Consider the following 493,613-nt stretch of genomic DNA (forward strand, 5'->3'; position numbering starts at 1 on the left):
ATCCTTGGCCTGAGAACTTCCATGTGCACCAGGTGCAGCCCAAAAAAGAGGGAGAGGATTCATTTACTGGACCCTAGTATATGAGGACCATATAGCACTGTGCCATCCATTCAGTACACTTTGGAAAGGTGTGTTAAGTGCTAAGAGTACAGTGGAGACACCTGCCCATGACACTTCCAATCTGGTGTCTTACAAACCCTTGTGCCAGTTACATTTGGGATGGGTGTCATGGAGGAAGGGTGTAGGGAGCTCTGGGGGCGCGCACTAGGGAACATCCCTGAAGATGAACATGAAAAGCTGAAGGGTAAGCAGAATGAGGAAAGGAAGAAGGCTGGTTATCGCAGAGAACAAGAGGTGCGTATCTGGAGAGATGAACAGGATTAAGTCACGAACGGCTTTGAAAGCCATGCTAAGAACTTGACTTTGGAAAGCTCTTGAAAGGGGAATGGACTAAGGGGAGTCAGTGCGGATGTGGCAACACCAGGCAGAAGAATGTAGGAATCCAAGCAGGAGACAGTGGTGCACAGAGGCACTGGAGATAGAACATCAAATATATTTGAGTTCCACGGAAACAAGCAGGTTTGCGGGGGAGTTATCATCAAGAAAGTTTGAGATGTGTTGGGCTGGAAGTCTATGTGAGATAGTTATCCTGGTGGAAGCTTGAGGATAGTAAAAGAAAAGAAAACAAAACAACAACAGAAAAAAAAAAAAAACATGGATCTGGAGCTCAACTGAGAGATCTGGGCCAAAGATATAAATTTGAGAATCAAAAGCATACATATTTGGAGCTGTGGGAGTCAATGCGTCATTGAAGAAGAAGGTCTCAGATTGAGTCCTAGAAAGCAAACTATGTAAGGACTAGGTGGAGGAATTTTGAAGGACAGCCAAAGACAATCATCAGTCACTTGAAAAGGAACCCTGGGATGATTCCAGTTCCTCAGGGTCTGTGGATGCCAGCAGCTGGGCTGGATGGTGGGGCTGGCTGTGTTCTTAGTGTGGCATGAGAGGTGGAAGGGAGTGACCTGACCCAGTGCTGCACTGAGGCAGCAGGCTCCAGGTTGGAGCCCATTGGCATTCGTCCCGGCAGAGTGCTGTTACATCCTTGTTGGTGTCAAACAGCCTGGCTTAGGCTCCTGGTCCTCCACGGAAAAGCTGAGTGATTGTGCCCAAGTCATTTAATGTTGAGTGTTGGGACAGCCCTACATCTATAAAATGTAGGGCTGTCTTCAGAGTTCATGAATCTAATTATAACAGGTTTTCTGAATAGGATCCTTCCTATAAAGGTGCCTAGCTTGGGGTTGCCAGGGGTACCTCAAAACTTCTGGACAAACCTGAGGAGTGAGCCTCTCTTTCACGACCCACACAACGTTCCTCCCCTTCCTGGTCATCGGGTGCCAGCCTTTGCCCACAGAACCTGTTTATCTTGAAGGTGGGGACAGGCTCCCCTGCTGTATCCCATCCTGATTCTTCTAAGGTGTGGCAGAATAGGCACTGGACCAAGACCTTTTCCACTAGATGAAGACGTGAGGGCTGAAAAGATTGCTTTAGTTCCACCTCTGAACCACAGCCTTTCTGAAAGCACCTGCCACACACACCCAGGACACACATCTAAGTTCCTCTCTGGCCGCTCCAGGACCTCTCTAGAGAGGTCATTGCTGCCTGGCCTAAAGTCTGTTCATTTCACTCCAACGAACTTACTCCCATTTAACTTTCTCCCCACTTCAGTTCACCCCCAAACTTCCCAAACGACATTTCTTTTCTTTTCTTTTCTGGTCTTTTTGCCTTTTCTGGGACCACTCTCATGGCATATGGAGGTTCCCAGGCTAGGGGTCGAATCGGAGCTGTAGCCACCGGCCTACACCAGAGCCACAGCAACACGGGATCCGAGCCACGTCTGCAACCTACACCACAGCTCATGGCAACGCCAGATCCTTAACCCACTGAGCGAGGCTAGGGATCAGACCCGCAACCTCATGGTTCCCAGTCGGATTTGTTAACCACTCAGCCATGACGGGAACTCCTAAATGACATTTCTGCTAGGAAGAAAAGAGTTTTTAGGGAACTTGAAGAAAAGGAGTTAACAAACTTGAGTCATTGGCCCACCGGGAGGGATGTCTGCTCCAGGCCAGGCCTTGGACTCTCAGCCACAAGTGGGACAGGAGTTGCTCAGTCTGGAGAGGAATATGGTCAGGCCTCTCCCGTCACTTCCCACTCATACTGCCCTCCCTCTTCACTCATCCAGCAGCCCCTGGCCCCTGCCAAGCCCTTCTAACTTAGCAAGGAAGACAAAGAGCCTGAAAGATGAACATACAGAGTATCCAGTAAGTCACCAAGCCATGAGGACAGCATCCCTGCCCTTGTGACGACCCTGGCACAGTTCTGACCCGGGCCTCACCCCTCTCTTGTGGATCACTGTACCCCATCCCTGGTTCCTTCACTCTTGCCCTCTCCAGCATCTGTACCATGTAGGAGCTGCTACAGTGAGCTCTTGAAAACAGATAGGGACTTGTCAAAACTTTCAAAGGATCAACTTAAAATTCCAAGTATGGCATTCAAGGCCTTTCCCAGGAACCTCTAATTTATCTTTGCATCTTCAACTCCCAATATTTACCTCCCTAGTCACACTAAGCCTGGAGTGTTGTCCAGCCATATCCTGTTTATTCCCATCTCTATACCTCACCCTCAGTGCCCTCTCCGTCTTGACGCTGCTCCTTAGATGCTGGGAAAACTTTACCACCTCAAAACCCATGTGGTAGGTTAAGTTTGGCTACAAATTTTTGGAACTACTCTTCACACTTGGTATCTGGGCTGGTCTTGTGACTTGCTTCCATCAACAGAATGTGTTGGAAGTGACATGTTGCAAGTTCCAAAGCTCAGGCCTCAAGAGGGCCTGTAGGTCCACCTTAACCATGTTGGAACCTTGAGAACATGCCAGGAAGCCGCCCAGGATGAAGGAGAGTGGGGAGACCCAGCCACTGCAGTTGAGCCCAGCTCTCAGCTAATATATTAGCTGAATAGAGCCACATGAGAGAGCCCAGATGGGCCCAGTGCAAAATCTCCCAGGCAACCCACAGAATCTTGAGAAATAATGAATGCTAGTTGTTTTAAGCCATTGGGTTTTGGGATGGTTTGTTACACAGCAGTAGGTAACTGATACATTGCAGTTCTAATTGAAGTCACTCTAGTCGACTTCCCCAAGTTCTATCTATGTTTGGTACACATCAAATCACTTTCTAGGCATTTAGTATCTGGCTCTCCCAAGAGATGGTGAGCTCCTGAGGATCAGGGCTGAGTCTGATTCATCTCCTTCCTGACCACTTACAGTGGTAATAGGATGAAGCCCTTGCTCACTGGTCAGATTCAGTATACTCAGATGTCATTAATGTGTCTAGAAAGTATGTCTATATGGAGTTCCCATTGTGGCTCAGCAGATTAGGAACCTGACTAGTATCCATGAGGATGTGGGTTCAATCCCTGGCATTGCTCAGTGGGTTAAGGATCTGGCATTGCTGTGAGCTGTGGTGTAGGTTGCAGATATGGCTCAGATTGCTCATTGCCGGGGCTGTGGTGGAGGCCGGCAGCTGCAGCTCTGATTCATCCCCTATCCCAGGAACTTCCCATATGCCACAGGTGCAGCCCTAAAAAGATAGAAAAGAAAGTATACCTAGGTGAACATTTTACATGGAAATTACTCAACAAAGATTTTTAAAGCCCATCCTATGTAAACAGAACAGGCCCCAGGCCCTGAAGTTGCTCTCAGTCTAGCAGGGAAAACTGGTCATTAAAAGCATCAAATGGAATACTACTCAGCCATACAAAAGAACAAAAAGTGCAATTTGCAGCAACACAGATGGAACTAGAGACTCTCATACTAGGTGAAGTCAGTCAGAAAGAGAAAGACAAATACCATATGATAATCACATATCTGGAATCTAAAATATGGCACAAATGAGCCTTTCCACAGAAAAGAAACTCATGGATTGGAGAATAGACTCGTGGTTGCCAATGGGGAGGGGAGAGAGTGGGATGGATTGAGAACTTGGGGTTAATAGATGCAGACTATTGCCTTTGGAATGGATAAGCAATGAGATCCTGCTGTGTAGCACTGGGAACTATATCTAGTCACTTATGATGCAGCATGATAATGTGAGAAAAAAGAATCTATACATGTCTGTGTAATTGGGTCACCATGCTGTACAGTAGAAAATTGACAGAACACTGTAAACCAGCTATAATGAAAAAAAATAAAGTTTTTTAAAGGGAGAAAAAAAGTATCAAAGTGTTTCAATCAAGTGAAAGGCTGGGAGTGTATGAGGCAGCTGGTAGGTGGAGGAGTCAAGAAAATGGCCAGAAGTAATGACATTTAGCTTCATCATATAGGGTTAGCAAGCTGCCACTGTGGGAAGGAAGTTTGCAGCCCCCCCCTCCCCCCAGTTTATCCACCCTCTAGGGAGAAGGGATGCATGGATTGGTCAGATTCAAGAACAATGAAGTAAGCCACAGTCCTGGGGGCGGGGCCTCAGCCTGTGAAAAAAGAAGGTCTAAGGTAGGTCCCAGTCTGGGAATGGCTCTCGCCAATTTCTTCTCTCTCAGACCTTCAAGGTAAGATGGGGAATTGGGCTGCTTCCTGCTGGCAAGGAGGTGCATTTTCTCCTCTCCCCACCTCCCTGTCCTTCGAGTGCTAAGCAAGAACCAGGAGTTCCCGTTGTTGCTCAGCAGGTTAAGAACCCAACCGAGCGCCTGCGAGGAGGTGGATTCAACCCCTTGCCTTACTCAGTGGGCTAAGGGTCTGGCCTAGAGGGAGGCCAAGGGGAAAGGAACCAGGGCAAAGCCCCGGGGTTAGAGCTCCACATTTTGGGTTGGGACCACGGATAAGAAAAGGTGTGTTTGCCTGCCACATCCACGGTGTGTGTCCTCCTCAGGAATACCTTGGGGGGGCGGGTAGGGGGCTGGAGGGTGACCCAGGAGATTCGTGTTCCAGCCACCGCTTGACATCAAACTGGAAAAGGGAATAGCCAATGAGAATGTTTCCTGTCCCTGGGCTTAGGGAGAGCGTCCCAGGCAGAGTGAGTAGCAATGTGAAGGCAAGCAAACGTGCGGAGCCTTGAATGGAGTGAGAAAGGAGCAGCCAGAGGGTCACAAAGGAATTCATATGATCCTGCATGAGGAGGCTGGACTTCATCCATAAAAAGATGACTGACTGGCCCATAAACACTCCTGTGTTAGCCAATCGCTAACATTACTATAGTATTTACTATGTGCCAGGCATGTTTCGAAGTGCCTTACGTGAGTCATATTATCCTCTGAGGGTAGAGCTCACACTTATCCTCCGAAATAAATACACTTGCCCAAGATCCCACAAATGAACCTGAGGTTCAAAAGAGTCGCATACATGGCAGGTCTGTCCTCTTTCAAAACCCTTTGCTAGTCAGTAGCTGTGATATCTGTCAAGAGGGACACAGGTTCCGTTGAGCTGGACTTACCAGGAGGTTTCCTGCAGGAGGTGGTTCTTGAGCTGAGTCCTGAGGGACAAGGGATCGGGGTCAGCAGAGGCCATGAAAGCTTTGGGTGCAGGCACGCCGGGGCTCCTGGAGGAGTGCTTGGAGAATGGAGGAGAACCCAGCAAAAAGAACCAGAGAGGCCACCAGAGCTTCCTAGTGTCAGCATCCAAGAACGGAGCTTAGCAAAACAGCAGTACCCTCAGGAACAGATCTGGCCAAACCTTTCCCTTATTTTCATGCGTAAAGGTCATGAGATCAGGTTCCTGGATCAAGTTTATCAAGGTTAATGAGAGTTTAGTTGAGGTAAGTTCAAGGGGAAGCGGCAAGGTAGGAAGAGCATTGGCAAACTTAAGGCTGTGACATGGCTGATGGCCAGGGCAGGTGGATAATTGTGGGAAGCCGAGAAAGGAACATGAAGAGTAGCGTGCAGACCTGCATTCAAAGCTTATTCCGGCTGCTGTAGAGGAGGGATCCGCTGAGAGCAAGAAAGTGTGTGGAGAGACCAAATAAGGCTATTTCGTCTGAGCAGCAGATGCTAGCTTTGATCAGCCTGTTTATAACGGGAATGGATGGGGACAGAATGATGAAATATTTCCGGGTTAGAATTGACCAGGCTTGGGTGGGGGATGAGGGAAAGGAGGGAGTCATTCAGTTTTTGGTTTTAACAACATAGGACGGGGGTGGGGGGAACTCTGGGACAACGCTGGGGAGGAAGATGAGAACTCAGGTTGCACCCGAGGTGGCTGGGCACCACCACATGGATCTGGTAAGTAAGAGGTGGTTGGCTGGACATATGTATGGCTCTTGGGTTCAGAGGTCCTAGAAGCCAAGGAAGTCATCTTGCCCAAGGTGAAAAGAATGTGTAGGACAGAGCCCTAGAGAACCCCCCCACTCTTCCCCAGCCCCCCACCCCCCCCCCCGCACCATTAAAAGACATCAGAGAGGAAGAAATGAGCAGTGAAAACTGAAAGATGGTTAAAGAGGCAGGAGAAAAGCCAGGAGAGAGTGGCAGCCCTGAAACAGGGAGCAGCGTGTTTCAGGAAGGGCAGGACTTGGTGCAACTGAATGCAGCAGGGAGTAAATACAGGAAAGGCCGCTGTGATCTGGGGTTTGTCCTGAGCTGTCCTCATGAAGGCAGGGCTTGAGGTGCACCCAGGTAGGTGGAGATGGAGTGGGGGGGTATTTAGATACACAGAGGGGAGGGCCTGCCCTGGCTTGTGTGGGCAGCAGAAAATAACACCACCAGATAGAAATAGAAGGAGGTGGGGCCAGAGGATGCCCAAGAGTGTAAAGAAACAGTGCCATTCATTGACTGGCCAGTTTATGCTCATTGAATACTTCCAACTACCTTGTAAAGTGGGACTCTATTAACCCTTTGTTAGACAACACTCAGCTGTAGGTTTCTGAAGTGACTTATTCCAGGTGATACATGTAAGTGGTGACAACAGAATTCTAAGCCGAGTCTGAGTCCAGAAATGTCACTGCATGCTTCCTTGACTCTGGTGGCAAGGAAGGAAATTGATCAGAGAGGGTCAGGGCTTGACAAGGGTATAAGAGGAGGGAATGAGGAGTTCCCATTGTGGTTCAGCAGAAACGAACCCGACTAGGATCCATGAGGATGCGAGTTCAGATCCCTGGCCTCGCTCAGTGGGTTAAGGATCTGGCTGGTGCCATGAGCTGTGGTACAGGTCGCACACAGGGTTCGGATCTGGCCTTGCTTTGGCTGTGGTATAGGCGGGAGGCTAAGACTCCCATTCGACCCCTAGCCTGGGAACTTCCATATGCGCGGCTTGAGCAGGGAGGGACCTGGATGCAGGATCAACAGGATGTAGGGAGTGGATACAAACAGAGGGTGGGGAGAGAGTCGGGGCTTCCAGCTGGAGCAACTGGGCAGATGGTGGTACCATTCACTGAAGTGGAAAAAGCAGCATATGGATTCACGGGAAGACAGAGGCTTTGACTTTGATGGAAGGTTCTGCCATGCCCAGGTGACATCCAGAGGAAAGGTCAGCGAGCAATGAGATTCACAGATCTGAAGGTCAGAACACTCAGAGCTGCAGGAGACATGACATGCTTCAGTATGAAATGCTTCATTTCGGTTCTGATTCCTTTTTTACCTTGAGGACAGCTGAGAAGGGGTAGTTATGGGTTCCAGAAGAGACGTAACGGGGGAGAGCATCATTCCACTGATTCCAAAACAACTCCATGTTCACCTCTGACTCGGTCGTCCCCCCCACCCCACAGATGGCTTTTCCTCGCCGCCAGTCCATGAAACCCAAGAACCTGACCTGCCTTCTGGTGGGTGTGAATTTCTTGGTCCTGTATCTGTGGTTCCTCCAAGCCCCCAGGTCCCAGCAGGAAAGGATGTGGGCTGGCTCCTCGCAAGCTGACCGTGTGACCCCTGTTGCCGCACCGCGGTCCAGCCCAGGGCCCCGGTGCGTGGCCAACACCTCGGCGAACAGCACGGCCGACTTTGAGCAGCTGCCCGCGCGCATCCAAGACTTCCTGCGCTACCGCCACTGCCGCCACTTCCCTCTGCTCTGGGACGCGCCGGCCAAGTGCGCGGGCAGCCACGGGGCCTTCCTGCTGCTGGCCGTCAAGTCGTCGCCCGCCAACTACGAGCGGCGGGACCTCATCCGCCGCACGTGGGGACAGGAGCGCAGCTACACAGGGCGGCAGGTGCGCCGCCTCTTCCTCCTGGGCACCGCCGCGCCTGAGGACGCCGAGCGCGCCGAGCAGCTGGCCGCACTGGTGGCGCTGGAGGCCCGCGAGCACGGCGACGTGCTGCAGTGGGCCTTCGCCGACACCTTCCTCAACCTCACGCTCAAGCACGTGCACCTGCTCGACTGGCTGGAGGCCCGCTGCTCGCGCGTGCACTTCCTGCTCAGCGGCGACGACGACGTCTTCGTGCACACTGCAAACGTGGTCCGTTTCCTGGAGGGGCAGCCGCCCGACCACCACCTCTTCACCGGGCAGCTCATGAGCGGCTCGGTGCCCATCCGCGACAGCTGGAGCAAGTACTTCGTGCCCCCGCAGCTCTTTGCCGGCCCAGCTTACCCCACGTACTGCAGCGGCGGCGGCTTCCTCATGTCCAGTCGTACCATCCAGGCCGTGCGCAAGGCCGCCCGCCTGACCCCGCTCTTCCCCATCGACGACGCTTACATGGGTATGTGTCTGGATCGTGCTGGCCTGGAGCCCAGCGGCCACGAGGGCATCCGGCCGTTCGGTGTGCAGCTGCCCGGAGCCGGGCAGCCCTCCTTCGACCCCTGTGTGTACCGCGAACTGCTGCTCGTGCACCGCTTCGCGCCGTATGAGATGCTGCTCATGTGGAAGGCGCTGCATGACCCCGGGCTGACCTGTGACCGGCGGCGCAGGGTCTCCTGAGGCCGGGTGGGCCGTGCTTGGGGAGATGAGCAGCCTCCACAGGGTACCCAGAGCAGGGGTGAGGCACGTCGCGTGCTGAGCGCCTCACCCCTGCTCTGGGTACCATCTCTCCTCCCCAGCTCTCTGCACCTGCCTCCTAGCTGCACATTGGGAATCACCTGGGGGAGGAGGGGGAGTGGTGAAATACCTATATCCCGGCCTCATCTCCAAAGGTTGTGGTTGTCTGGGGTCCCCCAGACTTCTAGCGATTTTTTTTAAGTTTCTCAGGTGCCTGGAATGTGCAGCTAGGAATGAAGCCCACTGTGCCAAGGATGGACCGGGCTCTGTCACCCCTTCTACAAGTCTTTCGGGGCACCCACCTCCAGTCGCTGTCGGCAGAGGAGCAAGGGAAGAGTGCGGAGCCAGAATCAAATGTTACCTGCAGGTGCAGGACACATGTCAGTCGTCACTTCACTTCCTCTACAGCGTGTGGAGCTGAACCTGACAGCTTTCAGATGGATTCCCCTTTCCTAGAAGTCAGCCTGCCTCTGAAGCCTAGAAAGCAACCCCCCGGAGTCAGAGCGGAGGGTGTCCGGCAGCCTCCTCGCTATCTGGTTCTCCTCCCTTCATCCCTCTGTGCAGCCCAGACCCCCCTGTGCCAAGTGGAAGCCAGGGCCCGGCCAGGACAGTGACTACATCCCGGGCCATGTGCTCAGTGGCACACAACACACCACATGTCCCCTCCACGCTCACCTTGACCACAGCTGATGGCCTGCCTGGGTCTGGCCCAAGCACGCCTGCCCCACCCGCACTCACTCCAGGGGACAAAGATGGGCTCCTTGCTGGAGTCTGGGCCTCAGGGTCAGTCGGCTTTGGGGAACCAAGCTGGGAGTTCAGGGTGTGGGGACGCTGCGGGGGTCGGTCATGAGGAAACCAGGCAAGGCAGTGATGGGGAATCTGGGAGGACCGTGCTGAGCAAGCCCGTGGAAGGTCAATGCGGGGCCTGTGTTTGGAGGACGGGGGATCTGATGAGTAGCCATGAAGAACCGTGATGAGGGCGTGTGCGGGGGTGACCGGATCTGTTGTGAACATCGATCGAGAGGCTGGGGGGGTCAGTGGCTAGACTCTGAGGATCAGACTGTGGTCTTGACCTCCAGGAGCTGCCAGTTGTTTCGGAACAACTTAAGGGGGAAGCAGCTTAAGGGGGAGGCAGAAACGTGTGCTGTCAAGGTCCCACCTGTGTGAGATGGACAAGAAGGACTGAGTTTCAAGGAGGAAAGCCCGATTGGGAAGCCAGGATACTGACCAGACACCTTCCCAGCCCTCAGGATGAGGTCCAGTCTGCCCCCTGGCAGACTCTGTCCAGGCAGAACAGCTTGCAGTCCCTGCTGTGTCGGGCTCTCTCCTGCCCGGGCATCATTGCACAGCTCTGCTCTCTTTACTGGAAATTTCCACCAATTCCCACCACCATCCATGTCTCTTGAATCAATGAGGATGCTTGCAGGAGAGGCTGTCCATCAAACTCTGCTGCCCGCATCCTCCCGACACACATCTAGACTACATTTCCCAGCCCCCCTTGCAGGGAGACACGGCCACGTGACCATGCAATCTTCTTGGCTGGCTGTGGGTGAGACAGGACCACTCCCGAGGTCCTATATATACCTCAGTATAGATATAGGACCCATCCCTGACCTTACAGATGATTCTCAACCTTGGGACTATTGCCATTTGTGGAAGGGCAATTCTTTGCCTTGAGGGGCCGTCCTGTGCCTTGGAGAACATTTAGCCGTATCCCTGTCCTCTGCCCACTAGATGTCAGCATCATACAACCAAAACTATGTTTAAAGATGGCCAGAGGTACTCTGGTGAGCAAAGTCGCCCTTAGTGGGGAACCACTGGCCCAGAGGAAGGTAGAAAAACAAGAGGGCTTCCCAGTTCGCTATATGGAGCAGGGCTGCCTATGGATTCAGCTCAAACTTTTTTTTTTAGGGTCGCACCTGCAGCATATGGAAGGTCCCAGGCTAGGGGTGTCTAATCAGAACTGTAGCTGCCAGCGTACACCACAGCCACAGCAATGTGGGATCTGAACCACATCTTTGATCTATAGCACAGCTCAAGGCAATGCCAGATCCTTAACCCACTGAGCAAGGCCAGGGATCATACCTGCATCCTCATGGGTACTAGTCGGGCTCGTTTCTGCCGAGCCACAATGGGGAACTCCCTCAAACTATTGAGAAGAACAAAATACACTTTTATATTTTTTGAACCTCTGGGGTTTTGTTGGCCTTTTGCTAGGGCAGCCTTGCCGCATCCAAGGTAACCTGTTTTCTCTGATCCGTGTTTCTCCCCGGCCAGACTGGCTGCTCCCAGAGGGAGGGACCATGTCCAAATCACGCTGAGGCCCTGGCATCCTGCACGCTCACTCCTGGATCCAGGAGGTGGAAGGAGCAGAAGGAAGAGGCACCATCCAGGCGCCCCTTCGGAGCCTCAGCCATGGGCCCCCTGGAAGCACGTGACCCCTGCCAGTCTTGCCTCTGAGCAGGGCCTGGCTCACAGCAAGCACTTCCTACATGCTTTAGAGGTGAACAGGTGAGTGGATGAGCGGCTGTCTGTCCCAGAGTGTGGACTGTATCCATCAGAGCAGGATATTGTTTCCTATCACTGCTTGAAGAAATGACCCCAAACTTAGTGGCTTAAACACATACACACACATTTCCCAGCTCCTAGAGGCTCCTTCCTCCGTCTTTGAGGCCAGAATTATTACATCCCTCTCTCTCTCTTCTGCTTCCACCTCCCACTTCTAAGGACCCCTTGTGATCACAGTTGGCCCTCCTGAATAATCCGTGATTATCCTCTTTTTTTTTTTTCTTTTTTCTTTTTTTGGCCACGTTCTCAGCATACAGAAATTCCAAAGCCAGGGACTGAACCTGCACCACAATTTCAACCCAAGCCACAGCAGTAAAAACACTGGATCCTTAACCCGTTGCACCACCAGGGAACTCCTTATCCTCCTGTCTTAAGGTCACCTGATCAGCAAACCTCATTCCATCTATAACCTTAATTCCCTTTTCCCATATAACCTAACAAATTAAAAAAAAAATAGTGGAGTATAGTTGACTTACAGTGTTTTATTAGTTTCAGGTGTAAGTGAATGAGTGACACACAAACATGTATATACATATATCCATTCCTTTTCAGATTCTTTCCCCATATAGGTCACTACAGAGTCCTGAGTAGATTTCCCTGAGCTCTACAGTAGGTCTGTGTTACTCATCCACTCGGTATATAGCCAGGGGTACCTGTCAATCCCAACCCCCCATTTATCCCTCCCTCCAATAGTTCTCCTTTAGTAACCATAAGTTTGGTTTCAAAATCTTTGAGTCTGTTTCTGTTTGGTGAACAACTTCCCCTGTATCATTATTGACTAGATTCTATGTGTTACTGATCTCATATAATTATCCTGATCTGTCGGACTTCCTTCACTTAGTATGATAATTTCTAGGTCCATCATGCTGCTGCAAATGGCATTATTTTGTTCTTTTTTATGGCTGAGTAATATTATATTGTATACATATGCAATATGTATCCATATTCAGTATTGTATAAGGTACTACATCTTTATCCACTCCTCTGTTGGATGTTTAGGTTGCCTCCATGTCTTTACTCTTGTGAATAGTGCTGCCGTGAACATTGGGAGTGCATGTATCTTTTTGAATTGTGGTTTTCTCCAGAGAGATGCCCAGGAGGCGTATTGCTGGGTCATATGGTAGTTCTACATAAAAGCTTTCTAAGGAATCTCCATACCGTTTTCCAAAGTGGTTGTACCAATTTACATTCCCACCAACAGTGTAGGAGGGTTCCCTTTCCTCCACACCCTCTCCGGCATTTATTGTTTGTAGACTTTTTGATGATGGCCATTCTGACTGGTGTGAGGTGGTACCTCATGGTGGTTTTGATCTGCATTTCTCTGATGATGGGTGGTGATGGGCATCTTTTTGTGTGCTTTTTGGCCACCTGTCTGTCTTCTTTGGAGATATTTCTCTTTAGATCTTCTGACCACTTTTTGATTTGGTGGGTTTTTTTTTTAAATAGAAAGCTGTATGAGGTGTTTGTATATTTTGAAGATTAATTCCTTGTTAGTCATTTTGCAAAGACTGTTTCCTCTTCTGTGGGCTGTCTTTTCATTTTGTTTATGGTTTCTTATGCTGTGCAAAAGAGCCTTTAAATTTAATTAGGTCCCATTTGTTTATTTTTGTTTTTATTTTCATTATGGTAGGAGGCGGATCCGAAAATATCTTGCTGGGATTTATGTCAAAGAATGTTCTGCATATGTTTTTCTCAGTTTCATAGTATCTGGCCTTACATTTACGTAACCCCGCATATTCATAGGTTTCAGGGATTGGGGTGTGGACATTTGGGGAGGAGGCATTCTTATGCTTATCACAGTGTCTGATAAGTATTTGTTGAATAAGTAAACAATAATGAAATAAAAATGAATAAGTGAGCAAATGCACTTCCTTCGCACAGACTTCCCCGATGCAGAGTCTCATTCTGAACAGTTGAGCATCATTAAAATTGAATTCCCTTCCCCCTAACTGCCATTTACCAAGTGCTTATAGCAGACAAGGAAACAAGAATGCTGAGGCCAGAAGAAGACGCCTCTGTGTTTTCCAGAAAGTCTGAATTCTCTGATTTGAGAGCTTCCTCCTCCCATTTCCCTAGAAGGCAGGTGGATTAGCCCCACTGTACAGGTAAAAAGCTTCAGTAACTTCACAGCTCAGTGCTGTGTGTCTCTGGGTCCTGGTCACACCATCTCTGAAGCTTGAGTCACTAAGCTCTGGCACCACCTGGCTCATGGGGCACTTTTGCACCCCATGGCCGCCAGGGGGCGCACCCTGCACGTGGTTTCCACGCGGAGGTTTGTTTTCGTGTAAATTTGGGTCCTACCAGGAGGACCCGTGAGATGCGTCTGTCTCGCTAACAAACACAAATGCAAAATCCTACGCAAAATGCTGGCAGCCACAAGGTGGCAATATGTAAAAAGGATAATGTCACAGCACCTAGTTGGGTTTACCCCAGGAACTCGAGGTGGGCTTAGCATTAGAAAAAGAATCAGAATATGTGAACAAAAAAGGAATATCTGTGCCATATTCCTAAAACTAACAAACGCAATTTTGTAAGTCAACTATACTCCAATAAAATTTATTTTAATAATAAATAAATTAAATTAATAAAAAAGGAATATCCATCAATATGGTACATCACATCAAGAGAAATATGAGTACCTTAGATGTGGGAGAGAAAAAAAGTTTGATAAAATTCAACATCCAGGGAGTTCTCATCATGGCTCAGCAGAAGGGAATCTGACTAGTATCCATGAGGATGCAGGTATGATCCCTGGCCTTGCTCAGTGGGTTAAGGATCTGGCATTGCCATGAGCTATGGTGTAGGTCACAGATGAGGCTTGGATCCCGAGTTGCTGTGGCTGTGGTGTAGTCCGGCACCTACAGCTCTGATTCGATCCTTCCATATGCCCTGGGAACCTCCATGTGCCGCAGGTGTGGCCCTGGGGGGAAAAAAAAAAGAAAAAATTCAACATCCATTCGTGATTTTAAAGGAAATATTAGCAAAAGGTGAAAGCATTTGAAAGCATTTCCTTTAAGATTTGGAAGAGACCAGATGTGCCTATCACCACCACTGTTCAAAGTTGTCCAAAGCTTGAGAGCACAGAAAGGCCAGATAAAGATTTCAAATTATAATGACTTGAAAAAGAAAGACAATGATCAAAACCTCAGAGGTTTGCAATCCTATTAGACCCAATTTCCCCATAAAATTAATGCTGTACTTGCTATCTTGAAATGAAATTCTTAGCGAATATAATCAGTTCACACACATATTTTCCCCCAAATCAATATCATTCTTTAATTATAATATAAAATATTAACAAAAGAAAAAATACTTTTAAAATAATATGAATAATTAATATGAATAATATGAATAATAAAATTCTTGGGCACAACAAACTCCCTTACAAATTTTCAAACCTCCCCCTAGGGGGCAGTACACCCCATTCAGAACCATTAGCCTACTTAGAAAACCCACCAAAACACACAGACAAATCCTATAGTTCATTAATTAAAATAATTTTAAAATGTACCACGTCTTCCAGTACAAAAATCAGTTTGAATTCTATATAGTAGTAACAAGCGATCGTGAAAAACCATTTTGTAAAAGTACCATTTATATTAAAAATAAAAATGTACCTAGGAGTTGTCTTGTGGCCCAGCAGATTAAGCATTGTCCCTGCAGCAACTTGGGTCGCTGCTGTAGTGCAGGTTTTTTTCCTGGTCCAGGAACTGCCACCTGCTGAGGGTGAGGCCAAAAAGTGATGCAAGAACACAATAAACAAACATATAAGACGTTTCTAAACATCTGTAAAGATACTGTGCTATAAAGTACTTCCAAGTCCCTGCCTTCCTTGGATCCTCCCCCCATCCAGGAAATAGGGATTTTTATCATCCCCATTGTGCAGAAGTGGAGACTGAGACCCAGTAAGTGCGTGACCTGCTCAAAGTCACCAAATCTGCTGCACCCAGGTCTCCTGTCTGCCATTCCCGGGCCCTGACCACTGCCCGGGGCACCGTGCCTGATGCCCGCCACACCTATGCTGAAGGCTGCAGCTGCACCGGGTCTCGGCTCCAGAGAGGAGGCGGCCAGCGATCTGGCTGCACGCATGCGCACACGCGCGGCTCTAACACGTGTGTGTCTCCAGCAGCGGCAAAGCTCGGTGTCGCCTTCTCCGCAGCCCCTGGGAGCTGGAGGCAGTCGCCCCGCCCCCCGAGGCAGGAGGTGGGGGTGGAGCCCGAAGGGAAGCCGCGCTTCCGTTTCCCCCACCCACTGCCGTGTCTACCCCCCCATCAAACCCCGAAGAGCAGAGCAGACGACGGTTCCCACCAAAGGGAACCAGAGGTCCCTGCCCCACCCCCAGGGGAGGGAGAATGGGCCACAAAGGAGCAGTGGCTCCAGCATCGCACCGCAGGTCTGCGGCAGGAGGGCCCCTGGCCTGACCCCAGCTCAGCCCCTACGCAGCAAAATCCTACGCAAAATGCGTAGGGGCGGGGGGGGGGCCCTCGGGGGTTTGAATGATAACGACTGGCTTTGCTGCCCAAGCAGAGGAAGGACCCTACACCTCAGGGCTGGGCGCTGTGTCCGCGCTTGAAGCCCGGAGAGCAGAACTACCTGCTTTGAAGGCGCCACCTGCAGCTCAGCTGGCTGCCCGGGGAAACTGCCCGTCTCAGCCCCAAATCAGCATTATTACAATTTTCAGAGCTCGCCTCTTTCCACTCTGGGACCGTCATTTACCGAATGACCCGCCTCTCCCCTCGCGCCTAGACTCGGCCTTTGAGTAACAAACGGGCCCATTAACGTCTTTCCCCAGCAGAAGAGCAGTCTTTCCAGAAGCTTGGCTCTCGTATTCCCAAGAACACAGAAATGACATCAGATTTTTAAAATGTCATCTTTTTTTTTTTTTTTCCTTTACTCGTGGTGTCAAGAGTTTGGAGCTGTAGCTGAGAGATTGGATTTATATTCTAGAAAGTTCATTTGGCTGCAGGAGAAGGGATCTGAGCGTCAGGAGGGGTCCTGAGGAGCATGATAAGTAGGGGACCTGGGCGGGACAAGGGGGGGTGTCCAGGGGTCAGGGGAGGTGGAATGGGCGGGGCTTGGACCCCGGTGGCGGGGCAGGGCAGGGGAACCGAGGGGACTGCTTGTCGGAGCAGATGGGGTGGGGGTGGGGCTGGCTCAGGTCTAGCCCTTGGGGTGGGGTGACTGCGACCCTAGCGGGAGGTCCACACACAGGGCTCTGTGGCCCCACCCATGGAGAGTGAGTGGTCCTGGGAGCCTGTGGCCGCGCCTGGGGGCACGGACCGTCCCTCACCCCTCACCCCCACTGCCTGGCATTCCACCCCCACTCATCCCCACAGCTCCCCCGCATGCGGCAGAGGACAGCAGTGACCTCAGAATGTTCTACCGCAGGTGCCCCTGCTCCTCCTGCCCCGCCCCTCATCCCCTCCGCAGCAGAGGTGTGGGGGCTGGAGGCAGAGTCCCGCCCTCACTGCAGGACCCGGGCGGATGGCTTCTGAAGCTTCCCATCCCACCCCTGTGTGAGCCCCCCAAACTCTCAGAGATGGGGCCTGAGACTCCTGACCAGCCCGCATCCAATCCCAGATCAAATGGGGGTCCCTGAGCGTCCAAGAGGGGGCATGTGCTCCTTCCCACCCCTCAGGGCGCTCTTGGGTGCCCGAGGACCCCAAGCCTCCAACTAAATCCAAAAGCTTCTTAGACCAATGAACTCCTGTCCCCAGGTGCCCAAGGGGCCACCAAATCCATCTCTCCCTGGCTGCCCTCTGGACCTAAGGGTCTTTTAAGGCCCAGCAGGACCCCTGGGCACCTCGTTCAGCAGTATTTCTCCCCACTCTCACCCCATCCCCGCCTTGGTTCTGAGCTGGGAGCCCAGAGCAGAGCCAGGCCGCCCTCAGCTCAGGCCCTGGGCAGGTGCCGCCTCCTCTGGATCTCAGATGGCCTGGGTACCCCTTGCAGCCACCCTTACTCTCCCACCCTACCCACGGAGCAGGACAGTGGAGACTCCAGGAACCCTGGGGTCCAGCTGCCCTCTCTTGGCAGGGGTTCTGGGTGCGGATGGGCTTCGGCTCCCTCCACCTGCTGAGGCTGTTGGCAGCACATGCCCTCCAAGAGGATCTCCAGGATCTGCAACTCGCAGGGCTTGACGGGCTCCATCGAGGTTCTCACGTGAGTGTGCTGGGCTCTTTGGGAGACTGGCAGCATCTCAAAAAGTGTCACGTGCCCCTACTCTATGACCCAGTAATTCCATTCCTAGGAGAATTAAAACCCCAAGAGAATGGAAAACATACGTCCCAGGAGTTCCCATTGTGGCTCAGCAGAAATGAATCGGACTAGGAACCATGAGGTTGTGGGTTCGATCCCTGGCCTCGCTCAGCGGGTTAAGGATCCAGCGTTGCCATGAGCTGTGGTATAGGTTGCAGATGCAGCTTGGATCTGGCATTGCTGTGGCTGTAGTGTAGGCCAGTAGCTATAGCTCTGATTCGACCCCTAGCCTGGGAACCTCCGTATGCCGCAGGTGTGGCCCTAAGAAAAAAGAAAAAAAAAGTCCCACAAAAAACTGTACACGAATGTTTCTAGCAGCATTATCCATAATATCCCCAGAGTGGAAAAATCCCAAATGTCCATCAAAGGATGAATGGATAAACAAAATGTAAATAACACACAGTGGAATATTACAGAGCCACAAAAAGGAATGCGGTTCTGATTCATGCTGTGAACCATGCACACTGTCTGCTAAGTGAATGAAGGCAGAGTCCATTTATATGAAGTGTCCAAAATAGGCAAATCCATAGAGACAGAAAGCAGATAAATGGTTGCCGGGAGTTGGGGGAAAGGGTGAATGGGGAGCTTATTGGAGTGATGAAAATATTCTGTAATTAGATAGTGGTGGTGATTACGCTACCTTGTGAATACACTAAAATCCTCTGAATTTAACACTTTAAGGGAACAATTGTCATGGCATGTAAAATTGTATCTGAAAAGGCATTAGTCAAGACACAGGCAGGGACGTGACCCTCCTGTTCCCTCCCTGCCTTCCTAGCTCCACTCCGCATCTTTCCGCCCACTTCTGCCTCCCCTCTAACCAGTCTCTTGGCTTTCTCAGAGTCTCTCCTGCTCACAAATAAGCCGTCGCCTGTGTATGTTCCTATAGGCTCTTCTTTCTTAGATGAAAAGGAGCATACTATATAGATACTCCTTTTTTGTGTGTGTCGTCTTAGCGCCGCACCCACGATATATGGAGGTTCCCAGGCTAGGGGTCAAATCAGAGCTGCAGCTGCCGGCCTACGCCGCAGCCACACCAGCTCCTTAGCCCAGTGAACGAGGCCAGGGATCGAACCTGCATCCTCATGGATGCTGGTCAGATTTGTTTCTGCTGAGCCACGATGGGAACTCCTATACGGAGAGGCTTGTCCTTTGATTTTTTTTCACTTGGTGCATGCTGGAATTTATGTTCTATAAATCCAGACAGCCTCCTCATTCTTTTTTTTTTTTTTTTTTTTTTTTTTTTTACAGCTGTGTAGTCCTTTGTGTGGATATGCTGTAGTTTATCTAACCACTCTCTGCCTATAGGTACATTGTTCTCAATATTTTGCAAATAAAAAGTAATGCTTCAGAGTTCCCCTTGTGGTTCAGTGAGTTAAGGGACCCGACGAGTCTCTGTGAGGACGCGGCTTCGATCCCTGGCCTCGTAAGTGGGTAGAGGATCTGGCATTGCTGCAAGCTGTGGTGTGGCTGGGATCTGGTGTGGCTGTGGCGGTGACACGGGCCTCAGCTGTGGCTCGGATTCTCCCCTTAGCCTGGGAACGTCCGTATGCTGTGGGCGTGGCCGTAAAAAGAAAAAAATAGAAATAAAAAATAATGCTTCAATGGACACCCTTTTGCATATGTGTTTTCACATTGTTGGAGGCCTAACTTCGGGATAGACTCCTAGAGGTGGGATTGCTGGGTCAAAGCGTGAGCGTGTATGTACTTTTTGGTACCTCTTTTGCCAGAGGTAAAAGCCTCCCTGGAGAGGCTTGTGCAGTTTGCATCCCCACCAGCGGTGTATGAGCACCTGGTTGTCTAGAGCCTTGCCAGCAGAGTGTGTGGCGAGAGTTTTATTTCTGTGTCTGTCTGATCGGTGAGGAATGGCATCTATCTCAGTGTTGTTTTAATTTGCTTTTCTCTAATTCTGAGGGTCCCTGAGCGTGTTTTTGGCCATATGTTTGAAGGCCATTTTTAGATCTTTTTTGGCGAATTGTCTGTTCATGCCTTTCCCCTCATTTTACGACTAGATTTTTGAGTTTTGCTCTCAAAAGAAAATTCTTTTTTTTTTTTTTTTTTTGGTCTTTTTAGGGCTGCACGCATGGCATATGGAGGTTCCCAGGCTAAGGGTCAAATCAGAGTTACCGCCATTGGTCTACACCACAGCCAGAGCAATGTGAGGTCTGAGCCACGTCTGCGACCTACACCACAGCTCACCGCAATGCTGGATCTTTAACCCACTAAGAGAGGCCAGGGATCGAGCCTGTATCCCCATGGATACCAGTCAGGCTCATTAACCACTGAGCCACGACGGGAACTCTTTGGTCTCAATTTTTCAGAGTTACTTGTATAATAGGGGTATCTGCCCTTTGTCTGTTGTGTTGTACACTGATGATTTTCTTTCAATCTGTCAGTTGTCTGTGGACTTTGCTTATGGTGTTTTGTGTCATGCAAAGTTTTTTTTTTTCCTTCACGTAGTCAAATTTATTAGTCTTTTCTTTTCCGCCCTCTGGGCTTTGGATCCTAGCTGGAAATCCTGTCCCAACATCAGAGTCTAGGAAGAAGTTCCCGTGTTTTCTTCTGGGCTTTGTGTGGTTTTAGCCTTTACACTTAGAGCCCTAATCCATGCGGCGTGTTGTTTGCTGGGTGTACCATATGGATCTAATTTCATCTTTTTCCAAATGGCTCTGCAGTTGTCCCTGTACCATTTATAACAAAGTCCATTTTTACCGTGTACCCAAGGTGGCGTCTCGAATCCCTAAGGTAAAGATATATTCAAGTCTGTTTCTCAATTTTCAGTCTCTTTCAGTTTGTCTCTTCATGTACCAGTGCCACCTATTTTTAATTATAGAAGCTTTTATTTATGTGTTTTAATGTCTGCGAAAGCTGTTTCCTCCTCATAGTTTTCTTTTCCAGTGTTTTCCTACCTTTTCGTGCATATTTATCTTTCCATACGGACTTTGCAACTTGTCTGTTTTCATAAAACAGCTGGCTGGTATTTTTATTGGGATTGCATTGAATTTGCCAAGTCACTCAGGAAGAAGTGACATCTTTATAATGTTGACTCATCCTATCCAAGATCAGGGGACGTCTTTCCATTTGTTCTTTGTTAGCGTCTTTCAAGAATGTTTTTAAAAATTTTCCTCGTAGAGGTTTTATTCGTGTCTCATTAAATTGGTTCCTAAGAATTTAATCTGGCTTTGTTTTCATCATGAAAAGGACTTTCTCGGGAGTTCCCGTCGTGGCGCAGTGGTTAACGAATCCAACTAGGAACCATGAGGTTGCAGGTTCGGTCCCTGCCCTTGCTCAGTGGGTGAAGGATCCAGCATTGCCGTGAGTTGTGGTGTAGGTCGCAGACGCGGCTCGGATCCCGCGTTGCTGTGGCTCTGGCCTAGGCCGGCAGCTACAGCTCCGATTCTACCCCTAGCCTGGGAACCTCCATATGCCACAGGAGCGGCCCAAAAAATGGCAAAAAAAAAAAAGGACTTTCTCTACCCTTATGACCTCTGTTTGTTGTTTGTACAATAAAGGCCATTGAATTTTATATTTTAATTTTGTATCCGCTACTTCACTGAAATCTTTTGTAATTTTACTTAGTTTTATCGTTGGTCCTTTGGGTTTTTTTCAGGTATAACAGGATATCATCTGCAAATAGAGTTTTTTTCTTCTTTGTTCAATCTTAGGCCTTAGGAGTTCTCTTGTGACATAGCACGTTAAGGATCTGGTGTTGTCATTGCAGTGGCTTGGGTTGCTGCTGTGGTGCAGGTTTGATCCCTGGTCCAGGAACTTCCAGATGCCGTGGGTGCAGCCGGGAAAAAAAAAAAAAAAAAAAAAAAAGGCCTTAAATTGATTTATTTTGTCTAAATGCATTGGTTAATACCTCTAGTACCATGTGAAATAGTGGTGTAGGTAGTAGATTTTTTTTTTTTTTCTTTTTCTTTTGGGGCTGCACCTGTGGCATGTGGAAGTTCCCAGGCCAGGGATTGAACCTACACCACAGCAGTGCCCCAAGACGGCAGTGACAATGTGGGATCCTGAACCCACTAGGGCACTCTTTTTTTTTCTCCTTTGGGTAGTGGCTATTCTCGCCTTGCTCCTGATCTCAGTGGAAATGCTTCCAGTTTTTAATTAAATGAGATGTTGGCCTTAGGACTACGTTTGATCATGTTGAGAACGTATCCTTCGCGTCCTCATTCACTGAGTGTGTTTATCATGAGTTGATGTTGAATTTTGGCTTTCTTGGCATCTAGAGAGAAAATCATGATTTTCCCTTTAGGTTCATTAATGAGGTACATGCTTGTTCTGGGTTGGTTGAGTTGTGTCCTCAAAAGAGGTTGAAGTCTAACGTCAAGTGCCTCGCAATGTAAACTTGGAAATAGAGTCTTACCAGAGGTGATCAAATTAAAATTAGGTCACTAGGTGGCTCCTAATCCAGTATAACTGGTGTCTTTCTAAAAAGGGGGGGAGTTCTCATTGTGGTGCAGCGGAAACAAATCCGACTAGGAACCATGAGGTTGCGGGTTCAATCCCTGGCCTCGCTCAGTGGGTTAAGGATCTGGCGTTGCTGTGAGCTGTGGTGTAGGTCGCAGACGCGGCTCAGATCTGGCATTGCTGTGGCTGTGGCATAGGCTGGTGGCTACAGCTCTGATTGGACCCCTAGCCTGGGACCCTCCATGTGTCATGGGTGCGGCCCTAAAAAGCAAAAAAATAAAAAATAAAATAAATTTAAAAAAATGAAAAAAGGGGACGTGTGGGCACAGAGACAGACAGACAGACACACAGGGAGAACATGTAAACACAAAGGCATAGGTCATGGTGTTCCTTTCGGCCAAGGAAAGCCAAAGACTGCCTGAAAACCAGCAGATGCTGGGCAGAGGCATGGGGCAATTTCTCCCACACTGGCCTCAGAAGGACCCAACCCCGATGACACCCAGAATCTTGGACCGCTAGCTTCCAGATCTGTAGGACAATGAATTTCTGTTGCTTAAGCCGCCCAGTTTGTGGTACTTGGTTAACGGCAGCCCGAGCAAACTAATGCTATTAGTGGATTTCCTAATAGTAAACCAACGTTGTGTTCCTGGAATAAATCCCACTTGGTTCTGGCTGGTTCTTCATAATATCCAGGATACTAACAAAATATAAGCAGTGTTTCGGAGGCATGGGATCAAGAGCAGCTCCAGGTTCATTTTGCCCTCCTTCTTCCCATTTTCCAGGGCCTCTGCTCTCCCCGGAGGCCAGTGTGACTGTCCCATGTCCCGAGCTCTCAGGAGAACACCCTTAGCCACCACGCCCAACCTGAAAGATCTGTGAGTCCAAATCCACTCCCTTCTCTGCGATCCGGACCCCTCGGCTAGATGGGATGGGAGTCGGGCAGCTGGTCAGCAGGGTTACTCGAATATTCCACTCCACCCCACCAGGCCTTAGGAGCCTCCATGTGGAGCCACTCCCCACGCCGGGGGGCATCCTTTAGGGTCTCACGGGATAGCTGGCCGTTAGATCTGTTGGGATTTTTACGAGAAGTTATTATTATAAGAATTTCATTTGGGCAGCTCTGTTACATGCAGGACGAGTGAAGATAGAGGTTTGCTGGCCTGCGGCCAAGAAGAGTCTTCCAGGGCTCTGGTGGGGTGGAGGCCGTGGAGTCCAGAACGAGGAAGCAGAACTAGGTCAGCTCTGCGTGACAAAGACTCTCTCCCCTCAGAGGAGTGGAAAGGGCTGTGCTGGGAGGGAATGAGTTCCCCGTTAGAGGGGGTATGCAAGCAGAGCTTGGGCAGCCAGTCAAGGAGGCATCAGAGGTGGCTTTCCCCTGGCGGGGAGAAGAGGAGGAGGAGGAGGAGGGGAAGGGCACAAGGGCGGATTCAGACAGGGTAGGTAGGGTCCCAGTTCTCCCACGTCCGAATTGTGTGAGCGGGGCATCTCCCTGGGGCTCAGTTCCGTCATCTGTGAAATGGGGCTGACGAGGCTGCCAGCTGAGGGCGGTTGTGAGAATTAAACAGGGAAAAGCACCTACACAGCGGGGCCCCGTGATGACACCATTTGGTGGCTCCGTTTATGACAACCGACCAGCAGGGACCCGGGGCCGTGCCCCTTCCCCAAACCTACTGGGAGACCAGGCGCTTCCCAGCTTGTCTGGAAACCTCCCCCTGACCCCTGACAGGAGGAGCAGAGCAGGTGCCTCCCAGCCCCAGCGGGCACGGTCCTTCTCTAGGCCTCTTTCCTCCTCCGTCGAAGAAGGAAGGAGCTGTTGGGGATAGCCTTCCGGTTCTAACGCTCTAGGAGGGCTGGGCTTCCAACCCACCAGGCGTACATGCCTCTGCTTCTGGGGACCCAGTGCAACTAACACCAGCGAAGCCCTGCTGAGCACTGACTCCAAGCGCGGCTCCATCCCTTTCACCCTCACAACAACCCCATGGTGTGGGTGCTACTCTCATACTTTTCTAGGTGAGGTGCCTGGAGCACTGAGAGGTTGAGTCACTTGCCCGAAGTCACACAGCTAATAGGAGCCCAGCCAGTGAGTCCAGAGTCCATTCTTGCAACTACCACACAACACCCCTCTTGTGGGTCCAATCCTGTGAAATACAGAAGGGGGGCTGAGCATTCTCTCAGCTCCGCCATTGCGTGGGCTGAGGCCGTCATGTTTTCTCAGAGGTGACCCCAGCTCCACCTCTGAACATGTGGGAGCCGCCCAGCACCCTACATGCTGGGGCCTTATGGGGCCCCAGGACTTGCCTGTTGTGGGAATTAACATATGTCTTTTCTATCAGAGGAAGCCTTGGTTACTCCATTTTGTTCCTGCTTCACCTGAGACACCCCCCACCCCCCGCCCCTGCCAGTAACAGTTTGTTTCAAATTCAAGAAGAAGGTGCGCCCTGATCTGACCCATGGGAAGGGGACAGATGGACCGGCTGCATTAGGGATAAATAGGAGGTTCTTCCTTCTTCCTGTGGGGTTGCTCCTTTGCCTGCTCACCACCGACAGGGAGCACCTGCACCCTTTGGCAGACGCGGAGGGCCTTGTCGGGCTCTCCCTGTGTCTTCCAATCCGAGCCGGGGTCACTTTTCCCCAACCCCTGTACCTGGTCATCACACACTCTGCCAGAAGCCCATTTTACAGGCAGAAAAAGGACAGAGGACAGCCTGGATCACACAGGCAACACCTGGCCGAGTGAGGATCTGAACCCGGAGCCGCCTGGCCTCACCAAGCACCACTGTCTTCCCCGGAACGAGCCTCAGCCTGGCCGGCCTGGAGACTCCACCCTAATTCCAAGAGGGACAGCGTGAGTGTCTGTGGAAGCAGGGCCCTGGAAGAGACACAAACAGCCGGGCGCGGGTGCTGAAGAAGGGGTTGCGTGGAGGAGGCCTGACATGAGAGCCAGGCCTGAGACCAAGACCTGCCTGGAGAGAGGGAAAGAGGAGCCTTTCTGCGGGCGGGGAAGCTGATGGCCCTTAAGAGAAGGGGGGGTGGTGCTGGGAAATCAGGCAGGGCACTGTCTTGGGACATGCATTGTTCTGTGGGTACCCGGTTGCAGCTGCATATTTGCAAGGCTCTCTAAGAGGCTGGAGCTACACCTGGGGGAGAAACATCTAGGGGCTCGGGACAGAGGCTGTGAGGTGGTGGAAGAGACCAGACCAGCTGGAGAGAGGAGAGGTGGATGAAGTCCTTAGCTGAGACTGGGAACCCTGGGCTGAGACATGAGTGGGCCTAGTGTCTCCCTTTGTGAAGCAGGCTGACACTAGGCCTCCCCTGAGCCGAACAGACCCGTCTGCCCTGCCGTCCGCCCTGTGTGCCAGGGCTGGTCATTCTCGATCCTTCTCAGTCTTATTTGGGAAACATGCCCCTCCAGCTGTCCTTCCATCACAGCACGAGTGAAATAAATGCTCACGATGGGCCCGGAGCCAGCTTTCCCCATAAGCTGACAAGGGGGGGCCCCTCTTGGAGCCTCCCCGGGGGCTGAGTCCCACCGCTCCAGCTTGAATCTTGGGGCGGGATAAGGACGTGGAGATGGGGAAGAGATGGACGCTCGCCTTCTATCCCCGGCCCCCTGCCTCGGCCTTGCCAGGGTCACTGCTCCAGACAAATGCTCAAGGCTCCGGGAACTGCGAGCCTTCCGAGGCTGTTGCACAGCGGCCGACTTGGGCTGCGCCCCGGCGCCTCTGAAGTTCCCCAGCGGACAGAGCGAGGTTGGGAGGGAGGGAGGGGGAACGCGCGGCCCGATCGAGCCGGAGAAGGGTGGGCCAGAGCCGCGCAGGCCCCCAGATCCTCTCGGACTCTCCAGCAGGAGCTCGGCAACCACCTCCCAGCGGGTTCGCCTCCCAGCTCGGCTCCAGTTCGCATGCGCGGCAGTCCTGGCCCTCCCGCCCCGCCGGAGACCACGCCTCTGTCCCCAAACGGGCAGAGGCCGCCGGGCGGGGCTGGCCGCCGGGGAGTCCTAGCTCGAGCCCCCGCCCCAGGCCGGCCGCAGGCGTTCTCCGGCCGGAGCCCGAGGCCGCAGCGCGGGGCCGGCCCAGCCTCCGTTCCAGTGCGGGCGCCGAGCCCAGCATCCCCGAGTCCGCTGGACCCGAGGCTGCGCGGCAGGTAGGAGGCGTGTGCGAGCGCGCGCGGGTTCCAGTGTGTGTTTCGGGGCGGGGGGTGTGTGTGCGCGGGTGCAGCGCGGGCCAGTGCGTGCTCTGGGAGCACAGTCGGTGGGTGTGGGGGTGCGCATCCCGCAGCCGGGAGGAAGGAGGTGAGCGCTGGCCTTGGGGCCCCAGGGGGCGTGACCTCTGCGATCCGCCCCGGCCCCCGGGCTCGTCCCCACCCCTCCCCGCGGCGAGGGGCCTCTTCCCACTGCACCCGGGTGCTCCGGAGCCGAGCTCCTAGTTCGGACGCGCGGGGCTTTAGCTCCCGGAGCTTGACCGGCTCTTCCCCACTTGTCACAATTGCGCTTTCCAGTCCCGGCTCAGCCCTCCGCCCGTTCAGTTCCACGCTCCCTCCCGCTGCCTCCCCATCCCCCGACCCTGGCGGCTTGGACAGGGGGCAAGGCCCAAGCCGATTCCCTTCCTGACCCTCTTCTCAGCTTGAATCGGGGCCTTTTTCCGGGTCAGCTGGGCTTGGCTGTGGGCGTGTGAGGGGGTCGGGGAGGCAGGGTGAGCCGGGGGCTGGGGGATCGTGGGCGTCTCTGATCCCGCCTCCGCCCTTCAGAGTTGGGAGTCAGAGGAGACCCGCCTGGGTCCCTGAGGTGAAGCAGATCATTGACAGGTGCCAAGTTCAGGCTTCAGTTCATAGGGTGGGATTCAGCCCCAGACCCTAAGGGGCTGCGGAGGGTCGCGCGCAGAGGGTGAAGTGAGCTCCTCTCTGGGGGCTGCTGAACCAGAATTGGCACCTGGGTTGACCTGACTCTCCAGCCAGACTCCTCTCCCAGCACCAGCGCTGGAGAGGGGAGCGCGAGGACAAGTGTTCCTAGGATTCTGGGGAGGAAGAAATCTGGGCCGACTTCTTGGAGGAGAAGCGGTTTTGAGGGCGGGGCTTGTCTTATCCTAGGAGTGGGAGCCTCCTGGAACTACGGTGTTCTGCTGCAGGGTTTGAGACCCTCCCATGCTGGGTCTTTGGGCCAGGTCCCTGCTCCAACGCCCAGAGTCCGGGGGTGGGGGTGGGGAGGCCTGGCTGCTTTCCCAGGCTGAGGGACTGGGTGGGGCAGGGTGGGCCCAGCTGTTGCTGCTGGAGGCCAGAGCTGGGAGCGAGGGAGTGCTTAGGTGGGGCCATTGCCCTGGGAAGCCCTTCTTCCGACTGGGGAGGCAGATGGGTCCAACTGGAGCCCTTGCCCAGTTATCCCAGCGCTGGGAGCCAGTCCCCACCTGGGAGCTGGAGAGGATTTCACTGCCGAGGCTTCAGCGATGCTGGGTCTGGGAGGGAGGGGAAGTTGACCAAGCCGAAAGGAAAGGGCAGGGCACCGCATCCCAGAGAATCGGTGGGTAGAGGCCTGGAGCTGGGCACCGGAACGGCAGTCCGAGGGGAGGGGCATTAAGTCAGCAGATGTGCCCCCTGGAAGCATCATCTTGGTGATGGCGAGTTGCTATGGAGACCAGTGAGGAGGAGGCCTGGGCAGGGAGAGGCCCCCTCCTCTCTCCCCTCCCCAGCTCCCCTTGGGGGTCGGGAGGTGGGGGGGGCGTCCAGGTTTAGGGGTTCCAGAGCAAGAAGGTGAATGGGAAATGCTCAGAGGCTGCAGGGGGCCCCAGCCCGGGGAAGGGCTGGGGGGAGCCCTATCTGAGCTGGAGCCACCCTTGGGGTGGAGCAGGTCTGGGGAAGCCGCTGAGGTGGGGGTTGGACACGGGGGGGGGGGCGGGAGAGGCCTGTGGGCTTTCTGGGTGACATCCAGGATGCTGCTCCCAGGCCAGTGCTGTATCTGGCTGCTTCTGCCCCAGCCTTCCCTGCGGGCTCTCCGGACAGCCCAGAAGCCCCGGTCCCTGAAGCCCCCAGTGGGCACAGGGAAGCCTCCTTCCATGACCCCTCCCACCTGCAGGACCCTCCGAGTCTGGTTCTGCGCATGACCTTGAGGCAGGGAACTTCCCCTGTGAGTCTCAGTTTCCTCATATGTGAAATGGGGACCAGTGCTGCCTAATCTTAGGGATTTGGGGCTCGAGGATGATGTTAAGTCATGCCCCTCAAAGCGCTTTGGGCAGTACATGGTATTTAGTAGTCGTAACTAATAGTAACTAACAGCATCGACTGGTCCCTCTTCCCTGGGGAAGGGACAACCTAGAGGAAGGAGGGGCCGACTTTGGGAGAAAAAAAAGGGCCTCTCTCATCCCAGTGGAAGCCCCCCTTGGCTTCCATGGGTGAGAACCATGGCCCGCTCAGCTCCCTCCCCTGGGTGGCTCCGTCTCTGGGGCCTGGCAGGCTGAGCTGGTCTTCTCACCTCGCCCCTGCCCGTCTTGCCCCCCCCCACCCCCATGTCCTCAAGTGTTTTGAGCCCCCCCCTCCCTTTCCCCCTCTAGCCCCTCCAGAGACCTCATCTGTTCTTTCCCGCCTTGCCCTTGCTGCTCAAAGCAGTGCTTGGCGGGCCAGGGGTCCCGGGCCTCGCCTTCAGGCCCACCCCCCCTCCCCTGCTCCCCCAGCTCTGCAGCTTCTCCTTCTCCCTGGATTTTGCCTCCCTGACTTTGTTTTTGTTGTTTGGGGCCTCAGGCCTTGCCTTTCTCTGCTTACTAATGGCAAAATGGGCCAGGTCCCTTTGGAGTTCTCATCCAGGAGGTTTCAGGAAGCCAGCTTTGGATGTGGGAGGCGGTGAAATGTGAGCATTTGCTTGCCTGTAAGGGCCCGAGTTGCTGCTTCGCGCTCTAATCGTTCAGGGGTGTGTTTCTGGGGGCCTCAGCGTTCCCAGGGCCAGGGTGTCCCTGGCAGAGGCTCTGGCGGCCTGTGGGTGCGGGCTGTGGTTTTCTGCCACCAGGGTGCCTGCGGTCAGCTGAGGGACAACGGTCTGGTGGCCAGAGCAGACCCAGCCCACGATTGGTACCCAGCTGGCCAGGACGGTCAGGGGGTGCCCACAATGGCCACAGGCTCTTGCGGCCCCTGGGATGACAAAAGGCAGAGAGCCTGGCCGCCTGAGGTGTCTGCCCCTGGGCCGCCAGCCCCTGCCCTGGGGCCTCTGCTGCGGGGTAACTTCAGGGTGAGGTGGGTGGGTTTGTTCCTAATAATAGGAACCAGGACGCTGAAGTTTGGGGCGACTTTGTTTTCCTTTGGAGCAATTCAAGGAGTAATAACTTCATCCTCTCTCACTTCCTTGAGCCCGAGAGCCTTCCAGGCCCCAGACTCACCCCAGGAACCGTATCCATGGTTTTCATTTCCTATTGCAGCTGTATCACATCAACACAAATTTAGTGGCTTGAAATGACACATTTTTTCTCTTCCTGTTTTGGAGGTCAGCGTCTGAAAGGTGTCTTAGGGGCTAAGCTGGTTCCCTCGGAGGCTCCAGGGGAGCCTCTGTTCCTTGTGGCCCCCGTCACCCCAGGGTCTCCTTTCGTTGTCACCTTGTTCTTTTCCTCCTTCGGAGTCAGATCTCCCTCTGCACCCCGCGCCCCCCGCCCCCGAACTCCTGTGACTACATTTAGGGGCCACCCGGATAATCCGGGATAATCTCCGCATCTCAAGATCTGTAATCACCTCTGCACCGTCTCTTTGGCCCTTTAGGTAACCGTCTCAGGTTCCAGGGCTGAGAGCCTTGATGTCTGGGGGGTTATTCAGCCTCCTGCAGGAGCCAGCTGCGGTGGCATTGCAGGTGCCCTTCTTGGGGATCCCCGCCCTGGGCACCCACAGCTGCTGGTGCCCCCAGGAGGTCACCCGCCGTGTTGGTTCCCCCACCCACCCCCACCCCAGCCTAGGGCTTTTGCCAGCAGAGCCTGGGCGGCTGCACCTCTGGCCCAAAGCCCAGCCTGAGACCACAGTAGCCAGAGCCAGAGCTCAGGGATGTTTGGGAGGGGAGGATGTTGCTGGCTCGTCCCCAAAGTTGTCCCCATGACCAGACCCCATCCACTTTAAGCCTTTCAGAGTGGAGTTGATCTCAGAGCCACAGTCAGTGACCCCAGGGCTGTGCAGGGTCGCTGGATCCCCACCGTCACCCCTGGAGGGCCAGCCCTGGCGCCCACGTTGCAGACGAGTGTACCAAGGCCGACTGGGGCTAAGTCCCGCTTAGAGCAGAGATGGGACAGGAGGGGAGCCAGGGGAGGGCAGGGGGCCAGCAGAGCGGGAGACCTGCCTTTTACAGATGAGAGCTCCGAGCCACAGAGGAGGGAGCCCTTTGCCCTCCCTCGGCCTCAGTCGCCTGGTCTGAGGATGAGGATGTAGACGGGGCGTCCCCAGGCTCTGATTCCTCCTCTGCCTGGGGGGGTGGGGTGGGGGGTGGGCATGGGGGGAGAGGCACTGGCAGTCAAGGCTGCCTTGGGCCCAAACATGGCACGGGGCAGAGAAGAGCCTGGAGCCCAGAAGTGCTGCCCACATGCCAATCACCCAGTGGTTGTCATCCTAGGAGGTGGTGAGCCTCCTGGGGCCTCCAAGGAGGGACTGGCAGCCACATGCCCACTGAACACCTGGCTGCATGCTGGGGACTCTGCCCCCGTGCATAGGTCTGGGCCTCCCTTTCTTCATCCCACTCTCTCTTTCTGCATCCTGGCCTCCCTTTCTGCGTCTTGGCCTCCCTGCTGCTTCCCGGTCTCCTTTCCATCCAGCCGGCTTATGAATCACCCAGGAGCACAGCTCACACCCCCGAGGGCTCAGTCTGGCTCTCGGGGCCCCCGCCGACCCACTGTGGCAGTGTTGTCCTGCGAGCCCCTTCCTTCCTCTCCCCTGCACCCTGTCCTGCAGCCTTGCCTAAAGGCCTTCTCCCTCCCAGAAGGTTCCATCCTCCATGGAACCTTCCATTTCTGTCCCGTAAGATCTCAGTCTACCCTTCGAGCTCCTCCTTCCATATCACCTTGTCCAGGAGCCTTTTCTGTCCCGTCTGAGTGAATCATTGCCCTCTTAGAGCAGATTTGTCTCTCCTCCTCCAGGCTGACCTCCTGGGCTGAACCCTGTCCGATTCTTCACTGTCCCCTTGCCAGGCCCAGAGCAGATGTGGGAAGGTCAGGGGTGGGGGCCACAACTGAGCTGGACTCCGTGGGGCTGATGAGTGGGTCTTTGCCTGAGTCGGCAGAGGATTGGGCCGGCAGAGCGGGGCTGTGACGTGAGACAAACTCCTGGCTGTGTTCTGAAGGCGTCTCTTCCCTCTCTGAGCCCCTGGAGCTCATCTGTGCAGTGAGAACAGTACAGCTCATTTCTGAGGTTGTGCAGGAGCTTGACCTAGGAACAGAGCCTCAGTTTCCCAGTCTGAGAAATGGGCACCATCTCACCAGGTTTCCAGCCTTGAGTTTTGGAGGCAGGTGGTGCTAGGGACATGGACTGCCTATGCCAGAAGCAGGAAAAGAGGCTGTCCTGGTGACCAACCCAGCCGATTGGCAAAGAGCAAGAAGTGTCCCCCTCTCCACCATTCAGTGGTGAGAGCCTGCAGGCCAGAGAGGGCAGGGGTTTGCCTGGGGTCACGCAGCCCAGTGGAGCTGAGGTGGCTTCAGGGACCTGATCAAGTCTCACTTTTGTCAGGTTGTTTCCCTTGTCCTGCGGCTCCAGGTGTTGCCCCCACCAGCCCCGCCCCCAGGAGGAGAGGGAACAGCTGCTCCGGGGCCACTCGGGTGCACCTGCCGCTCCCCCGGCACCTTCTCCCCAGGATGTGATGCTGGGCTGGGTTTCCCAAGCCCCAGTGCTTTCAGAGCCCTGCCAGAGGCTGAGCCTTGGCCTGCCTGCTGCTTGGGAAGGTTCCCAGCGTCCTCTGGTCCCTGCCCACAGCTGGCAGATCCAGCTGGACGGTACCTGCTTCCCGACTTCCTGGCCCTCCTCATGACACCTGCGTCCCAGTGGGAACCACTGTGGGGCAGAGGCCTCGGGACTCAGCCAGGGCCATACAGGGAGCTGGCCCAAGGCAGGCTTTCTCCTCAAATACACTGCCAGGGGGATATCAGCGCCCCGAGACCACTGTCCCCCAGGAGAGACCCTCGCCCCAACACGTCTGGCCCTGCCCACCATCCCCCCTCGTCTCCTGGTCCAGAGCACCTTGGTCGGGTTTATGTGTTAGAAAGATCCCTCTGGGGCCGGGCAGAGACTGGATTGGGCACAGAAGTGATGACAGGAGGGCGGCGGAGAAGAAAGACAGGATTGCTCAGTCCCGGGGCCGCCTGCTTGGCGCTGGCTGCAGTGACTCACGGTGCCTGGTCCCCTCTCTGGTCCCCTGGCTCTGCTGCAGGAGCCTGGAGCCCCGGGGGTCGGTCCCAGCCCAGCTCTCCCTCCTCACCCCCCTCCCCATCCTTCCTTAGCTGGTGGATCGTGGGAGACGGGGTCCTGGGAGGCCCCAGGCCGACCACACGAGGACAGACAGACATGGGTTGAGCGCGTTATTGAAATGCTGGCTTGTGGGCCAGGAGGGCGGTGGGAGTGGGCTGTAGGGGAGACGGAGTGAACACGTTGATAAAACCCACTTACACAGCCAGGCTGTCCCCAGATGGAGGCTCTGTCCCCTGCAGGCTCTCCCTGCCTCCCAGCCCAGGTCCATCGTGAAGTGACACCACCCTTCGTCCCGCCCCTACAGCCCCACCTCTGGGAGCACTGAGCACAGCACATCTGGCTTCGTTCCTGGTCTGTGTCTGCCCCCCTGGGCCCCTCCTGCCCTGGACTGCCTCGAGGACCTGACCCTCTGCTGTCAGCTCAGGGCCAGCCTGGAAGGGGGTGTCAGCAAAGATGAGCCTCTTGGAATGGTCTATTCTTGGCGTTGTTCTAAGACGCACCTGTTCTGCCCTTCCCCAGTCATGTGGCGGAGGGGAGGGGACCCTGCTCCCTGGATGGGTGGCTGGGGGGAGGAGTCAGGAAGGAGGAGGGTGGGGCTTTGCCTGCCGGGCATCCTTGGCTCCTTCTGTTGGCCCTGGATGACACCCACTCTACTGGGCTATGCAGCATCAGGGTACCCACTGTGGGGTGTGGGCATTGGACACAGAGGAGGGACCCCCATCTCCCAACTGGCTGGGCACCAAGTAGAGTTGGTGACCCAGCTCTGGGACACGTCTGCGCTCTGTTCCTCATCAGCCTGTCCATGCCAGCTTCGCGGGCATCCTTCTGGTTTCTCTGCCTGACTCTTGCCCGCTTCTAGTGCATTCTTCATGTGGCAGCCGTGTAGACCTCAAATCCCTCCCCTGCTCACTCCCTCCCCGGCTCTCTGTCACTCAGGATGAAGGCCAATCCTTGTGCCTGGCTTTGCAGGGCCTCTGATCGGGGTCCGGGGCAGCCTGGCCCGCCATCTCCCCCAGCCACGGCCCCTCTGCCTCAGCTCAGTGTCTCTCCCTGGGCATCCTGCCTGTGCCCGGGGCTCAGAACGTCTCCTGAGGATGGTCCCTGGCCGGCTGGCACCCTCTTCTCAGAGAGGAAACCTTGGCGGGCTGCCCGCTGGGGTGCAGGGACACCACCCCACCTTGTGGGACCCTCTGGTGGGCTTGAGCTCTCCAGGTGTCAAAGCCACAAGTGTCCCGAGAGACAGGAGGAGGCTTGCGGGAGGTCAGCCGGTGCGTGAAAAGGCCAGGCCGGGACTAGTGCTCTGACCCCCGCCCCCCACCCTTTCCTGCCCCCCACCGCCCAGGTGAGTAGTGTCCAGCCGGACAGACTGGGCTGTGAGGGGCCCAGAACTGGGGGATCGAGGGTCCCTAGATTCAGATAGCCCTTCTCCCCGGGCCCTTACTCTGGCTTTTCCGTTTTAACATTTTATTAAAGCGTAACTGACCTACACAGCAGAATATCAGTCATAGACGCCCCGCTCTGTGACCCCACCCTGCAGATCAAGGAGCTGTGTTACCAGAACCCCAGACCTCGTGGCTCTTCTAGTCACTACCCCCCAAGGCAGCCACCGTCCTGTCTTCTTCTCCTCACTTGTATTTTTTTGTCCTTTTAGGGCCGCACCTGCAGCACATGGAGGTTCCCAGGCTAGGGGTAGAATCAGAGCTGTAGCTGCTGGCCTGCGCCACAGCCACAGCAACACCAGATTTGAGCTGCGTCTATGACCTACACCATAGCTTATGCAACGCCAGATCCTTAACCCACTGAGCGAGGCCAGGGATCGAACCTGCGTCTGCATGGGTGCTAGTCAGATTCACTTCCTCTGAACCACAATGGGAACTCTTTCTACTCACTGTTGATGGCTTATGTCTGCTTTTCAATTTTACATCAGTGGAATCATGATTTTGCTTCTCTTGTTTAATATTAAGCCCGTTAGAACCATCCAAGGAGATGCGTGCAGCAATTAACTTGTTCTTTTTTTTTTGTCTTTTTAGGGCCGCACCCACGGCATATGGAGGTTCCTAGGCTAGGGGTCTAATCAGAGCTGTTGCCGCCAGCCTACATCACAGCCACAGCCACACCAGATCTGCACCGCGTCTGCGACCTACACCACAGCTCCCGGCCACGCCAGATCCTTAACCCACTGAGTGAGGCCAGGGATCCCACTTGCACCCTCATGGTTCCTAGTCAGATTTATTTCCGCTGTGCCATGATGGGAACTCCTTAATTTGTTCATTTTTCGCTACTGTGGAATATTCCCTTAAACGCCATATTCATCCTTTTTTTTTTTTTTTTTTTTGAGCGATGGACTTTTGGGTTATAATTTTCAGTTACAACTAATTACTACACATACTCCTGTGCCAAACGTCCTGGTACCTGTGTTTTGGTGACCATGTGCATACGTTTGTCTTGAGTTATATTCTCAGGAGTAGAGTTACTGAATGCTAGAGCTTGCATTTGTGTAGCTTCAGTAGATACAGGCAGGTGGTTTTGCAAAGTGGCTGAGTCAGTTTACATTCCCGGCACCAAAGTCAAAGAGCTGGACTTGAGAGAGAGAGAAAAGGAATGTGTGTGTGTGTGTGTGTGTGTGTGGTGGTTTTCCGCTGTAGCCATTCTGGTTGGGGTGTAGCAGCATCTCACTGTGTTTTTCCTTTGCGTTTCTTTGGTTAGTGAGGTCAAGCACTTTGCTTCCTGTCTCTTGGCCATGTGGTCATTCTCTTTTTCTTGCGCTTTTGGCAAAAAGCTTTCTTGTTTTCCCTTTCAGTTAGCCTTGCAGTCTCCGTGGGGTTGCTGTTGTGTACAGTGTGAAGTCAGGGTCAAGGGGAAGCTCTCTCTACACATGACCGGTCGGCCCAGCACCGTTCGTTGAAAAGACCTTCCTTCCCCTAATCCACTGTGGTGTTGCCTTTGTCAAAATCGGGTGTCTTTCTACTGGGGGCTTTTTGGTCTGTTCCATTGGTCTGTCTAGCCTGTGCCAACCCCACACTAGAGCTTTGTGAAAGGTCTTGTGAACTGTGAGTGTGAGTCCCCCAGCTTGCTCTTCTTGTGTCTTTTGTCTTTTTAGGGCCGCGCCTGCGCCATATGGAGGTTCCCAGGCTAGGGGTCGAATCAGAGCTGTTGCTGCCGGCCTACACCACAGCCACAGCCACACCAGATTGGAGCTGTGTCTGCGACCTACACCGCAGCTCACAGCAACACCGGATCCTTAACCCACTGAGCGAGGCCAGGGATCAAACCCGCAACCTCATGGTTCCTAGTCGGATTCGTTTCCGCTGCGCCACGATGGGAACTCTCAGGGATAACTTTCTGACTGGCCTCTTTCTTTACTGCCACGTCAGAGCCCCCCTTAAAATGGCCCCAGTACTAACCCTGGCCTACTTTGGGAAGCCCTGCTGTGGTAAGGAGGCTAGAGCCTCGGGGGCCAGCTACCAAGGCTGGGCCGTGGCAGAGAGTGCCAGGGCTGCAGCCACATCTTCCCCAGACAACGCGGTGTGGGTACCAGCTGGCACCCAGCCATCAGGCGCAGGAGGGAGGGAGGGAGAGGGGCCTGGTCTAGTGGGAAGGGCGGGCCCTGGCCTTCAGGGGACCTGACAGCTGCTGCGGCTCTGACGTGGAAGCCTGAGCCTCCTCGGGAGTCCTGGCCGCTCTTTGAGCCCGTTTTCCCATCCCATTCGTGAAGGAATTCCTCCTGCATCCCCTGCCTTGGCTCATTCCGTCTATATTCCCCGAATCGACCTCCCCGCCCCAATGTTGGACCCTAGGGGTGCAGAGAGGAGCTGGACACGGGCTCCATGCTGGAGGGGTGTGGGCAGGCTTGGTACCATGTAATGGGCACCCTCACGGGGCTCCAGGACCGCAGAGGTGGAGAGAGGAGTGATGTCAGGGGCAAGGGGGAGGAGCCTGAGCTGAGTCTTTTTAGGGCCGCTCCCATGGCATATGGAGGTACCCAGGCTAGGGGTTGAATCAGAGCTTCAGCTGCTGGCCTACACCACAGTCACAGCAATGCCAGATCCGAGCTATGCCTGCAACCTACACCACAGCTCAGAGCAATGCCGGATCTTTAACCCACTCAGCGAGGCCAGGGATCGAACCTGTGTCCTCATGGATGCTAGTTGGATTCGCTTCCGCTGCACCCTGGTGGGGACTCCACGCTGAGTCTTGAAAGGTGACGGGGAGTCAGTCATCCAGGCACATGCACGGGTGGATGGACGGTGTGTGCGAAGGCCCGGAGGGGGCAGCTTTCAGAAACGTCGAGGGGCTCATCGCACTGGACCTTAGGTCTGGGGCGGAGACTGGCAGGGGAGGGAGAGGGCAGGCTCCAGCGGGGAGCAGCTGGGAGGCGCGGGCTGTGCCCTTAGCGCCTGGCTCCAACACGGTGTAAGAACGTCAGAAGACAGGCGAGTGTCCTGGCCCCAAGCTCAGACCCGGAGACCAGAGGCTGGGGTTTGGAGCCGGCTTTCCTGATCCCTGGTTTATCCGTGGCCGTCCGTGGTTAAGCCTGGAGCCACAGGGAGAGAGGTTGGTGACTCTGTGGCCCCTTAGGCAGCTGACCCAGTGGATGGGGTGGGAGGTGACCTGGGGGCAGCTGCAGGGAGCCGGAGGACAGCCAGCATGAGGAGTGGCCTGTGCGAAGGCCAGGGCCATAGGGCCTGGCATAAGTAGGGCAGGGCCAGCCTGGCGGGCGGGCGAGGCTGGAGAGATGGCTGCGCTGGGTCAGACCCTCAGCAGCCAGGCTGACCCCTGTTTTCCTGGACCCCTACCTGGCCGAGTTTCCCCTCTCTGACCTCACTCCCTCTGTACTCAGGAGCTGGCCGCTGTGTGGCCTGGACGGCTGCCCGCACCCTCCCTGTGCACCAGCCGGCCTGCGTGACCTCGGCCAGCTCGCTCCTCCTTCCTGGGCCCTCGGGGCTCTGAATGCTGGAATTGCCAGAGCTGATTTCTGGGCTCCTGCTTTCAGCTTCTTTGATCTAATTCTTGCAGCTTAAATTGCTTCCTGAGCAGGCCCCACCGGAAACTGTGGAGCGGACCTGAGGGCTCTCCTGGTGGCTGTGTGCCAGAGCCCAGGGCTGCCTCTCCGGGCTCCCCCTTCTCTTTTCCTCAGGCCTCCCAGGCTGGGAGGGTGGGTGGGAAGAGGCAGGGCTCTTAGCCTTCCTGGGCAGGCGGATGACCAGAGAGGTTAAGGGCTTAGGCTGAGGTCACACAGCAGTGGAACAAGCAGGCCCCATAGGACATGGGGCCTGTGGGGCCAGAGCGGAGGTGGCCGGCCCTCAGCCCCTCAGCAGGCAGGGACCATCCGCCGTCCCCGCTTTCCCTGCCGTCCAGCCTGTTCTCACCGCCCTCTTCTCACCTCCTTCCCTTCCTGTCTCCCCCCATGAATCCCCTTCACGTTTCCTTTCCTGTGGGGCTGGGCCTGCCAGGGCACGTGTGTTGGGGGGTGAGCCCGGACCTGCCTGGCTCTCACCGCCTTCTCCTGCGCTCTGGGGTCACCAGGCCAAGATGGAGGCTCCAGCGTCAGAGGATGTGAGTTCAAATCCAGACTCTGCCATGGACCTTGCCCCCAGCCCCTCCCTGTCCCGGCCACCTCAGTGCTCTTTTCTGAAAAAGGGTCACAATGAAAGGCCTCCCCGGCAACTCCTAAACCCAAGCCTCTGCCAGGCGGCTTGTATGAGCAGGTGCCCGAGGTGTGGAGGTTCTCTCTCGGGAGCGTGAGACGGCTCGTCTTCTCCTCTCCCCTCCCGTCCCTCTGGCGTGCTGAGCAGACTCCTCAGCCTGGGGTTCATTATCCCGGCATCTTTCAGGTATTGCAGCAACAGGGTTCCCCTCACGGAGGTAAGAAAGTGGGGGATCAGAGAGGTTGAGAGACTCGTCGAAGGCCACACAGCAGGCAAATGATGCAGCTATAGGACTGGTGTCCACATCAGTCTTGCTCTCACCCCGGCCTTCACCCCAGAAGCAGGCCTCCTGTGCCTCAGTGTCCCTCAGCTGGGCTGGGAAGTTGAGGCCGGAGTCTCAAGGTGGGGGCTGCAGCGTGGCCCTGAGCAGGTCCCATGATAGGTAGGCCTGGGGGTGTGGAGCTCCCAGATGGAGTCTGAGGTACAGGGGCCTTGATGGGGCGGCGCTCAGCATCTGGCTGCTGCCCCTCCTCCCTCCCCGCTCCCCTCCCTGAGCCCAGTCCGTGTCTCTTGCATTTGGTGGGCACAGGCACAAGGGGGGCTGGAGGGGGGATGCTGATGGCCACGGTGCCTTCCGTGTCGGGCTCTGTGCCAGGGCTGCTTGCAGATGGATTCAGGGCCAGCCTCTGCTGTGGGATTTGGCCCTCACAGGAGATGGGCTGGTTTAGGAGCCTAGAAGGGGGGTGCAGGCTGAATGCAGGGCCATGGGGGCCATCAGCCAGGGGAGGGGAGCGGACCACAGGGCTTGGTGCTGCTCGTAGGGGACCCTGAGCGGGAGGGGCGGGTGGAGACAGGAGACGGGTCAGGACCGGCGCCAGATGCCCGAAGCTGAAGAGGAGGAGGCTGTTGCAGTGAGATGCTACGAGGTCTGGTCCGGGAGGCCGTGTGGGAGGGTCTGGCTTTGGAGATGGGGAGGTCGCAGGGTGGGGATGGGGGGTCCTCGAGGCAGGTAAGGTCCCCAGATCAAGGGCAGTGCTCCAGAACTGCGGAGGGAAGGCAGGGTACTGGAGGGAGGAGGTGAGTGGGAATGGGGCTGATCGATGGCTGCGGGGGGTTCCAGGGCCCGGAGTTTCAGCTCAGGACAGGTATGTGGGGCTCTAGGTGAGAGGGTCTGGAAGAGGGAACTTTGGGACAATGTGGCTGTTTTCCTGCGGATGTGACACCAGCCAGGGAGTTGCCGAGGTGCCGCTTGTCTGATTCCTCCCGGAAGTTCTGGGGGCGCTGGTGGAACAGCGGAAGGGAAGGGTGGGTGCAGGTCCTGCCCTCGGCCTGATGCCGTTGCCTCTGAGCCTCAGCAAATGAGGCGGTTCAGGCTGTGGGGTCGGGCCAGTCGGTTCCTCTCCCTGCTCTGCGCCTTCCAGCTGTGTGACCTCAGGCCGGTCTCTCTCCCTCTCTGAGCCTCGGTTCCTGGCCTGGACCATGGGGATGAGGTTGGCCACTTTCCGGGGGCTGTGGGGAAGGGGGCACACGGGAACCCGTGCTCAGGAAGGGATCTCATCTCCTCTCCCCCCAGGTGCCCCGGGAGCCGCCCGCCGCTGCCTGGCCTCGGCCTCCCCGCCCGGGGCAGCGGCCACCATGTTCTCGTGCGTGAAGCCCTACGAGGATCAGAACTACTCGGCCCTGAAACGGGCCTGTCTGCGAAGGAAGGTGCTCTTCGAGGACCCCCACTTCCCGGCCACCGACGACTCACTCTACTACAAGAGCACCCCAGGGCCCACGGTCCGGTGGAAGCGCCCCAAGGTCAGTGTCTGGTCTGAGCTGGAGCCAAGGCGGGCGGGCCTGACCTGCCCAATCTGATGGGGACAGTGAGTGGCTGGGAGGAGTCACCCTGAGGCTCCAGGCGACCGAGAGGCTGCTGCTGGGCCTGCCTGCTGGGGGATTTTGTTTTTTCGTCTTTAAGCCACCGCGGCATATGGAGATGCCCAGGCTAGGGGTCCAATCCAAGGTACAGCTGCCAGCCTACACCACAGCTCACGGCAACGCCGGATCCCTAACCCCGTGAGCGAGGCCAGGGATTGAACCCGCATTCTCACGGATGCTAGTCAGGTTCGTTAACTGCTGAGCCCCGACGGGAACTCCTGCTGTGGGATTTCATCCAGACGGGAGCCAGGAGACAGCCCCCAAGTCCACGGCCACCAGTGCCCTGCCAGGACCTTGCCCCCTCCCTGGGCCTCAGCTTCCTTAAGAGGAAAGTGGGGCCCTCTGGGCTCATTTTGGGGCTGAAAATGAAATGATATGGCTGTGGCCCTTTTTTCGTACAATGTAGAGTGACATTCAAGTGTAAGGCGTTGACTTTGCTGTTGTTATAATGATTCGGAATTGTCACTTGCTGCCTATGGAAGCTATTTATTATGATGGTTAATCAGTAATAATGGAAGTTGTAAAAACTAATAGTACCTCATAGGGTTGTTGTGAGCGTTAAGAGAGATGATGCATGGAAGTCTGGCACCGAGCCTGGCACCCATCCTGCAGCCGTCACCGTTACTGTTGGGATGGGTGAATTCTAGAGCGTCCGTCTGGTGGCTCCGTCCCCCGTCCTGGCCGTGGTCACTGAGGCTGGAATGTATTAAACCCAAGTGTCTGGCCTCACGGCGTGAGCTCATCTCTTTCATCCCGATTCCTGAGTGTGAGAGTGGGTATCCCTGTGGGCCTGGGTGACGGGGAGGCTGCGGCCCCAGGCTCCCTCTGTGGTCGCCCCTGCTGTGCTGGTGACCCTGAGCGTTGGTGGCCCCAAAGGCACTTTAGTGCAGGAGTCAGTGCTGGGGCACCTGGGGCGGCGCGGAGAAACCCTTTTGCCCAGTGCTCAGAGGAGCCTCTCAGGGTTGAAGGGTGAGAGGCATCGTGTGAGAAAGATGCCAAGTTGATTTGGGATGTGGCGGGGACATGGGGCGGGTGGGGGGTTAGCAGAGAGGAAGCCTGGGTCCCACTGCCGGCCGGGCTCTCGGCAGCGCCGGGCAGGGCAGACTTGGCCTTGACAGAACCCTCTGCAGCCTCCCGGGAATTTGGGAAGGTGGGATTTCATTTTCAGGTTTCCGTTCTGGGCTAGGCTCTCAGCCCCTTCCAGCTCCGAAAATCCTGTTTTCTTGGAGGGTACTTTAGAGCTAGGGCAGCTGAGTCCGAGAGGGCAGGCCTGGGCCCCGGTGCCAGGAGCCCTGCCTGGTAGCCAGCAGCCTCCCTCCCCTGGCCCAGCTCTCCAGTACCCGATACAGGGTCGCTGGTGCCCCCTGGGACTGGTACAGTCTCTGACCCCCGCCTTGGTTCTCCAGAGCTCCCAGCCCCCTCCGGCCTGCCCTCGGATTCCTGCCCCCCTCCCCTCCTTTGTTTGGAGGGTGGGCAGGAGGCCCGCCTCAAAAGGCCTTTGTGAGGCTTTGGCTGCACTGACCGGGGAGACTCTTGACGTTGTGCCCTCCTCTCACTCCACCCCCTCACTACCCCGTCCTGACCTCCTCCTGCCCTCGGGCCTCACCCTGACGTCTTAGATCCCGCAGCTCCGGAAGGAGGCTGGTGAGGGGCCAGTTGGACTCGATGCAGTGAGAGGAGGAGGTGCCAAGCTGGTTGGGCTCGGCCATTCCCCTGCTGTGTGACCCTGCTGGAGTCACCTGCCCTCTCTGAGCCCCTTTCTCTTCAGATCGGGGCTCTTGCCCCGCTGCTCTCGCCTTCACTGCCTTCCTCGCTGGGCTTGGTGCCCGTGCTCTGGATGCGGAGGCCAGCGAGACACTTGTGGTGGCTGGTGTCTGAGTGGGGCCCGGGGCAGCGGTGGGGGTCGCTTCCCAGTTGGGAGGCAGTTCAGGGCCAGGCCTACCGAGTGGTGCAGACCGTGTGCCCTGGGGAGGGTGGGTGGCCATGTGTAAACAGCGCTGCGGGTGGTGGCAGGGCCAGGCAATGGGCAGGATGCAACGGGCAGGATGCGGGGCTGGTGGAGCAGGAAGTCAGGCTCAATGGCCGTGGGGGGTGGGGTGGCGCTGGCCAGTGGGGTGACCATGAACTCCGGGCTGCTTGGCGCTGGGCCAGTGAGATGGAACTTTGGCCGCCAGCCGTGTTTCTTTGGAGTCCCACTTCCTGGGTCCTGGGACCCGCGTACAAATAGATCCCAAAGCCAATTTCCAGGAGAAGCCCTTCCTCGCTCCCCTCCCAGGCCAGCAGCTCCTCGTGCTGTTCCTGGGGACCCCTCCTCAGCCAGCCTCCCTGCTGCCGCCTCCTCCCTCCTCCTCCTGCGATGGAGCGACGAGGCTGGCTTTTCAGCCAGATGGCCTTGGCCCTGCTTGACAGAGATGTGACCTTGAGCTATCCGGTCCCCAGGCCTCAGTTGCCTCCCCTGTACCCAGGGAGAGGGGGCCCTGCTGCTTGTGGTTTCTGGAGATGGAAGGGATATTCAGGACCCGGGCTGTCGGACACACGGGAGGCAGATGACAAATGGGCTGCCTGGTCTCGGCCACCTGCTCCTGCCAGCGCGTGGTGGGGACCTGGAGCCTGCCCTGCCCGGAAGTCCCACCTCTTGTGGACTCTGCAGGTGGGGCCAGGCTGGTCCATTTCCGTGCCACCCACACCCTTCCCCCTCCCAGGTCCCTAGTTACTTGTAAACATCTGCCAGCCTCCCTCTCGGCCCATCCAGGGAGCTAAGAGATTGCAGGAGGCCTGTGACTCGGGGTGGGGGGGGCCTCCTCCTCTCTCAGGCCCACTTGTACTGCCCCCCCCCCTCCCAGCGAGGGGCAGAGTACCTATCACAGCCCATCCTGCCGTCTGCCCCTCCCCATCCCTGGGGAAAAGCCTGCAGTTCCTTTGGATGGATTCAAGAAGAAAACAACTAGGGAGCTCCCGCAGAAATGAATCTGACTAGTATCCATGAGGATGCAGGTTCAACCCCTGGCCTTGCTCAGTGGGTTAAGGATCCGGTGTTGCTGTGAGCTGTGGTGGAGGTCACAGATGCTGCTCGGATCCTGCGTTTCTGTGGCTGTGGTGTAGGCCAGTGGCTATAGCTTTGATTCGACCCCTAGCCTGGGAACCTTCATATGCCGCAGGTGTGGCCCTAAAAAGACAAAAAAAAAAAAAAAAAAAAAGGGTGGGGGGAAGAAAGAGGAAGAACAAACACACACAGGGGTCTGAGAAGTATCATGCTGCCTGCCCTGTCAGTAACAGGGAATGCCTGTGGTCCAGCAGCTTCAGCCTGCAGCCCGAGGGGAGTCAGGAGGAGAAGGCACAGGATACAAGCCCCGAAGAGCTGAGGTGCATGTCAAGGGGGTGATTTCACTGAGCCCAGACTCCTGCATCTTCTCCTCCGTAGAAAAGTGCTAAATTCCTTAAATAGAGACACCTAGTTTTCTGTTGACAGTAGCCTTTGTTCCAACTACCTGGTGGTGTTGCAAAAACACCTGTATACCCTGGCTTCCCGCCTCTTCCTCTTCTGAACCGTTTGCTCAGTGTTTACCTGAGAGGCTTCCTCCTGGACCTGAAGTCCTAAGAAGGTCCGCTGAGGAAAACCCAACACCCAGCTTTTAGGATGGACATTTGTTTTTTCAGTCGACAGGTCCTACCCTCAGACGTCCGTTTTGCAGCGTCCCAGAAGGCCTGCAAGGTGGCCTGGTTGGTGGTCCCCCGTCCTGTGTCTGGGGCTCAGGCTCACCCCAGCCCCTGGAGACGGCCCTGCTCCTTGGCTGTGCAAAGCCCATTTATGCCACAACACAGGCAGGGTGTGCAGCCCCCTGGACCTCTGCCCTGCCCAGGAATGAGCCCCTTCCGGGCACAAGCTTGGGTGACCTCGAAGGGTGGGAGGAGGGGGGAGCCTGGGGCCAGGAAGCAAGTCTGTTCCCCCGCCCCCAACGCAGCCCTGTTTTCCAGCCCAGCCAGCGGTCTTCTGGTCCTTTCCGGGCCTCAGGTTCCCCCATTGTCTAATCCACTCCTGTTGTGATCTTAGAGTCCCGGAAGGAGGCGATGGGGGTGGAGGTAGATGGATAAGAGAGAGGGGAGAGAGGAAGCTGGAAGGTGCCCTGCTGACTGGCTGCTTTGCGTCTCTACACCTAGCCTCGAAACCTGAAGTTCTGGTTCAGGGAGAGGTGGTTACGGACTATGACCTGTGTCCCGTGGAGCTGGTCTAACAGCCTGGGAGCGGCTGGGAGGTGACAGATGACCGCAGGGGCAGAAGGCTGTGTCCCAGAGAGAAGTATGTTGACCAGAGGAGTGGTTCCCCCAGCCCTGGGGGCGGCCCGGCCCCGGGGCTCTGCCAGCAGGTGCCTGGCCAGCCCTGCCCACAGCAGAACCACTGAGGGTCAGGCCTGGGCCCTGCCTGAGAGCTCTCAGGCTGTGGGAGAGACTTAAAGGTGAACCCCAGTGTGGACAGCGAGGCGAGGGAGCCCAGGCGGCTGGGGCCCTAGGGAGGCTGGCGTGAGAGGTGGCATCTGTCTCAAGGCTGTGGCTGGATCCCCTTTGGGGGGGAGTTTGGAGTCTCCGCTCCCCTCTGGGGCCTCCCTGCCCACCAGGCTCTCCATGCCTGCTGAGCTGGTGTCCCCGCCTCCAGGCAGCCTCCTCTGATCTCTCCCTGGGTTCCTGCTGTCACAGCTGGGGGCACACGGAGGGCCACAGCCAGGCTTCTCCTCGTCAAGAGGTCAAGGGCTCTGCCTTTGGGCTGGGACCTTCCCTGGCTGGCTCTGTGCCCAGGAAGGGTGAAAGGACGAACGCTGGTCTTGAGAAGCCTGCCCTGTGGTGACGAGGGGGAGGGTCTGTGCTGCACTTGACCCCTTGGTCTCATCACCATACAGCAAGTGGCCTTAGCCTGGCAGGGGACAGGTGCGGGGGCGGGGAGGGCACAGCTGGGCACACAGCACATGCCCAAGTCATTGTGAGCTGTTTGTTTTGTTTTCTTTTTTTTATCTTTTTGCTTTCGAGGACCGCACCCATGGCATATGGAGATTCCCAGGCTAGGGGTCCAATCAGAGCCGCAGCCGCCGGCCTACGCCAGAGCCACAGCAACACGGGATCCGAGCCGAGTCTGCGACCTACACCACAGCTCCCGGCAATGCTGGATCCTTCACCCACTGAGTGAGGCCAGGGATCCAACCCGCGTCGTCATGGATGCTAGTCGGGTTTGTTAACTGCTGAGCCCACGACGGGAACTCCTGTGATCTGTTTCTGATGGTCGCATTCAGAGCACCCCAAGGTGGCCGCCGACTCCAGGGCTGGCCCCAGGTCCTGCCACCTGCCAGCGGTTTCTCTAGCTTGAACTGGCAAACCTGCACCTCTCCTGGCAGCGGGGATGCAGATCACCTCCTCTCCGCTCCTTCCCAGGCTGGCGGATTCGCCCCGGGTCCCTGCTCCGTCACAGTGAATCAGGGCAGTGCTGAGCCTGGAACCTGAGACCCCTGACTGCTGAGTTCGGTCCCTCCCAGGGGCTGGGCCAGGGTCCTGTTCTGGGGCAGCAGGGCCAGGCTGGGGTGGCTGGACCTGCCCGCAGGCTGCCCTGGCGGCTGCTCAGTGGGGAGTAGAGACCTATTTGGGGCGCTAGGCTCTGCCTCATGGGTCCAGGGTCTCGTGACCTGGGCGTCACCGCCTCTGCCAGGGCCTCAGCGTCTTTCTCTGTGAAATGAGTGGTCCTGTCTCTGTGCAGGGCCCTGCCTGGAGGATCTGAGGGGATCGGTGCCTCCAGGGTCCCCTCCTGTGATGCCAGGTGGTAGCTGTCTCTTTCCGGGAGGGGGATGTGACTGGGGTCCCCCAGATATGAAACCCCCTGCATTCCTGTCCTGCCCGCCCTTCTGGGCCCTAGGGAGGCAGAAGCTGAGTCATGGCCCCCTCTGGTTCCATGCTGGGCTGGCCGTGGGTCAGGGCCTGGCAGATAAGATAAGGAAGGCCAGGCTTCTCACTCTGCTTCCTGAGAGCTCACTGGGTTGCTATGGCCTGGGGCAGTGCCACTCACACTAGTCTGTACTCAGGGGGAGCCACCTTGCAGCTTGGCCCTGGGTCACCCTGAAGTGCCATCTGGAGTGCTTATGCCCTCTGAGCAGGTATGGGCCTCAATCTGGCCCTCCCAAGCTCGGGTTTCCCAGGCAGAGGGGGCCACAGGCGTCCTGAAGCCTTAGTGAGAGAAGAGAGCCCTTTGCCCCACTTCCCGCTGCCGAGTGCTCGGGCTCCACAATCTGTGGTGTCCTTACACAGCCCTGCAAGCATAATAATCCACGGGTGAGGCAGTGGAGGCTCAGAGAGCTTGAGCCACTGGCCCAAAGTTGCACAGCCAGTCCGTGGGCAGCAGGAATTGGAATTGTCTCCCTGACGCTGCTGCCCTCTGCTGGCTGCGTGTGGTAGGACCTCAGTAGCTCTTTTGTGACTGAGCAGGTTCAGGTTCAGGGGCACCAGCTGAAGAGGAGGCAGGCCTGTGCTGTGTGGCTGGGGGCCTGTTCTTCAATCTCTCCGGACCGCAGTTTCCTCATCTGTAAGATGAGCGCAGTGCTCGCCCCTCAGACCATGGCGAGGACGGATCATGGTGCCGGAAGGATGCCTGTCACATGGGAGGCATGTCTCCTCCCACCCCCTCTTGTCACCCCCTCCACCCGCCCCCCCAGCCCCGTGCCCCGGAAGGCAGTCACTTGCTGTCAGCTTCGTGGAGTGAAGGTGCCGTTGGGGCGGGCACACGGGGAGCTCTGTGGGCATCTGCTTGGCATTGGCGGGCTGTGTGTCCCTTAGAGTCGCTGCCATTCTCTGAACCTTCGTTCCTCATCCATAAGATGCAACAATGATGCCACGCTGCTCAGGTGGGGTGACGGCCAGATGAGACGGGCTGAGGATGGGCCCCCATGGGGCCTGCACGGCCACCTCCCCCCTTTCCCCTGCCCTTTGCAGTCACTGTATGTAATTGTGGTGTGTTCCTGCCTGGCACCCCCCCACTCACTGGGGACCATGGGCCCCTGAGAGCTGGCTGGGCTGGGCCCTGCCACCAGCAGGCTGCCAGGGCTGGGGGATGACGGGCGGGGAAGACCTCTTGCAGAGGGCAGGGGGAAGGCGGCGGCCAGCGCCAGCCCCCGGGAGCCCTTCCACAGGGTTCGCTCGTCACCCAAACTTCAGCAGAGCAGCAGAGGTCTTCGGCCAGGGCAGGGGAGGAGGGCTTTCCAGGCAGCCCGGGGGGACACTGGATTTGAGACATGGACGCGGGGCCCCCATCTGTGAGGGGAGACGGGCGAATCTCCACGCCGACCGTGAGGTCTCCTCTGTGTGTCTCCGCAGGACATCTGTGAGGACCCCCATCTCTTTGTGGACGGCATCAGCTCCCACGACCTGCACCAGGGCCAGGTGGGCAACTGCTGGTTTGTGGCGGCCTGCTCATCGCTCGCCTCCCGGGAGTCACTATGGCAAAAGGTGAGGCCTGGGTGGGGCTGGGAGCTGGGGAACATTAACTCAGCCTGGTACCCTTGCCATCAGAGGGGACTGGGGGGGTGGTGGTGGGGAGGAAGCTGCGGCCTGAGAGTGCAGGTGGCTTTATGCCAGCCTGTGTGTGTTTTGGGGGGTGGGGTGGGAGGTTGGGGAGGGGTAGGGCGTTGCCAGGGCTCCCAGGACTGGCTGAGCATCCAAACTGCCTTCTTCTTCTCTGCCAGCTCAGGGGCGGGTGCTGAAGATAGTTCCCAATTCTGATGTGTCTGTCCCCTCTTGACTACGGGGGCCCCACAGTGTCCTTAGAGCCACTTGGCAGAATACGCATCTATGAAATGTGGACACTGCCTGAATCACATGCAGTGTGGAGACACCGCTAACTGGGACGCAGTTAGTCCCTGCCAGTACCTGCTGTGTGACTTGGCCAGTCCTTGTCCTTCTCTGGGCCTCAGCTTTCTCACTTGTCCTGTGGGTGCGATCCAGACAATTCTGCTTTCATGATTCATCCCTCCAAGCAGCTGCGGTTCTGGACCGCGACCAAAGGGTGTAGGTTGGAAAGAGTGGGCGCTGGTCCTGGCACTTCGCCCTCTTGTGGTAGCTTTCGGTAGTGCAGCCCTTAAACCCCACTCTCAGCTCGCTCCTGGGGAGGCGGGGAGGCTGCAGTTGTGGTTTCTAACGAATCATTGACAGGGACTGCATCCTGGGTTCCCAGGCCACCAAATGCAAGTCGTTACCCCTGTGCCATCCCTGCCGCTCCTGCCCCTTCTGTAGGGGCTAGCAGCAGGGCTTAAGAGAACTGGGCATTCAAGTCAGGGCTCAGGTTCGAGTCCCGGCCTCACTGTTTCGTGGCTTTATAATTAGCCTCGAGTTACTCATCCAGGATATCAGGGTAGCTCCCTCTCGGGGGGCTGGGAGGATGGAACGAGGTGCCATATTTAAAGGGCCTTGTGCAGAGCAGCGCTGGGGGACAGGTGGCTGTGATGACCAGTGTCGGTGTGATTAAGAGTCATGGAACCTAGTGGGTGTCCCTGTGCAGACAGGGTGCAGGGAGTGGGAGGGTTTCTTCTTGTCGGCTGAGGTGTCCCTCAGCCATCAGAGGGAGCTGTGCCTTTGGCCGTGGTGGGTGTCCTGCTGTCGTGCCTTCGGAACAGGAGGGTGACCTCCTAAAGTCACCTCCAGGTGGGCATCCTTGGGCCCGGCCCTGATGGTTCTGTGGGATAAGCTTTGTGCTGTAGGGCCCTTGGCAGGGGCCACTGCTGTGGCCTGTAGATGTGGCGTCTGAGCTGGGAAGGCCTCAGAGAGCCACACGTGGAATCATTTCACTTGTGGGCCTTTACGGCCCAGGGACAGTTGGGGCCTGGCGCTGTTCTCCGGGTAGGGACTATGCTGATGCTCCTTCCTCCAGGTGCCAGCCCCTTTGTCTGAGCCCAGAACAAGGCGTCCCTGCCTCCGAGCTAGGTCAGGGCTCAGTCTGGGGCCGGAGGTGGCACACAGGAACCCTGTGGGTCTGGCCCCACACCTCCCACCCTGCCCTATAATTGCCTGTTTATCTGTAAACTCCCCTCTCGAGGTGAGCTCCCCATGGACAGAGCTGGTCCAGCTCCTAACTTCCCTCTGAGCCCAGCAGGAGCCTGGCACAGAGAGGCCTCAAGAAAGTTTTGAAAGGAGTTCCCTTTGTGGCTCAGCAGGTTAAAAACCTGACTAGTATCCATGGGGATGCAGGTTTGAACTGGGTCAAAGATCCAGTGTTGCTGTGAGCTGTGGTGTAGGTCACGGATGCAGCTTGGATTCCGCATTGCTGTGGCTGTGGCATAGGCTGGCAGCTGCAGCTCTGATTCAACCCCTAGCCTGGGAACCTCCATATGCCAAGAGTGTGGCCCTAAAAAGCAAAAAAAAAAAAAAAAAAAAAAAAAAAAAAAAAAAGAAAGGAAGAAAGGAAAAAAGTTTTGAGAAAACAACTCCCTGCAAATTGTCAGACCCAGCCACTGGTCAGCAGCCCCCAAGCCAGCCGTGCTGCCCCAGGCGTTCTGGGGCCTGCAGCTGGGCCAGAGCCCGGCCAGTTGTGTTCCCTCCCGGGAACAGGTGGTCTGGTTATTTGTAGGGACCCAGGGCCTGGCCCCTGGTGCAGCTCCCCACTAGCAAGTGGAAGAAGGGGCCCTGGACCCCCAGGCACGGGGCTTGTCATTGGTGCTCTGTGACCGTGGGCAGGCCTGTATTTGTCTCTGGGCTGAAGGTGCCTCCTGCAGGGTGTTGGGGCAGCCAGCCTGGCTGGTCCGGAGGCTTCAAAGGTGGATCTCCAGGAGCTTGGGTCCGCCCGAGGTTGGGGCAGGGTGGGGTGCTCTGGGTTCATTGCACTCTGCCTTCTGGTGCTGCTGTGGTGACAGCCCCCAGGTCCCGGCAGGAGGCCCGGGGCCCCGGGGAGCTCATTACCGTGCCCCTTCTCCCCTCCTGTCCCTGCGGACTGTGCCCTGTTTGTTGTCATCCTCACTTGCTGGGCCCGTTGCCCTGCAGGGCCTCCCCTGCCCCACCCCGTTTTCTCCGTGGAACGGGGGTGCCCTGCCTGAGCTGCACCCCTGCTCCCCGCCCACCTCACAGTCTGGGGATGCTGAGCCTCAGAAGCAGGTGCATCATGCCCTCAACACACATGCCCGCTCCTCCGGGAAGCCCTTTACCTCTAGTGCTGGACATGGCCTGGGGCCGATGGGCATGGGGTTTGATGCCAGGCAGGCCTGAGTTTGATTCTGGTTGGGTTTCTTATAGGCATGTGACCTTGAACAGGTCACATTCCTTGGTCTCTGTGTAAATCTCGCCTTTCCAGTCCCCAGGGGGGTGGGAGGATTAAAGGAGCCCACGGGGTGGGGGGTAAGCTCATGGTAGTTGCAGCCACCTGCCTGCCTTAAATCCCCCCTCCTTGCTCCTCTGGGCCCCCGCCTATTTCTCTGCTCTGTTGGACACCTCTTGGCAGCAGGCCTCCCCCTCCTATGGGATCCCTAGAGGGGGTGTCCTGGTCTCCCCCACCAACTGAACCTTCCCTGAGGGCAGGGCAGTGGATCTCAGGGGACTAGCTTTTATGGACCAGGAGTCAGGATGTGATGGGGGTGGGGGCGGGGAGGGGGGAGAGCATTTGCCATTAGCTGGCAGGCCCTGGGCCTTGGTGAACCTCCTTGGGAGCCTGGCACAAGGGCAGACCCGATCCCTGGGCCTGGGAGGAGGCAGCCGTGCCCTGGCCGGAGGAGAGCAGAAGTGAGCCAAAATCCAGTGGAGGGCCTGGGCGTCCGAGTGAGTGCTGGGGGTGCGCGTCCTGGGCCAGGGCCTGGGGGTGGCACTTTGTGACAGGCCCGGGCTATCTTTGAATTCCATCTGAGAATGTTTCCTGGAGTTCCCATTGTGACTCAATGGGTTAAGACTGTGACATACCCATGAGGATGCAGGTTTGATCCCTGGCCTTGCTCAGTGGGTTAAGGATCCAGTGTTGCCTCAAGCTGCAGTGTAGTGGTTGTGGTCGTTGTGGTTGTGGTCATTGTGGTAGTGGAATAGGCTGGCAGCTGACCTCTAGCCCGGGAACGGGAACTTCCATGTGCTGCAGGCGCAGCCCGAAAAAGAAAAAGAAAACGTATTTCCCATCCCGTGCCTGCTTCTGTTATGTGTAGCACATAGTAGTTCACTCACCAAACAACAATTGAGCACCAGCTATGTCCCAGCACCGTTCTAGGTGACTTTAACACGTCCTAAGCCACTTATGGGTTTCATACCTGCAAGCAACCAGTGTTAAGGGTTTTCTCGTTTTCCTTCCAGTCTTTTTCCCACGTGGGGTTAAAGAAGTGCTTGCTTGTGTAGTTGTGTCTTCTTTCCTGGGTGTGGCATGTTTTGGCAGCTCCCCTCCCCCAGCTGCACGCGCATACTCCACTTCTTGCATTTGCTGAGTTCCCAGTTCCCCCTCAGGCCCCAGGGATGTGGCCGTTTGTCAGATCCTTCCATGGCTTCCAGTCTCCTGGGGGGAATCGTCTCTATGTAGGGGTGAGAAATGGTGGGATTTTAGTAGACGGATTTCTGGGCCTGGGGCTGCCACGGGGTGCAGGGGCGAGGCAGGGCCAACAGGCGAGGATGGGTTGGGTCAGGGATTCAGATCCCCTGGGGGGTGGTTAGAGATGCACATTCTCAGGCCTCATCAGCTACCCATTAAATCAGAACCTCTGGGGTGGGGCCCAGCAAACAGTGTTTAAGTCCTGCAGGTGATTCGGATGCCCCCTCAAGTTTGAGAACAGGGGTCTAGGTGGGAGATGAGGGTGGCGGGGCCGGGGGCCTGGCCCTGGGTGCAGGGAGGAGGGTTTTGAGGGTACCCAGCAGGCCTCGGTGACTGGGTGTGGGGAGCTGAGGGTGAGGCTGAGTCTGGAGGGCTCCAAGGTGTGGCTCGGGGGATGTCAGGTCTCCAGCCGATGGGCCCCTCTGGTCCTTGTCCTGCCACCCTCCGGCCAGGGGGTCTTCGAGCCTCTCCTTGCCAGCCTCCAGTGAGCGCTGCTGCCGCCTCCTGCCCTCCTGCTGCCTGTCAGCGATGCTCCCTCTTGCCAACGAGCCAGCTCCCAGCCCATCCGCCGTAGCCAGGGTGGTTGCCACAACGACTGACATCAGCCATCGGTCCCCGGGGATGCTGCCACCCTCCTGCCTGCCTGCAGTGCCTCCGTTACCACCTCAGCCAGGACTAGAGGAGGCGTTGGGGGACCCTGCTCTCCTACACACCCCATTTGGAGGACTGGGTGGGGCCGGGAAGGGCCAGTGGCAAAGAGAGGCGGGACGAGGGAACGGCCTCCGGGGAGGCAAGGCCCCTCTCGGGTGGCCTCTAGCCTGGGCGGCGAGGCCCCGGTCCACTGGGCTCCGGGACGGCAGAGGCAGCATCAGCAGCAGCAGCATCAGCAGCAGCTGCAGCAGCAGCGCCCGGGTCATGGCAGAGGACGGGTCGAAGCCGACACAGCTCACCATGCCGCTGGTCCTGGACCAGGACCTGACCAAGCAGATGCGGCTGCGCGTGGAGAGCCTGAAGCAGCGCGGGGAGAAGCGCCAGGACGGCGAGAAGCTGCTGCGGCCGGCCGAGGCCGTGTACCGCATCGACTTCATCCAGCAGCAGCGGCTGCAGTTTGAGCGCTGGGACGTCGTGCTGGACAAGCCGGGCAAGGTCACCATCACGGGCACCTCCCAGAACTGGACGCCCGACCTCACCAACCTCATGACCCGCCAGCTGCTGGACCCCGCTGCCATCTTCTGGCGCAAGGAGGCCTCGGAAGCCATGGATTGGAATGAGGCGGACGCCCTGGAGTTCGGGGAGCGCCTGTCCGAGCTGGCCAGGATCCGCAGGGTCATGTATTTCCTCATCTCCTTCGGGGAGGGCGTCGAGCCCGCCGACCTCAGGGCCTCCGTGGTCTTTAACCAGCTCTGAGGGCAGCTGCCCGCCGACCCCCGCCTCTCGCCCACCTGCCCGTCCCCTGCCCACCCCCCCTCCCCCCCCGCCCCCGGGCGTGTGTCCGGGGACAGTCTTCCTGCTGCTGGCCTGTGCTTGGCCTGTGTCCTTCCTGAGCCCGTGTCCTCCCTCGCCTCCTTTGCCTGGTCCCGGTGCTTCTGCTCGCGGGAGGAAGATGCGAAGGCTCCGTAGTCTAGACGCCGAACCGGCCGCCGCTGCTTCTGCTGCAGACCGTGGAGGCCTGGCCGGGGCTCGGGTGGGAAGACGGAGGGGCCTCCTCTGTGCTCCCTTGTCGGGAGACAGACCGAGAGAGCGACCAAGACAGAGATGCAGACAGAGGGACGGACAGATCTAAAGAACCAGCCATCGGGCTTCCTCTGGAGAAATGACAGAGTAACCCCCTCGGAGAATCTGGCAAACAGGCCTTCGCTGCCATCCTGGCCATGCCACCTTTTGCCAGAGCCGGCGACCGAAGTGAACACCCAGCCCAAGAACCCGGGAAGGCGCTGCTCTGGGCACCTTGTGTGCTCCCACGATGCCTCGGGGCTCTTAAAACATCAGGCAGGGTTGCCGCGGGCATGGATTTGGGCCGTGGGGAGAGGCGGGCCCGCTGGAGGCTGGCAGGCTCTTGCTGTTTTGGGAATGACTCCAGGAGGGGAGCCGTGAAGCGGGAATGCGAGAAACGGTTGTGTAGCGACGTATGTATGCAGGTGCATGTATATGGAGAGAGAGCAAGCTGTAATCTTAGAGATGTATTCTGTCCCTGCCCTGTGAACACATCTGACTCAGACCATCTGTTATTTAATTGCCCAGCTCGTTCCTCAGTGGCCCTTAGCCCGGGCTTGGCCGGGATGGCATGGGTTGCGGGGGAGGGGGCTCCTGAGCGGGGAGACTTTGAGCTTCCGGCAGTGAATTTGGGAACGGGGTAGTGAGCAGTTTCCCTCTGCCCCCGGGGGAAGCTGGGTAGAGGGTCAGAGCCCCAGAGACAGGGCCTCAGGTGTCCCCTGCTGCAATGTCAGGCATTTTCTAGCCCACGGGTCGGGGAAGGCGGGTGTGTCATGCATGTATGGTGTTTCTCTGGCATCTTTGGTGGTGTTGAGGGGTGGGTATGGTGTGGGGGGAGGAGCCGGGAGGGCAGTTGGTCGGAAATGGGCTAGAGGAGTTCCCGTTCTGGCTCAGTGGGTTAAGAAGCTGACTAGGGTCCATGAGGATGCGGATTCGATCCCTGGCTCGGTGGGTTAAGGATCTGGCATCGCCACAAACTGTGGCGTAGGAAGTGCAGATGTGGCTTGGATCTGACATGGCTGTGGCTGTGCCATAGGCCGGCAGCTGCAGCTCTGATGTGACTCCCAGCCTCCCAGCCTGGGAACCTCCATATGCCGCAGGTATGGCCCTAAAAAGAAAAAAAAAAAAAAAAAAAGGAGATGGGCCGGAGGGGGCTGTGTGTTGTGACGGTGGAATGCTGGCCTCAACCCGCTCACCCACTTGTCACTGGCACAACCTACTCACCAGGGAGGGAAACTGAGGCACGGTTCCCAGCAGATTCGGTTCCAGCCCCATTTCCCACTGCACAGGCCCAGTGAGCCCCTGTGAGGGCTGTATCAGCCGAGGGCACCTCAGGACGTGCTCCCGCCACCGTGTCTCCAGGCCAAGCCTCTTTTTTGTCAGGGTCGTGAGGACATTTCCCTCGTGGAGCCGTCGGGGGACAGCAGGGCCCTGGGACCAGAGGCGCCGAGAGATTGGGGGGGTCAGAGCCACCCCAGTGGCCGGGGCTGCCATGGAGGGTGGCCCCCACTTCGCAGGCAGGCAGGCAGGCACAAGCAGCGTGTCAGAGTCGGGCTCTTCAGTGGGAGACTGGCTGTGGTGTGAGCGGTGGCACCTGTTTGGGGACGTGCGTGGAGTTCTCTGCCTGCTTCTCTGCTGACTCCGGGGGGACCCTGGAGGCCAGGCCCCTGCCGTTAGCCCTGCCCATCTGCCTCTTCACTTGACCTCTCTCTGCAGCTCTGGGGACCCTCTTGGTGCAGACTGCCCACCCCCCCACCCCCGCCCTCACCCCCCCCCACATCTGCCCCATGCAGGCGTGCAAGGGCTTCTGCTGTGCCCACCGCGTGTCCCCAGTAAAGCCGTGTGTCCCGCCTCATGGTGTGAGCCACCCCCTCCCTGGGCCTACTCTACACTCCTGCCCCTCTTCCCACCTCTTTCAAGGATGAGGCTCAGGGCCGGCAGGTGCCTGGCGCAAGGTCAGACATGAGGGTGGAGTTTGAAACCAGCTCTCCCGACACCCAACCGGGACTCCGTACCCTTGATGGTTTTTTTCTCCAGGGGCTCCCACCCCAGCTCCTGTTGAGGGCATGGAGAGGGCCCTGCCAAGGCCTCGGGGAGGCTGGCAGGGCTGAAGGGGTGGCGGGGCCCCACCAAGTCGGGCTCAGCCTTGCATCTCCCTCCCTTGTAGGTGGCTGGGCAGGGGGCAGATGGGACTGGGGAGTGGCCCAGGGTGGGATGGGGTCAGGCCTGTGCCCAGGTTTCATCTGGCCTCTGTCACCGGTTTGCTGTGTGTCCTTAGGTAGCCCCTGACCCTCTCCCAGCCTGGTTCTGCGATGCCCCTGCTGCCCCACCCTGCTGCCCAGAGAAAACCTGTGTCACCACATCACCCTGTGTGCCACCTGACCCGGACCCTGCCCCTCACTCAGTTTTTGGAGAGTGACAACGGAGGCCCAGGGAGGAGGCCGCCTGCCCAAAGTCACCGAGGGTGTGGAGGGGCCCGGGATGGGGTCGGTGGACCGTTGACCCCATGACACTGGTCCCCTGGGATGGGCAGAGCTGATGCCTCCGTCCACCTGAGGGCTCAGGCCTGGGCCAGGCCGGGTTCTTCCCAGAAATCAAGGTCAGGCCCCGCTTCAGAGGCCACTGTTGGGGTGTTTCTTGGGAACAACCCCCGTCAGGTCTCGCACCCGCTTCTCCCTCCACCCCAGAGCTCTGCCCAGAGCAGCTGCTGCCACCCGCTTCCCTCCCCCAGGCCCGGCCCTGCAGCCACGGCCTCCAGCCGCTCCTGAAGATGCGCCCAGGAGGGTGGGGGAAACGGAGGCAGGAAGCCAGCCCCCCACCCCTCGGACGGCAATAGACCCTGGTTCTCCTCACGGGACTGGGTCGGGAGGAGAGCAGGGCACGGGGAATGAGGACTCGCTTTCCATGGAACCCGTGAGAAATCTCAGAGCAGAGAGGCCTGCTGTCTCCTGAGCTCCTGCCCTCGCTGAGCCAGTGGAAGGCGGAGGTGAGGGACCTGGCCTGGCTCTGCCACCAGCCACACCTGTGCGGCCCCGGGCAGCCTCTCGGACCCGTTTCCTTGTCTGTCAGTGGGAGCTGAAAACGGTGCCTCCCTCGAAGGGTGGTTGGGAAGATGGAGTGAGTGAGTCAGGGCTGCACCGAGCCTCCTAAGTGGCCCACAGGCACTGCCCGGGTTTGCCATTGTACCTTCGCGGTCACCGTAGTCACAGGGTCTCACTTTCTGCAGTGATTCTGGAAACAGAGAGCCTGTCTACTGAGGAGTGCAGGGTTCAGAGAGGTGAGGCGAGTCACCTGGGAAAAACCAGCAGCGGCACTTCTGGCAGCAGGTGGTGTGGGGCGGAGGGACGGCTCCGTGGTGGGAGAGCCGGGTCACGGGGAGCGGATCCTCTCACCATCATGGGGCTGGCAAGGACCCAGCCGAGGGGACCTTTAGCCCAGCGGGAGAGGCCACCCAGGTCTCTGAGCCTCTGGCTGTGCTCGCTCCCTGCCCAGTGAACAGGGATTCTGGGGTCCCCCTGCAAGTGCATCAGCACCCTGCTCTTCGGGTGGTGAACCAGGGGCTTCCCTCTTTCGAGGAGGTGGGGGTGGGGGTTGCCCAGTCCCCCCCAGCCTCTTCCAGTCATGGCATCTGCAGCTCAGGAATTGGAGACTCTTGGAATCAGAAGCTGAGCAGTGAGAAACTCGAGATGCTCAGAACCAGGGACCCCCTGGTGTGGAGGACGCCCAGAGGCCTGTGGCTCACCTCACCCAGCTTGGCCCCCATGGGAAAGCCCACTGCAGCCCCTTAGCCCACAGCCCTGTTCAGGAGTGCTCCCGACTGGCTGTTTGAGGTCAGGAATCTGTGGGATGCTCCCAGACAGACAGACAGACAGACAGAGAGATACACAGACACACACAGAGGCAATTATTCACTTGCCAAGAGTCTCAGCAGGATTTGAGCCCAGCCACTTGGGTTTGGCGGGGCCGGGGGCGGGGGGGGGGCCCTCCAGGGCCCAAGGCACCAGGGGGCGCTGTGGCACACCCATCAGTGGGTCCCTGAGGTTTCTGGGTGACTCTGCAGCGAGTGGCTCTTCATGGGCGTGAAAGGGGCTCCAACTCCTGCAGAGTTCTTGCCTCACTACCCTGTCGGCCCAAGGAGGGGCCTTATCCCCTCGGGCCTTGATTCTCCCATCTGCACAGTGGGCTGAAAGCTTTCCTTTCCCCAGGCTGATCAGGTCAACCCGAGGTTTGCACACACCGTGTGCTCCACACACCAGCAGGATGACCCTGCCCGTGTGCACAGCCCTCTACAGTTGATGCTGCACCGCCAGGGCCATTCTGCACCTGCGTTCTCACAGCGGCCTTGTGGGGAGAGTGGGTAGACGGGGACCCTGAGGCTCAGAGAGGTGGCCTCGTCGAAACTCAATCGCAGCCACACACTGGGGTTGGCAATGGGGGCTCCAATGTCAAAGAGCAGTCGGAATCAAGGCTGCAGAGAACAAGGAGCTTCATGTGGGGTATTCGGAATTGCAACTCGGGAGACGCAGATGCAGGTAAAATCACGTGTCCCAGGGAAGAGAAGGTTGGGGGCTTGTCCAGGCAAAAGCCACTAAGTTGTTAAAGGAAATATTTGTCCTTAAGGGCTAGGCGGTCATGACTTATTCTAGGGGAAGGATCCAATAAATATCTTGAGCTTCTGGAATATTGGGCAGACGTTCCGATGGCTGCTGTGTTAAGACAAGAAGCGGTCAAGGTTCACATTCCCCCCCGGGCTGAGACGTGCATAAGCCACACTTCCTCAGTGGCCTCTCAGCTCACACGTTCGAGAGCTCTCTTAGCAAAACTGACTCCATTTTGGTTTTCCTTTCACACTTGCAGCGAGTACAAGCTCCCTAGACGGCCAGGGCCTTGCTGCGGCCAGCATTTGGGGATTTTCCTCCCAGAAGGACTCAGCCAGCAGCGGAGATGGGCCAGGCGGGGGGCACTGGGTGCTGGGGGTCCGGACAGGAGCCTGGGGGAGGGGCTGCCCAACGGTGTCTGAGGGGAGGGTGGGGTCAGGAGGCCTCTGCCAGCTGCTGCTGAGCTGCCCCTGAGGGACCAGGACCGGATGCGGCTGGCAGAAGGAGCCACTCATGCAAAGCTAAGGTGGAGCCCGAGGGAGGCAGCGTTCAGGGGTGAAGCTGAGAGCCACCTGCAGGGCTTTGAAGGCTGGGCCAGGGGCTGGTGTCTGTGATGGGGCTTTTCAGCTGTAGACACGCAGCGGAGAGAAAAACCTCGTGAGCCCAGTGTACCCATCCTCCCGCCTCAGCCATTGCCAACTTGCGGCTCATCTTGTCCCTTCCGGAACCCCTCTCTCCGCAGGGCGCAGCTCAGCTCACCTTTAAATATTTCTGGATGCATCTCTGAAAGATAAGGACGCATGCAAAATGAAAAACACAACTAACCCCCGCCACCGTGATACCATCACGGAACTAAAACAATTTTACAGTAATTCCTCGACATCATCAGATACCCAGGGCCTGTTCTAATGCCGATGTGTGTCAGAAATGTTTATATGTGCGTTTTACAGTTTGTTTGAATCCGATCCAAAGAAAGGCCGGTAACCGCAATCCGTTGGTTCCTTTTCGTGTTTGTCCTTGCAGTTGATTTGCTGAAGAAACGGGTCCTTCGCCCTGTGGCGTTTACAACCCTCTTGATTTTGCAGGCTTGATTTTCATGGTGTTGATTCCTGTTTGTTTTGGGCCCTGCATTTCCTGCGAGGTAGGACTTATCTCTGGAGACTTGTTTCCTTGGTTCAGGCACCGCTTTTTTGGCTCAGCTGCTTCATAAGCAAAGTTATCGCCGGAGGTGCATGACGTCTGGTTTGTCTCTCTTTTTTGTGACTTAGGAACCGTCAATGATCCTAAATTGATGTTAGAATCCGTGAGTGCCTAAGTCCATTATTTGTCAGTGGTTGCCAAAGAGTGGCAATCCAGTATTCTAGCTTCTTCTTCATTCTTAGTTGGAATTCCTCACCTGATAATTGGTTCTCGGCTCTTGCTTAATTTATGGTATAGTTTGCATAGAAAAGTCAGGACGGGCGGTCCCTCGTGGCTCAGCCGGTTGAGGATCCAGTCTTGTCACTTGTGCTGTGGTTCTGGTTACAGCTGTGGCGTGGCTTCCATCCCTGCCCCGGGAACTTCCCCATGCCATGGGCATGGAAAAAAAAATTAGGCAAAGTCAGGATAAGCCCCTGATTTGTGTGCCCCCTGAATTTTCCAGTTTCAAAGCAGGGGGTTGATCCCCTGCCATCCTCCAGTCGTGACCAGTTGTTAGTGTCAGCATGATCGTGACGTCCCTGGTGACTGTCCTGCATTTGGATCCCCTGGATGTGTGTTCCTCCGTCGCAGTCGTTATCCTCACTGCTGCTCACGCCGGCCCGTCTCTGCTAGTGGGAGCCTCCGCGGTTTGGTCCTGTATCCTTTGCTGGCTTCCTGCACTTCCGGCGTGACTGGATGTGCTGGAGAGGGGGTTGGCTCGTGTGCCCCGGGGAGCACACCCTTCCCGGGCGGCCTCCTCCCTCCCTCAGTCCCCTGGCTGGCAGCAGAAGGGGGGCTGAGGGGAGAGAAGGCAGGCAGGCCCCGGGGCCCAGCTCATGCTGGGTGCAAGGGCTGTGACGTCGGAGGGAAATTGAGGTCTACAGGGACCCCCAACTCTGGATCCCAGGCCCTGGAGCCTCATTAGCTGCCTCTTGAGTCGGCAGAGCGTTCAGAGCCAAGCTCTGGGTTTGGCTAATGATCCTCCCCCGGCTCTGGCGGTGCCTCCCAGCTCCTACCAGCACCCCCAACCCTCTGCCATGCAGTCCGGCGCTTTCAGAGCCAGGAGGGTACAGTGGCCAGGCCAGTGGTGTCAGCTTCGGCCCCCGCACTGCTCTCTGTCCGGGGCAGCCCCTCGCTCCTCTCTGGACCTCAGTCTTCCCGTCTGCGCAGTGGGGGTGGTACACCCCAGCCCACCCCGCCCCCTGCGCGCGCTCCATTGTCCATCTGCCCCTCTGTCCTGAAATGAAACATGAGGGAGCATGCTGGGGGTCAGGGCCGAGGCCGGCCGGCGAGTTGTCACTTAGAAAGGACACGGTGTGGACTGAAAAGGGACCAGCTAGCATGGGGGCCTCGCTGGGTGTGTGTCGGGCTCTGAAGCCCTGAGCATGAACCCTGCCTGCCTCACCGGTGCCTCGCACTCCTGCCCTGCAGCCTCAGTGGACAGGGTGGGGGTGGGGTGGGGTGGGGTGCGGGCACCGAGCGGGGCTCCAGCAGTGGCTGTAGCGCCTCTCACTGTGCTTAGCCTTTGCATTTTCTTCATCTCCGATGTCCAACAAGGAAGCGCCTCTCTTCGCCAACATCCCGTGTAAACAAAAGCGCGCTTAATGCGGGCGGGGGCTGGGGAATGGCTTTTGGCTGGAGTCTCTGGGCTCAGGATTGACAGCCTCCTGATCTACCTCCGGCTCCTCATCCTGGATGCCTGTGTGCCCACCCTCATACCTCATACCCGGGAGTGAGTTTCTTCTAGAAGCACCTGCTTGTGCTCTGGATGGGGTTTGGTTCCTCTGGGTCCCGTGCCCAGAAGGGCCAGCAGGTCAGGGCGACGGGGGTGTTTCCCTCTCTTCGCACCTCCTGCTGTCCCACGTCGCCCCTCTTTGTCCTCATCTACGTGGGAGAGGCCCACTGGCCGCTCTCAGGACACCTGCTCAGAAGCCGCCGCTGGCTTCTCTCCATGGCCCCGCGTGTACCCCCGTGTCAGCCTTGGCGTTTGCCTGTGTGCCCTCTGCCTACCCAACTGGGATCCTCTCGAGGGCAGGGACCATGTCTGCTTCATCTGAATCCTCTGGGCAGGGTTCAGAGTGGTCTATACTGGTCAAGAACTCATGTGAGGGCAGACACACCTGGGTTTGAGTCCTGGTTTCAAATTCAGTCTGCCTGCCTCCAAAGAATGCATGTATTTCCTCGCTGTGTGACTCTGGACAAGTTACTCACCCTCTCTGAGCCTCCGTTTTCTCACCTAGAAAGTAAAGATGGATATAACAGCAATCTACTCATGGGGTGGTTGTGTGACTTAAACTGAGATAACCCATGGCAGTCACAGGCTTGGTGCCTGCCATCTCCAAGATGCTCCATAAATAAATGATATTATTAAGGGTCCCAGTTGACACCTCTGAATTTATTCATTCATTTAACGCGTGATTATTAAGGACCCTCTCGCTGGGCCAGGCCCTGGGCTAAGTGGGTGGATAGCAGTGGTCAAGCCCTGAGAGAGCTGACGTTCTAGTGACAGTATCAGCCTATCGAAACGATGTCACACACTTGGGTAACTCTAACTGGGGAAAGTGTCTCAGAGAGGTGCCAGGGCTGTGAGATGGGCAGTCAGGGGTCCTGCCCAGTCTAAAGAGCCAAGGAGGGCTTCCTGGAGGAGGAGGAGGGCAGACCCTAAAGGACAGGTGAACTGGCGGAAGAGCAGGTGCAGAGTTCCTGAGCAGAGAGAGAGCCGGGAGTGGGAGCAGGGTGCAGGGGGTGGGGACAGAGCACAGTAAGGGGCTTGGGCCTTATTTCCAGGGAGGTGACCTGATCAGAAAGATCACTCCTGCTGGGTGGGGTGAGGGCAGCTGCGGCTGCTGGTGCTCATACGGTGTCCCGGGGTGGGGAGAAGGGGAACGGGGCAGGGTGGTGCTGGGGGATGGAGCGGAGGAGATGGATTTTTGCACGATGGTAGGAGCTCAGGTTGAGTGGAGAGAGGGCAAAGGGGGAGGCCAGTGTGGCTGCCAATGTGGGGCTCAGGCTGGACACAGGGGATGGTGGCACCACTGACCAGGCAGGTCCTGGGATGGATATGCTGAGTGGGGGTGGGGGTGGCGTGTTGTGCAGAGGGAGGCACGACGAAGGAAGGGGAGGCTCATGGCATCTTTGAGTGACAGAGCTGGAAGGAGCCTCAGGGAGCCTCCAGCCGCTGCAGAGATGGGCAGACTGAAGCTCGGAGATGAGAAGGATTCGCCCATGTCCCACCCTGGCTCATGGCAGAGATGGGACGAAACCCCGCATTCCTTTCCATTGGACCCCCTGGAGGCACCCCCCCATCACCTCCTCAGGAGGCCAGCTGTGACCCTCAGTGTGTCCCCATCCTGTCCCCCTCCCCATCCAGGTCATCCCAGACTGGAAGGAGCAGGAGTGGGACTCCGAGAAGCCCAACGCCTACGCGGGCATCTTCCACTTCCACTTCTGGCGCTTCGGGGAGTGGGTGGATGTGGTCATTGATGACCGGCTGCCCACAGTCAACAACCAGCTCATCTACTGCCACTCCAACTCCCGCAATGAGTTCTGGTGTGCCTTGGTGGAGAAGGCCTACGCCAAGTAGGTGTCGGCAGCGGGCAGGTGGGTGGGCGGCCAGGCCGATGGGCTCCGTGCAGGTGTTCCACTAGCCGGGGCTCCAGGCACAGAGAGGGCATGGGCTGATGCAAACACACACAGCGAGCTCAGAGCCCCAGCGCCCAGGCAAGGCCAGCTGAGCTGACGCCAAGGCGGGGTGGAGCCTGGATGGGAGGCCTCTGGGTACTTGGTGTCGAGTCTCTACCTAGGGAGGAATAGGTACTCCCGCTTCTCCTTGGGTAGATGGAGGCCAGGTCACCAGCGGCAGGGCCAGCAGCCACATTCAGGGGGATGGTTCTTTTCCAAAGGTCCACGTGGCTGAAACCTCCTTGGAGGCCTTGATGAGGATGTGGTGTCTCTGAGCCTGGGTTGGTCGAGGAGATTGGACCGAACCATTGCCTGCCCTGCTCCCTGGGGCTCCTCCATCCACCCACCTGTCTGTCTCCCTGACTGTCCAGCCATTCTATCTTTGCTGCCCCCCTTCCTGCTCTGTGCCAGGCCCTGGGTCCCCAGCAGGGGCATAAGCAAAGGCTTGCTGAGCTGCAGAGGGCTTTGAGGCAGAGTGACCTGCCCGGGCCCCTGCGGGACAGGTGCAGGCCTGGGGCGGGAGGGCCAGACTGCCAGCTCTGCGGGAGCTTGTCTCTAGTTCCTCCTCCCAGGCCCATTTGTCACTCTCCTTCCACTGTGTGTGTGTGTGTGTGTGTGTGTGTGTGTGTGTGTGTGTGTGTGTGTGTGTAAGGAAAAGGAAAAACAAAAGCTCCCATGATCAAAAGCAAACCCAGAAAACCACGCTGGCAGATTCCATTTTTAATCCTAAGAAAGCAGCACCCGCCCCCTGGTGGCCACCACGGGCCTTGGCCGTGGTGCAGGCCCCTCTCCTCCCTCTCCAGGAGACTCACCCTGAGACTCAGGGGGCTTGCTCCTTCTTTAAATTTTCTGTTTGTTTGTTAAGTAACAGTTTTATTAGTTTTCAAAATTGTCTAAAATATAATACTTACCTTGTTGACTATGTGTAAGTGTACGATTCATTGGCGTCGGTTACATTCACAAGGCTGTGTAACCGTCACCTCCATCTCCTATACTTTTCATCATCTCGACCTGAATTCCCTTACCCACAAAACAGTAACCCCCCCACCCAAACCTCCATTCTACTCTTGGTCTATATGAATTTTCCTATTCCAGGTGGCTCATATAAGTGGATTATTTCGCCACCTGTGTCCACTTTATTCCATTTAGCATAACGTGTTCAAAGTCCATCCATGATGGAGCATGTATCAAAATTACACCCCTCTTCATGGCTAAGTAGTATTCCATTGTATGTATATGCCATTTTTTTTTTTTTTTGTCTTTTTGCCATTTCTTGGGCCGCTCCCGTGGCATATGGAGGTTCCCAGGCTAGGGGTTGAATCGGAGCTGTAGCTGCCAGCCTACGCCAGAGCCACAGAAACGCGGGATCCGAGCCGCGTCTGCAACCTACACCACAGCTCACGGCAATGCCACATCCTTAACCCACTGAGCAAGGGCAGGGACCGAACCCGCAACCTCATGGTTCCTAGTCGGATTCGTTAACCACTGCGCCACGACGGGAACTCCCATATTTTTTTTAATCCATGTTTCTACCTGTTTGCTGTTATGAATAATGCTGAACATTGTCTGCAGATATCTGTTTGGGTGTCTGCTTTTAGTTAGTTGGAGTATTTATCTGGGAGTGAATTGCTGGGTCACATGGTAGGTCTGTGGGTTTTTTTTTTTTGAGTAACCATCAAACTTTGCCACAGGAGTTGCACCATTTATACTTGCTTATTTTTATTGATTTACTTTTTTTTTTTTTTTTTTGACTGCCACCCATGGCATATGGAAGTTTCTGGGCCAGGGATCTAACCTGTGCCACAGCAGAGACCCAAGCTGCTGCGTGACAATGCTGGATGCTTAACTCCCTGCACCACCAGAGAACTTCTGTTTTATTCCTTAAATAATAAAATGAAAGCATGTCTGTTATAGAAAATCTAGAAGACCGTGCAGAGGATAATAAAACTCTCTCCCATATTCCTGCACCATCTCCCAGGCCCCTGCCCTCCCCTTCCCTGTTTCAGGCCACCGGAGTTAATGGGGCAGCTCCTCTGTTCAGGCTGGCAGGCCATGTCCCCTCAGTCCCCTCGCAGCCCCGCCCCCCCCGCCCCCTCTCCACCCCCCACCCCCCCCCCCGCCGCCGCAGCTCTTTTAAAAACCTCTTTGATGCCTCTTTTGTTTGTAGGTTACCTTGCAAAACCTGTGCTGCTGTGTCGTGGGCATATATTTTTAATTTATGTAAACAGTATTTGGTCATATAGCCCATCCTGCTTCTCACATTCACATGTAGCGCTCTGCCTTTAAGACCTCAACCCTAATATTTATTTAACTTACTTATATTGATGTATATTTGATTTACAATGGTCTGTCGATTTTTTTTGCTGTACGGTAAAGTGACTCAGTCATACACACATATATGTATATTCTTTTTTTTTCTTTTTAGGGCTACACCTGCGGCATATGGAAGTTCCCAGGCTAGGGGTTGAATCAGAGCTACAGCTGCCGCCCTACACTACAGCTCATGGCAACGCCAGATCCTTAACCCACTGAGCGAAGCCAGGGATCGAACCCGCAACATCATGGTTCCTGGTCAGATTAATTTCTGCTGAGCCACGACAGGAGCTTCCTGAACCTTCTTTTTTTATACTCTTTTCCATCATGGTCCATCCCCGGAGACTGGATATATTTCCCTGTGCTATATGATAGGACCTTGTTGTTTATTCTTCCTAATATTAAATAAACCGTAGCTGTGTCAAGCACTTGGTATGTTGTTCAGAGTAGATGCTTAATTTTTTTGAAGTGAATTATTGTATACAATTTAAACATAAGGGATCTTACTTTATTGCGTTTTCAACTGTAATACACAAGCATTGGCATTTTCCCGCAGTAGGAATTCTTTTACAGTGTTTTGTTCAATGGCTGCCTAATGTTCCAGAGTTGAGATGCACATTTTATTATTTTATTATTTTTTATTTTTTTTGTCTTTTTGCCATTTCTAGGGCTGCTCCTGTGGCATATGGAGGTTCCCAGGCTAGGGGTCCAATCGGAGCTGTAGCCACCGGCCTACGCCAGAGCCACAGCAACGAGTGATCCGAGCTGTGTCTGTAACCTACACCACAGCTCACGGCAATGCCAGATCGTTAACCCACTGAGCAAGGGCAGGGATTGAACCCGCAACCTCATGGTTCCTAGTCGGATTTGTTAACCACTGTGACACGATGGGAACTCCTTTTTTTTTTGTCTTTGGACAGCTTATTTTTGAAACTGGGACTCTAAAGACTAGGTGGAATTTGAGTGACGAGATGGTGTGGCTCAGTGGGACAAACGTTCGCCTGGGAGCTGGAGACCTCTGTTGTGTGGAGTGCTGTGTGACCCCAGCAGTTCGCTTGACCTCTCTGAGTCTCAGAAATCTCCCCGAGAAGGCGAAGGATTTAGACTGGCTGGAGACTGAGCTGCGCATTCTTTCCACTTTGCTTCCAGACTGGCGGGCTGTTACCAGGCCCTGGATGGGGGCAACACGGCAGATGCACTGGTGGACTTCACCGGGGGGGTTTCCGAGCCCATCGACTTGACCGAGGGTGACTTCGCTAATGATGAGGCCAAGAGGAACCAGCTCTTTGAGCGCATGCTGAAGGTGCACAGCCGGGGAGGCCTCATCAGCGCCTCCATCAAGGTGAGAACAGAGGCGGCCCCTCCCCTTCATCAGCCTGTCTGAGGTGGGAGGCCACTGCGGTGTCCCAGGCAGAGCCCCTGTCCAGGTTGGCTCCAGACCCTTGACCTCACTGGGGGAGGGGAACAGTGAGAAGGTGCCGCCCCCTCCCCAGCGCTGGACAGCGCAAGCCTCAGGCCCCCTGCCCTGACCCTTAAACTGTGGAAGCCTTTGCCTGTGCTGTTCCACTTTTCTGGCCCTTTTGCATCGGGGTGATGGATGTCTATGCATCTGACGTTCCCCAGCCAAGATGTGGGGCAACGCAGCTACGAGGCAACTGGAAGAGGCGGTGGAGCCCCTGCAGGACTTTTCACGAGAATCGTCTGTATTTCATTGACTGTTCATAGTTTAGGTGGGAAAGCTGGGGCTCAGCGAAGGCAGGATTTGAACCCAGGTTTGGCTGACCCAGTGGCGTGTTGATAAAATGACTCTGAATAATGAGAAAGCCCTGATGTGCGGATTTCAGTGGTGTAAAGGCACCGCTCCATCATCGATTTCAAGCTAGTGTTTTAACAACTAAATTGCAAAGCTGAGCTCGCAGTGGCGGACTCCAGCACTGCCCAGAGCCGGCTGCACTGTAGGTCCCCTCTTTCACCGCCGCTGCTGCTCCGGGGCCTGTAAACGGCTGTGAATACAGCAGAGCTCGGACCGCCGAGGTCCCCAGGTCCCTGCTTTGTGCGGGACTGCCATTCCCGCCGCATCCTGCAGGAGGCGCTGTGCCCCAGCTGCCGGCGGCTGGGCCCTGGCCCTGAGCCCTCCTGTGTCCTCCCGCAGGCGGTGACGGCGGCAGACATGGAGGCCCGGCTGGCGTGCGGGCTGGTGAAGGGCCACGCGTACGCCGTCACCGACGTGCGCAAGGTGCGCCTGGGCCACGGCCTGCTGGCCTTCTTCAAGTCCGAGAAGCTGGACATGATCCGCCTGCGCAACCCCTGGGGGGAGCGGGAGTGGAACGGGCCGTGGAGCGACACGTGAGGCCTGGGGCTGGGGGAGGCACTGGGCAGACCCCACGTGGCTGGGCCCGGGTACGGGGGGCTTGGGCAAGGTCAGGGTGGGCTTCCTGGAGGAGGTGGCACCGGGTCTGGGCCTTGAAGGGTTTGCAGGGAGGATGACATTGGGAGAAGATTTACTTTGGAGGAGCATGGGGGGGCCGATGGAGTGTGGGCTGGGCTCTGGAGGTGGGGGTGAGCCCATTCCTGTGGGAAAGCAGGGAGGGAGCCCACCCAGCGAGGAGGGAGGTGACGGCGCTGGCCTTGGCTCGTGGCCCTGGTGAGGCCCAGAGAGGAGCAGAGCCCAGGCCCCCTCCTCCCGTGCGGGGGGGGGGGGTCCCCTTCATTCAGGGTCATTCCCCTCTTGCCCCTCAGCCTGCAGCATGGCTCCCAGACCTCTGGTCCCCAGCATGGTGGCAGCTCAGTTACCTGTGGGAGTGGGCAAACGGGGCTTCTTGGAGAGGGGCTGGGCATGGTCTCTAGTTACAGCCATACTGATGGAGGCCCGGTGCCGAGCTGTCCTTCGTGCCAGCTGTCCCTTGCCAGGGTGGCCCTGATGGGGTCCTTCCTCTTACACGTCTCCCTTTTTCCTCCCCCTGTGCTCACATCCCAGCTCAGAGGAGTGGCAGAAAGTGAGCAAGAGTGAGCGGGAGAAGATGGGCGTGACGGTGCAGGATGACGGCGAGTTCTGGTGCGTGTGCTCTTGCCCCGGGCGGGTGTCGGGGGCTGCGTGAGAGCCTCCTGTGTGCCAGGGAGGGAGCATCGAATGGGGAGGCAGGGGACAGGGCTCTCGCCAGTGCCCCACCAGCGACATCTCTATGCCTGTTTCTTCTTTTGTAAAGTAAATTGGGCAGGAAGGGACCTTTTCATCCCTGTAGCGCCCGGCCCACCTCAGGGGACCCTGGGCTGCTCTGGCACCCAAGCCGAGCCCTCGGCCAGTAGGCTAGGGTACCAGCACATGGGGAATTGACCAGAGGGCAGAGGGCATGCTGGCAGCCTGGTGCCAACAGCAGGTAGGGAAGAGGAGCCCTGAGCAGGCAGGGACAGAGACCCAGCCCAGAGGCCAGAGGGGACCCTTGGGTTAGGGAAGCGTGTGTTCAGGGAGGCAGGGGCACCGGGAGGGGGTCCGTGGTGGGGTGAGCTGGGGAGACGGCCACCGCCTTGCCTCAAGAGCCTGATCACGATTCCTGCAGTCGTTCACTCACTTCTGCATTCAGTCCTGACTGCGTGCCGGGCCCAGGGTCTTTCTTCAGTAGGACACTTGATTCGGAGACCGAGCCTCTTCCTGGAAGGGCAGGCAGTAGTCTCCATGCGGACAGGCAGAGGCAGGTGGCAGTGCTCCTGGCACCCCAGTGAGGTCCCCTCAGGGGAGCCAGTCTGGCTCAGGGGTCAGTCAAGTTAAAACACCACCATAGGAATTCTCGTCGTGGCTCAGCTGTTAACGAACCTGACTAGTATTCATGATGACAGGGGTTCGATCCCTGGCCTTGCGCAGTGGGTTAAGGACGTGGCATTGCTGCTGTGAGCTGTAGGTCGCAGATGCAGCTCAGATCCCGCATTACTGTGGCTGTGGTGTAGGCTGGCGGCTACAGCTCCAATTGGACCCCTAGCCTGGGAACCTCCATATGCTGCAGGTGCAGCCCTCAAAGACAAACAAACAAACAAACAAACAAAAACCCACCAAAAAAATAAAAACCCCGCAGCAGTAGAAAACTCATCGGGAAAACTCTTCCTAAGGCCTTTCTCATGTACCTTCCGCTGGATGTATACATGTGCGTATGCTCTCAGATTCGTGCCCCTTGAAGGTGGTGGGCGCTCCCCACCTCCCCAGGCTCCTGGAGATGTGACAGCCTTCTGGCCGCTGCAGCTCCACCTACCAAGAGGTTCTCACCACTAGCCTTGGCCCAGAATGGATGCTTTATACACTGAAGAGGGCTGTACACGTTACTTACTAATACTATTAAGAATTGTAACAGCCAGCCTTTGCCCACTCCTGTGTGTCAGAAGTTGTGCCACGTGCTTTTGTTGCATTGCTTCATTCCTACGCTGACTGCGAGATAGGCAGCTGTGGTTAGATTCATCCTCATTTTACAGATCAGGAGACGGTGGCATAAGGGACAGGCAGGATCTGTGCCACGCCATGTCCAAGCTCGCTGCTGTGTGGGCGGAGCTTCAGAGCCGGTGGGGCGAGGGGTGGGGGGGGCGAGGGGTGGGGGTGGGGACGCCGGCTCAGCCCCGTGGCCCGCACGCCCAGGATGACCTTCGAGGACGTGTGCCGCTACTTCACCGACATCATCAAGTGCCGGCTGCTCAACACGTCTTACCTGAGCATCCACAAGACGTGGGAGGAGGCCCGGCTGCGGGGCGCCTGGACGCGGCACGAGGACCCGCTGCAGAACCGCAGCGGGGGCTGCATCAACCATAAGAACACCTTTTTCCAGAACCCGCAGGTGGGCACCCTTGGGGACTCGAGCAGCTGGGGCCCTCGCCGCTCACCTGGCGCTGACTCCTGCAGGACGTCGGGTACCTCCTGGTGCCTCTGTGGGCCTCGCGCATGCGTTGTGCAGTGGGGTTGGGTGGGCACGTCTGGGCAGTCATGTACCCCCGCCCCCGGGCCTCACAAAGTCACCTGCAGATAGTAGAAATGAGGAAACTGAGGACTAGGCAGCGTCCTGACAAGCTTACAGGGACATTTTGTTTCGAGGCTGATCTAGGGGCTCAAACCCCTTCTTTTTATACGCGGTGCTGCTCCTTCTGGGGTACCTTCCCAGACTGGCTCCCCAGGGCACCTCCCCCTCTACAGCCTCCTCAGCCGTGGCCCTGGCACCTGCCTAGTCCTCATGCCTGGTGCGCATTCATTGAGCCCCGGCTGCACGCAGGCTTGGAGCTGAGCGTCCATCATCTGCCCCGGATGTTGGCCCATCTCACGGATGAAGGGCGGAGGCTCAGCGAGGTGATGGGGCTTGGCCAAGCTCACAAGCGGAGCTGCGACCTGGGTCTGGGCCGAGCAATGGGAGCCAGCGCGCCCGTCTTTGTCCTGGCCTCACTGCATCGTCCCTCTTTCCCTGCCGCACCTGCAGTACATCTTTGATGTCAAGAAGCCAGAAGATGAGGTGCTGATCTGCATCCAGCAGCGGCCCAAACAGTCCACGCGCCGGGATGGCAAGGGTGAAAATCTGGCCATTGGCTTCGACATCTACAAGGTGAGGCCAGCTGGGACCCGGGCTCCGGAGGGGGAGAGTTTGGACGACCTGGGCCTGGGAAGAACACTCTGGAACACTTTGGTTTCCACCATCACCCCTGCCACCCTGGCCACAGTGGCCGATGCCACGGGCGTGCTGTGACATGGGCCCCCCCTGCCTTGCATTGGCCTCACAGCAGCTCTCAGCCCGATTCTTCCTGCCCCAGACTCATGAGCTATTTGGACGGGGCAGGGGAGGTTAGCTGGAGGTCGAGGCCGGGCTCTGAGGGGACCCCTGCTGCTCCCTTCCTCAGGGCTCGGTCCCCTGACTGAGTTGGTGGCCTCGCCGGGCACGGGGTAGAGGCGTCCTGGGCAGAGCCAGGCGGGCTTCCCAGTGGCTGCTGCCCTGGCCTGGGCCCTGAGGCCTTCTGTGTGTTGTGATGCCTCGTGCTTGGTGACACTCAGCATAGCTGGACACCACGTCCCTGCCAGACACCGAGAACCTGGTGAAACCACGTGCATGTGCTGGGCCCATGGCCTTTGACGCATTGGCTCGTGTTATGGCAGTTTGTCCACATCCGTGTGTAGGGACATCCGTTGTGCTGACGGCGTGACTGGCACATGTCGTGACCTTCGCTGACCTGACTGCGGCTGATCATGGCACTTGTTCCAGGAATTGTCCAGCACGTCCTGGTAGCTGGCAGTGTCACTCCAGGGACACATGCTGTGACTTGGGCATGTCCCCCCCACGGACATGGTCCCCGGGGGGCATCCCACTGCCACCCCCCAACAGCTTCATGAGATATTTTTCATGTACAGACGGCTCACTCATTTAAAGTGTGTTCGTGGACTTGTGCAGCTGTCACCACAATCAATTTTAGGGCATTTTCATCTCCCCCCAAAAGAAACCCCACATCCTTTAGCCGCCACCACCCAATCACACGCATCTCCCTCCCCGCCAGTCCCAGGCAGACGACGCTCAGCTACGTTTGTCTTTTGTCTTTTTTTTTTTTTTTTTTGCTTTTTAGGGCGACAACCGCAGCATATGGAAGTTCCCAGGCTTGGGTCGAATCGGAGCTACAGCTACCAGCCTACACCACAGCCACAGCAACTCGGGATCTGAGCCGTGTCTGCGACCTACACCACAATTCACAGCAATGCTGGATCCTTAACCCACTGAGCGAGGCTAGGGGTCAAACCTGCCTCCTCATGGATACTCGTCGGATTCGTTTTCGCTGCGCCATGACGGGAACTCCGTTCATGTTTTAAAATTTGTTTTATTATAGGTGATTTACAACGTTCTGTCCGTTTCTGCCGACAGCAAAGTGACCCACTTAAACATACATTTCCATTCTTTTTCTCACGTTATCCTCTTCCACGGTCCATCCCAAGTGATTGGGTGTAGTTCCCTGTGCTACGCGGCAGGACTCCATCTTTGCCTCTTCCGGGCAGCGAGGGGCAGGTGTTGGGGGTGTGGGTGGGGGTGGGCTGGGGGCTGTGTGACCCGGCGCCCCCGCCCCCGCAGGTGGAGGAGAACCGCCAGTACCGCATGCACAGCCTGCAGCACAGGGCCGCCAGCTCCATCTACATCAACTCCCGCAGCGTCTTCCTGCGCACGGAGCAGCCCGAGGGCCGCTACGTCATCATCCCCACCACCTTCGAGCCGGGCCACACGGGCGAGTTCCTGCTCCGAGTCTTCACCGACGTGCCCTCCGACTGCCGGTGCGTGGGGGTCGGTGGGGGCCGGGGTGGGCAGGACCCAGGGCCACACCAGGCTGAGGCGCAGTCCGCAGCCCAGGGATGTTCAGGGTCCGCCCAAGACGTGGCACGGGGGTCTCCAGCCTCCTGGGCTGGCACCGGCACCGCACTTCACAGTTTACAAAGACGCTTTCACTCATCTCTTTGGCTCTTTCCGAATCCCCGGCCGGTGGCCTGACTCCTCCTTTTTACAGATGAGAATTGGGGGTGGCTCCTTTTTCTTTCAGCTTTTTAGGGCTGCACCCCCCGCACATGGAAGTTCCCAGGCTAGGGGTCGAAACTGAGCTGCCCCTGACAGCCTAGGCTGCCAGCCACAGCCATGCCAGATCCAAGCCTTGTCTGTGACCTGCACCACAGCTCATGGCAATGCTAGACCCCCGACCCACTGGGTGAGTTCAGGAATTTGAACCTGCATCCTCAAGGATGTTAGCTGGCTTCGTTTCTGCTGTGCCACAATGGGAACTCCCGGGGGCGGCTTCTAAGCTCCTGCACCCAGTGGTAGAGCCGGGGTGGGTGAACCCGGGAACCATGCCCATCCCTGCTGTGGTGCAGACCTGGACATCCCACGCTGCCCTCCCACCTCAGGGGGCAGCGCAGAGTCGGTGCCCCCTGCCCACTTCCCAGACCAGGGAGGCAGCCCGTAGAATCAGTGGGCCTGGGTTCTCCAGTCTGCGCTGTGTGGGCAGCCCCTTCCCCAGTGAGCCTGATGCTTCCTGGTCTGTAAAACAGGCAGAACAGTTGTCACCAGCTCCCAGGGCTTTGAGAGGATGAGGGGTCAGACCTGTAACGTCCAGTGGAGGCCTGGCACCCAGCAGTGCTCAGGACATGCCTTTCCCCTGGGGGAGGAGGGGCACCTCGGGTGGGTAGGGATGGAGGAGCAGGACGTGCCCGAGGGCTCCTTTGCACTAAACGCTGCTCCTCCCCCCACCCCACCCTTCTGGAATCCCCTCGCCCTCCGTCCTCCGGGCCCCTCTCCATCACCGCCCCTTTCTCCTCTGCCTGCACCAGGGAGCTGCGCCTGGATGAGCCCCCCCGCTCCTGCTGGAGCTCCCTGTGCGGCTACCCCCAGCAGGTCACCCAGGTGCATGTCCTGAGGGCCACTGGTCTCAAGGACTCCCCAACAGGTGAGCTTACCTGAAGCCCCATGCCTCCTCCCCGGGAGGTCTCCGCGTTCCTCCCCAGCCCCGGAGCTCTCCTGCTCTCCCGCAGCAAGTGTGCACACCAGGCCGGCCCTGGGGGGAAGCTGGGCGTGCAGAGCAGCACAGGCTCAGCCTCCTGCCTTTGGTCAGCTTCCGGTGTGGCGGGACAGTCAGACACAGGGACAGGAAGCAGGGGTCGGGGTGGGGGGTGGGGGTGGGGGGAAGGCTTCCTGGAAGGGGCGGGCTTTCTCCAGGCTGGGAGGTATTAAGGCATGAAGCCGGATGAAGGGAAGTCGGGGAAGGTGCTCTGACAGGGGGACTGGCGTGGGTGGAGGTCGGAGGCCAGGGATGACTGTGCCTCCTCTCGTTCTGGAAGTTCGAAAGTTGGTCAGGCTGTGGTCTCCTTTCTCCCGAATGCGTGAGCCCCTGCTTCTGCTCTGGGGAGAGCTCGGCTCCCAGACACCTGTCTCACCCGGGCCCTGCCCCAGCCCCTCACCCCACTGCCTGCTCGTCCTCTCCAGGGGCTGACTCTTACGTGATCATCAAGTGTGAGGGGGACAAGGTGCGCTCGGCCGTGCGGAGAGGCACCTCGACGCCTGAGTACGACGTGAAGGGTGTCTTCTATCGCAAGAAGCCGAGCCAGCCCATCACGGTCCAGGTGAGGCCACCTGCTGGGGTCCCGGAGGGGCGCGATGCCTCCCCACCCGGAGGGGCAGGGCCCCGCACGGAGGGTCTTTGGCAGGGACCCAGAAACACTGGGGTCAGCTCCTGACTCTGTACCTAACGGGGTGTGGCTTTGGGAATCGTCTTGCCTGCTCTTCCCGGTGCCCTAGGGTCCCCTCTGGAGGACGGGCGAGCTGGATTAGCTAGAGTGACTGTGGGACACTGGAGGGTCAGTCTCCTGGCCAGGGACAGCGGTCATCTCTGCTGACCTTGCCCCAGAGCCTGGGGAGTTTTTCCTTAACTTCCAGTGTAGGTGAGTCCACCTGGAACAGCCCCACCGAGGTGGTGGGTGGTCGGGCGGTGTGGCCCGAGAGCGGGGCTCAGAAAGCCCGGGGCCTGGGCATGCGCTTCCTGCCTCTCTCAGGCCAAGGCGGTCCCAAGTCTGAGCTCATTGGCAGGAAGCCCTGTGTCCCCAGGGCCCAAGCCAGCATCTCTCCAGGCGAGAAACCATCTGTAAACAAATGCTCGGGTACCCTGGGGGAGCTGCTGTAGGGTTTCCAAGTTTTCTTTCTTTCTTTCTTTTTTTTCTCTTTTGTCTTTCCTAGGGCCATACCTGCAGCCTATAGAGGTTCGCAGGCTAGGGGTCTAATTGGAATTGTAGCTGCTGGCCTATACCACAGCCACAGCAACGCCAGATCCAAGCCACGTCTGTGACCTACACCACAGCTCACGGCAACGCCGGATCCTTAACCCACTGAGCAAGGCCAGAGATCGAACCCGCAGCCTCATGGTTCCTAGTTGGATTTGTTAACCGCTGAGCCAGGCCAGGAACTTAGGGTTTCCAAGTTTTCTTGACACTGGCTCCCAACAGATCAAATCACAGGACCATAGATGTTGGGGTTGGAAGGACCTTTAGGGGCTGTTGATCCAATGTTCAGGTCAAAGATGGGGAAACCAGGGTGGGGGTGTGTCACTTGTCCAAGGTCACCAGCAGAGCTAATAATTTCAGTCTTGGAGTTCCCATCGTGGTGCTGCGGAAATGAATCTGATTGGGAACCATGAGGTTGCGGGTTCGATCCCTGGCCTCGCTCAGTGGGTTAAGGATCTGGTGCTGCCGTGAGCTGTGGTGTAGGTCGCAGACGCGGCTTGGATGTGGCATGGCTGTGGCTCTGGCGTAGGCTGGCGACTACAGCTCTGGACCCCTAGCCTGGGAACCTCCATATGCCGTGGATGCAGCCCTCAGAAGACAAAAGACAAAAATAAATAAGTAAATAAAATAGTAGTAATGACAGTCTTAATTGTACACACGGAAGGAACCTTTGACACATGGGAGGAAGCCCGAGGCTCCAGAAAGGACATGGCCTTGGCCAAGGTCTATGGCGAGACAGGCACTGCAGGGCTCCTTCTCCTCAGCCCAGCTTGTGCTGCAGGAAGGGCATTCGAGGCTTTGCCACTCCCGCCTGCAGCCCCCCAGACCCATACTTCTGGTCTTGGAGCTGGTCCCCAAAGATCCTCTGTCTCCCCCCAGATCTGGAACCACCGAGTCCTGAAGGACGAGTTCCTGGGTCAAGTGCACCTGAAGGCCAACCCGGACGACCTCCAGGCCCTGCACACCCTCCACCTCCGAGACCGCAGCAGCCAGCAGCCCAGCGACCTGCCGGGCACCGTGGCTGTGTGCATCCTCAGCAGTGCCTCCCTCACGGCCGTCTGATCCCTGCCCCTTACCTGCCCCCACAGTTCTCACCGTCATCTGCATGTCCCCAACCAGGCCAGGGACTAGCCTGGGAACCAGGACACTGGGGTCCTTCCCCCAGCTTTTCCACTGACTTGCTGTGTGACCTTGGGAGGTCTCTGCCCCTCTCTGGGCCTCAGTATCCCGAGGACCCTAAAGCATTCCCTTCTCATAGAGGAGTCTTCTTGCCTGAGATTTAAAGTAGCCCCCCTGCCCCAACTGCCACCATGGCTAAGGGACTCTATCCGTTGAAAGCATTTTCCTGAGGCCCTGCTCTCTGCCAACGGAGTGCCAAGATGTCACTTGTTTACACACAAACTGCCACATCCCAAGGTCCACTCTTGCCCCTCGTGTCCCAGGCCTGCCCCAGTGTCCCAGACTTGCTTTCTCTGTCACTTACATCTGGTTGAAGGGGCTCTTGGGTTCCCACGCAGGCCGGAGTTTGGGTAGCTGTTCTTGCTCTAATCCCATCCGCTCGCCTGCACATCACTTAGTGATTCAAAGGGGGTTTGCCGAGTGGGGAAGCGCTGCTGTGAGCCCCCAAGTGGAGCCAGGCCCCTCCCGCAGCGCTGGGAGACCCGGTGTCTGTCCTGGGCCTCGCCTCTGCTCTCAGGTCCTCTCAGAGGCAGACAGACGCCCAGACAAGCTGCAGCCGCCTTCTCCATCCAGCCTCCGGTTTCATCCCCAGCCTCTGGTTTAGGGTCCCTGGAGAGGTGGCAGAAGGGTGTCCTGCTTCCACTGCCCTGATGCGGGAAGGCGTGTGTCCGGTGTCGTGGGCCGGGCAGGTGGAGGGGGCCGTGGGGACCGGAGGGGGGTGTGGGGACCCGAGGGGAAGGCCCCTCTGCTGCCAGACCCGGGCTTTTCCTGGGAAAAGGGGCTCTGGGTGGTGGTCTCAGGCCCCCTGGGATCAGGTCACACATCGGGCTCGGCAGGAGGTGGTAAGTCCATCCCCTGACCAGAGACCCCCCTCCGCCAACATCCTCCCACACACAGCCGAGGGGGCGACAGCCCTCGCTGCCGGGACCAAAATGCCCCTTTCGGTCCTCAACGTTTTATATTCTTTGTGTTTTACGTCTCGATTTTAACCAGGGGTTTTTAAAGGAAAACCGAAAGCCTGAACCCTTTTTTCTTCTTAAACTCTGGTTCCTGTAATCCTCTGATTTTATTTTGCTTCTGCTTGGGGCGGGACGTGGGGGTGGCCGGACTTTCTCCGCGGAGGTCTGCCGCTGATGGGGGCAGGGGGTTCAGACCGACTGGGTTCTTGGACAGCGTGGGTGCCGTGACGGGCCTTGGGTCTCCTCTGCGTCCTTGGGCTCCAGAGCAGGGGATACAGATGAAAAAGTCCAGTTGGTTCAAGGATGGGAATTCCGTCGGGGAACCTGGCTTTTCGGCTCCAGATCTGGCTCTTTGGTGCCGCGTCCTGGCGGGCTGTGCTGGATCCTCGCCTTTGCCTCCTCCCTCTGGGTCGTCTGCTCCTGTGCTCCTGACCTCCCTGGTCACGGGAGGGGCCTGGAAATGAGTGACAAGGGAGACAAGAAGAGTCCTTCTTGAGAAGCTGGGATTTCCCCTCGAGAACTCAGGCCTAGGGCTGGACTCTCTGTGTGACCAGGAGCAAGTCGCCTAAACCTCCTGTGCCTCGATTTCCCCCTTCTGCAAAGTGGGGCCAAGGATTCTCATTTGTCAGCACTCTTACTACCGAGCGCCGAATAAGGGCAAATCAGTCCCCTTTCTCCGCGTGTCTCTGTGCGCGCACACTATCCACAGTCATGTAATCTCCACGGCTCGCTGTCCTTGATTCCCAAGTCGGGTGGAGGGACGAGGGCAGGATAACCAGCCTGGGGCCTCTGGGGCCACCTGCCACACAGGTGTTTGCTCAGCCACGTCCATGGGGCTAGGCGGGTAAAGCAGGACCAACTGGCAGATCTGTGTGGGCTTTGGCCCGGAGGCTGGGCACGGTACCCCTTCCCCAACCCCTGTCTCAAACAGAACTGGTTGGGCAGCCCTGTCTTTGCTTCCCGTCCCTCTGGGTGGGCCAGGCTGGCTCCTGGCTGTGGGAGAACCCCGTCCCCTGGGGACTGGGCGGGTGAGACCGGAGCTCTTTCAGGCTGGGACTGGTGGGCATGTGGGGAGGGCAGCCGCTCTCTTCAGCAGGTGCACCCTCCAGCCCACGGGGTGACAGGGGGGCTCAGGGCTGCTTTTGGAGATGGGTGGGACCCCCGGTCCACACCACCCCAACCTGGGCTTCACTCCCCTTGGGGTCAAGGGCAGGGTCAGGGGACTGGAGACCTGTTTGTTCTCAGAATAAATGTTACCGCTCTTCCAGAAAGGTCTTCTGTGTCTCTCTGTCCCTTGAGGGTAAGGGACAGTGAAGGGAATATTTCCCAGGCCTGGGTGACTGTTGTTTGGTCAGAGAGCCAGGTGAGGGAGTTAGAGCTGAGGCTGAACCCCACTGCCTGCCTGAGGGGACAGTGTGCCGACATCGTAGAGATCATTCATCTGTCCCATCGGTGGCCTTGTCCCAAGTCCCGTCCCAGGCTCCGAGGGGAAACAGCACAGAGCCTTGCTGGGGTGCTCTGCAGACCAGTGGAGGGGACGTGCAGAGATTTAGTGGTTGGGTGGCCTGGGGGTACAGGTGTTCCCCAAGCCTCTCCCTGCCCCAGCTGTGGCATGGAGGGTGGCCGAGGAGGAGACGGGCTTGTGGGGGGATTGGAGTGGAGGCTTTTGAGGGGAAGATGTTGGCAGCTCGAGCCAGGAAGCCACGGGCAGCGGTGAGGAGAAACCAGATTTGGGAGGTGGAGTGGACCGTGCGTTGGGGGTGGTGAGTAAGGGAGGAACGAGTGGTTGAAGACCAAGTCTAGATTCCCCATAAGACTAAGAGGACATTGTGGCTGACGTGCCCGCCTTGGCATCTTGCCCATGCCCGGTGGGTGCTGAGTCATTGCAGCTGTGCGGCATCTGGTGCGAAGCCTGTGCCCGCTCCCGGCCATCCCTCAGCACAGACCTGCGTTCTGCCTGGGGCCCCATGTCTGTTCCTCTCTGGGTCTCCGTTTTCCCATCCGCCTAAGGCTGACACCACTTGCCTGCCTGGTCTGGGAGGCTGAGCAAGAGACGATTAGAGGGATGCTAGGTCCCAAGTGTCCGTGGAGACGGGACTGGCCAAGGTGTTCAGGAGCACCTCCTGCCACGGGCACCCGGCCAAGCACACCCCAGCAGCCAGGGGTCGTCCGGGGTCAGGACTGTCAGGTCAGAGGGAGCCCCAGCTCGGGCAGAAGCAGTACCTTGACTTTCTACCTGCTGCTGCAGGCAGAGGCTGCAGGCTCAGCTTTGATCTCCAGGGGGCGCCATCAGGCAGCTGTGCCAGGAAGTGGTGCGGTTGGGCCATGCCTGGGTCCCTCCCTGGGCCCCCCACCCCATCCTTTGGGTGGCAGCCAGGTGGCACCTTCCCAGCAGGCACATCCCAGTTACAGAGAATCCCACAGAGCGTCTCCCTCCACCCGGGGCCAAAGCCGCCCTGGAGAGGCCTGGATGGCCAGGGCTGGGGCAGCTGCCAGGGCGGGTGAGGGCCAGGGCTCAGCAGGGCGCCCGTGATGTCACTATCTTCGCTGACGCTCAAAATGAACATTTTGTTTACTCTTCCTTGTTTACCCCCTCCCTACTTTAAAACCACATTTTCTTACAATTAAAAAAAAATATATATATGCATCATATTTAGGAAACTACTACATATAAAGACTAAACTTTGGGACATGTAAAATGTCTTGTATTAGTCACTTTAAAACTATGCAATAAACTCTGCAGAATACAAAAAAGCATTTATACCACACACACAAAATCGCATTTTCCACCTCAGTTGGCACGGGCCCCTGGCACATGCCGGGCTGCTCCTGGTCAGCTGGTCTGAGAAATGATTAGAGAGGAGTTCCCATCATGGCTCAGAGGTTAACGAATCCAACTAGTATCCATGAGGACACGGGTTGGAACTCTAGCCTCGTTCCGTGGGTTAAAGATCCGGTGTTGCAGTGAGCTGTGGTTGTAGGTAGGCAGCTGTAGCTCCGATTTGAGCCCTGGCCTGGGACCCTCCATGTACCGCAGATGTGGCCCTAAAAAGACCAAAGACCAAGAAAAAAAAAAAAACCCACAAAAAACAAGAAATGGTTAGAGACACCCCCGCCCCCCACCTGCACCTGCCCAGAGCGAGCTGAGGGGCAGCGGCGAGGTGATGAGCTCCAGGTGATGTGATGTGAAGGCGCCCTCGGAAGCCGTCTGGGGCAAGGGCTGTGTGTGCACAAGGACGGGGGAGGAAGGGCTGGAATGCTTGCTACCTCCTGCCCTGCCTGGTCTTTGCTCTCAGAGTCTCAGACAGAGAAGGAAACGGGCTTGGCAGAGGGCACACGGGGGCCAAGACTCAGCAAATCTGTGACCAATCAGGATCAGAACGAGGTTTCCTGCTCAGGTGAGAGTCAGGTAATGTTACTGCCAATGATAGGAGGCAGCTGAGGCCGGGATGCGTGGGCTGGTGCCAATCCCACGAGAGTCAGCAGCACAGCTGAGAAAGCCCCCAGGGCCCCCGCCTCCCCGCTGGGCAGCCAGTGCTTTGCCAGGGCCCCGGGCAGCAAGCCCGCCTCCCCTGCTGATGTCACGGCACCCAGACCTTGGAGGGCCCTCCGGCTCCGCCTCCTGGGAGAAGGCTCTGGAGTGGGGTTGAGAGGGCAGCAGTGCCGGCCAGATAGCTGCGCTGGGCAGGAGAGAGAGGGAGACAGAGAGAGAGAGAGAGTCCCACAGTGAAAAACCAAAGACCCAGAGGCCCCCCCCCAGCCAGGAGCAAAGCCACGGAGCAGCACAGAAGAAGGGGGGACTCGTGTGTGCTGATTGTCCCAGACCCCCCCCCCAGCTTCCTGGCCCCTCCGTGCAGGTGGCAGCTGCAGCCAGGCTGGTGAGCAGCTGGGACCCAGGTAAGGAGGGGCTGCCCGCTGTCCTGGGCACAGGGAGAAGGGTTTGCTGGACTTCGGGGGGGGGGTCATGGGCACAGGCCGCCCTGGAGCCACTGCCCCCACAGCCACTTGCTCCTGGGCGCCCTGCCATCTCTGGCCAGAGCTGGGACGGGGGCAGACATGCTGAGGGGTGGCCGAGAGTCCTCTGTCCCTGTCTCTCTGTCTCCCTAGGTCTTTCTCAGACACTCATTTTTTTTTTTTTTCTCTTTCTCCTTCGATGAGTCACTTCCTTTCTCTGTGCCTCAAATTTTCCGTCTGTGAAATGGGAAATGAAGGCCCCTGAGCCCCGGCCATTGTGGGGATGAGGTTAAATCGAAATGGAAATACAGACCCCTGTTCCCTGCTGTCACTTTGAAAAGCAATGAACTTGAACAGGGATTAGAAAAATAATGTCTATCATATGGCTTTTTCCTTACAAACAGCCTTTAAATTCTATGTCCCTTTCCAGGCTTCCAAACCCCGAAGGCCCTGGTTCTGCCTGCAGCTCTCGTGGCTCACGGGGCGCGGGACGCCAGCCACAGCTGGGCATCATCTTCAGACATAGCTCCTCGCGGCAGCTGCCCGCTGACCCTTGTAGAAGTCCCTTCCCAGCCAGGCTCCCAGGCTGGATGCAGGTCTCCGGGAGGACCATGTGCCCGCTGAATCCCGGAGCCCCAGGGTGGGGGGTCAGGGCTCAGGTGTCAGGCCCAGTGTCATGGGCAGAGGATCAAATGCCCCAGTGCCTCTGAATGGACCTTGTGAAATATTGATGCTTATCCTGGGAGGCGGGTAGGGGGCCAGGGGGGCCTGGCGCCAGGGCCTGTGGGCTGGAGGGGGCTTTGAGCACCATACCGCATCCCCCAAGTCCTTCCTGAGCCATTTCTGGTCCTGGCCCTGTGCCATGTGAGGTGACGGCTGAGCCCCAACCCTGCCCTCTATCAACTGCCTGACTTTGGGGGCAGAGGTGCGGATGGACCCTGATTAGACAACAGCTGCATACCGTTAGGGCTGGATAGAGGGAAACATCAGGGCTTTTGGCAGCCTGGGGATGGTCCGGGAAGGCTTCCTGGAGGAGGTGCCGTCTGAACTGAGTATGAAGCAGAGGTGGGAATTTATTCGTCAGAATTCCAGGTAGAGGGGCCAGTGTATCCAAGGCCAAGGGGTGTGAGAAGACCTGTTTCAGGAAGAGTGAACACTGGGGATGGCCCAAGAGAAGCGGTGGGATAGAAGAAAGTGGAGAGGCAAGATGGAGAGGCGTGTAGGGCTGGGCTGGGGGTGGGGTTAGAGCCCCCATCCTGAGGGCAGGGGGTGCTCTCGAAGGATTTTAGGCATGCCCTGTCACGAGCAGGTCATGCTTAGCCTGACCCTCTTGGGCCAGGCTGTCCCTGTCACCCCCACTCCTGGGGCAGCCCTGAGCTGGGTGGCCGGGGACCAAGTCCTAGTTCTGAATTTGCCCTGCTGTGTGACCTTTGGTAACTCTTGGTCCCTCTCTGGGCCTCTTTGCCCATATGTCCAGGGGAAGGGGTTGGACTTGCTGCTTCTTAGGAGCCCTTTGGGAATCTCCGCATAACAGTGGTTAAAAAAAAAAAAGAGCTCAGCTGCTCTGGGCAGTGGAGCTGGTGGAAGCGGAGGAGGCTCAGGTCACGCAGGTTGGGCTGTGGCCAGAGGGAGAGAAGCCAGGAGGGTTCCTGAGAGGAGGAGGGGCTGGGGCTTCGGAGCCCGGGTGACCGCGGCCGGGCTCAGCGCTGCCAGGGCTGGCTGGCCTGCTCGGAGGCTTGAGATGGTCTTTTTCCCCACAGCACTGCATCTGGCCAGGGGGGCAGCAGGAGCATTTGACAAAGGACAATGGTGATTCTTCAGCAGGTGAGTGTTCCCTGTACCCCACAGGCCTTCATCTTTCTATGCCAGGATGGCTCATCCTGCCCCATCCCATATTCTCGTATCCATATTCTTAGTTGTAGGATACCCTCCCCAGTCTTTCTTCTGGAGAACTCCTATCTCTCCTTCAAAACCCAGGTGTGTGAAACTTTGCCTGACTCTCTCAGGCCTGGTCTAGAATTGTTCCCTCTGATGAGTCTGTTGGGGCCCCCCTTTCTCACGGCACTCACCCCACTGGTTAGAAATTATTTATTCACATACGTCTCTGAGTCCCTGGGTATTCCAGGCAGTGGAACAGCATGTGCAAAGGCCCAAATGTAGGAAGGTGGCAAGTCTACTGAGGCCAGACCAGGAAGGGCCTTGAGGCTGCCTGGGGAGCAGTGAGTGGGGAGGGGGGGTGACGTGGCGGGAGCTGGAGCCCCGGGGGTGGGGGTGGTACATGGGGAAGGAGCAGAGAGGCTGCCTCCCGCAGAGTCATCCAGCCCCCTTCTTTCCCAGGGCCACGACGGCCCTGACCTTCAGCCCTTCCCCGTGATCAGCCTGAGGCTCTAATGAGCTCCCGTCTCCAGAGCCAGGAATGTGGGCCCTGAGCCAGGTCGGCCTGACATCAGACCCTTGGGCTAATGGGGGTGTGTGTTGTGGGGGCTTGACCAGAGGCTTCATGTCCTCAGGACCATGTGGGGCCAACGGGCAGCCCTGTCTGCAGCTGCATGCCCGCTGTGTGTGTATGTGGGTGTGGGGGGCGGTGAGTATGTGAGCATCAGGGCAGGATCTGGATATACGGTCTTCTGACCTGGGCCACCTGCAGGGCTGGGTGGATGGGGACAATTGCAGACTCCAGATGGAGGGCCTGGGCCACCCTAGCCCCCAAGGGCATTTTCCCTCAGGAAACTCACCGTCTGCTCTCCCTGACCTGCTGGCTCACCTCACCTGCTGGCAGCCTCTGCTGGGAGCAGGTGTCTGCAGCGGAACCCAGTTCTGTGCACCCCTCACACAGAAAGCGCATTTCCGTTACTTCTTTGGTCCTGAAAAAGGTCCCAGCCCTGGGGAGCCAGCCAGCGGTGCAGCTCCCCAGGCAGCACCTGCACCCCTTGGCTCGTCTTGGGCTTTGCTATTGACGAGTAAGCAGGGTTTGGGGGGCGTTCGGCCTTCCTGAGCCTCAGTTTCCTTACCTGTAAAATGAGGATAGGAGTTCCTGTCGTGGCTCAGCACTTACAAACCGGACTAGTATCCATGAGGTTGCAGGTTCAATCCCTGGCCTTGCTCAGTGCATTAAGGATCCGGCGTTGCCGTGAGCTGTGGTGTAGGTTGCAGACGCGGCTCGGATCCCTTGTGGCTCTGGCTGTGGTGTAGGCTGGCAGATGCAGCTCCAGTTAGATCCCTAGCCTGGGAACCTCCATATACTGCGGGTATGGCCCTAAAAAAGAAAGAAAATTCACTAGTAAAATGAGGATTAAAAACCCTCCTTTCCCGGGACCATGGTTGTGAAGATACAATGCCTCGAGGGGTTCTGTCAAAGTGCATCTTCTCAACTTCCTCCCCGGTCCGCCTCCCCCCTCTCCTCCTCCTCCCATCACCCCTCCCCTGTCCCGAAGGGCCGTCTGTCTCCCTGGGTCACTTTGTCCTGCTTTTCCTGGCTGACTTCTAAGGCCTCACGGAATCCCCTGCTCCGTGTGGGACCCCTCCCTGCTCTGGCCACGTTAGCGTCTGCTAACTCTTTTCTGCCCTCCTGGGGCCCCCTGGGGAGCCCCGAAATGGGGGTCAGCCTTCCTCCTGCTCCCCACGGCCTCCTCAGCCCTGGTGCCAGCCCGTTCAGAGATGGGGCTCCGTGCTGAATGAGCGCATGGCTGTGATTTCACCCTCATTTGGTCCAGGGGGCTGGGGTTGGCATGACGCCTGTCAGAGGGATGTTTAAATGTCATAACGCGGACTTGACGTTCAGCCCAGCGCTAGACATGGCTCAGTACAGGTTCAGTGCCGTGAGGACTGTTAAAATCCCGCTCATGGTCTTCCCGCGTGTGGGCGTTTCCCATTCCTTTCTTTCACTTTATTTTGGCTACATATTTATTTGGGATCAAGTCTTTGCAGAGACCTCAGAGATATGACGATTTCTCCCCGTGTGCAGAGTGTCCCAGTGAGGGACAGAGCAGCGTCAGATGCTCACCCGTTCCCTCCCTCGGTCCCTCCACGCATCCGTCACCCAGGCTTTCTGAGCCCCACGGGGTACCAGGCACAGAAAACACATGGGCTAAGCATGCAAATGTCTTCACGCGTGGAACATTTTTATTTATTTGTGGACGGTTCAAATTCTTCAGGAGTAGCTTCCACACGGGTCCTGCTGTGTGCCAGGCCCTCCCTGTATAGGATCTCATTTTATTGCCCTAAGCTGTGAGGTAGGGATCAGATATTGTAGATATTGCAGGTGAGACTGAAGCCCAGACAGGGTAATTTAGACAGGAGCTAGGGCAAGTCCAGACAGGAGAGGGAGCCACGCTGGTGAGCTGGGGTGGGTGGCAGCACGTGGGGAGAGGAGAGCTTGGGAGGGCGCTACTGTGCAGGGCACAGGGGCGAGGCACAAGAAGCAGGTACAGGGCTCAGGGGATGAGGGCAGACTTCCTCTGCTGGGTGGCATGTGCAGAACGTGGGCTCTTTCCTAGGGGCCCTGTGCTGGTCTGGGCAGATCCGTTATACTGATGGTTTGGGGAGTGGGGTGGCAGTGCCCGAAAGTTCCCAGTGTCCCAGAAGCCACTCCCTCCAGCCACGTTCTCACTCACTCACCCAGCCAAGTGGCACTCAGGTCCTTCTCTGTACCAGGACGGGCACAAAGGACTGCTCCCTGTCCTGGAGGAGTTTCCAGACCAAAAGGGGAGGCAGCTCCAGAACACTCCAAGGGCACCCATGGGTGGAACTGGAATGGTGGGAGTCTTGGGGGTGGAATTAGGGTGGCAGGGAGCCTGGGCTTGGGGGAGGCTTCTGCTCTGGCTGGGGTACCTGGGGAAGGCTCTGAGGCTGTCGTGGGAGCCTCTCACACGCAGAGAGGGGTCTGCAGGCTCAGGAGGAGGGGCTTGCCCCAGTTGCAAGGCTAGCTGTGCTTGTGAGAATGCAAGGTCTGTGCTGCACGGGACCCACTGCTTTCAGGACCTCAGAGAAGGCTGCTGTGCTTCAGTAAGATATGATTTCTGGTTCCTGGTGAGGCCAATGTAGGGACTGGATGTACTTTGCCCAGACTCATGGATCAGAGTGAAGTTTGAGGATAGATTTTGCGGACGTTGATAACAGATTGACTCTTTTTATTAAAATATAAAGTTCTTCTTTGTCTGTTGTAACAATTTTTAACTTAAAGTCCATTTTGTCTGATATTAGCAGAGCTGCCCCAGATCTTTTTTGGTTACTGTTTGCACAGAATATATTTTTCTATCCCTTCACTCTCAACCTGTTTGTGGTTTTGGATCTAAAGGGAGTCTTTAGATAGCATGGAGTTGGATCACGTGTTTGTTTTTTTTTTTAATCCTATTCTGTGAGTCTAGACCTTGAACTGGAGCATTTAATTCATTTCCACTTAAAGATTTACTTTGACATTTGGCTATTTTTTCTTTTCTTTTCTTTTTATTTTTATTTTCCCACTGTACAGCAAGGGGGTCGGGTTATCCTTACATGTATACATTACAATTACAGTTTTCCCCCCACCCTTTCTTCTGTTGCAACATGAGTATCTAGACATAGTTCTCAATGCTATTCAGCAGGATCTCCTTGTAAATCTATTCTAAGTTGTGAGGCTATTTTTTCTAATTGTCATCTTTTCCCCTTTCAATTCTTCTGATGACTTCTTTTTTGTGTTTGATTTTTTCCCCCACTGTACTGCTTTGATTCCCTTCCCACATCTGTGTGTGTGTGTGTTTTCCTAATGGTTACTCTGGGGTTTACAATTAACCTCTTACATTTATAACAGTCTAGTGGGAGTTAATACCATCTTAGCTTCAATAGTATTCAAAAACCCAGCTCCTGAAGTTCCCATCGTGGTGCAGTGGTTAACGAATCCGACTAGGAACCATGAGGACACAGGTTTGATCCCTGGCCTCGCTTAGTTGGTTAAGGATCCAGTATTGCTGTGAGCTGTGGTGTAGGTCACAGACACAGCTCGGATCCCGTGTTGCTGTGACTGTGGTGTAGGCCAGCAGCTGAAGCTCTGATTCGACCCCTAGCTTGAGTACCTCCATATGCTGTGGGTGTGGCCCTAAAAAGACTAAATAAATAAATAAATAAACAATTAAAAATACATAAAACCCCTGCTCCTACATAGCTCTATCCCTCTCCCTTTATGGTGTCATTGTCAGAAATTATATCTTTATACACCATGCGCCCATGAACATAAATTTGTAATGATTGTTTTATGCATTTGTCTTTTAAATCACATAGGAAAAAAAAAAGAGGCGTTATAAACCAAAAATAACAATACAGCTGGATTTTATATGTACTTTTGTAATTACTCTACCAGCGTTGTTTATTTTTTTGGTCTGGCTTTGAGATACGTACTGTCTCGTGCCATTTCCTTCCAGCCTCAAAGATTACTTTTGGCATTTCTTGTAGAGCAGGTCCACTAGCTACAGACTCCCTCAGGTTTCTTGTTGTTGTTGTTGTTTGTTTGTTTTTTACCTGGGAATGTCTTAGCTTCTCGTTCACTTCTGAAGGATATTTTTTGCCACATGGAGAATTCATGTCTAAAAAGTGGTTGTTTCCTTTTGGCACTTTGCGTATTTCATCCTCCTCTTCTGGCTTCTGTGGGTTTCTGATGAGAAATTGGCAATTAATTGCATTGATGATCCTTGGGATATGACAAGTTACTTCTCTCTCACTGCTTTTAAGATTCTCGTTGTCTTTTGATAGTTTGATTATACTGTGTCTCCGTGAGGATTTTTGGGGGGCAGCCTATGGAGTTCCCAGGCCAGGGATCGGATCTGAGCTGCAGGTGCGACCTTTGCTACAGCCGTGATGGCATCAGACCTTTTTAACCCACTGTGCCGGGCTGGGGACAGATCCCGCATCCTGGCAATCCCATTGTGCCAGAACAGGAACCCTGAGGATTTTGTGTCGTTGCTGTTAAGTTTATCCTACCTGGAATTTATTGAGATTTTTGGACATATAGATTCATATCTTTCACCAAGTTTGGGGAGCTTGGGGTCGTTATTTCTTCAAATATTCTTTCCGCCTTTCTCCTCTCCTCCTCTTCTGGGATTCCCATTGTTCATATGTTGATCCATTTGATGATGTCCCATAGGTTTCTTAGTCTCCGCTCACTCTTCTTAATTTTTTTTTTTTTTTTTTGGTCTTTTTGCCTTTTCTAGTGCTGCTTCCGGCAGCATATGGAGGTTTCCAGGCTAGGGGTCGAATTGGAGCTGTAGCCACCGGCCTACACCAGAGCCACAGCAATGTGGGTTCCGAGCCGCCTCTGCGACCTACAGCAACGCCGGATCCTTAACCCACTGAGCAAGGGCAGGGATCGAACCCACAACCTCATGGTTCCTAGTCAGATTCGTTAACCATTGTGCACTCTTCTTAATCTTTTTTTCTTTCTCTGCCTAGGATGGGATAATCTCAAAGAAGCTATGTTCAGGTTTGTTGATTATTCTTTCTGCCCATTCAAATCTGCTGTTGAGCCCTCTAGTGAATTTGTCATATCAGTTATTGTACTTTTCAACTCCAGAAGTCCTATTTGGCTCCTTTTTATAATTCCTGCCTACTTATTGCTATTCTCGACTTGGCAAGATGTTCTGGTTTCTCTCAGTTCTTTGAGCATACCTAAAACAGTTGATTAGTGTCTTTATGAAGTCCAGTGTCTGGGCTTCCTTAGGGAAAATTTCTATTAATTTCTTTTTTTTTCTTGTGAGTGGGCATTTTCTTATGTCGTTGCAAGTCTCATCATTTTGTTGTTGTTGAAAACTGGACATTTTGATTATTCTAGCGTGGTAGCTCGGAAAGGCAGATTCTTCCCTCCCTGGGGTTTGTTGTTGCTGTTTGCTGTGAACTGCAGTTTTGTTTAGTGACTTCTCTAAACTATTTGTACGAAGACTATGTTCGTTGTTTTGTGTGGTCACTGAAGACTCTAAAACACCTGGAGCCAAAAAAAAAAAAAAAAAGGCCAAACACACACCAGTCTCAATCTTTGTGTATTGGATTCTGTGCATATGAGTTAAGGCATGACGTCGCTGCTCATCTGGCCATGTGTGGCTCTGCATTAGCCTTCGCTTCCTGCCCACCCGGAGCTTGAAATCCGTCAAAGTGAGTGCTTAGGGTCTTCTCGTGCCTTTCTGAACATTCGTCCAACATTTCTAGATTCGCCAGCATGTGCAGGACTTTTCAAAGCCCTTTTCCCCCAAAGCATCTCATTCCCCTATTTTTCCTGCAGGCTTTTTGGAGTATCTACAGTTTTCTCCAAGTGGTGCTTTTTCCACAGGCAGCAACATGCCTTTGGGTGTTTTTGACCAATGCCCTCCATAGCTACTTCTCCCTGGGAGAGCTCCTAGTTAGGGAATATAGACAAGCCCTTTGCATTATTCCTTTATTTTTTAGGGCTGCACCGTGGCACATGGGAGTTCCCAGGCTAGAGGTCCCATTGGAGCTGTAGCTACTGGTCTATACCACAGCCACAGCAATGTGGGATCTGAACTGCGTCTGTGACCTACACCACAGTTCACAGCAATGCTGGATCTTAAGCCCCTGAGCAAGGCCAGGGATCAAACCCACATGCTCATGGATACTAGTCAGTTTCGTTGTTGCTGAGTCACAATAGGAACTCCCCTTTGCATAAATCCTTCAGGAAACCCCCGGAGAGGATAAAACAACCACAATTCTTTGATAACAAGGCCTGTTCTGCTCCCTCTGACCCCAGTAACTCACACCAGGGATTCAGGCTGCCGTCCTCAAGGTGGGAGATGGGAGGAGACAGGTGGGCTGGAGTACGACAATGCTCTCCGCTGGACTCCCGTCACCTGTCTCTTCATTATATGTTCGGATGGTTACTATAAACCTTTGCATGTTTTCTAGATTTCCAGTAAAGTTGATTCTGACAATTTTTGGCGTGTCTGTAGAGAAATAGGTTCCTGGCAGATTTTTCTACTCCACTGATGTCCCTTGCTGCTGACAGTTGGCGTAGTTATTTCCTGAAAGCTTTTCTGTCCCAACTTGCAGTATATCCTTGCGTAGGATCCTTTGCCTCCTCTGAACCAGTCTCCTCATAGGTAAAGCGAGTGGCCAGAACTGGACCAGGTGGTCCTGTGGCGGGGGTGAGAGCAGCCCCAGCGACAGAGGGAGTAAAGAAATGAAGGTGGTGAGGTATGGGGACCAGGGGGCCCCTGGCCAAGTGGAGGCTTGGTGGCTGGGTGGGGGCAGGGAAGAGCGTGGGGGTGGAGCATTCCTGGCAGAGCACCCAGCATAAGCCAAGGTGGGAGGCCCTAGCCTCTGTGGCCAGGCGGCCAGAGACAAGGATTGGGGAGCAGGGAGCCTTGGCCCTGGGAGAGACTCTAATAGGATGCCAGCGTGGGTCCCAGAGGCATGAGACCTGCTTCCCAGACCCGATGTGCAGCCACCTGCAGGGAGGGGGACGACTACCAGGCTTCATGGCAGGGGTGGCCTGGGTATAGGGGATTGAGCCCCGGGTCTGAGTCAGGCCAGATCAGGCTCTCAGGACTTTGCTGGGTCTTGCTGAGGGGGCCGCTCTCCATGCCCCAGACCTGTCTTACCATCCTTCCTTCTTACCTCTGCTTCTCTTTGCTTTGCCGTCCCCTCTTCTGGAACACTCTCCTCCCTCATGCCTGCCCCCGCCCCCCCCCCCCCAAATCGTGATGCCACCACAACAGTGACTTTCTCGGTTACTGAGAGTGATCACTCATACAACATTTGCTCTAACAGGCACCAGCCTGAGTGAGTTACACACCCCTGTTGAATCCTGACAAGCACCTGTTATTCTGTCATTGGAAAGATGAGGAAACAAAGGCACATGGAGGTTGAGGAACTCGCCCGAGGGCACATCGCAGGTGCATGGCTGCATCCATATTGAACCCCTATTGGCTCAGAGTCTGACCTCTTAGTGGCTATGCTATCCTGTCTCTCCAGGGCTCCTCGGTCCCTTATCTGGTGGTACCATCCTTATCGGTGTCTGGGTCTGACTACCCCTTAGGCTGGAAGCTCTGAGGAGCGCGTCTCCTAAGCTTTAGGCTGAGCTGATGAAGGCTGGTTAAATCAACGGATGGAAGGGTGCCTGGAAACCCACCCCCAGCCCCTCCCTGGGTCTGAGGGTCTGGGTCCTGTTCCCATGGACTCCCCTCGGTGGGTGAGCCGGCGTTGGGGTGCTTGTTCTGGGCTTAGCTTGGGGAAGGCCCGCTCCTGAGAGCAGGGTCCCTGAGAGGGCACAGTCAGCCAGCTGTGTTCTGGGTGGCAGAGCCCCGGGTCCCGAGGCTGGGCTGGGGGTGGAGGCTGGGCTGGGTAGAGGGGAGCCTCGGTCCGGAGGGCAGCTCCGAGTTCTCAGTGAGGCATCGCTGTGTCCTTCTTTGCTGTTTTCCCTGCGCTTCGCTGTGGTTTGCTTGCCTAGGACAGACAGTTGGGTCTTCCAGGATTCCAGACCATGCCAAGGCCAAAAAAAACGAGGCCTTGAAGAGAGAATGGGAGGAAAGAGGAGAGGAAGCTACGGATAAGTGGGGAGAGGGAAGAAAGCAGGCGTAGGAGGAGGGTCACAGGGCCTGGGCACCCCTGGATGGGACGGTGGCCACTGTGGCTGGTGGCCCAGCACAGACGTGAGCTGGGGTGAGCTCTGAGCCATTAGGGGTGGCTTGCTGTCCTGGGGAACCACGGGACAACCCCCCCCCCGGGGGGGGGGGTGGCAGGAGATCCTCCACTGGCTGGCCTCAGAGGGGCAGGACCCAAGGCAGACTCCTGGGGGGGGTTTCCTCCCAAAGTCCCCCCTCCCAGCTCAAGACTTAGCTGCCCTCACTTCCCAAGGGCAGTCAGTGGGCTGGAAAGATCTCTGACTCACCTTTCCTTTAGCTTGAAAATTTCGTGAAGTATATTGAGTTCTCCATAATATCCCCGCGTTTCTTTCCCTAGAAAACATGCTGATTTCCTCCAAAACTGCCCTCAAGGGGAGGGTCCAGCTGCCTCGTTTGTGCCGAGGCCCACAGCTCCGTGCCTGGGTGCCTGGGTGCTGCCCGCTGCGGTCCCCGAGAGGGCATCCTGACATTCCTGGGTGTCGGGGGTCTGGCCAAGCTGGGAGGGGGCCTGGGGCAGCGCGGGCGCCCCCTCCCCTCTCCCGGCCCGCGGGCGTCACCTAAGCCGCCGTTGCCATGGGCCCGCGGCAGATGGCCGGGTTTAGGGTTCCCCGGCTGGCGGCGCGCACGGGATTAGGTGAATTAGGGAGTCTGAGAAGGGCTGCTGCCCAGAGCCGCGGCCGGGCCCCTCCGCGCCATGGAGCCCCCTGCCCACCCCGCGGACCCCGCCGACCCGAGCGATCCCGGCCACCCCGCCGAGGCGCGCGCCAAGCAGCCCGGCAAGTGGGCGCTGGTGCGCAGCCTGAACCAGGCGTTGAAGACTTACGCGGTCCTGCCGGTGAGGCCCGGGCCGGGGCGGGGGGAGGGCGCGCCTCGGGCACTTGCTTCTGGGCCTCGGTTTCCCCGCCTGTCAGCGGCCAAGCAGGTTGCAGGGTCGCAAAGCCCTAGGGTGCTCTCAGAAGATCCGGCCTTTGCTGCGCGCTCGTCCCTGACCCGCCCTGTGAACTTGGCTCCCTCCGCCCCTCCCCAGGCAAGGAGCTGGTGCAGCCGGAAACTGGAGGTGGGTGGGTCAGCTCGGGCAGGGGCTTCCCTGCCTTTGCCCTTGGGCTGGGGCAGGGAGCGCCTCCAAGTGCACCGAGGGGCTCGGTCTGGGGACCTGCTGAGGAGCGCCCCCAAAGCTTAGCCTCGGGACGCTGCCTGGCTCAAGGGCGCGCCTGGCAAGTCAGTTTGGACCGTCTTTACCACCTGTGAGAATGGAGCTAAGACCACCAGTGTCCCAGAGTGATTATGGGAAATAAGTGAGGGGCCAACAGGCCCTGAAACAGACCCCTTATCATGCCACAGACAGGGAAGGAGCCCCAGGCCCTGGCCCAGAGGGAAAAAAGGCATAAAAGACTGAAGCCCTGGGGAGGTGATATTGATCTGATCCTGGGCTCAGGAGGGAAGGCAGGTGAGCAGCAAAGACACCTTCCCTTCCTAGGGGTCTCTCATCTTCACAGGCACTGACCCCTCTTTTAAGGCTGGCGAGCACTAAGGCCCAGAGGGACTGAAAGACTTACCCCAAGTCACAGCCTTCCATCTGAGCCCGGATCTCTTAACCCATCTGTTCATTGTGAATGTGGGCCGGGGTCCCTGGAGCGAGGCCCCGCTGGGGTTGCGGGGTACTCTCGAGAACATGTAGACAAAGCATCTAGGCAGTCACCAGCCGGGGCCTGGAAAGCCACTCATCTGACAGCCAAGAAGCTGGAACTCGCCCCAGGTTGCGCAGCCGCACTGCGGCGGGTGTCCACCGCACATGGGACTTGAGTCGGGGTGAGGTCCCTGTGGGGAGCAGGTGGGGTGGCAGGAATGGGGCCAGAGGCAGTCATGGGTTGCCGGGGGTCTGGCTGTGAGAGGGGAGGGCCCCATAGGGTTACACCTGGGGGCCCGGCACCCCTTTCTTCTCCTTTCTGCCCCTCAAAAATGTGTCCTGTTCTTTCACATCTCTCCCACCCCCCCAGCCCCACCTCACCCCACCCATCCAGCAGCACCTGACTCCCCCTGTTTTTGGTGCGGGCTCTGCTCCACAGAGGCTCACCGTCTCATCAGTCACCGATTTGATGAGTGACTATGGCCAGTTCCTTTCTCTCTTTGGGGCTCCGTTTCCGCATCTGTCAAAGGAGGACCCTCAGAACCAGGCTGCATGCTGATGCCCCCCCCCAGGACTTTCCTTGGGGCCACAGGGAACTGTCCCCCTCAGAGCTGCTCAGACCCCAGCCTCCCCCCATAAGCCTCTTCCCTGTCAGGTTAGCCTCATTCCTCAAGTTCTGGCCCAGAGCAGACAAAGTGAAGTCATTGCCTTCCTGGTGACAGGCCTTGGCTAGGAGGGGTCTAGTCCCTTGTGTTTGCTGTGCCGCCCTCAGCTGGAGCTTCCAGTTTGCTTTTTGGGCCCACGAACCGTCTCTGGCCAGGGGTCCTACCTGGGCTTCCTGTTCTGTGGGCAGAGTGGGGTTCAGGGTGGGGCCCGGATCTGGAGTTTGCCAGGCTTGGGCTTCATTCTTGTCTTTATCACAAAACACCTGTGTGACCTTGGGCCGGTTTCTTGGCCTCTCTGAGGACATGAAGTGGAGCTAGAGCCCTCTGCCTGGGTAGGGTCGTGAAGTTTCATGAGATCGCTCGTGATGGGGAAGCATCGCCCCATTACCTGGCTACTTGCGGCGGACACTGCGTCAGCCCAGAGAGTGTCCCGATGCCACTGCCCGCCACGGCTGGCCCCCAGGACCCAGGCACACCCATGACCTCTGTCACACGCTCCCTCTTGCACACTCACACACCCTCTCAGGCATAGGCCCACACGCTCCTCCTCCCACTGAGAGGAAAGCACGCTTCTCTGTGTGTGGGAAGTCACAGCTGGAGGACACAGACCACCCCGCCCTCAGGGGCTACAGGCCGGGGGGAGTGGACACAGAGGGCGATGACCCATGTCCTGCTGGCTGTGTGGCCAAGCCTGGGGGCTGGAGGAGTGCCCATGTGCTCCACGCAGCAGCCAGTGTGAAAATCTGTCCTTGGTGCCATTATCTCCTGCTTTAGAACCTTCCAATGGGCGTTCCTGTCATGGCGCGGTGGTTAATGAATCCGACTAGGAACCGTGAGGTTGCGGGTTCGATCCCTAGCCTCCCTCAGTGGGTTAAGGATGCAGCGTTGCTGTGAGCTGTGGTATAGGTTGCAGACATGGCTCGGATCCCGTGTTCCTGTGGCTCTGGTGTAGGCCGGTGACTACAGCTCCGATTAGACCCCTAGCCTGGGAACCTCCATATGCTGCAGGTGCGGCCCTAGAAAAAGGCAAAAAGACAAAAGCAAAAAAAAAAAAAAAAAGAGAGAGAGAGAACCTTCCAATGGCTTCTTGACATACTTAAAAGGAAGTCCAGCTTCTGTCTGTGGCTCACAGGGCCCCGGGCAACGTGGTGCTGCCTGCTTCCTCTGGGTTCCCCCCACATTTAGCTCCCACTGGGGCTTTTCTCTCCCCTCTGTTCACAACTCGGTCTTCAGAGTCAACTGGCTCTCAGCGGGCTCTCTGCAAATATGTACTGAATGAATGAACCAGCTCTTCAGGGGGCGGGGGGGAGGAGGGAGGGGCAGGGAGGAGGGGGCGGGGAAGAGTTACTCGCAGGTGGGTGTCCACTCCGGGGAAAGGTGGGGTGGGATGGGCAGCAGGTGGAACAGAACAGCCCCAGCACTGGTGTGTCAGGTTGGCTGTGAGCCATCACTTAGGAGCGGGTGACGAGTATGGCAGGAGGCACATCTTGGGTGTGGGACTAAAGCACTCATGAGGATTAAATGGGACAGTTTATGGGAAGCAGCCATGCAGCCTGGGCACACAGTAGGTGCTCAGCAAATGTGTGAGTCCCTCTCGCTTCCTAGAAACTCTCCGAGTATTCTTTTTTGGGGGGCGGGGGCTGCATCCTTGGCATGTGGAAGTTCTCAGGCCGGGGATCAAACCTGTGCTGCAGCTGTAATGAGAGCCATAGCAGTGACAATGGTAGATCCTTAACCCAGTGACCCACCAGGAAACTCCGTATCTTTACTTTTCCTGGGAGAAAGCTTGGGTTCTGAGTTTGTCTCTTTAACATGGGCGAAGCTCCTATGAAGTGAAGGCCCATAGTGGCAGTTGTGGCTGAAAAAGACTTGGCTGAACAAGTGATGAGTCAGTGGGGGACTCATCGAGCCCACCCCTCACAGGAAACCGAGGCTCAAAGGGGTCAGTGACTTATCCAAGGCAAAGCAGATCCTGGAACCCAGTTCCATGGCCCAGAGCTGTTTCCCTGGGTCATTCCCATGGGCTTATTTCATTGTGAATCAGTTATAGCAGCTGTTACATTTCTAGGCCACCTGATAGGAAGCTTTATTTTTATTAGGTAGGCCTAGGTTCTCTTACTTTCCTGTTTGGGGAAACACCCCAAAGCAGTTCTCTAATTAAGATTAGACTAAAGGGAGTTCCCGTCGTGGCGCAGTGGTTAACGAATCCGACTAGGAACCATGAGGTTGCGGGTTTGGTCCCTGCCTTATGCTCAGTGGGTTAAGGGCCCGGCGTTGCCGTGAGCTATGGTGTAGGTTGCAGACGAGGCTCGGATCCCGTGTTGCTGTGGCTCTGGCGTAGGCCAGTGGCTATAGCTCCGATTGGACCCCTAGCCTGGGAACCTCCATATGCCGCGGGAGCGGCCCAAGATATAGCAAAAAAAGGACAAAAAAAAAAAAAAAAAAAAAAAAAAGAAATAAACTCAAACTAGATAAAAAAAAAAAAAAAAAAGATTAGACTAAAGGAGTTCCCGCTGTGGCTCAGTGGTTAACAAATCCGATGAGCAACCATGAGGTTGCGGGTTCAATCCCTGGCCTCGCTTGGTGGGTTAAGGATCTGGTGTTGCCGTGAGCTGTGGTGTGGGTTGCTGACGTGGCTCGGATCCCGTGTTGCTGGGGCTCTGGTGTAGGCCGGAGACTAAAGCTCCGATTTGACCCCTAGCCTGGGAACCTCCGCATGTCGTGGGTGCGGCCCTAGAAAAGATAAAAAAGACAAAAAAAAAAAAAAAAAAAAAAGATTACGCTAAAATTCAAACCCTTCACCTCCAGGCCAGTGAGAGTCTGAGTCCTGGATCTTGCCCCCCTCTCTCTCCTCAGGCCCTGCCATAACCATGTCCTTGCTGTTCCTTCCTGCCTCAGGGCCTTTGCACTTGTCATCTCCTCTGCCTACAAGTCTACCCCTGCTTGTTCCTAGCCTGGCTGCTTCTTGCCCTTCTGGTCTCAGCTCAGAGGCTGCCTCCATAGCGTGGCTTCCCCAGCTACTGTGTCCGTGGCTGGCTCGGTCCTTCTCCACCCCTGGTGTGCTTACTGCCCTCACAGCACTCACACCATCCCTAGTGACCCTGTTAATGTCCTTGCGACATTGTTTCCTGTCTCCTCCCAGCTAGAATGCGGACTCCATGCTCGCTGCTCCATCTCTGGCATTTAGATCCATCAGCACCGCCTTCTCAGTGGGGGATCAACACACGCTCGTTGAAATGTATCAGTGATGAAAGCGGTTGTTTCAAGTCCATCCTCTGACTCTGGATTTTATCGATTGATTGATTGATTGTCTTTTTAGGGCCACACCCATGGCATGTGGAGGATCCCAGGCTAGGGGTTACACTGGAGCTGTAGCCCCTCGGCTACACCACAGCCACAGCAACGCAGGATCTGAGCCATGTCTATGGCCTGGACCACAGCTCATGGCAACCCTGGATCCTTAACCCAGTGAACGAGGCTGGGGATTGAACCTGTGTCCTCATGGATGCTAGTCAGATTTGTTTTTGCTGAACCAAGATGGGAACTCCTGACTCTGGGTTTTAGATTTGGATTCCAGGCACCCTTACTGAATGTGTAGTGAGCCAGGACCTGTGCCGGATGCTGCAGGGGACACAAAGGTGATGCTCCCCTGGCCCCAGGTTGGGCTGTCTCCACAAGCCAGGAGACAGTGTGGCTGAGAGCGAGGCCCATGTGTATCGCGGGGCCTGGCACAGACAGTGTCCCTGCAGGGGAGTCATACCTACGACTGTGAGTGTTGAGCCAGGAGGTGACAGGGCCTGCTTGGGTGTACTGGGGGGATGCCTCCTCTTGGACAGAGGTTTGGGTGTCTTGGCGTTTCTGCCTGCCGTACGTGTGGGTACAGAGCCTTGGGAGAGCCAGGCTTTGCGCAGGCCTGGGTTCGAAGCTGCCCAGCTCTGTGGTCTCAGCTTTTCCTCTCTCTGAGCCTCTGCTTACCCCTCTGTAAATTGGGACCAGTAATGGCTGCCACGGCAGAGGGACCGATGAGATGGCATAAGTGCCCAGCTGAGGGCCTGGCACTGTGGCTTCTGCAAGTGCAAATTCCCTTTCCTTCTCTCTTCTGGGGTTGGCACAAGCGCCTCTGGTGGTGGTGGTCTGGTGGGCACAGGGCTGCTCGGAAGGGGTGCCCGATGCCCCTCCCTGCTCAGCTGGCCTGGGACTCTCTCACCCACAGGGGGACTACGTCTGGATGGACCTGAGATCTGGGCAGGAGTTCGATGTGCCCATCGGGGCGGTGGTGAAGCTCTGCGACTCGGGGCAGATCCAGGTGGTGGACGATGAAGGCAATGTGAGTCGCCTGCTCCCGTCCTGCCCTGCGCCTTGGGGGGGGACACACAGGCCAGCAGGTGACTGTCCGAGGCAGGGACCAGGGATGGAGGTGGTGCCTGTGTCCCACTTCTGCCCCTCAGATCCCCCTTCCTTCCTGAAGCTTTCCCCACGACCCTCTCACAAGGCCTGTCCTATGTCCACTGCCCTTTGGTCCCTTCTAGTTAGAGACGTGTGTCTATGTGGCATGTGGGTGTGTATGGTGGGGGGTGGGGTGGCAGCAGGCTGGGTGCTCCTCAGGTTCAGGACTGCCTTGGGGTCAGACAGACTGGATTCATATCCCATCCTGCCCTCTTACTAGCTCTGCAACCTTGGCCAAACCTCCTTCCCTTCGAAACCTCAGTTTCCCCTTCTGTAAAATGGGGCCAGTAGCACTCTCACCCGGCTGTTGACACCTATGTGAGAGCACCTGTGAGTGCCTCAGTAAAGGGAGGGTGAGTCTGAAGATGCCCAGAGTCTCATTCCTGGGGATGCAGCATCACGTGACCTCGTCCACCCTGGCACTGCCCTCGAATCCGTCTAACAGATGAACCCTTTATCTCTTGTGACCCCGAGGGCAAGGGACACAGGAAGCGTGAGTTTGGTAGGTAGGGAGCATGGGGCCTTGGCGGGGGTGGGAAAGGTCGGAAGGCAGGGTCCTGGCTGACTGGAGAGCGTGGCTGGACGAGGGTCCAGAAGGGAAGCCCAGAAACTCGGCACATGTGTGTACGTGCGTGCGAACATGTGTGGTATGTGTGAATGTGTGTGGTATGTGTGTACTGTATACTATGTGTGCACGTGTGTGCCACGTGTGTGTGTGCGTGGCACGTGTGTACATGCGAGGTGCCTCTGTACTGTACGATACGTGTGTGCGTGTGTGATATGTGTGTACGTGTGTAACGTGACGGGGGACATGCAGACGTGGTTCACACAAGGTTGCAGCTTAGTGGGGACACGAGGGATCCAGGGAGATTCAGTTCCACCATAGTTTGTGCTGTGCCAGCGCTGGGGATGAGACAGCACTGAGTCCCCGTCTTAGCCTCCTCGTCTGATGGGAGTGGAAGAGGGTGCAGTGACTTGGGGCAGAAGGCTCTGTCGGGGGACAGCAGAGGGCTCTGGCCCCTGGAGTCCCCGTGATGGACGTGGAGGAGGCGGGGACATCACTGTTACACCTGCAGCCCCCAGGGACACCCTCCTTGGGGTTGGCAAAGCCCTTTGACCTGAGTTCTCTCTTTGGGTTCTCAGAGTGTCTGTGGAGGCAGGGAGGACAGTCAGTGTCACCCCAAGGGGAAACTGGAGCCCAGAGAGGGACCCCCAGGACCAGGCACACAGCTCGTGAGTGATGGTGCCAGGGTCAAGACCCAGGGCCTCTGGCCTCGGTGGGTGTGTTTCCTCTCTCAATGTCTCAGTGGCAGCTTGGGGACTCAGGTTGTGTGAAGCACATTTTTGTCCCCTGGGTTTTAGAACTGGAGTGTCCGCAGCATCAGCTCAGAGGCTGCAGTTCCAGGGCCCTTTAGGAAGCCCCTGTGAGTCTGCGGCCGCAGAAGGGGGCATGGGTTTGGCCCACGCACCAGCCTGGAGCCCCCAGGGTGGGGCCCAGGGACTTTGCAGGCTCGTGTTTCACCTGGGTCATGTTCCATGTCAGATGGTGTCCCGTGACGGTGTCACCGGATCCCAGAGGTCCCCTCCCACTCGCCCCCACCAAGGCCCTGAGAACGGGGGCTGCAGAGCAGGGAGAGATGCGGCTGGCTGGCTGGGAACAGGTTTGCGGGGTGGGTCTGCTTCAGGGGCAGCGGGCCCCTGGGGGCTTCCAGCCTCTTCTTTCACCACCTCTCTCTCCACTCCCACTCCCTCCACTGCCCCCCATCTAGACCATCATCTTTGACCCCACTGTCTGCCCACAAACCCCCTCATCTTGAGGGCAGGGACTAGGTGAGTCGCATCTGGTTCCCCAGAGCGCTACAGAGGGTCTCCCTAGAGAAGGTTCTTTATAAAGACTTGCCGAATGAACACTCAAGGTCACGGTTCCAGGCCTGACAGGCATCCTGATGCTCTCTCTGCCTTTGTCCAAGTTGTTCTCCCTGCCAGAGGCACCCCTTCCTCCTTTACAGAGGGTGGGGTCCCTGCCTCTCCCTGCTCAGGGCCAGGCCAGTGCTTTCCCAAATATGTCCCCAGGCCCTGGAATTGGTCATGTTCTCGGCCTCTCCCTCGTTTGCCTTTGGGGCCAGGCCTCAGTTTCTGCCCTGGTTACACTTTGGTCTGTGGACATTGACCTGAGGGGGGCTGGCCTTGGTGGGGGACCTTCCAAGCAGGAAAGGGGTGCGCAGAGGCTCCGCTCTGCCACTGAGCGCAGCCTCCCCCCTCGCATGGGACCCTGCCTGTGAAACAGGGCTGGTAATTCCATGATGCGCTGCTCTGACGAACAAACGAGAACATGCATCGCTTTTACAACCAAATCTAGAAAGCATTCGAGGGATAATAGCCAGCCCTGGTTAAGCAATTGCTAGGCACCAGTGCTTTTTAGACCTGGCAGGAATAAAACAAAGGTTGGCATGATTGTATCAATTAACCCTCGAACACTGCCACCCCCCCCCCCAGAAATGGGACTACTATTCTCGTTCCCATTTCATCAATGAGGTTATTGAGGGTTAGGCAGGCAAAGTGATATGCCCCGGTGGCTCAGCCACGTCTTAGCTCTGTGCTTATGTGCCGTGGGAAGGAATCCGACTTTGGGGTTGAATGGGGCAGGCAGGCAGCTTGCCCAGGAGTCCTCTCGCCGCTGGCCCATGCCTAGTCCAGGGTCTAGGACTGCATCAAGGAGAGGGAACGTTCCACTTGGATCAGCTCGTATCAAGAAAGAGGTTGCCTGGGGGAGAGGAATGTTCCACACGGGGTTGGAAAGTCCAGGCGCGTTCTCTGACCCCTCTACCCAGCCCATTCACGTCAGGGCTGTGTGAGCGCCTGACCGGGAAGGAGAGGCCCCTGGCCCAGGAGGTACCATGAAATGCCAGGGAAACTGGCATTTGGCTGGCCCTGTCCCCGATCCCTTGGAGGCCCTTGGTCCTCTGCTCCTGTTTTCTCATGCAAAGGGATGGGGCTGGAAGAGGGGCTTCTGGGCTCTCTCCATGACTAGGATGCCGCATTCATTCATTCATTCATTTATTTATTTTGCTTTTTAGGGCCACACCCAAAGCACATGCAAGTTCCCAGGCTTGGGGTCAAACTGGAGCTATAGCTCCCTGCCTACACCACAGCCACAGCAACACCAGATCTGAGCCTCTTCTGTGAACTACACCGCAGCTCATGGCAATGCCAGATTCCCAACCCACTGAGTGAGGCCAGGGATCGAACCCACATCCTCATGAATACTAGTTGGATTCGTTTCCTCTGAGCCACAGCGGGAACTCCAGGATGCTGCTTTTAATTCAGACCAGGTTCCTCATCTGTCTCATCAGATTCCCTGTCACTTGGTTCATGCCCTTGTGTGAGGTACTGGTGAACCAGGGATAACAGCAGATATGGAACCTGGCAGGGACGCAACCACACTCAGACAATGGCAACCCAGTGTGACCACTGCCTGGCAGAGGGAGACCCAGGCAATGTGGGAACCCGGAGGAGGCTCCGACCTCGGTCTGGGGAACCAGCTTCCTGCCTAATCCTGAAACTCCCAGGGGTCTGGCATTTGGAAACAGGGAAGAGGCCCCAGAAGGCTTTGGAGGCTTGACTCTGCCTGTTGTGACACCCCAGAGCACAGGAGAGACCCACTTCCCTGACAGGCTGGAGACCACCTGCTGGCGGGCAGGCTTCCAGGGCACAGAGGAAACCAAGCTTGATGAAAGAACCAACGCCATTGACCAGATGTGTGACCATCTGCCACCTGGTGGCAGAAGGAAATATTGCACTCTTGAATAACTGCCTTGTTTACCGAAGCCTGGATTTGAAGCCAATTCTGTCTAAATCCAATGATTACACTTTTCACTCCATCCTGTAAAGTCACTGGAGGGACTAATCCCCTTAATGACAACCATAAGGCAGGGCCAAAGTCCCTGCCATGCCCACCTCTGAGGTCTGCAGAGAATCCACTAAGGGGAGGAGAAGGAGCGGTCAATGGAGGATGGGGGTTGGGCAGTACCATCCTCACGGGCTGCAACCTGTTAGAACTGTGTTTGGCCACAGGAGAGGACAGGGCCCTTAGGGGGTCGCAGAGACCCAGTGCTCCCGTCCCTCCCGGTACCCTTCCCCAGCAGTGTGCAGCCTGGGCTCCAGGAGAACCAGCTGACGTTAGGTGCCCTGTGTCCCCGCAGGAACACTGGATCTCCCCACAGAACGCCACGCACATCAAGCCCATGCACCCCACGTCAGTCCACGGCGTGGAGGACATGATCCGCTTGGGGGACCTCAACGAGGCTGGCATCCTGCGCAACCTGCTCATCCGATACCGAGACCACCTCATCTACGTGAGTGCCGCCCCGCCCACCCAAGCCCCGCCCACCACTGGCCCGTCCACTCCCACGCCTGCCCCTGCACCGCCCCCGGCCCAGCCTGGGCGGCTGGCCACTGAGGAGCAGGTACTCAGCCCCTGTCCGCAGCCCCTCATCCTCTCTTTGGGGCTAGATCTTGTGTGGTCTGTGGTTGCGGAAGAGGGTGGTTTTTTTGCACAAGTTCTGGTGAAACCACTGGGAGACCAGATCAGGGCAAGAATGAATGGCTCAGTGCTTTGCCCAGGGATGGGGGAACCGCTGCCCTCCCGGGGTCTGCTGGGGGTCGGGTCCTCCAGGTCAAGAGGACAAAAAATTTTTGGAGTTCCGGTCGTGGCTCAGTGGCTAATGAATCCGACTGGGAACCCTGAGATTGCAGGGTCGATCCCTGGCCTCACTCAGTGGGTTAAGGATCCCGTGTGGCCATGAGTTGTGGTGTGGGACTGAGCCGATCCCAAGAGGTGAGCTCAGAGACCGTCAGAACAACAAGGACCCACCGAGATCATTTGGTCTAGAGATCCTCATACTTTTTGGCCTCAGGAATCTCTTATGCTCTTAAAAATTTTTGAGGGCCTCAAAGAATTTTTGTCACGTGGGTTATAACTATTGATATTTATCATATTAGAAATTAAAACTGAGATAGTAAAAATTATTCATTAAAAATAACCACAAAAATCCATTACAGGATAATATAACACGACTTTATAAAAAATACATTTGTCGGAGTTCCCGTTGTGGCGCAGTGGTTAACGAATCCGACTAGGAACCATGAGGTTGCGAGTTCGATCCCTGCCCTTGCTCAGTGGGTTAACCATCCGGCGTTGCCGTGAGCTGTGGTGTAGGTTGCAGACACGGCTCGGATCCCACTTTGCTGTGGCTCTGGCACAGGCTGGCGGCTACAGCTCTGATTCGACCCCTAGCCTGGGAACCTCCATAGGCTGCGGAAGCGGCCCAAGAAATAGCAAAAAGACAAAAAAGAAAAAAAAAAATACATATGTCCACATAAAAAGCTTTGTAGTGGGAGTTCCCTGGTGGAGAAGTGGGTTAAGGACTGGCATTGTCACTGCTGTGGCTCAGGTCCCTGCTGTGGTGCAGGTTCGATCCCTGGCCTAGGAAGTTCTGTATGCCATGGGCGCAGCCAAAAACAAACAAATAAACAAACCCAGTAATAAGAGTGGCATTGTTTTACAGTTTTTTCAAATATCTTTATTATCTGGTTTAATCGAAGATAACCTGATTCTCATATCTGTTTCACCTCTAAACTGATGTTGTTTTGTTTGAACTATATGAAGAAAATCTGGCCACACAGGTATGAAGTGGAAAAGACAAGACCTTATAGACTCCCTGAAAAGGAGCCGGGGGTCGTTAGGGGTCTTTGGACCACACCCTGAGAATGGCTGATCTAGCCCCATAGTCCCATTTTATGGGCAGAGAAACTGAGGCTCCATAAGACTTAGCCAGGCCCAGAGCTGTGCAATGGGGTCCCTTCGTCCTTCTGACCCAAGCAGCTCAGAGGTGAAGGAAGCCAGGGATATACAACCATGAGAGAGTAGGAGGGAGCCCCCTGAGGCAGGTCCCCAGGCCAGGCGGCTCAAGGGGTGTGTGTGAGGTGACAAGCGCCTGAGAGAATGCAGATCCGCGTACGGGGTCTGTAGGATTGAGGCCTTTCTCCCAGCTTGGGAGAGCGGTGGGGACCTGGAGGTGGGTGAGCTTGCCAGGTGGCATTTGGGAAGGGACACTGCATGAAGAGAAGGCCTGAGGCAGGGCCATGCCAGGTAAGCGAGTAGCACAGTGTCTCTAAGGTTGTCAGGGCCATGGCGAGGAGACAGGGCTGGGAGAGTCTAGGAGCCTGAGTGGTGTCCCCTGGGGAGGCACAGCAAGCTGCTCTCGGGGCCAGGGGTGCACTCCTTCAGAAGCCTAGGAATTGGGGTGCCTTCAGGGAGGGACCCCGGCCAGCCTCGCCACTCTGTGTCCTTCTGGGGCTTTGGGCTCCCAACAAGAGGCTGTGCTTGGGCTTTTGACATATGTCAACTGCGTAGGCACAGCACGCAGCTTTCTCAGGGGGCCCCTTTGCCCTGGCAAAGCCCCTCTCACTCCTCTCCGACCCAGCGGGCAGGGCACGATGGCTCTTCAGACGTGAGCATCACCCAGACAGGGAGGTGGGGCTGGAACTTGAGCCCAGGCCAGAGGCACTCCACGGAAACCCCTAATGTCTGCACCCAAACTCTCGGCGGCTGCCTCCTTGCTCCCCTTCCGGACAGCCGAGGGTCACGGGGCGGGGGGGGTCCCTGGTTTCTCTGTGGCCATTCACGCTGCCCAGGTGGAGTCTGACACATGGGTCTGGAGATGAGCGGAGGGCTGCCCACCTGCCTGCCCCGCGTGGCCAACGGCAGAGCTGAGGTCCCGACCCAATCTCCCATCAGGGGCAGCTTTCCAGGGAGGAGCTGGTGGTTGTCTCCAGACCCCACAGACCATGTCTAAGACTTAACTCAGAGGCTTGTGGTTGATGATTTTGTGTGCAGTTCAGTGATTTGGCTGGAAAACTGGTCCCTCGCACCAGGGAATCAGTTTGTGGACTGAATCAAGGACAAAAGAGCAAAACAGGATGGAAAAGGAAGCGCAGAGGAAAAAGCTTCAGAGGGGCCAGGATCAGGGAATCTTGTTTGTGAAGTTTTGAGGGTGGACTGATGAGCTGGCAGCGGGCAGAGACGTCAGCCTGGACCTTATGGCCTTACCTAGGCCGACTCGAGGATGGAAGGAAAGAATTCCAGAGCTGTGTGGGTTCTCTAGAAAACCCTGGGCTCTGCAGCATTTGCCTCATTAGCAGTTTCACTAGGGAGTTCCTCTCGTGGCTCAGTGGTTAACGAACCTGACTAGCATCCATGAGGATGTGGGTTCGATCCCTGGCTTCACTCAGTGGATTAAGGATCCGGCATTGCCATGAGCTGTGGTGTAGGTTGCAGATGCAGCTTGGATCCTGCGTTGCTGTGGCTCTGGCATAGACCAGCAGCTGCAGCTCCGATTAGACCCCTAGTCGGGGAACCTCCATATGCTGCAGGTGCGGCCCTAAAGACAAAAGACCGAAAAAAAAAAAAAAATTTCACTAGTAATCCTTCTGATTGGTTTTGGGGTGAGGGAGAGGAGATGGGGTGGGGGGGATGCAGATGAAGCTCAGGTGAGGCATATAAGCCACCCTTCTTGTTCAGGGGCTCGTGGTCAGGACTCCACACCATGGCACCTGCAGGTCTAAGCTTCTGGGTGGCTGTTGGTGTGGGGAGCTGTGCTCCAGAACTGCAGGGTTTGAGACGGTTTCCTTGATTTGCTGACTCTGAATCTGTGACTGGGTGGATGAGGTAAGACTAGAGCAAGTCTCTGGAGAAGGAGCTGGGCCATCGTCCCACCCAGAAACTGTACCTGTCTCTAACCATGGCACCCCCTGCTCACTTTGTGGCTTGGGTTACACTGGACACAGCCCCATGCACCCAGGATTTCCTCTGATGACCACGGCCCCTCACGGCCTTGGGCCCAGAGGACGCTCTGTCCCGGACTGTCTGCCTAGGGCTTGTCTGACCCCAGGAGCCTGAGGGACAGCACCCAGGGCTGTCAGTCAGCTCTGGCACCCTATGTGGGGCAGAGCCTTCAGAGGACACCTAGCAACCTCTCATTGGGTGGTCCCAGAGGCCAGGAGCCGTCCCTGGGTCTTGCAGGGAACAGGTGGCAGAATGGATGCTGAATAGGAGCTGGAGACCTGGTCTGGGAGTGGGGGGCCCTGAACCCAGGTCTTGGCAGGCGGCCTTTGGAGAATCCTTAGCCATTTCTGGCCTCAGCCAGCCCTTTGGGACAACGGGGCAGGCACCTCTGTGACACTCAGAAGGCAAATGTGTCCAGGATGTGTGTCTTGGTTGCCGTAGCCTGCTAAGGGAGAGGACCCAGGGCTAGCAGGCCTGGAGGCTTCCTGGAGGAGGTGGAATCCCACCACATCTCTTGGGATGTCTCTGGCCCTAGAGAAGCCCCTTGATCTCCACCTGGGGACTTGGGGGCTGCTAAGGACCTGTGTGCTATGGCCTCGGCTTGGCTTGCGAATAATCCTTATCTCTTCCCTGCCCCAGCGCATGGCCCCAGCGGGCAGGTTTTATTGCTGGAGACTTGATCAAGAGGCCTGGGCCGGCTAGTTGAACATTAACCCTCTGCTGACCAAGAAGCCTTGGAGAGAGAGGGCCAGAGGGGGGGAGGGAGTAGCACCCAGCGCCTGGGGGACAGATGGGCTTTGAGGCCCAGCGGAAGGCAGGATGGGCCTGAGTCGCATTATCAGCCGTGGCCCAGCCCCTCGCGTCTTTCACGCCCCCCCACAGCCAGCTCCACAGTGTCATAGGTGAATTCCTAGCATTTGGGGGAGCCCAGGCGGGAAGGAGAGAACTGGGGCTCTGGTGCAGGGTCCCTCCACCATCCCCACTCCCTGCTTATCTGCTGTGTGGCCTTGGCAAGTCCTGCCCCTTCTTGGAGGCTCAGGTCTCCCCTCTGTGAAGGGGCATCATGACTGCGCCTCACGGTGGCCTTCTGAGCGGTATGGGCAGTGATGGCCCAGAAGCTGCAAAGTCCTGCTCTGGACACAGATCTTCCTGGCAGCTGTTGTGTCCTTGTCCTTCAGCTGCGGAGGCTCCAGTCACTGAAGGAAGAGGCCTTGTTTTCATTATTTAGTTTGAAATGGGTACGTGTGCTACAGATTGGAAAGTATTCCTTCCACCACAGAGGGAACCGCTGCTACTAATTTTGTATTTATCCTTTAACAGAAAGACTATGTATGTATCATATGTGATATTAAATTATATGTATACACACATGTATATAATGAAATTTCTTTTTCTACACAATGGTAGCATTGCTCCCCCTACTGTGCTGTGCTTTCTCCACCAGCCACAGGTCTGGGCATCCTTCCTGTCGGTGTGGGCAGGGCTGCCGCGTGCTGCTGACAAGCCTGTCCCCTCAGTCCCCTTCTGTGCTGTTTCCTGTGGACAGCAGTTAATTTCTTCTCCATCCCTGAATCTAATCACTTTCTCATTTGCTCACCAAACATTCGCTGCGTGTGCCCTCTGTGCTGGGCCCTGGCAGTGCTGGGCCCCAGGCAGAGATTGACGAGCGAGGCTGGAGGGCCGAGGCCTTGAACCAGGATTCTGAGAGTCAGGTGGCCAATGGAAGGGGCCTGGGCAGGCTGTGATGGGTCCCGCAGGAGGCTGCCTGGCTTCCTGCATCTCTGTTTGGACCCTAAAGACGAGCTGGGTGAGGGGGCAGGGGGTGGAGTGTGGTGCTTTTAACTGCAGGTTGCACACGGTGAGAGCCTCTGGCTGCGGGATGTGGCCAGCAAGTGCCAGGGCTCGGGGTCTTGTGGGCACAGAAAGGATATGGACTTTGTCCTGAGCCCTGGGGGGCCTCCTGAGGGTTTTCGGCAGGAGGATGACACCCTCAGATTTTCAAAGAGCTGACCCTGGTACCAAGTGGCGGGCAGAATGCAGCGGGCAGTGTGGAAGCCAGGAGCTGGGTGGGGAGGTGCCTGGCCAGGGAGGTGGCAGTACCCGTGGAGAGAAGGGGGTGGTTATAAAGGAGGGAGGCGGAGGACCGTGGTGACGCTGCCGGTGGAGCTGGGTGGCAGAGGAGGAGCAGGGCTCAGGGGAGAGAGGGCTCTGGTCTGGACAGGCCTGTGCGGATGTCCAGGAAGCAGGGCCCCCAGGGGCCTAGGGCTCAGAAGGCTTCTCACGTGATGTCTCAGCTCATCCTTTGCTCTCTTTGGCGCCGCCCCTGCCCTGTGCTTGGTCGCCAAGCCTGTCCTCAGGGCCACCTCTGTCTGGCTCTGACTCCCCCGTTGACCGGTTCATTGTGTCTGAAATAGTGTCTCGGCCTCCAGCCTCTGTAGCTGCTCTTCATCTTCCCCTGCTGCCAGGGTGACCTTTGTCCCTCGGACCTCCCAAATGTCGTGCCCTTTCCCGCCTCCGTGCTTGATTTCCACTGACGCACCCACCCTCTGTCCCCCCTCCGCCGCCCCCCCAGCACACACACCCCTGTCTAGAGTCATGGTCTAGACAGGGGTGTGTGTGCTGTGCCTGATGTGAGCTCCCATGGTCCAGGCTCCCCCTTCCTGGCACCCAGTGTGTGGCTGTTATCCTCCCCACGTGCCTCATGAAGGGTTCCCGGATGAGTGCCCGGAGCCAGCCTCAGGCCGCGTGGTGGTCACAGGCCAGGTGAATGAGTGTCACATTGTTAAGGAAGTATTCAGGAAAAGGCAGGTGGCACTTGGGGACCGCTGTGCTCTACCAGGCACCTGTCAAGCTTGTGCTCTTTGGTTTTTTTTTTTTTTTTTTTGGCTTTTTTCTAGGGTCGCACTCGTGGCATATGGAGGTTCCCAGGTTAGGGGTCTAATTGGAGCTACAGCTGCTGGCCTACACCTGAGCCACAGCAACACGGGATCCGAGCCACGTCTGCGACCTACACCACAGCTCACGGCATTGCCGGATCCTTAATCCACTGAGCGAGGCCAGGGATTGAATCCTCAACCTCATGGTTCCTAGACGGATTCATTAACCACTGAGCCATGACGGGAACTCTTTTTTTTTTTTTTTTTTTTTAGGGCTGCACCTGCAGCATATGGAAGTTCCCACCCAGGCTATGGGTTGAATCAGAGCTGCAGCCACTGTCCTACACCATAGCCACAGCAACTCCAGATCCAAGCCGTGTCTATAACCTACACCACAGCTCATGGCAACACTGGATCCTTAACCCATTGAGCAAGGCCAGGGATCAGACCTGTGTCCTTGTGGATGCTAGCTGGATTCATTACCCCTGAGTCACAATGGGAACTCTGGCCCTTTGGTCTTTATAACAGCCCTGGGAGGTGGCTGTTAACCACCCCCCTTCCACAGATGGGCAAACTGAGGCTTAGAGAAGCAAAGCACTCTGCCAAAGGAGCGTTCCTTGTGGCTGCCTCTCTCTGGGGATGAGAGAGTCTAGCTGGTTTCCACTGCTTGGCAGGGCTGAGCTGTAAGGGACAGTGGCCGAGGTCTCCTGGGGTTAGAGGTTGACAGGTTCTGCTCTAAGAGGTTAGCCTGGGCTGGGCTGGGCTGTGTGGGGTGTTCTTACCTCGCCGTCCCACTGACAGTCCCTCTTCACTTTCTGACCTCAGACCAGCTGTGGCAGGCAGGTGAGTGTAGCACAGCGCCAGCTCTGGCTCCTGGGACATGGTACCTGCTTGGCCTGGCGGCTCCCTCCAGCCTCCTTCCCACCCCCCCATCCCCCCCATCCCTCTCAGCCTGGGCTCTGGTGCATAGTCAGTGGGTCAGCGTGGTGAGGCTCAGCTGCTTCTGGCGTGGGCTGCTTGGAGGAAGAGCCTGGGTGAGAGAGGACAGCCGTCCGGGGCCCTGAAGGGCGGCGACAGGCAGGACCGAAGCCTGGGCCTGGGGCGCTCAGCCCAGGGCAGCTTTGCATGGCTGCACCTGGCTCCGGTGGGCACTCGCCTGGCATGTGGTGCTGGCAGCAGCGCTTTCTGTGCATGGCCAGATTGGGTTGAGGCTGCTGGGACGTGGCTGGGGCCCTGGTGTCGTGCACTGGGCTCTGGTGGGGAGGTGATGGGCGGGGCTGTCACTCCCCTGCAAAGTCATAGTTTTTTTTCAGCCCCCTCCAGGCCCAGCAATTCTAGGCTGGGCCTGACCTTTTCCACATGGGGTGGGGAGGGGTGGGGCGGGGGGAGGAGTCACCCCAAGGGCCTTGCTATGTCCTGGTGGCAGGAGGGCCAGGCCTTGTTGTCCCCTGTGTGGCCAGGGCCCAGGCCCATGGCAGGAAATTTTGCACACAGGTGCACTAGCAGGAACCCAAGGAGAGAAGGCCCCTAGACGGCTCTCTGAGGTGTGTCTGGCCCCTGTACCTGCTTGCACAGGACGCTGGAGGTGTGCTGTCCCCCAGGGCACAGGGGCAGTGCTGCAGAGAGGGGCCCAGCCAGCCCCTCCCTCTCTTTATGGCTTCGTTCCACTCCGCCTTCACCAACCCAGCCTCACTCTGAAAAGATCCAGTTTGTGAATTTCACTTCACAAATTTGGGACACAGGGTTTGGAAACCATGGTGGGTGCCAGCATTTGAGGACTACCTACTGTGTGCTATGAATTTTAAACTCCACCATTGTTGATCTTCATCGGCAGTTATATTATGCCCATTTTACAGATAAAGATGAGGAAATCGAGGCTTGGAGATCCTCCCCTCCTCTCTCCCCCACTTCCTCCCCTTCACCAAATGTCACCGACCCACTCTGAGCCCAACTCAATGCTAGTCTGAAGGCTCCACTCCCATCTCCTAGGGAGGGTGGATTCTGACTCCAAGATCCACCTGACTGCAGACCAGTGCTCTCCCTTCCAGAAGGAGAGAGCTTTCTGGAGTCAGAGCCTCCCACACGGGAGGGGTGAGCTCCCTGTTCCTTGTTGCCCACAGACCTACACGGGCTCCATCCTGGTGGCTGTGAACCCCTACCAGCTGCTCTCTATCTACTCGCCAGAGCACATCCGCCAGTACACCAACAAGAAAATCGGGGAGATGCCCCCCCACATTTTTGCCATTGCCGACAATTGCTACTTCAACATGAAGCGTAACAGCCGTGACCAGTGCTGCATCATCAGGTGGGCAGCCCAGTACCAGCATGGAGCCAGGCTCAGCCCTTAAAGCGCCAGCTCTGTGCTCCTGCTAGTGCCTCATAATATAGAGAATCACCTCCAGGACTTATATCTCTATTAATGCCACCAAAGCTCATGTTAGCGTTTGAGGCCAATCTTGTGTACTACTGGCTCCCATTAAGCCAGGGTCAGTTGCAACCTCAGGCTCCTCTTTTCTCTTGAGTAGAAGGTAAAAGGACAAAGCACTGATCAAGGCCCTAGTATGTGCCATGCTCTATGCAGTGTGGACACAGGGGGGTGGGGTGGGGGGGGGTGTCCGAATGAAGGGGAAGGGAAGTAACCTTTGGCTGTGGCGGAGCCCTGAGCTCCTTTTATCTTCCCCAGCCAGGGGAGGTCCTTAGCGTCATCCCATTTTACAGATGGGGAGCTGGTTGGGGGGGGTAATTTAGGACTGTAACGGGTCCTGCCTCTGCCTGGGTCTCCTCTGCAGTGGGGAGTCTGGGGCAGGGAAGACAGAGAGCACGAAGCTGATCCTGCAGTTCCTGGCGGCCATCAGTGGGCAGCACTCATGGATCGAGCAGCAGGTGCTGGAAGCCACGCCCATCCTGGAAGGTAGGGCCCGAGCTCTTGGGGCCAGGCTGGGTGGCTGGGGTTGGGTGGCGGGGGGGCCTTGACTGTGACCCCCTGCCCACCCCGTAGCATTTGGGAATGCCAAGACCATCCGCAACGACAACTCCAGCCGCTTCGGGAAGTACATCGATATCCACTTCAACAAGCGGGGCGCCATCGAAGGGGCCAGGATTGAGCAGTACCTGCTGGAGAAGTCACGTGTCTGTCGCCAGGTGGGCCCAAGCTGGGGTGGGGGGTGGGGGGCAGAGCAGCACTTGTGCGAGACCCCTTGCCTGAGGGCGCTGTGGGGTGCACACTGTCTGCATAGCCTCGGCTGTCCCTGTGCTGCTGCCCGCATGCCTCTGTGCCTGAAACCCCACCGGGAAGCCCACCCATGGGGACTTTTTCATGGACCCAGCCCCAGATCCTGACACCTTGTGCCCACGTTTCAGGCCCCCGATGAAAGGAATTACCACGTGTTCTACTGCATGCTGGAGGGCATGAGTGAGGAGCAGAAGAAGAAGCTGGGCCTGGGCCAAGCCACGGACTATAACTACTTGGCCATGGTGAGGCCCAGGTGGGGCACCCAGGGAGGGGACACCCGCCCCAGCTCCAGGCCTGCTGGGTGGGAAATTTGGGGGCTTTTCTCCCATCCTCTGCTGGCCCTGGCCCACCATGGGGCCTGTCTCCACTTGGGCACACCCCTTGCATACACATCTAGGTGGGTTTTCACAATAGACACATCTCTCTCTCTCTTTTTTTTCTTGTCTATGCATCTGCAGCATATGGAGGTTCCCAGGTGAGGGGTTGAATTGGAGCTGCAGCTGCCGGCCAAAGCCACAGCCACACCAGATCTAAGCCACATCTGCGACCTACACCACAGCTCATGGCAACTCCAGATCCTTAACCCGCTGAGCACGACCAGGGATTGAACCCGTGTCTTCATGGATACTAGTGGGGTACTTAACCTGCTGAGCCACAGTGGGAACTCTGACACACACATTCTAAACGTGGACATTCTGGACCCAGGGACACATAGACACACACACACACACACACACACACACACACACACACACACACACACACGCCCACGTGTTCATGGGCCTTCCTGCCCCCGTGTGCTGCTCTCCTTCGGTCTTCGAGGACGTGAAGACCGGGACCTCTGCCAAGCCCCCAGGATTGTAGGGTGCAGGCTGCTGCGGCTTCAGCCTTGGGGGCTCTCTGGTTGCAAGGCTCTGGTGCCACCTTCTTGCTGCCCTCTGGCCGCCAAGGAGAAATGGGCTCAGAGCCATTGCTGCCACCCCGGCACCAGCGCCAGGGGCCCTCTGGCCTGGCGGGGTGGGTACCAGCTTCCCTAGCCCCGGGGGGGTGTCTGTTGCTGATTGTCTGGGCCTGAGCTGGGGCAGCCACATGGACACGGTGTGGGCTACGGCACCTGAAGTTTGCAGGCAGCAAAGGGGTGTGTGTGTGTGTGTGTGTGTGTGTGTGTGTTGTAAGTGTGACAGGCCTTCCTGGACACCTCCTCTAACTGGCTGGCACACTTGGATACACACACACACACACACACACACACACACACACACAGGGGTCTCACAGGCACACACGATGGGGCAGACCCCAGTTGGTGGCTCACCTGTCTGCAGCGGCCCCTCCTCCATCCCAGGCTGCACCTGATGAGGGTTCACGTTCCTGAGGGTGGGTGTCTGTGGGGGGAGAGGGGCACGGTGAGGGCTTGGTGCTGTGACTGCCAGGCAGGGTGACAGGGGCAGGCCCGGCATCAGTGACCGGCTCTTCTTACTCATGGGACAGAGGGGCATCCAGGCTCCCCAGATGTGGGCCATGTCTTCTTGAGAAGACCAGCCCGAGCTTTCTAGACTTTCTGGAGGAGTCATAGTTGAGGTCTGTGTCAGAGCCCCAGGCTGGCCTGGCTGGGCAGAGAGGGCTCTCCGGCCCAGGCCTTGCTTCTCCGTGGGGCGCTCTGGCCTCCCTGACACCCTCTGGCACCCCGTCTCCCACCCCTTCCCACCAGGGTAACTGCATAACCTGTGAGGGCCGCGAGGACAGCCAGGAGTACGCCAACATCCGCTCGGCCATGAAGGTGCTCATGTTCACAGACACGGAGAACTGGGAGATCTCGAAGCTCCTGGCTGCCATCCTGCACCTGGGCAACCTGCAGTATAAGGGTGAGTGGCACAACGGCCGTCTTCAGGAGAGAAGGCGGGCTAGGCACGGCATCCCCTTCACGCATCTGACACGCCCTGGGCACCAACAGTCAGACTGGGAGATGGTCGTCTGAGGCCGGCCCTGAGTCCCCTCTGCTCCTGGCCCTGGTGCCCAGCATGGGCCCTGGACAGAGGAGGCGCTCTGGGGACGTCTGTGCTCTGGGGACATCTGCGCAGTGAGCGAGGGAATGATCCCAGCTCTAGGGAGCTCATAGTCGAGTGAGTCTTGAAAGACTGAGAGGCAGAGAAAGGGAGCGCCAGGCAGAAGGAAGAGCTTGTGCAAAGGTCCTGAGGCCTGAGCGCGTTTGGGGAAGGGCAGATGGTATCAGGCACCGGGCCAGGCCAGTTCACCACGTCTGCCTCAGAAGCCCCTGATTGCTCTGGGAGCTGGCGTGGGGTTCGAGGGAGAGGGTGAGACTGCCAGTGTCTGCTGCTTGGATGTCACACAGGGAACCAGGTGCTGGGCACGTGTGCCTCCTACCTTCAAGGTGCCCATAGCTCAGGATGAGACCATCCATCAAACAGATATTAACCCAGAAAAGCATTTAATCATGGCGCTGAGGACCTCTGTGGACAGGGAGTCCCCTTGAAAGTGGGAGTGGGCACCTCCTAGACGGTCCCCTTGGCCCCATGCCCACCCTCCCTGGCCTGACGCTGCGCCCTGGTGCTGCTGATAGATCGCACGTTTGAAAACCTGGATGCCTGTGAGGTCCTCTTCTCCACAGCCCTGGCCACAGCCGCCTCCCTGCTCGAGGTCAGTGGGAGCCTTCTCTCCCCACGCTGCTTTTCTTTCCGAGGGACAGTTTTGACTTCAAGGAGCTGGGGCCCTCTGCTTGGAGCATTCTAGAAGTTCAGCACGGAGAACCAGATGTATGCAGGACCTGTGCTGGGCATGGGTCCCAGAGGAGGGGTGGACTCTGGAGTCTGGGAGTCTTACTGCCTGTCCCAGGCCAGCTGCCCCTGGGGACAGGGTAGAGGGTTGGGGGGCCCTGAGCGGGTCGGGTCGGTCGGCTTTTAGTAATATTTCCTAGGTTCTGCCCTAAGCTGGAAAACCGAGGTAAGTAAAGCCAGAGTCAGAGCCAGCCCGGGAGGGACAGGTGACATGCTGGGGGGAGGGGCAGGGGCTGTGGAGGGCAGAGCAGTTCCTTTCAGGTGCTTTGGGGATGGGGGGCTTGGGGGGGTATGTGTGGAAGGGTGGAGGGAACAGTCTGAGTAAGACCTGGTGGGAAGGCGTGAGGGGTTCTGGTGCGGTGCAGGGAGGGGCGGGCTGGCAGGTGGCTAGTTGAGCGCCTGGATGTCGCCCCGCCAGGTGAACCCCCCGGACCTGATGAACTGCCTGACCAGCCGCACCCTCATCACCCGCGGGGAGACAGTGTCCACCCCGCTCAGCAGGGAGCAGGCGCTGGACGTGCGAGATGCCTTCGTCAAGGTGAAGTGGACGCTAGCTCCCCCCCCCGGGGGGGGGGCTGGGTTGTGGCTGGGCAGGAGCTGAGGAGTCCACAGACCTGGAAGGACATCTGGGCCTTGACCCCGGTCTGCCCTTGGGTCCAGACACCAGCCCCTAGCTCTCTCTGGGGCCTGGGCAAGAGTCCTCCTTCCCCAGGTCCACGTGTCCCATGAGGGGCTGGGGGTTGCGCTCTTCAGGAGCCCCGACAGCCCCGAGGAACCCCCGCTCCAGGCCCGCTTTACGCTCCAGCCCTTGGCCTCCCGCTGAATCATATTCTTGGGTCACTCAGTTTGCTGTGCTGTTCCCAGCCCAGGGAATACCCTCTCTGGTCTCTCCAAAGAAGACCTCAAAGAGGGGCTGGGTCTGGTGGGGAGGCCTTCCAATCCTGCTAGTTTGTCATCCATTGAGCTCTGTCCCTGCACTAGGCCCTGGGCTGGGCTCTGGGGCACTCGAGACAGTCAGAGCTGAGGGGGCAGACAGAGATGGTTGGAGAGGTGGGAGACCAAACTGCGGGTCAGGGATGGTTTCTTGGTGGAGCTGATAACAGAGCTTTGAAAAATAAGCAGAGGAGTTCTCGTTGTGGCTCAGTGGTTAACGAATCCGATTAGGAACCGCGAGGTTGCGGGTTCGATCCCTGGCCTCGCTCATTGGGTGGTGTAAGCCGGTGGCAACAGCTCTGATTAGACCCCTCGCCTGGGAATCTCCATATGCCACGGGTTTGACCCTGAAAAGACAAAAGACAAAAAAAAAAAAAGCAAAAAAAAAAAAAGCAGGGATTGTTCAGGCAGGGAGGGTGTCCCGGCAGAGGGAACAGCTGGAGTAAAGGATTGGGGGGTTCACACTGCACGGCAGGGGCCCAGGGGCCTGGCTGGCCTCCCTGGGAAGCTGCGGCTGTGCCTGTGGCTGACCAGGCGCCTCTGGCCTCAGGGCATCTATGGGCGGCTCTTCGTGTGGATCGTGGACAAGATCAATGCCGCGATTTACAAGCCCCCCTCCCAGGAAGTGAAGAACCCTCGCCGGTCCATTGGCCTCCTGGACATCTTTGGGTTCGAGAACTTTGCTGTGAACAGGTACCATGGGGGACTTTTATGCTACAATGCGGACGTGTCCTATCTCTCCCTTTAAACGACATTTAGCCAGTTCCAGGCACACGCTGCCAGGCTGTAGGAAAAGTTGACTCCGGATGTCCCGGGGGCCCCTTTCTGCTGCTTCTCCATCCGCTCTAATCCTGGGTCAGCTGAGGCCAGCGGGATGGTGGGGGGGTGGGGGGGGGAAGGCTCTTACACCGTCTCAGACACTGCAGTCCCCACTGCCCTTGCAGTGTCTGAGCTGCAAGGTTCCTTAAAGCAGGTGAGGCTGGGCCTGAGCCAGGCTTGAGATGGGGGTCTTGGCCACTCTTGGGGTCCCACCCCTCTTGGGGTTCATGTGACGGGCTGTTGAATGGAGCAGGCCCAGGTAGATGCTGGGGCTGGAGGCAGCTGTCGGACTCCTGGCAACTGGGAAGTCCCTTCAACTCTTGTGAGGTTCAGATATCCCAAAGACACCCCCCCCCAAAGTATCTGTCACCTGGGAGAGCTCTGAGCTGGTGGCTCAGCGATGTCAGCCTCCAGGCCCCATTGGCCAGAACGCACGAACCCCCTTCCCACCTCTGCTGACGCTTTGGCTCTGTCTCTGTGGCCCGCCTCCCCAGGCCTTGGCTCTCCCCCTCTGCTGAGGTGCGTGGCGCCCATGGGCCTGGCCTCTCCCAGGGCCTGGTCATGCGGGGGTAAAGGGCTCCAGCCTTAACTCTCCTCTGACGTCCCGAGTGACCTTGAATGAGTGCTGTGCCCTTGCTGGGCCTCAGTGTCCTCCTCTGTATGTGGATGGGGTGGGACTTGCAGAGCCACCCTACCTTAGAGGTTGGAGAGTCCGCAGAGGGACCTAGGTGCCTGGGGTACACGGCAGGCCAAGGTGGGGCTGGCCCTGAGCTGGGGGGCGGGGACTGAACACCCCCGCACCCCTCAACCCCGTCTGTCCCCTGTGCTCCGCGCCCCACCCTGCAGCTTCGAGCAGCTCTGCATCAACTTTGCCAACGAGCACCTGCAGCAGTTCTTCGTGCGGCATGTGTTCAAGCTGGAGCAGGAGGAGTACGACCTGGAGAGCATCGACTGGCTGCACATCGAGTTCACGGACAACCAGGACGCCCTGGACATGATCGCCAACAAGCCCATGAACATCATCTCTCTCATCGACGAGGAGAGCAAATTCCCCAAGGTGCGCCCGCGGCGGCAGGACAGGGCGGACCGGTCCCCTCCACGCTCAGAGCCTCGGCTCTCCTCATCTGTGAAGCAGGACTCATGACACGTGCCTCTCAGGGTCGCTCTGGGGCCAGTTCAGAACATGTGTTCATTTGACATTTGGGAATTGCCTACAGTCCATGCGTCCTGGACCAAGTGATGAAGAGCCAGGCAGGCAGCTGGCACAGCATAGGTGCTCCAGACATGGCATTTGTCTTGGAGTCGGGGAGGGGCCATTCTCATGATTTTAATCTTGGGAAATAGATTTTCTCTCTCCTTTTCTTTCTTTCTCTCTTTCTTTCTCTTTCTTTTGTTTCTTTTGTTTTCTTTCTTTCTTCCTTCCTTTCTTTCTCAGTGCCACACCCACGGCAATGCTGGATCCTTAACCCACTGAGCGGGGCCAGGACCCACATCCTCACGGATACTAGTTGGGTTCATTTCCACTGAGCCACAGCAGGAACTCTGGAAGTGGATTTTCTAACCTGGAATGTACAGGTTGTGAAACTCCAATCCACCCCCATCTCAGATGGGGAAACGGAGGCCCAGAGAGCTTGTGCCTGGGGTAGCAGGGAAGGGAGGGCAGCTGTTGGGAAAGACAGAAGAGGGGGTGCGGAGACGTGGGGCAGGAAAGGCAATAGGGTCTGGTGGAGACTGGGGCGAGGGGAGGGGGTGGGCCTGACAGCGGCTCCTCGGTTCCCGCAGGGCACAGACACCACCATGCTGCACAAGCTGAACTCGCAGCACCGGCTCAACTCGAACTACATTCCGCCCAAGAACAACCACGAGACCCAGTTCGGGATCAACCACTTTGCAGGCGTTGTCTACTACGAGAGCCAAGGTACAGACGGGCCCTCTGGGGCTGGCTGTCTCTCTTTGCCTGTGTCCCCTCCCTTCCTTCTCCTTCCCGGGCCCAGGACAGAGACACCTGGGTCCTGAAATGCAAAGAGGAAAGGATGTTAGGAAGCATTGGGCTCAGTGCTCTTTTTTGTTTTGAGATTTTTAAAAATTGTGGTAAAACACATACAAGGTATTTTCAATATATTACAATCTAATTTTATATATAGAAATATATGATATACAATATTATATAATATATAATAATATATCATGTATCATATCATATGATATATATTTCAGTATACATAGAAATATATAATATATGTATAATGTATATACTGTATAAACATATATATACATATATTTTTAAATATATATAAATATTTCAATATATATACAATATATTCGCCAGCTTAGCAATTTTTCAAGTCTACAATTCAGTGGCATTAAGTGCAGTCACGATATTGTACAACCATCACCACTCTCCAGAGCCTGTTCATCACGCCACACAGAAGCTCTGTACCCACTAAATGGTAACTCTCCATCCTCCCTCACCACCCCGAGCCCCTGATAACTTGTATTTCACTTTCTGTCTCTTTGTATTTGACTGTTCCAAGTACCTCATGTAAGTGGAAACACGCAAATATGTGTCCTTCCGTGTCTGGCTTTTTTCCCTCATCATAATGTCTTCAGGGTTCATCCGTGCTGTAGCACGTGTCAGAATTTCTTTCCTTTCATGGCTGAATAATACTCCACTATGCGTATATGAACCACACTTCAGCCATTCATCCATCGATGGACTTTTGGTTTGTTTGCACATTTTGGCTATTGTGGATAATGCTGGATAGTGAGCAGGGTATACAGGGATCTTTTTTTTTTTTCTTTTTAGGGCAGCATTCGCAGAGTATGGAACTTCCCAGGCTAGGGGTCGAATCAGAGCTGCAGCTGCTGGCCAACACCAGAGCCACAGCAATCCCAGCAATGCCAGATCTGAGCCGTTTCTTTGACCTACACCACAGCTCATGGCAATACCAGATCCTTAACCCACTGAGCGAGGCCAGGGATGGAATCCGCATCCTCATGGATGCTGGTTGGGTTTGTAACCAGCTGAGCCGCAGCAGGAACTCCCAAGGGATCTTTTTGAGTCCCCGATTTCAATTCTTTGGGTGGGCTTAATATTCTTTTGCACATGTGGGGAAACTAAGACTCAGAAGGGGTAGTCAACTATCGTTAGATCACACAGAGTATTGGATGCAAAGCCAGGCCTAGAACCGGCCCAGTGACCCACCAAGACTCTGAGTGATAGGACCAAGGGTGAGCTTTAAAGGAGATGTATCTTCTTTCTCCAGGGAGATGCAAGTGGGCTTGTTTTAAAGCTAGAAGTGAGGAAGACAGAACAGTCAAGACGCCCCGCCTGGGCATTCTTACAGGGTCTGTCCAAGACGGTCCTTGCCAGCCTTGCTCCTCCCACTCCAGCGCAAAGGGTTGGCCTTGAATGAGCATCAGCTGTGGGAGGCATCGCCCCCTGACCCTGCCCTTCAGCCCCAAAGAGTCCCAGCCACAGCTGAGGCCAATGACATTCCAAACAAGCAAAGAGCCTCCGGTTTCACACTCCCTTGTTGGTCGGTCTACAAAGCAGAGAGTGAGCCATGCCGCAGTGGTGGATTCTGAAGGCTGCTCAGCCTTCCTTAGACTATCGGGTGTGACATAGGCCAACGTAATGAATCTGAGGATGTCAAGCAGAAAATGATCCCCAAAACAGTGTGTTATCCTTTTCCTCTGGTGCTGATGCCATGCACATTTATTAAATATATTGCTTAAAAGGTGTTCAGGCAGAACCTGGAGTAAAGTCTAAAAAAATAATAAACATGTGTCTTAAAAAATAACATTAATCCTCAATATTAAGTTTTTCTGAGGATGTGCAGAATTAGAAACTCCAAGCACTGGGTGACAAGAACATTTTGGTTTGTCCAATTATATCTTGAATATCTATATCTATCTTATACGTCTATCTAATCTGTCTGTCTGTCTGTCTATCTAATCAGCTGTGAGATCCTACCCTTCTGTTAGAAAGACAGAAGCCAACGTTAAGTTTGAAGGACTGTCGGACAAACAAATGGGTCTGTTGGGAGTAAGAGGGGATTGTATTTTTCTGTTCAAGTCAACCAGCCTTTATGTACCAGGCATCACGCTCTTGCTGAGGATACAAGGATGAAAACTGAGCTCTACTCGGAGCAATAAAACTATAAAATGTTCTAAGATCTGGAGGACCCAGAAAGGTCAGCCACTTTTATGGATTTGAAAACGGAGAGGGAAACGGCTTGAAGGTCACCGATTCAGTTTAAGGTCATCGATTCAGTTCTGAACTACTTTAAATAATTCTCCCGGCATTTTCTCTTCACAGAGCACGGTTCCCCCCCATTTAAAAAAATTCTTTCCATTGCAGTTTGTCACAGGATAATGAATGTAGTTCCCTGTGCTGTACAGTTGGACTTTGTTTTTTTTGCATTCTACATATAGTAGTTTGCACCTGCTAATCCCAAACTCCCCCCCCACCCCCCCCAACCCCAGCAACCACCCATCTGGTCTCTATGCACAGAGTACCATTTAATTCAGCATTTTATTTACGACATGGGTGGTGGCAGGTGGTCCAAAAAGAAGAGATTATGGCCACATCACGCTCATTCAACAGATAGAGACGCTGAGGCCTAGAAGGGGACCTGTCTCGGGTCCCCCAGTGAGTCTGTCATGGAGCTTTCCCGAGGGCCCTGCAATTCCACCCCGACTTTAGAGCCCTACCTTCCACTGCCAAGTGCCTCCTGCAGCTCACCTGTCCCCAGAGGCTTGGTGGGCAGCCCCACACTCGTCTTTGTGCCTCTACCGGCAGCCTGACCTATGGAAGAAAGGGTGCTGCTTCTCCGCAGGGTTCCTTCTCCTCAGGCACCCCCAGTCTTTGAGCATCCCGTCTTCTGCCTCAAGGTAGCAAGCATCCCCTTTAACCAGTTCCTAAGTCCTCAGTCCCAGCGCATGGCAGCTTTTGGAGTCTGGGTGGTGCCGGGGCTCCTGGGCGCCCCTCTTAACTCTGCCCGTGGTCTGCTGTGTGGTGTTAGACAATCTGCTTAGCTTCTCTGAACATTGGTTTCTTCACCTTGTGGGATGGGGAGATAATCCCCCACCTGTCCTGCAGATACGGGGGAGCTGTGTGCATTACAGCTGTGAAGGCGCTCCCCAAACACCAGGTATTGTAAATTCATTCCTTTACTCTTAACTGGTACCAGATGAACGTGTATTCTCTCCCAGGGGACACACTAACTTTTGACACCTTCGTTATCCACCCAAGTCACTGGGCTCTTTCATCGGTAGAAATTGATGAGAGACCAGACGAGGAATTTAGGCAAGGCTTTACCGGGACTCATGCTGCGGCACGAGGGAGCGAGAATGAGAAACAGGTGCCCCTGCTTGCTCCTGGAGGAAGGCAGGCTGGTTCCTTAAATGAGGCGGTCGCCATCTCTGGGTCGGGCTGGAGGGCTGGCTTGGGTGGTCCGCCCTGCTGGGCTATGTGCAGGGCTCCGGGGCAGTGCCCGGCTTTGGGCTGTTGGTTTGTGCTCTTTTTGTATCTTACTGTTCATAATTGCCCTGGCTTCACAGTCTTGGTCCCTTTTGGTTTCTTTGTATTTTGTTGCTCAGGGAGCTGTTGGCCCAGGTGCAAGCGTTCTGGGAGAGGGTCTTAGGTCCCAGCCCACCTCACCTGCATTCAAAAGGCTAAAGCTGGGGAGCTCCTGTGGTGGCGCAGCAGAAATGAATCCAACTAGTATCCATGAAGATGTGGGTTTGATCCCTGGCCTTGTTCAGGGGGCCGGGGATCCTGTGTTGCCATGAGCTGTGGTGTAGGTCACAGACGTGCCTTGGATCCCGTGTGGCTGTGGCTGTGACATAGGCTGGTGGCTGTAGCTCCGATTCAACCCCTAGCTTGGGAACCTCCATATGCCACAGGTGTGGCCCTTAAAAGAAAAGACTAAAGCTGGCATTTCAGGCTGGGGAGATTCAGACCCAAAGGTGGCCCCACTCCCTCGCGGGCCCTGAGACCCCCTGCCCATTTCTTTGCCCAGGCCTGGAAGAGGGGGTGCTGTGAGGCTGGCTCTGCCCCTCACGTCCTCTGTGACCTTGGGCAAGCTGCTGTCTTCTCTAGGCCTCAGTGACCCCCATTGGAAGCTGGATGTGGTTGAACTGGGTGAATGTTGAGAGGCTTCCCGGGCCAGGTGCTGCGGTTTGGGAGAAGGGCGGAGTCTAGCTGAGGACGGCTGGCTGCCTGAGCTGAGGAGGTGTGACTGCTCTTTGCCGCTGCCCAGGCTTCCTGGAGAAGAACCGGGACACCCTGCACGGCGACATCATCCAGCTGGTCCACTCCTCCAGGAACAAGTTCATCAAGCAGATCTTCCAGGCTGACGTCGCCATGGTAATGTCTGGGGGTGGTTGTCACTGGGCGGGAAGGGCCCCCAGAAGCCAGGTCCGCGTCTAAGAGCCTCCTGGTCCAGCAGCTTCAGCTGAGCTCCTCTGGCTGCAGAGCAAGGGTGGGGCTTTGCTGTGGTTCCAGAAGGGTCTTGGGGGGCCTCCAGGATCCTCCCACGTGGTCCTCTTACACTAGGGGGTGCGGAAGGGGTGCAAAGCCCAGGGAAGGGTCACATGAAAGGTCACAGAGCAGAGCCTAATGGATCAGGGCTTGGTTTACCATGGGGGTCCCCTCCCTGAGCCCAGCCTCCAGCAGCTATCAGGGAGCACAGGTGAAGGGGGCACACCCAGCCTTGAGGGCATGGATGGATGTGGCTGTTTGGAGAAATGGGCACCAGAGCCATATTTGCGCCAGCCCTGGACCCCCATCGGAGGGGGGGTGTGTGTGTGGAGAATTTCCCACCCTTGACATTGCCTTTGTCCCTAGAGTGTAGGCTGGTGGACTTGTCTCCTGCAGGACTGTAAGCCCGTTTATTTCATATCTTCCTCCTGTCCCTTGGCTTCCTGGAGGGGGCATGGAGGGGCCCATGGGGAGGGCAGAGCCGCTGCCCCTCGGTGCCTGTCCAGGTGCCTGTGTTGCCCCCAGCCCCCCAAAAGCCCAGACTGCTGCCCTGAGGGTCGTCCTCTTTCCCTGGTGGATTTTGTCCCCCGTTTTCTGACCCACCACGTTCTCCTTGCCCCCCACCCCATCCCGCCACGCATGTGTGCTTCCTGTTGTAGTTTCTCTGTGGTTATTCGTCGGGCACTGTCCGCCAGCCAGCAGCTTCTGCGAAGGTAACGACCCCCGCCTGGCACTGGAGGATGGCAGGAGAGGCCTCAGCCGCTCTTGGGGCTGGGCTGTGTCCTTGGTCCCGTGGCACTGAGGCTTGGGGAAAGGGCTCTTGCTTTTTGTTTTATTGTTTGTTTCTTTTTTGGAGTGTGGTTTTTGGTGGTGGTGTTTGTGGAGTGGTTTGTGGCGTGGTTTGATTTTTGTTTTTCGGGTTGTGTGGACTGCAGGCATCTCAGTTTCATAGGGGAGGAAACTGAGTCTTAGGAAAAGAGGGAAGACGTGCCCGGTGTCCCCTGCGAACCAGGGCCAGGGCTGGGACTGGAACCTTTGTCTCCCAAAGCCTCTGCCCCATCGAGTCTCTTGGAGGAAGGCCTGCTGCTTCCCCCGGGCCCTTCTCAGGGTTTCTACCTTCGTGACTGGGTCAGATCCTCTGATAACCTTGTGGAACAGGAGGGGCAGGTGGTATCTTCGGCATTTTGCAGGTGTGTGTGGGGGGGCAAAGCGCAGAGATGGAGTGTGGTTTCGTCCAAGTCACAGCATCTGGGCCCTCCCCCCGCCCCAGACCCCCTTAGGCCCTGAAACAGCATCCCCGGTGTGTCCAGGTCGCAGCTCCCACAGCGCTTTGGTCCCCAAGGGCCCTGGGTACTCTGAGCGGCAGCGTGACTCTGTCTTCCCCTCGCCTCCCCTTTCTCAGCCTCCCTCTCCTCTCTGCCTGATACTGAATCCGCCCACGTTTGGTCTTCGGGCTGAGTCCCTCTTCCTTCCTGTGCGCCTGGCGTCCCCCCTGCTGGCAGGTGCCTCATAGAACTGCAGGTGCACAGTTCATAAAGCCACAGGAGCAAGGCGTGCGCCTGGAAGGAGGCCTCTGTCCTCTGCCCATGGGTTGGTCCCAGGCCAGCACTGGGGCCCAGGCGCCTGGAGCTCCAACCCCAGCAGTCCCTGCCCTGAAGCCCACACAGTGCAGGTCGCAGGGTTGGTGAGACGGGAGTGGCTCAGGGCTGTCCCCCACTCTCCTGTTCTCCCGTAGACCCCAGCTCGACCCCTGCCAGGCCCCCTCACCTCTCCTGGCATTGGGCAGTGCCAGAAGACCTCTGAACCCATCGTCCCCTCCTTTCCCAAGCCCCTGGAAATGTGTGGGGACTCTGCATGACGTTTCCTGTTCTAAGCCTCCTTCCCTGGAGCCCTGGGCTTAGAACCCACTTGCTGGGGAACCATGGAGAGGTTCAAGTGTAAGGCTGTGGGGTCTCCAGACATGGCCTGCTCCCAAGGGAGTTTTTGGAGCACAGAATTTGAACATTGCAGTGACACAGTGGGTACCCAGTACATCTTGTCTTCTGGGCCAGGTTGTGAGCTGTTTATTTGTATCTGTCACCTCATTCACTCCCCATGGCACCCCTGCGAGGAATTCCTATTGCCCTCCCCTTATAGGTAAAGAAGCCGGGGCTCAGAGAGGCTAGGGTATGGGCTCGAGCCCATACAGCTTGTGACACAGGGTTCTGATCTAAGTCTGCCTCAGGGAGGTGCAGGGACTTGGGGCCAAGGTTATGCACAAGTGATGACTAAAGCGAGGCTTTCAAGGCCCTGCTCCTTTTTGCTGTACTGTGGCTGCCTGCACGCATTGCCTCAAGGAAAAAAAAAAAATGAAAATGCTTTGTAGGAGTTCCCGTCGTGGCACAGTGGTTAACGAATCCGACTAGGAACCATGAGGTTGCGGGTTTGGTCCCTGCCCTTGCTCAGTGGGTTAACGATCCGGCGTTGCCGTGAGCTGTGGTGTAGGTTGCAGACACGGCTCGGATCCCGCGTTGCTGTGGCTCTGGTGTAGGCAGGTGGCTACAGCTCTGATTCAACCCCTAGCCTGGGAACCTCCATATGCCATGGGAGTGGCCCTAGAAAAGACAAAAAAAAAAAAATGCTTTGTAACTGCTGGAAACATGACAGCTCTGTTAAAGGGCCATGGAAATCAGCTTGGTGAAGGGTGGCTGTTGAGTCACACTGTGCTGGTGACAGTGCCCTGGCTGCCGAACCCTCCTTAGGGTGGAAGCCCGTGACCTCCCAGCCAGCAGACCCATGTCCTGCGCAGGCTCCGCCCTCTGGAATTCTACCCTCTGACCCAGGTCTGCCCCCTCAGGGTGCTCCAGGCAGCCTCAGGGCAACCATTGCTGCTGGAGGGAGCAGCCGAGACAAGAGTACCTCCTCAACCCCGGGCACATGTCCTTGGGGCCATGAGTCCACAGGACACCTGTTCACTCTTTACGCAGGGGGCTTCTCCTGCCAGTCACTTCCAGCCCCTCCGAGGAGTCATTGACCATTGGCTTTTGGGCTTCTCACTTCTGCCTTTACCCCTAAAGACCTGCAGGTTATCCCAGAATACAACACATGTCGGAAAAGATGACCTTTCCTTCCAATGAACTAAAACCAAATCAGAAAGCAGGTGGCCAGGGAGGTGAGAGCAGACCCTGGGCTCATAGTCCCCATTCAGTCATTCCTTCCGTCCATCACAAATACCTTTTGAGTGCCCGTTATGTATTATCATCTGATGTCCTGGGGATGTAGCGTAGTGACCAAAACGGAGAGAAACTTACATTCTAGCAGAAGGGGAAATAGTTAAGAAGCAAATAAACAAGGAAAATATATAATATGTCCCATGGCGATACATGAGATGGGAAGGTTGCGGGAGGTGGGGCTTGGCAATTTCGAGTAGGGGGATGAGGAAAGGCTTTACTGAGGGGTTGGTAAGGTGGTGGAGATGCCAGCCATGAGCATTCTGGAGGAAGAGCATTGCAAGGGGAGGGAACAGCAAGCGCGAAGCCCTAAGGTGCTGTTTAAGCCCCAACCTGCCTGGTGCATTGTAGGGAGAGCACAGAGGCAGGAGTGGCTGCAAGGGAGGGAGGGAGGTGGTGGAGGCTGGAAGTAACTGGGACCAGATCCCGTGCGACATCGCTGGTCCTTACAAGGACCTTGGCATTCATGCTGAGTGAACTGGGGCTCCATCGAGGGTTTTGAGCTGGTTGAGGGAGGGAGAGACACGACGGGATTTGTGTTGTCACAGCCTCCCTCAGGCTGCTGTGTGGAGAGGGGAGTGCAGGGTGATATGGAGTGTTGGGGACAGAAGCGGGCAGGCCAGTTTGGAGGTTATTGTAATAATGGGAGAGGCATTCAGGTGGCCTGGTCCAGGCTGACCGTGGAGGAAGTGCTAAGAAGGGGCAGATTCTGGATCCATTTTGGAGGGAGAACCAGGAAGATTTGCTGGCGTCTTGGATATGAGAGGAGTTGGGCGTGGATCCTAGATGTGTGGCCTGAGCAGCAGGTGGATGGACAGTTTCTGGGAGCCCATGGATCCTAGCAACCAGTTCAGCACCACTTCAGTTCGGCGGTGTGTTGTTGGCTGTTGCTGTGACCAGCCCTGGGAGCAGCAGTAAATGAGGGAGACCTTGCGGGGCTCACAGCCCAAGACAAAGACAGACAGAAAGGGGACATTCCAGCCCACTGATGGAAACCAAAGAGGGGTGTGTGTTAGGTTCGTGTGTGTTGTGCATGCTTTGTGTGCTGTGCGTATTGTGCATACATGCTACGTGTGCAGGTATGCTCCATAAGTGTGTCTGTGTGTGCATGTGTGTGTGTTGTGGGTATGGATATGAGTCTGTGTGTGCTGTATGTGGTGGTGAGATGTGTATACATTTGTGTGCTCTGCGTGGTGTGTGTGTGTTATGTGTATGTGGCTGTGTATGCACCTGTAGGTGGTTTCTGTGTTGTGTGTCAGTGTGTGTCTGTGGTGTTGTGTTTGTGTATATATGTGTCTGATGTGTCTGTGTGTATATTTGCGTGCTGTGTGTGTTATGTGTCTGTGTGTCTGTCCGTACTGTGTGTGTGTGTTATGTGTACGGATGTGGGCTGTGTATATACACACCTGCTCCTAGCACGTCCTCTGTATCTGGGGGTAGAGCCCAACGTGGATGGCTTCACCCAGCGCCACTGCTGGGTCAGGTTCTGGGGCGGCCGTGGGGGCCACGGAGCTGACGATCACCCTACCTCAGTGCAAAAATACTCCACAGCTTCTCTTGGCAAAATCCAAGAATATATTCCAAATGAAACCAAAGTGGAAAACACGGCACATTTCTGAATAGCAGGCATTTGCTGTTTCTTGGCAAGTTTTGTTTCACTCCTGGGACGACTGGGCTAAAGTTAATGCCTCTTCCTCCCCCAACATACCTCCCAAGCTACACCTGCATCCCTGCTTTTTGGTGCTACAGGATATCAGATAAAATGACGACTTATTTACAGGAGAAAATCTTACAATAATCAAAATCACACAAAAAAATTCTTGCCCCAAGAAAGTGCAAGGAAAACCGTAACATCAAAACGCTTTGGGATGGAATCTGGTTTCTAGGTCCAGTTTCTCAGTATTTGTTGGAGATGTTGTGCTTCCCGTTTGTTTGCTGCTCAGGTCTTTGGCCAGCACCCCACCTCATTTCACAGTATTCTGAGAGGGGGACCCCAACCGGATAGGAAGGTGCAGTGGGTTGCTGGCCGGTTCACCCAGAGAGCGGCTGGTGGAGCGCAGACCCCTTGGGCCTTGGTGCTGGAGGGTGGCCAGAGGCCAACTGTGTGTCTTAGGAGGCTGATCGGGGTCTGCCCCGCCCACCTGCCAATGACCCCTAGTCCCCACCCCGGGGGGAGGGCAGAGGGTGCAGGTAGCACCCAGGCCCTCTCCCGTTGCCTTTTACGGAGATGGGCTCTTGCAACCCCATCCACTAAATAGATGGCGCTGTTCCCAGTTAGGAAACAGGCTCAGCGCTGCTCAGTGACCTGCCTGAAATCACAAGGCCAGGCGGTGTGGAGACAGGCTTTGAATTTAGGTCGAACCGTTCTCTAGTGGAGACCCCCATCCTCCTGAGGTGACGGGTCTGGTTACTCCTGTAAACTGGGGAGGGAGGCGGGAGACTCAGGGGCTGCCTCTTGCCAGAGTCATTCAGCACCAAGGCGGGAGCCAGAGCTCCCAGTCCCTTGCAGGGCGCTCCTGGGCCCCCCGGGGTTGGGGAGGTTCCCCAAGTGGGGATGCGTCCAGGGTCCAAGCTCCAGCCCAGACCAGGCGGGTCACGGGAAACCCCACGTGGCTCTCTCGCTTCCCTGGGCGGCTCTTCCTCAGCCCTGACCCATTGACCTCCGCTCCCTCGTCCCTTCCGTCCCTGTCCCTTCCCGAGGGCTGCAGGGGCGCGGGCCGGCCCCTCCCATCGCCGTGGTCCACCCCCCACAGGGCGCCGAGACCAGGAAGCGGTCGCCCACACTGAGCAGCCAGTTCAAGCGGTCGCTGGAGCTGCTGATGCGCACGCTGGGCGCCTGCCAGCCCTTCTTCGTGCGCTGCATCAAGCCCAACGAGTTCAAGAAGCCCATGGTGAGCAGCGCTGGCCGCAGCGAGGCAGCGGAGGCAGCTGGGGCCCGCGTTGGGTGGGGGGCCCGCCTGGGGGGCGGGCGCGGCCGGCCGAGGAGGGCAGGGTGGGCTGGGCCCCTTGGGACTTTGTCCTCTGGGGAGAGACAGGGCCCCTGAGGGTCTTGCGGAGCAAAGTTCCTGTTTACCAAGGCTGCACGTGCCTTGGAAAGAACCTGGACTCTCGTGCTGCATGCACGCAGGTTCAAGTCTGGGCTCTGCGATCTTGACGCTGGGTGACTATAGACAAGTCACTTTATCCCCTCATACCTCAGTTTCCTCATAGATGGAGACAGGACCCCTTATCCCCACCTCCTGGGTGTATTCCATGCAGTCATGCATGCGGACTGCCAGGCACCTAGGAAGGTGCTCAGTTAATGGCAGCTGTGGCTCTTGCTGCAGCCTGGACTTTGCAAGCCCCCCTTCCTTTGGTCCAGCCAATTAGCACCTCTTGCTGGAAGGTTTCCTGGATTCTGCTGACTGGTGGGGAACATTCTCGTTTTTGACTTGGCTGAATAACATCTGCTGAGCCCTTTCTGTGTGCCGGGCCCAGGCCAGATTGGCTCTCCACAGCCCCGTTCAACCTTCCCAAAAGCCCTGAAGCCTTTATGGTACCTTTATTCCAGGAGCAGGACCAGAGGCTCAGGGAGGTGAAGGGGTCTGAGACTGCAGAGCTGGGAGCCTGCCCCCCCCCCCCCCGCTAGGAGCCCCTCTCCTTCCACATCTCTGGGAGCTGTTGTTTATCCCAGAGACCGGAGGGGAGGCCCAGGGGAAGCTGGGGCCTCGGGAGGGGCGGAAGGCGGGAGGCCAGCGCTGGGCCAGGGAAAGTGCCTGCAGGGAGAGGAAACAGGTGGCGGAAGCTAGCCTTCCGCGTGCTAGCCCTGTCCCTTGCCTGGAAACTTTCCCCAGAGTGGGCTGGCCAGTCCTCCTGCCCCTCAGGATGGGGTTGCAGGGGGCATGAGGGTCAAAGGGGTCCAGGGAGCTCCCCTCTAAGGCAGGAGACCCAGGGGACCGAGGCTGGGACTCTGCCGTTGGGGGGCATCTCCCCTGCTCTCAGATGCCTCCAGAACCTTCTTTGGGCCCAGACCCCAGCATCTGTGGCCTGGACCTTGGCAGCAAGTCCTCCTCCCTGGGTCTCCTGGCTCCCGGCCTTTGGTTTCCCTTCTCTGGTCCCCTTCCCCGCTGCAGTGAGAGACACGGGTCTCAAACACAGGTCTGATGCGGTCACTCCCTGCTGCCTCCCTAGCCTGGCCTCTGAGGCGTTCCCCAGCCCTGCTGCTGTCCCCAAGATGACTGTGCCAATTAGAAAAATGTATCTCTTCCTTAAGGAAGGCTCTTTACTGTCAGTAGCCGGAAAGTTGTCTGAATGACTATAAATCTAAGATGCCTGTAGCATGAAGGGCGCCCCCTGGGGTTGTACAAGGCACTCACCCCCCCGCACAACATAATCCTGGCATGGAGCAGCCTCCTCTGTTGCTATAAAGTCCCTTAATGTGTCCTGCGTTTTTAGGCTCTGTCGCCTCTGCGCACGCTTGCCCCTCCAGTACCCTCTCTCCTGTTTGGGTGAGAGCAAACACCACCTGCTCCCTAAAGCCCCCTCGCGATGCCCCAAGGGGAATTAAGCCATCTCTCCTCCGGGCACTCAGAGAGATGTTCAGCTCACCCTGCGCCAACTCATGCTCCTTTCGTGCTACTCCATGGGTTTGACCTGCAGCCCGGATGGTCCCCCCCTTGCTGCTCCTCTGCTGTGTGGCTTTGGCCTCTCTGGGCCTTCGTTTGGGGCTGCGAAGACACAGAGCTGGGCTGGCCTCCCCTCAGGGGCCTCCGGCACTGACGCCCCTGGCTCTGGGCCCGGCAGCTGTTCGACCGGCACCTGTGTGTGCGCCAGCTGCGGTACTCCGGGATGATGGAGACCATCCGCATCCGCCGGGCCGGCTACCCCATCCGCTACAGCTTCGTGGAGTTCGTGGAGCGGTACCGAGTGCTGCTGCCCGGCGTGAAGCCAGCCTACAAGCAGGTGCAGGGCTGGGGGCCTAGGCGCTGGGAGGGAGGGTCCCAGCTCCGGGCTGGGCAGAAGCTCCAGGCTTCTCACTGGGACAGGGCGCTGGCCATGACGTCAGCGCGGCCTCAGGCAGGCAGGCACGGAGTGCATCAGAGAACCGCCGTCACCAGGCTCGGCTGGCTTGGACCTCACACGTGTGGTGTAATGGACATGACCAGGGCTGCCAAGGGCACCCTGGTGGTTGGCTCTAGGGGAGGTTTGGCAGTCATGGGGCCAAGCTATGGAGAAGAGTGAGGGTCGGGAGAGGCAGGACCCGGCTGGGGCCACTCAGTCAGGTGCAGAGCTGGCGCAAGAGCCCCGCTTCCCAGCCTTGGGAGGGACACCAGGTGGCCTTCCCACCGGCAGGGCCACCCATTCTCTCGTGCATCCCCCAGGATGACCTGCGGGGGACATGTCAGCGCATGGCCGAGGCTGTGCTGGGCACCCACGATGACTGGCAGATAGGCAAAACCAAGATTTTTCTGAAGGTGAGCACGGCCTCTGATTGCAGCTGTCTCGGTGGGGTGGGGGTGGGGCCGTGAACGCCCTGTGACAGTGGGAACGGGTCCAAGGGGGCCTCTGTAGAGGAGTCGCTGCACCTAACGGGGCCAGGGCTGGGCCTTTGCCATCCTTCTGCCCAGCGGCTGTGGCCGGAAGGGGCAGGCGTGAGGTAAGGAAGGCCTCCTGGGTGGTGGAGAGGCAGTGGGTTTCTGAGAGCATCTGTGACCTAGGGGTTGGCTCAGAGCTGTGACCGTGGGTGAGCAAACTGCAGGCCAGAGACGGGCTTACCACGGAGGCCTGGATTCAGTCCTGACCCTGTGGCTGTCTGCTCTAGGAATGTGGGCAGGTCCCTGACCCTTTCTGAGCCTCACTTTCCTAGCTGTACAGTGGGATGTGCCTGTGGTGGTGCAGATGGAGGGGGTGGGGGGCTCTTGAGTGTATCTTTGGGTCCTGCCTGCGATTTTCTGCCAGGCAAGGTTCATCCTGGGCAGTGGTCAGCCGTGTGCCACCCACTTAGCTCTCTGTGGGCGCCCGGGGCTCTCTGGCTCCCACCACAGCTGGGGCAGGACCTTGAGAGCTGGGCGGTTGGGAGTGGGTGGGGGCAGGGCTGGGAGCAGGAAGCCGGGCTCGGGGAGTCCTGGCCTTGGGACAGAGCGTGCAGGAGCTGGCGGAGGCGGGATGGCTACAGCAGGGACACTGTGACCTCTGGCTTCCCCAATTCCATTTCTGCTGTTGTAGGTTCCTGGCTGTCCTGGGGGATGGGGCCAGGCTCCTTCCTCTGGCATGGGGTGGGGCCCGGGCAGCCCAGGACAGCTGCAGAGGGGGACACAGGGAGCCAGGGCTGAGCTAGAGGAAGTCCCGTGCTTGTCTAATTCTTTCCTGGCTGAGGGGCCTGGGCCAGTGCCTTCGTCTCCGCATCAGGAAAATGGGTTGACGGTCCCCTGCCTGTGCGCCTCACAGCTGTTGCCCGGAAAGCATGTTCTGTGTCCCGTGAGGTAGAATTATTTTGCCCATGTCAGTCTCAGTGCGTAGAAGCGAAGAGCCTGAGGTCAGGAGCTGACCTGGAGCGGAGACTGGGTCTCCTAGGTTCTGATGCCCAGCCCACGTGGGTAAGGGAGGGAAGGCACGTAGCACGATGGCATCTAGTGCCAAAGGCCTCCCAGGACCGTCATTGTCTGCATCCTTCAGAAATGGGCAGTGAGGGAGTTCCCACTGTGGCTCAGCAGTAACGAACCTGACCAATATCCATGAAGATGAGGGTTCGATCCCTGGCCCTGCTCAGTGGGTTAAGGATCTGGCATTGCCGTGAGCTGCAGTGTGGGTGGCAGACGTGACCTGGATCCTGTGTTGCTGTGGTTGTGGCGTAGGCTGGCAGCTGCAGCTCTGATTCAACTCCTAGACGAGGAACTTCCATATGCCTCCGGCGTGGCCCTATAAAGAGAGAGAAAAAAAGAAAGAAATGGGCAGGGGTTTCCAGACCCCAGATGTCAACCCTCATTCATTCAGTCATTCATTCAATCACTCATTCAGAAAGCCTTAGCTGAGCAGCCCCTCCGGGCCAAGCCCTGTCCCCAAGTAAGGTGTCTTGTGATTATTTGACAGATATGGCTTCCTCACCAGACTCAGCCTCCCCAGGCCAGGGCGCGGGTCTGCTTGGTTCACTGTGGCCCCACTCCAGCGCTTAGCAGAGGGCCGGCACGTGGAGACCTTTGATTTGTGTTTTGAACAAACCCTGAAGTTTTGTTCAGCCAGAGTGAGGGTTGGGGGCTCGGGGGTGAGGATGAGAGAAACCTGGAGAAGGGGGCGGGGCCTGGTGATGGACGGTCCAGGTGCCAGGGGAGGAGGCGAGGGGGTGGGCGAGGGTGGGGGGGAGGGGGAGGGCCTGGGTCATCACTGTAAGATCTGTCCTGGAGGGAGGACCAAGGGGGCAGTAACAGAGGGCAGGAGACTGGTGAGGAGGCTGCTTCTAAGGTTCTGGAGAGAAATGACCCTGAACCCAGGTCCGAGGCTGAGGTGATAGAGACCTCTAGAAGAGCCAGGCCTGGGGTAGAGATGGCACAGGGATGAAGCCAGTGTGTGTATGTGTGGGGCCTCCTGACTCCAGCCAGTCAAATTAGGCTCCTCCCACCCAGGTCCTTGGAAATGGCTCCAGCCAGTCAAATTAGGCTCCTCCCACCCAGGTCCTTGGAAATGGCTCCAGCCAGTCAAATTAGGCTCCTCCCACCCAGGTCCTTGGGAAAGGCTCCAGCCAAATTAGGCTCCTCCCACCCAGGTCCTTGGGAAGGCTCCAGCCAGTCAAATTAGGCTCCTCCCACCCAGGTCCTTGGAAATGGCTCCAGCCAGTCAAATTAGGCTCCTCCCACCCAGGTCCTTGGGAAAGGCTCCAGCCAGTCAAATTCGGCTCCTCCCACCCAGGTCCTTGGGAAGGCTCCAGCCAGTCAAATTAGGCTCCTCCCACCCAGGTCCTTGGGAAAGGCTCCAGCCAGTCAAATTAGGCTCCTCCCACCCAGGTCCTTGGGAAGGCTCCAGCCAGTCAAATTAGGCTCCTCCCACCCAGGTCCTTGGGAAGGCTCCAGCCAGTCAAATTAGGCTCCTCCCACCCAGGTCCTTGGGAAGGCTCCAGCCAGTCAAATTAGGCTCCTCCCACCCAGGTCCTCGGGAAAGGCTCCAGCCAGTCAAATTAGGCTCCTCCCACCCAGGTCCTTGGGAAGGCTCCAGCCAGTCAAATTAGGCTCCTCCCACCCAGGTCCTTGGGAAGGCTCCAGCCAGTCAAATTAGGCTCCTCCCACCCAGGTCCTTGGGAAAGGCTCCAGCCAGTCAAATTAGGCTCCTCCCACCCAGGTCCTTGGGAAGGCTCCAGCCAGTCAAATTAGGCTCCTCCCACCCAGGTCCTTGGGAAGGCTCCAGCCAGTCAAATTAGGCTCCTCCCACCCAGGTCCTTGGGAAAGGCTCCAGCCAGTCAAATTAGGCTCCTCCCACCAGGTTTCTGGGAAAGACTCCAGCCAGTCAAATTAGGGTCTGAGAAACGGCCACAGCAGTACCTGTGTGTACTAATGGCTGCAGGAGGCTCCCCCCTGGGGGCCAGAGCAGGGCTGGCAGCCTTTGAGGCCCAGCTGAGCCCTGAGCCTACACTCTGAGTGGAGGAAGAGGGGGCCCACCAGGGGCAGCCCCAGCCTTGGGGCTGGAGGGGTGAGTGGGGGCGCCCCTCAGGAGCTCTGCCCTCCAGGACCACCATGACATGCTGCTGGAGGTGGAGCGGGACAAGGCCATCACCGACAGAGTCATCCTCCTCCAGAAGGTCATCCGGGGCTTCAAAGACAGGTTTGTGCCCGGACCAGGTCCCCCACCTCAGCCCACACACGTGCGTGTGCATGTGCTGGGCTCACCGCTGTTTCTCCCCCGTGAACACTGGGAATGAACCCCCATGTACACAATAGAAACAAGCACACACATGCATAGCATACACACTTGTTCATGCGCACATGGATGTACACACAGACACATAATTTTTTTTTAATTTATATAATTTTTTTTATTTTCCCACTGTACAGCAAGGGGGTCAGGTTATCCTTACATGTATACATTACAATTACATTTTTTCCCCCACCCTTTCTTCTGTTGCAACATGAGTATCTAGACAAAGTTCTCAATGCTATTCAGCAGGATCTCCTTGTAAATCTATTCTAAGTTGCAGACACATAATTTACACAGACCCGGCGGTGCCCCCCTCGCTGGGGGAGCACGGTACCCTCTCCTACGCACAGGCCCGCAGACGTTGGTACACGAGGCACACACGTGGATACTCTGTGGGTCTCAGATGTCTGGTGAAATTTCCCAAATTGAGATTTTGTAAATTACAAAATGCGTCCCGTATCCCACTTAAGGGGCATGTGAGCAGTTGTGACAATTCACAGATGCACCGGGCCGCCTTGACTGTGATCCAGGCTCCACAGGATTCCACAGCCCGCCCGTCTTGCAGTTCCTCTGGTCGCACCCTCCCTCCCTCTCTCCATCCACCCGTCTGTCCACCCCCTCCCACGGCTGTGCTCTCGTTAGGGTGTGTGCTTCCATGTGTTGGCTCCCTGGCTCACACACGCTGGTGTGGCCATGCTTCACTCCTCCCTGATTTACTTCTGTGTTCAGGAGACACCTGCTGTCTGTTGTGTGTCTTTGTCCTCCATCAGGTCAAAGATGACTGTCACATCCTGGTGTGCACAGGGGAGCGGCATGGTGCTCCCCCAGTCAGAAGACCAGGCCTCTAGCCCCGACCTCATCCAGTCTGTTTCCTCATCTATAATTAAGGGAGTTAGACTATCAATTATAAGTGATGTTTATAGTATCCAAAGCTTTTAATCTTTATTTTATATACTGATTACTCATACATTTATTTACAAATAACCCTCTGAATGCTCACCTTTTCGGGCTTATGTGAGAAGCCTAGGAAGCAGGCAGGGCAGGTATTATTTTGCCCATTTTACAGATGAGGAAGCTGAGGCTCAGAGAAGTCACATATGCCTTGGCCCAAGGTTGGGGAGCCAGGGAGACCCAGAGCTGGGACTCAGCCCTGCGCCCTTGATTCCAAACCCCACCTGGACCCCGGCGCCGATTCTCTGCTCTGAGATGCTTCTGCATCACGCTGCTGTTCTCAGGTCTAACTTCCTGAAGCTGAAGAATGCTGCCACGCTGATCCAGAGGCACTGGCGGGGCCACAACTGCAGGAGGAATTATGGGCTGGTGAGGAACTCTGGGTCTGTTTCACCATGAGGCCTTTGAACCTGGTTCTGTTGCCACAGCAGCAGGACTTAGCTCTCTGTGGGACCTGGCTGGCCTCCCGCCAGCCACTTGCATTCCTCCAGCCCAAAGTCCAAGCCTGGTTCTTCTGGTGCTCCCTGTCTGGTTTGCTGCATTTGTGCTTTTCTTCGGGAATGTCTTGGTGGGTTGTGAGCCCCTGAGTTCTTTGAGACCTCAGGGGGGGCCAGGAGCGGGTGTGTCACATGGACCCCCATGAAGCAGGTGTGCTGCAGCCTGGCCGTGGGGCTAAGGAGGCTGACAGAAAGGAGGCTGGCCCCTGGTCTGAGGATGGGGGTCCCTGGTGGGTAGTCCCCATCTCAGGAGAAGCCAAGGCCACTCCTTGGGAATCTTGATTGGCGAGGAGACTGCTGGGCCTTGGGGGCACAGTGCTGGATGGAAAGCGGAGCCCGGGGCGGTGACCTCCGTGGGCAGGGTTGGTATGGAGTCAGGGCAGCAGCTCTGAGCTGGCAGCCGTCCTTGCAGATGCGGTTGGGCTTCCTGCGGCTGCAGGCCCTGCACCGCTCCCGGAAGCTGCACCAGCAGTACCGCCTGGCCCGCCGGCGCATCATCGAGTTCCAGGCCCGCTGCCGAGCCTACCTGGTGCGCAAGGCCTTCCGCCATCGCCTCTGGGCCGTGATCACCGTGCAGGCCTACGCCCGGGGCATGATCGCCCGCAGGCTGCACCGGCGCCTCAGGGCCGAGGTGAGGGTCCCGGGTCCACAGCACCCACGGCTCTGAGCCCTGTGACTCCTATATCCTCTGAAGGGCACTGCTCCACCTCAGGTAGACAGACTGCCCCCGAATCTGGCCTGGCCATGGCGGGTTTGGGGGCATGTAGGGCTCTACCTTCTCTGAGGAAGGCGCAAGTCAGGACCCCTCATTTCCCACCTCTGGGCCAAGGCCAGGGTGGGGGGCCCAGTCCTGTTGAATCTTGGGGAAGCCAAGGTCAGCCTGCTCTGGCTTTGGATCAATGGTGCCCCCACTGCCTATGAGGCCTGCAGAATTTCTGTCTATGAGACCTGCCTCAGTTTCCCTCTCTGTCAGATTCTTTGGCAAAGTCGCTCCCCTGTCTCAGAGCTCAGCCAGGGTCAGGTGGGGTTGAGCTGGCGAGAAGCAGAGTGATGGCCACATGCAGTTCGGGGCTCACTCTGCTGCCGCTGCCCCCCCCTCCCCCAGTACCTGCGGCGCCTGGAGGCTGAGAAGATGCGGCTGGCGGAGGAGGAGAAGCTCCGGAAGGAAATGAGTGCCAAGAAGGCCAAGGAGGAGGCCGAACGCAAGCATCAGGTGTGCTGGGGAGGGGCTGGCTCCTTAGACACCCAGGTGCCGTCTTGGCAGCTCTCAGCCAACAGTGTCTGTCGATCCTCCGTCCATGCCATCTGCCTTCATTTGTGTGCGGGGTGCCTGTCCTGTGCCGGCCAGGCCAGGGGACTGTGGCTCCAGAGTGCATGGCTCCAGGGACGCAGCAGGGAGATGACACAGGATAAAAAGTCTGAGCCCACGGAACCTCAGCCACGCGTGGCTACTGAGCACTTGAAAGGGCAAAGTGCAAACTACGCACTAAGTTTTGAAGACTCGGTTGAAAAAAAGGAATATAAAAATATCTCAGTACTTTTAAAAATGTATTAATTCTGGAGTTTCCATTGTGGCTCAGCGGTTCATGAGCCCAGCTAGTATCCATGAGTATGCAGGTTTGATCCCTGGCCTCGCTCAGTGGGTTAAGGATCTGGCATTGCTGTGAGCCGTGGTGTAGGTCAAAGACTTGGCTTGGATCCCGCGTTGCTGTGGCTGTGGCATTGGCCTGCGGCTACAGCTCTGGTTGGACCCCTAGCCTGGGAACCTCCATATGCCATCTTGAGATAGTACTTTGGGAATATTGGGTTAAATGAAATACATTATTAAAATTGACCTCACCTACTTTTTAAAAAACTATTTTAAACGTAGCCATTATATACATGGCGAGCATTGTATTTCTATTGGACAGCGCTGGTCGAGAGCCTCCACCCAGTGGCTCTGGGATTTCTGGGTTGGTGTGGTCCCCTCCAGCCGGGCAGGCATGAGGAGGCTTCCTGGAGGAGGTGGCCCCAGCTGAGGGCAGGTGGTATTACTCTCTGGGCTTGTTCTGAGCCATCTCTGTGGCTCAGTGCCCGGCATTTGTCTGTGCTGGGCTGCGAGGGCAGAGCAGGGCATGCTGCAGGGTGGAGAGGTGGCCAGGAGGGCCTCTTGGAGGTTGGGGCTCTGGCCTGGCTGCTGCAGGGGCTCCAGGCTCCCCCGGAGGACTTGCTCCCTGACGCTGCATCACCCCCACCTCGCAGGAGCGCCTGGCCCAGCTGGCCCGCGAGGATGCAGAGCGGGAGCTCAAGGAGAAGGAGGAGGCTCGGCGGAAGAAGGAGCTTCTGGAGCAGATGGAGAGGGCCCGCCACGAGCCTGTCAATCACTCGGACATGGTGGACAAGATGTTTGGCTTCCTGGGGACTTCGGGTGGCCTGCCAGGCCAGGAGGGCCAGGCACCTAGTGGCTTTGAGGTACCAGGCAGGGGGAAGGGGCTGGGGTGGGCCCCAGTGTGGTGGCCTTCCCTGCTCTTAAAGTCTCTCTGGTCCCCCTCTGAGCAGAGGGCAGCCGTGATAACCGGGGTCAGGGGCCGCAGTCCCAGGCCCCGTGCAGCCACCACCCTGCCATGTGACCTTAGGCCAGTCACTGTCATTGCCATTCACAAACCTTTATTCATTCGTCTATTAATGACCTCCCACGTGCTGGGCTTTGGGGAGCAAACAGGGTGAACAGAGCCCTCTACTCGTGGAGGAAGACCTGGCCCCTCACAGACAGGTTGAGGGATCACGGCCCCGCCCCGGGTTGGCCCCCAAGGCAGGGAACCCCTGTCGTCCCCCCAGGACCTGGAGCGGGGACGGAGGGAGATGGTGGAGGAGGACCTGGACGCGGCCCTGCCCCTGCCCGACGAGGACGAGGAGGACCTCTCCGAGTATAAATTCGCCAAGTTCGCTGCCACCTACTTCCAGGGCACAACCACGCACACCTACACCCGGCGGCCACTCAAGCAGCCGCTGCTGTACCACGACGATGAGGGCGACCAGCTGGTGAGGGCTGGGGCTGTGGTGGCAGCGTGGGTGCTGCGCGGCTGGGCCCCTGGTGCGCAGGGACCAGGGCTGACTGTTGCCCGTGCGCGCGCATGTGCCCAGCCTGGGGCCGGGCCACCGGGCCAGGTGCCAAGGACAGCTCAGAGGTCCTCCCGAGGGGCTCTCCCGCCTGGCCCCAGCCCTGGATCCCTCTGACGGCTGTAGCCGCGTCCGGCGCCCGGACTTTCTGACTGGTGTCACTCTGTCCCCAGGCGGCGCTGGCGGTGTGGATCACTATTCTCCGGTTCATGGGGGACCTCCCTGAGCCCAAGTACCACACGGCCATGAGTGACGGCAGCGAGAAGATTCCTGTCATGACCAAGATTTACGAGACCCTGGGCAAGAAGACGTACAAGAGGGAGCTGCAGGCCCTGCAGGGCGAGGGCGAGGTGAGTCCCAGGCGCCCTTGGCCGAGGTCTCTCCCGGGCCATCCCCGGCCTTAGGGTCCTCAGGAGAAAGAGTGTCCTAAAATTTGCCTCTGCCTCACCTCCCCAAGCCCTGTCCTCCCCTCTCTACTTGTGGGAACAAATGAGTGAGCAGTTTCGAAACTGTAAAGTGCGGACCACGATTGAGGCCCCAGCGGGGCAGACAGGCCTTGCAGTCCGCGCCAGCCTCAGGGTTGGCTGGTTGAGAAGGGGTGGGCAGGTTACTAGATGTTTCTAGATCTCCGTTTTCCCATTGGTCACTTCCCAGGTGGGGTTGAGGGTGGGGAAGGGGGGTTATACGTTGTAAACTTTAGTGCGGAGGTGAGACAGTTCCAGCCACGTTGTCAGCTGCTCTTGTCCTTACCGGAACCCGTTGCTTGACCCTGACCCCTGTTTGTCTGCAGGCCCAGCTCCCCGAGGGGCAGAAGAAGAGCAGCGTGAGGCACAAGCTGGTGCACTTGACCCTGAAGAAGAAGTCCAAACTGACAGAGGAGGTCAGAGCAGACGCTGCATGGCCTTGGCAGCCCAGGCTGGGGCGAGGCTGGGCTCGGGACCCATGGGGGTGGGAGTGGACCCTGCCTGTTCTCGGGGTGCTGGACGGCTGGCAGAACAGCACTAGGTGTCATCAGGCAGACGTGATGTGAGGAAGAGGGAGGTGTGCTCAGGCTGGAGCCAGTCAGAGGCTTCCCAGAGGAGGGGACACGACAGCTGCGGGGGCTGGGGTGGCAGATGGCGAGAGGGAGGGCGTTTCCTGCCAGGATGTGGACCTGTTGCCTTTGATCCTGGGGCCTTTTTGCCCGTGAGAATTTTCTGTAGGATTAAGAGCGCTCATGGGGCAGCAGTGCTATTGATTTCTTTGAATTAATTCATTCAGTCACCTTGTGCTTTTCTGAGCACTGTCCTGGCCCCGTGCTCCAGGATTGTCCAGTGGGAAGGACAGGCAGACACACACTAAGGCATGTGCAGGGTAGGGGCCGGGCTTCTCCAGGCCCCTGCTTTTGTGTATACGGGTCCCTCTGCCTAACATTCCTCTTTTCTCCTCTCTGTCTGGGGGTCACCTCCTCCAGGAAGCCTTCCCCTCTACAGCAGAGTCAGGCTGCACCTCGGGGTCTTCCATAGCCTGTGCTGCCTCTGCCCTCATTGTATTCCCCACCTGAGGCTCAACTCCAGGCTTGTAGCTACGTAGCCCCCGATTTGAATCCCAGCTCTGTCGCTCGGGATCCAAGGCACCCAGGAAAGAACATGCCTGCAGCGGGCTCCCAGGGCGATGGCGTGAGGTGGTGGCTGTGGGGGCGGAGCAGACGCGAGGACCTCCCACTCAGTCTGTCTGCTCACCCACTGTGTGTCTCTGGGCAGAGTGCCAGGCTGGCACTGTGGGCTCTGTGGGACCAGAGAGGAGAAACACATCTGTGTGAATCCGGGCCTGAGGCTGGTCACACAGGGGCCAGGGCATTAGTGATGGGTGATGATGAGCAGGAGCTTGGAACCTGGTGTCCTCTGGGTTCCAAGAGGGTGCGTGGCCCATCAGGAGTCAGAGAAGCAGGTGCCTGTCCTGGCTGAGGGGACTTCGCTGGGGGGTGGACGTCACGGAGGCTGCAGAGGAGCCTTATCCCCGGAAGTGGGTGGCACAGGGCCAGTGCTCTCTGGCTCTGTTCTGCACAGGGCGGGGTGTATGCCAGTGGCAAGGAGCCAGCTCCCTGGCCACTCCCAGGAGTCAGTTCTTCAGGGGAGCAGGCAGACTCCGGCAGGTGGCAGGGCCCTGGTCAAGTCATGATCAAGCCCTGTCCCCAAGGTGACCAAGAGACTGCATGACGGGGAGTCCACGGTGCAGGGCAACAGCATGCTGGAGGACCGGCCCACCTCCAACTTGGAGAAGCTGCATTTCATCATTGGCAACGGCATCCTGCGACCAGGACTCCGGTCAGTGCCTGAGGGGCAGGGGTGCAGGGAGGGGGAGGCATCCTGCTCTTCCTGGAGTGCAGCCTGGAAAGGCTCTTGGTGGCTGAGTGGTGGCCCTGTCACCTTAGCAACAGATTAAGCCAAGCAGGCCTGTGTTGAGCTCTTCTGCTGGCTGGTTGTGTGACCTTGGTAGAGTGAATTCATCTCTGCAGTCATCCGTGTCTTCATTTGTAAAGATGGAATAATAATGGTACCTGCCTCAGAGTTCCCTGGTCGCTCAGCAGGTTAAGGACCTGGGTGTTGTCACTGCTGTGGTGTAGGGTCAGTCCGTGACCTGGGAACTTCTGCATGCCGTGGGCACAGCCTCTCCCCCGCAAAAGTACCTACCTCATAGGCTTGTGGACAGAAAAAACAATGAAAATGTGTGACATAGGACCTCCATAGCAGGCACTCTGTAACCAGTAGCTGCTGTTATCCTTATCTGAGATGCGCTTCCTGCTGTAACTCCATCCCTGCCAGCATTTTCTTTTTTTTTTTTTTTTTTTTTTTTTTTTTTGTCTTTTTGCTATTTCTTGGGCCGTTCCCGCGGCATATGGAGGTTCCCAGGCTAGGGGTCAAATCAGAGCTGTAGCCACCAGCCTACGCCAGAGCCACAGCAATGTAGGATCTGAGCTGCGTCTGCAACCTACACCACAGCTCACGGCAACGCCGGATCGTTAACCCACTGAGCAAGGGCAGGGACCGAACCCGCAACCTCATGCTTCCTAGTCGGATTCGTTAACCACTGCGCCACGATGGGAACTCCCCTGCCAGCATTTTCAATGCACCTGACCCAGGCTTATGGTCAAGGTTACTGTGGTCAGCCTGCCTGGGATCCTGCAAATGCTTCCTTCCCCACTCAGGCTCAGGAGAGGCCCCTGCTCAGGTCTCTGGGGTGTTGGGGAGGAGCTGGATGATCCATGACCTTTCAGGAGCAATTAAGGAATCAACTCCGCTGTGTCAGTGGAGGGAGAACGGGACTTTCTCTGAGAACTCCACCTGCACGGGATGGCCGGTTAGGAGAGCTGATCCCAGGAACTGTGTATGCTGGCTGGGAGGACAGCGGGATGGGGCGGGTGCTGAGGTCACGTGCCATTTTACCCACGGGAGACCTGAGGTCTGGAGGGGGAGAGACTTGCCCAAGGTCACCGGCCTCCCTTTCATTGCTCTTGAGGCCAGCTGCTATCATACCGGAGATGGTCTCAGCATCCGGGGCCACCTGCCTCCGGGAAGGAAAGGTAGCTGCCCAAGGTATGTTTAAGGGGCAAGATTTGCCTCCCAGTTATCTCACCATCAGCCCTAAAATAGTCGCTTCTAGAGAAGACAGAGCCCTGGACCAAGTCAGAAGGCTGGGGTGCCGACTCCCTGAGGGCTAAGGCTCCACGGCTAAGGATGAGTCTACATTTGACTTAAAGGACTGTTCCTTGTTGTAAGGTTTTGCCTTTCCTACTTTTTGGATATGAAATTACCTGTTTCAGAAAATGATTATGATACAGTGGGCAGGTGCTGCGTATGCGGTGTGTTTTAAATGCCCTTATTTATCATAAGAATAAGTTAGCAACTTCCAGAATTTCTTTTGAAGTTGTATTGGTCCGTGAGCTCTCAAGATTGGGGAGCCAGTGAGTGAGGACGTCCCCCTCTTCCCGCTCAGGCTGGTCCTTCAGAGGAAAGAGCGGCAGGGAGTGCCCCCTGGTGGCCACTTTGCCATGGTGGGTCTCGCTCTGCTCTTGGCCCTGAACAGGTGGGCAGCATTGTACTCACTGCAGCTGGGCTGGCATCTATAGGGGTTTGCTGTGCTAGGCACTGTGCCAGGTGCTTTATAGGCTTTGGCTTATTGTTATGCACAGAAGTCCTAGAAGGAAGGTGCTATCATTTCCCTTTAAAATGAAAACAAAACAAAAAACTTCATGGCTTTAATCTAAGGAGTAACATGCAGCCACTGAAATATTCAAACATTTTGGAAGTATATCAAGAGAAAGTTAAAGTCCCTACCCATTGCATCTCCCGGAGAAACTCCCCAGATGTTTTTCCTATTTCTGCTCTGCCATTTGCTATTCGTAGAGATTGGGCTGCTGCCGTGACTGTGGGCTGGGCTCAGAGGTGACCTCACCGTTCCGGCCACGCAGCTGGGTGAGGGATGAGGCTGGGGTGGAGCCTGTGCTTCTCATCAGAGTGGTCCCCCGTGACCGTGACCGCTGTGTCCAGGAGCAGGGGGCCCACCACCCTCGGGACCATGGGGTCCCAGCCGCAGACTCTGGATTGGAATCGGGAACATGCTTCATGCCTGATGAAGCTGTCTCCAAGGCCAGGCCCTTCCCCGTGGCCCCAGACCCGGGCTCAGCCTTCCCCACCTGGCCCCACTCTGCCTCCTCCCGCGGGGGGGGTCTCTGGCAGGTGGGTGAGCACACGCTAAGCCACACCTGCTGCTGGGAGGGGCAGGGCTTCTCTCTGAGGCATCTTCCTTCCTGGCACCCCGCCCACCTAGGGACGAGATCTACTGCCAGATCAGCAAGCAGCTCACTCACAATCCCTCCAAGAGCAGCTATGCCCGGGGCTGGATCCTCGTGTCTCTCTGCGTGGGCTGCTTCGCCCCCTCTGAGAAGTTCGTTAAGGTAGGGGATGCATTTGGCCTCCAGAGGTGGGAAGGGGAGCTGAGCCTGGTCGCTGGCATTGAGGGGCAGAGCACGGGGGAAGAGACCCAGAGGGGCTTGGCAATAAGGCCTCCCCTCCTCCCAGGCACCCCCCCCCCCACCTCCCTGTACCTCCCTGAGCCCCATTTTATCTACGGGGCGCTGGATGGAATCATGGCATCTCCTGGGCCTCCCACGGGCTTATCTGAAGCACTTCAGTTCATCTCAGGCCACTTTCTTGATGCTCCTTGGTGCCAGGCCTTGGAGTAAGGCGGAGGCAGAGCAGGCGACAGCACGACCAACCCAGCTGGTCAGCTCTGGGAAGGGGGAAGTGTTTGCCTGGTCAGGAGGGGTCGGGGAGGTGGACCCTGGAGGTAGAGGAGTCAAGCTGGGTGAAGGGGATGTGGTGTGTGGGGTGAGGCAGGAGGTGCAGCTGAGACTAGAGAGGGCCAGATTGTGGCCTGTGCCGCGGTGAGGCACGTGGACCTGATCTGGAGAGCGAAGGAGCGTGGATGGAATTGCTTTGAGGAGCAGATGCTGAATGTGGGCAGAAGGACCAGAGGCAGGAGAGCTGGCAAGGCTGCTCTGTGGGTCCAGGTGGTGCTCCCTGGGGTCCCTGGACCCTTGAATCAATAGAGGTTGATGAGAGGCCAGATGAGAAAATCAGACAAGGCTTTATTGGAGCTCACGCTGCAGCGCAAGGGCACGAGAACACGCAACAGGTGGCCTTGCTCGCTCTCGGAGGAGGGCGGGCTCGTTCCCTAAGTGAGGGGAGGGTGGCGGCCGAGTGGTCGGTGGGGCAGGAGGGGTGGCTTAGGCGGTGCGCCCACCCCTTGGTGGTGCTGTGGGGGATCGTGGGCAGTGGCCTGCTTTTGTTCCCAGCCCCTGGGAAGTGGCAGTTGGCTTGTGGCCTTTCTGTATCTCATTGTTCGTTATTATCCCCCCTGCACGTGCGGGCGGCTGTTTTTAGTCCCTTTTGGGTTCTTTTTTTCTGTTGGTCAAGGAGATGTTTGCCCAGGTGCAAGCCCTCTGGAAAAGGGTCCCCAGTCCCAGCCTAGCTCAGGCGGGGTCCCTGAGGGAGGCTGGCGTGCGGTACCCTCAGCGGGTCCTCTGTCCATAGTACCTGCGGAACTTCATCCACGGGGGGCCACCTGGCTACGCCCCCTACTGTGAGGAGCGGCTCAGAAGGACCTTCGTCAATGGGACACGGACACAGCCGCCCAGCTGGCTGGAGCTGCAGGTGCGGCCCCCAGCCCCACCCGGGCGGGCGTGTGTGTGTGTGGCCAGTGCCCCAGAAACATTCCCAGCTTTGGGTTCTGTGATGCTTCAAGCACCTGCCCTGCTGTTCTGGGATCTCAGGCCTGGAACAGGAAGCCTTCATGGATGATTGACTCCCATCTGCTGGCTTTATGGTCAGAGTGACTTGGGCAGCGGGGTTTCCTCTGTGTCTCCGTGGCTTCGTCTGCAACATGGCACTAAAGATAATTTCACAGGCTCTTGTGATGGTTATGTGATGAGAGGGCAGAAACGTCTGCCATGTGGCAAAGCCCGATGGCCCCGCCCTCGGGCCCCAACTCAAGGACACTGAAGGCCCTTTCCGGGTGGGGAGCACAGCAGGGCTCCCTGGATGCCTGTGACCAGGGACAGGCCCTGCACTGTGGGATGCTGGGGTCCGAGGGCTCCAACCCCACAGGGAGCTGGGAGCCTGGAGGGAGCGAGCTGTGGTGAAGGATTCCCACAAACCTTCCGGGTCACTTTCAGGCCACCAAGTCCAAGAAGCCCATCATGTTGCCTGTGACATTCATGGACGGGACCACCAAGACCCTGCTGACAGACTCGGCGACCACGGCCAGGGAGCTCTGCAATGCGCTGGCCGACAAGATCTCGCTCAATGACCGCTTCGGGTTCTCGCTCTACGTCGCCCTGTTTGACAAGGTGAGGCCAGCCCTGGAGCCTTGCCCCTGGACCACCCACCCGCTGCTGCCCCAGTGCTGCCACCTCCTGGCTCAGCTGCCCTCACGCAGTTACGGGTCCTCCAGGGCCTCAGTTTCCTCCTCTGGAAACCAGTGGTAACCCTGGCTCTGCCCCGACTCCTTAGGGGCACGGAGGTGCTGAGCATCTAAAGAGAACCCCGACAGTCCAAGTGAGATGGAGATCCGGGGCTCATTTCAGCCATCCGGGCCCAGGTGGATTCAACCCTCTGCTAGTGACAGAGAAGGAACATGGGAGAGAGACCTACCTGTGCCATGGGGCACAGCCACTGGCCCCCTGAGAGTCGTTTCCCCACTTGCAAAGGGACTTGTGATTATGTATCACGGCTCCGTGGTGGTTCCCTTTCACTCGTTACTGACCGCCTAGAGAGTGGGCCTCTGGGGGGCACCTGGGCTTGGAGCTTTCTCTGCTGAGCTGGGCCCCGGGGGTGGGTGATTTTGTGTCCACACCCAGCAGAGGGCTCCCCCACCCCCTACTCCAGCAGGTCCAACAATAGAAACACATCTGGTGCCATTTGTCTGGATTTTTCTTACCAGCAGGTCACCTCTGGGTTTTTGGCAGTCATTTGTCCATCAGAGTTTCACAAAAGGCTTACCCTAGGAAATGGGCCCTGGCATGTGGTATGCCAGCTCAGAGCCCATGTGGGGGGGTCCAGGGATCTCGTGCTGGTCTGCCTCCTGGGTGACCTGGCCCGGCCTGTCCCCTCTTTGAGCCTTGATTTCCATCCCAACGAGAACAGTTGGTGGCTTGGTGTAGTCCTTCCCTGCCTGCTCACCCTTCTGCTGGGTGACTCCAACCCTGTGCCCATAGGTGTCCTCCCTGGGCAGTGGCAGTGACCACGTCATGGACGCCATCTCCCAGTGTGAGCAGTATGCCAAGGAGCAGGGTGCCCAGGAGCGCAACGCCCCGTGGAGGCTCTTTTTCCGCAAAGAGGTCTTCACGCCTTGGCACAACCCCTCGGAAGACAGCGTGGCCACCAACCTCATCTACCAGCAGGTGGTGCGAGGGGTCAAGTTTGGGGAGTACCGGTGTGAGAAGGTGAGTGAGGGCTAATTTTCTGGCCGAGCTTGCTTGCTTTCTGAATTCGGCTGAGCGCTGCTGTCCGGGACTCACCCCCGGCCAAGGTGGAGGTTGGCTTCGCCTGCGTGCCACACCACCTGGGAGCAAGGGCTTTGCCGAGTAGCCTGAATCTGGTTAGCGGAGGTTTCCCTGCGGTGCGGCGTGGCACAGAGGACGGGCTGCAGTGTTCTGACTTAGTCTAGAAGACTCTACTCTCAAGGAGTCAGAGATCTACTCATTTAGACTGGAGTTCGCACGTGTCTCCTTCGATCTCCTGAGGACAGGAATCGATGTGGTGGTTTGGCTTTTGGTGGCGAAGACGTTTCCGTGATGTTTCCGGGTCTGTTGGTGATTATGACGGAGGGATGAGGATGACGGAAATGAAGGGAAGGGGAGGGGTGGTGGGGGCACTGGCGGTGGTGATGGTGTTGGGGATGTGGGGGTGAGGAGGGTAGTGGTTTTGGTGTTGGTGAGCTGATATGCAGCAGAATATATTAGCACAATTCCAGAGTGCATTGAACTAGGTGAAAAACATCGGCTGCCTCCAAGGTGCCCAAGAGCCTTTCTCTATTGTCCCTGCTGCCAGAGCCCTGGGGAGCCCCAGGCAGGCGTCACTGGGGCTGCCATGCACCAGCCTCAGGTAGGAAAGGGGCAAATGCTCAGAGCCCATCTGGCTCTCTACAGCCTTGGCTGTATCGCCCACCGCTTGTTCAGTATCTTGATTATTCTCGGTGGTGTAGCCATGGTAATGGAGGTAGCCATGGCGATGCATCCCCCTCCTCTGACAGTCTCCGGTGGTACCCAGGCCCCCATTCTCCAGGGCAGACCCCTCTCACCAGGCTGAGAATGTAGTGGCTGACCCATTACTGCTGGGACCATGTGCCCCTGGAAAGCTCTGTGCTGGTGCTGAGGGGACCCAGGAGAAGGGGTGTGTGGCCTTGTGCTTGGGGAGCTCATGGTTCCACCAAGCAGCTGGGAGCTTGGAGAGTCGGGGAGAGCACAGGGTCTGGGAGCTATAGGAGCAGGGCCTGGGGGGCTTTGGTGGCCCGGAGGGGTTCCCCAGAGGGAGCGCGAATGGGCTCTCCCCGCGTCTAGGAGGATGACCTGGCCGAGCTGGCCTCCCAGCAGTACTTTGTGGACTACGGCTCCGAGATGATCCTGGAGCGCCTCCTGAACCTCGTGCCCACCTACATCCCCGACCGCGAGATCACGCCCCTGAGGACGCTGGAGAAGTGGGCCCAGCTGGCCATTGCTGCCCACAAGAAGGTAGGCAGGCCGGGGTCCTGAGGGAGGGGCAGGGACCTGAGAAATCAGAGGGGTCGCAGCTCTCACCTGATGTCTGTCTGTCTATGGGGCTGGAGGGACAGGACAGCAGCCTTGACCTCCTGCCTCCCAGCAGCCTTTCTGCACCGTGGATATCGGTTCACTTGGGTTCTCTGCCCTCTGCTCTGGACTGGGCGCCAGGGACACAGATGGATCAGATCCAGCCCCGTGGCCTCATGGGGGAAACCAAGGATCCATGGGTCCTGGGGTTGCAGCTCCTAGCTGCAGCTCAGGAGGGCTGATGGAGGCGTGCTGGAGAAAGTGCCCCTTCCGTCTGCCTTCTAAGAGCTCCGGGCCAACTTCCTGCCCATAACTAGCCCCTCTAAGCTGAGGGGCCCACCCCAAGTGGAGCAGCGTGGGCCTGGTGGGGGTGGGGGACCCTGCCTGCTGGAGGGGCCCCACGAGCCTCCCCAGCTCCAGGCCCCAGTTGTTTAAGAGCAGACTCATCTTTGCACATGAGTTTTCAAGGGCTCCCAGTTCAGTGATCTCTTGTCCCCTACACCCCGCGGCCTCTCCCCTAACCCACAAGCCCTGCGGTCTATTCCCCTGAGCACTTCCCCGTCCCTGGTGAGCTGCCCACAGGGGTCCCCCTCTACCTGAACCTGCACCCCCTCTGCTTCTGGGCCTGGCTCACCCCAAGGACCTCCCGCCCCCCCCCCCAGCCCTCTCCAGAAGAGATGTGCGTTCCCCCCCACCCCCCTCTGCATCTCTGTGCTTGGCGACCTCCTCTCCCGCACCCCTCACCCCCCATCAGCTGCTGAAGCCCATCCATTCCAGCCGGCAGCTCCAGCCTCCGCCCCCACCTCTGCCCCTCTGCCTGCCCTGAGCCTCCTGGGGGTTCACTGCCAAGGTGCACGTGGCATGTTCTGGGTTGGGTGCCGTTGTTCACAAATTCCTCTTGTTTGGGGCACTTGCGGTGTTCCAGGCACTGCACCAGGCCCTGGAGACACAGCTGTGAGCAGAACAGATGTGCTTTGGGCCCTCCCAGAGCCCATGACCGAGCTCGCTGGGTCTCCCTGTTGGCCCGCAGTGCCCCGGCCTGTGCATCCCAGAGCCCTGGGCCAGGCCGTGTAGAGTGGGCAGGTGTGAATTGGCATGATTATTAGGGTCAGCCAGGGAAAAGCATTTTATTTTCACATCTTTTCACGCTCTCAGAAAAGTTGCAAGTTACAAAAACTAGACCTACTGTGTACAGCGCACACTTCGCCCCGACTCACCGGTTATTATCTTTGTCCCTTAGTTGCTTTATGGTTTCCTCTGTCTGTGCACACACATGCTGTTTTTTTCTGAGCCTCTTGAGATCGGGTTGAGGCCCTGAGCCCCTTACCCCTGAGTACTCGCTGCTCCTAGGACGGCCCGCGTGCCGACACACATGAGTCTTTATCTGTGTTTGTGTTCGGAGCTGCTCAAAGCCATGAGTGCATTCTGGTCTGTCCAGTTCTACTCTAACTCCACCCAGGTCTTGGCAAAGCCCAGTGGGATCTTTTTAGATGATGGAACATCCATACTTGGGTGTCCCACCGGGAGCTTCGTGTCGTCTCCCCGCCGCTCTTGCCCCGTCCAGGCTGCAGCCTTCCCCACCCCGCATTCTTCTGACTCCCAGGTTCACCTGTCAGTTTCCATGGAAAGCCCAGTCTCGCAGTGGCTGGTGGCCTTGCCCATGCTTCCGTCTGACCTGGCTCCCTTCCCGCCTCCCGCTCCCTTTCCTGGTTGGGTCTGGCCACCTCCCACAGCACCCCCCCCACCCCCCAAATTAGCCATTCACATTCTTGTTGCCCAAACGCTCCCCTTTGTGCTGGGATGATGGGCGTTCCTGTCACTTTGCTGAATCGGGTGCCCCCTGGTGGGGGGACCCATATGTCTCCAGTAAGTGCTTCCTGGGCAATTGATGGAAGGAGAGGAACACAGAGAGATGGGGAGGCTGTGGGCGGGGGTGAGGCCACGGTGCACGGGAGGACACGGTAGCCCACTTCTGGCTTTGGGACAGGGACATTTGATTTCCACACAGAGCTCATGCCATGTCTTTTGTCCCCTGTCCTGGCCTGTCTCCGTCCAGGGGATTTATGCCCAGAGGAGAACTGATGCCCAGAAGGTCAAAGAGGATGTGGTCAATTATGCCCGCTTCAAGTGGCCCTTGCTCTTCTCCAGATTTTACGAAGCCTACAAGTTCTCAGGTACCTCCTATCCCTCCTGCCTCCCGCCCCTGCCTCCGTGGCCTGTTCTGTCCAGGTCGGTGTGCTGAGCGGGTCCTGTCTCCTTGCAGTCTGCGTCGAAGGTACTTGGCAACACACTGGGTTTTGTGATCATTAAAGCACCTACTGTGTACAGAAGAGGGTGGCCCAGAGCACAGGCTGGGCCGACCCTGCGAAGCTGAGAGTGGACGTGGCCGACACAGACCCAGACAGGCCCTTTGCTCAGCCATCCTCAGGCTGTCAGTACCAGGCATCTGCTCCATGCCAGGCCTGGTGCTGGTGCCAGGCTTCAAAAACCACCAAATATCAGGCCAGGCCGAACCTTGGGGCTCAGTGTAACCCCTCCCTATGTTCCACTACACTGCAGGGTGGAGACTTACCCCAGGCTGCACAGACCAGTGGCAGGGATGGGGCTCAAACCCAGTTCCTTTATTCTTTTTTTTTTTTTTCTTTTTAGGGCCACACCCGCAGCATATGGAGGTTCCCAGACTAGGAGTCGAATTGGAGCTACAGCTGCCAGCCTACACCACAGTCCCAGCAACGCCAGATCCGAGCCGCAACTGCGACCTATACCACAGCTTGCGGCAATGCTGGATCCTTAACCCACGGAGTGATGCTGGGGATTTGAACCTGCAACCTCATGATTCCTAGTCAGATTCATTTTCACTGCGCCACGACGGGAACTCCCAGTTCTCTTACTCAATGCTTTTTTTTCCTACCACACCTGGGGTTTTGGCCCCAGAGGAGATTGTGTTCTCGGAGCCTTAGTTTTCACATCCGTAAAATGGACATTAACATAGCCCACCCTGGCGAGCTCCCTGGTGGTCATGAGAACTGGGAGGGACTGGGCCTGGGAGTGGGCAGGCGCCCTCTCAGTGCCTCTGTCTCTGCCCCAGGCCCCAGCCTCCCCAAGAATGATGTCATCGTGGCCGTCAACTGGACGGGCGTCTACTTCGTGGATGAGCAGGAGCAGGTGCTTCTGGAACTGTCCTTTCCCGAGATCATGGCCGTGTCCAGCAGCAGGTCAGTCCAACCCCCACAGCCCACTTGAGTGCCAGGCGGGGACTTGTCCGAAGCTGCACAAAGACCAGTGGCAAAGAGGGGACTCGAACTCAGGATCTTGATCCAACCCTTTCTGAAGTGAGCAGGGGCAGACAGAGACACAGCCAGATGGGGAAGGAGACGGCTCCCGGGGCTTCGCTGTGGGTCATACAGGGCCTTTGGGAGAAGTCTCGACCTCACAGAGGACATGACCGAGGTGCAGAGACACGCGGTGGCCTGTTGTGGTCGCGTGTGATTGAGCAGTCCGTGCTGCACCCTGCAGACCCGTCAGGCACCTTCCTTCTAATGGGGCGGGAGGCGCATTACAGCACCTTCTCGGTAGTTCTGTGCTGGGCATGGGTGGTTAGCAGGCCAGTCAGGGACAGTGGAGCGTGTACCAAAAGAGCTGGCCCGGGATTCGGGGGCCTGCGTGGGACCTCCATGTCTTTGTCCCTAAAATAGAGGCCCTGACGTTCCTTCAGCCGCAGTGGTGAGAAACTGACGCAGTAATCCATGGGAGAGCGCTCTGTGAATTGACAAAGGCAGTGCACAGGGGAGCAGGTTCTAGAATGGGCTGGCATTCTCGGCAGTGCCCTCCCCGCATCTGGGGCTGATAGGAGTGTCTCTGGGCTGTGTCCGATGTACACCAGGGTTGGGTCATGTCCAGCTCTGAATGCAGAGGTGACAAGATCATCCTTGTCCTCTTGCAGCTTCACTCGAGAGGGGAGGTGGACATCGAATAAGCCTTTTTTTTTTTTTTTTTTTTTTGCTATTTCTTGGGCCTCTCTCATGGCATATGGAGGTTCCCAGGCCAGGGGTCGAATCGGAGCTGTAGCCACCGGCCTACGCCAGAGCCACAGCAATGCAGGATCCGAGCTGCGTCTGCGACCTACACCACAGCTCACAGCAACGCTGGATCCTTAACCCACTGAGCAAGGGCAGGGACTGAACCCGCAACCTCATGGTTCCTAGTCGGATTCGTTAACCACTGCGCCACGACGGGAACTCCCCCCCCCCCTTTTTTTTTTTGGTCTGTTTGCCTTTTCTGGGATCGCTTCTGCAGCATATGGAGGTTCCCAGGCTAGGGGTCTAATCAGAGCTGTAGCTGCCAGCCTACGTCTAACCCCAGTTAGGGTAACCCTAACTCTAACCCACAGCAACACGGCATCCAAGCCGCATCTGTGACCCACACCGCACGGCAACGCCAGATCCCTAGCCCACTGAGCAAGGCAAGGCCAGGGATCGAACCCACAACCTCATGGTTCCTAGTTGGATCCGTTAACCACTCAGCCATGACAGGAACTCCGAATAAGCCATTTTAAAATAGGGACCAGCATGCTGAGGGCTGTGACAGGCAGGGAGGGCTTCCTGGAGGAAGTGGTATCTAGGCTGAGACCTAAAGGGTGAGTAGGAGTTAGACAGCGACGGGGAAGTGAGCTCCCCCTGCTGGCCTCCAACCGGGTGTGACTTTGGCCCTGCCATGTCTGGCCCAGGCTGAGCTGTGTCTGCCCTCAGCCTGCCTGGGCCAGCCTCTCCGTGGCCACATCTGACTGGGTGGCCTTGGTGTCCTTCAGGCAGTGCCGTGTCTCGCTCTCGCTGGGCTGCTCTGACCTGGGCTGTGCTGCACCTCACGCGGGCTGGGCAGGACTGACCCCGGCTGGGCCCTGTTCTTCGTGTTGGTCCTGCAGGGGAGCGAACCTGGTAGCCCCCAGCTTCACGCTGGCCACCATCAAGGGGGACGAGTACACCTTCACCTCCAGCAACGCCGAGGACATCCGTGACCTGGTGGTCACCTTCCTGGAGGGGCTTCGAAAGAGGTCTAAGTACGTGGTGGCCCTGCAGGACAACCCCAACCCTGGTGAGTGGCTCCCTCCCTTCACAGGGGGTCAGGGTATTAGGCAGATACACGCCTCGGCCTTGGCCTGGCATTGAAGGTTGCTGGTACCTGTAACCCATCCTTCCCCGGACACCCTCAGCTCCAACTGGACCAAAGAGCTAAACTCTGTGCCTTTGGGAGTTCCCTGATGGCCTAGCGGTTAAGGATCCAGCTTTGTCACTGGATCAGGTTTGCTCCCTAGCCTGGGGACTTGCACATGCTGTGGGTGCCAAAAACAATCAATCAAAAAGCAAAAAAACCCACCAACTGCCTGCCCCCCACACCCAAAAATCCCAACTCTGTGCCCTCAAGCTGTGTCCTGAGGGGAACCTTCCTCCTTCTGGTCCTTAGATGCTTGCTGCTTGCCACCTGCCCCACATGAGATCAGGGGTCCCTCCTCGGTGTTCCCCAAATGATGACAGAGTCCTGGCTATGGACTGAGCATCCCCGGGCCTTTGGGGGCCTGGGCAGGGCATGTGAAAGAGATGGAACCAATGCCAGCCCTGACCTCAGTGGGGAGAGGGGAGGGGAACAGGCAGCAACAGTTCCTGTGATAGGCAGGGACCTGGGAAGCCCAGCAGCTGGGGGACCCTGGGGGAGTGGTGCCCCTGCTGCCCTGGGATGCGGGGGTGGGGGGGGGATGTGTGTGAGCAGAGAGTTTGGGGTAGAGGGTGGAGAGAGCAGGTGTGCCTGGGAACGGCAGGTGGTTGGGTTTGGCTGGACACAGCGAGGTGAGGCCGGAGGAGGGGGAGATGAGGCAGAGGGAGTTGGGCAGACCGTCTCCCAACAGCAGGCCTTGCGAGCGTGTCAAGGAAGTGGGGGATTTCGTCTGGGGCAATGGGGAGCCCCGAAAGTCTTTTGAGCAGGGGAGTGGCCCTCTCTAACGGCTGTCTGTGTGAGGGTTGTGGCTGCTAAGCTGCAGGCAGGGCGACCGCTGAGCAGCTATGAGAGCGACAGGGCCTCAGTTCCAGCAGGGAGGAGAGGCTAGTGGGTCAGCAGCTGGAATACAGGTGTTCCAACCCCGCCTCTCCCCCCCGCTGCCCCGGCCCCTGCCCTGCTCCCCTGCACCTTCCAGCGGGCGAGGAGTCGGGCTTCCTCAGCTTTGCCAAGGGGGACCTCATCATCCTGGACCATGACACGGGCGAGCAGGTCATGAACTCGGGCTGGGCCAGTGGCATCAACGAGAGGACCAAGCAGCGCGGGGACTTCCCCACCGACTGCGTGTACGTCATGCCCACGGTTGCCATGCCGCCGCGGGAGATTGTGGTACGTGGCCTGGGGGTGGCGGGCGGATGCGAGGCTCCCCCGGCCCCTCCTTGTGTTCCTGTCCTATCTGTGCAGTGGAGTGAGGGGTTACAGCAGATTCATGCCCTGGAGCTTCTGTGAAGATGATCCGGGGGTCTTATAGGAGCGCGCACTTAACATGAGGGCAATTGTCAAACCTGTGCCAGGCGGGGAGGGGCCAAGACACCGCCTCGGATGGGGAACTGCCCAGGGGTAGGGGGTGGGAGCAGAGTGGCTGGGGGGGAAGGGGATCGCGCTGTCCAGAAGGGCAGTAAGGCAGGGAACTCTCTCTCGTCCGTCGTGATGGAACATGACGGAGAATAGTGTGAGAAAAAAAAAATATATATGTATGACTGCGTCACTTTGCTGTACAGTAGAAATTGACAGAATGGTGTAATGGAAAAAATAAAAATCATAAGAATGAAAACAAAAAGCAGCGAGGGCCAAGCTGGGAAGGGAGGCCCTGGTCCTCTGGAGGTGCCCTTGAACCAGCACCGAGGAGTCCAGCTTTGCAGGCAGTTCCTGAGCCAGGCTCTGTTGACTGGGCGGTTCTCACACTGCATCTCCTGCCAGGGGTTCTGACTGACCCAGCCTGGTTCAGAACCTGGCACCGAGGGAAGGGTCTTAAGCCCCGAAGGATGGAGGCAGTGGTACCTTCAGAGATTGCCCGGGAGGAAAGGGGCTCCCAGGGCCAGAATGAGGCACAGGGTCCACCCCCACGAAGGCAGCCTCCCCCAGCCCCAGGCAGGAAGGCACCGGGCTCTACCATGTGGCTCCCAGGGGCCCCCGGTGGAGACTGACCTCGGCTCCCCATCTTTGCACCTCTAGGCTCTGGTCACCATGACACCAGACCAGAGGCAGGATGTCATCCGGCTCTTGCAGCTGCGAACAGCAGAGCCCGAGGTGCGCGCCAAGCCCTACACGCTGGAGGAATTTTCCTACGACTACTTCAGGTGATGGGAGAAGGGGGGTGCGCCCAGAAAGGGGCGCTGCAGGCTTCTGCTACCCTCGGGCAGGCAGTTTCAGTCCCTCTGCGTGATCCTCTCATTTTGGGTCACCTCATCCTCCCTTCATTTAAGATACTGTGACTGGGAGTTCCTGTTGCGGCTCAGCAGGAATGAACCCAACTAGTATCCATGAGGATGTGGGTTCAATCCCTGGCCCTGCTCAGTGGGTTAAGGCTCCGCTGTTGCTGTGGCGTAGGTCACAGATGTAGCTCCGATGAGACCCCCTAGCCTAGGAACTTACATACGCTGCACCTGTGGCCCTAAAAAAAAAAAAAAAACACAACAAAAAGATACTGTGACTGCCTACCCAGGTGGGGTCCTGGGCACTCAGGACTCACAGTCTGGTGGGGAGACAGGCATGAAACCGGGCAGCTGGTGTGCACCCAGCCTTGTGATGGAGATGCTGGCGGCGGGTGGAGATGGAGGCCAGGCGTCCTGGAGGAGGTGTTGTCTGAGCAGAGCTGTGCCAGCAGGTGGAGGAGTTGCTACCAGCAGCAGGGCTGGGGCTGAGGGAGCAGTGGGGAGCAGGCTGGGGAGGTGGGCAGGGCTGGCTGGGCCATGCCGGCCTTGTTGGTATTTCCACTGATCAGCTGAGAGAGAAAGGCGTGGGCAGGGCCGCTGACGCATCCCAGGTCACTGGGCGCGGCAGGGACGTGCCGGGCAGTACCTTGGCTGCCTGCGTGGGGCTGGATGCGGCTGGGGTCCCACGACCCGGCCGTCAGCGCTGACGGTCCCGTGCTGTGCAGGCCGCCCCCCAAGCACACGCTGAGCCGCGTGATGGTGTCCAAGGCCCGCGGCAAGGACCGATTGTGGAGCCACACGCGGGAGCCGCTCAAGCAGGCGCTGCTCAAGAAGATCCTGGGCAGCGAGGAGCTCTCGCAGGAGGCCTGCCTGGCCTTCATCGATATCCACACCCATGGGGGTGAGGGGGTGACACGGAAGGTCAGGCGGGGGCCGTGGGGAGTGGGACCCCAGGGCAAGGTGGGGTGGGCCTGGGCCTGGCCTGGAGGGTTTCCATCTGGACACCCCCTCCCTTCTGAGGGGCCCAGCTGGGGCCTGGGCAGAGGAGGAGGGCTGCTGATAGGGTGGCTCTGTCCACATGCCCAGCACCTGCTGCGTGCCAGGGGCCATCTCACCCATTTCTGCTTGCACCTGTCATTTGGTGGACAGGTTTGTATTGTGCCTTGTGCTGGGCCAGGCATGCAGACACAGTGTGAGCAGCCCCAGCCCCTGGCCTCGTGGTGCTTATGGTTAAGGGGGGCATGCTGATTGGGGTCGGTGCTGTGATGGGGCCAGGCCGTACTTTGACCTGCCCTGGCCTTGGGGGAGGGCAGGGAGGGCTTCCTGGGGGAAACATCTAGGCTGGAGACTGGGTCGGCCTTGTCCAAAGCGGAGATGGGTGGGGGATGTTGCTGACAGAGGGAGCAGCATGTATAGTGGCCCCGAGGTGAAACAGAGCAGGGGTGTTTCGAGGGCACAAAATACCTCAGCACCGCTGCAGGGCGGAGTTCCAGAAAGAAATGGGAAGATGCCGCTGGCCGATGAAAGGTTCCCAAGGCCTCTGAAGAAGCCAGGACTGTGTCCTGAGGCCATGGGGAGCCACTGGGCACGAGGTGGCGCGGTTAGATTTGTGATGGGCCAAGTTTATCCTGGCGGCTGTGAGGACTCTGGAGGTGGGAGCAGGATGGCCAGTGAGGAGGGGGCCAGAGGGCACGGGCCATGGGCAGGCAGAGCAGGCTGGGCAGAGCGTGTCCATTTCCGGGGTGAGCAGCCTGAGGACCAGGGCCACACGGCAGGGGAGGCCGACCTCACGGGGAGCGCGGCCACCTGCCTCCTGGCTGGCTGCAGCCTTCCTTGACGGCTCGCCACCTGTGCTCAAGTACATGGGCGACTACCCTTCCAAGAGGATGCGCTCGGTCAACGAGCTCACTGACCAGATCTTCGAGGGGGCCCTGAAGGCCGAGCCGCTCAAGGATGAGGTGTACGTGCAGATCGTGAAGCAGCTGACCGACAACCACATCAGGTGAGCCGGGAGGGTGGGAGAGTGGGGGGTCAGGCCCCCCCACTGCGAGGGCTAACAGCGGAGGGGACTCTTCAGTGTCCCCCGCCCACTGTGACGGGGAGCTCACTACCTGCCCAGGCTGTGCCTGCGAGCAGTCCGTCCTCCCTCGTGACCTCTCAGGGCCCAAGGAGGAGGGCCAGTCTGTCCTCCTCCAAGGGGAACAGCCCCAGCTCCTCCTAATTTCCGCCCCCCCCCCCCGCCCCCCGCCCGACCCTCCTCTGGATTCCCCTCCCCTGCCGGGACTCCCCTGTCCGCCTGCAGGTTCATCTGCGGAGCAGGTGTCCTGGCCTTGGCTCGCTCGGGCTGAGCTGGCTGTCAGTCACTCTGGCTAAAAACCCTCATGGGCAGGGGAAGGTTAGACCCCAGAGGGTGTCACCTGCTCCCTGATGGCCCAGACCACGGCAGGAGCTCATCCCAGAGCCTGCGAGAAGCCCCGCCCTCTCCCCTTGCTCTCAAACCCCCAACCCCCACCCCGGCTTTGTCACTCTCTCCTCTTCTCACACCCAGTGTCGAAGCACACGTCAGATTTTTTTTTTTTTAAGTTTTTTCTTTTATTTATTTATTTATTTATTTATTTGTCTTTTTTGCTATTTCTTGGGCCGCTCCTGCGGCATATGGAGGTTCCCAGGCTAGGGGTTGAATCAGAGCTGTAGCTGCCGGCCTACGCCAGAGCCACAGCAACGCGGGATCCGAGCCATGTCTGCAACCTACACCACAGCTCACGGCAACGCCGGATCCTTAACCCACTGAGCAAGGGCAGGGATCGAACCCGCAACCTCATGGTTCCTAGTTGGATTCGTTAACCACTGCGCCACGACGGGAACTCCATACACGTCAGATTTTTAGAAAAATTTTTTGGTATGGGATAAGAGCTTTGTTTTTTTAAGTTTTATTGATATACAGTTTTAAGTTTTATTGAAGTAATATTAACTGAAAATATTAATGTACCGTTAATAATTTTTACTGTACAACAGAGTGATCCAGTCACACATATGCACATGTCCAGTCTCTCGTGGTCTCTTCCCACACAGATCATCACAGAATACGGGGTAGAGCTCCCAGAGCTGTAGCAGGCTCCTGTTGGCCAGTTGTTCCATATACCATAGTGTGTACATGCCAGTCCCCAATGCCCAGTCCATTCCCCCCCAGCACCTGTCCCTTTTGGTAACCATAAGTTCTTCAAAGTCCTTGAGTCTGTTGATACCCTATGTTTGTCTTTCCCTATCTAACTAGCTTCACTTAGTATAATAGTTTCTAGGTCCCTCTATGTTGCTGCAAATGCCATTATTTCATTCTTTTTTTTATTGTCTGTCGGCTCTTTCCACACTGCCAAACTTTTGTACGTGCTGTGCCCATAGCCAGGAAAACCTTTCATCCTCTTCTTGGCATATCATAATTCGCCTGGTTCTTTAAAGCCTAGATCAAATGCCAGCTCCTTCTAGAAACCCTTTAAGCTTCTTTTAGACCCCAGGAGCTCAGAATAGTGCCTAAGGGAGCCCTGGGGCTGGTCTAACTCAGTGCTACGCAAATAATAGATGAGTTAAAGAGCTTCTGCCAGAATATAAATCACACGCTGCTTCCTTCATAGGAAAATCCTAGTAAGAAAAAAAAAAAAAGGGAACTATATCCAATCACTTGTGATGGATCAGGATGGAGGATAATGTGAGAAAAAGAATGTGTGTGTATATACACACAATGTATAATGGGTCACTTTGCTGTACAGTAGAAATTGGCAGAACATTATAAATCAACTATAATTAAAAAAAAAGTAAAACAGCAACAAAAACTTAGCTGAACCAAACAGAGTGCTTGGTGACAGAGCGGATTGTCATTCTGGCACGAGTACCTTACCTCCATGTGACAGGTAAGTGTGTGGCCTGGCGGGGGTTGGCTGCCCACAGTTTGAGTAGCACTAATTGGCTCTAGCTCTCAGGGGTTGCGGGGTGGTGGTGCTGATGGTCCATGTTAGTCCTCAGACAGGGGTGCTGGCCCGCGGGGCCCCTGCTGGACACCACACCTCTTCCTGCAGGTACAGTGAGGAGCGGGGCTGGGAGCTGCTCTGGCTGTGCACGGGGCTCTTCCCGCCCAGCAACATCCTCCTGCCCCACGTGCAGCGCTTCCTGCAGTCCCGCAAGCACTGCCCACTCGCCATCGACTGCCTGCAGCGGCTCCAGAAAGCCCTGAGGTACAGCGGGCTGCAGGGGGCAGCGGGCATCGCACGTGGGGGCAGGCATTGGGATGAGCTTCTAGCCACCTTGGGCTTGTAAGAGGAGTCCCTTGGGGACGCTGAGGTCATGACTACACTGTAGTTGGGGCCCATCTTTGGGGGACTACAGCTGCCAGATAAAGGTTGCAGTGCCTGGAATCCATCTGGGCAGTTTTGGGAGTCTGGGTGCTCAGAAAGGTATTTTCTCATAGCTTCACGTCTGGGGGGAAGCAGACGCCTGGGCCACACTTGGCAAAGCCCACTTGCGTCCTTTGCTTCATGGGTCCCCTCCACGGCCCCACCTGGCGGGTACCATTGTCATCCCATTTTACAGATGAGGAACTGGAGACTTGAGTTAAGTGACGGTCTCCGGGTAGGAAGTGGCGGACGGGGATGAGGACTGGGGTCTGTCTGTTTCCAGAGTTCCCTCTGCTCCCTACGGCCCCAGGAATCTGCTGCCTCCTGACGTGCCCCCGCCCCTTCCCCTGGTTTTCAGAAATGGGTCCCGGAAGTACCCCCCACACCTGGTGGAGGTGGAGGCCATCCAGCACAAAACCACCCAGATTTTCCACAAGGTCTACTTCCCTGATGATACTGACGAGGTGAGGGCCTCTGGCTTCTTGGTCTGTGGGTGCTCCTGAAGGGCCAGGCTACCTTGGGGACACAGGGCAGCCCGGATGCCTCTCCCTCGCCACCCCCAGCTTTGCCCCCCCATCCTCCCACCCCTCCGTGGGTCAGGAGCCCTCGGGTTCCTGGTCCAACCGCCTTCCTTCCCTCGCTCTGGGCAAAGCTGCTTTCTCCCTCTGAGCTGAGCTTGGGTGGATGCCACCTCCCTGATGCCCACCCTGTCAGACCCTCCCCGTGGCCCTGAGCCCTCTTTCCTGCAGACCCCTTCCTACCTCCTCACCTGACCCGTGGGGCCCCTCCGCCTGGTCCCCGGGGCAGAGGTCCCGTGTGTCTCCGCGTCGTGCCCACTGGGTCAGGATGCCTCCTGTCTCTACCCTCCCCCCATCCCAGCACAGCCTCCCATTCAGATAAGCAAGACCAGCATGGAAACTGGGGGTTTGAAAAGCAGTTTTAAATTCATCTAGAGACTCAGAAATACCACTATGGGATTCTAGTCCTGCGGACAAAAAAATGTCACAAAATCCTTTTCATGGGGCACCCCCCACCCCCAAATTGCAGTTCTCCCGCATTTCAACTTGCTGAACTCCTGTCCCCCTCCGCCTCCGTCTGGGCTGCGTCCCCTCGCTCGACTCCTCCCCCTTTCTGGAATATTCTAGAATACGCTTTCCCTTTCCGGGCACCCTGGCCCTTCTGCGCTCCCGTGGCCTCTGTCATCGCTCATGCTCAGGCAGCCGGGCCTTGGACCCTGGAGGGTTGGGAAGGGCATGATCCGCTTTTTCCTCTCCTTTAAGAAAAGTTGACTTATTGAAAAAGTTGAAGCATATTAATGTACAGTATTCTCTGTTTCTGGTGTAAAACATGGCGACTCACGGTGTGTAAAGGTTCGGTTCTGTTCATAATGGTTATAAGCTATTGGCTGACTTGCCTGTGCTGCTCGTATATCCTGGGAGCTTCGTTATTTCAGACCCAGCGGTTTGTATGCTTTTTCCTTAAGCGCTGTGCCCCGCTCTGGGGAGGCCCCCTCAGAAGGAGGGTGTCTTGGACGGGAGGGGGCCTGTCTCGTCAGAGGCACAGCCATAGGGATACAAGAGGCCCCGCCAGAGCCAAGCAAGTACCCCCCACCCCCCCAGGCCTTCGAGGTGGAGTCCAGCACTAAGGCCAAGGACTTCTGCCAGAGCATCGCCGCCCGGCTGCTCCTCAAGTCCTCGGACGGATTCAGCCTGTTTGTCAAAATCGCAGACAAGGTGGGTGATGGGTCAGGGGCTGCTGTTGGTCTGTCTGTGGGGAAACGTGCGGGGGCCCTGGGAACTCGAGTGGCTGCGGAGTGGAACAGACGCAGAAGGAGGGAGGGAGGGAGAGGGAAAGGGAGGGGAGGGGAGAGAGAGGGGGAGGGAGAGAGACGCTCCTGCACGAGGCGTCCTGCAGGGACTGTCTCCTCCCGTCCGGCCCCTTACGTGCAGCGGCTGCCCCGGAGCCTCCCCACGAGGCTCTCTGGGTTCTGGGCGCACCACGCTCCTCCCTCTGCCCCCAGACATGTATTTTCTAGATTTGATTGGACTAGTTCCTCAACTGGCCGGCTGAGGCCAATTCGCCTCTGAAAAGGCCCTGGAAGGGAAGTTTATGCCCACCTTATAGATCACAGCCTGGGCTCAGAAAGGTTAAGTAACTTCTCCCAGGTCACACAGCAGGGACTCAGATCCAGGTAGATCTGACTCCCACGTGCAGGCCTCTGCCTCCACCCCACGTTGCCCTCCCCATGTCCATGGGAGTCCCTTCCCTTGGGGGGCTTCCCCGACCATGGCAGGTACAGGTGCCCCCTCCTGCTGCTCACCCATAGTCTCCTGTGTCTCCGTCTGTCTCACTTCACATCGGTCCCGGTACCAGACTCTGGGACCAGAGGTGACCTCAGTGAGGTCCTGGACCCAGGGGAGGCTTAGAGCCTGTGCGGGGAGCAGGACACAGAACTGGACATTCTTCCCAGCCTTTTTCTGGGCGTCTAGGGCAGTGATTAGTGGTTCTTTGCTGAGTGACTGAGTGGAATCACTGTCCCTCGCAGGGACACTCAACAGGCCGGGTGGGGACAGGCTGGGGCTGATACACAGCTGCCCCCTCTGGCTGCGAGCAGGAGTCTTGCTGGAGAAGGGGAGGCCTGGGGTGGGAACGTCAGGAAACTCAGTATCGCTCAGATGAAAACCAGTGGACCGGAATGTCCCCGTCCCTAGGTCATCAGCGTCCCCGAGAATGACTTCTTCTTCGACTTCGTCCGCCACCTGACGGACTGGATAAAGAAAGCGCGGCCCGTCAAGGATGGTAACGGGAGGCCGGGCCCTGGGATCGTCTGAGCTCTGGGGCCGGCAGGGGCTGGGTCAGGGCCGGGCCCGAGGCCCACAGGACGGGGCCTGGGACTGGGGCTGGGCTGGACCCCCTTCTGCGCTGGGATCTCCCCGGTGGCTGACTGCCCTCTGCCGCAGGAATCGTGCCCTCGCTCACCTACCAAGTGTTCTTCATGAAGAAGCTGTGGACCTCCACGGTGCCAGGGAAGGACCCCATGGCCGATTCCATCTTCCACTATTACCAGGTGCGCGGCCCAGCCCCTCTGGGCTGTTGTTTCCTCCGGGTGCTCCTGCCTCGCTGGACTCCGACTGTGAGAGCAGAGAGACCAGAGAAGGGGCCTGTGCAAAATCCCCGCTGGGGCCCCCCCCCCTGGGGGGGGTCCACCCTCAGGGCCTTCTCCTTCCCAGCCCTCCAAGCCCTCTGTCTGAGCTCCCAGCTCCCACGTGCTCAGGCCCTTCGCTTGGCTCTGGATTCGCGCTTCTGCTGCCGTACCTGGGTCTGTAAGTGTTTTCCAGCACAGGCGTGTGCCTGCAGGAAGCCGGGAGGGAGGCTCACAGGTCAAGCCTCTGTTAGGTGTCTGGCACTCTGCACTCATGCTGTCCTCACAGGGAGGAGGCAAGTTCTCCTCTTTTACAGCCAGAAAAACTGAGACTCAGAGAGATCAGATGATGTAATTAGGATCACAGGGCTGATGGAACTGGGGTTTGATTCCAGGTCTTCGTGACTGCATCCCAGTCTAAGCTAGCCCACTGACCTGTCTGGGGGAGACCAGCCAGGATGCTGGGTGGGGTGCGGGAGCTGGGAAGGTGGCTGGCCTGGGAGCCCGAGGGCTGCCCTCCTTCAAACCTCCCCCTCCCCACCCCCCTCCTTTGCTCCATGTTGCCCATTTAGCAAGGGGCACTGTCACTACCAAGTCAGTGTGGACACTTTGCTCTCTCATCTCCCAAATCACTCAGCTGAGGGCTTTACATCCTGCCTATCTTTAAAACCCACCCATGTCTCTCCATCACCAGCCTACCACCTCAGAGCAGCCCACCATCTCCTCTCCTCTGGATGCAGCCAGTAACCTTCTCTCTGATCTGCCTCCTCGGGCTTTGACCCCTCAGCCCCTCTCCCCAGGATGGTCACGGTGTTTTCCATCCTCAGTGACGTCCCACCTCTCTCGGGGTAGGACCCCACCTTCTGACTGTGGCCGCCCCTTGGGGTGCCACCCCTACTCCTGCTGCCTTGTCTTGCACCAGCACTCGTTGGCTCAGGTCACTCGCTCCACTTCTCAGATTCTCTGGTGTGTCTTGTAATGTCTCTCTTGTGGATCGCCCCTCCCTCAGTTCTTTCCCTCAGCTACTGAGCTTTTAGAAGTTAATTCAGTCATCTTAAGGGCCATCTTCCTTGCTCACAGTCTAGATCGGGTCACCTTGCTTGACTGAGAACAGTTCTTTCAACTGCTCTAACTATATGTGGGTTTGGCATGATGATGAATGTCTGGTCTTGTCTTGACTACAAGTTCCATGGGAGTAGGGAGAGCGTATGTTGTTGCTTAAAGGACCTGGCCTATTAATAGATGCTTAGTAAATATTTGTTGGCTTGATGGATGGCTCACAGGTGAATTGGTGGCTCAGTGAGGGGTTGGGTGGAAGGATGAATGGTGCAAGAATGTACGGGTGGATAGTGGTGGGCAGATGGATGGACAGATGGGGAAAGGAATGGGAACTGGTGGTGGGAAGTAGACCCCCGCGGATGAGAAGGTGGACGGGGTGGATGGGAGATAATGCGTCGGGGCAGATGGAAAGGTAGGTGGAGAGTGAGTGACTCAGGTTTCTGATCTGCAGCGGGTGCTCTTCAGATAGTGGATAAGACAGCACTAAGGCGCCAGGAGCCTGTGGGCAGCGCTGAAGCCTTAGAAGCTTCACCTTTGCTTTCAGTCAGTTCCTCCTCCTCAGTTCTTCTGGGTCTGGAAGGGCAGGTGGGGAAGGGGCTGGTGCTGCTGCAGAAACCAGCTGGTGCAAGAGACGCAGTGACAGGAGCCAGCCTGAGAGGCTCTTTCCGGGAAGGACAGACCTGGGGGGGCTAGGATTATGGAAGAGTCTCAGGTGCCCCAGCTGGTCCCCGTGCGTTTCTTCATACCCCAAGTGGGGCTGCTCCCCTCACCTGACTGCTACGAGGGGAGAGGGGATGACACGGGCGCATGGCTCTGCTTTGAACCTGTGAAGCACTGAACTCAGGTGGCCTCATACTGTTTGCACGTGCTGTGCCTGCCCTCCCTGCCGAGCAGTGTCAGCTGAGCCTGGGGACGCACGTGGACCCCAATGTGGGGTAAAGCAGGAGCCCCAGCCTTGCGGTGGGGACGGGGAGCGGCTAAGGGAAGGAGCCCGTTTCCTCCAGGTGCCCGCGCGCCCGTGACCTGCTCTGTCTCTGGCAGGAGCTGCCCAAGTACCTCCGAGGCTACCACAAGTGCACCCGGGAGGAGGTGCTGCAGCTGGGGGCGCTCATCTACAGGGTCAAGTTTGAGGAGGACAAGTCCTACTTCCCCAGTATCCCCAAGCTGCTTCGGGAGCTCGTGCCCCAGGACCTCATCCGGCAGATCTCACCAGATGACTGGAAGCGGGTGAGCTTGGGGGAGAAGCAGGCGTACTCAGAGCCTCCCTGCATGGGTCTCTGGGCACCCCGGGGTCAAGGGGGCAGGTACGGGTCAGCAGGGCAGGGAGGTATCTCTTTTGGTCCCTGTGTGTGTCCTAAGGTTCCCCCCAACACCCCTTCGCCTCTCAACCTGCTTTCGTCGTCACTTCCCTAGTAGGTGCTCCAGGCAGAGCATGTAGCTGACCACTGGGCTGTAATCTGCCCTGGTCCTGGTTACCATGGTGACTGGATTTTACTAGACACTGTTTGCCCTGCTGGCTTCGGGGGAGGGCAGAGCTGTCCAGAGTCCATTAACTGGTATAAGTGGGGAGCCCTCCTGGCCTCCAAGACCTCCATCCTATGCCTGGCCCTTCAGGGCCCGCAATAGCTGCTGACCGTGAAGGGGGGACAGGAGTGGCAGGGAGAGGCCCCTGACCCCCCCTCCCCCTGCAGTCCATCGTTGCCTATTTCAACAAGCATGCAGGCAAGTCCAAGGAGGAGGCCAAGCTGGCCTTCCTGAAGCTCATCTTCAAGTGGCCCACCTTTGGCTCAGCCTTCTTCGAAGTCAAGGTATGCTGCATGTGGGTGGCTTCTCAGAGCAGAGGCAGGGACCCTCCCCGTGGCTTTGGGAAACTGCAGTGGTCTCTGCCACCTGCCAGGCCAGGAAAGGAGGGAATCCCCCACAGCCTTGTCCCTGGTAGGTGCTGAGCCCTGGACTCAGTCCTGGGACACTGAGGGACCAACACCTCAACCTGGTGGTGAGGGAGGGGGGTGCAGGGGGAAGGGCAGATGTGAAAAAAGCCCCAGTGATGGAACATGCTTAGCACTGGGACAGGGGGAGCCTTCATCAAGGTGGCAGAGCCTGGAAGGCTCAACCAGACTGTGACGGCTGAGGGGGCTTCCTGGAAGAGGCAACACCTGAGCTTTCCAGGGAGACCCTCGGGGGGCTGTTCCTGGCAGAGGGCCCCACACAAGCAGAGATCCACAGGTGTGAGAGCTCAGGTCTGGGCAGGAAGTGCGGGTGTGTGAGTGTGGACGGGCCTGGGGTGTGAGCAGGCAGGGAAGGTGGGTTTCCTCCTGCCGGCGGTGGCAGGCCCTGCAGGGTTTTAGGAAGGGATGACGGGGCCAGAAGCCCACTCTGACCATAGGGTGGATCTGAGGGAGAATGGGGAGGAGGCTGGCAAGAGGGGGCAGGTCTGGACTGAGAGGAGGGGGCGGCCCTTGGACGAGCCTGGCTGCGGAAGTGAGAGTGAGGTGGGAGCTGGAGGCAGGTGTAGGGTTCAAGGAGGCTCTTTAAAGATGAGTCTTTGAGGCTGAGAGAGCAATCACAGAGACTCCTAAAGCAGGACAGAAGATAGGAAACTGCGGGTGGGGTTGCTGGGGACCCGGGAAGGGATCTGGGGTAGCACGGAGGGCCCGGCAGAGGTGGCGACCATGCGGTCATGGCAAGGCCACCAGCACCTCTGTGCCTCTGGTACAGAGCCGGCCGCAGCAGGGGGCGACTTTAGTCGGGGGCGGCTTCCTTCCTGCCCCAAATCACTCACCTTTTCCTGCTCTGGGTTCTCCATCTGATGGTTCGGGCGCTTTTTAAAATGTCTTTATTTTTTAACTAGCAAACTACGGAGCCAAACTTCCCCGAGATCCTCTTAATTGCCATCAACAAGTACGGGGTCAGCCTCATCGATCCCAGAACCAAGGTGAGCAGTGACAGGAAGAGCAGGCGGGGGCGGGCTTCTCCGTCTGCATTTCTAACAAAGGCCCCCAGGCCCAAACCCCACCATCCCCACCAGCCACCACCATCCTCGCTTCATCCGTGCCCCTGGCCACACATCTTGAGGAACTGTTTGTGTTTGCTGTGTCTACTTCCTTACCTGTCATCTGCTCCATGAAGACGGCTCCCTGAGTTGCTAACACAGTCCTCAATACTAAATCCAATTAACGTTTAGGGCTTGTCCTTTCAGCAACATCAGATGCTGCCAACCACTCCCTCCTTCCAGAATGCTCTCTGCCCTCACTCGTCAGGGGGGCAGGCTGTGCTGCTGGGGGAACTCTGCTCTGATTTGTGGGCCTGAGCAGCTCCCACCAAGGGGGCCAGAAGGCAGAGTCTTACCACTGACACAGGAGGGTACAATGGGACTGTTGGCACAGGGGGCCAGTGACCACCCTCTTCCCCTTGGCTCCGTGTGCCCACCTTCCTGCTTTTCCTCATGTCGTCCTTGGTCCGTCTCTCGGGCAGTTTCATGGGCTTCTTCTCCATCCATGTGCCCCCGCCACCCCACATACTGTGTTCCCCAAGGTCGGGTCATCTCCGCATCTCCCTCCCACCTCCCTCTCTGCTGGACCATCTCCTCTGGGACCACAGCTGGAGCTCCTTCAGGCTCTCAAAATTCCAATTCTGGCCCCACACACCTGAATGCCCCCGAGGTTTCCTTGGTTGTCCCACCAAGTGGCCCCTGGAGGAGGAAGCTCCCCAGCACAGCTGGACGCCACCCTCTTGCTTCTTCTCTAGTCTGAAGGCCCGAGGTCCTTCCTGGGGGTAGTGTCTGTGGGCTACAGCTGAGAGAAAGGAGGCCAGGTGGTCCAGGCTGTGCAGCTTCCAACTCTCTCTGCTCCCCCAGGACATCCTGACCACTCACCCCTTCACCAAGATCTCCAACTGGAGCAGTGGCAACACCTACTTCCACATCACCATTGGGAACCTGGTGCGCGGGAGCAAACTTCTCTGTGAGACGTCACTGGTAAGAGCTCTTCCTCCTCGGCCTGGCATATTCCCCCACTTTGCCTACAGCTTTAGCCATCCCCCTAGCTCCCAGATGTGGTTGGGATCAAGGGTCAGGTGGGGGCTCAGCTTAGGTCTGGGGAAGGGGCTTCTTCTAGGGCTGAGAAACAGAGTCCTCATTCAGAAGCTATTGTCCCAGTGCCTTCATTAGCTGGGGATTGAGCTTTTGGCCCCTAAGTTCACCAGTAGAGCCCTTACAGTCCCTCCTGGAGGTAGACATCAGGATTAATGTAGGGTCACAACAGCTTAGAACCCTAGGTGTCAGGCTGGATGAATCTAATCCTCCAACTTTGTGGCTAGGGAGACCCTCAGAGCGGGACAGGATTTGCCTTTGTCCAGGCTTGTTTCCATTACAGTTTCCTGGGAGCTGTGTTCTGGGTCTGAGTGGGCAGCCCTGTCCCACTCTGTGCTCTGTTTATCTTCTTGATGCTGTTTCCAGGGCTACAAGATGGATGACCTCCTGACTTCCTATATTAGCCAGATGCTCACGGCCATGAGCAAACAGCGGGGCTCCAGGAGTGGCAAGTGAACAGTGGGAAGGTGGCACTGGCTCAGGACCATCAGTTGTTACCTCTGTAGCCACGGAACACCCTTTGCCATGCAGACAGGGAGGCAAGCCCGGTTGGCCACCACTGACCACACCAATGTGGCCTCTAACCCTTCTTCCAATGAGGTGGCCTTGCCAGGATGCAGAACTCCCCTCCACCCACCCCAAGCACCTGGTTGGTTCTAGTCCTGGATTGCTGTGGCCTTCCCAGTGGTAAGAGCCCGTGCTCCTTGGATGCCATTCTTAGACCAGCTCTATCACGCAACCTCTTTGGCTTTCTGTGCACCACCAGGAAAGGGAATCAAAAGGACAATGTAATTTTCCTTGCTGGGAACAACCAAACCAAGACTATTCTGAAACCTAAGGGACTGGCTCAAGTCCCCTAAGTCCAGGAGCCTCAGCTGGGGTAAGGGAGACAGGTCACTTTTACATACTACAGTGTGAGTGCTGAGCCCCTGTTCAAGTCTCCCCTGATCATCTCAGGGCATAAAGCATGTGGTTCATCTTCTGGCCCTGTAGTATCTTTGCTGAGAGAGGGGAGGGGCAGTGTGTGGGGTCAGGACAGAGCTTGTGGCCTGAAGAACTGTCTCCTTTGTGTGTGTGTGCAGGGGCAAACTGTTGGAGGTTGGGGTGCCTGAGCCCAGTGTGCTTGAAAGGGGCTTAGAGGAAAATGCTAGAGATCAGCCTGGGAAGTGGAAGCCTAAGCGTGGCTGGGCTGGAGATCTATAGAGGGAACCGGCTTCTGGGCCTTACCTAGGGATAGTAGATCCAGAGTTGCCCTTGTGTCCTGCCAGAATCATCTCCAAGAACCTCAGGAATAATGCTGCCTTGGGTTAAATCCTTACATCCAGTGGGTGCCTGTAAAATATTACTTTGTGACCAGGATGGAACAAACAAGTCTGGACATGACCCAGGCAGGTCTGAGGTGGGGTTTCAGACAGGAAAGTGGTAGTAAGACATCCTTCTGGACTGTGGCTGGGATGAGTGCCTAGAGAAGTTACAGGAGAGAAGCTCCTAGACACAGGCATATTTGATCTGCTCTCAAGGTCCCCCTGATACTTGAGCAGAGCCAGCCCAGTTCCACTTACCCTCACACACCCAGGTATCTGGGGTCACCTGCATCTAGATGCTGAGTCATTCCACAGGGAGTGCCGTTCCTCTTTCCAGAAGCCTATGTGGGAGGCAGAGGGGCTAGGTGTTGAAACAGAGGTCCCAAACCAGACAGGCCTGCTTTCTGGGAAGATGATGTTGCTGTCTGAAGCAACCTCTCATTCTCTGACTCAGGATGGCTTCACTTTGGCACTCATCCCCTAGACGCTGTCAGAGTGACCACAGAAGGGTCCAAAGATTGTATCATTTACCTTGTGGGTTCCTTAGAGGTTGCCTTTATTTACATGCTGATGTTCACCGCAGTCACTGCTTTAGTGGGGAATATTGTGAAGAGTTCGGGTGAGAAAAGTCCTGTGATACCTGGAGGACAACTGACTCCAGCTCCAAAACCATGACTCTTTTCCCTTTGTTCATCCCCTTGAGATGAAAGGAAGACCAGAATGGTTTTCCTGAGAGCCTCCCTGGCTCTGCTGAATGCCTTTCTTGACCATTCCACCATCGGGTCACCCCAGGCACAGAGAGGAAGGGTAAGAAGTGGGCAAGTTTGTGGTTAATTCTTCTTTGAAGACAGCCCAAGGAGGAGAAGGACATGCTGGATGTGGTGGAAAACAACATGAAAGAGGATTATTAGGAGGATTCGCTAGTGGGGGGCTTTTGGGGTTATATTTCAGGAGGAGGGGCCTCCATGGTAGGCAGTATAGTTTGGAGGGTGGCCTCACTGTTGGTGCCATGGTGGGTGTTTGGGTGCATTCAAAGGCTGGCTCAGTGGACACCAGTTGGTTGTCTACCATCATCTGTGGGAAGCATTTTTGATGCTTTTCTAGGCAGGCTCTTGTATGACAGCTGTAGATTCTGGGAGCTCCCCTACACTCTTGGTTAAAGGCTCAGGGCTTTCCATAACTTCCAAAGGTTCTTCCTTTTGGAGGCTTATACTCGGAGTCTCTGTGGGACAGAAAAGACAGAAACATAGATTCCTCCAAAGTCGCTTCTCTAATCTTTGCTTTCATGTGGTAAAACTCTCATTTAAAAAATGTCAGCCCCTGTACTTGGATCAGACAAAATGGTGGAGCAGAAGGACTCAAGCTCACTTTTCACAAATCACCAAAAATCACAATTAGCTGCTGAACGACCACTGACAAAACAGAAGTTACCAAAAAAGATATCCTACACCCAAAGATAAAGAGGAAGCCCCAATGAGATGGAAGGAGGGGCTCGTTCATGATAAGAGCAATTCTACACCTGCCAGATGAGCAATTGACAAACCAGAAAATAACTATATTGCAGAGGTTCTCCTACAGGTGTGAGAGTTCTGAACCCCATGGTCAGGTTCCCCAACCTGGGGGTCTGACACTGCTAAGAGGAGCCTCCATAGCATTTGGCATTGAAGGGCAGCAAAGGAGCTCCACAGGACTGGGGGAAACAGAGACTCTACTCTTGGAGTGCACACACAAGGTTTCATGCACACTAGGTCCCAGGGCAAAGAAGAAACTCCTTAAGAGTCAGGGACAGAGCTACCTATGGGTCTTGGAGGGTCTGCTAGGGAGGCAGGAGTCAGCTATGTCTCATTGTGGGGGCAGGACACTGTAGGCAGAGGTCTCAGGGAATATTTATAGGCATGCATTCTCCTGGAGGCTGCCATTTTGGAAAAACCTGGCCCCACCCAACAGCATGTCAGCACCAGTGCTGATAAGCCCCAGGCCAAACAACAAATGGTGGGAACATAGCCCCACCCATCAGCAGACGGGCTGCCTAAAGTCCTTCTGGGGACACATCCACCTAATGACATGGCCCTGCCTACCAGAGGGACAAGACTCAGTCCCACCAACCAGTGGGCAGGCACTAACTAGTCCCTCCCATCAGGAAGTCTGCTACAAGTCCCTGTATCAGCTTCACTCACTGGGGGGCATACACCAGAAACAAAAGAGGCTACAACCCTGCAGCCTGCAGAAAGGAGAAAACACACACAGATAGCTAGACAACATAAAATGGCAAATATGCTCCAGATGAAGAAACAAGACAAAACCCCAGAAGAACAACTAAGTGGAGATAGGCAACCTACATGAAAAAGACTTTAGAATTATGATAGTAAGGATGATCCAAGACCTTGGAAAAAAATCCAGAGGCAAAAATCGAGAAATGATAAGAAACATTTAACAACAACAACAACAACAAAGATTTAAAGAACAGAGATGAACAACAGAACAAAAGCGATGAAAAACAGAATAACTGAAATGGAAAATACACTAGAAGAAATCAATAGCAGAATCCATGAGGCAGAAGAACAAATAAGCAAAGTGGAAGACAGACTGGTGGAAATTACTGGTGTGGAATAGAATAAAGAAAAAAAAAGAATGAAATGAGAACAGTCTAAAAGAACTCTGGGACAACTTTAAACACAACAATATTTGCATTATAAAAGCGACAGAAGGAGAAAAGAGAGGACTGGAGAAAATATTTGAAGAGATCAAAGCCAAAAACTTCCTGAAAACAGGAAAAGAATCACTCAGATCCAAGAAGCACAATGAGTTCTATATAGAATAAACTCCAGGAGGAACGTCTCCAGACACAATTAAACTGACTAAAATTAAAGACAAGGAGAAAATAATGAAATCGGCTAGGGAAAAGCAACATATAACCTAAAAGAGAATGCCAAAAAGGTTATTAGATGATTTTTCAGCAGAAATTCTACAGACCAGAAGGGAGTGGCATGATATACTTAAAAGTGATGAAAGGGGAAAAAACCCTACTGCCAAGAATACTCCACCCAGCAAAGCTCTCATTTAGATTTGACCAAGAAATCAAAATCTCTATAGACATGCAAAAGCTAAGAGAATTCAGCACCATCAAACCAGCTTTACAACAAATGCTAGAGGAACTCCTCTAGGTGAAAAAGAAAAGGCCACCACTAGAAACAAGAAAATCACAAATGAGAAGGCTGACCAATAAAGGGAAATATAAAGATAGGAAAATATCTGCACCCAAATATGATATCAAACCAAGCAATCATGAAATGAGGGGTTTTAAACACAGACTACTGGAGATGCATTTGTAATTAAGAGACCTGCAACTTAAAATGATCTTGTGTGCGAATACACACACACACACACACACACACACACATACATGTACACACACTCTAATACCAAAACCTCATGAGAACTGAAAACCAAAAATCTAAAACAGATGCATACACAAATAAAAAAGCATCAAACACAACACTAAAGATAGTCCTCAAACCACAAGAGAACAAAAGAGGAAGGGAAGAAAAAAGACCAACAAAAACAAATCCAAAATAATGAACAGAATGGCATTAATAACACACGTATCAATTATTGCCTTAAATGTAAATGGATTAAATGCTCTGACCAGAAGACATAGACTGGTTGAATGGATACAAAAGTAAGACTAATATATATGCTGTCCACAAAAAATATAAGAAATGTGTTCTAGGGACACATACAGACAAAATGAGAGGATGGGAAACACATTCCAGGCAAATGGAAATCAGAAGAAACCTGGAGTAGCAAAACTCATACCAGACAAAATAGACTTTAAAGATGGTTATAAGAGACATTGGAAAGAACATTACATAATGACCAAAGAATAAATCCAAGAAGAAGATATAACAACTGGAGATGTACATGCATCCAACATAGGAGCACCTCATTATAAAAGGAGAAATCCGCAATTACCCAATAAAAGTGGGGGAATTTAACACCACTTACAGCAGTGGACAAATCATCCAGAGAGAACTCAATAAGGGGGAGTTCCTGTTGTGGCTTGGGGGGTTAAGAATCTGACTAACCTGACTAGTATCCATGAGGGTGTGCATTTGATCCTTGGCCTGAGTAGGTTAAGAATCCAGCATTGCTGCAAGCTGTGGTGTAGGTCACAGATGCAGCTTGAATCTGGAGTTGCTGTGACTGTGGCATAGGCCAGTAGCTGCGGCTCTGATTCGACCCCTGGCCTGAGAACTTCCACATGCCACAGGTGTGGCCCTAAAAAAAAAATTTAAAAAAGAAAAGAAAATAAGGAAACACAGGTGTTAAATGATGCATTAGTTTGTGTGGATTTAACAGATATTTATAGAACATTTCATCTGAAACCAGGAGAATACATATTCTTTTCAAGCGCACATGGAACATTCTCTAGGATAGAGCATATTCTGGGCCACAAATCAAGCCTTGGTAAACTTAAGAAAATTGAAATCACATTTAGCATCTTTTCTGACACAATACTATAAGACTAGAAATCAACTATAAGGAAAACCCCCCTGCAAAAACCACAAACACATGGAGATTCAACAACGATGCTACTAAACAACCAATGCTTCACTGAAGAAATCAAAGAGGAAATTAAAAAATACCTGGAGACAGGAGTTCCCGTTGTGGCTCAGTGGTTAACGAATCTGACTAGGAACAATGAGGTTGCAGGTTCGATCCCTGCCCTTGCTCAGTGGGTTAACGATCTGGCATTGCCGTGAGCTGTGGTGTAGGTTGCAGACGCGGCTCAGATCCTGCATTGCTGTGGCTGTGGTGTAGGCTGGTGGCTACGGCTCCGATTCGACCCCTAGCCTGGGAACCTCCATATGCCACGGGAGCAGCCCAAGAAATAGCAAAAAAAGACAAAAAAAAAAAAATACCTGGAGACAAATAACAATAAAGACACAATGACCCTAAACCTATGGGATGCAGCAAAAGCAGTTCTAAGAGGGACTTTTATAGCAATACAGGCCTTCCTCATGAAACATGAAACATCTCAAACAACCTAACCTTACACTTAAAGCAACTAGAGAAAGAAGAACCAAAAAACCTATAGTGAGTAGAAGGAAAGAAATCATAAAGATCAGAGCAGAAATAAATAGTAGAAAAGATCAGTGAAACTAAAAGCTTGTTCTTTGAAATGATCAACAAAATTGATAAAATCTTAGCCAGACTTATCAAGTAAAAAAGGGAAAGGGCTCAAATCAATAAAATTGCAAGTGAAAAAGAAGTTACAGTGGACAGCACAGAAATACAAAGGATCATGAGAGACTACTACAAGCAACTATATACTAATAAAAATGGACAACCTAGAAGAAATGAATAAATTCTTAGAAAAGTATAATCTTCCAAGACTGAACCAGGAAAAAATAGAAAATATGAGCAGAATGATCAGATAAATACTGAAATTGACACTGTGATGAAAAATTTTCCAACAAACAAAAGTCCTGGACTGGATGTTTTAATACGCAAATTCTATCAAAAATTTCAAGAAGAGTTAATACCTATCCTTCTGAAACTCTTCCAAAAAATTTCAGAGGAAGGAACACTCTAAACCCATTCTGTGAGGCCATCATCATTCTGATACAAAAATTAGACAAAGATGCCACAAAAAAGGAAATTATAGGCCAATATCACTGATGAACATAGATGCAAAAACCCTCAACAAAATACTAGCAAACTGAATGCAACAATACATTAAATGGACCTTATAGCATGATTAAGTGGGATTTATCCCTTGTATCCAGGGATACAAGGATTTTTCAATATTTGCAAATCAGTCAGTGTGATACACCACATTAACAAATTGAAGAATGAAACCCATATGATCATCTCAATAGATGGAGAAAAAGCTTTTGGCAAAATCCAACACCTATTTATGATAAAAACCCTCCAGAGAGTGGGCACAGAGAGAACCTAACTAACCTCAACATAATAAAGTCCATGTATGACAAACCCACAGCTAACATCATTCTCAATGGTGAAAAGCTGAAAGCATTTCTACTAACATCAGGAACAAGACAAGGATATCCACTCCATCTACCTTTATTCAACATAGTTTTGGAAGTCCTAGCCATGGCAATAAGAGAAGAAAAATTCAGTAAATTTGCAGAATACAAAATTAATAAACAGAAATATCTTGCATTTCTTTACACTAATGATGAAATTAAGGAAATAATCCCACTTACTGTCACAACAATAAGAATAAACTTACTTAAGGAGGCAAAAGTACTCTGAAAAGCACTCTGTCTATGAAAATTATAAAACACTGTTGAAAGAAATCAAAGATGACACAAACAGATGAAAAGATATATACCACATTCTTGGACTAGAAGAATCAATATTGTCAAAAAGAGTATATTACCCAAGGCAATCCACAGACTCAGTGCCATCCCTACCCAATTACCAATGGCATTTTTCACAGAACTGGAACAAAAAGTTTTTACATTTGTATGCCAACACAAAAGACCCTTAAAAGACAAAGCAATCATGAGAAAGAAAAATGGAGCTGATGGAATCAGGTCCCCTGACTTCAGAATATACTACAAAGCTATAATTATCAAAATAATATGGTACTGGCACAAAAACAGAAGTACAGATCAAATGGAACATGATAGAAAGTCCAGGAAAAAACTCCATGAGCCTATGGTCAACTAATCTACAACAAAGGAGGCAAGAACCTCAAGTGGAAGAAAGACAGTCTCTTCAATTAGCGGTGCCGGGAAAACTGGACAGCTACATGTAAAAGAATGAAATTAGAACATTTTCTAACACTATACACAAAACTAAACTAAAAACATATTAAAGACCTAAATATAAGACAAGCTAATATAAAACTCTTAGAGGAAAACAGGCAGAACATCTCTGACATAAACTGCATCAATATATTTTCATATCTATCTCCTAATGAAAATGAATACAAAAATAAATAAATGGAACTTAAAAACTTTTGCATAGTAAAGGTAACCATTAACAAAACGAAAAGGCCACCCACAGAATGGTGAAAAATACCTGCAAAATGAAGCAACCAACAAGGGATTAATCTCCAAAATATATAAACTCCTCATGCAGCTCAATATCAGAAAAACCAAACAACCCAATCAGAAAATGTCAAGAGATCCAAATAGACATTTTTCCAAAGACATTCAGATGGTCAAAACATATGAAAAGATGTTCAACACTACTAATTATTAGAGAAATTCAAATCAAAACTGTGATGAGGTGTCACCTTATAGCAATCAGAATGGCCATCCTCAGAAAGTCTACCAAAAATAAAGGCTGGTGGGAATGTAAATTGGTACAACCACTATGAAAAACAAATAAAAAAGCTAAAAAAATAAAATTACCATATGATCCAGCAATCCCACCCCTGGGCATCTATCCAGAGAAAACCATAAGTTGAAAACACACATGAACCCCAATGATCACTGCAGCTTTATTTAAAATAGCCAAGACCTGGAAGCAACCTAAATGTCCATCGACAGAGAAATAGATAAAGAAGATGTGATATATATATACAATGAAATATTACATAGCCATAAGAAAGAATGAAATAATGACATTTGCAGCAACGTGGATGGACCTAGAGATAATCATACTAAGTACATCAGACAAAGACAAATATCACATGATATCACTTCTACGTGGAATCTAAAAAAGGATACAAATGAACTTAATGGCAAACAGAAACAGACTCACAGACTTTGAAAACAAACGTAGGGTTACCAAAGCGACAGCTAGGAGGATGGATTGGGGGTTTCGGGTTGGCACATGCATGCTTTAGTATATGGAATGGTTGACCAAAGGGGACTGTTGTATAGCAGTGGGAAATCTACACGTTATTCTGTGGTAATCTATGTAGGAAAAGAATCTGAAAAAGAATGGCTGTGTGTATAACAAGCACACTCTTGTATGGCAGAAATTATCACAATATTGTAAACCAATTATACTTCAATAAAACATTAAAAAAAGACAATTTCCTCACTTACCATCTCAAATCCTTTCACCCTAGTTCTGTCCCTACCCAGGCTTTGGGCAGACTTTGCTGTGGTCCTCAGTTCATCGAAGTGCTGGTGTCTCAGAATCTATTGTGTGAGCTTCTAGCTTACCGTGGGAACCATCAGAAGACAGAGAATGACATTTGCTTAAAGTTCATGCATTTCACAACCACTACCTCCGGATCAGTAAGAGCAGAAAAATGAACACACTCTTTAGAATGGGAGTCCTTTAAGAACCCTGACTTTGTCTTGCTTGCCACCACATATACAGTGCTTGGCAATGTCTGCCACACAGTAATTGCTCAAAAATATTTTTTTTCTAACTTACTGATGGAAAAAATAGATGGAGACGTCTAGAAATGGAGCTAGGAAAAGGACTATACAAAACCAAGAAAACATCTTAAAGTGACCTAAGAATTTACAATGTAAAAAGGAAAGATACAACTGAAATCTTGAAAAAAGTGACAATCAAAGCAGCCAGAGCTCAGTTGTTTTTACCCTGAGTGTAATTTCAATCCAGAAGAAACAGATGTACAAGTGAGCTTCATTTTTTTTTTTTTTTGATCAGCTTCACAGGAAGAAGGGGATTTTTACTGCACTTGAATTGAATTTGAATTTGCGGGTCAATTTCATGACAACCAATATCTTTCTCTCACTAAACCTTTGTGGTTTTCAGGGACCAATCATCTATCTTCTTTGCAAGGCCTTGCAATATTTTCCTAAAATTTCTCTTTATGTTTTTATGCTGTTGTAAATGATGCTATTTTGATTTTTAAGTTTCTAATTATTCATTGATAATATATAGACATACAATTGACTTTTCTGTATATCGACCTTGTATCCTAGAACACTGCTTAACACATTTATTAGTCCTAGTAGGTTTGTTGTTTGATTCCTTAGAAATTTTTTAATGCAAATAATATTTGCAAATCAGGAGTTTTATTTCTTCCTTCATGCCTGTTATTTATCTTACTAAACTGGCTGTGATCTCCAGTACAATGCTGATTAGAAGTGATGAGAGCAGATATCCTTGCCTTATTTTTTACCTGAGAGGGAAAATGCTGTTTCTCCATTAAAAATGCTATTGGTTGGAGATATTTTTGTAAACATCTTTCATCAGATTAAGGAAGTCTCCTTCTGTTCCTAGTTCACTCAGCTTTGATTATAAGTAGGCTTTGATTTTTGTCAAATATGCCTTTTCGACAATTTTGTTAATATGGTAGATTATATTAATTTTCATTTTGCCCAGATGGGATAAACCTCACTTGCTCCAGATGTTTCCTCCTTTATACTGATAGATGCAATCTGCTAATATTTTGATCAGAATTTTTATGTCTAAGTTCATGAATGATAATCTATAAATTTAGTTTTGTACTGTCTTTGTCAGACATTTTTTTTAATATGAAATTATTGCTGTCCTCGAAGAATCAGCTAGGAAATGTTTCTTCCTCTTTTTTTTTTTTGAGTTGGTATAAAGTTGGTATTATTTCTTAAATATTTGATTAAGCAGTGAAGCTCTTTTGACCTGGACTTTTCTTTGTGGTGAGGTTTTTGAAACAGATTTGATTTTGATAGATAGTAGGTTATCACAAATTTTTATTTCTTCTCTCAGTTCCATAAGTCACACACTTCAATAAATTTGTCTACTTCATTTAAACTGTCAGATTTAATGGCTTATGGCTGTTCGTAGTTTTCCTCTTTACATCTAGGATCTGCAGCGATAGTCCCTCTTTCATTAATCATTCATCATATTGGCAGTCCCACTCTCATTCATCTCAGATTTTATTTGTTTGTTTGTTTGTTTGTTTGTTTTTTGTCTTTTGTCTTTTTAGGGCCGCACCCACAGCATATGGAGGTTCCCAGGCTAGGGGTCTAATTGGAGCTACAGCTGCTGGCCCACACCACAGCCACAGCCATGCCAGATACGAGCCACATCTGCAACCTACACCACAGCTCACAGCAATGCCAGATCCTTAACCCACTGAACAAGGCCAGGGATCGAACCTGCAACCTCATGGTTCCTAGTCAGATTCAGTTCTGCTGCATCACTATGGGAACTCCGTTTTTTTTTCATCTCAGATTTTATTGATTTTATGAATTTTTTATATGAGCTAAATTTTCACTTTAAAATTTTCTCTATTGTTTTTTCTTTTCTGTTTCATTGTTCTTGGTATTTTTATTTCTTTCTTTGAAAAAATTTACTTACTTTTTTAGATTGGCTTAAGTGTCTACCTTAGCTAGCTTCCTTTGAACATTTAAAGTTACAAATTTTAAGTGTTGTCTTAAGCTGTAACCCCAAATTTTTGCTGTTCATATGCATTATCCTTTAAAAGTATTTTCCAGTGTCCCTGTTCAATGCCGTGATCAATGAAATGTTCAGAAATGCAGTAATGTCCAGTATCTAGATCACCTAGATTTTTAAATTAATGTTTATTTCTATTTAATTTTACCTTTGTGGTTGCAGAATAAACTGTGATTTTGGTGTTTTGAAATTTATTTATTGATGACACAGTTTATACCCGCTTATTTTAGGCATCCATAATTATTGTAATTTTAGTCACTTTTATTATTTTGTTTTTTGATCTGCATTCTTGCTTTGTAAGTGATGCATCTACCTTCATTATACATTTACACTTTCCAGTGAAACTTTTTCATTTTGTATAATTCTTCATTATTAATTAGTATTATTTCTTTAAATCTTAACAGAACATTTCTTGTAGAACTGGTTTAGTGGTGATGAACTCCTCTAGCTTTTGTTTATCCAGGAAAATCTTGATCTTGCCTTCAGTACTGAATGGTCATGGTATCCAACATCTTGGTTGGAAAGTTTTTCGTTTTAGCACTTTCAATACATCATGTTTATCCCTTCTGGCCTATAAAGTTTCTGCTAAAAAATATGCTTATAGCTTATGGGGTTTTCCTTGTATGTAACAAGCTTATTTCTGCTTGATCCTTTCAGGTTTCTCTCTTTATCCTCAACTTTACCATTTAAATTGTAATGTATCTTTTTGAGTTCATCTTATTTGAAACTCTCTGGGATTCCTGGATCTGGATGTCTGTTTCTTTCCCCAGACTGGGGAAGTTTTCAGCCACTATTTCTTCAAGTAATTTATCTCTCTCTCTCTCATCCTGCTGGGAACCATATAATGCAAATGCTATTACACTTGATGTTGTCCCAAAGGCCCCCTAATGTATCTTCCCTTTTGAAAATTCTTTTTTCATTTTGCTTTTCATTCTTCCAGAGCTCACTGATTCATTGTTTTACCTCATCCAGTGTTCTGCTGAACCTCTCTAATATATTTTCAGTTCAGTTATAACTTTTGTTTGGCACTTTCTCATACTTACTTTTTGTTGAGTTTGCATTGTGTTCATCCATTTTTCTCCTGGGATCAGTGAGCATATTTATAACCATCACTTTTAACTCTTTATCATGTATTTTGCTCATCTGTGTTTACTTAGTACTTTTTTCTGAGATCTTTGTCTTCTTCTTTTGATTGGAACCTATTCCCTCTCACTTTGCCTAATTCTCTGTGTCTGTGTGTCTATGGAGTAGGCAAATCAGCTATCTCTTCCAGATTTGTTTTATGGCTTGTAATGTGGTCTATTTTGGCAAATAGGCCATGTACAGTTGAAAATGTTGTATATTCTGTAGTTGAGTATAATATTTTCTGTCAACTAGGTCAAATTGGCTGAAAGTGCTCATACTTCTATATTCTTTCTGATTTTATTTTGTGTGTGTGTGTGTTTAATTGTTCTTTCAGGTAATGAGAGAAGAATCGTAACATTTCCAACTGATTTCTCTCTGTCAGTTCTTGCTTAATGTGTTTTGAATCTTTGTGTTTTTTTTTTTTTTTTTTTTTTTGTATTTTTGTATTTTTAGGGCTGCACCTGCAGCATATGGAGGTTCCCAGGCTAGGAGTCCAATCAGAGATGTTGCTGCCAGCCTATGCCAGAGTCACAGCAACGCCAGATATGAACTGCATCTGTGACCTACACCACAGCTCACAGCAATACCAGATCCTTAACCCACTGAGCAAGGCCAGGGATCGAACCTGCAACCTCATGGTTCCTAGTCAGATTCGTTTCTGCTGCACCATGATGGGAACTCTGAATCTTTGTTGTTAAGTGTATAATTATAAGTGTTTTCCTGATATATTGACTATTTACATTATGAAATCTTTGCTTCCAGTAATGCTCCACGTTTGAAGTTAATTTTTTCAAATACTGTTTATTATGCTTATTGTTTGCATGGCATATTATTTTCCAACCTTTCACTTTTACTCTGTGTTTTTGTTATTTTAAGTATTTCTTCTGTAGATAGCACATGGTTGGGTCTTGCTTTTTTTCCTATCCAGTTTGACAATCTCTACTCTTAGCTTGAGAATTTCATCCATTTATATTTAATATAATTAATAAAATGGTTGGGAATTTATGACTACCATGTTTCAACTTGTTTTCTGTTTGTTTTTTGTGTTATTTTGCTTCATTTTCTTTTTCCTAAACATGAATGCTACAAGAGATATTCTTTTGCTGGCTTTGCAGAAGTAAGATGCCATACTGTGAGAGAGCCATATGGCAAGGACATAAAGGTAGTCTCTAAGATCTCAGAGCAGATCTCTTCCAGGAGTGATTAAGAAAACATGGATGACTTCAATCTTGCAATTGTAAGGAACTAAATACTGCCAACAACCAGTGAGCTTGGAAGAGGACTCTAAGTCTCAGATGAGACTGCAGCCTGGGCCAACACCTTGACGTAACATTAGCCTGATGAGACTCTATGCAGAGGACCTAGAAAAACCATGCCTAGACCACTGGCCCACGAAAATTGTGAGATGATAAATTTGTGTTGTTTTGACCTGATAGGCTTGTGGTAATTTTTTACATAGTAATTAAAAACTAACCTATATCGTAATAGACTATATTCAAAATGGAGTACAGAAATTAAATAGGCTAAAAATAAAAATGACTGTCTAGGTAACTTATTGGATAAGTAACCATATTACCATAGGTTAATATGAAGTCACCCAACATCTATCAATTAGAATCCCAGAAAGAGGGTAGTGACAGAAAAATATCTGAAAATTACAGACTGAAAATGTATACTGGTCTAAGACTGATTTAAAAAGTTCAGCAAACTCTAGGAAGATAGACACTCACATAGATACATTCATATACACTAAAATAAACTATCAAATTACTGAAAACCAGTGATAAAAGGAACAATCTTAAAAAGGACCCAGAGGAAAAGGGCATATTACAAGTAGAGGAACAATGACAAAAAAATGGAAGACTTTCTTTTTGGGAAGACTTTTTAAGAGAAATTATAGAAGACAGAAGAAAAAGGATTAAGTTCTCTAAAGGGCTAAAAAAAAAAATCCTAAACCCAGAGAGGTGATGAACACCTTCTCGTGGCAGCAGCAGGGGCAGCAGTACACACCCATCCCAGAGGTGGCTGTGCTGCAAGAGATAACACTGTGCTTAGTGTCTGAGGCTCTATTCTCCCCACTCAGAATGGATCTGGGCTGTAGTTCTGGCTTCTTTCCAGGATTCCTTGTTTCTTCCCTGATTCTAAACTTGGTCCTGCCCCTTCCAAGTACTCAAATAGACTTTTTTTTGGGTCTTTTTGCCTTTTCTAGGGCCGCTCCTGCAGCACATGGAGGTTCCCAGGCTAGGGGTCCAGTTAGAGCTGTGGCCGCCAGACTATACCACAGCCACAGCAACTCGGGATCTGAGCCGCATCTGCGACCTACATCACAGCTCACCGCAATGCTGGATCCTTAACCCACTGAGCAAGGCCAGGGATTGAACCTGCAACCTCATGTTTCCTAGTCAGATTTGTTAACCAATGAGCCACGACGGGAACTGCCTCAAATAGACTTTTTAATATATTTACTTAGTTGAGGCAAAACTGGTTTCTATAAATGGGCAACTGAAAACTCTTAAAAACAGGAAAAGTTCCTTTCTCTTCTACTCACCTTATTTTCTTCTCATTTCAACATGGTGGGAAGTTGGGGTCAAGTAAACTGAATGCTTTTCTAAGGTATTGTAGCCACTTTCTTTGAAGCTTCCTTCAAAACCTCTCTTACATCCATGCTTTCCTCACCATTTCCCTATTCTTTTTATTTCTTGGCTGGATTGCTGTGATGACCTGACTTGTATACCCCACAATTTCATATGGTCAAGCCTTAACCACCAGCACTTCAATATGTTACTAATGTAGGAAATAAAGCCTTTAAAGACATGATTAAAATGAGGCCACTGTCATGAGCCCTGATCCAGTCTGAGCATAGAAGAGAAAATTTGGACACACAGGAGATACTGAGGGTGTGTGTGGGTACACAGAAGAAAGGCTGTGTGAGGACAAAGAAAGTGGCTATCACAAAGCTGGTACTCAATAACTGTGATAAGTGAATATATGAACAAGCGAACAACAACAAAAAATCATCCATGTTCAAAAGCTTACAAGGAGTCTCATTGCTTAGACAATAAAGTCCAAAATGAAGAGTGATATCAAGGGCCCTCCAGAATCTGTGCTTAGTTTATTGGTCCCAATTTCTCACTGGTCCCCACTCTCAAATTCAGACTCCTTCAACTCTTGTCAAAAACAATGCCTGTATCCTGAGGCAATGGGTAGGGAGGAAGAGATGGGAGTCCATGAGGCCTCTGACTTTACCTGCATAACTGCTGATACCTCTGAGGATTTTTTCACTTTGGCTCTCTCTCCACCTAGAAGGAAGCAGACTATACATCAACCATATAGACCTCTTCCAAAAATGGCAATAATTCAAGGCAAAGACTGTAAAAGAACATTGTCCAGTCAAATTCTCCTTTAAGGAGAGGGTGTGTGGTTTCCTCCTTTAAAGGACACCTCAAATGAAGAAATGATGGACATGATGAGATTTAAACAACCAAGGTCTCTTATAGGTCAAATTCTTCTACCAGATGTCTCCTCTCCCACCTTGAACCTTGCAATCTTATAGCATATTCTCTCAAGAATTCTCAAATGTCATTTTCTCGGACAGATGAAAAGACTATGGCCTGGAAAGGGGCACTGATTATCCCAGGATCACTCAGAAACTAAAGGCAAAGCCAGGACTAAAACCATGGTTTGTCAACTTGCTCTTTACACAGCACTCCGCTACGTGCAATTGTGTGGAAGGTGGGGAGATTTGGAGGCACTTTTGTGAAGAACCTTCAGCCCCTGTCCTCTTCCAGTTGATCTGCATTGAAATCTGTAGTAACAGGCTTAGATTAAGCTTTAGTGAGAATCCTTGTCCTTCAAATATAGTATCGTGTTGAGTAGGTAGATGGTGTGTGAGGAGCTGCAGGCTGCTTCAGGTAGCATCAGATGATAAAACCCTGTCTCCCTGAGGATTTGCCATGTGGGATTATGGGAAGAATGTAGCTGCTTTTTTCTCAAATTTCCACAAAAATCACTTATATTTCTATTTCAGGGAAAATCAGTTATGCTTACCAATGAAAATAAAATATGGCAACAATGAAAATTGCAGAAGCACAATCCATGAGAATCCACATCAACATATAGAAATTTGGTGTCTACAAAACAGAAAACAAATCATACTTATAAAATTTTACAGCTAGAAGGGATTTTAAATTATTTTTACAAATTTTATTGAAGTATAGTTGGTTTACAATACTGTGTTAGTTTTCCCTGTATGGCAAAATGACTCAGCTATACAAATATATCCTTTTGCATATTCTTTTCCATCATGGCTCATCACAGAATATTGGATATAATTCCCTGTGCTATAAAATAGGACCTATTGTTTATTCATCCTATATATAATAGTTTGTTTCTGCTAATCCAAAACTCCCAGTCCTTCCCTCTCCTCTATCCCTCTCCCCTTTGGTAACCACAAATCTGTTGTCTATATCTGTGAATCTTTTTGTTTCACTGATTTGTTGATTTATATCACATTTTAGATTCTACATATAAGTGATATCATATGGTATTTGTCTTTCTCTTTATGACTTACTTGACTTAGTAAGATAATCTCTAGGTCCACCCTAGTTTCTGCAAATGGTGTTATTTCTTTTTAATGGCTGAGTAATATTCCATTTTATATATGTATATATACACCACATCCTTATCCGTTTATCTGCTGATGTGCATTTAAATTGTTTCTATGTCTTGGCTATTGAAAATAGTGTTGCCATGAACACAGGGGTGCATGTATCTTTTCAAATTATAGTTTTGCCTGAGTAAAAACTATAATTTTTGCACCAGGAGTGGGACTGCTGGATCATATGGCAACTCTATTTTTTGTATTTTGGGGAACCTCCATGTTGTCTTCTATAGTTGTTGAACCAATGGGAAGGATTTTTAGATAAAGTGGGCCAAGTCCCTTGCTTGGCATATGAGGTGGAGGAACCTTGATTGATGGGCCTGGTCTCAAACACAGAGAGTACCTGCTGAAATACTAATAATCACCCCTTACATGCATCGAGGGGTCTACAAGGGATTAAACACATCTCAAAATTTCATCTCTCTAGATCTGCAAGACAGAGGTCACATAGCAAGTCTATTCCAGACCCAGAACTACAGTCCAAGTTTCCTGACTTCCAGTGCTCTATGTTTTCATGGCTTCCCAAGCCTGAATGTGCATTCAAATCTACCTGAACAGCTTTTAGTAATATAGGTTCTTAAACCTATTGGCTCAGGAATTACAATTTCTACATTTTTAACAAGCTCCCCAGGGACGAGCAACCAGTCTCTGAACCAGCACTTAGGAAGCATTCTCCTAAATCATCATGCTTCAAATAAGTATGTTGAAATTATAATTTTTTTTTTTTGTCTTTTTAGGGCTGCACTTGTAGCACATGGAGGTTCCCAGTCTAGGGGTTGAATTGGAGCTGTAGCTGCTCTCCTGTGCCACAGCCACACAGATCTGGTGTAGCAACCCTACACCACAGCTCACAGCAACGCTAGATTCTTAACCCACTGAGAGGGGCGAGGGACTGAACCTGTGTCCTCATGGATACCAGTCAGATTCATTTCTGCTGAGCCATGACCAGAACTCCAAAATTATAATTGTTAACTAAGACTAACATGCCTGCTTCTCCAGGCTCCTTGTCTGAATCACCCATTTCCTACTGCTCCATCTTCTAGGTTCTCTTATATCAGTTTTATAAATCCCTGGCTTGATCCTCCCTTTCCGCCTTCATTGTTCCCCCTCAATTACCACTTGATGGTACTGGGTCTGGCATTTTTATTATCCCTTATGCCATTTCTATCCTATACCAAGGTTTTACCTTAGACTGATTAATAACAGCAACAACAATAACCACATGAATGATTGTATAATAATGAGAACAACTAACATTACTGAGCATTTACAGGAACTAAAGAAGTGTCCTAAGCATGTTAAGGGTATTTTCACAACTAACCCTCGATACAGCTCTACTAGGCTGGTACAGTAGAAGCTCTTTAGTAACTGCCACTAAACTGAGGCTCTTAATCCCCTCTGGGGACCTGACTGACTGATGCCTTGGCCTGCTCCAGGATGCCCACTAGGTGAGCTGTACAGTCACCAAGAATCAGTTGTTCTTACCGTCCATGTAGCTATACTATCGTTATAATTGTGCAGTGTAATAAAATGTTACTTAGATCTGTACAATCTGATTTCAAAAGTACAGCATTTTCAAGGAAACTAAGTGAATTCTTTGAAAAACTTGATGAGGATAGATGTATGTGTGACTGGGTCACCATGCTGTACAGTAGAAAAAATATATATATAAAGAAATAAAAAAAGAAAAAGGAAAAAAATGGCAATTGAGTTATGTATAAGTAAAAAATTAAGAGACAGAGGCTGGGAGGATTATAAAAGTCTGCGTGGGTTCCACATTCTCTCAATGACTTTAATTTCTTATTGTCCTTTAAGGAAGCAAAACTCATAAATCATAGCTGGTTTATTTGGAAATAAACATAAGCAAGAGAATACAGAATTCAATTAGCTGAAATAACCTCAAAGGAAAGACCTTGAGTCCATGTCAAAGGTGAACAAATATTTTATTTATTCATTCATTCATTCATTTTTTTGCTTTTTAGGGCCGCACCTCTGGCATATGGAAGTTCCCTGGCTAGGGGTCAAATCAGAGCCACAGCTGCCCACCTAAGCCACATCCACAGCAACGTGGGATCTGAGCCATGTCTGTGACCTACACCACAGTTCACAGCAATGCAGGATCCCTAACCCACTGAGTAAGGCCAGGGATTGAACCTGCATCCTCATGAATACTAGTTGGATTCATTTCCACTGAGCCATGATGGGAACTCTGGTGCACAAATATTTTAAATTAAAATGTATGAGATGTGATGTGGTAGACTGTTTATAAAAATGACCACATTATTCCTCCTAAAACGCAGGTCAGTGTGCCGTGTGACCCTGCTGTTCATCTCCATCAAAGGTAAAGTCTGTGTCTCCCCTTCCCTGGCCGTCTATCTGGACTTGACCTTGTGATTTTCTTTGGCCCATGGAACATTAGCAAACATCACACTGCAGGATGCTTGAAAGGCATGTGCATTGGGGCTTGACATCTCTTGCTGCTGGGAACCTACTGCCACCAGGTGAACATGCTCAAGCTGCCCTCCTTGAAACTGAGTGGTCAAATGGAGAGCTCAATCATACCAGTGTAGACTCTAGATGCAGGAATGAGGCCATCCTAGAGCACCTAGTCCAGTCAAACTGGTTCAGACCAGAGAAACCATCAGCTACCATCCAGAATGTGACAAATAAATATTTGTCAGTTTTAAGCCACTAAGTAGTAGGTAGGTTTTTAAAATGTAGTAGAGTGCTAATAAACCATATATCATTTATTTCATGACTCCTCATTTTAACTTTTCCAATTAACAGACCACACTGTGTTTGATAAAATTGCTTCTATTGTACTATTTTATCCCCAACTTACAAAAAAGCAAACTGAGGCCCAGAGAGGTAAACTAACATTTCCAAGATCACACAGTAAGTGGTAAAGTCAAGATTTGCATCTGGAGTTCCCGTCTTGGTGTAGTGAAAACACATCTGACTAGGAACCATGAGGTTTCGGTGGGAGCAGCCCTCATGGCCTCGCTCAGTGGGTTAAGGATCCAGCGTTGCCATGAGCTGTGGTGTAGGTCACAGACATGGCTCAGATCTGGCGTTGCTGTGGCTCTGGTGTAGGACGGCAGCAACAGCTCTGATTAGATCCCTAGCCTGGAAACCTCTGTATGCTGTGGGTGTGGCCCTAAAAAGACAAAGGACAAAAAAAAAAAAAAAAAAGCTTTTGCATCTGCATGTTCTAACCCAGGCCCAGGGATTGGGCTGCTTAGAAAAGCCCTTGGGATACTGGCCCTACTTCCCTTAACAAAGTGACCTTGGGTCCTTCAAAAAAGCCCAAGATAGGTGTAGAAGGCAGTTTTAAACTTACCTCCTTCCACACTCTTTGAATTTTGAATCACATGAATTTATTATCAACTCAAATATTACCAAGTTTTAAAATGAAAATTTTTACTTAAAGTTTTACTTAATATATTAAAAGGGAGGATTTGGGGGGACAGGATTATGGAGGGGTGCACTGCTCTCTTCCATGGCATGCAGAAGTTCCTGAGCCAGGGATCAAACCCAAGCCACAGGAGTGACAAGGCAAGATCTTTAACTGCTAGGCCGCTGGGGAATTCCTTCTTTCTAATTTATGTATTTGTGTAATGACTAAATTTTATATAGTGAATTAATTAAAAAAAAACCCAAAATGTTAGAAAAGTATATTGTACATACATGAAGAGGGACAATATGGGGACAGACAAGTGGAGAGGCTTCACCTACGCCAAGAGACCTGCCGTCCAAGGTTTCCTTGAGGGGCATCTGCAAAGCTGCCCAAGCCACCAAGAAAGAAGGGGTGAGCAATATCACACTGCTACCAGAGGGCCTCAGTGCGGTACTGGCCCTGCAACTGTGCCCTTGGTCCTGATCCCCCTTCTCCTGTCCTGACCCTGACGATGTCAGAAACAAGGGCCAGTGAGGCTGGGGGTTGGTGAAGGCAACTGAAATATTTAGGCTTCTCATTAAGGTTTCTCTGCCTAACCTTTGACTCTCAAGAAAGTTTAGAGCTTGGAATATTATTATGGACTAGACACTTGGATGCTGAATTGGGGCTTTTTGGTGACTAAAACTGTACTTTAAAAAATTATTTAGGGGAGTTTCCATTGTGACTCAGCAGGCTACGAACCTGACTAGGATCCCAAGATGATGCGGGTTCGATCCCTGGCCTCGCTCAGTGGGTTAGGGATCTGGCATTGCCTGATCTATGGTGTAGGTTGCAGTCGTAGCTCAGATCCTGGCCTGCTGCGGCTGTGGTATAAACCAGCAGCTACAACTCTGATTTGACCCTAGCCTGGGAACTTCCATATGCTGCAGGTGTGGCCCTAAAGAGAAAAAAAAAATAAGAGTAACTAGAAAGCTATGGGATCTGAAAGAGGCAGGGAAAGATCTAGCTCACAAAGAAGTCTAAATAGTCACGGAAATTAACCTGTTTTCTGTTGAAGGCTGTCGGTTCCACCCAGTCAACCTGCTCTACACTGATGAGAAAAATGGGCTCTGTAGCAGTTAGCGGTTAGCTGGGGCTCCCTTCACAGGTAATAAGTGACGGGATTTAGCTGAAATTGTAACCCGGGTCCTCAGGTCCCCAAGCCTCTGGCCATAAGCAGTAGCAGGGCAGAGGGGGAAATCAAGCTAGCTGGCTGGACACTCGCTCTTCTTTTCAAAAGCCTTTTCTCAGGATACGACACACAGTTGTCACCTTGGGCTTGAGTACACCTGGTTTTCTCTCCGTACCCCATGCCACTGTCATTGTTGCCATGCCTACAGGGATGTGGGGCTGCACTGACACAACTCTGGAGTCAGACTTCATTCTGAATCTTGCATCATGTGATGATGTGCAAGGATCTTAACAGCTTCAAGCTTCCGATTCCCCATGGGGATACCAACTGTGGATACCTCAGAGGGTTAAATTACATAATGCATGAAAGGTACACTGTGAGGATTTGATAAACAGCAATTACGACACCAATATTAATTTCTCCCTCAAAATCACAGAAGATCTGAGGGAGAGAAGGGAGAAAGCCACAGATCCAATATCACATTAGCCTCTGCTCTTAAGTGGCTCCCATGGGGACTGCACAGTGGGCAAGGGAGGAGTGGGGTGTGGGACAGAGGTTCCTATTTTACCAGATGTGGAAGAACAGTCTGGACAACCAGCTCACCATGAAGTAGTAAGGGTGATTGATCTTATTCAGGACCTGAATGTTGTCTGTGGTCACTGACTGAATCCTGGAGCACCAGGCCAGTGAGAAGAGCCAAGGTTCGTTGATGACATACAGGTTGATGTTGATGTTAGCTGCTTTATATTCTCTGGGAAGACAAAGAACCCACAGGAGATTTAGGCTTAATCTCACCTTCATCATGCCAGAGGGAAATAGCCACCATAGTTGTGAAAGGCTGTTGCTTAAATTACCAGAAGCAATTGGAATAAACCCAAGGAGGAATACCCCAAGACACATATTAATTAAACTGACTAAAATTAAAGACAAAGAGGAAATACTGAAAGCACATAGGGAAAAGCAATAAATAACATACGGGAAAAGCAATAAACAACATACAAGGGAATCCCAAAAAGGTTATCAGCTGATTTTTCAGCAGAAACTCTAGGCCAGAAGGGAGTGGCATGATATACTTAAAGTGATGAAAGGAAAAAACCTCCAACCAAGAATACTCTAGTTAGCAATGCTCTCATTTAGATTGAAAGTAGAAATCAATATCTCTACAGACAAGCAAAAGCTAAGAGAGTTCAGCACCATCAAAACAGCTTTACAACAAATTCTAAAGGAACTTCTCTAGGTAGAAAAGCCCACATCTAGAAACAAGAAAATTACAAATGAGAAGGCCCACTGGTAAAGGCAGATATATAGAAAATGTATGAAACCATCCACACAATATGATATTGAAACCAGCAATCAAGAAAAGAGGGATTTACAAATGCAAAATACTGAAGATGCATTTGCAATTAAGAGACCAACAACTTAAAACAATCTTGTATATACATAGAGTCCTATATCAAAACTCTACGGTAATCGCAAGCCAAAAATCTACTATAGTTACATACACAAAAAAGAAAAATTAATCCAAACGCTGCACTGAAGACAGTCATCAAACCACAAGAGACTAGAACAAAAAAGGAAGGGAAGAAAAAAGATCAATAGGAGTTCCCATTGTGGCTTAGCATGTTACGAACCCAACTAGAATCCATGAGGATGTGGGTTTGATCCCAGGCCTCACTCACTGGGTTAAGGATCTGGCATTTCCATGAGCTGTGGTATAGTCCACAGATGCAGCTTGGATCCTGTGTTGCTGTGGCTGTGATGTTGGCCAGAAGGTGAAGCTCTGATTTGACCCCTAGCCTGGGAACTTCCATATGCTACAGGTGTGCCCCTAAGGGGGGGAAAAAAAAAGAAAAAACAATAAACAAAAATGAATCCACAATATTTAACAAAATGGCAAAGAGAATATACATATAAATAATTACCTTAAATGTATATGGACTAAAGGCTCCAACCAAAAATACTAAACTGGCTGAATGGATAAAAAAATCAAGACCAATATATATGCTGTCTACAAGAGCCCCACTTCAGATCTAGGGACATATACAGGCTCAAGTGAGTGGATGGAAAAGGTATTCCAGGCAAATGGACATCGAAAGAAACCTGGAGTAGCAAGACACATATCAGACAAAATAGACTTTAAAGACAGTTATAGGAGACAAAGAAGGACACTACATAATGATCATTGGATCAATCCAAGAAGATATAACAATTGTAAATATGTATGCACCCAGCAAGGAGCACTTTAATATATAAGGCAACTGCTAACAGACATAAAAGAGGAAATCAACAATAACACAATAAAAATAGGGGGCTTTAACACCCTACTTACAGCAACAGACAGATCATCCAGACAGAAAGTCAATAAGGAAAGAGGCCGTAAATGATGCATTAGACCAGATGGACTTAATTGCCATTTATAGAACATTTCATCCGAATAGAGCAGGATACACATTTTTCGCAAGTACGCATGTAACATTCTCCAGGATAGATCACATACTGGGCCAAAAATCAACTTTCAAAAGTTTAAGAACATTGAAATCATATCAAGTATCTTTTCTGTCCACAATAGTGTAAGACTAGATCAACTAACAAAGGGGGAAAAAAAAAAAAAGCAGACAACTGCAAAACCCACAACCACATAGAGACTAAACATTCTGCTAGTAAACATGCAATGTTGCTGGAGAAATCAAAGAGAAAATCAAAAAATACCTAGAAACAAATGCAAATGAAAACACAAGGATCCAAAACCTTTGTTATGCAGCAAAAGCAGTTCTAAGAGGGAAATTTACAGCAATACAAACTTACCTCAGAAAAAAAATCTCAACTTAACCTTACATCTAAAGCAACTAAACAAGAAGAAACAAAACCCAATGTGAGCAGAAGGAAAGAAATCATAAAGATCAGAGCAGAAATGAATAAGATTGAGGTGAAGAAAACAATAGGAAAAAAATCAATGAAACTAAAAGCTAGTTCTTTAAGTGATCAACAAAATGGATAAACTCTCAGCCAGACCTATCAAGAAAAAAGGGAGAGAGCTCAAATCAATAAAATTATAAAAAGGAGATGTTACAAAGGACATCACAGAAACACAAAAATTATAAGAGACTACAATTAACTACATGCCAACAAAATGGACAACCTAGAAGAAATGGACAAATTCTCAGAAAGGTACAAATCTCCCAAGACTGAACCAAAGGAAATAGAAAAGACTGATCACAAGTACTGAAATTGACACTGTGATTAAAATCTTCCACCAAACAAAAATCCGGGACCAGATGGCTTCCCATGATGGAAGGTAATATGAGAAAAAGATATTATGAGAAATATGTTGTATAGCAGAAATTGACACAACAATGTAAATCAACTATGTGCTAATAAAATAAAATAGAATAAATGTAGTGATAAATTTAAAAAACGTAATTTTCCAATGTGAAAAGAAAAATGACATATTTTAGGACTAATTCCACCATGGCCAGGGAGGTGGGAAAAGTAACACAGGTGCACCAAATAGCCCAGTTCATGCTTGAGATACAGACAAGTATCCAGGGGGAATTTTTACTAGCCCCAAGAAATTTTGGATATATATTTGTAACTATGTGTATACCTATATTTACATCTATATTTCTTTTTATTATTATTATTATTATTTTTTGTCTTTTTGCTATTTTTTTGGGCCGCTCCCGTGGCATATGAAGGTTCCCAGGCTAGGGGTCGAATCGGAGCTGTAGCCACCGGCCCACACCAGAGCCACAGCAACGCAGGATCCGAGCTGCGTCTGCAACCACAGCTCACGGCAACGCCAGATCGTTAACCCACTGAGCAAGGACAGGGACCGAACCCGCAACCTCATGGTTCCTAGTCGGATTCGTTAACCACTGCGCCACGACGGGAACTCCCTACATCTATATTTCTATAACTATTTCTACATCTATATCCGTATCTTCAAGGAAACTCTCTCTGAAGCATTTAGAATCATCTGAAAAAAATTTAAAAATCTAATAGAAAGGGTATATGGATTAATGAAAAAAAGATGAATAACAGTTAAGTATGAAAAAATTCTTTTATTCCCCGGTGCTTTTAATTTTAAAAAAGTCTCTAAATATGTATGTAGAAATGTGATGTTTAATAATTTTATCTTCTCCTCATACTTAGCTGTCTCAAGTTTTTTTTTCAAATAATGCGTTAGTCATGTTCTTTATTATTCCTATAAGAGATTTGGATATCTGGAACACCAAGCTATTTATGAGGTACTAGAATATTTCTGGTAATGGCAGAGGGAATAAACAACTCTTTGGGTTCTGACTTTTCAATGGTCACATTATATAAAAAGAAAAAATACCAAGCATATACAAAAGTGGTTTGGATAATGAGAGATTGGAGCACAAGAAGAAAGGGCTGAAAACTATTTTCCAGAATAGAGTCTACTCTTGATAAACTGTAGAGACGGAGGAAGGGGTAAGAAGGGGAACATAAGGAATTCCAGAAAGAGACACACATGGAAATCCTGACATGGGAGGGGGGACCCAAGTAGCTTGGTTGGGATGCATATTTTGTGCAAGTACAGCCATACAAGCGGAGAGAGATGTGGTTGAATACTTACCTCAACCCATTGTAGAATAACCTCTTGTAGTCAACATTTATTCTAGTGATATTTTGTTTTGTAAGTTGTTCAATGGTGAATAACCGGCCAATGTGCTGAAAACCAGGAGCTCTGCTCCTGACATACTCCCTTTGAGAACCTGGTAACCAAATAATCTGTAAGGAGAAACAAGAAATCTTTTGGAGGATAATCAGCTATCTAGGTACAAACATCCCCAAGTAGAACTGGTAGAGCCCTATTCCAGCTTGGGTAAAAGATGTAGGAAGTAGAGAGATTCTAGCCCTCGGTGAAAGAGTTGACCTGGCCTAAGAGTGTTCAATGAACTCATAATGAGGCTTTCACCAGGCTTCTGCAGCTGAGTTTTCCTGGCTTAATATCATGGGACCAAGGGTCCATTATGCGACCACACCAGCCAAAGTGGATGAGAATCTGGTAGGTGTGGATGAAAGGTCAGAATCATAAGTATTTCCTCTGGCTGATGATGCTAAATTCATCTTTGAGAGGGGTCATTTCCTGCCAACAGGGAATGCTACTATGACTCATCTATGAAAATAGTTCTATTTGCAAAAAGACACATATTTGTTTCATTCGCAGCATTCTTCCATGTTATGGGAATTTAAAACATTCAGAATGATTGACTGCCCAAATGCAGAGAGTTCTAAAAAAACATGAACAAATCTCTGCTCAGATAGGAACCAGCTGTTCTTTCTATATAACTAATGAAAGCTGGTCTTTGAAGCCTCAGTATTCTATACCCAGGCCCTTTCTAACAGCTCTACATTGGTTATGGTGCAGGTCACATCATACAGTCACTATACAATTCCCTTTTAACAGAATGGTGACATTTCTTTTGGTTTGGAACAGCAAAAGGTCTCAATGTTTTCCCCCACTGATATAATTTTAACCGGGTCATTCTTAGATCAGCATCTGTAGCTGTATAATCAATCAACTCCATTTCTATAAGGAATAAAATTACTTAAGGGTCCTAGAGAAGATCTCGAAGATAGATCAGGTTCAACTGCTATGCTCCTGGGACATGCTGCCCCCTCCCAACCTCTATCATAACTACTGAGAAAGACATACCAGGTGTTGCTCAATTTGCGAGTCAAGGATCTCTCTCACTGCAATTTGGATATACGCAGATCTGGCAGGATGCTGTCGTGGAGGAACATTAAGATCAAATATCACCAATTTTTTTTCCCTCTGTGCAAGTTTCAATAATTCCATGAATTTTGGAATCTTCTGTTTACTTGCTTTTTCTCTATCAGCTTCTGATAGGGGTTTCATATGGTAAAATGGTTTGACCTAAAAATAAATACATCAGAGAAAACATTGGCTCCTATCCAAAGCATTTTCCAATTCTATTCTTTAGCCCCACACCTCGCCCTACATCCATGTTGGTCCATTAGCATTCACCCCGCCAGGTCCTCTCAAATACTGATCCTAAGATAAGAGCTGACAAGGAGAGAATTAAATGTAATCTCCAGAGGTAACTATGGTATTTTGAATGAGTTATTCTGTATCATGAAACCTGTAATATTTGCACTGAAGATCCTTCCTCTTCTTGTTTTGCTTGAACTTCCTTTCCAACAATTTTTTTTTCCCCTATAACTCAAGGTAATAAAGTCCCTTTTCAGCCGCACTAGCTTCACACACTTTCTCTCACCCTTACAGTTTTGCGTAATGAAAAGAAAATCAGCTTTGGCTTTAGAATGAATTGGATTTAATCCTGGCTCTATCATTCATTTGCCTTCTGTGCCATATCTCCCTGTTTAAGTTCCATCTTCAACCTGCAAAGCTCAGTTTAAATGATACTCCTTCATGAAGCCTTCCTCAAATATTTCTGAATTAAAGAGACATTGATGACATTAAACTCTAATGCTCATTTTTATACCTCTTTAATTAATTATATTTTCTATACTTATTTTTTTATGTCTTAAACCAGGTTCAAGTCCTGGCTTCATATTCTTCTTGCTTTGTAACACTGGTAAAACCATTTAAATTCTCAAAGTCTTCACTGTCCAAACTATAAAATGGGGAAGGGGAAGGAAAATTTAATCATGATTAAATACTATAAATATTTACTAGGTCTAGGAGCATGTCTGGCACAGAGAAAAGTGCGCAATTCACAATAGTTCCCTCACTCTACTGCTTCTACTGAGTGTAATTTTCTCATAGGAGGAACTGTCATTTTTTTCTTTGTAATGCACACCATTTCATCTTACACCTCAGTCTATATGTATGTGTATATGCATGTGTGTACACACACACAAGCTATATTAAACTTAGTAGATGGCTACTTTTACCAAGTAGATGGCTACTTTTATCATCATTTGCCAATTTTAGATCATTTGTTGGTGAGGTCAGTGATAAAAGGCTATCTCTCAGGAGAAGGAAGCAGTAGATACCTCACACCGCACATTTTCTCAAGACCCGAGCAATCGTTTTCTCTGCATGACTTTATTTTCATTCCTATTCCATATTTTTTTTGGTGCTTTTTAGGCACAACCTAATATTGATTACTCATTTTTTAAGGGCCGAACATGAGGCATATAGAAGTTCCTAGGCTAGGGGTGTAATTGGAGCTGTAGCCCCTAGCCTACACTACAGCCACAGCAATACCAGATCCAAACCACACCTGCAACCTACACCACAGCTCATGGCAATGCCAGATCCTTAACCCACTGAGCAAGTCCAGGGATTGAACTCACATCCTCATGGATACTGGTCAGGTTCTTTACCACTGAGCCACAATGGGAACTCTACCCTTTCTATTTTTTCTCCTTCCCATGACACCCCAAGCAAACTGCCTTTTCTCACTTTTTTTCTCTGAAACAATTACACTGCACAATATCCCCATGCTAGACTAGAAGGAGATCATTAGCGTTGCATCAAACTATGGTCTAGATCTCAGTTGAATTCAATAATTGAGGGTTTTCTTAATCCTCAGGAAAACAGAAATCTGCTACAGAAAGAATTCATGATTTTGTTAGACTCTACCAGTTCTACACCAAATGATTTACTTAATTGTTAGACTTTCATGTGGGGAAAATAGTTTAAAAACAGGATGGAAGAGATCAAGACAGGATTTACACACGTTACCTGAACATAATTCCTAAAATATCCCTAAATGGCAAAAAGAATAGGAAATTCACCATACAAGGACATTTATGAGCCCTTTCCTTTAAGGATTAGTTGAACAAAAAAAAAATCAAAATAGTAAAAACTATAAATATTAATAGGAGAGTTTAAAACTAGATTCCAGTAGGCTTTAAGTAGAGATATGGGGTAATCTAATAGCTTAAGTAAATCCACCCTCATTTAAAAATATTTAAAATATACTCAGAAAAATAAACTAGAATGTGACAATGCCAATTTATACTATTTCTAAACTATGGCTGAATATTTTTAAAAATAACAAGGCAGAAATGAAAACAAACTTAGGTTCTCCACAAAAATATTTTGTTCCTCAATGAAAACCAATGCTGAAATGTTCTCTATGCTTATGCTTAGAGAAGTTCCAAGTAGAAGGGCCATTAAATGATCCAATGTATCAATTGGTTAAGAAAACAGGATAATTAGAGGTGTGGCCAAGATGGCAGAGTAGATAAACCCTGAGCTTACCTACTCTTTGGGGCACACCAAAATTACAACCATTGACAGAGAAGCTCTCTATGAGAATAACCTGAATGCTGGCAGAAAATATTTTTCAACACTAAAGATATAAAGAAGGAACACAGAGACATGGTATAGTGCAGACCCATAACCCAGGGGGGCAATCTACAAAAGGAAGGATAATCACAATTTCAGAATGTTCTCCTCAAGGAACAAAGGGTCTGAGCAAACAACAGACTCCCCAGCCCAGGGGTTTTGCACTGGGAATAAGAGCCCCCATTATGTTTAGCTTTGAGAGCCAGCAGGACTTGTATATGGCAGAACTTGAAGGCTGTAGGATACAGACACTTTGCTCTTAAGGGGTGCCCACAAAATCTCACATGCTCTGAGAACCACCAAAAAGGCAGGAATTTGAAAGGATCCCAGTCAGACTTACCTGCGGATCTTTTAGTACCACTGGAGAGGCAAGAGAAACTAGGATTCAAATGGGAACATAGATGCTGGGCAGCCATTTCTGGGAGATAATTCTACCATGAAAACACTGGTTGTGGCAAGCACCATTTTGGACTCCTCCCTCTAGCCTATTAGCACCAGGGCATAGCCTGCCCACAAGCTTGCCTGCCATTACCAGTCCTGTGATCACCCATACCATGCAGCCAGCTGTTAATTGATCTAGTCATACCAGGAGATCAAAACCAGCTCTAGAACTGCCCAGGCCCCACACATCCAGCCACAATGGGAGGGGGCCCCACCACCAGCAGGCTGGTGGTACCAAACATGAAATACCTCAGGTGCACATCCAGCTGCTTTAGGACCAAAAGCTACCAACTGGGGGAATGGTATCCACCACAAAAAAGCAGGGCCTGCAGCCAACCAGGAAATGGGCCAGCTTGGTTACCAATGTGTTCACAGTAGTTGACATATCACAACAGAAGGGCCCATGCAGCCCAGACAGGGAGGAGATCTAATGCATATAGCTCAGCTGACCAGAGTTCCTGTCATGGTGCAGTGGAAATAAATCCGACTAGGAACCATGAGGTTGCGGGTTTGATCCCTGGCCTCGCTCAGTGGGTTAAGGATCTGGAGTTGTGGTGAGCTGTGGTGTGCAGACACAGCTTGGATCCTGCATTGCTGTGGCTCTGGTGTAGGCTGGCAGCTACAGCTCTGATTAGACCCCTAGCGTGGGAACCTCCATATGCCACAGATGTGGCCCAAAAGAGAAAAACAAGTACATAAAAAGAATAAAATACCTGAGAATACAGTAGAAAATTGACAGAAGACTGTAAACCAGCTATAATGGAAAAAAATAAAAATCATTATATATATATAAAATACCTGAGAATAAATATAATTAGGGAGGCAAGAGACTTTTCCTCAGAACACTATAAGACAGTGGTGAAAGAAACTGAAGACGACACAAACAGATGGAAATACAGAACACGCTGCTGGAAGAATATTGCTAAAACTACTGTATTACCTAAGGCAATCTACAGATTCAACGCTATCCCTATTAAAACACCAATTACACCTTTCAGAGAATAAGAACAAATAATTCTAAAGTGTGTATGGGAACGCAGAAGTCCCTGAATTGATTTAAATATATGATCTGAAACCATAACCCTCCTAGAAGAAAACACATGCAATACAGTCTGTGACATTGGTCTTAGCAATATTTTTTTTGGCTAGTTTTAAAAAAATCATATATAAAAATCATATATATATATATATTTATATATATATATATTTGCCAGAACTATGGCATGTGTAAGTTCTTGGGCCAGTAATCAAACCTGAGCCAGAGCACTGACAATGCCAAATCCTTAACTTCTAGGCCACCAGGGACCTCTCAACAATATTTTTTAGATAAGTTTCCTCAGGCAGGTGCAACAAAAGGAAAAAAAAAAAAAACCAAATGGGACAACATCAACCTAGAAAGCATTTACACAGCAAAGGAAACTATCAAAAAAACCCAAAAAGGCAGACTACTGAATACAAGAAAAATATTTGCAAATCATATAGCTCATTAAGGGGTTAATATCCAAAATATAAAGAACTCACACAACTCAAAAGGGAAAAAAGATCCCAAATAATCCAATTAATATTAGAAAGAGGATGTGAGTGGAATTTTTCTAAAGAAGCTATCCAAAGGGCCAATAGGCATATAAAAAAGTGCTCAAATTCACCAATCAGGGAAATTTCAATCAAATCTACAATGAGGTATCACCCCACATTTGTTAGAATGGCTATCATAAAAAAAGTCAACAAATAACAAGTGTTGGTGAAGATGTGGAGGAAAGGAAATCTTCATGTACTGTTGGTAGGAATGTAGATTGCTACTATGCAAAACAACATGGAGTGTCCTCAAAAATTAAAACTACAACTCCCTTATGATTCAGCAATTCTACTTCTGGGTATTTATCCAAAGACAATGAAAACTAATTCAAAAAGATTTACACAAAATACAATAACTGAAATAAAAAATTCACTAGAAGCAGCTAACAGCAGAATACAGGAGGCAGAAGAACAAATAAGCGAGGTGGAGGACAGATTAGTGGAAATTATGGATGCAGAACAGAAAAGAGAAAAAAGATTGAAAACAAATTAAGAGAGTCTCAGAGAACTCTGGGACAAGGTGAAATGCACCAACATCTGTATTATAGGGGTGCCAGAAGGACAAGAGAGAGAGAAGGGGACGGAAAAAATATTCCAAGAGATAATAGCCGAAAACTTCCCTAACATGGGAAAGGAACCACTCACTCAAATCCAGGAAGCACGAGTACCATATAAAATAAACCCAAGGAGGAATACACTGAGACACATATTAATCAAACTGACCAAAATTAAAATGAAAGAGAAAATCTTGAAAGCAGCTAGGGAAAAGAAACAAATAACATACAAGGGAACCCCAATAAGGTTCTCAGCAGATTTTTCAGCAGAAACTCTGCAGGCCAGAAGGGTGTGGCATGATATACTTAACATGATGAAAGGAAAAAACCTCCAACCAAGATTACTTTACCCAACAAGGTTTTCATTCAGATTTGAAGGAGAAATCAAAAACTTCACAGATAAGCAAAAGTTGAGAGAATTCAGCAACACTAAACCAGCCTTACAACACATATTAAAGGAAGTTCTCTAGGCAGAAAAGAAAAGACAGCAACAGGAAACAAAAATTCCACAAATGACAAGGCTCACCAGTAAAGGTATATATACAGTAAAGATATGAAATCATCTATGCACGATTATACCACCAAAATCAGAAATCATGAGAAGAGGTGGGTACAAATGTAGGACACTGGAGATGAACTTGCAATTAAGAGACCAACAACTTAAAACAATCTTATATACATATAGACTCTTATATAAAAGCTTCAGAATAACTACAAACCAAAAATCTACAATTGATACACAAACAAGGCATCTCTGAAGAAATATATCTCATAGTAAATAAGTGCATAATCCACATTAAGGGGGTCATTTGACATCATTCTTGGAATGCTGAAGTCTTCTTAGATCTGATTCTGATTTCCTCTCCAACAAAGAATTTATGATGATTATAATTAAATAACGCAACTGTACAATTAAATAATACAGTTCTACAACTGTATTATTAATAACCATTTCTCTCCATGGTACAATGTAAGGTCTATAATGTCTTGTTTATTACATCACCTAGAATGGTGTAATGCCTATATAGAAGAATCAATAAGATGTAACAAATTGTGAAGACATATTTATATAGTTACACTGTTTTTTAACCAATTTATGCATTTTATATTTTACTTATTTTCAGAGGGTGTATTATTTTTGTTATTCTTTTTTTTTTTTTGGTCTTTTTGCCATTTCTTGGGCCATACCCCCGGCTTATGGAGGTTCCCAGGCTAGGGGTCCAGTCAGAGCTATAGCCACCAGCCTCCGCCAGAACCACAGCAACATAGGATCCGAGCCACATCTGCAGCCTACACCACAGTTCACGGCAACACCAGATCCTTAACTAACTGAGCAAGGCCAGGGATCAAACCCGAAACCCCATGGTTCCTAGTCAGATTTGGCAACCACTGCGCCACGACAGGAACTCCTATTTTTGTTATTCTTACCAGTTATTCTTTTTATTATGCTACATAAAATATTTAATGGTATATAAGGCTTTCTTCCTTATAAATTTTAGTTGCATAATATACACAATTTTAATATAATGCTAATATTTAAAGAAAAATTGAAATGTAATAGGTAATACTAAATAGTAAAGATGAAAGCCATACAAAATGGGATAAAGTACAGAATAAATTTCCTATTTGTGTCAGCATATTTTCCATTCCACTTCTCCAGAGGGAGTCACTTAATCTGTTTCTTAAGATCCATGATATAATCATCTGTGTGAATGTAACTGTTTAAATATATGTATTTTATTTTGTAAAAAAATTAAAATAAAATGGTGTCCACTCCTTAAAAAAACAAACAAAAAACCCAAAAAACCTAATAGATACAATAAATAAGTGATCTTTGAGAGTTTATTACAAACCAGACACTGTTTTAGCTGTTTCATATGTGTTATCTTACTACACACTAAAAAAGATGAAGTAAATATCATCTGTTTTCTTTCGTCCCTTTTTTTTTTTTAAGTCAAATTATGGAATTAACGCAGAAAAGATCCTAGACTTTCCCCAGGTCATATACCATTTAAGTGATAGTAACACAAGCAAAAATCAAATGCCTTCCTGCCAAACCACCTTGCCATGCAAACAATACGTAAAAATCAACAGCTTTATCACATATAAACAATAAGGAATCCATATGGACAACAGAAGAGTTCCCAAGAAAAAGAGCAACAAAAATATGAAATACTTGGGAAGAAAACTGACATGAAACGCTTGGGAATGAAGGAGGTGGTTGACGGACAGGGGACAGTAACGCCTTACCTAGCGGGCCACTGGCTTTCCCTGTGCCCCTCCAGATCGGCTCTTCCGCACCTTCCCACCACGCTCTGCGTCTGGAGCGGCTGAGCTGCACGAACATCATCACTAACTGGAAGACTTCCGGTTGGCTTTGGCCAGTGGGAAGAGATGACTGAGCACTAACCCCTGGACGCCCTCCCTCTCCTCGGCTGTGGATTGGCTGCACCCCTCCAATGAAGTTCTTGTCAGGTGATGCTCCCCTCATGGACACTTTTTCCCAACGACACCAACTGTTCCTCCCTCTTGACATTTTTGGCCTGGGGTTGTGAAGACTCAGCCCTTGAAATGTCGCACCACTGGTTCTGATTTCCCTAAATCCTGTCCAAACGGTCATGAATAGTCATCTTGCTAAACTCATCAATTTCTTTTCTCTTTTTCTTTCTTTCTTGTTCTTTTCTTTTCTTTTTTTTCAGCTGCCAGGATCCTTAACTCATTGCGCAGGGCCAGGGATCAAACCAGCACCCCGACAGAGACAAGCCAGATCATTAACCCACTGCGACACAGCGGGAACTCCTAAACTCATCGATTTCTTACTTCTGCTGTGCCACTTGTTTCTCGGAGGACACGGAGAATATGTAAATAGATGAAGAGAAATATATCATTATTAGGGCTAGAGGTCAGAACACTCTAAAAAATGCAAAGTTGCTTAAATTGGTTTGTAAATGCTGTGCAATCCCAATCAAATACCAATAGGATTTCATGAGTAACTTGCTAGATTGATTCTAAACCGGAGACCATTCAATCAGTTGGGCATTTTGGTTTATCACAATGATTGGGGCTGTGTAATCCATACACAACATCTCCTTGGGATAGTAAAGGATCCATTACCAGCTAACTCTTATAAAGATGAGGCATTGGATTTGACTCGGTTAAAACCACTGGTGAGAATAGTTCTGAATGAAAAAGTAGCAAGGAGAGGATTCCTCTTCCAGATCGATAAATGCATTATAATGCTGCACTGCCTACAACGGCACAATGCCAACACATCCATGAAAGACAGGTGATTGCAAAGATAAGTAAAAGCACAAATGGGACATTCGTTTCAAGTCATATCAATGGCAAAAGGAATTACTAAAATAATGTTGGGCACTTCTTGTGTCTTGGCGGAAATAAACCCGGCTGGTATCCATGAGGATGAAGGTTTGAACTCTGGCCCCGCTCAGTGGGTTAAGGATCCAGCATTGCCCCAAGGTGTGGTGTAGGTCACGGATGCGGCTCAGATGTGACAGTGACTGTGGCTGTGGTTTAGGCCAGTGGCTGTAGCCCAGGCCAATGGCTGTAGCCCTGATTTGACCCCTAGCCTGGGAACGTCATATGCCACACCAGTGGCCCTGAAAAAAACTAATTATAACATTGGGCAGCTGGCTTAAAGCTTAGAAAAAACTTAGCCTGTAGTCTTACCTTGTTTCTTACATCAAATTTCATATGGCTCAAAAATTGAAATGTAAGACATTGGAGTACCCCAGTGGCTCAGTGGGTTAAGGATCCAGTGTTGTCACCTCTGTGGCCCTGGACATTACCATGTCATGGGTTCAATACCTGGCCTGGGAACTTTTGCATGCCACTGGTGTGGCCAAAAAAAAATTAAAAAAATATATATCCTGTGGCTCCAAGTTGAAATAAACTAGTATTTATATTTTAAAAATATAAGACAATGTACAGTAAAAGTACTAGAAGAAACAATAGACAGATATATTTTTATTTTTTAGTCTTTTTAGGGCTATACCTGTGGCATGTGGAGGTTCCCAGGCTGGGGTCAGGTCGAGGCTGCAGCTGCTGGTCTATGTGACAGCCACAGCAACGCAGGATCCAAGGCACATCCTTTTTTTTTTTTTTTTTTTTTTAAATTTTATTTTCCCACTGTACAGCAAGGGGGTCAGGTTATCCTTACATGTATACATTACAATTACAGTTTTTCCCCCACCATTTCTTCTGTTGCAACATGAGTATCTAGACATAGTTCTCAATGCTATTCAGCGGGATCTCCTTGTAAATCTATTCTACGTTGTGACTGATAAGCCCAAGCTCCCGATCCCTCCCACTCCCTCCCCCTCCCATCAGGCAACCACAAGTCTCTTCTCCAAGTCCATGATTGATTTTCTTTTCTGAGGAGATGTTCATTTGTGCTGGATATTAGATTCCAGTTATAAGTGATGTCATATGGTATTTGTCTTTGTCTTTCTGGCTCATTTCACTCAGGATGAGATTCTCTAGTTCCATCCATGTTGCTGCAAATGGCATGATGTCATCCTTTTTTATGGCTGAGTAGTATTCCATCGTGTATATATACCACATCTTCCGAATCCAATCCTCTGTCGATGGACATTTGGATTGTTTCCATGTCCTGGCTATTGTGAATAGTGCTGCAATGAACATGCGGCTGCATGTGTCTCTTTTAAGTAGAGCTTTGTCCGGATAGATGCCCAAGAGTGGGATTGCAGGGTCATATGGAAGTTCTATGTATAGATTTCTAAGGTATCTCCAAACTGTTCTCCATAGTGGCTGTACCAGTTTACATTCCCACCAACAGTGCAGGAAGGTTCCCTTTTCTCCACAGCCCCTCCAGCACTTGTTATTTGTGGATTTATTAATGATGGCCATTCTGACTGGTGTGAGGTGGTATCTCATGGTAGTTTTGATTCCAAGGCACATCCTTGGCCCACTGAGCGAGACAAGGGAGGCCATGGATTGAGCCTGCGTCATCATGGATGCTAGTCGGATTGGTTTCCGCCGAGCCATGACAGGAACTCCCCAAATATTTTTATTTTAAAAAAAATGGGGGGCCACGCCCAAAGCATTTGAAGGTTCCTAGGCCAGGGATCAAAGCCTCAGCACAGCAGCGACAATGCTGGGTCCTTAATCTGCTGCACCACCAGGGAACTCCAACAAATATTTTTATAATCTTCAAGTGGGAAAAGCATTCTAAGTTAGACAACAACAACAACAACAAAAAAGAAAAAAGAAAACACCAGGAGCCAGAGAGAGTCTGAAAGAAAAATCAATAAATTTGACTACATAAAAACAAATCTGGGAAGTTCCCATTGTGGTTCAGTGGGCTACAAACCCGACTGGTATCCACGGGGACGCGGGTTTGATTCCTGGCCTCAGTCAGTGGATTAAGGATCTGTCATTGCTGTGAGCTTCAGTGTAGGTCGCAGACATGGCTCCGGATCCCACATTGCTGTGGCTGTGGTGTAGACCAGCAGTTGCAGCTCCAATTGGACCCCTAGCCTGTTAACTTCCCTATGCTGCAGGTGCAGCCCTAAAAAGCAGAAGAAGAAAAAATCTGCTTACTCATCTATGAGGCTGTGTGATCAGTAAAGACAAATCCAGGTTTTATATGGTAAGATCCTGAGAGATAAGGATACCATGCATGTGGCTTGTTGACTATGCTTTCTTGTAATGTTATTTGAATCTATCTCCTAGGTCCCCAATGATACTGCAGACCCCTTGAGTTAAGGATGCATTGTCCCCAGCATCTTGTTCGTAGGAGGTACTTAAAAATCATTCTTCATGATGATGAAAATGAAAGTGACCATGAAAGTAAGAATAATTCAATCAGGTCAATTTTGAGAGGAAGAGCATTAAACAGATAATCAATTAAGGTGACCTCCCAGATTTGAATTAACTAGGAGGTTATTTAAGTGCCACCTGCCTAGTAGTTGAGTGTAAATAAAGCCTATGTTTTCTTTCTCTTAAAAAAAAAAAAACCAAAAAGATTTACACACACCTATGTTAATGATGGCATTATATATTCAAAAATTTTTTTCTTTCTTGGCCGTCCTGAGGCATAGGGGGTTTCCAAGCTTGGGATCAGATCTGAGCTGCAGTGGCAACTTATGCCATGGCAATGCCAGATCCTTAACCCACTGTGCTGGGTCAAGGACTGAACCTGTGTCCCAGAGCTCCAGAGATGCCACTGGTCCTGTTGTACCACAGTGGGATCTCCAACAGTATTATTTAAAATAGCCAAGATATAGAAGCAACCAATATGTCCATTGATAGATGACTGGATAAAGATGTGACATATACACATTATGAAATATTACTCAGCAATAAAAAAGAATTAAATCTTGCCATTGTGACAACAGTGGACTCAGAGGGAATTATGCCAAGTGAAGTAAGTCAGACTGAGAATGAGAAATAATGCATGATTTCATTTATATGTGAAATCTAAAAATCAAAACAAAACAAAATGAAACATCTTCATAGATACAGAGAATTAACTAGTGGTTGCCAGAGGGAAGGAGGGATGAGTGAGATATTTGATATTAAGAGGAATAAATTTCCAATTACAAAATAAACAAGTTGCAGGGATGTGCTGTACAGCACTGGGAATATAGTCAATAATATTGTAATAATTCTGCACGGTAAGCAGACTAATCGACGCGATCATTTTCTTTTTTTTTTTTTTTCCGGCTGCACCAGCATCATGGGAATGTTCCCAGGCCAGGGACTGAATCCTAGCCACAGCAGTGACAATACCAAATCCGTAACTGTTAGGTCACCAATGAATTCTGTGGCAATCATTTTCTAATGTACAAAAATATCAAATCACTATGTTGTCCAGATGAAGCTAATATAACATTTTAAGTCAATAATACTTCAATTTTAAAAATAGGACAATTATCCAAAATCTGCTCAATGATGCCACTTAAAGAGAGACATTAAAACTCAACAGATAATACTAAGGACAACTATCTGTAAATATAAATGAACAATAATATGGTTTCCTTGTTGATGCAGGTACTATTACCTTTTGCTATTAACCCTACTACCAAAGAAAATCAGATTGCCTAGAGCTCTAAAACCATTTAAGTGGCGGGGAGTACTACTTGAACATTAAGTTCTTTTCCTTGTAACAACCTATAACTTTGAAATCACTGTCACAATACTCCTTTCTTCTCTACAGTACTCTCCTAAAAATTTTACTGCAAAAAAACTACTTTCCCAAAATGAACCACCAGAAGAAGTGTACCAAAGAACAATTAGTACCAGGAGTCACAGAAAATTCTACTGTACATTATCAAATTATAGCTATGGATATTAGTATATTGATTCAAAAAATTAATCAAATAATTGGTTATGGTACCAGAACTCCTACAGAGAAAAGAGGCAGAGTAACTGGAGTCAAATCAATACGAATTCACACTAACACTGTTGATACTTTTGCCTAAAACACTCTTAATGCTCTATTTAAGGAAGATATAACCCAACAAAAACAGACTTAATATAACAAGATTTACTTTTTTTTTTTTTAAGGCCACACACATGGAATACAGAAGTTCCCAGGCTGTGGGTCCGATCAGAGCTGCAGCTGCCCACCTACACCACAGCCACAGCAACACCAGATCTGAGCTGCATCTGCAACCTACACTGCAGCTCATGGCAATGCCTGATCCTCAACCCACTGAGCGAGGCTGGGGATTGAACCCGCATCCTCATGGACACTTAGTTGGGTTTGTTACCACTGAGCCACAGTGGGAGCTCCAAAAATCTCCTGTCATTATACATACACTACTATAGAAAAGTAGGAATCATAAACGACATTAAAAACTGGAATCAGCCAAGCCATCAGATACACTTGACCTTCCATATCTTCAAGGACCACTCTTTCTCTTAGGCTTTGTGTTCTTACCCATCAGGAAGTCCTAGATTGTCTTCCATCAACTAGTTAAATGCAGGCCCATGTTTTGGGAATATCTCCACCCAAACATCATATCAATCATTTACAAAACCCTTTCAGCTAAATATTATAAGGGATTAAGCAATATATCTCAGTTCTACCATTAACAGAACTGGCTGCCTTTCCTCGCCAACCATCTTATAAGTGTAATCCAGTGCTGGAACTCAAAGAATGCCTTTGAACATTACTGGAAAGAACCATATCAAATACTCTTAACTCCAAAAGAGCTGTTAAAATAGAAGGAATTGATCCTTGGATACACTTTTTCCAACTAAAATGACATTACCCATCTGACAATCATTGGAAAGTCATACCCATTGGAGACCATAAAGCTAGGTTGTTCAGAGAACCACTACAAGTCAATAGCTGACCCAAGATCTGTGGAAGCAGCAAACAACTGCAGAAAGTAGAATAGTTTGCACTAAAGAGCAATGGGAAAAGATACTCCTGTTAAATGCCAAATTCTTTGAATGATTTGGTTCTTAATCATTTTGGTCATATTTTACTTTTTATTGATTTAAAGTTATACACTTCTGATTTGGCCTACCATGTTTCTCTTACTAAAAATAATAATTTGCTTAGCCCTAAGCTTTCCTATACAATCATCTCTCTAACTGTAATTCAGTTCCTCCAAGCTATTACTAATGTAGGATAATTTGAATTTTTCAATAATGATTATTTCGTTGTAAATAGTATTTAAATGAAGAAAAATATCCTTGACTTAGAAGATAAAAATGTACTTGTGGTATAAAAGTGAATGTTATAACAATTCTCAGAGAAAATACACGTAAAACTTCACCAAAGTTAACTGTACTCCTTGTGTAACTACTGTGCTCTTTTGATATCTGGGAATCAGGCTAAAGCAGTGACCCAAGCACAGCAGTGACAATGCTGGATCCTTAATCCACGGAGCCACCAGGGAGTTCCATTATCTACCTTTAAAAATTGGTGGTTTTCCGAGTTCCTATTGTGGCTCAGGGGGTTATGAACATGAATAGTACCCATGAGGATGTAGGTTCGATCCCCGGCCTCACTCAGTGGGTTAAGGATCTGGCGTTGCTGTGACCTGTGGTGTAGGTTGCAGATGTGGCTCGGATCCCATGTTCCTGTGGCGGCCCCTATCTTAGCAAGCCATCTCATCTAGAATCCATAAACTGGCACCTTCACTTCTCTCTTCTGCCACATTCTTCATTTCTATTACATGTTTTTTATTTGTAACCTTTCTTTTTGATTCTTTTTTAGAGTTTGCATCTCTCTGTTTACATTACTTATCTTTTCTTGCCCTCAATGTTATCAATCATAGTTATTTTAATTCTGCCGTCCAAAATCTGTGTTACATCGAAGTCTGGTACTGATGCTTGCTTTGTCTCTTCATATTGTGCTTTTTCTTATCTTTTAGAACATCTTAGAACTTTTTGTTGGAAGCTGGACATGATGTAATGGGTACAAGGAACTGAGATAATCGTACTTTTAGTGTGAGGTTCTGTGTTAATTCTAGGACCTGGATTACATTTAATGTTTGCTCTAGTGGTAGGTACCATTGGATAGATACAGTTCCTTGTTTTATTTTGTGTCCTATCCTATTTCTTTGGATTAAAAACTCCTTCTCAAACAGGAGCTTCTCAAACTGCATCTCTCTCAGTTATAATTCACTTTTACTCTACTAAAGCACTGTTAATGAAGTAGTAAGGTGTTGGGGAAAGAAAGTGTTCTACAATCTTATGGTTAAATCTTAGTTTTTTAGTGGGTCTGAGTGTTTGGGCTATGATTTTCAGAAGCATTTCCTTTTTTTCTTGACACTTAGATGAGACAAAAAAGCTCAAGGGAGATGGAATTGGCTAAGTGCCCTTCGCACGGGTTAAATAATGTTCTGGTAAAGTGGTTCCCCCTGGAGACCAGGCCTTTGTCATGGAGCACACTCTGGATGCTTTTCAACAGGGTTACTTCCCCCCCACCCCAGCCCCCTGGAGTAATATAGGAGAGGAGAAGTGTGTGTGTGTGTGTGTGTGTGTGTGTGTGTGTGTGTGTGTGTGTGTGTTCTTGGAGGGAAAAGCCACAAAAGTATGAGGGTCTGTATAAAACTGCGCCTCCAGGAATTTTCAAGTCTCAAGATAGTCTGTACGCTCAGCCTCCAGCAATTACTCAACATTACCAAATTGTTCAACCAGTTGCTACCTCCATTGGCTTCTATCTCCAGTATGCTGCTCTTGGTTATGATTCTCTGTACTCATCTGTCTCTGAAGATTTCAGAGTGCTGGTTTGCCTTGTGACTTCATTTCTCAGATGGATCTAAGAAGAGTCACTGATTTTCAGACTGGCTTTTTCTCTTGTTTTAAGGATGGGAGTGACAACCTCCAAGCTCTTTACATGTCGAAGTGGAAATTTAAAGTCCTCTCTAATTGGATTAAGGTATTTGGGTCCTATTTTTCTTTCAAATATTGACCTTGTATCCTGTGTCCATACTAAACTCACCTATAAGTTATTGGATATTTCTGTAGATTCCTAGGGATTTTACACAGTCAATCAGACACCCTGTAAATAGAACTAGTTCTATCTCTTGCTTTCCAATGTCTATGTCTGTTTCCTCCCTATTGTACTGGAGAAGATTCACAATATAATGTTGAATTGAACGTTGAGACAACCTCCCTTTTTCCAGGTCTTCTGGAAAAGGAATTAATTTAAACTTTCACTATTAGTACGAGGACACTGTAAGTACACTGCATGATTTACCCTTATCGAGTTAAGGAAGTTTCTATTTTTCATTTACTGAAAGGCTTTTTTTTTTTTCTTTTTTGTCTTTTTAGGGCTTCACCCATGGCATATGGAGGTTCCCAGGCTAGGGTTGAATTGGAGCTGTAGCCCCTGGCCTACATGACAGCCATAGCAATGCCAGATCCGAGCCACCTCTGCAACCTACACACAGCTCACAGCAATGCTGGATCCTTAATCCACTGAAAGAAGCCAGGGATTGAACCTGCATCTTCATGGATATTAGTCAGATTCATTTCTGCTGAGCCACAATGGGAACTGCCAAGAGTTTTAAAAATCAAGAACAGAAGGTGAATTTTATCAAGTGATCTTTCTGCATGCATTGAGACTCTATGATTTTCTTGTGTATGTTAACATGATAAAATTCATTGATTTTCAACCATAAACCAGCTTTGCATTCTTACAGTAAAATTCCTTTGATCAAGATATGTTATTATTTTGTTATAGAGCTGGATTCAGTCTGTTAATATTTTGTTGAGGATTTTTCCATCTATATTCATGCAGGATATCAGTCTTGAGATTTCTTAAAATGCCTTTTTATAGATTTGTCATCAGAGAAATGCTGGGCCCATCAAAGTACATTGGAAATTACCCCCTCTTTTATTTTCTGGAAGTATTTGTGGAATCAGTAGTGCAATTCTTTCTTGTGCACTTGGTAGAATTTTCCAGCGAACACACTTGCACCTGGAATTTTTCTGTTGGAAGTTTTTACACTACAAATTCAATTTCCTTAATATATATACAATTATTTATGTTATTCATTTCTTCTTGAGTGACTTCTGGTAGTCATGTCTCTCAAATGATGAAATAAAATTTATACTGTAAGGCAGAACAAGAAAATTTTAGCATACAATTCTCTCTCTCTGTCCTTTTGGGCCCCCTCCACCTCCCTCTTTAATGTGCAATGTGCATGTGTGTTGTACATTAGCCAGATCTTCTCAAAGGTGGGAATGCTTGCTCAACGGTAAAGACCATTTTTCCCCCTTTCTTGTGATGCTACGGATGTAACTTAAAAGATTAGCATTCTTTCTCAGCTCTCTGAGGGCTCATGGTGACTTGTTGCTCACTTTTTATGTTCTTATCTGGGCTATTTATCTTTTGGTGAACATTATGTAAAATGTCAGCATGCCATTTTGATGTACGATCATTTGTCTTCTAAGAAGTGTAACAGTTCTCTGAACTCCTGAGATTCTTGTCTCTTGCGCTATAATCTCTAGTTTGGCTTGAATAAAATTATTTTTCCCTTAACTTGATTGTTGATTTTTTTTTTCTTCTTAGGGCAGCACCTGTGGCTTATGAAGGTTCCCAGGCTAGGGGTTGAACTGGAGCTGCAGCTGTTGGCCTATACTACAGCCACAGCAATGCCAAATCTGAGATATGTCTCCAACCCACACCACAGCTCACGGCAACACAGATCCTTAACCCACTGAGTGAGGCCAGGGATTGAACCCCCATCCTCATGGATACTAGTTGGGTGTGTTAACCTCTGAGCCATGACAGGAACTTCTTGTATGTGTTTTGTTGTTTGAATAAAATCTATTCTTTTTCTTAACTTGATAGTTAATTTATTTTTCAATGACACAAAGAATAGTTCCATTTCATGTAAATGGGAAGATTTATGAGCATGGAGTTGTTCCTAGACAATGGTGTGCCAAATGCTCTTCAGGAATATAAAGACCTGATTATAGTACTTGCCGACTTTGCCTAATCACGCAACTGGCTTGACAACTGGTTCCAAAAGGTCTGAAATGGAATAATTGCCTCTTGTGGACCAATAGGAGCCAGATTCACTGTTCATTTTTATTATTATATTTTTAATAAGTACAGTGGGTCTATACTTATGAACATTCTTTCATTCCCAATGTTGGAAATTTACATATTCTTTTTGTCTTGGTCAGTTGACTAGGTGTTTATCAATTTTTTTTTACCTCTTCAAAGAATAAACTTTGGTTTCACTGATGTTTTCTACTTCTGTTTCCATTTCATTGATTTCTGCTCCTTATTCTTTCTTTATTCTGGTTACCTCAGGTTTAATTTTCTCTTCTTTTTCTAGTTTATTAAAGAGGAAGCTTAGATTTTTGATTTGAGACTCTTCTTTTCTAACATAAATAATTCCAGGAGTTTTCCTCTAACCACTGCATTCTACCAATTTTAATATGTTGTATTTTTCATTTTACTCAATTCAAAATATTATCTAATTTTATTTGAGATTTCTTTTTATATCTGTGGGTTACTTGGAGGTATGCTATTAAAAATACTTGTGATTTTTTTCAATTCTTAAAAAGAACCATGCAAATTCTGGAGCTGAAGAACTCAAAAATAAAATTAAAAAATGCATTATAAAGCATCTGAAATAGAGCAGATAAAATGAAAGTGAGAATAAGTGAGCTGTAAAATAGGAATCTACAAATTTTTCAGGTGGAAGAAGAAAGAGAACTAAGATTTTTAAAATATGAATAAACACTATGAGAACTATCAGCCTTCATTAGGAGAGCCAACATACAGATAATGGGTTTACCAGGACAGAAGGAAAAGGTGGCAGAGTATTTATTTAAAGAAATAATAGCTGAGGACTTCCCAAATTTGGGAAAAGAACTGGATGTTCAAGTCCACAAACCTAATAGATCACCTTACCTCAATGGAAAAAGACCTTCTTCAAGTCACGTTATAATAAAGCTGTCAGGGTCTGTAATAAAGAAACACTCTTCCAGGAAGCCAGGGGAAAAGATTAAATATCCTCCAAAGGAGCACCCATTAGACCCTCAGCAGACTTCTCAGCAGAAACCCCACAGACCAGGAGAATGGAATGACATATTCAAAATACTGAAAGATAATAACTGCTTGCCCAGGATACTCTATCCAACAAAGTTACTCTTTAGATATGAAGAGAAGAAAAGGATTTACCAGTCAAACAAAGCTGAGGGAGTTCCTATCACTAGACCTGCCTTACAACAAATTCCTTAGAAGAAAGGAGCTCTTCTATCTGAAATGAAGAGATGAAAATATACATAGCTCTCAGTAAGGTAATAAAAATACAGAAGCAGAAAACCACAACTCTATTTTAGAATAGGGTGTGAAATTCTAAACTATCACATAAAGGTTAAAGGAAAGAGCACTGCAAATAACTATAGCTTCTACAATGTAGTAACAAACTCACAGAATAAAAGCAGATAATTTCTACAGTGAGAACACAAAAGGGGAGGACAGCACATTAAGTTGCTATGGGCAGGAAAAGGACTATTTAATCTATAAGATGTTTTATGCAAACCTCATGGTAATCAGCAAAGAAAAATCTATAACACAAATAGTAAACATAAAGCAAAACTGAGCACCCAATCATGGAAAACCACCAATTTCTATTTTTATTTAATTTTAAATTATTTTTGCTTTTTAAGGGCCGCACCTGCAGCTTATGTAAGTTCCCAAGTTCGGGGTCGATAGCCCATGCCACAGCCACAGCAACACGGAATCCAAGCCATATCTGCAATGCCAGATCTTTAACCCACTGATTGAACTTGTATCCTCATGGATACTACTTGAGTTCATAACCTGCTAAACCACAATAGGTACTCTGAAAACCACCAATTTTTAAAAGTAGATAATGGAAATCCCTGGTGGCTCAGTTGGTTAAGAATCCAGAATTGTCATTGCTATGCTTGGGTCACTGCTTTAGCCTAGGTTTGAACTCTAACCCAGGGACTTCTGCATGCTCCAGGCATAGCCAAAATAAATAAGTAAATAAAATGTATACAGGAACACAAGAAAAACATAAACAATGGAGATACAAAACAACCAAAAGGCAAATCTGCATTAGTAAGATGTTACATAACAACAATCATCCAAACTATAAGTGGACTGAATTTATCAATCAAAAGGCAGAGAGTGACTGGATGGATTATAAAACTAGGCTGAACTGCATGGTATCTTCCAGGAACTTGTTTCAGCTCTAAAGACACACATGGCCTCAAAGTGAAGGGATGGAAGGTGATACTCTGGGTGAATGGTAACCAAAGAAAGTGTGTGTAGCCACACTTATGTCACACAAATAGACCTCAAGACAAATATGGTAACAAGAGACAAAGAAGGGCATTACATGATGATAAAAAGATCAATACTTCAAGAAGATATAACAAGCATAAATACATATGCTCCCAACATCTGAGAACCAAAACATATTAAGTAAATACTAACATCTTAAGGGAGAAAGAGAATACAATAGTACCGGATTTCAAACCATCACTATCAACAGTGACTAGGTCACCCAGACAGAAAATCAACAAGACAATGTTGGAAATGAATCACGTTTTGGAAGTAACGGACATATTTAATACTAATAGACATATACAGAACATTTTATCCAACACCAGGAGAAAACAAATTCTTCTCAAGGGCACATGGAACATTCTTCTTGACAGATATAATAGGGCCCAAAACAAATATAAATTTAAGAAAACTGAAATCATAGCAAATATCTTCTCTGACCACAAAGATTGGAAATCAGAAATCACCCAGAGAAAATAAATAGATCTACAAATATGTAAAAACTAAACTCACACTACTAAACAATCTATGGGTTAATGAAGAAATCAAAAGGGAAATAAAAAGCCATCTCAAAAAATGGAGAGTTCCTGTTGTGGCTCACTGGGTTAAGAACACGACTAGTATCCATGTTCCATTCTTGGCTTCACTCACTGGGTGAAGGATCCGGCATTGCTGTGAACTGTGGTGTAGGTTGCAGATGTGGCCCAGATCTAGCATTGCTGTGAGCTGTGGGGTAGGCCAGCAACTGCAGCTCCCATTGAACCCCTATCTCCGGGAACTTCCATATGCCTTGGGTGCAGCCCTAAAAACGAAAATGGAAACACAACATAACAAATTTTGTGGGATATAGCAAAAGCAGTACTGAGAGGAAAGCTTATACCAATAAAGACATATGTTAAGAAATCAGAGAACTCTCAAATAAACTACCTAATTTCATAGTTCAGGGAACTAGAAAAAGATGAAAAAGTTAACCCCAAGTAGCAGCAGGAAGCAAACAATAAAAACCGGTGTAGAAGTAAATGAAATAAAGGCCAGAAAAAGAAGAGAAGAGATAAATGAAACTAAAAGATAAACAAAATTGACCAACCTTTAGATAGACTAAGAAAAAAGACTCAAATACATAAAATTAGAAACAAGAGACATTACAACTAATCCTACAGAAGTACACAAACTCAAAAAAGACAACCATGCCATTTATATGCCAACAAATTAAATAACCTAGAAGAAATCGATACATTTCTAGAAATACACCTGTCAAGACTAAATCACTAAGAAATAGAAAATGTGAACATGCCAATAATGAGTTAAAAGATTGAGTCAACAATTAAAAAATCTCCCACACATTATACCCCAGGACCAAATGGCTTCAGTGATGAATTCTACCAAACTTTTTAAAGGACAATTAATACATATCATCCTCACACTTCCAGAATACTGAAGAAGAGTCTATGACAACCTCATTCTCCACTTCCAAACTCTTCCAAATTCATTCAAGACACTTCCAAACTCATTCTACAAAGCTATCATTATCTTGATAACAAAACTGGATAAAGATGCCACGAAAAAGAAAACCATAGACCAATATCAATGATAAATATAGATGTAAAAACTCTCAACAAAATAATAGCAAACTTAATTCAGTAACACATTAAAGGATTGTACATAATGACCAAGTGGGATTTATTGCAGGGATGCAAGGATAGTTTAACCTACACAAATCAATAAATGTAATGCATCACATCAATAAAACGAAAGATAAAAAAAACCACAAGATAATCTCAAAAATGCAGGAAAAGCAATTGATAAAATATAACAGCATTTAATAATAAGAAACCCTTAAGAGATTGATTATAGAAAGAACATACTTTATATAATAAAGGCCATATATGATAAACCCACAGCTAACTTTACACTCAATGGAGAAAAATTGAAAGTGTTTCCTCTAAAAGCAGAAACAAGACGTAGAAGCCCCTCTCAACACTCTTACTCAATATAGTAATGCAAGTCCTAGATAGAGCAATTATACAAAGAAATACATAAATGGTATCTAGATCAAAAAGGAAGAAATAAAATCATTGCTATTTGCTGACAATATGATCTTATTTATGGAAAATTCCAAGATTTGACTGAAAAACTATTGGAATAAATCAATGATTTCAGTAAAGTGGCAGGATACAAAATCAAAACATAATTCAGTTGCATTTCCTTACACTAATGATGACACACTGGAAAAAGAAAAAACTATCTCATTCATAACAACATCAAAAATCATAAAATATTTAGGAATAAATTTAATCAAAGAAGCGAAATACCCATACAAACTTCAAGGCATGGCTGAGAGAAATTGAAGAAGATACAAACAAATGGAAAGACATCCTGTATTATGTATTGGAAGAATTTATATTATTAAAATGGTTATACTACCGCAATCTCCAGATTTAGTGCAATCCTTATCTAGATATCAAAGGCATTTTTCACAGAAATTGAAGAAATCATCCTATAATTTTTATGGAATCTACCCTACGATCCAGCAATCCCACTCCTGGGCATGTATCTAGAAAAATTCGAAAAGATACATGAACCCCGCTGTTCACTGCAGCACTATTTACAACTATTTACAATAGCCAATACATGGAAGCAACCTAAATGTCCACCTACATAGGAATGGATATAGAAGATGTGGTATAGATATACAATGGAATATTATTCAACTACAAAAAGAATGAAATAATGCCATATGTAGCAATATGGATAGAGCTAGAGATTATCATACTAACTGAAGTAAGTCAGACAGAGAAAGACAAATAGCATATGATATCACATATGCGGAATTTTAAAAAAAGATGCAAGAGAATTACAAAACAGAAATAGACTCACAGACTTCAAAACCAAGGATTACCAAAGGGAAACCATAGTGGGAGAGATAAGTTAGAACTTGGGGATTAATATACACATACTACTATATATAAAATAGGTAACTAACAAGGAACTATTGTGTAGCACAGGGAATTCTATTCAATATTCTGTAATAAACCATATGGGAAAAGAATCTGAAAAAGAATGGATATATGTATAACTGATTTACTTTGCTGTATAGTCAAAACTAACACAACATTATATGTCAACTCTATTTCATTAAAATTTCAAACAAAAAATAATTTTTGTGGAACCATAAAAGACCCCAAATAGCAAAATTCTGAGGAAAAAAAGCTGGAGACATTACATTCCTGATTTTAAATTATACTACAAAGCCATGGTAATAAAAACAATATGATATTGGCACAAAAATAGCCACATAGAATAATGTTACAGAATATAAAGCCTAGAATTAAATCCTGGCATATACGGTCAACTAATATTTGACAATAAGACAAGAACACTTACTGGGGAAAGGACAGTCTTTTCAACAAATGGCTCTGGGAAAAGTGGAGAAAAACAAGCAAAACAATTAAATTGGACCCCTATCTCACACTACTCACAAAAATAAACTAGAAATGGAACAAAGGTTGAAACGGAAAAGACCTGCTATGATAAAACTCCTAGAAGGTAGTATACGGAAGAAGCTCATCAATACCAGTCTTGAGAGTGAAATTCTGGAAATTCTTGTTTGCCAATGGGCCAAACAAGAAAAATAAAAATCAACAAATGTAACTACATTAAATTGAAAAGGTTTCATACAGAAAAATAAACAATTAAAAAATGAAAATATAGCCTAAAGAATGGGAAAAAATTTGCAAACCATACATCAAGAAGTTAATATTCAAAATATACAAAGAACTTATACAACTTGATACAAAAATCCAATCAATACAATTAATAACTAAACATACATTGTTCCAAAGAGCTAATCAAAGTAGCCAACAGGCTCATGAAAAGATGTTCAACACCACTATTAATCAGGAAAATGCAGAGTTCCCATTATGGCTCAGTGAGTTAAGAACATGACATAGTCTTCATGAGCTTGTGAGTTTGATCCCTGGCCTCAACTCAGTGGGTTAAGGATCTGGCATTGCTGCAAGTGTAGATCACAGATGTGGCTTAGATCCAACATTGCTGTGGCCGTGGCATAGGCCTGTAGCTGCAGCTCTGATTCAACACTTAGCCTGGTACTTCCATATGCCATGGGTACAGCCATAAAAAGAAAAAAAAAAAAAGGAAAACGCTATTAAAAACCATAATGGGACAGCACCTCACACCTGTCAGAATGACTATCATCAAGAAAACAAGAGATAATAGGTACTGGTGAGGATGTGCTGAAAAGGGGAGCCCTTAAACACTGGTGTTGGGTTGGGATGTAAATGAAAATAGATCTGATTCAGCAATTCCATTTCTGGGTATATACGCCAAAGAAATGAGGAGTTCAATGAGATACATGCACTGCCCATGTTTATCACAGTGTTATTCACCGTGGCCAAGATAATGGAAATAATACAAATTTCTGTCAACAGATGAATGGATTATCTCTTGATCCACTGAAATATTATTCAATAGATATATATACACAACGAAATAATAATCAGCCACGAGAACGGCGACTATCCTGCCATTTGCAACAACATGGATGTACCGTGATTACATTAAGTTAGACAGAGAAAGATAAATATTACATGATATCACTTACACGTAGGATCTAAAAAAGTCAAACCTGTTAAAAAAAAAAAAGAGTAATATGACAGTTACCAGGGGGTGCAGAAGTGGAGGGATAACAGTGACAGTGTTTAAGGATTCAACCTTGCAGCAAGTACTAAATAAGCCATGGAGGAGTTCCCATCGTGGCGCAGTGGTTAACGAATCTGACTGGGAGCCAGGAGGTTGCGGGTTCGGTCCCTGCCCTTGCTCAGTGGGTTAACGACCCGGCGTTGCCATGAGCTGTGGTGTAGGTTGCAGACGCGGCTCGGATCCCACGTTGCTGTGGCTCTGGCTAGGCTGGTGGCTACAGCTCTGATTTGACCTCTCACCTGGGAAGCTCCATATGCCGCGGGAGCGGCCCAAGAAATAGCAAAAAAAAAAAAAAAAAAAAAAAAAAGACACAAAAAATAAAATAAAATAAGCCATGGAGATCTAATGCACAGTATATTGGATATTGATAATAATCATACTATAAATGTGTTAAGTGATAAATAACATTACAATAAAAACCATTTTACAATATATGTGTATCTAAATAACAGGCTATACACATTAAATTCACACATTATGTTAGATTTATCCAAAAAGAAAAAAATTTTAATTTTTAATTTTTTAATTTTAATTTTCTTTTTTAAAGAAAAATATTGGGAAAATTCAGATACTTTTTTTTTTTTTTTTTTTAAGTGCTGCACCTGTGACATATGGCATGGATGTTTCCAGGCTAGGTGTTGAATTTGGGCTACAGCTGCTGGCCTGCCCCACAGCCACAGCAATGCATGATCTGAGACGCACCTGCGAACCACACCACAGCTCATGGCAATGCTGGATTCTTGACTCACTGAACAAGGCCAGCAACAGAACTTGCATCCTCATGGATACTAGTCGGATTTGTTTCCACTGTACCACTATGGGAACTCCCAGATATATTTTTGTTGATATCTAGGTTAATTCCATTTTGGACAGGGAACACACTTGGTACAATTTCTATTCTTTTAAATTTGTCAAGATTTGTTTCATGACCTAGAATATAGTCTATTTTCTAAATATTTGTTATTTTTTCAATTTGTCCTTCAACTACTGAAAAAGGTGTTTAAATGTGTAATTGTGGAGTCTTCTATTTCTTCTTTAGGTTCTGTCATATTTGCTTCATGTAAGTTGAAGTTGGATTGTCCAATGCATACACATCTAGGGCTTTTATGCCTTCTTGATGAACTGACCCCTTTACAATTATGAATGTCCTTCTTTATCACCAATAAGTTTTTCTTTTAGTGAAGTTCACTTTTACAGATATTAAGACAGCCACTCCAGACTTCATTTGATTAGTATTTGTATGGTATAGCCTTTATATTATTTTACCTTTAATCTGTAAAAACAGATTAAAATAATGTATTTGTTATAGTTGAAATGGGCTTCTTATAAACATCATGAAATTGAATTTTTTTCTACACTCATGGCATATGGAAGTTCCCTGGCCAGGGATCTAATCTGAGCCACAGCTGCAATCTCTACCATAGCTGCAGCAATGCCAGATCCCTAACCCACTGTGCCGGGCCAGGGATCAAATCTACACCTCTGCAATGACCTGAGCAGCTACAGTCAGATCCTTACAGCAAACAGTCAGACAACATCGGTTTAAAACAGAATCAGAGTGTATTAAAGAAATATTCAATTTGGAGTTCCTGTTTTCAGTTTCTTTGATTTTAGCCCTACTAATGGATGAATAGAGGTATTACATCATGGTTTTAATTTGCATTTCCTAGTGACCAATGATATTGAAAATCTTTTCCTGGGTTTATTTGCTATTTTGTAACTCAGCTGATGGCAGAATACACATTCCTTTCATGTGCACTTGGAACAATATGCCATATTCTGAACTATAAAATGAATCTTAATAAGTATGAAAGAACAGAAATCATACAAAGTATGCAATCACATCAGAACATAATTAACTAGAAATCAATAAGACAACTGAAAAATGCACAATCATTTGGAAATTTGAAAAAAAAATTCAAAATAACCCATGAGTCAAGGAATAAGTCTCCAGGAAATTTAAAAATATTTTGAACTAAATAAAAGCTAAAATGCAATACATCAAAATCTAAGAGATGCAGTTGAAGCAGTGTTTAGAGGTAAATGTATGGTATTACCTCTTTATAATGGAAAGAAAAAAAGATCTAGAATAACAAACTTAAATTTTCACTTTAGGAAACTAGAAAAAAGATAAAATCAAACCCCAAAGCAAACAAAAGAACAAAAATAATAAAGATTTGAGCAGAAAGTAATGAAATCATATACTGTTTCTCTGATAAGATCAATACAATTGATAAATCTTTAGTGGAGGGGAGAGAACTACAAATTATGATAATCAAGAGTAAAAAATGGAATATAACCATTGGCTTAAAGTCATTAAAAGGATAAGAAAAAATGTTATGAACAATATTATATGCATTAATTCAAGAACTTAGGTGATAGAGAGCAACTCCTAGAAATATACAAACTACTAACAATCACTGAAGAATTTCTAATTTCAGACAGCATAATTTTTCAGGTCTAGAAATTTTATTGTTGTTTTTAAATCTCACATACTCTCTTACTGTCATCATGTTATTTTCCTTTAAATGCTTGATATATTTGTGATAGATTTGAAAAGTCCCCTTCTCTTAATTCTTTTAGCTCTACCTTTTCTGTTTTTTTTTTTTTTTTTTTTTTGTCTTTTGTCTGTTGTTGTTGTTGTTGTTGCTATTTCTTGGGCTGCTCCCACGGCATATGGAGGTTCCCAGGTTAGGGGTCGAATCGGAGCTGTAGCCACCAGCCTACGCCAGAGCCACAGCAATGCGGGATCCGAGCCGCGTCTGCAACCTACACCACAGCTCACGGCAACGCCGGGTCGTTAACCCACTGAGCAAGGGCAGGGACCGAACCCGCAACCTCATGGTTCCTAGTCGGATTCGTTAACCACTGAGCCACGACGGGAACTCCTTGTTTTTTTTTTAAATGAGTAGGCTTTTCTCCTGATTTTAAGGCATATTTTCTTGCTTCTTTGTATTCCAAGTAATTTTATTATTGGATCTTGGAGACTGATTATTGATGCTGTTATTTTTTTTAAAGTGCAGCAATCCTTTTGGCAGATGTTTACGTTACTAGCAAATTAACTGGTTATTTTTTGGAGTGGATCTAAAATAGCCTTTAACCTAGGGTTTGTTCAGCCCAATTACTGAGGTGAACAAACAAACTCTTCCAATATTGCTAGTTAGAATTTGAGTACATTCCAGAACCCTGTGAGCTCAGATGGTTCAGCGTCCCAGTAGTACTTGGCCCAGTCTGGGGACCTTCGCCCTATTTGTGAGCTTAGCAGCAACACACTCAGGCAGAAACCCTATGAAGATTTCTGGAGACCTCTTTCACTTTTGATCTTCTTCCCTCAAAATTCTATCCACCTTGGTCTCCACAAGATCCCATCTTTCTCTCCTCAATTCCACAAGATATCCATGCTTTGCTTAGGTTTCTCCTGCCGTGTGATAGATTCATAACATTCTCCTATTATTTCTTTCACTCATGGATCACATTTCTTCACTGACTGTTCTCTCGTATCTGAGAATGATGGTTTCATTTATTGCGTCTGGTTTTCTAGTTGTTTATGGCAGGAGGACATGTCCAGCACCTATAAATTGTCATGGCCAGCAGTAAAAATGTCCATGCTTCATCTAGAGCTCAACACTGTATTAAACCCTCAATGGGGTAGGAATTGTAAACGATAAAAAGAGAACCTTTACCTTCCCAGCACATACAATGTAGGTAAAATAATGATATAAATATGTTGCAGACTTTGATTTTTTTTAAAGTCTCAAAAAAAAATGAATTAGAAGTACTGGGAAAGCTATTAATGTTTTCAATGCCATAATATGTTCTTACCCTTAAGGGAAACAGACCAAATCCTTTAAAAATAGTTATGTAGTATACTCTTCTAATAGTGTATTTTATTTTCCTTTTAAAACTGTTGTTTACTATAATAAATTAACCAAATGAATTCAGTTTAATTATCATGTGGTTTCTGCTCTATTCCCATGTTTTAAGGTTTTTTCTATAAGATATAGATCAGAAATTGGAAAGGCTAGACTGCAAATCTTGTTTAAAAGGACTAAAAATATACTCTCTTGTCTACTGATATGACAGAAAGAAACTCATGAAAACAGGTTTCCTAATCTAAGTTGACAATGCCATCTCAATTAGATACAATTCATCTGTATGAAGGGAATGAATCAGAATTGCCACAATTAAATTTTAGAGCAGGAGCAAACTTTGTGGAAGCACACTGATAACCTCAGATATAGCAGGACATCAACTATGCCGGATTCAATGAACTGATTAGGGCAACCTAATTATTTTATTAATTTTGGAATTTTGTTTGTATTTTTTTAACACTCTATTTTCTGATGGGAATTTAAGAAAACCCATTCTCTAATTCTTAAGATTGTGCCAAACATTCTTTGAATTTAGTATCTTGTTCTTACTACTCCTCAGAATTCAGGTACAAGTACTTTTTACTAAGTTATTAAGTTTCGTGGCATGCAGTCATTTACATAAGTTGAATAAAAATCTGTCCTCCTTTTACCTGAAATACAATTGGACAAATTGTGTAATCAAGGCCATATCTGAAGGACCATATTTGAGAATACATTTCATTCAATCCGATATGACGAGCCCTCAGTCACAGAGGTAATTTGTATTTGGAACCGACATCTAGGAGGCTTCCTAGACAAACCAAGTAGCCTCCACGGTTATATACTGTCCTACATTATTCCCAGTAGCAAGAAGGGTCACTGACTAGCAGGAAAAGGAGAGAGGAATTTGCCCACCTTTGTAGATACGCATGTGAAACCTGGTCCAAATGAACTTATTTTTAAAATGGCGACAAAAAGAGCTCTGGAATGATAGGGACTATTTAAAATTCTAGAGTCCTTACAAACTCTCCAGACAGAATGCATTTAATGGCCTTAGAAGTTGTTTAACACAATTTGACTCTAGATTTGCTGATTATACAACAAAGAACCTTATATGTATTAATCGATTCTATTTTCACTGCATTGATGTCAATTGATAAAGCCAAATAATAAAAATATCACAATGAGACCAGCCTCTACATAATTTACAGATTTATTTATGACCACAAGGAGAGACTTAAATTATTTAAAACTTAGAAATAAGGCAAAAGGTGACTGCTGGAGCTTGTAATATCATGGTAAGCACATGGTTTAACAAGCACACCTAAGGTTAATCTGACTCTGAGGGGAATGTTCCTTACTCTTTTTTTTTTTTTGTCTTTTTAGGGCCACACACACAGCATACGGAAGTTCCCAGGCTAGGGGTCGAATTGGACCTGTAGCCACTGGGCTACGCCACAGCCACTGCAATGCCAGATCCGAGCTGCATCTGTGACCTACCCCACAGGTCACGGCAACTCTGGATCCTTTAACCTACTGAGCGAGGCCAGGGATTGAACACGCATCCTCATGGATACTAATTGGGTTTGTTACCGCAGAGCCACAACAGGAGCTCCCAAATGTTCCTTACTTTGAATCACTATTTACTATTGATTAGGGTTAGACTATATAAAGTTAGGTGTTGGCCTGTAGAAAACTGATAAAAGTGGAAAGGATTTTTGTCCAGTAGAGGTAGGAATGAATTTTGATAGAGAAGACAACTCCAAAGGTAGAAGTTATAATAGCAAATATTATACAGTATATGAACTGAATTAACATATAAGGTTTGCATTCAATTTAGTAACGTAAGTTCAGCAATTTCTTTGTTGCACTAAATACTTGCATGTTGACTTCTCACTTTTCTTTTGAGTGGGTTTTGTGCTAAATAAAACTCATACTCTGCTCACAATGTGCGTGAGAATTATATATTTGTGAAAATTTGAGGTTTTCACTTTCACAAAAGGATATAAAAATGTTCCACAGAAATGCTGGTTTTGCTGGGGAAGCAAGAACTCAGCTAAGTTGCCAGGGACAATGCCCAAAACTTTTGTATCCCTTTTTATTTAATTATCAATCAGAGTAACTACTTAATTTTCACAAGTAACCTCAAGAATAACAAACATACTAACAAATAATCATCAACTCACCACCATCACTGATCCATAATTATACCCATCCAAATGAAGAGCAACCTGCAATAATTTTCCCAAATAAAACCATTTTCTTCGCTAGGAAAGTTATCCGAACATCCAAATCTTTTAAATCATGTGCCCACACCACTTGGACCACCTCTGACCACACATCATGAAAGCTCTGCAATCAAACCTAAAAATAAAGCCTCCTAGGTGACCATATTTGAATCCAAAATTTCAGGATACTCCTCAGTAGCCAGAGTAATAACATAACCAAACACTGCAAAGTAAACCACCTAAATATGCTAAAACAAAACTAAAAAAACCCACAAAAACTTACTACAATAACACAGTCTACCCCACCACTTGCAATAAGTAAGACTTTTGGAACCATATGTTACATGTTGGATACTAACAGCCTTTCCATCTGGAAAACACATTTGCCAAAACATTACCTATAACTAACTAATCCAATATATACATTCTAATGAACCATCTCTGATTTGTATGTATCTATTTATTCCTGTATGATGAGACTTACATATAGAGCCTACCCATACACAGAAACCTGGAATATCAGATTGATCCCATTATTTTCACACACAGAAAGAGCCATTTATAAGCTATGTACTCTTATGAGAATAAGTATTCTGAGGCAATACAGTAAGTACAAGTCAACGTTTAGTTATCCCTTAGGTTAACATTAGTTAATAAAATGAATTTGAAGTGGATAAATCTATCTTTACATAATTCTTTACTTGTCATTATTTTAACATGAAAAAGGATCGAATCAGTCCTCTAACATCAAATATAGATAAAATTCCATTCCACTCTTAGTAGATAAGGTAGTTAGATTTACACAATTACCTGATAAGAGAGCTATTATTACACCTGACCCCCAACCATAGGTGCTGGCAATATGAATGCCTGCTGTCTGCCCTGCTCTTATTTTTTTTTTTTTTTGGCCACCCCCCTGGTATATGGAAGTTCCTAGGCCAGGGATCAAATCCATCCTGCAGCTGTGACCTACGCCACAGCTGTTGCAATGCTGGATCCTAACCCACAACACCACAGTGAGAACTCCCTTGCTCAGATGTTTATTGTCAAAATCAAAGGCTCAAAATGAACATTACTAACTGATAACATCTAGGTCACATGGATTCCCTCTAGACATATGATAACCTGGAAAACGTAAGTTGTAATGTTTTCTTTCATCTATTTCAAGAAGGCAGACTTGACTTTTATAACATGCAAATCTGAGCTTTTGTCTCACCCACTCTAAAATACTCAGGATAATTACAAACTTTTAAAATTGTTATTTGGAGTTCCCGTCGTGGCGCAGTGGTTAACGAATCTGACTAGGAACCATGAGGTTGCGGGTTCGGTCCCTGCCCTTGCTCAGTGGGTTAACGATCCGGCGTTGCCATGAGCTGTGGTGTAGGTCGCAGATGCGGCTCGGATCTTGCGTTGCTGTGGCTCTGGCGTAGGCTGGCAGCTACAGTTCTGATTGGACCCCTAGCCTGGGAACCTCCATATGCCGAGGGAGCAGCCCAAGAAATGGCAAAAAAAAGACAAAAAAATAAAAAAATAAAAATAAAAAAAATAAAATTGTTATTTAAGCAATGCTGTAATCTCCTCATAACATTTCCATGATTCTTCTTCCAATCTATCTCCCATTTCCTCCCTACCCCTTTTGCCTCTCTTTTTTTCATCCTTTCTTTCCTTCTTACACACACACACACACCATATCCTCTCTTATTCCAGTGTACTGTAATCTCTGAAACAAACCACTATCATTGCCCACCGTTCCCCTTAGCAACAATCTTCTTCCAGCTCAAATGAGAGCTTTGCATGAAGTGTTTTCCAGCTCTCTCAGGAAGAACCACTCACACTTGCATCAAAATTTCACTGTACACAGTGTATTTATCTCTAGGAGCAGCACATGGCATTGTAAAAGAGAGAGATTCAATGAAGGTTTTTTGACCTAGGGAATGTGTCTTACCCATGAATGAGAAAACCATTTGCCTGCATTCAGAGTCGACAGGAAATACCAACCAAAAAAGCCAGGGTGCTTGAGGGAGGCATTTGGCAGGACCTCCCTGATATTGGTTGTTCTTCTCAGGTCATAATCATGCATGAGAAAAGGTACTCTATCCATACTGCAGATAGAAGGGGGAAAATAGAAGAAGGGGTGAATAGGCTGAATGCACTCACCTTGGCAGGTAGGGTTCTCAGAAATCACATCACGATCAGGAATCTTGCTAGGGTTCCTTACTTCCTCCCAAATCCTAGCAAAGGACTAAGGACCAGTAATTTAGACTTGATTTCAATGTTTTTCTGCCCTTGGGGTCAATCTTTTGTGGTGTGTAATAATCATATTATTTGTGGTGAAAGAGTAGCTTCCCTATCCATAGACTTTTTAGAATGAAGAAGAAAGTAGGTACAATAGTGACCTGAGAGTAAGGTGAGTGGAATGGGGATGACCAGGCTCTGTGGTTCCCAGAGCCATACTAAACAGGCACACAGACAATCTTCCCATGTTGCTCTGACTCATTTTCCATCCAGACACCTTCCCTGAGTCTATCTGGCTTTAGACTCTTCACATCAGATAGTATTATTGGAAAAGTTCTTGGTTCTGTTTTTTGCTGTTTACCTTGAAACATCTCTGCTTTTAAGAAAATTTCTCCTTCTTTCTCATTAAAATACCTATGAAGACAACTCCATAATGAGAATGGGGGAGTAAAAGGGTTGAAACTTGGCCTCTGCCCAACTAGAAAACTGGACAAAATAGGGAAATACATTTTTCAGTCTATGGACAATGGGAAGCACAGCATGATGGGCTTGGAGACAAGGCAAAAAAATGAAATAGTCTCTAGCATTACTCCTTATAGGTGAATACTTGACTGTAGCACTAGGAGAAAAAACCTAAAAGGGACCCAGCTATTTTACTGAAATGAACAGAAAGATATTAGATGAAGGAGAGGTCAAGGCAGCTAGGATCTGTGAATTAGAGTTCCACAGAGGATTAAGCTATGCCAAAAAAAGATACCAAAGACATATGTAAAGAGTTCCCTTGAGGAGTTCCCTTTGTGGCACAGTGGTTAACGAATCTGACTAGGAACCATGAGGTTGCAGGTTTGATCCCTGGCCTTGCTCAGTGGGTTAAGGATCCAGCATTGTCATGAGCTGTGGTGTAGGTTGCAGACGTGGCTCGGATCCCACGTTACTGTGGCTGTGGCGTATGCCAGCGGCTACAGCTCCAATTAGACCCCTAGCTTGGGAACCTCCATATGCTGCAGGAGTGGTCCTAGAAAAGGTAAAAAGACAAAAAAAAAAAAAAGAGTCCCCTTGAATGTATGGCTAAATATCAATGTGTATCCTTGCAGAGAAAACTCTATGACACATGCTAACAACAACCTTGAGGAAAAGAAAAATTACCAGAAAGTTCTAAGACAATTTGGAGAGCTCACATTGGGGTATGAATCATCAAGTTCCACCCAGTGAGGGTGGAGAGACCTCAATAATTATGCAGACATTCTCTAGAGACTCCAGAGGGCCACATCTTTGGAACGAGGATAATTGAGAACTAGAGCGACTTTAGAGCCTCCATTAAAGAGCTTAAAAACAAGCCTCCAAAGAATTGAACTAATCTTCAATTAAATTAACTGCCTGCTAGACAAAGTCTAAAATTCTTTCACAGCATGGTAAAATCACAATGTCCAGCATGTGAACAAAATTTACCAGACAGGTAAAGAAGCTGGAAAATGTAGCCATAAGCAGGAGAAATTATTCAATAATGACAAACTTGGAAGTGAAATAGATGATAGAATTAATAAGGATATTAAATTATGTAAAACATAAAAATAAATGATGTATAAAACAGATATAAACGAAAACATGAACATAATGAAGACAATTGAAATGAAAATTTCACTGAAATTATCAGATTAGCTATTATATATTATATAAAATTAGTGAATTTGAAGAATCAGGAACATAATTTATTCAAATGAATTGTGACACAATATCAAGCAGTATTGTATGTATGTGATTGGAGTCCTAAGAGGAGAGGAGGAACAAAAGAAAAATCTGAGAAAATGAAGGTAAAAATATCTTCAAAATTTCATAAAAACTATGTACCAATATATCCAAGAATACCAGTGAATACCAAGAAGGATAAATATAAGAGTACACATACACATACCCACATTAAAGATTATTGTAATACAATCTGTTGAGTTTTTAATTCCCCAAAACACAAGGCATAAAATAATAGGAAAGTACAGCCCATTCAAAGGAAAAAAATAAATCAACAGAAACTCCCTGAAAAAGAGCTGATGTGAGATATACTAGACAAAGACTTTAAAACAATAATATTAAAGATACTTAAAAAACTAAAGGACAATATGGATAAAGTCAAGAAATCAGTATATGAACAAAAGGGAAATATAATAAATACATAAAAACCTAAAAAGAAATAAGAAAAAAATTCTGGAGCTAAAATGTACAAGAACTAAACAAAAAACTAGAGGGATTTAAAGGCAAATTTAACCACGCAGGAGAATCAATGAACTTGAAGATAGAACAATATAAGTCATTGAATCTGAGGACAGAATTTAAATAGACTGTTGAAAAATGAGCAGAGTCTAAGGTACCCCTTACACCAATCAAAGTATAAAAACATACTACAACATCCCCTATGAACAGTGATGCAAAAATCCTTAACAAAATACCATCAAATAGAATTCAGCAGTCTATTAGTAGGGTTATAAACCATGATCAAGTGGTATTTATTCTAAAATGCAAGAATGGTTTGACATACCAAAATCCATCAATGTGATGTAGCATATTAATAAAATGAAGAAGGGAGTTCCCTGGTGGCTTAGCAGTTAAGGATCTGGTATTGTCTCTGCTGTGGCTCTGGTCATTGCTCTAGCATGGGTTTGATCCCTGGCCTGGGAACTTCCACGTGTTGTAGAACTTTTGGCAAAGCCAAAAAAAAAAAAAAAAAAAGAATGAAGAGTTAAAAAACACATGATCATTTCAATTGATACAGAAAAAGTATTTGACAAAATTCAACACCCTTTCATGATAAAAACTCTAAACAGATTAGAAATAGACGGAAACTACCCTTACATAATCAATGACATAACATGAAAACCCCAGAACACTGTATTCAATGGTGAAAGACTGAAAGCTTCTTCTCTAAGATTAGGAACAAAGCAGGAATGTCTGCTTTTGCAACTTCTATTCATAGTAGTCCTGGAATTTCTGGCCAGAGAAATTAGGCAACATATGGAAATAAAAACATCCAGACTGGAATTGAAGACATAAAATTACCTCTGTTTTTATTATCTTATATATAGAAAATCCTAAAATTAAACATATAAAACAAAACCAATAAAAGAATTAAGTAAAGCAGCATATGAAGTCAACACACAAACATTAGCTGCATTTCTACACACTAAGATTGAACAATCTGAAAAGGAAGTTACTAAATCAATTGCATTATCTTCCATTTAACAAAATAACACTGAAGAGTTAACTTAACCAAGGAGGTGAAAGACTTATACACTGAAATCTAGAAAATATTGCTGAAATAAATGAAGATATTCATGTATGGAGACACATCCCAAGTTCATGAAATGGAAGACGTAACATTGTTAAGAATGTCAATGCTATCCAAAGCAATCTGCAGATTCAATGTAATCACTAACAAAATCTCAACGACTTTTTTGGAAGAAATAAAAAAACTCATTCTAAAAATTCATATGGAATCATAAGGGATCTCAAATTGCTAAAGCAATCCTGAAAAATAAGAACAAAACTATGGGACTTGCATTTTCTGATTTCAAAACTTACTACAAAGTGACAGTTATCAAACAAGAATGGTAAATACAAACATCAAAAGAACAGAGGGCCCAGAAACAAACCCTCATATATATATGAATTTAACAAGGCCATTCAACAGGGAAAAGACAATCTTTTCCACAGATGGTGCTGGAAAAACTAGATGGTCACATGAAAAGAATGAAACTGGATCCTTACCCAATACCATATGCAAAAAATAATTCAACATGGATCAAGATGTAAAGGTAAAAAATAAAATATTAAAACTCTTAGAAGAACATATAAGGGGAAAATCCTGACATTGGATTTGACAATGATTTTTTTTTGTTATGACAACAAAGGCAGAGGCAAAAACAAACAAAAAATTAGACAAATTGGCTTTAAGAAAATTAAAATTAAAGACTTTTATGCAACCACAAGTCTATTCTCCAAATCATGGACTTGCAGAATAGACTTGTGGTTGCTGGTGGGGAGGAGGGAGTGGGATGGGTGGGGAGCTTGGGGTTAACAGATGCAGACTATTGCCTTTGTAATGGATTCACAATGAGATCCTGCTGTGAAGCACTGGGAACTATGTCTGGTCACTTATGATGGAGCAGGACAATGTGAGAAATAAGAATCTATACATGTATGTGTAAAAGGGTCACCATGCTGTACAATAGAAAACTGAATGAACACTGTAAACCAGATATAATGGAAAAAAATAAAAATCATGATATTAAAAAAAAATTTTAATGACAGCCCAAAGTGGCAACCTGAAAACCGGAAGAAAATATTTTCCAATCATATATGTGATCAGGGATTAATATCGAGATTCTTTATACAGAGAAGCTTCTAAATCTAAAGTACATAAAAACAAACAACCCAATTCCTCTTTCTCCATCTCTGCTGGTAAAATTGTATTTTTCCTTTAAGGACCAACCCAAACACAATTCTGAGCACAGAGATCTTTTTCAGACTAGGAGATGGCCTCTTCCTCCTCCACTGAGGTTCCACTGCATTTGACTTACTCTTCTCTGGGAGGCACTCACCGCAAATGGTCTTACACTGGGTTTGTTTGTAAACATGCCATGTCTCCTTCACTGCCTGGGAGCAGCTCTTAGGCAGGACTCGATCTCACTCATCTGCTCCTAACCCACACTCAGAAGAGGGATTTACAGCAGGTATACAATAGGTGCCCAGGGAACACTGGTTCAATAGGTTGCTAAGGGAGGGCGTGGGGATAAGTGGTAAGCAGGTTTGCAATGCGGCCGGGACAAATTTGAATGGTGTGTGAGGCTCCACAGAGGGTATCTGATCATACAGGGGTCAGATGCATGGCTCGTAAAGGAGAAGTGGTTCGTGTGTGTGTGCTGTGTGCAGATGCACGTGTGAACACCAGGAAACTCCCCAGGACTTGCCCTCCCTATAAATGGGGCCAGGCTGGAGTCTTCCTTGGTATTGGTCTGTTCTCCTCCCACCCTGGCCCCTGCTTTCCTACCTTATGTGTACATCACTCTCCAGCCCGAAGGCACCTTCTTCAACAGCTTTCTCAAAGGACATCATGGTATTCTCAGGCCCCAGCTGTGGAAGAAAAGGACAGGAGGCCCTTAATCTCAGAGTCCGTTCTGCCAACATCCCTTTTAGGGTAGAGAGGGAGCCCAGTAACAAAAGGACTTTAGCAAGCAGAGTCTGGCTCCCTTGGCTCTTTTTTCAAAGAGCCTGCCTCCATTCTTCTCTACCCAAATTGATTTGGGGATTCTGCTCATCTGAGGCAATGTCACTGGGCACAATAAAGAGAAAGGAGTGAGAATGAGGTGCTCTGGGTTCAAGGCCAACCTCTACCTTTACCTCCTTATTACTGTTATCCTAGGTGAAACCCTTTACTTCTAGAGGGGTTCCTATGGTTCTCATATGCCCTTCTCTCGACCATACATGTACCACGCACACCTGTACCCACCCACATGCATCATGCTCAGACCTACCATGGGTGCACCTCTATGTCCAAAGAAGCTCGGCTTGGGTCCCAATTTATCCTTCTCTTGAATGCAGGGAGAATGATTCCCCCAGGGCACCACATAGAGACATAAAAGGATAAGGAAAAAAGGCAATACAACAGCCACTTGTAGAGCTGAAAAAGTTGGAAGGAGGGGAAACTGACCAAAAAAGGAAAAGAGGTATAGAGAACCATTCCAAGCAAGTAACTACCCCCAAGCAACAGTTAGTAAATAGTACGTGAGTTCAACGAATCTGTGGACTCACTTATTTAGTCTCAACTTCTTTACAATTTACTCTGTCACATCCTCACATTCTTTCAGTGATTTGAAAGTAAAGGACTATAAAATATGTGTTATTATTAACTCAAAATTATTCACAAATGCAAATTTACGAGGCAAAAAACTGTACAGGAGTTGGGAAGGAAAGGAAGGAGAGAGAATGGTAAGGCAGCCTTCTCAGAAGGAGTAGTTTGGCTAGTTCTGAGAAAGCCTGCAAGCCCTTACGATTAGCCTAAGATGCTGCTATAGTTCAGGCAGCGAGAAAAAGGACATTAATTGAAAAGAAATCTGAGTTCAAAGCCAGACTTTACCCCTTTCTAATTGTGTAACGAAGGGCATGTTACATAACCTCTCTGGGTCTTCATTTCCTTCTTTCTGAAAAATGGACCTATCTTGCTCTTAACATTTGCCTCACAGAGCTGCCGTGACAGCGCTGACTAATCATAGCTCCTTGATAAACAGGAGGAATTTCTCTTTCCCCTTCATGTCTCTAAAACAGACACACACACACACTTGCCATTTTAGACCTGTGAGGATTTTACCCATTTGTACACTTAAAAATTACCGCCTATGTCACTCTCAAATCTAGATCTCCAGCTCTAACCTCTCAACTTTGTGATCATATTACACATCTTATTTCTTCTTCTTTCGTTACTTGTCATCTTGTATCTTCTGATTTTAGCTAAAATTTAGAAAATGAAAAGAGTTTATTATTGTCCCCTTTAAGTTCCTGCACCCAGAAACATTTCCTAACATTCACCTTCCACCTACACACACACAGGGGTACAAACACATGATGCAACACGTCTTTTCCTTGCCTGCATCCTCACACAAGTCAGGAAGCCAGCATTATTTGTTTAACCATAGTCCAAAAAGGGAGACATAGGTAAAAGAAGATCCTACTGCTCTCTCACTCCACTCTCAAAACAGTTTGGTGTACAGCTCGATTCTTATTTGGTTCAGTGGTATTAGGGCAAAGACTGGAGAGGAAACCAGTGGCAGAGGAAGGCATTTCTTCTGCTGCTGCAGGTCCCCAGATGTGACGGGACTCGAGGGGGCCTGCTTTAAAGTACTATGATGTAGCTGGGGATATCTGCACCTGGTTCTTGAGTAGAAAATAATAACATTTAAATACAATATTTAAAGAACTGTGACTTCTATCATCCCTTGTCAAATAAAATTAAAACTGCCTCCACCCTCTTGCCAACCACTCCAATCCATTTCGAGACAGTCAATGTGTAACAACGGACAGAGAATTCTCTTTTGGTAGGAGAATCCCTCATGAGAGGAAGGACTGCTTGGTCAGGGGAATGCTATGCCGGGCCATGCAGGGTTGTGAGTCTGACCAGAAGGAGCGTGTCCGAGCAACAAGCTACATGAATTTCAGGGTGGTATTGCGCTGGCTATCTACCACGCTTGTTGTGCTGAGTAAAGTAGGGAAGCCAGAGCTGAAAGGATCAGGCAAGGTTCCACCCACGTGACATACCTTCTCCTTCCAAATGGATCACGTAGAAGGCCACAGGCCAGGCGACCATAACCATCATAGATATGCTGCCCAGGTGTATGTAGGGAGCGAAGACCTTGGGGGAAGCCAAAAGTCAGGCTGAGCATACCTGGACAGACAGGGCTAGAACAAAGGATGATGCTTACCTGCAGGGACAGCCCAATGGTGAGCCACCTCTCTTTCCAGTAAGTGAATAGGAGCCAGAAAAAAAACGAGCATATTCCAACCACTAGCAGAATCAGGATCTGAGAAAACAAAATGAATATCCTGACTTCCAGGCACTAGGCTTGAATCAGAACTGTCCTTGGAAAGCTCATATCTCCACAATCTCGGGGACCTCGTTTCCTCATCCTTTTCATCTAGCCATCCTTCAACATTATATGGATCTAATCATTTACCTTCATTGCTGCCAAGCCTTTGTTGTGCAGCATGGCTGGAGAAAAACTACATAGCAACTTGGTCTGATGCCTTTACTAATTTATCATCTCCACCTCAGCTGGTCCCTCAACACTGTTTGGCATATCTCACTCAGTTTCAAAAATGGCCATCACAAATACTCACTACTTTCTATATACAACTCAGGTAAATAGTATTTTGTAGCCATCTTTTGCTCTACGTTTTCCCCAACAGATTATAAGCTTCGTGAGCTCGAGGACAGTACATGGTTATGATCACATTCTTGCTGCCTTGTAGAATGTCTGAAACTTAGTAGGCGTCTAGTAAATATTTTCTGAGCAGATGAAAAAAAATCTGCTGGCCAGAAAACCATATATTATTCATAAAGAAAGAACACTGAGACCAAGAAGACATAACTTGTTCCCTTTCAAGTGGATAGTTTTCCTACATCTGTGTTGCCCTCTTGACAGTGCTTGGTTCCTCCCTTCCATAATTATGAATCTCTTAAGGCAACTAAACCCATATTCAACTTCACAAAATAACTACAAGCCTTGCTGTCTTCAATGGGTAATTTATCTAACTTTTAAGGAAGAAACATTTCTGACCTTTAACAAATTCTTTCGGAGAATAGAAAAAGAGGGAACACTTTCTAACCTGTCTTTTGAAGCCAACAAAACATTGATACTCAAACTCAACAAAGTCTGAGTGTTAACTTTGTAATACTCAACAAAGTTTGAGTATTCTTGACATTACAATAAAGAAAAAGGACAGGCCAATCTCTCTTACACATGGATACATATAAATGCAAAAAGCTTAAATAACTTAAATAAGCAAACCAAAAGCAATGCAACAGATATGCTTAAGAATCATGAGATTCTGTGATCTTAAGCTAATGATTGAAAGGATACAGGCAATTATAAGGTATAGATAAAGCATTCTCTCTTGTTTTATCAGAGAAATCTGATCCTGTCAAATGCAGCTGCTCATTAAAAGGTCCTTCCGTTATTGTATTAGGATACATTTTGGTTTGGGATTTAAAATGTGAGGTGTGTTTTGAGCAAAGTATGTGGAAACATTGCTTCACACCAGGAATCTTTTGGGTTAAGGCACATCCTTTTCTTATATATCCCATTAATTACATAACTCCTGCCAGCCATTTCTCCAACCCTGCAAATCTGTATATTCCAGGTTTATTTAAAGTAAGCAACCCAGATAGGCCAGGTTACATCCTGTTAGACATTTTCATAGATAAGGCCCTCTATTACATTTTGGCTAATCAATATCTTTAGTATGTTTATCAGGAGGTTGGATTATTGGCATATGTATAAAGAGTTTTGACTGAGGTCATTCATTGCTCTCTGAGCCTGCCTGGATAGACGGGAATACACTACAGGCCTGGTGCTCACCCTTTCCCTCCAGGTTTATTCTTTATACATTGAAACTCCAAGCCCTAAAGAAACTCCCTTAACAGGGAGATTGGAAGACTGAGGGTTTAAAGGCTCACTAACGTCAGTCATTTTCCAAGGGGATGTCAACTCTTCTCATACCCAGCTCCAGCACCTCTCACTGACCACAGACTCACAACTGGAGTTAGATCCCAGAATGCCTCAAGAGATGAGGCTTTGTTAAATTTACTGACAAAGCACTGTAGAATATGTGTGGGAATAATTCCAAGGGTGTTAGACATGGAGAAAAGAACATAATTTTATTTATTTGTTTGCTTTTTAGGGCTGTACCCAAGGCATATGGAAGTTCTCAGGCTAGGAGTTGAGCAGAAGCTACAACTGCCAGCCTGTGCCACAGCCATAGCAACACAGGATCCAGAGTCTGTGACCTACACCACAGCTCAAGTCAATGCCGGATCTTTAATCCACTAAGTGAGGCCAGGAATTGAAACCACATCCTCATGGATACTGGTCAGATTCATTTCTGCTGAGCCACAACGGGAACTCCAGAACAGAACTTAGATCAGCCTGAACTGATTGATGTGTGTGCACTTCCCAGAGACTCTGAATTCAATATACCAGAATCCAGGTATTTTGCATCTGAAAGTGGTTCTAATTGTTGTTTGGTTATCTGAAACCTTGGCTCAATAGTAGCCTATGCTTAATAAACCTGCGATGTCACCAATTCATTGGTATCACTTGGAAGAAAGAATCCAGTGATTTATTGAGAAAGGTCTGTGGAGTGCTATCACCTATGAGCAGCTAACCCGTTCCATGGCGTGTTCTACGGGAGGTCTCAGAGGACAGGGAAAAACACATGGGTGAGGAAAGGTCAGCATCCTTCACAAGTACAGCAGTGGCCATCCTTTACCCCTGGATGAAGGTGACTGATGCTGCTGCTGAACCTGGATTCCTGATTGGAAAGGCAACGATGAAATCCTGCTGTGGCAGAGGCTAAGGAGCAGTGCTCACCCCCAGAGGCAAGGCAATCACGATTTCTCTAACAGGCACAAACCTGGAATGGTCATCAGAATGATTTCACCCACAGGGGTTCGTGGTAGTGACTAACTGCTCGTGGTGTTCCAACCCTAAAGCCCGTGATGATCACAGTAAGGGCTGGACGTTCGATCTTCAATGTCCTCTTCCTCCGTAAGATCTCGTGGATCCACTTCCATCTATTTTTAACTCTTAAGATTAATTTTCAGTTCATGCTTCCCATTTGAGTAAGAGAAAATCTAAGGGGAGCACTCAGAGATTCAGACATGTTCCTGGATTTCAGGTAAACACAAGGAATAGTATCAAAACCAGGCCTGAAAAAGTATAAACAGCAAGAGGCTGTGGCTGAAGATGCTCCAGGCCAGGGCAGAACAAAACACGAAATGCTGGAAATGTGCTGCGTGCCCACAGATGTTGGGACAATGATGCCTGCTTCCTGGGACCAGATACGTATCCTCTGAGAGAAACCATGCTTCCTGTAAGTGTAAAGGGCTCCAAACTAAGGGAGAGTGAAAAAGACCTCAAAAGAGAAATTTCAGGGATTGACTCCAAGAGAGGTGCAGTCCAGGTTCTCAGCAGCAGGGTCTCTGAAAATACACATAGCAAAGTCCATGCGGTAAAGAGCCAACGATGGTGCATTTACTTGGTCCTGATGGAACCAACCCCCCCTTGTGGGACAGTGTTCCTTTATCCTACCTCTCCTTCCCCTGAGCTCTGCTCTCATGAAAGAAAGGAGAAAGGACAATTATACTCTTTCTACCACTGCAGGTTTCCTGGCCTTGATTATGTGAAAACAGCGGAAGGGTAAAGTCTCATAAAGTTGGAGTTTGGTGTAATACAATGAACTGAAATTTTAAATGACTGAAATGAGAATCTTCTGACTCAAGAGGACTGGGAAAACAAGGGAGCATGGCTCAGATTTTATGGGGATGGGAAGAACAGAATCACCAAATGAATTTAACAGGGAGTGGTAAGGAAAAATAAAGTCTGGGTTCAGCTTCATCAGTAAGTCAGTTTCATCTGTTAGAAATTAATGATTTCAGTTAAAACAGTGTAAGTAGATCTTTTTTTTTTATAAGGGGAACAATGAAGGAAAGGTAATTATGTACTGCAACACTGAGTGCCAAAGAAGCACATTCCGTCCTGGCCTAAGGTCTCCTATGAAGATTCTGAGGTCCTACCTTATGACACCAGTGCAGGGAGAGTTCTCGCCCTTCCCAACACAACAAAAGTCCAAGTGCCTGAAAAAAAAAAAAAAAAAAAGACAAAGAAAAAGTGGGTTATTTTGAAATCGCCATATTCCTACCCAAAGCACTGTTCTGGAACTCAGAATTCCTTTTACAGTCCGGCATTACATTCACGTCCCGCTACATCTGCACCTTTCATCATTTGGGAATTTGCCTGCTGTTCCTCTGCCTGGCAAGTTTTCCCTCCCCATGCCATCAACCCTTTAAAGGTAGTTCAAATGTCACTTGCTACTTGTAATGTTCACCAGGAACCTAGAAAGAAGTTACTATCTTCTTTAGAATTCTGTACCAATCACCACACTGAAATCCTTCTCGAGTTCCTACCAGTTTCCTTTCCCTGGGATGGAGCTTATTCCTGGAATTACTCAGAGCCACTAGGGAGAGAACAGGGGTCAGGGACAGCCCTTCCAAGGGTCATTTAAAAGTTATTTCTTGAGGAACCAGTGCCATTATTACAACTGTTAACCACTGTTGCTAACATTGGCATTAGTCAATAAATCTTTTTTTATCATTTATTTATATATATATATATATATATTTTTCTACTGTACAGTGTGGTGACCCAGTTACACTTACATGTATACATTCTTTTTTCTCACATTACATGTTCCATCATAAGTGACCAGACAGAGTTCCCAGTGCTACACAGCAGGATCCCATAAATCTTAACTAGATTGGAATCCAAATTTGGATCAAATCCAAATCTAGTTACCAAGTCAGCGTGGAAATGGAGACTGAAAACTGGAGTCTTCAGATGCTTAGGGTATTAGTGATAATTTGAATGTACATAAGGCACTCATCTGTTTCATAAAATTAATTTTATGTATGTGATTGTACTGGTACTTTACCGAGCCCTATAAAATACCATTTTATTAAATATTATAATCTCACTTCAAAGAAAAGAAACCACGGCTTAGGAGAGTTATATCACTTGACTAAAATTACCACGTAAGCTAAAGATAAAGCATAAATAGGATCCGGGTCTCTTCTGTTGGTGCCACTGTACCCCAAAAAGAAGTAGGACAGACTAGAAAGTCTGTTATAATAATTGCTTATTGCACACTGGAACTCATTCCCACCTTAGAAGTTAACCGTACCATTTGGTAGTTATTGTGTATGAGTGCAGTGCAATTCAGTGGCCAGATTCTTTCCCTAGACACATCTTTCACTTGCATTTCCTCACTAAAAATAAATTTCTAAGTAGTCTCCGTCTAAAGCCATCTTCTATGGTGCAACTCTGGAATGATTAACCTAACTAGGAATCTGACTTATGCCAATTGTCTTAGCCTACTTTTCAGGTCTGCCAACATCTTTTGCAAGCCTATATCTGAGCCACGTTCCCTAACATTCTTTGTTAAGTCTTATATGCTAACAGTACTGATTCTTCCAGCTTATCTAGTCATGCCCCACATTTTTCTGTCTTGCTGACTTGGTCATAATGTTCTCACAGTCTGGAACTTCTTCCCCATCCCGATAAACATACGTTCAATTCCAAGTGCTATCTCCTCTAAGAAGCCTCACTTAATTCTCTTGGCTAGAAGTCACCTCTTTCTTCTCAAAACCCATACAAAATGTTATTTAGGCTTCTTTAATGACAATTACAATATGCTGTGTGTGTTGGGGTTTTTTGCCACCCCATGGCATGCAAAAGTTCCCAGGCCAGGGACTGAACCTGTGCCACAGTAGTGACTCAAACCACAGCAGTGACAACAGTGGACCCTTAACCCACTAGGCCACCAGGGAACTCCTTGTGTTAGTTGTTTCTTAGACTTAGTTCCCTATCTAAACTGATTGAATTAAGGGCTATTGTAACTTTGTATCTCATACCTATCTCTTTGAAGTACCCTGCATGAAAACTGCATCGTCTTGTTGATTTCTGTATCCTCAGTACTTATCACTCATATAATGACCAATATATGCTTCCAAAAGAAAAACTAATGCAAATGTCAAGTGATGTGGGATTGGGTTCTTATTCATTAGATGAGAAATCAGTGGGGACAGGGAATCAGGAAATCAAAGAGATATATACACACAGACACACACACATATATATGGGCACTGAAAAACTCCAGTTACCTAAAAGTTAGTCTCCTATAAGCTGTCCACTTCTGCAGACTCCTTTATTTCTTGGCCTGAATTTTTCACACCACAGGACAGTACTATGTTAGGTAATAGAGGCAGGGTCACTGCTGCCTAAAGACTTTTGCTAAAATGTACTTTGCATCTGTACTAGGGGACTAGCATTTGCACATGAGAATGATGTTAACACAGCAGCTAATCTGATGGCGCAGAAAGACTCAAGAGATGGGCTACAAAACAAGTAGTTCAATGTGTAGAGGTACCACCAGGTGAAGCTGCGAGTGTCTAAAATGACGATCTTGACTGAACCAGAAAATAAGCCATGATACAAGGGAAGAGAAGAAGGATGTTCCCGTTGCAGTGTAGTGGAAATGAGTCTGAGTAGTGACCATGAGGTTGAGGGTTCGATCCCTGGCCTCACTCAGTGGATTAAGGATCTGGCATTGCCATGAGCTGTGGTGTAGGTCGCAGATATGGCTCAGATCTGGCGTGGCTGTGGCTGTGGTGTAGGCTGGCAGCTGTAGCTCCAATTCAGCCTTTATCCTGGGAACCTCCATACGCTGCAGGTGTGCTCCTAAAAAAGAAAAAAAAAAGGGTCAAAGTAGTAAGACACATCCTATAATAGCAAAAGCTGTTCTTCCCTCCATCCATCCCTCGTACCTAATATGCAAGTGGCTGATGTAAACTGTAATTCTGCTAAGTGTGATCTGAGGTTCTGAGGGCTCCCAGTGCCAATTAGGAACCATATCACTGATAGAACCTCACGTGTGAGGATACTCAGGAAGGGAATAAGAAAAATGGGAAAAATTACTCACCAACAGCAATGACATGTAGATAGCCAGGATCCAAAATAAACTCAGCAAGACAAGGGACCAGAAGAACCAGACTCCTGTACCTAGAAAAACGACCCTGCAAAAATGTGTTTCAATTCTTAATATACAGTAGAAATTAGGAGCATCCATGTCAAAGATCAGGGACGAGACTGGACTAGATGAGGCATAAGAAAATAGAGGCAGGAGTTCCTTTTGTGGCTCAGTGGAAATGAATCTTACCAGTCCATGAGGATGTGGGTTCGATCCCTGGCCTCGCTCAATGGATTAAGGATCCGGCATTGCTGTGAGCTGTGGTGTAGGTCACAGATGCAGCTCAGATCCTGTGTGACTGTGGCTGTGCCCACCAGTTGTACCTCCAATTTGACCCCTAGCCTGGGAACTTCCGTATTCCTCATGCTTCAGGTGCAGCCCTAAAAAGAAAAAAAAAAAAAAAAGACAGAGAAAAGAAGAGGCGTATAAGAAGTGAAACAATTTGGGAACAGATGTGTGAAAACCTTTGGGGATATTTAGTTGAGAAGTTTTAACTTTGTTCTGCAGATGAGAGAGTACTTTAAGGGCTTCTATACAAATTGCATGGATTTTAAAAGTTAATTAGGATACATCCTCAAAAATTATGTACCCTTTAAAAGATAACATAATACAGAAATTATGGAATGCCAAAAGAGAATAAGCCATCCGTAAGTTCACTGCCTTCATAAAACTAAGACTTCCCATTTTGGCAGGTTCCTTGTTCATATGAATATATTTTCTCACATAACAGCAAGCCACCATATTAATTTCTCTGTTCTGTGTAAGAGATTTGGGGCCTTTAAAAACACTTCTGTGAGTTCCCTGGTGGATGAGTGGGTTAAGGATCTGGTGTTGTCACTGCTGAGGCTTGGGTTCAATCCCTGGCCCGGGACCTTCCACATGTCTCATGTGCGGCCAAAAAAAAAAAAACCCCAAAAACAAAATAAGACGACAAAAAAAAAAAAAACCCATTTCTGGTCTTTTCTGTTTCCATAGTAGTTTATGAGGGAAAACTTAAATCTACTTGCTAAGTGTAACAGTTACTACTTATCTAAATACTGTATGTCAAAGAATCTAGACTCTTCATTTCAAGATAGCAGAAATTACTTCCTCTCCACAGAATACTTAGAACAATTTTATTCTAATGATACAAAATATAGATTAGTGAACATATAACCACATTAAATATAAGAGGAAATTGTCTTTGATCAGGGGCTAGAAGACACACCAAGAGAAAGAAAGAGGCAGAGGACACCTCAGCAAGAGGGATCCCAGAATGAGACAGTGGGAAGAGTACTCTGTAAAAGATGACCTCCCAACCAGGAATCAGTAAATGTGTAAGTAATGTTAACAAATTACCTCAATAAAGCCAACTAATACAGTAACTTGCCCAAAAATATAAGAATCAGAAAAGAACCGTAAAATAAATATGTCCAAGATCTTCAGAGAAATAAAAAACACACGTCCATGTAACAAGATTAAGATATATGTTTGTGTGTTTGTTTGTGGCCAAGCCCATGGCATGTAGAAGTTCCTGGGCCAGAGACTGAACCTGTGCCATAGCAGTGACCTACGTCACAGCAGTGACATCAGATCCCTAACCCACTGAGCCACCAGGGAACTCCAAGAATAGGATGGTTAAATGCAAGCACAGTAATGATCAAAAAAGTGAAATAGAGGGGAAAAAAGCATGTAGGATGGACTTCACAGCAGTCTAATTCAGCCAAAGACTTAATTAAATGGCTTAACCAAGAGGAGTGACACTGACTTTACTTTCCAGGTGGGAAAGAAAAGCTAAGTTTCGCCATTTAATGGTGCTTCTATCTTTTCTAATCACTTCTCTAGTCCCATTAGATTTTTTGCCACTCCTTATCAATAAAATGGTCCTTTTTTTTTTTTGGATATTCCACTCACATGAAAATATTAGTTGGGCTCCAAACTGTCCCACCAAACTCAGGAGAAGCTCCCACCTACCTTGTGGGAACTGCAGGCAAAGGAAGAACTGTGACATTTTTCTCTCTTTTTCTCTCCCCTTCTTCTACTTCTTCCTCGCTCCTTCACTGTGGGTGGTGGTAATGGGGTAACACAGGGGAGTGAGAAGAATGAAAAGGTGCCTAGGTGACCGCCTGTGTACAGCAGTGGGATATCAAAAAAGAAGTCTGTCTTTGCCATCATTTCTTTAAACTGGGATTATACTGAAGACTGAAGCAGGCTCACTCTACACAGAGTGCGCCAAGCTGAGGCTTCTTCCTGACACAGCAGTTTCAAGTGCTTTTTCTCTTTGCTCTGGGCCACTGTTTTGCATCCCCCTAGCAGCATAAGCATGCTGTTCTTTTGGATGAAGCTCCTCTTGTTCAACAAAGACAATGTTCTGGGGCAGCCTAGTCAATACAGCCTTCTCATCCAAATTCAAATGATCTGTATTAATCTTCCAGCACACCTTCCCTGCTTTCCCACAGATGCAAGGTGAGGCGCTTCTTTTCATCTTCTCCTAAATGCATACCCTACATACCACAATGCTTTATATCAGCACCACCAACTGTCAGCTAAGAGTAACTGAAGAAAACAGAAGACACTTGGATGAGACATCAGCTACCTTCACAAAGCAAGCAATGAGGAGACAAGTCTAACCTCAGAGCACATATAGGGGAAAAATGAGAAGTGACAGTCACTCCATCAAAAAGTCAGCTTGATCTTTCCCTAGCTAAAGAAAATGACTTAGGCAAGCTGGAAAATATGTTTTTAAAAATCAAAATGAAGGCATAAGAGAGCTATCAGTCAGTGAAGAACTAACTAACCAACATCCAAATAAGAGAGGAAATCCAGAAACACAACTTGGTAGTTATGCGATTTTTCTCTAGAAGTGGTTGAGATATAGGAAGGAGGGCTTCCTGTATCTTGCAGGTCTAGAAGGACAAAAAAATGGGAGTGGGTACTCTGATAGACACTGTATACTTTGATTTGAGACCTTCTAGGGCTATAGCCTAAAAATAAGCATAAACTAGAAATAGACTGCTTTTGGGAGACTGAATCCTAGCTTTGAATCATCTAAATGTGTGAAATAGGGTTAAGGTGAATAGGATTTGCTACTACCCCTGGGTACCTGTCAGTAACTTTCTGAGAGGACAATACAATTTGAGGTCTCAAATTACCTATGCAACTTTTAACAGATAACATCTGGCACTCATGAAAAATAATCAGGCACATGAGGAGAGGAAACCTCACAGTGAATGCCAAAAGAAACAATGGACAACATAAAAACATATTCAGCGAATCTAGATAACAGAGGTATCAGGTACAGACTTCTATAAAACTATGCTTAAAAAATTTAGATTGGGAAAAATTTAATTTCAGTAGAGACCTATTAACAAGAAGACCAATTAAAAATTCTATAAAGGAAAATACATCAACAAAAGTTAAGAACTCAGTGAATAGATTTAATAGCTGATAAAACAAAGGCAAAAAAAATTATCAAAAATGGGTTAGAAAAAAAAATCAAGAATGATACAGACACATTTAAAAAACCCATGAGAAATACAGAAGAAAGAGTAAGAAATGGGGTAGAGAAAAGGTCTCATATACATGAAATTGAAGTTTCAAAAGCAGAGGCAATGGAAAATGGGGTAAAAGCAGTATTTGTAAAGATAATGGCTGAGAACTTTCCCAAAATGATTAAAAATTTCATACTAGTCTAGGATTATCCAGAAAAGAAATTATTGTAGGGATTAGACCTTATGCTATGATGAAAGATTCTAGAGAAGGCTGTTACATCTACTCTGACATTTGATTACTGGGTGATGTTTATAACTCTAATTTAAGTACTGGCATATATGGTTAACTACTCTTTTTTTTTTTTTGTCTTTTCTAGGGCTGCACCCGCAGCATATGGAGGTTCTCAGGCTAGGGGTTTAATCGGAGCTATGGTTGCCAGCCTACACCACACCAACGCCGGATCCTTAACCAGGGATCGAATCCACAACCTCATGGTTTCTAGCTGGATTCGTTAACCACTGAGCCACGATGGGAACTCCTATGGTTAACTACTCTTAATGCATCTTATTTTCAATGGGAGAAGAGAAAAATTCATATATATATCCATATGTATCATAAATATGTCATATATATATGTGCATATATATATATATGCGCAGAATTCTGGTCCCCATGACCAACTTTGTCCTCTACTGTCACTAGTGAAGATGTCATTTTAGATGGTAAGAGGAACCCTGAAGATGTAATTATATACCAAATCCATTCTTTTTTTCCTATAGAGGTTATTACAAACTATTGAGTATATTTCCCTAATCAGCTGACTTTAAATAGGCAGATTATTCTAGGTTATCAGACTGAATTCTGTGTAATCCCATGAACTCTTAAAATCAGAAGAGGAAGCCATAGATGAGAAAGGAAGAGAAAATACTGAACCACTGCTAGCTTTGAAGACAGAGAAGCCTCATATACTAGAAGCTGAGAACTATTTCCATCTGACAACCACTAAAGAATGAAAATTTCATTCTTATAACTAGAAGGAACTGGATCCTTTTTTTTTTCAGCTCACCCAGTATGTCACATTTTTTTCATTTATTTTTTATTTTATTATTGAAGTATAGTTGATTTAAAATGTGTTAATTTGTGCTAAACAGCAAAGTGATTCAGTTATACACACACATTATTCCTTCATTAATATTCTTTTCCACTATGGTTTATCATAGGATAGTGAATATAGTTTCCTGTGCAGTATAGTAGGATCTTGTTTATCCATTCTATATATATGAGTTTGCACTTGTAACTCCAAACCCCTAATCCATCCCTTCTTCAAACTCCCTACTCCTTGGCAACCACAAGTCTGTTCTGTATGTCCATGAGTCTCTTTCTGTTTGTAGATAGGCTAATTTTTTGTGATCTTTTGTGATCATATAAGTAATATATGGTATTCGTCTTTCTCTTTCTGACTTAACTTCACTTAGTATGAGAATCTCTAGTTGCATCCATGTTGCTGCAAATAGCATCATTTCATTCTTTCCTATGGCTGAGTAGTATTCCATTGCGTGTATGTACCACATCTTCTTTAAAAAATTTTATTCATTTTAAAATTATAGTTGACTTCAAATATTTATTCAATCTATGTTGTACAGCAAAGTGACCCAATCACACATGGTACCCTGTTCTGTACAGTAGGACCCCATTTCTCATCCATTTCCAATTGTACAGTTTGCATCCACCAGTCCCAAACTCCCCGTCATCCCACCCCCATCCAACTCCCCCTGGCAACCACAAGACCGCTCTCCATGCCCATTGTGTTTCTGTTTTGTAGATAGGATCACCTGGGCCATATTTGACATTCCACATATAAGGGCTATCACATGGTACTTGCCTTTCTCTTTCTTTCTTACTTCTCTTGGTATAAGAATCACTAGCTGCATCCATGTTGCTGCAAATGACATTATTTTGTCCTTTTTTATGGCTGAGTAGCACTCCATTGTGTGTATGTGTGTGTGTGTGTGTGTGTGTGTGTGTATATGTATATGTGTATAAATAAATAAATATATGTGTATATATCATATCTTCTTAATCCATTCATCTGCTGATGCACACCGCACTTAAGTTGCTTCCATGTCTTGGCTATCGTGAATTGTGCTGTGATGAACACAGCGATGCATGTATCTTTTTGAATTAAAAGTTTTGTCCAGGTATATGCTCAGGAGTGGGACTGCTGGGTCATATAGTGGTTCTATATTTAGTTTTCTGAGCTACCTCCATACTGTTTTCCATAGTGGCTGTCCCAATACATTCACACCAACAGTAAAAGAGGGTACCCTTTTCTCAATACCCTCTCCAGAATTTTTGTTTATTTGTTTTTTTAGGGCTGCACTGGTGGCACACGGATGTTCCCAGGCTAGGAGTCAAATTGGAGCTGTAGCCACTGGCCTATGCCAGAGCCACAGCAATGCCAGATTCTTAACCCACTAAGCAAGGCCAGGTATGGAACCTATGTCCTCACAGATGCTGAAGACTGAAATGGGTCTCTTGTAAACAGCATATATATGAGTCTTGTTTTAATATCCATTCAGCCATACTGTGTCTTTTGGTTGGAGTATTTAATCCATTTACATTCAGTGTAATTGTGGATGATGATGTGTTTATTGCCATTTTGTTAATTGTTCTGGATTGTTACTTTGGATCTTATTTCTTCTCTTCCTCTTTTTTTTGTCTTCCCTTATGATTTGCTACTATCTTTAGTGTTGTGCTTGTATTGCTTTTTCTTATGTGTGTGTCCATTATAGTTCTTTGGTTTATGGTTCCCATTAGATTTTGATATGACCAATTATATGTGTACAAAATTGTTTTGGGTTGTGGTTCTCTTATTTTCAGATGCATTTCCAATGTTCTGCATTTGTCTTCTCCACTTCTCACACTTGCTAGTTTTGATATCATATTTGTCAATGGGTGATTTTCTGCCTTTACATTATTTTTACCAGTGAGTTCTCTCATTTGAATTTTTGTTTCTAATTGTGGATTCCTCTTTTCTGGTTAGAGAAGTTCCTTTGGTAGTTGTTGTAGAGCTGGTTTGGAGGTGCTGAATTCTCTTAGCTTTTGCTTGTCTGAAGAGCTTTTGATCTCTCCATCAAATCTGAATGAGAGCCTTGCTGGGTATAGCATTCGTGGTTCTAGACTTCTCCTCTTCAACACTTTAGATATATTTTGCCACTCCCTTCTGGCTTGCAGAATTTCTGCTGAAAGATCAGCTGTTATACTTATGGGAGTTCCCTTGTATGTTATTTGTTGCTTTTTCCTTGTGGCTTTTAATATTTTTTCTTTGTATTTAATTTTTGTTAGTTTGATTAATATCTTGCTGTGTTTCTCCTTGGGTTTATCCTGGGTGGGATTCTTTGTGCTTCCTTAACTTGAGTGAATGTTTCTTTTCCCATATTAGGAAAGTTTTCAGCTATAATCTCTTCAAATATTTTCTCTGGCCATTTCTCTCTGTTTTCCTTCTGGAGCTCCTATGATATGGATGTTGGTACGTTTAATGTTGTCCCAGAGATTGTGCAGACTCTTCTCAGTTCTTTTCATTCTTTTTAATTTTTTCTGTGGTAGTAATTTCCACCACTCTGTCTTCCATGTCACTTATTCATTCTTCAGCCTCCATTCTCCTGCTGTTGATTCCTTGTAGTGTATATATCACTTCAGATATTGTGCTATCAATCTTAGTTTGCTTGTTCTTTAGGTCTTCTAGATCGTTGTTAAATATTGCTGTGTCTGTGCCTCCAATTTTTTTCCCCAAGATCTTGGATCATCTTTACTATCATCACACTGAATTCTTTTTCATGTACATTATCTCTCTCTCCTTCATTTACTTGTTTTTGTGTGGTTTTTTTGTCTTGTTTCTTTGTCTGATAGTTATTTGTCATCTCATGTCTAACTCTGTTTATTGTCCCCCTGACAGCAGGTATGGAGATGCAGAAGCTGATGCCTAGTCTTGGAATTCTCAGGGGTGGTAGCAGCTTATGTGTACCCAGAGCGCATATTGAGAGCTGTGGTATTACACGATCTCCCCTGGAGCCCAGTGGCTGCTTGGATTGCAGTCTGTGAGTTGGCAGTGGTTCATGGTCTGTGGGAATGTTTTTGTGGTGGAGGCAGCACTGGATCCTGCAAATCTTCTTGGTTCTAGGTAGCTCTCAGGACAATTTTCAGCAGTTGACAATGTCAGCAATTTCTCCTGCAGTTCCTCCCTGTCGTGAAGGCTCTAAGGGCTGCTCTCTGCAGCTGCAAAGGCAGGTTCCTTTCTGTAGGCACTGCCTTTGGCCAGTCTAGAGAGACTTATCTTTAGCCCCAAAGGTGGGGGCTGCTCCCTATCTGTTGCTAAAAAGCTCTCTTTTGCTGTAGGCCCTACACCATTCCAGTGGTCCCTCTCCCTACTAGGCCAATGGCAGAATGCTCCCTGTAGCTGCTGCAAAGTGAAACGTGCTCCAGTGGGCCCCTCTCAGCTCCTTCAACTATCCATGCAATGTACACTGCTTCTGTGGTCCCCTACTTGATTTTGGCTGGGATCACAGAGCTTGTGCTATTCTCAAGGATCACTAGGATCATTCATACTGTTTCAGAGATAACTTTCTCTGCCACCTAGGAAAATTGAGGCTCTCCACCTGCACAAGAGGTCCTGTGCAGATTCCCACACCATCCATGCTGTTTCCAAATTCACCTTCAACTCCCTAGACAAATTACAGCTTTTTGCCCACCCTGGAGCCCCCTTCCAACTCCTAGCATCATTTACGCTGTTTCAGAAACAATTTTCTCCATCTCCTAAGCAAATTGAGGCTCTCTGCCCACCCAGAAGTCCCCATGAGGACTCCCACACAGTCTGTGCTATTTCCAAATTCACCTCCCACCCCCTTGACAAATCACAGCTTTCCTCCCACCAAGGAGGACCCTTCTGAATCCCAGGATCATTTGTATTGTTTCAGCAATCACTTCAGTGTTCCCCCACCCAGCTGATGGCTGGGGTTTCAGGGCCTGTATTACTTCTGAGTTTCCTCTGCCTGCTCCAAGGGTTCCATCCACGGGATCCACTTTCTCTATAGCCTTAAGGGCAGTGGGCTGCTCCCCACTGGTAAGGAGCCTGGAGTGTAGATCCTGCTGCTGGACCAGTTGGTGTCTTACAGCCTGAAAGCGCTCATAGTGGGTAAGGCTATAGTGGTGGCTCTCACTCCTTCCCTCCAGCACCCCCTAAAAATGGTGCCTAGCCTCCAAGCCCAACCAGATTTCCTCAGCTTACGGCCTCAAATGTGGTCACTCTAGACTAGTCCCTTCAGGATGTCTGTGTGTCACCAATCCTCGTTTTTTCCCAGGTAGCCAGCCCCAGCTCTCTCTCCGAGTCTGATCTCAAATGCTGGAATTTCAGTCCCTGGCCCCTAGTCTTGTCAGCCTGGGTTGGGAAGTGCAGAGCAGTGAGACCGACCATTTGTAGAGGACCATTTCCATTTCAATGGCTTTACACAGATTGCTGTGTTTTTTTTCCAATACTCCAAAGTTCCTCCTCTGTTCTGGCTGGTCTCCTCACTGCTGTGGGGAACTTCCCAGGGCGTGGGCATTTTTCCTTTTTCTAGCTCCCTCCTAGGGGCACAGGTCCCGACCCACTTCATTTATCCATCTCTCTCTTTTTCTTTTCTTTTTCTTTTTTTTGTCCTACCCAGTTTCATGAAGTTTTCCTTGCTCTACTGTAATCCTGGGGTCTTTCGTCAGCATTCATCAAATTTTTTGTGTGAATAGTTCTACATATGGATGGATTTTCAATGTATTTGTCAGAGTAGGTGAGCCTCACATCCTACTTGTCAATCATCATTTTTTTCTTCTCCTATACCACATCTTTATACATTCATCTGCTGATGGACATTTAGGTTGTTTCCATGTCTTGGCTATTGTGAATAGTGCAGATAAGAACAAAGAGGTGCATGTGTCTTTCTGAATTAGAGTTTTGTCTGCATATATATTCCCAAGAGTGGGATTTCTGGATGATGTGGTAGATCTACATTAGTGTTCTGAGGAACTCCATACTGTTTTCCGCAGTGGTTGTATCAGTTTACATTCCCTGGTAACTTGATGAATTTGTTTATCAGTTTTAGCAGTTTTTTCATGTGGAGTCTTCAGGATTTTTTATGTAGTATCATGTCACATGCATATACTGACAACTTTATCTCTTCCCTTCCCATTCGGATACACTTTATTTCTTTTTCTTGTCTGATTGCTATGACTGGGACTCCCAATACTATTTTGAATAGAAGAGCTTAAAGTGGGAATCCTTGTCTTGCTCCAGATTTTAGTGAGACGTCTTTAAGCTGTTCACCATGAAGTATCATACCAGCGGTGGGTTTGTCATAAATAACGTTTATTATGTTGAGATATATTCCCTATCTACCCACTTTGGTGTGATTTTTTTTTATCCTGAATAGAGGATGAATTTTTTGAATGCTTTTTATGCATCTATTGAGATAATAATGCAGTTTTTGTCTTTTCTTTTATTGATGTGGTACATCACATTGATTGATTTGTGTATGTTATTAAACCTTCCTTGTGAACTTGTGATAAAGTCCCCTTGGTCCTGGTATATGTTACTGGACTCAGCTTTCTAATATTTTGTTGAGAATTCTTGCATCTACCTTCATCAAAGATAATACCCTGTAATTTTCTTTTTTGGTGGTGTCTTTGGCTTGGTTTTGGTAACAGGGTGATGTTGGCTTCATAAAATGTCACTTGGGGGGTTCTATCCTTTTCAGTCTTTTGGAAGAGGTTGAGAAGGGTCAATACAAGTTCTTCTTTGTATGTTTAGGAGAATCCACATGTGAAGCCATCTGGTTCTGGACTTTTGATTGTATGGAGTTTTTATTTTACTTTATTTTTCCCATTAGGGAATTTTATTGATTTTTTAAGATTTTTAAAAAGATTTTTATTTATTCCACTATAGTTGATTTATTTATATTTTTAAGCTATGTTATTTTTTTATCAAGCAGTCTTAATTGTAATCAATTGTTATTTCCCCAATACATTATTTTTTCTACTGTACAGAATGGTGATGCAGTTTCACATACATGCTTACATTCTTTTTTCTCACAGTATCATGCTCCATCATAAGTGACTAGACACAGTTCCCAGTGCTACACAGCAGGGTCTCATTGCTAATCCATTCCAAAGGCAATAGTCTTCATCTATTAACCCCAAGCTCCCCATCCATTCCACTTCCACCCCCTACCCCAAGGCAACCACAAGTCTATTCTCCAAGTCCATGATTTTCTTTTCTGTGGAAAGGTTCATTTTGGCCATATGTTAGATTTCAGATATAAGTGATATCGTATAGTATTTGTCTTTCTCTTTCTGACTTACTTCACTCAGGATGAGAGTTTCTAGTTCTATCCATGTTGCTACAAATGGCATTATTTTGTTCTTTTTGATGGCTGAGTAGTATTCCATTGTGTATATACCACATCTTCCTAATCCAATCATCTGTTGATGGACATTTGGGTTGTTTCCATGTCTTGGCTATTGCGAATGGTGCTGCAATGAACACGTGGGCACATGTGTCTTTTTTAAGGAACGTTTTGTCCGGATGTATGCCCAAGAGTGGGATTGCTGGGTCATATGGTAGTTCTGTGTATAGATTTCTAAAGTACCTCCATACCGGTTACACCAGCTTACATTCCCACCAACAGTGCAGGAGGGTTCCCTTTTCTCCAAAGCCCCTCTCTAGCATTTGTTGTTTATGGACTTATTAATAATGGCCATTCCAACTGGTGTGAGGTGGTATCTCATGGTAGTTTTGATTTGCATTTCTCTAATAATCAGGGATGCTGAGCATTTTTTCATGTGCTTGTTATCCATCTGTATATCTTCCTTGGAGAAACGTCTATTCAGGTCTTTTGCCCATTTTTCCATTGGGTGGTTGGCTTTTTTGCTGTTGAGTTTTTTGGTTTTTTTTAATTACGAATCCTATTTCACTTCCAGTGTTTGGTCTGCTCATATTACCTACTTCTTCTTGATTCAGTTTGGTTGGATATATGATTATAGAAACTTGTCCATTTCTTCTAGATTGTAGGAACTAGATTCTGCCAACAACTTGAATGAACCTGGAAGTGTATTCACACTCAGAGCCCCAGGTAAAAGTTCAGGCCAGTCAATACCTTGATTTCAGCCTTGTGGAGATCTTAACTAGAGTACCGAGGCAAGCATTCCTCATTTCTGACCAAAAACTAAGAGTTAAAAGTCAGTATTGTTTTAGACCAATGACAATTGACCCTGAAACTTACTGGGGGCCTTCAGACAAGTGGGAACTCACTCATATTTATAACTTCTATTTGATGATGGAGTATTGCTCTGGTGATTCTGTCTGATTTTGAGTATATTTATTGAACTATACTTCCAGAACTAGAGAAATAACCACAGGATAGGTCTGGGGATGAACTAGACCCACTGTAGAGATGGGCCTGAGCCAAAATTCCATTGATTACCTATCATCCAAAAGCTCCAACTCTTACTATGGAACCACACTGGTGTTTTACATTTCCAGTTATTTGTTTCAGTTCAGAGTCAGTGTCCAGTAATCCCACAAATGTATTTCTTCTTTCCCAATAACAATTATCCTTGTAAGTGCTTAAATGTTCTTCTGGGAGCAAACTAGGAGGAATATTAATAGAATGCACTTCTGGCTGTGCAGCAAGGTCCCTCCTCAGTACTTTCTCTCCATTTAAGGGTCAATTTATTTGGTAAATAAGTAAAATAGAGAATAGGAAAACAATGGTAAAAATTAACAAAGTTAAAAGCTGGTTTTTGAAAAGATAGACAAAATGACAAATCTTTAGCAAGACTAACCAACAATAAAAAACCAAAGAAACAAAATGAAAACCTAAGAAGACCCCCCAAAATAAAATTATAAGTGAAAGAGGAGAGATTACAACGGACACCACAAAAATACAAAGCACCCTAAGATACTACTACAAATTATTAAATGACAACAAACTGGATAACCTAGAAGAAATGGGATAAAATTCTAGAAACATAACAACCAATGAACACTGAATCATGAAAAAATATGAACATACCAATACTTTTAAGCAGATTGAGTCAGCAATCAAAAACTAAGATCAGATTACTTCACTGGTAAATTTTTCCAATATTTAAAGAAAAATTAACCATAAATCTTCTTAAACTCTTCCAAAAAACAAAAGAGGAAACAACAGTCCTAAACTCATTTTATGAAGCCTGCATTATTCTGATACCAAAGCCACATAAGAATACGAAATGAAAACTATGGGCTAATATTTCTGATAAATACAGATGAAAAAATTCACTGAAATATTACCAGCAAACCAGACTAAAAAGCACATTAAAAAAGCCACACCATGACTGAGTTGAATTTATCCCTGTGACACAAGAATGGTTCGGCACATACAAATTAAAAAATTGACAAACATCACATTAATATAATTAAAGATAAACTCATATAATCCATAAAACTCCTAGAAGAGAATATAGGCAAAACATTCTCTGACATCAACTGTACAAATGTTTTCTTAGGTCAGTTTCCCAAGGCAATAGAAATAAAACCAAAAATAAACCAATTAGACCTAATCTAATCAAAGTTACAAGTTTTTGCACAGCAAAGGAAACCATAAAAAAAAAAAAAAACAAAAGACAGTCTATAGAATGGGAGAAAATAGTTGCAAATGATTCAACTGACAAGGGCTTAATATTCAAAACATACAAATAACTCATACAACTTAAGAGCAAAGAAAAAAAAACCCTCAATTTAAAAATGGGAAGAAGATCTACATGGACATTTCTCCAAAGAAGACATACAGATGGCCAGTAGGTACAAAAAAAAAAAAAACAACAAAAAAAAAACAAAAAAAAACTGCTCAGGACCACTTATTATTAGAGAAATGCAAATAAAAACTTCAATTATGTACCACCTCACACTGGTCAGAATGAGTATCATTAATAAGTCTACAAATAAATGATGGAGAGGGTATGGATAAAGGGAACCCTCCTGCACTGTTGGTCGGATTGTAAATTGGTACAACCACTATGGAGAAGAGTATGGAGGTACCTCATAAAACTAAATATAGAACTACCATATGATCTAGCAATCCCACTCCTGGGCACATATCCAGACAAAACTGTAATTCCAAAAGATACATGTATCCCTATGTTCATTTTAGCACTATTCGCAATAGCCAAGACATGGAAAACAACCTAAATGTCCATGAGCAGATGAATGGATTAAGAATATGTGGTATGTATACACAAAGGACTACTACTCAGCCATAAAAAGAACAAAATAATGCCATTTTCAGCAACATGGATGGAACTATAGATTCTCATACTAGGTGAAGTAAGTCAGAAAGAGAAAGGAAAGTACCATATGGTATCACTTATATGTGGAATCTAAAATATGGCACAAATGAACCTATCTACAAAACAGAAACAAACTCATGCAGACAGAGAACAGACTTGTGGTTGCCAAGGGGGAAGGGGAGGGAGTGGGATGGACTGGGAGTTTGGGGTTATTAGATGCAACTATTGCATTTGGAATGAATAAGCAATGAGACCCTGCTGTACAGCTAACTATATCTAATCATTTGTGATGGAACACGATGAAAAATATTATGAGAAAAAGAATGCATATTTATGTATTACTGGGTTACTTTGCTGTACAGCAGAAATGGACAGAACATTATAAATCAACTGTAACAAAAATTTTAAAAATCAACTATAATAACATTTTAAAAATCATATAATCAACTCAACAGATGCAAAAAGATCATTTGACAAAATTCCTCATCAATTCATGACAAAAACTCTCAATAAACTGGGTATAAACAGGGTTTACCTCAACATAATAAAGGCCACATATGAGAAGCTCATAACTAACATCTTACCCAATGATGAAAAGCTGATTACTTCACCTCTAAGATCAGGAACAACACAAGGATGCCCACCTGCACCACTTTTATTCAACATAGTATTGGAAAGCCTAGCCAGAGCAATCAGGAAAAAGAAAAGAAATAAACAGAATTAGAATTGGAAAGGAAGAAGAAAAACTGTCGCTATTTGCAGATGACATGACATTACACACAGAAAACCTAAAAGACTCCACTAAAAAAAATGTTAAAACTAATAAATGAATTCAGTAAATTTGCAGGATACAAAATCAACATACAAAAATCTGTTGTATTTCTGTACACTAATACCGAGCTGTCAGAAATTAAGACAATCCCATTCACAGTTACATAAAAAGGAATAAAGTCAGGAGTTCCTGTTGTGGCACAGTTAGTTAATGATCTGCCTTGTCACTGTGGAGGTTCTGGTTTGATCCCTGGCCTGGAGCAGTGGGCTAAGGATCCAGCATTGCCACAGCTGTGGTGTAGTTTATAGCTCCAGCTTGGATTTGATCCCTGGCCTAGGAACTTCTGTATGTGTTCAACAAGGGTGGCTGGAAAGGAAAAAAAAAAGAATAAAGTCAATCCGAGATATGAAAGACCTATACAATGAAAGCTATAAGACAGCGATGAAAGAAATTAAAGACACAAATAATAGAAAGCTATCCATATTCATTGGAAGATCAAACTTTCCAAGATCCCCAAAGCCATCTACAAATTCAATGCACTCCCTATCAAATTTCCAATGGCATCCTAAAATTTGAACAGAACCACAGGAGTTCATGAATAGCCAAAGCAACCTTGGGAAAAAAGAATAAATCTAGAAACACCATTTCCCTGATTTGAACCTCTATTACAAAGTTACAGTTATCAAAAGATTAGGGTATTGGCATAAAAAACAGACACACAGATAAATGGAACACAATAAAGAATTCAGAAATAGGAGAGGAGTGGATAAGAAGGGAGAGTAGGAAGACCTCGAGCTCATCTCCTCCCACAGGCACATCAAAATTGCAACTGTTTAGAGTAACTATCAATGAGAGCTGCCTGAAGACTAGCTGAAAAGATATTACATAAATTAAGATATAAAGAGCCACAATGAGGTGGGTTGAAGGGGTGGAGTCACTGTCTAGTCAAGACTCATTTCTCAGGCTAGGTCCCCACAAACTGAAGGATGATTACAACCGCAGAGGTTCTTTCCAAGGAAAAAGGGTTCAAGCTCCATGTCAGGCTCCCCATCCCAAAGTTCCTGAACTGTGAATATGAGCTCCCAGAACATTTGGCTTTGAAAGCCAGTGGGGATTACTTTTGGGAGAGCCAGAGGACTGGGAAATAGGGAAATAGGGGTTTTACTCTTAAAGGGTACATATGAAATGTCACAAGCTCTGAGACCCAAGGCAGAAGGAATACTTTGAAAGGAGCCTAGGTCAGATCTACTTGATGATCTTGGAGAGCCTCCCAGAGAGGCAGGAGACAATTGGGACACACTTTGGACATTAGTAGCAGTCATTTTCGGGAATTCATACTACCATGACAACACTGGTATAAATGTTGCCAAAATGTTGGCAAGAAACATTTTGGAACTCTTCCTCTAACTTCTTAGTGCCATGACCTATCCCCACCCAAGAGCCAGTCTGCACCAGTCCTGGGACTCTCCAGGCCTGGCTAGAGACACCAGCCCCTCAGCCAGCAGTGCCAAGACCCAGAACACTCACCAGCAGGTCAGCAAACCCCAGAATACACTGAGTCCTGGTCCTTTTCACCATCATTCTGATACCAGACTCAGGACCCTGGATCCAGCTGCTAGGTGTGTTGGGAGCTGGCCCAGCCCATCAGCTGGCCAAAACTAATTCTAGGACACCCCTGGGCTACTGCCTCACACAACATCAAGCAGTTACTAGCTTGCAGAAGCCCAGGTCTGAAGCTAGCCATCAGTGGGTAAGCACTAGACCTAGGAACCCCAGAGGCTCTGTAACCAGCTACACTGTGACCTGGCCACACACCAGAAAGAAGGCATCAGGACTAGGATTCCCTTAGCCAATTAGCCAGCTACACCATGGTTTAACCCTACCCACCAGCAGTAGGTATCCTCTACACACATTTAGTGTCAGGCAACCAAATGGAACAGGAGACTGCTACTTCTAGAAATCAAAAGTAGACTAGATGATAGAGAGGAACAGATCAGCTACTTGAAGACAGAGTAGCAGAAATCATTCACATTGAATAAAAAAAAAATGATGGTAGTTTAAGAGACCTCCAGGAAACATCAAGAATACTAACATTCCCATTACAGGCATCCCAGAAGGAGAAGAAAATATATTTGAAGACAAAATAGCTGAAAATTTCCCTAACCTGGGAAAGGAAACAGGCATCCAGGACCAGGAAGGACAGAGTTTCAAACAAGATGAACTCAAGGAGGTCCATGCAAAAACATGTTATAATTAAATTGATAAAAATTAAAGATAAAGAGAGACTCTTAAAAGCAACAATGGAAAGGCAACTAGTTACTTACAAGAGAACTCCCATTAGGCTATCAGATAAATTGTTGGAAGAAGCTCTGCAGAACAAAAAGGACTGGCATGATATACTGAAAGTAATGAAAGGGGAAAACCCGCTACCAAGAATACTTGGCAAGGCTTTCATTCAGATTTGTAGGAGAGATCAAATGTTTCATCAATAAGCATGAGCTGAAAGAGTTCAGCACCATGAAACCAGCTTTATAAGAAATGCTAAAGGGACTTCTCAAAGTGGAGAAGAAAAGGCTACAACTAGAAAAATGAAATTACAACAGGAAAAATCTCATTGGTAAAGAAAAATATACAGTAAATTTAGTATATCAAATTTAGTAAATCATTTATAAAGCTAGTAGGAAGATTTAAAAAGACAAAAGTATTAAGTCATCTATGTCCACAATAAGTGGTTAGGGATACACAGAACAGATATAAATTCTGATGTAAAAAATATTAAATGTGATGAGGAGACTAAAAATGAAGAGTTGTTAAAATGTGTTCATTCACCAACTTAATCACGTGTGTGTATATAAATATATATATGTACATGTATATGCATTCATATATCCATGTGTATATATAGAGAGACTGTTACATATAAATCTCATGGTAACAGTATCAAAAATCCCCAAGAGACACACACACAAAAGAGAAAGGGATACAAACAACACAAAAGATAGTCAAGTCACAAGTGACTAAAGTAAAAATAACTAAAAAAATAAACCCCAAACAATGAACAAAACAGCAATAAATACTTATCAATAATTACTTTATTTTTATTACTCACTGAATTTTATTACATTTATAGTTGTACAATGATCATCACAATCCAGTTTTATAGGATTTCCATCCCACAACCCCAGCACATGCCCCCCACCCCCTGAACTGTCCCCTTTGGAAACCAGAAGTTTTTCAAAGTCTGTGAGTCAGTATCTGTTCTGCAAAGAAGTTCATTCTGTCCTTTTTTCAGATTCCACATGCCAGTGAAAGCATTTGATGTTGGTGTCTCATTGTATGACCGACTTCACTTAGCATGATAAGTTCTAGGGCCATCCATGTTGCTGCAGATACTGTTATTTCTATCCTTAGTACCATGGCTGAGTAATATTCCATTGTGTATATGTACCACATCTTCTTGATCCACTCCTCTTTCGATGGACATTTAGGCTGTTTCCATGTCTTGGCTATTGCGAATAGTGCTGCAGTGAATACTAGAGTACCTGTGTCTTTTTGAGTCATGGTTTTCTCTGGATAGATGCCCCAGTGTGGGATTGTGGGATCAAATAGTAGTTCTATTTTTTGTTTCCTGAGGAATCTCCATACTGTTTTCCACAGTGGTTGCACCAATTTACAATCCCACCAACAATGTACTAGGGTTCCTTTTTCTCCACACCCTCTCCAGCACTTACTGTTTGTAGACTTTTGGATGATGGCCATACTGGCTGGTGTCAGGTGGTACCTCATAATGGTTTTGATTTGCATTTCTCTAATAATGAGTGATGTTGAACATCTTTTCACGTGTTTATTGGCCATCTGTATGTCTTCTTTGGGGAACTGTCTATTTAGATCTTCTGCCCATTTTTTGACGGGGTTGTTCTTTTTTTGGTATGGAGCTGCAAAAGGTGTTTATAAATTTTGGAGATTAATCCCTTGTCAGTCACTTCATTTGCAAATATTTTCTCCCATTCTGTGGTTTGTCTTTTTGTTTTGTTTAGGGTTTCCTTTGCTGTGCAGAAACTTTTAAGTTTCCCCAAGAGAGATTGCATGATGGGCCATTAAATAAGTCTCAGTAAATCTAATACTAAAATCATATTAAGCCTCTTTTATGACCACAATGATAGGAGACTAGAAATCAATTACAAGTAAAAAAGAAAAAACACTGCAAAAACCACAAACACATGAAAGCTGAAAATATGCTAATAAAAATGAATAGGTCAGTTTAAAAATATGAAATAAAATACAAATGAAAATGAAAAAATATTGCTCCAAAACCTATGAGGTGCAGCAATAGCAGTTCTAAGAGGAAAGTTTATAATGATAAAAGCCTACCTTAGGAACTTAACTATATGCTTAAAAGATTAGAAAAAGAAGAACCAAAAAATCCAAAGTTAGCAGAAGGAAAGAATTCATAAAGATCATAATGGGAATAAATGAAACAGAGACTAGAAAACCAGTAGGAAAAAAAAAATCAATGAAACTAAGAGCTAGTTCTTTGAAAATTCAAACAAAATTGATAAAACTTTAGCCATGCTCATCAAGAAAAAGAGAGAGGGCCCAAGTCACAAAATGAGAAATGAAAAAGAAGTTACAAATGACACCACAGAAATAGAAAAGGAAAAAAAGGAGGAAAAAAAGAAACACAGAGTCACAAGAGATTACTACTACATACAATTATATGCCAATAAAATCAACAACCTTGAAGAAATCCAAAAATTATGAGAAATGTACAAACTCCCAAATCTGAATTAGGAAGAAACAGAAAATATGAACACATCAATTACTGGCAATCAACTTGAATCAGCAGTAATTTTAAAAACTCCCAACAAACAAAAGTTCAGTACCAATGGCTTCACAGTTGAATTCTATGAAACATTTAAAGATTAACACCCTCCCATGTCAAACTATTAAAAAAATTACAGAGGAAGGAACATTTCCAAAATCATTCTATGAGTCCAACATCATCCTGATAAAAACCCAAAGATATCACAAAAGAAAAAAAATTACAGCACAGTATCACTGATGAAAATGATGCAAAATTCCTTAGCAAAATGAACTCAACAATACAGCAAAAAGATCATACATTTTGATCAAGTGGGATTTATCCCAGGGACACAAGGATTCTTTAATATATGCAAATCAACCAATGTGATACACCACATTAAGAAACTGAAGAATAAAAACCATGTGGCCACCTCAGTAGATGCAGTAAAAACTTTTGCCAAAGCTCAACACCCATCTGGGATAAAAACTCTCCACAAAGTGGGCATAGGGGGAACCTACCTCAATATAAAAAGGCTGAATATGACAAACTCACTGCTAACATCATTCTCAATGGTGAAAAGCTGAAAGAATTTTTGCAAAGACAGGAATAAGACAAGGATGTCCACCCTAGCTACTTTTATTAAACACAGTTTTGGAAGATGCCCAGCAGTGGCACTGCTGGATCACATGGTAGTTATATATTTAGTTTTTATAGGAATCACCATACTGTTTTTCATAGTGGTTGCACCAATCTACATTACCACGAACAGTATAGGCCCTTTTTCAAACCCTCTCCAGCATTTATTGTTCATAGACTTTTTGATGATGGCCATTCTTATTGGTGCCTATTATTACCATTTTTATTCCACAGCACTGGATGTTCTATTCATAGTCATCAGATAAGAAAGGAATCTAAACTGAAGAGGAAAAACTAAAACCTTCACATTAGCAGAATATAAGATACTATATATAGAAAAATCCTAAATATAACCAATAAACTATGAGAACTCATCAGTAATTTTTTTCAAGTTTTAGGGGTAAAAGATTTACTAAACAGAAATGTGTTTCAGTTCTATAAACTAACAACAAAATAAGAAAATAATAGCATTTATAACCATAACAAAAAGAATAAAATACCCTTGAATAAGTTCAACTAAGGAGGTAAAAGATCTGTACTTGGAAAACCCTAAGACACTGATGAAGAAAACTGATGAAGATAGTACAAACAGATGGAAAGATATACCATGTTGATGGATTGGAAGAATCAGTATTATTAAAATAACATTACTACCCAAGGCAATTTACAGATTCAATGCAATCCCTATTAAAATATAAATAGCATTTTTCACAAAATTACAACAAATAATTTTAAAATTTGTATGTAACACAAAAGATCCCAAGTATGCAAAACAAACTTAAGAAAGAAGATCAAAGTTCAAGTTATTATGTTCCCTGATTTCAAAATCTAGAACAAAGCTACAGTAACCAGAATGGTACAGTACTGACACAAAACAGAAACACAAATCATATTAATGGAATAGAGAGCCTAGAAATGAACACACTTATATGGGAGATTAATTTATGACAAATGAGGTAAAAATATACAGTGGGGAAAAGACAGCCTCTACAATAAATGTTTCTGCATGTAGTAACTACGCACAAAAGAATCAAACTGTACTACTTTCTCACACCGTACACAAAAATAAACTCACAATATATTAGAGAATTAAATGTAAGGCCTGAGATCATAAAACAACTGGAGGAAAACATGGTAAGATCTTTGATATTGGTCTTAGCAATATATATATATTTTTTTGTCTTTTTTTTTTGCTATTTCTTTGGGCCGCTCCCGCAGCATATGGAGGTTCCCAGGCTAGGGGTCGAATCGGAGCTGTGGCCACTGGCCTACGCCAGAGCCACAGCAACGCTGGATCCGGGCCGCGTCTGCAACCTACACCACAGCTCACGGCAACGCTGGATCGTTAACCCACTGAGCAAGGGCAGGGACCGAACCTGCAACCTCATGGTTCCTAGTCGGATTCGTTAACCACTGCGCTACGACGGGAACTCCCATATTTTTTTTTTATATAGCTCCTCAAAGGCAACAAAAGCAAAAATACATAAAAAGAACTCCATCAAACTCAGAAGTTTTTGCACAGTGAAGCAAACTATCAGGAAAATAAAATGTGCACTGCTGAATTTCAAGTCATAGAGTTTAATATCTAAAATGTGTAAATAACAAATATGACTCAACAGGAAAAATAATCTGATTAAAATTGAGAAGAGTGGAGTTCCCATTGTGGCTCAGTGGGTTAAGAGCCCAACACAGTGTCTGTGAGAATGTGGGTTCAATCACCGGCGTTGTTCAGTGGGTTAAGGATCCTGCATTGCTGCAAGCTGCAGCATAGGTTGCAGATGTGGCTCAGATCCAGTGTTGCTGTGTATGCTGCAGGTGCAGCCATGAAAAAAAAATGGGAAGACTATTTGATAGGCATTTTTCCAAAGAATCCATACGGATGGCCAACAGGGACATGAAAAGATGCTCAATATCACTAATCACCAGGGAAATGTAAATCAAAACCACAACAAGATATCACCTCATGCCTGTCAGAATGGCTGTTATCAAAAGGACAACAAACAGAAAGTGTTGGCAAGGATGTAGAGAAAAAGGAACACTTGTACAGTGTTGGTGGGAATGTAAATTGTCATAAGCAGGATGGAAAACAGCATGGATATTACTCAAAAAATTAAAAACAGACTATAATCCAATCCAATAATTCCATCACAGTATTTTCCTGAGGAAAACAAAAACACTAATTCAAAAACATACATGTATACCTATAGTCATTGCAGCATTACTTATAATAGCCAAGATATGGAAGCAACCTGTGTTCACCAATAGCGAATGGTGAAGAAGAAGATGAATATATATAAAATGGAATATTATTCATTCATAAAAAGAATGAACTTTTGCCACTTGCGACATCATGGATGGACAAAGATGGTATTATGGTATATGAAATAAGTCAGAGAGGGGAAGACAAATACTTCATGGTTTCACTTATGCATGGAAACTAAAAAATAAAACAAGTGGACAGACATAACTAAACAGAGATAGTATCATATATACAGAAAACAAATCAATGTTGCCAGAGGGGAGTGGGTGAGGGGAGGAGAGAAGTAGGTATGGGTGATTAAGAGGCACAGTTTTCACTTACACAATAAATGTGTCATGGGCATGTAATGCACAGTGTGGGAAATAAACTCAATAATAATGCAATCTCTCTAAATGGTGACACAACAACTAGATTTATCTTGATGACCATTTTGAAATATATAGAAATAGCAGATCGCTATATTTGTACCAGGGAATAACAGTGTTGTAGGTCAATTACACTTCAAAATCAAACAATCACTGAAAAGAGACTAGATTTGTGGTTACCAGTGGTGGAGGCTGGAGGAGGGGGAATTGGTGAAGGCAGTCAAAAGGTACAAACTTAACGTTATAAGAAAAATAAGTACTAGGGATGTAATATACAACATAAATATAATTAACACTGCTGTAGGTTATATATGAAAATTGTAAATAGAGTAAATTCTAAGAGTTCTCCTCAGAAGTAACACTTCTATTTCTTTAATTTTGTGTCCATAGGAAATGATGGATGGTCACTGAATTTATTGTGGAAATCACTTCACAATGTATGTAAGTCAAATCATTCTTTTGTAAACCTTAAATTTATAGAGTGCTGTATGTCTGTTTAATAAGTGGTGCTGGGAAAACTGGACAGCCACATGGAAAAGAATGAAATTAGAACACTCCCTAACACCATACACAAAAATAAACTCCAAATGGATTAAAGACCTAGATAGAAGACCAGACACTATAAAATTCTTGGAGGAAAACATAGGCCAAACACTGTCCGACAAAAACAACAGCAACATCTTCCCAGATCCACCTCTTAGAGTAATGAGAGTAAAAACAAAAATACACAAATGGGACCTAATCAAACTTAAAAGTTTCTTCACAGCAAAGGAAACCCTAAACAAAACAAAAAGACAAACCACAGAATGGGAGAAAATATTTGCAAATGAAGTGACTGACAAGGGATTAATCTCCAAAATTTATAAACACCTTTTGCAGCTCCATACCAAAAAATAACAACCCCGTCAAAAAATGGGCAGAAGATCTAAATAGACAGTTCCCCAAAGAAGACATACAGATGGCCAATAAACACGTGAAAAGATGTTCAACATCACTCATTATTAGAGAAATGCAAATCAAAACCACTATGAGGTACCACCTGACACCAGCCAGTATGGCCATCATCCAAAAGTCTACAAACAGTAAGTGCTGGAGAGGGTGTGGAGAAAAAGGAAGCCTATTACACTGTTGGTGGGATTGTAAATTGGTGCAACCACTGTGGAAAACAGTATGGAGATTCCTCGGAAACAAAAAATAGAACTACTGTTTGATCCAGCAATCCCACACTGGGGCATCTATCCAGAGAAAACCATGACTCAAAAAGACACGTACTCCAGTGTTCACTGCAGCACTATTCGCAATAGCCAAGACATGGAAACAGCCTAAATGTCCATCGAAAGAGGAGTGGATCAAGAAGATGTGGTACATATACACAATGGAATATTACTCAGCCATGGTACTAAGGAAAGAAATAACAGTATCTGCAGCAACATGGATGGCCCTAGAAATTATCATGCTAAGTGAAGTCAGTCATACAATGAGACACCAACATCAAATGCTTTCACTGGCATGTGGAATCTGAAAAAAGGACAGAATGAACTTCTTTGCAGAGCAGATACTGACTCACAGACTTTGAAAAACTTCTGGTTTCCAAAGGAGACGGTTCAGGGGGTGGGGGGCATGCGCTGGGGTTGTGGGATGGAAATCCTATAAAACTGGATTGTGATGATCATTGTACAACTATAAATGCAATAAAATTCATTGAAAACAAAATAAAATAATAAAGTGAAACTGGACAAAAAAAAATAGAGTGCTGTATGTCAATTATTATCTCAATAAAACTGGAAGTCCCTGCAGGTATGTTATATATAAAAGTTGTTAAGAGATAAAATGCCAAGTTCTCATCAGAAGGAAAAACTTTTTCTATTTCTTTAATTGTGTATCTCTATGAAATGATGTTCAATAAATTTACTGTGGTAATAATTTCATCATGTATGTAAGTCAAATCATATTGCTGTATACCTTAATTTTATACATAGCTATATGTCAGTTATATCTCAATAAAACTAGAAGGAAAAAAAAGAGCCTAGAAATAAATTCACACATATATCATCAATTTATTTACAGGAAATGAGCCAGAAGTCAAAAATTTATAACGAGGAAAGAACGGTATCTTTGATAAATGGTTCTGAGAAATATGAACAGCTAGAAACATACAAAAACATACAAAAAACACATACAAAAACATCAACTCTAATGGATAAAAGACTTGAACATAAAATCTGATGTAAAATTCCTAGAAGAAAACATAGGTGGAAGGAGCTGGATCAAGATGGCAGAGGAGTAAGATGTGGCACTCACCTTCTTCCACCAACACATTTAAAAAAACTCTGTGTAGAATGATTCACATGGGATACAAAAGACCTTAGACCTCAAGAAAGGGTGAGAAACCCTACACATAACTGGGCAGAAGAAAAAATAGAGAAGAGAATAAAAAGGAATCAGGGTGGGACCACCACTCCTGAGAGGGATCTGTGGAAGAGGAAAGCAATCTGTGCCATTAGAGGCACATAACTGCCAGGGAGTACGACCAAGATGGAGGAGGAACCTCAATTCCCAGGTAGAAAGGGAAGCAGCAGGACAGAGGAAGGCAAAACAGAGGGAGAACTGTACAGACCATTGGTACCACTGCCCGGGACACCACTGCCTGGTACACCACAGCCTGAGACATTTAGGAGGGGGCTGGGTGCTGAGACTCAGGCTCTGGAGGTCAATTCTGGGGAGAGGACTAGAGTTGGCTGTATGGAGACAACCTGAGGGGGCTAGGGAGTGGTGTGCCATGGGCTGGGGAGAGGAACACCACAGCCCAGAGAGTGCAGGAGGAGGTTTGGGACTGCAGGAGAAGCAAGACACCATTGTTGGGAAGGTTGAGAGGAGGGGAGGCAGGAGCCATAGGAACATCTTTCTCTGCACATGTGCAGGCTCTCAGGGGGTGTGGCCACCTCTTGCACACAAGCTGTGGGAAGTGGGTGCAAAACTCCTCAGCCATCTTGGACGTCAGAGGTGGGCATGGCCTGCCACCACTAGGGGTCCTTTGAACAGCACCACCTGCAGCCCCAGTCACCTCAGGGGTCCCTGCCAAGGATGAGACTGCAACTGAGTACCACCCATTCCCTGTGAAAATACACGCCCCAGAGTTGCTGCTGCCAAAGGTGCTAGGTGCTGGATCCACCTCCCTGAGGGTCACTGCCACTGCCCAGGGCCCTGCAACCAGAAGCAGCCTATACCACCACCTCCCCTCAGGTTCTTGCCACTGTCAAGGACCCAGGAACCAGGCACTGGCTACTGCCTCCATCTCCCTGGAAGCACATACAGGCTATACAATGGCACACCCCCTATCAAGGGGATAACAGGATGTACACACTGAGGAAAGAGACAGCAAGCATCGAAACCAAGAGAGGACCTCACTCAAAAAAAAAAAGCCCTCATAAGCCACCCAGAAGTGCTCCTGTATATAAACAGCCTTCCAAGACCACAGTAGATAATTGTTTTCCCTAAACTCACAGAATAAAAAAAAATAAGCAAAATGAAGAAGCACAGAAACCATGCCCAGTTAAAGGAACAGAATTCCACTAAAGGAACAAACAATGAAACAGACCTCTGCAGTCTAACAGACACCAAGTTCAAAAAGGAGGTCATGAAAATACTGAAGGGACTAAGAGCAGATTTGGACAGTAAAGCAGATTACTCTAGAAAGGAACTAGAAACGATTAGGAGGAGCCAAGAAAAATTAGAAAATTCATTTGCAGATATGCCAGCTAAGTTAAAGGAACTGAAGAGCAGAATGAATAATGGAAATTACCTAATCAGGACAGTAGACAGAAAATCAAATGAAAAAACATGATAGCAATATAAGAGATCTATGGAATGATATAAAGTGGGCCAAGCTACCCATAAGGATTCCAGAAGGAGAAGAGAAAGAAGGGGGATTGAAAAAATATTTGAAGAATTTATAGCTGAAAACTCCCAAACCTAAAGGAAACATTTCAAAATACAGGAAACACAGAAGGCCCCCAACAAGGTGAACCCAAACAGACCCATGCCAAGACATATTATCATAAAAATGGCAAAAGTTAAAGGTAAGGAGAGGATTCTAAAGACAGCAAGAGAAAAACAAAGAATTAACTATAAGGGAATCCTCATAAGGTTATCAGCTGATTTCTCTATAAAAACACTAAAAGCCAGAAGAGAGTGGAAAAATATATTCAAAGTTCTAAAAGGGAAAAATTTGCAGCCTAGATTACTCTACCCAGCAAGATTATCATTTAAAATAGAAGGAGAAATAGAGAATTTCTCCAACAAACAAAAATTAAAAGAATACAATGAGTTTAGCAATACTAAACTCATTCTAAAAGAGATACTGAAAGGTCTCCTCTAAATAGGAAAGAAATAAGAAGATATAAGATGGAGGAAATAACAATCAGAAAGTAATCACTTAAATAAGCCAGTATACAGATCAAAAAGAAAAAAAATTTGTCAAAGTGATGATAAACAAAGGGAACAGAAAAGGATAAACACAAAGATGTAAAAAAGGACAACAAAATCATAAAATATAGAGAAGGAGAGTAAGAAAATCTAGACTTTTTTTTTAGAATATGTTTGAGCCTATATGACTATCAGGCTAAAGCAAGCGGATCTAGGAAGGGGTTAAAAAAAGGGAAACCATAAATCAAAAACAAACAATACATTCACAAAAACTAAAAAGAAGAGGACACAAGCTTAAAATAAAAGGAAATCATCCAAGCAAAAAAGAACAAAGGAGAAACATAGAATCAACTGGGAAATAAGGTATAAGATGTCAATAAAAACATTTTTATCAATAATTACCTTAAATGTCAATGGACCAAACGCTCCAAACAAAAGACATGGAGTGGCAGACTGGATAATAAACAAGAGTGCATTATGCTTCCTACAAGAGACTTACCTTGAGGTAAAGGACACATAAATTGAAAGTGAGGGGATGGAAAAAGATACTTCATGTCAATGGAAATGATAGGAAAAGCGGGAGTTGCAATATGCATATCAGACATAATAGGCTTCAAAAGAAAGGCCATAAAGAAGATAAGAAAGGACATTATTTAATGATAAGTATTAATTCAAGAAGAGGTTATTACATGGGTCAAAATATATGCCCCTAACAGAGGAGCACCCAAATACATACAAAAAAACCTAACAGACATAAAAGGAGAAATTGATGGGAATACAACAATAGCAGGTGACTGTAACACCCCACTCACATCAAATGACAGATCCACCAGACAGAAAATCAGTAAGGCAACAGAGATCCTAAATGACACAACAGAACAGTTAGACTTGTTATTTTCAGTACATTACATTAAAAAAAACCCAGAATATATATTCTTTTCACGTGCACATGGAACATTCTCTAGGACTGACCGCATACTGGGGCACAAAACTAACCTCAACAAATTTAAGAGTACAGAAATAATTCCAAGCATCTTCTCTGACCACAATGGCATGAAACTAGAAATCAACCACAGGAAAAGAAATGAGAAAAACTAACTACATGGAGACTAAACAACATGTTTACTAAAAAAACCAATGACTTGACAAGGAAATCTAAAAGGAAATTAAAAAATACCTGAGACAAATGCCAGTGAAAACACAACCATTCAAGATCTATGGTATGCCTCAAAAACAGTTCTTAGAAGGAAATTCAAAGTGATACAGGCCTTCCTCACAAAAGAAAAATCTCAAACCAACAACCTAAACCTTCACCTAAAAGAATTAGAAATAGGACAACAAACAAAACCTAAAGTCAGCAGAAGGAAGGAACTCATAAAGATCAGAGAGGAAATCAATAAAATTGAGATACACACACACACAAATACAAATAGTCAATAAACCAAGAACTGATTCTTTGAACGGGCAAACAAAATTGACCAAGCTCTGGCCAGTCTCACCAAGAAGAAGAAAGAGAGAATCCAAATAAGCAAAAATGAAAAATCTCAATGGATACTGCAGACATACCAAAAACCATAAAAGAATACTATGAGCAATTATATGCCAACAAATTTGACAATCTAGAAGATATGACAACTTTCTAAAGACACACAGCCCACTAAAAACTGAATTAAGAAGAAGTAGATAATTTGAATAGACAGATCACTTTCGTTTCTACGAAATTGAGTATGTAATAAAAACACTCCCTACAAATAAAAGTCCAGGACCAGATGGCGTCACAGGCAAATTCTACCAAACATACAAAGAGGAACTTTTACCATTCTTACTTAAAATTTTTCCATAAGATTGAAGAAGTAACACTCCCAAAGAGTTCTATGAACCCACCATCATCCTCATACCAAAACGAGATAAAGATACTACCAAAAAAGAAAATTACAGGCCACTATCTTTGATCAATATAGAAGTAAAAATTCTCAATAAAATTTTAGCCAGTGGAATCCAACAACATACAAAAATATCATATGCCACCACCAAGTGAGATTTATCCCAATTTCACAAGGATGGTTCAACATATACAAATCAATGTCACACACCACATTAGCAAAAGTAAAAAACCACATCATCATCTCAATAGATGCAGAAAAAGCATTTGACAATCCAACATCCATTCATGATAAAAACTCTTACCAAAGTGGGTATAGAAGGACTATACCTTAACGTAATAAAAGCCATTTATGACAAACCCACAGCAAATATAATACCCCACAGAGAAAAGCTTTTGAAAGCCTTCCCACTAAAGTCTGTAGAAGCAATGCCGAGTAGTTATGTTGTGAGCCACACGGGAAGTCCTTCCCACTAAAGTCTGGAACAAGACAAGGATGCCCACTCTCACCACTGTTATTCAACATATTATTGGAAGTCCTAGCCATAGCAATCAGACAAACAAAATAAATAAAAGATATCCAAATTGGAAGAGAAGAGGTAAAACTCTCAGTGTATGAAGATGACATGATACTATATATAGAAAACCTTAAGGATTCTACACAAAAACTACTTGACCTGATCAACAAATTTAGCCAAGTAGCAGGATACAAAATTAACACCTGGAAATCAGTTGCATTTCTGTATATTAAAAATGAAATCTTAGAAAAGAAACATAAAAAATATCTTTTAAAATTGCACCCCTAAAAACTGAATGCCTAGGAATAAACCTGACCAAGCAGGTTAGAGACTTATATACTAAGAACTATAAAACATTAATCAAGGAAATTAAAGAGGATTCAAAGAAATGAAAAGATATTCCACGCTCCTGGATTGGAAGAATTAATATTTTAAAAATGGCCATATTACCCAAAGCAATCTAGAGATTCAACGCAATCTCTATCAAATTACACATGACATTTTTCATAGAACTAGAGATAACAATCCAAAAATACATAAAGAACCATAAAAGACCCATAATTGCTAAAGCAATCCTGAGGGGAAAAAAACCAAGCAGGAGGCATAACTCTCTTAGACTTCAGAGAGTATTATAAAGCAACAATAATCAAGGCTGTGGTACTGGTACAACACAATACGGACCAATGGAAGAGAAAAGAGAGCCCAGAAATAAATCCAGACACCTATGGTCAATTAATTTTTCACAATGGAGGCAAGGATATAAAATGGGAAAAAGTCCCTTCAGCAAGTGGTGCCAGGAAAATTGGACAGCTATATGTAAATCAATGAAACTAGAACACACCCTCACACTGTGTAAAAAAATTAAACTCTAAATGGCTTAAAGACAAATATAAGACAAGACACTGTAAAACTCTTAGAAGAGAACACAGATAAAACAGTCTCTGACATCAATCATACAAATGTTTTCTTAAGTCACTTTCCCAAGGCAATAGAAATAAAAACAAAATTAAATAAATGGGACCTAATGAAACTTACAAGTTTCTGAACAGCCAAGGAAATGATAAAAAAAAGCAAAACAAAAAGACAACCTACAGAATGGGAGGAAATAGTTGCAAATGATGCAACTGGCAAGGGCTTAATCTTTAAAATATACAAACAACTTACACAACTCAAGAGCAAAAAAACCAACGACCCAATTGAAAAATGGACAAAAGACCTAAATAGACATTTCTCTAAAGAAGACATGCAAATGTCCAGTAGCATATGAAAATATGCTCAACATCATGAATTATTAGAGAAATGCAAATCAAAACTAAACTAAGGTACCACCTCCCACTTGTGAGAATGGCCATCATCAATAAGCCTACACATAACAAATGCTGGAGAAGGCGTAGAGAAAACGGAATCCTCCTACACTGCTGGTGGGAATGTAACTTAGTACAAACACTAAGGAAAAGAGAATGGAGGTACCTCAGAAAACTAAGTATAGAACTACCATGTGACCAGCAATTCCACTGCTGGGGATTTATTTGCAGAAAACTTTCATTCAAAATATACATACATCCCTATGTTCACTGCAATACTATTCACAATAGCCAAGACATGGGAACAACCTAAATGTCCATCAACAGATGAATGGATTAGGAAGATGTGGTACATATACACAATGGAATACTACTCAGCCATAAAAAGAATAAACTATTGCTATTTCCAGCAACAGAGATGCAAGTAGAGATTCTCATATTAAGTGAATTAGGTCAAAAGAGAAAGACAAGTACCATAAGATTTCACTTACATGTGGTATCTAAAACATGGTGACAGATGAACCTACTTACAGAACAGAAACATACAGACATGGAGAAGAGACTTGTGTTTGCCAAGGGGGAGAGAGAGGGAATGCTACAGACTGGGAGTTTGGGATTACAATTAGAATGGATAAACTATGAGGTCCTGCTGTAGAGCAAAGGGAAATATATTCAATCACTTGTGATAGAATATAATAGAATATAATATGAGAAAAAGAAAAAAGAATTTATGTGTATGTATATGTACAACTGGGCCACTGTGCTATACAGAAGAAACTGACAGAATATTGTAAATCAAGTCAATTTGAATTAAAAATTAAAAAACATAGGTGGTAAGTTCACTGACATCAGTCTTGGTGATGATTTTTTTTTTGGATCTAACATCAAAAGCAAAAGCAAACTAAGCTAAAAACAAGTAGGACTACATCAAACTAAAAAGATTTGTACAGCAAAGGAAATAATCAACAAAATAAAAAGGCAGCCTACCAAATGGGAGAAATATGTGCAAATCATAATACGGCTTAAGAGTTAATACCTAAAATATATGAAGAATGGATACAACTTCATAGTAATAAAAACAATATGAATAAAATTAGGTAGACGATCTGAATAGACATTTTTTTCCAAAGAAGACATCCAAATGGCCAACAGGTACACAAAAAGGTCCTCAACATCACTAATCATTAGGGAAATGCAAATCAAAACTACAAAGAGGTATCACCTCACACTTGTTAGAATGGCTATTAATAAAAACACAGGATATTACAAGTGTTCACAAAAATGTGCAGAAAAGCAAATGCCTGCGCACCATTGGCAGGAATGTAAATTGGTATAGTCACTCAAGAAAACAATGTGGAGATCCCTCAAAGAGTAAAAACTGAACTACCATATGATTCAGCAATTCTACTTCTGGGTATTTGTCTGAGAGAAGCAAAAGCACTAGCTCAAAAAGATGTCTGTACCCCCCACTCACATTCACTGTAGGACTATTTACAATAGCCAAAACATGCAAACAACCTCCCACCCACCAGCTGAAGAAAACCCAATTTTGTCTACCCTCCCTCTTATGCCACCAGATCTTTTCAGCCCGAGGTCAGATCCATGCGGCTACTACACCAAAGAGCCCTTACACATGTGAAAACACAAAAAGTGAAACTCACCAGTCAAAGCCATTGTGTTCGTTTGAGGTCTCTATCCAGGTGAACAGCAAAAGCACAGTCAGGCAAAACGCAGCAAAGAGCCACGGGTAAAAGAGTTGATCTATCTGGGAAGAGAAAGAAGGACGTCTAACTTAGCTCCATTTACCCAGGGTACCTTGGCAACATCTGTATATATTTGCCAAAAGTCTGCATAGTTGTAGTGCACTCTGAAGTGACCACTGCATTCTTTTTACCCCTATGGAATTCTGTATAAGTGTATTTATGACATTACACTGAACTGGAATTACATATTTATACGTCTCTATCTGATGTGACAGCTTCTTGAGGAAAAGAACTTCCCTACCTTACATTTCTATGAACTGTCAATATCTATCATACTTCCTTAAACGGAGGTGGCTCTCAACAATCACCTGTTGAATCCATCCACTTCATCGTGGACCAAATGTCTGTTCATTCACTGAGTAATCCATTCACCATTCATCAGTTCATTTCGTCACTTACCTACCCATATTTTGGGGAGGGGAGCAAGTCAAGGGAATAAACCACTTTTTTTTTTTGAGTCACTAATTTGCATCAGTACAGTGCTAGAGATTTCACGTAACTACATTTGCTCTATTTCTCAATACAGTCATATAAGTTAGGTATTCTTAACCTCGTTTTGCAGAAGAACTAAATATCAAAGAGGTAAAGTAACTGACTCAAGGTCACAGGGCCAAGAAGTGGCAGGGGCACTGCCCAGACCTGTAAACCCAAAGCCCATAAGGAGGACACTTTTATAGAGAAGGTGTACGACCTGTGCCTTTGAGACAACCCCCCTGACAGAAAATTGTATCACAAACCAACCAAGCCAGAGGTTGTCAAACCCTTCCCAGGAACATTGAATGAGAAATATCACCTATTTGGGATGCTGCTTCCAATCTGTTAAAAATGGATAAAATAGGAGTTCCCGTTGTGGTGCAGCGGAAACAAATCTGACTACTATCCATGAGGATGCGGGTTTGATCCCTGGCCTATCCAAGTGGGTTGGAGATTCAGTGTTGCCCTGAGCTGTGCCCACAGATGCAGCTCAGATCCTGAGTTGCTCTTGCTGTGCTGTAGGCTGACAGTTGTAGCTCTGATTCGACCCTTAGCCTGGGAACTTTCATATGCCGCCTGTGTGGCCCTTTATTAAAAAAAAAAAGCAAAATAAAAAAAAATGGATAGAATAATTCTGCCCTGTATAAATTATGGAGTTATAAAAGACTAAGGCAATAAAATGGAAAACATAGAAAGAATACTCAAAAAGAGACATTGCAGGTATTAAGGCATTAAGTTACCACCTCCTAAATGTAGGAAGCTGAAGAGACCAGGATTTGACTAGATTTATACTCACTCACTACAAAAAACATGGTGGACTTTAAAAAAATATGTATCAGATAAAGTCACTCCCCTGCTCACAACCCTCTCAGGACTTTCTACTGCACTAGAATATCATCCAAAATGCCTGCCTTGGCGCAAAGGTCCTACGTGATCAACCCTTGCCCATCTCTGACCTCACCCCTTTCTACACACTGATCCATTTCTGAACCCCAGCCACACTGGCCTCCTTTCTGTTTCTAGAACATGATCAAATCTGTGCCCGCTTCAAGAGCTTTGAACTTCTTGGTTCCTCTACCTGGAATATTTTTGCCCCCAGATGAACACAAGGCTGGCTCCACCTCTTTAAGAAACCACACACATGACACTGTTTCAAAGAGGTCTTCTCTAATCACTCTCCCATCCACCTAACACATTTTCCTATGTATTATCTTCAAAGCTCCTATCACTATGTGAAACCACCTTTCTTCATGCCTGTTTATTTCCTAACTCATCCCACTAGAATGTAAGACGCAGGAGGGGCAGAGACCTTAGGGGTCTTATCCATGGTGATACTCATTCAATCAACTTGTTAAATAAATCAGCTTCCTTATTTTGATTCTCATTGTTGCCACTCTTATTCAAAAACTTTCAAAGCCTCTCCACTGTTTACAGGATAAAGTTCAAATATTTTAATTTGACATCAAGATGCTTCATAATTTCACTAAATCATTCTTTTCCAACTCGATCACTTACCATTTATTACCTTATGTATCTGTAAATTCAACATTCAAAATGTATTTTCCCCTAAACACACCACTGTGCTTCTTCATCTACGGACATTCACCACCTCACTCCCACTCCCCAGAACTCCTTACACCATCATTCCTGTCTGTGCAAGAGCATATCCACAAGTCAGTGACTCCAAGAACAGGAGCAATAATAGCTAACATTTACGGAGTGCTCATGGTGAGCTGAGCCCAATTCTACCTCTTCTTTTCCCACAACAAACCCCAGTGGTGGATACTGTTGTTACCACCTCTATTATTCTAAGGGGGAATCAATCACTGGAATGTTAGGTAACTTTCCTGAGGTCCCACAGTGGTAAAGCTCTAATTTGGAGATAGTGGTAAAGCCATAACCTGAATCCAGGCAGTCTTTCCCCAGAACACAGATGTTTGCTCTTTTGCTATATGCTATACTCCTTCCCCTGTGTAGAAATAGGGCCTGAAGAATTATTTAGAAATCTTGAGATTTATGTAGTTTAACTTCCTAGCTGTAGAGTGTCTCAGAGATATCACATAAACCTAGACCAAAGGCCGAGATGGAACTGGGACCAAAACATACTCCCAAGCTCTGGTCCAGGGATTTTTCTGCTATACCACAATGCCTCCAATGTCACCTTCCCCATGGAGCCCCCCTTTACCTTTCCCCATATATTCTTCTGTAAACACTCTTGTGACTTACTACATCACCCCTAAGTAATATGTATCTTTTTATTCCCCATAATATGGCAGAAGTCAAATTCTTAAAACCACACAACACCAGTTCCAGCTCCCTCACTAGCTTCATTTCCCATTCACATCATCTGCTCCGTCTAAAGTAAACTTTATACCAAGTCTTACGACTCCTCCTTCAACACCATTTCTTCCGCCATCCCCTATTCTTTACCTATCCTATTCTTGGCACCTTTCACCTTCTAAATAAAGTTATTTCCAGTCCTTCCATTACACACTGATTCATGCGTGTGTGCACAGACACACACACAATCATAGCATTCCTCTTAATGCCCATGTTCCCCTTATCTAAGAAAGTGTGGTCTGGCTCCTTCCCATCTGTTTACCAAAGAGCAGCAGCAAAGTGGACGTCTAGGTTTTTTCTGTTTGGCTTCCCACTCACAGCTGTAGCAGCCAGAAAGGTAAGTAATATAGCAATCGTAGTTGAAGTTGCGTTCAATCCATGAATTAAACTCTCTCCATCTTCCTGTCTCCTGGGGCTCAGTCTCAATCTTGTTAATGTTATCCATTGTTCACTTTTTTTTTTTTTGCTGGAATGGTAAATAAAACAGTCATAGTCCAGCACTTTCAAATGTTTCCTACCCCACCATTCTACAGAAAATTCCATCAAAATAGATGGATTTTTCAAGAGTGTTTAATCTAGGATAACATGCTAGATTTGGGGTAGAAGAGTAGGGTTTCACTCTACCTTTTCCATCTACTAGTTGAGTATTTATTGCAGGTTTGCATCATTCAGTGTTCTGTTTTCTCACCCCTGAAATGGTACCATATTCTCTGTCCTAGCCAACTAACAGATACTAAAAACATCAAGTTAGATAATAGATATGAATGTGTTTTAAAAACTGTAGGATGCTCTTGAAGTAACTTGAGAACTTAGCAGTGTGGTGAGGAATACGAAATACAATCCTGGATTAATGAGTTACTCGCATACACAGATGCCTACCCCTTCTCTTTCTTCTCACATATGGCTTTTTTAGAGTTAGCCTCAATTAAAAATGATGGAATATTCACGATAGAAATAGCTGAAATAAGACAAGTTTATTCTTGCTTTTGCCAACAAAAATTTTTCAGAGGCATAAAGAACAAATTATGTGGTATGTGACTTCACGATGCCATTATAACCCAGGCACCTTTCACTTTTCTCTTCCACTATAGCATGGCTTCCTTATCAGGGCCCCAAATGGCTGCTCAAGCCGTATCTACCATTCAGAATTCCAACTAGCAGGAAGAAGGAAGGAACAAAGAAGGGTGCCTCCCCTTATTTTAAGGATGTTTCAAGAAGCTGGACATGATATTTCCATGTAAGGTTTTTCTTACTAGTAACAAAGGTTTTGCTTACTAGTTAAAAAAGAAAGAGATATTGAAAGACATCCAACTGTCATACACATTTTCTCATCCCCTTGTGATAGGATGAAGTTCAGACATAGGAACTTACAAAGAATGTGTGAAATTGGTGGGGAAAAAAAAAGAAAAAAGAATTAAACCAAACAACAAAATGTCTTAAAGAATTGATCACAGGCAATAGTCTCTGCCCTGGAAACTTTCTGTTATGATACTTTGCTTTTGAGAAAGACACTCCAGTGTTGTAGCAGTTAAGAAAATAAAGTCTGAATGCCCACCTCCAGCCAAAATGAAGTAACAAGACTTTCATCGCACATTAAGTGATTTAAAAACTGCAAAATATGAAACAACATGTTTCGGAAGGCATACAATAGGCAGGGAAGGATAATAACATTCTGGAAACAGAAGTGAGTGTTATGAATGTCTCACAAGTAGGATAGATTTTCCAGGGTGAAATACCAGGTGTGTGAATGTTGAGGAGCCTGGCACCTGAGCAGAAAGAAATGGGAGTTTGGGGAGATTAGTGTCCCCATGTCTCTGACAATACTAATCAATACATGCTTTTAAAGAAATTACCCGAGGGTAGGGAAAGAACCACGCAAAACAAAGTGGTGAGTCAATCCCCAGGGCTCACAAAAGGCTGGGAATAGTTGATGTTTCTCCCAGAGCAGAAAAAAGTTGTAAGACCTGCAGCACCAGGTAGCACACTCAGATGGGTATTTCCCCAGTAGCGGGAAAAGATGAGGCCTACATTAAAGGATGCTATGGTCTGGCCAAGCAAACTTAAAGGTGAGCCTCAAAAGAATAAAAATATTTCCAAGTTACCAACTGTGTTCTGGAACAAAGATCAAGAATATGTTTTAGTAAATACAAAAAGCAGCCAATGAAGTAAAAATCACAATGCCTAGCATCCAATCAACAATTACCAGGCGCATAAAAAAGGCAAAAAAAAAAAATCACAACCCATAAATAGGAAAAAAATCAATCAGCAACTACTCAGAAAAGTCTCAGATGACATATTTACTCAGCAAGGACATTAAAGCATCATTACAATTACATCCCATATGTTCAAGACAGTAGAGGAAGGCATGGAAGATATTTTTTAAATATGTAGAGTGAACTTCTAAAGGTGAAAAATATAACATCTGAGATGAAAAATCCACTGCTAAGATTAAGAGGAGAAGAGACACTGTAGAAGAGCAGAGAACTTGAGAATTTGAAAAAAAGGAGAAACTGTGAGCTGCAGACCTAGAAGCACACTAAGGTCAATGCGACTGGAGTCGCTGAAAGTGAGGAGGGAGAAAGTGAGGGACAAAAGCAGTATCTGAAGAAATGATGGCTGGAAATTTTCCAAATGTGATGAAAACTATAAACCTACAGGCAAGTAGCACAAGTCCCAAGGAGAAGGCACATACAGAAAACTACAAAACCCATCATAATCAAGATGCCTACAAACACTGATAAAAGAGAAAAATCTAAAGAATGCCTTCTGTTGAAAAAAATGCAAAGTCAGAAAACAGTGGAGCAGTATCTTTAAATAACCGAAGAAAGAAAACAAACAAATTAAAAAAAAAAACATTTTAAACCAGAATGCAGCATTCATAAAAAGGGTTATAAAAAAAAGATAGTGAAATAAAGATCTTTTCAGACATTCAAAACTGGAGAATTTATCAACAGGTCACCCCTACCATAAGAAATGTTAAAGAAAGTCTTTCAATAAAAAAGGAAAAAGGTACCAGGTGGGAATGCACATCTAAATAAAGGAGTGAAGTGCACTGTAAACATCAAATATGTGCGTAGATATAAAAGAATGTTATAAATACATAAAATCACTTTAGAAGATAACTGAATTTTTGTAGAAAAAAAACAATCGCTTATAACAAGTGTGGAAGCAAAATGTACGACGATGATGGTTCAAAGGCCAGGGGCAGGGAAATGAAAGTGTACTGTTTGTTGTCCAGTTCCCTACTATATGCAAAGTGGCATAATATTAGTTGAAGGTAGACTAGGATAAGTTAAATATGCATACCATGAACTTTGATAAGGTGTATGTGCATAATAGGCCAAAAAAGGAGATAAAATGAAATCATAAATATTAATACTAAAAAAAGTGAAAATAAACATGGAACAGGAGAACAAACAGAAAGCAAACAGTAAATGTCAAATTTAAGCCTAAATATATCATTAATTCCTTTCACTGTAAATAGACTAAATGCTCTAATTAAATTAAAAAAAATACAAAACTGTTTAACTGGATTTAAAGAATAAACTCAACCATGTTTGCTGAGATAGAAAGTGCAAGAATAGAAAAACATAAAACTTGTATATACACCAGCATTTCATTAGGAGGGTAATGCTATGTACCAACCAAGGACGAAAACCTCAGGCATGTATAATGTAAGCATTTACTAGTTGCATGTCTGAGCTGATCAACTCTCCTTTCTGCTGATCTAGACTGGCCTAAGCTAGTATGATTGGACAATTCTGCTCCATACGCCACTCAACCAGGTTAGCCTGAGTATGTTCTCATGGTGATGGAAACTGTCCAAGAAAGCAAGTCCCAAAGTACAAGCCTATTTCAAGGTTCTGCTTCAAAGGATGTCCTCAGGTCAAAGTCAAAGGGAGAGTATGTCAAGTCATGGTAGAGGGCCCTGTAAAGTTACACGGCAAAGAGCGTGAACACAGGGAGTAATCAAAGGATGAGTGAGAACTGGGGCCAAATGACTTAAGCTACGTCACTTCATTACCAGTAGATCAACAAACCTTGAGGACAAAAACATTAGTAGAGACAAAGAAGGACATTCTGTAATAATTAAAAATGATTTTTTAAAAAAGAAAGTTCCATTTATAGCCATCCAATCATATAGCCTCTAGAGCAGAGACAAATCTATAATCATGGTAGATTTTGCGCACTTCTCCGAATAAAGACTGAAACGGGGATATAGAAAATTTTAACAACTTGATTAAAAAATTAGGCATAGTTAACATTTATAGAACACTATACTTAATAATTTCAGAATGCACATTCTTTTCTAATGAAAATGGAATACTTAAAAGTGATCATATATTGAGCTGCCCAACTGGGTTTATTTGTAAAAATAAACTTCTAAGAACTGAAACTGAAATCATGCCCCATGGGGTTAAAAAAAATCCCATCCTGAAACCACATACTGTAGGATTACTAAAAACAGGTGAGTAACAGATTCATTTTGAACTTGTGTTACTGCTCAGCAGATGAGGGAATGGTTTGTTTAAACAAAAACAAAACAAAACCCAAAACAAAAACCTGCTTGTAGCCTGCAGTTCACTGAGCAAGCTTTCCTTAATTACTTTGTTGCAAAATGGACTCTATTTTGCAATAAAATAATTCCATTAATTCCATTCCCCCAAGCTTCACATAATTTAGATCCTAGAGTCAGCTCTTGTCCAATTCGGGCTGGCTTACACCAGTTGGAACCAGCAAGCCTAAACTGGGTCTGGATAAGTGTCTGATGGGTGACCTTTTGACTTCAAAGGGCCACAAATTCTCCCCTCAGACCGTACTAAGTGTCTCTATTAGAACTTGCATCCCATGAAGAAACACCCAACTCATATGTGCCTGCACAGAACACCAATTACCTCACCTTTCCCATACCTCACCTTTTCTGACACATAAGACCACCTTGCTTCTTTATCCTATAAACATCTCAAGCCCCTCACATTTAGGGAGCTGGGTCTGAGATTTGTTCTCTGATGCAAACCTTAGCATCTTAGAGTTTGCTTCACTGCACATCAGGCTAGTGAAACTGATTCTGTAACAAATTTTGGGAGCCAGCCTGGAGATAAGTCCAGGTGGACTTTTTGTGCATGGGTCACGGCTTCCTTGCCGGTATTGAGAGCCTGTGGAGGAATCCAAGCAGCTGCCTGGTCCATTAGTTCCAAGGACCATCCCGGGATTCTCCCTGACAAGGTGCTTCTGACGTCTGATGCATTATTTTGCTTTGCAGCTAAGAATTAACTTTGGGGTCTGGAAGACAATTTGGAGTATGTAACTTCCATAAAAAGTATCTGTGCCTAAACCAACTATAATAGGAAAAAAAAAAACATTATAAAAAATAATAACCTCTAAAAAAAAAAATAAAGTACCTGTCCCTAAATTGTCCAGGTTGTGGGTTAGAGGTCAAGCTGGTGGTAATTTGGTAGAATCACAGGCTAGAGGCCCACACTAATAGGTATCATACAAAATGTTGTGGCTGCAGGGTTACTCCAAACCTGGGTTAAGGTTCTAAGGTTCTGATTACTGGTTTGTTTTGTTTTGGCCTTGTCCATCTTGTCTATGTCTGCTTGTCTTATTTATTAATAATTTGGGGGTAAGAATTTGGAATGTTTTTACTTTATATTAAAATGAAACTAGAAGGAAATGGGAAAATGTGCTTCTAAAGCTTACCAGCTACCGAACAGAAAGATACCCACTGAAATTCCATCAGGCTTCATGCACAATTGGTGTGCAGCAAACACTTGCAAGCACTTACTTAATTGGTATCCAAAGGAAATCTCACTTGAAAATGGCCATGGTAAGTGCTTTTTTTTTTTTTTTTTTGACAAAAAAACTGTTTGTTTGCATACACAGTTCGAGAAGCTGGTTTGATAAAATACCGTTTCAAAATTCTGACCCTGAGAGAACAAAAGCATTCCTTGGAAAAAGTCTGAAGTTATAAAAGTTATGATGTTTTTGAAATGCAAATACAGTCCACGTTGCCTTGAGACTAAGACCTTGGCTTAATTAGTAGAAACTAAAACTGGAAAAAAAGGTGGAGGCGAAGAGGGCTTTTAAACTCGAGTAAATTTAACTTATTCCAACTGCTATTTACAAACTAACAAGATTTATATTATAATACTTAGTTCATGACTAACTTTGAAAACGAAGCTAAGAGATCTCTGGTTACATCTTTGTGCACTTTATAAAGATGATGTATCTTTACCTCTGAATTGTTTTACTGAAATGTATTTGTGAGCTCTATTTAACTGGCTTAAAGGAAACCAAACGCCTATATAAGTTCCCTGAAATATTTTAAAAAACTAACCTGAATGCATTTTAGGTCCACATGATCTGGAAATATTTAGTACAGGTTTCAGATAACCTTTAGATTATACCACTGAACTGAATAAGAAATTAAAGAACTCTAATGCAAACCATGATGGCTTCATAAAACTGTTAACCTAATATTAAGATCAAGGATTAGGTATGTAGGATGGAGTGCATTGATGGGTATGGCTATAAATTTTATAGTTTTTAATCTGAAATACTGCTCACTTTTAATCTGTGTTTTCAGATATAGGAAAACTTTACCCTTTATAGCAACCGGGTAAATTATATCTTCCTAAGTAAAACTGAAACATTTATTTTTCCTCTCTACTTAATTCCTCCAGAATTTGGAAACACTTAGTATTTTTATTTTCATGTAAATATAGTTACTTGCATGAGTTCAATAAGAATTTGTTTTCCCTATAACAGGACACAGCTGGAAATACTGCTTAATTACCATGAGTGAATGAAATGTCCTATTTGAAGAATACATAAAATTGAACATCGCCAGACAACTTTAAAGAATTAAGGTGGACTTTATGGAACCATAAAGCTCTTGAACAAGCAAACCTCGTTAGCTTCAAAAAAAAAAATCTTGTGATATTTTCTGACTACAGTGCAATAAAGCCAGAAATCAGTAATAAAATAATTGGAAAATTCCACATTGTGGAATTAAACATATTTATTTAAAAAAAAAAACCCCGCAGGTCAAAGGAAAAGAATCAATTAAAATGAGAAAAAAAAATTGTTAATTGGCTGATGATGAACCTGTGCAAACTGGAGTGGATAGTTGCAAATACTGGCCTGTGAGATAAAGATGATGTGAGCCAAAGTTCTGTGTCTGGGAGGAAGGTAACCTGCTTGAATACCGAATAAAAAGCAGCATTTTAACCAGAATCATTATTATAACCATTTTCCACATATCTATAGATCCTTTCCTTCCACTAGCGAGCGCAGCCAAATTCACATGAAAATTCACTAATATTTAGGGAAAGACTAATAAACACAATTCTGCTTCCATACCTCTTTTCTGGTTTCCAAAACCATGCATCTAAAATTTTCCTGAAATGTCCACGGGGCTTTCTCACAGGCATCTTCAAATTAATATGCCTGAAACTGAAGCCTTGACTTTCCCTCCAAAACCTGTTTCTCTTGAGCTCAATTCCATCTTAGTAAAAAGGGCACCACTGTTCACCCACTGTTCCAGGCAAAATCCAGGCCATGCCCAGACTGAGAGAGCAAAACAAGATTTACTCTATAACCATCAAAAAACTAGATAACTGGACAAAATACATAAAACAATTACTTTCAGATGTTGAAGAGGCAGCGATAAGCACTGACCCTTAAGAAGAGAAAAAAAAAAAAAAAAAGACTGCACCCTTCACACCTGCAGGGACTTCCAGATAAGCCAAGCCCAGGCCAGCCCCCAAAACCCACCCGCCACCAGGCTGACCAGGGGCTGCGGGGCTTAGGGCCCCTGGCTTGGTTGGATACTGTGGACTGGGGACCGGCTTAGGTGGAAGCCCTTTGGTCTCGGGGTCCTCCCTCGAGCAGGTCCTTCACTTGGCACTGCCTCAGGCGTGGCTGCCAACTTGATAGTATTAATCAGCTTCCTCTTGCTGGAGATGCTTAAGGGGGAAGCACAGAGCCAGGCACAATACTTACGGTGACTGCACACCCCAAAGCTAAATGTGGAACTCAAGCTGGGTAAGACTAACGTCTCTCAAAATGGTGGCCAAGCGGAAGGAGACCCCCACCCCCACTCTTGAGGCTTGCAGGTGCGGGTGGGCGTGGTCATGGGCGTGGCCTCAGATGCCCAGTCAGACACTAAGACTGACTTTAAGGCCGACGTTCAATTTTAGCTCAGAGCACCATGCTTTAAGCGTGTTTTAAGGTATACACTGCTTTTTTTTTTTTTCTAAAAAAAATTTCCACGTAAACTTAGTTCTTATTAATCATTTAGTTTAGGCTATCTTTGTAGCCCAGTTATTCACTGACTCTCTTAACTATTTTTCTTTTTTCTTTTTACTAACCTGCTTCAAAATTGGACCTGTTTAAAAAAAAAAAAATTGGACCTGTTTTAGCTTTGTTTAATCTCTGTTACCTCCAGGCATTTCTCTAGCTCTGACCTCATTTCTGAGCTCTAGACTCTTTATCTGAATGTCCTGCTCTAGACACCCCAAACTCAATAAACCCTAACTTGAATGATCTTTCTCTTCAAATATACTCCACACCCGATACCTCCAAAATCCCTAACTAGGAGGATTTGAAACCAGTGTCTCATTCTTTTTTTTTTTTTTTTTTTTGTCTTTTTTAGGGGCATGCCCACGGCATATGGAGGTTCCCAGGCTAGGGGTGGAATCGGAGCTGTTGCTGACATAAACTAATATAACCCTCTTCCAACTAAAGAAGTTTCAGGTTCCTGCTATTAGCCGGACCTCAGCCAGCATCTGCAAATGCAACCCAGCTGAAACAGGCCTAACATCTTCCAGGGCTCAGCCAGATAATCTTTTATCCTAAAAGAGGGAGACCTATAGAGCAAAGATTTTTTTTTCTCCTAAAGCATCACCCATGGCATATGGAGGGTCCCAGGCTAAGGGTCAAATCAGAGCTACAGCTGCCAGCCTACAGCCACAGCAATGCAGGATCTAAACTGCATCTGCAACCTACACCACTGCTCACGGCAATGCTGGATCCTTAACTCACTGAGCGAGGCCGGGGATCAAACCTGCAACCTCATGGTTCCTAGTCGGATTTGTTTCTGCTGCACTAGGATGGGAACTCCTATAGCCAAGATTTTAAACACCTGCAGAAACTCTCCTCTTCCTCCACCCAGGGCTCCTCCTCCTTCTGCGTCCTAGGGAAGAGGCAGGACAAGACCATGTGGTCTAAACGCCCAGGGAACTCCCTGCGTATCACCTGGGGGAACTGGTTTCAGAGGATAACTTCAAAAGCTACCATTAATTGAGCTCTTAGCATGTGCCAGGCATGTGCTATGAATTCTGTATGTATTATTTCTCCAGCTCCTCATGCAGTACTGCAAAACAGTTATTAATATCCCCATTTTATAGGCAAGGAAACCTAAGTACTTCTTCTTAGCAATTTGCTTGACCATTCCTGAGTATCAGTGACCGGTATGACCTAAAATGATCAGACTTGCCACCTAGGCAAACCAGAAATAACTTGTAGGCCTATGAGGCAAGACCACTCTTTAAGGCAAATGAGTGAGGAAAGGCCAGGAGTCCCGAGTCTCTGGCCTTTCCTCACCACCAGTCTCTCAAGAAAACCACCAGGAAAGTTATCCTCCACCCAGTCACAGTCACGGCACAAAACCCTTGGCTCCATGACAAGCTAGACATTCTCCCTCCTAGACGTGCTCAGGATCATACATCAGCAAGGCTCAGCACTGAAGAACGGGAGCTCCAAATTCCCCTCTGCAAGATTCACTGAGCGGTATCTAGACTGGGGTCAGACAAGGGCAGAAGGCCAGGCTTCTCCGGGCCTATCCTTGTTCATGGTAAAAGTATGGGCTGGAGCTCACAGGCTAAAATGAGGCTCCCAAACCCACATTTAAGGCCCCAACGCCCAGGAAAAGCTGGGCTGCATTTACATGATCCACTTACCCTGTAACACTCGTTCTACTGTCTTTCCAGGGTGACATGTCTGCGCCTCACGACCAGACAATATTCCTACAGGCCAAAGAAAGTATCATATCTTATCAGCAAAGCCCATTAACAACTCCTGGGAAATTAACATAAAACATTGGTAATGAAATAGTCTAACCTCTTTTTTGTTCCCCTCTTTGTGCTGCTTAGTTTAGCTTCGCTCATGCAGAGGGCTTGCACTAGGCCCTCCAGACCTGAGCTCCTAGCAGGAGATGGCTGCTCCCCACACTGCAGCTCCATGAACAGCTGCTGCGTCTAGCACTGCTCATGGAGGCACTGCCTGTGATCTGGAGCTTCACAGCTCAGCAGTGCCTGCCCCTGCACGAGCTCCACTCCCTTCCGGTTTGTTGAGAAGCTTATAAAGCAGCCCCACCCAGGGCCTTTCAGGAGAGCCTGGACTCCACAGCAGGACCTCATACCTCTCCATCCTTTGATCCAAGCATCAAACTTTCCTTGGCTTCTGAACTGAACTCAGTCTCTTTCTAACGGCTTAAATGACACCAGGGAGGCGGATCCTTTCTGGGGTTTGATTCAAAAGGGTTGGTAACAAGTTCTACTCCATAGCACTTTATAACAGATTTACAATTCATAGTAATTAAAATAATCACCTTCATTTGTATTGAGCGCAAGTGATGACAAGGCACTTTCAGGTATATTAGCTCATTATAGCTTGGAAACAGCTGTGTTACAAGAAGGGCAGTGAGTATGATGCCCCTTTGATAGAAGAAACAGAGGATCCAAGAAGTTAGGTGGCCTGTCCAAGGTTACAGAGTAAGTTATAAGCAGATCTGGGGCCAGGCCTGAGGTCTTCACACTCGAGGCCCCCAGGCCCTTGTATTCTGTCACTCTGCCTGTTACAGACAGCTGCCACTCATGATGATGCTCTCTCTCCTCTCCCAGTGCATTCCAGTCTCCAAGTGACTAAGGATTTCATCTTCCATACAGTGATCACGTTTATCCACTTTTCTCCATCACTGCTTCCACCACTCTATTTCTGACATGGTTATCTGTGGTCTGAATCATTCTAACAGTAACCTGTCACCTGCATTCTGGCCTTCTCCAATGCAAACGGCAGCCAGGGTGATATATAGCCTTGCTACTCAAGGTAGCATCAGCACAGAACTACCATATGATCCAGCAATCCCACTGCTAGGCATCTATCCAGAGAAAACCATAATTCAGAAAGACACATGCACCCCAAAGTTCACTGCAGCACTTTTTACAATAGCTAAGACATAGAAGCAACTTAAATGTCCATCAACAGAGGAATGGATAAAGAAAATATGGAATATTACATATACATAATGCAATACTACTCGGCCATGAAAAAGAATGAAATAATGCCATTTGCAGCAACATGGATGGACTTAAAGATTGTCATACTAAGTGAAGTTAGTCAAACAGTGAAAGACAAACATCATAGGATATCACTTACATGTGAAATCTAAAAAAGGAATACAAATGAACTTATTTGCAGAACAGAAATAGACTCAGACTTTGAGAAACTTAAGGTTACCAAAGGGGACAGCTGGAGGGTGAAGGATGAACTGGAGGTTTGGGACTGGTATATGCACACTGAGGTATATGGAATGACTGGCCAACTGGGACTTGTTGTATAGCCCAGAGAACTCTACCCAATATTATGTGATGATCTATGTGGGGAAAAAAATCTGAAAGAGAATGGATGTGTGTACATGTATAACTGAATCACTTTGTTGGACAACACTGTAAATCAACTAATTTCAATAAAACTTTAAAAAATGAAAAAGAAAGAATAGGTTAGCAAGCCTAGCCTAAGGCTGACAAATTTTATGAAAGAGCAATGATGGAAAAAATGTAAAAGGTATTGGCATATTATCTAGCTCTTGTTTTCATGTAATTTTCTTGTTAATTACAGCTCATAGGCATGACTAAAACATACATCTGTTCATATATACATATGTTCATATATACATATGAAGCATACATCTGTTCGTATAGACGTATGTTCATATATACATATGAAGCAGCCTCAGCATTACTTGGGAGATGGCTGGAAATGTGCAATCCCAAGCTCTAACCCAGAACTACTGAATCAGAATCTGAATTTTAATAAGATCCCAAATGATCAATGTAACTTTTACATGTGCATGTAAAATTTTGAGAATCAAGAGAATGCGAAGAGAAAACAGAGTCCAGAAGAAAATATTTGCGAAAGACATATGGTTGACCCTCCATACATTGTTCCTCATCTGAGGATTCAACCAAATGTGGATCAAAAAATTTCCCCTAAATTTCAGGAAGTTCCAAAAATCAAGACTTGAATTTGCCACACTGGAAATTATTTATATAGCATTTACATTGCATTTACAACTATTTACATAGTGCTTTCTTTTTATTAGGTATTATAAGTAACCCAGAGATGATTTAAAGTATATAGGAGGATGTGTAGGTTATATGAAAATACTATGCCATTTTATATAAGGGACTTGAATGTCCATGGATTTTGGTATCCAGAGAGGTCTCGGAAACAGTCCCCCATGGATACTAATGGAAGACTGTATCTGATAAAGGACTATTATCCAAAATATACAAACTCAGCAAGAAGGAAAAAAAAAACAACCTGATTAATAAAATGGGAAAAGACCTGAACAGACACCTTACCTAAAAGACACACAGTTGGTAAAGATGCGCATCATCATATGTCATTAAGGAACGGAAAATTACAAGAGCAGTGAGATACCACTTCACACCTGTTACAGTGGACAACATCCGGAACTGAGAGCAGCAAAGGCTGAGGAGGATGCGGAGCAACAAGAACTGTCATTCATCGCTGGTGGGAGTGCAAAATGATACAGTCCCTTCTGAAGACAGGTTGACAGTTTCCTGCAAAATTAAACATACTTTTACAATACAATCCAGCAATCATGCTCCGGGGTATTTACTCAGATGGGCTAAAAACTATGTTCACAGAAACACAGATGTTTATAGCAGCTTTATTCATGATTGCCAAACTTGGAATCAACCGAGATGTCTTCAGTAGGTGAATGAATAAACTGAGGTATATCCAGAAAGCGGAATATTATTTAGCACTAAAATGAAAGGTGCTATCAAGCTATAAAAAGACAATGACGGAGTTCCCATTGTGGCTCAGTGGTTAGGGAATCCGACTAGGAACCATGAGGTTGCGGGTTCAATCTCTGGCCTTGCTCAGCGGGTTAACGATCTGGCGTTGCCGTGAGCTGTGGTGTAGGCTGCGTTGCTGTGGCTCTGGCATAGGCCGGCGGCTACAGCTCCAATTAGACCCCTAGCCTGGGAATCTCCATATGCCATGGGAATGGCCCTAGAAAAGGCAAAAAAAAAAAAAAAAAAAAAAAGACAATGAGAAAACTAAACTACATATTATTAGATGACAGAAACCAATTTGAAAAGCAGTGATTCCAACTGTGACATTCTGCAAAAGCCAAATCTATGGATATAGTGTAAAGATCAATGGTTCCCTTGTGTTAAAGGGGAAGGAGGAAGGACTTGGAGCATGGAGGAGTTTTAGGACAGTGAAATCTATTCTGTTGATACTATAATCAGTGGTACTTGTCATTATACATTTGTCCAAACCCATAGAACGTAAGACACCAAGAATCAAACCTAATATAAAATATGGACTTCACTGATGTGCTGATAGAGGTTCATTGATTGTAACAAATATACCTACCACCTGAGCACAGACTGTTGGTTGTGGGGAAGTTTGTGCATATATGGGAGCAGGAGGTTTATAGGAAATCTGTGTAGTTTTCACTTAATTTTGCTGTGAACCTAAAACTGTTCTAAAGAATAAACTATATAAAAATAATTGGGGAAGCCCTGCTCTGCAGACTTGTATTGACTCCTCCATCTCCCACTACTTCCCTCACTGCTTCATACACTGTACACCAACTACCTGAACCAGGGATGGTTCACCAAATGGAATGGGCTCTCTCTCACCTCTTCACACTGTCTCAAGCTATCCCTTTGCCTGTGAATCCTGCTTTTCCCTTTTCCTTCCCTTGCCACCTCACACACAAAGCCTTTTATTTATCCTTTTTTAGGTCTCAGCTTAAAAGTCACCCCTTCTGTGAAGTCCTCCCTGATCTCTAAGTTGGGCAGTTCTACATCAATCCCTCTGTTTGCACAGCACTATTACAGTAACTGTCTATTTCAAGGGTTTCTCTTCCCAACCAGACTGAGCTCCAAGTGCAGGGGTCATCTCCAATTTACCACAAAACCCCAACTGCTAGCAAATGCCTGGCATAAAGCTGGTGCTCAGACAGTTTGTGAAGAGAGGAATAAATGACCATGCATCAAACTCAACCTGCCAAGGAGTCTAAGGAATCAGCCTAAGACATGCAAATTCTCTCCAGGGAAGGCATGTATATTTCATCTTTTAAACCAGCTCTGACCTGACCTACACAATCCTTTTTTTCTCATTTTTAAAAGTTTTATTAAAGTGTAGTTGAGCTACAATGTTGTGATAATTTCTGTTGTACAACAAAGTAATGAAGTTACACATGTACACACATCCATTCGCTTTCAGATTCCTTTCCCACATAGATTAACACAGAATACTGGGTAGAGATCTCTATGATACACAGTAGGTCCCCACACAATCCCGTTTAAAAACCTGTTCTGTGGAAGCTCAGCGCATTGGCTGAAAGACATTCCGAAGTCCTTGTGCCTCCACAGACCCAGCACAACCTTGATGAAAGGCAGTATAACTGGGGGAGAAACAAGAGGGTCTAGAGTCTAGTTTTACCTTTACTACACATTATAGTCCAGGTTCTCAGCTCTCTTATCTGAACCACGGAAAGAATGGACTAGATGATTTAAAAAAAAAATATTGAAGTAAAATTGACTTATGAATGATGTCATAGTTTCAGGCCTATGACAAAATGATTCCATATTTTTACACATTAAAAAATGATCACAATGGAATTTCTGCTGTGGCTCAGTGGTAACAAACCTGACTAGTATCCATGAGAATGGAGGTTTGATCCCTGGCCTCGCTCCATGGGTTAAGGATCCAGTGTTGCCATGAACTGTGGTGTAGGGCACAGACATGGCTGAGATCCTGCATCGCTGTGGCTGTGGCATAGGCTGGTATCTGTAGCTCTGATTTGACCACTAGCCCAGGAACCTTCATGTGCCACAGGTATGTCCTTAAAAAGACAAAAAAATTGATCACAATTATAAGTCTGTTTACCACCTGTCACCAAAGTTATTATTGACTATATTCCATATGTCATACATTATATCCCCAGGCCTTATTTATTTTATACCTGAAAATCCATTTGGTCTAATGTGTCATTTAAGGCCAATGTTTATTGATTTCTGTCCAGATGATCTATCCATTGAGATAAGTGGGGTGTTAAAGTCCCCTACTCTTGTGCTACAGTCAATTTCTCCCTTTATGTTTGTTAATATTTGTTTTTGCATTTAGGTGCTCTTATGTCAAGTGCATATACATTCACAATTTTTATATCTTCTTAGACTGATCCTTTTATCATTATATGTCCTTCTTTGTCTCCTGTTACAGTCTTTGTTTTAAAGTCAACTTTGTGTTATACATGTTGCTACCCCTATTTTTTGTTTGTTTCCATTTGTGTGCCCATCACCTCGCTTTAGTCTGTCTGTGTCTTTAAACCTGAAGACAGTCTCTTATAGGCAGTATAGATATGTTTTTTTAAAATCCATTCAGCCACTCTGTCTTTTCATTAGAGCATTTAGTCCATTTATAGTTAAAGTAGTTATTGATAAGTACACACTTACCAATGTTTCATTCACTGTTTTCTGGCTCATTTTTAGTTCTTTTTAATTTTTTTCTTCTTTGGGGATTTGACCTGTGATTTGATGACTATGTTTAGTGTTATATATGGATTCTATTCTCCCTTTGTGTGTATATATTATAGATTTTTTGGGTTGTGGTTATCTTTAAATTCTTATAGTAACTATAGTTATATATGTACACATATATTCAATATACATATATATTGAACTTAAGAACTCATCACATTAAATTATATATATTATAGATATACATATATATACATATGCATATTCCACTGCATTCTAACAAGCCTGTATTTTACTCCCACTTTAATTTTTTTACATCATATATTTTATTTCTTTAGTTTTGTGTATCCCTTAACCTCTAATTTTGGATACAGTTTATTTTACTAATTTTGTCTTTTAGTATTCTACTAACTTTATAAGAAATTGATATATAACCTGTATGTTTGCCTTTGAAAGTGAGATTTTTCCTTTTTCAATTTTCATATTTCTAGTTGTAATCTTTTTTCCACTTAGAGAAGTCCCTTTAACGTTTCTTGTAAAGCTGGTTTAGTAGTTCTGAACTCTTTCAGCTTTTCTCATCTGTAAAATTCTTTCTGTCTCCTTCAGATTGAAAGGAAAGTCTTGCCAGGTAGAGTATTCTTGGTTGTAGGTTTTTTCATTTCATCATTTTGAATATATAGTGCTCCTCCCTTCCGGCCTGTAAAATTTCTCCTGAAATTCAGCTGGTAGTCTTTGGGAGTCCCCTTTTCTCTTGCTGTTTTTAAGAATCTCTATCTTTAATTTCAGTTGTTTTAATTACAATGTGTCCTGGTGTGAAGCTCTTTGGTTCATCTTCTCTGGCACTGTCTGTGCTTCCTGGACCCATATGTATGTTTGCTTCCCCAGGGTAGTGAAGTTTTCAGCTTTTTTAAAAAAATGGCTGCACCTTTGGCATATGGAAGTTCCTGCGCTAGGGGTCAAACTGAAGCTGCAGCTGAGGCCTATGCCACAGCCAAGGCAACACTGGATCTGAGCTGCATCTGTCACATACACTGCAGCTTACAGCAATGCCAGATCCTTAACCCCTGAGCCAGGTCAGGGATTTAACTTGAATCCTCACAGAGACAATGTTGGGTTCTTAGGCAACTTAGCCACAATGGGAATGCAGTTATTTTTTCTTTAGGTTAAGTTCTCTGCCCCATTTTCTGTTTTCTTTTTTTAACCATTTTTATTTTGTAAAAACTCCTTTTCTTCTGTTCAGCTTGACTGGTTTTCACTCTTCCGTCTTCCAGTTCACTAATTTGTTCTTGTTATCATCTGTTCTACTATTGCTTCCTTCTTGTGTATTTTTTTATTTCAGTTACTGTACTCTTCAACTCTTCTTCATATTTTATAAGCCTTTGTTAAACTTTCACTGTGTTCTCCCAAGTTTCTTATGCATCTTTACGAAAATTACTTTAACTCATTATTGGTTAGATTGCTTATCCCTACTTCACTTAGTTTTTCTGGAGTTTATCTTGTTTCTTTGGGTGGGATATATTCCTCTATCTACTCAATTACTTAATTCTCTATCCCCAGTGGGGATACCTGAACAAAAATCACTTGCAGCCCCAACCACCTCAGAAGGCATCACAGAGAAGGACATTAAGATAGAACACCACCTGAGGTTGCTCTCGCTTTACTGGGAGCACACCCAGTCTGCAGCTGCCACTGACAAACATTCTGGGCAGTGCCCAAATGCTTGATCACTGTCCCTTCTCAGGAACCTGCAAATAAGAGCACCTTGTGCAGCACATCCTGTGGGGCTAAGCAGGACGAGTGCCTCTTGCATGGTTTACAGGTGGCAGGGGAAAACCACCACAGTTACCTCTGGCTTCAGAGGTGGAAGTGGCCCACCACCACTAGGGGTCAATGAGCAGGCACCACTTGCAGCCCCAATAACTTCAAGGGCATCACAGAAGAGGGCATTGTGACCGAATACAAACTACTGTGCTCTCGCACCCTTGGGAACGCACCAGCCCTGCGGCTGCCACTGCTGAATGCTCTGGGCAGTACCCATATGCCAGATCTCTGTCACTTCCCAGAACGCTGCACCTAGGAACAGCCTGTGCAGCACCTCCTATGTGGGCTAAGTGAGACATATTGCTTCATGCATGGTCTACAGGTAGTGGAGGCAAACCACTGCAGTTATCACTGACGCTAGAGAAGGTCATAGGCCACTCTCACTAGGGGTCCCTGAACAGGCACCACCTGTGGTTCCAGTCACCTCAGAGGAGGGCACTGCAATCAAGCACAAGCTGTTGTTGCTCTCCCCACCCCCCCGGGAACTCACACACCCTGCTGTTGCTACTGCCAAATGTTTTGGTCACCTTGCAGATCCTCCTAGAACTCATTACCACTTCCCAGGGCCCTGCAAATAGGAGTAGCCTGTGCCATCTTCCTGCAGGTCTTTGCTTCTGTTGAGAGCCCAATGACCAACCCATTGCCTCCTTCTCCCTGAAAACACACTGAGCATCCTGAAGATAACAGTCCACTCACACCAAAGAAAGAGACAGCAAATATTCAAACTCCCACACCAAAAATAAAGAGTAACCCCTCAAAAAATACAAAGGGGTATTCTTGCATAGAAATAGCCTTACAAGACTACAGTTTGGCTTCCCCAAACTCACAGAAAAAGAAAAACACAAGCAAGATGAAGAAGCTCAGAAACCATTCCCAGTTAAACAAACAGGAGAACTCACCTAAAGCAGTCAACAACGAAACAGACCTCTGCAGTCTGACAGACTTTGAGTTCAAAAGGGAGAGAGTGAAAATACTGAAGGAATTAAGAGAGGATATGAACGGAAATGCAGATTCCTTTAAAAATGAACTAGAAAATATAAGGAGGAGCCAAGAAAAACTAGAAAACTCATTTGCAGAGATGCAAACTGAGCTAAAGGCAATAAAGACAAGAATGAATAATGTAGAGGAACAAATTAGTGACGTGGAAAATAGAATAATGGAAATCAGCCAAACAGGACAGCAGACACAAAACCAAATGAAAAAACATGAAAGCAATATACGAGACCTGTGGGATAATATAGAGTGGGCCAATCTACACGACATAGAAATTCCAGAAGGAGAAGAAAACGAAAAGGGGATTGAAAATATATTTGAAGAAATTATGGCTGAAAACTTTCCAAATCTAAAGGATATTGTATCAAGACAGGAAGCACAGAGGGCCCCAAACAAGCTGAACCCAAACAGGCCCACACCAAGACATATTATAATAAAAAATGGCAAATGCTAAAGGCAGCAATAGAAAAGCAAAGCGTTAATTATAAGGAAACCCCAATAAGGCTATCAGATGATTTCTCTACAGAAATGCTACAGGCCAGAAGGGAGTGGCAAGATGTATTTATAGTGCTGAAAGGAAAAAATCTGCAACCTAGAATACTATATTCAGCAAGAATATCATTTAAAATAAGAGGAAATAAAGAATTTCTCCAATAAACAAAAACTAAAAGAGTACAGCAATATTAAACCCATTCTAAAAGAAATACTGAAAGAGCTTCTCTAAATTTAAAAAAAAAAAAGGAAGAACTAGAATGGAGGAAACCTCAGCTGGAAAGCAGTCACTTAAATAAGCCAGCATACAGAGCTAAACATGAAGATGTTAAAAAAAGACATCAAAATCATACAATGTGGGGAAGGGAAGTAAGAAAATATAGATTTTTTTAACTTTAATGATGTGTTTGAGTCTATATGACCATTAGGCTAAAGCAAGCAGATATAGGGAGAGGTTAACATATTTAAAAAACAGGGCAACCACAAATCAAAATGGAACATCACATTCACAAAAACTGAAAAGTACTCAGCATAAAATAAATGGAAACCATCCAACCAAAAAAAGAAGAAAAGAGAAACAAAGAATCAACTGGAAAACAAGGTTTGAAATGGCAATATATAATCATCTATCAATTATCACCTTAAATGTCAACAGACTGAATGCTCAAATCAAAAGACACAGAGTGGCTGACTGGATAGAAAAGCAAAATCCTTCAATCTGCTGTCTACAAGAGACTCACCTTAGAGCAAAGGACACATATAGATTGAAAGTGAGGGGATGGGAAAAGATATTTCATGCCAATGGACATGAGAGGAAAGCAGGAGTTGCAATACTCATATCAGACAAAATAGACTTTAAAACGAAGGCCATAAAAAAAGACAAAGAAGGACACTATTTAATGGTTAAAGGATCCATTCAAGAAGAGGATATTACAATCATCAATATATATGCCCCTAATATAGGAGCACCTAGATACCTACAACAAATACTAATGGACATAAAAGGAGAAATTAATGGGAATACAACCATAGTAGGAGACTTTAACACCCCATTCACATCAATGGACAGATCCTCTAGACAGAAAATCAATAAAGCCACAGAGATCCTAAAGGATATAATAGAAAAGTTAGACTTAATTGACATTTTCAGGACATTACATCCAAAAAAATCAGAATATACATTCTTCTCAAGTGTACATGGAACATTCTCAAGAATTGATCACATATTGGGGCACAAAGCTAACCTCAACAAATTTAAGAGTACAGAAATTATTTCAAGCATCTTCTCTGACCACAATGTCATGAAACTAGAAATCAACCACATGAAAAGAAATGAGAAAAAACTAACTACATGGAGACCAAACTACATGCTACTGAAAAATGAATGTGTCAATGAGGAAATGAAGAAAGAAATTAAAAAATACCTTGAGACAAATGATAATGAAGACACAACCACTCAAAATCCATGGGATGTCGCAAACGCAGTCTCAGAGGGAACTTCATAGCAATACATGCCTTCCTCAAAAAAGAAGAAAAATCTCAAATCAACATTTCTCCTGGAAGAGAACATAGGCAAAACATTCTCTGACATCAACCTTATGAATCTTTTCTCAGGTCAGTCTCCCAAAGCAAAATAAATAAAAGCAAAAATAGACCAATGGGACCTCATCAAACTTACAAGCTTTTGCACAGCAAAGGAAACCAAAAAGAAACCAAAAAACAACTTACAGAATGGGAGAAAATAGTTTCAAATGATGCAACTGACAAGGGCTTAATCTCTAGAATATACAAGCAACTTACACAACTCAAAGCCAAAATGCCAACCACCCAATGGAAAAATGAGCAAAAGACCTGAATAGACATTTCTCCAAGGAAGATATACAGATGGCCAACAAGCACATGAAAAAATGCTCAGCATCCCTGATTATTAGAGAAATGCAAATCAAAACTACCACGAGATACCACATCACACCAGTCAGAATGGCCATTGTTAATGAGTCCTCAAATAACAAATGCTAGAGGGGGTGTGGAGAAAAGGGAACCCTCCTGTACTGTTGGTGGGAATGTAAGCTGGTGTAACCACTATGGAGAACAGTATGGAGGTACCTTAGAAAACCATACATAGAACTACCATTTGACCCAGCAACCCCACTCTTGGGCATATATCCAGACAAAACGTTCCTTAAAAAAGACACATGTGCCCACATGTACATTGCAGCTCTATTCACAATAGCCAAGACATGGAAACAAGCCAAATGGCCACTGATAGATGATTGGATCAGGAAGATGTTGTATATATACACAACGGAATACTACTTGGCCATGAAAAAAGAACCAAATAATGCCATTTGCAGCAACATGGATGGAACGACAAACTCTCATCCTGAGTGAAGTAAGTCAGAAAGAGAAAGACAAATACCATATAATATCACTAATATCTGGAACCTAATATACAGCACAAATGAACCTTTCCACAGAAATGAAAATCATGGACTTGTGGTTGCCAAGGAGGAGGTGGAGGGAGTTGGAAGGATTGGGAGCTTGGGGTTATTAGAGGCAGACTATTGCCTTCGAATTGGATTAGCAATGAGATCCTGATGTGTAGCACTGGGAGCTATGTCTAGTCACTTATGATGGAGCATGATAATATGAGAAAAAAAAGGCATACATGTATTTGTAACTGGGTCACCATGCTGTAGAGTAGAAAAAAGTAAAAACTCAAAAAGAAGGAAAAAAGAAAATCTTCTCTGTGAGTCTTCAGTAGCTCTCATTGATGCACTACAAATAGTTGTAAATTTGGTGTGCCACTGGGAGGAGGTGAGGTCAGGGACTTCCTCTACCTTCCTGGCCACCTGGACTAGATAATTTCAAGCACTCTTAAAGCTTCTATATTCCTCTGTGAAAACAGAAAGATCAGCACTCTCTAAGCATTGTAGCTACATTTCTTCCTGACACAGCACTGTACTTTTTTAACAGGTACTTCATACACAGCATCTCATAACATCACCACAATCCTGAGATATTTTTACCTGGAGATCAAGAAACTGTAGTATGGACTTCCCTAAAGGTATTGAAGTAACTGAAATTCAAAATGTCTGGCATCAGAGCAAGGTTCTTTACATTATATTATTCATCTCTCCAAGTGTCAGGAAAACACACTTTGGTACGATAAAAAGAAAGAATATTAAATAAGAACTTACCATATATAAGGTATTATAACACATGTTATTCTCCTTAATTCTTACAATTCTATGTGATAGATTATTACTACTGCCATTTCACAGATGAGGAAACTAAAGAGTAGTAGATAATTTGCTCAAGCTCACAGAGTAAGAACGAAGATTTGAACCCAGGCCTCACTCCAAAGCTTCTTTCCACAGGACCCTAATGGGAACCATTTGCCCATATGCCAGTTGCTAGTTTTATTTATACACGTGGCTATTTCCCTTCTAGAAACAGCTGCTGTGAAAAGGCAAGGCTAAGAGTTTATCGGGTCCAAATTAAGCAGTAATTTATGACATCAGCCCATTTGTCTTACTTATAGCTAGAATGCATGGGACATGTCTCAGAGCTTTGGGATTGCTTTCTGTTTCTAAATTTCTTCTGATATACTCACTTAAAATATTTTAGGAAAAAACCAATTACATTATTTTTACATTTTATTTAGAGTTTTGTTTTATGTTTATAAGCCTTATATATTTTTGGTTCTTTTTAAATTTATTTCCCCAATACATATAAGCCTTATATTTTTATATTTTACTTCCATTATATGTTATTAATATCATATGTAGTATAGCATCATTGGCATGAAATGTCAAATGCAAAAAAATACACAAGGAATTTCAGTAATGAAGACATGCTTAAAGGGAGTGGTTCAGAGAATGAGCAGTGTATAGAAAGGGCCCCAGGGAAATAAAATCATTTAACTCACGGACAAACACGGAAGGTGGCTTTGCTTCCACAGGCCATTTTTCAAAAAACACCTTTGCATATACCTCCCAGATTTCCACCACCAAGATTTTGCTTACTTTTTCTTCTCCTTGTTTAGAATGTTCTTCCTCTCATTCTTCCCATCAAACTCTCAACCATCATTTAAAGACTCATTCAAGTTCCACTTCTCCCTAGAAGGATTTCCTCACCTCTCTATGAATTACCAAGACACTGAGTCTGCCAAACCACCACATATTTGGTTATTTCCTATACTGTATGACCCTTTGATGATTTTAAGACTTATCTCCTTACTTAAAATGTAAACTTCTTGGGGGCCAAAATCGTGGCCCACAATCATGTTTTCTAATAATTATCATTATATTTCTTACGTAGGACCCAACACAGAGCTTACTTAGTCTAGAGACACTCCAGAAAATATTAGGAAGTGGCTTTAGAGACTATATTACTCTATTCCCTGAGGAAAGAGTTGTGCCATAGAGTACTTGGTGGCAACACTCATTATAAAATGTCTGAGCTAGGGGTTGAGCCAAGGGGCGGGGGAGTGGGATGGACTGGGAATTTGGGGTTAATAGATGCAAACTATTGCCTTTGGAATGGATAAGCAATGGGATCCTCCTGTAAAGCACTGGGAACTATGTCTGGTCACTTGTGAAGGAGCATGATAATGTGAGAATAAAGAATGTATACATGTATATGTGACTGGGTCACCTTGCTGTGCACTAGAAAATTGACAGAACACTGTAAACCAGCTGTAATGGAAAAAATAAAAATCATTATAAAATAAATAAAATGTGTGATTACTAGAAGGATGAAAGAGCACAGTCCAAAATTCAAGAGACAATGGTTCAAATGCAGACTCCATACTGCAACTATGCAGTATGTGACCTTGGGAAGTTCCTTGACTCTCTGAGCCTAACAGTAGCAGTGTCAAACAGTGGGGAGGTCCTTGAAATCAGAGAGAAGAGCTACAATCCCAGTTCACTCACTCCTAACTAGATAATTTTAGGCAAGTTATTCAATCACTATGAATCTCAGTTTGCTGTCTGCGAAGCGAGATGCTTATCTTCCTGAAAGGATTGGTACATTTCACAAATATCAAAGTACATAATATAACCTGGGACAAATAATAGGTATTCAATAATAGTAGCTGGGTTATTATTGTTACTATTTTATAGTTATTGCTATTGTGTTATAACTATTTGTTAATACTATTACTATTTTATATTGTTATCTTTATTATTTTGAGGATCAACTAAGGTAAAGAAAATGTACGTGCTTTATAAAAGCTAAAGAGCTTTACAAACATGAGTTATCATTAACAAAGGAATGGTCAGAGTAAGATTTCTCAACCTACTCATTAAGACAAAGAAACAGCGGCTGAGGAAAACCTATAAATCATCTGACTTCATTAGAGATCACAGGCTTGAGGAAATGAAGGAGGAAAAGGAGCCATGACCCCATCAATCCTAGCTTTAGCCCTCTCTTTGGCCTAGTCCATTTGGCTTTCTGGTAGGATGGGAAATGAGGCTGACATTGCAAAATCCAGGTTCCAATACCACCATCCAAGTTTCAGGGCAAATCACTAACCTTATTTTTTTTTAAATATATACTTTTAAGAAGCCCCTCGCATTGGTTCAGATGAACTAATCTGAGCTCAAGACAACAGAGCTAATCTGAGCTCAAGGCAGCAAAACACTCCAAACTTGGAGAGATAAACACTGACATAGTCCAGTTTTAAAATTAACTTTGCTAATTCTTCCCAAGTGCAGAGAATTCCACCTTGATTGTGAAAATGCAGCCAGAAAAAGATTCCAAACTAAATGGTGCAGGACTTCTTAGAACAAATCAAAGGCTCCATGTCCTAACCATAGGAACCAGGCTTCCCACATGGAATTCTGCAACTTGGCGCCACCTACCATAGGCTGTCAGTTACAACTTGCAATCATTTATGCATCTCCCCAGGCACCCAGTGAAGCCCTGCTGGAGGTCAGCATTAGGTAATGCCCACAGACATTCTACCCATCACCAGCTCAAATCTCAACCACTAACACAGCCCAAAGAGAACTCTTCTTTCTCATCTCCCAAGTCTCCTTAGACAGACAAAACTACCCCACTAGAATTCTGACTCCAGAAGGCCCAGTGGGACCCAGGCATCCATATTTTAGAAAAGCACTATGAGTGAGTCAATTGTGTAAGCTGGGTTGGAAACAGCTAACAGAGACAGCATGTTGTGGTGTGACAGGTACTTTAGCTTCCTAAAGTATCTAGTTCACATGCATCCCTGCCATGTTCCAGCAGTGAGACCTTAATTAATTTACAACTAAGCTTCAGCTTCCCTAACTAAAAATGAGTTGTTGTGGATATCAGGTAAACAAGAAATGATATTTCCTTAAAAATATACTTCAAGGTTGGAGATGGCCAAGATAGTGGGGTAGGAAGTCCTTGAACTCATTTCCTCCTACAGACAGACCAAAATTACAATTTATAGAGAAACTACCTAAAAGAATGACCTGAAGATTAGCAGAAAAGATTTACCACACCTAAAGATATAAAGAAGGAACTGCAACAAGATGGGTAGACGGGGCAGAGATGCAGAATAGTCAGGACTCAAAATTACCCTGGGCCTGTGACTCACAAATGGGAGGAATAGCTCAACTGTAGAGGTTCTCTGCAAAGAGCAAGTGGCTTAAGCCTTACAATGAGCTCCATGTCCTGGAGTTCTGAACCAGAGAAGACAAGCCCACAGAGTCTGGCTTTGAAAACCCATGGACTTTCTATTCAATAGAGCTGTAGGGCTGTCGGAGACAGAGACTTCACTCTTAAAGGCACACTCAGAATCTCATACTCTGAGGCCCAATGCAGAGGCAGTTGTTTGAGAAGAGCCTGGGTCAGACTCTTTTGCTGATGTTGGGGAGATTTCCAGAGAGTCAGGAGGCAACTGAGACTCTCTTGGGGGAAGGAGATGCTGACGGCAGCCATTTGGGGAAGCATAGTCATCTGTGATAACAACAGCACTGAAAAGCTCCATTTCTGAGTCATCCCTGTAGCCTGTTAGTGTCAGGGCTTACTGATACAACACTGGGCCAGGACTAGCCCCAATCCCCAACCAAGGACATGTAGCCAACCATGCTTCCCCCATCCTCCAATGGGCTGGTAGTCACCAGGTCTGCTGGATAGCAGGGTATTCAACCAGGCTGATGGTCAGCCCTGCCTACCATCACACCCTCAACAGTGAGCTGTGCCACAAGGGAAGGGTCCACTGATCCCACATAATGGGTGCCCCAGAACATCTAGCTCTGGCAACTAGAGGGGAGCATGCTGCTGGGCACCAGACATATATAAGGTCACTTCTCTAAGTTCAGGAAATGTAACCAACCTACTGAACACAGAAAAAACAAACCCACAGAAAATTAGGCAAAGTGACGAGATGAGTAATATGTTCTAAGCAAAAGAACAAGACAAAACCTCAAATAACTAAATGAAGAGTATTTAAGAACTAAATGAGCATAAAGATGCTCAATGAACTCAGGAGAAGAATGGAGAAGTGATGAATAGATTGAGAAACTGAACAAAGAATTATAAAATAAAAAGAACCAAACTGAACTGAAGAAATAATTGAAATAAATAATTGAAATAAAAAATACACTAGAAGGAAACAATAGTATATTAGATAATACAGAGGCATGGATCAGTGAACTGGAAGACAAAGTAGAGGAAATCATAAGGCTCAAAGAAAAAATTAAAAATAATTTAAAAAATGAGAATAGCTTAACAAATCCTTGGGACAACATCAAGTGTACTAACATAGGGTCCCAGAAGAAGAGAGAGGGAAAGGGCAGAGAATGATTTTGAAGAAGTAATAGCTAAAAAGTTCCTGAAACTGGGGAAAGAAATTTGACATCTGGATCAAAGAAGTACAGAGAGTCCCAAACAAGATCAACCCAAAGAAATCCATAAAAAGATACACTATGCTTAATATGGCCAAAGTTAAAGATAAATGATCTTAAAAGCAGCCAGAGAAAGCAACTAGTTATGTGTAAGGGAACTCCCATAAGACTGTCAGCTGACTTTTCAGCAGAAACTTTATAGGCTGGGAGAGTGGCACAACATATTAAAAACAATGAAATGAAAAAACCTACAACCAATTAAACCCACAGCAAAAGAAGCCATAATAAAATAAAACAAACCAAATAGTAAAACCAAAATAAAATACAACCTACAGAATGGGAGAAAATATTTGCAAATGAACTGACTGACAAAGGTTTAATTTCCAAAATAAGCAAACATCTCATACAACTCAACAACAAAAATAAGCAACCCAAACAAAAAATGGACAGAAGACCTAAAGAGACAATTTCTCCAGAGAAGACATACAGATGGCCAACAGCCATGTGAAAAGATGCTCAATATCACTAATTATTAGAGAAATGCAAATCAAAACTGCAATGAGGTACCACCTCACACTTGTCAGAATGGCCATCATTAATAAGTCTACAAATAGCAGATGTTGGAGAGGGTGTGGAGAAAAGGGAATCCTGCTTCACTGTTGGTGGGAATGTAAACTGGTACAACCACTATGGAAAACAGTATGGAGGTTCCTTGGGAAACAAAATATAGAACTACCATATGATCCAGTAATTCTGCTCCTGGGCATATATCCAGACAAAACTATAATTCCAAAATATACATGTATCCCTATGTTCATTTCAGCACTATTCAGCATAGCCAAGACACGGAAAACCATCTAAATGTCCACTCACAGATGAATGGATTAAGATGTGATACATATATACAATGGATTATTACTCAGCCATAAAAAGAACAAAATAATATCATTTGCAGCAACATGGATGAAACTAGTAATTCTCATACTAAGTGAAGCAAATCAAAAAGAGAAAGACAAATACCGTATGATATCACTCATATGTGGTATCTAACATATGGTACATATGAACCTATCCATAAAACAAAACAGGCTCACAGATATAGAGAACACACTTGAGATTGCCAAGAGGGGTGAGTTGCACATCCCCTCTCTGCTGTGGTTGCCTCCGTGTGCTGCTGCCTTGCTGAACTCTGACTGTGAAAGCAGAGACCTGATCCTTGCCAGGGGAGGGGCCTGTAAGAAATCCCTGTTGGGGCCCCAGAGGTGGTCCAACCTCAGATCCTTCTTCCCAGCCTCCAGGTGTTTAGGCGCTTCCCTTCGTGAGGAGCTGTCTTCTGAATTTGAGATTCTGCTGCTTTACCTGGGTCTGTAAACATTTTCCAGCACAGGTGTCTCACACTTTGCACTCATTCCAAAAAACCTCCAAATGGAGATAGGTTGCTCCTATTTTATAGACAGAAAAACTGAGACTCAGAGAGATCAGATGATGTAATTAGGATCGCAGGGCTGATGGAACTGGGGTTTGATTCCAGGTCTTCATGACTGCAGTCCCAGTCTGAGCTAGCCCATTGACCAGTCTGTGGGAGAGACAAGCCAGGATGCTGGGAGGGGTGCGGGAGCTGGGGAAGGTAGCTGGCCTGGAAGCCAGAAGGGCTGCTCTTCTTCAAACCTGAGATCTGTCTCGACACTCCTCCTTTGCTCCATGTTGCCCATTTAACAAGGGGCACTGTCACTACCATGTCCCCCAAAGCAGAAACCCAAAGTCAGTGTGGACACTTTGCTCTCTCATCTCCCAAGTCCCAAATCACTCAGCTGAGGGCTTTATATCCTGCCTATCTTTAAAACCCACCCATGTCTCTCCATCACCAGCCTACCACCTCAGAGCAGCCCCCCATCTCCTCTCCTCTGGATGCAGCCAGTAACCTTCTCTCTGATCTGCCTCCTCGGGCTTTGACCCCTCAGCCCCTTCTCCCCAGGATGGTCACAGTGCTTTCCAATCCTCAGTGACGTCCCACTGCTCTCGGGGTAGGACCCCACCTTCTGACTGTGGCCCCCCCTTGGGGTGCCACCCCTACTCCTGCTGCCTTGTCTTGCACCAGCACTCGTTGGCTCAGGTCACTCTCACTCCACTTCTCAAATTCTCTGGTGTGTCTTGTAATGTCTCTCTTCTGGATCGCCCCTCCCTCAGTTCTTTCCCTCAGCTACTGAGCTTTTAGATGTCAAGGACATTTTCCTTGTCCACAGACTAGATTGGATCACCTTGTTATATGCTCCCCTAGCACTGAGAACAATTCCTTCAACAACTCTAATTATACATTGGTTTGGTGTGGTGATTAATGTCTGTTCTTGTCTTGATAACAAATACCATGGGAGTAGGGAGGGTATATGTTATTGTTTAAAAGGCCTGCCCTATAGTAGATGCTTAATAAACATTTGTTGGCTTAATGGGTGGGCTCATAGCTGAACTGGTCACTCAGTGAGTGGTTGGGTGGAAGGATGAATAGTGCAGAAATGTACGGGTGATTATTAGCAAGCAGATGCATTATATTGCACAGATTCAGTGCTTTAGAGTTTTAAAGCAGAGACATATGCCAGTATCATCACATTTCCTCTTGTCCAGGAGGTGAAAAGTCCTGTTTCAAGGAGGGGGACAGATGGGGAACCTGAGACTGTTAACCCTAACTTTCCTTGAAAACCTTCTCATGCTGGCTCCTCCTATTATCTTCCATCGAGACCAGCTGGCTTCCTAGGCAAAACATTCTCTGAGGGAGCTGGGTTTCTCTGTGGTATGATGGAAGTCTATGCCTTGGTTTTGGACATGTCTGAAGCCTGGGGCTGCACTCCTGGGCTGGTTTCACCTTTCCCCTGGTGTACACACCATGGCTAGAGGTTGGGTCAGGGTCAGAGGGCTTGGTGCTATGCCACTGAGCTGACCTTGGCCCCTTCCAAGTGTGTAAATGGATGCTTGCTCAGGTGATGTTCTCTTCTCTGGGGCTAGCCATGCTCCTCTCGGAGTTTGTGCAGGATGCATGAGCTGGTAATGGCTGCCTCTACAGAGTGTCAGTATCTTATAACCCTCTGGCAAGCCCCACACTGGCAAGCCCCACAGTTTTTCAAGACAGCTAAGTGTCTGAACCCAGGGCTGAGGTACATAGTATGTGGCTTGAACCTCTTGCTCCCCGGGGAGAATCCCTGAGCCAGTGGTCTCCCTCCTTTTCTGTGTTCTCTGCTACAGGTCTGGGTTTGACCTGATCATTTCTCATACCTTTCTGACTCTGTACTTTCTTTATAGCCTTGGTCATAGAACAGCTGTTTTGCTTGCCTTTAGATCAACCTAGTGAGAGTTGCTCTAGTTTTAGCTGTAAATTGATGTGTTCCCGAGGGGAGGTGAGTCTGGCATCCTCCTACTCTGCCATCTTGATCTCCTCTAACCTGAGATCCTCTTAATTGCCATCAACAAGTACGGGGTCAGTCTCATCGATCCCAGAACCAAGGTGAGCAGTGACAGGAAGAGAAGGTGTGGATAGGCTTCTCCGTCTGCATTTCTAACAAAGGCCCCCAGGCCCAAACCCCCAAAGTCCCCACCAGCCACCACCATCCTTGCTTCATCCGTGCCCCTGGCCACACATCTTGAGGAACTGTTCGTGTTTGCTGTGTCTACTTCCTTACCTCTCATCTGCTCCATGGAGACGGCTCCCTGAGTTGCTAACACAGTCCTCAATTCTAAGTCCAATGACCTCTTTAGGGGCTTGTCCTTTCAGCAACATCAGATGCTGCCAACCACTCCCTCCTTCCAGAATGCTCTCTGCCCACACTGGTTAGGGTGGCAGGCTGTGCTGTTGGGGGAACTCTGCTCTGATTTGTGGGCCTGAGCAGCTCCCACCAAGGGGGCCAGAAGGCAGAGTCTTACCACTGACACAGGAGGGTACAACTGGGACTGTTGGCACAGGGGGCCAGTGACCACCTCTTCCCCTTGGCTCCGTGTGCCCACCTTCCTGCTTTTCTTCATGTCGTCCTTGGTCCGTCTCTCGGGCAGTTTCATGGGCTTCTTCTCCATCCATGTGCCCCCGCCACCCCACATACTGTGTTCCCCAAGGTCGGGTCATCTCCGCGTCTCCCTCCCACCTCCCACTCTGCTGGACCATTTCCTCTGGGACCACAGCTGGAGCTCCTTCAGGCTCTCAAAATTCCAATTCTGGCCCCACACACCTGAATGCCCCCTAGGTTTCCTTGGTTGTCCCACCAGCTGGCCCCAAGCAAGGCCTCAGGAGGAAGGCAGCTGCCTCCCACACCAGCTCCACAGCACAGCTGGACTCTACTTTCTTGTTCCTTTTCTCGTCTGATGGTCACCTGCATCTAGGTGCTCAATCATTCTACAGGAGTGCTGTTCTTTCCAGAAGCCTATGTGGGAGGCAGTGGGGCTCCGTTTTGAATGGAGGTCCAAAACCAGACAGTCCCGCTTTCTGGGACGACAATGCTGCTGTCTGAGGCAGCCCTGACCCACCAATGTTTACATGACTCATATTTATCCCACACTCAGCCCAGGATAAACAGGAGCTACAAGCAAGTTGCTGGGGTGTCTGCCCCTACACATCATCATATACATGGGAATACGAGGCCCAGAGGAGGAGTGTGAATAGGTAGAGGTCACATGGTAGAACTCAAGTCGCTGTTTCTAACACTGGGCTCCTAAACTGATGTTCTCAACTCTAGATTCCCTTCAAGGCCAAAGGCTAAACTGATGTTCTCAACTCTAGATTCCCTTCAAGGCCAAAGGCTATTGGGATTATGCCCATCATTCCACTGAGGAATCAGCCAATGCCAAGCTATTAGGAAGCACATCACTGCATATGGGAAGACATGAATTGCATATGGGATGAGATCTTTGCCCCCAAATCATGCCCATGTAACCTCTCATTCTCTGACTCAGGATGGCTTCACTTTGGCACTCATCCCTTGGACTTTGTTAGTCTGAGGGATCCAAAGATTGTATCATTTACCTTGTAGGTTCCTGAGAGGTTGTCTTTATTTACACGCTGTTGTTCACCATAGCCACTCCTTTAGTGGGCAATATTATGAACATTTCAGATAAGTCCTGTGATGCCCGGAGGGCAATCAACTCCACCTGCAAAACCACGACTCTTTTTTCCTTTGTTCATCCCCTTGAGATGAGAGGTAGACCAGAATGGTTTTCCCAGAAGCCTCCCTGGCTCTGCTATATGCCTTTCTTGACCACTCATTACCATCAGGTCACCCCAAGCAGAGAGGAAGGATATGAAGTGGGCAAGCTGTGGCTACTTCTTTGAAGACCGCCCAAAGCAGGAGAGGGACATGCTGGATGTGGTGGAAAACATGATGAAAGAGTACCACTGGGAGGATTCAATAGTGGGGGCTTTTGGGGTTATGTTTCAGGAGGAGGGACCTTCATGGAGGGAACTGTTGGTTCATAGTCTCCATGGTGGGCAATGCAGTTCGCAGGGTGGGCTCTCTGTTGGTCTCTGAGGTGGGTGCTTGGGTGCATTCATTCAAAGGCCGGTTCACTGGGCACCAGCTGGTTCTCTAACATCATCCATGGGAAATGGTGGTGGTTTAGTGGTTTTATAGACAGGCTCTTGTATGACAGCTGTAGATTCTGGGCGCTCCCCTACACTCTTGGTTAAAGGCTCAGGGCTTTCCATAACTTCCAAAGGTTCTTCCTTTAGGAGGCTTACACTCGGAGTCTCTGTGGGATAGAAAAGACAGAAACATAAATTCCTCCAAAGTTGCTTCTTTCTAATCTTTGCTTTCATGTGGTAAAACCTGAGTCTTCTTTACAATGTTAGCCCCTCACTAGGGGTCTTTCCCTCTAGTTTTCTCCCTACCCAGGCTTTGGCAAACTTTGCTAAGGTCCTCAGTTCATCAAGGTGCTGGTGTTTAAGAGTCTATTGTGTGAGCTTCTAGCTCACCATGGAAGCCTTCAGAAGGCAGAGACAGACATTTGCTTAAAGTTCATGCATTACTTCCAAATCAGTTTGAATAGAAAAATGAATTAATATCTACAGTTTTAGGTTTCTAATTCATGAATGTTGCTCCATTTATCTGGGTCTTCTTTCTCTCTAAACTTTAGTAGTTTTCAGAGACCAATCATCTATCTTCTTTGCAAGGGCTTGCAATATTTTCCTAAAATTTCTATTTATGTTTGTGTGCTGTTGTAAATGATGCTATTTCGATTTTTAAGTTTCCAATTATTCAAATATAATATATAGACATAAAATTTATTTTTCTTTATATTAACCTTGTATCCTAGAGCATTGCTTAACTCATTTATTAGTTCTAGTAGGTTTGTTATTAGATTCCTTAGCATTTTTTTAATGTAAATAATCACATCTGCAAATCAGGAGTCTTATTTCTTCCGTTATGCCTGTTATTTGCCTTAGTATACTGGCTATGATCTCCACTACGATGCCAAGTAGAAATGGTGAGGAGATATCCTTGCCTTATTTATGATACTAGAGGGAAAATGCTGTTTCACAATTTTAAAATGTTGTTAGCTGGAGGTTTTTTTGGTAAACATCTCTTAGATTGAGGAGGTTTCATTCTATCCCTAGATCATGCAGAGCTTTGATTGTAAGTGGGTGTTGATTTTTGTCAAATACACATTTTCTACTTAATATTGTTAATATTACAGATTATACTGATTAATTTTCAAATGACATCTTCATCTTACAGAGGTGGGTTAAACCTCACTTTCTCCAGATGTTTCTCTTCTTTATATATTGATAGATTCAATCTAATATTTTGATCAGAATTTTTATGTCTAAATTCATGAATGATAATTATCTGTAAATTTTTAGTTCTTGTACTATCTTTGCCAGACATTTTTTTAATGAGATTATTGCTGTCCTCAAAGAAATCAGCTAGGAAATATTTCTTTCTCTTCTTTTTTCCTGAGTTGGTGTAAAGTTGATCTTATTTTTTAATATTTGATTAAGCAGTGAAACTCTTTGGACCTGGACTTTTCTTTGTAGTGAGGTTTTTTCGTTTTTGTTTTTTTCAGGGCTGCACCTAAAGCATATAGAAATTCCCAGCCTAGGCATCGAATTGGAGCTGCAGCTGCTGGCCTAAGCCACAGCCACGGCATCAGGGGACCTGAGCTGCATCTGTGACCTATACCAAAGCTCATGGCGACACCAGATCCTTAGCCACTGAGCGAGGCCAGGATCAAACCTGCATCCTCATGGATGCTAGTCAGGTTCATAATCTGCTGAGCCACAATGGGAACTCCTTTGGTGAGGTTTTTAATACATAGATTTGATTCTGATAGAGAATAGGTTATTACAAGTTTTTATTTCTTTTCTCAGTTCTGCTAAGTTATATATTTCAATAAATTTGTCTACTTCATTTAAACTGACAAATTTAATGGCTTAAAATGTTCATAATTTTTGTTTTTATGTCTAGGATCTGGACTTTCATTAATCCAGAATGAATTAATCATTCATTAATCATTCTTTCATTAATCATTCATAACAGGCAATTTTTCCCTCCCTCATTTATCTAAGAGTTTGCACTTTTACTAGTATTTTCTAAGATCTAAGTTTTCACTTTTAAATTTTTCTCTATTGTTTTATCTTTTCTATTTCACTGTTCCTGCTATCTTTATTATTTCTTTCCTTTTTCTTGGAGAAAAATTTACTTATCTTTTTTTTTAAACTTGGCTTTTAACTTTGAGGTCTCATGATATATTTCCTTTTTTAAAAAATAACTTTATTGGAGTATAGGTGACTTAAAATGTGCTAGTTTCAGGTGTACAGCAAAGTGAATCAGCCATACATATGTGTGTGTGTGTGTGTGTGTATACACACATTCTTTTTCAGAATCTTTCCCCACATATAGGCTATCACAGAGTATTGGGTAGATTTCCCTGAGCTATACCGGAGGTCATTATTACTGACTAATTTTGTATATAGTAGTGTGCATATGCCAACTGCAACCTCCCAATACATCACCACCCCCCAATGTTTCCCCTTGGTAACCATAAGTTTGGTTTCTACATCTTTGAGTCTGTTTGTTTTGTGAACAAATGCTTTTCTATCATGTTGTATTAGATTCTACATACTGACCTCAAATGATATTTGTCTTTTTCTGGCTTACTTCACTTAGTACGATAATCTCTAGGTTCATCCATGTTGCTGCAAATGGCATTCTTTCATTCTTTTTATAGCCAAGTAATATTCCATTGTATGTATGTACCATTTCTTTTTTATCCAGTCCTCTGTCGACAGACATTTAGGTTGCTCCTATGTCTTGGCTATTGGAAATAGTGTTGCAATGAACACTAGGGTGCATGTAACCTTTCGAAATATGGTTTTCTCTGGGTATATGCCAAGTGTTGGATTGCTGGGTCATATGGTATTTCTACATTTAGATTTTAAAGGAACCTCCATGATGCTTTCCAGTGGTTGCACCAACCTACATTCTTAGCCACAAAGTAGGAGGGTTCCCTTTTCTTCACACTCTCTCCAGCATTTATTTTTTGTAGACCCTTATTTGATGGCCATTCTGACTGGTGTGAGCTGGTATTTCATTGTAGTTTTGATGTGTATTTCTCTAATAATTAGTGATATTGTACATCTTTTCATGTGTTTTTTGGCCATCTGTATGTCTTCTTTGAAAAAAATGTCCATTTAGATCTTCTGATCATTTTTTTGATTTTTTTACATAAAGCTGTATAACATGTTTGTGTTATTTTGGAGATCAACCCTTTATTGGTCACTTTGCAAAGATTTTCTCCCACTCTGTGGGCTGTCTTTTCATTTTTAACAGTTTTCTCTGCTGTGCAATGTTACATACAACTTTTTTATTTTTATTTTACTTAACACAAATAAGGTGGATTTACAAATATTTCTGAGATTTATATCAAAGAGTGTTCTGCCTATATTTTACTCTAAGAGTTTTATAGTGCATCTATGTTTAGGTGTTTAATCCATTTTAAATTTATTTTTATGTATGGTGTTAGAGAATGTTCTAATTTCACTCTATTACATATAGCTGTCTAGTTTTCCTAGCACTATTTGCTGAGAGATTGTCTTTTCTCTATAGTATATTTTTGCTTCCCTTTTTTGTAGATAATTAACAATAGATAAGTGGGTTTATTTTTGGGCTTTCTATTCTCTTCCACTGCTCTATATTTCTGTTTTTGTGCTGGCTCCATACTATTCTGATGACTGTAGCTTTGTAGTATAGTCTGAAACCAGAGACTCTGATTCCTCTAGCTCCATTTTATTGTCTCAAGATTATTTTGACTATTCTGTTTTTTTGTGTGTTTCCATGCAAATTAAAAATTTTTGTTTTAGTTCTATGAAAAGTACCATTGGTAATTTAATAGGGATTGCATGAATTCTGTAGATTGCCTTGTGTAGTATAGTCATTTTGACTACATTGATTCTTCTAATCCAAGAACATGGTAGGTTCATCCATTTGTTTGTGTTATCTTCTATTTTCTTAATCAGTGCCTTATGGTTTTTGCCTCTTTAGGTAGGTTTATTCCTAGGTATTTTTTCTCTTTGATGTGAAGGTAAGTGGTATTCTTTTCTTAATTTGTCTGATCTTTATTGTTAGTTTATATGAATGTAAGAGATTTCTGTGTATTAATTTTGTATCCTGCAACTTCACCTGCAACTTCATTGATGAACTCTAGTAGTTTTCTGGTAGTATCTTTAGGATTTTCTATGTATAGTATCATGTCATTTTCAAACACTGACAGTTTTACTTCTTTTCCAATTTGGATTCCCTTTAATTTCTTTTTCTTCTTGGATTGCTGTGTCTAGGACTTCCAAAACTATGTTGGGAGTTCCCATCATGGCTCAGTGGTTAATGAACCCAACTAGCATCCATGAGGATGTGGGTTTTATCCCTGGCCTCGCTCAGTGGGTTAAGGATCTGGCATTGCCATGAGCTGTGGTGTAGGTCGCAGGTGTGGCTTGGATCCCACATTGCTGCGGCTGTGGTATAGGCTGGCAGCTATAGCTCCCATTGGACCCCTAGCCTGGGATCCTCCATATGCCATGGGTGCAGCCCTAAAAAGACAAAAGACAAAAAAAAAAGACTAAAACTATGTTGAATAAAAGTGGTTAGAGTGGACATCCTTGTCTAGTTCCTGATCTTAGCAGAAATGCTTTAGCTTTTCACTACTGAGAATAATGTTAGCTGTGGGTTTGTCATATATGGCTTTTAATACCTTGAGGTAGGTTCCCTCTATGCCCACTTTCTAGAGGGATTTTTTAAAAGTCATAAATGATTGTTGATTTTTGTCAAAAGCTTTTTTCCAGCATTTATTGAAATGACCAGATTTTTTTTAATACTTCAGTTTGTTGATGTGGTTTATAACATTATTTGATTTGCATATATTGAAAAATCCTTGCATCCCTGGGAAAAGTCCACTTGATCACAGTCTATGATCCTTGTAACACACTGTTGTATTTTGTCTGCTAACATTTGTTGAGGATTTTTGCACCTATGTTCAGCAGTAATACTGGCTTGTAATTTTTTTTTTTTTGTGGTATCTTTGTCTGCTTTTGGTACCGGGGTGGTGGTGCCCTCATAGAATGAGCTTGAGAGTATTCCTTCTTCTGCAAATTTTTTTGGGACAGTTTCAGAAGGATAGATGTTAGCTCTTCTCTAAATGTTTGAGAGATTTCACCTATGAATCCACCTGGTCCTTGGCTTTTGTTTGTTGGAAGTTTTAAATCACAGTTTCAATTTAAGTACTTGTGACTGCTCTATTTATATTTTCTATTTCTTCCTGGTTCAGTCTTGGAAGGTTAAACCTTTATAAGAACTTGTCCATTTCTTCAAGGTTGTCTAATTTATTAGCATGTAGTTGCTTGTAGGAATCTCTTATGATCCGTTGTATTTCTGTATCATCGTTTTAATTTCTAAATTTATTAATTTGAGCCCTCTCCTTTTTTTCTTGATGAATCTAGATAGAGGTTTATCAATTTTGTTGATCTTTTCAAAGAACCAGGTTTTAGTTTCACTGATCTGTTTTTCATTGTTTTGTCTTTATTTCATTGATTTTTGTTCTGATCATTATGAGTTCTTTCCTCCTACTAAATTTGTTTTTTGTTTGTTTGTTTGTTCTTTCTCTAGTTGCTTTAGGGGTAAGGTTGGTTTGTTTATTTGGGATTCTTTTTTCCTGAGGTGAGACTGTATTGCTATAAACATCCATTTTAGAACTGCTTTTGCTGTGTCCCATAGGTTTTGGATTGTTGTATCTTAGTTGTTATTTGTCTCTAGGTATCTTTTTATTTCCTTTTTGGTTTCTTCAGTGATCCATTGATTATTTAGTAGCATGTTATTTAGTCTCCACATGTTTTTGTGGGATTTTTTTGTGGTTGATTTCCAGTCTTATAATGTTGTGTTCAGGAAAAAATGCTTGATATGATTTCAATTACTGAGGCTTGATTTGGGACCCAAGATGTGATCTATCCTGGAGAAGTTCCATGTGTGCTTTAGAAGAATGTGTATTGTGCTGTTCTCCAATGGAATATTCTACAAATATCAATTAAGTCCATCTGGTCTAACGTGTCATTTAAGGACTGGGTTTATCAAATTTCTTTGTGGGTGATCAGTCCATTGATGTAAGTGGGATATTAAAGCCCCCCCCCCATTACTGTTACTGTCAATTTCTCCTTTTATGGCTGTTAGCAGTTACCTTATACATTGTGGTATTCCTATGTTGGGTTCATATTTATTTACAATTGTTATATCTTATTTAGTTGATCTCTTGATTATTAGGTAGTGCCCTTCTTTGTGGTTTTGTTTTTCTGTATCCATTCATCCAGCCGACATCTTTTGGTTGGAGTATTTAATCATTTACATTCAAGGTGATTATCAATATATATGTACTTATTGCCATTTTCTTAATTGTTTTGGATTTGTTAATGTTGGACTCTTTTCTTCCCTTCCTTTTGTTCTCTTGTGATATTATAACTATCATTAGTTTTGTAGATTGCTTTTTCTATTTTAAAATGTGTTTATCTATTGTACTTCATTGGTTTGTGGTCCCTGTGAGGTTTTGAGATAATGTTATATATATGCAAATTGTTTTAAGTTGCTTGCCTCTAATTTCAAATGTATTTTCAATATCATGCATTTGGAGTTCCTGTTGTGGCTCAGCAGTGATGAACCCAAATAGTATTTGTAAGGATGAGGGTTCAATCCCTGGTCTTGCTCATTGGGTTAAAGGACTTGGCATTGCCGTGAGCTGTGGTGTAGGTCACAGATGTGGCTCAGATCTGCTGCTGCTGTGGCTGTGGTATAGGCTAGAGGCTACAGCTCTGATTCAACCCCTAGCCTGGGAACTTCCACATGCTACAGGTGTGGACCTAAAAAGGCACACACAAAAAATCCTGCATTTGTACTCTCCTCTTAAGAGTGCTGGTTTTGATATCATATTTGTGTGTGGATCATTTCCTAACTTTAATTATGTTTTCCTTTACTGGTAAGCTTTTTCATTTGTAATTTTCTTGTTTCCAGTTATTGCCTTTTCTATTCAACCTAGAGAAGGTATTTTGGCATTGGTTGTAAAGCTAGACTGGTGGTCCTGAATTCTTTTAAGTTTTGCTTGTCTGTAAAGCTTTTGATTCCTCCACTGTACCTGAATGAGAGTCTTGCTTGGTAGAATACTCTTGGTTGTAGCTTCTTCCCCTTCATAACTCTAAATACATCTTGCCACACCCCTCTGGCTTACAGAGTTTCTGCCAAAAAATCAGCTGTTATAAATATAGGGGTTCCTTGTAAGTTATTTATTGCTTTTCCCTTGTTTTAATATTTTTTTCTTTGTATTTAATTTTTGTCAGTTTGATTAGTATGTGTCTCACCATGTTCCTCTTTGGGTTTATCCTGTATAGAATTCTCTGAGTTTTTTCAACTTGAGTGAGTGTTTCTTTCCTTATATTAGGGAATTTTTAAGCTACAATATCTTTGAATATTTTCTCTGATACTTCTCTCTGAGACCCCTATGATGAGAATGTTGGTATATTTAATGTTGTCTTGGAAGTCTCTTAGATGGTCCTCGATTCTTCTTATTCATTTGTCTTTATTATTTTCTGTGATAGTGATTTCTACAACTCTGTTTTCAACCTCACTTATTCATTCTTCTGCTTGTTACCCTGCTATTGATTACTTCTAGTGTATTTATCATTTCTGATATCACTTTATTCATTTTGTTTGTTTGTTCTTTACATCTTCTAGCTCTTTGTTAAACATGGCTTTTAAATTATTGATCTGTGCCTCCATTCTTTTTCCAATACCTTGAGTCATATTTACTATAATTACTCTGAATTCTTTTTCAGATAGATTGCTATTGCCCCTTCATTTGGTAGTTTTTGTGTGTTTTTATCTTGTCTTTTGTCTGAAACATATTTCTCCGTTGTGTCACATTTTCTAACTTTCTATGATTATGGTTCCTTTGATAGCAGGTATGTAGGTGCCATGACTAATGCATGGTCCTGAAGTTATCTCCATTGAAGAACTGGATGCAACCGGAGCACATGAAGAGAGTGGTGGTGGCTCACTACCTCCCCTAGAGCCAAGTGGCTGCTGGGAATGGGTTCTGTAACAGAGGTAGCAGTGTTACCTGGAGCAGAGGGGACAGCAATGGTTCCCATGATTCCTCCCACTACTAGGCAGCTCACACAACTGCTCCCTGAAGCTAGCAAGGATAGCAGCAGTTCATGCAACCATTCATGATGCAAGGCAGCTCATTAACTTTACAATTTTAATTGTAATGTGTCTAGGTATATCTCTTTTTGGGTTCATCCTATTTGGAACTCTCTGGGACTCCTAGATATGGATGTTAGTTTCTGTCAAGTTTTCAGCCACTTTTTGTTCAATTAATTTTGGGGGTCCTTTCTCTTTTTTCCTTTTGGAAACTCTGAAATGTGACTGCTATTACACTTGATGTTGTTCCAAATGTCCCCTAATGTATCTTACATTTTCTAAAATTCTTTTTTAATTTTGTTGTTCCATCTGGATGAATTCCAATGTTTTTTCCCTCCAGCTCACTGATTCATTCTTCTACCTCACCCTGTTTGTTGTGTACCACTCTATTTTTTTTATTTTTTATTTATTGTATTTTTTGCTTTTTAGGGCCATACCCATGGCATATGGAAGTTCCCAGACTACAGGTCAAATAGGAGCTATAGCTGCCAGCCTACATCACAGCCAAAGCAATGTGGGATCTGAGCTGTGTCTATGACCTACACCACAGCTCATGGCAATGCTGGATCCTTAACCCACTGAGCAAGGCCAGGGATTGAACCCGTATCCTCATGGATACTAGTCAGATTCATTTCCACTGCGTCACAACAGGAACTCCCTTATGTATTTCTTAGTTAAGTTATAACTTCTGTTTGGTACTTTGTTATGTTTTCTCTCTTTCTGTTGAAGTTTGCACTGTGTTCATCCATTTTTCTCCTAAGATCAGTGATTTATTTATCACTATTACTTTTAACTCTTTATCAGGTAGATTGCATATCTATTTTTCACTTAGTTCTTTTTCTGAGATTTTTGTCTTGTTCTTTTGATTGGAACCTATTCCTCTCATTTTTTTTCTAATTCTGTGTGTGCGTGTGCGTGTGCGTGTGTGCGTGTGCGTGTGTGTGCATGTGCATGTGTGTGTCTATGTAATAAGGAAATCAGCTATCTCTTCCAGGTTTGTTTCATGCCTTATCATGTGATCTCTTTCGGCAAATACACAAGTACTTTTGAACATGTATATTTGGCAGTTGTTGAGTATACCATTTTCTGTACACAAGTCAAATTGGCTAAAAGTGTTCAGACTTCTATATCCTGATTTTATTTTTTTGTGTGCTTAGTTGTTCTTTCAGGTAATGAGAGGAATGTTAAAATCTCCAACTATTATTTGTCTCTTTCAGTTTTTGTTTAATGTGTTTTGAATCTGTTATTAAGTGTAAAATTATAGTGCCTTCCTGATATATTGACTATTTTATCAGTACAAAATCTTTGTTTCCAGTAATGCCTCATTTTTAAAAATTTTTATTAAAGGATAGTTGATTTACAATGTTCCTTCAATTTCTGCTGTACAGCAAAGTGACCCAGTCATATATATATGTACATTCTTTTTTTAATACTAACTTCCATCATACAATAACCCAAGAGATTGGACATTGTGCTATACAGTAGGATCCCATTGCTTATTCATTCCAAGTGTAACAGTTTGCATCTAACAAACCCAAACTCCCCATCTATCCCACTCCCTCTTCCTTCTCCCTGGCAACCATAAGTCTGCTCTTCATGACTACAATATGATCCTGTTTTGTAGATATGATCATTTATGCCATACTTTATATTCCATATATAGGTTATATCATATGGTATTTGTTGTTCTCTTTCTGACTTCCTTTACTTAGTATGAGACTGTCTAGTTGCATCCAAGTTGCTGCAAATGCCATTATTTTGTCCTTTTATGGCTGAGTAGTATTCCATTGTATATCTGTACCACATATTCTTATTCCATTCATCTGCTGATGAACATTTGGGTTGTTTCCATGTCTTGGCTATTGTGAATAGTGATGAAGTGAATATAGGAGTGCATGTACATTTTTAAATGAATGTTTTATACATATATATCCCCAGCAGTGGAATTGCTGGATCATAAAGTAGTTCTATATTTAGTTTTCTGAGGAACCTCCATAGAGTTTTCATTAGTGTTTGTAGCAGTTCACATTCCCACCAAAAGTGAAGGAGGATTCCCTTTTCTTACACTCTCTCCAGCATTTGCTACTTGGAGACTTGTTAATAATAGCCATTCTGACCAGTGTGAGGTGGCATCTCATAGATTTGATTTGCATTTCTGGAATACTGGATGACATTGACCATTTTTTCATGTGCCTACTGGCTAACTGCATGTCTTCTTTGGAAAATAAGTCTATTTAGGTCTTCTGCCCATTTTTCGATTGGTTATTTTTTGTTGTTGTTGAGTTGAATGAGTTGTTTGTATATTTTGGATCTGGCTCTTGTCAATTGCATCACTTACAAAGATTTTTCTCACATTCTGTGGGTGGTCTTTTCAGTATTTATTTGTTTATTTCTTATCAAATAGTCTTAGTCGTAATCAGTTGTTATTTCCCCAATACATTATTTTTTTTCTACTGTACAGCATGGTGACCCAGTTACACATACATGTATACATTCTTTTTTCTCACATTATCATGATCCATCTTTTCAGTTTTTTCTTAAATGGATTCCTCTGTTGTTCAAAAGTTTTGACTTTAAAAAGGTCCCACTGGTTTATATTTTTTATTGACCTTATTCTAAGAGATGGATTACAAACAATGTTGCTGTGATTTATGTCAAAGAGCATTCTACATATGTTTTCCTCTGAGAGTTTTATAGTATATGGTCTTACATTTTTAGTTTATGTTTGTGTATGGTACTACAGAGTATTCTAATTTCATTCTTTTATATGTAGCTGTCCAGTTTTCCCAGCACTACTTATCGAAGAGACCATCTTTCTTCCACTGTATGTTCTTGCCTCCTCTGTCATAGATTACTTAATCATAGGTGCTTGGACTTTCTATTCTGTTCCATTGATCTATATTTCTGTCTTTGTGCCAGTACCATACTAATTGGGTAAGTGTAGCTTTGTAGTATAGTCTGAAGTCAGGAAGCCTGATTTCACCAGTTCTATTTTCCTTTTTCAATATAGCTTTGGCTATTCAGGGTCTTTTGTGTTTCCACACAAATTTTAAAATATTTTTAGTTCTGTAAGAATATCCTTGGTAATTTGATAGGGACTGCATTGAATCTGTAGACTGCCTTGGGTTGTAGAGTCATTACGATAATGTTGATTCTTCTAATCCAAGAGAATGGTATATATCCATCTGATTGTGTTTTCTTTGATTTCTTTCATCAGCATCTTACAGTTTTCACAGTATAGGTCTTTTGTCTCTTTAGGTAGGTTTATTCCTAGGTATTTTATTCTTTTTGATGTGATGATAAATGGGATGGTTTTCCTAATCTCTCTTTCTGATCTTTCATTGTTAGTATATAGAAATGCAACTGATTTCTGTGAATTTTGTATCCTGTAACATTGCCAAATTCATTGGTGAGTTCTAAAAGTTTTCTGGAACTGTCTTTAGGATTTTCTAGGTATAGTATCATCTGCAAACAGTGATAGTTTTACTTCTTCTTTTCCAGTTTGCATTCCTTTTATTTCTTTTTCCTCTCTGATTGCCCTTGTTAGGACTTCCAAGACTATTGAACAGTAGTGGTGAAAGTGGACATCCTCGTCTTGTTCCTGATCTTAGTGGAAATGTTTTAAGTTTTTCACCATTGAGAATGATATTATTAGCTGTGGGTTTGTCATATATGGCTTTTATTATTTTGAGTTAGGTTTCCTCTACCCCAACTTTCTGGAAAGTTTTTATCAGAAACAAGTGTTGAATTTTGTCAAAAGTTTTTTCTGCATCTATTGAGATGATCTTGTGGTTTTTATATCTCAGTTTGTTGATATGGTGTATCATGGTGATTGATTTGAGAATAATGGAGAAACTCTGCACCCCTGGGATAAATCCCACTTGATCATGGTGAATATATTTTCATATATATTTGGATTAGGTTTGCTATTACTTTATTGAGGATTTTTACATCTATGTTCATCAGTGCTATTGGCCTGTAACTTTCTTTTTTCTTTCTTTCATTCTTTCTTTCTTTTTTTCTTTTCTTTTTTTTTTTTTGTATGCTTGTCTGGTTTGGGTGTCAGGGTGATGGTGGCCTCATAGAATAAGCTTGTGAATGTTCCTTTCTCTGCAATTTTTGGAAGAGTTTCTGAAGAATAGATGATAATTCTCTGAATGTTTGATTGATTTCCCCTGTGTAGCTACCAGGACCTGGACTTTTGTTTTTTGGAATTTTTAAAATAACATTTCCAACTTCTGTACTTGTGATTGGTCTATTCAATTTCTTCCTGTTTCAGACATTTGTAAGAATCTGTCCATTTCTTCTAGATTGTCTATTTTACTGGCTTACAGGTGCGTATGGTAGTCTCTTATGATCCACTGTATTTCTATGGAGTCAGTTGTAATTTTTCCTTTTTAACTTAAAATTTTATTGATTTGAGTCTTCTCCATTTTTTCTTGATGAGTCTGGCTAAAGGTTTATCAATCTGGTTGATCTTATCAAAGAACAAACTTTTGGTTTCATTCATCTTCTCTGTTTTCTTTGTCACCATTTCATTGATTTCTGCTCTGATCTTTATGATTGCTTTCCTTCTACTAATTTTAGGCTTTGTCTGTTCTTCCTTCTCTATTGTTTTGGGTAAGTTTAGGTTTTTTAATTGAGCTTTTCTTGTTTCCTGAGATAAGACTATATTGCTATAAACTTCCCTCTCAGAACTGCTTTTGCTATGTCCCATAGGTTTTGGATGGTTGTATATTCATTATCACTTATCTCTTACTTTATCACTTATCACTTACTTTAATGATCCATTGGTTGTTTAGTAGCATATTTAGTTTCCAAGAGTTTGCAATTTTTGCTGTTGTTGTTGTTTTTCTTGTAGTTGATTTCTAGTGTCATAGCACTGTGGTCAGAGAAACTGCTAAAAAATTTTTAAAATTTACCAAGGCTTGATCTGTCACCCAAGATGCGATGTGTCCTGGAATACGTTCCTTGTGCACTTGAGAAGAATGTATATTCTGATTTAGGATCGAATGTTCTAAAAATAACAGTTAAGTCTATTTGGTCTAGGCTATCATTTAAGGACTGTGTTTCCTTGTTGATTCTCTGTCTGGATGATCTGTCCATTGATGTAAGTGAGGTGTTAAAAGTTCCCTACTATTATTGTGTTGCTGTTGATTTCTCCTTTTATGGTTGTTAGCAGTTGCCTTATATATTGCAGTTTTCCTGTGTTGGGTGTATATATATTACCAATTTTTATATCTCCTTCTTGGATTGATCCTTTGATTATTATGCAGTGTCCTTTGTCCTTAGTTACTTTATTTTAAAGTCCACTTTGTCTGACATGATTATTTCTACTATGGCTTTCCTTTGATTTCCATTTGCATGTGTATCTTCTTCCATCTCCTTACTTTCAATTTGTATGTGTTCTCAGGACTGAAGTGAGTCACTTGTAAAGACCACATATATTGGTCTTGTTTTTGTATCCATTCCACTAGACTGTGTCTTTTTCTTGGAGCACTGAATCCATTGACAGTGTAATTATGGATTAGTATGTACTTATTGCCATTTTCTCATTTTGGATTTTTACTTTGGTCTTTTTTTGTCTTTTTCTTCCTTTCTTCTTTTGTTATCTTTTCTTTTGACTTACTGTCTTTAGTGTTGTGTTTGGATTGCTTTTTTTTACGTGTGTGTCCATTATAGTTTTTTCATTTGTGGTTTCCATTAGATTTTGAGATAACCAATTATGTTTACAGAATTTGTTTTGGTTGCTGTTCTCTTATTTTGCATTTTCAATGTTCTGCACTTTTCTCCACTTCTCATGCTTGCTAGTTTTGATATCGTATTTGTCAGTGGGTGATTTTCCACCTTTATATTATCTTGGTCTCTACCAGTGAGTTTTCTCATTTGTAATTTTATTGTTTCTGATTGTAGCTTTTTTTTCTGCCTAGAGAAGTTCCTTCAGTGGTTGTTTTATGGTTTGGTTTGGAGGTGCTGAACTCTATTAGCTTTTGCTTTTCTGAAAAGCTTTTGATCTCTCCATCAAATGTGAAAGACAGCTTTGCTGGGTAGAGTTATTCTTGGTTATAGGTTCCTCCCTTCATCACCTTAAACTTACTTTGATACTTCCTTCTAGCTTGCAGAGTTTCTGCTGAAAAAAAATCATCTTTTATCCTTATGGGGTTTCCTTTGTATATTATTTGTTGATTTTCCCTTGTGGCTTTTAATATTTTTTCTTTGTATTTAATTTTTGTCAGTTTGTTTAGTACATGTCTTGCTCTTTTTCTCCTTAGGTTTATCCCATATGGGATTCTCTGTGCTTCAACTACTCGAGTGAGTATTTCCTTTCCCATATTAGGGAAGTTTTCAGCTATAATCCCTTTAAATATTTTCTCTGGCCCTTTCTCTCTCTCTTCTCCTTCTGGAACCCCTATGATATGAATATTGGTACGTTTAATGTTGTCTCAGAGGTATCTTAAACTCTCCTCAGTTCTTTTCATTCTTTTTTCATTCCCCCCCGCCCGTGGCAATCACTCTGCCTTCCACCTCACATGTTCATTCTTCTGCCTCTGTTGACTCCTTCTAGTGTATTTTTCATTTCATATATTGCACTACTCATCTTAGTTTGCTTGTTATTTAAGTCCTCTAGCTATTTGTTAAACATTTCTTGTAACTTCTCTATCTGTGCCTCCATTGTTTTTTTCCAAGATCTTGGATCATCTTTACTATCATCACTCTGAACTCCTTTTCAGGTTGATTGCCTATATTATCCTCATTTAGTTGTCTTTGTCTGTTTTTGTCTTGTTCCTCCTGTATGAAAGCTAGTTCTTTTTCATCTCTTAATGTCTAACTTTCTACGTTTGCCATTTCCTTGACAGTGGGTATGTAGATGCAGCAGAATGTAGTTCTCGGGCTGGTATCAGAGCATGGGATGGGAGCAGTGGTTTATGTTACCTCCCTTGGAGCCAGATGGCTGCTTGGAATGGGGTCTGTAAGAGCGATGGCATTGGTTCACAGTTCAGGATTACTTTCAGGGTAGGGTTGGCAGCGCTGGCTCCTGTGACTCCTCCTGCTACCAAGTAGCTCTTAGGGCCATTTCCTATAACTGGCAATGTCAGCAGCTTCTCCTGCATCCATCCTCCATCAGGGAGGCTCTCAGGACTGCTCTCTTTAGCTGCAGGGGCAGGCAACCTTTCTGCAGTTCCTCCCTTTGTTTGGTCCCTCTAGGGAGTGTTCTCTGTAGCCCTAAGGGCAGGGGCTGATCTTTAACTGTTATTAAAAGGCTCTCTGTTTCCATAGGACCTGCACAACTCTTGTAGTCCCTCGCACTACTAGGCCAATTGCAGACTGATCCCTGTAGCCACCACGGAGCAAAACATGCATCCTTTCAGTGGGCCTGTCTCAGCTCTAGCCAGACATGCAATGTACACTGCTTCTGTGGTCCCCTCCCTGGCTGTTTACAGGGATTATGGAGTTTATGGTATTCCTGAGCACTCCATCAATTCTCTTGGCCATCTGCATCTCCTGGATAGTGTGTGCTATTTCTGAATTCACTTTGCCCACCCACCAGGCTCTTACATCTCCTGAGACCATCTTCACTGTTTCTGAAATATCTCTGCCTGCCCACTGGGCCTTATACGGCTCTCTGCCTACCCACCAAGGTTTTTGTGACCCTCAGGATTGTCTGTATTGTTTGTGAAATAACTTTGCCTTTTTACTGGGCCTTTTTGTGGCTCTCCACCCCAATGCTCCATGTTTTTGAATTCTATTTTTAAAGATATTATTTCTTATGCTTATTATTTGCATGGCATATTATTTTTTATCCTTTCACTTTTAATCTTTGCTTTTGTATTTTAAGTATTTCTTTTGTAGATAGCATATGGCTGCATCTTGCTTTTTTACTATCCAGTCTGATGATCTCTACCGCTATCCTGAGAATTTGGTCCATTTATAGTTAATGCCATGTTTCAACTTGTTTCCTGTGGGGGATTTTTGTGTGTGTATTATTTTGCCTCCTTTGTTCTCTTTTTCTTAAACCCATCTGCTACAAGAGACATTCTTCTGCTGGCTTTGAAGAAGTAAAATGCCATGTTTTGAGAAAGCTATATGGCTAGGACCTGAAAGTACTTTCTAAGATATCAGAGCAAAACTCTGCCAAGTGTGATTCAGAAAACGTAGATGACTTCAGTTTTGAGATTTTAAGGAACTAAATTCTGCCAACAACCCATGAGCTTGGTAGAGGACTCAAAGCCTCAGACGAGACTACAGACTGGGCCAATATCTTGATTTTAGTCTGGTGAGATTCTATGCAGAGCACCTAGCAAAACTATGCCTAGACAGCTGGTCTACAGAAATTGTGAGACAATAAATTTGTAGTGCTTTGACCTGCTAGGTTTGTGGTAATCTGTTACACAGTAACTAAAAACTAATCCATACTGTAATAGAATATATCCGAAATCAAGCACAGAAATTAAATAAGCTAAAGATATAAATAACAGTCTTGGTAACCTATGGGATAAGTAACCATATTATCATAGGTTAATATGAAGCCACCTAACATCTATGTAATTGGAATCCCAGAAAGAGGGTAGCAATAGAAAAAGATCTGAAAAATATACATTGAAAATTTATACTGATCCAACACTGATCTAAAAATTTCAGAAAACCCTAAGCAGATAGACACACTCACATATACACACTCATAGACAGTATAATAAAGTAAACCATAATAAAATTACTGAAAACCAGTAATAAAAGGAACAATCTTAAAAAGCAGCCACAGAAAGTAGAGAAACTATGATAATAAAAAATGGAAGACTCCTTTTTTGGAAGACTATTCGTAACAAACTATATGAGACAGAAGAAAAAGGATAAACTTCTTCATAGGCTAAAAAAATACATCCTAAACCAAGAGTGGTGAGGAACTCCTTCTGGTGGCAGCAGCAGGTGCAGCAGTACCACCCATCCTGGGGATGGGTGAGGTTGTGCTGCAAGACACAACACTATGCTTAGTGTTCAAGGCCCTATTCTCCACACTCAGAATGGATCTGGGCAGTGGTTCTGGCTTCTTCCCAGTCTGTGTTCCTTCCCAGATTCTAAACTTGGTTCCACCACTTCTAAGTACTCAAACAGATTTTCAGTAAATTTACTTAGATGAAGAAAAACTTGTTTCTGAAATGGGCAACTGAAAACTTAGAAACAGGAAAAATTCTCAATATTCTACTCACCTTATTTTCTTCTCTTTTTAATGTGATGGTAAGTTGGGGTCAAGTAAACTGAGTGCTTTTGTCTGGCATTATAGTCACTTCATCCACATTCATACAGTTCTTTAAACTTTCCTTCAAAATCTCTCTCCCATCCATGCTTTCCTCATCATCCATATTCTTTTTATTTCTTGGCTGGATTACTTTTATGGACTTAACTTGTGTCATTCCTAACAACCAGAACTTCAATATGTGACTAACTTAGGATATAAAGCCTTTAAAGCCATGATTAAAATGAAGCCACTGTGGTGAGCCCTGATCCAGTCTGAGTAGAGAAGAGAAAATCTGGACACACAGAGGACACCAAGTGTTTGTGTGTACACAGAAGAAAGGCTGGGTGAGGACTCAGCCAGAATGTGGCTATTTGCAAGCCAAGGAGAGAGGTCTCAGAAGAAATCAAACTTGCTGACAAATTGATCTTGAACTTCTAGCCTCCATAAACTGTGAGAAAATCCATTCTGTTGTGTAAGCCACCCAGTCTTTGGTATTTTGTTATGACAGCCCGAGTTTACTATTACAACTATTGAAATTCATAAGGCAGGTGAATGCAGTCTTTAGACTTAACAACCAGCAGAGTGATATTTTTAATATCCATGTAACTCAGAATTACTAGAGATATCACTATACCTTAATAAATTTGGGTGAACTTGTTTAAATCTTCAGTTTTATAGTATGAAAGACCACTATCTTTCAAATTTCTGAACTTATTTTTTTTCATAGTCCTTATGGATCCATTCCTACAACTCTATGTGTTCAACTCTGCCAGCTGATATAGGCATCCCATTATCTTTACTGCTGTCCACAATAAACTTAATTAAGTCATGATTTTGTGATTGTAGCAACTTTGTTTAAGGCTCCAGGAGCTATTAGAGGAAGCTAAATCTTGTACTACACAGTCCTCTGGCTCCTAACTGGTTTTTCCTCTGATGTTGCACTGGCTTCCCAAACCAGTAACTTGCTGTGTGATTATATATAGAATAAACTCTAGCTTCTCTTCCCCTTACTAGGCCTATCTCAGTTTCTCAGCTCCTGAGTTATTCTGATGCATAATAAGTTATTCTGCTATTCCATCCCTTTATACAGAAATCTAATCATACTGTTTCCTTGTTTGAAACTCATTTGCCATCTCCTGATTGAGTATATGCAGAGCCTAGACTCTAGCCCATTATTCCAAGATCTCTGCAGTTTTCACCTTCCAACGTACATTGCCCACAATTAAAGTCCCATTAAGCACCTTCAGCTCTGATGGTCATGGCAGTTTCTCTGTCCTGGACCTAGGTGCCTGGTCCAGCAGGGCCAACTGCTGTACCTTGCTTGCTTCCTCACTGCTCTCTGTTGGACAGATCTCTTTTCTCTTGGGCAACCCTCCACTGACAGCTTTCAATTACTTCAGACTCTCTCAGAGTGCCTGGCACAAAGTGGGACTCAATAACTGTGTGACAAGTGAATATATGAACAAGTGAACAAAAAACCACCCAGGTTCACGGTCTTCCAAGGAGTCTCACTGCTTAGAGGATAGAGTCCAAAATGAATCCTGATGTCAAGGGCCTTCCAGAATCTGTGCCTAGCCTATCTGTCCCCATTTCAGTGAGACTGGTCCCAACTCCCCAGTTCAGACTCCTTGAACTCTTGTCAGAAACATTAAAGGAAAGCCCTGTATCCTGAGGCAATGGTAGGGAGGAAGAGATGAGAGTCCATGAGGCCTCTGACTTTACCTGCATAACTGCTGATACCTTTGAGGACTTTTTCACTTTGGCTCTCTCTCCACCTAGAAGAAAACAGACTATCCATGAACCCATAGGCCTCTTCCAAAAAAGGCAATAATGCAAGACAATGGCCATAAAAGAATATCCTCCAGTCAAATTCCCCCTTAAGCAGAGGGTTTGTAGTCTCCCCCTTTAAAGGCCACCTCAAATGAAAACATGATGGGCATGCTGGGTCCTAACTGCAATGACCTCTGCTACCAGATGGCCCCTCTTTACCCTGAAACTTGCAGTCTTGTAGCATCTGCCCTGCAAGGATTCAAAAAGTCATTTTCTTGGACAGATTTTTAAAGAACTATGACCTGGAAAGAGGCAATGATTTTCGCAGGTTCACCCAGCAGCCAAGGGCAAAGCCAGGACAAATTTCCAGGCTTTCCAGATTGTGAACTTGCCCTTACACAGCACCCCGCTATGTGCAATTCTGTGGAAAGCAGGAGGATTTAGAGGCACTTTTGTGAACAACCTTTGGTCCCTGTCCCCTCCCAGTTGATCCACACTGAATCTGTAGTCACAGGCTTTGGTTAAGTTTTAGTAAGAGTCCTTGTCCTTCAAATGTGGTCTCATGTTCAGTAGGTGGATCACGTGTGAGGAGCTGCAGGCAGCATCAGATGATAAAACCCTGTCTCCCTGAGGATTTGCCTTGTGGGATTATGGGAAGAATGTAACTGCTTTTCTCAAATTTCCATAAAAATCACTTATATTTCTACTTTAGGAAAAAGCATTTAAAAATTACAAATATATGCTTACCAATGAAAATAAAATATGGCAACAATGAAAACTGCAGAAGCACAGTCCAGGAGAATCCACATCAAAATATAGAAATTTGGTGTCTGCAAAACACAACACAAACCATACTTATGGGACTTCACAACTGGAAGGGACTTTAGATCATGCGGGCCAAGTTCCTTGCTTGGCTGCCAGGGATGGAGTGAGGACAGACCAGGCAAAGGAAACTTGATTGATGGGGTTGGTCACAAACACGGGGAGTACCTGCTGCTATCCTAACAAAACCCCCTCACGTGTGCTTAGATCTCGATAAAGGATTAAACACTTCACCCACTTCATCTCCCTGAACCCTCAAGACAGAGGACTGAGGGAGTTTCAGAGATGTCACTTAAAAAATCTGATAGCAATAGAACTAGGATAAATAAATAGTTTAGAAATCCCGCTAGGGGATTAAAGACAGACAGGGAATTTTAAGGGAGTTTGGGAGACTGTTGTAGGCTAATGACCACTCCAGAAAAGAACCCAGTAACCTAGAAACAATATACACTACCCTGAAGGTAGTGCAGCTCCAGACACATCTAAACTCCAGACACACTCAAAGCACAAACCCTGATAGTTATAACACAAGACAAAAGATATGGGGTCTGAGTCTTATAACATGAAGTCAGGTAGTTAATAGTCCTTGAAAAGTAGCATTTCTGCATGTAGCCAGGACAGAAATATAGGTGAAAGGGGAAAACACTAGGTAAAAGGAGACATTATCCTGAAACCTGAGATAAATTATACTATTTTAGTGTATGTTACCACCCTTTTGCTAATATATAAGATATATATTATATACAATTATAAATTACATGATATATAATAAATTGTATATAAAGTTTAAATGATTTCTTAAATTTATATATTATATATAATATATACAATTTAAATAGCACCACAACAGTCCTGGTTAAACCATCTAGGGTCAAAATAGGAACTAACGATGTAAGCCTTGACATCTATCCAAAAACGAGGATAAAGGCAGTCTTCTCCACTACTTTTTCTTTCACTATAAAACTGTAGCTTTTTTTGTCCTCAGGGCTGCTGTATTCCTTTGCCAACCTGCTTGTATCTCTCATAAGTGTCCTATACTGATAAATTCACTCTTTGCCTGCCACTTTGCTTCTGCTGAATTCTTTCTGTGATAAGACAAAAGAATCTTAGCTTCAGTAAATCCAGACGCTAGGTGGACAGTTTCAATCAAAAGACAGTAGGTTTGAGCCCCCTCTTAGGTCAGAGATCATGAGTTCAAGTTCTAGTCTAAGGTGCCTGTGGATCTGAGGTCCAGCCTGTGGGTTCGAGGCCCAGTCTGAGTTTTGGCTGGTTTCAAGTCCCACCAGAGAAGGAGTACGGTTTCAAGTCTATTCCAGGAGTAGAGCTCAAGTTTCCTGACTTCCAGTGCTCTATGTTTTCATGGCTTCCCAAACCTGGCTGTGCATTTAAATCTACCTGAGCAGCTTTTAGTAACACAGGTGCCCGGGACTCACTACAAACTCGAGAATTAGAATGTCTGAATTTTAAACAAGCTCCACAGGAACAAGCAACCAGCCAGTGAACCAGCATTTAGGAATCATTCTCCTAAATCCCAGTACTTCACATAAGTATGTTGAAATTATAATTTTTACCTAACATGCCCACCTCTCCAGGATCCTTGCCTAATCACCCATCTCACAAAGCTCCATCTTCTAGGTAATCTTGTATGAGTTTTTTAATTGCCTGGTTTGATCCTTCCTAATTTCATTGTTCCTCCTCCAATATCTCTTGATGGTACTGAGTCTGGCATTTTTATTCTTTCTTATACCTTTTTCAACATATTCCAAGGTCTTTCCTTGGACTGATGAATAATGATAATAATAAAAACAGCATGAAAAACAATAACACAAGTTATCATGAAAATGATGAGAACAACTAACATTAATGAGCATTTACAGGAACTAAGGAGGTGTTCTAAGTATATTAAGTGTATTTTCACAGCTAATCCTCACTATAGCTCTACTAGGCTGGTACAATAAAGGCTCTTAAGCAACAGCCACTAACCTGAGACTCTTAATTCCCTCTGGGAACCTGACTGACTGATGCCTGGGTCTGGTTCAGGATGCCCACCAGGTGAGCTGTACAGTCACCAAGAATCAATAGTTCTTACTGTCTATGGCTTAGAGTGGCTGTACCTGTTGTTATAATTCCACAGTGTAATTAAATGTTACTTAGATCTATAAAACCTTGAGTTTTAAACATACGGCATTTCCAAGGAAACTAAGTGAACATTTTGAAAAAACTCAATGAAGACAGAATAGGTCAGCTAAAAATAAACTGCAATTGAATTAGGTGTGAGTGAAACACTAAGAGATGAGGGGGTGGGAGGATTATAAAAATCTGAGTGGAGTCTTCGTTCAGGTCATTTCTCCCACAAATTTAAGTTCTTGTGCTTTAAGGAAACAAATCTTAGAAATCATAGATGGTTCATTTGGAAATAGTTTTTAATTTAATTTTTTAATTGTTCCAATTAAACAATTTAAATTGTTCCCCAAAACAATGTTTTTTCTACTGTACAGCATGGTGACCCAGAATGGTCATTTAGAAATATTTATAAGCAAGAGAATAGAGAATTCAATCAGCTAAAATACCTTCAAAGAAAAGACCTTGAGTCTACATCAAAAAGTAATCAATATTTATAATTAAAATGTGGGAGGTGTGTGTGTGGTAGACTTATAAAAATGACAATATTCCTCCCAAAATGCAGGCCTGTATGCAGTGTCACACTGCTGTTCTTCTCCATCAAGAAGTAAATTCTGTTTCTTCTCTTCCCTGCCTTGAATCTGGACTTGACCATGTGACTTTCTTTGGCCAATGAAACATTAGCAAACATCATAGTGGGAGAGCACTAAAAAGGCACATGCATTGGGGCTTGACTTCTCTTGCTGCTGGGAACCTGCTGCCACCAGGTGAACATGCTCAAGCTGCTCAATACAAATCTGGTATGGTAAATCATACCACGTAAGACCCTAGACATATGAACAAGGCCATCCTAGAGCACCTAGTCCAGTCAAGCTGGCTCAGACCAGAGAAACTACTCAGCTGTCATAATAGAATGTGACAAATATTTGTCAGTTTTAAGCCACTAAATAATAAGTAGGTACTATTAAGTATTTTTAAAAATGTAATAAAGTGCCAATAGATTACATACCATTTATTTCATGATTCCTCGTTTTAACTTTTTTTTTTTTTTTTTGAGTTCTAACTTTTTGAATTAACAGACCATAATGCAGACTGGATTGTGTTGGGAAAAAATGCTTCTACTTTAGTATCTTTATCCTCAATTTACAGAAAAACAAACTGAGGCCCTGACAGGTGAACTAGCATTTCCAAGTTCACACAATAATTTCTAGAGCCACAATTTGCATCTGCATATCTTAAGCCAGAGTGTGGGATGCTTAGGAAAACCCTTGGGATACTGGCCCTACCTCCCTGAACAAAGTGGCCTTGGGTCCTTTACAAAAGCCCAGGCCAGATGCATGAGGAAGTCTTTTGCTTGCTTCCTTTTACACTCTTTGAATTTTGAATCACATGAATTTATTATCAATTCAAATATTATCAATTCAACTATTAATGAAAAATTTTGCTTAATAAAGTTTTATTTAATATGTCCACGGTATACTTGAGACATTACTGATTTGGGGAAATAGGATTATGGAGGGATGCACTGCTTTCTAACTTATGCTTTTTTTCATTATTATTATTTTTTTTGCTCTTTAAAATTTTTTAAATTATAGTTGATTTACAATGCTTTTGTATTATAGTTGATTATAACGTGCATTTTTTAATGATTGAATTTTATATAATGTATAAGTTTACATTATAATCAAATTTAAAAAACAGAAATGTTAGAAAAGTATATTGTACATACACGAAGAGGGACAATATGGGGACAGACAAGTGGAGAGGCTTCACCTACGCCAAGAGACCTGCCGTCCAAGGTTTCCTTGAGGGGGATCTGCAAAGCTGCCCAAGCCACCAAGAAAGAAGGGGTGAGCAATATCACACTGCCACCAGAGGGCCTCAGTGCGGTACTGGCCCTGCAACTGTGCCCTTGGTCCTGATCCCCCTTCTCCTGTCCTGACCCTGATGAAGTCAGAAACAAGGGCCAGTGAGGCTGGGGGATGGTGAAGGCAACTGAAATATTTAGGCTTCTCATTAAGGTTTCTCTGCCTAAATCTTTGACTCTCAAGAAAGTTTAGAGCTTGGAATATTATTATGGTCTAGACACTTGGATGCTGAATTGAGGCTTTTTGGTGACTAAAACTGTACTTCAAAAAATTATTTAAGGGAGTTTCCATTGTGACTCAGCAGGCTACGAACCTGACTAGGATCCCAAGATGATGCGGGTTTGATCCCTGGCCATGCTCAGTGGGTTAGGGATCTGGCATTGCCTGATCTATGGTGTAGGTTGCAGTCATAGCTCAGATCCTGGCCTGCTGTGGCTGTGGTATAGACCAGCAGCTATAACTCTGATTTGACCCTAGCCTGGGAACTTCCATATGCTGCAGGTGTGGCCCTAAAAAGAAAAAAAAAAAAGAGTAACTAGAAAGCTATGGGATCTGAAAGAGGCAGGGAAAGATCTAGCTCACAAAGAAGTCTAAATAGTCACGGAAATTAAGCTGTTTTCTGTTGAAGGCTGTCGGTTCCACCCAGTCAGTCAACCTGCTCTACACTGATGAGAAAAATGGGCTCTGTAGCAGTTAGCGGTTAGCTGGGGCTCCCTTCACAGGTAATAAGTGACAGGATTTAGCTGAAATTGTAACCCAGGTCCTCAGGTCCCCAAGCCTCTGGCCATAAGCAGTAGCAGGGCAGAGGGGGAAATCAAGCTAGCTGGCTGGACACTCGCTCTTCTTTTCAAAAGCATTTTCTCAGGACACGACACACAGTTGTCACCTGGGCTCGAGCACACTTGGTTTTCTCCCCACACCCCATGCCACTGTCATTGTTGCCACGCCTGCAGGGATGTGGGGCTGCACTGACACAACTCTGGAGTCAGACTTCATCTGAATCTTGCATCATGTGATGATGTGCAAGGATCTTAACAGCTTCAAGCTTCCGATTCCCCATGGGGATACCAACTGTGGATACCTCAGAGGGTTAAATTACACAATGCATGAAGGGCACATTGTGAGGATTCAGTAAACAGCAATTACGACACCAATATTAATTTCTCCCTCAAAAATCACAGAAATATTTGGGGGAGAGAAGGGAGAAAGCCACAGATCCAATATCACATTAGCCTCTGCTCTTAACTGGCTCCCATGGGGACTGCACAGTGGGCAATGTAGGAGTGGGGTGTAGGACAGAGGCTCCTATTTTACCAGATGTGGAGGAATAATTTGGACAACCAGCTCACCATGAAGTAGTAAGGGTGATTGATCTTATTCAGGACCTGAATGTTGTCTGTGGTCACTGACTGAATCCTGGAGCACCAGGCCAGTGAGAAGAGCCAAGGTTCATTGATGATATACAGGTTGATACTGATGTTAGCTGCTTTATATTCTCTGTAAAGAAAAAGAATCCACAAGAGATTTAAACTCAATCTCACCTTCATCATGTAAGAGGGAAATAGCCACCATAGTTGGGAAGGCTGTTGCTTAAATAACCAGAAGCAGCTGGTCCTGGGACAACTTATAATATGACATGCAGAATGGTGTTACAGTGAGATAAAGTACTAGACTTAATACCCTTGCTCCTGTACCAACAGGAGTATTTTAGTGAACTGTCTGTCCTAAGGGAAAAAGAAGAGGGGAAACAAACGGAAGAGGGAAAAGGAAAGGAAGGAAGAGAGGAGGGAGGGAGGAAGGAAGGGGAAAAATAGAGGGTTCCATTAGAATTCGCCAATTTACATGGTGTGAATACTCCTGCAATAGCCCAATTTCAACTAACTGGTAAAACACTTATGCTTGTTTCCTGAATATTTAATAATTGGCTCCCCTGAGCTGACAAGAGTGAGCTCCAGCACACTATTGTGTAGATATGGTACTTACTTCCTTAAGAACATCTACCGTCTTCTACTCTAGCTGCTCTCCTATCAGTCTTCTTTACTTGACTTTAAGAAAATTAAAAGCAGACATTATTGCCTTACTCCTCTCTGTATATCCAGGACCTAGCATAATACTTGCCTCATAAATAGTTAACTGAAGGAATAAATAAATAAATACTGATCTGATAAATATTTACATTTCAAATAAATAAAAGAGGTTTTTTTCCCTTTGGCTGCACAATGGCATATGGAGTTCCCAGGCCAGGGATCAGAGCCACAGTCGAGACCCAAGCCAGATCCCTAACCCCCCATGCCAGGCCAGGGATGGAACCTGTGTCCCAGCACTGCCAAGATGCCACTGATCCCATTGCTCTACAGCGGGAACTCATCAAATAAATAAAAGAATTTTTTTAAGCACCGGGTAGGGGAAATAGAACCCAAATTTCCCTGTGCACTAAATGCCAGTAGATATTTATGTATTATGTATAGAGCCAGAAAGAAAATAAGTAGAAGAGTATCTAGTAATTCTAGCCAAGTTGTCATTTTCAGGGAAAACTTCTCACGTCATATGGCATGTAAGTCCCTTCAAAAATTTTTGTCTTAACCCTGGAAAGGGTATAACATATGAAAACAGCTCCATAAAGCCTAAGTTTGAATCCATCTTTGTCTTGTACTACTTTGATAAGTTCTTAGGCTCAGTGTATAAACTGATTCTGAAGTAAAATAATACTATCACCTTTGCAGAAGTGCTTATAATTAGTTACCCAGTATGTTAGAATTGTCTTTAAGACAATTTTACAGATCACCTAAAGATTAAAAACAACAACAACAAAAAAAAAGAAATGAGGAAATAATAGTCAAAAGCTATTTTAAAGTTTTTTGAAACCAACACACAAAAACCATTCATAATTTCTATATATTGATAATGAACCTATAGAAACTGAAACACAATACCACTAAAAATTATTCCAAAGAAAAGCAAATACTTAGGTATAAATTTAAAAAAAACAAGCACAGAATTGTTAAGTCATAAACTATAACGCATTGAAGAAAGTAATCAAACAAGCTTTTAAAAAGTGAACAGACATATGTGTTTATGAACTGGAAATCTCAATATCATAAAGATGTCAATTCTCCTCTCACTGACCTGCAGGATTAATGCAATTCCTATCAAAACACAGGTAAGGGAGTTCTCATTGTGGCAGTGGGTTAAGAATCCAGTTTGTCTCTGTGATGGCTCAGGTCACTGCTGAGGCATGAGTCTGATCTCCAGTCCACTGCAATGGGTTAAGGATCTGGTGTTGTCACAGCTGTGGCTTGGATTTGATCATCGCCTGGGCACTTTCATATGCTGCATGTACAGCCAAAACAAAAACAGAAACAAAAACATGCCAGCAAGGTTTTTTTGTGTAGTTAGCCTAGCTGATTCTGAAATGTATATGGAAAGGCACAGCCCAAAATTTAACTAAAATGATACTGAAAAAAATGGAATAATGTGAGACTCACCCTACCCAGTATTAAGGCTTATTATATAGCTAAAGTAATAAATGTGGTATTAGAGAAGGAATATAGGCCAATGGAACATAATTAAGCCAGAAACACCCACACAAATATGTCAAAGTGATTTCTGACAAAGGTGCAAAAGTAATCTATGGCATAAGGAGAGTTTTTTCAACAAATGGTACTAGAGGCACAGGCAAAAACCAAAAAAACCTCAATCTAGGAGACCACTGTGGCTCAGTGGTAACAAACCCAATAGGATCCACGAAGAACCCCTGGGCTTGCTCAGTGGGTTAAGGATCTGGCATTGCTGTGAACTGTAGTGTAGGTCACAAACATGTTGCTGTGGCTATAGTGTAGGCCTGCAGCTGTAGCTCCCATGTGACCCCTAGCCCAGAAACCTCCATGCAGGTGCGGCCCTAAAAAAAACAAAACAAAACAAAACAAAAACACAATCTACACCACACACCCACACACTTCATATAAAAACTGACTCAAAATGGATCACAGACTTAAACACATAGTGTAAAACTATAAAACTTTCAGAAAATAAATAGGAGAAATCTTTGAGACCTAAGGGCTAGACAAAGAGTTCTTAGACTTGACACTAAAAGCATAATTTACAAAAGGGAAAATTGATAAGTTAAAGATAATCAAAATTTAAAAAATTTTTGTTTTGAGGAAGATTCTGTTAAGGAGATGCTACAGACCAGAAAAAAACTGGGACAAAATATTTGCAAACCAAATATCTAACAAAGGACTATCTTTATAATATAAAATAACTCTCAAAATTCAACAATAAAAAATTAAGCAATTAAGGGAGTTCCCAATGTGGCTCAGTAGTAACAAACCTGACTATGACCCATGAGGATGGGGTTCAATCCCTGGCCTTGCTCAGCGGGGTTAAGTATCTGGCGTTGCCATGAGCTGTGGTGCAGGTACCAGACACGGCCCAGATCTGGTGTTGCTGTGGCTGTGGAATAGGCCAGCAGCTGTAGCTATGATTTGAATCCTAGCCTGGGAATTTCCATATGCTATGAGTTTGGCCCTAAAAAATATTAAGAATAGTTAGAAATAATATGAAAAGACATTTCACTGGAGAGGACAGATCATTGGCAAGTAAGCACATGATAAGATGTTCAATATTATTATTCAATAAAGGATTGATGAGTTCCCGTCATGGTACAGCAGAAACAAATCCGACTAGGAACCAGGATGTTGCAGGTTCATTCCCTGCCCTCACTCAGTGTGTTAAGGATCTGGCATTGCCATGAGCTGATAGGTCACAGACACAGCCCAGATCTGGCATTGATGCGGCTCTGGTATAGGCCAGCAGCTACAGCTCTGATTAGACCCCTAGCTTGGGAACCTCTATATGCTGTGGGTGCAACCCTAAAAAGGTGAAAGACAACAACAACAAAAAATTATTACTCAACAAAGAACTGAGGAGTTCCCATTGTGGCTCAGTGGTAACAAACCTGACTAGGATCCATGAGGATGCGGGTTCAATCCCTGGCCTTGCTCAGTGGGTTAAGGATCTGGTGTTGCTATGAATTATAGGGTGGCTTGCAGTCAAGCTCAGATCACTCCTGTGTTGTGGCTGTGGTGTAGGCTGGCAGCTGCAGCTCTGATTCAACCTCTCTTCTGAGAACTTCCATACGTTGCAGATGTGGCCCTTAAAAGCCAAAAAAAAAAAAAAAAAAAAGACCCAAAGAATTAAAAATTAAAACCATAAGAGCTATCACCACATACCTATTAGAATGGCTACTGTAAAAAAAAAAATGATGATGCCAAAAACTATCAAGGATACAGAACCTCTGGATCATCATATATTGCTGGTGGGAATGTAAAATGGCACAGACCCTTGAAAAAGTTTGGAAGTTTCTTATAAACTAAATAAAAGTTTATATAGTTTATAAAGTTCCTTATAAAGCTTTTAAAATGATGATTTCCCAGCAACTGCATTCTTGGGCATTTACCCCTTAGAAGTAATAGTTTATATTCACAGCAGGGGATTCTGGGAAGATGATAGGAAAGAAGCACCAGGAACCTGTCCACATGTATACAGTAACTGCACAGCAAAATCTATCTAAGGTAACTATTTTGGCACTATAGCGTCTATTGAAAGCTTGCAGGGAAGTTTTAGATAGTAAGTTATGGTTAACTCTGGCCACTTTCAGCAATTAGAAAGGTAGCATTTCCAATTTCACACACCAAGCCCCATTGTTCCTGGAGCTGCTCCTGGAGCAGCTTGCATTGGGCTTTTGGGAGCCAGTGTGGGCTAAAGGGTCACTATCTTCCAAATATTGGTGATTTGTGCTCTGATCACTGATTGTTGCGTCTGACCACAGATGTGGACAGAAAGAGGAGGGCAGCCACTGCTGCCTCCCTCACCACCCCCATTGTTGCAAAGCTCTCCTTTTACCACTAAAGTGACTTCCATTGTATTTAAAAGACTAGAGTACTTTCCTTTCCATATTTCATTTTTATTTTCCCCCCTTTTGGGAGCCAGACTTTAAAGATTAGAACATTCAGAAGCAATCCACTGGGATAAAGGAAAAAATGGGAGGGTAGGAATAACATGTACACACTACTATATAAAATAGATGATTAATGAGAATTACTGCATAGCATGGGAAAACCTACTCAATAGTTTGTAATAATCTATATGGGAAAAAATAATGGATATATTTATAAGTATATTTATATTTATAAGTATCACTTAGCTTTACACCTGAAACTAATCAATATTTAAGTCAACTATACTGCAATAAAATTAAACTTTTAAAAAAGCAACTGCATATATAAGGAAAATTACAACATGATCAAGTATGCCTTGGGAAAGGCATATTAGAGACCTAAGAAGAATTTAAGCTTAAAGCTCAGGCTGACTGTTAGGCACAGAGACAGCCAACAAACAAACAAATAAGCAAAAAAAGGCAAACCTAGGGATGAGGGAGAATCTGACTTCCAGAGTAACCAGATTATTAGATTCCAATGTCCCATTTTCAGCAAAGAAATCACAAGGTGTACAAAGAAACAAGAAAGTGGGGTTCCTTCAAAAGAAAAAAAAATAAAACCTGTCCCTGGCAAAGAGCTGATGGCAGATATACTAGACAAAGACTTTAAAAAAAAATCTTAAAGATACCAAATGAACTAAAGGTAGATGTATAAAGTTAAAAAAATACATGAACAAAATGGAAATATTAATGAGACAGAAAACCTAAAATATAACCCCCAAAATTCTGGAGCTGAAAATTACATGAACTGAAATGAAAAACTGACTATTAATATTTCAAGGTAGATTTGAGTGGGCAGAATAAAAAGTGAACTTAAAGACAGGTCAATAGAAATTAATAATTCTGAGGAAAAGAAGCAAAAAATATTGAAGAAAGTGGAGCAGATTTCTGTGAGACACCATAAAACAAGTCGGTATATGCATTACTGGGGTCCAAAAAGTAGAAAAGTGAAAGGTATAGAAAGAATATTTGAGGAAATAATGGCTATAACATCTCAAATTTGTTAAAAAATATGAATATAAATATCCAACCAACTATAAGTAATAGCACCCAAAGAGATCCACTCTATGACACTTTATAATCAAACTTTCGAAAGCCACAGGCAAAGGAATAATCTTGAAAGCACTAAGAGAGAAGCAGCCTGTCACATACAAAGGATCATCAGAAGATTTCTGATAAATTCTGCAGGATAGAAGACAGTGGGCCCACATATTCCAAGTGTTAAAAGAAAAAAAAAAACTGTCAACCAAGATTCTTATATCCAGTGAAACCTGACTTTCAAAAATAAGGAGTGCTGTGGGGAAGAACAAATCTGACTCACCCGACTCCATGTGAGATCTGGTTCTCTTACTTTAACCTTTGTCTTCTACTGCTTTTGCTACAAGAATATTGCCTATAGCCTGAAATATATAGACAGCCCATTCTCAAGGCTCTGACCTTTAAAGATATAATATATTTCCATTTATATGGGGAGAAAAATAACTGCATAACAGAGAATAACATTTGTCTTGGGCATTTTTAGGACCATTGTAACCTGGCTCATGAGGACAGATGTAAGAACAAAGGGATCCTACACCAAGAAGTTTACAACAGCCAACCACATCCTCTCTTTTAGTACAAAAGAAACCTAAATTTTAACTTGGGTAAGATGTTTCTTTGGGACTAGTCTGCCATCTTCTCAGTCTGCTGGCTTTTTGAATAAAGTTGCTATTCCTTGTTCTAATAGCTCAACTCATCATGATTTGACCTACATGAACACCTGAAAGAACAAAGGATTCATATACTAAGAGGCTTGCAACAACCAACCACACTCCCTCTCTTTTTAGTATAAAAGAAGCCTAAATTCTAACTTGGGTAAGATTGTTCTTTGAGATACTAGTTCATCATCTTTGTCTGCTGGTTTTCTAAAAAAAGTTGGCAAGGCCCCAACAACCTGTCTCTCAATTTGTTGGCTTGCTGTGCATTAAGTGATATGAGCCTGGACTTGGTAATAGGAGGAAATAAGAATTCCCAAACAAACTAAAGCTGAGGGAGTTTGTACCTACTAGACTGGCCCTGTAGAGAGTCCCCCACGTGAAATAAAGTCACAAGACAGTAACTCAAAGCTATATGGAGACATAAGGATCTCAATAAAAGTAGATACATAGTAAATATAAATGCTAGTAATATTTTAACAATGTACCTAGCTTCTTTGTAACTGTATTACTTATTTTCAATATAATTTAACAGACTAAAACATCTAAAGGAAAAAACAATCATTAGTCTAAAAGCTCATATTATTACAAATGGTTTGGTTTATCATTCAATATGTTGGTTTCTTCATAATTTGAGAAACTACTACATTTAGAAAATTATTAGTTTATGTTTTAGGGCACATAATCCACAAAGATAAAATTTTCTGATATCAAAAAGTGAAAAGCAAAGGACTGCAGCTGTAAAGGAGAAAAATTATTGCATGTTATTGAATTTAAAATAGTATAAAATCAATTACAGTGTAATAACTTCAGAATGGTAAGTGTATTTCCCATGGTAATCAAAAAGAAATTAAGTATAAAATAGAGTTTAAAAGGATTTTAATGTTTCACTATAAAAAAAAACTAAACTTGAAAAGAGTAAGGCAGTAAATAAGAGATAAAAACTATAAGGTACATAAAAATAACAAATTAAAATGGTACATATACACAATGGAATATTACTCAGTCATTAAAAGGAAAGAAATAATGGCATTTGCAGGAACATGGATGGACTCAGAAATTATCACGCTAAGTGAAGTTGGTAAGACAGTAAGACACTAATATCATATGCTACCACTTTCATGTGGAACCTAAAAAAAGGACACAATGAACTTCTTTGCAGAACAGATACCAACTCACAGATTTTGAAAAACTTCTGGTTTCCAAATGAGACAGGTTGGAGGGTGGGGGGATGCACTGGGTATTTTGGATGGAAATGCTATACAATTGGGTTGTGAGGATTGTTGTACAACTATAGATGTAATAAAATTCATTGAGCAATAAAAAAATAACAGATGAAAGAAACAAAGTAATGAATACAGAAATGACAGAAGCAACAATATGACAACAGTCCCTCCCCTTATCAGTAATTACTTTATATGTTAATAGATTAAACTCTCCAATCAGATACAGAGATTGGCAGATCTCATAAAGACACATGTCCCAACTTTACCATGTTTACAAGAAAGTCGTTTTAAGATCCAAAGCACAATCAGATTGCAAGTAAAACGGTGGAAAAGTTATTCCTTGCAAATGCTAACCAAAAAGAGCAGGGGTGGCTATATTAATATCAGACAAAATAGATGTTATATCAAAAAAGTTTACATGTGACAAAGAAGGACATTATAGTTTAATGAAAGTTTCAATACAGCCAGAAGACATAATAATTATAAACATTTATGCACATACTGCAGAACAGCAAAATTTAAAAAGCAAACACTGATTGAATTGGAGATTTTAACACCACACTCTCAATGTGAGAACAACTAGATAGAATATAAGCAGGGAAACAGAGGACTTAACACAAGAAACTAACTACATGTAACAGACATACACAAAACACTCAACCCAACAATAATGGCACACATATTCTTCTCAAGTGTACATGGGACATTTTCCAAGGTAGACTGTATGTGAGGCCACAAAATCTCAAAAAAGATAGGTATCAATCAAAGTATCTTATCCAACTACAACAGAAGAAAGTTAGAAGTCAATAACAAAAGGAAAACTGGAAAATTCACCTATTTGTGGAACTTAAATGACAAACTTTCAAGCAACCAATGGATCAAAACAGAAATCACAAGGCAAATTAGAAAATACTTAGATACGAATGAAAATGAAAACACCAAAATCCATGGGATACAGAAAAGTGGTGCTGGGGTGGGGTGGAGGATGTATAGCTATAAATGTTTACATTAATTTTTAAAATCATGAACTATCTCAAATCAACAACCTAACTTTAAAACTTAAGGAAATGGGAAAAGAAGAACAAATTGAACCAACATAGCAATAGGAAGAAAACAATAAAGATTAGAGCAGACTTAAAGAAGAGAAAACCAATAGAGATAATCAAAGAAACCAAAAGTTAGTTGGCTCTGAAAATATCAACAAAATCAGCAAGCTTTTAGCTAGATGTACTAATAAGAAAAAGAGAAAAGATTCAAATGACTGAAATCAGAAATGGAAATGGGCACATTATTACCAATTTTATAGAAATATGAGGATTCTAAAAGAGTACTTTAAGTAACTGTATCCCAACAAACTGGATAACCTAGATGAAATAGACAAGTTCCTAGAAAAAAGAAACCTACCAAAACTGAATCAAGATGAATTAGAAAATGTGAATAGATCTATTAGTAGGAGATTGAATCATTAACCTAACTCTCCCCTCAAAATAAAAATCCTGGGCCCAATGACTTCACTCTGAATTTCACCAAACATTCCAAGAACAACAAATACCAACCCATTAGGACAGCTACAATGAAAAAACAGAAATCAACAAGGATGTGTTAATGTGGAGAAACCAGAACATTTTTGCCCTGTTTTTACGGCTGCTGTGGAAAACTGTACAGTGGTTCCTCAAAAAAAAAAAATTAAAAACGGAACTACCATATGATCCAGCAATTCCACTTTCTGATATATATACCCCCAAAGAATTAAAAGCAGGGTCTTTGAGACATATTTGTACAACCATATTCAAAGCAGCATTATTCACAGGAGCTAAAACGTGGAAGCACCTCAAAAGTCCACCAACCAATGACTGGACAAAGCAAACTGTGGTATATACATACACATAAATATTGTTTTAAAAGTGAATATGATTCTGCAATGGATGGATCCAACGGGGTGAATCTTGAAGACATCATCCTAAGTGAAATAAGCCAGTCACAAAAATACAAATATTATATGATTCCACTTGTATGAATCAAAATCATAATGATATAAAGTAGAATGCTAATTGCCACAGCTTGGGCTGGGGATTTACGGGGGTTCATTGTTTAATGAGAAAGTAAGTTTACGAGATGAATTGTTAGGTAGGTTTATGGTGGTGATTATTGCTCAACATAATGAACGTATATTAAAACCACAGAATTTAAGGCTGGTGGGCAGGGCCGGGAGTCTCCTAGACTGATGGTTGGATATGGCCCATGCTCCTCTCAGGTTGCTACTTTTGATCTGGGTCCTTTGGTGTGTGGGATTTTGTGTGAACCCTTTAAGAGTGTAGTGTTTCCTACAGTCCTCTGCATCTCCCAAAAAGAGGACTGAGATGGCCCTGGAAGACCTCAGCATCACAAGATGGAGAAGTCAGATACCAAATCATCAGGAAAGGCCACGTGTAGTTGGCAAACCCATTTGGACTGTGATGTAGTTAAGAATAAACATTCAAAGTGATAAAAGGAAAAAACCTACAATCAAGAATACTTTACACAGCAAGGGTCTCATTCAGATTCGATGGAAAAATCAAAAGCTTTACAAACAAGCAAAAGCCAAGGGAATTCAGCACCATCAAATCAGTTTTACAGCAAGACTAAAGGAGTTTCTCCAGGTATAAAAGAACAGGCCATAACTAGAAACAAGAAAATTACAAATGAGAAGGTTTACCAGTAAAGGCAAACATACACTAAAGGTAGAAAATCACCCACATACAAATATAATATCAAAGCCAGCATCATGAAAAGAGTATGATAGCAGGATATTGGAAAGGCATTTGAAATTAAGATCCAGAAACTTGGAGTTCCCATCGTGGCGCAGTGGTTAATGAATACGACTAGGAACCATGAGGTTGCGGGTTCGGTCCCTGCCCTTGCTCAGTGGGTTAACGATCCAGCGTTGCCGTGAGCTGTGGTGTAGGTTGCAGACGCGGCTCGGATCCTGCGTTGCTGTGGCTCTGGCGTAGGCCAGTGGCTACAGCTCCGATTTGACCCCTAGCCTGGGAACCTCCATATGCCGCAGGAGCGGCCCAAGAAACAGCAAAAAGACAAAAAAAAAAAAAAAAAAAAAAAAAAGATCCAGAAACTTAAAATAATCTAGGATATCCATAGACTCTAATATCAAAACTTCATGATAACTGCAAACCAAAAATCTACAATAGAGAATGTGAGGTTTATCTGGCTGCTACATGTCACCCCCATTGATTGCTAGCATTGATTCGGCTGACCTGGCTGGCTAGGTGGGTGTCCCCTTCCTCCCTTACTGCTCCATGTGCATGCCTCCCGAAGCTGCGTGCTCAGCCGAAGAGGACGACCATCCCCGAAAGAGGAGGATCGTTCCTCAGTCAAGGGTATACAAATAGCTGCACTCCCTAGCTAGAACCTCCAAACAAGCTCTCAAAAATCTACAACAGATGCACACACAAATAAGAAAAAGCAATCCAAACACTGCACTAAAGATAGTCATCAAACAACAAGAGGAGTTCCCGTCATGGTGCAGTGGTTAATGAATCTGACTAGGAACCATGAGGTTGCAGGTTCGGTCCCTGCCCTTGCTCAGTGGGTTAACGATCCGGCATTGCCGTGAGCTGTGGTGTAGGTTGCAGACGTGGCTTGGATCCCACGTTGCTGTGGCTCTGGCGTAGGCGGGTGGCTACAGCTCTGATTCGACCCCTAGCCTGGGAACCTCCATATGCCACGGGAGCGGCCCAAGAAATAGCAAAAAGACAAAAACAAAACAAAACAAAACAAAACAAAAAAAAAGAGAACAAAGAGGAAGGGAAGAAAAAAGACCAACAAAAACAATTACCACAATGGCAACAAGAACATACATATCAATAATCACCTTAGGGGCGTTCTCATTGTGGTGCAGTGGAAACGAATCTGACTAGTATCCATGAGTATGGGGGTTTGATCCCTGGCCTTACTCAGTAGGTCAGCAATCCTACACTGATGTGGCTTTGGCATAGGCTGGCAAGTGAATCTCTGATTCAACTCATAGCTTGGGAACTTCCATATGCCACGGGTACAGCCCTAAAAAGCAAATATCATCATCATCTCACTAAATGTAAGTGAATGGGGGGGGGGCGGTGAAGAGAAGATGGTGGAGAAGTTAAGACATGAGGCTTACTTACTCCCACAAATACACTGAAAATCCATCTACGTGTGGAATTACTCATACAGAACATTTGCTGAATGCTGACAAAAGACCTCAGGATTCTCACAGAGCAAGAAAAACTACAAAACTGGGTAGGACAAAAGAAAGAAGAAAAAGAGAGAAAATAAGAAAGGAACAGGATGGGACCTGAGCCCCTAGGAGGGAGCTGGAAAAAGGAAAAGCTCCTGCACCCTGGGAAGTCCCCTGCCAGTGAGGAGATCAGCCAGGATAGAGGAGGAATGACAGAGTACCGGAGGAGAACACAGCAACTGGTATGAAGCAGTTACAATGGAAAAAGCCCTACACAAACAGTCAGTGCTACTGCCCTGCAATCCCAACTCTACACTGGTATGGGCAGGGGTTGGGAACTGAAACTCTAGCTTTAGAGATCAGACTCAGAGAGAGAGCTGGGGCTGGTTACATTGGAAAAAACTGGGATTGGCCACACAGAGACAGCCTGGAGGGACTGAAGTCTAGAGTGACCACATCTGAGGGTGTAAGCAGAGGAAACCTAGTTTGGCTTGGAGGCTAGGTGCCAGTGTTGGAATTGTTGGAGAGAAAGGGTAGGATCAACCATTATAGTTTTATTCCTGGTGCATGCTCCCAGGCAGCAAGACACCAACTGCTCCAGCTCCAGGAGCCGCCTGGGAGCAGCTACTGCCTAGCCACAGCTGGGGAACAGCCTCCACCCTTGGGGCTACAGAGCATGCAGACCAGGTAGAGGTAACAGGGATAGCACATGCCCTTTGAGACACCAGGGCCATTTGTGCTGATTCTGCAGTCACTCTGGCCACCCACTGGGCCATTCGTGGCTCTCTACCCACCCATCAGGCTGTTTGTGACTCCTGGGACTTTTGTGTTAGTTCTCTGCCCAGGCAGGTGAATGCGGAAGTGTGTTTGGCCAGAGAAGCTGATAATGGCTTGGTGCATGGGTAAAGTGATCACAGAAACAGTGCAAATGTCCCAGGAGTCACAAACGGCCCAGTGAGTGGGTGGAGTAATCTAGGGAATAGCACAAGTTCTGCAATACCTACCAGTGGCTGGGCAGGGGACTAAGGAAGAGGCATACATTGTGTGGCTGTCCAAAGGAGCCAATGAGGGACCAGTCAGCACATGTTCTGCTCTGTGGCAGCTACAGGGAGCACTCTGCACTGGCTTGGCAGAGTTTGGTCATGGGGGAGGGATGGTAGGAACAGTACAGGTTCAGTACAGAGAGCCTTTTAGTAAGTTAGGGAGCAGCCCCTGCCATTGGGGCTACAGAGAATGCTCCCAAGAGGGGCCAAACACAGGGAGGGATCATTAAAGCTATAAACAGCAGTCTTGAGAGACTCCCCAGAAAAGGAGGCGACAGCAGGGGAAGCTGCTGATGTTTCCAGCTATAGGAAATGGACCTGAGAGCTACCTGGTAGCAGGAGGGGTCACAGGAGCCACTTTTGGCTCCCCCACTCCCACTGTAAGAGTAATCCCATGAATTGTTTACCACTGCCATTGCTCTCACAGACCTCAATCCTAGCAGCCAACAGGCTCCAGGAGAGGTAACATGATATTGCCGTTCCCATCAATTGTTTGGGTACACATGAGCTGCTACCACCTGCTGCTGCATCTACATGCCTGCTGTCAAGGGGACAATAAACATAGAAGGTTAGACATTATGAGATGACAAAGAAATAGCTTTCAGACAAAGTAACAAAAAAACCCCACCAAAACAATTAAATTAAGAGGAAGTAGGCAATCTACTTAAAAATGAATTCAGAGTGATGATAATAAAGATGATCCAAGAGCAATCACAAGTATTGAAATTGAAACTGTGATTAAAAAACTACCAAAAAACCCAAAGGCCAGGATCTGATGGCTATACAGGGAAATTCTATCATACATTCAGAGAAAAATTCCTATCTATTCTTCTGAAACTCTTCCAAAAGATTGCAGCAGAAGTATTACTCCCAGGCTCATTCTATGAGGCCACAGAATTCTATCAAAATTTATAGATTAGTGTTACCATCATTATGAAACTATTCCAAAAATTGCAGATGAAGGAACACTCAGAAATTCCTTCTATGAGGAAACCATCACCCTGACACAAAAACCAGAATGATACCCCATAAAAGTAAATTACATCCAATTCACTCATGAATATAGATGATTAAGTTATGTTCTTAGTTATTCCTGTACAAGATCTGGATATCTGGATCACAAAGATATTTATGAGGTACTGGCATCTCTCTGGTAATGGTAGAGGAAATCAATTATCACATTATTTAAAAAGAAAAACACCAAGCATACAGAAAAGTAGATTGAATGATGAGAGACTGGAGAAAGGGCTGAAGATTATGTTCCAGATCAGAGTCTAGAAATGTTTGTTGGCAGAGGGAGGGAAGGGTCAGAAGAGGAAAATTGGGAATTCTTAAAAGCCACACACAGAAATCCTGATAGGAAAGGGGGAACATAAGTAGCTTGGCTGGGATGCAGATTTTGTGTAAGTAAGGCAATACATGCTGAGAGAGGCAAGGTCAAACACTTACCTCAACCCATTGTAGTACAATCTCTTGTAGTCAACATTTATTCTAGTGATATTTTGTTTTGCAAGCTCTTCAAGGGTGTAAAATGTGCCCACATGCTGAAAACCAGGAGCTCTGTCCTTGATGTAGTCTCTCTCAGAACCTGGTAACCAAGCAATCTGCAAAGAGAAAAAGGAAGTGTTTCAGCAGATAATAAGCTGTCTGGGTACAAAGAGTCCCAAGTAGAATGGGTGGAGCCCCATTTGGGGTTAAGTACAATCGATAGGGAGGAAAGACATCCTAGCCCTTGTTGAAAGAGTCAACCTGGGAGAGACGGGGAAAAGATGACAGAGTAGTAGGATCTGAAGCTCACCTACTTCCAAGAGTGGCCCAGCAAAAGGAGAATGGTGGAATGGTGCCTGACCTCACAGCTACAGAGAGTGCTGCCTAGCAGTATCTAGGGAGCAGCCCTGTCCCTTGGAGCTATTAAGAGAGCTCCCAAGAATTACACAGCAAAGAGTGACCTCAGGAATGGCACCTGACCCCACGGCTACAGAGAGTGCTTCCACAAGCTGACTAGGAAAGAGAGGAACCTGGGGAACAGTGTCTAACCCCACAGCCACAGAGAGCAGTACAGAGAGCCTCCTTGACATAGGAAGGGACCATAGGAATAGCTGCTGATGTTGCCAGCTACAGAAAATGGTTCTGAGGGCAGCCTGGTTATAGGGAGGTCATGAGAGCCCCTGATGCCCCCCCCCCCGACCCCCACCTCCACTACAAGAGCAGCCCAATGAATCATGAAAAACTGCCACCTCCCCCAAGGACACCATCCCTAGCTGCTGGACTCCAGGAGACACATTGAGATATCGCTGCTCCCATCACATGCTCTGGGTACATGTGAGCTGCCACCACCCCACAAAACTACAGGATTGGACACCAGCTGCTATATCTACACACCTGCTGTCAAGTGGATCACAAACAAAGAAAATTAGACAATATGAGAGGACAAAGAAATGGCCTGCAGACAAAGGAATAAGATAAAATCACACACACACACACACACACACACACACACACACACACACACACACTAAATGAAGACAGGTAATCTACCTGAAAAATAATTCAGAGTGATGATAGTAAAGATGATCCCAGATATCAGAAAAAGAATGGAGACACAGATTGAGAAGTTACAAGAAATGCTTAGCAAAGACCTAGAAGACTTAAAGAATAAGCAAACTACAATGAACAGCATGATATCTAAAGTGAAAAATACACTAGAAGGAATCAATAGCAGGATAACAAAGGCAGAAGAACAAATAAATTCGGTGGAAGACAAAGTGGTGGAAATCACTGCTACAGAAAAGAATAAAGAAAATGAATGAAAAGAAAGGAGGAGAATCTAAGAGACCTCAGGGACAAAAATAAACATACCAACATTTGTATCATAGGGGTTCCAGAAGGAGAAGAGAGAGAGAAAGAGCCAGACAAAATATCTGAAAAGATTACAGCTGAAAACTTCCCTAATGTGAGAAAGGAAACCCTCACTCAAGTTGAGAAAGCACAAAGAATCCCATAGGAGATAAACCCAAGGAGAAAAAGATCAAGACACATACTAATCAAACAAACAAAAATTAGATACAAAGAAAAAATATTAAAAGACACAAGGGAAAAGTAACAGTGATATACAAGGGAATCCCTGGATGGATAACAGCTGATCTTTCAGCAGAAACTCTGCAAGCTAGAAGGGAGTGCCAAGATATATTTAAGGTGATGAAAGGGAGGAATGTAGAACCAAGAACAAGTACCCAGCAAGGTTCTCATTCAGATTTGATGGAGAGACCAAAAACTTTTCAAAAAAGCAAAAGCTAAGAGAATGCAGCATCTCCAAACCAGCTCTCCAACAACTACTGAAGGAGCTTCTCTAGGCAGAAAAGAAAAAGCCACAGTTGGAAACAAGAAAATTATAAATGAAAAAGCTCACTGGCAAAGACAAACATAATATAAAAGTAGAAAAATCACCCACTGACAAATATAGTATCAAAACTAGCAAGCATGAGATTATGACAAATGCAGAACACTGAAAATGCATTTGAAATTAAGAGACCAGGAACCCAAACCAATTCTGTACACATACAGATGGTTATATCTAAATCTAATGGGAGCCACAAACTAAAAACCTATAATGGACACACACATAAAAAAGAAAAGGCAATTCAAATTCAATACTAAAGAAAGTCAGCAAATCACAAGGGAAGACAACAAAAGAAGAGAAGGATAAAGACCCAAAATCAAGAAAATGCAGTAAGTACATACTTATCCATAATACAAATGGATTAAATGTGTCAACTGAAAGACACAGTCTGGCTAAATGGATACAAAAACAAGACTCATATATATGGTGTTTACAAGAGACCCACTTCAAATCTAAGGACATACAGACTGAAAGTGAGGGGATGGAAGTGTATATTACAGGCAAATGGAAATTGAAGGAAAATGAGAGTAGGAATACTCATATCAGACAAAACAGACTTTAAAATAAACAAAGTCACAAGGGAAAAAGAAGAACACTACATAATGGTCAAAAGACCAATCCAAGAAGAAGACATAACAATTATAAATACATATGTGCCCAACATAGGAGCACCACAATATATAAGGCAACTGTTAATAGCCATATAAGGAAAAATTGACAGCAACACAATGATAGTTGGGGACTTCAACACCCCACTTACATCAATGGACAGATGATCCAGACAGAAAATTATCAAGGAAACATAGGCTTTAAATGACACCATAGCCCATACAGACTTAGCTGCTGTTTATAGAACATTCCAGCCAAAGGAAGCATATACATTCTTTTCAAGTGCACAAGGAGCATTCTCCAGGACAGATCACATCTCAGGCCACAGATCAAACCTTTGTGAATTTAAGTAAATTGAAATTATTTCAAGCATTTCCTCTGACCACAATGTTATGAGACTAGAAATCAACTACAAGAAAAAAATAGCAAAAAGCACAAACACCTGTAAGCTAAACAATATGCTGCTAAACAACAAATGGATCACTGAAGAAGTCAAAGAGGAAATAAAAAGGTAGAGACAAATGACAATGCAGATAAGACAATGCAAAACCTGTTGGTCATAGCAAAAGAAGTTCTGAGAGGGAAGTTTATAGCAATATGAACTTAACTCATGAAACAAGAAAAATCTCAAATGAACCTAAACTTACACCTAAAGCAACTAGAGAAGGAAGAAGAGACAAAGCCCATAGTTAGCAGAAGGAAAAAAACCATTAATATCACAGCAGAAATAAATGAAATATAGACAAAGAAAACAATAGAGAAGATCAATGAAACCAAAAGTTGGTTCTTTGAAAAAATCAACAAAATTGATAATCCTTTAGCCAGACTCATTAAGCAAAAAAAAATGGAGAGGGCTGAAATCAAGAAAATTAGAGATGAAAAAGGAGATGTTACAATTGACACCACAGAAATGAAAAGAATCATAAGAGAATACTCTAAGCAACAATATGCCAATAAAAGTGACACCTAGAAGAAATGGATAGATTCTTAGAAAGGTTTTACCTTCTAAGACTGAACCAGGAAGATACAGAAAATAAGAACAGACCAATCAAAAGTACTGAAATGGAAACTCTGATTAAAAAAAAAAAAAACTTCTGAAAAACAAAAGTCCAGGACCTGGTAGCTACACAGGTGAATTCTCGCAAACATTCAGAGATTTAACATCCATTCTCCTGAAAATCTTCCAAAAAAATTGCAGAGGAAGGAACACCCCCAAGTTCATTCTATAAGGCCACCATCACCATGATACTAAAACCAGACAAGGATACAACAAAAAAAGATAACTACAGGCCAGTATCACTGATAAACATAGATGCAAAAATCCTTAACAAAATATTAGCAAATGGAATCCAATTATATATCAAAAGGATCATACACCATGATCAAGTGGGATTTATCCCCAGGATGCAAAGATTCTATTTCAACATCCACAAATCAATCAATGTGGTACACCACATCATGAAACTGATATATAAAAACCATATGGTCATCACAATGGATACAGAGAAAGCTTTTTGAGAACATTCAACACCCATTTCTGGACATTGAAGGAACCTAACTCAAGATAATAAAAGCCATATATGACAAACCCATAGCTAACATCATTCTTAACGGTGAAAAACTTAAAATAATTCTGCTAAGATCAAGAACCAAGACAAGTATGACCACTTTAAACACAGTTATTTGAGAGTTTTGGAAGTTCTAGCAAGGGTAATCAGAGAAGAAAAAGAAAGAAAAGTAATCCAAATTGGAAAAGAAGCAGTAAAACTATCACTCTTTGCAGATGACATGATATACATGGAAAATCCTAAAGAACATTACCAGAAGACTTAAACAAATTCGGTAATGTTGAAGGATAAAAAATTAATACAGAGAAATCAATTACATTTCTATATACTAATAATGAAAGAGCTGAAAGAGAAATTAGGGAAATCATCCCATTTATCATCACATCAAAAAGAAGAGAATAACTAGAAATAAACCTACTTACAGAGATAAAAGACCTGTACTCTGAAAACTGTAAGAAGCTGATGAAACAAATCAAAGACAATACAAACAGATGCTTTTGGATTGGAAGAATCAATGTTGTCAAGATGACTATACTACCCAAGGCCATCTACAGATTCAATTCAATCCACATCAAATTATCAAGCACATTCTTCATAGAACTAGAAGAAAATATTTAATTTTTTTTAAAATTTTTGTCTTTTTAGGGTCAGACCCACAGCATACGGAGTTTCCCAGGGTAGGGGTCTAATTGGAGCTACAGCTCCCAGTCTACACCACAGCCACAGTAACATGGAATCTGAGCCACATCTGACCTATACCACAGCTCAGGGCAATGCCAGATCTTTAACCCACTGAGTGAGGCCAGAGATCAAACCCACAACCTCATGGTTCCTAGTCAGATTCATTTCTGCTGCACCACAATGGGAACTCCAAGAACAAAATATTTTAATTTTGTGTGGAAACACAAAAGACCCCAAAAATCCAAAACAACATTGAAATAGAATAACCAAACCAGAAGAATCAGGCTTCCTGACTGCAGACGATACTACAAAGCTACAATAATCAAAACAGTATGGTACAGGCAAAAAGACAGATTTATAGAACAATAGAACAAAAGAGAAAGCCCAGAGATAAATGAATACCTGTATAGTCAATTCATCTAGGACAGAAGAGGCAAGAGTATACAATGGTGAAAAGACAGTGTTCAATCAGTGGTGCTGAGAAAACTGAACACCTACATGCCAAAGAATGAAATCAGAACACTCTCTAACACCATACACTAAAATAAACTCAAAGTGGATCCAAGACCTAAATTTAAGACCAGACAATATAAAACTCTTAAAGGAAAATATAGGCCACAAACTTTTTGACATAAATTGCAGCAGTATCTTTTGGGATCCACTTTATACAATACTGAAAATAAAAATAAAAATAAAAATAGACATGTTGGACCTAATCAAACTTATAAGCTTTTACACATCAAAGGAAACCATAAAAAATACAAAGCACAGAATGGAGGGAAATATTTGTAAATGAAGCCACTGACAAGGGATTAATCTCCAAAATGTACAATCATCACTTTCAGTTCAATATCCAAAAAACTAAACCCAATCCAAAAATGGGAAGGAGACATAAATAGACATTTCTCCAAAGAAGATACACAGATTTACAAAAAGCACATGAAAAGAGGCTCAACATCACTAATTATTAGAGAAATGCATATTAAAACTCAATGAGGTACCATCTAATACTGGCCAGAAGGCCACTATTTATAAGTCTACAAATAACAAATGCTGGAGAGGGTGTGGAGAAAAGGGAACCCTCCTAAACTGATGGTGGGAATGTAAATTGGTACAACCACTATGGAAAACAGTATGGAAGTTCCTCAGATAACTAAATATAAAACTACTATATGATCCCACAATCCCACTCCTGGGCATATATCCAGAAAAATCTGTAAGTCAAAAAGATACGTGCACCCCTATGTTCACTCTAACACTATTCACAATGGCCAAGACATGGAAAAAATCTAAATATCCACTGACAGATGAATGGATTAACATGTATACAATGGAATACTACTGAGCCATAAAAAAGAATAGATTAACACCATTTGCTGCAACATGGATGCAACTACAGATTCTCATATTAAGTGAAGGAAGTCAGAAAGAGACAAATACCATATGATATCACTTATATGTGGAATCTAAAATATGGCACAAATGAATCTATCTACAAAACAGAAACTCACAGATATAAAGAACGTACTTATGGTTGCCAAGGGGGAGAAAGTTGGATGGACTGGGAGTTGGGGTTAGTAGATGCAAACTACAACATTTAGAATGGATAAGCAATGAGACCCTACTATATAGCACAGGGACCTATATCCAATCTCTTGGGATAGAAAGTGATACAAGATAATATGAGAAAAAGAATGTGTGTGTGTGTGTGTGTATATATATACATGTATACACACACACACACACACACATATATGTGTGTGTATTAAATGTATATAAAACTGGGTCACTTTGCTGTAGAGCAGAAAATGGCACAACTTTGTAAATCAGATTCGCTTTAATAATAAAAGAGTCAACCTGGCCTAATATTATCTAATGATATCGGGGCTTTCATCAGGGTTGTTCTGGGGCTATTTTCTGAGTTAACATCATGGGGCTTTCATCAGCGTTGTTCTGGGGCTTTTGTCAGTGTCGTTCTGGGGCTATTTTTCGAGTTAATATCATAGGACAAAAGGTCCACCGTGTCAGCACACCAGCCACAGTGGATGAGGAGCTGGTAGGTGTGGATGAAAGGTTAGAATCATAACGATATCCTCTGGCTGATGACGTTAAACATTATCTTTGAGAGGGGTCACTTCCTTCCAACAGAGAATGCTATTGTGACTCACAATTGGAAATATTTCTATTTGCAAAAAGACACGTATTCATTTCACTCACTGCATTCTTTCCTGTTTGGAGAATTTAAGACATTTGGAATGAAGAGAGTTCTGAAAATCATGATGAACAAATCTCTGCTCAAATAGGAATTAGCTGTTCTTTATATATCATTAATGAAACCTAGGCTTTGAAACCTCAGTGTTCAGGACCTTTCTAATAGCTCTACAATGGTGATGGTGCAGGTCACATCATACAGTATTACACAATTCCCTTTTAACAGAGTGGTGACATTTCATTTGGTCTGAAACAGCAAAATGTCTCAATGTGTTCTCCTACTGATGTAAATTTAACTGAGTCATTCTTAGATTGTCACCTGTACCTGTATAATTAACCAATTCCATGTCTACAGGGAAGAAAAATATATTTAAGGGTCCCAGGGAGACCTACAAGGTAGGTGAGGTTCAAATGCTATGCTCTTGAAAAATGCTACCCACTTCCCAACCTCTACCATAACTACTGAGACAGACATACCAGATGTTGTTCAATTTGAGAGTCAAGGATCTCGCTTACTACAAGATGGATATACGAGTATCTGGCAGGATGTCTTGGTGGAGGGGCATTGAGATCAAATATCACCAGTTTTTTTTCCCTCTGCGCAAGTTTCAATAATTCCATGAGCTTTGGAATCTTCTGTTTACTTGCTTTTTCTCTATCAGCCTCTGATAGGCGCTTCATATGGTAAAATGGTCTGATCTAAAAATAAATACATCGGAGAAAACATTCGCTCCTATTAAAAGCATTTTCCAATTCTCCTATTCTTTAGCCCCAGAGCGAGCCCTATGTTGGTCCATGCTGGTCCATTATCATTCACCCCACCAGGCTCTCTCAAATACTGATCCTAAGATAAGAGTTGACAAGGAGAGAAATTAAATATAATCTCCAGAGGTAACTATGGTATTTGGAATGATTTATTCTATACATTGAACCTGTTATATTTGCACTGAAGGTCCTTCCTCTTCTTGTTTTGCTTGAACTTCCTTTCCAATCATTTTTTTCTATACCCTGAGGTAATACAATCACTTTCCAGCCACACTAGTTTCACACATATTCACCTTTATAGTTTCATGTAATGAAAAGAAAATCAGCTTTGGCTTCAGAATAAATTAGATTCAATCCCAGCTCTATCATTCATTTGCCTTCTTTGCCATATCCATCTGTTAAAATCTTGTCAAAGCTGTAAAGTTCAGTTTAAATGATACCTCCTTCATGAAGCCATCTTCAAATATTTCTGAATTAAAGAGGCTTTGATGGTATTAAACACCAATGGCTCATTTTTATATCTCTTTAATTAACACTATTTTCTATACTTATTTGTAAATGTCTTAAATCAGGTTCAAGTCCTGGCATCATATCCTTCTTACTTTGTAATGTTGGTAAAATCATTTAAATTCTCAAAGTCTTCATTGTCCCAACTATAAGATGTGGAAAGGGAAGAATAATCTATGTGCTTTTCATTATTATTTTGATGATTAAATACTATAAAATATTTACTAGGTCCAGGAACATGTCTGATACATAGAAAAGTGCACAATTCACAACAGTTCCCTCGCTGTACTGCTTCTACTGAGTATAACTTTCTCACAGAGGGAACTATCATTTTTTTCTTTGTAATACACAGCATTTCACCAATACCTCAGTCCACATACATATGGACTGTATTATAGGCTATATTAAACTTAGTAGATGGCTTCTTTTATCATAATTTGCCAATTTTGATCATTTGTTGGTGAAGTCAGTGGCAAAAGTTGTCTCTCAGGAGAAGAAAACTAGCTATCACACATTTTCTCAAGATTCAAATAATCTCTTTTTTTTACACATATTTACCTTCATTCATATTTCACCTTTTCTATTTTTTCTCCTTTCCATCCATCCATCCAGCACCTAAGCAAGCTGCCTTTTCTCAATTTTTTTTTCTCAGAAAAAATCACCTTGCACAATATCCCCATGCTAGACTAGAAGGCAGATCATCAGTGTTGAATTAAACCATGGTCTATATATGAGCTGAGGTCAATAATTAAGTGTTTTCTTAACCCTAATGACAACAGAAATTTGCTTCAGAATTTAAGATTTTGTTAGACTTTACCAGTTCTAGACCAAATATTTCACTTAACTGTTACATCTTCACATTGGGGAAAATAGTGGGAAAAACTGGATGGGAAAGATCAAGACAGGATTTAAATACCTCACCTGTGCATAATTTCTAAAATGTCCTTAAACGGAAAAAGGAATAGGAAATTCACTATACAAGGACATTTGTGGAACCTTTCCTCTAAGGATAAATTGGACAAAAAGTCAAAATAGCAAAACTGTAAAGATTAACAGGAGCATTTAATACTAGATTCCAAATAAAAACCATATGATCACCTCAATAGATGCAGAAAAACCTTTGTCAAAGTCCAACTCCCATTTCTGATAAAAAAAAAATCTCCTGAAACGGACATAGAGGGAACCTACTTCAACATAATAAAGGGCATATATGACAAATCCACGGCTAATATCATTCTTAATGGTGAAAAACTACAAGCATTTCTGCTAAGATCAGGAACTAGACAAGGATGTCCACTTTCACCACTGTTATTCAACAGAGTTTTGGAAGCCCTATCAAGGGCAATCAGAGAAGAAAAACAAAGAAAAGGAATCCATATTGGAAAAGAAGTAAAAGTATCAGGTTTTGCAGATGACATGATACCATACCTAGGAATCCTAAAAATGCTACCAGTAAATTGTTAGAGCTCATTGATGTATTTGGTAAAGTGGCAGGATACAAAATTAATACACATAAATCAACTGCATTTCTATATACTAACAATGAAAGATCAGATGAGAACTTAGGGAAACTATCCCATCTACCATCACATCAAAATGAATAAAATACCTAGAAATAAACCTACCTAAAGAGACAAAAGACCGATACTCTGAAAACTGTAAGATGCCAATGAAAAAAATCAAAGACAACACAAAAAGATGGGAGATATTAACAAACTCTTGGATTGGAAAAATCAGTACCATCAAAATGACTATACTATCCAAGGCAACCTACAGATTCAATGCAATGCCTATCAAATTACCAAAGATATTCTTCACAAAACTAGAACAGAATATTTTAAAATTTGTATGGAAAAACAATAGACCCTGAATAGCTAAAGCAATACTGACAAAGAAAAATGGAACTGGAAGAATCAGGCTCCCTGCCTTCAGACTATACTACAAGGCTACAATCATATGGTAACTACACAAAAACAGAAATATAGATCAACTGAACAGGATAGAAAGTCCAGAAACAAACCTGGGCAACAATGATCAACTCATCTATGACAAAGGAGGCAAGAACATATAGTGGAAGAAAGACCATCTTTTCAGTAAGTTGTGCCAGAAAAACCTGAGAGCTACATGTAAAAGAATGAAATTAGATTACTCTCTAACACCATAGAGAAAATAAACCCAAACTAGATTAAAGACCTAAATGTAAGGCCAGATACTATAAAACTCTTGGAGGAAAACAAAGGCAGAACACTCTGTGACATAAATCACAGCAACATCTTGTTTGACCCACCTCTAAGAGTAATGAAAATAAAAACAATAATAAACAAATGGGACTTAAACTTTAAAAGCTTTTGCTCTTTCTGCATGCGTGGAGATCATATGACTTTTTACTTTGTGTATGTTAACATGATAAATTCATTGATTTTCAACTGTAAACCAGCCTTGGATTCTCATGATAAAGCTCCTTTGATCAAAATATGATATTCTTTAGATATATTGCTAGATGCAATCTATAATACTTTGTTGAGTATATTTCCATTTATATTCACGAAGGATATCAGTCTTGAGATTTCTTAAAATGCTTTTTTATGGATTTGTTATCAGGGAAATGCTGGGCTCATCAAAGTACACTAGGAATTAGCCACTGCTCTTCCATTTTCTAGAAGATATTTATGGAATTTCTTTTTTGTACATTTGGTAGAATTTACCACTGAACACACCTGCACCTGGAATTTTCTGTTGGAAGTTTTTACACTACAAATGCAATTTCTTCAATAGATATAAAACTATTTAGGTTGTGCATTTATTCTTGAGTGAGTTCTGGTAGTTATGTCTTTCAAATGATGAAATAAAATGTATATCAAAAGGCAAAACAAGAAAATTTATACATAAAATTCTCTCTCACTGTCCTTTTGGGTCTCCTCCTCTCCTTTAATGTGCAATGTTCATCTTTTATACATTAACCAGATTTCCTCAAAGGTGGGGATGTCTGCTAAACTGTAAAGATATTGTTTTCCTGCTTCCAGTGTAACCTAAAAGATAAGCATTCTTTCTCAACTCTGTAAGGGGCCATGTGACTTGTTGTTCACTTTGTATGAGTTTATCCGGACTATTTATCTTTGGTGAATGTTATACAAAATTCCAGCATGATGTATGATTATCTGTCTTGAAAGTGTATATGACTGTACCTTCAACTTTCTAAGAGTCCTAACAGTTTCTGAACTTCTGAGAGTCTGTCTCCTGGGTTATAATCTTTTGTTTGGCTTGAATAAAATTCTATTCTTTTTCTTAACTTAGTTGTTAATTGAATTTTCATTAATACAAAGAATTGTTCCATTTCATCTAAATGAGAAGATTTACGAGCATTTCCTAGATAATGGTGTATTCCTAGGAATACAAAGACCTGATTTACAGTGTTCTCCCACTTTCCCCCTTAAATGGCTAATTACATAACTGGTTTAACCACTGGTCCCACAAGCTATGAAATGTAATAATTGGCTCTTGTGGACCAGTATGACCCAGCTCCTCTGTTCACTTTCATTATTATAACATTAATGTCTAGAGGGTCTGGACTGATGGACATTCTTTCATTGCTAACGTTGGAAGTTTTGTGTATTAGCTGTTTTTTTCTTGGTCAATTGGCTAGATGTTTATCAATTTTGCTGATCTCTTCAAAGAATGAGATATTTTTCATTGGAATTTCCTATTTCTCTGTTTCCATTTCATTGACTTCTGCTTTTTATTCTTTCTTTTCTTCTGCTTACTTAAGGTTTAATTTGCTCTTCTTTTTCTAGTTTATTAAAGAAGAATCTTAGATTTTTATTTGAGACTCCCTTTTCTAATATAAGCAGATAATCCCAGGAGTTTTTCTCTAATCACTGGTATAGTTAGTTGCTTTTCACCAATTTTAGTATGTTGTCTTTTTTTACTTTCATTCAATTCAAAATATTATAGTTTCCCTTGAGATTTCCTCTTTTATCTAGGGATTATTTAGAAGTGTGGTTTTTTTAATATTTGGGAATTTTTCAATTCTAAAAAAGAAACACATTCTGGAGCTTAAAAAATAAGATGAAAAATGCATTAGAAAGCAGTTAAAATAGAGCAGGTAAAAGGAAAGAAAGAATAAGTGAGCTGGAAGATAGGAATCTACAAATGTTTCAGGTGGAAGAGGAGAGAGAGAACGAAGATTTCTGAAAGGTGAAGAAACACTATGAGAACTATCAGACTCCATTAGGAGAACTAACAGACAGATAATGAGCTGACCAGAAGACAAGGAAAAGTTGGCAGAGCATTTATGCACAGAAGTAATAGCTAAAGACATCCCAAACTTTGGCAAAGAAATAGACATACAAGTGCACAAAGCTAATAAATCACCTTAACTCAGTGAAAAAAGACCTCCTACATGATACTTTATAATGAAGCTGTCAGAAAGGAAGCTGGGGGAAAAAATTAAGTATCCCCCAAAGGAGCCCCCATTAGATTCTCAGCAGAAACTCTCCAGGCCAGGAGAGTGGAAAATCTTTCAAAGCATTGAAAGATAAAATTTGCTTGCCCAGAATACTCTGTCCAATAAAGTAACTCTTTAGATTTGAAGGAGAAGTAAAGGCTTTACCAGACAAACAAACCTGAGGGGGTTCCTACCACTAGACCTGCCTTATAAGAAATGTTGAAAGGAGCTCTTCTATCTGAAATAAAAAATATAAAAGTGTACATAGCTCTCAGTAAGGTAATAAAAAGACGGAATACATAGACTCATAAGAGACAACTATGAACATTTATATGTCAACAAATTAAATAACCTAGAAGAAATAGATATGTTTCTAGAAATTCACAATCTATAACAAGACTGAATCAGTCAGAAATAGAAAATCTGAACAGATCAATAGTGAATCAAGAGACTGAGTCAATGATAAAAAAATCTCCCAACACAGAAAATTCCAGGACCAAATAGCTTTAGTGGTAAAGTCTACCAAACATTTAAAGATAATACAAATCCTCCTCAAACTGTTTGAAAATAATGAAGAAGGAGGAATATTTATAACACATACAGGACAAATACTGTATAATATAACTTATACATAGAATCTAAAAAACACAAACCTGTTAAAAAAAAAAAAAAACCCCACACACAGTAAAATAGTTGTTACCAGGGGGTGTGGAGGTGGAGGGAAAAGACTGATGCTGTTTAAGGGTTCAGCCTTCTAACAAATACTAAATAAGCCAAAAAGATCTAAAGCACAGTATTTTGAATATTGACCACAATATCTTACTATAAGCATATTATGTGATAAATACCATTACGGCAGCAACAATTTTACAGTATTTAAATGTACCAAAGTAACAAGCTGTATACTTTTTTTTTCCCCTGCATTTTAGGCCTGCACCCACGGCACATGGAAGTTCCCAGGCTATGAGTCTAGTTGGAGCTACAGCTGCTGGCCTACACCACAGCTCATGGCAATGCAGGATCCTTAATCCACTGAGCGAGGCCAGGGGATCAAACCCACAACCTCACGGTTCCTAGTCAGATTTGTTTCCACTGTGCCCCAATGGGAACTCCCAGGCTGTACACATTAAATTTATACAATGTTACATATCAAATTTATCCAACTTTTTTAAAAAAGAAAAGACAATATTTAGGAATTTCAAGATATTTTTTCCTGTTAATGATTTCTAGTTTAATTCCATTTTGGTCAGGTAACACACTTGGTAACAATCTGTTCTTTCGTATTTGTCAAAATTTGTTTCATGGCTCAGAACGTAGTCTAGCTTCTATTTGTTTTTAGTTCTTTTCTATTTGTTCTTTAGTTACTGAAAAAAAGTGTTGAAATATATAATTGTTTACTATTTCTTTCTGTAAGTCCTACCAGATCTGATTCATGTAAATTGAAGCTGTACTGTTCAACGAATACACATTTAGGATGTATATGTATTCTTGATGAGCTGATCTTTCTATAATTTCATAATATCCATCTTTACCACTAATAATTTTCCTTGTTGTGAAGTACACTCTGCCAGATATTAATATAGCCACTCCAGATTTCATTTGATTAGTGTTTATATCGTGTATCTTTATGCATTATCTTAACTTCAATCTGTAAAACAGGTTAAAATAATATAGTGGTGGTTATAGTTGAAATGGGCTTTTATAGACATCATGAATCTGGATTTTAATACACTCTGATTCTATTTTTATTGTAATTATTCATATGGCTGTATTTAGGTATTTCGATTTATGATTTTTTGATTGTCCTTTATATTTTTGTTTCTCTGTTCTTTTTTGCCTTCTTTTGGACTGTTTCTTTTTAATACTTTAAGTGGCTGCTTTAAAGATTACAAACTATCTTCCTACTTTAAACTTTCAGTCCACTCAGCTTCAGAATTTTCTTACTTCCAGTAAAATGTGGAGTTCTTACAGTTTTACAGGCCCTTTCCCTTTTCCCTCCTCCCCATGATGTTTAGTTCTCTGTGTACCAAATCTACATACATGAAAAATAAGAAAATATATAATTTTCACTCTTAAGAGTCACGCATGTTTTTTAAAACACCAGGAGAAAAACAGTCCATCCTCTTCACTCCCACATTTACCATCTCTATTGCCATTTCTTCAACCTGAGAGTTCCAAGTTTCCATCTCATATTTTCTTGCACGGTTGGGGGGCTTCTGGAGTAAATTCTCTAATTTTTCCCTTCATCTGAGAAGCCCTTGATTTAACCTTCATTCCTTAGGGATATGCCACTTTTTGCTGTTATCAGTATCTTTGATTTAGCCATTCGAATGGATGAATAGTAGTATTAAATTATGTTTTAACTTGAATTTCCATAATGACCAATGATATTTTAAAATACCTTCATATGTTTATTTGCTCTTTTGTAACATTTGATGGCAAAAAGAACATTTAAACAGGCCATATTGTGACACATAAAATGAACTTTAATATGAAAAAACAACAGACATACAAAGTGTGCAATCAGGCCAGAAGAGAATTAAACTAGGCTTCAAGGACAGAGACAAAATGCTAAAGAAGGATGGGAGCTCAACTCCTCTCACGAAGACACCAAAATCACAATTAAGTGCTGAACAACCATCAACAAAATAGGCTTGAAATGACCAAAAAAGATATCCTATGCCCAAAAAAAGAAGAAGCCACAACAAGATGGTAGGAGGGGCACTATCATGATATAAGCAAATTCCATACCCAACAGGTGAGCAACCCACAAACTGGAAAATAACTATATCACAGAGGCTCTCCTATAGGAGTGAGAGTTCTGAATCCTAAGTCAGGTTCCCCAGCCTGGGGGTTCTGGCATTGGGAAGAGCAGGGCTTGAATGTGGGAGCTCTACAGGATTAGGGGAAACAGACTCCACTCTTGGAGGGCACATATGAGGTTTCAATGCGTACTGTGTCCCAGAGCAAAGCAGAGACTCCATAGGAATCTGAGCCAGACCTACATGCAGGTCTTGGAGGGTCTCTTGGGGATGCAGGAGTCAGCTGTGGCTCACTGTGGTGGCAGGACACTGGACTTGGAGGTCCCTGGAAATAATCATCAGAGTGAGCGCCTTTGGAGGCTGTCATTTTCGAAAAATTTGGCCCTGTCCAACAGCAGCCTGTAAGCACAAGTGCTGAGAGTCCCAGGCCAAACAATGCTAGGGTGGGAACACAGCCCCACCTATGAACAGAGAGAAGAAAATATTTGTAAATGAAATAACCAACAAAAGACTAATCTCAAAATGTACAAACAACCCATGCAGCTCAATATCCAAAAAAAGCAAGTAACCTAATCAAAAATAGGCAGAAAATCGAAATAGACATTTCTCCAAGGAAGACATATGGATGGCCAAAGTGCACACAAAACCTGCTCAACATTGCTAATTATTACAGAAATGCAAACCAAACCTACTATGAGGTACCACCTCACACCAGTCAGAATGGGCATCCTCAAAAAGCCTACAAACAATAAATGCTGAAGAGGGTGTGGAAAAAAGGGACCCTTCCTACACTACTGGTGGGAATGTAAATTGGTACAACCACTACGGAAAAAAAGTACGGAGGTTTCTTAAAAAACTAAAAAATAGTATTACCATATAATCCAGCAATCCCACTCCTGGGCCATCTACCCAGAGAAAACCATAATTCAAAAAGATACATGTACCCCAATGTTCGCTGCAGCACTATTTACAAAAGTCAACATAAAAACAACCTAAATGTCTATCAATAGATGATGGATAAAGAAGATGTGGTACACATATACAATGGAATATTACTCAACCATAAAAAAGAATGAAAAATGCCACCTGCAGCAACATGGATGAACCTAGAGATTATCACACTAAGTGAGGTAAGTCAGATAAGAGAAAGACAAGCATCATATGGTATCATTTATATGTGGAATCAAAAAATGATACAGATGAACTTATTTACAAAACAGAAACAGACTCACAGACTTTGAAAACAATTTATGGTTACTAAAGGGGACAGGTAGGGAGGAAGGATGGATTGGGGATTTAGGAATGGCATATATACACTATTGTATATGGGATGGATGGTCAACAGGGACCTGCTGTATAGCACAGGGAACTGTACTCAGTATTATGTGATAATCTATATAGGAAAAGAATCTGAAAAAGAATGGATATGTGTATATATATAATTGAAGCACTTTGTTGTACAACAGAAATGAATACATTATAAATCAACTATACTTCATAAAACTTAAAAAAATAAAATCAATTAAAAATTATAATCAATAATAAGGTAACTGGAAAATCTGCAAGCATTTGGAAATTTAAAAAGAAAATTTAGGGGTTTCTGTCATGGCTCAGTGGTTAACAAATCCGACTAGGAACAATGAGGTTGTGGGTTCAACCCCTGGCCTTGCTCAGTGGGTTAAGGATCTGGCATTGCTGTGAGCTGTGCTGTAGGTGGCAGACATGGCTCAGATCCGATGCTGCTGTGGCTGTGGCGTAGGCTGGCAGCTGCAGCTCCAAGTGGACCCTAATCTGGGAACCTCCATATGCTGCGGGAGCAGCCCTAGAAAAGGCAAAAAGACCAAAAAAAGAAAAACAAAAAAAAAAGGAAATTTGTAAATAACCCATGGGCTTTGGGAAATTTTTAAATATTTTGGACTAAATAAAAATGAAAATGCCACATATGAAAATCTATGAGATGGGGAGTTCCCGTTGTGGTACAGTGGAAATGAATCTTACTAGTGTCCATGAGGATGTGGGCTCGATCCCTGGCTTCTCTCAGTGGGTTGGGGATCTGGCTTTGCTGTGAGCTGTGTTCTAAGTCACAGACATGGCTCGGATCCCATGTTGCTGTGGCTGGGGCGTGGCTGGCAGCTACAGCTCCGATTGGACCCCTAGCCTGGGAACCTCCAAATGCCATGGGTGTGTCCCTAAACAGACAAAGAAGGAAGGAAGGAAATAGATTTGAGCAGAAATCAATGAAACCAAAGACTGATTCTCTGACCAGAAGTTCAATAGATCTGTCTATCAATGGATAGATCTCTAGGAGATTGGAGGAGAGAGAATTACAAATTATAAAAATCAGGAATGAAAAATGGAATATAACCATTGATTCCAAAGTCATTAAAAGGATAATAAAATATTACAAACAATTCTATGTCCATTAATTCAACTACTAAATGATTTAGAGCAATTACTCAAAATACACCAACTATCAACAATCACTGAAGAATTTCTAACTTCAGATAGCTTAGGTTTTCAGTCCTAGAGATTCTGTTTGGTTGTTTTTAGATCTTATATCTCTCTCATTATGTTCTTGTTTTCCTTTAAATCCATGATAGATTTGTGATAGCTTTTGAAAAGTTCCTTTCTCTTAATTCCCTTTCTCTATCTTTTTTGGATCTTTTCTTTTTTAATGGGTAGTTTTTCTCCTGATTTTAAGGCACACTTTCCTGCTTCTTCTTGTATTCCAAGTAATTTTATTATTGGCTCTTGGAGACTGTGACGGTTACATTGTTAGAGGTCTTGATGCTGCTGTTTCTTCCAAAGTGTAGCAATCCTCTTGGCAGATGTTTATATTACTAACAAATCAACTGAATTTTTTTGGAGTGGATATAAAATAGCCTTTATCTAGGGTTTGTTCAGCCTGATTACTGAGGTGTGACCTTTCTGGGGTTTTTACTAAAGGTCCCAAAGGTCCAACAAACTCTATATTCTGATATTGTTAAGTAGAATGTAATTATCTTCCAGACCCTGTGAGCTCTTAGAATGGTTCATCTAAAAGCTCCCTAGTAGTATTTGGCCCAGTCTTGTGGACTTTCACCCTATTTGTGAGCTTCTTAGCAGCAATAGACTCAAGCAGAAACACTATGAAGATTTCTGGAGGCCCTTCTCTGGAGACTGCTTTCATTTTTGTCTTCATCCCTCAAAATTCCAGCCACCTTGATCTCCGCAAGATCCCATCTTTCTCTCCTCAATTCCGCAAGATATCCATGCTTTGCCTAGGTTTCTCCTGCCGTGTGATAGCTGCAAAGGGCCTCCAGGCAAGAACATTAGGTTATTCATAACATTCTCCTATTATTTCCTTCACTCATGGATCACAATTCTTCACTGACTGTTCTCTCGTATCTGAGAATGATGATTTCATTTATTGTGTCTGGTTTTCTAGTTGTTTATGGCAGGAGGACATGTCCAGCACCTATAAACTGTCATGACCAGAAGTAGAATGTCCATGCTTCATCTAGAGCTCAACACTGTGTATTAAACCCTCAATGGGGTAGGAATTGTAAATGATAAAAAGAGAACCTTTACCTTCCCAGCACATGCTGTGCAGGTAAAATAATTATATATAAAAAACCATCAAATTGCTATATATATAAGTTTCAAAGAACAAACTGGATGTACCAGGAGAGCTGTTTTCAATGCCCATAATATGTTCTTAACCATAACGGAAATAGACTAAGTCATTTGAAAATAGTTGTGTATTATACTCTACTAATAGTGTATTTTATTATACTTTCTGACATGGTTTACTATAATAAATTAACCAAATGAATTCAGTTTAATTGTCATTTGGTTTCTGCTTTATTCACATGTCCATCTACAGGTCTTTTCCATAAGATACAGATCAGAAATTGGAAAGGCTATATTCAAATTCTTGTGTGAAAGGACCATAGAGATATTCACTTAACTACTGATATGCAAGGAACTCAAAGAATAGGGTTCCTAGTGTAACCTAACATTGCCATCTCAGACACTGTATTAGAGGAATGAGTTAGAACGTAGTTATATTTAGTTAGTTATATTTCCAGGATTAAATTTTAAAGCAGGAACAGGTAACTTTCTGGAAGCACACTGATAACCCCAGATATAGCAGGACATTAACCATGCCAGACTGAATAAACTGATTAGGGCAACCAAATCAGGCTTATTCATTTTGGACCTTTGTTAGCATTCTTTTCAACATTCTATTTCCTGACGGGCATATGACCAAAACCCATTCTCTTTTTGACCTTTTTATACTCTTACACTTGTGCAAAACATTCTTTGTATTTAGTAACTTGTTCTCATTACAAATTATTTTTACTGAGTCGCTACATTTCATGGCAATGCAGTCATTTGCAGAAATTGAATAAAAATATGTCCTTATTTCCACTGGGATATAATTGGACAAACTGATTGTGTAATCAAGGTTATATCTGAAGGATCATATTTGAGAATACATTTCATTCAATCTGGTATAACAAGCCCCCAGTCCTACAAAGGACACAGATGTAATTTATATTCATAACCAACGCCTTTGAGTCTTCCTAGTCAAACTGTCCGGTGTCTGTTGTTGCTCACTGTCCCAACATTACAGGTAGTAAGAAAAGTCACTGATCAGCAGAAAAAGGATACAGGAATTTGCTCACATTTGTGGTATACATGTGAAACTTGGTTTAAATGAGCTTCTTATTTTTCAAGTAGTAGCGATAAAGAGCTCTGGAATGATTTAATGGCCTTAGTAGTTGTTTAACACAATCTGACTCTAGATTTGCTGATTATATAACAAGGAACCTTAAGCAGGTTAAGTGAATTTTTTCACTGCACTGATGTAAAGTAAAAAAGCCTAATAACACAAAATCACAATGAGATAGCCTCTAAATAATGTATAGAACTTATTTATGATCATAAGAGGGGACCTAAATTATTCAAAACTTAGAAATAAGGCAAAAGGTGATTAATGAAGCCTGTAGCAACATGGTAGCATATGGTTTAACAAATACACCGAAGGGTCATCTGACTCTTGGGGGAATGTAACTTTCTTTGAATTACTATTTACTATTGGTTAGGGTCAGAATATGTAAAGTTAGATGTTAACTTGTAGAAAATGGATAAAAGTGGAGATGGTTTTTGTCCAGTGGAAACGGAAACGAGTTTGGACAGAGATGACAATTCCAAAAGTAGGCTTTGTTAATACAGAGTATATTAACTGAATTAATGTACTAAGTTTGTATCCAACTTGGCAATGTAATTCCAGCATTTCTTTGTTGCACTGACTACTTGCATGTTGGTGTCTGATGAATATTTTGAATGGGTGTTGTCATCCTGCTTGTTCCTGGATTAACATGCTTAATAAAACTTGTATTCTGATCACCATCTATATGCATGAGAATTATATCTTTGTAATTTTGAGATTTATACTTTCACAGAGGGATATAAAAATGCTCTACAGGAGTTCCCATTGTGGCACAGGGGAAATGAATCCAACTAGGAACCATGAGGTTGTGGGTTCAATCCCTGGCCTCGCTCAGTGGGTTAAGGATCCAGCGTCACCGTGAGCTGGGGTGTAGCTCGCAGATGTGGCTCAGATCTGGCGTTGCTGTGGCTGTGGTACAGACCGACAGCAATAGCTCCAATTAGACCCCTAGCCTGGGAACCTCCATATGCCGTGGGTGTGGCCCTAAAAGGGACAAAAGAAAAAAAAAATGCTCTACATAAATGCTGATTTTGCTGGAGAAACAAGAACTCAGCTAAGATTCCAGGGGCAACTCCCAGAACTTCTGTATCTATTTTTATTTCATTATCAACCAGATTTCATTGCTTAATTTTCAAAGTAACCTCAAGAACAACTAATATAATGACAAATAATCATCAGCTCACCACCATCACCAATTCATAATTATACCCATCCAAATGAAGAGCAACCCACAATAATTTTTACAAGTAAAACCAATTTATTTGCTATGGAATATTATCCAAACAGCCAAATCTTTCAACCACGTGCCAACACCATTTCAATCACCTCTGACCACACAGCATGCAAGCAAAGGATGTTCCTTAGTGAAATCCAAAATTAAAGCCTCTAGATAACCATATGTAAACCTGAAGTTTTACGTTTCCGTAGCCAGATTAATAGTATAACAAAACACTGCAAGCATATCACCTAAATATGCTAACATAAAACTGTTAATCCTAAAAAAAAGCCTACCAAAATTTATCACAGTAACATATCCTATCCTATCACTTGCAATAAATAAGACCTTAATGGACCATATGTTCCATGTTAGATATAACAACAGCATTTTCATCTGGAGAATATATTTGCCAAAATATTACCTATAGCTAATCCAATGTATACATTCTAGTAAAGCATTCTGGTTTGTGCCTATTTTTTCATGTATAATGAGACATATACAGAATATGCGTATAACAGAAACCTGAAATATCAAATTGATCTCATTTTATTCACAAATGGAAACAGGAGTTCCCGTCCTGGCTCAGTGGTTAACGAACCTTAACAGTATCCCTGAGGACAAAGGTTCTATTCCTGGCCTTGCTCAGTGGGTTAAGGATGCCACATTGCTATGAGCTGTGGCATAGGTCGCAGATGCAGCTTGGATCCCATGTGGCTGTGGTTGTGGTGTAGGTCAGCGGCTACAGCTCCAATTCAACCACTAGCCTGGGAATTTCCATATGCCATGTGTGTGGCCCTAAAAAGACAAAGGACAAAGAAAAACAAAACAACAAAAACACAAATGGAAACAGCATTTATGGCTATGTACTCATATGAGAGTGAGTACTTTGAGGCAGACTCAGTAATTACAAATCAACATTCAGGTATTCCTTATATTAACACTAATTAATAGAGTGAATTTGAAGTGGAAAAATCTATCCTTACATAGTTACTTACTTTTCATTATTTAAACACAAAAAAAGATCAAGTCAATCCTTTATATTTGATTAACATCAAATATGGACAAAATTCTATTCCACTCTTAATATACAAGGCAGCTAGATTTATTTTCCTAATTACACAATTACATGACAAGACAGCTATTACCACAACTGATCCCCAACCATGTTAGCTCTGCTGCCATAGGTGCTGGCAATACGAATGCCTGCTGTCTGTCCTTCTCAGATATTTATTGTCAAAATCAGACTCAAAATGAGTATATCTGATTGCCAACACCTTGGTCACATGGATTCCCTCTAAACATATGATAACCTGGAAAATTTAAGTTGTTAAGTTTTCGTCATCTCAAGAAGGTAGGCTTGACTTTTACCACATGCAAATCTGAGCTTTTGTTTTACTCACTCTAAAATATTCAGGATAATTCTAAACTTTCTAAGTTGTTTAAGCACAATCTCCTCATGTTTCCCTGATTCTTCTCCTAATTTACCTTCCACTTCCTCCCTACCCCTCCTTTTGTCTCTCTTTCCTCCTTTCCTTCCTTTTTCACTCACACACACACACACACACACACACCCCATGTCCCCTCTCGTTCCAATATACCATAATCTCTGCAACAAACCACCTTCATTGCCCATGGTTCCCCTTAGTAGTGATCTTCTTTCAGCTCAGATGATAATATTGCTTGAAGTGCTCTCCAACTCTCTCAGGAAGAACCACTCACATTTGCACCAAAATTTCACTGTACAGTGTATTTATCTCCAGAAGCAGCACATGGCATCATACAAAAGAGGGATTCAATGTAGGTTCTTTGACCTAGGGAATGTGTCTTACCCATGAATGTGAAAACCATCTGCCTGCATTCAGAGTTGACAGGAAATCCCAATAAAATACGGTTGGGTTTCGGAGGGAGGCATTTGGCAAGACCTCCATGATATTGGTTGTTCTTCTTAGGTTATAATCATGCATGAGAAAAGGCACTTTATCATAACTGCAGGTAGAAGGGGGAAAAGGGAAAGGTGTGAATTGGCTGAATTCAGTAACCTTGGTAGATAAAGTTCTTAGGAAGCCCATCAAGATCAGAGGTCTTATTACTAGGGTTCCTCACCCCCTGTCAAATCTCAGCAAAGGCCTAAGTGCCAGTAATTTGTAGTTGATTTCAATATGTTCATGCCCTAGGGATCAATCTTTTGTGGTGTGTGAAAATCATATTATTTGTGGTGATAGAGCATCTTCCCTATATAGCAGCTTTTTAGATAAAGAAAAAGTGGGTACAATAGTGACCTGAGAGTAAGGTAAGTGGAGTGGGGATGGGGCAAGACCCTGTGGTCCCCAAAGTCATACTAAGCAGGCACCTGGACAATCTTCCTATGTTGTTCTAATTCATTTCCTACCTAGACACCTGCTCTGATTGTATCTGATGCTAGACACTTCACATCAGATGGCATCATTAGAAAAGTTCCTGGTTCTGTTTTTTTGCTGTTGACCTCGAAGAATCTCTGTTTTATGAAAATCTTTCTTTCTTTCTCATTAAAATATCCTTGAAGAGAACTCTGTAATGGCCATGGGGGAGTAACAGGGTAGAAATTTAGCCTCCTCCCCATAAAAAAACTAGAAAACTGGAGAAAATAAGGCAATAACTTTTCAGCCAATGGACAATGGGAAGCATAACATGATGGCTTTAGAGAAAAAGCCAAAAAAAAAAAAAAAATGAAATGGTCTCTAGCATTACCCAGGCTTTCTCCTTATAGATGAATACTGGACTGTGGCACTGGAAGGGAAAACCTAAAAGGGGCACAGCTCTTGTGCTGAAATGAGGAGAAAGATATCAGATGAAGGGGAGGTGAAGACGGCTAGGATCTGTAAACGAGAATTCCACAGATGTTTGAGTTATGCCAAAAAAAAAAAAAAAGATTGCCAGGGAAATGTGTAAAGAGTTCTCTTTAATGCATGGCTAAATATCAATGTGTATCCTCACAGAGTAAAACTCTATGAATAACCTCAAGAATAACCTCAAGGAAATGAAAAACTACCAGAAAATTCTAAGACAATTTGGAGAGCCCACACTGGGATATGAATTATTCAAGTTCCATCCACTAAGAGTGAAGAGACCTCAATAATTTTGGAGGCATTTTCTAGAGACTCCAGAGGGCCACACCTTTGAAATGAAGATAATTTAGAACTAGAACGACTTTAGAGCCTCTATTAAAGAGCTTAAAAACAACTTCCAAAGGACTAAACTAATCTCCTGTAAAAGAAACCAGAAAGAAATTCTGGAGATAAGATGTACAAGAACTAAATTAAAAAATGAAGATTCTTTCTTCTGCTTATCTCCAGAATTTATTCCTGGTTTCTTTTATAGTTTTAAAAAACTTTTTATTTACATTTCCATTTTCATTCACATATTATTTTATTGAATTTATACACATTATCCTTTAATTCTTCAAATATCTTTAGTACAATTATTTTAAAGTCTTTTTTTAGTATGTTTCACATAAGCTCTTTTGCAGGGGTAGCTGATTTATTTTTTTCCCTTGAATAAGCCATACTTTCCTATTTTTTATGCCATGTGATTTTGGGGGGATTGAAAACTGGACAAATGGTATTATAATAGCCTTTAATGTGGACTTGTACATGTGTATGTATACTTGCATATTTACCCTTCCTAATGTTCATAAAGATTCTTGGATCTATTAGTACCTAATTTTTATCAAATTTTGAAGATTTTTTACTTTCATTCCCACAGATTTTTTCCCCTGTTCCTCCTCTCCTTTAGGACTCCAATCACACATAAGCAGGCAAAAGAAAGAATCAGAGAATTTGAAGACAGGACAATATAAGTTATTGCGTTTGAGGAATGGAATGAAAAAAGATTGTAGAAAAGTGAGCAGAGTCTAAGGTAACCCTGACACCAAAACTAGACAAACACACTACAAAAAAAGGAAACTACAACCAATATCTCTTACAAATAGTGATGTAAAAATCCTCAACAAAATACTAGAAAATAGAATTCAGCAGTGTACTAATAGGGTTATAAATCATATCCAAGCAGGATATGGTCTAGAATGCAAGGATGGTTCAACATAGCAAAATCTGTCAATGTTATATAACACATTAATAGAATGGAGAATAAAACACATGATCCTCTCAATTGATACAGAAAAAGCATTTGACAAAATTTGACACTCTTTCATTATAAGAACACTAAACAGACTGGAAATAGAAGGAAACTATCACAACGCAATTAAAGACATATATGAAAAACCCAGACTGAACATGGTATCCAATGGTGAAAAGACTGAAAGCTTTTTCTCTAAGATTAGGAACCAGGCAAGGATATCTGCTTTTGGAACTTCTATTCATAGGAGTCCTGGAATTTCTAGCCAGAGCAATTAGGCAACATAGGGAAATAAAAGGCATCCAGACTGGAAAGTAAGAAATAAAATTACTTGTTTTTAGATGGTATGATCTTATATGTGGAAAACCCTAAGATCACACACAAACACCCCAAAACCAATAAATTAATTCAGTAAAGTAGTAGGATACAAAGTCAACACACAAAAATCAGTTGTATCTCTATACACTAAGATTTAACAATAAGAAGAGAAAATTGCAGGAGCAACTCCACTAACATCCATTTAACAAAATAATAAAATGCATAAGAATTAACTTAACCTGGGGGGGCGGAGAAAGATGGAGGAGGAGTAAGAGGTTGTGCTCACCATTTCCCACAAACACATCGAAAAAACACATCTACATGTAAAAGAGCTCACACAGAACATCAACTGAATGCTGGCAGAAGAACTTAAACCTCTAACAAGGGTAAGAAACTCTTGACATAACTGAGTAGAACAAAGAAAAAGAGAGAGAGAGAGAATGAATAAGGACTGCACTAGCATTCCAGAGAGGGAGCTGAGAAGGAGAAAAGGAACCCACACCCTGAGAAGCCACCTAACCGATGGAAAGATCAGCCAAGTCAGAAGGATCTCAAAGTTGCCGAGAAAAGCACAGCAGCAGGTCTGAGAAGGGAAAAGCAGAGTGGGAGCCACACAGATCATCTGAACCACCAGCCCAGACACCACAGCCTCGCTGGGCACTGAGACTTAGGCTCCAGAGGTCAGTCCCTGGGAGAGGACTGGGGTTAGCAATGTGGAGACAGCCTAAGGGGATAAGGAGCAGTGTGCCTCAGGCAGGGGAATGGTACGCTAAGGGCTGGGGAGTGGAAAGCCACAGCAGAGGGAACCCCAGGAGAAGGTCCAGACCCACAGGAGAGACAAAGGCACCATTGTTGGGGAGGGGAAGAGGAGGAGAGGCAGGCCGCCATAGGAAACTCCTTACGCCGGAGTGTGTGCATGTGCCCGCAGGCTTGCAGAGGGTGGGGCAGCAGTGGCATAGGCTGCTCACAAACAGAAGCTGCTTGCTAACCCACAGCAGACCAGGCATTTCTGGCACAGGATACCCGTGATGAGAAGCCTCTTGCTCGTATATGAGAGACTGGGCGCTTCCTGAGTGGGCTACCAGTGGCCAGCCACCTCTTGTGTGAGCTAAGGGGATCAGGGGGCTAAGTGTGACACGGTGCCTACAAAGCACCGTACACTATTGCACTCACTCCCTTGGGAACACATCTGCCCTGCAGCTGCCACTGCCAAATGCTCTGGGTGGCGCCCAGACACTTGGTCACTGTCCCTTCCAGAGACCATACAACTAGGAACAGCTGGTGCAGCACCCCCTGCATGGTCTAAGTGGGACAGGGTGCTTCTTGCATGGCCTGCAGTGGGTGGGAACAAACCACTGCAGTTATCCCTCACTCCAGAGGTGGGCAGGGCCCACACCCACTGGGGATACCTGAACAAGAATCAATTGCAGCTCCAACCACCTCAGAAGGAACCACAGAGAAGAACATTAAGACAGACCACCACCTGACGTTGCTCTCACTCCCCTGGGAGCACACCTGACCTGCAGCTGCCACCGACAAACATTCTGGGCAGTGCCCAAATGCTTGATCACTGTCGCTTCTCAGGAGCCTGCAACTAAAAGCACCTTGTGCAGCACATCCTTTGGGGGCTAAGCAGGATGAGGTGCTTCTTGCATGGTCTACAGGTGGGGGGGGGGCAAACCACCTGTTATCTCTGGATTCTAAAGGAATCCAACATCAAGATATAGGAATCATAGAGGGCCCCAAAACAAGTTGAACCCAAACAGGCCCACACCAAGACACATTATAATAAAAATGGCAAAAGTTAAAGACAGGATTCTAAAGACAGCAAGAGAAAAGCAAAGCGTTAATTATAAGGGAACCCCCATAATACTATCAGCTGATTTCTCTACAGAAACACTATAAGCCAGAAGGGAGTGGCAAGATATATTTAAAGTGCTGAAAAGAAAAGATTTGCAACCTAGAATACTCTACCCAGCAAAAATATCATTTAAAATAGAAGGGGAAATAAGGAATTTCTACAACAAACAAAAGCTAAAAGAGTGCAATACTAAACCCTTTTTTAAAAAAAATTCATTTATTTATTTTTCTGCTGTACAGTGTGGGGACCAAGTTACACATACATGTATATATACTTTTTCCTCCCATTGTTGTGCTGTGATGTAAGTACCTAAACATAGTTCTCAGTGCTACACAGCAGGATCTCATTGTAAATCCATTCCAAGAGCAATAGTTTGCATCTGTTAACCCCAAGCTCCTGATCCCTCCCACTCCCTCCCTCTCCTCCTGGGCAACCACAAGTCTATTCTCCAAGTCTATGATTTTCGTTTCTGTGGAAAGGTTCATTTGTGCTTTATATTAGATTCCAGTTATAAGTGATATCATATGGTATTTATCTTTCCCTTTTCTGACTTATTTCACTCAGTATGAGAGTCTCTAGTTCCATCCATGTTGCTGCAAATGGCATTATGTCATTCTTTTTTATGGATGAGTAGTATTCTTTTGTGTATATATACCACATCTTCCTGATCCAATTGTCTGTTGATGGACATTTGGGTTGTTTCCATGTCTTGGCTATTGTGAATAGAACTGTAATGAACATGCAGGAGCATGTGTCTTTTTTAAGGTAAGTTTTGTCTGGATATATATCCAAGAGTGGGATTACTGGGTCATATGGTAGTTCTATGTACAGATTTCTAAGGTACCTCCATACTGTCCTCCATAGTGGCTGTACCAGCTTACATTCCCACCAACAGTACAGGATGGTTCCCTTTCTCCACAACTCCTCCAGCACTTGTTATTTGTGGACTTATTAATGATGGCCATTCTGACTGTTATGATGTGGTATCTCATGGTAGTTTTGATTTGCATTTCTCTTATAATCAACGATGTTGAGCATTTTTTCATGTGCTTGTTGGCCATCTGTTTATCTTCCTTGGAGAATGGTCTATTCAGGTATTTTGCCCATTTTTCCATTGGGTGGTTAGCTTTTTTGCTGTTGAGTTGTATAAGTTGCTTGTATATCCTAAAGATTAAGCCCTGGTCAGCTGCATCATTTGAAACTTTTCTCCCATTCTGTAAGTTGTCTTTTTGTTTTCTTTTTGGTTTCCTTTGCTATGCAAAAGCTTTTAAGTTTGATTAGGTCCCATTAGTTTATTTTTGCTCTTATTTCTGTTGCCTTGGGAGGCTGACCTGAGAAAATATTCATGAGTTGATGTCAGAGAATGTTCTGCCTATGTTCTCTTCCAGGAGTTTGATGGTGTCTTGTCTTATATTTGTCTTTCAGCCATTTTGAGTTTATTTTGGTGCATGGTGTGCGGATGTGTTCTAGTTTCGTTGATGTGCATGCAGCTGTCCAGGTTTCCCAGCAAGATTTGCTGAAAAGACTCTCTTTTTCCCATTTTATGTTCTTTCCTCCCTTGTCAGAGATTAATTGACCATAGGTGTCAGGGTTTATTTCTGGGTTCTTTATTCTGTTCCATTGGTCTATCTGTCTGTTTTGATACCAGTACCACACTGTCTTGATGACTGTGGTTTTGTAATAGTGCCTGAAGTCTGGAAGAGTTATGCCGCCTGCTTAGTTTTTGTTTCTCAGGATTGCTTTGGCAATTCTGGGTCTTTTGTGGTTCCATATACATTTCTGGATTGTTTGTTCTGGTTCTGTGAAAAATGTCATGGGTAATTTGATAGGGATTGCATTGAATCTGCAGATTGCTTTGGGTAGTATGGCCATTTTTACAATATTGATTTTTCCAACGAGGAACATGGAATATCTTTCCATTTCAATACATCTTCTTTAATTTCTTTGATTAACATTTTATAGTTCTCAGCATATAAGTCCTCTACCTCCTTGGTCAGGTGTATTCCCAGGTATTTGATTTTTTGTGGTGCAATTTTAAAAGGTATTGTGTTTTCGTATTACTTTTCTAAAGTTTCACTGTTAGTATACAGAAATGTGACTGAGTTCTGAATGTTACTCTTATATCCTGCTACTTTGCTGAATTTGTTAATCAGTTCAAGTAGTTTTGGGGTTGAGTCCTTAGGGTTTTCTACGTATAGTATCATGTCGTCTGCATACAGTGACAGTTTAACCTATTCTCTTCCTATTTGGATGCCTTTTATTTCTTTTGTTTGTCTAATTGCTGTGGCTAGGATTGCCAAAACTATGTTGAAGAGCAGTGGTGACAGTGGGCATCCCTGTCTTGTTTCAGATTTGAGTGAGAAGGCTTTCAGCTTTTCTCCATTGAGTACCATTTTTGCTGTGGGTTTGTCATAAATGGCTTTGATTATGTTAAAGAATGTTCCCTCTATACCCACTTTGGTGAGAGTTTTTTATTATGAATGGATATTGGACTTTGTCAGATGCTTTTCTGCATCTGTTGAGATGATCATATGGTTTTTGACTTTTCTTTTGTTAATGTGGTGTTTGACGTTAATTGATTTGCATATGTTGAACCATCCTTGTGAACCTGGGATGCACCCCACCTGGTCATGGTGTACGATCTTTTTGATATGTTGTTGGATTCGGTTGGCTAAAATTTTGTTGAGAATTTTTGCGTCTATATTCATCAAAGATATTGGCTGATAGTTTTCTTTTTTGGTGGTATCTTTGTCTGGTTTTGGAATTAGGGTAATGGTGGCATCATAGAATGTCTTTGGGAGTGTTCCTTCTTCCTCAAACTTTTGAGAAAGTTTAAGGAGAATGGGCACCAGATCCTCTTGTATGTTTGGTAGAATTCACCTGTGAAGCCATCTGGTTCTGGGCTTTTATTTGCAGGGAGTGTTTTTGTGAAATATTCAATTTCATTTCTAGTGACGGGTCTGTTCAGTTGGTCTATTTCTTCTTGATTCAGTTTCAGTAGGCTGTAAGATTCCAGAAAGTTGTCCATTTCTTCCAGATTGTCAAATTTGTTGGCACATAGTTGTTCATAGTATTCTCTTATAGTTTTTTGTATTTCTGCAGTATCCATTGTGATTTCTCCTTTTTCATTTCTAATTTTGTTTATTTGGGTTTTTTCTCTCCTCTTCTTAGTGAGTCTTGTCAGGGGTTTGTCAACTTTGTTTACCTCTTCAAAGAACCAGGTCTTGGTTTTATTAATTTTCTCTATTGTTTTTTGAATCTCTATTTTATTGATTTCCTCTTTGATCTTAAAAATTTCCTTCCTTCTGCTGACTTTAGGTCTTTTTTATTCTTCTTTTTCTAATTCATTTAGGTGGTGGGTTAAGTTGTCAATTTGAGATTTCTTCTTTTTGAGGAAGGCCTGTATATTCCTATGAATTTCCCTCTGAGACTGCTTTTGCGACATCCCATAGATTTTGAGAGGTTGTGCCTTCATTATCGTTTGACTCGAGGTATTTTTTAATTTCCTTCTTGATTTCCTCATTGACCCATTGGTTTTTTAGTAGCATGTTGTTTAGTCTCCATGTAGTAGGTTTTTTCTCATTTCTTTTCCTGTGGTTGATTCCTAGTTTCATGCCACTGTGGTCAGAGAAGATACTTGAAATAATTTCTATGCTCCTAAATTTGTTCAGGTTAGCTTTGTGCCTGAATATGTGATCAATTCTTGAGAATTTTCTATGCTCACTTGAGAAGAATGTGTGTTCTGATTTTTTTGGATATAGTGTGTCCTGAAAATGTCAATTAAGTCTAAATTTTCTATTGTCTCCTTTATGATCTCTGCTGCTTTATTGGCTTTCTCACCAGAGGATCTGTCCATTGATGTAAGTGGGGTATTAAAGTCTCCTACAACGATTGTATTCCCATCAATTTCTCCTTCTGTGTCTGTTAGTATTTGTTGTATGTCTCTGGGTGCTCCTATATTTGGGGCATATATATTGATGATAGTATGTCATCTTCTTGAATGGATCCTTTAATCATTAAATAGTGGCCTTCTTTGTCTTTTTTATGGCTTTCATTTTAAAGTCTATTTTGTCCAATATGAATATTGTAACTCCTGCTTTCCTGTCATGTCCATTGGCATGAAATATTTTTTCCCACTCCCTCACTTTGAATCTATGTGTCCTTTGTCCTAAGGTGAGTTTCTTGTAGGCAGCATATTAGAGGTTTTTGTTTTTTTATCCAATCAGCCACTCTGTGTCTTTTGGTTGGAGCATTCAGTCCATTGACATTTAAGGTGATAATTGATAGATGATTATTTACTGCCATTTTAAGCCTCATTTTCCAGTTGATTCTATGATTCTCCATTCTTTCTTTCTTTTTTTGGCTGGATGGTCTCCAATTATTTTCTGCTTGAGTATTTTTCTTTTCATTTTTTGTGAATGCTATGTTTGGTTTTGATTTGTGGTTGCCCTGTTTTTTAAGTATGTTAACCCCTTCCTATATAATTGTGTGTTATAGCCTGATAGTCCCATAGGTTCAAACACTTCATTACCATACTAAAAATTTTAAAAAAATTAAAAAGAAACTATTTATTTCCTTACTTCCCTTGCCCACATTTTATGATTTTGATGTCTCTTTTTTTTCTTCTTAATTTTATTTTGTTTTAAACATCTGCATGATTAGATCTGTATACTGGCTTATTTGAGTGACTGCTCTCTGATTGTGGTTTCCTCCATCCTAGTTCTTCCTCTTTTTTTTTTTAATTTAAAGAAGCCCTTTCAATATTTCCTTGAGAATGGGTTTTGTATTGCTGTATTCTTTTAGCTTTTGTTTGTTGGAAAAAAATTTTATTTCCCCTTCTACTTTAATGATATTCATCTGGATAGAGTATTCTAGGTTGCATATTTTTTCCGCACAGCACTTTAAATACCTTTTGCCATTCCTTCCTAGCCTGTAGAGTTTCTGTAGAGAAATCAGCTGATAGCCTTATGGGGGGTTCCCTTATAAGTGACACTTGGCTTTTCTCTTGCTGCCTTTAGGATCCTCTCTTTATCATTAACTTTTGCCATTTTTATTATAATGCATCTTGGTGTGGGTCTATTTGGGTTCAACTTGTTTGGGGCCCTCTGTGCTTCCTGTATCTTGAAATCAGTATCTTTAGATTTGGGAAGTTTCCAGCAATGATTTCTTCAGATATATTTTCCATCCCCTTATCTTTTTCTACTCTGTCTGGAATTCCTATTATGCATAGATTGACCCACTTTATATTATCCCATAGGTCTCTTATATTGCTTTCATATTTTTTCATTTGGTTTTCTGTCTGCTGTCCTGTTTGGGTGATTTCCATTATTCTATGTTCACATCACTAATTTACTCCTCTGCATTATTCATTCTGGTTTTTACTGCCCTTAGCTCAGTTTGTATCTCTGCTAATGAATGTTCTAGCTTTTCTTGGCTCCTCCTTATATTTTCCAGTTCCTTTCTGAGGGAGTCTGCATTACTGTTCATATCTTCTCTTAATTCCTTCAGTATTTTCACTATCTCCCTTTTGAACTCCAAATCTGTCAGACTGCAGAGGTCTGTTTCATTGTTGACTGCTTTAGGTGAGTTCTCCTGTTTGTTTAACTGGGAATGGTTTCTGAGCTTCTTCATCTTGCTTGTTATTTTCTTTTTCTTGATGGAGGTGTACTCCCCATGGCTGGGCAGGGTTTGCCCTGGCACTTCTGTGGAGTGTTTCCTGTGGGCTGGCAGTGTTGGCTGGTCTTGAGGCAATGGGGTGGTTCCCGAGGGTGGGCGGGTCTAGCAGGGTCACTCTGAAGCAAAGGAGGTCTTCCTGAGGGCAGGTGGGACTGGCAGGTCTGCACCTCGATGGGGGCAGACTTCCCATGGCCAGGCAGAGCTTGCTCTGGCGTTTCTGGGCTGCAGAGCTCTTCCAGGGGGCAGGCAGTTCTGGGCAGCTGCTCTGCAGGAATGCAGCACCTCCTGAGTGTAGGTGCAGCTATCAAGGCCTCTGGGAGACAAAGGAGATCTTCCCCAGGGCAGCCGGAACTGGCAGGACTGCCCTGTGATGGAGGCAGACTTCCTGTGGCCATGCAGGTCTTGCCCCAGTGCTTCTGGGCCGCAGAGCTCTTCCAGGGAGTGGGCAGTGCTGGGCAGCTGCTCCACGGAAGCACAGAGACTCCAGAGGGCAGGAGCGGCTAGCCCGGCTGCTGGGAGACATGGGAGCACTTCCCCAGGGCAACTGGAACTGGAAGGACCACCCCGCGATGGAAGCAGACTTCCAGTGGCCGGGCAGAGCTTTCTCTGGCGCTAAACCCTTTCTAAAAGAAATACTGAAAGAGCTAATCTTAAAAAATAAAAAAAAAAAGTAAGAAGAAATGGAATGGAGGAAACCGCAATTGGAAAGCAATCAAATAAGCCAGTATACAGATCTAAATATGAAGATGTTTTTTAAAAAATTTAAAAAAGACAACAAAATCATACAATATGGGAGGGAAAATAAGAAAATTTAGATTCTTTTTTAATTAAAAAAATTTAATGATGTGTTGGAGCCTATATGACTATCAGGCTAAAGTAAGCAGATACAGGGAGAGGTTAACATATTTAAAAAACAGGGCAACCACAAATCAAAACTGAACATTACATTCACAAAAACTGAAAAGAAAAGCACTCAAGCATAAAATAAATGAAAACCATCCAACCCTCCAAAAAAAGAAGAAAAGAGAAACAAAGAATCAACTGGAAAACAAGGTTTGAAATGGCAATAAATAATCATCTATCAATTATCACCTTAAATGTCAACAGACTGAATGCTCAAATCAAAAGACACAGAGTGGCTGACTGGATAGAAAAGCAAAATCCTTCAATCTGCTGTCTACAAGAGACTCAACTTAGGGCAAAGGACACATATAGATTGAAAGAGAGGGGATGGGAAAAGATATTTCATGCCAATGGACATGACAGGAAAGCAGGAGTTGTAATACCCATAACAGACAAAATAGACTTTAAAATGAAGGCCATAAAAAAGACAAAGAAGGACACTATTTAATGGTTAAAGGATCCATTCAAGAAGAGGATATTACAATCATCAATATATATGCCCCTAATATAGGAGCACCCAGATACCTACAACAAATACTAACCGATAAAAGGAGAAATTGATGGGAATACAATCATAGTAGAAGACTTTAACACCCCACTCACAACAATGGACAGATCCTCTAGACAGAAAATCAATAAGGCAACAGAGATCCTAAAGGACACAATAGAAAAGTTAGACTTAATCAACATTTTCAGGACATTATATCCAAAAAAATCAAAATATACATTCTTCTTAAGTGCACATGGAACATTCTCAAGAATTGATCACATACTGGGGCACAAAGCTAACCTCAACACATTTAAGAGTACAGAAATTAGTTCAAGTATCTTTTCTGACCACAATGGCATGAAACTAGGAACCAACCACATGAAAAGAAATGAGAAAAAACTAAGTACAAGGAGACTACAAAAAACGAATGGGTCAATGAGGAAATCAAGAAGGAAATTTAAAAATACCTTGAGACAAATGATAATGAAAACACAACCACTCCCAATCTATGGGATGTTGCAAAAGTAATGCTCAGAGGGAAATTCATAGCAATTCAGGCCTTCCTCAAAAAAGAAGAAAAATCTCAAATTGACAACTTAACCCACCACCTAAATGAATTAGAAAAAGAACAACAATCCAAACCTAAAGTCAGCAGAAGGAAGGAAATCATAAAGATCAAAGAGGAAATTTTTAAAAATGAACCTTTCCACAGAAAAGAAAATCATGGACTTGGAGAACAGATTTGTGGTTGCCAAGGGGGAGGGGGAGGGAGTGGGATTGTCTGGGAGTCTGGGGTTAACAGATGCAGACTATTGCGTTTCGCATGGGTAGGCAATGAGATCCTACTGTTTAGCACTAGGAACTATGTCTAATCACTTGTGATGAATCTATACATGTATGTGTAATGGGTCACCATGCTATACAGTAGAAAATTGATAGAACACTGTAAACTAGCTATAATGGAAAAAATAAAAATCATTATTAAAAAAATCAGGAAAAAAAGGATTAACTGAACCAAGGAGGTGAAAGTCTTATACAATGAAATCTAGAAAGCATTACTGAGATAAGTGAAAGAAGACATACATGAATGGAGACACATCCCATGTTCATGGAATAGAAGACTTAACATTGCTAAAGTGTCAATACCACCCAAAGAAATCTACAAATTTAGTGCAATCTCTAACAAGATCTCAATGACATTATTTGAAGATATAGAAGAACTCATCCTCAAATGCATGGAGTCACAAGGGATCCCAGACTGCCAAAACAATCTTGAAAAAGAACGAAACCAGAGGACTTATACTTCCTGATTTCACAACTTACTACAAAACACCAGTAATATGGTACTGGCATAAAGACAAATACAACAACAGAATAGAGAGCCCAGAAACAAACCCTCATATGTATGATCAAATGATTTTTAACAAGAGTAACAAGGCCATTCAACAGGGAAAAAACAATCTTTTCCAGAAATGGTGCTGGGAAAAATGGATATTCACATGAAATTGGACCTTTATGTAACACCGTACACAGAAATTAACTCAAAATGGATTGAACACCCAAACTTTAGGAAAAAAAATCTTAAAATATTAAAATGCTTAGAAGAGACTATAAGGGGAAATCATGATGTTTGATTGGCCATGGTTTTTTTTTTTTTTTTTGCTATGACAACAAAGGCAGAAACAAAAACAAAAAAATTAGACAAATTGGCTTCATGAAAATTAAAAATTTTGTGCTTCAAAAGACACTATTGACAGTCTAAATAGGCAACCCACATACTGGGAGAAAATATTTGAAAATCTTATATATGATAAGGAATTAATATCCAGAATACACAGAGAACTCCTAAATCTCAACAACAAAAAAATAACTGATTCAAAAATGACTCGATATTTGTCTAAAGAAGATTTGGTAATCCATTCCAAAGCCAATAGATGGAGCAAGATAATGTGAGAAAAAAGAATGTATACATGTATGTGTAACTGGGTCACCCTGCTGTACAGTAGGAAAAAAATATGCATTGGGGAAATAAAAAATTTTTTTTAAAAAATTAAAAAGAAGATTTGTACTGCTAATAATCACATGAAAAGAGGCTAAACATCACTAATCACTAGGGAAATGCAAATAAAAACTATAATGAGATGCCACCTCACAATGATTAAGGTGGCTCCTATCAAAAAATAGAAAACAATGGGTTTTATTGTTACTGGTAAGAACATGGAGAAATTGGAATCTTTGTGCACTGTTGGTGGGAATATAAGGTGGCATGGCCACTGTAGAAAAGAGTATGGCACTTCCTCAAAAAATTAAAAATAGAATTACCATATGACCCAGTAATCTCACTTCTGGGTATATACACAAATGAACTGAAAGCAGGGTCTCGATGAGGTATTTATGGATCTGCGTTCAGTACCACATTATTCACTACAGCTAAAATGTGGAAGCAGCACAAGTGTCCATCAGCTGATGAATGGAGAAGCAAAATATGGTACATACATACAATGGAATATTATTTATCCTTTCTAGAACAAATTCCACAGTATGCTATAACATGAATGAAATGAGGATTTTATGCCAATGACCTAAGCCAGTAACATACAAAATATACTATATTATTCCACTTATATGAGGTACCTAGAGTAGTTAAAATCACAGAGGCAGAAAGTAGAATGAGATTTCCAGGGGCTGAGATTGGGGGGGAGGAGAGAATGGGGAGTCACTGCTTAATGGGTACAGAGTTACATTTTGATAAGATGAAAGAGTTGTGGAGATTGTTGAAAGTTAAGCAACATTATAAATATTTGTAACAATGCTAAACTATATATTTAAAGATGGATAAGACAGTACATCCTATGGTTTTTATTTTATCGCAATTTTTTAAATTGAAATTTTAAAAAGGGCACCACAATATATTAACTTAGAAAATCAACCCAGATGACAATTCTTTTCTCAGTGAATAAGTGAACTTCCAAGTGGAAAGATGAAGAATTAAATGTACATATGTTTAAAATAGTCATACATGTGCTATTACTGTTGTGCTTAAGGAATATTTGGGCATCTAGTATTTCAGGCAAATTTTTATGTTGGCCCAGCTTACCTTTATAATTCTAACTGAAAACATGAAATAGGTCAGCGGACCTAGATTTATGATTGTAAGTTCAAATCTCACAACATTCAAAAATGTTTTGAATATATGAAAGCATTGAAGTCAATATAGTTATACTTAACAAAGAGGCAAAAATGTAGATACCACTAGGAAGCTTAGATCTACATGAAAGAATGAAGAACATCTGAAATGATGAGTAAAAAGTAAAAACACTTTTCTCATTTTTTAATTTTTAAAGATTACTTGACTGTTTATAGCAAAAATTAATAACAATGTATTGTAAGATGACAGTAACAGGTCAAATGATGGGAGAGATGAAATAGAATTACACTGTCAAAATACTGTATTTTACACAGGAAAAAAGGTATAATTAAAGGAAGAGGTGATAGGTTAAAGATCATTTTATAACTCTAGTGCAACCACCAATAAAAAGAGGTTTGATTAATAAGCCAACAGTGGAAAGAAAGTCCTAAAACTACCCCACTAATCTAAAAGGAGGCAGGAAATGAGAAAACAAATAGCAAGATAGTAGTAGAAGACTCACTTCAGGTGCAAAATTTAACGGCGGTACCAAAAAATTCAATAATCAATATAAATACTATTTTTAAATATTTTCAAAAATCTGACATAAAATCCATTTTTTTATAAACAAAAAATGAAAATTTAAATATAAACAGGATTAGCATTATTGATTTTTAGTTTTGTCTCATGCTCTAACATGGCCTGGCATGGCACATCTTTACTGAAACAGTTCATATTTTGTTCACCATGGATGTTGAAAGTTAAGCAATACTGACAGAAATTACCATTCTCTCTCTCCCCTTCATGTGCACACACACACATATGCACACACATTAGTTACAACAGTTGGTTTAGTTTCCTTAAAAAGCTAAGTAGAGCCTGAGTTGGTAGGGAAGGAAAGTAAAAGTAGGCCACATAGCTTATCAGGATCTTCATCTCTCTGTCTCAGATTCCAGTGGTAAGATTTCTCTTCTGGCCCACACCAGGAGGTCAACACTGCCTCAGGAAATATGATTCAGTGTTATCCAGAGTCGTGTTGCTGCATGGTCCTCAAGGGAGGATATGGCTGGCCTGGCTTTTATGCTAAACCTCAGCTGCCAAAAATCTTTGTATAGATTCTTATCAGGGCCTGCAATAGGCTTTCTCTCAGGTGCTGAGTATCTGTTTATATTACTTGCTTCTGAAGTACAGACATGCCTCCCTCCTCTTTAAATATTTCTCAAAACTATCAGGTTCCAATCAAAATTACATATAAACACGTTTGGCATGTCCTAAGAGCAATGTGCTTGTAGTTTCACAAAGTGGGGTGAACACTCAGTCAAAACAAGTTCCCTTTGGGAGTGGGATGAGAATAAGACTTCCCCTAGGAATACTTTATTGCAAACCTCAAAAAAGCCAACATTTTGAGGGAAAGAAAAGATGGTAGGAGGTGAGCAAAGGAAACAGCTAAGAAGAAAGAAAATCAGCAGAGTACGATATTCTGGAAGCCAAATAACGAAAATGCTCTTTAAAAGAAGGAATATTCAAATGCTGAGAGGTTAAGAGGAAAACTTAAAATTTGCCATCATGTCCGGGAAGTTTAAGGTCACTGGTAACATAGAAGGAGCTCGCCGAAGTGGTGTGGGAAAAGTCTGGTTAGAGTGAGCTCAAATGGAAGACAGGGAGTAGAAATAATTCTTTGTCCTGGATATAGATCCAAAAAAACCAAAAAATATGTTTGACTCTTTACTGCTCTATAGGGATGACAGTGGCTACACAGTACGTCTTAAAATCACATAGTGTGATTTCTCTAACTTTATTCTTTGTCAAAATGGCACAGCTATCCTAGTTCCTCTATCTTTCCCATATAATTTTAGAATCAGATTGTCTTTTTTTTAAGTTGATGGTATTCAAATAGAAATTTTAAAATATTTCTATTTTGAGATAATTGTAGATTCACACGTGTTTGTAAGAAATAATACAGTGAGATCTCACATATCCTCACTCAGTTTTTTCCAACAGTAACATCTTGCATGACTATACTACAGTATTACTGAAAATCACTGACATTATTCATATTTCATTGGTTTTACATGCACTTATTTGTGTATGTGTTCACTTTACCACATGTACAGAATCAGGTGGCAATAAACACAGTCAAGATATAGAGCAGTAAAGATATAAGATATAGGATCAATCTTTTATTACCATTTATAGTCATAGGCCGCCTCTCTCTCTCTTCCTCTTCATCCCAGGCAACCACTGATTAATTCAAAAGCACTTTAATTTTATCATTTTGAAACTGATATATGGAAGAAAGCATACAGCTTGGAACCTTTTGAGACTGGCTCTTTTCATTTAGCATAATTCCCATAAGACCCATACAAATTGGGTTGCATGTTATCAATAAGTCATTCCTTCTTACTACTGAGTAATACGCGATGGTATGGATATAACACAGTTTGAACATTCGTCTCTTGAACCTCTTGAAGGACACTGGGGTTGCGCAGATATTGCCTATTATAAATAAAGCTGCTATAAACAGAAATGAAAAAGTCTTTGTATGAACATAAATTTTCGCCCTCTGCACTAAATACGCAGGAGTGCAATTTCTGAGTTGTACGGTAAGCAAGTTTAATTACATAAAAAAATTCCAATAGAGAATCCGGAAATAAACCCTGACACCTATGGTCAATTAATCTTTGACAAGGGAGGCAGGAACATCAAATGGGAAAAGGAAAGTCTATTCAGCAAGCATTGCTGGGAAACCTGGACAGCTGCATGCAAAGCAATGAAACTAGAACACACCCTCACACCATGCACAAAAATAAACTCCAAATGGCTGAAAGACTTAAATATACGACAGGACACCATCAAACTCCTAGAAGAAAACATAGGCAAAACACTCTCTGACATCAACATCATGAATATTTTCTCAGGTCAGTCTCCCAAAGCAATAGAAACTAGAGCAAAAATAAACCCATGGGACCTCATCAAACTGAAAAGCTTTTGCACAGCAAAGGAAACCCAAAAGAAAACAAAAAGACAACTTACAGAATGGGAGAAAATAGTTTCAAATGATGCAACTGACAAGGGCTTAATCTCTAGAATATACAAGCAACTTATACAACTCAACAGCAAAAAAGCCAAATAATCAATGGAAAAATGGGCAAAAGACCTGAATAGACATTTTTCCAAGGAAGATATACAGATGGCCAACAAACACATGAAAAAATGCTCAACATCGCTGATTATAAGAGAAATGCAAATCAAAACTACCATGAGATACCACCTCACACCAGTCAGAATGGCCATCATTAATAAATCCACAAATAACAAGTGCTGGAGGGGCTGTGGAGAAAAGGGAACCCTCCTGCACTGCTGGTGGGAATGTAAACTGGTACAGCCACTATGGAGAACAGTTTGGAGATACCTTAGAAATCTATACATAGAACTTCCATATGACCCTGCAATCCCACTCTTGGGCATCTATCCGGACAAAGCTCTACTTAAAAGAGACACATGCACCCGCATGTTCATTGCAGCCCTATTCACAATAGCCAGGACATGGAAACAATCCAAATGTCCATCGACAGAGGATTGGATTCGGAAGATGTGGTATATATACACAATGGAATACTACTCAGCCATAAAAAAGGATGACATCATGCCATTTGCAGCAACATGGATGGAACTAGAGAATCTCATACTGAGTGACATGAGCCAGAAAGACAAAGACAAATACCATATGATATCACTTATAACTGGAATCTAATATCCAGCACAAATGAACATCTCCTCAGAAAAGAAAATCATGGACTTGGAGAAGAGACTTGTGGTTGCCTGATGGGAGGGGGAGGGAGTGGGAGGGATCGGGAGCTTGGGCTTATCAGACACAACCTAGAATAGATTTATAAGGAGATCCTGCTGAATAGCATTGAGAACTATGTCTAGATACTCATGTCGCAACAGAAGAAAGGGTGGGGGAAAAAACTGTAACTGCAATGTATACATCTAAGGATGACCTGACCCCCTTGCTGTACAGTGGGAAAAAAAAAAAAAAAATTCCAAACTTACCACAGCAGCTATACCATTTTACATTTGCACCAGTAATGTATATGTGATCCAGTTTATCCACCAGTATTTGGAGTTATCTCCGTTTTTTAAACTTGGCCATTCTGACAGCTGAGTAGTAATTTTAGTTTTAGTTTGCATTTTCCTAATAGATAATGAAGCTGGACATCTTTCCATGTGCTCATTTGCATCTATGAATCCTCTTTGGTGAAATGTGTTTTCCTAGTTTTTGCCCATTTTCTAATTGGGTTATTTGGATTTTTTTTACACTATTTGAGTTTTGAGAGTTTCTTGTATATTTTAGATACAAAGCACATTGTCAACAATATATTTTACAAATAGTGTCTCCCAATCTATACTTCTCTTTTTATTCTATTCTCAAGTTCTTTTGCAGAGCAAAAGTTTTTCATTTTGAGGTCTCATTTATCATTTTTTCATTTTATAAGTAGTGCTTTGGTATGAAGTCTAAGAAAATTTTGCCAGCCCTACATCCCCAAAGTGTCCCCCTCTTTCATTTTCTAAGGTTTTACAATTTTACATTTAAATCTATAATCAGTTTTGAGTTGGGGGGTTTTTTGGTTTATATTATGAGGTTTAGGGTCCTATTTTTTTAACATCTGATGTCTAACTACTCTGGGGCTACTCGTTGAAAAGGCCATTCTTCTTCCATTGTTTATCTTTTCCTGCATTTATTTTTACTTTTTACAGTGGTAAAATACATACAACATAAAATTTTCCATTTGACAACCATTTTTAAGCATACAATTCAGTGGCATTAATTACATACACAAAGCTACTTCCAAAACTTTATGTTATCCCAAATAGAAACTCTGTAACCATTAAGTAGTAACTCCCAGTCCTCCCTTCCCCCAGTACTGGTAGCTTTAACTCACTTTCTGTCTCTATGAATTTACTTCTTCTAGATATTTCATATAAATAGAATCATTCATTAGTTTTTTACTTTGTTTATTTGTTTCTAGCTAGTTTCACTTAGTGTTTTCAAGGTCCTCAGAGCACATTAATTTTGGCATCCATACAGGCTAGCTCACTCATCTATAAACTTATTTCTCATTTAGATACCTTTTAATAAGCTGTTGAATCTACTCAGACTATTATCTTTCCCCATCTCTGCTGGTAAAATTGTATTTTTCCTTTAAGGACCAACCCAAACACAATTCTGAGCACAGAGATCTTTTTCAGAGTAGGAGATGGCCTCTTCCTCCTCCACTGAGGTTCCACTGCATTTGACTTACTCTTCTCTGGGAGGCACTCACCGCAAATGGTCTTACACTGGGTTTGTTTGTAAACATGCCATGTCTCCTTCACTGCCTGGGAACAGCTCTTAGGCAGGACTCGATCTCACTCATCTGCTCCTAACCCACACTCAGAAGAGGGATTTACAGCAGGTACACAATAGGTGCCCAGGGAACACTGGTTCAATAGGTTGCTAAGGGAGGGCGTGGGGATAAGTGGTAAGCAGGTTTGCAATGCGGCCGGGACAAATTTGAATGGTGTGTGAGGCTCCACAGAGGGTATCTGATCATACAGGGGTCAGATGCATGGCTCATAAAGGAGAAGTGGTTCGTGTGTGTGTGCTGTGTGCAGATGCACGTGTGAACACCAGGAAACTCCCCAGGACTTGCCCTCCCTATAAATGGGGCCAGGCTGGAGTCTTCCTTGGTATTGGTCTGTTCTCCTCCCACCCTGGCCCCTGCTTTCCTACCTTATTTGTACATCACTCTCCAGCCCGAAGGCACCTTCTTCAACAGCTTTCTCAAAGGACATCATGGTATTCTCAGGCCCCAGCTGTGGAAGAAAAGGACAGGAGGCCCTTAATCTCAGAGTCCGTTCTGCCGACATCCCTTTTAGGGTAGAGAGGGAGCCCAGTAACAAAAGGACTTTAGCAAGCAGAGTCTGGCTCCCTTGGCTCTTTTTTCAAAGAGCCTGCCTCCATTCTTCTCTACCCAAACTGATTTGGGGATTCTGCTCATCTGAGGCAATGTCACTGGGCACAATAAAGAGAAAGGAGTGAGAATGAGGTGCTCTGGGTTCAAGGCCAACCTCTCCCTTTACCTCCTTATTACTGTTATCCTAGGTGAAACCCTTTACTTCTAGAGGGGTTCCTATGGTTCTCATATGCCCTTCTCTCGACCATACATGTACCACGCACACCTGTACCCACCCACATGCATCATGCTCAGACCTACCATGGGTGCACCTCTATGTCCAAAGAAGCTCGGCTTGGGTCCCAATTTATCCTTCTCTTGAATGCAGGGAGAATGATTCCCCCAGGGCACCACATAGAGACATAAAAGGATAAGGAAAAAAGGCAATACAACAGCCACTTGCAGAGCTAAAAAAGTTGGAAGTAGGAGAAAGTGATCAAAAAAGGCAATGAGAAATGGAGAATCATCCTAAGCAAGTAACTATCCCCCCAAAAAACCAGTAAATCTCCAATCTATGGGTTTGCTGACTCTGTGGACTCACGGACTCACTACTGATTTCTGACACATCTCCATATACTTTCATTTGAAAATACAAGACTATCTAATTAGTAATTGTTATTATTAAGTCAAAATTATTACAAACGCACACTTATAAGGGAATGAACTGTACAAGAGGCGAGAAGGAAAGGAAGGAGAGATAATATTAAGGAAGCTTTCTCAGAAGGAGAAGAAGTTTGGCTGGTTATGAAAAAGCCCTCAAGATCTTAAGATCAGCCTAAAATGGCCCTATATTTCAGGCTGGGTGGTACAGTGGAAGAGAAATTAGTTGAAAGAAATCTGAATTCAAAACCAGACTCTATCCCTTTCTAATTCTGACTCAGACACGGTGCTTAACCTCTCTGGGTCTTCATTTTCTTCATTCTGAAAAAATGGAGCTATCTTGCTACTGACATCTGCCTTATAGAGCTGATAGGACAGGTGATTCACCATAGGTCTTCAATAAATAGTAGGCATTTCTCTACCTCTTCTTCTTATACACACACACAAACATACACAAACACACAGACACAGAGAGTCAGACCATTATACCTGTTATCACTGGCCATTTCCCAATACTTACTTTTTTGTTTTTCAGGGCTGCATCTGCAGCATACAGAAATTCCCAGACTAGGGGGCAAATCGGAGCTGTAGCTGCAAGGCTATGTCACAGCCACAGCAATGCAAGATCCAAGCTGTGTCTGCAACACAGCTCATGGCAACACCAGATCCTTAACCCGCTGAGTGGAGCCAGGGACTGAACCCGCATCATCAGGGATACTAGTCGGGTTCATAACCCACTGAGCCACAACGCGGAACTCCTACTTAACTATTTTAGACCTGTGAGGATTTTACCCATTTGTACACTTAAAAATTACCGCCTATGTCACTCTCAAATCTAGATCTCCAGCTCTAACCTCTCAACTTTGTGATCATATTACACATCTTATTTCTTCTTCTTTCGTTACTTGTAATCTTGTATCTTCTGATTTTAGCTAAAATTTAGAAAATGAAAAGAGTTTATTATTGTCCCCTTTAAGTTCCTGCACCCAGAAACATTTCCTAACATTCACCTTCCACCTACACACACACAGGGGTACAAACACATGATGCAACACGTCTTTTCCTTGCCTGCATCCTCACACAAGTCAGGAAGCCAGCATTATTTGTTTAACCATAGTCCAAAAAGGGAGACATAGGTAAAAGAAGATCCTACTGCTCTCTCAGTAAGGGTGCTGAGAGATAACTCCACTCTCAAAACAGTTTGGCGTACAGCTCTGATTCTTATTTGGTTCAGTGGTATTAGGGCAAAGACTGGAGAGGAAACCAGTGGCAGAGGAAGGCATTTCTTCTGCTGCTGCAGGTCCCCAGATGTGACGGGACTCGAGGGGGCCTGCTTTAAAGTACTATGATGTAGCTGGGGATATCTGCACCTGGTTCTTGAGTAGAAAATAATAACATTTAAATACAATATTTAAAGAACTGTGACTTCTATCATCCCTTGTCAAATAAAATTAAAACTGCCTCCACCCTCTTGCCAACCACTCCAATCCATTTCGAGACAGTCAATGTGTAACAACGGACAGAGAATTCTCTTTTGGTAGGAGAATCCCTCATGAGAGGAAGGACTGCTTGGTCAGGGGAATGCTATGCCGGGCCATGCAGGGTTGTGAGTCTGACCAGAAGGAGCGTGTCCGAGCAACAAGCTACATGAATTTCAGGGTGGTATTGCGCTGGCTATCTACCACGCTTGTTGCGCTGAGTAAAGTAGGGAAGCCAGAGCTGAAAGGATCAGGCAAGGTTCCACCCACGTGACATACCTTCTCCTTCCAAATGGATCACGTAGAAGGCCACAGGCCAGGCGACCATAACCATCATAGATATGCTGCCCAGGTGTATGTAGGGAGCGAAGACCTGGGGGGAAGCCAAAAGTCAGGCTGAGCATATCTGGACAGACAGGGCTAGAACAAAGGATGATGCTTACCTGCAGGGACAGCCCAATGGTGAGCCACCTCTCTTTCCAGTAAGTGAATAGGAGCCAGAAAAAAAACGAGCATATTCCAATCACTAGCAGAATCAGGACCTGGGGAAACAAGAATATTGCCCTGACTTGGAACATAATTTCCTAGGCTTGGATCAGAACTGTCCTTGGAAAATGCATGTCCTCACAATTTCAGGGACCTCACTTATCCTTTTAATCTTACCATCCTTCAACCCCCCCAATATTATAAGGATCTAATCATTTAGCTACTATGCAGCATGGCTGGAAAAAAATAATTACACAACAATGTGGCCCAGTGCCTTTACTAATTTATCATCTCCACTTCAGCTGGGCTCTCAACACTGCTGGGAGTATTTCACTTAGTTTCCCCAATGGCCATCACAGATATTCACTGTCTTTAAATACAGCTCAATATAATCACAAGTAAATAGCACTTTGTAATGAATTGCCTTTTCAATGTAGGCTTTCCCCATAGACTGTAAGCTTCATAAGCTCGAGGACAATATTTGGTTATGATTATATTCTTGCTGCCTTGTAGAACGTCTGAAACTTAGTAAACATCTAGTTCATATTTGCTGAACAGATGAAAAAAAATCTGCTGTCCAGAACGATATTCCTTTTTTGAGAAAGAAGACTGAAATCAAGAAGACTCAACTCCAAGTTCTTCCTCTTTGGAAGTAGTTTTTCCACATCCGTGTTGCCCTCTAGAGAGTACCTGGTTCTCTCCCCTCCATAATCTCTGTATCTATGAAATAACAACTGAATCCACAATTAAACCTTCCCACAAAATAATTCCAGGACTTGCCACCTTCGGTGTTTAATTTCCCAACATTTAAGGAAGAAACATTTCCATCTTAACAAACACTTCCAGGGGATAAAAAAGAGGGAATGCGCTCCAACTTGTCAGATGAAACCAACAGAACCCTGATACCCGAACTCGACAAGGACATCACAAGAAATGAAAAGTACAGGCCAATCTCTCCTATACACAGATGCGCATCAATGCAAAAGTCTTAGATAAACTAGGATGGAGGTTGGGGGTTTGGAACTGGGATATAGCCACACTCATGTAGATGGAATGGATGGTCAACAGGAAACCTGCTGTATAGCACAGGGAACACTACCCAATATTCTGTGAGAGCCTATATGGGAAAAGAATCTGAAAAAGAACGGACTGTGTATGTATATAATTTAATCACTGTTGTAAAGCAGAAATTATAACAACTTTGTAAATCAACTATACATCTGCCAAACTTTTAAAAATGGAAAAAAAATTTAGCAAAATAAATGCATGAACAAATCTATATCAGTAAATTTTTGGCAAAGCCTATGCAACAAAGGTTTAATAGTCAAATCAGGAGTTCCCGTTGTGGCTCGGTGGAAACAAATCTGAATAGCATCCATGAGGACTCAGGTTCGATCCATGGCCTTGCTCAGTGGGTTAAGGAACCGGCAGTGCCCTGAGCTGTGGTGTAGGTTGCAGACGCAGCTCGCATATGGCGTTGCTGTGTGCGGCTGTGGCATAGGCCAGCAGGTGGAGCTCAGATACAATCCCTAGCTTGGGAACCTCCATATGCCATGGGTCCGGCCCTAAAAAGACAAAAAAAAAAAAAAAAAGGCAGATCAGACTCACATGAATCCCATGAGATTCTGTGATCTTAAGCAACACCAAATTTTACTAATGATTGAAAGGATACAGGCAATTATAAGGTATAGATGAAGCATTCTCCCTTGTTTTTTCAGAGAAATCTGATCCTGTCAAGTGCTGCTACTCATAAACAGGACTTTCCTCTCTGGCATTAGAATACAATTGGCTCTGGGACTTAAAACATGAAGTGTGTTTTGAGCAAAGTATGTGGAAACATTGCTTCACATCAGGAGTCTTTTGGGTTAAGGCACATCATATTCCTACATACCCCATTAATTGCATAACTCCCAAAAGCCATTTCTCCCACCCTGCAAATCTGTATATTCCAGGTTTATTTAAAGTAAGCAACCCAGATAGGCCAGGTTACATCCTGTTAGACATTTTCATAGATAAGGCCCTCTATTACATTTTGGCTAATAAATATCTTTAGTATGTTTATCAGGAGGTTGGATTATTAGCTTGTGTATAAAGAGTTTTGACTGAGGTCATTCATTGCTCTCTGAGCCTGCCTGGATAGACGGGAATACACTACAGGCCTGGTGCTCACCCTTTCCCTCCAGGTTTACTCTTTATACATTGAAACTCCAAGCCCTAAAGAAACTCCCTTAACAGGGAGATTGGAAGACCGAGGGTTTAAAGGCTCACTAACGTCAGTCATTTTCCAAGGGGATGTCAACTCTTCTCATACCCAGCTCCAGCACCTCTCACTGACCACAGACTCACAACTGGAGTTAGATCCCAGAATGCCTCAAGAGATGAGGCTTTGTTAAATTTACTGACAAAGCACTGTAGAATATGTGTGGGAATAATTCCAAGGGTGTTAGACATGGAGAAAAGAACATAATTTTATATCAGGCTGAACTGATTGATATGTGTGCACTTCCCAGAGACTCTGAATTCAATATACCAGAATCCAGGTATTTTGCATCTGAAAGTGGTTCTAATTGTTGTTTGGTTATCTGAAACCTTGGCTCAATAGTAGCCTATGCTTAATAAACCTGCGATGTCACCAATTTGTTGGTATCACTTGGAAGAAAGAATCCAACGATTTATTGAGAAAGGTCTGTGGAGTGCTATCACCTATGAGCAGCTAACCCGTTCCATGGCGTGTTCTACGGGAGGTCTCAGAGGACAGGGAAAAACACGAGGGTGAGGAAAGGTCAGCATCCTTCACAAGTACAGCAGTGGCCATCCTTTATCCCTGGATAAAGGTGACTGATGCTGCTGCTGAACCTGGATTCCTGATTGGAAAGGCAACGATGAGATCCTGCTGTGGCAGAGGCTAAGGAGCAGTGCTCACCCCCAGAGGCAAGGCAATCACGATTTCTCTAACAGGCACAAACCTGGAATGGTCATCAGAATGATTTAACCCACAGGGGTTCTTGGTAGTGACTAACTGCTCGTGGTGTTCCAACCCTAAAGCCCGTGATGATCACAGTAAGGGCTGGACGTTCGATCTTCAATGTCCTCTTCCTCCGTAAGATTTTGTGGATCCACTTCCATCTATTTTTAACTCTTAAGATTAATTTTCAGTTCATGCTTCCCATTTGAGTAAGAGAAGATCTAAGGGGGGCACTCAGAGATTTAGACATGTTCCTGGATTTCAGGTAAACACAAGGAATAGTATCAAAACCAGGCCTGAGTCTATAAGCAGCAAGAAGCTGTGGCTGGAGATGCTCCAGGCCAGGGCAGAACAAAACAAGGCAGGCTATGCTGGAAATGTGCTGCGTGCCCACAGATGTTGGGACAATGATGCCTGCTTCCTGGGACCAGATACGTATCCTCTGAGAGAAACCATGCTTCCTGTAAGTGTAAAGGGCTCCAAACTAAGGGAGAGTGAAAAAGACCTCAAAAGAGAAATTTCAGGGATTGACTCCACCAAGAGAGGTGCGGTCCAGGTTCTCAGCAGCAGGGTCTCTGAAAATACACATAGCAAAGTCCATGCGGTAAAGAGCCAACGATGGTGCATTTACTTGGTCCTGATGGAACCAACCCCACCCCTTGTGGGACAGGGTTCCTTTATCCTACCTCTCCTTCCCCTGAGCTCTGCTTTCATGGAAGAAAGGAGAAAGGACAATTATACTCTTCCCACCACTGCAGGTTTCCTGGCCTGGATCATGTGAAAATGGGGGAAGGTTAAAGTCTCATAAAGTTGGAGTTCGGTGTATTACAATGAACTGAAATTTTAAATGACTGAAATGAGAATCTTCTGACTCAAGAGGACTGGGAAAACAAGGGAGCATGGCTCAGATTTTATGGGGATGGGAAGAACAGAGTCAGAGAATGAGTTTAACAGGGAGTAGTGAGGAAAAACAAAGTCTGGATTCAGCTTCATCCGTAAGTCAGTTCCCTCCGTTAGCAATTTAATGATTTCAGTTAAAACTGGGTAAGCAGATCTCTTCTTTCTAAGGGAGACAAAGAAAGGGAAACTCTGTATTTAAACACTTGAGTGCCAAAGAGGCACATTCCGTCCTGGCCTAAGGTCTCCTATGAAGATTCTGAGGTCCTACCTTATGACACCAGTGCAGGGAGAGTTCCCTCCCTTCCCAACACAACAAAAGTCCAAGTGCCTGAAAAAAAACAAAGAAAAAGTGGGTTATTTTGAAATTGCCATATTCCTACCCAAAGCACTGTTCTGGAACTCAGAATTCCTTTTACAGTCCGGCATTACATTCACGTCCCGCTACATCTGCACCTTTCATCATTTGGGAATTTGCCTGCTGTTCCTCTGCCTTGGCAAGTTTTTCCTCATGCCATTGACCCTTTAAAGGTAGTTCAAACGTCACTTGCTACTGGTAACGTTCACCAGGAACCTAGAAAGAAGTTATTATCTTCTTTAGAATTCTGTACCAATCACCACACCGAAATCCTTCCCGAGTTCCTACCAGTTTCCTTTCCCTGGGATGGAGCTTATTCCTGGAATTACTCAGAGCCACTAGGGAGAGAACAGGGGTTGGGGCAGCCCTTCCAAGGGTCATTTAAAAGTTATTTCTTGAGGAACCAGTGCCATTGTTACAACTGTTAACCACTGTTGCTAACACTGGTGTTAGTCAATAAATCTTAATTAGATTTGAATCTAAGTCTAAGTAGTCATCAAGTCCATATGGAGATGGAGACCAAAAACTGTAATCCTCAGATGTGTAGGATATTACTGAGAGTTTGAAAGTATAAGGCACTCACCTTTTTATCAAAATAATTTTATGAATATGATTTTTATTTGTTCTTTACCAAGTCTTATAAAATATGATTTCTCATTTGAAAGAAAAGAAACAGACCAGAAGAGTTATATGACTTGACAAAAGTAACAGACTAACCTAAGGGTAGAGCAGAAACAGGAGTTCCTATTGTGGCCCAGCAGGTTAAGGACCAAGGTTGTCTCTGTGAGCATATGGGTTTGATCCTGGCCTTGCTCAGTGTGTAAAGGATCTGGTGTTGCTCTGGTCATGGCATAGGCCACAGCTGTAGTTCCAATCTGACCCCTGGCCCAGGAACTTCCATATGCTGCAGGTACCACCATAAAAAGAAAAAACAAAAAACAAAAAGATAAAGCAGCAATAGAATCCAGGTATCCTCAGTTGTTGCCACTGTATGCATCCAAAAAAGAGGCAGAATAGAGTAGAAAATTTGTTAAAAATATATTACTTATTGGACAATGGAACTCACCCCCACCTTAGAAGTTAATTGTACCATTTCAAATTTATTGTGTATGAGTGAAGTACAATTCAGTGGCTAGATTCTTGCCCTAAACACATCCTTCATCTGCATTTTCCTCACTAAAATGATAAGTTTTTGGAGCTCCCATTGTAGCACAGAGGATAAAGGATCCAGTGCTGTCTCTGCAGAGGTTCTTAGGTTGCTGCTGAGGTGCAGGTTTGATTCCCAGCCCAGCACAGCAGGTTAAAGGTCTGGCATTGCTGCAGCTGTTGCATAGATCACGGCTATGGCTCAGAGTAGACCCATGGCCAGGGAAATTACATATGCCTTGAGTGTGGTGAAAGGAAGGAAGGAAGGAAGGAAGGAAGGAAGGAAGGAAGGAAGGAAAGGAAGGAAAGGAAAGAAAGAAAGGAAAGAAAGAAAGAAAGAAAGAAAGAAAGAAAGAAAGAAAGAAAAGGGAAGGGAAGGGAAGAAAGAAAGAAAGAAAGAAAGAAAGAAAGAAAGAAAGAAAGAAAGAAAGAAAGAAAGAAAGAGAAAAGAAAAGAAAAGAAAAGAAAAGAAAAGAAAAGAAAAGAAAAGAAAAGAAAAGAAAAGAAAAGAAAAGAAAAGAAAAGAGTTTCTAACAAGTCCCCTAGTCTCTGGCTATATCCACCCTCCACACCACAACCTCCAGAAAGATTATCCTACCTAGAGATCTGATTTATGCCAAATGTCTTGGCCTACTTTTTGAGCCTTTCAAAAATCTGTCACAGGCCTATATCTTAGCCATGTTCCCCATTATTCTTCACTTTCCCCAACATGCTAACAGTGTGATTCTTCCAGCTTATCTAATCATACCACATACATTTCTGTCTTGCTGACTTTGTCACGATGTCCCCACAGTCTATGACTTTCTTTCTCATCTCCATAAAAGTATGTCCAAATCCAACATTCCTTCAAGATCCCACGCCAGTGCCCCAATTTCCAAGAAGCCTCACTTAACCCCCTTGGCTGGAAATCTCCTCTTCCTTCTCAGAACCCATGTAGAATTTTATTTAGGCCTCTCTAATGACAAATACAATGTTCTGTCTGTGCTGGTTATTTCCGTTAAAAACTTAATTCTCTACTGTATTCTCAATTCACCGAATTAAGGACTATTGTAACTTTATCTCTAATACCTATTTCTTTGAAGTGCCCTGCATGAAAACAGAAACTACACATCTTGTTGATCTCTGCATCTTCAGTACTTATAATTTATATAATGATCAATATACATTGAAAGAAAAATTAATGCAAATGGCAACTGATTGGGGGGTTGAGTTTTTCTATATCAGACAGGAAATCACTGGGAACAAGGAATTATGAAATTAGAGAAAGATATATACGCCCCATGTATAGGTGGGCACTAAAAAACTCCAGTTTTACCTAAAAGTCTTTTATAAGCTTTCCACTTCTGCAGACTCCTCTATTTCTTGGCCTGAATTTCTTACACCACATGACACTACTATGTTAGGAAAGAGACGCAGGGTCACTATGGCCTAAAGACTTTAACTAAAATGTACTTTGTACCTGGACTAGGGGACTAGCATTTGTACTTCAGAACAGGATTAACACACTCGCTAACTTGCAAGGCCCAGAAAGACTAATTCTCAAGAGATGGGCTATGGAATGAATAGTTCGATGTGCAGAGGTACTGCCATGCGGAGATGTATCTAAAATGACAATACTGAGAGAACCAGAAAATTAGCTGAGGAAAAGGATGTTCTCCCACCCTTTCAAAGAGTCAAAGTAGCAAGACACATCTTCTAACAGCACAAGCCTTTTTCCCCATCCATTTATCCCTCACGCCCAATATGCAGGTGGCTGATATCAACTGCAGTACCGCTAAGTGTGATCTGAGGTTCGGAGGGCTCCCAGGACCAACTGGGAACCATTCCACAGACAGGAGTACTTCATGAAGCTACTCAGGAAGGGAGTGGGATAAATGGGAAACATTACTCACCAACAGAAAAGATGTGTAGATAGCCAGGATCCAAAACAAACTCAGCAAGACAAGGGACCAGAAGAACCAGACTCCTGTACCTAGAAAAACAACCCTGCAAAAATGGGTTTCAATTCTTAAAATACGGTGAAAATTAGTAATATCTGTGTCAAGGACGGTGGAGACAAGACCAGACTAGATGAGGCACAAGAAAACAGAGGAAGCTAATTAGAGAAGCAATTTGGGAATAGATGTGTGAAGGGCTTTGCGTATATCTGGTTGGGAATTTTAACATGGTCCTATAGGCGACTGGGTACCTTAATAGGGTTCTGCATGAATTGTATGGTTTTTAAAAGTTATTTATAGTTCATCCTCAAAAATTATGTCTTCTTTAAGATTCAATATAATACAGAAATTCTGGAACACCAAAAGAGAAAAAGTCACCCATAAGTTCACTTCATATCTTCGTAAAGCTGATACTTTCCATTTTGGCAGGTTCCCTTCCATACAGATGTGTTTTCCCACATAATTGTAAGCCACCAACTTACTCTCTCTTCTGTGTAAGAGATCTGGGCCCTTTATAAACAGTTCTAGTGTATTCTGTTCCCAAAGGAGTTTATGAGAGAAAACTGCTAAATGTTTGCTAAGAGAAACAGTGTTATATTTAGTCTAGGTATTACAGGTCAAAGAATTTGGACTCTTCATTTCAAGATAACAGATATTACTTCCTCTCCATAGAAGACCTGGACAAATTACACTTTGATGATATAAAATATGGTTAGTGAACATATAACCACATTAAGAAGAAAAAAGAAAATTCTCTTTGGTCAGCATCTAGAAGACACATCAAGAGAGAGAAATAGGCAAGCAGCTGTCCTAACAAGAGGGATCCCAGATTGAGACAGTGGGAAGAGTGCTCTGTAGAAAATGACCTCCCAACCAGGAATCAGTAACTGTGTAAGTAATGTTAACTAATTACCCCAATAAAGCCAACTAATATATAATACAATAGCTTGCACACAAAGACATAATTAATACAAGAATCAGAAAAGAACTGCAAAATAAATATATTCAAAATCTTCAGAGAGATAAAGGACTCATATCACATAAGAATAGGATGTTTAGGAGTTCCCGTCGTGGTGCAGTGGTTAACGAATCCGACTAGGAACCATGAGGTTGCGGGTTCGGTCCCTGCCCTTGCTCAGTGGGTTAAGGAATCTGGCGTTGCCGTGAGCTGTGGTGTAGGTTGCAGACGCGGCTCAGATCCCACATTGCTGTGGCTCTGGCGTAGGCCAGCGGCTACGGCTCCGATTCGACCCCTAGCCTGGGAACCTCCATATGCCGTAGGAGCGGCCCAAGAAATAGCAAAAAAGACAAAAAAAAAAAAAAAAAAAAAAAAAAAGAATAGGATGTTTAAACACAAGTACAGTCATGATCAAAACAATGAAACAGAGATACTGAAAAATATGATCCACAAGGTAAACATAACAGCAGAATTAATCAAATGGCCAAAGAATTAATCAAATGGCTTAACCAAGTAGTGACATTGATTTTACTTTCCAAGGGAGAAAGAAAATTTAAGTTTTGCCATTTAATGGTACCTCTTCTTTATTTGTACTTATTATTGCTTTTTATTACAGTGAAAGGGTGCAAAACAAAATCAACAAAGAGAAAAGGAATATGGGAGAAAGTATGAAGGAAATCATATCTTTTAAAATCATTTCGGAGCAGGGGTTAACGAATCCGACTAGGAACCATGAGGTTGCGGGTTCGATCCCTGGCCTTGCTCAGTGGGTTAAGGATCTGGCATTGCTGTGAGCTGTGGTGTGGGTCACAGATGTGGCTCAGATCTGGTGTTGCTGTGGCTCTGGCGTAGGCCGGTGGCTACAGCACCGATTAGACCCCTGGCCTGGGAACCTCCATATGCTGTGGGGACAGCTCAAGAAAAGGCAAAAAGACAAAACAAAACAAAAATAAAATAAAATAAAATCATTTCCCTAGCCACATAAGATTTTTTCCCTCTCTATATCAACAGAGTGGTCTTCTTTTGTCTACTTACTTGCACATACACATTAGTTCAGCTCCAGACTTTCCCACCACATTCAGGTGAAGTTCCCACGTACCTGCTGTGGATTGCAGGTAAAGGAAGAATTGTGATATTTTTCTTTTTGTCTCCTCCTCTTCTACTTCTTCCCTTCTCCTTCACCTGTACTCACTCTAGTTGGTGGTGGTGGGTAACACAGGGGAGTGAGAAGAATGACAAGGTGCTTAGGTGACTGCCTGTGTACATCAGTGGGATATCAGAAAGGAAGTCTTTATTGAGGCCTCTTCTGAGACAGCATTTTCAAGCAGTTTTCTCTTTGCTCTTGGCCACTGCTTTACATCCCTCTAGCAACATAACCACGCTGCCCCTTTAAAGTACTTCTCATTCAATAGAAGTAGTGTTATGGGGGCACACTGGTCAATGCAAACTTCTAATCTAAATTCACATTCTTTGCACTGATGTTTAAATAAATCTTCTATGACCTCTTCCCTGCTCTCCCGCAGCTTCAAGGTGCAGCTTTCCTGCATCTTCTTTCAGTGCATACTCTACATACCACCATTCATTACATCAAAAGACGCACTGTGATGAAGCCTCAGGTACCTTCACATAGCAAGCAAAGAGGATACAAGTCTAACCCCATAACACCCACAAGGGAAAAATGAAAACTGACAGTTACTCCATCAAAAGTCTGTTCAACTCTCTCTAGCTAAGGGGAATAACTTGGAAAAGCTGGACAATATGATGTTTTTAAAGTCTAAATGAAGGCATCAGAGAGCTACCAGGCAGTGAAGAACTAAGTAACCAATGTCTAAATAAGAAAGGAAATCCAGAAATGTAACTTAGCATTTGGGTGATTTTTCTCTAAAAGAAGTGGTTGAGATCTAGCAAGGAGGACTTCCTGTATGTTGCGGGTCTAAAATACAAAAAGAGAAGAGGGTAGTTTGTTAAATACTACACACTCTTGATTTGGGACCTTCTAGGGCATCCTAAGAGTAAACACAAACTAGAAGTAGAATGCTTTTTGGAGATCGAATCTTAGCTTTGAATCATCTACATGTGTGAAATAAGATTAAGGTGAATAGGACTTGGGTACCTGTCAGTAACTCTGAGAGGACATATGCAATTCAAGGTCTCAAATTACCCATACAGCTTTTTACATACAATATTTGACACTAATGAAAAATAATCAGGCATATTAGGAGAGGAGACCACTTACTGAATGCCAAAAGAAACAATGGCTAAAATAAAACATATTCAGTAAATCTAGATAATAGAGGTATCCGGTACAGACTTCTAAATACCTATGCTTGAAAAATTTAGACTGGGACAAAATTAAGAATTTCAGTAGATACCTATTCATAAGAGGACCAATTAAGAATTCTATAAAGGAGAACACAGCAGCAAAAATTAAGAATTCAGTGAATGAATTTAGTAACAAGTAAACAGAGTCAAAAAGAATTTGTTTAACAAAAAATGAGTCAGGAGAAAAATATCAAGAATGAAACAGAGACATGAAAAAAAAAACATGAGAAATGCACAAGAAAGGGTAAAACACTTTAGGGATAAACAGATAAGATCAAATATCCATAAAATTAAAGTAGAGGCGATAGAAAATGGGGCAAAAGCAATTTGAAAAGATAAGAACTGAGAACGTTTACAAAATGATTAAAAATATTATATTAGGAGTTCCCGTCGTGGTGCAGTGGTTAACGAATCCGACTAGGAACCATGAGGTTGCGGGTTCGGTCCCTGCCCTTGCTCAGTGGGTTAACGATCCGGCGTTGCCGTGAGCTGTGGTGTAGGTTGCAGACGCGGCTCGGATCCCGCGTTGCTGTGGCTCAGGCGTAGGCCGGTGGCTACAGCTCCAATTAGACCCCTAGCCTGGGAACCTCCATATGCCGCGGGAGCGGCCCAAGAAATAGCAACAACAACAACAGCAACAACAACAACAACAACAACAAAAAAGAAAATGAGAAGGCAAGGCACAGACTGACTCTTTGCAAAGCATGCATATATGTATACATATATATGTATGTGTTTGTACATATGTGCACACATATATGCACCTATATAATCCACCACACAATAATAGGAAACCAAACAAACCATAAAAAAATATATATTATATTATTCTGGGATTATTCAGAAAAAAATTTACCATAAGGACTAGACTTTATACTATTTATTACAGAGGATGTTAGAGAAGGCTGTTACATCCTCCCTGATACGGGATCATTGGGTGATGTTTATGCCTCTAATTTAAGTATCAGTATGTATGGTTAACTACTATTAACACTCTTGGTAGAGACATGGGAGAAGAGAAAAATTCATACATATATGATACATATATCCTTATATGTCATATATATTAAAAACATATATCATTCCAACATCTTTGTACATATACACACGCAGAATTCTAGTCTCCGTGTCACCAGTGGAGACCGTCCTCTGGTGTCACCAGTGGTGACGTTACTAACATAATGTAATTAGGGTTAATAATCAGTGGACTTTAAAGTAGGGAGATTATTCTGGATTATCAGACTGAACCAGTCTAATGAGCTCTAAAATCAGAAAAGGAAGGCAAAAGAAGTCAGTGAGATGAGAAATAAGGAGAAGTCAGAGAAATCTGAAGTATGAGAAGAACCTTAAACACCTCTGCTAGCTTTGAAGATAGAGAAGGCCACAAGCTAGAGGCTGAGGACAACTCCCATCTGACAACCACTAAAGAATGAGCATTTCATTCCTGGATTCTGCCAAACACTTGAAGCTGGAAGTGAATTCTTACTCAGAACCTCAGGTAAAAGCTCAGGCCACCCAACACCTTGATTTTGGTCTTATTTTACTAAGTAGAGCACCCAGGCAAGCATGTCCCACTTCTAACCAACAAAACTGTGAGATAATAAATGGGTATTTTTTTTTTTTTTTTGTCTTTTTGCCTTTTCTAGGGCCGCTTCCCGTGGCATATGGAGGTTCCCAGGCTAGGGGTCCAATCAGAGCTGCAGCCACCGACCTACACCAGAGCCACAACAATGCAGGATCTGAGCCGCGTCTGCAACCTACACCACAGCTCATGGCAATGCCAGATCCTTAACCCACTGAGCAAGGCCAGGGATCGAACCCGCAACCTCATGGTTCCTAGTCAGATTCGTGAGCCACTGCGCCACAATGGGAACTCCCGGGTATTGTTTTATCTTACTCAATTTGTGGTAATTTTCTATGGCAAATTCCATGAAATTTACTTGTGGCTTTAGGATCAGTGCAAGCTCACTCTGATGTGTACAATCTATACGACGATGGAGTATTGGTATGGGGATTCTGCCTGCTTCTGAGTATGGTTATTGAACTATGCTTCCAGAACCAGAGAAGTAACCACAGGGTGAGTCTGAGGGCCCACCAGGCCCACTGAAGAGATGGGCCTGAGCCAAAATTCCATTGATTACCTTGTATCAAAAAGCTCCTACTCTTACTACAGAATCATGATGGTGTTTTATAACTCCAGTTATTCATTTCAGTTCAGAGTCAGGTTCCAACAATCCCACAAAAGTATTTCTTCTTCCCCAGTAACAAGCATCCTGGTAAATAATCAGAGGTTCTTCTAAGAGAAAACTAGGAGGAAGACTGATAGCACACACTTCTGACTGTACAGAAAGGTCCTTCCTCAATGCCTTCACCTATTTGGTAAATAAATAAAATAAAGAACAGGAAAACAATGGCAGAGATTAACAAAACTAAAAGTTGGGTTTTAGAAAAGGTGAACAAAACGATGAATCTTTAGTAAGACTAACCAACACCCAGTTATGAGTAGCACTGGGAACTATTTCTAGTCATTTATGATGGAGCATGACAATGTGAGAAAAAAGAATGTATACATGTATGTGTAACTGGGTCAGCATGCTGTATAGTATAAAATTGACAGAACACTGTAAACTAGCAATAACGGGAAAAAAATCATTACATATATTAAAAAAAAAACCCTCCAGAGAGTGGGCATAGAGGGAACTTATCTCAACATAATAAAAGCTATATAGAACAAACACAGAGCTAATATCATTCTCAATGGTGAAAAACTAAGACAATTTCCACTAAGCAGGAAATTCACTCTCACTGCTTTTATTTAACAGAGTATTGGAAGTCCTAGCCTTGGCAATCAGAGAAGAGAGAGTAATCCAAATTGGAAGAAAAGAAGTAAAAATGTCGCTGTTTGAAGATGACATGATACTATACATAGAATATCCTAAAGATGCTATCAGAAAACTACTAGAGATTATCAGTGAATTTGGTAAAGTTGCAGCATACAAAACTAATACACAGAAATCTCTCTCATCTCATACACTAACAGTGAGATATAAGAAAAAGAAATTAAAGAAATAATCACATTCACCGTCACATCAGAAAGAATAAAATACCTAGGAATAAACCTACCTAAAGAGGCAAAAGAACTGTACTCTGAAAACTATAACTCATGGTAGAAAGAAACAAAAGAGGACACAGATGGAAAGATATGCCACCTTCTTGGATGGGAAGAGTCTTTTGTGTGTGGAAACATGAAAGACTGAATAGCCAAAGCAATTCTGAGAAAGAAAAACGCAACTGGAGGAATCAGGCTCCCCAACTTCAGGTTTTACTACAAAGCTACAGTCATCAAAACAATATGATATTGGCACAAAAACAGAAATATAGATCAATGTGACAGGATAGAAAGCCCAGAAATAAACCCAAGCACCCATTATCAACTAATATACAACAAAAGAGGCAAGAATATACAATGAACAAAAGACAGACTCTTCAATAAGTGGTGCTGAGAAAACTGGACAGCTACATGTAAAAGAATGAAATTAAAACACTCACTAACACCATATACAAAAATAAACTCAAAATGGATTGAAGACTGGATAATATAAAACACTTAGAGGAAAACATAGGCAGAACACTCTCTGACATAAACTGTAGCAATATCTTTTCAAATCCACCTCCTCAAGTAATGATGATAAAAACAAAAATGAATGGGACCTAATTAAACTTAAAAGATTTTTCAGAGCAAGGAAAATCATAAATAAAATGAAAAGACAACCCATAGAAAAGGAGAAATTCTTGGCAAATGAAGTGATGGACATGGGATTAATCTCCAAAATACACAAACAGGTCATGCCGCTCAATATCAAAACAAATAAACAACCTAATCAAAAAGCGAGCCAAAGAACTAAATAGACATTTCTCCAAAGAAGACATGCAGATGGCCAAAAATCATATTCATGCTTAACATTGCCAATTATTAGAGAAATGCAAATCAAAACTATACTGAGGTACCACCTCATACAGGTCAGAATGGCCATCATTACTAAGTCAACAAATAATAAATGCTGGAGGGGGTGTGAAGAAAAGGGAACCCTCTCACACTTCTGGTGGGAATGTAAATGGGTACAACCACTATGGAAAGCAGTATGGAGGTTCCTCAAAAAACTAAAAATAGGACTACCATATGACCCAGCAATCCTACTCATGGGCATCTATCCAGAGAAAATCATAATTAAAAAGCATACATGCACCCCAGTGTTCACCACAGCACTATTTACAATACTCAAGACACGGAGACAACCTAAATATGAACTAGCAGATAATGGATAAAGAAGATTGGTACATATATAAAATGGAGTACTACTTGGCCATAAAAAAGAATTAAATAATGCCATTTGCAGGAATATGGATGGACCTAGAGATTATCATACTAAATGAAGTCAGTCAAAAACAAAATACCGTATGAGATCGCTTATATGGGGACTCTAACAAAAATAGTACAAAAGAACTTATTTATAAAATAGAGACAAACTCACAGATTTCAAAACCAATCTTATGGTTACCATAAGTGAAATGACTGAGGGGAGGAAAGAAATGGGAGGCTGGGAATAACACATACATACTACTCTAAAAACATGATTAATGAGAGAGAACCTACTGTATAGCACAGGAAAATCTACTTAATAGTTTGCAATAACCTATATGGGAAAAAAGATCGGATACATTTATATGTATGATTGATTCACTTTGCTATACACCTGAAACTTATACAACATTGTAAGTCAACTATACTCCCATAAAATTATGTTAAAAATAAATTTTAATAGAAAATAAAATTTAAAATACTGAAAAAGGCTATTTCTAGCCCCAAATTGCCCTCAGCTAAGTACATATACATCTAGTGAAAGCTAGTCAAAACTTAGAATTATGTTCACTGATTAGAGGTCAATGTTCTCTTTCCTGTATTAAAATTATCTTGAACCTAATCCCAATTAACATAGTTCAATCACCGTTCAACTTAATAGAAGTTTTAATTAGCAAAAAGAAAACAAACTTACGGTTATCAAAGGATACAGGTGGTGGGGAGGGATGGACTGGGGATCTGCAAATGGCATATGCACACCATGGTATATGGAGTAACTGGCCACCAGGGACCTGCTATACATAGTACAGGTTATTCTACCCAATATTCTGTGATAATTTATAGGGGAAAGAATCTGAAAAAGAATGGATATGTGTGTATATATATAATTGAATCACTTTGTTGTACAGCAGAAATTATCACAACATTATAAATGAACTATACTCAATATAACTTTAAAAAATGAAAAAAAAAATGATGTAGAGGGTGTGGGAAAAGGGAACTCTACTACGCTGTTGGTGGGAATGTAAACTGGTACAGCCGCAATGGAGAAAAGCATGGACGATCCTCAAAAAATTAAAAGTAGAACTACCATATGTTTCAGCCATCCCAGTCCTGGGCATATAACCAGAGAAAAATAGAGAAGCACAGTAGCAATGAGCATACCTAGCATTCACATATTGGTATTTAACATTATCCTTTAATAAAAAGAACCAAGGTTCTTAAAAAAATGAAGGGATAGAAAAATGTATTCTATGTAAATGAAAATGAAAACCATGAGATACCACCTCACACCAGTCAGAATGGCCATCATTAATAAATCCATAAATAACAAGTGCTGGAGGGGCTGTGGAGAAAAGGGAACCCTCCTGCACTGTTGGTGGGAACGTAAACTGGTACAGCCACTGTGGAGAACAGTTTGGAGATACCTTAGAGATCTATACATAGAACTTCCATAAGACCCCACAATCCCACTCTTGGGCATCTATCCAGACAAAACTCTACTTAAAAGAGACGCATGCACCCACATGTTCATTGCAGCACTTTTCACAATAGCCAGGACATGGAAACAACCCAAACGTCCATCAACAGATGATCGGATTCGGAAGATGTGGTATATATACACAATGGAATACTACTCAGCCATGAAAAAGAATGACATCATGCCATTTGTAGCAACATGGATGGAACTAGAGAATCTCATACTGAGTGAAATGAGCCAGAAAGACAAAGACAAATACCATATGATATCACTTATAACTGGAATCTAATATCCAGCACAAATGAACATCTCCTCAGAAAAGAAAATCATGGACTTGGATAAAAGACTTGTGGCTGCCTGATGGGAGGGGGAGGAGTGGGAGGGATTGGGAGCTTAGGGTTATCAGACACAACTTGGAATAGATTTACAAGGAGATCCTGCTGAGTAGCATTGAGAACTATGTCTAGATACTCATATTGCAACAGAACAAAGGGTGGGGGAAAAATGTATACATGTAAGGATAACTTGATCCCCTTGCTGTACAGTGGGAAAAAAAATAAATTATAAAAAAAAGAAAGAAAATTAAGAAAAAGTGTGTGTAAAAACACAGACAAAATAAACAAGAGAAAAAAAGAAAAACATTACATTACGATAACTGGATCAATCCAAGAAGATAGGACACACAGACACACAGACACACACACACACACACACACACACACATTCTTAGGACCACCTAAATACATAAAGCAAATATTAAAACCATAAAAGAAGAAATTGATGGTAACGCAATAATAGTCAGGGAATTTAACACCTTATTTACATCAATGAACACATCATTCATACAGAAAATCAACCAGGAAAAACTGACCCAAAATGGCACACTGAACATGTTGAAACTAATAGATATCGTACATGCCATCCAAAGAAGAATACACACTCTTTTCAAGGGCATGGGGAACATTTCCCATGATAAATCACATGCCAGACCAAAAATCATGTCTTAATAAACTTAAGATTAAAATCACATCAAGCATCTTTTCCAACCACAATGGTAGGAGACTAGAAATCAACCTCAAGAAAAAAAATTGCAAAAAATCACAAACACATGGAAGCTAAATAATATGCTACTAAAACCAAACAACTCACTAAATAAATGAAAGCCATGAATTTTTTAAAACTTGGAGACAAATGAAAATGAAAACACATTTCTCCAAAATCTATGAGCCATAGCAACAGCAGTTCGAAGAGGAAAGTTTATAGTGACAAAAGCCTACCTTATAAAATAAGAAAAATCTCACATCAACATATACCTAAAGGACTAGGAAAAGAACAAACAAAACTCGAGATTAGTAAAGGAAAGAGATCATGAGGATCAGACTAGAAATAAATGAAATAAAGACTAGAAAAACAAAAGCAAAAGTCAATGAAACTAAGAGCTAGTTCCTTAAAAAGGTAAACAAACCTGGTATATTGTTAGCCAGACTCATCAAGAAAAAAAGAAGAGGGCCCAAATCAACAAAATCAAAAATGAAAAAGAATTTATAACTGACACCACAGAAATATAAAGGGTCACAAGAGATTACTATAAATAATGAAATGCCAATAAAGTGGACAATCTATAAGAAACTGATAAATTCCAAGGATGTATAATCTAAGTCTGAATCAAGAAGAAATAGAAAATATGAACATACCAATTACTGGTAATCATACTGAATTAGCAATAATTTTAAAAATCTGAACAAATAGAAGTTTGTGACCGACGGCTTCATGGGTGAAATCTATGAAACATTTAAAGAAGATTTAACACCTTTCCTTCTCAAACTATTTGCCAAAAAATTACAGGAAAATAAAAAGAATGCTTTCAAACTCATTCCATGAGGCCAGCATCACACCGATATTAAAGCAACAAACAGAGACTTGTGGTTGCCTGATGGGAGGGGGAGGGAGTGGGAGGGATCGGGAGCTTGGGCTTATCAGACACAACCTAGAATAGATTTATAAGGAGATTCTGCTGAATAGCATTGAGAACTATGTCTAGATACTCATGTCGCAACAGAAGAAAGGGTGGGGGAAAAAACTGTAACTGCAATGTATACATCTAAGGATGACCTGACCCCCTTGCTGTACAGTGGGAAAATAAAAAAAAAAAAAAAAAAGCAACAAATATAATCAAAAAGAAAACTACAGGCCAGTATTACTGATGAACATAGATGCAAAATTCCTCAATAAAATATTAGCAAATGAAATTCAATACTATATTAAAAGGATCATACACCATGACCAAGTGGGATTTGTATCAGCAAAGCAAGAATAGTTGAACATCCACCACTTATCCACTGAATCAATCAATGTGATACACAACGTTAACAAATTGAAGGGAAAAAACCATATGAACACCTCAATATATGTCAAAAATAGGCTTTTGGAAAAAATTCAATATCCATTTACAGTAAGAAAAAACTGTCCAAGTGGTTATAGAGGGAATACGCCTCAACACAATAAAGGCAAAACCCACAGCTAACATCATACTCAATAGTGAAAAGCTGAAAGTATTTCTTCTATGACTGGGAACAAGAGAAGGATCTCCATCCTGCTTTTATTCAAGAGAGTATTGGAAACCCTACCCACAGTCATCAGACAAGAAAGGAAAAAAAAGGATCCAAATTGGAAAAAAAGAAGTAAACTGTCACTGGTAGCAAATGATATGATACTACTTACACAGGTATTCTTAAAGATGCCACCAATAAAGTATTCGAATACATCAATGATTTTGGTCAAGTGGCAGGAATAAAAAAATTACAGAAATCTGTTGCATTTCTATAAACTAATGAGAACATCAGAGACAGAAATTGGAAAACAAAATTATTTACAATCATAACAAAAAGAATAAAGTATTTGTGAATAAATTTAAAGAGGTAAAGGACTTGTACTAGAAAGACCCTATGACCTTGATGAAAGAAACTGAAGATGGACACAAAACAGATAAAAGATACACCATGCTTATGGACTGGAAGAATTAGTATTGGAAGAATTAGTACCTAAGGCAATGTACATATTCAATGCAATCCATATTAAAATACTAATGGCATTTTTCACAGAACTACAACAAATGATTCTAAAATTTAAATAGGAACAAAAATATCCCAAGTAAGTGAAACAACCAAAGAAAGAACAAAGGTGGGGGTATCATACTCTCTGATTTCAAGGTACTACAAAGCAACAATAATCACAGCACTATGGTATTGGCACAAAAACAAATAGATCATCTTAACAGAATAGAGAGCCCATAAACAAACATACACACATATAGGCAATTAATCTATGATGAAGGAGGCAAGAACATATGGTGGGGGAAAAGCCTCTTTAATAAGTGTTATTAGGAAAAATGAACAACACGCAAAAGAATTAAACTTGACTACTTTATTACACCATATACAAAAATAAGCTCAAAGAGGATTAAATCTAAGACCTGAAACCATAAAATATCTAGAGGAAAACACAGGCAGTAAACTCTTTGACACTGATCTTAGTAATGTTTTTAAAATATATCTCAAGAGTAACAAAAGCAAAAATAAACAAAAGGTACTCTCTCAAACTCAAAAGCTTTTGCATAGTGAAGGAAACTATCAACAAAATGTAATGTAGCCTACTGAATGGAAGAAAATATTTGCAAATCACATATGTGATTAAGGGGTTAATAGCTAAAATATTTAAAGAACTCATACAACTCAACAGAAAAAAAGCAAGCTGGTTAAAACTGGGAGGAGGACTGGAATAGGCATTTTTCCAAAGAAGACATGTGAACGGCCAACAGGCACCTGAAAAGATGCTCAACATCATTAATCATCAGGGAAATGCAAATGCAAATCAAAACCACAGTGAGATATCATCTCATATCTGTCAGAATAGCTATTATCAAAAAGACAACAAATAAGAAGTGCTGGCAAAGATATGGAGGAAAGGCAACACTTCTGCACTGTTGGCTTGTTACAGCCACTACGGAAAACAGTATGAAGAGTTCGTCAAAAATTAAACACAGATTACCACACAATCTCGCAATTCCACTTCACAGTATTTTCCTGAAGAAAACAAAAACACTAAATCGAAAACATAAATGTACCCCTATCTTCACTGCAGTATCATTTACCTTAGCTAAGATATGGAAGTAACCTAAGTGCCCGTCAATAGATGAATGGATAAAGATTATATATATATCAATAGATGAATGGATATATATATATGAATGGGATATTATTCAGCCATAAAGAAGAAAACAATCTTGCCATTTACGACATCAGGGGTGGATCTTGATAGTATTATGCTAAATGAAGTAAGACAGACAAGGAAAGACAGATACTATATAATTTTATTCATACGTAGAATCTAAAATATAAAACAAATGAACAAACATAACTAAACAGAAACAGTCATAGATACTGAGAACAAACTGGTGGTTGCCAGAGAGGAGGAGGGTGAAGGGAGGAGAGAAGTAGGTGTGGAGGATAAGAGGTACAACCTCTGAGTTACACAATAAATGTGTTATGGTTATGCAAGGTACAGTGCAGAGAATGTGCACAATAATTATGTGATATTATGGTGACAGATGGTAGCCAGACTTATTTTGGTGATCATTTTGAAATATATAAAAAAAGAAGATCACTATATTTGTTCTGGGAAATAACACAGTATTGTAGGTCAACTGTACTATGAAATTAAACAAACAAATATCCAAAAACTCATAGAAAAAGAGATCAAGTTATGGTCATCAGAGGTGGAGGTAGGAGGAGGGGGAATTGAATGAAGGGAGTCAAAAAGTGCCAACTTCCTATTACAGATAATAAATGCTACGGATATAGTCTATAATAAGATAAATATAATTTAACACTGCCATATGTTTTCATATATAAAAGTTGTTAAGAGAGAAAATGCTGGGTTCTCATCAAAAGGAAAAATGTTTTTCTATTTCTTTAATTTTTTGTCTATATGAAATGATAGACGTTCACTAAATTTATTGTGGTAATAATTTCATGATGTATGTAAGTCAAATCATATTGCTATACACCTTAATTTTACACAGTTATATGTCAATTATACCTCAATAAAACTAGATGAAAAAAAGAGTCTAGAAATAAATTCACAAATATATGAGCAATTAATCTACAACAAAGAGGCCATGAGCAAAAAATATAATTAGGAAACAACAGTTTCTTCAACAAATGGTGCTGGGGGAACTGGACAACTACACGCATAAGAATGATTCTAGACCACTCTCTTACACTATATACAAAAGTCAACTCAAAAGAGATCAAAGACTTGACATAAAACCTGACACAAAACTCCTAGAAGCAAACATCGGTTGTAAGCTCCCTGAAATCAGTCTTGATGATATCAAAAACAAAGGTGACAAAAGCAAAAGCAAGTATGACTACATCAAACTAAAAAGCTTTTATATTACAAAGGAAGTCATCAACAAAATAAAAAGGCAAGCTACAAAATAGAATAAAATATATGCAAATTATACATGTAATTAAGGGGTTAATGTATAAAATATAGAGGGAGCTCATATAACCTCATAGAAAAAACATTATAATTAAAACTGGAAGAGGATCTGAAGAGACATTTTTCCAAAGACATCCAAAGCTAACCAGGTACATGAAAAGGTCCTTAATATCACTAATCATCAAGGAAATGCAAATCAAAACCACAAAAGAGGTATTACCTCACACCTGTTAGAATGGCTATTACTGAAAAGACAAAATATAACAAGTGTTCACAAAAATGTGGAGAGAAGCAAATACTTGTGCACAATTCATGGGACTGTAAACTGGTATAGCCACTCAGGAAAACAGTATAAGGATTCCTCAAAAAATTAAAAACAGAACTACCATATGATTCAGCAGTTCCACTTCTGGGTATCTGCCTGACAGAAGCAAAAACACTAGCTCAAAAAGATATTTGTACCCCCCCACTCATATTCACTGTGGCACTATTTACAATAGCCAAGACATGAAAACAACCTTAGCGTCCACTGATGACCTGATAAAGAAAATGTGGTATACACATACAAGGGGCTATTATTCAGCCATATAAAAAAATGAAAGATGTTATTTACGACAAAAAGGATGGACCTTGAAGGCATTATGCTAAGTGAAATGAGACAGATAAAGATAAATACCTTATGACCACACACACATGTGAAAGATAAAAACCAAATGAACTAAGTAACCCACAGACACAGAGAACAGATTGGTGGTTGCCAGAGGTGGAGTGGACAAAATGGGTCAAGATGGAAAAAAAAAGGTATACACTTCCAGTTATAAAATAAACATGTCCTAGGGGTGTAATTTATATGGTATGGTAACTATAGTTAATAACACTATATTGTATATTTGAAAGATGCTAAGAGAGAGTTTCTTAAAAATTTTCATCACACACAAAATTGTAACTACAGGCGATGAAGAATGTCAACTAGACTTGCTGTGGTGATCATTTCACAACACATAAAAATAGCAGGTCATTATGCTGTGCACCTAAAACAAACGTCATACTGTATTTCAATTACATCTCAATAAGAAGTTTTTTTACAAACCCGAGGAAATTTTATAAAGGAATGAAATACTTTTACATTTCCAACACTGTGGAATAATTTAGAACAATCCATAAATAAAGACTGCATGTAGACTAATGAGAAAACTAGATCCCACAAGATAAAAATGTGCAAAGAAAACTAAAAAGAAAATTAGTAAAGAAACCAGTTTTGACACTTAGTCAATAATTAAATTAAAACCAAACCCATCTATAAAATATATTAAAATGATTCAAAATTGGAATAGTCAATGCTGTCAATGGAAGGTTAGAGTGGAAATTCAGATACCTCTGTTGTGAATGAAAACTATTACTACCTTTTGAGAAAGTACTCTGGCAATAAGAATAATGATTTTACTAGCTTTATTCTTCTTGACTGAACAATGCCACTTATAAGAGCATAAGTCAGAATACAAAGATTTCTCTGCACTCTTATTCTATAAAAACAAGAAAATTGGCAACACTCTTAATGCCTAACAATAAGTAAGCGTACTAGAGTACCTTCATGTCAGGAAATACTGTAACACCACTTTAAATGATTTTCCTTAAGAGTTTTAACAATTCGCCAAAATGTTTATTACTATTTTAAGTTTAAAAGAAAAGTAAAATTATTTATATGAACCAAGCATAATGATATAAAAATAAACATAGGAAAAAAGACTGGGAAGTATGTCACCCTGTTTTCTACTTTTCTGCATTTTTACATTTAAAACAACAAACTGTATTTTAATTCTATAAGAAAAAAATAAACTTAGTTTTTTAAAAAGCCTTATGGTCAAAGATATCCCTTTGTCCTCCAAACACCAAATAATGGGTAAGTTTTGCAACCATCAAGCCACAGAAACTCCAAGAGCTGGGAGCAGTTGAGGAAGAGGAGTCTGGCCAGAAAGGCTGCTGAGATTGGACACCCTTTCTGTCTTCAGAGTCCTAGGAAGCCCCCTCAAGACAGAAGGAAGAAGCAGGGACTGGAGGTGAGGCAGAGACACCAGGGTGCAGGGACAGAGATCATGAAGACCAACACTAGCAAGTGGCATCAGTAACCCAGACACAAAGACCCAGGAGCAAGGGGTCAGGGAGTCACGTGAACAGAAGCACTGGGCACAGGAAGCGCACAAAGCTTCCCCCGAGCCAGACCCGAGAGGGGGAGAGTGTGCACAGGGGAAGGGAAGTGTAACAGCCGAGGGTGCCCAGCATCCTCACTCCTCCCCAGAGCCAGGCCTCCCATCCACCAGCTGCAGAAAACCCAATTTTATCCACCCTCCCTCACAGCCATCTTTTTAGCTTGAGGTTGTATCCATGTGGCTATTAGACCAAAGAGGCCTTACACATATGAAAATATAAAAAGGAAAACTTACCAGTTAAAGCCATTGTATTCGTTTGAGGATTCTATCCACACGAACAGCAAAAGCACAGTCAGACAAAATGCAGCAATCAGCCACGGGTAAAATAGTTGATCTATCTGGGAAGAGAAAGAAGGATGGACAGAGGAACGTACCTGCCTAATCCAGGGAAGCCTTCTATGTCCCAAGAGAAATTAATGATCCAATTGGTCAGAATCTTGGACCCTAGCTAGGCTGAGTTTATAAATAAGTGAAGGTACATGATATGACCCTCCTCTTACTTCAGTGGGCTCATCATTTGTTCTCCTACATGGTATAGCCCACCAGAGAGGCCCAATACATATGGCTAACAGAAAGAAAAAGGCATTCAGTGAGGCTGGGCCACATGAAAAAAAACGGTATTTTACAGAAAGAAAAAGGCACTCAGTGAGGCTGAGCCTTACCAGTGAAAAATGGTATTAGCCTGACCAACAATGAAGGAGCACCTCCTTTCTCACTTGCTGTTATTTTTCTCGTAAGTGCAGCTCCTTTGGGAAACTCACACTGAAGAGAGATTTAAAGACTCAGGTATTCCTGAAATCCCTAGCTAAAAACATTAAAGGTAACTAAACCTCTCTTTTTCTTCAAGATTCACTTATTAATAAAAGCAAAAGTGAATAAATGGATAAATTAATGACAAGAAAGAGGAGAAATGAAGAATAAAAGTGAAGGAAATGAAGAAAATGAGCGCATGTTTCAGGAAGGTCGACTTTGGCTCCAGAATCGTGCTCATCCTTTCAAGGAAGAACTAGAGCCCTGGCATGCCCAATCCTGAAGACTCTAATGAGCCCTCATCAAGGCGGGGACCAGCCATGTTCCCCTTATCCAGCTCCTTCCCATCTCTCATTACCAAAGAACAGCAGCAAAGTGGACGTCTAGGTTCTTTCTGTTTGGCTTCCCACTTGCAGCTGTAGCAGCCAGAAAGGTAAGTAATGTAGCATTCATAGTTGAAGTTGCGTTCGATCCATGAATTAAACTCTCTCCATCTTCCTGTCTCCTGGGGCTCAGTCTCAATCCTGTCAACGTTTTGCATAGTTCACCCTTTTGCTGAAATGATAAATAAAACAGTCAGAATCCAGTGGCTCCCTCATATGTCTCCTACTCTACCATTCTACAGAAAATTCCCTCATAAATGGATAGATCTTAAGTCTGTTCTCTGTGTCTGTGAGTCTGTTTCTGTTCTGTAGACAGGTTCATCTGTGCCATATTTTAGATTCCACATATAAGTGATATCATATGGTATTTTTCTTTCTCTTTCTGACTTACTTCACTTAGCATGAGACTCCATAGCTGCCAAGGGGGAGCAGGGAAGGAATGGGATGGACAGGGAGTTTGGGATTGAATAGTTAAATGTAATAGTTTTACATTAAATTTAATAGTTAAATGTAATAGTTAAATGCAAACTATTACATTTTAAATGGATAAGCAATGGGGTCCTACTGTACAGAACAGGGAACTATATCCAATCTCTTGGGATAAAACATGATGGAAGATTGTATGAAAGAAATAATGTTTATATATATATATATATATATATATGTATATATGACTGGTCACTCTGCCGTCCAGCAGAAATTGACACAACACTGTAAGCCAACCATAGTCTAATTTCTAAAAATCTCACCATAATCAAAAAATGGAAATATCTTTCAAAAGTTTACAATCCAGGATATTTAACTGGATTTAGAGTAGAAGAGGAGAGCTTGATCTTATCTTTTCCCATCAACTAGGTGAGTATGAATGGCAGTCATTGCAGCAGTCAATGTTTGGTCTTCTCACCTCTAACGGGGTACCATGTTCTCTGTCCTAGCCAACTGAAAAACATCAAATTAGGAACTAGATATGAATATGTTTTTAAAACAGCAGTATGCTCTTGAAATAATTTGAGAACTTAAGAGGCATGGATGAGATATATTTAAAACATACAGTCTTTGAATAATGAGCTATCCATTATAAATGGTGCATTCCTTTCTCTCCTCTCACATATGGCTTTTTTTAAGTTAGCCTCAATGTGAAATGATGGAATATTTAGAATAGCAATTTCTGAAATAAGACAAGTTTATTTTTGCTTTTGATAACCCAAGAATGTCAAAAGGCAAAAGAACAAATTACGTAGTACATGGCTTCACGATGTTGTTAACGCCAAGACACCTTCCATTTTCTCTTCCACTACAGTCCACGGCTTCCTTTTCAGGGTCCGAAATGCTGCTTGAGATTTATCTATGACCCCAAATTCCAACTAGACAGGAAGAGGAGGAAGGAACACAGAACGGTGCTTGCCCTTGTTTTAAGAATGTTTCAAGAAGCTGGACATGATATTTCAGTAACGAGGTTTTCCTTACTAGCAAAAAGCAAAACCCCCAAACAACCAAATATTGGAAGGCATCTAGCTGTCACTGTTGCATTTTCTAATCTTTCTATGCCAGGATAAAGTTCTCAGACACAGCAGCTTCCAGAGAACATGTGCAAGTGGATAAAGAAAGAAAAAAAAGTTAAATGAAACAAATAGAAACAGTCTTAAAGACCTGACCCCTGGTAATGGTCTCTGCCCCTGGAAATGCTCTGCTGTGCTCCACTTTACTTTTTCACAAAGGCACTCTGGAATAATCCTCCTATATTAAGTGAGTCAAAAATGGGGCAAAATATGAAACGATGGGTTTCAGAGAGCACACAGGAGGTAGGGAAGGAGAGCTGTCCCTGAGAGAGGGGAGACAAAGGCGGTGAGTGTTATGAACGTCCTGCTTATAGTCTGAACAGGGTCTCCAGGATGAAGCAGTAGATGTGAGAACCCAGTGGAGCCTGGCAGTATCCCAGAACTGCGCTGAAAGAAACGGGAATTGGGGGAAATAAGTGTTCCCCTGGGTCTCTGACTGAATACTAATCAATACCTGCTCACAAAGAAACTATCTGAGCGTAGAAAGACAACCTCCAAGGCTCACAAGAGGCAGGGAAGAGTTGGTGTTTCCACCAGAGCAGAAAAATCTTGTAACATAGGTGATGCCACGTATCATATTCAGAAGGGTATTGCCTCAGTAGTGGGAAAAAAAATAGGTCTACATTAAAGGTTTCTATGGTCAAGCCAAACAAACTTAAAGGTGAGCTTCAAAATAATCGAAATATCTCCAAGGTACTTGACTAGGTTCTGGAACAAAGATCAAGAATACTTTTTTAAAAATACAAAAAGCAGCCAACAAAGCCAAATTCACAATGCCATCCATCCAATGAAAAATTACCAGGAACATTAAAAAAAAAAAGCAAAAAAAAAATCACAATTCATTAATAGGAAAAATCAATCAACAGCAATTCAGAAATGTCTCAGATGACAGATTTAGCAGGCAAGGGCATTAAAGCATCATTACAACTGTATCCAATATGTTCAAGAAAGTAGAAGAAAATAATATTTAAAGGGAAGATATGAAAGACAGTTTTAAAAGATGTAAACTGAACTTCTACAGATCAAAGATATAATGTATGAGATGAAAAATACACTGCTATGATTAAGAGGAGATTATATACTGTAGAGGAAAAGATTAGAGAACTTGAGAATTCAAAAAAAGGGAAACTGTGAGCTTCAGTACAACTATAAGAATTCTAAGACAAATGTGACTAGGGCTGCTGAAAGGGAGAGGGAGAAAATAAGAGACAAAAACATTATCTAAAGAATCAATAGCCAAAAATTTTCCATCTTTGATGAAAACTATAAACCCATAGACCAACAAGCACAACAAACCCTAAGGGAAAAGGCACATGCAGAAAACCACAAAACACATCATAATTAAGATACTTAGAAACACTGATAAAGAGAAAAATCTCAAAACCAGCCAGAGAGAAATGATAAATTACATGTGGAGGAAGAAAGATAAGAATGATTTTTGGACATTCTTTCAACAAAAATGAGTTCCACTGAAAGAAATGCAAAGTCAGGAAACAGTAGACCAATATCTTTAAAGAACTGGGATGCGGGCACACCCACAGCATATGCAAGTTCCTGGGCCAAGGACTGAATCTGGGGCACAGCTACAACCTGTATCACAGCCTTGGCAGTGCCAGATCCTTAACCCACTGTGCTGGCCTGAGAATCAAACCCACACCACTACAGAGACAACACCAGAACCCCAACCCACTGCACCATAGCAGGAACTCCAGAACTAAAGAAGTTTAAAAAAAAATTTGAACACGGAATTCAACACTCATTAGAAAGAGTTATAAAAAAAAGATAGTGAAATAAAGATCTTTTCAGATACTCAAAACTGGAAAAATTAATCAAAACTAGTAGAAGGTGACTTCTACTATAAGCAATGTTAAAGAAAGTCTTACAGGAAGGATGAAAAAGGTACCAGGTGGAAATGCACATCTAAATAAAGGAATGGGGTGCACTGGAAATGTTAAATTTATACATATATATAAAAGAATGCTTTTCTTATTTATAAAATAGATTAGAAGGTAACTGAATGTCTGAAGGAAAAAATTTAACAATGAATACTGCAGTTTAAAAAACTATAGAAGTTGGAGTTCCCGTTGTGGCGCAGTGGTTAACGAATCCGACTAGGAACCATGAGGTTGCGGGTTCGGTCCCTGCCCTTGCTTAGTGGGTTAACGACCCGGCGTTGCTGTGAGCTGTGGTGTAGGTTGCAGACGCGGCTCGGATCCCGCGTTGCTGTGGCTCTGGCGTAGGCCGGTGGCTACAGCTCTGATTCAACCCCTAGCCTGGGAACCTCCACATGCCACGGGAGCGGCCCAAGAAATAGCAACAACAACAACAACAACAACAAAAAGACAAAAGACAAAAAAAAAAAAAAAAAAAAAAAAAAACTATAGAAGTAACATATATAAAAATACTAGTGCCAAGGCTAGGAGCAGGAAAATGAATCTGCATCATGTGAAGTAGTGCAGATTTTAATAAGTTAAAGATGTGTACTATAAATTTCAAAAAGGTTTATGTATGTAATAAGCCAACAAAGGAGATAAAATGATCATAAGTATTAACTAACACCAAAAAAGTTAGGAAAAAAGTGGTAATAAACATAGAATAGGAGAATAAATAGGAAGCAAATACCATACGATGTCACTTATACCTGGAATCTAAAATACGGCACAGGCGATCCTATCTGCAAAACAGGAACAGACCACAGACATGGAGAGCAGACTTGTGGTTGCCAGCGGGCAGGGGGGAGGTGGGAGGGAGTGGGATGGATGGCAAGTTTAGGGTCGGTGGATACAAACTGTGACATTTGGGGTGGATGCATGATAGGCTCCTGCTGTACAGCACAAGGAATTTTGTGTGATAGGTGGTCCCAACCCGTGTAAGGCAGCTCAAAAGGGACAAAAGCTGACTCCAGGTTCCTAAGGCTACAGGCAGCATTTTTTAAAACATGCTGTCTCCTTATCTGCTGATCTGTAATACAAGCTCAAGAATTTCTGTTACTCAGCAGTTTCTGTTAACTATTGATGTATGGTTTCAAGATTTTTTTTTTAACCTATGGGATATGGTACTGATTTCATTCTTAGAAGTTTAACAAAACTAGCTATGTGGCTCGACATACGATCACTTTTGATTAATGCTCCATTTCCATTAGAAAAGAATATGCATTCAGCAATTATAGGGTACAGTGTTCTATAAATTTTAATTAAGACTGGTTTTTTTAATCTAGTTATGAAAATTTTCTATATCCTTACATAATTTTTGCCTGCTTATTACATCTTTATAGAGAGAAATGTGCTAAATCTCCTACAATGGTTGTGGATTTGTCTATTTTTCCTCTAGAGGCTGTGTGATTGGATGGCTATAAATGAAAATTTCTTTCCTTAAAAATCATTTTAATTAAACTCAAAAGCTTTTGCACAGCAAAGGAAACCATTTTTAAAAATGAAAAGACAACACACAGAATGGGAGAAAATCTTTGTAAATGATGCGACAGATAAAGGCCTAATCTCCAAAATATATAAACAACTCATACAACTCAACAACAAAAAACCAAATGACCCAATCGAAAAATAGGCAGAAGACCTAAAGAGATATTTCTCCAAAGAAGATATATGGATGGCTAACAGGCACATGAAAAAATGCTCAACATCAATAATTTCTCTAATTATTAGAGAAATACTAATCAAAACTACAATGAAGTACCACCTTACACCAGTCAAAATGGCCATCATTAACAAGTCAACAAATAACAAATGCTGAAAGGGGTATGGAGAAAAGGGTACCCCCCCTTCACTGTTGGAAGGAATGTAAATTGGTACAACCACTATGGAAAACAGTGTGGAAATACCTCAGAAAACTAAATATAGAACTATCAGCAATCCCACTCCTGGGCATATAGCCAGACAAAACATTCATTCAAAAATATACATGTACCCCTATGTCCACTGCAGCACTATTCACAATAATCAAGAAACAAACTAAATGCCCATCAACAGATGAATAGATTAAGAAGATGTGTTACATATATACAACGGAATACTATTCAGCCATAAAAAAACCCACAAAATAATGTCACTTGCAGCCACATAAACAAAAATAGATATTCTCATACTAAGTGATCTAAGTCAGAAAGACAAAGACAAGTTTTATATTGTAATATCTAATTCATGACTGAGTTTTAAAATGAAGCTATGAGATCTCTGGATATATATGTGCGCACATTACAAATATATCTTTACCTCTAAATGGTTTTACTAAAATAAATTTGTGAGCTCTATTTAATTGGCTTAAAGAAAATTAAGTGCTTACATAAATGCTCAGAAATATCCAAAAAAAAACCCCACTAACCTGAATGAATTTCAGGTTCACAAGATCTGGGAAATATTTGGTACTAAATTAATATCTGGTATTAAGTTAAAGATTGTTGATTTAATAAGGTATATCTTAATAAAGTTATCAACTTTAAGTATGTTTTTCTTATAATTCTGAAAGTCAGTAAGTCACATTATTTCTATCACAAAATTTATCAGTAAGAAAAAGAATTTGATACGATGAAACTTTTAAGTAAATTAATTGTAAGTGAGACAAGAGCATTTTTTGGTGAAATATTTGGGAATGAATATATTTTAGGACTATCTACTTAAAAGTAGTCTCTCCAGATATTTGGTATCTTGAAAGTTTTGCTTCAATAATGGGAAGTCCTTGAATATCCAGATAATTTCCAAATAGGACAAAATATTGGAACTTTAACTGCTAAAGGAGTCTAGGTTTACCTACTCTTATCTTCCTATGAGAGAAAAACTAAAGGTATTTGAGCTCACTGGATACATGTCTTGTACCATATGGAGAAAGAAATTATGCTGTGACAAAATATATGTTTCTAGAGATTATAGAATTTGTTCATAAATTTGCCAGTCAGGAAATGCTGCTATGTTCACAGTTGCCTGCTTCTTGGTTTTCAGTAGAGACTAAAGTTTTTAAGAGTTAGGTACTATAAAATACACAGAATTAAAGCTGCTAGAAAAAATAAAGGAAACATTTTAATATGTAGGAAAATAAGTTGTGTGTCTTCACTCTAAGAAGGTATGAAAAACGGAAATGCGTTTTGTTAAGGGAAAACACAGTGACTTTTTTCCTAAGCCTTGTTATTTGTAAATGGGAGAGAAAATAAAGGATAAGCCAATACGGACACAGAAAGTTGTAGAAGGTCTATGAAAAAGGAAACATGAGAATGCATTTTGTACATGATCAGGACTTACTTAGACTGGATTTAATTAGGTAAATGAATTTTTTTATTAAAAGTAAACTGACCCAAGAGTGAAGTTGAGTGTTCGCTCTTTGTTAAGAAAACCAATTTTTGGAATATTGCGCTGCATTTGATTACAGATTGTAAGTTTCCATACATTTTAAGTGATCTGTTGTAACTATCCATATTTCCCTTTGAAACTGTTTAATGGTATTTTGGTTAAGTGAATAAGTATTGCTTCATAGTGACCTACGATGATATTTGATTAAGTACTTTGAAACTTTTTTGATATTTCTGACAAAATTCCAAAGATCAAATTCTAACTGAAGTTCTTCTGACCTCCAGCTAAATTTGGGATGCTTGAGAGGGCCCCTGAGGCATCTAATAGAGAAACATAAAACTGATTAGGATTACTTGGTTTGTTAAATTAAGTGGGAAGCACTGGCAAACGAGTGGTGACAAATCTACTTAGGTTATAACTATGTGGGTAAATGCCATGAATATAAATGTTCTAGAAACTATGTTAAATTTCTAAAACTTGGATATGTCCTGGTGTAATGTTATAAGTCATAATTCTGTTTACCCTAAAATGTGGCCCTAAAAAACAAAACAAAACACGATTTGTAGCAACCTGGTAAATTTATCTTTTCTCCCTATCCAATCCCTCTAGAATTTAGAAACTCCTAGTATTTTTGTTTTCATAAAAATGTAGTTACTTGCATGAGTTCAGTAAGAATTTGTTCTCCTTTCAACAGGACACAGCTGGAAATACTGCTTAAATTACCATGACTTTAACTGAAATGTCCCATCTGAAGAACACATAAAACATGACCAAACACCTTTAAAGAATTAAGGTGGAATTTATAGATCCATAAATCCCTTGAACGAATAAACCTCGTTTGGTAAAAACAAACAAACAAAAACCACTTAAGTGATATTTTCTGACTACAGTGCAATAAAGCCAGAAATCAATAACAAAACTACCAGAAAATTCCACATACTGGAATTAAACATCGTATTTATTCTATGAGTCAAAGGAAAATAAGCACAATTAAGATGAGAAAAAATTTTAATTGGCTGATCATGAAACTGCAAACTGGTGTGAACAGTCGCAAATATTGGCCTGTGAGATAAAGATGCTGTGAACCAAAGTTCTGTGTCTGGGAGGAAGTTAAGCTGCTTGAATACCGAATAAAAAGCAGCGTTTTAACCAGAATCATTATCTTAACCATTTTCAACACTTCTACAGATCCTCTGCAGTTTCTTTCCTTCTACCAGCCAGGATAGCCTAATTCACATGTAAATCCAGTAATGCTGAGGGAAAGACTAATAAACATAATTTCCAGTCCTCTTTTCTGATTTACAGACCCATACATCCAAAAATCTCCTGAAATGTCCACCTGGATGTATTAGTCATCACAAAATTAACATGCCTGAAACTGAAGCCTTGACTTTCCCTCCAAAACCTATCCCTCTTGAGGTCAATTCCATCTTAGTAACGAGCACCACGGTTCATTCACTGGTCTGAGGCAAAATCCAGGCTGGTAAAATCCAGACTTACCCTATAGCCATTCAAAAAATGAGGTAACTGTACAAAATACATAAAACAACTACTTTCAGATGTTGAAGAGGCAGCGACGAGCACTGACCCGCCAGAAGAAAAAAAAAAGAGCACCCCTTTATACCTGCAGGGACTTCCAGACGAGCCAAGCACAGGCCAGCCCGACGCTCACCCGCCACCAGGCCTACCCCTGGGGCTGGGGGCTTGGTGCCCCTGGCTCGGATGGGGACCTGGGACCGGTTTAGATGGAAGCCCTTTGGTCTCAGAGTCCTCCCTGGAGCAGCAGGAATAATGGCAGCTCCAGCTTCACCCAACTGGTGAGCTGACTGGGTAGAGCGCCTGACTTGCAGTGGCCACCTGGACCGTATTTACCAGCCTCCTCTTGCTGGAGATGCTTAAGGGGCATCACAGAGTCAGACACAATACTTACGGTGACTGCACAGCCCCAAAGCTCAGCCTGGCACTCAGGCTGCAGAAGACTAACGTCTGGCAAAATGGAGGCCCGGGCGGCAGGTGCAGGTGGGCGTGGTCATGGGCGTGGCCTCAGGTGCCCAGTCAGACACTAAGCCTGAGTGTAAGGCGGATCCCCAATCGAAGCTCAGAGCACCACGATTTAAATATGTTTTACGTTATGTCCTTTTTGTTTGTTTGTTTCAGTTCTTCTAAAAATAACATAAACTTAATTCTCATCAGTCATTTAATTCAGGCATTAACTAATTTTGTAGTCTTTTATTCATTGTCCCCTCCCCATTTGTACAATTTTTTCTTCAGAACCCGCTTCAAAAATGGACTTGTTTTAGATTTCTGTCTTTAATCTCTGATTTTTCCATTTATTTCTCTAGCTCTGATCTCATTTTTAGCTGTAGACTCATATACAACTGCCTACTGGTCATCTTTATCTGAATGTCCTTCTCTAGAGACCTCCAACTCAGTAAAACCTTATCTGAACGATCTTTCTCTTCAACTATACTCCATATTCTATGCCTCCAAAGCCCTCAATGAGAAGATTTTAAACAAGTGTCTCATTCTTAATTCTTCTCTTTTCTTTCTGATACCACTTCCATGTATACTGACAATATCCTGATTATTATACTTTGTATTCATTTCTATCCATTTCTCCTACTCATTCCTTTGTTGATTTCAATGCTCACTAGGCCCCTAATCATCTTCCTTGAACCAACTGCTTAGTACTGATATGATAAGTGTTAAGATAAGAATCTTACTACTTCCAATTTACTTTCCCAAAATCTACCTTTTAAAGATTGGCTGGTGATCTTTCCAAAATGCAAACCTGAACACAGTTAAAATTCATTCCTAAGGTTAAGGTTTAAGCCTCTTGGAGTTCCCATGGTGTTGCAGCAGAAACAAATCTGACTAGGAACCATGAGGTTGCAGGTTCGACCCCTGGCCTTGCTCAGTGGGTTAAGGATCTGGCATTGCCATGAGCTGTGGTGTGGGTTGTAGACTCAGCTCAGATCTGGCGTTGCTATGGCTGTGCTGTAGACGGGCAGCTGTAGCTCTGATTAGACCCCTAGCCTGGGAATCTCCATGTGCCATGGGTGTGGCCCTAAAAACATAAAACAAACCAAAAAAAAAAAAAACCAACAAAACAAAAGTTTAAGCTCCTTAAGTTAGTTGGAGCCCACCTTTCTCTCCAGCTTCATCTTTCCCCTACTCTGCTTCACCACTTGTATTGAAACTCCAGCAAAACCAAATCCCTTGTCCTACACCATTACACGTCTTTCTTCATTCTGTCCCTATGGCCAGGCTGACCCACTTCCTTCCCCCAACATTCACCTGGTGAACTCCTCTTGTTGGACTAAGATGAGGCTCAGGAAGCTGATCATCTTTGAACATCACCACCTTTTCTTCATCACCAGATTCAGCCTTCTTCGTCTCAAATGTCCCCTGAATTGATCACACCCACTGAGATTAGGTAGGAATCAAGGGATTAAGCAATCTCTTAATACGTAGATTTTCTGAAACTTCATTCTGACTTCTTCTCTGAACACCCTTTCCTCTTCTCTTATCCACAGAGAAGGAAACAAGCTCTAGAGGTTGGTCCTATATGAGGGCAAATACAGCCCTGATCCTATCCCTCCTGACTTTAAAGCAGAAACCAGACAAATAAAATTAAGGTATTGTAAGCAGAATATAGAAAAGGATGCCAAAGAGCTTAGCAAATAAGTCTAATTATCACATTCTTATTTCAAATAATGTAAGTAGTGAACTGATCTCGGTGGGAGGCTTGAATCTTGCCTGTAAAAATTGGTAAAGAAAGTTAACTCAGACACATGATGTAGCATAAGAGACCAGAGGTTCCCACGATATCTGGGAGAGATTTTCCCCCAGCTTTATTGTCCAAAAAAAAAAAAAAAAAAAAAACGGACTCAACTTTATAAACTCATTATTAATCTAATGAAATTGTTATTTTGTAATGAACATTGTTCAGTCTAGTGGGCCATGAATGATCCTAGACAAAACATATGATGAACTCTCATAACATTGTGCCGAGAGAACTCAGTTATTTTTCCAGACACTTTCAAACCTGCAAACAAATATTGTTAGTCATTATTTCAAAACCCCACTCTTCTGTAGAGTAGGGGCTCTTAGTCCCCTAGGTTCCTTAAGGAGAAAGCTGATCTGAGATAAAGTTTTTTGTAGTGATCATTGCTATACTATCATCTTGGGAAGTATTTCTATAAAAATAAGATAAGAGAATATGAACTTTGTTATGATCCATAATGCCTACCTGAAATACTTTGCAAGCATGTGTACTCACATATACAGAGTCTTTATTTTTTTTCTTTTTAGGGCCACACCCATGGCATATGGAGGTTCCCAGGCTAGGGGTCCAATCGGAGCTGTAGCCGCTGGCCTACGCCACAGCCACATACACATCAGATCCAAGACGCATCTGTGACCTACACCACAGCTCACAGCAACACCTGATCCTTAACCCACTGAGCGAGGTCAGGGACTGAACCCACAACCTCATGGTTCCTAGTTGGATTTGTTTCCGCTGTGCCACGATGGGAACTCCTTCCCCCCTGCCCCACCCCAGCCACATGTGTGGCATATGGAAGTTCCTGGGCTAGGGGTCAAATTGGAGCTGCAGCTGCCAGGCTATTCCACAGCCACAGCAATGCATGACCTGAGCTGCATATCAGATCCATGCCACAGCTCACAGCAGTGTTATATCCTTAACCCACTGAGAGAAGCCAGAGATAAAACCCACATTCTCATGGATACTAGTCGGATTCTTAACCTACTGAGCCATAATGGGAACTCCATCATTTGGTATTTAAACAGCTAGAATGGCACATGAGCATTTAGGCCTTTGTGTAGAGGAGAAGTTTCCTAGAACAATATAAGAAGCTATTAATATTATAAAAACAGAGCCAATTCCTAACCTGCCCTGCAGCCTACAATCTAGGCAATAGCAATCCCAACCTTTATTTGTAGTTTTCTAAATATTGTAAGAGCAACTTTGTAGCTCACTGATTAGACTGAGGATGATTCAGGGGTTGTTTTAAGTAGATCTGAAAAATGATAAAATTGGCACAGTCACACATACCTCTAACAGAGCCAAAAATTAATCCAACCCATTTGACTCCTATTATACTAGGCTACTCTGTTTCCTTTGACCTAGGCTCTTGAGTGAAGTAGCTATGATCCACCTGTAGTTATTAAATTTTAATTAACAAAATTAAAGAAATTGTAAAAGTCAGTTCCTCAGTCACTAGCCACATTTCAAGTGCTCTGCATCCATGTGCAGCTAGTGGTTACTATAGTAAGCAATGCAGTTACAGAATCCATTGTTGCATAAAGTTTATTGGACAGTGCTGATTTAGAGTCACAGGTAACTGGGATGTCCTCTCTCTTTTCTAATAATAAAATTACATAAATTATCTTGTTATTTACATTGACCTCCAGGAAGTTCGATTCCAAAGTTTAAGCTCAAGTATAGCAATACTTTAGCCCCTGTGGTCAACATATTATGTGCTCATCTTTTCCTTGTTCTTAAGGTTCTGTATTTATTTGTTATTACTTCATTTTAAAGGTTCTTGCTGTAGGATTTCTTAAATCATTTGAGGAAAAGGGCAGGATAGAAATAAATAATAATCAGGAACACATCATCTGTGTTTTTCATCACCTCCCTGGTGTGAGGTACAGAATAGACTCATGAGCCAACTAAAGCATTTGACAAAATCCAACATCAATTTATGATAAAAACTCTCACCTAAGTGGGTATAGATAATCCTTAACATAATCAAAGCCTTTTATGACAAACCCACAGCAAAGATAATACTCAATGGAGAAAAGCTGAAAGCCTTCTCACTAAAATCTGGAACAAGACAGGGATGCCCACTCTCACCACTGCTCTTCAACATAGGTTTGGAAGTCCTAGCCACAGCAATCAGACAAACAAAAGAAATAAAAGACATCCAAATAGGAAGAGAAGAGGTAAAACTGTCACTGTATGCAGATGACATGATACTATACATAGAAAACCCTAAGGATTCAACTCAAAAACTTCTTGAACTGATTGACAAATTCAGCAAAGTAGCAGGATATAATATTAACATTCAGAAATCAGTTGCATTTCTGTATACTAACAGTGAAACTTTAGAAAAGGAATACAAAAACACAATACCTTTTAAAATTGCACTCCCAAAAAATCAAATACCTGTGAATATACCTGACCAAGGAGGTAAAGGACCTATATGCTGAGAACTATAAAACATTAATCAAGGAAATTAAAGAAGACATAAAGAAATGGAAAGATATTCCATGTTCCTGGATTGGAAAAATTAATATTGTAAAAATGGCCATACTACCCAAAGCAGTCTACAGATTCAATGCAATCCCTATCAAATTACCCATGATATTTTTCACAGAACTAGAACAAACAATCCAAAAATTTGGAGTTCCCGTCGTGGCGCAGTGGTTAACGAATCCGACTAGGAACCATGAGGTTGTGGGTTCGGTCCCTGCCCTTGCTCAGTGGGTTAACGATCCGGCGTTGCCGTGAGCTGTGGTGTAGGTTGCAGACGCGGCTCGGATCCCGCATTGCTGTGGCTCTGGCGTAGGCTGGTGGCTACAGCTCCGATTCGACCCCTAGCCTGGGAACCTCCATATGCCGCGGGAGCGGCCCAAAGAAATAGAAAAAAAAAAAAATTTATATGGAACCACAAAAAAAACCCAGAATTGCCAAAGCAATCCTGAGGAACAAAACCCAAGCAGGCAGCATAACTCTCCCAGACCTCAAGCAATATTACAAAGCCACAGTCATCAAAATAGTGTGGTGCTGGTACCAAAAAAGACATAAAGACCAATGGAACAAAACAGAGAATCCAGAAATAAACCCTGACACCTACGGTCAATTAATCTTTGACAAAGGAGGCAAGAACACAAAATGGGAAAACGACAGTTTATTCAGCAAGAATTGCTGGGAAACCTGGACAGTTGTATGCACATCAATGAAACTAGAACACACCCTCACACCATGCACGAAAACAAACTCAAAATGGCTGAAAGACTTAAATATAAGACAAGACGCCATCAAACTCCTGGGAAAGAACATAGGCAAAACATTCTCTGACATCAACCTTATGAACATTTTCTCAGGTCGGTCTCCCAAAGCAACAGAAATAAGAGCAAAAATAAACCAATGGAACCTAATCAAACTGACAAGCTTTTGCACAGCAAAGGAAACCAAAAAGAAACCAAAAAGACAACTTACGGAATGGGAGAAAATAGTTTCAAATGAAGCAACTGACAAGGGCTTAATCTCTAGGATATACAAGCAACTTATACAACTCAACAGCAAAAAAGCCGATGACCCAACTGAAAAATGGGCAAAAGGCCTATATATTCTGTCTACAAGAAACTCACTTCAAAAATAACAACACAGTTACACATACATGTATACATTCTTTTTTCTCACATTATCATGCTCCGTCATAAGTGACTAGACATAGTTCTCAGTGCTTAACAGCAGGATCTCATTGCTAATCCACTCCAAAAGCAATAGTTTGCATCCATTAACCCCAAGCTCTAACTGGGTCACTATGTTGTACAGTAGGAAAAAAAACTATATTGGGGAAATAACAATAAAAAATATGTAAATAACAGCACAAGCTGAATTAAAGTAAGTGGATGGGAAAGTTATAGCATGCAACAAGAATCTAAGAAAAGCAGAAGAGACTACATTCATATCAGATAAATTATATTTCAGAGCAAAGATAATTACTAGAAAAACAGGACATTATGTAATGATAAAAGGGTCAATCCACGAAGAAGACATAGCAATCTAAAACTGGTGTGTAGCAGGAGTTTCTGTTGTAGCACAGTGGGTTAAGATTCTGAATGCAGCAGCTTGGGTCACTGCTGAGGTGCAGGTTCAATTCTCAACCCAATAAAATGGGTTAAAGGATCTGGTATTGTGGTTCCAATTGGTTCCAGATCATTTTCAATCCCTGGCCTGGGAACTTTCATATGCCACAGGTACAGACATTAAAAAAAATTGTGTGGAGCAGACAACAGAATTGCAAAATATGTGAATGCAAAACTAACTGAACTGGAAGGCAGATAGATACATACTAGTTCAAGTCTTCAACACTGAATTCTTAAATATTGACAACACAACTAGACTGAAAAATTAGCAAATATTTAGAGGAATTCAACAACTACACCAACAGATAGGATTGAATCAATATTTATAGAAACTTTCATCCAACAACATCAGTAAAAAACATTCATTTCTAATGATTATGGGACATAAATCAATACAGACCATATTCTAGACTTTAAAATAGACCTTGAAATTTTAAAGGGATTTAAATCATTTATAGTGTATTCTATGTTACATTGAAATCAAATTAGAAATCATAATAGATAATATGAAATACAAAGACAATAAAGACACAAATAAACCAATGGGAACTAATTTGCGGGGAGCAGAGAAGATACAAGAAGCCGAGGAAGGGAGTTTTGCCTGAATGGTGCAATTCCGAAGGCAGGCTCCTAATCAGAAAAAGGAGCCTACCTGAACAGTGCAGTTCTGAGGGCAAGCTCCTAAAAGGGGCCTGTCTAAACGGTACAATTCTGAGGGCAGGTTCCTAAACAAGGGGATGCCTGCCTGCACGGCACAATTCCAAGGACAGGTCCCAGAAGATAATAAGGCTAGCCTGCTGGCATAGGTGGAAAACTAATTTCCCAGGAAATAATTTCCATTTTGTGTTGCTGAGTGGGGATTGTTCCATGGATAACTTAGTCTTTTCTGTTATTCACTTGCTATTCAGTTTTCCTCAGTCTTTCCTGATTATTTACTTATTATTCTTATTTCCCGTTATTTTCCTGTGGTGATTTGTGACTTAACAAAATTACAACAATAATATAATAATAATTTCATCCTGAAGGACTTTCCCCTATTTTAATCCAACTTAGTTAAAACATAGTGTTTATCTACTAACTAGTTATAAACTTTAGAGTTAGGATCTTAATGAGGTTCATAAAAGTTAGACATATATTAGCCAAAAAACCTAGCTGTGAGTTTTGTCTTTGATTTTAAAAGCTTTTAAGTGATAGCTAGTTTAGTTAAGTTGGTTTATATTTACTTACACTATCTCCCTGCTATAACACTTTGAAGATAAGCACCAGTCTACAAAGTCTGTAAATGCTAAATTCTTGTGTTTTATGGCCTCTTCAAAGTACTCACTAAGTTTAGTTAAGATAGAGATCTTAAAACATGATGTATAGCTGCTATACCATGTAACAGTTAACCAATGTACTTTTAACACTGTGATGTAATCTGTAGTGAAAAACTGTCTATATCATCAACCACTGTTGCCAATAAAGTTTGAGCAGTCCAGCACCCTGAAGGAAGGGACAAAGAGGCTGTCTCCGACGCAAAAGCCAACGTCCGTCCATCTTTTTGGGAAAGTGTACACTCCCTGGCCGCTGGAGCTGGCCTCCGGCACTAATTAAACTCAAAATCTTCTGCACAGTGAAGAAAACCATTAAAACAAACAAATGAACAAAAATAACCCACAGAATGAGAGGAAATTTTTGCAAATGACTCAACCAACAAAGGTTTAATCTCCAAATACACAAATGACTCATACAACGCAACAACAAAAAAACAGACAACCTAATCAAAAAATGGGCAGAAAACCTAAATAGACATTTCACCAAAGAGGACATACAGATGGCCAGCAGGCACATGAAGAAATGCTCAACATCACTAATTATGAGAGAAATGTAAGTCAAAACTACAATGAGGCACCACTTCACACCAGTTAGAGTGGCCATCATTAAGAGGTCAACAAATAACAAATGCTGGAGAGGATGCAGAGAAAAGGGAACCCTCCTACACTGTTGGTGGGAATGTAACTTGGTACAACCTCTATGGAAAACAGTATGGAAATACCTGATAAAACTCAATATAGAACTACCATATGATCCTGTGATCCCACTCCTGGGCATATATCCAGACAAAAATTTCATTGAAAAAGGTACATGCATCCATGCGTTCATCACAGCATTATTCACAATAGCCAAGACATGGAAACAACCTAAATGCCCATCTGCAGATGAACAGATTAGGAAGATATGATACATATATACAATGGAAAATACTCAGCCATAAAAAGAACAAAATAATGCCATTTGCAGCACCATGGATGGAACGAGAGGCTCTCATACTGAGTGAAGTTAGTCAGAAAGACACCATATGATATCACTTATATGTGGTGTCTAAAATATGGTACAAAACAGAAAAGATCATGGACATGTAGGACAGACTCATGTTTGCTGGGAGTTGGGGAGAGAGTGGGATAGATTCAGAATCTGGTGTTAGGAGATGAAAACTCTTGCATTTGGAGTAGGTGGGCAATGAGATCCTGCTGTACAGCACAAGGAACTATATATACATCTAATCACTTGTGGTGGAACATGAGGGAAGATAATGTGAGAAAAAGAATATATATATATATATGACTGGGTCACTCTGCTGTACAGCAGAAATTGACAGAACATTGTAAATCAATCATAATTAAAAAAATATTCAAATACTCAGAAACGAAACCACATTTCTAAATAACTTATTGATCAATGAGCACATTTCTAGGTAAGCTATATAAATACAATGAATTGAACGAAACAAAATATAACACATAATTTGTAGGATATACCTATAGCTGTGATGAGAGGGAAGTTTATGGCATTAAATATATAAATTACAAAAGAGGAATTCTCAAATCAATAACCTAAGCTCCCATCTCAAGAAGCTAGAAAAAGAAGAGCAAAATAAATCCAAAGCCAGGAGAAAGAAGGAAATTATAATAAAGATGGATGGGGTAGGAGAGAAATGGGTATGGATATAATAGTGTGACATGAGGCATTCTCAACGTTCTGCATCTTCACTGAAGCAATGTCAATAATCTGGCTGAGATACGGTCACCATAGTTTTGCAAGGCATTACCAGTGGAGGAATCTAAATAAAGAATACGTGGTAGTTTGGGACTGGCATGTACACACTGATGTATATGGAACGACTGGCCAGTGGGGACCTGTGGTATAGCACAGAGAGCTCTACCCAGTGGTCTGTGATGATCTATGTGGGAAGGGAACCTGAAGGAGAATGGACATGTCTGTGTGTGAAAGAATCACTTTGTTGAACAGCAGAAATTTGTCATAACCTTGTAAATGAACTATATTTAAAACTTCATTTTTAAAAAGAAAAAAGGAATTACGTGGCTTATTTCTGTGTTATTTCTTAATACTGCATATGAATATCAATTATCTCAAAATGAAAAGTTTAATTTTAAAAAGAAAATAAAATAAATAGAAGATTTTACAACACAAAAAAGAAAATAATCATTCATAATACAAAGAATTCAGACAAAATAGAAAACAAAACAGAAAAAAATGAAATATTTGAAAACTAACTTCAAAAAAGCGTAAAAGCACAATAAAATACTACAATACACACATCAGATTGGTTACAATGAAATAATCTGACAATGTCAAACATTAGCAAGGGCTGTCTGAGCAGTGTGAGCAAGGTTGAACAACATGCATGACTGATGGGAAATAAAATTGGTACAACGCCTCTGAAAAACTCTTAGGAATTATCTTAGAAAGTTAAAGGTACATATGCCCTACTATCCAATTCCATACCTAGAACATGCCCTAGGTAAATGTGTGCTTATGAGCCTAAATATACTACACTGTTCATTGAAACACTTCTTGTCATAGCCCCAACAGCAAAAAACCCAAATGCTCATCAGGAGAATGAATAAATAATGTCAGCACATTGATACAACTGAGTAACATGGAGCAAACTAAGCCAGATGATGAGGCAGTTCATATACTGTGCCTTTAGGATAGGATTTATTAGAGCAAACCGGTAATGATTTGGAAGTCCCCTATTGCTTATTCCATTTGGAGTCAGCACACAGGAATGAAGGCTCTGGTCTTGCATGAACATGGCTATGCAGAATCTTCTCATCACCTCACAATCCCCCCACTGCCAATGAGGAAGGTTGTTGCTTCACAGCGGAAGAGGTTTGAAAACCACAGAATGGCTACCTGATAAGGGCCATGGTCTAATAATTGCATGGCATGGCAGATCTGGGGCTCTAGCCCTCTTCCACCACTTTATCATACATCAGTTAGGAGTGCTCTCAGACTAACCATCTACCACGGCACACTCAAAGTGAGGAGGTACAGTTCTTGGGTTCTCATCAGCACTGCTGTCTTCTGATGGGCTATACTGTCATCCAACATTCCTTCTATCTTACACATAAGAAATCTAATATATCTGTCCTTTTGGTAATGGCACAGAAGATCTCCTGTGCCTTTACTATTTTTTTATTTATAAAACAATACCAGGAGTCACCAGTCTTTCATCACTTTTGACCCCTTGATTGAGCAGTGATAACCACATACCATTATAGAAGATATCAGTTCACTTAGCCCCCCTAGAGTTCGCTCATCTGGATCTGAAGATGGGCAAAGTGATGGTTAATTTTGTCAGCTTGACTGGTCCATGAGAAGTCCAGTATGTGGTAAACGTTATTTCTGAGTGGATATATGAGGGTGCATCCAGAAGAGATCAGCATTTGTATTGATGGACTGGGTAAAGCAGATGTCCCTCCCCAGTACGGGTGGGAATCATCCAGTTAATTGAGGGCCTGAACAAAACACAAAGTGGTGTTCTCTGCCTGACTGTTCACGGGGACAATGACCTGCCTTCAGTGCTCCTGGTTCTCAGGCATCAGACTTCAACTAGAATCTATATCATGGCTGTCTGGCTGTCTGGCCTTCAAACTACACCACTGGCTTTCATGGGTTTTCAACTTGCAAATGCAGATCATGGGTCTTCTCAGTCTCCATAATTGCCTAAGGCAACCTTACATCATCAAACATTTAGGGCCATTTCTCTTAATCAGTTGATGTTTAAAATAAAACTGAGGTGAAGAAAGAATATGCATTGAAATATACAGTGATAAAGGGACATCTTATCTACAACTTATTCTTAAACTTTCTGGAAAAAAATATGTCGTAATATATTTTTCTTAGGTTTTCTTAAGTTTGAAATTAGTTCAAAATTAAAAATTAGAAAATAAAGAAAGGGAAAAAGGAAAGGAAGAAAGAAAGGCACACTCCAATTAGAATATTTTCATCCCCTTTTATTGAAGGAAATAAAACATGTGCTGCAAAGGCAATGATTCCTCAGAGCATGATGAGGTAGACGATGGGATTGACAGGACAAGCTATGAGGCTGGCCAGGGGTCCCATCGTTGTGGGAAGATGAAAATACCACAAAGATAGAAGGAGAGGGCAAACATTCCCAACACTCAGTGCAAGCATTTCCACTGGCAGAGAATTTTGCCTTGGCCATGCAACATAAAAACAGGATCCCCTATCATCTCAGGTTTACAAATCCATCTAAAACTAACATATAGTCTCAGATTTGGACATCCTTCCCTTTGACCCAAGATTCATGCCATCAGAACATCTGAATTAATCCTTTAGCACCTTATACTGGAGAGAGAAAGAGGCTGACTTCTTAAAACATCACATAGGTATAGCTAAACAAGTGCCAGCCCTGTCCTAAAAGCAGCAACATTTTCCCCCTGATTTTTCATACTGCTCTCACCCAGCATGTACTCTGGAAAGCTTCTTAATATGCTATACAATGATTGTATAGAATCCAATCCTTCACAGTATTGGGGCACCAGCCTAGGAGATTTACAGAGTCAAAAGTTGCTACATAGACAAAATTATTTCATCAAAAATAACATGGGAAATTGGTACAGCATTGTAAATCAACTAAACTCTAATAAAAACATTTTTAAAATAACATGAACACTATTAAGTCAAACAACTACTAGAAGCACAAAAAGTGATACCTCTCCATCCCATATCACAATCAGCAGCACCAAAATCATGGTCCAGGAAGATGCTTATTTAATGTCCTTGGCAAACTGTAAATCTCTATGGCATTCCTCAAGATGTTCCAATTTTCAAATACAATGAGGTATTTGACCAATTAGGTCACAGAAAAGTAGGCACTCAAGAAATCTCCATGTGGGATCATGGGATCATATGGTAGTTCTTTTTTTTAAGTATAGCTCATTTACAATGTTGTACCAATTTTTGCTGTACATCAAAGTGACCCAGTCATGCATATACATACATTCTTTTTCTCACATAAACTTCCATCATGTTCTATTCCAAAAGATTGGATATAGTTCCCTATGATTACAATAGGACCTTATTGCTTATCCTTTCTAAATGTAATAGTTAAAATCTACTAACTCCCTTCCCCCTCCCCCTTGGCAACCACAAGTCTGTTCTCTATGTCTCTGAGTCTATTTCTGCCTTGTAAATAAATTCATTCATGCCATTAGATTACATACATAAGTGATATCATATAGTATTTGCCTTTCTCTTCCTGACTTACTTCACTTAATATGAGAATCTCTAGTTGCATCTGTGTTGCTGCAAATGACATCATCTCATCCTTTTTTATTGTTGAGTAGTATTCTATTGAACATATGTAGCACATCTTCTTAAATCCATTCATCTATTGATGGATATTTAGGTTGTTTCCATGTCTTGGCTATTGTGAATAGTGCTGCAATGAGCATAGGGGTACACGTAACTTTTTGAATAATAGTTTTTTTTCCAAATATATGCCTAGGAGTGGGGTCATGGGATCATATAGAAGTTCTACATTGAGTTTTCTGGGGAACCTCCATATTGTTTTCTATGATGGTTATATAAGTTTACATTCGACCAACGGTGAAGAAGGGTTCCCTTTTCTCCACACCCTTTCCAGCATTTGTTATATATTGACTTATTAATGATGGCCATTCTGACTGGTGTGAAGTGCTATCTCATTGTAGATTTGATTTGCATTTCTCTAATAATTAGTGATGATGAGTAATTTTTATGTGCCTACTGGCCATCTGTATGTCTTCTTTGGATAAATGTCTATTTAGGTCTTCTGCTCATTTTTTGATTGGGTTGTTTGTTCTTTTATTGTTGAGTTGTATGAGCTATTTGTACATTTTAGAGACAAGGCCCTTGTCTATTGCATCATTTGCAAAGGTTTTCTCCCATTCTGTGGATTGTCTTTTTTTTTAATGTATCCTTTGCTATGGGGAAGCTTTTGAGTTTAAATAGGTCCCATTGGTTTATTTTTGTTTTTACTGTCCTTATAGGAGGTGGATCAAACAAGATGTTGCTGAAATTTATGTCAAGGAGAATTCTGCCTATGTTTTGCTCTAGGAATTTTACAGTATCCAGCCTTACATTTAGGTCTTTAATCCAATTTGAGTTTATTTTTCTGTATTGTGTTCTAATTCCATTTTTTTACATGTAGCTATCCAGTTTTCCCAGAACTGCTTATTGAAAAGACTATCTTTCTTTCATTATATGCTCCTGCCTCCTCTGTCATAGATTAGTTGACCACAGGTGCTTGGGTTTTTTTTTTCTGGGCTTTTTATCTTGTTCCATTGATCCCTGTTTCCATTCTTGTGCCAGTACCATACTATTTTGATGACTGTAGCTTTGTAGTAGTCTACAGGCAGGAAGTCTGATTCCTCCAGTTCCATTTTTCCTTTTAAATATTGCTTTGGAAATTCAAGGTATTTTGTGTTTCCACACCAATTTTAAAATATTTTGTTTTAGTCCTGTGAAGAATGTCATTGGTATCTTGATAGGAATTAAGATTGCCTTGGGTAGTATAGTCATTTTGACAATATTGATTTTTCCAATCCAAGAGCATGGTATATCTTTCCATTTGTTTGTGTCATCTTTGATTTCTTTCATCAGTATCTTACAGTTTTGTCTCTTTAGGTAGGCTTATTCCTAGGTATTTTACTCTTTTAGATGTGATGGTAAATGGGATGGTTTCCTTAATTTCTCTGATCTTTCATCATTAGTATATAGAAATGAATTGATTTCTGTGTATTAATTTTATATCCTGCAATTTTACCAAATTTATTGATGACCTCTAACAGTTTTCTGGCAGCATCTTAGGATTTTCTAAAAATAGCAACATTTTTAATTCTTCTCTTCCAATTTGGATTCCTTTGATTTCTTTTTCTTCTCTGATTGCCATGACTAGGACTTTCAAAACTATATTGAATAACAGCTGTGAAAGTGCATATGCTTGTCTTATTCCTGATCTAAGCAGGAATTCTTTCAGATTTTCACCATTGAGAATGTTGTCAGCTGTGGGTCCGTCATATATTATGTTGAGGTAGGTTCCCTATGCCCACATTCTGGAGGGTTTTTTTTTTCATAAAATAATGTTGGATTTTGTCAAAAGCTTTTTCTATATCTATTGAGATGATCATATGGTTTTTATTCTTCAGATTGCAGATGTGGTATACCACACTGATTGATTTGTGGATACTGAAGAATCCTTGCATCCCTGGGATAAATCTCACTTGATCATGGTGTATGATCCTTTTGATATATAGTTTGATTCTGTTTTCTAATATTTCATTGAGGATTTTTGCATATATGATCATCAGTGATATTAGCCTGTAATTTTATTTTTTGTGGCATTTTTGTTTGGTTTTGGTATAGGGGTGATGGTGGCCTCATGGAATGAGCTTGGGAGTGTTCCTTCCTCTGCAATTTTTTGGAAGATTTTTAGAAGAACAGATGTTAACTCTTCTCTGACTGTTTGATAGAATTTGCCTGTGAAGCCATCATAGATCAGTGGTACTCAGTGTGAGGTCCCCAGACCAGCAACATCATCATCATCTGGGAATGTGCTGGAAATGAAAATATTCAGGCCCTACCCAGACCTACTAAACCAGACACTCTATGTTTTAATAAGCCCTCCAGGCATTCTCACATGAACCCAAGTTTGAAGATCAAACTTGCTGCTAAATAAAATGCTTAGATTAGAAAAACACTTTTAAAAATCACAATATGAGAGGCACCCTTTAGCAAAGTCATACAAAGTGCTACAGAAACATAAAACCAGGCAAGTACCCTTTCAAACTGACAACTTTTTTAGGTGATGGGAATGTTATAAGACTAGATTGCAGTGAAGCTTCCACAAGTCTATAATTTTAATGAAAATCATTGAATGTATGATTAGTATGAGTGAATTTCATGGAACGTAAATAACACTTCAACAAAGTTGCCTTTTAAAAATAAAAATTGTCAATTATGTGTAAAGCTAGCTAACTTCTCATTATATTTTAAACACAGAAATATAAGGAGTTGAAGATGAAGCCTGGTAAAGATGGCAGATTGAACACAATCATGGTCTTTTTTTTTGGCCACACCCCCAGCATATGGAAGTTCCTGAGTCAGCGATCAAATCGGAGCCTCAGCCATCACCTACACTACAGCTGTGGGAATGTGGGATCCTAAACCCACTGTGCCAGGCTGGGGATCCAACCAGTGCCTCCGCAGCAACCCAAGCTTCTGCAGAGACAATGCCAGATCCTTAACCCATGGTGCCACAGTGGGAACTCCTTTTTCTTTTTTTAAAATGCTGTTAAACCCCGAAGTTTGGGGAGAACAGGAAAGGAGGCAAGATCAGCAAAGAAGGCAATGACATAGGTGAGCAGTAACTGACTCAAGGTGGCTGAATTCAATGCTGACAGCAGGCAAAGCTGAAAATCAATCTACACATCTATGCTTCAGAATCCTCAAAAGGCCCAATAATTGGTAGCACTATATACTTCTGAAACTGGAGAAGTGGGGGGAGGGGGTCAGGGACTAAAGACAGATTCAATGAAAGTTATTTAAAATGCACTGAGATCCCCAAACTCTTTACTTACTCTATACCATTAGGTGATTGCCCTCCAATTTCCTAGAAGACAATTGGGGGTTTATTCTCTGGAGAAGGTGAAAAAGAGGATTTCTGTATTAGAGAATGTCAGATACAGTTAAACATAAGAGCATTATAGCAAAAGCCTGGTAATGAAGTGAATACATGCATACTGAATGCTGAGATTCCTAACCCTCTTCCCTTACATGCACCTGGAATATTAGTCAACCTTTTATTCTCAAAACAGGAGATGAAAGATTCTTACTCTAGAACTGACCAGACTAAATTTCCAAGACAGAAAAAAAGGAAATTTCTCCAAATGATCCATCTATCTTAGTCTATCTCTAGGGATACAAACAAATGACAAAACAACAAAAAACTAGATTATGGTAATAATTGCACAACTCTAAAATTCACAAATAGGTGAATACAGGGAAAAGTAGTAACATTTGAAAGAAAGTGGCAAAGAAGATATACAAGTTTCCCAAATGAAATATAAAATAGATCTAAAAGAAAGAAGCAGGAAAAAAATGGCTTTGGACTTCAATAGACAATGCTGAAAGCTAGATGACAAAAGTGCAATGTTTTCCAAATTTTGGTAGAAAATCATTTCCAACCTAGATTTCCATCCTCAGCAAGGATCAACCAAAGTTGAGAGCAGAATAGAAATGCTCTATTTTGAGACCTGAAGGTATTAAATATTTACTCTCCATTTAATTTCTTAAAGCTACTGGAAGACAGGATGCATCAAAATGCAAAAGCAAACTAAAAATGAGAAAAGTATTGCACAGGGAAAATAGAAATCCAACACAAAAATTCAAAATTACCAAGACAATGGGAAAGGTAGATCCCAGAATGACAGTTGCTAGTTACAAGAATTTTAGTCCTATTTGATTTTAATCTAATAGTTGGGTGAAAGGTAATAACTTTTAGGTGAATATTCTTAATTACCATTTCCCCTGGAAGTTATTGTTATTGCTATTTTACATATGGAAAATAATGCCATGCTACCACAGTAAAAACCATATCCCCCATTTCAAACCAGTAAAGGACTAGCCACAGGGACAATGTTCTAAATTGGGGGAGAAAACGTCCTTGACAGCCTGAGTGCTTTTAATTGTAGGTACCAAACCAGCGCAGGTTTTTACCAAGCAGGTGTTCTCCTCTCTGCCATATGGCAGGAGCCCCAGGGCGCCTCCTCCTCACTAATGAACAACAGACCTAAGGCTTTACCACAGTCTCCTTTATAAGACCTCTCTGACATCTTTTTTCTCAGTCCCCTGCCACAGTGCAAAGCATCCTGGATAGGGACTTAGAAAACCCTATTTCTAATCTGGTTCTCCTCAATAGCAGTTATGAGTGTTCAGGAAAATCTGTTTTCTTATCTGTGAAGTGGGGATGACAATGTCTTCACAAGGAAATAGTGAAGACCAATTAGGCTAACTCATATAAAGCACAGTGGCTGGCACCTATTACCTACTCAATAAATAGTAGCTATTACTCCTCCTAGAAAAGCAGAAAGACATGTAAGCCACAAAGCACAGCTCAGGTTTGCTTAGTCCCCTTCTTCAATAACTTGCAGTTCAATAATGGGGAGAAACTCCCAAAGATCTTGACATTTGCAACTTTTCCCATCTTTTAATTATATCTCTTTCATTTGATAAAAGAATGGCTAAGAGGAGAGCAATGAAGACAGGGAATCAGATACCTGACGCCATTCAACCCTTCTTGATCTCAGTTCTATTATCTACAAAACAAAGATAATAAACTACCTCGTTAAATTCCAGTGAAGATCAAAAGAGGGAATAATAAAGGACCAGGAATGCCACAAGGCACTGGCTATGTGAACATTTTGTATCACTGATAAAGTGTATAAATGACTCAGAGTTAATAATCCCCAGTGCTGGAAGCATGGTTCAAAGTATTTGGATGGTAACCCAGTATTGTGCTAGAATGTACAGCTCCCCCACTTAAAATTCTTCAATAGTTTCTCATTACCTTTAAGATAAAGTTGAAACTCCTACGCAACCTGACCTGCTTACACTCCTCCTCCTCATCCACCTCTAGCATCTTCACACTTCATATTCCAATCATTAAAAACCACTTGCCGTTCTCTGTGCAAGCATACCTCATAAACCTCCTTGCACTGGCATATGCTAATTACTCTGCCTGGAATGCTCTCGTGTCTCCTTAATTCTTATCCTAGATAACTAACTCATTCAGCTCAGACTCCACCATCAAGAAGCTTTCTTTGGAGTTCATTTCACAGCAGAAATGAATCCGACTAGGAACCATGAGGTTGCAGGTTTGATCCCTGGTCTCACTCAGTGGGTTAAGGATCTGACGTTGCCACGAGCTGTGGTGTAGGTAGCAGATGTGGCTCAGATCTGGCATTTCTGCAGCCCTGGCATAGGCCGGTGGCTATAGCTCTGATTAGACCCCTAGCTGGGGACCTCCATAGGCTAAGGGTGCAGCCCGGAAAAGATTAAAACAAACAAACAAAAAAAGCTTTCTTTATACAACCAACCGTTCATTCAGTAAATAGTTACTTATTGGATGCTACAGATCCAGCAATTGACAAGTCAGACATAGCCCTTGGCCTCATGAAGTCTGAGCATGCTGCAGTGTAACTGTGCCTTCATGTCATTCTCAACTGGGAAATTCTTAGGTGTTGGGACAATGTCTGATTTATCACTATACTGACACTTCTACACACAGGACCTGGCATTGATTAGGCGCTTTGCAATATTTAGTGAATCAATATAATTACCACCTTTGTACAAGAGACAATATTGGGTAAAAAAAAAACTAGCAGTATTCTTTCATGCTTACTATTTATAAAACTTTCAAAACACATCACTATTGCAACTGCTCTAGAAAACAGGATTCATAAGTTAAGAAAGCAGAGGAATCCTTGAGGTCACAATTTTCATTTCCAGCCAGTTCATCAACGATTTGTATATACATCCCTTCAAGGAACAGGACATTCGCTACAACTTTAGAGGACAAAATGAAAGACCTTAAATGAATAGAATCCACTCCCTCCAACAAGTAGTCCTATTCCTGTTTTTGTAGACCTTACCAATCCCAAAGAAGGAATTCTCTTCTAAATTCAGCTATTTGAAGACATGTGCAGGTAAGGCAAAGTACACCATCCTCATTTTATTGATGAAAAAAAACTGAAGCTCAAAAAAGGCAAATTGGCATTCCTAAGGTGCAAAGCTACAAATGAAAAAACTGAGCCTAACAGTCAATTCTTCCGGTTCCAAAGCTCAAGGTTTCTAAAGCATTAATAAATTAAACCCAGTAGGGATGCCCACTGTTTTTTAAGTGCAAGTCCTTTACTCAGAGGCCCAGGGTAGGACTGACCAAGATGAGGGCCTCCCAGCCCAGGCTCTGTATCCACCACACTGACTTGATTGCTGAGCATCCTACCTGTCCTATCAGAACAGAGAAAATAAAGACTGTTATACTGGGAGTTCCCGCCATGGTGCAGTGGAAATGAATCTGACTAGTATCCATGAGGATGCAGGTTCAATCCCTGGCCTCGCTCAGTGGGCTAAGGATCTGGCCTTGCTGTGAGTTGTGATGTAGGTCTCAGATGTGGCTCAGATCCTGCATCGCAGTGGCTGTGGTGTAGCTTGGCAGCTACAGCTTCAATTGGACCCCTATCCTGAGAACCTCCATATGCCACAGGTATGGCCATAAAAAGACAAAAAAAAAAAAAAAAAAAGAGAGAGAGAGAGAGAGAGAGACTTACCAAAGTGTTAGAATTATTACTAATCCTTAGCTGTTTTATCTCCAAAGGAAAAGAGACAAGGGACAATAAACAATTACAGGTAACCCTTTATTGAGAGCTAAGGAAGCCTACTCAGTTAAGCACTTGTAGGCTCAGAGAATAATAGTGTTACTGATACAAGAAGGCCCAACACCAGGCCAAGCGCATTATACACATTACCTCTTTTAAAACTCACTGCAACTCTGAGAACTATTAGTATGTCTACTTTTATAGACTGGGAAAGTGAGATTCAGATAAATTATTTTACCCAGTAATTACTGAACACATAGGTTACGAGGAGTTAAGAGTTGAATCCTGGTCCACTTCTAAACACGATGCTAAAACTGTATCGTATTATCAGCGGTATCATCATCAGGCCTCCACAGCCAAGGAGATTTCCTGCATTTTAGAAGAAAGAGAGGAGTTCTTGCTATGGCACAGTGGGTTAAGAATCTGACTGCAGCAGTTCAGGTGGCTGCAGAGGCGTGGGTTAAAGATCCAGCATTGCCACAGCTGTGGCATAAGTTGCAGCTATAGCTCAGATTCAACCCCTGGCCCAGGAACTTCCATATGCCATGGGTACAGCCATATTAAAAAATAAGAGAAAGAATTCATGGCTGACACCATCCTGAACCATCCATAGCAAATCATGACCAGCTTTTAGAAAGGATGCTTATACATCTAGGTCTATCCTCTATAGGGAGAGAAAGACTAACTTTTAGGAAAAGAGAGGCATGAATTATGTCAAGTCCAGTCAAATAGGGTCTAGTTTCTAAGAATAGATCCAACTTCCCTCAATCAGATAATTACCATATTTCATTGATTCTGAAATGTATTTTTTTTTCACATTAACACCTCTGAAACAGAGATGTGTCCTATGATTCAAGGCATTTCATGGTTTAATTGGAAACTTTTTTCTTTAGTGACAAATAAAATAATGGCACACCTTATAATCAATGATAGTCCAGATGATAAAATATGAAACATGGATCCAGTGGAGGTCATAGCAAGAAAATAAATTTAAAAAGCAAGTATTGTGTTTGGTTTTATTCCTTAATTAATAAAGGTCTTAGAAGAAACCAACTTCACCATTCCACCACCAGTAGAATTAAGGAGGACAAATATTCCACCAAATCAACATATCCCTCACCTAGAACCAAAGCCAAAGAATGTCCAAGATCCCAATTCCATCACATAAGGAAGTACCAGGTACAGCTTCTTTGGTTCTATGACAAATCATGAATGTGTAAGCTGTGATAGCATGTTCTTAAAACAATCCCTGAAAAACCATCTGTACCTTGGATAAATCTATTCAGGACTTATTCACTTGTTTTTCATGTTCAAAAGTCAATCACCTTAGGCAGAGCAAAGTACAATACTATGACTTTACCTTATGTACTAGATATTCTCATGTCAAACACATCTCCACTGTATAAGACAGGTAAGAACTGCTCTTTTTAAATGTGATTGATAACCTCTACATGTCAAAATCACATTCCATAGCACAGAATGAAAGAACAGAAAGTATTCTGAATCCTTTCATTTTACAAATAAAAGTTGGGAGTAAAAGAATCGGTACAAGGTTACATAAATCATTGGCAAAGTTGGGCTAAAACCCAGATTGTTGGGTTGGCTATCTAGTCTAGGTTTTACTTACTACATTAGCTACTAAATGGTACAGAAAATAAAGTGCTGAAAAACATAGAAAAATTGACAAAGGGATTGTGCTTGGGTTATCAATAAGAAAGTGCTTAAGGGCCCAAGGTGAAAACATACTTTCATAGCACATCATTTCAGCTGCTTTGAGTAAGTCACTTACTTTCTTGGAACCTAATTACTTTGTCTGAGTCTGAAAAATGGGGGTGACACTCCTTTCCCTACCAATCTCCCAAGGCCTTCATGAGAAACGAATGAGATAATACATGCATAAGCATATACAAATTGAAGTAGTGTTAGCATAATTAGTAGGATGAAAAGAGGGGAAAGTAAGCTCTAGTCTTCAACTTCTAGAAAATTAAAAACCCCTCACATGTGTGTGGACATGCACGTACACCCTCCACAAACACACACGTATGTATACACATATTTGCACAAATTTATACACAGAGAAGTAGCTATATGCATACACAGCTATACATTCTATACATATACACTCTGTGTTGTTCATTTCTGCCTGCACAGATGAATATATACACAATTATCCAAATGTGTATATCTAAACTCATAGTCACACATAAACACTTGAATGGACTTTTAATTTTAATTCCAAACATATGCAGATACACAGAGCTATGCTGCTGTATACATAAATGGCCCTTGTACACGTCTACACACATATACATGAAAACAGATTCTGCCAAAGACTTTGCTGCTAAGGCTTTCAAAGCCAGCTTCTAATCCGATGTCTCCACAACAAACTCTTTAAAACACAAGCCATAATCTCCTGACTGGAAAACTTTCCTATCCAGCACCTGTCAACCCTTAGAATGAGGTAGTCCTTCCAAAGAAGAAGTGAAACAGACCCAGAGCTGCCAGATACTAGGGTGGAAATATGCTAGGGACATGCATGACCTTCTCCACTGTGCAGCACGAGCAAACCTGCAGTCTGTCATCCTCACCATCTGTGCCCTTCGCTATAAGCCAAATACATGCCGGGGAATGTATACTCCAAAAGAGCAAGTTCGCCCTGGTTCTCACCTTCCCAACATGCTGCGCCCTTGGAAAGAGACAGTGTGAACACCAGAAAGAGCACTGGACTCAGAGTTAAGACCCATGCTTAAGAGACCACACATCTAGCCACATTAGAAAGGCATTTTAGGCTCTAAAGTCTGTAACCAAGGGAAACTGGAAGTAGTATATACTAAGGATACTTCTTGCTCTAACATTCTAATATGCTATATAAAAGTCATTTCCAGAAATGAAGGCTTTCACAAAACTTACTAGGTAAGAGAAATCTCTCTGCTTTGGAAGGAAGGCGGTGTTCTAAATAAAGTTACTAGAAGCAAGTGGTAAACTCAAAAGGTACTAGTCTAGAAATTAGGAGAGCTGGATTCTAATGACAGTTCTGCTAATAAAAACATGCTGAAAAACACAGTCCCTTATACACATAGGGAGAAAACATATCTAAAGAACACTCATTATTACCGGCTTGTTTTTCATTTGACCAATAAAAATTAGTCCTTTGAGGAAGAAATTCAGCTTGCCTACTTAAATGTGTTATTGCCTAACTTATTGATATTGAAAACAGTGATTGTGTTGATTTACAACCTGTAAGGAACTTTCACATAAGTGAGCTCATTTATTCTCACTACAGCCTCTGGAGATAGGAATTATTATTCCCATTTTGATATTTAAAGAAATGAAGTGACTAAAAATAGAACTACCATTTGATCCAGCAATCCCACTCCTGGGCATCTATCCAGAGAAAACCACGACTCGAAAAGACACATGTACTCCAATGTTCATTGCAGCACTATTTACAATAGCCAAGACATGGAAACAACCTAAATGTCCATCGACAGAGGAGTGGATCCAGAAGATGTGGTACGTATACACAATGGAATATTACTCAGCCATTAAAAAGAACGAAATACCAGCATTTTTTGCAACATGGATGGACCTAGAAACTATCATGCTAAGTGAAGCCAGCCATACAATGACACACCAACATCAAATGCTTTCACTGACACGTGGAATCTGAAAAAAAGACAGATTGAACTTCTTTGCAGAACAGATGCTGACTCACAGACATTGAAAAACTTAAGGTCTCCGGAGGAGACAGTTTGGGGGGTGGGGGGATGTGCTTGGGCTGTGGGATAGAAATCCTGCGAAATCAGATTGTTATGATCATTATACAACTACAGATGTGATAAATTCATTTGAGTAATTTAAATAAATAAATAAATAAATAAATAAATAAGAAATGAAGTGACTGTTAGAACCTGGTGAGTATCAGAATCTAGATCTTGGAGGAGTTCCCGTCGTGGCGCAGTGGTTAACGAATCTGACTAGGAACCATGAGGTTGCGGATTCGATACCTGGCCTTGCTCAGTGGGTTAACGATCCGGCGTTGCCGTGAGCTGTGGTGTAGGTTGCAGACGCGGCTCGGATCCCGCGTTGCTGTGGCTCTGGCGTAGGCCGGTGGCTACAGCTCCGATTCAGCCCCTAGCCTGGGAACCTCCATATGCCGTGGGAGCGGCCCAAGAAATAGCAACAATAACAACAACAACAAAAAAAAAAAGACAAAAAAAAAAAAAAAAGAATCTAGATCTTCTAGCACAACGTCTATGCCGTTTATACATAGTACCATGCTACTTTAAAAAACATGCAGTTTCAGGGTAGAGACTCCACTTTGATGCTAAACCCCATCAGCCTGGCTCTCAAATTTCAAAACTCCATCTTAGTGAAAGTGCCATCTTCACTCTTTCCAACACATTCCTCCTTCATCCCACACCAACAGGCATGTGGAGCTTTCCCACTTAGACGAAAGCCCTTTTTGGATCCAGGATCAAGATGGCAGAGGAGGAGTTCCCATCGTGGCTCAGTGGTTAATGAATCTGACTAGGAACCATGAGGTTGCGGATTCGATACCTGGCCTTGCTCAGTAGGTCAAGAATCCGGCGTTGCCATGAGCTGTGGTGTAGGTCAAAGACTCGGCTTGGATCCCATGTTGCTGTGGCTCTGGCGTAGGCCGGCGGCTACAGCTCTGATTAGACCCCTAGCCTGGGAACCTCCATATGCTGCAGGAGCGGCCCTAGAAAAGGCAAAAAGACAAAAAAAAAAAAAAAAAAAAAAAAAACAGATGACAGAGGAGTAGAACAGGGAGTTTATTTTCTCTCACAAATAACATCCCCCCCCCAAAATCTACACAAAAATCTAGAATGATTCACATAGAACACCCACTGAATTCTGGCAGAAGACCTCAGACTTCAAAAATGGCAAAAAAAAAAAGCCTCCATATAACTGGGAGAGCCAAAGGAAAAAAAAGAGAGAGAGAGGGAAGAGAAAAAAGGAATCAGGACCAGATCAGCACTCCTGAAAGGGAGCTGTGGGAAAGCAAAGGAATCCGCACACTGGGAGGCCACCTGACTGACAGGGCAACCAGCTGGGACAGAGGGGGAGCTTCAAGGCCTCAGAAGAAAGCACAGCAGCTGGTCTGAGGAGAGCAAAGCGTAAGAGAGAGCCACACAGACCACTGGTACTACTGCCCAGTGCACCACAGCCTGTGACACTCAGGCAGGGGTTGGGCACCAAGACAGGCTTCAGAGGTCATTTCTGGGGAGAAGACTAAGGTTGGCTGTGTGGAAACAGTCTGAGGGGGCTAAGACAAGGGCTCCACAGCTAAGGGCATGTGGGAGGAGGCCTGGGCTGACCAGAGAAACAAGGCATCACTGTTGGGGAGTGTGTGTGGTAGGGGGCAGGACGACCATAGGAACATCTCTGAGCACATGCAGACTCTCAAGTGGCAGGGTGACTCTTGCGCAGGCCACAGGGGTGGGTGCAAACCACTACAGCCATCTTGGACTCCAGATGGGTCTGGAGTCAGACCCACTGAGGGTCCCATGATCAAGCACAACCTGTGGCCCCATTCACCTCAGGGGTCACTAATGAGGAGGGCCCTGCAAACAAGCGTTGCCCACTGCCCTCCCTGAGAATGCACATGTCCTGCCGCCACCATTGCCAAGGACTTTGTGCACTGTCCCCACCTCCCTGTGGGTCCAAGCCATTGTCAAGGGCCCGGGAAAAAGGTGTCTCCTGTAGGTGCCACCCATTATCCCCACCACCCTGGGAGCATTAGCAGGCCATACACCTTAACACCCTCTGTCAAGAGGATGGATAATGGCCTGCACACACTGAGGAAAGAGAGAGGAAGCATCAAAACCAAAAGCAGCCCTCACATCAAAAAAATAGTAAGCCCTTGAAAACTACCCAGGAACTTGATCCCCTTGCTGTACAGTGTGAAAATAAAATTAAAAACAAAAACAAAAACAAAAAACTACCCAGGGATACTCTCATGTATAAACAGCCCTCCAAGACCACAGGAAATAATTGTCTTCCCTAAACTCACACAGTAAGAAAAATAAAAGCAAAATGAAGAAGCGCAGCAACAATTTCCAGTTCAAAGAACAGGAGAATTCCTCTGAAGGAGAAAACAATGTCATCTGCATAGAGTGACAAATTTACCTCTTCTCTTCCAATCTGGATACATTTTATTTATTTTGTTTGTCTGATTGCTATGGCTAAGACTTCCAATGCTATGCTGAATAAAAGTGGTAAGAGTGGACATCTTTGTCTTGTTCCAGATTTTATCAGGAAGGCTTTCAGTTTCTCTCCATTGAGTATTATATTGGTTGTGCATTTGTCATAAATGGCTTTAATTATGTTAAGGTATGTTCCCTCTATAGCCATTTTGGTGAGAGTTTGTTTCATGAATGCATGTTGGATTTTGTCAAATGCTTTTTCTGCATCTATTGAGATGATCATGTGGTTTTTGACTTTTCTTTTGTTAATGTGGTGTATGACGTTGATGGATTTATGTATGTTGAACCATCCTTGTGATCATGGGATGAATCCCACTTGGTTTTGATGTATGAACTTTTTTTTTATATGTTGTTGGATTCAGTTGGCTAAAATTTTGTTGAGAATTTATGTATCTACATTCACCAAAGATATTGGCCTATAATTTTCTTTTTTGATAGTATCTTTGTCTGGTTGCTATTAGGGTAATGGTGGCTTCATAGAATGTCTTTGGGAGTGTTCCTTCTTCAAAATTTTCAAAAATTTTAAGAAGGATGAGTTTAAGTTCCTCTTCATATGCTTGGTAGAATTCAACTGTGAAGCCATCTGGTCCTGTACTTTTGTTTGTAGGGAGTGTTTTTGTTTGGTTGGTTGTTTTTTTAATTTTATTTATTTTTCCACTGTACAGCACGGGGACCAAGTTACACATACATGTATACATAATTTTTCCTCCCATTGTCATGTTGTGACGTAAGTATCTAGACATAGTTCTACGTGCTACACAGCAGGATCTCATTGTTAATCCATTCCAAGAGCAATAGCTTGCATCCGTTAACCCCAAGCTCCTGATCCCTCCCACTCACTCCCCCTACCCCCAGGCAACCACAAGTCTATTCTCCAAGTCTATGTAGGGAGCGTTTTTATTTTACATTCAATTTCATTTCTGGTGATCAGTCTGTTCAACTGATCTGTCTCTTCTTGATTCAGTTTTGGTGGGCTGTAAGTCTCTAGAAAGTTGTCCTTCACCATTTGTGGGAACGTAAATTTGTGCAACCACTATGGAAAACAGTATGGAGGTACCTCAGAAAACTAAATATAGAACTAGCATACAACCTAGCCATCCCACTCTTGGGTATATATCTGGACAAAACTTTCATTGAAAAAGATACATGCAACCCTATGTTCACTGAAGCACTATTCACAATAGCCAAGACATGGAAACAACCTAAATGTCCATCAACAAATGAATGGATTAAGAAGATGTAGTACACAGACACAATGGAATACTACTCAGCCATTAAAAAGAATAAAATAATGCCAACTGCGGCAAAGAAACAAAGTTATGGACTTGGAGAACAGACTTGTGGTTGACAAGGGGGAGGTGGAGGGAGTGAGATGGACTGAGAGTTTGGGGTCAGTAGAGGCAAACTGTTACATCTGGAGTGGATAAGCAATGCTATCCTGATGTATAGCACAGGGAACTATATCTAGTCACCTGTGATGAAATATCATGGAGGATAATGTAGGAAAAGAAAAAAAAAATATATATATATAGCAGCAGAAATTGATGGAACATTGTAAATCAACTGTAATAGATAAAATAAAAATCTTAAAAAAAAGAAAGAAAACAATGAAACAGACCTCTGCACTCTAACAGACAAAGAGTTCTGAAAAGGAGGTAATAAAAATACTGAAGGAATTAGGAATGGATATCAAGAGTAACACAGTTTACTTTTAAAGGGAACCATAAAGCAGGAGGAGGCCAAGAAAACTTAGAAAATTCATTTGCAGGAATGAAAGCTGAGCTAAAGGCATTGGCCAGGAGAATGAATAATGCAGAGGATAAGTAAATGACTTGGAAGATAGAATTATGAAAATCACCCAATCAGAACAGCAGACAGAAAGCCAGATGAAAAAAAAATAAAAAGCAATATAAGAGGTCTATGGGATAATATAAAGATGGCCAATCTATGCATAACAGGGATACCAGAGGAGAAGAAAAAGAAAGTGGAGGGGTGAAAATATATTTGAAGAAATTATGGCTGAAAGTTTCCAACTCTAAAGCAGGAAACAGATATCTAGATAGAGGAAGCATGAAGGGTTCAGAACAAGTTGAACCCAAACAGACCTACCCAAAGGCAAATGGCAAATAAAAATGGCAAAAGTTAAAGATAAGGAGAGGATTCTAAAGGCATCAAGAGAAAAATAAAGAGTTAACTGTAAGGGAACCCCCATAATTCTAACAGCAGATTTCTCTACAGAAACACTACAGGCCAGAAGGGCTGGCAAGATATGCTCAATTTTCTAAAAGGGAAAAATCTGCAACCTAGAATACTCTACCCAGAAAGATTATCATTTAGAATAGAAGGAGAAATAAAGCATTTCTCAAACAAAAACTAAAAGAATACAGTAATATTCTATCCTAAATAAGTCTATGCTAAAAGAAATTTTGAAAGGTCTCTGCTAAATAGGAAAGAAGTAAGAAGACATAGGATGGAGGAAATCACAATTGGAAAGTAACCACTTAAGTAAGCCAGTATACAGATTTTTTAAAATGCCTATTGTGAAAGTGACAATAACACAAGGGACACAAAAAGGATAAACATGAATATGTAGAAAAGGATATCAAAACCATAAGATGTGCAGAAAGAGAATAAGAAAACTTAGACTTCTTTTTTAAAGAATGTGTTTGAGCCTATATGAATATCATCAGATAAAGGAAGGGGTTAACATACTTGAAAAACAGAGCAACCACAAATCAAAAACGCACCATGCATTCACAAAAACCAAAAAGAAGAGGACACGAGCATAAAAGGAAATCATCCAACCAAAAAAAAGAAAAAGAAAGGAACAAAGGAGAAACATAGAATTTACTGGAAAACAAGATTTAAAAGTGCAATAAATACATATTTATCAATAATTACCTTAAATGTCAATGGACCAGATGCTCCAATCAAAAGACATAAAGTGGCAGACTGAATAAAAAACAAGAGGCTACAATATGCTGCCTATAAGAGACCCACTTTAGGGCAAAGGACACACATAGATTGAAAATGAGGGAATGGAAAAGATACTTCATGCAAATGGAAGTGACAACAAAGCAAGACTTGCAATACTCATATCGGATACAAGAGACTTTAAAACCAAGGCAATAAAGAAAGATAAAGATGGTACTATTTAATGATAAAATGATCAATTCAAGAAGATATAGGCGTTCCCATCATGGCTCAGTGGAAACGAATATGACCAGTACCCATGAGAACACAGGTTCGATCCCTGACCTTGTTCAGTGGGTTAAGGATCTGGCATTGCCATGAGCTTTGGTGTAGGTCATAGGCACAGCTTGAATTGTCATGGTCGTGGGTGTGGTGTAGGCCAGTGGCTACAGCTCCAATTCAACCTCTAGCTGGGGAACCTTCATATGCTGTGGCTGCAACCCTAGAAAGACAAAAAAAAAAAAAAAGAGGAGGATATACACTCATCAACATAGATGCCCCTAATATAGGAGTACCAAAATCCATACAACAAATACTAGCAGACATAAAGGAAGAAATCTGTGGGAATACAATAATAGTAGGAGACTTTAACACCCCATTACCATCAATGGACAGATCTTCTAGACAGAAAATCAATAAGATAATACAGACCCTAAATGACACAACAGAAAGTTAGACTTACTATTTTCAGGATATTACATTCAAAAACCCCCCAGAATATACATTCTTTCCAAGTGCACATGGAACATTCTCTAGGATTGACCGCATATGAGGGCACAAAACTAAGTTCAACAAACTTAAGATTATAGAAATTATGTCAAGCATCTTCTCTGACAACAATGGCTTGAAAATAGAAATCAATCACAGGAAAAGAAACAAGAAAGAATCCAACTACATGGAGACTAAACAATATGCTACTAAAAAGTCAATGGGTCAACAAGGAAATCAAAAAATTAAAAATACCTTGAGACAAATGACAATGAAAACACAATCATACTAAATCTATGGGATGATGCAAAAGCAGTTCTTAGAGGGAAGTGCATAGTGATATAGGCCTTCCTCAAAAACAAAACAAAAAAATCTAAAAAAAAACAACCTAATCTACCACCTAAAAGAATTAGAAAAAAAAAAAAAGACCAAACAAAACATAAGTCAGCAGAAGGAAGGAAATCATAAAAATCAGAGAGCAAATAAATAAAATAGAGATTTTAAAAACAGTAGAAAAAAAAATCAATAAAACCAAGGGCTGGTTCTTTGAAAGGGTAAACAAAATTGATAAACCTCTGGCTAGGCTCACCAAGAAGAAAAGAGATAGAACTTAAATAAACAAAATAAGAAATGAAAAAGGAGAAATCTTAACAGATACTGCAGAAATACAAAAACCATAAGAGAATACTATAAACAATTATATGCCAACAAATTGGACAACCTAAAAGAAGTAGACAATTTTCTAGAAACATTCAACCCACAAAAGTTGAATCAAGAGATAATTTGAACAGACAAATCACTAGAAATGAAATTGAGTATGTCATTTAAAAAAAAAAAAAACCTCCCTACAAACAAAAGTCCAGGATCAGATGGTTTCACAGGCAAATTCTACCAAACATACAAAGAAGAACTTATACCAATCCTTCCCAAACTGTTCCAGAACACTAAAAAAAAAAAAAAAGAACACTCCCAAAGACATTCAAGGAAGCCACCATCACCCTAATACCCAAACCAGACAAAGATACTACCAACAAAGAAAATTATAGGCCAAAATATTTGATGAAAATAGATGTAAAATTCTCAAAAAATTTTAGTCAACTGAATCCAACAACACATCAAAAAGATCATATGTCATGACTAACTGGGATGCATTCCAAATTCACAAGGATGGTTAAACATATGCAAATGAATCCATGTCATATACCACATTAACAAAAGCCAAAACCATATGATTGACTCAATTGATACAGAAAAAGCATTTGACAAAATCTGACATCAATTCATGATTTAAAAAAAAACAAACCTCTTACCAAAGTGGGTATAGAGGGTATTGGTCTAGAGGGAACATATCTCAACATAATAGAAAGCTATTTATGACAAACCTACAGCCAGTAAAATCCTCAGCTGAGAAAAGTTTAAAGACTTCCTGCTAAAATCTGGAACAAGGCAAGGAGGCCCACTCTTGCCACTTTTCCTCAAAATAGAATAGGAAGTTCTGGCCTCAGCAATCAGACAAAGAAAAGAAAAGGAAAAAAAATAAAAGTATCCAAATTGGAAAAGAAGAGGTAAGATTGTCACTATATGCAGAGACATGAAAATATATGTAGAAAACCCTTAAGACTCCACACAAAACCTACTCAATCTAATAAAAGAAATGAACAAAGTAGCTAGTTATAAGATAAACATTCAGAAATTGGTTGTATATCTGTATACTAACAATATTAGAAATATTAGAAAAGGAATATAAAAAACAATACCTTTTAAAACTGCACTCCCAAAAATAAAATACTTAGAACTAACCCTTTTTAAGTAGGTGAAAGATTTACATGCTGAGAAGTATAAAACATTAGTAAAGAAAATTAAAGATATTTCAAAGGAATTAAAGAGATTTCATGCTCTTGGATTTGAAAAATTAATACTGTATATATGGCCATACTGCCCAAAACTATCTACAGATTTAATGTGATCCCTATCAAATTACCCATGACATTTTTCACAGAATGAAAACAAATAATCCAAAAATTTGTGTGGAATCATAAAAGACCCAGAATCACCAATGCAATGTTGAGGAAACAAAACAGGAGGCATAACTCTCCCAGACTTTAGACAATATTACAAAGCGGCAGTAATCAAAACAATGTGGTACTGGTATGAAATCAGACATAGAGATCAATGGAACAAAATAGAGCCCAGAAATAAACCTAGTCAACTATGGTTAATTAACCTTTGGCAAAGGAGGTAAGAATGTAAAATGGGAAAACGAGACTCTCTTCAGCAAGTCAAGTCGTGCTGGGAAAACTGGACTGCTGCATGTGAATCAATGAAACTAGAACACACCCTCCACTGTGCACAAAAATAAACTCAAAATGGCTTAAAGACTTAAACATAAGATACCATAAAACTCCCAGAAGAGAATATAGGTGAAACATTCTCTAACACAACCACGTAAATGTTTTCTTAGGTCAATCTCCCAAGGCGATAGAAATAAAAGCAAAAATAAACCAATGGGACCTAATCAAACTGACAAGCTTTTGCAGAGCAAAGGAAACCATTTTTTAAAAAATGAAAAGACAGCCTATAGAATGGGAGAAAATAGTTGCAAATAATACAATCCACAAGGGCTTCATCTCCAAAATATACAAACAACCCATACAACTCAACAACAAAAAACAAAAAAACAACCCAATCAAAAAAGGGGCAGAAGACCTAAATAGCCATTTCTTAAAAGAAGACATACAGATGGCCAATAGGCACATGAAAAGATGCTCAGCATCACTAATTATTAGAAAAGTGCAAATCAAAACTGCAATGAGGTACCACTTCACACCTGTCAGTATGGTCATCATTAACGTCTACAAATAACAAATGCTAAGAAGGTGCGGAGAAAGGGGAACCCTCTTGCACTGTTGGTGGGAATGTAAATTGGTACAACCACTATGAAAAACAGTATAGACATTCCTCAGAAAACTAAAAATAGTATTACCATATGATCCAGCAATTCCTTTCATGGACATATATTGACAAAATCTGATTCAAAAAGATGCCTGCACCCCTATGTTCAATGCATCACTATTGGCAACAGCCAAGACATAGAAATAACCTAAATAGCCACTGTCACACAAATGGATTAAGAAGATTTGGTACCTATACACAATGGAATACTACAAAGCCATTAAAAAGAACAAAATAATGCCATTAGCAGCAACATGGATGCAACTAGACATTATCACACAAGTGTAGCAAGTCAAAAATCTGGAAGATACCATACGATTTCACTTACATGTGGAATCTAAAATATGGGACAAATGAACTTCTCTACAAAAGAGAAACAGACTCACAGAATGGAAAACATACTTATGATTGCCAAAAGGGAGTGGGGGAGAGAATGGCATGTCTGGGAGTCTGGGGTTAGTAGATGAAAACCATTACATTTAGAATGGAAACTCTAAGTCCTACTGTATAGCACAAGGAACTATATCCAGTACCCTGGGATAGACCATGATGGAAAATAGTATTTTTTAAAAACAATATGATTATATATGTGTGTGTGTGTGTGTGTGTGAGTGAGTCACTTTGCTATATAGCACAAATTGGTACAACATTGTAAGTCAACTATAATTTAAAAACCAACAAACTTATTTTTCCTAGACTGCCCTGGACACAATCATCATACCTGTAAAGCTCATGTACTTCTGGCTGTTGGAGGTCTTCTTCGAGTTATAAAATTCCAGTACATCCAGAACAGCCTGCGGGTTTTTCTTCTGCTCCGACTTGGTGATGTTTGACGTCTGAAGCAAGCGGGCCCACTGCTCTGGCATCCCCTACACGAGAGACATGAGGCTGTGAGGCACAGTCACAGGGCGCCCTGAAGGAAAACCAGAGCTGACTCTGATGAATGCTAACAGTTAGAGGTGAGTTCAGCCATTCCTTCTCTGTCTGTTCTCAGAGCTCCACAGTGACCTCTCTTACAATACCTAGCTTGCCTTATCAGTCATTTCTTGAGAGGTTTGCTCCTTCACCAGGCTATTCCTCCTCCAGAGCAAGAACCTTGTCTGATCTGTCTCTGGATCATCAGTGCCCAGCACAGAGCCCACTGCCAAGGGGCCACTTAACTGAGGTCTATTTAAGGGATGGAGATTCAAAGGCTTCTCTGGTATATTCTGGAGGGGAGGAAAGAATATAAGAAGATACTGGAGTTCCCATCATGGTGCAGTGGTTAACGAATCCGACTAGGAACCATGAGGTTGAAGGTTTGATCCCTGGCCTTGCTCAGTGGGTTAAGGATCTGGCATTGCCATGAGCTGTGGTGTAGGTCGCAGATGCGGCTCGGATCCCACATTGGTGTGGCTCTGGCATAGGCTGGTGGCTACAGCTCCAATTCGACCCCTAGCCTGGGAACTTCCATATGCTGTGGGAGCAGTCCAAGAAATGGCAAAAAGACCAAAAAAAAAAAAAAAATATATATATATATATATATAAAAGAACATAGTAATGAGGGTCTCAAGCAAACACAAAGGCATCAGCTGAAAAGGACTGAATCTATCAGTGCATAGCCAGAACTCTGAAAGATGAAAGGTCTTTGTGTGACCCAGTACTTAACTGTAAACTCGCCTGTGACAGCATCAAAACCAACGTGAACTGTGTGCTCAGAATCTAAAGGAATAGCTATCTCTGACTGTTCCTTCTCTTTCTGTCTAATTTTTGCAAAAGAAAGAGGGAAAAGGAAATACAAGCAAGGACATTATTATGTTTTTAGACTTACTCAGTTCTTTGTTGAGCTCTAAGCTCATTTAGAGGCCAAGGACTTCTACCTCACCTGTGTATCACCAGAAGCAAGGCAAGAGGCATATAAAACAGATTTTTCCTCACAGCTCTCAGAATCCAATGCCAGACCTAGATTGGAATAGATGCTCAAGGTGTGATTAAAGGCTTAACTTTTCATTGAACTGTAGTAGGAGAGGAGCAGAAAGAAGTTCATTAGATTTAAGAATGCTGGTTCTAACACTAAGTCAGTTGATCCAGAGCAAGTCACTTCCTTTTTCTGACCCCTGGTTTCTTTCTTTGCAAAATAAGCCTCAAGTAGATGGTCTGTAAAGTCCCTTCCAGCCCTAGACAGCCTACATTCTGTAAGCTTCTATAAGCTGCATCCCACCATTTTGATCCTTGATTATGGGCCATTTTAAGGTTCTCTAAATTACAGAATTTTAGACTTGGAAGTTACTTAATAATACGAATTACTAATATTATATCAAGTGCTGACTAGACAATGATTCAAATTCTTTACATGTATTCATTTGCTTTAGGCTCACAGCGACCCTACTAGTTAGGAACAATCATCCTTATTTTGCAGGTAGAGAAAATGAACCACAGATATTAGTTACATGCCCAAAACCACATGATTAGTAATTGGCAGCAGCCAGCCCCAAACCCAGGCAGTCTGGCCCAGAGGCTGAACTCTAAACCACTATACTCTGCTGCCTCCTTAGGCTAGGACCTAAAAGAATCATGAAGTCCAAATACTTAAAGTCATCCCTCTTGCATCAAGGATCTTGCCTAAAGTAGATGTCCACCAAGGTTCTGATGACCTGGCAGGAAAATCCTCAGTATTTAGGGAGCTGTAGTGCTGAAGTACCCTTGTTAGGCATTGACTTGTGTCCTCTCAGATTCGTACACCCTAACTCCTAGTACCTTAGAATGTGATCTTATTTGGAAATAAGGACACTGCAGATGTAATTAAGTTATGCTAGGTCATACTGGAGTAGGGTGGGCCCCTAATCCAATAAGACTGGTGTCCATGTTAAAAAAAAAATTTGTAGACATATGCACACAAGAAGAACACAGTATGAGAGACAGAGATCAGAGAGATGCTTCTTCGTACTAAGAATCACCAAAGATAGCCTACGAATCACCAGAAGCAAGGAGAGGGGCATGAAACAGATTTTTCCTCACAGCTCTCAGAAAGAACCAACCCTACAAACACCTTGGTCTTGGATTTCTAGCCTCTAGAACTGAAACAATAGGTTTCTTGTTGCTAGTGCCATATGATGAAGTCATTGAATTTGAAGTGGTAACTATCTTGCAACAGTTATTCAAATATGTCACGGTTATGAATTAATTACATAGCAACATCTTTTTTTTTCCCCCTGGCATTTATCTAGTCCCAAATTTGCTCTGCACCAACTACCTGGTTTTATTGCCTATAACTATTTGCATGAAGATGTATTTTTTTAACAAATAAAAGAAAGAAAATCCAAACAAAAAAATAGATTTCTGTTGTTTATGCCACCTAGTTTATGGTAATTGGTTGTGAAACCGAGCACGGCCCTGTGGGACTCCTTGGTGCAAAAGCCTGTGTCCCCCATCTCTTGTTCTTGGGAAATGGGCCTCCTTCGGCCGCCATGACCTTCCCTGAGTTCCTAGGGGCAGGTTCAGCCGGCTGCTGATCAAAGAAGGGAGGAACAGTCAAGCAACAATAATAGTACGGCCTTGGGGCAGAGTCCTGGTTCCCTCTCAAGGAATACACATAATAAATCAGGCATCTTAGACACCTAAGAGAAAAGTCGTATTTCTTATGAATCTTTTAGAAATGAATACTTTAAAATTGAACAGCTTAGAGTCCTCCCTGTCCTTTTCCCTGACTTAACTGCGCCCTAAACACAACCACCAGTAAACTAAAGATTAGGCACCCTGAGCATAATTGCCTGTGGATTAGTGATTATTAGCACATGACGTTTTTCAGGAACTTTCCTAGTTTGTTCTAATCTCTGATCAATACGCCCTTTTCACGAGTGCTGTTATTCTCAGCAATAACCCAGGAGACCACCATCGTGATCAGGCTGAGATCCCCTGACTCCAGCTTGGATGACTAAGACTCCCCCACAGAAAGAAGAATGCAGGTTTGTCCCAATCCTGATTCCTATCTGAAAACCTCTTTTTCTCCTTTTTATTAGAAAACGCTCTGAAATTCTTTCAGGGGCGGGGGCAGAGTCTTTAGGGCATTAGTCTGCTGTGACCCTTCTTTGCCTGCCAAAGCGAGAAAGCCCTCTTTTTCCTTTACCCAAAACTCTCTCTCTGTGTTTTAATTCCGGCAGACAGAGGCCAAAAGCTGGCAACAGTTGCAGAAGCTCTAGAAAACTACTATAACTCTCTTCCAGTTAAAGTTTCAGGTTGTTGCTATTAGCTAGACCTCAGCTGGCATCTGCAAATGCAACCCAGCTGAAACAGGCTTAAATATCTTTCAAGGCAAACCAGATAATCTTTCTTCCGGGGGTGGGGTGGGGGTGCACCTAAAGAGCCAAGATTTTAAACATCTGCAGAAACTCTCCCTCTTCCTCTAGCCAGGGTTCCTCCTCCTTCAGCATCCTAGGGAAGAGGCAAGACAGGACCATGTGGTCTAAACGCCCAGGGAACTCCCTGCGTATCACCTGGGGGAACTGGTTTCAGAGGATAACTTCAAAAGCTACCATTAATTGAGCTCTTAGCATGTGCCAATTTTGTATGTATTATTTCACCAGCTTCTCATGCAGTACTGCAAAACAGTTATTAATATTCCCATTTTATAGGCAAGGAAACCTAAGTACTTCTTCTTAGCAATTTGCTTGACCATTCCTGAGTATCAGTGAGCAGTATGACCTAAATCATCAGACTTGCCACCTAGGCAAACCAGAAATAACTTGTAGGCCTGTGAGGCAAGACCAGAATAACCGCTCTTTAAGGCAAATGAGTGAGGAAAGGCCAGGAGTCCCGAGTCTCTGGTCTTCCCCACTACCAGTCTCTCAAGAAAACCACCAGGAAAGTTATCCTCCACACGGTCACAGTCACGGCACAAAACCCTTGGCTCCATGACAAGCTAGACATTCTCCCTCCTAGACGTGCTCAGGATCATACATCAGCAAGGCTCAGCACTGAAGAACGGGAGCTCCAAATTCCCCTCTGCAAGATTCACTGAGCGGTATCTAGACTGGGGTCAGACAAGGGCAGAAGGCCAGGCTTCTCCGGGCCTATCCTTGTTCATGGTAAAAGTATGGGCTGGAGCTCACAGGCTAAAATAAGGCCGCCAAACCCACATTTAAGGCCCCAACGCCCAGGAAAAGCTGGACTGCATTTACATGATCCACTTACCCTGTAACACTCGTTCTACTGTCTTTCTAGGGTGACATGTCTGCACCTCACGACCAGACAATATTCCTACAGGCCAAAGAAAGTATCATATCTTACCAGCAAAGCCCATTAACAAGTCCTGGGAAATTAACATAAAACACTGGTAATGAAATAGTCTAACCTCTTTTTTGTTCCCCTCTTTGTGCTGCTTAGTTTAGCTTCGCTCATGCAGAGGGCTTGCACTAGGCCCTCCAGACCTGAGCTCCTAGCAGGAGATGGCTGCTCCCCACACTGCAGCTCCATGAACAGCCACTGCCTGTGATCTGGAGCCTCAGAGCTCAGCAGTGCCTGCCCCTGCGCAAGCTCCACTCCCTTCCGGTTTGTTGAGAAGCTTATAAAGCAGCCCCACCCAGGGCCTTTCAGGAGAGCCTGGACTCCACAGCAGGACCTCATACCTCTCCATCCTTTGATCCAAGCATCAAACTTTCCTTGGCTTCTGAACTGAATTCAGTCTCTTTCCAACGGCTTAAATGACACCAGGGAAGAGGTCTTCTTGGGGCCTGACTCAAAAGGGTCAGTAACAAGTCTACCCTTAGCTCTTTATAATAGATTTACACTTCATAATAATTACAATAATCACTTCATTTGTAGCAAGCTCTACTTTTTTTTTTTTTTTTGGACGCACCTGCAGCATGTAGAAGTTCTCCAGGGATCCAACCTAAGCCACGACAGTGACAACACCAGATCCTTAACTCCCTGCACCACAGCATCCAGTTCAGGTGTCAACCAGGCACTTTGAGGGAGTTCATTACAGACTCAAAACAAGGGTGTTCCAAGCAGAGCAGTGATTATGGTGCCCATTTGACAGAAGAAACAAAGGATCCAAGAAGTCAGGTAACCTTATCAAGAAGCAGATCTGGGGCCAGGCCTGAGGTCTTCACCTGTTACGGACAGCTGCCACTCATGATGATGCTCCCTCTCTCCCGATGCATTCCAGTCTCCAAGTTATTAATGATTTTATCTTCTATGTAGTGATCACATTTATCCACTCTTCTCCATCACCACTGATTTCACGCATAGTTATCTGTGGCCTGAATCATTCTAATCCCTGCATTCTGGTCCCTCCAATGTAAACAGCAGCCAGGGTGATCTATAGCATTGCTACTAAAAGCAGCATCAGCATTCCTTGGGAGATTGCTGGAAATGTGAAATCCCAAGCTCCACCCCAGATCTCTGAATCAGAATCTGAATGATCCCAAATGATCCATGTAATTTTTACATGTGCATGTAAAAGTTTGAGACTCAAGAGAATGTGGGAGAAACCAGAGATAGGAAAAAAAAAAAAAACCTGCAAAAGATATACGGTTGTCCCTCCTTATCCATGGGTTCCTCATTCGTGGATCCAGCTAGCTGAAGATCAAACATTTTCCCCCAAATTCCAGAAAGTTCCAAAAATCAAGACTTGAATTTTCCATACCGGAAATTACATAGCATTTACAACTATTTACAGAGTACTTACTTTGTATTAGATATTATAAGCAACCTAGAGATGATTTAAAGTATAAGGAAGGATGTGTGTAGTTACATGAAAATACTATGCCATTTTACATGAGACTTGAAGGTCCATGGATTTTGGTATCTGCAGGGATCCTGGAACCAATCCCCCATGGATACTAAGGGAAAACTATATCTAATAAAGGATTATTATCCAAAATATACAAAAGAATTCTTACAACTCACACGAAGAAAATAAGCAACTGAATGATAAAATGGGAAAAGACCTGAACAGACACCTTACCTAAAAGACACACAGTTGGTAAAGATGCGCATCATCATATGTCATTAAGGAACGGAAAATTATAAGAGCAGTGAGATACCACTGCACACCTGTTACAGTGGACAACATCCGGAACTGAGAGCAGCAAAGGCTGAGGAGGATGCGGAGCAACAAGAACTGTCATTCATCGCTGGTGGGAATGCAAAATGATACAGTCCCTTCTGAAGACAGGTTGACAGTTTCCTGCAAAATTAAACATACTTTTACAATGCAATCCAGCAATCACGCTCCGGGGTATTTACTCAGATGAGCTGAAAACTATGTTCACAAAAAAATCTGAACACAGATGTTTATAGCAGCTTTATTCGTGATTGCCAAAACTCGGAATCAACCAAGATGTCCTCCAGGAGGTGAATGAATAAACTGAGGCACATCCAGAAAGGCTTTCATTAAAGAGAAAGGCTCTATCAAGCTATGAAAAGACAATAAGAAGCCTTAATTATATATTATCAGGTGACAGAAACCAATTTGAAAAGTCTGATTCCAACTATATGACGTTCTGCAAAAGCCAAAACTATGGGGACAGTATAAAGATTTGTGGTTTCTTTGGGTTACAGGGAAGAAGAGATGAATTGGTGAAGCACAGAGGAAATTTAGGGCAGTGAAATGTATTCTGTATGATACTATAATGATGGATACTTGTCATTATACATTTGTCCAAACCCATAGAATGTACACCAACAGTCGAACTTAATGTAAAATATAGACTTAAACTGAATATGATGTGTTGATGTAGGTTCATCAATTGTAACAAATGTACCACCTGAGCAGAGGATGTTGGTTGTGGGGAAGGTTGTGCATATGTGGAGGCAGGAGGTTGCTGGGAAATCTGTGTACTTCCACTTAATTTTGCTGTGAATGTAAAACTGCTCTAAAAAAATAAACGCTATTTAAAATTAAGTAAATTGGGGAAGCTCTGCTCTGCAGACTTGTATCATCTCTTTCATCTCCCACTACTTATGTTGCACACGCTCTAGCCAAATACACTGAACCAGGGATGGTTCACCAAATGGAAAGGGCTCTTGCACACGTCCTCACACTTTCGCAAACTACTCCCTTTGCCTGTGAATCCTGCATTTCCCTTTTCCTTCCCTTGCCACCTCACACACAAAGCCTTTTATTTATCCTTTTTTAGGTCTCAGCTTAAAAGTCACCCCTTCTGTGAAGTCCTCCCTGATCTCTAAGTTGGGCAGTTCTATACCAACCCCTCTGTTTGCAAGCACTATTACATTAATTGTCTATTTCAAGGGTTTCTCTTCCCAACCAGACTGAGCTCCAAGTGCAGAGGCCATGTCCAATTTATGAGGCATCCCTAACAGCTAGAAATGCCTGGCATAAAACCAGTGCTCAGACAGTAAGTGAAGGAAGGAATAAATGACCAGGCACCACAGAACTCAACTTGGCAAGGAGTCTAAGGAATCAGCCTAAACATGCAACTTCTCTCCAGGGAAGGCATGTATATTTCCTTTTTTACCAGCTCTGACCTGATCTACACATCTATACAATGCTATTTTATTTGTTTGTTTATTTGTTTATTATTTTTTGGCCACATCCACAGCATATGTATATCACTGGGCCAGAAACCAAATCCAAGCCACAGCTATGACCTACATCACAGCTGCGACAACACTGAATCCTTAACCCACTGCGACAGGGGATGGAACCTGCGTCACTGCAGAGACAATAGGAGATCCTTAACCTGCTGCACCAAAGTGGGAACTCCCTACACAATGCTTTCTTAAAATCTGCTCTGTGGGAGCTCAGCACACTGGCCAAAAGACACTCTGAAGTCCTTGTGCCTCCACAGACCCAGAGCAATCCAGATGAATGGCAGTGAAATGGGGGAGAAACAAGAAAGTCTAGAGGAAGGCCAGTTTTGCCTCCAGCACACAATACAGCCCAGGTTCTGAGTGCTCTCGTTTGAACTAAGGAAAGAATGGGCTAGATGATTTTTTTTAGTTATTGAAGTTAAACTGACTTACAACTTATATTAATGGCTGCAACAAAATGATTCCGTATTTTTAGATATTACAAACAATCACAATGATGAGTCTATCTACCATCTGCCACCACACAAAGTTATTTTAGTATTATTGACTCTATTCCCTATGCTGTACATAACACCTCCAGGATTTATTCATTTTGTACGTGGAAATCCATCTGGTCTAATGTGTCATTTAAGGCCAGTGTTTCCTTACTGATTTTCTGTCTGGATGACCTGTCCACTGAAATAAGCAGGGTGTTAAAGTCCCTTACTATCGTGTTACTGTCAATTTCTCCCCCTTTAACATTGTTAATATTTACTTTATGCATTTAGGTGCTCCTATTTCGGGGGCATATATGTTTACATATACGTTACATATTTATAATTGTTATATCTTCTTAGATGGATCCTTTTATCATTGTGTGATGTCTTTGTCTCTTGTTAAAGTCTTTATTTTACTTTATTTTCACCCAAACAATTTTTATTTCCAGTGTTTATTTGGGTACGCACACAGGCATGACACAGGTTTGGATCCATGAAGTCCTCATGCAGAATTATATTCTCCTCCATAAAGAAGCCAGTTCCACCCAGGTCACTATCTACACACCTATGTTACAACATTTATAGCAAATCTGGTATCTGAAGAAAAGACACATATAGTATGTTTGTTTCAGTTATGTATTTTACAGAAAGATTAAATATCCAAGACACGCAAACGCAAAAACTGTATTAAAGTTTGAATGTAAAACTCAGAGATCCACCTGGAATGACTCAAGAATGGAAGTTCTGTATCCACCTGTGTTAAAACTGGTAAATGTAATGAAATTTGTTACCAATAAAACACATTTGTTGACTCAATGTAAGTTGCCTAATTTTAACAATATGGCACCCTAAAAAAACGCCATATATTCAATACCTTGTGAAAAGCCATCATGAAAAAGAGCATTAAAATAATGCATATATATATGTATATACGTATACATATATATAACTGAATCACTGTGCTGTACAGCAGAAATTAATACAACATTATAAGTCAATTATACTTCAAAAAATAAACTTTTACCAAAAAAAAGACCAAATGTGTAATTTTATGATGAGGCACTTTCGTTAGTGATGAGACCAAAAGAACAGATTTGCTGCATACTAATGCCAGCTATTTTCTCTGGTAATCTTGGGTGTACTCTATGCAGTGAGTTGCAACAAATACTTTGCTCATTTGTATACAACTATCCAATATATTTTTAAATATATACAGATATAATATTTGTTCCTCTGGCTGTCCTAATGCACTGTAAAGCTATTTCACAGTGCAAAATGATGAAACCAGCCCAAATGCAGGCTGCATAATAACAATTCTGGTACAAGAAAATATTTATAGGGTTACTAGGATATGTAAACAGTAGCTTGTATTTGCTAGAGCGTAAGTACCCCCATTTTAAAGACAGGGATGGGACTATGCTTCTAGTGCCTGGGGTTTTGGACAGTTTATGAGGTTGGGCAGTCGCTGGAGAACCAGCACGGTGGCTCGTGTTCTGGAAGCTTCCTCCATTTATTTGGTCAGGTGACTAAGGCGGTGTGGAAAGAAGGGGCCTGTCAGTTGAAGCCAAGATGCTGGGAGGACCATGTGCGTGGGGCTGAAAGGACAGAGGTGGGTGGGCCAATGCTCTGTGGCTGCGGGTCCCCGGGGTCGGATGCACTGGTGCGCGAGCGCTCCCTGGCGAGCCAGTCCGAGATGGACAGGTGGGGCTTCAACCGACTCACCGCTGAAAGTTCGCCTTTCTCTCTCCCCTCTGTTCCTGCGCTGTCCAAAAATTCAAAACACTGATTTCGGCAGCATCTCTGTGCCCTCCTAGCGTGTCTCCGTCTGATGTTTTTCCTTTTGGCAGGATCCGCCTTGGGTTTTTGATTGCCTCCCCCAAACATGTCATCTGCTGGTGCTTTGGGCCTCAGTTTTAACCGATCAGCTATTTTCCTTTTCCAGGTGGGTTCCTGTTTCTCGCGTTCTCTTCTGGTTTGGGGCTGTCAGCAAACTCCCCGTTGATTTTCCTTCTTTCCTAACATCAAACACCTCGGCGATGGAAGGGGTTTCCTTCTCATTCTTGGCATCTCCCAGACTCCCGCTGACTTGAATCAAGCCGATTTCTTCCTGGACAGGGTATCACATTAGTTCATGGGAACTGCAGAGCTGCCTCCGGCTCCCTAAACTCGGTGTTAAACTTCCCTCGGTACAACTGACTTCACTGCCTTCGGAGTTTCTCCAGCTTGTCTTGGCGGCTTCTTGCAGCTTTCCTCGCAAACGCCTCTCCCGGGTCAGAGCCGCGGGGAAAACGGGGAAATCACTCTCGCTGTCCGTCTCCACAGGCCGCCCCTCGCTGACTAGCTCACTCCTCTGGTCGTCAGCTTCGTCCCCCATACGCTCGCTCGGCACCGACTGCACCTCGGGGTCAGCCAGCTGGAGTCCAGGCTGGACCAGCAGGGCACGGGCGACGTCGTGGCATCATCGGAGGTGATGACGGTGACGGTGGCCAAGGACTCGCTGGGTTTCGCGTCGGGGCTGGTGGATTTCTTCGTGGAAGCCTGGACACAAGTGCTAAGCAAAGTGCCATCATCGGACTCTGTCTCTTCAAAGAGGGAGGGCTTTGATGCCACGAAGGGCTTGGGGCTCTCCCTCAGGACCGCGAGGCTACGGCTGGGAGTGGGTGACTTTGAGCAGGACGGGGCCGAGGGCTTCCCGGCCGGCGCGCTCTCTCCCCGCCCAGCGGTCTGATCCTCTTTAGCGGCGCTGGTGTCCTTCCTGGTGTTAGTCTCTTCGGAAGAGACGATCCTTTGCTTTCTGCCCACTGTCTCGCTCTCTTTTTTGGACTCTTCCTCAATGTCGTTGGGACACTGCTCTGCGTTTTCTTTAAGAAATACATTGCCCAGTTCATCCTCTGAGCTGCTGGGTCGGGCTTTCTCTTTTGGCTTTTTCCTCTTGCGCCTGGCGGCTGTGAAGATGGAGGATACAAGCAGGTCCCTGCTACATTAATCTTTTCTAGATCCCCAAGAACCCTTAGGTTTTGTGGAGTCACTAGTAGCTGAATCTGATCCATCTCCAGGGGGCACTCCTGTCCTTCCAATGTTGGTGAGTAAATGATCGATGTTGGGCACTGGCTGGGAGTCTACTGTGCTTTCCTCCTGCGCTGTTGCAAGAGGTTCTTCAGCACCTTCTTCCGTGAAAAACCAGTCATGGTGCTGGATAAGTGTCTCCATGATCTTGTACTCGTCCGGCATGTGAGTGGCCATGTGGGTCATGTTATTCTCAGATGTTCTCATGAGAGTCGGGCCAAATACCATGGCGAGGTTTCTTGGTTCCATCTTATTTTTTTCTGAATTTTCTATCACTGTCTTCAGATGAGCCGAAGGAAACTTGAGTGTCTTGTAACGATGTTCAGGCAAATTGTGAATTGGTCTTTTCGGTGTTTTCAGACCACCTAGAGGATCTTTACAACTGGCTTCAACGAAGTTGGCATATTTATCCTTTGTGAAGAGAGGTTCAGGGAGTTTTCTGAAGAAGGATTTCAGCAAACTGATTGCATTCAAATCTTGCCATTTGTCATCTTGGATATCGATATCAGCCATTCCCTTGTTGAGTTCCTCTGGCATACTGGAGATGCCTCCATTATTTCCGGGAACTCTGTAAATACCTATATACTCAAGACCTCTTTCTTCAACTAATTTGCCACATACATCAACTATTCATGGAATATACCTATTAGTATGAGCTGGTAGGCAGTCATCCAGTCTGACTCCGAATGTTCCCATAGCAGTAGGCTTTTTTTTTTTCAAATGTCTTCCTCATAATACTTGGAATGCCTTTTCTCCATGTGCCTTTGTCTTTGGGAGGACTGGTGTTGTCTTTAGTGAGAAGCTTCCTTTCTGAATCTTCCTTGGGAGAGTTGGACTTTGAGTCCAAGGCTCTGCTTTGGCACCAAGCAGAGTCTGTCGGATGCTGAGACTCTGGCAAGGGGTCTTTGGCAACGGCTCTGCTTTGCTGCTCTTCAGACTGTCGTATTCTTTTATTCTTCGACTGATCAGATCCCTGTTCATAACTCCGGTGTCCTCCTTGTTTAAGGTGCTGCTCTCCTGGATGGTCTTGATCCAGGCTAACATGTCGTTCCGGTCTTCAGCCTGAAACAGGCATTCACAGTCGGACATGGTAGGTTGGAACATGTTTTCCCTCTTGGTCTTGCTGTAAGAGATGTCTATCAAGCAAGCATCAACAATGATGGGCTGTCCCTCTTTGGAGGGAGCCGTATGCTCCCATTTATCTTTGTACAGGTACAGAGAATGGCCCCGAAGTACAACATACATCTGCTTCCATGGCCAAATACTCCCACCAACTTACTTGCCCTTATTGGAAGTGTGAGGACTGACACAGTACCTTCTAAGAAGGTTGTAGATTTGCCCTTACTGCTGACAAGTGGTCTGAAATGAAGCCACCCTTACTTTGCAGCATCACTGAAAACCTCTAAGGAAGACTCTTTCCTGGATCCAGAGTCTTCTGATGACTTTTGGCTGTGCATGATCTTGATCCCCTTCAGGTTGGATCTAAAGACAGTTTTGCATCTTCTCTGTAATCATCCAGGCTGTTGTTGTATGATTTTGATCATTCTGTCTTTCAGCTGGGCTGGGCATCCAGGCTGGGAGGTCCAACAGATTCCCGGTCATGGGAGAGCTGGTGTCGAATTAAAGGAGCTGAAGTTGTGAGACTGGAAGGGACTGTTGCTATGGAGAGTACCTCAGAGGTAGAGGCAGAGATGACAGCAGAAGCAGGGATGTGTGAAATATCATAATAGTGCTGGGACTAGTTGGTTCATCTATAAATGGGATGGAAGCCAAGGAGTCACCAGGGGGACTGGTACTTGAAGCCTTCCTTTCCTCCATCCTTTTCATATGGACTTCTCTGATAACAGGCTTGTTATGAATATACTTTTTGTACATTTTATAGTTTTTCCAGTCTATGTGCTGATGGGAGTTTAGAGAACAGTAATTAACAGAGACGGGAGGAGCTAGAGATCTACTGCTGGACAGCCCTTCTGAGTGTCCACTGTAATTGCCAGATTTAAGTAAAATTCCAGAAGGTTCCAATGGCCTGGAGCCTGTCTGATGGATCAGATGGGCAGTGGCAACGGATGCCGGTGGTGATGTGGTTCTTGGCACCACCTTTAAAGGGGTCTGCTCATTCCTGCCATACCACACTTCTTCAGTTCTGTGGGAGGGAACTGTGTGGTTGTTTCTGTTGGGTAACAAATCTACAACCTTCTCAGAAGATACAATGACAGTCCTTACACTTTCATTGCAGACACACACTGCTGTGTTTGACTTGGCCACATCTGGTGGTGATGGAGGCACTTGTATTTCCATTCTGTATAAAGTCTGCATTTTAAAGTCAACTTTGTATTATGCATGTTGCTACCTCTGCTTTGCTGTTGTTGTTGTTTCCGTTTGTATGCATTTTTTCCATCATCTCACTTTAGTTTGTATCTTTAGGTGTAAAGTCAGTTTCTTATACGGGGTTTTTAAGAATCCATTAAGCCACTCTTTTTTCATTTGAACATTTGGTCCATGTATATTTTTCTCTACATCTGGTGAGCATATTTTATTTTTTATTATAGTTGATTTACAGTGTTGTGTCAATTTCTGCTGTACAGCATAGTGTACTTGTTGACATTCCATTCATTGTTTTCTGGTTCTTTTTTATTCCTTTCTTCTTTGGTCACTTCCTCCGTGATTTGACAATTATATTTTGTATTATGTATGGATTCCTTTCTCCTTTTTGTGTGTCTCCTATAACAGATTTTTGAATTGTAGCTACTTTGAGGTTCTTATATAACAGTGTGTGTGTGTGTGTGTGTGTGTGTGTGTGTGTGTGTGTGTGTGTGTGGTGATTATCTTAGGGTGATCATCTCTTAAGTTCAAATGTATCCTAATGAGTCTGCATTTACCCCCACTCCCACTTCAATTTTTTGACATCTTATTTTACTCCTTTGGTTTTGTGTGTTGCTTAACCTCTTATTGCACATATATTTGATTTTACTACTTCTGTTCTTTAATCTTCCTACCAGCTTTATACGTGGTTGGCCTATTACCTTTACTATATGTTTGCCTTTGCAGGTGATACTTTGTTCTTTTTTAATTTTCATATTTCTAGTTATGGTCTTTTTTCCACCTAGAGAATTTAAACACTTCTTGTAAAGCTGGTTTAGTGGTACTGAACTTTTAGCTTGTCTCATCTGTAAAACTATTGAATTCTCCTTTAAGTCAGAATAAAAGCCTTGCCAGGTGGAGTATTCTTGATTGTGGTTTTTTTCATTTTATCATTTTTGAATATATAGTGCCACTCCCTTCTGGCCTGCAAAGTTTCTACTGAAATTCAGTTTGGAGTCTTTGGGAGTTCCCTTATACATAACTACCTGCTTTTCTCTTACTGTTTTTAGAATTTTGGGGGGACCATTTTAATTATAATGTGTCTTGGTGCGAACTTATCTGAGTTCATCTTGTCTGGGACCCTCTGTGCCTCCTGAACCTGGATATCTGATTCCCATCTTGTGCTTCCCTCTTTTTCTTAGTTCTGGAAAGTTTTTTCTGTGAGTCTTCAAAGAGTTCCCATGGACGCACTGTAAACAGTTGTAATTTTGATGTGCTGCTGGGAGGAGGTTAGCTCAGGGCCTTCCTCTACCTTCCTGGCCCACCTACCAGATGATTTTAAGCACCCATCCTTCTAACTTCTACATTCCATGCGTCTATGAAAACAGAAAGATCGGCATTCTCTAAGCTCTGTAGCTACAATTCTTTCTAACACAGCATCATACAGTTTTAACAGGTACTTCATACACATCATCTCTTGTACTCAACACAATCCTGAGGGTCAATTTTCACACGGGGATTAGGAAATTGAAGCATGGACTTGCCTATAATTACCGAAGTAACTGAAATTCAAAATCTCCGGCATCAGAGCCAAGGCTCTTTACATTATACTACTTTGTCTCCCTGAAAGATTCAAGTTAAGTCAAGAAAACATGCTTTGGTATAATGAGGAGAAGAAATAACATTAAATAAGAACTTACCATGTATAAGATATCATAACACAATTATTTTCTTTAATTCTTAAAATCCTAGGGGATATACTACTACTACTGTAATTCTGCAGGGAAAAAAACTAAAAAGCAGTTAAATAATTTTCTCAAGCTCACATAGCTAGTCAGAGTTGGTATTTGAACTCAGGTCTCATTCCAAAGGTTCTTTCCTCAGTATCTTAATGAGAACCATTTGTATATGTGCCAGTTGCTAGGCTTCAAACTATTTATACACATGGACATTTCCCTTCCAGAAACAGCTGCTTTGAGAAAGGGAAGGCTAAGGGTATACCAGGGCCCAAATTAAGCAGTCATTTATGACATAAGCCCATCTGTCTTACTCATAGCTAGAGTGCATGAGACATGTGGCAGGGCTTCGGAATTACTTTCTGTTTCTAAATATCCTCTGATCTGGTACTTAAGTGATTTTTAGGAAAGAACAATTATGTTATTTCTATGGTTTTTTTTTTAGATTTTTGTTTTATATTTATTTGCCTTATATTTTCATATTTTATTTATATCATATGTTAATACTATACTATACAATATAGCATCATTGGCATGAAGTGTCAAGTACAAATAAATACACAGGAACTTTAGTAATGAAAGAGAATGGCTCAGAGGATGAGAAGTGTATAAAAAGGAGCCCTGGGGAAATGAAATCATTTAACTCATGAATGAACGTACAGGGTAACACTGAAGTTGGCTTCGCTTCCATGGACCACTTTTCACTCTATAACCTTTGCATAAACCTCCCAGATTCCCGCTTTCAAGTTTTTGCTTACTTTTTCTTCTCCTTGCTTAGAATGTTCTTCTTCTCATCCTCCCTTTTAAACTCTCAACCACCATTTAAAGACTTGTTCAGGTTCTTGATTTCTCCTCTCTCTGTGAATTACCTAGGCACTGAAACTGCCAAATCACCATACATTTATGCATTTAGTCATTTCTTGTCTTGTATGATCTTTGAGGTTTTTAAGACCTACCTCCTTACCTAAAATGTAAGCTTTTTGAGGGCCAAAATCATGGCCCACAATCATAGCTTCTAATTATGTTCATTATTTTTCTGAATCTCAAGTACGACCCAATATAGAGCTTAGTCTAGGGACACTCCAGAAAATATTAAGAAGCTGCCTAAGAGACTATGTTACTCTCCAAGGAAAGAGGTCAGTCCCATAGAGCAGGGGCTGCAATACTCAGTTTACCTGATCAAGGTTTTTATTCTTTGTGATATCCCCTGATATCTACTGACCAATTTAACTAGAGGCAACTACTGGTTGAAATGACAGTTTAACAAAGATTAATGGGGAATAATAAGAGGAACAGTTCGGCTGAAATGGAAGAGGAGGGAATTATGGAAGGAAAGGAAGCCTAGCTGCCAGGACTTATCATGAGTGTTGTGCAATTTAGGCTGAGTACTTATTAGCTGGGAACCACCAGAAGAAAACCGGGTACCTGGGGAAGGAAAGCAGGAGAGAACTGGAGAAGCCATGCAATCACAGAGCCATCTGGCACTCTATAAATATTCTCCTAGAAGTAAAAATCTCCTCCCTCTTGTGTGTATAGCCCTTCACAAAGCCCATTCACAGTCACTGTCTAACAGTCTCCTCAAAAAAACTCCAGGAACTGAACAGCATGGATTATCCCCATTTTACAGCTAAGAAGACCAAGGTCAGGAAATTAGAAGAAACATATCTTGCCTAGCTCATCCATCTGGAATATTGCTGTCTTTCATTTTTTATTTTACAACCCTGAAAACTGTAGCAAAATGGTGATAGTACAAATGATTCTGGTTCATAAAAAAAATATATATATCCTGGACTAGGAGTCAAAAGAGGCTGTATCCAGTATTATTCCTGCCATTAACTTACTTCAGGACCCTGGTAAACTCCCTTTCTTTCTCTGAGCTCAAATCTTCAATCTGTCAAACAGGTAAATGATGCCTACTCAGTCTAGAGATAAAGGCAGACAATAAATCACATTTCCAGAGAGGATAATACCTAAAAGAACTCATGAAGGATAGACAGGAGTTGGTCTGGCAGACATGAGGAAGGGTATTCCAGAAAGAAACAGAATTAGCAAAAGCCCGGAGGAATAAACAATGATCTTTGTCACAGCTTTCTGCCAACTAAATTTTATAAACTCCTGCTACAGATATACTCTGGACTTGGGATTGAGGGAAGATACAACAAAGAAAATAAGGCAAACTCAGGATGCTGGTGATCCTATATACCACAAATATTGGTACCATGGGACTACTGCTGTTGCTAGCAAATTTATTTTGGTGGCTAGGATATGAGTCTAGAGGAATCTGATGAAAACTGTGTCTATACAAAAACATGTAAGTTTTTTAATCAAGTTAATTCTTCATAGCAGCATTATTCAAAAGAGTCAATAAGTAGAAATCAAAATGTCCCTCAACTGATGAATGAATAAATCAAATGTGGTATAGTATTACAATGGAATGTTACTCAATCATTAAAAAAAGAAATCCAGATTCATGGTACACCATGGATAAAACTTAAAAACACATTATGCTAAGCAAAAGAAACCAGTCACCAAAGGCTGTATGTTGTATGGTGAAAATATACTGGAATTATATAGTTGTGATGGTTTTACAAACTTGTTATACACTAGATTGAATATACACTGAATTGAATACTTTGAGATATTGAATGGTGTGGTATTTCAACTACATCTCAATGTTTTTTTAAAAAAGTAACTATAGGCAAAAGACCTGTACTCTGAAAACTATAAGACATTGATGAAAGAATTAAAAGATGACAAAAAATAGATGAAAAGATATACCATGTTCCTAGATGGAAGAATCAATATTCTCAAAATGGATAGACTACACAAGGCAATCTACAGATTCAATGCAATGTCTATCAAATTAACAATGGTATTATTCTTCACAGAACTAGAACAAAATATTTTAAAATTTGTATAGAAACACAAGAGATCCCAAAGAGCCAAATAAATCCTGAGAAAGAAAAAAGGTGCTGGAGGAATCAGGCGCCCTGACCTCAGACAAAACTACAAAGCTACAGTCATCAAAAAAGTATGGTTCTGGCACACACAAAAAAAGAAATATATATCAATGAAATTGGATAAAAAGCCCAGAAATAAACCCAAACACCTATGGTCAATCAACCTTTGACAAAGGAGGCAAGACTATACAATGGGGAAAAGACAGTCTCTTCAGTAAGTGGTGCTGGGAGAACTGAACAGCTACATGTAAAAGAATGAAATTAGAATACTCTCTAACACCATACACAAAAATAAACTCAAAATGGCTTAAAGACATAAATGTAATACCAGATACTATAAAACTCTAAGAAGAAAAAATAGGCATAATACTCTAACAGAAATTGCAACAATATCTTTTTGGATCCACCCCATAGAATAATAAAAATAAAAAATAAACAAATGAGAACCAATTGAACTTAAAAGCTTTTGTACAGCAAAGGAAACCATACAAAAACCAAGAGGACAACCTAGAGAATGGGACAAAATATTTGCAAATAATGTAACCAACAATGGCTTAATTTCCAAAATATAGATATAGCTCATACAGCTCAATATCAAAAGAAAACCAATAAAAATGGGCAGAAGAGCTAAATAGACACTTCTCCAAAGAGTACATACAGATGGCCAAAAACCACATGAAAAGATGCTCAACATCACTAATTATTAGAGAAATGCAAATCAAAATTACAGTGAGGTATCACCTCACATCAGTCAGAATGGCCATTATCAAAAAGTATACAAACAATAAATGTTGGAGAGAGTGTGGAGAAAAGGGAATCCTCCTACGCTATTGGTGAGAATGTAAATTGGTACAACCACTGTGGATAACAGTATGGAGGTTCCTAAAAAACTAAATATAGAACTACCATATGATCTGGCAATCCCACTCCTTGACATATATCCAGAGAAAACCATAATTGGAAAAGATACATGTGCCTCAATGGTCACTGAAGCACTATTTACAGTAGCCAAGACATGGAAGCAACCTAAATGTCCATCAACAGAGGAGTGGATACGGAAGATGTGGTACATATACATATAATGGAATATTCCCCAACCATAAAAGAATGAAGTAATGCCATTTACAGCAATATGGATGGACTAGAGATGATCATACTGAGTGAAGTAAGTCAGAAAGACAAAGATAAATATCATATGCTATAACATATGTAGAATCTTTTTAAAATGATACAAATGAACTTATTTATGAACAAAAGCATACTCACAGACTTCAAAAACAAACTATAACCATAGATTGTTACAGTTTATCCATTCATCCACTGATGGACTTTGAGGTTGTTTCCATGCCTTGGCTATTGTGAATAGTGCTGTTATAATATATAAAGCAAAAGGGACCAATGTATAAACCTATGGTTACCAAAGGGGAAGGGTGAGAGGAAAGGAAGGACTGGAAGCTTGGGGCTGGAATATGTACACTATGGTATATGGAATGGGTGGTCAGCAGTGACCTGCTGTATAGTACAGGGAAATCTACTCACTACTCTGTGTTAACCTATATGGGAATGGATATGTGTATATGTATAACTGAATCACTTTGCTGTACAGCAGAAATTAACACACATTGTAAATCTACTATACCTCAATAAAATTTTTTAAAAAGTAAATGTAATTTACCATTAAAAAATAAAGGGGAAAAGTATGTAACCAGTTCAATTAATGCAGACAAGTATTTGCTAAAATTTGACATCTAACTGTGATTAACACTTCTTAACAAACTGGGATTACAACAGAATTTACTTCATCTAATGAAAGCCAACTACCAAAAACAAAGAAAATGATGAAATGTAGATTTTTTTCCTCTAATATTAGAAATAAGATAATTTTATGCCCTACTATCACTTTTATTCGTCATAATGGTGAAGGTATTAGCCAGTACAATTAGGAAAGTAAAAGAAGAAGGATTAAAAAGGAAGAAACAAAACTATAACAATTTATGGATAATACAATCACGTATACATAAAAAATTCTATTAGGAGAAAGACTTCATACCATAGAATAGGTAAAGATTTTAAAAACTGAACAGACAGCAATAGAAAGAAAATAATTTATAAATTTTTTTCTAAATTCTATCAAAATCACCATGTCACGAATCTATCAAATATAATATTAAGAGCACAAAAGAACACTCCTGAGAATATATTCATAAAGGACAAAAACTCAAATTTGAAAAGATACATTCACCTCAATGTTTATATGTTATAGCAACACTATTCACAATAGCCAAGACATGGAAGCAACCTAAAAGTCCATCAGTGGATGAATGGATAAAGCAGATATGGTGCATATATGCAATGGAACACTATGTAGCCATAAAAGAATGAAATAAGTCCATTAGCAGCAACATGGATGGACTTAGAAATTCTCACACTGAGTGAAGAAAGTCACAGAAAGATAAATACCATATGATATCATTTACATGTGGAATCTTAAAAAAATGATACAAATGAAATTATTTACAAAACAGAAATAGACTCAGATATAGAAAACACACTTAAGGCTGAAAAGGGGGAAAGGGGGATGGGGAAGAATAAATTAAGGGTTTGAGGATTAACAGGTATATACTACTATATACAAAACTGATAAACAGCCAGGACCTACTGTAAATAACCGTATTCAATATCTTGTGACAAACTGTAATGGAAAGGAATATGTTCCATTATATATTTATAACTGAATCACTTTGCTTACACCTAAAACTAACACAACACTGTAAGTCAACTATATTTCAATTAATTAATTAATTAATTTTTAAAAAGAGTCTATTATTTTTTTTTCTTTTTAGGGCTGCACCTGTGGCATATGTAAGTTCCCAGGTTAGGGGTCAAACTGGAGCTGCAGCTGCCAGCCTACACCTCAGGCACAGCAATGCCAGATCTAAGCAGCATCTGCAACCTACACTGCAGCTCATGATAGTGCCAGATATTTAATTCACTGAGCAGGGCAAGGTATCAACTCCCCATCCTTATGGATACTAGTTGGGTTCTTAACCTGCTGAGCCACAGTGGAACTCTGTAAAAAAAAAGTCTATTACTGAAATCAACCTTATATTCATAAATAGTACAGTGGAAAATACTCTTATAAGAGTATATTATACAGCAATGAAAATAAACTAAACATATATTAAAATGTATTTTAAAATATACATATAAATCTTAAACATGTAAACGTATTTTAAAATATACATATAAATCTTATAATCAATATCAATCTAATGAGGGTGAAGAATATACATTGTACGATTCTATGCACAGCAAGTTCAAAAATAGGCAAACTCATTTATAATGTTTGTCTTCCAAAAGCAAGAGGGAAAACAGGAAGCCTCTACAGTGCTGATTATATTACATTTCTTGGTCAGAGTAACGGCCACACAGGCGTGGTCAATGTGAGAATTCATTATGCTGCACACTGCTGAGGCATGTGTTTTTCTATATGAAGATTTAACAAGGCAGCAGAAGAACCTACAAGAATCATGGTTCATAAGCTACATATGAGCTTACAGAGCATTTAGTCCAATTTACTCATTTTACAGATGAGAAATAAATTAAAGCCAAGATAAGGTCATGGAGCTGTCACACAATAAGTAGAAACACTGTAATAGGAAAAAAAAAAAAAGCCCAAGCAGGATATTTTTAAATGTTATTACTTATAGAATCTTGAACACATAGTAGTTGGTTGATAACTCCTAGTATATCATGTGTACATCAGTGCTTCCAACCCTGTTGACAGGAATGGAAGTGAATTAGGAAAATATAGAGGAAGAGAAAAGGGAGAGAGGATTAGCATAAGAAAGAAAAAAGAGTATCTGAGATTTGTAGTTATAAGAGGCCTACCTATTTGGCCTCAGTTTCAAATATATTATTTGTTCCAGAGGTCCAGGCCTATGTCAATAGAGCTTAGAATCCTGCTGCTGACATTACAGAGAACTCTTGAGAACTTCTTGGGAAATCTGCCCTTAGGTCTGCTTAGTCTCAATGCACAAAATTCTTTAATCTGGCCTTCCCATTAGCCCTGTCTAAATCAACAGGAAATACAGCCTATATGTAAGAAGAGAAAGGCTTTTTACCCCAGGACTAGGATTTAATTCTATCTTGGAATAAATCTGTTAAGAGTTATTGTTTTATAAACCTCATAACAACTCTTAAGTGTTCATCGCAGAGTCCAAAAGAAAACCAGGATTGCAAGAAATAATAGCCACAAAATTACTGCCAAGTCTTAGTAAGTCTGCAGCTTGCATAAGTTTCTTCACATATTTAGTCTTAGCAACTCTCTGAAATAAATATTATAAACCCATATAACAGGTAATAAAACTGAGGTGAGAAAAGATAGAGCAACCTACAAAGTCAGGGATGGGCAATGGTGAGAACCTCAAAAATCCCTGAATTCCAACATAGCTCCTTCCATAAGAACTGTACCTTCCCCATATTGCAGATTACGTGAATCTAAGTGGATGTCATTAAGTGCAATTTGTTTTAAAGTAAGTTAAAAGAACTAACCAATTCAGTTCTACTAATGGCATTAGACTGACCATCTCGGAACCTTCAAACACTATGTGATATCTGAGGACATAGAAGAATGAAAGAGCACAGTCCAGAAGTTAAGAGACAATGGTTCAAAACTTATGTTTACCAAAGAGGAAACATGACGGGGGGAGGGGATAAATTACGGGGTTGGGATTGACATACACATACTACTATATATAAAAGAAATGGGTAAAAAGGACCTACTGTAAAGCACAGGGAAATTTACTCATTACTGTGTAACGACCTATATGGGAAAAGAATCCAAAACGGAATGGATATATGTATAACTGATTTACTTTCTGTATGCCTGAAATTAACACAACTTTGAAAGTATATTCCAATAAAATTTAAAAATTAAATTCTTAAAAAAGAGACAATGGCTCAAACGCAGACTCCATGCACTGCAACTATGCAGCAAGTGACCTTGGGCAAGTCCTTCACTCTCTGCACCTAAGAGTGTCAGTATTACACAGTGGAGAAGTCCTTGGAATCAAGGAGAAGAGCTACAATCCCAGTTCAGCCACTCCTAAGTAGAGTACCTTGGGTAAGTTAGAGTACCTTGAGTAAGTTATTCAATCACTATGAACCTCAGCTTTTTGTCTATAAAATGAAATATTTATCTCCCTGAAAAAAATTGCTATGTTTCACAAACATCAAAGATCCTAATATATGATTGGCAATCAACAAACAGTAGCTTGGTTATTGCTCTATGGTTATTACTATTGTGTTATTACCATTTCTTATTACTCTTATTATTTTTTATAGTTACTGTTCTTATTATTTTGAGGATTAACTAAGGTAAGGAAAATGTATAGGCTTTATAAAAGCTCAGGAGATTTACAAACATCTTTTATTAATAAAAGAAACTGTCAGAGTAAGATTTCCCAACCCATGCATTAAGACAGAGAAACTGTGGCTGATGAAAAAGAAGAACAAATCATCTCATTTCATGAAACTAGACATACCAGGCTGGAGGAGATACAGTGGAAAGAGTGTGCAACCCCATCCATGCGAACTTGGCCTAGTCTATTTGGCTTTCTGGTAGCATAAGAAATAAAGCTGACACTGTAAAATTCTAGGCTGAAGTACAACCATACAAGTTCCAGCAAAAATCATTGATCATATTCATTTTTTTTAAGATTCATTTTTAAGAAGCCCCTCTCATTGGTTCAGCTGAAATAATCTGAGCTCAAGGCAGTAAAAAGCTGCAAATTTGGAGAGATAAACACTGACATAGTCCAGTTTTTAAAGCAACTTTGTCAAACTCTTCCCAAGCTTAGAGAATTCCACTTTGGTTGTGAAAGTATAGCCAGAAAAAGATTCCAAGCTAAATGGTGCAGGACTTCTTAGAACAAACCAAAGTTTCCATATCCTAACCACAGGAACCAGGCTTCCCACATGGAATTCTGCAATTCAGCACCACCTATCACAGGCTGTCAGTTATAGCTTCTTGCAATCATTTATGCATCTCCCCAGGCACCCAATGAAGCCCTGCTGGAAGTCAGCACTAGGTAATGCCCACAGACATTCTACCCATCACCAGCTCAAATCTCAACCACTAACACAGCCCAAAGAGAACTCTTTTTTCTCATCTCCCAAATGTCCTTGGAGAACCAAAACTATCCCACTGGAATTCTGACTCCAAAAGTCTGGGTGAAACCCAGGCATGTGTATTTTAGAGAAGTACCAGGAGTGAGTCAGTTGTGTAAAATGGGTTGAGAACAACTAATAAAGATAGTACGTGTGATACTTTAGGAAGACATAGTTCCACAAGCATCCCTGCCATGTTCCAGCTGTAAGGCCTTAATCAATTTACTTTTTTCCAAGCCTCAGCTTCCCCAACTGAAAATGAGTTGTTTTGCATATCAGATAAAACAAGAAATGAGGTTTTCTTTTTTTTAAGGTTTAATTGCATTCATCTTTATTTAAGAAAGCAGGCAAGAGCATGGTACACTTTAGAAGTTTTTTTGGGTTTTGCGTTTTTGGGTTTTTTTTTTTTTCTTTTTTTAAGGGCTGAAGGAGCAGCATATGGAGGTTCCAAGGCTAGGGGTTGAATCAGAGCTAAAGCTGCTGGCCTACACCACAGCCATAGCAATGCCAGATCTGACTGCATCTTCGACCTACACTGCAGCTTGAGGGAATGCCAGATCCTTAACCCACTGAACAGGGCCAGGGATCGAACCTGTATCCTCATGGATACTAACAGTGTTTGTTTCTGCTGAGCCACAATGGGAACAAGGTTTTCTTTAAAAATAAAATAATTCAGAGTTAGAGATGGCCCTGATAGTGGAGTGAGAGGACCCTGAACGCACCTCCTTCCACAGACAGACCAGAATTACAATTTATAGGATAATGACCTATGAGAATGACCTGAAGATTAGCAGAAAAGATTTACCACATCTAAAGACATAAAGAAGGAGCCGCAAAAGATGGGTAGAAAGGGAAGAGATGCAGAATAGTCAGGACTCACTACCCTGGGCCAGTGACCCACAAAAATGGGAGGAATATCACAATTGCAGAGGTTCTTCCCAAAAAGCAGGGGGTTCACGTCCCTGAAGCAGGACGATGAACCACCAGAAAGTCTGGCTTTGAAACCTAGTGACTCTTCTGTTCAGGAGAGCTAGAGGGCTATAAGAAACAGACTTCACTCTTCAAGGGCACATTCAAACCCTCACCCACTCTGAGTCCCCGCGCAGAGGGAGTAGGTTGAGAAGAGCCTGGATCAGACCATTTTCCGATGCTGGAGAGCCTCTCAAAGAGGCAAGAGGCAAGTGGGACTCTCCTGGGGGAAAGACATGCCAATGGCAGCCATCTGTGGGAGCACGTTCAATGGAGATGACAATAGCACTGGCAAGTTCCATTTTTGAGTCCTCCCTGTAGCCTTTTAGTGCCAGTGGCTTACTAATACAACATTGTGCCAGCAACCTCCTACCAAGGACATGTAGCAAAGTATACAGGAAGCCTCCCTGACCCCCCTAGTGGGCTGGTAGCCACCAGGCCTGCTGGATGGCAAGGTAGTCAACTGGGCTGCTGGTCAGCCCTACCTACCACCACAGCCTCAATAGTCAGCTGTGCCACAAGGGAAGAGCCCACTGAGCCCACATAATGAGTACCTTAGATCATCCAGGTAACCAGAGGGGTGTGTGCTGCTGGGCACCAGACATACATAGGTCACTTCTCCAAGTGTAGGAAATGTAACCAACCTACTGAACACATAGAAAATTAGGCAAAATTAGGAGATGAATATTTTCTAAACAAAGGAACAAGACAAAACTTCAGAAAAAGAACTAAATGAAGTGTATATAAGAATCTATCCAATAGAGTTCAGAGTAATGATCATAAAGATGCTCAGGGAACTCAGGAGAAGAATGTTGGAAGAGTACAAAGTTGAACAAAGACACAGGAAACAAAGAAACAAACAGAGCTAAAGAATACAATAACAATTATACAATAATACAATTGTATACAAGAATACAATAAAATTTAGTATTATAATCATTTGTATTTCTGGGATTCAGTTCTAATTTCTATTTCAATTCTTACTGCTTTTATTTGGATCAACTCTTTTTCTTGATAATTCAGGCTAAAGTCTTATTAATTATATTTTACTATAGGCTGTTTTAAAGTCTACTTTGTCTAATATGAACATTGCTATCTAAGCCTTCTTTTGATTTCCATTTACATAGAGTATCTTTTCCCATCCCCTCATACTCAATCTGTGTGTGTCTTTCACTCTGAAGCCAGTCTCATGTAAGAAATGTATAGAGGACTCTTGATTTTTTTAAAAATCCCATCAGCCAAAATGGATCAAGACAGCAGAGGGGCAGAGGAGTAGGACTTGGAGTTCATCCTCTTCCACAAATAAAACCAAAACAATTGACATGTAGAATGATTCTCACAGAACATCTGCTGAATGCTGGCCAAAAAAACCCCTCAGAGTTCTAAAAGGGCAAGGAAACCTCCACCTAAATGGGTAGGATAAAAGGGGAAAAAGAGAGAAGAGAGAAGAGAGAAACAAGAATGAAGATGGGACTAGCAATCCTGGGAGGGAGCTGTGAAAGAGGAAAGGATTCCACACACTGAGAGTCCGCCTGACTGGTAAAGAGATCAATTGGGATAGAGGGGGTTCCCAAAGTCTAGGAGAAAAATTAAACAGCCAGTCTGAGGAAGGTAAAGCATAGAGAGAGCTGCAAAGATGGTCAGTGCTGCTGTCCAGAGCACCCCAGGCTGAGATACTTGAGCAGGGTCTGATGCTGAGGCTCAGGAGAGGATTGCAGCTGGATGCCTGGAATCAGCCTGACAGGGCCAGGGAGTGGTGTACCACAGCTGAGGTACCTGAAGCAAGGCACCATTGTTGGTGAGTGCAAGAGGAGGAGGGGGGGCACAAGCATCATAGGAACTTCATTCTCTATGCATGTGCACAGGCTCACAGGCAGCAGAGCATCTCTTGAACAGGCTTTGGGGGAGAGGGGCCCACAGCCATCACACACTTTAGAGGTGAGTGTGGCCTGCCACCACTGAGGGTCCCATGACCAAGCACTCCCTACCACTCCCACCTCCCAAGGGTTGCTGCTACAGTGGAGGCTGTGCAACTGGACCCCATCCACCACCTCCACGAGAGTTCATGCAGCAGCTTGATACCACCACCACTGCCAAGGATCCTTTGGACAATGACTGTCCATCGTCCCCACCTCCCTAGTATGTGCATGCCTTGCCACTGCCACCACTAAGGGCCTGATGATCAGGTGCCACCCTTACTTCCCCAGGTGTCCACGACTGGGTGCCCCAGCCACACCCACTTACCTGGGAGGTTGCTGCCACTGCTGATGGCCCTGCTACCAGGCTCAACCTGCTGCTCCACCTCTCTTGGGGCTGTAGATACTGACAATGATGGCCCTGTGACAAGGTGCTGGCTGCAGGCACCATCTGTTGCACCACCTTCCTGGGAGCATATGCAGGCTATGCACCTGCACATCCCAATCAAGGGGAT

General features: G+C 44.9%; 6 protein-coding genes and 1 pseudogene across 65 annotated transcripts; 4 read left to right on the forward strand and 3 right to left on the reverse strand.

Moving 5' to 3' along the window:
- Positions 1-7,575: 7,575 nt before the first annotated feature.
- Positions 7,576-8,919, forward strand: B3GNT6 (UDP-GlcNAc:betaGal beta-1,3-N-acetylglucosaminyltransferase 6). The gene has a single exon (XM_084975353.1). The coding sequence runs from the start codon at positions 7,707-7,709 to the stop codon at positions 8,883-8,885; it is 1,179 nt and encodes a 392-aa protein (XP_084831479.1). The 5' UTR covers positions 7,576-7,706; the 3' UTR covers positions 8,886-8,919.
- Positions 8,920-15,766: 6,847 nt separating this feature from the next.
- On the forward strand, positions 15,767-78,312 carry CAPN5 (calpain 5). Of its 6 annotated transcripts, XM_084975321.1 has the most exons (17): positions 15,767-15,903; positions 16,418-16,521; positions 17,547-17,672; positions 22,964-23,056; positions 24,864-25,026; positions 39,807-40,033; positions 47,498-47,629; positions 62,526-62,734; positions 66,299-66,491; positions 67,302-67,495; positions 68,127-68,204; positions 69,768-69,963; positions 70,594-70,716; positions 72,220-72,416; positions 73,461-73,576; positions 74,113-74,249; positions 75,783-78,312. In XM_084975321.1, the coding sequence occupies exons 6-17, from the start codon at positions 39,869-39,871 to the stop codon at positions 75,963-75,965; spliced, it is 1,923 nt and encodes a 640-aa protein (XP_084831447.1). In that variant the 5' UTR covers positions 15,767-15,903; positions 16,418-16,521; positions 17,547-17,672; positions 22,964-23,056; positions 24,864-25,026; positions 39,807-39,868; the 3' UTR covers positions 75,966-78,312. The 6 variants fall into 6 exon arrangements, with proteins under 6 accessions (XP_084831447.1, XP_084831448.1, XP_084831449.1 ...); XM_084975322.1 differs by having other exon boundaries at positions 15,767-16,521; positions 17,463-17,672; XM_084975323.1 differs by lacking the exons at positions 22,964-23,056; positions 24,864-25,026.
- OMP (olfactory marker protein) lies at positions 52,581-53,072 on the forward strand. The gene has a single exon (NM_001435345.1). The coding sequence runs from the start codon at positions 52,581-52,583 to the stop codon at positions 53,070-53,072; it is 492 nt and encodes a 163-aa protein (NP_001422274.1).
- A 2,353-nt stretch (positions 78,313-80,665) lies between the features above and the next one.
- Positions 80,666-170,359, forward strand: MYO7A (myosin VIIA). 21 transcript variants are annotated; one of them, XM_084974599.1, is made up of 50 exons: positions 80,666-80,938; positions 82,756-82,819; positions 98,099-98,212; positions 102,534-102,686; positions 109,879-109,896; positions 111,174-111,358; positions 111,843-111,964; positions 112,052-112,194; positions 112,414-112,527; positions 113,994-114,147; positions 114,864-114,940; positions 115,496-115,615; positions 116,561-116,703; positions 117,676-117,886; positions 118,612-118,747; positions 123,096-123,202; positions 129,279-129,416; positions 131,308-131,466; positions 131,886-131,978; positions 135,218-135,312; positions 136,641-136,725; positions 137,266-137,484; positions 137,959-138,066; positions 139,095-139,304; positions 139,671-139,874; positions 140,126-140,302; positions 140,743-140,832; positions 142,131-142,258; positions 144,762-144,888; positions 146,027-146,146; positions 146,668-146,841; positions 147,709-147,936; positions 149,053-149,223; positions 151,337-151,454; positions 152,369-152,495; positions 154,088-154,371; positions 155,465-155,655; positions 156,502-156,626; positions 157,427-157,584; positions 158,550-158,703; positions 160,772-160,927; positions 161,370-161,550; positions 162,706-162,819; positions 163,798-163,885; positions 164,047-164,153; positions 166,329-166,514; positions 166,979-167,095; positions 168,139-168,222; positions 169,144-169,263; positions 169,744-170,359. In XM_084974599.1, the coding sequence occupies exons 2-50, from the start codon at positions 82,802-82,804 to the stop codon at positions 169,831-169,833; spliced, it is 6,741 nt and encodes a 2,246-aa protein (XP_084830725.1). In that variant the 5' UTR covers positions 80,666-80,938; positions 82,756-82,801; the 3' UTR covers positions 169,834-170,359.
- An 857-nt stretch (positions 170,360-171,216) lies between these two features.
- On the reverse strand, positions 171,217-287,903 carry LOC100524885 (glycerophosphodiester phosphodiesterase domain-containing protein 4-like). Of its 29 annotated transcripts, none has more exons than XM_084975325.1 (17): positions 287,789-287,903; positions 280,044-280,247; positions 276,866-276,969; positions 244,367-244,460; positions 241,407-241,466; positions 237,535-237,633; positions 237,371-237,464; positions 236,489-236,566; positions 235,594-235,739; positions 235,110-235,192; positions 229,782-229,938; positions 197,059-197,280; positions 195,976-196,130; positions 191,979-192,126; positions 186,195-186,277; positions 185,394-185,446; positions 171,217-171,903 (listed from the first exon to the last, which is right to left on the reverse strand). In XM_084975325.1, the coding sequence occupies exons 2-17, from the start codon at positions 280,224-280,226 to the stop codon at positions 171,782-171,784; spliced, it is 1,881 nt and encodes a 626-aa protein (XP_084831451.1). In that variant the 5' UTR covers positions 280,227-280,247; positions 287,789-287,903; the 3' UTR covers positions 171,217-171,781. The 29 variants fall into 29 exon arrangements, 25 of the variants coding, with proteins under 25 accessions (XP_084831451.1, XP_084831459.1, XP_084831457.1 ...); XM_084975333.1 differs by lacking the exon at positions 280,044-280,247 and adding an exon at positions 258,823-258,917 and having other exon boundaries at positions 235,594-235,649; positions 287,789-287,860; XM_084975331.1 differs by lacking the exon at positions 280,044-280,247 and adding an exon at positions 258,823-258,917 and having other exon boundaries at positions 287,789-287,853.
- A 23,837-nt stretch (positions 287,904-311,740) lies between these two features.
- LOC100525597 (glycerophosphodiester phosphodiesterase domain-containing protein 4-like) lies at positions 311,741-476,314 on the reverse strand. 7 transcript variants are annotated; one of them, XM_084975438.1, is made up of 21 exons: positions 475,702-476,314; positions 471,915-472,136; positions 470,138-470,203; positions 466,779-466,909; positions 465,690-465,837; positions 423,599-423,795; positions 422,725-422,828; positions 405,617-405,710; positions 402,492-402,551; positions 398,316-398,414; positions 398,152-398,245; positions 397,249-397,326; positions 396,056-396,201; positions 395,572-395,654; positions 375,137-375,293; positions 359,371-359,592; positions 351,874-352,028; positions 337,603-337,750; positions 332,190-332,272; positions 331,395-331,447; positions 311,741-312,458 (listed from the first exon to the last, which is right to left on the reverse strand). In XM_084975438.1, the coding sequence occupies exons 6-21, from the start codon at positions 423,779-423,781 to the stop codon at positions 312,274-312,276; spliced, it is 1,944 nt and encodes a 647-aa protein (XP_084831564.1). In that variant the 5' UTR covers positions 423,782-423,795; positions 465,690-465,837; positions 466,779-466,909; positions 470,138-470,203; positions 471,915-472,136; positions 475,702-476,314; the 3' UTR covers positions 311,741-312,273. The 7 variants fall into 7 exon arrangements, 5 of the variants coding, with proteins under 5 accessions (XP_084831564.1, XP_084831566.1, XP_084831565.1 ...); XM_084975440.1 differs by lacking the exons at positions 466,779-466,909; positions 470,138-470,203; positions 471,915-472,136; positions 475,702-476,314 and adding an exon at positions 466,000-466,176 and having other exon boundaries at positions 405,617-405,696; XM_084975439.1 differs by lacking the exons at positions 465,690-465,837; positions 466,779-466,909; positions 470,138-470,203; positions 471,915-472,136; positions 475,702-476,314 and adding an exon at positions 432,410-432,524 and having other exon boundaries at positions 405,617-405,696.
- On the reverse strand, positions 475,441-479,343 carry LOC100622525 (rho GTPase-activating protein 21-like; annotated as a pseudogene).
- Positions 479,344-493,613: the final 14,270 nt, after the last annotated feature.

The sequence above is a fragment of the Sus scrofa genome, chromosome 9 (assembly GCF_054392235.1).
Source record: "Sus scrofa isolate SSC_HxYL_T2T_F1_AM1 chromosome 9, Sscrofa_HxYL_maternal_Yorkshire_Landrace_v2.0, whole genome shotgun sequence".
NCBI classification, from domain to species: domain Eukaryota; kingdom Metazoa; phylum Chordata; class Mammalia; order Artiodactyla; family Suidae; genus Sus; species Sus scrofa.

Coding starts and splice junctions, on each gene's coding strand:
- B3GNT6 (XM_084975353.1), top strand. CDS start 7,707: ATGTTCACCTCTGACTCGGTCGTCCCCCCCACCCCACAGATGGCTTTT.
- CAPN5 (XM_084975322.1), top strand. CDS start 39,869: ATGTTCTCGTGCGTGAAGCCCTACGAGGATCAGAACTACTCGGCCCTG. Junction 73,577..74,112: donor TCTCAAGGACTCCCCAACAG/GTGAGCTTACCT, acceptor CGTCCTCTCCAG/GGGCTGACTCTTACGTGATC. Junction 74,250..75,782: donor GCCAGCCCATCACGGTCCAG/GTGAGGCCACCT, acceptor GTCTCCCCCCAG/ATCTGGAACCACCGAGTCCT.
- OMP (NM_001435345.1), top strand. CDS start 52,581: ATGGCAGAGGACGGGTCGAAGCCGACACAGCTCACCATGCCGCTGGTC.
- MYO7A (XM_084974593.1), top strand. CDS start 92,288: ATGGAGCCCCCTGCCCACCCCGCGGACCCCGCCGACCCGAGCGATCCC. Junction 114,148..114,863: donor GGGCAACCTGCAGTATAAGG/GTGAGTGGCACA, acceptor TGCTGCTGATAG/ATCGCACGTTTGAAAACCTG. Junction 137,485..137,958: donor ACCGGCGCCTCAGGGCCGAG/GTGAGGGTCCCG, acceptor CCCCTCCCCCAG/TACCTGCGGCGCCTGGAGGC.
- LOC100524885 (XM_084975325.1), bottom strand. CDS start 280,226: ATGGATAACATTAACAAGATTGAGACTGAGCCCCAGGAGACAGGAAGA. Junction 235,193..235,593: donor GACATAGAGGTGCACCCATG/GTAGGTCTGAGC, acceptor TTTCTTCCACAG/CTGGGGCCTGAGAATACCAT. Junction 196,131..197,058: donor CGCAAATTGAGCAACACCTG/GTATGTCTTTCT, acceptor TTCTCCTTACAG/ATTATTTGGTTACCAGGTTC.
- LOC100525597 (XM_084975438.1), bottom strand. CDS start 423,781: ATGCAAAACGTTGACAGGATTGAGACTGAGCCCCAGGAGACAGGAAGA. Junction 405,711..422,724: donor GAATACAATGGCTTTAACTG/GTAAGTTTTCCT, acceptor CCATTTTTGCAG/GGTTGTTTTTCTAGGTACAG. Junction 396,202..397,248: donor TATGATCACAAAGTTGAGAG/GTTAGAGCTGGA, acceptor CAACTTTTTTAG/CTCTGCAAGTGGCTGTTGTA.